The sequence below is a fragment of the Bactrocera tryoni genome, chromosome 1 (assembly GCF_016617805.1).
Source record: "Bactrocera tryoni isolate S06 chromosome 1, CSIRO_BtryS06_freeze2, whole genome shotgun sequence".
NCBI classification, from domain to species: Eukaryota; Metazoa; Arthropoda; class Insecta; order Diptera; family Tephritidae; genus Bactrocera; species Bactrocera tryoni.
The window spans coordinates 28,953,534-29,425,636 of NC_052499.1; the positions used below are offsets into that span (position 1 = coordinate 28,953,534).

The 472,103-nt window shown below is 37.0% G+C and overlaps 13 protein-coding genes and 1 long non-coding RNA gene across 18 annotated transcripts; 8 read left to right on the plus strand and 6 right to left on the minus strand.

The window, feature by feature from the left end:
* Nucleotides 1-24,351: 24,351 nt before the first annotated feature.
* Nucleotides 24,352-27,721, minus strand: LOC120773085 (kelch-like protein 18). The gene is made up of 7 exons (XM_040102054.1): nucleotides 27,297-27,721; nucleotides 26,534-27,234; nucleotides 26,320-26,466; nucleotides 26,096-26,239; nucleotides 25,879-25,993; nucleotides 25,202-25,556; nucleotides 24,352-25,140 (listed from the first exon to the last, which is right to left on the minus strand). The coding sequence occupies exons 1-7, from the start codon at nucleotides 27,570-27,572 to the stop codon at nucleotides 25,013-25,015; spliced, it is 1,866 nt and encodes a 621-aa protein (XP_039957988.1). The 5' UTR covers nucleotides 27,573-27,721; the 3' UTR covers nucleotides 24,352-25,012.
* A 2,116-nt stretch (nucleotides 27,722-29,837) lies between these two features.
* LOC120773093 (serine/threonine-protein kinase pelle) lies at nucleotides 29,838-32,237 on the plus strand. Its single transcript, XM_040102066.1, has 4 exons — nucleotides 29,838-30,464; nucleotides 30,589-30,698; nucleotides 30,800-31,441; nucleotides 31,500-32,237. Exons 1-4 carry the CDS (start codon nucleotides 30,198-30,200, stop codon nucleotides 32,011-32,013), a joined length of 1,533 nt encoding a protein of 510 aa, XP_039958000.1. The 5' UTR covers nucleotides 29,838-30,197; the 3' UTR covers nucleotides 32,014-32,237.
* A 1,579-nt stretch (nucleotides 32,238-33,816) lies between these two features.
* On the plus strand, nucleotides 33,817-41,429 carry LOC120781299 (tubulin polyglutamylase TTLL13P). Of its 2 annotated transcripts, none has more exons than XM_040113497.1 (6): nucleotides 33,817-34,157; nucleotides 39,058-39,354; nucleotides 39,415-39,580; nucleotides 39,649-40,286; nucleotides 40,346-40,895; nucleotides 40,962-41,429. In XM_040113497.1, exons 1-6 carry the CDS (start codon nucleotides 33,817-33,819, stop codon nucleotides 41,067-41,069), a joined length of 2,100 nt encoding a protein of 699 aa, XP_039969431.1. In that variant the 3' UTR covers nucleotides 41,070-41,429. The 2 variants fall into 2 exon arrangements, with proteins under 2 accessions (XP_039969431.1, XP_039969439.1); XM_040113505.1 differs by having other exon boundaries at nucleotides 39,061-39,354; nucleotides 40,962-41,069.
* Nucleotides 41,430-42,404: 975 nt separating this feature from the next.
* Nucleotides 42,405-44,312, minus strand: LOC120766511. Its single transcript, XM_040092074.1, has 4 exons — nucleotides 44,266-44,312; nucleotides 43,707-44,195; nucleotides 43,368-43,582; nucleotides 42,405-42,607 (listed from the first exon to the last, which is right to left on the minus strand). The coding sequence occupies exons 1-4, from the start codon at nucleotides 44,310-44,312 to the stop codon at nucleotides 42,405-42,407; spliced, it is 954 nt and encodes a 317-aa protein (XP_039948008.1).
* Nucleotides 44,313-47,076: 2,764 nt separating this feature from the next.
* LOC120772602 (protein pygopus) lies at nucleotides 47,077-53,312 on the minus strand. The gene is made up of 3 exons (XM_040101320.1): nucleotides 52,256-53,312; nucleotides 49,072-52,048; nucleotides 47,077-48,994 (listed from the first exon to the last, which is right to left on the minus strand). The coding sequence occupies exons 2-3, from the start codon at nucleotides 51,693-51,695 to the stop codon at nucleotides 48,874-48,876; spliced, it is 2,745 nt and encodes a 914-aa protein (XP_039957254.1). The 5' UTR covers nucleotides 51,696-52,048; nucleotides 52,256-53,312; the 3' UTR covers nucleotides 47,077-48,873.
* Nucleotides 53,313-56,314: 3,002 nt separating this feature from the next.
* On the plus strand, nucleotides 56,315-57,592 carry LOC120767048. The gene has a single exon (XM_040092903.1). It carries the CDS (start codon nucleotides 56,451-56,453, stop codon nucleotides 57,453-57,455), a length of 1,005 nt encoding a protein of 334 aa, XP_039948837.1. The 5' UTR covers nucleotides 56,315-56,450; the 3' UTR covers nucleotides 57,456-57,592.
* Nucleotides 57,593-57,632: 40 nt separating this feature from the next.
* On the minus strand, nucleotides 57,633-66,920 carry LOC120767047. 2 transcript variants are annotated; one of them, XM_040092900.1, is made up of 14 exons: nucleotides 66,727-66,920; nucleotides 66,482-66,654; nucleotides 65,998-66,426; nucleotides 65,053-65,942; nucleotides 64,188-65,000; nucleotides 63,577-64,124; nucleotides 63,347-63,521; nucleotides 61,835-62,548; nucleotides 61,614-61,754; nucleotides 59,177-61,552; nucleotides 58,894-59,041; nucleotides 58,632-58,834; nucleotides 58,334-58,571; nucleotides 58,106-58,275 (listed from the first exon to the last, which is right to left on the minus strand). In XM_040092900.1, the coding sequence occupies exons 2-14, from the start codon at nucleotides 66,642-66,644 to the stop codon at nucleotides 58,106-58,108; spliced, it is 7,008 nt and encodes a 2,335-aa protein (XP_039948834.1). In that variant the 5' UTR covers nucleotides 66,645-66,654; nucleotides 66,727-66,920. The 2 variants fall into 2 exon arrangements, with proteins under 2 accessions (XP_039948835.1, XP_039948834.1); XM_040092901.1 differs by lacking the exon at nucleotides 66,727-66,920 and having other exon boundaries at nucleotides 57,633-58,275; nucleotides 66,482-66,644.
* A 1,880-nt stretch (nucleotides 66,921-68,800) lies between these two features.
* Nucleotides 68,801-69,649, plus strand: LOC120782228 (dynein light chain Tctex-type protein 2B). Its single transcript, XM_040114394.1, has 2 exons — nucleotides 68,801-69,146; nucleotides 69,216-69,649. Exons 1-2 carry the CDS (start codon nucleotides 68,942-68,944, stop codon nucleotides 69,473-69,475), a joined length of 465 nt encoding a protein of 154 aa, XP_039970328.1. The 5' UTR covers nucleotides 68,801-68,941; the 3' UTR covers nucleotides 69,476-69,649.
* Nucleotides 69,650-70,044: 395 nt separating this feature from the next.
* LOC120782227 lies at nucleotides 70,045-71,438 on the plus strand. Of its 2 annotated transcripts, none has more exons than XM_040114390.1 (3): nucleotides 70,045-70,256; nucleotides 70,321-70,650; nucleotides 70,716-71,438. In XM_040114390.1, exons 1-3 carry the CDS (start codon nucleotides 70,211-70,213, stop codon nucleotides 71,294-71,296), a joined length of 957 nt encoding a protein of 318 aa, XP_039970324.1. In that variant the 5' UTR covers nucleotides 70,045-70,210; the 3' UTR covers nucleotides 71,297-71,438. The 2 variants fall into 2 exon arrangements, with proteins under 2 accessions (XP_039970324.1, XP_039970325.1); XM_040114391.1 differs by having other exon boundaries at nucleotides 70,324-70,650.
* A 50-nt stretch (nucleotides 71,439-71,488) lies between these two features.
* LOC120782226 lies at nucleotides 71,489-87,349 on the minus strand. Its single transcript, XM_040114389.1, has 4 exons — nucleotides 86,341-87,349; nucleotides 72,910-74,166; nucleotides 72,049-72,184; nucleotides 71,489-71,786 (listed from the first exon to the last, which is right to left on the minus strand). Exons 1-4 carry the CDS (start codon nucleotides 86,803-86,805, stop codon nucleotides 71,650-71,652), a joined length of 1,995 nt encoding a protein of 664 aa, XP_039970323.1. The 5' UTR covers nucleotides 86,806-87,349; the 3' UTR covers nucleotides 71,489-71,649.
* Nucleotides 87,350-100,617: 13,268 nt separating this feature from the next.
* LOC120782530 (zinc finger protein 704) lies at nucleotides 100,618-384,748 on the minus strand. 2 transcript variants are annotated; one of them, XM_040114849.1, is made up of 8 exons: nucleotides 384,112-384,748; nucleotides 210,938-211,119; nucleotides 185,417-185,544; nucleotides 185,035-185,252; nucleotides 117,578-117,631; nucleotides 108,107-108,204; nucleotides 102,302-102,511; nucleotides 100,618-102,039 (listed from the first exon to the last, which is right to left on the minus strand). In XM_040114849.1, the coding sequence occupies exons 1-8, from the start codon at nucleotides 384,652-384,654 to the stop codon at nucleotides 101,094-101,096; spliced, it is 2,379 nt and encodes a 792-aa protein (XP_039970783.1). In that variant the 5' UTR covers nucleotides 384,655-384,748; the 3' UTR covers nucleotides 100,618-101,093. The 2 variants fall into 2 exon arrangements, with proteins under 2 accessions (XP_039970783.1, XP_039970784.1); XM_040114850.1 differs by lacking the exon at nucleotides 117,578-117,631.
* LOC120782531 (histone-arginine methyltransferase CARMER) lies at nucleotides 102,781-107,077 on the plus strand. The gene is made up of 6 exons (XM_040114851.1): nucleotides 102,781-103,764; nucleotides 103,851-103,982; nucleotides 104,053-104,255; nucleotides 104,314-104,872; nucleotides 104,934-105,347; nucleotides 105,415-107,077. Exons 1-6 carry the CDS (start codon nucleotides 103,455-103,457, stop codon nucleotides 105,501-105,503), a joined length of 1,707 nt encoding a protein of 568 aa, XP_039970785.1. The 5' UTR covers nucleotides 102,781-103,454; the 3' UTR covers nucleotides 105,504-107,077.
* Nucleotides 384,749-456,150: 71,402 nt separating the features above from the next.
* Nucleotides 456,151-456,776, plus strand: LOC120766523. The gene is made up of 3 exons (XM_040092093.1): nucleotides 456,151-456,240; nucleotides 456,317-456,494; nucleotides 456,552-456,776. Coding segments are annotated over exons 1-3 (405 nt in total). The 5' UTR covers nucleotides 456,151-456,238.
* A 1,240-nt stretch (nucleotides 456,777-458,016) lies between these two features.
* Nucleotides 458,017-458,786, plus strand: LOC120782439. Its single transcript, XR_005706254.1, has 3 exons — nucleotides 458,017-458,126; nucleotides 458,189-458,321; nucleotides 458,377-458,786. It is a non-coding gene; the product is annotated as an uncharacterized LOC120782439 (long non-coding RNA).
* The last annotated feature ends 13,317 nt before the right edge of the window (nucleotides 458,787-472,103 follow it).

Consider the following 472,103-nt stretch of genomic DNA (forward strand, 5'->3'; position numbering starts at 1 on the left):
AAAAGTATTGGCATCAGCTCACAGTCATGCTTCAGGCAAAGTGGATAATGAGTAGTTACAACCACACTAAATTTAAATGTGTAAACCACCTCCCTTGAAATAAATAATTTCTGCGCTATATATATATATGTCTATAAGTGAAATTACTCCCATGTATATGATTTGCTTTAGCGAGCAAATCAATAAGCAAAATAAAAGGGTAATAAAAATAATAATAAAATATTAATTAAATATATTGGTTTGCTGACAAAGCGTTAGAAGGCAAAATTAAATATGAAATCAGAACAAAACGAAAAATTCATTAAACATTGTGGCGAGACTAGCGTCGCAACTGACAGAAAGTGCGGCAGCAGAGGCACATGTTTGCACGTACGCACACACTCTCCCAATCATAAATGGTAATATTTCGCAATTTTACAAGAGCAGGAAGGAAGTGTAAGTACCGATAATGCGACTCAATGTTGCAAATGACGAGCGCATAGCTTTATCTGCACAAATACACACATGCGTATATGAGCATCATATGTAGATACACCAGCAGATAGCGTTAAATCTAACAATTGTTTACCACCGCAATCAGACTTTGTATATAAATGTATGTACATATGTATGTGCAGCTTTGCTATATTTATTAAAATAGTACAGGGGATTTTGGATAGTCACGCCGACGGCCCATGAAAGCAATAGTCGGGTATAAACAAAGAAATTATTGCTAGTAAATGATAAATGAGAGCTGAACTGTTTGCCGAACCATTGAAGCAATTAAATGGGATTTATTACTTAATTATTGGCGGCCGACCGATTGGTTGCAGAAAATTAAGCCAATGAGGGTGTTCGATTAAGGTGAAACGAAATTAAGTCATTATTTAATATATGCTTTTATATAACGGGTGTTTCAAGTAGAGACATTTTTGCAATAGCCTTTTTTTGACAGATCACCCGTGAATCGTGTTAAGCTCTCATGTAATTTTTGTTCAGTATTGTTTGCTATTTTATCTTGGAGAGACTTACGCCTAGACAACGTTTACAAATCGTTTAACTTCACAAGTATTACGAAAACTCATTCTGCAAAGAATGTGTTTCGAGCGCTTCGGTCAACTTATGGTCATCATAATCGGCCAACTGAGCGTACTTTTCGCCACACCATCACCCATATTGAGACCCAGCATTCATTATTGGATAATATTCGACCGAACGCGAGTGGGGATATGTAAAGTCTGAATCGGAGCAGGATTATCCGCATAATTGGAGCAAAATAACACGCTTGTCCATCGCCAGTTACCAGCCGAAATGCTCGAACGAGTCATCGAAAATTAGACTCAATGGATGGACCATCTGAGACGTAGCCGCGGCCAATATTTGAAAGAGATAATATTCAAAAAACAAATGCCAAAGAATGTTCTTTCGAATGATAATAAACATTCCCCATTAAATTTGAAGTTTCTGTATTTTTTCTTTAAAAATGTAGGGAACCTTGAAATGGATGACCCTTTATTTACATATATACTATATGCTAGGTTTTAAAAATGTTATAGGTAATTAATTGATAACTAGAGATTTGTATAGTTTGGACTATATCGATAACATTTTAGAAATCCACAAAAAATAAATTGTTTGAAGTAATAAGTAATAAATATTTAATTAGAAAAATATATTTAGAAAATTTATTATCGATTGTTTTTATCGATAATTTTATGAGTATTAATATTGTACCATCGTTATTGACCTATTATACCTATTTGTTATATTACATATTTACCGAGACAAAAATGTATCGAATCACAAAATGATTTTGTTGATGTTTGGTTAAATAAAAATACTGACATCTGATTTATCTTAAACGATCCATTATCGACACATAATGAAAGTTTTACAGCGGTGTTATTCACTTCATATATTAAAATATATTATCGATAAAAAATTTATCGAATATCTCAGACTTCGAGTTTAGTAAACTTTCATTTTAATTTTTGAAATATCGAAGGTAGTTAAAGCAAAAGATTAATGTAGTAAGTAGTAAAGTAAGTATGGCAGGTAAGTTTCTCAACCGCCTGTGATTTCAAAATTTTGAGGAAGTTTCATCTGATTTTCCAAACTAAACTATGGCGGCTGCAAGGAGGAACATTATTGAAAGCAAGATTTCCTTCCAACCAAAATTGAATCCAACAAATTTAAAATTTTCAAAGAAATCATAAAATTTTATGTAATATAATTTCATATTGTATGGGGCGTATGGGTAACATTTTGTAAGGTGAAGAGTAGAACGTCGCTTATACATAATTTTCGTAATTTCGTACACATGGCTAATGGAAATAACAATAAAAACAAATAATACAATTTTTGATTAATTTCTATTTTAATATTTACTTTAATTTAGTAACCAGACTTCGACCAAAGATGTTTTATGTAGTTTTTGAAACCTTAACGGACCTATAAATCTTATGCTGAATCTGAGCCAGTATTTGATCGCAATATGAGTAAAACAATCACAAACGTAATTTTTAATGTCAGCGTTATATTGTCTATGGCGAATGAGCAACAATTTGTATGGGGATTAGTGTGATGTTGCGTATACGTAACCTCGCACTTAGCGTTGAATATGTGGTATGGATAATATATATACATATATGTACATATGTACAAATGTATAAATTATATAATATATAAATAAAATTAGTTAGCCATATTCGACTATTATATGAATTTTTATATACATAAGAATGTATATTTGTAAAAAATAAATAGATTATTTTATTAAACTTAGTTTATATTAAAAGCCATTGTAATCAAAACAAGAAAAAACGTTAACCTCGGCCGCTAGAATACCCTTCCCAAAGTAAAAAAGTTTCCATTCAAGAAATTGATCAAAAGATCAGTTTGTATGGCAGTTAAATACTATAGTAGTCTTATACGACCAATTTATTTTGAGACTGTACCGCTGACTTTTGTTGTACATTCCATAAATTTTTCATACTCTTGCATCCTGTGCAACTTAGCCATTCCTTATATATGTTGATATATCTCGTGCTTTATATAATAAGTGTTTTGATTGGTACAAATTATTCAAATATGCCACATCCAAGACGGCCATCAACATCAACTGATGATTAATCAGAAGGAATCGCTGATTAAAAATCGACGATTGAAAGTCAGAGATCTTACCATTTTGAAAGATCACTTGGGCCTGAGAAAAGTAAAAGCACGACTGGTTCCAAAATCACTCAATTTTTTCGAAAAAAAGCGTCGCGCTAACGTCTGTATAACAATCACGACACGTCAAAACAGGTCAATAATCAAGGTTATGTTGACAATTTTCTTCGATTATCGTTGAGTGGTGAACTACGAATTCCTTCCGACTGGGCAAACTGTCAACAAGGAATACTATTTGGATGTTATGCGTCGTTTGTGCTCTTGGTTTTTTCACCACAAATATCGTGCCGCAATCACCGAATATATACTTGTATATTTAGCCCCGTCTGCCTTCTGACTCTTCAGCAAACTCAAACGTACACTGCGGAGAAACCGCTTTGAGTCAATTGAAGACATTAAACGTGAATCGCTGTGCGCATTGAAGGCTACTCCGGAAATTGACTTTAACAACAGTTTCGAGGATTGAAAAATCGTTGGCATCCCAAGGGGGATAACTTTGAGGGAAATTTCGATAAGTATTTTACATGATATAAAATATTTTATAATATATTCAAATATTATTCAATTAATTTGACAAATTCATTCTTAAAAAATATTTTTAGATTTATAAAGTCGCTTGACGCAACACCGGCCACCTTGACAGGATCATGATCCTTCAACTTCGGCAGGCAGCAGGGAGAGCTTGTGAATAGGGCGCTTAATGGTGCCTAGCTTGGTTGCCACGTCTGCCACTCGTACCTTTCCGTCTTTCGTTTCGGGTGCAGCCATTTGTTGCGATCCTGAAGATTCGTAAACTGTTGCTTGAGACAGCAAACAAGTTGCCATCTCTCGTAACAGCGAATTGGGTCCGTTGACACTTGTGCCGGTGGTAAAGCTCGGAGGGAGCATCCTATGAGTAGGTGTGCTGGAGTCAATGCTTCGCCGTCGTTGGGATCCTGGCTCAACAGTGCGAGGAGCCGCGAGTTTAGGATGGCCTCCACTTCGGCCAGCAGTATTCCCAGTTCTTCGGCGGTGAGCACCACGTTGCCCATTGCTCACACGGCGAGGTGTTTGGCGGACTTCACTGCCGTCTCCCATAATCCGCCGAAGTGCGGCGCCCTCGGTGCTATAAAGGCGAATCTGAACCCTTCTTCGGCGGCGTATCCCATTAATTCCGGAGGCTGGGACAGAAACGCCTCTTTGAGTTCGCGCAACTTGCGATCGGCGCCAACAAAGTTGGTTGCGTTGTCGCTGTATATCGTCTGTGGCATTCCTCGGCGACCAATGAACCTTTTTAGGGCGAGAATAAAAGAATTAGTTGATAAGTCAGAAACTAATTCTAAGTGTACTGCTTTTGACGTGAAACAAACGAAAACTGCGACCGCGTATTTTTAATGTAGTATAAATTGGACCACAAAAATCTACGCCACATATAAGAAAGAGTCGTAGCGCTCGAAGTCTTTCAACTGGCAAGTTTCCCATTATTTGGGTTTGCAACATCGGCTTATAATGAAAGCAGTGTGTACAGTTTCTTACGGTTCGACTGCATGCTTCTCTTGCATTAATCAGCCATATGCGTTCTCGAAGAAGCGCAACCAACGCTTTTGCCCCTGTGTGGTGATTTCGAAAGTGCAGGAACCGAAATAATTGATAACAAAGTGCGAATTTTTATTTAGTAATACTGGGATCGTACTCGGATTAATTTCAATGAAAGCGACATATCTGAGTACTCATGCAAGAACGGATTGAGGTTTTGCAAGTTTGCGGGTAGCGTGGTGCCTTTCGTCAGTTTTTGGATTTCATTCGCAAATTTCGGATGTTGGATTACCTGAACAATTTTCGAAAAACTCAAGTGCACATAATTCGTCAGATGTCAGGTCCCTTCCTTCCTTAGGAATTTTTGGTCGTCTAATCCACCGTAATAGATAGGCAACCACACGAAGCAATTTTTGATGAGAAGAGAATTTTTCGGTAAGGTTTAATAATGTATTCTCTTTCACATTTACGGCTAGTGTGAAAGTATTTTTCTTCTTCCCTAATGCTTCATCGTCTGGGGAGAGCTGGAAGTGAGTGTTAATTGGCCATAAAGCGGGGTCTTCTAGGAGGAACTGTGGACCGCCAAACCATATTGAATTATTCAATTCATCCACGTTGCAACACCCAGACGCTTGATCCGCAAGATTTTGATTTGTTGGCACATGTCGCCAATTTATATAGTCAGTCAATTCTTGGATTTCAAACACTCTATTTGCAACAAAGGTTTGTAATGAAGATGGATGCGTTTTTACACAATGCAATACGATTTCAGAGTCTGTCCAAAATATAATTTTTTCAAGTTGTAGATTCAACATTGGCGCAATTCATGACCATAATTTGATAAGAAGATGTGCTGCCGAGACCTCGGGACGCGGAAGAGACTTGGTCTTCAGCGGAGCCACTCTAGAACTTTGCAGTAAGCAGCGTACCTTTGAGACCACTAGCAGATTGACTTCGTATGTATATGCAGCATCCGTACGCTCTTAATGAAGCGTCGGAGAAGCCATGTACATATTTGGCAGATAGCACTCGACTCTAGCCGTACCGAGGAATGCTAATTGATGACAGCTGCTGTAGGTTGGCTTTGAAATTCTGCCAGCTGGTACGAGCATCAAGGCGCAATGGAATCGACTTATCCCAATCTAGTTTTTGGATCCAAAGCTCTTGCAATAAGATTTTTGCTTTGGTAACTAGTAGGGCTAATAATCCAAGAGGATCGAAAAGGCGAGCAGAGACTGACAGTATGTTTCGTTTAGTAGCTTGCAGATCATGAAAATTGGCATCGAAAACCAATCGAAACAAATCCTCTTTCGGCAACCAATGGATTCCTAGTGTTTTAGTTGAGTTTTTGTCATTGAAGCTTAATGACTTTTCAGTACAATTACTGTCGAAAAATTTATGGTGGTTCGAAAGCCACTTCTTTAAGGCGAATCCGGCTCAAAATGTTCAGATCCTGTTAATAAGTCATCAACATAAAAGTCTCTTTTAATGACCAATGAACCGAGTGGGTATTTAGTTGTATTAGCATCGCTGAGCATTTGTAAACACCGAGTTGCAAGAAATGGTGCAGGCGCAGTGCCGTAAGTGACGGTGTTAAGTCGAAAAATCTGAATTTGCTCTGAGGGATGCTCTCTCCACACAATGAGCTGACAGTTTCTGTCTTCTTCGTGTATGATTATTTGGCGGTACATTTTAGTAATGTCTGCCGTTAAAGCGTACTTATGTAAACGAAAACGAAGAAGAGTTGAGCACAATTCTTCTTGGATGGTTGGGCCTACCATCAAAAGTTCACTTAATGAAATTTGAGAAGAAGTACGACTCGACGCATCAAAGACAACTCGTAATTTTGTTGTTGTGCTTTCGGGCCTCAAAACACACTGATGTGGAATGAAATAGTGTGGTTCACTCGGGATCTTATTATTTGTTGGGCTCATGTGACCCAGCGCTTTGTACTCATTCATGAACTTCAGATACATTTTACGAAGTTCTGGATCTTTCAATGTTTTCCTCTCCAGGGCCTGAAACCGCCGAACTGCTATTTCATACGAGTAGGAGTGACCGAGTAACTTACGGTCAGCCTTAAAGGGCATTCTGATTTGAAGCCTTCCCTAGGTAACACTTCAGTTGTATTGACGAAAAATTGTTTACACTCATTTTGTTCAGGTGTGAATTTGTTGCCAATTGTTTCAGGAGGAAGTTCCTCCAGAGCCCAGAATTTTTGGACTACTGATTCTATTGACGTTAAGTCTTCTTCAGTTTGGCATAATGTGCTATTTACTTCGGGAGGAGGACTAAGACTGCTGAGATTTTTGGAATTCTGGATCCGCCAATTTAATATAATGGTATGGTCTGGATGATTAGCCGAAATACATCGCATAATCCAGAATTACGCCGAAAATTCATAATTATTTACGCGCGACTTAACAAATGCGCTTAATTTGGCCCCGACTTTTGTACTTGAATTTCCAATCCCTATAATATTTAAAGTCCTGTTTTGGCGTCGAATCCGCAGTTTTTGGGCCAAATCCTCCGTCATGAAATTGACTTGACTTCCTGAGTCCAGCAAGGCTCTTGCGGGCAGGTACTCTCCACAGCTTAATCTCACCAGAATAATTGCTGTTGCCAACATTACCCGATCAGGCACACTTATTGTAGGAATTGCGTGTGTAGTTGTTGTTGGTTCCGGATGAGGTTCAGCAGCGAAGGATACAGGATACTGGTGCAGTAATGTGTGGTGGGACCGATTACACACGCGACATCGATCCGCTCTGCATTTGGATACCGTATGCCCCTTACGCAAACAATTTATGCATAAGGGCACCGATTTGACAAACTCAAATCTCTGTTGAACAGAGAGAGTTTTAAAAGTGGGGCAAGCTGTTAAATAGTGGTCCTTCGATTTACACTGCTGGCATGTCGGCTGCTTTGTGTTCGCTGCAACTAAAGCGGACTTCGTTCCATTCATGTGAGACTGCTTCACGTGGTTCACGTTGGCTGCTGCAATGGGTCTCGTCCTCGAAGATGATGCGCCTTCAGCTGATAGGTGCTGGTACCGTCTATTTAAGGTAGCTTCACAATCCTTCCACAATGGTAGCTTGTATATCCAGCTGTTCTTCCCACTTTGATCGGGTGGAGTCAACTTTTGTCATGACTATGTGAATAATTATCACATTTGTGATTTGTTTCTCATCACACATATACAGCCGACACTTCATCAATCATCGCGCGCAATGAAGGGGCTGATGGCTTAGGGATAGTTGGCAGCTCAAAAAGTTTTGAAATCGTGTTAAAGAAAATCAAACATTTATTGTCGTAAACCTTTCTGAGACTTGCCAACGCCTTCGGATAATTTTCATCCGACATTTGAAACGCCTTTACCGTGCCCAGAGCCTCTTCAGATAGACAATCAACCAAATGGTTAAATTTTTCAATATCTGGGATCAAACTATCAAACAAACTCATGAAATTTTTAAATTCCGAATATTCTCCCTTGAATTTCGGAAAATTCATTTTTGGGAGCCTTGAGCTGTGAGACGTTACGAATGATTTTTCAGCAGTAGATGTTCCATTTTTGGCGAAAATGGTTTTAATTATAGATTTTGTTTCTACAATTATGTCCTCTAACTCCCCTCGGGCCATGTCGTCTTCATCAATCTTTTCAATTTTAGATTGACATTTCATCAATTTCTCACTATGTGAGTTTAGTATATCAAGACAACATTCCAATTCAATTGGATCTAATGACATAGTCTTTTCTAGAAGACCCGTTTTTATACGCAAAATGCTACTTTTCGCCACCGTCCTTTGACGCTTTAGTGACTTTAAGTCGATCAACTCCTTACTTGGAGAGAGGTTGGTGATAGTTGGCTTTGGCTTGCTCCTTTTTGCTTGTTTAAATTAAATTTCCGAAAAAAAGAGACTATACAGGTTGGCAACAGATATATTAAGAATCGACAACGAAAACGAAAAATATATAATGGTTGTCAAAAAAGTTTTGCGGTATTTTCGCTAGTTGGCGCTGAAGGCGCGTAGTTCTAGTTTTATTCGTCACATCGGGTCATGCTGTACCTTTTTGGAAAGCCCATTTCACGCGCTAACACGTTACGTGTTTGATTGATTGTCGTTTCTTTTAAGTCGTTCGTGAGTTATAGCGTCGCAAACATGGAGCAAAATAAAGAGAAAATACGGCATATTTTACAGTACTACTACGATAAAGGCAAAAATGCATCTCAAGCCGCCAATAAAATTTGTGCAGTTTATGGACCCGATACAGTTTCCATTTCCACCGCACAACGATGGTTTCAACGTTTTCGTTCTGGTGTAGAGGTGATCGAAGATGCGCCACGCTCCGGAAGGCCTGTCGTCGAAAATTGCGATAAAATCGCTGAATTGGGAAAGAGACCGGCATAGTAGCAGCCGTAGCATCGGTCAAGAGCTGGACATGAGTCATCAAAAATTTATTTCAATTTCAATAAAAAAAAAATTCAATAAAAATACCGAAAGACTTTTTTGACAACCCATTATTAATTTTTTTGGAAAAGAGGGCGTGGCCCCGCCCTCTACTAAGTTTTTTGTACATATCTCGGAAACTACTATACTATACTATGTCAACCAAACTTTATAGAGTCGTTTCCTTCAGTCATTTCCATATACAGTTCAAAAATGGAAGAAATCGGATAATAACCACTCCCACCTCCCATACAAAGGTTATGTTGAAAATCACTAAAGGTGCGTTAACCGACTAACAAAAAACGTCAGAAACACTAAATTTTACGGAAGAAATGGCAGAAGAAAGCTGCACCCAGGTTTTTTTTTTTTAATTGAAAATGGGCGTGGCATCGCCCACTTATGGACCAAAAACCATATCTCAGGAACTACTAGACCGATTTCAATGAAATTCGGTATATAATATTTTCTTAATACCCTGATGACATGTACGAAATATGGGTGAAATCGGTTCACAACCACGCCTTCTTCCAATATAACGCTATTTTGAATTCCATCTGATGCCTTCTTTGTATGATATATACATTAGGAACCAATGATGATAGCGGAATAAAACTTTACACAAATACAGTATTTGAAAAATATGTAAATGACGGATAATGAAATCTCGATTATCACTTTATCATGCGAGAGTATAAAATGTTCGGTGACACCCCGAACTTAGCCCTTCCTTACTTGTTTTTTTTTTTACTTTTCGTATTTTTCTTTATTCGCACCACTTTCAGGGATTCGCACTCGTTACCTGTTGTGAATGCATAGGCGGTTTGCCTGCGTTCACTTCCCTTTTGCAGAGAATGCAATTGCAGCTCATTCCCACGAAGCGGAGGATCTGGCGGTCACCACACACTTCACAAAACGTTTCTCTCAATTTTTTAGTTTAGGTTAATTTGTATTTTATTTTCTTTATGTTTATGTTTAATTTTACCACTTCGTTTTTATTAACTTGAGTGTTTGTCCATTTTCGAAATCCAAAGTGTTATTATTATTATTTTTTTTTCAAGCAACTGCTATTATTTTGAATGTATTTAATTTTATTTATTTTTTTTAAATTTTTTTTTTTAATGTCACGCGACCGAAACCGGAAGAAATTGCTCACGGGCCACAAATTAAATTAATATGCTTAGTATTACTTTTTTTTTGAAAATTAAATCCACTTTTACAGCCACGCACTGAGTCCCTGCTCGGGTGCCATGAAAAAATCGTAAGCGTTTTTAAGATTAAAGTGAAAATTAGACTCACTGAGATGCGCAACTAAAAGCTAATTGCCTGTGCCTTGGTCGAATTTAAAAATTCTCGATTAACAAAGAAACGTCCGTTCGCGGGTATAGTCTTTATACAATAGAATTCTTTATTACAGTAGTTCATTAGTTAGCCTAAATCTTAACCTAACGGCTTAGTCTGGTGGTAAGTATGTATATGTAGTTATAATTCAATTCAGCAATCTCATAATTCATGGTAATAGAGTATTCTAATACAATTGGTAATTGATGATGGTTATGTTAATATACTATACAAATTGTAAAAAATGTTACATGATATAAAATATTTTATAATAGGGCTGCACTCCTACCTACCTACCTACATATATTCAAATATTATTCAATTAATTCGACAAATTTATTTCTTAAAAAATATTTTTAGATTTATAAAGTCGCTTGACGCAACAGTAATAATTTGTCTAATTTTATCAACTTCAATGATATTTTTTAAAAAGTGTCAGTTCGCTACAGAAATTTCAACATATCAGATTTTCTTAAGCCATTCAATATGATTCTTTAGAGCAGCCCACAAATTAAATGTTATGTTTAGTTTTTGGGATATTTCTCTTAATAGATAAGTTAAGTCAAATATTCCTTCTATAATATCGCTGGTTCCACAAGAAAACTTAATAGAAGTAAACTATCGTAAAAGTTTCATATTTGGCCAAAAACCAATAATAACTACTTAGAATGGCAATTGCTGATTGTTTCTTATCAGCAACATTAAAAACATTGCATACATTTAGGCTAATTAACCGGCAAACGCATTTCGAATCAAAGGATTTCCGTTGCCTTCAGGCAATGCAAATTTCTGAATGAACTTCCACACGCACACTTAAACAAATAGTCTGCTTTAAAGCTACAGAAAACATAGCAGCGAATTTGAGAGCGGGATTTTGGATGATTCTTGAAAGTTCAAAGGTCACATTGCAGGCAGCCAGCGAAAGCCAGCACTAATTGCACTCGAGTGGGCGAGAAGCAATTGAAAATAAGCGCTTGTACAATAGTAATTGTTAGGACAAAGGTGGATAAAAAACTCTGTTAAAAGGTTACATAAATAAATTTAATATTTCGTGCTAAAGCTAAAGATATGTATGTAAACATAGCACTGATTTTGAGTAAAACTTAAATTTTTGATTTCTAAAGGATAATGTTTAATGAACTAGCCTTGCTTATGATCCAGAAAGAGAAAAGAAAGGTTTAGAGAGTGTAAGAACCAGAAAAGCATAGAGGGATTTGAAAAAGCGTATTTTCGTAGAAATTTCTGAGTGTGCACATATTTTTTCGTAAAGGATTTTGGAAAACGTACATGTGAGTACAGAACTACTATATACAGTCCTTTGTGAAGCCTCTTATTTTTCCGTTCAGCTTCTACAGCTGGTACGATTCTCAACCTTACAGCATGAGCCCTGGTAGAGCTTTCCTGCCGGCAAAATCTTGCGACAGCGTATGAACCGATGATTGCCCAGCGTTGACTAAGTTCACGCAAAGCCCAGCTAGACAGTAGTAGAACACACGAGGAGAGGGGAACACCGAAAGTCCCATGCTAGTCTCATCACTCGCTGATAAAGTGATAATAATGAGTTTGACATTCCTTGACCAGGCCTTAATGCACCATAAGTGAGCTCAAGGTTGGTATCGCCGCCCTGCTATTCTCCGAAAGGAGGTTCTATTCCGGTATATCTTCTGCGACATTCATGGCAGTAACCTCAGTTTGAAATACATTGCAATAGTCAGGTAGTTTGAAACTGAAGCTGATAGGCAGTTTCTGACAATAAACCCCTCCACCAATTCCCCTCAAGCTTTGACCCATCCGTAAAGAAGCTAAATGCCTGTCTTTTCCAACGACTTCTACCTACCCACAATTCGCTTGCAGGTATGTGAACAGAGAAAAAGCTTCCAGAGCTTGGTTTGGTACCTCCATGATCCACACGATTCGCTATAAAGTCAAAGCTCACACGCTTTCTTTAATTTAATTTCTTAATGTTCAGACATGTGTTGATTTAGAAACCTAGATTCTCAGAGTCAAACAAATATACGCATTGGGCTATGGTGTCGTAGAGCCTGAAGACTACTCCGCCTTTTGCCAATGACACCTCTTCAGCAGTACAAGGCAATCAACGCTTTTTCACTCTCTCCTCGATATTGGGCTTCCATGAAGCTGGTTAATTGTCAGTTCTAAATAATTCATTTTCGGTTAGTCTACGCATGATATCCCACATATCAACATTTTACTCAGTGGGGTGAAAAATAATTCTGATAGATATAGCTGAGATGAAAGGAATGTCATGAAAATCATAAAGGTATGCTTTTATGATAGTTCCTTATGCCTCATATTGATTTTCAACAACAATTGTGAAAATCAAAAACTCCATTTGCATATATCTAGTTTTATAGTTACCTCATCCGACCACTTCGCTTACAAGGTTTAGGTTACAAAAATAGGAAATACAAAACTCCAAAGTGCAGACAGTCCGACCGCTCGACTTTCACACTTAACTTTAACGCTTGACTGGCACTCTACGCACAAGGAGCGCACGCTCACACCTAAACACCTGCAACGATAGTTGTGTGGCATGCCACGGATGCACCGAAAAGTGTTACGCAGAACCCAGTAAACGTTACAAAAAGTGCAATAGGATTTAAAATGGCTTGTAGCGTTAAAAACAAAAACAAAAGTTGGGATAGCTAGAGCGTTGTGAGTAGTCAAAGGAACGCTGGTACAGGTAAATGAACGCGAAATTGAAAGTGACGTCTTTATATACCGTACACGTATGCAGATTCTGCATAAGAATATATTGTTGCATGCAACATATTTTATGCTATGAGTGTTGTTGTTTTTCGTCTGTATTCTAAATTAGCTTGGCCACAAGCAATCACAATTCCACTGCTGTCGAGCGCCCTAGGCGACTCATTATAATGCAGAGCACTAAGACACCCACACAGCCAGAGATACGAGTTCTGCTGGATAAATCGTTTATGTTTTAAACAGCTTTAAGTTCAACGTTGCTTCTGCCAACCGTGAACTCGATGAAGGTTATTGTAATATGTCGAGCAAGCTTTGACAGGGGTTTGGTTATTTTTTCGTAGATTTTTACTTCACAAAATTATTTTTCAGCCTTATTTTTGATTTAAAAGTTTATGTGATCCTAAAAAAAGCTGAAGAGATTTTGATTCAATTACGATGGATAAGTATAAGTTTACAAATAAATAGCTATCATACTATCATATTATTAATTATTCTTATAGTCCCTAAAAATCGGAAAACCGCAAGGATAGAATCAATAAGCAGCTGAGTCAGACTTAAGCGATACATCATTGGGTTATCAGAAAGATTATGTATTTAGTCCAAAGACTAAATAATTGTTTGGTATCGAGTACAAAAAGCAAACGACACTCTTTGAAGAAGTTAAAAAAATCGATAAAATATTATTGATAAGGTATAAGAATATATAAAATATGATCGGTAAAGAAAAAATATAACTTTTTCTGTTTTTGTTTCATCAAAAAAATTAAAAATTTTATAACAGAATTAAGCTCTGGCTAATACTGTAGTAATTATAATCGATTACTTTTCAATAAAATAAATAAAACAAACAAAATAGAAAATTTTGGAAAAAAATTTCACAAAATATCGATAAAAAATTATCGATGTATTCAGAATATGAATAATTACGGCCGAAATAAGACTTGGTTAAGTTAACCAGAACTTACATGACAGATGATTGTCAACCAGACAGTGAGTGCACGGCCCTAAGGGAAATTTTAGAAAAGTACAAGTGACAAAAATTCGATAAACTACATATATTCGGTAAGTTATCGTTTCCATTATTTTTAACCGAAAAAGAAAAATATCGATAAAACTTTATCGGTAATATGCTTTTAACAAATAATAAAAAAAGTGAAATTCACAAATTATCGATTAGGGCAAAATATTTATATGTATATCGATTATTTTTCAACAAAAGAAAAGAATAGTTATGAAGTAATTAAAAAAATATCAAAGTATCAAAATAAGCAGGACGAATGGCTCAGAAAACAGCACTGTTTATCATACTGCCCTCCTATATGTCTAGATACACATATTCGTCTCCCACGGTTTGTGAATAAGTATTGTAAACGATTTACAAGCAAATATTTGTATTTTCAAGTGAATATTGTTTATTTAGGCGATTGACCTTTTCGATGTTAAAATTCTCACCCAGCTTTTGCCATATGCTCATGCCGCAAAATACTTACAAATAAATATACATTTTATTTTTAATAAATTATTCCTTTAAAGGAAATGGTAATAAATATTATTAAAAAAGTATAATGCCGACTTTAATGACTACATATATTCAAATATTATTTTCTGATTGCCAACATAATGATGTAATGCTACTCTTTCTGCTTATTTATACTCTGTTTGGATGTTATGTTACAGCCCACATCCGACTTATTTTGCTTTTGCATTTCGGGGTTGAAGTATTTTGTCCAAACACAATGACAACGACGAGTTAATGATTCGGAGCAGTGTTTGGAGATGTTCAAGCGTAATAAACCGGAGTTTTTGCGTCAATATGTGACAATCGATGAAACATGCCTCTAACATCTCCGAAGGACGAAACGAAAAAAAGCGCCGTTTTACCAAGAAAAAACGCCGTGTCACAAGTCAGTGAAATCCATGAATTTGGAATTCCTTCCGCATCCGCCGTATTCTCCGGATCTAGTGCTCAGCGACTATTTCTTGTGCTCAGACCTCAAGAGAATGCTTGCTAAGAAGAAATTTTCGTCGAATAAAGAGGCCTATTTTTTGTGTTTTACTGTGGTAGGCGGGGGATGCTGGTAACCATGAGAGATTATTGCGCAACCCTCCCACCACAGTTGGGTTTACGTAACCGGAACCGTCTCAGATTTTTATTAGTTGAAGGACTGTCAACTTGACAACATTCCTCAAAATTTGTTGGGGAACATTTTCATCTACTCGAACAACAACAACAAAAGACCTTAAGATCTTAGAATCAAGTACGTACTATAACAAAATATAAATATGCAGAAACCTTAGCTTCTCGAATAGCAAAATGCAAAAAGAAATAAAAATGCTTAATTTCATTTCTCTGCGTTGAGGTTCGCCATTTCATTTCTAACGCATTATAAAAACTAATAACACGAAGAAATTGCGCGAAATTGCAACACTATCGGCGGCAGCAAGCGTCATAATCGCAAGGCACAAGGTAGCACATAAAAAGTCTCAAATTTGCATTTAAATTGTCCATAAAAGCTTCCCTCAGACTGGAACGGTTGTCCTCTGGCCACTATACAAATTCTCAAAGTTTACCATTATCAGTGACTTTTCTTTCTCTCTTCTTTTTGATTTTATAGTTTTCCGTTTTGGTTGTTTTTGTCACTGCAAACCTTTGCGAACAACACCTTTGGCCGCAGGCTCTTTCATGAATTGGGTGCAAGTTTAAGTACTTTCGCGGTAACTGTTACCGTTATAGTATGTTATCGTTGTTGTAGTGATGAGCGGTTACATTTGCTGTATACATTGCTACTTAATCGACAGTTGGCGGGAGATAGCGGAGTAGCTAAATTATTATTTGGGACAATGCTCTTGTTCGACTTCCTTGCCATAGATCCCACTTTCTTCACACAAAAAACAAAAAAAAAATACAAAGAAAAAGGTAAGAATTAAATTTTTGGAAAGTATAACACAAAACATACCGATATTAAGTAAAAACGTAAATATATGGGTCTTCAAAAAAAGTGAAATTTCTAAAATATCTAATTCTTTCAGTTTTTGGTGAAAATGTAAAAAATACAGATTATCGATAAAGTAAAAAATGTAATACAGTTGAATTTCTAAAACTCTAACTCTTGCATCGGCAATAGACGACAAATTTCATACAAATTTTCTGCCATAACTCGAAGTCTCTGTAAGTCGAAGTTTTATTATAAGCAGTCTCTAGTCTTCATTTGCGACATTTTGAAAGAAAGTATCCATTTGTGACTAGTTACATAGTATCTCTAGTCACAAAATATTGTCTCAAATGTCAGTGTGTAATAAACAGGTCACAAAAGTAATAAGAAAAGAGGAAAAAACAATGGACGAAGAGTAGCTGGTTATTTGTAATTTTACAAATTTCGGAAAATAAAGAAAGGTAAGTATTGTTTAATAGCAATGAATATTAAAATATTAATAATTTCTTTCCATTAGAATTTAAGAAATGTTCAGGAGGCTCTTTTGTTATTGGGGAAAGCACTGTTTAGAAAATATTTTCGTTTTCTGAAAACGTTGTGTTTGGAGCTTTTAAAGGAATTGAAAACTTGTTTCCGAAAGTCAGCTGTTTTTGATATTCGGGTGAGTACTCATGCTCAAATGAAGAAATAGCCCCTTATCTGCCATGAGTCTAGCATATCCCGAAATATGATGCATACAGTGCACTTGCGAATACTCAAAACCATGCATGTTCCAGTTAACGAATTGTTCGAGTCTTCGAAAGTTATATATTTTGATTTATTTATTCGTTTAGTTTTTATACTTACAACAGTTCAATTTTTCTTGCATTATTCAAAATATTGGATAGTCGAAAAATACTTTTCGTCTTCCTAATAAAACTTCAACTTATTTTTTTATTTATAATGAACTTTAATGAACCAAATATGTACCATTTTGTTCGACCACTTTTTGCCATTTTTCAGCTAGAAACATTATTCCATCAGTGTAAAACTTTTCTGGTTTCTTTACTCCATTAAGGGAGTTCTGCATTGACAGAGACTGGTAGTCCTATGATGCAAGGTCAAAGCTATAAGGTGGATGCATCAAAACTTCCCAGTCAAGCTCTCCCAGTTTTTGCCGAGTCATCAAAGATGTGTGTGATTTAGCGTTGTCCAGAAGGAAGACGAAAACTCTTCTGTTGATCAGTTCTGACTGTTTTTTCCGATTGCTTGCTACAATATCATCAGTTGTTGGCATTAAAATGCAGAATCAATCATTCGGCCAGGCTGGAGCAGCTCATAGTGGATGATTCCTTTCAAATCCCACCAACACTCAACATAACCTTTCGTGGCGTCAATACTGGCTTTGCGACTATTTGTTGAACTTCATCACGCTTGGACCATGGTCCTTTTCGCACATTATTGTCGTAATTGTTCCACTTTTTGTTTCCTGTTACCATTCGCCTCAGAAATGGTTCGATTTCATTTCATTTCAGCAAAGAATCGCAGATGTTAATTCGGGACATTACATTTTTCACATACCATTCATGTGATACCTAAACATCGAGCTTCTTTTTGTAGCCAGTCTTTTTTAAATGATTCAACACCGTTTGATGATGAATGTTAAGTTCCTTAGCGATGTCATGGCTGCTTTTGTGATAGTCCTGGCCAATATTTTCCATAATTTCATCGACTTTTTCAACGATAGGTCGACCAGAGCGATGTGCATCTTTCACATCGAAATTTCCAAAACGGAAGCGAGCGAACTATTGTTGTGCTGTACGAACTGATACAGCATCGTCTACGTAAACTTCACAAATCTCATGGCTTGCGTGGCATTCTTCCTTTTTTATACAAAAATTTCAAAGCATAGCGAATTTCTTCATTAATTTACTTACTTTTTTACTTTTTTTACCTTCCCCGAATATAATTTTTTGGTTAAATGAAGCTTAAAATCTCACCAACCTTTCCAACACTAGTATATGGTGTGACACAATGTGATTGGTAGCACTGGAGATTTACGACTGCAACGACATCTATTGACAAAATTCGAAAAGACCTTTTCTACAATATTACAATTCTGTAAACCACAGTTTGTGGTTTGATGATTCATGACTAATTTATTCAGACATTTTTATTTTCATAGATAATACAAGGAACATGTGTATGTAAGATGTAGGTTGTTTTGTAATTGTTAGAAAACAAAACAGTGATTTTTGTTTGACGTTTCTTATTTTCGAAAGAATTCAATATGGCCTTTTCGCGCAATGATTGCAGCACATTTATTTTTTTTTTGGCCTAACTCTTTCTGCAGTTGAACATTGTATACTGTTTCGAATGAACTTATGCGTTCTGCTTCATTTGCACCTTTCAATTGCTTTCTTCAATGGGTTAATTTTTTCCTTTGATTCGACCTAATCGGAGAAAATGGCTCTCATCGTTGTTTGGATGCGAAGGTGCGTTGTCAAGAAGAAATAAAGCATTTTGAGGCAATTCGATCTCTTTCAAATATGATTTCACCTAGTAAAAGAATATAATTGTTAGAGGGTATTCAGTTTGTAGTGTAGTGTAGTTGCCTATGGTACAAAAGAAAAGTGAATTTTTGAACAGAGCTGATGTCATTCAGGCTGACTTTGTACTTTTCTACTCCACAGGGTAACGTCCGGTGTGTTTAACGTAGGTACCTGCTGACAACAGCCTTACTCCACGACGCTCAACAGCACAGCGGATCAAATTAATGTGTTGATCAGCTCCCTGAGGCTGCTAAGCATTTTCAGTACCAATTGGCAGTGTGGAATGGACACACTAACCACCTTGGTCGGGTTCGAGGCCCATCTAAAACCTCTGCCGTGCTTTGGGTCCGGCACCCGGTTGCAATGCAACTCCACATTCAACTGACAAAGTCAGTTCTTCAGGCATTTGGGTTTTAACCACAACCACCACGATACTCCCCGAGGGGGGGGGTTGGAGTTACCTCCAAGGGCTCCTGCTCCCCGCGGTACCAGAATTAAGTCTCCGGACAGACCTGGTAGCCGAAGCTATTACCAGTTGAGCTTCCATACGGCTCTGGACTGGTGGCCAGGGGTTGGACCCCATACATACATCACATACAAACACCAATCATACAAAAACTAACACTAGTCCCCAGCTAACCGCCTTCGCCGCTTAAATAATTCACGCGCAAACGACCCCAACTGTTCGGTATTCCGACTAGTGGAGATCACACCACTAACATCTAATCGTCCATCAGTCCAGCTAATCTCCATACCACCCAGATCCCTAATTTCCGAGTACATCGGCCACTCTGCAATTAAATGCGACCAATTTTCTAACCCCGCCCCACAAAAACACCCCGATGTATCCGATAGGTGCCTCTGATGCAAAAATGCGAATGAGAGGCCCATGCCCCGTAAGCAGAAAACCCAGACTCAAACAGAATCTGAAGTCTGGGTTATCCTCAACGAACCCAACGTCCAGAATGTACTCGTACGTCACTCGGCCGTTAGGACTATTGTCCCAACGTTCTTGCCACCTACACCTAACCCTATCATCTAGAAGCCTCTTGCTCCCTAGATATCCTTCCCTCTCTACATCATCGTCGGAAATCCAGTCATTCCGCAGCAATGACACACTCAAGCCCCTTCTTAACCGGAATGCAACAGCACGCTGTATGACAATCAGGCCAAGAGGGGGTGCACCTAACAAACAGTGATCATCGCATCGCATCCGTTGAGACGGTACAGGCAAACAAGCAAGCATCATACAACGCTGAATTGAGAGAAGTTTTTGAGACCCCCAGACAATGGTGGCTGCCTCCCACCATACAGGGGCTCCATATGTGGCACAGGCCACAAATAAGCCACGATATATGATGCGGACAGCACAACGTCCGAGACCCCAATCGCTCCTCAAAATGCGGCGTAACTCCACAGGGTAGTAAAAAGGTTTAAATACTCTACGATTTTTTGCTTTTCCAATTACCAGTAATTTAATCTTGTGTTTTCGAATCGCATTGGCACACGCCAAAAGTGTAATACGCTGTTTTTTAGATTTATTTCCCGGTGCCTGCTTTTCCATTCCAGAAACGTATAATTTTTTCGAAAGAAGCTTCCAATATAATCCGGAATCATCTGCGTTGTTAATTTGTTCTGAACATAGGCCAATTTCCTGAATTTTTACTTGTAGCTTAGTTTTGAACGGCTCTACTAGTTCCAGTCACGAAGATAATTTTTTCCCTGAGATTGAAATAATCCATGACGTTTTTTTTTAATTTTGAAGCCATCCATCGCTGGCAAAAAACCTTGACATGCCCTTGCTTAACTTCGTAAATCGGGTAATTCTTGCGGCGTCGTAATAAAAACCATTTGTAAAGTGCCTTTTCCATTTTCGGAAGTTCTGAAACACGGGTCGGTTTACGTTTTCCAAGGCCCAATAGCGTATTGTTAACACATTCCCAAATTTTTCTTTTTCTTTTTTTACGATTCCACAAATTGTGGACATAGCAATAATGATTTTTTTTTGGATAGAGCTGTAACACTTTCATCATTTTTGCCTGAATAATTATTTCAGCCTTTTTTGCTAACCTCAAAACATTTAATTTTGATCCCATTATGCGCATCCCATGATCCCAAAATACGCATCTTACAACTACAGTGCACGCATCGGCCGTTGCACAAGTTCTAGCTGGATACTGAGGTGGGTATGTTAACAAACAACTGTGAATATGTACATATGTATGTATGTCGTATATGATATATTTTCGCATATAAAATAATGGAAAATTTTTGTTCGAGTTTTAGAGCCATCAAAGTATTTTGTTCGAGATTTAAAGTAGCCAATGGAGAAACAAAATGTTCAAGCTTCCGAACGTTTGAGTCATCGTGTATTCGAGTTTTCGCGAGAGCACTTTATATGCAAACTTTTGATGAAACATAAAAATGTGGAAATAAGCTTCAAAAATATGACAGAGCTTTACAGTACAGTCAAAATGAAGTAAAGTAAATTAAAGCATGTACATATGTATATAAAAACATAAAAATATTTCTGGATTCCATAATAAATTTGGAACTAAAGTAATGGTTGGTGCTATTGACTGCACTCATGTTATACCACACCAATTCATGAACCGAAAGGGTTACTATAGCATTAATTTAGAAGCGGTAGGTCAAAATAATAGGTTTGATATAAGTAATATATTTATGAATTCTAGATTTGTGACTACAAACTTTTTGAAGTTTGAATGCACATTTTTCTGGCTCCTGCCATTATTCTGTAATTTGAAGAGCGTATTCGGCCAGAATAAAATAATAATGGAAGTATTTCTGGATCATTTAAATGTCTTCTTAGTGACTCAGGTTATTCACCGGAGCCATAGCTTCTAACTCCTATACCTACCTATACCCCACTCAGCTGTACAAATTCTTTATAACAAAATCCATATAAAGGCCAGGAACATATAAAGAGTCTTTGGGGTTTCAAAGTCTATTTTCCGGTGCCTATCCAAAGAGCGTTACTGAGGTATACACCCTCAAACGCCACGTTCTTGGCTTATACTTGCCGCAACATTTGCAAAAACATGGTATTTGTGACTTCGATGAAGACGACATTGGAAACTTTGAAGACTACTCTTTCGATGACAACTCAACAACTCAAATACACCAATATTACATTGCACGACGTAACTTTAAGCAGTTTCTCACACACTCTGTTTAAAAACGTATCTTTATTAATAAATCTGTCATTTGCCATTGCTCTTCCAACTCGGACGACTCCGTTTGCTGCATGGGCCCTCCATCTGGCAATATTCCTTCTACTTTTGTTTTCTTGCCCTCGACCTTACTTGATTTTTCCAATGATTTAAACACAGTAAAGAAACCAAAAACTAATTACAACTGTAATATGTATATGTTTATATCTATGTATTTATATGTAAAGATTTACCTCCTTTCATTTGGTAGGTGAACGTAATGGACCTTTCAGCGCTTATAGCTACATACATATCAGTTATTTATATACAAGTAAAACAAAATATTTAATTTGTAACGTTTTCTTACCTTTGTTTACCATTTTGAATATATTGACAATTCATTTATAGAGATCATCACAGATAATAATCGATTGTCGGTGTTAATGTTTTGTAAAAAACTCAATCGGGTAAAAGTAAAAAACATCAATTTCACATAAATTTCGTATTTCAAAGACACCATTTTATTTTTATTGGTAATAATGACTTTTGACTGCGTTAAAGAAAATTTTATATTTGTTTTCGACATCCTTTTTTCATTCAGGTTTTATACACATCTCTAAATAATGAAATGTGGCAGCTGATCAGAAGTTGAAAATATCAAATTTTGAGACCTGTTACTGTATCCACAGTACAGAATAGCTCTGTAATTTTGGCTAAAGACCACAAAATATCGATAAAACCGTATCAGTAAAATTAAAATATATCGATGTTTTCATAAAAACGTGAAAGATTTAAAATAGATGCTAGAAATTGCCGATAGAATTTTATGGATAAAGAAAAAATATAAATATATCGACAGAACTTTATGCTGGATAAGTGAACCAAAATTAAGGAGTTTTCTTTACAGCGTTAGAATTATTTTGATACCCCGCACAGAATATATTAAGTTTTCAACGATGTCTGTGACACCCCATAGGAGACTTCGTAGACCGGCTAAATGATCAGCGAGACGAGCTGAGTAGATTTAGCCATCTCCGTCTGTACCCTAGTCCCTCAATCTATCTGAAAATTTGCACACACACACTGCTTATTTGTCAGATATACCGATATCTGACAACTCTAGCATATAGCTGTCATACAAACTGAACGACCAAACTCAAGTTCTTGTACTAACCGATCAAGATTTTTTCCATCTGTATTTGATTGTTTCTCCATAGGTCTATATTGCATGAAACGACTCTATCTACATATGTACGTAAAGTTTGAAAGGTACCACCGTTTGCTGGTACACTAACAACTATACTTTTTTCATCTTTTAATTAAAATTTAACTGTGTGTTTGTAAATATGTATTTAAATAATCTTTGTAATAAAATCAAGTCATATTAGAGATAAATTAAATCTTTGTTATACATATGTACATATGTGCATATGTCAACTAAAAGTGAATTTATTCTGCGAAAACCAATTAGGCGCCCACAAGTGAATTGTTATAAATGCATAAATATGAAGAACAAAAATATTTGCATGAAAATGATATTTATGTTTGTACGTGTTTCATATAGTATATATGTACATATGTACATACATACGCACATAAATCTTGTTTTATTCACATAAACTAGTGGTTTGATGGCGTTTTATGGCTTAGGCATTTTCATGTTTACGTAGTAAACAACAAATACACACAGTTGATTGGATATACATACATATAAATAATTATATTTCTGCATATCTAAATTAATTTTATCACCATTCCTGGAGCTGCGTAAATTAATTAATTGCCAAACACTATGTAATATCGATAAGAACCAATCAGCGAAACTTATTAGCAGATGACCACCCCTTTCTCCAATTAACCATGACAGGATGCAACCGCTATTTCAAAACCATAAACAGTACACGGCACGCGATGTGCACTGTCTTCTTCTTCGTTGTATTAAATAGTGAAAGTATTAAAATAAGAAATTAAAAATAACTGACACCAAACTCTACGCATTTGTTATACGTACTGTGCATTTGATACACATACATATATGTATGTATATGTATGTGTGTATGTATATAAATGTTCGCGTATCAGAAAATCGTGCATTGCCGACCCCCAACAATGCAAAACTGCAATTGCAACCGTCCACAGCCGTATTTGTACATACGCTCCAACACGTTGATAGTATTGGCGGCAAATTACAAACCAAAGAATATAAACCTGCGAAGTAAACAAAGCTTCCGAGACATATTCCAATTTATTGTTGTGCAAATATTGATTACAACCTGTTGCAATTGCAGCTGATCAACACACATTCTTGTGCACACATGCAAGGCAAATGCACACAGCTAGATTGTTGAGCGTTTAAGCCAATTTGCAAAAGTGCACAATCGATAGATTGCATGAAAAGCGGCAAATTTAATATTTGCGCATTGATAACAATGGGTAATCTCATTGCTGCGTTGTTTTTTTTTTTTATTTTGCATATACATATGTACAGAAGTGGCACACTAAGCATTCCGAAAGTGAATTGAAAAAACAATTGTATACAATTTATCTATTGGGGGCGTAATTGCATTGATATACTTTTATTGGTTCGTACGCGATGTGATTGAGTAATAAATACTACATTTTTTCTAATTTCTAAAACTTCAAGTGCTACATGTCAACAATAATTGTTTTAGTTTCAATCATTGTGTTTACTTCAGTTCAATAATTTACAATTCTATTTATGAAAACACATACATACATAAATGTTAGGAGGTAAAATTACTATGCTAATTAATATTGCTAAATGCCTACTTTTCATATTCTTGATCGAAAATGTTTGCTAAAAACTGACAGCAGTTTTTTTTATTTATTTGATATTAGCTTTAGTTTAATACAATTGACAAATTAGTATATAGCGCTGTACCATTTCCGCTAGGCAAATACTTTTAAAGTTTTTAAGCCAATAGCTTATTTTGAAATTTCGCTTTTATTTCAGTGTTTTCTAAAGAATTTGGAATGATTTTCGTAAGTGCATTAAATAGTTTGTGTAATAGAGAGCATACATTATAACATGACACATAAATAATTTTGATAAAAGGCAAGCAAGTGCAGTTTTGCTTTTTAAAAACATAAATTAATAATCTAAAAATACATATGAGCTAAGAGTACTATATAATATTGCCTATATTTAGTAATAATAAGAATAAATTGAAGCTAATTATTGTTTACGTATAACACCAGCACCAACACCACCGCTATGAGCACACATTGAGGGTTCAAACGACCATTTATCCGTTTCGGGATCGTAGACTTCAACTGTCGATAAATTGGACTCACCATCGTACCCTGGAATTCAACATAGATACAAAACAAACTTGTATGAATAACAACTACGATTTTTACTCACCGCCAATCGCCCACAATTTTCCCATATTTGCTGCTAGAGCAACGCGACTACGTTTACAATTCATAGGCGTTACAAGACTCCAGGTATCGGTTATTGGATCATAAACCTCAACTGAGCGCAGAAATGATGTACCATCGTAACCACCACAAGCATATAGCTTGCCATTTAGCGCAGCAACACCTAAACGACAGCGACGATTTAACATTGAATGCATTTTGAGCCAAACGTCTTTGACCGGATCGTAACGTTCTACCGAATCGAAAATAGAAAGTCCGTCATGACCACCAAGCGCGTAAACATAACCTCCCAATGCGGCAACGCCACCCGCCGAACGATACTTCATCATGGGTGCCACCTATATAAAATAGGAAAATGGGGTCAATAACAGTGAACAATTTGGGCGAATTATAAAAAAAATATACAATACAATGGTAAAAAATACTAAAAAAAAAACTAACAAAAAAAATAAAACTAAAATAAAATTAAGAATTAAAACAAATTTTTAAATTAAATAATATATTTTAAAATTAAGAAAACAAAATTTGTAAATAAAATTAAATAAAAAAAAGAAAGAATTTTAACTAAAAACACGAAAACAAAACCAAAGCAAAAACAAGAAAATGCTTAAGAACTATAATATTAAAAAACATTTTCCAAATTGTTACATATTCTCTTACCGTCTTCCAAATATCAGTCTTTGGACAGTAACATTCTACTGTATTTAGAGACGTTACACCATCATAACCACCACAAACATAAATGCAATCATCTAAAGCGGCCACCCCAACGGCGCTATAAGAAAAAAAATATTAATAATTTTGCATTTAAACATGCAATCGTTGTTGTACATATAGAAAATATTCCACAATTAATTTTGAGAATTATTAAATTTACCTGCGCTTGCACAGCATTGCACGCCCCTGTGACCATTTATTCTTTTTTGGATCGTATACCTCTACAGTGGACAGACGTTCGGTACCATTGAAACCACCAAAAGCGTACAGTTTACCATCCATAACAGCGACACCGACGCGAGAGCTACAAAATTAAAAGGAAGGAAAGGAAGCTAGAAATTCAGCATATTTTTAAAAAAATTTTCTCTAGTATTGCGCACATACCGCATCATCGACATTTGTTCGCCCATTTCCCATTTCTTGACAACTGGATCGTAAATTTCCACGGTGCTCACTGATTCACCGTTGCTAGCTAGTCCACCAACTGCATAAATCTGGCCCATAATAAACTCACCGCAACGCTGTCGTGTTCTAATGAATGAACAAACAAATTCAATATAAAATCATCGCACATTTTGAACATAAATTTTCTACTCACCTGAAGCTTTGCAACAATCCTCGGCGTTCTGGCATTAAATGGAAATCTTTTGCCTCATCTAACAAATCTCTACATTGATGTGAGGAGCGTATTAACTCTTCACGTGCCACACGATCTGCCAGAAATTGTGGTGATAATAATGGTAAACGTACTTTGGATAATACCTGTGGGAAAAGTACAGCACGCTTCTCTTCTATATGTTTTACCCATTTCATGCAGGCCTCAAAAATGATTTCCTCGCTTGGTACATTAAGCTCATCGCGTCGTATGAGATCGATTAGTTCACCAAAATCCAAACCCAAAAACTCCTCGGATTGTACGACTTTTGCAAAATTCTGATCAATGTACTTGTCAGCAGCCTCAATTAAATGAGTGCAACCCATAGAGTCCGCAAATTGACGTATGCCCAAAACGTTATGCGGATGAAATCGTGAAATCAAGAAGTCCGCACAGGCATTACGCACCTTGGTTAACTGTAAAAACGATGCACCCACCATAAGACTTTGCACATTCTGGTTGTCGATGCGCACCTGCCCACTGTAAGCGTAATTAATGAGACTTTCGAGTGCGTTCGGTTCAATCTCTTTCATGGTGATCTCCTTTATACGGCTCTCAGCCATATTGTTGGTGAACATGGCATAAAAGTACGGTATTGTACCTGCCAACACAATACGATGTGCCGAGAAGGACTGATCTTCAACCTAGAAAGAAAATTATTTAAAAGTAGTTTAAACAGAATTCAAACTTTAGTTCCAAAGCTCACCTTTAAGGTAACATCACAAAGTTTGCCTTGTCTGCGTATTTCACGCATTAATGGATAACTCTCACAAAACAAATCATCATGCTTATAAATAACATATTTCTGGTCATCACTGCAATCACCAAAATCGGGCAAATCAATTATTGATGAATAGCTTTGCTGTTGTAACAATTGAGATGTTTGTTGTTTTGCCTGCTGTTTTGCTTCGGATGACGATTGAGTATCGCACCCAGATATACTTAATTTCCCCATACTAAGTTCCTGCCACTGTTCCATCATTGCACCCAGGTTATACTTCGGTTACGAAAGCTATTCCATCGATTTTTACGTTCAATATGTTGGAGATTCCGCGTAGCAATAAAATATATAAACCAATAATTTTACCAAATGCAGTGACTGAAAGTTTTTTATTCTCTGTTTTGTTCCACTTTCGTCTGTATGTTACGTAGCCAGATTTGTCGAAAAATTAAGGCGATGACGCAAATGAATGTGGCGAAGATATTACGTCAAGTTGTATACTAGTTTTACTATTGTGAATGGCTCATATGACAAATGACAATTTTTTTAAATCCTCGATTTTAAAAACTTAAGACTGAAAATCAATTATAATAATTTATAAAAAATTTAGGGATTAATACCACGTATTCTGTCACGTAAAAACGTAAAATATACGTAATCTACATACATACTACTGTGATTAAATTTAAAGATGAATTTTTAATTTATTCTTCGCGTGTTTTTTGAATCGGCAAATTTTTTTCCTGTATTTTTGTGGTACTGTTATTGACTATCTATGCTAAAATTGACGTCAAAATATTCACTAGAATTTGAGATGCGCGTCGCCTTGTGAGGCTTTAAAAGTGAATTCTTCGATTTTTAAATTCACTATTTCTTGAGCTGTAGTCCAGTAAATTTGACAGCATGTTACGCATAGTGAATGAAGCACATTAAAAGAGCAAGAGAAAATAAAGAAAGAAAATATACTTATGTGTTTAAGTAAAAATATAAAAAATTTCCTTGCGATTTAAGGAATGTGGTTAATGATTGGTAAATTTAATACATCATTTCAAAATGAACTAATTCACTCAAATGAATTTAACGATTGCTTTGAATTTCCTTCAAGAAACAATTGTTGATTTCATGTTCCTTCGCAAAACTAGCGTTGCCATACTCGCATTTTATTGAAAAAATTTATTAAAAATTAGTACTAGATTTCTTTACAGCCGCATACTAGCACAAGAAAATTTTATGCGGTTTCTTAAGCGTTGTTTTATATGAATTTTTACATTTCTTGAGAGTTGGAAACCCACCTTAAGAGTGAAAATGCTCAATTTTGTTATTTTTGAGTCCCTGTTGCAAAAGTGTGGAGAAACACCCTCATCTCGGACGAGTAGTCCTGCAAAAAGTTACGTTCTCTGCCTTCTCTATGATATACATACGTACTCTGTCTATGGTATACGTTCTCTGTATATGATAGACATTCCCTGACAGTGGCGTAGCTACAACTTCGGGCGCCCGGGACCAAGGATGTTCTGCCGCCCCCCTTTATCTACCTACCTACAAGATTCATGAGGTGGTTCGAACAAATGTGAATTCTTACAAAATATATTCGATATTAAGACTGTAAAATTTAGAAACTAGAAGCCACGCAAATTCTGAAGTTCCAAAATTCTCACAATACGGTTTTTGAGGAAATTGATAGTAAATTCACAAGACATCTTATTAAAAGCCATCGAAAAACCCCATTTTCGCCCTATATCTTGTACACTTTTGACACAATTTGCAGGAAGTTTTGCCAGAATTGAAGTTTTTAAATATCAATTTTGAAAATTTAGAGAAAAGTATTTGTTACATTCAAAGCATAGGGTAACTGTGAGAGTGACACCTCTTTAGACAAAGCTAGAAAAGTGCATCTTTAAGTTCTATCACTATTTTTAAGAAAGATATAAGAAAAATTCAAAGACTGAAGAGTATTCGAGTAAAAATTAATATTTTTAATTGTTATTCAGATTATTACATTGTGAGTGTACAACTCTTTATCTTTTATAATAAATTTTGTAAAAAAATTTGTTGAAGTATTTTTCTTAATATTAAAAAACAGCGAAGATCGTTTTGCCGCCCCCAAGACGTTGCGCCCGAGGCGACGGCCCTCTTCGGCCCGCCCCCAGCTACGCCACTGTTCCCTGATAACATTCACAAGAAAAACTTATTTAAAATAATATAAAAGTTTTAGAACTTTTGATCTTTAACAGTTATGATGCAAGGCTATTCATATTCATTAGTGGCTTAGTAGCGACAAACAAATTTTTACAAATTCTAGCAGTATTGCTACATAGGCCAATAGTGCTATAAATTTTAGAACTATTACGGTTTTTCAGAAAAGTGCTCTAAATATTGAAATTATAGCTTTTTATGATTTCTTACAGAACTAATTTTATAATCGAATCTTGGCAACTCAGTAGGAAGTTTGTAAGTGAGGTTTTCAATTAGTACTAAAAGCTTCACTTCAGTTTCGTATTATTTGTTTTGTTTCTCACATTTATCTCTGATACTAGTTGCGCTCGTTTTGGGCTTTATTTACTATTTTTTTTTTGCTGTTGAGTTTTCCCAGAAGAGGCGCAATCAGAGCACAATTCCACTTCAATTGAACAATTATTGGATAAAGTACGCATGTGCACAGGTTGAAATAAAAGGATTTTCTTGAAATTAAATAAAGAAACAGTTTTTATATATGGTGAACATAGTTTAATTGGGAAAGTAATTGTCAATTTGTTATTAGCGAAAGTGATTAAATTGCATTGTCATTAATATAAAGATACGCATCTGCTCATCTAAGTTGGATGAGTCAACCAAATTCAATCGAAACAATACAATTAAATAAGATTGCATTATAATTCAGTTGCAATGTCGGTGTCACGATCTCGTAGCATTTTATCACCCAACAATAGTGGTAACTTCGAAGCGAGCAATGGTATAGCAAATGGAAATAGCGCTGGCAGCAGCGTTGGTATTGGTGCTGGCGGTAGCAGCAGGAGCAGTGGCTATGTCAAAGACCGGTACATTGAGGAGCTGCCATCACAGCAATTACGTTTACTATGTGAACATTTGGACGAAATGCAAGTTTGGATGCAATTGGCCGAAGTCATGCAATTAAGACCAGCCGATGTGAAGGTGAGCAAGTTAAACTAGCGGCAACTCCATTCACTAACGTTATCGTCAACTCTCCGGCAAATGCCACTCAAAAGCAGTTTGCGTTCGTTTTAACGACATTTTTCGTTTATTTTATTTATTTCAGTTTATAAACCAACAACAAGAGTTGGGCAAGTCACCATCTTGGCAGTTGATACGAAAGTGGGGTATTGAATGCAAGCATACAGTCACTGAACTTTTTATGCTTTTGTGGAAGTAAGAGAAAAAAACATATATAAAAGTAGAACCTGTTTATGAATTAAAACCATCAATTAATTAATCGTTTAAATTTACTAATATATGCACGTTTATTACAGAAATGAACAACATCACGCCATGCGTATGCTAAAGGACTTTGTGGAGCGCAAATATCAGCTCCTTATACCAAGGAGTCAACCACGGTTAACTATGCTAATGGCTAATTCGGACATAAAACAGCTGAATGGTCCCATAAACTCTTCCTCATCCGGTGTAAGTAATTCCAATAACAACACCTCAATTTCCTCCTATGAACAAACCGCACCTACATCTACCCAACGCATTGAACAAGATGTGCGTGAATTCGCTCGCTACATGATCGAAATAAGTTACGAGGAATTGACGGAAGCCACTGAAAATTGGAGTGAACATTTAAAGCTTGGAAGAGGTGGTTTTGGAACTGTTTATAAAGGCACATGGAAGTGTACCGAAGTAGCTGTCAAACAGTTGCAATACAATGCAGTCAACGGCCGGGACAGCAGCAAAGTGCAACTACAACAGAGTCTCAATGAACTAAAGCATTTGAGCCGTTATCGTCATGACAATGTTTTACCACTATTTGGTTACTCTTTGAATGGAGAAAAACCTTGCTTGGTCTATCAACTAATGAAAGGTGGAACATTGGAGCAGCGTTTATACTCGAAGAAAGAAAACCCATTGACTTGGAAGGAACGTGTCGAAATTTGTCTCGGTGCAGCGCGGTATGCCAACATCAACAATAAATATTATAATGGTATTAATACGTTAACTTATTTACAGTGGTATCAATTTTCTACACGTTTGTGATATTAAACCTCTCATACACGGTGACATAAAGCCCGCGAATGTGCTACTTGATGTTTGTTTGACACCTCGTATAGGTGATTTTGGATTGGCCCGCGAAGGACCCGCTTCAGTAAGCCGCTCAGTTACTGTATCTCAAATTTACGGCACAAAACCATATTTGCCTCAGGAGTTTTTACGCGGCAAAAAGCTTAGCACAAAAGTGGACACGTATAGTTATGGTGTTATGTTGTTGGAGACATTCACAGGCTTGCGAGCAGTGGATCAAAATCGTAAACCACATTTGTTGCCAGAATATATAAATGGTATTCGTAAAGATCAGTTTGACGACCTCATAGATGCACGACAACCGATACAAAATGGTGAACGTGATATGTGTAAAAATTTGATATTATTAGGTTCGCAGTGTGTGGCCTTTGAAGCAGACGATCGCCCGGAGATGAAATATGTTTACGACACCATAAACATCTGTAAAATATATCCCGAGTGAAATGAAACAAGGAGAAAAAAGAAAGGACGAGAAGGAAATCAGCAAAAGTATATTTGTTTTGTGCCTTAATTGATTAAATAAAGTTTTAAATGTTATACATTCGTTAGATATAAGATCTACATAGTTATGTAAAAGAAGTATAACTATGAAGTTTCTCGCAGTTAAATGCATTCGCCATATATCAAAAATTCAATTGCATCACAATTTAATTATGTACATATATATTGAAAGTTTCAAATTTTTTGATAACGTATTTGTAATTTTGATAAAATAAAAATTCGAACAAGCTAATTGTTAATTTGATAACTATTTTAATTATTCTGATTGACTGAAAAGCGCTGTACTTAAATCTACTAGTTACAGAAAATTGTACAACTAGTATCAAGCGCAAAGAAAACCAGTCAGCTAGTTGTTTTCCATACTAGCAAGAGGTATTTTTACGAGATGTGAATCGTCAGATGTTGGCAAAAAATAGTTTAATTGTAGTTCAAAATAGACATAATATTAAAAACGATAAAATATTTAAAGACAGGGAAATACCTAAAAGTACAAAACGTCAACCAGAAGATTGCAATCTAAGCAATTATATACTATATGTAACTCATACACTGGCTAACATAATCGATATAAGATTTGTTAAACGAAAATCATTATACGTATGTAGTATATGAGAGTTGGGGTAGTATCGACCCTGTTTTATCCATTTTTGCCAATACTATATAGTATTAACGTGGCACATACTAATAAAATGTTCCCTAATATTCATTAAGGTATCTCACATAGCATCACCAATCATATGGAGTAAAGTCACCTGGAATCATATGTTTGTAGTATGGAGGTTAAGTCAAGTTTCCGTCCAATTTTATCCATTTTGAACACAAAGACACACTGTTGATTCGTGCACTCGAAAGGAAAAATCAGATGGAATTTAAAATTGTGTTACATAGGAAGTAGGCGCGGCTGCAGTCCGATTGCGCACTATTATATAGAAATGTGGGGAAAAATGACACGTACCAAATTTGGTTGAAATGGGTCTTTTAATGCCCCATGAAACCAATTCACTTAATCCCTTCTCACATTGATTCCAACCCTTCGAAGTAGCTCGTTTCTTGGGCATACTGTTAAGCGACTTCCTCCCATGCAAGGTCTATATGCTCGTTGCAACAGCATCAACATGCAACCTTTGGTTAATATGTATCATTTCGCCCACTGTCGCTCCGACACTCTAATTGTGTATATACATACATATAAAAATGCATCAGACCACGGATCAGATTATGTAAATTTAAATTCATTATTTCTCACTCATCCTCCGATTGAATTACGCACAACTTATATCGTAAATTGATTTTGATTTTTCCGGTGTAGATAGATAGATATCATAGAGATTTTATCGAAAATATTCCTTCAAAATACACATAAATTGATTCAGTTTGTTTCAGTACAAAAGCAGAGCACAAAAAGATTTTCTTTTGTTCGTCAAAATTTTCGACAAAAAAACAAATTTAAAATTTGTAACCAAGAAATGCTTTAACATTTGCCGGAAATCTTTATTTGTACCATTTTTAAACAATATTTTATAATACAAATTCGATCAGCAAAGTTTTTGACTAGCTGGATAGTCAAAATTAAAAAAATATATAAAATATATAGCGGAAGAGTCCACACAATTAATTACGGACGGAGCCGATTCAGCGCCCTTCAGTCATCAATCCATAATACTAATAGTGTTGCACTAAAATTAATTGCGATACTAACATTTGCTTTATATTTAAATATATAGTAAAATAAGTAGCCTGAAAAATGAATTTGAAAAATTCCAAATTCTTTAAGCGAATCCAAGAGTTGCGGCGTCTTTCCAAAGATAAAATACGCAAAGAAAAAAATCGCGGTGTGCATATTGATTTTGAATTGGAGAGTGCACTGAAGGAGCGAAATGGCGACTGTGAAAGCTCCGTGCAGCAAAAAGGCTGTAACGGCAATGAAAAACTGAAGAGTGAAAAATATGATCCGAGCGAACATTTGGAGAAAAACCAAGACGTGTCCGATGGCTTAATCCAGTTGAATAATGTGTGCTTCCGTTTAAAATGCGCCAGTATACCGAAATCTTCCCAGATGTCAAGGGATGACCAACCAAATATATCGTAAGTAGAAAAACAAAATATATGTATGTATATTTGGTATCACACATGGTATGAAATAATATTAGTGGTTACTTCTTTTTTCTTCGAATATGATCTGATAGATTTAATTTATTTTTAGAATTAATAGCGATTCTTCTCATGGAATTTTGTAAATCTATATATTTAGACATCGTAAATAAAAATACTTAACCTTGTTTTCACGTTCTTCAAATTTTTATACATATGTAGATAGATAGATAGATAAATAATTGAGGAATGCACCGCGACCTTAGGTCTATTGTGCCCTCTCCTAACTCACAGTTACTCACTAAGCCTCAGTATACTGATAAAGTCCAATATCCTACTGGGTGCTAGTGAGGCGATGTGATCCCTATTCGGAAACATGGATCCAAGGGCCTTTAACCTGCGTCTACAGACTGCTGTGCAGTCGGTCAGCAGGTGTTCCGGGGTTTCAGGCTCCCTGTCGCAAAACCGGCAGTTGGCGCAAGATGATAGGCCAATGTTAAATAAATGTCTATTCAACTTGCAGTGGCCGGTGTAGAATGCGATCAGTAGCCTGAGTTTATCCCTTGGGAGGTTAATTATTGCTTTAAACCTATTCTGGTTGTACCCCCCAATTAGCAACTTAGCATGTCGCATACCATGCACTCGTTGCCAATTCCTTTCCCTGCCCACTCTTTCTTCCTTACGGAGGAGATCCTTAACGGTATGGGGGCCCACCCCGGTGAATGGTTCGGGCCTTACCATATTAGTCAAGGCTGCAGAGCGGGCAAGCTCACCAGCCAGTTCGTTGCCGGCTATACCTCTATAATCAGGCACCCAAATTAGGTGCACCTGGTTTCGTTCAGCTTGGCTGTTCAACCGTTCTCTACACTCCTGCACTAGTAGCGATTTGATCTCGTAGGAGGAGATTGCTTTTAGTGCCGCTTGACTATCGCTGAGTATAGTTATTCGCTCATTGCGGTAGTTGCGTTGGAGGTTTATCTATATACATCGACTTATGGCAAAGACCTCTGCCTGGAAAATACTCGGAAAGCTTCCCCAACGGTATGGAGAGTTTGGTGCGAGGACCAGCGATCCCTGCCCCAATTCCCTCTGACGTTTTCGAGCCGTCGGTGTACCACATCAACGTGCTTTCCCTCAGCGTTAGCTTAAGAGTGGAGTCGTTCCACTTATTCTTGTTGCCGAGGGTAACCTTGAACTTCTTCGTGAAGTTAATTGTTTTGGTAATGCTGTCCTTCGGGAGGAGGGCTATTGACGTACAATAATGGTGTATAACCACCTTACGATCCTTGGCTTATAGCCCCAGGATTTTCCCGCCAGCCGATTGCACACCATTAATGCTTTTGTTGCTTTTACCAGGGTCTGGTTCATATGCTGCTTCCACCGCAAAGTTGAATCCAGCGTAAGACCAAGATATTTGATCCTGCTAGTCATCTCGACCTCTCTACCACCAAGTGTGAGATTCCTGAGACCGGGTAAGGACCTGCGTCTCGTAAACGGAACTACGGTCGTCTCTGAGGGGTTGATACTCAATTCAACTCCTCTACACCACCCCTTTGCCAAGTTTAGACCTCGTTGTACCAGGTCGTAGAGAGTGTCCTCAAATTTGCCTCTGGCTATGATTACAATGTCGTCCGCATACCCTTGGCAGAGTCAGAACAAACATTTCCAAGCGACGTGTTTCTGTGAGAGGTACAAGCCGAAAATACAGGGTCGTTAGAGCAGAGGCACATGATTAAATTCTGTGTGTTTGAAATGATCAAGCAGGCTTACCCAAATGTTGTTTTAGCAAGAAGAGTTGTGTTTCGGTGGCACCAGGCCTTTTTGGAGGGCCGGGAAAAGGTCTCGTGTACGCAAAGTTTTGAACTCAGACCGTCGACTAAGTATTCGTTTAAATGCTCAGATGTTAAATTTATCAAAATCTGTGGTTCATGACTTTGTGACGAATCACTTGAACATGCGCAGCCGATTGGAAGTTGCACCACGACAACGGCCCGGCTCACACCGCCTTTCTTGTGAACAGCTACCTAACCAAGGACGGCATTCCACAGCTTCCGCAGCCACCCTGCAGCCCAGATGTGGCCCCTCAGACTTTTTGTTTCCTTGCCTGAAAAGGCCGATGAAAGGCAAGCATTTTGAGACGACTGAGGGGATCCAAGCAGCATGCACCTCGGCTTTTAAGGCTATTCCGGAGAATGCCTTCCATGACGCCTTCAATACTTGGGAAGCGCACTGGCAGCGATGCATCGACGTAGAAGGAGCCTATTTTGAAAATTTTTTAAGAATTTTAACGATTGGTTCAATAATTTGTTTACATCGACTGAGTCCTATTACTTTCCGGACAAACCCTGTATTTTATAATAAACAAATAATACTTACCAGACTGAGGAAAACGTTAGACGTAAATAGAAACCATTATATTATCTATATAGGCACTATGTCTCAATGTCGTTATATATCTCGTTCAGCTCATCGTTTCATCGACGGCGGTATTCGCCGTTGCCAATGTGCAAAATACCATAAATCTTCTGCAGAACCTTTCCCTCGAAAACTCGTATCGTCGACTCATCAAATGTTTTCATCGTTCCTTCCTCTGCTCCATATAGCAGGACAGGAATAATGAGTGACTAACAGCGCGGTTGTTATGGCCAATGACATCGAAGTCATCGGCATACGCCATCAGTTGTATACGCTTGTAGAAGATTGTACCTTCTTCATTTAGTTTTGCAGCTCGAATTATTTTCTCCAGCAGTTGATTAAAGAAGTCGCACGATAGGGAGTCACCTTTTTTGGTATCGAACGTCTCGGAGAGGTCCTTCCCGACCCTGAAGGAGCTTTTGGTATTGCTCAACGTCAATTTACACAGCCGTATTAGTTTTGCGGGGATATCAAATTCAGACATAGCGGCATAAAGGCATCTCCTTTTGGTGCTGTCAAAAGCGGCTTTAAAATCGATGAAGATCGACCCTTTTTTCACGGGTCTTTTCGAAGATTTGGCGCATGGTGAATATCTGGTCAGTTGTTGATTTTCTAGGCACACTGATAAGGTTCCTTTTTCAAGACTCGGTATCTCATCCCGCACGTGTTGTGGCCAATGTAACGATGCGAGGTAGGTAGGCAGTCTATATTCTCTCCTCGTCGTACCAGCTGGTCTTTTACTTTTACCGAGAAACAATGGCTTCGTTTGCAGCTGTACGTAAGGAGCTTAAAATGCCGTCCCACAGTTCCCTTATACCGAGTTGCTGACGAGTGCTTTCAGAGAGAAGGAGTGCAAGTCGAGTAGAAAATCGTTCGGCTATCTGTTATGATTGCAGCTTCTCGACGTCAAACCTTTTTTATGTTTTTGACTAACGTTTTTTGCTGCACAACGGTGGATGCATATCTCGGAGCGTACGCACATCTGAAATACTGGAGATGTGTCTTCCTTCGATCATAACGTGATGTAGTTGTTTTTGTTGTTTTAACGGGTACCTAGTTTGTTGCGTCCGGCGTACTATCAAATGTATTCTTTCTCACAACAGCCGATTCTACGCACCGGAATTGATCCGGATTTTATCCGAATCGATCGTTTAGAACACATGATCTATCTGGTTGGTGGCTTTTCGATCCTACGTGGCGCCAATTGGATATTCCAAGCGTAGCCAGGTCCTTCTCCACCTGGTCCTTCCAACGGAGTGGAGGTCTTCCTCTTCCTCTGCTTCCCCCGGCGGGTACAGCGTCGAATACTTTCAGAGCTGGAGCGTTTTCGTCCATTCGGACAACATGACCTAGCCAGCGTAGCCGCCGTCTTTTAATTCTCTGAACTATGTCAATGTCGTCGTATATCTCGTTCAGCTCATCGTTCGATCGAATGCGATATTCGCCGTGGCCAACGCGCAAAGGATGTATATTAGGTAGTCGAAAAAGTCTTTTCGTATTTCTAATCAAGCTTCAACTTATTTTTTTATATTGTTAATAATAAATAAATAAACAAATATGTACCATTTTGGACCACCACTTTTTGCCATTTCCGCTAGAGACATTATTCCATCAGCGTTAAACTTTCATCAGTGTAAATCGAAATTTCGAAATTTCCAGAACGGAAGTGAGCGAACTATTGTTGTGCTAGACGAACTGTGACAGCATCGTTTCAATAAACTTCACAAGTTTCATTGGTGGCTTGCGCGGCAACCTTCCCCTTTTTATACAAAAATTTCAAAATATAGCGAATTTCTTCTTCTAGCTTAAAATCTCGCCGTTCAAACACTATATGGTATGACACATTGTGATTGGTAGCACTGGAGACATACGACGGCAAAGACATCTATTGATAAAATACGAAAAGACGTTTTCGACTACCAATATAATCTTTAAAAGTTATTACGTATTCCATTAGACTCAATACAATACATAAAAATCATAAAATGGTTCCTTCATGTTGGTTGTCAGTTTAGTTAACTTTTAAGTCGTCATTTAATTCATGAGGAACAAAACGAACAAAGACCTACATATATTTTACCTAAATCTGCAGTTAAAATTATCCGAAGAGTGTTTTTACTTGCATTTAATCTCTCAGTCAACATTATCATAGTCCCATCTTACAAATAGTCGCTGATCTTTTAAAAATTTTGAATAATACCTTTATATGGAAGTAATTCCACCGTTAAGTAAATAAAAAGTTGATGCGCACCCTTCTGTAACATAATTCTTATTGGAACAAATACTACTTATATGCTACAAATTCACACCCCTTCCCAACGTTCTTATACATAAAAACCATAAATTGAGACGAATTTACAGATCTATCATTATTTTATATATGTATTTTGGTCCTTAAACCAAAAACTTAAAAGATCTGCCATTAGCCTCGGATACCTTCCAGTAGTACCGAATTACCCCTTTTGTCCTTTCATTTCAGCAGCATAAAAGGGAGCATATGTGTATCCAATTCGCGTTACAGCATGATTGGCCGAGTATCAAAAACATTGGGCTTTAAGGTCGTTAAAGAAGCTAAGCTTTGGAATATTTTGTGGACCGATACACTGCCCGGAGTAGAATTGTACAAGAGTATGAAGCGTTTTCAACAAATCAATCACTATCCTGGTATGATGGAGATCTGTCGCAAAGACTTGCTCTCGCGCAATCTGAATCGCATGCTAAAGCTGTTTCCACGCGATTACAAAATATTTCCGAAAACATGGATATTCCCAGCAGAGTGAGTAGATAAAAATGTATGCGATATTACCAATAACTCCATTATATTTTTACATGACAGTTATGGTGACGCTTTAAACTATGCCAATAACAACTACAAGAACAAGGCACGTACGTTTATTATCAAACCGGATTCGGGCGCTATGGGTCGAGGTATTTGGTTGACAAACGATTTGAAATCTATAAATCCCTCAGAGCGCATGATTTGCCAGACATATATTAATAAGGTATTGCCTACGTCTTAATGCTAATGTTGAACTTACAGTTTCCCGAAATTATTGTTTTCCTTGCGCAGCCCCTATTGATTGATGGCTACAAATTCGACTTGCGCGTCTATACTCTAATAACCTCTGTGGATCCATTGAGGATCTTTGTTTACAACGAAGGCTTGGCGCGCTTCGCCACCAGCAAATATGTCGAGCCAACAACTGAGAACAGTTGCGATCTCTTCATGCATCTGACCAACTATTCGGTGAATAAACGCAGCTCTCAATATGATTTGTGTGACAATGATGATTGCGGCAGCAAGCGAAAATTTTGTGCCATCAACAATTGGTTGCGACGTCGTAACTACGAAGTGGATGAGTTTTGGCAGAAGATAGACGATATTATCATCAAGACAGTACTAAGTGCTTGGCCAATGTTGAAACATAACTATCACGCCTGTTTTCCGGCGCACGATAAAATCCAAGCATGCTTCGAGATACTCGGATTCGACATATTAGTCGACTCGAAGATGAAACCGTACGTCCTTGAGGTAAACCATTCGCCTAGTTATCACACGCATGAGCTGGTGGATCGACAAGTGAAGAAAGCACTAATAAGAGACACACTGTTAATGGTAAGCACGCCTCTAGCCGATAAAAAGCAGATACTACGTGAGGATCGAAAACGCATAAAACAACGGTTGCTGAAAGTGAACAAAGCTGATACGTAAATCTCATATAACTTGACAAAATTATCTCATAATTATTTACTTGTTTTCTTAACAGAACTTTCAATACTCAGCGGCAGCCAGCAGCAACGAATACTGAGAATAATAGTACAGCAAGGACTGGCGACGAGCCGCCACTGCTGGACGAAGGAACGCATGATGCTGGACTTAGCGCGCTTTCTCAACAGATTGCTTGGGAAGAGAGTCATCTGGGAGACTTTCGTCGCGTTATGCCACCACATGATTCTGATCGGCTAAATTATTATTGCCAGTTCTTTGCTTTGCAGAATCAGGCGTCCATTTATGGTGAGACCGCGGCAAGCAAGAAGCGGGAGGAAGTTGCAAAGAAAATGCGTCTTGAGATTGAGGAAAAGCGCCAACGTCAATTGGAGGTGCTCTCCGGTCAAAGGCGACGTATGAAGCTTGAAGAGCGTCGTCGTAAACGTGCCTCCATGCCACGTGCAATCGTTGAGCGCCATCGGCTATCACGCTTTCGGGCACAAGAGAATTGGACTCCTGGTTTTATATCAGAGGCGGAAGAGCGCTTGCGACGCACTTGGATGCAGATGCGAAGTGAAATGCTGCGCAACAACAAAATCGTACAGATGGTAGGTGCCGAAGCAGGGATCCTCAAATGACTATCGTTCGTAAACAAATTTTATTTTACATCACAGATCTATAAGGATTTCTACAACGGTGGCAATCTAACCAATGCAGATATCATAACTTATCCAGAATTGTATCGGTGTTTGGAGCGTGGCGCGGATATCATGAGCGACTAAATATGTTGTGAAGCGTTAAAGGAAATTTGCAACTGATCGAATGTCAAAAGTTATCGTTGCCTATCTTGCTCTAGCAATATTGCTGGGTTTTCCCCGATTCATAAATACACAGTATAAATATCTGTGAGATTTACACTTATATGTGATATCTAAATGTGCTGAAGTGTTTTATTAGACCATAGACCATAGTGTATTGTTTACTTTTGAATGTTTTTTGTATTTTGATCTTCACGTTTGATTATGTAATATATTGTGGTCATATTTAAAACCCAAACCTACAACGACTTCAAACATACGCAACTAGATTTTAAAAGACATTTTCTCTCCAATAGAAATTCATGTATATAAATATAGCAATTTCAGCCCATAAAACAATAAAACTTATAAACTGCAAAAACTTCATAAATTTTATAATCTATGCTAGGTTAGGGTTAGGTTAGGTTAGATGGTTGATCAAAGATCGCACGTGGACTATACGTAGTCCTTTGTGATGCCATAGAAAATAGAACTCCCGTGTTCGGACTTACAGATCGGCAAAACGTTTGGTGGCCGATACAAAATGTGGAAATACGCTTGATATCTGAAGGTATGTGCCCCCAAGTGTCTAAGTCTTAACCTCCCGAATGCGGGACAGTCAAGAAGGAAGTGCTGGCTAGTTTCTGCCGCATCTTCTTCTTAGCAGCTTTTGCAAGCGGCATCCGGTAAGATTCCTAGTCTTACAGCATGCGTGCCAATAAGGCAATGCCCTGTCAAGAGCCCCACTACTAAAGAGAGGCTGGCCTTACCGAAGAGATCGTTAGATCTTCTGTGATCTATCTTGGTCGTTGACGACTAGGATCCATAAAAGAGGAGAAAGAACCCCGGCCTGAGGGGTTCCCCTGCTCACATTGCGACGCGCGCGCGCGCTGCCCCATTCTGTTTCGACCACTCTGTCACACAGAAGACTGAAGATGAGGTGCTTGAGGTTCTATTACACCCCAAGACCCTCTAGAGCAGTTATGACTGACTCCGGCAAGACATTGCTGAAAGCTCCCTCAATATCAAGGAAGGTCCCAACAGCGAAATCTTTAGCCTCGATGGCTTCCTCCAGCCACGACACGATAGTGTGCAGGGCAGTGTCCACCGACCTACCTTTACGATACGCATGTTGCGCTCCTGATAGGTAGTCTCTCGGAATGCGACTTCTTAAATACCAGTCCATTAGTCTCTCCAAATTTTTAAGTAAAAAAGAGGATAGGCTGATGGGTCTGAAATCCTTGGCCGTGACATGGGAGCCCCTGCCAGCCTTCGGGGTGAACGTAACTTTGACTCGTTTCCATACCCCCGGGATGTAACCTAATCTGATCTGCAGTTCGCATAGATCGGTAGCAACCAGCTGCATGACACCTTAACAGCCTGCTGCAGCTGCGCTGGTATGATGCCGCCCGGTCCCGGGGACTTGTACGGTTTGAACGAATTAATCGCCCATGCCAAGTGTCGCTCATCCAGAAGGTCGGCAAAGGCCGTGCAGACAGCATGCAACTCTCCGAGAGATGCCACTATAGAGGACGTGCTGTTAGGGAAGTGAGCATCAAGGAGCAACTGAAGTGTATTTTCACTGCTTAGGGCCCACTTCCCGTTTACATCCTTGAGATAACCCTGAGGCACTGGATTTTTAGCGAGAATACGCCGGAATCTAGAGTACTCGTGGCAGCCCTCCACTTTTTCGCAGTAGGTTTTCCACGAGATCCTTTTAGCCTTCCTTAACTCGGACTTGTATATCGAAAGTCTTGTTTTATACAACGCCCAGTCGTCAGATTAACCGCTTCTGCGGGCCCTGTTAAATAAGCGTTTACAAGACGCCCTAATTTCCGAGAGCTCCATAGTCCACCATTGAGGTTTCCCTCCGCCCTTCGGTGTTTTCAGTGGACAGGAACTCTCTAGTGCAGAAATGCACGCCGAGCTGAAGACTTCGACCCACCCGTCCACCACATCGGCGGTGCCCAACATGTTCACCCCCGGTGCTCGTGGAAGAGTTTGCCGAAGCCTCCTTCGGTAACCCTCCCAGTCCGTGTTCCTCGGATTTCTGAATGATTTCCCAGGCGGACCTTCTTCGACTAAACTAAAACCGATATACCTGTGATCAGAAAAAGAGTGATCATCGAGGACCCTCCAATTTGAGATCAGCGGGGCAATCACATGAGAGACTAGGGCTAGGTCGAGAACCTCCGCCCTGCATGCGGTCACAAAAGTTGGGGGCATTTCCCCTAATACAAATGCGAAGATTTTCGCTTACAATAAAATCAAAAAGCGACTCACTTCTATTATTTGCATCCGAGCTGCCCCAGATCGAGTGTCGCGAGTTGGCGTCCGAGCCGATGATGACGTCGGCACCATTCCGGGACGCTTCAGCCAAGGTCTTCCTTAGCAATACGGGAGGTGGCTTCACCGCATCATCGTGCGGCATATACGCGGAGATAATCCAGACATTTCCGGTATCGCACTCCAGTTTTGCTGTTACTATGTCAGCATTGCTAAAATTAGGTAAAAGAAATACCGTTAATTCATTTCTGACCAGCATACAGGCTCTGTTTCTACCTGCATCATTGGTCGCCAGCATCTTATGGCTCCTCGTCCTCAAGCCAGAGATCCCGCTACCAATAATCTGGAGGAATTTCATCCTTCAGACTCTCCTTTTGGAGCGCCAGTTCAGCGCTCATGTCGTAATCGACCCTCACCTCCTCAAACAGTTGTTCGAGGCTGAAGACGGAATCGCCAATCGACGAACCGCCTCCAGAACTCGCCACGTCCGAGAGGTTTGGGTCGTTTTCTATGGTCGCTTGACCATCGCTAACGCCGTCGGCCTTCTCCCCTGCATCTGCAGCTTGGGTGCCATCAGTCCTGGTATCAGTTGGGAGTACCTTTAGCACAACCATTTTGAAAACATAACTGATGGCTCCCTTGGTTTTGCTGAGAGGACCGATGGACTCCTCGTTAAGCATTATCAACGCTTGCCGATATGGTTCATCGGTTCTCTCCAGCCTTATAACCCTCCAGTCATACGTGGGGAGAGAGGGATTGCAGTACTTGAGGATTTCCTCAATCTCATTTGAGGTGGAAGGTTCAGCCGGCAGCCAGACGCGAGCCCTAGGGCGAAGAGGAAGGTCCACGCTTTGTCCACGGCCTCCAGTCTGGCTCCCTTCCAAACCTCCCCCACCTGAGATACTGCCTCCTTATATAAGATGGCCGATCTTTCATCGACATACCTTGTCAGCTTATGCAGCCCATGATGCCAACCGGCACTTACACATTTTGGGGGTGGTCCCGGGTTTCTCTTAACCACCTTGAGGAAGACTGACGAAATAGCTGCCGCTACTCTCTTCCACTCTTCGTGAGAGATGGCACCGTCCTCCCTGCAGCGGTCTAGCACACCAAGCAATCTTGCGCTAGCACGTCTCCAGTGTTTTAGATGTGCGTGCGCTCCGAGGTACTAACATCGACTCGGACCACTATCTTGTTGCAGCCAAGATTCGCACACGCCTCTGTGCAGCAAAAAACGCACGCCAAGAACACAAGGAAGATTCGACGTAGAGAAGCTGCAATCACAACAGATAGTCGAACGATTTTCTACTAGACTTGCACTCCTGCTCTCTGAGAGCACTCGTCAACAACTCGGTATAAGGGAACAGTGGGTCGGCATTTTAAGCTCCTTACGTACAGCTGCAACCGAAACCATTGGCTTTCGGAAAATGCAAAAGAACAGCTGGTACGATGAGGAGTGCCGTGTCGCAGCGGAGAGAAAAAAGGTTGCCTACCTCGCAACGTTACGATCGACCACAACACGTGCGGGATGGGATAGATACCGAGAGCTGAAGAGGGAAGCGAGACGCATTTGCAGGCAGAAAAAAAAAGAAGCCGAAATGCGTGAGTATGAAGAGCTTGATAACCTGGCCGACAGGGGTAATGCGAAAAGATGCGGCGGCTAACTGAAAGTTTCTTGACCGGAGCACACTCTTGTAGAACCCCCAAAGGTGATCTAGTGACCGATGCCCAGAGCATACTTTAATTATGGAGGTAACACTTCTCCAGCCTACTGAATGGCAGTGAACGCAAAACGTCAGAAGAAGGCGAACCCGATTCCCCAATCGATGACGATGGAGCAGACGTTCCATTGCCCGACCATGACGAAGTTCGAATAGCAATTACCCGTCTGAAGAACAACAAAGCAGCGGGGGCCGATGGATTACCGGCCGAGCTCTTCAAACACGGCGGCGAAGAACTGATAAGGGGCATGCATCAGCTTCTTTGCAAAATATGGTCCGACGTAAGCATGCCCATCGATTGGAATTTAAGTGTGCTCTGCCCGGACCCGGGCTTCCACTCGTCTCATCATACTGCTCATTTAAATATATGTACATAACCCTATATCATTCTCGATTAGTTTTTGGTGATACAAACAGCCGTTACAAAATTATTATCCTCGGTAACAACATGTTGCAAGAATATAAAAATTTAAAACAGATAGCCGAACGGAATGATGTTGAACCAAAAAATTGAGAAGAGCAAAGTCGGTTGAACCGAAAACTACCATAATTGTAAGAATTGTTAGTTTGTCTGAAAAATATGTTTTTTGTTATATGACGTTAAATTTAATTAGTGTATTACCATAAATACTTGATTATACTATTATATCTCATATACTGATCGATTACATATGTACGTAATAATGTTAAGCTGAAGTGGTTAAGATGCTCATAATTGGCAAATGGGAACAAGTGGAAGAGTAGGACTGATTTTGTACAAGGTGTGTTCCAAAGTAAACAGGACTTAAAAAAAAACAGAACAAATTGTTTTTTCAGCAAAATCAATTTATTTTATTCAAATTAGTCTCCTTCAGCTTTAATATAGCTTTTTACACGGTCTAAAAGCATGTCGAACGAGTATTTTTGCTCGTTGGCCGGTATGGCCACCAGTATGCCGTTACAACCCTTTTGAATGGCCTCTATGTCTGTATAACACTTTCCTTTCATGGCCAAATGCATTCTTCCGAAAAGAAAGAATTCGCACGGTGCCATATCAGGTTAAAATGTGATTTTTGGTCAAATAATCGGTCACAAGCGTTGATAGATGAGATCGATTCTGAGCAATTTTTGCTCGTCAGTCAATTTGTGCGGAACAAACCGTGCACACACCTTTCGTAAGCCCAAATATTCAGTCGAAATGCGATAAATCGATGTTTTGGAGATGTTCAATTCCATTTCCATGAATTTCAAAGATGATTTCGGCTGATTTTTGATGAATTCACGCACAGTTTCGATGGAATGATGATGGTGATCACGGATTTTGATTGGCCCACATGTTGATCGTCATTTATGTCCTCACGACCACTTTGAAAACGTTGAGACCACTCGTGCCCTCTGCTACGGGATAGGCAATCATCACCATAAACTTGTTTCATCAATTGAAATGTTTCGGTAAAAGTTTTACCAATTTTAAAACAAAATTTAATGTTGACTCTTTGTTCGAAGCTCATTTTCGCACCGATAACGAAAACATACTGACACTTAAAACGCAATAACTTCACTTCCAATCAATGAAATGTCATGAAATGTCAATTCTCGCTGGACAATTGATAAAGATAGCATATTCTAACGCACCAGTCGACATATAAATGACGCCACCAGGGGGCGCTAGATTCAAAAAGACCTGTTTACTTTGGAACGCACCTTGTATATATTTTAAACCAAGTCAAAAAAAGATCTATAAAACATTTTTCAAATAGTTCAGGAGAATTAATAACGGCGTAGTAAAATAACAATAAATTAATAAAAAACTGTTAAAGATTTTATATTTTTTTATTTTTATTGAATTTTATTTTTTTTTTTTAATTTTATTTAATTATAAATAACTTATAGTTTAATACTTCTATATTAAGATTTTTCTGTAATATTTTTTATTTTTTTCTTTTTTTGTGTTTGCAATATTTTCATTATTATTTGCGATAACATTTAAAAAGATGTCCATTTAATTGTTGTTTTGCTTTTAATTTGTATTTGCTACAACTGCTTATTACACATTATTATTGGCTTTCCCAGTTAATATAATTTAGTACTTATTTCATTATTATTCATTGTTTGCGTATTCTATTGTTAGTTTACCTACTTTTGTTTTCGTTTATTTTTAATTTTCGTATAATTGTTCATTGCATAATATTTAATTCGTCTTATAATCAAATAATGATCAATTACTTAATTTTATACTTATGACTATGTTAAATTGTTTAGTTAGTCAATTTTACATATCGGCAATTACAGCTTTCGTATGGTTTTTATATTTTTCATCATTCAATGTTTATTTCTTTGTTCTTTTATTATTATCTTTGACAATTTACACATGCAAAATTACCTTTCATAAAAAAATGTTTTTAGTTTAAAAATGGAGCACTTACACACAACATAAAACTAAAGCGAACGAAAGTAAAAAAAAAATAAAAATAATAAAATAACTTATAAAAAATAGTAAACAGATGGCGCAGGCAATAACACTACATATATGTTAATAACTATACGTCGCAACAGACAGCAATAAGTAGAGTAGAGTTTCTTAAAGGTTTGAGGTTTGGGCTTAATGTATCCAAACAAAGTACACTTCGGTTCTGTTTTAACGCTGCAGTAAACTCAGATTTGAAAAAAGAATACACATAAGTTTCATAAACCCATAAAAAATTAAATTTTTATATGCTTCTTTAATAAATACCATTTGAACGAATTTTATTAAGTTCCTAATTGAGCAATTTCACCTTATTTTGCAACTTTGTGTATATTAAAAAGTTTACTACACATGAATTTAAAGCAATAATTTACTCAGTGATTAGAAAATTTCCGACACACAAAAACAGTGTTACGAGTAGTTATGAACACAAAAGAGTTGAAATGTAAAATTTTCAACGTATTAACAGGCTTCCGATCTTTCTTGTAGGAATTTTAAAACAGTACAAACTTAAATAAGAATCTATGTCGAAATTAAATAGAAACCTTTAAATCATTAACAATTTGAAAATTAATTGAAGTATGGTATTTTTTCGGACTGAGTCGTTGTAGTACAATTATAAGTGAGACCACGTTGAGCGTGTAAATAAAGCAATTCGTGTACGACAAATGCAAATTAGCGCAATTGCGCTTTTCGATGGTATAACTTTTTCCCCAAAAGGCCGCTGGGGATGGCATTTGTATGTGGAATTTTAGCGCATATTTTAAGATTAAACTTAGTTTGCACCCATTTGCACTGTATTCCCTCTAAATAACGTTTGGTTCGATCGGCTTTAATGCGCGTCTGCACGTGTGCTACTTTCATTAAACTGCATATGCTTATTTGATCCACTCATTCATAAATTCTATTTCTAAATTTCATTTTTATGTTTTCTTCCTATGTTATTTAATGGTAGTATCTTAATTCTATTTAGTTGTTTGCATTTCAATTTAATTTATACAAAGTAGTATGTGTTTATGTGATTGTAGGTGAGCGCGAATATACATATGTGTTTGTATGTTTGGGCCGTTCATTGTGCGTCAGGGTGCTGCCAACAGTTTTCACATTCGCTGTCATTTCCCGAACTTATTTTAACTATTATTCTACATTGGTGTTGTGTGTCTTGTGTCGTTGTGGCTCCTGCTTTCAATGTTACCCGGCACCAATAACAACCATTTTTAGCTGGCGGTCTGCGTAAAGATGAGTGTGCTTTCACCACGCCAGCTAGATATACCCACTGTTTCTGTTGTCAATTAAGTTCTAAGCCAAAGCGCTAATGCGCTGTCCATGTGTTATTTCAACATTTAAATTTTACCATAGGTATTGGCTTGGAAGACAAACACTTGTCACAGCACCATTCCGCATACACCTCATCTTTCAACATTTGAAAAGCCGCCTCCGTGAGACCCACACACGTCCTGCCAATAGATATTAGTTATATTACTAAATATTATTCTTCCACTATTTCAATACAATAATTTGTCGTGTTACTCACCTATGAAAGAAGAAATTACATCCTGATTCACAAAATACTGCCTCATCGTTGTCGTTGACCTCTTTGTGGCACATACCACAAGGGTAAATTGGTGGCGCATTCGGATTTTGAGGATTAAACACCATCGGTTGTCCGGGTGGATACATTTTGCCAGTGCCCATTGGCATAGGTTTTGGGCCGCCCATACCGCTACCAAGGTTGCCCATTGGTCCACCTGGACCACTCATGGGGCCCATGTGACCTCCCATAGGGCCACCCATTGGGCCCCCAGGGCCCATCGGACCACCAGGCCCGCTCATTGGACCCATTGGACCACCAGGGCCGAACATATTTGGATTGGGTCCGCCCATCGTATGTGGAGGTCCATGAGGATGTGCATGCGGATGATGTCCGTGGGGATGTGGTGGTCCATTCATACCACCAGGACCACTACCGCCACCTGGTCCTGGCACACCGCCCATGTGACCTATGTGCGAACTGCCGCCATGAGCGCCCATCATATGATGAGGTGGATGGGGATGATTAGGTCCTCCAGGACCACCCATGTGTGGTGGCATCATACCTCCAGGTCCGTGCATATGCGAGTTGGGTCCAGCGCCCATCATGTGAGGTGGCATTGGTCCTCCCGGATGGTGGTGTGCATGATTCATTAATTGTTGTTGGGTTGGTCCGAGATGTGGTTGTTGTGGAGGAAGCATTTGATTGGGTACACCACCCCCTCCTATACCACCACACATTCCGGATGGCCCCTGGCTAGAGCCACTTCCTTGGCTACCAGGTCCTTGACCTACCATTAAACCCATACTTCCTGGCCCTCCGGAATTGTTCATTTGCATTTGACCAGCAGGTCCAACACCCGCGTTGCCGCCAAGCGCCATAGACTGTTGTTGTTGTTGCTGCTGCTGCTGCATAGGAACATTTGCATTCAGCTGTTGCTGCATTGGACCGCTCATCTGTCCACTTCCGCTCGAACTCATCGGACCGTTGTTGGGATTGTTGCTGTTGTTATTGCTACTGTTGCCACCGCCAGGACCTATGTTGAGACCAGTTGTGTTGCCGCCTACACCACATCCCATTGGACTAGCACCGATATTTCCACTCCCTCCACTACCCAACGAAGGAGATTGTAACGGACTTGGTCCTGGGGCAGCGCCTGAACCTGCATTATTCATCATACTAGGACTTCGTCCAGGACCTCCGCTAATATTCCCACTTAATGAATGAATTGGAGACATTCCCGGATTTACACCTCCTGGCGCAGGAGAAGATGTTGGTACAGAAATGGACGATGCTGATGACGTTGCCGTCGTTGCCGACGAGGATGATGGTGGCATAGGTCCGTTACTTAGAGACGTCGCACCTCCCATACGCCCCGCAGGAGAGAGATGATGATTCTGATTGTTGTTGCTATTACTTGCATTGTTGTTGCTGCTGTTATTGCTATTATTCTGCGTATGTGCAGGTCCTGTACCAGCAGGAGAATTTCCTCCCGGACCAATATTACTACACTGCCCACTCATGGTGGCCATAATATTTGTTCCCAGCTGTTGCGATGATAAAGGACCACCAGGCCCGGGTCCTTGTCCTCCTACTAAATGACTATGATTCGCTGGACCATTTCCTAGGGGACTATGCATTGTTGGTGGGCCCATCTGGCCATTGTTCATATGCGGCGGAGGTTGAGACTGAGACTGTTGTTGATGGTGAGGTGGATGTGGACCAAGTGGGCTACCTATCGCGCTACTCATGGGTGATCCCATTGGCAATGAGTTCATTGGTGACCCTTGACTGGGCCCATGAGACATACCAGGCGGCCCTCCTATACTACCGACAGGCGGATTTCCCATTGGTGATCCCATTGCACGCGGTCCATTAGGTCCAGGTCCCGGCCCTGGTCCTGGTCCGCCCATAGGTGACAGTCCTCCCATTCCCATGTGATGGGGAGATATGCTGGGTCCACCCATACCTCCCATAGGACTCATGCCGCCCATTGCACCCATAGGACTACCCATTGGTCCACCTGCTCGGCCATGATTCATATGCGGTGGAAGTCCAACTCCAGGACCCATTGGATGACCAGGTCCGCCCATAGGACTACCCATTCCCATTGGACTCATTCCTCGCATGGGCGGACCACCCATATGATGTGGGTGCGGAGGCCCACCGGGATGATGAGGGTGCATGTGCGGATGCATATGGGGTGGTGGACCATGTGGGCCTCCCATTCCCATATGAGGGCCACCCATACCGCCAGGACCAAAATGACTCGGTCCAACCATATGACTCATGCTCGACATACTACTGCTGGACATGCTGGGAGGTGTGTCATCAAATGGGTTGGATGCGACGATAGTATCTCCAAAACCTCCCATTGGTGGAGGAGGTAACAAATCTGCAGGAGTGGGAGGAGCTTGTGATTGCATTGAATTAGCAGCTGCCGAAGCCGCTGCTGCCGCTGCAGCTGCTGCCGCTACCGAATTAGCATTAGATGTTTTCCGTCGCTTTTTCGGATTACTCGGAGCAGAAATGATATCCGTTGGAGGTGGCGGTTTAAAATCGGGTGGGCATAATCCACCCGCTGGACCCGTCAAACGATATGGAGCCATACCGAGATGATGGGTCATATTCGTAGTATTTTTCTTCCTAATGTTGACGGCTTTTTGGCTCACTTCAGCAATAAAAAAAGGTTCCGCGCCTTTATTATACGAGTATACGCGGTTTAATTAAGGAAGATATATTTTAAATTTTGATCAACTTCTCTCACTCTCTTAGTTTTTTAATAATAATTTTAATTATTAATTTCAATGGCACATTTGGATGTACAATCATCTGAGGATTTTGGGTTCCTTATAAATGTCCTTTAAAAAAAAGGACATAGCATGCTGTCGTTAATACAAATTCCGTTGATTTTTTTCGTGGTCTGCGATATCAATTCGGATTTTGTGGGGAAATAGGCAAGGTCTCCGGAATACCAAATCTGTAAGTTAATTATAAATGTTGATTAGAACAATACTAGAATTTTAAAGATTAATTAATTATTTAATTGTTTGATTATTATTATAAGAAATATTTTCTTACAGAATCATAGCATTGTTCCACATACACTTTTTAAATGTATACCCAAAACCATAAATTTGTATATAAACAAATAGAGTGGTTGGGATCCCATGTACAATTGTCTTACCGTTGTTATCATTTCTTAATAGATGGAGACATAGTAATCAAATTAAGATTACAATAGTAGTTGATCCACTTTTAGGTACGTCCGCTGCAACACGGCTGGTGTTTGTTGGGCAGCCTGCAGCCAAGGGCTGCCTTTAATTTAATAACAAACCTCTTAAATTTTTTACACTACACAGATTTAAGGACATTAACTTATTAAAACTACATAAAAGTTAATGCTGCACCAAAATATCACTCGTAATGTCTCAAAACAATAATTACTATGCTGCAACTGCTATGGCTACTTCTCCTTCTAAAGTCTTCTTCTTTTTCTTATTCACCTATCTTCCTTCCACTCTTCTTTAACCTTTTTACTCTTGTACGCCTTCTACCTTTGGTTCTGTCTTTTTTCTTCAACTGCTAAATGCTGCTTCTTGTTCGTTTCTTTTCTTTCACAACGCAGCCTCTTTGCATGGCTCACATTTTTCTGCCTGCCTGCTTGCATGCTGCTGTGGCCATAGCGGCTACTGCGACTATTTTCTACTCTTCACTACTTTTTTCACAAGCGTTCTGCAAAATGCACCATGCACACCTTCATAAATGCACTTTCTTTAAACACAAATAGTTCACTTTACACTCAGTATTCCAAATCTCATAGTTTAAATATATAGTTGTACGGTGGCCAGGTGAATATAACAATTCACTCCAAGTTGAAGACTAAAACCTTGCGCCAAAATATTACAAGAATGTTTCCACTATTACTTTTTATTAGGACACAATTTGATCTAACCAGAGAACAAATTAATTAATTTAATTATTCACATTTAATGTGATGGCCGTTGTCGTCGACGACCAAAAATCCTCGCTTTCCCAAATAAAAAAGTGCACATACGTAGGCACACTTATTAAATCGCCGCTATCTAGCTGGCACTTTCAATTTCTTTCGCGTTTCCTTACATTAGCCGTTTTGGCTAATAACGCGATTAGGTACCGCGTTTATACGTCACTTTTTACGCAAATTTATGTAAACTATGTTAAATTGGTTATATTTTTGACAATGAATTATTGCTTCCACTTTCAGTAACGCCATTCAATTCATAATTTGTTTTCTTCTTTTTCTTCGTTGAAAAAGCGAACCTCAACACGATTCGTTAAATTCAACACTTTCGTTAAAATCAGTCAGTATGGTTACCACTGAATTCCTTTCATATAAATGTTGAACGAAATTAATAAAAAATTCGTTCAAGTTATATTTTTATTGCAAGTGTGTATGTTGTTGGGCATAAAATAAACTTAGTGTCTTAAATATTTATTTAGCTATTTTCTAGAGTTTTTATACAACATATAGACATTTTTCCAAGTTGGTAGGAAAAAACTGGATTATGGCAACGTTGTATGGAATGCTTATTCAAGAAAAACAGGGTGATGCTTATTATTCTCCAAAGATATCAATCGCAAACTTTAAGAAGCATTGTAAGTGCTCCTTGGTATGTGAGCAACTTCGAAATCAACAAAAACTTAAATATACCTTTTTTTAAAGACGAAATCAGCAAATCTTGTCGAAAGTATTTAGATAGATTGTCTAATCATAAAAACTTACTGTCAATTAATTTACTAGACAACAGTATGGATGTTAGACGCTTAAAACGAACTCACATTTTGGATCTTCCATATAGATTTTAAGTAGTTTTAAGAAGTTTAAGCAAATAAAATAATTTAAGAATATATTGATTAGTCTCAATGGAGAACAATCAATCCTGTCACTATTAATGTATTTAAAAAATTTGCTGATTGTCAATTGATAGATTGCAAATAAATACATATTAAAAAAATACAAATTCATTGCCACATTATTGTATCAGGATATTTGAGCGGAAGTTGGACTTAAACCAAAGTTAGGAACATGCATGTTTAAATTTACCGTTCGAAAGCTTATAATTTTTAGTTTAATGGAAGTCATTTAATAATATATGCATTCTTGTTGTCCGATTTATTCTGGATATCAAACATATTGGAGAAATTCTATTTCCTTCAGGATAATTAAAACTAACAACTGAAGCGTTGTCGATGATATATATAAATATTTTCCCGTAGTTCCTAAGTGGAACATAGGGCCTCAATAAACAAATTATAATTCATTTTATTTACAGCTATAAATTTAATTTCTCTCCAAGAATAACTACTTTTCTGTGCTTCTGCTTCGACTTCCCGTCTCCAGGTGTTGGCTGGTCTCACGCGTCTTCGGCTTCCATGCGGATTCCAATCTACCGCTGTTCTGCTAATGTCGTCGTGAGGCTTTCGCAAAGTGTGGCCGATCCATTTCCATTTCCGACGTCGAATTTCGATATCTATCGGTAGCTGTTTGGTTACGGTCCAAGGGTTAGCATTGCTAATAACGTTAGGCCAGAATATCCGCAAAATTTTTTGAAGACATCGATTAAAAAAGGATTGCAGCGATTGTAAAACACAACGGATTTCACGCTTGAATCGAATATTTTTAGCTTCGTACGCATGGATATATGTGTTGATCTTCAGACTTTATCCAACATTCCTTGGGATATATGGTTTCGTATATCGGCTGCTGATCCACCGTTTTTAGATACGATGCTACCTAAATAGCAGAACTCGTCGACTTCTTCGAGACATGTTCCATCGATCTGTAGGTTTGGCGTTTCGATTGTGTTGGTGCGCATGAATTCTGTCTTCGCTATATTAATTTTAACTCCAGTTTGTGCGGCGAGATCACTAACAGCTTCAAGTTTCAAGGAAATGTGCGAATATTTATGGGACAACAGACAGATATCATCCGCATAGTCTAAATCTTTAAGGCTACCGCTTAAACCCCAAGATATGCCTCTATTAGTCGCACACGCTTGACGCATCACCAAATCCAATACCAAATTGAATAAAAGGGGAGATAGCACGCACCCCTGCCTGACACCAGTCCTGACTTGGATGCCGCTACTTAAAATATTTCCACACCTTACTCGACAACTAGCTCCTGAGTACAGCTGTTTTATTAAGTTAATTAATTTTTCCGGAACTCCTTTGCATACTAGGGCTCTCCAAATCGCATCATGTTTGAGAGTGTCAAACGCTTTCTTCATTGTCGATGATATGATCGATGAGGCGATAATGAATCAAATTTTCAAACCAGAAGTTGAAAATATAGAGATTGTCCGAAAAGTAATAGACTGAGTCGGTTTAAAAAAATTTATTGAATCAATCGTTACAATTCTTTAAAAGCGCTGCCAGCGCGATTTCCAAGCATTAAAGACGCATTCTCCGTAATAGCCTTGAGAGCCAAGGTGTTTGCTGCTTGGATTCCCTCTGTCGTCTCAAAATGCTTGCCTTTAATCGGCCTTTTCAGATACATTTTTTTTTCCTATAATGTACATATATGTATTTTTTGGCTTTGGTTCATAACAAATAAAGCCATTCATTCAGATCTGAATATACCTTTTGTTAAAGATGAAATTAAAAGATTTAGTTCAGCATATTTGCACAGGATAAGTTATCATGACAATCCTTTGGCAGTCATGTTATTAGACGATAGTAATGAAACTATTAGACTTAAAAGACAACATGTTCTAGATCTCCCATTTAGGAATTAAGTAAATGTTTAATTATATATGTTACTATGATATTAAATGTATAATTAAAATTTTTATATAAACATTTGTGTTTAGAACATATTGTTATATTGTATATTATTTTTGATCTCATGGGAGACCAAAAATATAAGTTAAATTATGGTTTTGTTATCAAATTTGCTTATTATTTACTAAAATAGATTGTGAATAAAATGTAACAAAAAAAACTCTCGTTGGGTAGCGAAGCAAAGGCATTGTATAAGCATAGATATTCCAAATGTTTGGAATTAACATTTTATTACTCACTTTGTTGATATTCCAATTTGCTTAAAAATTTAAAAATTTTTAGAATATACATATGTATATGTATGTATGTAGGTACGAGCGAGTGAATAATGTGTTGTTTAATGCGCATGAGCGCTAAAAAATGTATTCCTTGATATGTTGATATGTACTACATGTATGAATTTGTATATTTTTATGTAAATACAAGCATTTAATAGTCATACACTTACATTTACACATTTAAAGTAAAAATTGTGGCACTTGCTTTGCATAGAAGCTAGTTGTATATATTAAATACATATCAGAGACATATTTTCATCGCAAAAGACCAATTTTGCAATGCATAATTATGGAAATACTTTTGTGCGTGGACCTTCGCCTTCATACACTGATGATGCACCGTCGGAGAATGGTATGTCAGCCACTCTTCCTTTGGAAACGGATCTACACATACAGCCCGATGTTGATAGCTGCATAGAAAAGAAGTTTCATTGCGCCTATGATGCTGGTAATAGTGGTACTATTAAAAAAGGCCGTAAAACGTTTGCCTTTTGGACAATCTTCTTTATACTGTTAGTACTTACTATAGGCAATCTCATACTCATGCTCACAATATTTGGTGTGATGCATCTCGGTCGAGGTATTAATGGTCTGGAGATAATACCCGAACACGATTTGATTAAGTTTTACGGATACACCGATTTGGATCGTGTATACAGTAAACAAAACGGTCGCATTGAAGGGTTTATTGATGATCCTCTTACAATTACCGGTGATGATGGTGTCTATGTGCGACTCCATAAGAATGGTCAGGCTTATAATCGCTTGACTTTGGATAAATCAGGCATACAGTTTCAAGCGGTTAACAATTTCGAAGTGAGAGATTCAACCAGCGGCGATACTATCATTACATCCCATCGTCCACACTACAATATTCCAGCTGGTGCCGAAAGTTTATTGGCAAAAACGGTAAGCGCTAGTCGCATAGCAAGTCCCATCGGTAGTTCATTAAATATGGATGCAGATGTTGGCGTTTCATTTAAAGGATCTGAGGGAATCTCATTAGATGCTGCCAATGTGCTTATACAGTCACTCTCCTACGATATGACCGTTAATTCAACCGAAGGATTAATAATTTTGGAGGCTGGTGACGGGATCTATTTGGATATGGATAAAATACCAATCGTCAGCTCTGAATTCGGACTGCGTACTGGGAGTATTCAATATAAGATATGTGTTTGCATGCCGAAGGGTAACCTTTTTCGAATACCAGTCCCCAGAATACGTAGTGGACCTAAAGTAACATGTGCCCATTTTAATGTAAAACATGATCCGTGTGTTTAAATTTAGTCATTGCATAACATTCAGAGTGTAATGCATGAAGAAAATAGTTAAAACCTTACATATCTTTATTACTCATATAAAAAAGGTAAAAATATCAAACGTTAATATTATCCACAATAAAATAGAAATGAAAAATACTTGAATTCATTTTTATAGGTAATCAAACAAACACCAAAGTTATATTTTTAGCTTCTGCATTTATTTTTATTTTACAAGCAGGCTTTTCTATAATACAATATAAGTGAATATTAGAATTAGAGCAAATGTAAGAACATATTATATAAAAATATATGTATGTTCCCCACTGTACACCGACCTGTGAAATGCCTAACTTTCGACTTTGTGTTACTAAATAGTTAGTAACCTATTCCATTAAATATAACCCTCACGTGAACTACAATCTGAGAAAGTAAACATAAAGACCTAAGGTCAAATTTCTCCTCTTTCTTCGCATCGAATTTGTATTACTTTTGCCTGGCAAAATAGTTGTTTCCGATTTTTGTGTGCTTAATAATGAGACATTTTGAGAAATAGTACAAATTTCTTAACTTCACAAAACTAAGAAAATAGTCTAAGAATTTATAATAAACAATTACAAGCGAATTCTCATTAATTACGACAGAAAATGTACATTTTTATGCGGCGTAAATTTAAACACCTGGTGGCGGAGGCTCATCATAATGCGATGATTTTGTGTCAGTGCCAGATGAATGAGACTTTTGTGTCGGTGGAGTATCTATCATGCCATCAGGAACCATTCTCAAAAGTTCCGCTTCGCTTAACTGAGCTAAACGACTTGATGGTTTTTCAGTTAGCTTGGCTGAAAATATATATTCTCTTTAATAGGTTTACATAGATAAATAAAATTTAGGGCTTACCGCTTGTGTCAAATGTAACTAACTCAGGATTGTATTCGTCCTCATCAAGCGTACTATGAAGGCTCTTTCTTACACTTTGAATTAACGTTGATTGCGACTGTAGCGTCGTTGTTGAGAAATGTGTATGATTGTTATCTGGTTTGCTCTTTATGCTGGCAAGTATTTGAGAGAGGTTTGAAGGTATCGATATATTTGCCAAAACTGCCGAAGTCTTAGTAGCCGAAGTGGAAGCAAAACACTAAAAATAAAAGTACATTAGACCTGTACCAAAACCTTTTTATAAGTAAACTCTATTTACCGATGAATCCACATTGAGTAAACCCGCGATTTCCTTTTCTTGTGCTGCGATTTGCCGATTCAGTTCGTCCATTTTACGTTTCAAGTCGTCCTCATCAGATCTTGGAGGCATTTTAGATGCTATGAGTGCATCATCATCAGAACTTCCACCAGGTGAGTACGGCTCATCATCATCATCTGTGATATTAGATGGCGGTAGAGAAGCTGTGTAAAGAAATGCATTTTTGTTATAAAAAATATTTTTTAATATAAAATTTTTATACTTTTATGTGATTTGGTAATGATTGGTGCTTTTATTATAGCATCCACGTCGATTTCATCAACTTTCGGCGTAGACGCATGCATTCGACGTTTTCTCTTTGGACTGCCAGGCGGGGTAAACGTGTCCGGGTCGACACCACGGCGATGTGACTATAAGTAATCAAACATTTTCGTTAAAATATGTATATTTGTTAGCAAGCGCGATATAATGTCACTTCTATTGAGCGGTTTCACTGATTAGATTGTTAAAATGTAATGATATAATATTAAAGTTGTAATAATTACTTTTGATGTTGATGTCGATGCAACGATGGTTGGTAGTGCCGAGTGCCGTTTTCCTATAATTCTCACTACTACACCGACTAGGATATCGGGTCTGTGAGGATCTTCATAAAAATCCACTTTTTCTGCTGGCAATAATACTGGAGGCATTGGCTTTCCTGCTCCTAATGGATATATATAAAAATCCTTTATTTGCGGCGACACGCTATTGATCACGCCCAAACGATTTCTATTTTCAAGATATTGAAATAGCACAGTATAAGCTGCTGTTTCCATCTCAGAACCCGGAATTAGACGAATAATTACGATTTCCTTGTTGGGGCTTCTTTTAATTTTTGAAATATATTCCCACACAGTCTCAGGTCCTATACGCCCAACGACATCTAATTCATCGGGCAGCAAAGTGCCCAGATTTAGAGAGTTTCCTATAACTGGCTGCAGCACAATCTGGAAAGAGGCGACGTCGACCATATTAATGTTGCCGCTCCAAAGTGCGGTGGAGGATAGATTTCCACTTATTGTTGGAGAATCGGCATCAGTATAACGAGTGTAGGGATCTTGTGGTGGCGTTGCTATAGTCACGGTGCTACTTGGCTCTTGATCGTCGTTTGTGTGCGCGTTTGACGTTGACGATTTGTGTTCCGTTACAAATTTAATCGCCGATGACGTAGGCAAGGGAGGCGTGGCGGTTTGTCTGATTGCCTCTCTTTTGTGTTTATCCTTCTCTCTGTCTTTCTCCTTAAATTTTTCTTTTTCGCTTATAAGGTTTGCAGCCTCTTCCACAGTTTTTGTTGATTCTAGTATTTGATCAATTAAACTATAGACTTCTACAGACTTCGGAGTGTTTGCCCTCTTTGAGCTACTCTTGTCTTTACTGCTACTTATAGTACTGCTTTTATTCGAGTTCACCGTTACCGGTGAATTATTATCGCACTCATCTCTTTGTTGGCGAACATCACGATCACGATCTCGTTCCCGTTCCCGTTCTTTTTCTTTGTTTTTGTCTTTTTCTCGTTCACGATCTTCCCTCTCTCGTTTTTCATCTTTGTGATAACTTTTGTGTCGCTTCTCTCTGCTGTGGCTGCGACTGCGAGAATGACTTCGACTACGTTTCCGCGATCTGGATTTATCCCTGTGACGATCTTTATTTTTTCGTAGCCTTTCTCGACTATGGTCACTATCATGTGACCGCGCACGAGCCTGATCACGATCACGACCATGATCTCGATTTCGATCCCTTTCACCTTCGCGCTCTCGCTCTCTATCCTTTTCTTTGGAGTGACTTTTTTGCTTTTCTTCATCGAAGTGGCTACCACTTTTGGGCCCTTGGGTCTCACTGCTCTGTTGATGCTCAATAAACGAGTTCGGGTCCAGATCTGTCTTAACAAGATCTGATGCACTGCTACTGCTCACAACTGAGCTGTTTAATACAGACACTACATCTTCAACAGGTATGCTAGCGTCTAAATTTACACAATCCTCCAGTTTTCCCTCAATTACTTCCTCCCCCTTATGGGTTTTCAAAACGTAATTTTTAGCACAAGAAAGCAAGTCAAGTTCTGATTTCTTTATCATTTCTAACTGATGCTTGGCTTCGTTCTCGCGCCATTGCGCCAATTCCTGGCTAGCTAATTCTTCAGGTGACATTCGAACTAATTGCTTGGGCTGAATTTTATTGGCACAAATCTTAGCAAAAAGTGTACGATTCTTTCTATCCTTAATGTTGAACATCAGTGATCGATATTTTGCTCTGTAACGTGAGCCAGTGTCTCGACTGAAGTAATCGTACATTTCAGCCTCAGTTTCATGGACAAATTTCTCTATCTCCTCTATGCTCAATTTTGGCAACGTGCCGCTACAATTCTCATTTTCGGTTCCCGTTTCATTCATTCGCAGCAGCAACTGTTCTTTTAGAGTACGACGCACATTTAAACGGATAGGCTCAGAATTAGTGCTCCCAGATGGAGCATTGTCGGACTGCCTCTTGGTGACGGTTTCAGCCAACGGCCGCTGTTTTGGTTTTTCCTTTCGATCTTTTGCTTCTTCTTTTGCATCGCCACGTGTCGCTTTATCGGGTTTAAGAGAAACCTGCTGAGGATACTTTTGTAATTGTTTGGGTGTACCCGGTCGGGGACTATTTGGTGCGGCTTTTACAACTTGCTCAATCAATTGCTTTACCGGCTTTTGCACATGTACATTTAACTCTGCGTCTCTTTGCGGCGTGGATGATTTAACCACGACTGTATTGCTACCATGCGGGGACTGATTTATTTGAATATTATGTGTATGTGTACTTGCAGGTGGATATGTGATATGTTTGCCTAAGTTGGTAATAACTATTGGGGATAGTGATTGCGTTTGACGGTGCCTCTGTTTTTTCTGAAATTAAATACGAATCGGTTCTCAGAATCTTTCGCACGTAAGCAGTTCTTAAACTTACTTCAATTTCTTGTGCTTGGATGCTTCCCGGCTGCACTACCTCAAAAGTTTGGTTGTCTTGAAGCCATTTCTTCAGATTATGCGTTGTAGGCGCATTGCTACCAGTTAGGACACGACCACTTTTTCGTTCAATCACATGTACCTGTAATTTTTTTCAAGAAAAATAATAGTATTGAATATAGGGTTAAGTCTGCTCAGTGTATAAAAATGTCTATAAATTACCCTTTCGATTTTCGGCTTCCTGTCTGCCATTGAGAGAATATCCTCAAATAGACCTTTTGCCTTCTTCTTTTTCAGGGCAGCATCTTCATTTATGTTGGAAGATACAGTCGGCTCGGGGGATTTAGCTGATGAAACGGCTGCAAATATATTAAGAGCATTCTGGGCATGTTTTCGGATGCAATCATCACTGCAGTATATGGAATTCGTTCGTGCAACTTTCTTGCAGACAATGCAAAAGGTTTGTGGCTCAGTTGAAATTGCTTCTGCTTGTATAGGCTTTTGTAGATTATTGAATGCTTGTTTGGCGCTAGTTGAAGACTGTGCTACTGAGGATGATTTCGTGGATTCCACTTGATGTTTCATTGCCTGTTGTAAAACTGGAAGTCGGCGTTTTGTTTGTGAAGCAGGAGTATTGACCTCTTTTGGTTTTACGTTCAAATTCGTTGGCTTTTTTTTCATCGCGCTTACATTTGGTTTTGTTACCTTTTTTGATGTTGTTTTTGTTAGCGCTACATCCCCAAGCTGTGATTTCGTGCTAATATAAGTCGTTTGTGTTGTGTCCAAAAAGCTTTCTAAAGATGAACCTGCAACGGTCGAATCTAAATTACTGACAGATGCTGCTTTGGTTCCGATTTGCTCATGTTCGGGTTTTTGAATTGTGGCCTCCGAAATAATCTTTCTTGGAATAAGCATATCAGTAATCTTTCTTTGTTTCTGAAAAAAAAAAACGATTTGTTCATTATTATTTTATATTTTGATTAAGAAATTGAGTCTATTAAGGAAATTTAAGAAGCTATTTTATATTCCCTGAATATAGATGAGTTAATGGAGCTTCAGAGATTAAACAGGTATAGGGCAAATGCGATCATAACGTTCTACCCTATAATAAATTAAACCCATAAATGTGAGATTATCTGGTAGAGAATATTTATATTTTTAATTGTGTATGGATTCAGGTTTAAAAAATAAAAGGTTTGTCTATATAAACTTGATTTTGATCCGTCACTTCGTTTGGTAGCTATGGTGATTCTTACTGAAGAAATAGTTCGTAGATGGTATATTTGCCTTCTACAATAAACAGGGCCGAATTTCTTTAAGATATCCTATTAAATAATAGTTTTCAATACAAAAACTTGATTTTGATTGTTCAGTGAAGGCTATATACTATAGTGGACCGATCTAAACTTTTTGTGCAGAAAATAATTCGTGACGAATTCCGTGAAGGTATTTTGTCAAAGAAAACAAGTTTTCTATATAAAAACTTGATTTCGAGCATTCACTTCATATGGCAGTTATGTATATGCTGCAGTGCTTCAGCGATTCATATATAAGTATATATTTATATATATAAGTTTCTGTTTAGTTTAGGAAACTTATACATATAAAATTTTCGAATCTTTTGAAGGTTGCTGTAACAAAAAAGAATTCCAAAATATTGTGGGAGTATGTTCTTTCTTTTCTCTAGCGTTAATTGTAATCCATATATTGTATGTATAAAATGGTGATATTAACCTTTTCCTCTTGAAGCTTCACACATTTCGGACAAGTCCAATCAATGCCTTTCTGTTCCATTTCGATTCCCATTGCTTTTGTGATACTGACACACGTACCATGGAACCAGTCTTCGCAGACATCACAGCAAATCATAAACCTGTTATTATGTGGTTGTCGACATATACACCAAAGCCTACAATATATTCGAAATGAATTAAGTTTAATAATTTATATTACAGAGTGTAAACCTATTGGGATCGTCATCATCCTCTTGAGAAGCCGATGCATCTTCCTCTGCTACAGATTTATTGGCAACATTTTTAGCCGCAGTACTTTTCTTCGTTGCAACTACAGTTTTTTTGGTTTTGCTGGCATTTGTTCCGCCAGTTGCCGATTCTTTGGAAACTCGTCTTTTGCTTGCAGCCTCGGTTTTCTTTTCAACTGTACCCGATGGTATCTGTTCAACCGTAGTAAACGAAGAATTCGATTGCAGTGAACTATCCAGCGAAGATTCATTAAATATTGTACTTGAATTTGCTGAAGATGCGGGTTGGTTTTGGGCTCTTCGCTTGGCACGGGTTGTCGGTGCTTCAATTGGAGGTAATGTGATAACACGCCCATTTCCACGTACAATTTTAATAGGTTCTTTACGAATCGTTGGTGACGGCATTGGCTTGGCGCTTGCAACATTGGTTACGAAAACAGGCATGTCACCGTCCGTACCACTTGTTCCAATCGAAGATGGCGGTACGTTTGATATGGCCATTTCAATAATGCTTTTCCCTCGATTCGGTTCCTTTGATATAAATCCAAATAGTTTTTATTGATCAATTAATAAAAAAAAATAAAATATAATTACCTGCGAACTTGCTGATACTTGTGTAGCCGTTAGCTGATGTGGTCCCGTCGTAGTGGGCACGATATTATCTGTTTCAGCAGAGTCAGCACATGCAAGTTCATCGTTATGTTCTTCGCTAAATACTTGCTTTTCAACTGCTTCTTGCAAAGTTTCATCTTCAATGAGGTCTACAACTTGCTGAAGTAAATCGTCCGGTATTTCAACGCCATCAGACGATTCTAAAAGTGGCGCGTTAGAGATGTCAATATCGTCTACATTCCCCTCAGAAGTTGTACCGAAATTACGTAGATTGTTGTCTATTTGAAGGTTTGTGGCAGTTGATTCTAATGATTGTTCGGCATTCTCTAACATTTTTACAAGTTTTGGTATATTTTCATTTGATTTCGAGGTCACTTCCATCAAGGAATCCTTTTGCATTTCGTCTTTTACAATAGAATCGATGAGATCAAAATGCTCTGACGCTAATTCAGAAGAGCTTGGCTCATTTTCGGTACATTGCGTTGAAGATTCATTGGTTGGCGTATGATTCTGTTGAACAAGTGGCAGTGATTCCATGATAATTCTACTTTTTGCCAGTTCTGAAGAGCTTTGATGAGTCTGAATTGAAATTTGTATGGGCAGTTTATTCTTGGCAGCAGTTTCAATTCCCAACGGCATAAAACCTTTTGAAGGTGATAATATATTCTTTTGCCTTATTCCAGGACTCTTATTACTGTTAGTTGGGGTAAGAGGTGTCGTTCTGGAAGATTTGGTTTCTGTTTGAGATAACAATTCACCTAATTCGGTAAATCCACCTTTTGGACTGGCCATAACCTAAAAAAAAATGTTGTAGCATTTTTTGTTTGATAAATATCATTTATGTTACCTTATTGATGACGATTTCTTTTACAGACTGTGGAGATCCTTGCAAATGTGTACGAGCCATTGGAGTTTTTTGTATACCATGTTGTATCTCTATTGTAGGGCCTCTCCGTATAGTACTCTGTATGGTTTGCGGCCGACTCGACACATTTACAACTTTTTCTTTTTCATCTATTTGTACTGCAGCAGATCTCTTTGGAATAGGTGGTAAAGCAGCAACAGCATCTGAAAGAAGTTTCTGCACTGCTATTGGAGCACAACCTCCTGGTTTGATAATTAATCCAGTTTTATTTGGGCGGTTAAAAACATTATTTGTAATCGGTCGAGGGTTTTTGTTACGCTGATCATCTTCGTCATCTTGCGGTGTAATAATACGCTTAACACATACTTTTCCAGCAGACAATCTTTTTGCTTTCGTAACAAGATCTTTCTTCTTTCGGCCTTTTCTGTTGTTAACTTTAAAGTCCAAATCACTATCACGATCATTATCGGTATCTCCAGATTCCTCACTAAGTACATCAAAGTCAGATTCTGCTGTTGAACTATGCATATCGACTTCGCCCTCAACAAATTCATCTCTTTCAGTTTGTTTATTTGACCTCGCAGGCTTAGTAAATATTTTCATTTGTTGATCTTTATTGGAGTGTGTGGATTTATCCAAATGATCGTGCAACCCTTCCATGACTTTCTTTTTCAATTGTATTTGCTTCATAGTCACAGTGGTGTGTGGAATGATTCTACGTCCCGCAAGCTTTTCTGCTTTGTATTTTTCAGCAAGTTTGGCTTTCATTTGTGCAGGCGAAGTAAATGGAGTGTAACAGTGATCGTTCTTAATGACAAGCATTTGGAATTCATAATCAGCCGTTTTCTTAAACGTTGACACTCCTGCTAGTTCTAAAAAGATTAGTTTGTAAAAATGTAATAAAATAAATAAATCGTTATTTCTTACTTAAAGCTTCTTTCACTACTTCCTTTGCAGATACCGCCGGATAAAACTCTTCCACTGTCAGACCAATAATATCAGGACGTTCCTTGTGTTTTTTATTTTTAATATTTTGTATTTTTGTAGTGTTGCGAAATTTTCTCCTCATTTTCTGTTTCTTTTTGCGGTTTTCCAATTTGCTATTATCTGCAGAATTTTCACCATCAGCATCACTTTTTTCATCTTCGGCCGTTGGAATTTCATCACTTTCAGAATATTCTGCACCCTCAACACATGAGCCATTATTGCTACTTCTACTTGATTCATCGTCGGATAATCCTTCAGCATGCCTACGTAAAAGTTCATCTGCTTTCTCGGCCTCTTCTTCTTCATCCAACATACTAGGTGTGGGAGAACTTAATCGGATAACACTTATTGATGACAAAGTTTTCTCCTCTAAAGTAAAATAAAAATATTTAAATCATCATAACTTTTGCTGGTTAATACCCACCGATAAGATTTTCTATGCCACGTTTGTCAAAGTTAACTCCATTTTTTCCATATACCACTACCAAATTCGAATCAGGAGAACCTGATATCGCAACATCACTTTCTGATCGTATACCGCCCTTGAAGGCTTTGGTACAACTTTCAATAAATACTGAACTAGACATCGGAATGGATCTTCATCGTGCCGAGAAAGAGGAAACATTAATTAAATAAAATAGATAATTAAATTTGTTTAGCATTACAAACCGTTGATTTGTATCCAAAGTTCTTTAGGTGTTGCTACTCATGTTTTTGCTATAATTGCCGGTTCTATTGTGGAAAAGCACTAGCGTTAAATGAAATAAACAAAAAACGCGAAAGCTCGAAACAAGATGAACATAGAGAATGTCGAACTAAGGCAAAAGGCAAAATAAGACAAGTGAAAAATCTCTTCAAGCTAATTTTAAATGTTTATATTTTATTTATTTCACGCAAATTTTTCATAAATTCGATGTTTAAATGAAAACCAAGTTTATTGCTTATATTTATGAAACAATTTTAAAGCAAGAAAATGGTGTATTTTATTATATTTGTAATTTTTTCTTTTATAACACCCAATCGTACAACCCACAAACGCGCAATTTTCAACGGAAGTGTCAGAAAAGCAGTTACTTGAAGAAAAGTGTGGATAAAAGAAATTGAAAATCACGACTGGTGCTACCAGCTCGCTTGTTTGATATACATAAGTAATCATATAAGTACTTAAAAGTGGCCGTACACGCGTTCAATCAGTATGTGTTCTATTTCGATTTACTTGGCAATATTACGATTCTTGCCTGTGAAGACTCAATTTTTATGATGCAGTATACTACTATACAGTATAGTATCCCCTTGCTTGTCGCACATATTCACTGTTTGAAGAACGAACGCAAAATAGATTTGTATGTCGTGTATGGTGAAACGATTTAATACAGATCGAACGCACATGTGTGTCGTGTATGGCCACTTTAACAGGGTATCTCGAGATTCAAAAATGTATTCTCTACAAACTGTATTGCTGTACGTATTGCCTGTGGAGACTCAATTTTTATGATGCAGTATACTACTATACAGTATAGTAGTGTACTACTATATACTCCCATTTTGATATCTGCCCGAATACCACAATGAGACTCCTGACTAACAGAGTCACTAAATTACCATTGTGACAATTAGAGATATTGGACAATCGTGACAAGCAGAATACCGATATTATATTGCTAATCAAATTATGTGCAAGTATATTAACAAAAACAAATTTTAATATATTTAGAAGACAGAAAATAAACAACGCACAATTTGCTATCCATTTTTCCAATATTCTTAACTTTTTCGCACACTTTTATTCGCATTACAATCAATTATTGCTTTTAATTCCATTCTCTTTTATTTTTGAACGTAGTTAATAATAAACAAATTTTTTCGTTAAATTTATATTGATTTTGCAAAAGTACCAAAATTTCTTTTAATAATTTCTCTTATTAATGTTTATTTTACTCTTCTTTTTGTAAATAAACAAACAAATTCCACAATCAGCTGTCTAAAAGCACAAGTCTGCCGTCTGTCACCATAAAATTTCAATGCGCATTAGCATTGTTTAATGCACATTAATTTTGTTCATCTTTAAGGGCTATAAAACGGCTATGGCAATAGTTAGTAAACCGTAAACTTACTCGACTGCTTAATTTTGATGAGTTTCTAAATTTTTTAAAATTAATTTGAGATAGTTGCTTAAATAGAATAATATCCTTGACAGGCGACAGGGCTAATATGCATTAGCGGGCCTAATTTACATTTACTTGCGCATTTGACCCATGTTAATGCAAGTTTGTTATGTACAAGAATTTTGACGGACGTCGCTTGAAATCTGCCGCCTTGTTTGTGTTTACAGCTCCAGAGGTAAACAGTTTTTATATTGCTAATTAAATTATGTGCAAGTATATTAACAAAAACAAATTTTAATAACTTTTGAAGGCAGAAAATAAACAACGCACAGTTTTCTATTAATTTTTCCAATATTCTTAACTTTTTTCGCAAACTTTTATTTCACTTTTTTTTTAATAAATAAACAAATTTCACAAGCAGCTGTCTAAATGCACAAGTCTGCCGTCTGTCACCATAAAATTGCAATGCGAATTAGCGTTGCTTAAGGCGCATTAATTTTGCTCGTCTGCCAGGGCTATAAGCTGGTATCACGTTATTTGGCTCAAGTTAGGTTGTGTAGAACTTTTGTTAAGCCCACAAGTTGTTATGAATAATGTAATACATATGGCAACCTTCAAAATAAACAAAATTATTGTTTTCATTGCATTTATTTTCGATCGTTTAGTTTTGTTATTAATAAACGACTGCTAGGCAACTAACTTCAATATACACATTTGGGACTAAAAAAAATATATTTTAAAGCTAGTTATTTTAAAAATAAGAAATAAAAAAACATAAAATGGATACCGAAGGCGATTACGATGATAGGCGTATTACAGATGTGGGCGATGCAGCTGACTTGCTAATAGTTGAGGATGCAACTGAAGAAGTAGGCCCAAATTTGCCTGTAACGTCATATCGGATGAAACCCTCTTTAAGAGAACTTTTTCCAGCATCACATATCAAAAGTATTATTCAGTCCACAATATATGATAAACTTCAAGGTAGCACATGCTTTATTTATTTCCATTTTTCTTACACTTTTATAAGAAAAAGTATATTTTATTGTATAGGGAAAGTATATAATCCAGATGACGCTCGTAAGTGGACCCGGGAGATTTCTGATGAAGTCAGTGCCGCAGTAAAAGATATTGTTCAAATGCCCCGTTTTAAGCATGTTGTACAAGTAACATTGGGTCAGCAGCTGGGTGCTGGTTGCCGGTATATAGCAAAGTGCTGTTGGGATGCCGAAGCTGACTCCCATACATCCGATGTATTTACGAATGCCAGCTTATTTTGTGTTTGTACCGTATTTGGTGTATATTTATATTAATTACACATATATAGTATATGTACATAAAACAAGTGTCATATTCAAAACACAAGTCAGCTTAATATCAGACAATGTACAAACAGTATAACTCTTGTAAAAATTTGTGATGTTTTCAAAAAACTGCGCGAATGATGCGTGGTTAATGAAATATTAAATTTCCATATATAGAACATATTCGGTTCTTCTTAGTTAATGGATTTAGGAAATGTTGTTTGAGAGTAAAATTTTGAAAGTAAATTGCATAATTTATTGAAAAATGGTGTATCTGTACGTCTGTTGTGCTTTTCTCCCAAGTGACATATTATACACAATAATTAAGGTTGTTTTAAAAACTGTGTCTTACATGTGTATGCGGGTGGCAATAGTAGCACCTCAAAGTTGTATACTTTGGATAATGAATTGATTCAAATGTTTTTATATACTACAACATTCAAACGATAAATAAATACAATGAAGAAAATGTTTTTAACGCATACTTTAATTACACATGAATAACGATTGCAGATATATGTACATGGAATAAGTTATGATATTATGTTGCATCAACATTATATTAGCAACATTTTAACTTTTGTTTCAGTATTTAGTAGGATAGTACTTTGAAACTCTGGCAGCACTCTCAATTTATTGTTTCTGTGGGGAACATAATAAAGAACTTAAAATTTTGAAAAGGTTACATCAAGATACCGGTACGCATTTAAAAATTAATTACTGGCGTTAATACTATATATTTCTATGAAAGATCCGGACGGTACTGTAAATAGAATAATGGATTTATGTGGTAAATAGAAACTATAATTGTTTGTAAGTGAAAAAATATTGTTAAACATAAATTCTGATTGTAGTAGTAGCTTCTAACGTTAAAGTGAAAGAAAAAAGGGAACGGCAACCAAATTGGACCGAAGCCGAAAAACAATTGCTACTATCTCTTACGCGTATTCACCAAGTTATTTTAGAAAATAAAGGAAGTGATACAATGACAATTAAGAAGAAATCGGAGGCATGGGATGATATAGCAACTAATATGCGGGCTGCAGGCTATCAGCGATCAAAAGATAGGTTGAAACAGCAATTGGGTCGTATACGTGCAGCTGAGGCTAAAAAAGTGAAAGATGCATTAGCAAAGAGTTATGTACAAGAGAGTAAACATCTGGTATTACCTGGATGTTCATCGGGTAATATGGAAGTGTTATTCGATTTAATAAATTAGTAAAAAAAAAATATTTTATTTCATTTACAGCTCAAGACGCGACAATAAATGTGCAAAATTTTCACGTTATGCCACCACCAATTCAAGAGGTCGCAATAAAAATTGAAAAGGCAATTTCATTAGACGATTTTGAAACATCGTCTTCCGATAAGCAAATAAATAAAAATGAAAATGAATATTTTAGTTTAGCTGATCCGATTTCGGCATCAATGCCAATTAATCACGGAGTGATTAAACGAATGTATGAAGATTCACAATTTATTAATGTAACTTCGTCCCCTATGGTTAAAACTGGGACTGGTGAATCGAAAAATCAAATGCAAAATATGCCAACAAGCCATAATGGTAAATATAAATGTAACTGTAAATCAAAAAGGTTGCGACATATACGTCTTCGTATTAACGGTCATTCACCAAGGACTCGTTCTCAACGGATTCGGCAATTGCATTTGTATCGAGTTGCTGTGGAAAGAGAAAGATTGAAAATGTTGCGTATGCAACAAAAGCGCGATCACATATTTTACAGAAAAGATAAACAAATTCAAAATTTAAAACTACAAATATTACATAACTTAGCCCTAAACAGGATTAATCACATTAATTTTTCCTAATCCTAAAAATAATATGCACTTAAATTGATTTTGAGTATTTGAACTTGAATTTTTCAATATCTTAACCCACGATTTAGTTTTGAATTAGCTTTCATATCCCGCTTCTATTTATAGTTAACCACCTACTGTGTTCATACCTAAAAAGAAATTTTTCGAAAATAAATTTAGAGATTTAGTTGAACTAATTTTAAATACTGTTAAATATATTAAATTTATTCGGAGCTAGATAGAAAATTAAGTTACAACAATTAAGTTACTTATTATTCAATTTCACCACCATTGTTTCATAATCTCCAAATTGACTACATTTGATAAAAGTACGGCGTACTGTTGTTACTGTCGTCTGTTTGACATTACTGTATTCGTACATTCAAAGGATTTAAAATACGACCGGCCATTACAGCAATATCTAGGTCTCGGTCGATTACAAAAAATAGAAAGGGATGGTTTACAGATATCTGAATAGGTGACGTTTGCGGCCCGTAATTACCTAGAATACAAAAAAATAAATGACAATAACATGAAATTATAAATTTTTAACTGAAGAACAATAACAAAAACAACTTTTGTATCTCCTGTTGAAATATAAATATGTCCCATTTTAAAGCGTTTTATATCATGCTTTCAATTGATCATTTTATCATATAGTACATATGTATATATATTTGTTTCTATATACGTATATATATTTGTTTATATATACATAATACATATATATTCAAGAAGTGGTGAAAATTTTGAAATATACTTACGTTTTAACTGGTTTATTGGATGCGTACGTATATTAACGTTAATCGATTGTTCAATGTGTTTTACATAAATACCCTTCTCTTCTGTCATGGGACGAAAATCTGCACGATTTGGTTCAAATATATCACACACACCCATCTGAAATTGCAACAAAAAACCTGTCGTGTACCAGAATTTAAGACTGACCCAATGAGTAGTAAAATTATCGGATCTACCGAGCTTGTGGAACATTTCATACATTAAGGATGTTGCTTAAATCACACAAATTATATTTGTCAAATCAAAAGAAATTATAAAAATATAAAATGCCGTACTATAGATCCTAAAGTACCTTTTCATATTTTATGCAGCTTTATAATCAAACGCAATAAACCACCTACATACGTAGTACAGATACTGAATCTTTAAACAAGCAAGGAAGAGCTAAGTAACGAGCATTTTATACTCTCGCAATTTGCAAGTCAATTCGCATATTTATGTGTTTATTTTTATATATAAAAAAGAAAATCTTCCAATTTCGATAAACGCATAAAAAAATCTCCCAGAAATGTTTTTACACGGTACATACTAACGTAATTCGTCTTAGCAAGGCTGGTGGTTATAGCTTAAGCGGTTTGTGAGATACGTTTACTATATACTACCAACCTTCTCATGGTGCCAAAGAACACGTGTACTTAGTTGCTTAATTTTTACTCAAGTTCTCGCTTAAACATAACCCTAAATTTAGCTTGATTAATAATATAATGGTTACATTTTTAAACGCTTTCAGATACCCTATACTTAACTGGACACATTTAATATAATACTAAGTACAACGCTGCCACTATTTTTTTATTTATGTGTTATCGACTTAAGCAACTTACGTTTTGGAGGTCATTGGTTAGGAATATTATTCCGTGTAGTTTAAAGTCCGGAATTATCGCTTGAACCCATCTAGGTTTTAGTTGTTTTCTCATCAGTCGCAAAGATGGGCCCAAACCAAGCGAAGCCGTAGTTGATATTAAATCTACTGGAGAATCTGGCAGCAAAATTATCAAGTTATAATCCGGTGTGTCCAATTCTAGTTCAAGAGCGCTCATTTTTAAATCTTCAAAATACTTAAAATATAGCACTGCATTGTAGACCTTGAACGTAGTGTGAACTAGTTGTTGGTTCCCCAAGTAGAATACGTGGCTAATAACATCGGTATTGTAGCCATAATTACTTCTGGCATTGGCCACTTTCAAAAGTCGTGCATCCAAAGTTTCGACATCAAATTCACTAGTGTATTGTCCAAGTGAGGCAGACCCTGTTACTGGCCGAGTTATTGTATACAAATCATGGTGCAGCTGGTGCTGAGGGTTAAAGAGCGTCACGAAAAGATTTGTGTCAATCTCTTTAAAACCAGTTGAATGCCGCTTATGTCGACCACTTCGAGAACGCGCGTACTGTGGCAAGTAATTATGTTTCGGTGTTGAAATTGGCGATAGAGGAGCCAGCAGTTTTGAGCTTGGTGTATGTATTGGTTGCATCTTCTGTAACCGCTGAAATGGACTTGAGTTAAATTCAATGGGTGTCGGTGAAACGAACTCTGCTGCATCATCGCTGTTTTCAGTTATTGGTGCGGTAGTTACTGTTGTTGTGTCATCATTTGTTTCGGTGAGTTCACCAGTTGTTGCCGTTGTTGTTGGTGGTGTCACTGTGGTAACTTCTTCTGTGGTTAACATTTCTGTTGTTGCGGTAATTTTTTCTGTTGTTGGTTTATCTTCAGTTGTTGTTTTAGCAACAGTTTCGGTTTCAGTGGTTGCAATTGGAAGAGAAGTTGTTGTTTCCGGTTTTGTCGTGGTGACATTATTGTTTTCCTCTGTCGATATTTTTTCAGTATTGTTTTCCATTGTGGAGCTTGGAACAATTGTTGTGGAAGTTTTTGGGGCGCTTGCAGTTGTTGTCATTGTAATTTCATCCGTTGCATTCGACAAGGGTGTTGTAGAAGACGTCGAAGAGACAGTAGAGGATACCATATCCATTCCCAAATCATATCCATAAAATGTTAAAACCGTTTCATACCCATGAGTAATGGTTACATTATCTTTGTTGAGGCTTAGACCTTTGAGCGGGTTCTCCGAACCAAAAAAGTATGTCTAAAAGTATATTAGAAACACATGTACTAAGGTATATAATATAAGAACATGCATGTAAATATTATAGTGGTACGTTATCCTGCCTTTAATTAGCAATAATATAGTACCTTAATTAAGATTTGTGAATTTTTAAAAATTCCCAGTTTTTGTATTATTTGTGGTAACTATACTACACAATGTAAGAAATCTCACCTCGGAAATAGTATTTTTAGCAGTGAGTAGAAAGTTCTATCCAACATTTAGTGATATATAATTTCAGATAATCAGTGTGCATTTTGCCTTAGTATCGAACGCAATAAAAGCGAATTCTCCAGCGATTTGCGACAGTGAATGCAAACAGGAACTATCACTACGCAACTGAGTTCAATACGTTGTTGACCAGAGACAACACAACAGTCGGCTTGAACAATGTAGGGTCCGATTGGGCGTTGAGATCAAAGACTTTGCAGCCCATGCAATAAATATATATGTATGTATATATAAATATATATTTGAATGATATATGTCTTAGAATGAATGAATATATATCTGTGGAAATATGTTATAACATCTTAAGTCGAGTTAAGTCAAAATCGAGTTAAGGTCATATTCTGCTATGTCTTCTTACAATGCACATTTGGATCCAATCAGTTTTCAATTTCCACCATTTTAGAAAAAGTTGTCACGGTTTATTTTTTAACGTCCCTTCTTTTTGAATATTTTTCATACGACATAATATCTTACATAAACCATAGTTTTTGAGATGCCGTATCGGTTGTTAAGAATTTTTTTATAACCTCTTATGTCAACATAAACTTAATATTTACTAGAAAATATTCAACAAATTTAATATAATAAGAAATGGTATGTTTACTTAAACCGTTATGTTAAAAATAGATTTTCAGAGTTTCATAACTTAAATGGATATAAGTGCTTATGATAAAATTAAAACTATCAAGGAGGCGAAATACATCGTATTAAAGTTGTTTTTGTGTGTGTTCATTTCGTTTCTTTTTCTACTTAAGCTGTTCAGTTGGTGAAACACTGTCGCGCTGTTAAGAGTATTTGCTTATTAAAATGGAAAGTGAAAATTTAGTTAGCTTATTAGACATAAGCAATGTGAGTAATGTCGATTTTTCTAGTGATGATTCGGTTGTTGATCCAAATTTTGATATAAGTAATTGCCCTGCTCGAAGCTCAGATTTAGAGAGCGAAGTTGTAAGTACTAAACGCGCGTGGAAAATATTCGTGCTCTAAAAGCTTTCTCGGGCAAGAGAGCAAGAAATTTTAGACTTCATTAAAAGATTTCCATCATATGAGTCGCACTACACTCGCCGTGATACTTCAGCGTTATCTACCGAGTGATTTGTCGGTAGCTGAATTGTATCGCCTTTATAAAGATAAATACAACCATTCCGTGTCACTTTCAAAATTTGCTCAACTCTTTGGCACACTCGATTAAAAATTTAAAAAACCTAAAGTTGACACTTGCCACAAATGTGATTTGCTTCAATGTAAAATACAAGTTGCTAAGTCTGAGGAACTTCTCAATATAGCACAACAAGCTTATGATGCTAAAAACCCGAACAAGCTTATGATGCTAAAAAAATCGATAAAGAAAAATCTCTAAATGATAATAAACTAAAAGTGTTTTGTTTCCATCTTCAACAGTGCCTTCCCACACCTCTGTTGAGAACTTCACTGTCATTCTACAAAAGGCCTTTATGGACCTTTAACCTTACCATACATGACTGTGCAACAAATCAACCAATATGCTACATGTGGCATGAAGCAATAGCTAAAAGAGGTGGAAACGAAATAGCTTCATGCGTGTTTACTCATTTACTGTAATTAAATGCAAACGTAAATCATATAAGGGGTATTCGCTTGCTCTTGCAAGATTGCAGATTGCAAAAATACTATACCGAAATATACAAGGGCACGAGAGCACCCATTGCAGAATCTAGTGATATATAAATGGCTAATTCGGTCAATTTGTTGTGAATGACTATTGAGCATTTCTATTGTGAATTGGCGCACCTTCTGCATACATTTTTAACAAAAAAAACTGTAACAAATCTTTATAATTTAAATAGAAATTATAAAATCTATTTAAAACTTACCTTCCTCAACAATTTAACGACGTAATATGTCTTTATGTAAAATGACAGCTAAAACAGGGTTGCAATTATATTTTTGCGTGACATTGCACGCAAATATACATACGTTTTGGTCTGACATATTTTACAGCCATTGCAAATAATTTTCTGCGTGTGTTTGTTGTTGTGCCGGTGCACCAAGAGGAAATATATGCAATTCTTGCACCGTGCAAGGGTTTTGCAAGAGCAAGCGAATACCCCTATTGTTTTCTACAGTGATTGCTGCCCCGGCCAAAACAAAAACTCTTTAGTTGCAACAATGTTTGCTATTTCGATGCAACTAGAAAACAATTTAAGCATTATAGATCATAAATTCATGGTCCCTGGACACACACACATGGAGTGCGATAGTAAAAAATAAATAAATCTTCAATAAAAATCCTTCATCCCCGTGATTGGTACCAATTTATAAGAACAGTCGGAGTGAAGAAAAAATGTTTAGTTAACGAAATGGATCAATCAAATATACATATATGATTTTGCCTTCGCATCAAAAAGTGTACGAGTATTTACTTGGCGCAAAGTGGATGACAACGGTGATAAATTCAATTGGCATGACATTAAATGGTTCAGATTTATTAAGGAATACGGTAAAATATATTTTAAAACATCATTAAGTGAAGGTGATCCTTTCAAGTGCGTTAATATAACAAAGCGAGGAATCAATTCCGTTTAAATAAAATATTTAAAAAATTGTTATGTCGCATCAATAAAAATTAGCACCAAAAAGAAAAATGATCTTATGCTGCCGCTAGTGGATGAAATTTATAGAGGCTTCTCTATATGAACTTATCTTCAGAAGATAGATTTAACTGAAAACGATGAAAGCAATGATTAAATATAGTACAATCAAATATTTACAAGCTTGACTGAAAAACTTAAACATTGTTTTTTATTTTTTGGATTTTGTCCGAATGGACGAAAACACTCCAGCTCTGAAAGTATTCCGCCGGGGAAAGCAGAGGAAAAGGAAGACCTCCACTCCGTTGGAAGGACCATGTGGAGAAGGACCTGGCTTCGCTTGGAATATCCAATTGGCGCCACGTAGCGAAAAGAAGAAACGACTGGCGCGCTGTTGTTAACTCGGCTATAATCGCGTAAGCGGTGGCGGTATTAACCACAGAAATGTTTTCCCATTACACCAACTCAATGCCATATTGAATATTCACACTTTTTAATAATAATGGACATTCACCGTCGAACTGTCATCGTAACCGGTTGCTTTTCGCTCTGTGCTTATTGAGTTTGTTAAAACGGTATAACGGTTTGTTCTGCGTTTATATTACCCTCGTGCTTTGTTTGTGAATTAATTTTTTATCGTTTTATATCTTTTCAATCACTTAATTTCTTAATTTGTTAAACTAAAATTCGCGTTTACTATGGCCCCTGGGGCCACCAAATTAGGGGATAATAGGTTTTCCCTATTATCTCCAATAATGAAAAAGAAAAGAAAAAAACCAAATCCGATCCCGTTAGACCAATTTCCAGAATTACCAGTCTCAAACACGGATGATCCAAAATTTTTGGTCATGTCATCGCTGGACGACAACAAGCCACTTAATTCGTTATCATGCTTCGCTACGTATAAAGGTATTCAAGCAATCAGTAAGGAAGTAAGTAAAGTTACTGAGCTACGTGATGGTAGCCTACTGCTCTTTGTAAATAACAACAAAACAGCTAGCAAATTTCTTTCTGCAAAAATTTTACCTGGCGGAGGTCATATCAATGTCAAGCTTCATAATACTTTGAATACGGTTAAAGGCACCATATACGCCCCATTCCTGAATAACTTATCAGAAGAAGATATTGTTGATGGTCTTAAGGAGCAGGGTGTTTCTGCTGTACATAAGTTTTCACGAATTGCTGACGGCTCCCGTAATCCTACGGGTGTAGTTTTATTAACTTTTGATAAATACAAACTTCCTGAAAGAATTGATGTTGCCTGGAGGAACCTCACTGTCCGTCCGTATTACCCTAATCCTATGCGTTGTAAGCAATGTCAATTAATTGGCTCACACAGCAAAATACTGCCGTAATTCACCTTCTTGTGTCTCATGCAACCTCCCTTCCGATCATACCCCACCTACTGAATGTAAGAGAATAATGTGTGCAAATTGCTCGGGCGACCACCCGGCATCATCTAATACTTGCCCTAAATATCAACAATCCAAAGAAATATTAAAAATTAAAACTATTTATAAATGTAGTATGCGTGAAGCTGTTACCAAGTATAAAATTCAATTTTCTCATACAACTTCTAATGCAAACTCTTTTGCCTCTATAGCTAAAATTTCTAACAATACTAATCAAATCAATAATGAAACAACACCTAATAACAAATCCAACAATCCTACCAAAACTAATCTAACAACAACTACAGACATCAATTCATCTAAACAATCCCTTCCAACCCATCCTGCCTCCTCTTCTGTCACTTCTCCTTCCCCTCTCTTTTCCCCTTTATCCATCTCTGACTCTCCTCTCAATATCCTTTCCTCCTGTCCTATCACACCCTCCCCCACCCTCTCCTGCTCGCAAGATCCTCTTGCATTACCCAATTTTCCTTCTTACAATGAAGACATTTAGTTTAAATAAAATATTCGTAGCTTAACTTTTTTCTTTTATAAGTTTACATATGATATGATTACACTTCTTCAATGGAACATTAACGGTTATGTTAATAATTATATTAACTTAGAGTTACTTATGGGATCGTACAATCCATCTATTATCCTGTTGAATGAAACTCACCTATCTTATAATGCCTCAGCTTTTACCCCTAGGGCTTATGTGGGATATTTTATTAATCTCCCACATAACACCACCAACAAGCAGGGAGTTGCCATCCTAGTTAAAAGAAATCTACCTCACGTATTACTTCCCATACCCCTTTCAATTTTTTCTTCTGTAGCTATTGAGATCCTCGCCCCCTATAAAATTTCAATCATCTGTGCTTATTCCCCTCCTGATCAATCATTTTCTACTACTGAATTTTTAAATCTTATTCCTTCCGGTTCAAATCCTTTTATCTTGTGTGGTGACTTCAATGCTTGGAGTCCCCTTTGGGGCTCTGCTTCGGCTAACTCCAAGGGACGTAGCATTGAGGATGCCTTACTAAGATCCAACTGCATTGTTTTTAAATGATGGTTCCCCCACCCATTTTTCCACTCACTCTACCTTCACTAATATTGATCTTTCCATATGTTCTGCCTCCCTCTCCTCAAAAATATCCTGGTGTTGTATTGATGATCTCCATGGCAGTGATCATTTTCCCATCCTTTCCAAAATATCTACTTCTCGCCCTCATTCATTTTTAAGCCCAGGATTCGGTTTAAAACTGATTCGGCTGATTGGGATAGGTTTGAAGAAGAATGTTTTTCGCATTCACGTTATTTCCCCTTTTCTTCCAATATAAATCAAGAGGCTTCTAGAATCCAAAAAATTATACGTTCTGCTTCTAACTATTCTTTTCCCCTTTCTTCTTCTAAACCAGTCAAGCTTGCTCCTCTTTGGTGGAATAATGAGCTTTCTGCACTAAGAAATCTGAAACAGATCGCATGGCATCAATTTAAACGTTTACGTTCTAGTGCAAACTTAATAGCTTACAAAAAATCCAATGCACTTTTTCGCCATAAAGCTAAGGCTGCTAAGGTTCATTGTTTCCAAGAATTTACGAATAATATCACTTCTTCTTCGGATTCTAGAAAAATCTGGACTGATATGAAAAGACTGGCTGGTTTATCACCTTCTTCTCCTATCACTTATTTAAATACTCCTCGGGGCACTCTACTATATCCCAAAGATATAGCCTTAGAGTTTGCCACCCACTTTTCAATATTTCTTTGGACTCCAATTTCTCTTCTGATTTTTCCTCTAGTAAACTTTCTTCTCTTTGCTCTCCTTACCTTCCTCCTTCCACCTTATCTCAATCAGCTGAATATTTAGATGCCGATATATCTGAACTTGATTTTAATTTAGCCCTCTCGTCAGTCAAGGGCAAAACTCCTGGCATTGATAAAATCTCTTACCTTATCATCAAGCACCTTCCTCCATTCCTTATATCCCGTCTAGTCAAACTTTACAATAGTATTTTTCTCAGTGGCAACTACCCTGTCCTCTGGAAGACTAGCGCGATTATTCCTATTTTAAAACCTGGTAAACCTCCTGGTGTGGTCAGCAGTTATCGTCCCATTTCCCTTCTTCCTTGCCTTGGTAAATTGATTGAAAAGATTATTGCTACTAGACTCGCCTGGTATGCTCAATCTAATAATCTCATTTCGCACAACCAAGTTGCGTTCAAGAGGGCAGGGTACGTTGGATGCTCTCCTGCACCTTGATCACTTTATCTCTGATACTCTGTCCCACAAAAATCATGTTTCTATTCTTTCTTTAGATTTCCTAAAAGCATTTGACAGGATTGGGATTCATGTAGTGTTAAGACAGCTTAGTAGGTGGAGAGTGGGTTCTCGTATTTTTAACTTTGTCAAATCTTTCCTATCCAACCGTAAATTAAGTGTTATCATATCCAATGTTTCATCCTCTGTTCTACCATTAGATAATGGTACCCCACAAGGGTCACCGCTCTCGGTGATCCTATTTACTATTGCATTTGATGAAATCAGTACCATTCTATCAGATTTTGTTACTATCCGGCATCAGATTTATGCTGATGATTTAATTTTATTCTCAAAAACTTCAAATTTGACTTCAGTAACAATTACTTTCTCTGAAATTTTATTGCGTCTTTCTCGTTGGTCCTCTACTTCAGGCACATCAATATCTTTTCCTAAATCGAAACTTTTTCATATTTGTAAAAAACATCAATGTACTATCCCAACGCTCACATTTGATAATACAAACATTTTGTGTACAGATAGTATTAAGTTCCTTGGTATTGTATTAGACTCTAAGTATACATTTAAGAAACATTGTCAGTATATAAGAAAAAGACTTTTTGTTAATTTAAATATTATTAAATACCTCTCATGTAAGCGCTCACTCATCGGCTCGGCTTTACTGGTCAACGTCACTAAAGCCCTCATCTCATCTGTAATTAATTATGGCTTGGAAATTTATGGACATCATTCTAAGAATCATCTAAAGATGCTTGCTGCGCCCTATCATTCTTCAGTTCGTTGTTCTCTTCGAGTGTTTCCAACATCGCCAATTAAAAACATACTGACGGAAGCTGGCCTACCTTCTCTAAAAGATGCAGTGGAAGATAGCTTAAATAAGCTTTATTCAAAACTCATACTCAGCACGAACTTTACTATAAAAAAGGACTTTCAATCATCACTTTGCAGAAAGAGGTCTCCTAAAATACCGTCTTCTATTTTTAAAAGTGCTTTGTTTGCTAAAACCAATGAGTTGCCGCTTAAAATATTGCTGCCTTGCAGTAAATATATTCCACCGTGGAAAGTAAATGAATCTTCTTTCATTAGTGATCTTACTTTTCTTCCCAAATCCATCACTCCAAGCACTGTGTATAAATCTCGATTTTTGGAATTATGCGCACTTCAAATCTTTTGGTTGGCAGTTTATATATACTGATGGCTCCAAATCGTCGCATACATCTTTTGCTGTAGTTGATGATAACCAACAAAGAATATCGTATGGTTTATTATTTCCATTTTGTTCAATTTTTACCGCTGAAGCTACGGGTATTCTCAAAGCTGTCCAGTATGCCCAACAAAACCTTGGTAAATTCATCATCTGTACAGATAGTCTATCGTGTTTTCAAGCTTTAAAAAACCGCAGTAACTACAATGACGTCATTATTGGCATTAGATCGCTGTTGTTTTCGTTAGCACATAGACTAAAAATAATGTGGATACCCGGTCACTCTGGAATCATTGGAAATACTTTTGCGGACTCTGTGGCTAAGGAGGTGTGCATCACTCCAACAACTACATCTGCCTTGTTTGTTAAGAGTGATATAAAACGGCTTATTATTCAACAAAGATCCACTAAATTGGCGCTTGATTGGATGAATTACAGACACCACTACTCTAGAATAAATTCAAATCGTATCAAACCATCCTTTCCGTCATCGCTTTCATCTAATTATATCATTCCATATATCAGACTTCGCATTGGCCACTCCATTATCACACACGCTCACATACTAAATGGCACTCAGATCAACCAATGCCCATTTTGTGATTCAGATTTAAATCTATTGCATCTTCTGCAACATTGTCCAGCACTTCAAACTCATAGACTGTCAAACTTCAATAATACTGATCCAATAATTTTATTGATGGATCCCTCAAGCAACAACATTTCGAAAATCTACAACTTTTTGAAAGACAGCGACCTTCTTCGACGCATATAACATAACCAGTCGGCCGATAGCCCATGATGCTAGTGCTGCGTATTTTCTTAAGTTTGTATAATAATTGTATTATTATGTAAGCTTTTATAAAATAAAATAAAAAAATAAATAAATAATAATGGAAACACAACAAATTATAAGGTAAAAATATTAAATTTGTTTCTTTCCTTTTTTCATGGTGGAAGGCTGACTTTTCAGCAATGAAACACCGTTTTCAGTGCTTTTCGCTTACTATCTATAGTAGTCCGAAGTACCGTTAGAAAAAAAAAGTTTTTATAGAATTGCTAGAGTTACCATACAACTTTAAAATAACATGATTCGTTTTTTGAATGGAAATAAATTTTTTCAGTATTTCACAAAAATATTAGGGGTATTCTCTTGCTCTTGCAAGACCCGGTGCACGGTGCAAGAATTGCAGATTTACAACGGCACAACAACAAACACACGCAGAAAAATATTTGCAAGGGCTGTAAAATATGTCAGACCAAAACCTATGTATATTTGCGTGCAATGTCACGCAAAAATATAATTGCAACCCTGTTGTAGTTGCCATTTTACATAAAGGCATATTACGTCGTTAAATTGTTGAGTAAGATAAGTTTTAAATGGATTTTATTATTTCTATTTAAATTATAAAGATTTGTTACAGTTTTTTTTCTTAAAAATGTATGCAGAAGGTGCGCCAATTCACAATAGCCATGCTTAATAGTCATTCACAACAAATTGACCGAATTAGCCATTCGTATATCACTAGATTCTGCAATGGGTGCTCTCGTGCTCTTGTATATTTCGGTATAGTATTTTTGCAATCTGCAATCTTGCAAGAGCAAGAGAATACCCCTATTATGTCTTTACAGCAATAAAACAAAGTGTATGTATATTAAATAGTTATTTAGTTAACCACCATGCGTGGGTTTTGTTTCGGCTTCGAATGGAGTTCAATAAAAAAAAAATTAACTTTGATGTTTGCTGGAACCGGGAACGGAATCCAGAACAATTAGACTGCTGGTACCACCTATAAGTACTAAGCCATAACGTATAGAGGTCATTTTTAATTACACTGTGGAATGAGAAATTCCAAGTCAGGGTGATGGTACTAGGTCAGTATAGAAAAACCCTCAAAGGGTTTGGCGTTCGTATGCGTCAGTTTTTTTTAATGACCTTTTAAATTTTTTCCTTATCTTGATGTTTTTTCGCTTAGTTGTAACATTTTGGCAAAAACGTAGTTTAACATAACTCGGTATGTCTCAACCCATAAAAAAAGGGGAAATTTCAGTACTGATTTTGTTTAAACATACGAGATGTACTTCAACCAAAATGTTATAGTGAACGAAAATTGGGTACCAAATATAGTGTGTAAAAGCTGCTACAACCGTCTAATGGATTGGAAAAATTGAAGACGTGAAAGTATGTCATTCGGTATCCCAATGACTTGGACTAATCCTGGCGAAGGTCACAATCTATTGAATTGCTATGCATGTCGAATAAAGGAGCCGCAAAAAGGATAAGAAAAAAATTTAAAAGGTCATAAAAAAAAACTGACACATACGAACGCCAAACCCTTTGAGGGTTTTACTATACTGACCTAGTACCATCACCCGGACTTGGAATTTCTCACCCCCCAGATTAGCTGTTGTACTGTGTTATATTACTAATCAGTAGAATCAGTCTAAAATTATGCAACCATGTGAATAAACGAACAGGCGAAAAATATAATAATACGCAGGAGACAGTTTCTGCGCTGGGTTTGAAAATAAATTCTCAAATTTTTTATATTTTTATTTGCATACGCACTTACATACTTTTGTATATTTTCTAATGTCTTCGCTAACAGTTACCAATATTTTGTTTTGAATGTATAGTATAAGTATGTATGTGGATGTGAGCATATTGGGTTTTAAGCTTCAATTTCGAATGTTGATGCTTCTAATAGTTCATTGAACTGTTAATCTAATATCAAATTACGGTGCTCCAATGCCGCAATATTCGAAATAGCTCTACTTTACTTTGTTATTTGTTTCTATTTTTGCTTTATACGGGTTGTTGTTTTTATAAAGACAAAATTTCTTTGTCATTAAAAATACTTAGATCGTTATATTCGTTCGAATGTGAATTCTTATCGCTACATTATTTTCAAGTTCGAAATTTAAACGAATATATCTTATTCTTTATAATTTTATAGCTAACAATATCTTTTTAAGGATTTGTAATCTGCCATAATGCTAAATTGCCCGAAAATGTATCCAAATAATTGCGAATATAATCTAATTCGATACTCATATTTAGACTTAGATAGGTTACACTATACGACAAAAACGACTTTTTTGCTGGGTAAAAAAAATTCTAAGTTAGCCCCCAAAATCAAAAGATCTTGGCTTATTTCAAACAATTTTTATACTATTGAAACATGTTGCTACAGAGTATTATAGTTTTGTTCACCTAAAGGTTGTTTAGCAAATATCTTTCCAACGGTGGATTTCCCTGAGCACAAAATCAACAGTATTTTCCCCCAAAAAGCAATGTCGTCACAGCAGCGGTATGTGCCACTTGCAGATCTTCTAAGGAACCGTAAGTTATAATCCAACTAGTTGAAATCATATAGATGGTAGTAGTAGTATTGTCTATGTATGTATCAGCTACAGTGAAGCGTGGACGGGTCCTCTAGTATGTACATATATAAAATCAGGATGAATAGACAAGTTGAAATCCGAGTGACTGTCTGTCCGTCCGTCTATCTGTCTGCGCAAGCGATAACTTGAGTAGAAATTGAGATATCGTAATGAAACTTATTACACGTGTTCCTTGGCAAAAAAGAAAGACGGAGTTCGTAGAGTGCGTCATCGGACCATTGTCACGCCCACAAAACGCCTTTAAACGAAAATTTATAAAGTGCCTAAGTGCCTTAATTAAACACTAAATTAAGATATAAAACTGTAATTTGGCACAGAGGGTCGCAGTAGCAAGGGAACAATTGAACTAAAATTAAAAAAAGAGGTTTAATGCACATATTTTCTAAACCACTTAAGATACAATAGTCAAAAATGGACGATGGGCGTGGTACCTCCCTCTTTTCGGTGAAAAGCCATATCCCAAGATCTACCTCGCCCGATATCGACCAACAACAAATTCCAATTGCTCACTTTTTATCGAAAATATTGGTCAATCTGTTTTGGAGGGAATATTTTTCTAATAATAGTATGTACATAGTACATACATATGTAAAAAATGGATTGAATCGGATCAATAATATCTCTGGCCTCAATATGTGTACATACGTAATAGAAAGATTTTTTAAAATATGTATATAAAGTTATCTTTCATTGAAACTGTCAAACAAATAATATTTTTGATTAAGTCATACAAGTAATACTGAAAATTTTTTGTGCACTTATCTTATTTAAAATATTTTAAGTTATCTCTGGAAATATTCTTTATACTACATAGAAGATATTATTAAAGTTATAAGGCTATATATAAATATCTTCCCACTTTTATCTTGTTTCCTTCTATTTGATGCTGAGAATTTTTGTATTTTGCACTAATGTATCGCACAGATCTTTGGTTAGAGTTCTTGCCTACAGGTTCTAGTATGTAAGTAATGTTTGCACCAGCAGCTAATCTACTTTTACTAAGTATAATACTAAATAAATAACGATTCCTTTGCCGAGTTGCACCATTTTAATAATAAAAAGCTGTACTCACCCTTAATCTGCGATGAATGTCACGATAGCCTACACGAATGACATCCCGACCGTTTGGTAGCATCAAAACCTTGTGCAATTCCAGAGCACTCCGAGCTGCCGAACCCTCATAAAGGGCAATTAACACACTCATAAGTGCAGTGGGCGAAAATGCGAAGTTGTTTCTGTTGAGTATCGAGTGGTAATGAAGGATGCGGTAAGTGAGATCGTTGCTCAAATCGGCCATAAGTTCGGCTGGCGACAGCTGTCTGCCGTCGAAATTTCGCGACAGCTGCTCTGCTTGAGTCAGCGCTGGTGCTGGTGGGTCAATGGGCGGACGAGGGAAATAATTATTGCGAAAAGCATTATGATCGATCTGTATGAAATGTGCACTGCCCAAGAGTATCAACTGCAGTAGTGACAAAGCCAGGACCCCATTGCTCCACCATCTGCAGTTCGCTTGTGGCCGACGGCCAAAGACAAACATGCTTCAGCCGTTTTATTCACTATTCCAATTAGTTTTTACACACACTGGACTGACAAAGTGGGACAAACCAAACGCAAAAAAGGTGTTTTTATGAGATAAACACTGATTGCAACCGTTCCACTGAAGCATGAATTCATGCTATTCGTTTCGATGAGCACTAACAAATTGCTGCCGAATGTTTCGCGTGCTTTTGAAGCATATTTAATTTCAAAATTTATAATTGTTTATTATTTGGTCGTGTTGCCCAGGCAAATCATTTTAATATTCTTTTGAAATGTACTCCATAATTTCGTTAAAGTTTTTACCCAATTGTAAATTATGCACCAATTTAACTTAGAATTCAGCTGTTCGAAATAATTCACCATCAAGGCGACTTTTTACCGATTTAGTTATCAAAGTGTTAATTGCATTAATCACAAATGTATTACTCTTTTTGCATGTACGTGAGTTTGTAAAAACATTTAACCTTTATTTTCACTGTACTATGCTATCAAGATAAGCAGTATTTTGTAGCGCTTTCGAATTCGCCCGAACTGTCTTTTGTGCGTTGCACGATCGAACTGATCTAAGCGGTATCGAAAATGTTGCTAAAACGACGGTGGGTGCTGGTCACTGACGCCGTTACATTGTGTAACAAAATTGAATCATTTTGAAAAACGGAAACATTGAGCGCTTTTTTCATACTTGAGTCTTAGTCTGCTACAAGTCGAATACAGCGGCACACCTATTCTTAACGATTCCGTTACATAACTAATGCTGTGAGCAACGACCCTTGAATATACTTCAGATAACATAGAGGTTTGTTGTAGCAGTGATGTATTTGTTGGTTGTTTCTGTCTGTATTACAATTTATAAACAATTAAACAGACGTTTTGGCGTTAGATTGATGTGCTATTGGCCAATTCGGTGCGATCGCCGAGTTCCGTCTCATTTGTTTTAGGGTGGCCCAAAAGTGATCGCAAGCTTGCAGTTTTAAAATTCGAATTAGTGAGGGAATATAAACGCATCATAAATAGGAAGTGCTTTCATCTTTCAAATATTTTATATATTCAAATATTTTCTTAGAGAGTTGTAAAGGTTGTAAAAACGCCATAAAATTATAGTCAGTTTAATGTCAAGTCTCAGAATTCCCCATATTTCATTTACTTATCTCATATGAAGTCAACTTAATTTTGGCAGATTTAAATTGCTGTTATTGGATCGTCGTGTTCGGAACTATCCAGGAAATACGTTATAAACAGATTATAATCTCAAACGAATGATAGCTTCGAAATCTTCCTTATACAAATCTTCTTCAAACCTAAGGTTCGTTGTCTTTATTATTGACAAAAAACATACGATTACCTTCGAGCATTAATATTTTAAGATGGAGTGCTTAGGACCGTACACTTGAACAAGGCGAAGGTTATAGTAAAGTACGTGTTTGGTATAAAGAGTGTTTGGTGACCGATTGCTCGATAAAAATGTTTAGTCCAAGTTTAACTCTTTTTTAAAGAAATATTTTTGCAAAGACTTGAACCTCAAGACTTCTTCTTCACTGACGTAGAAACCGCTTACGCGGTTATAGCCGAGTTAACAACAGCGCGTCAGTCGTTTCTCATTTTCGCAAGGTGCCGCCAATTGGAGATTCCAAGGGAAGCCAGGTCCTTCTCCACGTGGCCCATCCAATAGGGTGGAGGTCTTCCTTTTCCTCTACTTCCACCGGCGGGAACTGCGTCGAATACTTTCGGATCTGGAGTGTTTTTGAACATTCGGACAACATGACTTAGCCAGCGTAGCCGCTGTCTTTTAATTCGCTGAACTATGCCAATGACGTCGTGTATCTCATACAGCTCATCGTTCCATCGAATGCGATATTCGCCGTGGCCAACTCGCAAAGGACCATACATCTTCCGCAGAACCTTTCTCTCGAAAACTTGTAACGTCGACTCATCGGTTGTTGTAATCGTCCATGCCTCTGTACCGTAAAGCAGGACGGGAATAATGAGTGACTTATAGATTTTTGATTTTGTTCATCGAGAGAGAAATTTTCTTCTCAATTGCCTACTCAGTCCGAAGTAGCACCTGTTGGCAAGATATATCCTGCGTTGGATTTCGAGGCTGACGTTGTTGTTGGTGTTGATTCTGGTTCCAAGATAGACGAAATTATCTACAACTTCGAAGTTATGACTGTTAACAGTGAAAAACTAATCTTTTAACTATATTTATCTTTAACTTTTTAGTTTGATGTGAGGAACATCAAATTAGTTAAAATATTAATTACTAGCTTTTTACCCGCGGCTTCACCCGCAGTGGAGCCATTAAATAAGTATGAGAGATAAAGGGTAAGGGTATAATAATAGAAATGAGTCAAAATGATAACTAAATTTTATCGCTTGGCTGAGATCAACAATTTTGAAAAATTACTACAGACAATGAAGTTTCAACACCTTAAAATATGCGTATTGAAATGCAGGCCAGTTGTCCATCGCACTTTTAAAGTTTTTTACCAAGACATTGTGACTGTGTAATATTCGTTGACTTTGTTCATCACCTATAAAGTTTACCTGCAGAAATTTATGCTGATCATTATACTTTTCAGGAAATAGTGATCCAATTTGATGATATATCTGTCCTTGTACAGTAAAAGTTTGTGAAAACCCGGGCATTCTTATCACTTTATCAACTCCAAAGGACGTCATTTGAAAGCAAGAGTTATACTTTCTTATTTTGCTTAGAAATTGCTTTGACTCATCTGTAACATTTAATAATAAAGTTTTCAAAGGCTCTTTGGCTCACCAAGTAATGGAAGTGAAACTTTACCACCGGAACAGCACATTCCAGCAGTTTCATCTTTCCATTTAAAAGCATCGCAGTACTGACATTTTTTATTCATTGAGCCAATAACAATCAATGGATGATTATGATATTCAATTGAAGGATCATATTGAAACCAAGTACCATTAAACACAGCCCAATCATTACGCATGGAATTTCGGGGGCGCGTGGTCTGCATGTCTGCATTATGAATTCTTCTCAGCTGCTGTTCTGTTCTGGCGTTTCTATCGCTCTTCTAGTAGTCTGCAGTGCAGCTTCTCTAAACGAACTCGTGCCTGAAGAGGCGTTTCAGCTGCTCTCAAAACTCTGCTTGTTGTTGTCTTCTCAGCTCTGCGTGAGCCGAAGTTTCTTGATATCGTGCAACTTTTGCGGCACGCGCCCGCGATGAAATTTTTGATACACCAGAATTCCGCTTCCGAGGCATTTTCTAAGAAAAGCAGAGTAATAATTAACATCAGCGAGTAAGATCTACATATAATAATAAAGTGTCTGCTAACCACAAAAATTACTGATTACCTCAAAAATTTGAATAGTTTTATAGCATGTAACGACAGAAGAAAATAATAATAAATATAGAAAAATTACAAACATTTGAAACTATGTACATATATTCAATTGGTTTGGATATTGTCGTCACCGCCGGTAATATAGTAGGACGGTATTACAGTATTCATGGTTGAAACTTCATTATTATAATGCTAGATGACGTTGAAGTAGCTAAATTTGACAATTTTTTGACAAACAATTTTTTTATCTTTCTTAAATTTTTTTTTAATATAAAGTACCCTATTTTACTTCTAATACCTTCAGGAGTACATATACTTATGTACAAAGTTTCATGATGATCGGTTAAGTAGTTTTTGCGTGAAAGCGTAACAAACAAACTTACATTCGCATTTACGAGTATAATTTTATTATAGTAAGTATATGTATATAGTATAGTATGATAGTATGATGACATGCAAATGCACGAAATTCTTGTGGATTACAAACTTGCATTAACATGGGTCAAATGCGCAAGTAAATGTAAATTAAGACCGCTAATGCATATTAGCGCTGTCGTCTGTCAGGGCTATTGTTGTTTAATTATTTGCAACCAAGTTCTATTGACGACTTTTTGAATTCTTACTTCTTAATCGAATCATTTCTTCTAAGGCTGCACAGTTACATAGAGTTTTAGCTGTCAACCTTGATCAGTCAAGTTCTACAATTCGAATACTACCCAAAGATCTGCCACGACTAAGTGCTACATAAGCTTTTTCAGCAACTATACAACCTTGCATCTTATGAACGGTCGACGCCTAATTCAATATTATTGGCAACATTCGTCATTCAGCAATTCCTTAGTTGTATTTTGCTGGAAATTGACTGACGGGATATCTTCTACATATATGTATGTACATACGTACTTGGTCCCTGCGAAATTTTTGCAGGATAATTTCTGTAACGAAGCCCATGTTACCATTCATTAAACTTTTTGGCACGTCAATTTTCGACCTTAACGTCACTTTTGCTCCAACGAATATTTTCAAAACATTAGTATGTTGCATACTTTTAAGCGCATATTTTTAGTAAGCTGCTAAAGTAATCGCCTTCTTACAGTGTCACTCAAATATTCTAAGTTTCAGTACCACTGAAGATGTTACAAACAAATAAGCAAACATACATGTGAAACTATCAAAAGCGTATTAAAAAAGGATAAGCATTCTGATCAAGCTTTCTGCACTAGGTTTACATCAGACGGAAGAAGCTTAGACTTAAGATCCTCAGTCATATCAAATTTGCTTTTTAGTTATATCATATTACTGAACATATGACATTAAAATGACATGTGTACCTCCGTTCTGCCTTGATAACTATTTTGGATATAGATCTCTGTTGTACACTATGTTGATAATATCCGAAAAATAACCAAATTATAAATGGATTTCGATGGACGAATGGATATTATGAAAAGCTTTGACAATAAGCGACTTCTATTAGATTAAATTATCTTAGCCGAACTAGAATAGACCCCAAGTTGTTAATATTTTAGTTGTGCAATTATTGTACTAAAACAAGATTTTGTATTGCATATGGCTATTGATACAGTAGCATTACTCTACACATTCCACTGCCACAGTGCGAAAATGACCGAAATCGGACTACAACCACGCCTATTTCTCACAAACATTGTAACACAATTGTAAATTCTATTTGATTCTTCTACTTTTCAGTATTTAAATCGAGAAGAAATTAATATAACGAGATACAACTTTGTACGAATACTGTATTTAAAGTGTGCCAGCTTATGACTAAAACTTATCCAAATAGGACCAAAACTGTTCAAGCCCCCAGGTACCGAATATATGAACTCCAGGTCCTATTGCGAAGTTTTTAAGAAAAATGTCGGTCAATTTGTGCAAAAAAATGTCTTCATATACCTAATAGAAAAAATTTTCGAACTTCCGGCTGACCTTTTACCGCAAATATCGGCCAATTTATGAGTTATATTAGATATTTTTATGTTATGTCAGATATTTTTATTTGAATATGATTTTAATATAATGCAAGTTGCAAGAGTATGAAGTGTTTGGTAACACACGAACTTAGCCCTTCCTTACCTGTTTGTAACCTTATTGTCTATCAAACCCCTTAACAATGAACAAACTCAGCTTCAAACAACCATCAGTAATTCATATGTACTTTATTTACGCATTATGTCACATTTTTAAAGGGTTTTCTTTTATAATATGTACTTTTACAATATGTATGTATGTATGTGTATTAAATGTATTTATCTAAGAACCCTACTTTTGCGCCTTAAAACAAATGACAATATTTTATATTTTACAATTTGTAGGATATCGAATAGTTTAACTGTACTTTTAGGAAATTCTGGCATACACATACATACACATGTACACTCGTTAACATGTACGCGTGTATATACATATACGGTTTGTTCATACATGTATCTGTTAATGCTTTTTCTTGCTGTTTAAATGATTTGTAACCTGCTACAGTTATTCATACATTTGTTCTTATGCTTACAACTTTATATACATACAAACACATGCATATGCTTCAACTTCAAAAACTGCTAAGTTACTTGAATACGACTATTTCTGTTTGGTATATGCCATTTTACAGTTTGCAGTTTATTTTCAATTATGTGCAATGGTTATTCGGGTATTTGTGGCAAGTTGCCTGCGTCTAAAACGAGTAACGGCGTTGGAGCAAACCAAAATGTTCGTCAGGCGGATTTTTAAAATGCGTGTATCTAAAGACTCGATTTGCTGCAGTGAAATGCACATACAACCACTAGAATTGCCAATTTTATTCCTATAATAATAACTTAAGTTTAATAGCGTGTTACCGGGTCAAATACACAACTTAATTAATAATAATGTTTACGTAACACAATCAAGTTCAGTAAGTCATTAAAATTTATTAAATCAAACACCAAAAGTGTGATTTTTGTATTAAATTTAATTTGTAAAAACGTTTAAATATATAGTGCCGAATACGCCAAAAAAGTATTTGTTTTCAATTTTAAATTTATTTATCAATAATTTCGCATTTCAGTCCAATATTTAATATACTTAATTTAATTAGTTACTTATAGAGATATTTGCATCAATTGATTTGTATTCGTCAGTCGAATTTGTTATATCGTTTAAAAGTCACTAATTTGATAACTAGTGTATATAATTTACACACACACATATACATATATTCTATATCGTTTCTTTGTTTCAGTTGCGGGATTAACGTAAAAAGTCACTAATGCTGACAAATTTCATTAGTTCTACGCAAAGTATGTAAGTAAGTACTAACTCAAATAGGTATGCATATAGGACGTTCTAGGGCATCGACTTTTGTTAACTTTGATCAGAATTGATAAATGTGTATTTAATTAGCAAATTTTAACAAATTGAAGTATTAAATACCTAAATAACATCTTGCATAAAATAAAACTAATAGTATTTATTAGTTATTTAATCTTAAGGACCCTGCGAAACGTTTGTCTTTGGAGTTCATCTCTTGTTCTATGGTCTTGATATCGGACTTCATTCAGTTAAAAAGTTGTAAAATATCTTAGGTTATGTTCACATTACACTCTAAATACTTAATTTCATGCAAAGTACTTCCCCTTATTCAAGTGAATTGGAAAAAGTGTACTGCACTTAATGATAGTGTCAACACAGTTAAAATATGAAGGAGAATATTCTTAGAATTCAACTGTTTTTCGAGATTTTTGGTATAGAAACAATTCTTTCAGGGGGAAAATAATACAAATTTTTGATTTGGTAGCTGGTTGGAACGTTATGGCACCAGCACAATCAAAATATCGAACTTGGTTGTTTATATCATTTGATAGAACTGTACAACCACATGCCATATGAACCTCGAAGACGCTGACTTGAGGACCTGTCTCCGAGGAAAACATTTAACAAATAGAAAAGAGGATAATGGATGACAGTAAAATGAAATAAATCGAGGTAGCTACATTCTAAAGATATCAAGGGAATACGATAGATATATCGTACAAGTTATGCGACAGTTCTTTGCAAAGTGGGCGTCCGGCAATGTAATATTAAAGCTTTTTTGTTATCCTCAGACCTCAAAGCTTGCTGGAAGAAAATTAAGGAACAATAAAGCGGTAAGTCCCGAGAATGAGTCCTATTTTGAAGCTGACAATTCTTGTATTAAAAAAGTGTGTCGAAAAGTTGGAACATCGAGTGGCTACTATAATGAATAATAAAATCAAATTATGCTAAGGGAGTTATTTTTCTCTAAAAAACTTGAACTTTGCAACCCTCCCAATCTTAGTAGTTTCAATAATTCTAGAACGTCCTGTACTACATATTACAAATAGCTTCAGGGTATAAATAGCAATGATTTTTTAGAAATATTTTTAAACCTTTGTAAAAAGTAGCAATAAAGGGTAGAATCGCATACAAATGCATGTTCATATGTATGTATATATATAAATTAATTTGTATACGCTTGTGTATCCAACTGCCAATGTTTCTAGCATAAAGTCTTGGATGCGTCTTCACATTGCAAAGTATGTAGGTTATGTGTAATCGCAATTGTTGCCGAATCAACTTAGTACATATTAAATTATAATTCGATTTATCGAGCTACTACTTTATGTTTAAGTATATGTGCTAACTTCTTAACGATATATCCCAATGTGTGCTGGTTTACATATAATCTTTAGTGCTAACTTCAGTACTTTTTTAAAAATTGTTTGAACAATTATAAATTTTTTTTTGTTATTGGTTAAGGAGAGGGATAAGGGAATGACGTAATTATTATGTAATATAGTATAATTTTAAATCTATATATATATACATTAACTGGACTTTCAATTCGCACATTCATGGGTGTTTGCATGTAGTCACTTTTTATGTACGAGCACGTTTGTACGAAATTTTTTATTAAATCGATCTCAACAACATCTTATAAATAATTCTAAATTCCTTGAAAATCAATATCAAGTAGAAAATATTTAATACTAATTTTTGATTTTTATGATATTAATTTGTTTACTTCTCAGTAATGAGTTGTTCGGTTCAGTTGGGATGTTTACATTAAATACGGTAAAAAATTTCGATTCGAATTTCTCAATTAAAAATGAAAAAAATGCTTTTCTTTCATAATTTACTCAAAAAAATAATTTTCCATTTACTTCTTTATTTTTTTTATTAATTCAATAAATCAGTCGTTTAATTTTCCTTTCGAAATGAGTACGTACTCAAGTACATACATACTATAAAAAGTGAATAACATTAGTTTTAGGGTTAGGGTTGATTTTACGTTCTATGCGTGTATGTTTTGGTCGATGTAAACGATTGATGGAGCCCGGGTAGCGGTCTTAATATGTGATTGTTCAGTTTTTAGTTGCCGATTGGTAGTCTACATGTATTGCTTTAGAATAAATATTTTTTATTTTTGTTTTAAGAAATCATAGTTAAAAAAAATGTAAATAATTATTTAATTGTAAATAATTAAAATAAAGAAATGCTAGCTGAGAATGCCCCGTCAAAGTCCGTTTAAAACTGGGCTTCCGAAAAATGATTGTCAAAATATAAAGAACAATCAACTTTTTCAATAAGGAGATAGAGATTTTCGAAGATTTGCTCAAATGTTTTATATTCACTGTCGGGCAATTATTCGAATACGAAGAAAAATAATCTTTTCTCTTCTACCAAGTGATTTCCCTTATAGATATTTCACTAAAAATTTGACAAGAGTGTACAGTTATTAATAATTTTTCGAAACGTTTATAATTATTTATTATTTACTTTAAAAATTTTCAGGCTATGAACATGAATATTCATAAGAAGCATATGAATAATATGGAAGGGCTGAAGAATACAGAAAACAATTGTTGTTTCTCAGTTTAATATTTAAATGTAAAAACTAGTTTTTAACGAAAATAGTAGTAAAAAATAGGAAATATATATTTCAACGAACAAAAAAGCAGTTGTCCTCTAGTAGCTTCCGCAATGTTGAAATGTGTATCAATATGGTATATGTAACGATAGTTATTCTTAATACAAGATGTTTTCATTACAAAGTTTGACGGGCCATAATAAACTAAAAATATATACAATCCAGCTCCTGGTGAACATTTGAAAAACTGTTACTTTAAAAGTGAGTTTATAAAATTATAAATATGTATATACTATGTATACATGTCAAGTGTATGTGAGAATTTGACATAAGGTTGATGGTTTTGTATGGCGCTTGCAAACAGACGCAAATATTTTATTAACTCTAGTGCATCGATCGCACGTTAACGTATGTACATATGTATGTGCAAGTAAACGAGCAATAAATAACGCTTAGTTTAGAAGTGAATGAATTTTAGAAATCGCGTTAATGATTGGCAGTGTTAGAGTTTTTTACGATTTTTCTCGTTTTTTAAATCATTATTTTATTTTTAAGGTTGTAAATAATTTCGATTCCGCCGATTCGTAAATTGAAATTACACAGTTATTAAATATGGAAAGCTATATACGAGTACGTAATTATTTACCGCTAAATATAAACATACTTAACTGTTTTACATTTGTTTATTGCAATTTAATGAATACAGTACTTACGTATTTAACGTGCATGTGCATACATACTAAGGTAAATACTAGATTGGTTGTTAACTTATATCGTAAGTCTATCGCCGATTATACTTGAGAGTAAATTTAAAAACGAAAGGTTTTGGTGTAAGGGTAATTTTTCACTTTTCTAACTTTACTAGGGAATTGTAAATTTTACGTGTTCGCACTTTTATGTCATTTTGTATGTACTTATGCATGAATGTCGAATTGTTGTTGGTTGTGAAATATGCACATTATTTATAATTTGGTGTTGTGTTTTAGTTAGTTTCGCGTCATTTAAATAGCTTTCATGAAGCTTTCAACTGACCTTATAACCTTTTTTAATCTGTATTACAAAAAATCAAAAAAAGTCATTAACAAAAATTTATAAATATATGATAAACAATGCAACATTGTGAAAAACATAGTCAACAATAAGGTATTTTAGATATTCATTAAAAAAATTATCTGAGTTGGCAGCACTACTCTTACATACTTTTAGACTCGATAGTTGCATACTTTTAGGAGCTTAAAGTGCGCCCTTCACCTCAATATCAACAAAAATGTCTATATGAATGCCTTCGTGAATATAGGAGAATATCATTTGTACTTGTTTATTTTGTTCTGTTTTTATTATCTGAACCCGTGAAATATGCTTGTTCGCACTTTAGAATTCTCCCACACGCGCCTTACGCTGACCAAACAGTATTAATTCTAAAAATATGAACATAAAAACCACACTTTGGGAGAAAAATTTTAAACCATCATCATGGAAGCTAATTTTGATACTATAGCTATTCTCTTATATCTATTTTGAGGCTTCCGAGAATCAATTTTCCAAATAATAAATATTTAAAAATACATATTACTAAGCAAGAAAACAGTTTCAAAATAAAAGAAACAAAGTTTAGTTTTTGGGCTTTTATCTTTAATTATAAATAACAATTGTTTATTAAAGTTCAAAATGTAAGTTTTGTATTTATAGTTTAAATAAACTTCATGTATGTATGTATGCATGTACCCACGTATGTACATACAAAGGGGAAGTTGGGCGTGATTTTATGCAAGTGAGTGAGTGAGTGGCTTACACTTCTCTATTATTATTTTTTTCATAAATTTACTTTCGCAATCAACTTATTCTTCTTCTTGCTGAATTTAGTGTTCTGGTTGTTGTTGCTGCTACTGCTGGCTAAACGTATTTTTTTTATTCATAACTGCTTATACTAATACATACTAGTTCAGCGAAAACTTGTAAAAATATCACTTAAAAATTATTTTTTCTTGTAATTGCCAAAAAAATAATAATAATAAATCATTAACATAAAGAAATGTGTACAAGTGTTTGAAAGTCATTGATTAGCAGGGGAAGATGTGAAAGTAGATAAATTAATTTACAGCACAATCTTGGCACACATTCGCCAGTGTACATACACATGTTTACAAAAGTGCTAATACAAATCATTGTTTTAGAATGTCAGTATATTTTTCAAGATTGATACTTGTCCGTACTTAGTTTAAATGTTTCTCTTATGAAATATAATCGAAATAAATGTTAGTTTCTCTAATAAAAACAAAATTTATATATATACAATGGCCACTATCACGAATTTCATTCAAATCACGTTTACGGAGAAATAGATGGGGAAACACTTTGAGATAGTGCGTTGGCATTCCCAAGGTAAGTCTAGTGTGTTTCTCTAAATAAGATCATTGCAAATCACATATGCATGTATAAAGCAGTAAATATGCTATGCATTTGTATACTTCAATTAGTAGAAAATCGTAAAGACCGAATTTTAACAAAAATTTTAAAAGATTTGAGAAAAACTACAAACATGATCATATATGTACATATGTATGTATTCATACATGTAATTTGAAGTGAAAGCAGCTTCATACCATAACAACTTAGTAACAATTTTATTGCAGCAAAGCAGCCTTCGAATTTTTAGAGTTATTTTAGTTGTGTAACTTAGTCGTCAATGAAATTCATAATAGTAGTTTTATACAGGTGCTACTTCTATCGTGTACATAAATTTAGGTACAAAAATATTAATAATCCAATGAACGAAATGTGTATAATTCAAATAATATACATATATAATAATTATAAATTTCTTTAAATTTAGATATCTATAGATTACATTAATTTGAACACTTCTTTTAATTTCATGATCTTGCGAGAGTTCTACTTTATCAGAATTGGTTTGCGTTATTTATTGAACTGTCTTTTTGAAGAGCTTTACGAAAAACGTTTGCAAAAACAAAATTTTACTTTGATTAGATTATTGAAATGCAAATATTTTTCTTTTCTTATTTAGATAAAATAATTGGGATTTTGGTATCACTACCTACACTCATATGCATACGTACAACCATACATACATATTTACCATAAATGTCATATCTGCAAATAACTGCTGTTCATCACTCGTTAAAAGAATTTGTGTTCTACCGAAAGGATGCCAAATAAGTTGTTACATAGGTTAATGGGTGATCTTGTATAAAATCTCTACGCTCCATAAGATTCCAGTGATTAATTATATAACATTACATTTGGTATTTAAATATAGTTACGAATTCAGTATAATCGAAAATTGCCTTGTATCACGAATAACTAAATTGCTTTATTGCGCTTGAGTCCATGGTATAATATGTATGTATGCTATTTATGCAAATATTCAACATTTGAAACAAATGTACATATTGTTTTTATAATTGGCCGTGATGAGTGAAAGCTGTGTCAACATGATTTTGAAATTTAAATGTGAAAATATTTTAGAGTTTACGGTAGTAATCGGAGTAAGTTGGTTTGGGTACTACTTGCCTACGTTTACTTCATTTTCATAAACTTGTGTGTATGTGGGCATAAATATATTACAGCTAACTTAAAGATAAGTTTTGAGTTGGTTTGTTTCGTTTCTCTTTATTTATTTTGTCTTATTTTAACATTTTGCTATTTAAATGAAGTTAAACATTACCGTTGTTATGATTACGTTTAATGTAATACTTAATTCTCTATCTATGTACTTATGCAACATACACACACATATGATAGCTGTTTCGCTTGTCTATTAACATTGTCTGTATATATCTTTATATATATGTATATGCATGTATATGTATAACAAAATTGACATATACACGTTTTGTGTTTGTAAATTTAAAAGCAATTACTTTCACATCTATATTTATTCAACTTCATTGTAACTTTACATATGTACGAGTACGTTGTAGATAATATTTCATTTCCAACTGTGTATGCACCTACTAGGTTTCTAGTTGATGTGTGGATAATGGTAGAGTCGCGCAAGGTTGAAATTCTTAATACTATATGTACCGTTATATATATCTATATATGTATATATATACGTATGCATGTATGTTATACATGTTTACATGTATACACACACATACATACATAATTAAAAGTAAAGAAAAATTTTTCTAATTTTATATAATTAATTTAAAGTGTAAAATTGCCGTTGGAGGCTGATCTAAATAATCATCAATCAAATAAGTAAAGACAACAAAATATAAACAATAACAAAAAAGCAAAAAAAATATTGTAAGTCATTTCTTAAATACATAATAAAAAAAAAATAAAAATAATGTACGATAAAAATTGCAGCAAATGTCAAAAACATAGCCGAAAAATTATTTAGTGTTATGATTATTACGGCTTTCATAACGTCTTCATACTTGTCTTCGCGGCCAGCCATAGATAATGCCGTCTTAAAGTGGGGCTCAGCCCTACTGTTGCTAACTCTTGTAGTGTATTGTGGTGTGTGGCGTTGGTGCTTAAGGAAAGTATTGTGATGGCAGCGACGTTCGCATACAAATGTCGAGTTCAGTATTTGAGGCAGCAGTGGTCAGCAAGTGATTGTTATTAGTGCTGTTGCTGTTATTGGCAGTTGTAACAACTTGGATTTGTTGCTGTTGTAGATGTGCATCAGCGTCCGTGTTTGTACCATAGTTATTATGTTTGCTAGTCATCGGCGTATGGTCTATGTTGCTGCCATTGGCAGTGTTCTGGTGGTTATTATTGCTAGCAATGATTTTTCTTAAGTTATTTGGTGGCTTCACAATGACGGAGGTAGCCACGGCAGTTGCTGGTGCGGAAGCTGCCAAATATTTGTGTTTGTTGCTGTTATGGCCAATATTATTGTTATTGTAATTGTTGCTTGTTCGCTTGTACTTCGCATAAGTTGGCGTTACCGTGACTGTATTGCCAGTGTCAATTGTATGCAATTGTGATTTCGATTTCGCCCCTGCTGCCAGTTCTGTCGTTGTGGTCCTCGTCGAAATCATTTTCGCTGCCGTTACAGCGGTCGCCGTCGTCGTCGTTTCCGCCGCCGCCGCCGACGTTTTGACCCTTTTTCAGTCACCGAATCGGGTACATGCTTTCTTCCACCTGCATTGAGTGCACCATAGTTCACGGCGTTCCATGCCATATACTTTGCGACATTTCTTGTTCTCGCCTCGTGTGCGTCTATTTGGTGAGTTCGGTGTGTGTTTGGTTGTCGTGGCAACGGTTGTATGTTGTGAATGTTGTTGTTGTTGATGATGATGATGAGATGTCTGTTGCTGTTGTTGCGATTGTTGGTGAACTTGTGCTGTGGAGATTGTCACAATAGTTCCAGCTGCGCTGGATTGCGTCGACTGTTGGTGACCATGCATGTGTTGTATTTGCTGCTGTTGCTGTTGTTGCGGTTGTTGATTTGTATAATTTGGCGTAATAGTTACAGCCGGTAGTTGTTGCTGTGGTTGCGGCTGATTGTGATGAGCACCAGTGTGATGTGCCGTCACCGTAATATTTTGGTGGGACAACTGTTGTAGCATATTGCTGGCACCACTATTATTGGGTGTGATGGAACTGCTTTGGTTATTGCATGAATTACTGTTGACATTGCCATGGCTGTTACTACTGATGCAATTATTCGGACTGCTGCTATAATTGTGATGGTACGTTGGAGATGGATATGGCGCTGTCGACTGGGACGGACGTGGCGATGATCGAGCGTGTTTAACAAATTGAGACTGCTGCTGCGGCTGTGGTTGTTGATTTTGATGAAGTAGCTGACTTGAGTTAGATGTCACCGATGTAATGGCGGTTTGTGCTGATTGTACTACCGGTACTGATGACGACTGCCAATAGTTTTGATGATTTAGAGGTGAAGTCGACACGCAATTGCTCTGCATTTGCTGATTGGTGTGGCTGTTGTTGGTAGTAAAATAAGTGCCACCATGGAATACCGTCTTGCCGTTATTTATATGTTGACCCTGATTTTGTTGCAACTGTTGTTGTTGATTGACACGTCCTTGCCTATGATTAGGAAAAAAATAAACGTCATTGTTTGTTTGCATTGAACGTGTACTGAAGTGTGGTTATGTTGAATGATTAATGTTTCGAACTAAATAAAAAAAATACATACTAATCGTTAACGTCTAAAGTCAGACAACTCCAAAACAAAAATTGTTATGACATGTAAACTTAACTTAACGATCATGAAACGTGTGTGAATTATAATTTATATTTCTAATTCTGTATTAGAGAATATTATAAAAAAATTATAGAAGAAACCTACTTGAAATTGCCCACTATTTTTCTTTGGTATTCTGGGTCTTCGTGTGGTGGGCGAGCCATATCACGGTGGCTTAGAGTGGGTGGCGATGTAGGGCTCGGTGTTTTACAATCATCCTCTTCATCTTCGATTTCTGTATAATAGAACTCTTCCTCATGGTCATTTTCGCTACATGATTCATCATAATCAGCAGAGCGACGTGCTTTTTTGTTACTGCAAGTAAAGTATTTATAACAAAATTTAATATAGTCATAATAAAACTTGCTTGGTGTAGATATGTTAACTTTAGAAAATTTTATTGATAGGTGTAAAAGCAACCCTACAATCTATTACAAATTCTTCTATGCAACTCTGACGAACACTAGCCATGGGAAAAAGAGATAGCAATATATGCATAGCAATCAATTTCATTGTACAAAGCAGCTCCGCAGGTATGTGCGATATATAAAAGGTGAGGAATGAAATGACGCGATTGCTGCCTGCTGACATTCGTGTAGTTGATCTGTCGCCTAATGGTGTGTAGTGCTGTTGTTAAATTGAAACGCTAACTATTTAAGAATAAAGTAAGAAAGAAGTAAACCCGTATTGCAAATTTAGGTATTCAAGCGTATATTTCACTTCTCGAATAATTTGCAAGCATAAACTTGTGATTTATGTAGAAATATTTGCTTACAATTCTGTTATCAAGTTACCCAAAACGTGTTCGCAACAAAGAAATTTTGGAAGAAGAAGCAGATGGAAAAGCATTAATCGACAGACGGTCGTCAAAGCGGTGAAAATAAAAGACAAAGCAAATCAATACAACGTTTACGAAAGAGTCAGGCATCGAAATTTACAAAGTGGCGTTTGTTTTACAAAATTATCAAGATTTTTATTAAGAAGAAAACTTCAGTTCCGTTTTTATTTAAAGACACTGCGCTACATATAAGTAAAAAGTAATTATTTCGACAAGAACTAAGTACGAGTATATGTTCAAGCTTCATTGAGCACCCATCTACCTATCCTTGTATCTGCAGCAGAAAGTTGATGTTTCATATTACTGCAAAGCATACAGAAGTAAACGCTGTGAGCAAAAAAGTCAATTACTATTTGTTAAGAGTGCACGGTTTAGAAAATTCGAAAGGAAACGAGATTTATTGGCATTTACAGAGAAAAAATGTCCACCAATATTAATAACATTGTTACTGAACGAGTTGAACGCAATAATTCCTCCTCATCCCTATGTGCATTGAGTAGTGGCGGACATAGTAAAAACAACAGTGGGGTATTTACAATTGCAAATAATGGCGGTACGATCGGAGGCGGCAATGGAGGCCTTAATGCCAATGGCACTAGCAGTTTTAATGGTGTCGTTATTAGCGAAGTTGTCGACGAAACAAATCTCAAGTTTAGTTGCAAATATAAGACAAGTTGTACTTTGCTGTGCATTTACGACCCACAAGGTGTTGTTTTAAAAATTACACCAGGTAAGCGTTATTGGCAATTGGTCTAAGCTGTATTATAGGCTGAGAATTTGTTGAATGTTATTAAAATAAACTTTTTAAATTTTTAGATAACGACACTTCGAGTGTTCTTAAGGAGTACTTGCTTGCATATGATACCGAATCATCACAAATAGGGCGGCAAACGTATGCTCTTTCTCTAGATAATGATAATTTGCTTCTGAGATTTTCATCCGCATATGGTAACAAATATATTATATAAAAAATGCAATGACATATACATATTTACATTATACTCTTCTGGCCTTGTAGAACAGCAACGGTTTCGAAAGTTAGTCGATAGTGTAAAACATCTCCGACCAAAATCAGTATTTTCACAACGAACTGAAGAGTCTTCCGCTTCACAGTATTTCCAATTTTATGGATATTTGTCGCAGCAACAGAATATGATGCAAGATTATGTTCGCACCAGCACATATCAACGTGCCATTCTAGGAAATTCTATTGATTTTCACGTAAGTTATTTTTATAATATTCTGATATATTTAAATAACTATCGATTTAACATTATAGAATAAAATAGTTTTGGATGTGGGCGCTGGCTCAGGGATTTTATCATTTTTTGCTGTTCAGGCAGGCGCTGCTAAAGTATATGCCATTGAAGCCTCTAATATGGCACAGTATGCCCAGCAATTAGTTGATTCTAATAACGTGCAGGATAAAATATTTGTGATGCCTGGTAAAATTGAAGAAATTGAAATACCTGAAATGGTAGACGTAATTATATCAGAACCTATGGGATACATGCTCTACAATGAGCGTATGCTAGAAACATATTTGCACGCTAGAAAATGGTTGAAACCGAACGGAAAAATGTTTCCGACACATGGAGATTTGCATATTGCACCATTTTCAGATGAATCTCTTTACTCCGAGCAGTATAATAAAGCAAACTTTTGGTATCAGTCCGCTTTCCATGGCGTCGATTTGACTACGCTGCATAAAGAAGGTATGAAGGAGTATTTCCGGCAGCCGATTGTCGATACGTTCGACATACGTATTTGTATGGCAAAATCCGTGCGGCATGTTTGTGATTTTCTGCGAGATAACGAAAACGATTTACATAACATTGGTATGTATTTATTTTTTGCTGCGTTTAAGGTTATTTTCAATTATTGTTATGATTTTTCCAGATATACCTCTCCAGTTCCATATATTACAAACCGGCATTTGTCATGGACTTGCTTTTTGGTTTGATGTTGAGTTCTGCGGTTCCAGCCAGCAAGTATGGCTTTCCACATCGCCCACAGCACCACTAACTCATTGGTACCAAGTGCGCTGTCTTTTACCAATGCCGATATTCATTAAGCAAGGCCAACTTTTAACTGGTCGTGTGCTTCTTGAAGCCAATCGCCGTCAGTCCTATGATGTCACGATTGATTTGCATATTGACGGAACGCTAATATCCTCCAGCAACACATTGGACTTGAAAAATCCTTACTTTAGATACACAGGTGCACCGGTGCAGGCACCACCTGGCACAAGCACACAGAGCCCTTCAGAACAATACTGGTCACAACTTGATGCACCGCAGGGTACCCGTACTGGTAAGCATATCTTACGCTCTCGATTCTCAAATTTTTATTAATTTTCATTTCTTAAATTATATTTCAGTAAGTAATTTAGCAAATGGCATAACTGTTAATGGTCTTGCGGAAACTTCTATGGACATAACTCATACGCTTATGAACCCTCACAATTAAATTAAGCAACAATGAATCGAGTAAAAACCTACGCAATTGTCGATTCGATGCTGGCAAAGTAACCAGCTAGATATAATTTTACGTGAAGGTGAACTTATTTAAAACCAATATTTATTTTACTTCTATTTTTTTTTTAAACATATAACGCGCGTTTGGATTCGGTTACACACAAATACAAACATTTTTTTTAGAATGTAGACGAAATTTTTTTTAATAATTGTTATTTTGTGATGTATTTAACAGGACGTTTATGTAAGGGAATTTATTTAAGCTCGAAATGTGTTTTTCTTTTTTTTTGTAAATTTATTTAAACGATTATAAAGAGACATATATACACATATATACAAGCTCATATACACATATATTTTAAGTGCAAACTGCTAATACACGGAAATAAAATATATATGTATGTCTAGTTATAGGCAGACAATTTGGAGTGAATGGCAATGTAAGCTAAACTTTAAGGAACAATCATGGCAGACTTACAATGTATAGATATTGTGTTTCTTTAGTAGTAGACTTACAGTAAATAAAGCGTATTGAATAATAATTTAAATTATAAACGAGGTAGTTTAAGTGCGACAAACCGTTTAGCGCGTATATATTCTTATAGCTATGCAATTTTTAATGTTTAATGTTTCTCCAAATAGTAGATCTAGTTGTTCAAAATCTTTGACTTGAGTGCGATATAAGAAATTTCTATAATTTTCAATCCTAAACTTGAAACGCGTCGTGAATAAATAAAAAAAATCTCTTAAAAATGCGTTTCAATTACTACCGGTTGAAATGTGTTCCCTTCGTATAGTTCAACTTATTTAAATGCCTGAATTTCGCACTAGTCCTAAATGAAAGCCATTTCGTGCTTGTTTTTGCATTTATCAGTAAACCTCATTGGATATTACCCGTACTCCCTTTTAATGTAGGCGGTAGTACATAGTTCCTAGTTGTAAGCAATGTAAGCATCTATATCTAATAAATACTACTATTAAGACTCTAGTGCGTTGTTCACCTTTTAGCATTCTATTCTAAGAGTTAAGCATCGCTAAAGTTCCACATTGATATGACATATTTGCTAATTTACAATGCAATTTAATATAAACTGCACACACATGCAAATTCTCAAAAATGCTTAAGCGATTTCATATCATTTAAACGAAGAAAAATAGGTTAGTTATTTTGCACCCTTCACTTTTCTTTGCCTTTGGTAGGAGTATCTATTTATTTGCGCTATTATTACTTTTGCCCAACGTTAGTTTTGTATGTGTTCTTTATTCTTTATTCTTTACTTTCATTTTAACTTTAATTTAGGAGATTATTTTGTTAAAGTTGCAACAGCAAAAACGTTGAAGAAACACAATTCTTATTTTAACAAGCTTTGCTTTATGCTAAGAAAATCAATTTTAAAATTTAGTTAGTTTAATTTGTATGCGAGAACTAGTTATATGTATTATTGTATAACCAATTAGTATATAAGGTCACTATAAAAGAAGATAATGAAACAAAAGTTCGCTCTGTATTAGTGTGTAGAGTTAAAAATATACATATATACAATTACAAACGCGATACAAGAACAACTATGGTGTGTTTCTTATTTTGGGAAATATTTACGGCGGATTCCCTGAGCGATAATCTATAAAAATGAATTCTAAAACATATGCACACCCAACCTTTAAACGCCGCGGATCATATGCACCCCACCACAGCGCAGTCTTCCTGAAGCAGTGCAGTGGTACGAAACCTTGGCCTCAAAATGCCGCGCTCGTGTGTATGCTTGCGAACAGCATTTGTCACGAATGCTCAAAAATACGAGTGCGTTCGCCCGCCCAACAACCGGGCTAATCGCACTACAGTTGCTGCTTGGTGATTTTTTCTACTAGACACACATCCATACAAACATACTTGTGCATTTATATAAATTTATGCATTTAAGTGTATATGGCCCAGATTTTTTACATTAAAGCCAATGCAACTGAAAGCGGAATCGCACGTTAGAGAACTGCAGTGGGTATTGCAGTGTTGTTGTTAGTGCTAGGGTGCTACAGCTGTGCTTGTTATTGTGAGTTGCAATGGTTGCGGCGCTTTTACCACTTCTGCCACTTCTGCCATTTAACTTGCACTTTGCTTGGCTCACTGTGTCAAGGCGACAGCGTGAACATTCCCTTGGTTGAAGTTACCAATACAAAGAAAAATGCAAATACTTTAGCATGTACAAATTTCAAGGATTTATCATGAAAAAATATTTATTTTCCCTCGCTGCTATTATTTAGAAACGAATTTCGTACTTTAAAGATTCCATTTTGGGACAAAATTGCCGCTGCATTCGAATTACACAACTCTGCGAGGGGTTATGAATATTTTTGAAGAGAAACTGAATAAAATTTGTATTTAACATTTGTTTAAGCACCACAACGATTATATTAAATGTAATTTTGGAAAAAAGGGTGGTTCTAGAGTAAACGAGTGCCATTTGGATGTTGGAGAATTGCGAGTATACCAGACAGATGGACATGTATGGAGTTCAGCAAGAAACAGGTGTGGAGGTGTAAATGTGTGGTTTTATGAATAAAAATGTCCTTATAGGTACAGTTATAAGTCGTACTTACCCTAAATGAACATTACGTATGTGCCGCTCTATCTTTTTCGGTGTGTGTTCTATGTGTTTGCAGCCTTTCCAGGTACATCTGAATTTGGATTTGTTTGTCTGCAAAAAAGTAATAGTTGTGATTAATAACAAATTTAAATATATGTATGTATATATAAATTCTCATTTATTTATTAACAAATAAAAAGGATTAGAGTTTAAGAGTTGCCTACTTTTAGGCTGGACCGCCTTGTCGATCTATTGTACTGATCCCGCATACTTTTATTATTGATCCTCAACTCTTCGGTGCTTCAAGGCAAATCACTTGCAACATTCACACTAACGGCTGCAATTTATTGTCACTCGGTAAGAGCGTTGCCCGCGCAAAGCTGATATACAATTAGCCAGCAATAAAGGATAACTAAGGCGAGCCTACAACCGGCGATGTGCCGGCTTCAACTGTGAATGTATTAGTGCTGAATGGGAAAACACCGCTAGCCGGAATGATAACACGAGCGCATTTCAAAATCGCGACTTCAAACGAGTTCATCATATGTATATAAAGCTTGTGGATACGCATAGATGTACGTATGTATGTGTGAATGTTGGTAAATGCAAGTGCGATAAATGTGGGTGAAGTTGACGAGGCCGCCGATTACTATAGGCCGTTAGACGATGGCAGCGTAAGTTCGGTTGGCAGTGCATTAATATTCTGATGCATCCTTGTATTGAAGTGCATAAACAAAAAAGTGTGGAGGGCAAATTGAGAATGAGAACGAGGCCATTTGTGCCAAGGAGACGCTGCTACTGTGAGATGGCGAGAACCAGCAGATGCTTGCACTACTAACTACCATATACCATACATACATATGTGTATTTTCGCATATAAATAAGCACATATGTATGAAAGTAAATGACTTGACGTTTACTAGGTCAATTGTGTTAAGTGTTATGTCCATGTACATATGTTGCGTTTATATACATGCGAGAGCGGGTAGATTTACAGGGAGCCGAAAACAGAACAATTTTGTAGAAAAAAAATCGACCCGCTCTAATAATAATAATGTATGTACATATGTACATATACATTATTTATGAAAGTGAAATCAAAAATATAAATTCTTCATACTTTTATGAAGTTGAGTTATGCTAAAAACCATCGCTGGTACTTATGTACATACATATGTATGTACATACAGTAAGATTCTTGAACTAACTTTTAAATTTCCCGGCGTCCTTGATTTAAAAAAAATAATAATTTAAAAAATGTTAAATTTTGAAAAAGAGTAACAACTCGGATGCTATCAAAAAATAGTCCTAGAAAATATAAAAAAATTCTGTTATCACAAAAACCATTAATTTTTAGGAAATTGTTTTCACTGAAAATTTTTAAAGCCAATATTTATGCTACAACAGTTATTTTGATGTTTTTGTATTCCATTAATGACCTGATTTCTGATGGAGGTTGCTTTTATGTACATGCTGTTATAAATTAGTGTATATAAATTCATTTGCACATATGTACATACGTATGCATTTATGTATATACATATGTATGTATGTATATATTTTTATTTATTTTGAAGATTTGTTTTTCAGCTGAAATACCCACTCAAACAGCTATGGGACTCTAGAATTAGAGAAATTGAATTTAATACATTTTTATCGCAAATAACATATAAATTTAAAGATGAAACTTAAATTTGTGGGCATTCAATATTGGACTTGTACATATCCTGGAACAATATATTTTCATTCATAGAAAATATAACTGACTTGAAAATAGGTAACAAATACTACAGTTAATTATCCCTGTTGAAATATCATGAAAATAATAAATACAAATTTTGAAAATTCAAATTTTTTTGAAGAAGTTTTTCTGCTTTTCTCGGCAAAAACAATTAAACAAATCCATTATCACGTATTTAAGCTAAAATTTTCCATTTTGAGTTTGACTAGATACTACAAATTTTTAGAATCATAAAGTGTTGCCATGCTTATATAGTATATTCTTAAAAAATGCGTTTCAAACGTTATTTATGCTTATTTTCACATATATTTAAGAGTGTATGTTTGTGTTGCTTTTTCGTTAAAGAATCCAATGCACAAAAATGTAAAAAATTCGCTTCCGCTAAAGTGAATTCATAAAGCGTAAAAAACGCACACACAATCATACACATGTATTTCTATGCTCCATCTCATCTGTATTCTTATATTCCGTGCTCGTTAAACTTATTCCCCAATTTATTTTGATTGCCGCATGGCTTTCAATAGGCGGCATTACACGTCCACTAGCCCACGCAGTGCGAGGGTCATAACGCCGCCTTGCCACGCTCGAAGCCATTGCATTCTAGGTTAGTGAAATAATTCTTTTCTTGCGCTTTTCCACCCTCCACTTCGCTTTTGCTTTTGTTTTCACTGCTTTCTGGCTTTCTGTTATTTATGCTCACGACAAAAGCAAATAGAATTGAAAGCATAAATGTGTATGTAGGTATGTGTGCCGCTAAATGTTGACCCTTTCCAAGTGCTCGAATAGTACTCAACCTCCCCTTTCAGGCGGAGCACTGGTAAGGGATGATAGTATGTGCATTGCCGAAAATATTTAGGTCAAAACATAAACAAGTACTAAATACTGGTAGTCACACGAAAATATGAAGTTATCAGAAATGCTCTCCGCGCAGGGCTGTTCGCCGAAGGCTACAGATTTGCATGACGAAGAGAATTTTATTTGTACTCAACTAATTTCCCTTTCGATAAGCAACATACCTTTAAGAGTGTATCCATATTGTAGAGCATTTCAGTTAAGAGTGCAATACTGTTAGCTTGAGCTCAAATTAAAATCCTTGTGAGAGGAGAGCGCATGCTGACACATTTCTTATGTTTTGGGGATGCGGAGAGAAATTAGGTCAACGGGTAGAAGTGGAGTTATGAGTGTGTAGATATTTTTTGGAGTTATTCAATTTTGTATGCATGTTTAAGACTTTGTGTAAAGTGAAAATTTCGAGAATTTTCAACGTCAACTTTAATGCAGACATTAATTCTCCAGACAAATTAACTTTGATGATTTTGTTTTTTGAAAAAACTACAGTATACAAAACCTCGCATAAAATATGGACTTTTAGTTTTTTTAGAGTTAGTTCTAATTTGCCTTTGATGCCCTGCTTCAAGTAGTTGTGAATTAGGGTGCGCTTGTGCGTATGAGCAACTTTCCATTTTCACATTCAGCGGAGTAATTGAAATACATATGTGTGCACATGCAATAAATTCTGCTCTCAGAAGTTAGAGAGTCTTTCAAATAGATACTCTCTTTAGGAGTTTCGTAGTGAACTTCCCGCTTGAAAATGCAGAGCAAAATCCTGTTTGCTTAATGTGAAACTCGCGAGTTTTATTTTGTAAATGGTATTCAATTGATTTGGCACAAACGTTTATACGGCCTTTAGGTTTTATGCACTGGCAAGAAAGCAGGAAAATCGTTGGCATTGCAGAGTTTTAGTAAAATTAATTGCGTATTTCGAAAGTGTTACAAAATATGTTCTGGAATTTTGGAAAATGTATATTTGTCATAAGCTTACAAATAGCATATGTACATAAGTATGTATATACATGTACATATATGAATATTTATGCAGCTATGTATATATAGGTATGTAATTTTTGTTAGCCATTGTGCAGATGGAAATTCTTTCTCAACTTCCACAACTTGCCAGATCTACATAAACGCATATATATGCTTATAGGTATTTATGTACATAATATATGCATGCATGTTTATAAATACTATATGTGTGTAACAACGAGTATACAGTCAACGGAGCACCTTTCATGACGACAAAGCCCGCATAAAAGAGAAAGTGAGCATTTCGGCAAACGCTGATATACAAGCTGTGCTTTCTGTAGTTATGTAAGTGTGTGTGTATAATATTTTAGAAAGGGAAAATGACAAGCAGGTGTTGAGTTGTTAAGGACTTTCCACACAGTTCATTTCATTCATGTCAAAATGTTTATTAACTTGATTCCATCATTTGGCCGTCATCGATTTTTTGTGCTTTTTGTGCTTTTTGTTTGGTTGCAGCATTTGCTTTAATGTAGCCAAGTGGTCAGTTTTACGGCAGTGAAAGTTTGAGGGTTGCAAGAACTCCCCTGCATACATACTTATGTCTTTTATATGTATGTTCAGAAGTGCTAAATTTATTTTTTTTTACGTAAATAAGATTTTAATGGAAATCAAAATTACAGTTATTGTACACTCATTTAAAGAAGAAAAAATAAGAGTAAAAAAAATGATTTTCTTTTTTAAATTGAATAAAAGTCTATAGCTAAAAACTGTTATAGAAAATATGGTTTTTGTGTACTACTGGAATATCCTTTTCAAACACCTTTTTTATATGTTGTTGAAATCTAAATAACGGTTCACTGATTTCTTTAATATACATGTTTTTTAAAACCAGGACAAAAAATGAGTAATGTTTTTTTTTTTTTGAATTTTATTTAAAATACATTTTGAAATTTAAAAAAATTAACAATTAAAATTTTTAAATTTCAGATCTCAGAAAAAATTATTCTCCATATATGCACCTTCACTCACTATTCACTGTTCCCTCGAAAATCTTATTTTTTTAACTTTTTTAATAAAATCACAATTTTCAGAAAATTCTTATCCTGTGAAACACACATCTCAAATTGCTTATTTTTTTCAGAAAATTCTGGTACATCTAAACAAATAAATTAAAAATAATAATATTACACAAGTAATAAACACAATTTCAACTTTGTTTAGGAATTAAATTAGAAATGTTTATTCCAAGTGTTTCGCGGGTTGTATCTTGCATGAAAATACCACAAGGGCTTAGTTTAATTTTTGGCCCAGTCTGGCTTGGCCACCCCAGAAGTTTTTAGTCATTATGTTTGTTTCTGAGTTATGCTTGTCTTTAAATGAACCACATTTCCTCACATATATATATATTTTTAACAGAAAACAAGTAAAAAAAATTCTTAAATATATTGTGACTTATAATTTTTCTTAAACATTTTTTAAAATTCCATTATAGTAATAAAAAACGTCATGCACATATGCGCAGTGCGCACAGTAGATTGCCGATTGCATAAATGATTTATTAAAGAGCTCGCCTTAAAGAAATTATCTAAGTAAGCGCGACATTTGAGGATATTTTATGCGGTCTGTATGAGGCCACAATGAGAACTTCCAATAGAAAATACCAAAGAAACATAAGGAAAGACACATGAGTTGAGAAAATTAAATTATTAAGCTGCTTCGCATTTCAATTGTCAGCAAAGTTCGTTAGGAGGAAGAAAGGAAACTTTAACTGGAACAAACATGAAAGTGCAATCAAAGCAGCTGACCTACAGAGGCGCACACTAAGGATGCATTTGGTCAGCGAGCGAGCGAGTCAGCGGGCTGAAGAAGTTTCTTATTTTACACTTTCTTGCAAAAAATATATATTTGTTGCTAAGATATTATATATACATTTATGCTTGTCTAATTGATGTAATATTATTTCAAATTTCGGATGTAAAAAACAAAAGGTATTGGAATGGAAGCTTAAGAACTCCATTGAAAAAAAGATGCTTTGTCAAATTATAAATGAAAAGATTTAAATTTATGCACGTAAGCGTTTGTTAAATGTGGATTTGTGTGCGTATTTTCGAAGGACGATTATGCGTTGGCATTGAAATGAAATTTTCGCCATTAGTGTGTGGCTGGCATGACCCAGTTTCGCAGCTTTTCTGGCAGGTGGTTTGAGAAAAAATGCAATAATTGCAACAACAAGCATTATGTGCTCTTCAGTATATGCTGGCACTCCACAAGGCTTCGCATAAATTTCCTTGAAATGCTGCAAAAAGCATTCACACATACACATACAAATATACATATATACGAATTTGTATATGCTATGCTAGTATATAAATGCTTATATGCCTGCACTTTATATAGTATGTATGCTTGCTGCATGCCACACACACTCACTTTATGCTCAAGGTGAACTATGGCATACGAAAGTGGGTCAGGTCGTGCAAAGGTCCAGCGCGCAGAGGGAAGCGGCGCGTTATGCTCGGTTTGTGGAAAAAGTCAAAAGTGTATAGCTAAACTTTCACGGTAAAAACTATCTGTAGGAACTAGCCTTAGCTTCCACTTGCCAAACGCATGTCAGATGCAAAATGTGTACGCTGTGTGTGTGTATGTGTGTGCGCGCGCCTAGATTTGGGGCAGCAGTGGGTGCTATGCAATTACTCACAAATTCGTTTGGCGAATTCGGTCAAGGTAAAGCACACAAAAGCAAAGTGACGCACACCAATGCACACCTTGAAAGTGATAAATGCGTGTGCCGTTATGTGTTGCATGCAAGGATGCTGCGTTTACACAATTTTTTGTGCGGCGAAATTATTGCATTCAACATTTTGCACAATGTAGTTTTCAGCATAGGGGAACTACTTTGACCAATAATGTATGTTTTATGTTATTCTGCTAGGTACACAATTTTTAATGCAACATATTTGTGTATATGCTACTATATGTATATGTTGCATTTAAGCATTTAACCCAATTGCTGAGTTTTTGCTACCCACACACCCACACATACAAACGTACAATGTGGCATTTAGCAAGGCCGTGTCGCCACTGAGCGTTTTTTGCATGCAACATCATCGTGACACAGTCCATTTCGCGTCGGGGCGGCGTGAAAAGTAAACCAGGTCATGCATATTTACAATGCAATTTATTCATTATGTACATGTGAGCAGCATACACGGCTATAGCAGCTTACAGCACATTGCAGCGTGGTGAGCGAGCATATGTATTTGAGCATATAACGTTGCACTTGTACATAGTTAAGCTTATATTGCGATACATATACATTTCAATTGTCCCACATACGTTATACATATGTACTCGTATGTTTGCTATCATTCAATGCCTCAACCCAGACCTCGAAAAGTGCTTTAAAGTGCATTAAGTAGTTATGATTTATGTATCTGCGCTTTACATAAAATTCATATGCTATTTGTTATACATACTCACATTGCTTTTGTAATCGTTTCTGTTCGAAATTTTTACTTGCTAAGTATTATTTTCAAGAATAAATTCTATTCTAATATTGGGAAATTTATTTTTATTTCCTTTTTATTACAACAAAATATTTCGTTTTTTCATTATTATGATGTTAAATAGTCCGTTTAACAAGTATAAATGCTTGAAAAGTATGATTTTGAATGAGAAATTGTCAGCCTAGTTGTATGCTGTTTAAACAGCTAACGGTTTTTATAAATTCTGATATGGGTCTCAATAGAGATGATTTTTTTGGACATTTGGTAGATCGTATAATATTTTTACGACTAAAAAGGTTTTTTATTACTACGTTTTGGTTGGAAAGCGACTATAGATTACCTTGCTGATGTAGTTACATACTCTATGTTTCAGCATAAATACAAGAGTTAATTATATATACAATTATTAATGCTATTGGAGCGACTTTGCTCCAAATGGGTATCTTTAGTAATAATTTTCACATCTTTCCTATATCAACCTATGATGTTGAGCCTTTCTTTAGAAAAATACTTTCTATAGAAAGCTTACATACGAAAAAGAATTATAAATTCCTTTCCCTCATGCCTTTCTGCACGCAATCTTTAACTTTTTACGTCAACCTTAATTTGGGCAACATGCATCCGCCTTTCTCAACTGTAGCTACAACAAATGGTTATCTGCTCTCATCTTGCTTAACTTTCCCTCCGAATTAGTTATATGTTGTTTTTGTTTAGCAGTTGCTGGTTATTACATGAATTTCCTGTTGATACTTTAAGGTTATGTCAAAGTTTGCACTCTTATCGGGCCACTTTGTTTAATTTTATTTATAGTGGGTTAACTTACTGCAAATTTAAGCAAAAAACCTATTGCAATGCTTTATAAAGGTTTTAGAAAACATATTTTGGATAAAGGAGGCTGAAAGAAGTAAGTTTAAAAAAACGAACAAGGGCAGAAAAATAAATTTGTTTTCGAAAATACTGAAACGAAGGGATGTACAAGCAATGTTACTCAATTCAAATGAGATCTATACATATGTTTTTTAGGATCTCCGTCTTATGGCTAACATTAAAGAGTTTTAGAGATTTATATTTTGTAATGCTTTTTGCTGGAGAGGAAATGATCGAAATCAATAGTGCAATAACCGTCCCAGTACACTTCATTCTATCAAGACCATCTTCACGGTAATACAGTGCGTATGAGTAACTTTTTGAGGTAAAATCATTAAAATTTTTAATGAGAGTACAGAGTGTAAATAAATTCACTTTTAACGGTGACTATGTATCTAAGTTGGTCAGTTTAATGAATTTGAATGTTCATACTAGTAAACCTTTTTGTAGCTTTAAAAAGTATTACATTGTCTTTGATAAAAATATTGGACTCATGTATGAGTAATAACATATGTAAGTACATATTTACAACATGTATGATATATTTCATTCAAAATATTTATACGGAACAAGTTTTCATTTATAACTTAATGCATTTTACTTGGCGGAGATTTACGAATTGACTCCACGCCATAGCAGGTAAATCATAAAAAAGTATTGTAAACAATTCTCTAGTAAAAATGTTTAGTCATTTCGCATATCAAACATTTGCAAGACATGACCCGATTAATTCCGTTTTCAGAAAAGAAATTAGAAAAAAGCGCAAAGATTGCAGTGAAGTGTAAGAAGTTCGCTTAAGAAACCATTTGTGGGGTGGTGGCAGCTATGTTCGAATAATTTTAGACTTGGAGTGTGCCCAATTACATTTGCGTCGTTTATTCGTGCGAAATCGCGTTTACTCCTCGAAAATTTCACCAGTCGTACAGTTGTCTGGAGCTGGAATCACTGGCTGCCGGTGATTTGCCAGTGAATTCCGTCCACTTAAATGATTGTGTAGGTGTGTGTGCGCTGTGCCCACACCGCCGCCCAACAAACTGGAATGGGTGCAATGGAGAAACATTAATTTCATGTAATTTCCCATTGTAATCGACATTTGCGCGCACGAATTACATTTCACGTGAAGAGAAAGAGGCGAATTGAACTGAAACGAAGCGCACAGAGCATTGAATTGAACTGCAGAGCAATGAAATGCAATAAAATCGGGCCGCAATGGTTAAACCAAATCGAGTTGCAGTTAATGGAGCTGTTGTGTTGGCCAACTCGCTTTGCATTTTCCACTGCTGCCTTAATGTGCCACTAAAATTATTTGCTGCGTTTTTCGCTGTCTTTGCTTTTCATAAGATAGCTTAAAACACACCGTCGCCAATTTTCGAAATTAACAGAAATGGAAAGTCATAATTTAACTGTAAACCGAATATGTGGTGCAAAATTGTGTTTCCTTATTTCGGCGCAAAATATTTACTTTCGTGGCAACTCGTGAAGCCAAAAATTGTATTGTTTGCGCTGGCTTAAGTCAAGTTGTTTAATTTCATGCTGAATTTCGATTACGAATGCTTTGACTTACGTTAAATTGAGATCCTATTTGCTGAACTTCTGTACTGACTTCAAAGGGACTTACCTGAAAATGAAGGAAATGAGAAAATATGTGAATTGGGACATAATTTGGTTATTGTAAGTATGATACATTGTGTGAAATTTACCAATGAAGTTAGATATAAAAACTTATAGTACAAAAATTATTTCGTTTTGCGTTGTCACTAATAGAGAGGTTGCGGTACAGCAGTTAAAATAAAGGCTCATTTTGAAACCTCATTATGTATTTGTAACATAATCTCTACTCAATTTGATTAAATTTTGATAATAAACCTTTAAAACTCGTTCTCAGTAATCCAAATTCAGTTGCTGTACTGTTTTATTCAGTTATGGTGATTTAGAATAATTTTGGCTGTTATAAATGCGAACGTTGAGTGAGGGGAAAACAATTGAGATTCTAAGGATCATTCAAAAACAATTTTTAATGCTTTGCTTGCCAATTCATATTTTAAAAACGAAGTAAAGAAAGCAAAGGATATGTCAGAATGAAAGCCTAGCAAAATTTGTGTGTGAATCAGCCATAACTTTAATAATTCCATAATTGTCGTAGGCATTTTTGAGATTTAAATGTTTGTAATAAAATACCCACAGACATTCTGAGTGATTTTGGAGATTTCTTATACCAAAAAAAATAACTACAATTATATTCAATTTCTCTCTTATCATGATTTATCATTCTTCTTTTCAGACGTGCGACTGTGAACTGAGGCTGAACTCGAGTTTGCGAAATTTCGAAGCAAGCAATACATTGTTTTGTATTTAAAAAACTAAAACTAAAAACATAATTTTATCTGTTTTTATTTACACTGATTTTCCAGAAGTTACTGATTTCTTAAAAAATAATAATAATTGTTGTTAGTATATTAATTTATTAATTAACTAATGGTGGTAGGTAAAAACAAAAAACAAAATTATAATAATACCAAAAATGTTGTAATCGGATATATTTTAATGTAATCGCAGCAATAATTGTGTGTCGTTGCTTTTGTTCTCAATTAAAATCAAGCGAGTGCTAATTAACTAAATGGCGAATGCAATTTAATATGAGTCAAAGCGTAAACAACCGAAATCTGCCGAGACAAGAGAAACTGAGGAGAAGGTGGGAAAGTAATTTTAAGTTAATGAATGCCGTTTCGTGTACATGCAATTAATCAAAAAATGCGAGAACTATAAAAGGTATTAAATTAAAGGAGAAAGGGTTGATGACATGCGGCCGCTCGTCGGAGACAGACTGATATTGAAAAAATATGAACACATTTTATTAAATTATAAAAAACATATGTTTTTTTTTAATATATGAGGGAATGCGTGGAATATAGTATAATGTATACGTGGGTGATTTATTTCTTGGGTTCTTGAATAGAATTATATTCAATTCAAACTGTGGCAGGAGTCTAACTGACGTCACGAACACCAACACGCAAAATAGCGAAGGTGTAAAATTGAAATCATTGCGTAGGCATGTCTTCGTAGGCGTCAAGTTGCACAACAGAGGCGCACTTATATGTATTTAAACTGAGCAAGCAAGTGGCAATTTAAGTATGAAGACTTATTATGGAAAGCTCGGCTAAAAAGAATTTTAAGATCCGAGAAGCTAATAGAAATAATTTCAAATCTCATCAATGAAACATAAAAGTGAGGAATTTTATACAAAACGCTGCGCTTTGTTTAAGAAATTTGTTTCGTGCGTATCAAGCTCATTACTCATGAGCCCAATCAATCGTATGCAGGAAGCATAAGCCTTCTGTTAATCATTTATCAGCGGCATTGACATTGACATTGACATCGCTGCACGCAATGTCGTTGCTACAATAACACAACAGCCCACGCAGGCAGGAACCCCCACTAACTTAGTTGAAAGAATATGTGTTGCTAGCGTCACCTACGCTTTTTTCGCAAAGCGTGCACAAGCGAAAGTTCGAAAGCCCAGTAGATACGAGTTTTGCGGGCAGAAGCGTAACTCTTACGTAGGCAGTCTGTCGTAAGTATTTATGCTATGCAACGAGCAGTGGGTGCATTACGTACACTTGGTGGTCATAAAAGACAAACGCACACAAGCCATAATAGAAACACCTTAATGTATAGAGCAGCAGAGAGCTGCAGCGAGTATGATAAAATCAGAACAAACAGACGTGTCAAAAACACAATCAAATCAATTCAGTTTCGCATAGACAACATTGTTTATCAAATCGAGTAATCGCCAGCGTCAACCGAGCTGATGCAACACGAACAATCTGTTCTTCGGCAATCATGATCGTATCATGTCAGGTCATAGCGTTGCGACGATTGTTTGAATTGATGTGAAACTTTGGATAAACTGTAAGTAAATCTACGAGTAAATCTATGGGTAAATCTATGAGTACAGCAAACAACAACAATTTTCTGCTGGACTGATTTGAATCATGTGTGGCAAAAAATGTACCAGCTTTGAAAATGTGCGCTTGTTACAAATTTTCGAAGCGTAAACAATGGCAATTCCATCAAGAACGTACATAGATATATACATACATTTGATGTATGTATGTACTCGATGAAATTTCCATTATACATGTAACATATGTATATACATACATACATGTGTATACAAACATACTTATGTATTTGAAATAGAACAGAAGTGCACTAGAGTATGTGTGAGGGGATGGAATACAAACCGAACGCTGTCGGTCATTTCAATCATTGAAGCATGAGTTGGCATCAATTCGGGTATTTTCTGCTGATGCGAACGATTCAAAGTTGTTCTCTATCGCTGATTTGAAGACAAACGGTTCGCTGCGTGTACATGAACCGAACTGACAGAATCAGACAGAGTAACGGATCAATACTTAAGTATAAACAAAAATTTATTACACGTTGCAGTTCTCTGCTATGTAGTAATGGTGGCGCCTTAATGTAGGATATGTACAGTTTAGTCTACGTTCGAAGGAAACGAGGCGCTTAACCTTTTCCTCCGCAGACACGCAGAAACGACGCGTCACAGACAGAAGCAAGCAAATATTTAAACATAACATGTAGAGTAGGCAGAATGTGGCAGACGTTGAGACTTATCATTTGTATTGCTGTAGCCGAACTCGTTAAAAAAGTTTGGCCTACACATTTTTATACAAGTACACTCGTCGGCATCTAGAAGAGCTTAGTCATCCATAAAGCTTCTGCTGCAGACAAACGAGCTTTAAGGTACGGGCCAATAGCCGCTGAAAGCTTCGTTCGCAGGCAATTGCGTGCCAACGTTCGAATTCAAGGACAAACGTCGAAGGATCAATGCGCGTGTGAGTTCAGATGGCAGGCACAGACGAAGTCAATGGAGAATTTTTAGGAATTTTGGCACTTTGAATGGTATACGGCTGTAGTGTCATGCACCTCCTGTGCCGAGCACGGAGTATCGAGTGCGGAGTCCCGACAGCTGTGGCCGAAATGAAAGCGAAAAGCGACGTGTGTTTGAGTTGGTGAGTTGCGTAAAATACAAGGTCGTTTTTTGGCCTCGAAAATGTGTCTGGCGCAAAATACTACTTCACTCACGGGCGTTTGCAACTGCCGCAGGAATGCGTTTGCGACATACAAGCAGACGCTAAATTATGCTTATGAATAAGTAGTTGCTCCGCGCTGGGCGAAGAGGGTTTCGGTAATGGAATTGATTTAATGAGGCAATTCATAGCTGCCGTTGACTGTGTCTGCCTTGGAGGTGTCATGACCGCTTTCATGCCCTTTGACATTTGTCATGACCTCAAGGGTGACGGCTATATGCCGTTCCTGGTTGCTAGGATAAATGAGACTATGTCAATAGGCTGGGAGTACGCCAGAAGTATGCCGAATTTTCGGTATGGAATATATTATTTGAGTAATATTTTGAATATTAAGAAGACAGATAGTTTTAAAGAAAAGTTGGAATTCAAGGCGTTACAAAAATGCAATTTATACGCGCACGAGTATGACTACTCTGCAGACCAATTGTTTTTGCATAACAACTTGCAAATTTTCCGGTCTCAAAAGTTTATATATTTGGTTTTGCAATTTCTTGGGTAAATGGCCTGCCGGCCGGCGCCTTGACCTTGACGTTTGTGCAAAGAACGACGTAACGTTTGAAAGTTGAATAATCTTTATGACCGACATCGTTGGCTGGTGCCTATATGCTTTGATGAGCACACATACAAACATATACAACACACATACACTCTTGTGAGCTTTTAAAAATTGCCTAGTACTACAGTGCGTATACGCAATCTGTGTGTGACAATTCGCACAATTTGGAAAATAACTAATGCAGCGTATAACGGCGAACGTCTAGACAGTTATTGAAGGTTATCATGACGAGGCAAATGAACCGACGAACATACGAGTGCTGATTTCGTGCGGGACAACGAACAGCGGCAAGGAATTGCGTTCACACACACACAGATAAGAGCAGAGACGCCGCCGATTTTTTCGACAATAATTTTTGCTTAGGAATTACACGGGCTCGTAGGCGAATTTGTTTGAAGGGCACAAGTGCGTACAAAATATGAAAAAATAACGAGGGCTGAGTTGGAACCAAATTTAGACTGTTAAAGGGCGCTGTAGCGGCTGGGTTGAAAAGCAGCACGCAACATATTATTTATATGGTAGTGACTGCGCTGCGACTGTCGGCGGTTTTGCACCTAGAATCCAATTATGGTTTTTGCGGCTTATTGAACTCTAACAAATTTACGGTTGACCCAGCGCAGACGGTGTGGAGGCGTCAGTAGCTTTACATTGTAATTATTAAAAAATGTTATTGTTATTTTTGGACTTACCCTATCGAAGTAAGTTGGCGCCACATCTCGGCAAAGCAGCTATGAAGTTGTTTTTTCATATCACACACATGCATACAGATATACATATGCATGTGCTTGTGAGTGCAATTCAATATTACAAAACGCCGACAGAGCTGCGGATATGCCTTTGGCATTCTCGTACGTGACTAATGTCAGTTCAGAAGTATTAAAATGAAATTAAAAATTACAAAAGGAAAAAACATAGAGTTTTGTACTCGAAGCCACAAACAGCGAAAATGCATTAACCTGATTTTTCGGTTTCAATTTCGCCGCATTGTTAATATAAGCGTGCTTTTAGCCTCTGCCAGGCAAAATCAGGTTGGCTAAGGGTGACTAAACTGTGGGGCTACCGCATTGCAATGGCCGAGCGGTCGGTGGCACCAGCGTCGAAAGTGCGTCGTGGGTTCAATGAACGACAACAGAGAATTTATTTTACGCAGCAAGCGTAATCGACGGGAAGGAGAATTATGTCTTTTCGCTTGCACAACTTCTTCAGTGCATATTTATGGATTTCGAGTTAAAAAAAAATCGTTAACATTAATTCGAATTAAAATAATATAGCATGTTAATATTAATCAAATAGCTTGGCTAATTTTCCTGCGCATGGAATATGCAATCATGTAAATAAGCTTACATAGCACCTAAAATAATTGAGTAATGTAGAAAGGTCCCACAACCGTCGCCATTTAATTGCATCATAGCTGCGAAGTGACAACTTCGAACTTCTTATTTCTACATTATCTGTATGACACAATGTGGCGCGCAAGCCAAAACTCATATGTACATACCTATTCACATGTTGCTTCACCGCTTCATTTCTTATCTGCTTGTTTCGTATTGCCGAGGTGTATAGGCTTTGAGCCGGAAGTTAAGTGCGCAGAAAGCATACTTTCTAGATATTTTCAAATTGCAAAATTACAACAATTGCAACACCACCAAGAGGTTTGTTATTATTCGAAACTGTTTTTCGTAGCAGTTGAAATTCGTCAGCAGTTAACTGCTTGTAGGCTGTAACGAGTAAAAACTTGTTCGAGTTGTCTTGGAAAGCCAAAGAGTGTATGCTCTAGCCCGACAGTTTAGCGGAGGTTATTTTTTTACCAGTTTGGTCTTTGCTAAGTGTAGAGCTGAAGTCGTAGACCTCATCTATAAGCAAACAGCTATATGACAACGAATATAGCTGGTATTTTGATCCGGTCATGAATCGAACTACTAAAACTAAGTATTGGGTGAAGCAATAAAATTAATTGCGTAAAGTTTTTGCAAATCCAGCCTTATACTCGTATGCATAGATGGTTGGAGCAAATCCCCAATTGTATTTCTAATTCAATAAGAGCTTGTGTAAAACTGCCTTCAACAACCTAAGGCTTACGCGATACTTTCTTTACAAAATAACTTTGCGCTGTTGTTGTAATTATTGTAATTCTAAAAAATTGGTAAATATGCACGCTCGTTCAATTAAAATGCATATTTACTTTGGAGCGGGTATTGTAATGGCGATAGCGTGTGAAATGTGTCATAAGATAGCCAACAACAACAACAATAAGAAATCATTAATCTCTATCTAGCTGTGAACGTCGCAATGTGTGAATGTGTACAATTAATATGGCAATACACTTGTTGTTGTTGACTTTTATTGCAAACTACAGCCGGGCAGTTCGTTAGCCGACGCCGCCAAGTTGAAGGTCATCAATTTCACTAAATTCGCGCGGAAATTGCCTGCTTGGGCATTCACCGCAAAACTGCTTAGAACACATGCTACAATACATACAAACAAACATACACACTTAGACAGCGATGCTTACATGCTTATATAACTGCATAGACATGCATATGCATATATGTAGATTTTATGGCCGCTTAAGTAATGCTCGCGAAAACAAACAACAAATGCATTACGTGTTTATATTTACATACATACCAACATACACACGGACTTACAAACATTCCGACAGCGAAAAGTGCAAGTCTGAGCATTTGGCCGCTGAAATTTGTGCATACTAAATATGCATGCGCCGCTTAGGAAGTGAACTAACATTTGCGCGTGTGTGTGTGTACGTACCAGCTGAACTGGCGAATAGGCGGTGCGAGCGCAGCAATAAAAATTTCGCATTTTCTGACAGCCAGTTCAAATAGTAAAGCGCAGCAACATACATACATATGTACATATACATATGCGCGAGTAGAAAAGCGGCAGCGGCGGAACAGCGTTGAAATAACGCCAACGCCAATCGAATAACAGCATTAATGCACTTGACAATGGTAATGGTAATGACAATGAGAACGCTGTTACCCGGCGAAACGACCTTGGTGACAATGACCCCAAAAGTACTCACACACACACATGCAAACGCATAGATAAACACAAGCGCATACTTATAGCAGACATTAGACAAATAACTACTGCAAGCCTCGCGCTCAGTGCCACAAAAACAACGTTCGTCAATGCGCGGGCGAGAAGGAGGGTGCGCTTTGTTGGCGTGTTTATTTACAACCACCTCAGGTGCTGATAATTCGCTTTGCGGTCGCAACCAATAAACAATTTTGTAGTTTTTATTGCATTTGAAATCTATTATAATATCCGCTACGCAACCAGAAATAATAATTAGAACAAATGTGAATGTTTCCTGATAAGATAACAGTCGACGGAAAGAGTGTGTGTGCATTAAACGCCTTTGATATAAGATGGCATTTAGTTCATGGGGAGAGTTGGAACCACCGGGACTAAAATCATATCACTCTACTATATCCTCGCTATTGCGCTGTGTGTGCCCATCCTGTACTCTTGATGAAGTTCATCTACTCAGAGAGCTTTATACGTGCAACTTCCAAGATATCGCCAAGAAATCTTTGGCAGAGAGTTATAAATATTTTCCTATGTATATAAAGCCTTGCATTCGCATAGAAAATATTTTACAGAAGCTTCTCCTTCTACCTAACGGCAGCTACTGTAATAATTCTGGCATGTCTGCCAATAAGACAGAGACCAGTCAGACCCCTACTAGAGTTCATATATCATTACTTTTTAATTTTAATAGTCGGCATGTTTGGCCCATATTCCATTCATTCCATGCTTGTCTGCTGGTTGAGAAAATCAGGGATAGTCTCCATAAAGACTCAGCTATATCTATAACATGATTGTTGATTAAATATCAACAAGTACGCTGAGTCATATACTTACATATATTACCTTTTTATGGAAGTCTAATTGTAGGCTGGCGCCAGCTCTGGTTAATTCAGCTGTGTCACAGTTACCAGGAACATCACTGTGTCCTGAAACTCATTGCAGCTTTATTTTGAAATAGGATGTTCACTTTCTTCGATGCAATAAACTAACTCTAAGAGACTTTAGTGATTTTAAAGTCGCTTGGATAGCTGTTTATATAAATATGTTTCTTCTTGTAGGCACCCTTTTTCTTAGGATTTTTTCTTTAACTGCTGTGATCTACGCCTGGAAGACACTGCAGTGTTCTGCTAGTCGGTGGGCGATTCTGGTATCTGATTTTGCTGAACACCACCCCTCAATAGAGAAGTATGCAAGTTGCAAACATACATACATATGTATGTATGTAGTATAAAAACGATCAAGTAGAAAGATCTCGAACTCTCTGCTTAGCTGGTAATTCTGCTTTAATATTTTCAAAATTATGATTTTCGTTTCTTCTCAATTACAATACGCAATGTTTTCCGTTTCCCTTTCTGCTATAGTTGGCAATTCTGCTTCCCAATTACTATTTAATTACCATCAAAATAACTTGGAATTACTATTTTCTGGCCGATAATTACTCAAAATATACATATGTATGTAACTTAATCCGTTCGCCACTCTGTATGCAGCCTAAGGGTTTCTTGGTTAGAAAGTAGTTGTATAAATACAGGAATTAAAATGTCAAGTTTTGGCAATAAATGTAAATAATTTTAACGTGTATTCCTATTTACTCTGACGTCACAGCTTGGCAGTAACAGTTACCTTTTCAACAACAACAGTAACCGCTAGTTTAGTCAACAGTACATTATACATACATATATATGTGAGCCCATACTTATCATTAGTGCGACAGTACTGCTTAGACGTGAAGAAACAAACAATTAAAGCAACAATGAGCAAGTACGGGGCGTCGGAGCTTTAGAGATGTGCTTCTTAATCACATTTTAAGTTTAAAATGTAAAATTGTTACTTTGTTCCGAAACTAAATGCTAGATCACAAGCGGACACAAATAAGCTCACGAACTACATTGTGGTATATATGTATGTATGTAGTCACGCTTCCACTATATGCCTGTTAATATTTACATACCACTACATGTAGGTGTGTACGTGTGGACGTCTATGGAGTAGTGCTTGTCGTCTGCCTGTGCTTTTAGTCGAGTTCAATGAGGAAGGAAATATACAAAATAAAAAAGCGACTACGCAATTCAAAATAAACACCGGGGTTGTTGCCTGATAAGCAAAAAAGTGAAATGGCAATGAACGGATTTTGAACAAATAGCAAGAACAACAACAATAGCATCTACGAAATAATAACTAAAATGCTCGCCAAAGTGTTGACACGACAAAGGCGACAACAACAATTCAACAACAACAAAATAAAATTAAAATATGAACACACACATGAACTGACTTATCGGGCGTGTTTCGTGACATAGCGGGTTCAATGAAATTATACCGTTAGTGCAGCTTTCGCTCTAATTCTAATTGAAACTATGACTGTGTGTGCACGACCAGACGATAGTAAACTGAGAGCTGCCAAAATAGATCAAATGACGAATGAATTGCTGAAACTTTTTAAAATAAACAAATATCTGGTGATTTGACGTTTCAGTAATTAATTTATGCGTACTAAGTCAATTTGAGGCGCAACAACAAATAGCAGAAAGGCAGTGTTGCCATATCGATAAGAGTATTTGAACTAAGTGCAATCCGCAATTTTCTGATTTTTAGATAATTATGGGGTTAAAAGTCTTGTTCTTATATGACGAAATATAAATTAGAAATTATCGAATTTGTTTTGGCTTAAAGTACGCTTTAGGGTCGTAACGTCATTATTCAATCAGGCGACAAAGTTACTCGGTAACTAAGCTTCAAAGCAACAATCTACTGTTCGGCTTAAAATCTAACTTTTGTTTACGAGCTTTACACGGATGTACTTTATCAGCATATCTTATGTACATATGTACATATGTATGCCATGATCCCGTTTTTATATTTCCAGCTGTTTCGAGTTCTTACAATCACACTTGCACGTCAAGGGCCCCCTAAATAAAGGTAATTCTCAAGAATTAGTCAGCGATTGCCATTATAATTATCACAATGTCAATATAAAATGTTTCAAATGTATGTTCCATAAGGCCAGGAAGAGAAAAATTCCATTCTTCTTTCTTTATGCCCAGAATAAGTTATCCAAGTTAGACCTTTTTATGGCTTTAGATTGGCTTCACCTCTTAACACCAATACAATTAAATATTACTTATAAAAAAGCGAACTTGAAAATGTTATCACTTATTTCGATGACCTATTTTTGATTTAATTTGTTTTCGGTAAATGCCTTAGAGCTCACAGCTATTTTTTCGACCTACTCCATAAGTGTAATTCTCATTTCAATTCAAAGACATGGCTTCAATACCCAAGTTTACTTCCTTTTGTCAGCCAACAATTTGCGCAGCTGCTAGCTTACATTGTTGCCACTCTTTTATAAAAAAATTCGTACATACATATACATATGTATTTGTATGCTGCTCTGTTAGCATACACTGCGTCCCGACTGTCAACTGCGGCAAGTTGCGTGCGATTCGTGTGAACCTAGGGATTTCCGGTATTACAGTCCGATAGATAAATAGTTATGTTATAAGTTTATGTGTACAAATGTACATACTTATATCTATACATATATATGTGCGTCTATAAGCAGTCCACCAACTGCTTTGCAGCATACACCTATCCACTCCACCGCTTTGCTTTGGCACTTCTTTCGCGCTCGGCACCAGCTTCAATATCTTTCCATCAAACACTACATTGCATGTGTGTGTGTTACTATTGTTATTGTACACCGTAGGTAAATCTCGTTTTTTGCCACGTCAGGAAAATTGTATCGCTTCGCCAGAGCGATCGGGTGATTTTCCTGCATTGCAATTCTCCAGGTTATTGACATTTTGTTGTATTCAACCTTTTATGTACACGTTGCCAGCATTGTTGTTGTTGTAGATATTGTTGCTACTTCGTGCATATACATACATATGTATGTTTAGCGGTACATACAAAGGCACATGTTTCCCCTTCATAATTTTGAGGTGTTCCAAACGGCCGGTGTTGTTGCTAGATTCGGTAGGATCCAGTGGCTCAGGTTCAGGGCACACGCTTCATATTTTGCATCTGTATATGTGTAGCTGTGTAGGCCTGCAAGAGGGTGCAAGTATCCGCTTCATCACGAGGGTGCAACACCCGGATTAACTTAATGTTGGTGACCCTTTCTTGCTTGCATTTCCTTCGGCCCTTCTCCGCTCTACCTTCCGCACAGCAATGCTTGTCTTTTTATAACCCTCATTTTTCGTTAAGTATACTAAGTATTTGACACGATTTCAACACGTTTCTATTTCTCTTTTGATGTTTCTACTTATCATACGCATACATATACATACTATATACTTGTATGTACATATATGTATTTTTTCTAAGAGGTACTACCCCCTGTAATGAAGCCGGGTTTGGACATAACAAGTGCAATTCTTGTAAATCCGCATATACTTACATAGTTTCCTCACCTATGGATTAACGTATGTTGGTGTTGTAGTAAATTTTCTTCAAGTGGAAACATGTTTCGGTAGAAATATATCACATTTCAGCCAAAAAACATCATCGATAAATATATCGATCCTCGGAGAGTAGAAAATTTTTTCTTCAATCCGTCGAATCCACGTCCTCTGAATCTTGCCAAAGATTTTTATCAGAGATATAGCTGATTTATTGCACTCATATGGTGCCTGCGGAGAGGACGCTTAAAGCCGATCCGCATTTACTCATTTACGCAATAAGAGCATTTACGTTAGGCTCGACTTTCAGCTTCCATTCTGCAGGCACCTAAAACCACAAGGGGGTATTGCAGTCCCAGTGAAAAATATTTATCAATACTTCTTATACATTATTTTATGGAGAACTTACGTCGTAATAGCTTATGTCCTAGAACTGTTAGGTGACCACGATGATCTTTCCCTCTCCACATACCAACTAAATTACGAGTATAGCGGTAAAGTCATGGGCACATCAATATGGAAACCTTTATGTGTGCACGACAAAAGTGAAAAGGAAAGCCGACGTGGAAATTTATGTTTATGCTCACAGAAACCAACACACGAGGGTTGTCGGAAAAATTTGTAGAAAGACAGCACCGTTACTGTTAATTTGTTGTTGGAAGCTCTTGTCTCGGACTGCCATATTATGGTACCTCGCTTAGTCCACGGTAGTAGTTCAGAGTGAGCGAAAACGCTCAAATTAAGTTACCGAGAACGCAAATAATTAAACCGTAAGCTAATATAGTGGCAGTAAGTTTGAATTTCATTTCCGTAAATGCAAACCGAAAATGTCCCATATCGGCAGTCATTGTCCTCGCATGTTACTTACTTCTAATGTTACAAGAAAGCGTAGCAATGTAGAATTGACACCGCCGTTCCGCTGGCATCGCTGGCGAGCGTTTCGGCGTGGTTCTGTTAAGTTCGTTGTACAGAACAGTTTTGTTGGCGATAAATCGCAAAAAATGCGGTAAACTTCAAAATAAAAGCACGCCTCGTGAAGTACAGCTAACTCCGCTGCCGCGCCGCGGCGACATAAAAAGTAATCCAACGCTCTTCAAATGCGTTGTGAAAGTATTTGCTGAGGTGCGCTGTTAGCAGTGGCCGGGGCAACTAAACTGCCGCTGCGGCTTTGAAGGCAATTGTGGTTGCTGATTTTAAGTGTTCCAGGGTTGGTCGGCGCTAATTGAAACTTAGACGAGCTGCGCACGAGTGGCTCAGCGCGGCCGATACGGCATTTAAAGGCTTTTCGGTTTTTGCCACCGGCGGGGGCATGCCATTGTCCATGATGGTAAATGACAAAAGCGCGTTGGTCGACCCTTCGTATGCTGCAAGTGAGTATTTATCGCTTTGAGTGCGCTTTGTTGTGGGGAAACACCAGCGATTGTAGGCGTGTTGGCATTTCCTATTCCCCTAACATGGCATATGGCTTTATGGGCTATTCGGCATAATAACGACTGGATTAACTGCATGAGAGCATTTGGAAACCATAAATGTGTCAAGTTAATGTTGACGCAATTGTAGTCGATTGTACATAAATTGATTTTTCTTTTCACATTACCGTTAAACTTACTTATATATTTGTGGAAAAGTCGGTTTGGAGTCGAAAATTAACTGGTATTATATTTCTTGGAAAATTGTATAAGTACTTCGAAATGAATAAAACCCTTGTGAAAAGCTTAGTTCAAATCAGTAGATTTTCCGCAATCTCTGTTGAGCCTATTAAAACTTAATTTTTGTTTTAATTAAACTAAAACTTATAAAAATTGTACAGACTAATATAAAGAAATTAGATTTTTCGAAATGCTATATGGTATCAGAGTGAGAGAGAATAGCTCTTATATGTATGTATAAGTATGAACTATAACAGTGAAAATGGCGTATATTGAGAGTTAGCAAAAAGAATCATATCTGAGGATTTGAGGAAACTAAGTTCTAGATTCTAGTTCAGGAATGAACCCTTTTTATATTTTTTTTTGGGAAATGAGATAGAAAAGAGCAAAGCGAAGCACTCCAGTCAGGGGCAACTGGAGTCGCTTATACGTTCTTATTATTAGCATATCCTTTTTAAATGCTCCGTTCCATTTTGCTTCGGATGATATGTACATACATATATGAATGTATGTATACAGATGTATGTGAGTGCCGCCGTTTCAGCATGCAAGAACTTGTGTGAGCGCTGGCTTTCGGCAGCTTTCTACTAATATGCATATAAGCAGCTCTTTGTATGTATGGACTTATGTCAATGAACTTAGATTGCAACGCCCCTTGTAAACAGAATTTGTGCGGGTTAAAAAGTAATTCAAAATGGCAGTGGCACGAAGGGAGTACGAGTGGGGCAACAACGGCAACAAATTTTGGAATAAAACTTTCACGAGAATTCAACAGTTTTTGGGTCAAATTTTACAACAACGAAAAAGCTATAAAATATGCTGCTCACACGCACGCATATACAGAAAGTTGCAAATGCCACATGTATTTATGTATGTGTGTATGTACAAGTGGGATTTTTGCTGTTGTATAATTACAAAATATTTGATGTTTACAATGCGCCATGTGGAATTTCTAGGCGGCATGCATCGCTTGTCGAATACTTTGTGCCACATTTGTAGCTGCAACTAGCAATTGTTGCAACAATTATAGCGCAATAACTCATGCATGTACATGAGCAGTCATATGAGCGCACATGTGTATGTGTTTGAGTGTGCACCGCTTAACTTTGCGCATAGTAATAACAGCAACAACAAAAGGAAAAACAATAGAAGTGCAACAAATGTTGCAAAGTGTGCATTGGCAATAGCGGCCTCCTACAATTCAGCGCCTTCACCTGCCCGCACCGGGCCAAGTGGTAGCACCATCTCTGCCGCAACCAAATGTGCTTGTTTGTGCAACGTTGACAGTGCAACATGCTCGTGTTCATGTGCAGTAGCAATAACAATGATGCTTTCTGTTGATACACATTTGTGGCAAGACGAGCCAGTGCACGCTGCAGCCGTGGATGCAACAAACAACAAATAACAAGCAACAACACGAAACGGGGCGCTGGTGGCACGAAGCGCACAAATGTAAACAAAGCGTAGTAAATAGCCAAGTGGCGTGGAGTTAAGAGTTGAAAGTTGTGCCGGTTGCCACATTTACTCGTATTGTTGTTGTTGCTGCTACTGTTACTGCAGTTTTGTTGCCAGTTAATGGCTGAAGCAACAGAAACTGCGCGCGTTGTGCACCGCCAAATCCTGGTCCCGGTGTATGCGATCGTACGCGGGCCGGCCGGTCGTTGCTTTGTTTATTAGCAGCTTGTTGTCGTTTGTTTGTTGTGAAGACAGTTACATGTATGCACGTAAGTAGCGTTGTTGTTGCCACACGGCAGTTGATTGCATGACAATGTTTGGTTTCGCGCATTTTTTTCATTATATATAAGTGTGTGTGTGTGGAATACTATAAAATATTATTTTGCTTTTCTTTGGCTTTTGCCCATTACTGCCGATTTGCTATCACGATTACGTGGCCGCTGTTCGTCACTTTGTTGCTTTTGTTACTTTTAACTCTTCTATTTGCTATGTTCAAGTTTTTGTTGTTTTCGCTGTCCTAATATGAGGGCCCAACGCGACAAAGACAATGACTTTGACGTGACAATGATTTTGGCCTGACATTTCGTTGTTGTTGTACGCTTTTTTCTATTGTGCATTAGTGGCAAGGAAGTAAATTGTAGCAAGTGGAAAGTCGCTTGCTTTCGTCTAGTCTTCTTCTAATAAAAAATGAACATTAATACACATATCCGAGTATGTAAACAGTATTATGTTGTACATACATACACACAAAAATACCACCATCAAATATTAAACATAACTCGCAAAGCCCACTAAATGATTTAGTTGTTGCTGGCGCTGCTTTAAAGTAAGTCGCCAGCATGCCTGCCCGGCGTGGTACTTTAATGGCCAAGCCGACACAATGGCCCTACGCGCCGATCCAAGTTCACAGCGCCCCACCGGCACTTACTCATATCCGTAATCCGCAATCATCGCATTAAAAGAATATTAGCTGCTATGCGGTAATGATCGCGGAAAAATGAGGACGATGACGCATACGCGCGTAAATGCATTTCAAAGTGAAGCCCACAACAAAAACAATAAATACACATATTATAAAAATTAATTTGCGCTTTACTAAGAATCGGGGCATTGCCATTTCACCGCTTGTTGGACAAGCACGGCGCACAGTCATGCACATACACACACGCAGCGTCGGCGAAGTGTGTATATTTAGTGCGTCGCGTAGCGTCGCTGTTGGCTTGTGCCCGCTGACGTGCCGGCCAATTTATCGTTCAATCTCGACTTCGCTCGTTGCATTATTTACGGTGATCTTTGTAACGACATACTTATGTAAAGCTGTACAAATGGACGCAACGGTCGTGTGGACACTAGTGACTGAAAAAATTGGAATCGGAAAGATACTTATATTGGAGATTAAAAGAAGAGCAGTCGAAAAGGTACTGAGTTAAGCTCATAGACAAAGACTGGCTGCTGGCAAATGTCTTCGCAGCGCAAAAGTGTTTTGGAGCGCTGAAGGCAAGCTGCTAAAAAACAAAAATTAAAATGGAACTAAAAGAAAGCGAAGTAATAAAAACCAGTGAAAGAAGTGGAAGCCCCAGACCAGCATATCGCAACAGTCGAAGGAGTCGCAAGCTACATACATAAGTATATTATAGGAACCCATTCGAGGCTGTCCGTCCGCCTACATGCATAAGCATACAGGCTGCAGTTTCGTAGCTGCGGCGATGAATTGGAAAGACAGCGTCTTTTGCCTGTTGAAAAATTCATCCACGATACTTCAGAATTCGCCCTTTACGATTACAATCACGCACACACACGAGCTCTCAGCGCTCAGGGCATGTGAGCGCGGTTTTGCTTTCTGTGCTGCACATGTCAGTGGCGACATCGTGTTGGCGCGCGATTTACGATCAAACGCAAGCCATTGTACTCGGCATGTCAACAACGCAGGCGAGCGGCAGCGGAGGTGGCTGGCTCACAGCAGTGCAGAAGTACCGGGTAGAGATGAACATAGCATCGGTTTCGGCATGGCTCTTCTCTTGTTCGTTGTCTGCTCTTGATCGGTCATCATCTGATTCTTCTTAAAAAAATGCACATTTTTATTTAATTTGTTACATTTTCTTATGACTTTTGTTTTTGCACATTCGGCGCGCTCCGACTTCGGCACACACAATGTAGTCGCAGACATGCAGACATGCGCTCGATCGGTTCCCTGATCGCGCGGCTGAGGTAAATAAACGCTGGAGCCATAATAAATGCGTAATTTGTTGTTTTCAATTTTTGTTTCTGTTTTTTTTGGTTTGCTTTTTAATTCCCTGTTTGTTTCCCTCTTTTAGTTTTGGAATTTTGTATCGCAGCACTGACCACGCCAACAAAGAAGAAGTCGTGAAAGGGATCCTCAAAGAAAGGAGAATGACCTGTATAATGGTTTTGTTTGTGTTGACAATACCGAACTGTTTGCTCAAGTGTTTTTAGATATAAAAATATATAAGCACATATGGCCGCATAACCAGAAAGGTACATACTCATATCTTTCCAATTCCAGAAGGCATGACACAATTAATATACATATGTATATAAGTATATATTTAAGAGATGTGATTTTTGAACTCACAATACCTGGAATACGTTACGACTTACTAGAGGGAATATCAAACGCTTAATAATTTGGAGTAACACTTTACGGCGTTCAGAAATTTGAACCTCTAAACTGGTACAAAATTTCTTATAATGAGATAGTATTTTGTATTTTTTCAGATGCCATTTATTATTTTCCCTCTAATTCTTCTTTTTCCAATCTAACTTTGGGTAAATCCTTCAACATTGTCTGAAATTTCCCTCCGAACAGTTACAGATGTATTTCAAAGTACTTTTATGGTTTCATTTGCGCCTTCAGTATTTTCGCTGTAAATTTTGAAACTTCAGTGATTTTAACAAACTCACAGTTTGAACTCTGCGTGATGGTATTAATGACCGGCCTCAACCTCAATACTACATATGCGAACCTCTGTCTGCTTCCAGAGCAAACAACCGATCGTAAAATGTGGAGAGCCGAATGTGTGCTTGTAGAATATAATTTATCAGAGTGCACATGAACAAAAGAGCAGAGGATGACCGGGCGGGCAGGACAGATCGCTGGATGTAAGAAATGCGTATGAAATGTGTATGAGAAGGCGCTGTCGAAGGCGAGGTAGTAAAGAATACGTTTATTTTGGTTGCTTTTTGTATTGCATTTGCTTTGTTTTTATGAGTATATGAGCACAATTATACTACAAAAAGACAATGCTGGGGGCATACTCTTCGAACACACAAAGATACATACATACACACGGCATCACAGCGTATTCATCTCAAGCGTCTGTTGGTGTATCCCGTGATTCTGGTCGCGGTTTATGTCTCCTCGTGTTTTTGTGAATAATTTTCTTTTTAATTGCCGTTATTGCCGTATGTCTGTGGCTGTTGCTGTTGCTGTTGCAGCATTGTCATTGGTGTTTACGTTTAAATATGCGGGCGGGTAATTAAAAATGCGTAACGTTGTTTATGATGAAGCGCCATCGCCACGGCAAACGTCTGCATGCGCTGCGGTGAACTCTCGCGGCAGCGGCATAGGCGACCAGGCGTGACACATGCATACATATGTATGTATGTGCTTCGGAGCGTGTTGACGGCAAGACGCAACACAGTTATTGGGGAATACTCGGCCGTTTCGTTGCAGTGGCTTTATGAGCATCACTCTTAGATCTGTGCTGTCTCCTAATATCGTTTATAATTAATGATTAAGGTAAGCGTGTCTTTATAACTACATGCATACATAAGTATGCACGAGTATGTATTTAGGGTGTGTTCATTTCATGAGGCTACTATGCTTTTAGAGTACTCTGTCCACAAAATATGTTAAATACATACATACATACATGCAAATTTGTCTCAAGTGTTGAGTTTGAGTATAGTTTATAGGCGGTCTCCTTTCTTTACGGTTATTCCAATGAAACCAACATGTGTCATATCTTTTGTATAATCTTGAACCGAAATCAATATGGTTTGGTTTAACTTACCTGAAAAGAGAGAAAAAGAAAATCAGAAGTTAGTTACACATACATACATATGTACATACATATTTAGATATACATTTGTACATAAGATTCATTTGCTGTAATTTGAGAAGTAAATAAACATACATAAATACTTCAGTTTTTTTAGTTTAAGTGGCTGCTTTGAAAGTTTGATGACCATAATTTTGGATTCGCTTTCTTTTTAGGTGGAATTTTATTTTATTAACTTTATCCATACTTCGAATTCGAATTTCAACTTGTCAACCGTAAAGATTTTGTTTTGCGATTGGAAAATTGTTAGATAGTGTTCTTAAGAATTTTGAGGTTATAAATGAAGTAAATTACTTCTACTATGTATGTATGTATATGTATACATACTTTGTTTATAACAGATTTCTGCTAAAGAGCACCATTTGGCAATAATGTTGAATGAGGAAACGAATCAAATAATTTGTGCCTTGTGGAAGCATGATATTGGGCGTGCATCTAAGCCTAATAATAGGAGAAGAAACGGTTATTTGCTCCTCACGTGTTGCTGTTGTAGCGGCAGAAAACATTCCTTAAGTAATTTGGAGAAATGCTGTCTGGTTGTCAGTCCATGGCCGGATAAATATCCGGTTCGTTCCGACAATTGTGGGAATGCCCTCACATCTGCATTTTTTCACAATAGCTTCTACGCAGTAAAACCTTTTCTATGCATTATTCCGATTAAAACGCATGCAACAGTCGCAAAGCCACGCTGACTCATCCGAAAACACAGCGCAACAGAAGCGCAACAACGGCCACTGCATAAATTTGCGGTAATTGCGCGCCATTGCACCAACAATCGGCGACTCTGCCCCCTAACCAGCGCGAAATCGCATTCGCCGCGTTGCTGCTATCCGCTGTCCCTGAGTTCGCTGGTCTATTAAAAATTCACGCATAATAAGTATGTATGTATGTAAATGTGTAGATGTGTGTTTGTTGTATTTTATTGTGCGTGCGAGCGATTCATTACATATTCACTGCTATTGCTCGGCAAACGATATACGATGCGTTTAATTTGATATGAAATTCTGGCGACATCGATACACAGCAACAACACCAATATCGTGCATTTAAATATGAAGAGCTTTAGAAAACAATGCAAGACTAGGGTGGCTACGAATGCGCTGCGTCAATGGAAACGGCCTGTCGCAACACAGAACTGACCGAGCCCCTTTTTCCTTTTGCTTCTAGTACTGTATAACCGGCTATCCGGTTCTAAATGCGCCGACAGCTGCAGTAGCCGGTTAATGCACCGCTTTCGGTGGTGCCGTGGTTTTGCGCATTTTATTTGTGCATGTGTTTACTATTGCGTTCCCAAAGCGCGTTTTATCTACGCCTTAGTCCATCGGAAACCTCACTGCTCTACAGTGTGTCCACATATGTGCATGTGTGGTGCCAGCAGAGTTCGTTCCACTCATGGACTCATGGTTGTGTTCCATTCACGCTGTTCCGTTGCATGTTGTTCGTGCTGTTGCTTGTGTTGTTGGTGTCAACAACTGGAACAGCGCATTTGTTTTGAATCGTGTTTTGTTTTGGTAACCGCATTTCTTCGGGATTCTCTATTTTGTTACACTCATTCTCGCTGTGCCACTTAAACATCCATATACGTAAGTGGTACCCCTCGGTTCGCTTGCAATCAACGTAGCACCGCTGCACAAAGATTTTCCGGCTTTTCTGGTTGGCCATTCCATAAGCTCGCGCTCATTCCTCTTGATTGTTTTACTTGCAGAACGTTTTGTATGCGGTAAGTGACAAGTGTTGTGGTGGCTCTGCGTCCAGCACCAACCCTACCGTCTCCATCCACACAGCCGGATTACTACGTTGTTGGTTTTGTCATTTATACCCGTAGTTCCTTTTATCCGCTCTTGAGTTTCCAGTTTTCAGCATTTTGTTTACGAATTCACTGCGGCGCTGTGTTTTGTGTCTTCACCGTTTCTGCTGCACTCTCCACTCCGCTCTCGGTCCCCCATCTGCCTGCTTACACCACGCTATCTCCATCCACTTGTGCCATTGCCCCGCGTTCGCTACGTTTTCTGTCTTGTTTACAACTCTGCTTCTGCTTTGTTGACTTTTGTTGCAAGCCGGTTGCCCGGCCGGCATTCGCGGTGGTTGTTTTTACCTATAGCACTGTTGCTGCAGTTCTCCTGTTTATGTTTTCAGTTCGCTCACCTCCAGCGGCTGTATTGCATTGGCATTGCTGTCGCCTTTGTTTGGGAATGTTTTCCATAGCCGTCGCTGACATCGCAGTTGCAGTCGTCGCCGACGTTAACGCTTTCGCTGTTTTTTCAGTTTACTTAAACACACCGTTGTTGTGGCTCATGACTTACAACTGCCAGCGCGGCGTACACAGCCGTGACGTCACAACCGAAGGGCATTCACTTTGTGCCTTTGTTTTGTCATTTTCTGCAGCGCGCTGTTATTGTTGTTGCCATCATTACAGCTGCTGGTAGCTGTTAGTTCGGTTGATCGCATTTCGTTGGCTTGGCGAAGCGCTGCTGCGTGTTTCGAAGGAATTGCACCGTTCACTGCCGCGTCCAATGAGGAAGGTAGACATTTTTTTCGTTTAGTTTTTTATCGTAAGAATATATTGGTATTCTTTATGTTTCAAGGATGTTGGTATCCCGTGCTGTTATGTTATTCTTTGACGCTGTTGCGCACGTTCAGATTTCCCTATATTCTTTCACATTTTGCTTAAGACATATTCTACAAAAAATGAATAAAATGAGGAAAAATCGAGTTTAATCGTGGCTGCATCAGTTATACCTGCCTCATCAAGTGCAGTCAACTTCTTTGTTTTCGCATACACGCATATATGTTTATATCTACAAATATACTATATACTAAGTGCTCATGAGTACCCTGCAATGTTTTGAACCTCCACTGTCCGCATATCCTCTATCGCAGTTGTGATTATTGCACGCTCGGCTCTGTCTTCGGCTTCCTCAAGTCATTACATGCTCATGCTGTTGTTTTTGCATGTAAACCTTTGGAAATTTTCCATAGAGGCAGTCACTTATGTATTTGCCGCAAATTGTTACTTTAATTTACAGTTTTTTATGTGCAAATTATTGCGTTTTGTTCCATTAGGAGTCATCAAAATAGAAGTACACTTTTGAAAGGATTGGTTTTCCACGAATTGTTAGCCAAATTTCGAAGATTGTTAACCAACTTATTCTACTTCGATGTAGGTAAGATTACAGAACTTCGGCTTTAGGGCTAAGTTCTGCAGGTTCAACTTAACAGGAGTGGCAGGTATGTGAAATGCGGGGTCACTCGAGAATAGCAACGACGATTAAAATTTAAACAAAGTAACGTCTAATACTGAATTCATTTTGAAAAGTGTTTTTCCGAAAATTTGAAAGTTTATTCCATTCTAATAGAGAAAAAATTGAGTGGCATTGAAGAGACCGGCTATACTACTCTACTCATATAACACCATGTCTCTTAAATTTTTTAAACAGGAGAAAAGCGCTGAAAGAGCGATCAGAGAAATGACAAGTCAATGGAGGTGTACATATGTACATATATAGCATCATTATCGGCGCCATTAGCCTATTTAAGAATTATTAATTGGCATTTCTGCTGTCTCTAGGTAGCACACGATTTTGCCAACTCGAAAATGTATAGTCTACATTAAGAAGCAGGTAATTCGCTCAATTTTGGGAACAAAATCAAGGCATTGATTCAAGGAATATTAAAACCAAGGCACTCTATAGATATATGTATATCTATGTGTATCTCTAAAGTAGATATGTAACGAGATCATTGTTTTTTATTGCCGCTGTTGACAGTTGAGTTGGGTTGTTAGTGAGTACTTGGAAAGTTCAAGCATCGTCACGATAAATCAATTACCCTCTGTGAACCCAATGATTTCCGTTGGTTACACAGTGTTGATCGAGGCGAGTTAAAGAAAGTGTCGCCAGCTAACCAGCATCGCTGACCGGCCGTTTGCTCAATCGGCTTGACTGTCGCTTTGGAAAATTCTGTCGCCTTTTACTTCGTTTGGTGGTTCTCGCTGCACAGTAGCGCACCACAGCTGACACTTACGTATGTTAATGTCATTGACAAAGACTCAGATGGCAATTGGCGATTGTAAGCGTTGCAAACATAGCCGCGACGGCGCGGAGGCAGTCGGCAACGCATATGTTGCACTTAGCTGAATTTGTAATTGAATTGCATCCGGCGTTGCAAGCGCGACGGTGCAAAATGCAGCTGCCAATGCAAAGTTCAAAGCGCTGATGCGCAAACAATGACAGTGGATGCCTACAACAACAATAGCTTCAATGAAAATACTATTGCTATCGCCAATGGTCGCATAGATTTTATTTAAATTGTCATTGCAATAAATTTTGATACGTTGTCGTGTCTCGCACATTTGCACCGACGTCGCCGCTGTGTGCCTTCGTCTTTATAGCCATTCTTATAAGAACAGCCACCGCTGTTGTTGCCAGATTTGTTTTTGTGGCTCTTGAATTGTCGCTGAGGATCGAAAGATCGTAGAAAAGCGACACAGCGGCTGCCACTCAATGTGTTGCACGATCAACAGCTTTGTTTGTTGTTGTTGTTTGGTAAATGCTGTTACATATTGCCAAGGCATTTATTACTGCCATTTATTTGGCTCTCCTCGCCACACCGCTGAATAGATAAATGACAATATTGACAAAACATTTTCTGCTGCCGTTTCTGATTCGTGGGCTCCCTGACGTGGCTTAGGCTTCCTAGTAGTGATGTCAGAAGTTGAAGGCACTTAGATTATGTGCGGTGCCTCGAAAATGTAGCGGTTGCGCAGAATGCAGTGGTAGAAAGAGGCATAAAATAAAAGGGAGCAGAGTCTCCTTGATAAAAAATTAGTAAAAATTGTTTTATTTTTAAATGTTTTCGCGCTAGTTTTATTTTTAATAATTTAATATTTATGCTAAAAATAACAGTAAATATCACATACAAATGAACATATATATTTTTATCTCCGATTACAATAACTATATAATTTTTAATTGCACCATAAGTATCGCACAAAAGCACGCGAAGGCAGCGATGTGGCCAGAACAAGGAAACATTGCAATAACAACTTGTTGTTGCCGGTATTGCATGCAGCATGCGACATTGACGCAGCTTTGCGTGGCATGCTGCGTATTTACATTTTCCAACAAAAAAGAGCAACCTTATTGCGGGGCAGAGTTGCCACCTTACTTGTAACATTTTGTAAAAAGAGCAAAAACAACATGCATGTTCCCGTTAACGGGTTGCAATTAGCGTGTAGCAAACGCCTGGCCTTTCACAGTAATTACCAAATAATTGTAATGTCTGTAACAGTGTTGCCAGGCTGTTGTTGTCGTCTATTAAAGTATTCGAAATGAAAAAGAAATGCGACGGGTGCTGTACCCTGGAGCATTCACAGATATATGCAACTGCCATATAACCTCAAAACACCAGCGCCATCCGCTTTCGCCCGTCACCGCGAATGGTCAGATGCCACACGAGAAATTCTAGAATTATATGACCCATCATAAAATCATAAATCTCAACATTGTTCTCTTTGTTGCTTTCTAAAAATAACGAAAGGCTAAGACAGACGGGAGCGGTTCTGCTTAAGTACATTGCTGACTACATATACATACCTACATACATTTCTCTATTGGCCAAGTAACAGAGTGAACTTTTCAGGCTGTCAAACGTTGCCCTGGTTGGTTGGGAACTAGTTAAGGAAAAGCAGTTGCAGAGACCAATTGATACTTGTGGACCAAAGTGTTCACCGCTGGGCTACTGCATATGGAAAAATTTCTCCCAGTGTGATGGCATCTACTATGTACGTTGATATACGTCCCTTGCACGCATTCCACAACATGTTGCGCCATCGTCGCGTGTCCTAAACACCGAATCACCATCAGTTACCACGTACTATAGTACATAACAAGCAGAGGCAGACGCCTGGCGCCAAATCAATGTGTCTGCTCTGTTCGTTTATCTGCCTTTCTTCGCGCTGAATAGCTCTAAATTGACTTCAATTCGGCTTTTGTGATAATACTTATAGAGGATAGGGATGGGGCGTTTGCTTTAAGGAAATGTTTCCCAAAAATATATAGAGGGTAAAAAATATCAGGTAGTACTCAAAGAAATTTTAAATAAAAAAGTCAAATTATTAGGATTAGGATGGATTTGCTAATCAATATGATTCCCTCGTTTAAAGACTCAATTGAATGGCTCAATACTGAACGAATTAAAATTTTTTTCTTCATCAACCAATCCTGATTAGTTACTCCTATAATCCCTATCTTTATAGTACTGTTAATCGCTTTCTTTTTATACCATGCATGTTTGTTGATTGTTCGTTTCGCCACTCGCTTTATTTTTGTGAGTCCCAAAAATAGCTAATTCTTAAGTAGACTTTGATTGGAAGCGAGTTGTACTGTCGTGTATTATACGAATAAAAATGTATGTCTGTAATAAGCTAGAAACAGTTAGAAGTTCTGCAAGCCGCATACACATTTCGAATTCAACTGCTTTTACTTTGTATATCAATACATACGTATGTACGTATATATAGGTACAGTGTAGGGCATATAAAGGTTAGGGTAAACATTCGTTTCATTAGTTACCATTAGACAGACGGACGTCTTTATTGCCACCATAATGCCATAAAGCAGACTGTTTATTATATGAGACACTGTCGACATCAATCTCGGCAACCATCCTTTTTTTTATTACTTTTCCAGTATGCTAGCTATTGTTGCTTTTTGGAGTGCGCAAGCGCAACAGCCGCAACTGCATCCTACGTCTGGTAGATGCGCTAAAAAGAAGCCAGAAGCGACTGATGCACTCATACACATTCAGTTGAAATACTGTGAGTCTTTGCACTATAGCCGGTAGCCAACTGAAGTGTAATGACATCAATCAATAGCTGTCCGCTGATGCTGATTAGGATGTGGCGCATGCGCAGTGGCAAAGCTGCTGATGTCACTGTTTTTGTAGGTTGTACGCTTACATACACCATGTATCCACAGATGGGGTTTGAAGAACTCTTCGTTTTCAACTAAAAACTGAGTAAAAAGGGTTCTTGGCTTTTGTTGCAAGTTGCTTATATGTGATAGAATTTTAATGATGGAACGCAAACGCGTTCCTTTGCATCAACATGCATAAAACATTTTTAAATGAAATGCTTACCCTTCAAACCAACTACAAAACACTTTACCTACGCGTTCTTTTACTATTAACAGACATTTCGTTATAAAAGACTCGCTGTTCCGCGCACACTCTCGTGTTCAGTGCGCTGTAAAATCTCGCATATAACCTCAGCCAGTGATTAATTTGCGAGGGTCGCTCTTCAGGGGCTTGGATAAATGGGGCAAAGTGCAAGCGCTCGTTTTGATTCGGCCATTTTATGTCCCCACTCGTGGCCAAATCTAGAGCAATTAAAGTGGTTGAGTTAAAAATGCACTCGAGGGAAAAATTTGTGCATAACGCTAAGCGGTCCTTCAGGTACTGGGGTGTGGTTGCAGAAATGAAATATCGAAAGAAAAGCAAAACAGAGCTCCTTACATGTGCTATTTTCACCTTAACCTAACTTAAAGCGGGGCATAAGCAGCTGCTCCTCAAAATTATGGCTGCAACCGCAATGCAGGTGGAAAGTATTCAAGCGAAAACTGCGCTTCGAGTCACGGGGTTAAAAGGGGCTTTAAGCAGTTGGGAGAGTTTTTGCTTAAATCTAAACCTTTGGGCATAATTTTACTCATCCTAAGTCTCACATGAAAGTGAAGCAGCTGTTCGGGAGTGGGTTCTAACTGTCATGGCTGTATTTGCTTGCATATAGAGAAAGCAACAATAAATTTTCAAGTGTTTGCGTCCGTAAGACCTTTGTCAAATATAGATATAAGTATGTATGTATCTATAAGCCTGTCTTTTTGTATTTAAACACACTCCAATGCATAGATGGGCTTTATTGTTGCTTATTTGATTTTCGACTCAGCTTTTTTGCATTTTTTTGCTTCACTTTACCGTTTTAAATTATCACTGATTTGCCAAAAATCCTAAAAATGCAAGCACCTTGAAGTGGGTAAATGAACTTCAGGGTTGCAGTTCAAGTGTCTTCACAGACACAGGCACAAGCACAAGTGAAATTCGCATTCTTCATTGTGTGCGTACATCCAGCTGCTCTTTCTAACTGCGATTTATTGATTTTGTACTTGTTGTTTGCTCGTTATATTTTCACTTATTTCTTAAATTTTTCGTGTCTTTGAAGATTACTGTTTTTAATTTTGAATAATATAATATAATAAACGAAAACCCTATGTACCTACATAGCGTCACCTAAAATGCAAAATAACGTATGATCAAAAAATTCGAAATTGAGTGTTTCATGGATTAGAATCCACTACTTCCAACAACATATGTACATACATATGTATGTCCAATATTTTAAGGTTTTGCTATAAGATATAACCCAGTTTTAACCAATATTTAAATTTTGTTTCACTCATGTTCCATTTTATAATGTGTTTCATTCTTTCCCCTGTAAATTTCCGAAAATGTTGTTACGTTATTTTGCATTTTGGGTGACTATATTCATTTGCATGGCATCTTCTCGTCATAATCTCATAATTAATCAAAAATTAGAGTGATATGAACGAGAGAGCGTTCGCTTGGAGTCGAATTATCAGGAATTGCGCCCAATTTTGATGTTGATAAGAACGGTGCAATCAATTTATTTCAGGTTAAATCCTCTGATTTGAACTCTTTTAGACATGTATATATTCACATAAATATATATTATGCATATATTTCTTAAATATGATAGCTACATATGTGTATATATATTCGAGTAAATATCACTAAAAGACAGTTTCCTAACATTTTCACACATTTCATATTTTTCTAAGATTTTTGCTTAGTACTTCATAGCAATAAAATATTTTTAAGTAAAAACTCTTGTATTAAACGCTTAAAATGTAATACCATGTTCAGAGCCACACTTAATCACAAGATTTCGGCTGTTGAATGGATTATCCCACTAATCTTAAAAATTTATCAAGATTTCGCCATACAAAAATGACAGTTCCAAATCACTTCATTGAAATGATTTCAAACTGATCCACGCTAAATCTCTCTGTGCGACTCTGATTTTGCGCAATCTACTCGTCAGCACTGGATATCTGTTACATTATCACAGCTGATTTAGACACTACAAAGGGGAAAAAATGTAAACAAACAAATTTTTTTTAAAGCAATGAATCTAATTTCACCTGAAAATCTACTTAACAAATAAAAAATGCATCCATTATTTCTATTATATGGAAACTATTAAAAAGAGACGGTTTTTATTTGAAAATACTATATGACAATCTTTCCTTTTGATAAATATTAACCGATGTGAATTCTTGAATGACAATAATTTTGGCAAATAGTTCGTAATAAAATTTTTTTGTTGCAAAATGTTCTTTTTAAGAACATAAAATATTTATTGGTCATTTGGATAGCTTTAAGTCCTCTAAGTATTGTTTCTAAGTAGCGTTTAGAAAAAAGTTATATTTAATTAAACTTCACTTGATTTTTACATGAAATCAATTTCGTAATTCGCTGCTGATTTTTTCTTAGAATTTATATTTTTTGGAATCTCACGGCTGGTTGATCTCAGCTGTGCACCGCCGCACGTACGTGGTTTTAAGTCAATAATTGCATTGAATTGAAAGCGAATAACCCAAGCGAACCCGCCGGCTCAGAATACAGCGTAGCAATATGCCAATCGGAGACTTTTACTCAGCTCATTTCCAATTAACTCAAATTAACAACAAGAGTGTATACACGGCTAATAAAAGCAATTATAGCAATAATAATCACTAGTTGCTATTGTAGTAGCATGAAACATGCCGAATGACACTGCAAAAAAGCGAAATGCCATTTCCTCATTCAATGCCAGAGGACAATTTTCCGGTTAAGCGCATATTCGCACGAAAACTTAGTTCCAGCTGCATACATACACATACACATATCTATGCATGTAAAGCTAAACAAAGGTGCCTAAGTGGCTCCTGGGAGCAGCGAGTGTGGGTCCTAGTGGAGGGCGGTGTGGACGTTTGCGTGACGCGGTGACAGCTGACAGCTGACGGCGAATAGCGGCTAATAAAACTGCCGTGTGTTAGTGTGCGTATGTGTGTGCTACATAGGTGACTAACTAACTGATTGACATGATACATGAGCCCATAGATGCACATACTTTTTGCATGTGCATTTACATATGTATGTGTGTATGGATGTGCGCGTGTGTGAACTGTAATTGTCAGCGCGAGTGCCGCGTGCCGTGCGTCGCTACGCCAACGTATAAATGTCAAACTGCGATATTTTATTTATTGCCTGTAGATTTATGATGGCATTGCACCGCACGGCCGATAATTGCAAGCGATTTGCATTGAAGTGAGTGTGTTTATGTGAGTGTGTGTGTCGGCACAGGTGTACTTAGCAGCGAAGCGTTGCGTCGCGTCGCGGGTGGCTGCCGCTGCGCATGGGTCACAAGCGGAGCATATTTACAATTCAGTCTCATTGACGATTATTGTAATTTACTTTGCAATTTTTTTATTGCATTTTTACGCGGAAAAGCTTTGACTTCATTGGCCGGTTTGTGTGCGCGGTAGGTGAACGGAATTGTAATGCAAAGTAAAGGCAACAATGTTTAATTGTTTCAAGTTGTTTCAACAAAAGTGTATTGGAAGGATTTTTTCCTAACAAAAAACAAAAAAAAATTCTTTTTTCGAATTTTCCTTTCGCTTGTGCAATAAAGCAGCGAGTTTTCCAATTCGTCACGAGCACGTTGCACGGCACGTTGCATACAACTACATATGTATGTGCCAATGGAAAAAGAAAGCACTTTCCTGCTTCATATATACATACATACATCAAAAGCTTTCTGTGTGCTCAAGTTGGCAAAAAATTACCGTCGCAAACGAAGCGATTAAATTTCAAAACAAAGCGAACCGACTGGGAAATGCAAGCTTTTTATTTACGTTTGCAAAGAAAACAATTTCACATTAAATTGTTATTTATAAGCGCATGTCCATACATACAAACAAACATGCATACATATATACATATTTGTATGTATGTATATAATGAATGACAACAGCGTTTTATCCATTTGAAAAACATGAATCATTTTGCCTTAATCGCGAGCGCAAGATGGTGCACTATTTGCAAGCACATGTACATACGCATATATGCGCTCTAAATTAAGCAACAACAACAGCAGCAGCTACTTTAATAACGCAGTAATAAGCGCAATTGCACTGCGGCTCCATTAAATAGACTTTGCTGCCCGGTAAATATGTGTCTGCATGTAGGTATATCGCTACACGAAGCCGTATGTAATGCATACATATATATATGCCTGCACATATGTACGCTCTTTGTTAAGTACAAGCAGATAGCAATAAAAACAACAATTATGCAGTAAAAAATATCAGTTTAAGTGGAAGTATTATTTTTGCAACAGCTTATTATTTGTTGCTATAAATTGGTACAACAATAAAAAAGTTATACCCTTTGTTTTATTAATATTGTTTGTCTCTTATATGTATGTTTTTCTTATTGTTTTTAATTATTTCTTATTTACTCTCAATTTGGTCGATATTGTCGAGCTTTTATTGCTAACTTGTGAAGCAAATACTCTGGATTTGAATAATTTATAATTTTAAGGTTAGACTAAAATGCAAAAGCTACATGTTACATTTCATGATGTCTCCTCACTAAAATTGTACGTTTTATACTTAGTCCCAACCATTCACGAGTATACACTTCGGATCATTGGTTTGCGAGATCTGTCATTTTGAATGCCTTGCGATTTAGTCTTAAAAACAAATGGATGAAAGTAAATATTAATTACAGCTTACAATGGGGTTCGGGGTTTCTGCCTGCCGTAGGAACCACTGACAAAAATACCAGGGAAAAGTTGGGAGATTCCTTTAATCAGCGTATCGCCTTCAATTCCAGCTATAATTATTAATAAAACCTCTGAACTCTTCAGTCCACCTGTTATATATAAAAAAATTAATCATTCAAAACATTAATTAGTCTAATAAATCCCAAATTAACTGAAACATTTTCAAAAATCATACAGTTTCAACAAATAACAGGTTTGCAAAATATATATTTTCCGAAAATAATTTTAAAAATTTGTATACTCGTATATTAAACAAGCAGTGTTTTGTCGAAAGAAACTAAGAATATGTACCCATGTATGCATTTAAGAAATCATGAGAATTAAGCTAATGCTAAGTAACCATTTAATGAAACATTTTCGAAAATATTTTAAAGTTTGAAATCCCTAAATCCTCTCGAAAATTCTTTTCTCTTTCTTTTTGTTTCTTACTTCAATATGAATAGTTTGAAAATTTCAAAAGTCGTTCAAGAACTCTTTCGTTGCCACATTTTCCTGAGTTTATTATTATAATATTTTTGTTTTATTCGTATGTAAGTCGTCCCTATAGGGTATGTATACACAAATTTGAATGCATTAGCGTTGTGCAATAAACGGTTGCACACATGGCGCGTCGCACACCTGTACATATTCCGGTGCTGAGTTGGCTTACGGGCTGGCTGGCAGACAGCTTGACGCCGATACGTTGCAATTTTCTTCTCACCGCCACCCAGCTATTAGCCTTTGCGCCCGTTATTCAAGCTCTTTCTGTTATTGTTGCTATTGTTGTTATTGTTGTTATTGCCGATATTGCTGTCGTGCGAACAATGCCACGCTAACAGTGCATTAGTGCAAAAACATGCATATTGCTGGTCAAGTATCGATTTGTATTGGCGAAGCGCTCAATCACACGCTGTGCATTAACTAACACAAATGCACGTGTTTGATTGTGTGTGTGTGTGGCAGCAATCAGTAGCGTAAGTTGTGGAAAATCCCCGAGATTTTAATGGGTCGCCTCTACATTCCACCACTATGCCATTTGCTAACCGCGTTTGTGTGCGCGGCGAAGGCAAAAATAGTGGCAAAACCAACACGTCACGTAACTGCAGCCACACTACTCACATATATACACACATGCACGCACACGTGCAAATCTAGGCAATTCAATAGTAATTAAAATAAGCAATAAACTGAAGTTTGCTCCAAAATGAACTCGCACATCTGAAGGTAAGACATGTTAACATAGGTGATATTATATACATACATACATAAATTACGGTCGAGTAAATATGCATACTGTATTGCTGTACCACTGTATTACACCCCTATACTATATGCATGTTTGTCCTCCACTAGTTGCAATTACAAGTTATTAGTGGAACCTCAAGTAGCTAAGGCAGATCGCAGAAGTAAGGCAATGCGACCACACCAGATGCTTATGCCGAGCTCTAGGCTAATGTGGGCCGGCAATGAAGCGGAAAATCGCTAATAGCCGTTGGAGTCGCCGGGTGAATGGGCGTGCAAGCTGCAGAATTTGCGGTGACCATATTTTGCTTGTGAAAGGCTTGCGAGCGCATGAATAGTGATTGTCAGCTGGTGGTGATGAAAAATTGACAAAAGTTGAAAGTAAGGTTATGGTAAGGACGCTGACCTAATTAGTTCGTCTTCTCCATTAGTGTTTATGGTTTAACTGTATATAAAATATACAGTTGTAGTTACATAGAAATTTAATTTTTTATGGCGAAAGGTGGCAAAAGTATAGCGAAGCCTGCTGCAAATTACTTTCATATTAGAAGATATTCATATTTTTTATAGATAAATCCTGCAAGGAGCAGAGGGTTTGTGTACAAAAGAGTTATTTGAAAACGTATTCATCGAAATATCTACAGCTATTTGTGTGTAATGCAAATATTTCCCCTAGTAGGTACATAAAATATATGTATGTAATTGTTGCACTGTCATCTACATCCCAAAACCATGCGAAGTCATTATAAGCTTTTTCACCGCAACAATGACAACTGCATAAATATTTACACGTGACTTTTTAGGTTACGTGCTTTTTTTGTGCTAAAATTGCCAGCGAATGGAGTCAGTGCGCCACACCAACAAAATTAGGGTAACTAATTAAGTAATCAAACGTAAAATGATCTTATAATTAAATTTTCGCAAGCGTGAAATTGGGTTTTAACGCTCTTGCAGGTGCAAATAATACTCAAAATAGTAATATTATTAAAACATGCAAAAGCATTTTTCAATAAAAAATTGAGTAAGGTGTGCCAGTGCAAGGCCGCCGTAACGAGTTGCGAAGGGTGGAGGAGGCCAGCAGCAATTGGCAGTGCCAAGCAGCTTAAGTGAATGCCATTTCATAAGTCAACTATTTGTACTGGACTGGACAGTTTTTGCACAGATCGTTCGATTGTCAAATATATGTTTGATCACCGGACAGCACAACAAAATGAACAACATTTGAGACACTTAAAATCATGTCAGAGCATTGAGTACATATGTAAACGTTTCGAATGTGCTAAATCCCTTGTAGGTAGATAATTTTATGGGAAAATATACACATACACATACAATTAGAAAGCAATCATTAACACACAAATCAATTTGTTAATGTGAACAGTAGCATTGACAATATTTGCGGCAAAACATATTTTAAAGTAGCTTAAGCCGACTTAAGTTAATGGTGACTATTTTAGCCAATTTCTGCAAGACTGGGCGCTGTCTTAAATTTTAAATTGCTTTGGGTTTTTTTTTAATAAAATTAATATTTAAACCGGTTTTTGGCATTAAATTTTATTATTTTATTTCTTAATTCCGTATTTGGCGTTCCAACTCAATTATTTTGTTAATGCATTATGGGTAACCTTGATTAAAAGTAATGTAAATTACCAGTAATATTTTATGTAGAAAATCGTACTGTGCTCGAACGTAAAACCTACTCAGCTTTTACCAGAAGTCAAAATCTAGACTTTAACTTAAGGTGAGTTATGCTGTTCTTCGAAAATATTTTATTGCTTCAACCGTATCTTCGTTAAACGAAGGGAACAGCGTTATTACCTGATGACTTAATGCAGCTTGGCTCACTGGAGTTATTTCGAGGATCTGAAACAGAATTTCTACGAAGCATTGTTACAGCTAACAACTGTGGTCAGTCAATGCTTCAAAAATTTCCATTCTCATTCCCCACTTCACTCAATTTCTGCTAAATTGCTGGCAAATGCTTCTGGTTATGCCATTAATATTTAACTGCAACACACTATCGCTAGTGTTGTTGTTGTGCACGGACCGTGCTGATGGAATTATAAGGCGATGATTTGACGTTTCCATGTCAAAATAAACTTGTCTAAATTAATAGAAGCTTTTAGCTAGTGTATTTATGGCATTGAATGGAATAATAAATTCGCGAAACAGCGCACACACAAACACACTTATATGCTTAAAAAATAACCCACCCACAGGTAGTGCGGCAACTTGATCAGTAATAAATCTTTCGCGCTGAGAGCGTGCAGTGTAGTGAATTGCAGCCACAATTGGCCGTTAGCCAAAACCAAAAAGCAACAACAAAGAAGCAGAAATCTTAAAATTGCTTAGAATGTCAAAATGTTATTTGTTATGGCTTTTATCGCTGTTTATTAATTATTAATAACCACCTTAAATCGTAAAATAAAAAGCGGATGTTGTTGCACACACAATTATTTTTTAATATAATTTGCAGCTTTTCGACGGTTAGGCGGTGAATATTTATTAAGTTTTTTGTATATGAGTATGTGTGCTTGCTTACGGTTTAATTGTTTCGTGCGAATGTTAGCCGAATGGCATTGGGTTGATTAGCTGCAAGTTTAATTGCAGCGGTCGAAGTGTCGGAAGTGTTTGCGGTGCGGCAACAGGGTGTCCGCTGGAGCATTGACTGGAGTGCGCGTGCGTCGCAGTTCGAATTGAAATCGCGTTGCGCAGCAAAAACCGCAAGAGCATATGAAATATTTCATTTAAAATTAGAGAACGTTAATTAGAAGTGAAGTTATGAAAAATTGCGCTTAATTATTTTTTGTTCATATGTAGGGGTGTAATTGTGTGTTGTGGGCGAATTTTGACCTCCAGTGTCGTCAATCATATTTTTTCTTAAGTAATTTTAATTTTTGATTGTTATACATTCAATTTATTTGTATGATTGTTATAAATGTTTTCCATATGTTTTGTCATTACATTTTTTATACACCTTTTTATGTTTTAATTCTGTTCTGAATATTACTTTACTAAAAACAATTCAATTTATTTCTATTTATTTTATTGTTTTCATAACTTTTTTTTTTAATTTTTTTCCCTGAAATTATAATTTATTTTTTAATTAGTTAATATATTATATTATACAAATGGTTATTGTTTTTAATCATTAAATTTGAAAAAGTTTTTTTAACTGATTTTTTTGTGTTATTTATTTACATATATATAAAATATATGTCTTTAAGTATGCATATTAAATTATTATAAGTATTTCGAAATTTTAATATTTTAAAATATTTTTGGATCTAAAATTTATTTATGTTCCTTTTTGGTTTTCAAAATTTTCTTGTTTATTTATGTTTTCCTTGCAGTCACTTTTAATTTTTTATTTATACCTTCATTTTTATACATAGACTTTGTTTATATTTGTATATACACATGTAACACATACTTTGAATTATTAAATTTTTTATTTTTTTATAAGTTTTTCTTCATTTTTGTTTAAATCTTTTACCTTAACTGTGCATTATAATTTATTTATTTTCTCATTTCAGTCATCTTAATTTCTTCTGCCAGCCAATTTGCTGATGATTTGCTGATTTGTTGTTTAATTTATTACATACAAAAATATTTTCTAACTTTATTATTTGCCTTAATGCATGTCGCTTGTTTTTGTTTATGTCCACAAATTAGCTATTGTTAAAAGTTAGTCATTGCCTTTGAGTTGCGTTGCCCCGGCACTTTCCTTTCATAATTTGTGAAATTAAAACGCAACAAAATGTTTATCTTCTTCTTCTGCGCATCTTCGCGTTTTACTTGAATTTCGTGTGTCTCCGCTGTTTATTTGTTTATTTGTTTGTTATTTTGGTTTTGTCGTTTTGTTTGTTACGCGACTTTGGCCATTGTTGTTGCCGGGCGTAAATTAACCGCTTCCAAATGGCATTGTGCGAGGAATTTTTTCACGAAAAGTTCAAGGTCGTTTAAGCAATGTTTATTGCCGTTGATATTATGCTTAGTTATTTTATAGCTACTGTGCTGTTGTTGAGGGCTTGTTACCTTTTGATGAATTGCATTTAAACTTAATTATTGTCTTTATGTTTTACTGTAATAAATATTTTTATTGTTTGTATATTTTTTAAATAATGTTACTTAAAAAAATTTTAAATTATTTAAGAGCATATTTTATAGCTTTCTATTTCATTATGATACAACGTTTAGAAATTGAAATTTTATTTCATTATTGTTAAAAAAAATATTATATTATAATAAATGTTGAATCACTTGCGGATTCTATCTTCGACATTAAATTTCAGACTACTACTTTTTATTCAAATATTTATTAAGAAAATTGTTTACTATTTTATTTCGCTACTTCCTATTTATTTATAATTTAATGTTTGCCCATGACAAACTGTCACTCACTTCATGCTTTAAATAAAACAAAAATTAAAATAAAAAAAATTTTGCTGTTTACTTTCCATTTTGCTGTTTAGTCGTCTTTTGTGTGCATTATCATGCCAATGTCTATGCAAAAAATATTTCCTTTTCCACCCGAATACAAGACAGTAGCTGCATATCGAATTGATGATCGATGGGCGTTAATTGCAAAAGGTTGGGTGGAATAATAAAAATTACTAAAAACAATTTAATACGAAAATCAATTCAAGTGCGACTAATCAATTATGCAGGAAAGTGTAGAAAGTGTGTGAAAGCCTTAAAATGCATAAAATTAATATAAATATATTTTTTATAATAAAATGGCTTAAACCAATTTTAGTGAATTGTGACAAAGTCATTTATTTTTACCAGAAATGAAAATACGAAGCTTACGTTAAGTTGACTTATGTTATCCTATGAATATTTTTCAATAATTTTTTTTTTGTTAAGGACAAAAATAAATAGAAATGATTTGGTGTGCATTTATAATTTGAGATTTGCTTACATAACTTTGGTGTTTCTGAAATGTCGGCTTAAAATCATACATGCTTGCTTATGTAAACGATTACTTTTTCGTTTAGAAATCGCATAAAAAAATTTCATATCCCAGTTAATTTCTAAGTGGTTCTCTGACGAAGAGGAAACGGGTATAAATTGCTTGCGGCGATTCGGAGAGCTCTTGACAGCTTATGAAATGCAGTCGTGGCCATTTTGGTGGCTAAAAAAAATATTATGTTTGTATTTAGAAAAATACATTTCATCAAAAGAAATCTGATAATTGATTATTTCGCTGTTGTTTGCTTGCATTGCCGATTGGACGCGATTGCCGAGGCGAATAGAGAGTGCGCAGGTGAGCATAGAAAAAATGCGCTCCGTCATATCCGCAGATAAAGCCGTTGTTGTTGCTGATCGCCTCTTGGTAGCGCGTCGAAAGCCGTGCGCATTTTGTTTTCTTCTGCTGGGTACTGGTACTTGGGGCCGCGCATAATTTGGCCGATTGCAAAACGTTCAAGGTCAGCGGATTTGCCAAATCCATTGCCAAATTATTCATTCGAAAAGTGTATTTAAGTGATTGAGCATGTACATACATATGTACATAAGTATCAGAGCTCCAGCCCACTCATGCTGCCTGGCGACCGCAAGCAAATGCAAGCAAAATAATCGCTGAGTAATAATATGCTTTGGAAATGGATGAATACTGAAGAGTCCAACAACAACACAAACGCTTTCAAGTAGAAGTAGGTAGCCAGCAAGCAAGAGGAAGACCAAATAAAAATAATGCAAGTTAATAAAAAAAACTAAAAAATAATAAGAAGACAAAATAAAAAAAATACATTGCCGCGCGTTAATGATAAATTATGCATTGGAAATCGGAGAAAAAGATAAATAAAAGCTAAAGAAATCGTAAAATTCACAAGAAACCCATAAAAAAGTAAATAGTGCCAGTAGAATGCTGCGAGCGCACACAAAGCAGTAGCAACAACAAAGTACATACATACAAAAGCGCACACATACACAACGCCGCTGGCAGGTTAGCGCATTTAATTATTTGCCAAATTAGCAAAGTTTATTAACAATAATGACGAATTTCGGCAGCGCGCCGCTTGAAACTGCGGTTTATTTAGTTTTTAAGCTTAACGCTTGCATTAATATGATGTCATCGAAGCATATAAGTAATATTAGACTTTAAAAGCGTTTTTAATTACAATAAATTAGAGTTGCAATGAAGAACGCAGTGTTAGGAATGAGACTCAAAGTCAGAAATAAAGCCGAAATTGTGGAAGCGCTTTAGCTAGTCTTCTATGCTTTGGTTTTGAAATGAGAATGAGGCTAGGAATTCCAAGCGATCCTTAAATGTTTATAAAATATATTTTTCAAATTTTTTCGAGCCTGGAATTACAGAAATTTGATTATTTTATGGTATTATCTTAGGCTAACATAACCAATTTCCTGCGTCGTCGCTTGCTATGCTGAAGTTCTGGCTCTTGGCACAATTTCTTCAGGCTTTGGTTTCAATTCTAGAGGGTGTATGTAAATGTATGTGTAAAGGACCTCAATTAATTCTAATATCAGCTGTTAAAAGCAGTATTTATATTTTTCTTAGCCATTATTTCAGGAAAAGTAAAGCCTTTATAATCAGAAAACCAAAGATAAAATGTCTAATAGCTTTTTTGGAAAATACATTTTCTAAATAATATTTGTCGAATTTTGTTTTTTATCTAAACTGATCTTGTTATAAATAAATTCAAATATCCATGACCTATAAAGGCGCATTAATAAGTTTACTGCGGCGACCTTAAGATACAAATATGTACAACTCATGGAGGTACTTAATTAATCTCAGCAGATAAAAAGCTTCTTTAAACTCGAAAATTTGCATTGCAAAATGCAACGCCGGTGCCTTAACAGAAGCACTGACCTTAAGCGCTCAGAAAGGCAACGACATAAATGACAACAACAGCAACAAAACACTGCATTGACCGCATTTGCGAATCAATGTATGAATAATGCCCAACCACTGGCTCACCTGTAATAATTTCATAATCATTCGAGCCGCACGAGTATTTACATATATGTATGTATAAAAGGATGGAGTCGTGTGTAGAAGTTCACGCAAGTGAGGAAAGTTCTCTGATCGCCATTCACTTGGGAGTGGCCAGTAACGATTCTTTTACATATGACTCAAGCAGTTCACGACTTTCGGTCTTTGACCAAGTATTCTCTGGGTTGCCTAAGAACATCCGATTGAAGGCGAGCTAAAGTGAGAAGGCGAAACATCCCCTCCGCAGGGTTGTGCGCTGGGTTTGGGACCCGCCACGTAAAAAATCTTACCAATGAAAATTAACAATCAACCTCGGATGAGAGACCCCCCTTTTGATGACGACCATGGCAAATGAAATAAGGACTACGATTTGAGGGCATGCACCTGGAATGTCCGGACCCTTAATTGGGAATTGGCTGCCCAGCTGGTTGATGTCCTCGCAAAAATAAAGGCTGACATCACCGCCATCCAAGAAATGCGATGGATGGGACAAGGACAGAGACGAGTAGATCCTTGTGGCATTTACTACAGTGGCTATATAAAGGAGCACAAGTTTGGTGTTGGATTCGTGGTGGGAGAGAGACTCCGTTGCCGAGTACCATCATTCACTCCGGTGTATGAACGTCTAGCCACAATCCGCATCAAAGCGAGGTTCTTCAACATATCGCTGATTTGCGCCCACGCTCCGATGGAAGAGAAGGACGAGGTGACCAACGATGCCTTCTATGAGCGCGTGGAGCGCGCCTTTGAGAGCTGCCCCCGCCACGATGTCAAAATCGTGCTTGGCGACTTTAACGCCAGGGTGGGCAAAGAAGGTATCTTTGGCACTACGGTCGGTAAATTCAGCCTCCACGACGAAACATCCCCAAATGGGTTGAGGCTGATCGACTTCGCCGGGGCTCGAAATATGGTTATCTGTAGTACTAGATTCCAGCACAATAAAATACATCAAGCTACCTGGATGTTTCCGGATCGAAAAGCCACCAACCAGATTGATCATGTTGTGATAGACGGAAGACACGTCTCCAGTGCTCTAGACGTGCGTACGCTCCGAGGTTCTAACATCGACTCGGACCACCATCTTGTTGCAGCCAAGATTCGCACCCTCCTCTGTGCAGCAAAAACCGCACGTCAACAAACACAAGGAAGGTTCGACGTCGAGAAACTACAATCACAACAGATAGCCGAACGATTTTCGAAAATTCTACGAAAAAATGCGGCGGCTTACAGAAGGTTTCAAGACCGGAGCATACTCTTGTAGAACCCCCAAAGGTGATCTAGTCACCGATGCCCAGAGGATACTTAAATTACACTTCTTCAGCCTGCTGAATATTCCCCAATCGATGACCATGGAGCAGACGTTCCATTGCCCGATCATGAAGAAGTTCAAATACCAATTACCCGCCTAGAACAACAAAGCGGCGTGGACCGATGGATTGCCGGCCGAGTTATTCAAACAGGGCGGCGAAGAACTGACAAGGAGCATGCATCAGCTTGTTTATAAAATATGGTCGGACGAAAGCATGCCCAACGATTTTTTATGGATATACCCAATCCATAAAAAAGGAGATCCCACAATCTGCGCCAACTACCGTGGGATAAGCCTCCTCAACATCGCGTATAAGGTTCTATCGAGCGTATTGTGTGAAAGATTAAAGCCCACCGTCAACAAACTGATTGGACCTTATCAGTGTAGCTTTAGACCTGGCAAATCAACAACCGACCAGATATTCCCCATGCGCCAAATCTTGGAAAAGACCCGTGAAAGGAGAATCGACACACACCACCTCTTCGTCGATTTCAAAGCTGCTTTCGCCAGCACGAAAAGGAGCTGCCTTTATGCCGCGATGCCTGAATTTGGTATCTCCGGAAAACTAATACGGCTGTGTAAACTGACGTTGAGCAACACGAAAAGCTCCGTCAGGATCGGAAAGGATCTCTCCAAGTCGGAGATAATTTCGTCTATCTTGGAACCAGCGTAAACACCACCAACAATGTCAGCCTGGTGCTACTTCGGACTGAATAGGCAATTGAGAAGCAAAGTCCTCTCTCGACGAACAAAAACCAAACTCCATAAGTCATTCATAATTCCCATCCTGCTATATGGTGCAGAGGCCTGGACGATGACAACAACTGATGAGTCGACGTTGCGAATTTTCGAGAAAAAGATTCTGCGAAAGATTTATGGTCCTTTGCGCGTTGGCCACGGCGAATATCGCATCCGATGGAACGATGAGCTGTACGAGATATATGACGACATTGACATAGTTCAGCGAATTAAAAGACAGCGGCTACGCTGGCTAGATCATGTTGTCCGAATGAACGAAAACACTCTAGCTCTGAAAGTATTCGACGCAGTACACGCCGGGGGAAGCAGAGGAAGAGGAAGACCTCCACTCCGTTGGAAGGACCAAGTGGAGAAGGACCCGGATTCGCTTGGAAAATGCAATTGACGCCACGTAGCGAAAAGAAGAAACGACTGGCGCGCTGTTGTTAACTCGGCTATAATCGGGTAAGCGGTGTCTACGCTAATGAAGAAGAAGAAGAAGTATAAATATGTAGGTCTGTCTGTGTGTATGTGTGGGTGTGTAAGCATGACCCAAACAGGAACAATAAAATACGGTAATGAGAACAATTATACGCCTGATATGCATTTCAATGGCGCAGGAAATAAATTTTCTCAAAAAGGCAATGAATTCAGTTTAAACAACACACATACACATACATACAACTATAAGCTTTTGCATGTGTGTTTCTCAAAGTGAATATGCACGAAATTAAAGGTGAGTGCGTTTTCGGTACTGAATTTTCGAAAACTAAATTGGTTGAGCTTGCAGTCATGTTTGAAAGAGAGCTTATTTTTGAATCGCATAATAATAATAATCATAAGAATTTCTGTATGGGTGTGCATGTGAGTGCAGTGATTGCTGTGCGGATATACATATGTATAAGTACATATGTATGTATGAAATGAACATATATGTACATATGTGTAAACATATTATTTAGTACAGATCTTTTCATGGACTCTGTCGTTAAACCTCCAATGCGTATTTCATCGGTCGATTACACCGGCCGGTGGCATTCAACCAACAACTACAGCAGCACAACAGTGACGATGGAACCTAAAAAAAATGCTTTAGACATATTTCTGTATAAAATTCCCTTATATTATTCGAAAGTATTTTAAAATACCATACCAGACCTACTTACGAGTATATACATACATACAGATATTTCATTTATTATTTAACTTGCTCAAATTAAAATTTAGTTCACAAAATATACATACATTTGTACATATACATGTGTATGAGTATTACATATTGTTAATTATTTATTTTCAATTTGCAATTTTTTCGAAGACTTTCGTGAAAAACAAACAACTGACAAAAACAAACAACAACAGCAGCATTATTTTTACTCAAACACAATGCGTGAAATGAACGTGATGAGGCCAACGAGATTTACGAAAGCGATTTGTTGACAAAACGGCGACAACGACGTCAAGAAAGTGATAAGCAGCAACAACACAACAACAACAGTGAAGTCAAGCGGTCATAAAATCAGAGAAACGAAAAAAGCCACTACGCTTATACCGTTATATGCAGATTTTCGTGAGCAGTTATTTTTGGAAGACCTCGCAAAGCAATGAGTGCCAAGTGAGAATAAGGAGCGCTTATGTGTATGTATGTGTGTGCGAAGAAGTACAAACACGAAACGGGAATAAATTACGAATAAAGATGTATGGCAGATAAGTGTGGAATATCTGTATATTTCTATGTACATATATAAATAGGCCAGTTTGTCCGACTTTTTGGAAGGTGTGGCTTGGGTTATAGGCGCATTACACCAGCTGTTCCCCGAAGCTAAATTTAAATGAGCTGGAGTGTTTGTTTCCCTATATTCGCCGGTACAAAAGTATGTGTATATGTATGTACAGTAGGTAGAGATCTGTGCACCGTTCGCAAGTGTTGCGATTGTTAATTCTTGTGTCAAGAGCACTTGGAGCGGCGATGCCATCGATCGGCACGTCACACGTTTACTTGTTAAAGCTGTCGTTTAGGTGTACTACAGCGCGAAAAAATATTTGCATGTAACGGTATATACATAAGTATATATGTATGTATGTTTGGAGACTTATTGCCATAATTTGGCATTATTATGCCCTCTTTACAACAAGATGCATAAAAAGTCAGATACATTTGGATATATGTACATATGTAGATGGAAGTGTTTTATATGTACATACATACATACATAGTATATAATGTGGGAATAAATAATTGTATATATATAATTGTATATACATAAATACTCTGTGCCCAAAAAATAAGGTGACATTGTATTTATTTTGAAAATTCTTTATTTATTCTTCCAAATCAATTTCATCCCTTTCAAAGTAATCCCCTCCCGATGCAATGCACTTATGTCAACGGATTTTCCGATCTTCGAAAGACTGGTTGTAGTCACTTTCCGGGATGGCCTTCAGTTCCGTCTTCGCTGCGGCTTGAATCTCCTCTATCGTATAAAAACGGTGTCCCAAGAGCGGTCTTTTGAGCTTGGTGAACAGCCAGAAGTCGCACGGCGCCAGATCAGGTGAATACGGTGGTTGCGGAATGATATGGGTTGAGTTTTTGGTGAAATGATCACGAATTACGAGGGCAGTATGGGATGGTGCATTATCGCGGTTTAAAAACCAAGAATTGTCTTTCCACAATTCCGGCCTTTTTAGGCGGATAGCGTTACGCAAACGACGCATAACGTTCAAATAATATTCCTTGTTGACTGTTTGACCGGTTGGAAGGAATTCATAATGCACAACACCACGATAATCGAAGAAAACAGTCAACATGACCTTGATTTTTGAGCGACTTTGGCTCGATTTTTTTGGTCTCGGCTCTCTTTTGGCACGACATCCGCTCGATTGATCGGTTGTTTCGTGGTCGTAAGCATTGATCCAAGTCTCATCGCCAGTTATAATGCGTTTCATGACACCCTGGTAGTCGGAAAGCATCATTTCAGACACTTCAACGCGACGCCTTTTTCCAAAAAATTCAACGCTTTTTGGATACCAGTCGAGATTTGATGCGCTTGAGGCCCGAAACATCACCCGAAACATCACCCTTTCGATATGCCAACTTCATCAGTAAGGTCTCTAATTGTTAATCGACGGTTTTTCAACACCAAATCTTTGATTTGTTGAACGTGAGCTTCGTCGGTTGAGGTTGATGGTCGCCCTGGACGCTCCTCGTCTTCGACACGTTCACGGCCGGCTTGGAACTCACTATACCACTTGTAAACATTTTTTTTAGACATAGCCTCATCACCAAAGGCTTTCTGCACCATCCTCAACGTATCCGCAGCAGAAAATTGATTCCATAAACAAAATTTAATGTAAATTCTTTGCTCAAAAAATTTCGACATCGCAAAAAACGAAAAACTCACTTTTAGCAGCTCACAAAACGATACGTATCTCAACACTAATGAATATTTTGACATGACATAAGAAAAATAATTCTCCAAATCCTTCGACGCGCGCAGTTTAAATTCAAATGTCACCTTATTTTTTGGGCACAGGTACATATGTCCACAGTATATGTTGCCAAATTTATTGTTCTGAGTTCATTTCATCGTCGGTGTCTTGGACAAATGAAAGTCTGTAGAGAAAAATGGTTACAAAATGCTAAATTAACAACAGCTCACCAAGCGTTAGAGGATAGCGAATCGAACAAACCATCCCTGGAACTCAAAAAATAAAACTTGACTTATTTTCATTTCCAAACATCACTAAAATGCGTTGAACGCCATAAATAACTAATTTGAAATTAATTGAAAAAATTATTAGTTTCCTTACGCTCATTGATTGCTCAGAGCACGCAGTGCTATACAATACAAAAAAAAACAAGCAAAATAAGTGAGTAAAAATCAGAATTTTTAAGTTTCAAATTGGGAAGCCCAGCAAAAATTTTCTACAAATCCACAGGCGAGATTAGCGAACAGCTAAAAATATGCAAGACGCCGAGCGAATGCACGCGCATGATTAGTTGTTATTTTGGCATATCAGTTTTGTACAAGCAGCCGTTCGCCCAAAAGAGGTTCGAAGCGTCAAAACGACCATTATGCAGAGAAGCACATATTTGTATGCATTATATGTACTTATGTATGTATGGCTAGAACACGCTTATTAGAATCGCTTATGTGGAAGGCATTCACTAATTTTGGTGAGCGTTTTGGTAGTAGTGAGCGCTGGGCTTTGCTGGGTATCTACTTGCGCGTATTATTGCTGATAGTGTTGTTTTTTAGCTTAATTTTCAAGGGTGCAGTTGCTTTTAAACATTTTTGAAATCAAATGTGCATACTTATGTATATATTATAATCCTGGCGTAGGTGTGCGCACATAATTAATACTTATATAATCGCTCATTAGCATGTGCGCGTGTGTGTCCATGTGTTTTTATGAAAGTTTTGCGATCGCTGCGCCCACCACAGCCGCGTCTCACATTGCACATCGAACATAAACTTGCTCAAATACTACTCACATGTATGCTATATATGTAGTAATATATATATATATATATATATATGTATGTGTGTGTGTGGGGAAAGGGGTGCGCGCGCGCACTTATACGCCACTCTAGCCGCGCGCGACAAAACGTCTACGTCAACGCTCATACAGCGAATGTGCCGATGTTGGCGGCGTGTGGGCGGGCGCGGGGCTCAGCGGATCGCAGCGCGCTGATGCCATTGACCGCTAGAATGCAATCAACCTAGTACAAGGTCAAGTTTTTTGCTCGTCAACGGAATTCAAATAAAATAGGTGAGTGAATGAGTGAGCGAGTACGATTTGGACGCTGGTGTTGATGACGCTAACCGCGTAGCTGAAAATATCTACAACGCGCAATATATATGAATAATACCGCATACATTTACACATACACCATAGTATTTTTTTAGCAAGAATGTTGCAAACAAACAATGAATTTTTAGCGCAGCGATTTTGTTAGAAATTATATACATACAAACATGTAGTTGGCATACATACATACATATGTATATCTATTTGAATAGATGAAACGAAAAAGGAAAGTCAAATTATACAACACTTTGTGACTGTAGGACCGCACCGAATGACGGCATATGTGTGTGTGCATGTGTAGAATTTGGGCAAGTGATATGAATTCGGCGTGTTTATGTGTTAATGATTTTGGCATTGGCATTGGCATTGGCAATGGCAATGACATTAGCTTGAAGTGCAACAGGGCATAGATAAAAAGCGCACAAGCTTTGATGTGCTTAGGGTGGGGGCTTAGCACAGCATGATGAGTTGCGTGTATGGCGGCTTCCGTTCAGTCTATAAGGGTTTCACGCTGCTTACAGCAGGGTTTTCTAAGTGATAATAGCAGCATAACTTAAAGCAAATGGGAAAAAATTAAAGAAAATTAAAAGCAATGCGAAAAAAGTTGAAAAAATTAAAAATAAATTTAAAAAAATAACAAAAAAATGTAAAAAAAAAAATATTTTATTTGTTTAATTTCTTCCAGGCATAATTTATTCTTGTACATTATTTTATTAAATTTGCTAAGTTTGTTTGATGACGGTTTTTGGGTGATGACGCGCGGTTTATTTTCGGCTTGGCCAATGGCTCATTTGATACTCGTATGTATACTTCTCTTGTTATGCTTATGAGTGTGCATGTTTCAGCGGATTCTTTGGTTTCCTTTATTTTATTTTAATTGTTTATATTTATTGTATTAGTGTGTGAAATTGAAAGTCGCCATCGTCGACACAGAAAGCACATGATTTATTTAATTATACCAATTTGTTTTACTTTCATTTGAGATTAATTTAGATTTCTGGGCAGCGGTGTGTCTGACTTTTGCACTTGTTTGAGGTGCTTTCGTTTATCGCAATTTATTATGCATACATAGACATATGTATATGCGAGTTGGTCAGTACTTGTATAGCTTTTTGCTTAGATAATTTGAAGTGTTCGTACGATTAGATAATAATGCCGCAATCGGTTTTGCACAGTATTTTTGGGGCAATTGAATATACTACATGTAAATGGGGGTATGCATATATTGTTTATATTTCCGTTGTTTATTTCATTGACACATTTTTATTACTTACTTGAGTCTCAAGTCAATTATTCTTATGTAGAGAATATATATTTACTCACCTGAAAATAAAGAGAAAAATATTGTTATGAATAAATTTATGCTGCAATAGTTTTTAAGTTTTATATGAGAAAAATTTATAATAATATAAGAAGATTAAAAAAAAATATATATGTATATAAAGAATACTTTTGTAATAATATACAATATTTTCATAAGTTATTTTTTTGAAATTTTTTTTGAAGCCGTTTTTACAAATATGGCAATACATTTACATAATATTATTTATGAAAAGTATTTTCCAAAATACATACATATATTCTGGTTGACAAAGACTGCCGTAAAATTTGTTCAAAAAAAATTTCCTATTTAAGTTTGTTTTGTCAAAATTCATTTAGAATTACTACAATATTACCACTTTATTACACAATATTATTTTTTCCGGAGATTATTTCAAACAGTTCTAATTTAGAATTCTATGAGAAATGCAAACAAGAAAAAAAATAAATACAGGTGCATTTTGTAAAGCATAAAGAGGTATAAAAGAGTTGTAATAATCTCTGCTAAATTACGTGACGATATCTAATCAAATAAAAGAATGTCCCATACAAGGACTTGCTTTGAATACGGCAGCTGTATGCCATATACGTGGATGCAGGTCGACATCTTATAAACTGAGGGACAAGTTCTTCGAAAATGCCTTTTTTTATTTACTTCTCACTATATACATATATTTTCTACTAATTATATCTTATTATCATCTATTTGAAATTATTCTTAGTCTGCATGCTCACACATGTGAAAGGTAGTGAAGTAAGTGCTTTGGTTAGTTCCGAAAACTCGTTTCAATTCTTCTTGGAAACCATTGCTATATGTTGTAAGCATCTTTTTTTATTACCACCTTATCTAAATTAAGTAAATTTTTAATTTAAGGTAAGCTTTCCTTGTAACTCAAAGCAATTAAAGTTTCGCATTAAAATTATGGCAAATTATAGAGCGTGACCTTCATTATTTTTGTTCACACAGCTAACATATTTAGGTGCAACATAGCATACATATATGTATTTCAGCGATGATTTCACATTTTCTGCGCCCTTTGCGGACCTGCGCAGTAAGCGGTAGATACCGGCAAAAGCTCTGTTTACCAATAATCAGAATCTCAGAGCAGTCGACGGCCGAGCGAGAAACTGTTTGTATGCATTACGACGAGCAATAGCAATAAGGCCAAATGCAGTTGGCAACGTTTCAAATTTTCCCACAATGCATAGAGGCCCAGCAGTTGCCGGCACTTTATTTACATACAAATATGGTAGCGCGGGAAATCTAGCGTTGCGGCGAATTCAGCGCACTGCGGTTGACAGCAGCTTTTCCGCAAGAATAGAATAGAGCAGCCTAAATTGGAAGCACTGGCGACCCAGTGAACTACTCAGGCTTGGCACCCAATAATGTGTTGCTGGTGCCGCCACTGCGGCTACAAAAGCAATGCGACGCGTATGAGTAACACTTCGCTGCATGGAATTCGCCGCAAGAAATGCTGCTGCATATTGATTTTTGCGCTTTGGCGCGGTTACACTGCAACAATTGAGCGCTCGTATATGTGTTGGATTCTCAGAAAGTTGGGGGCGCTGGGTAGCGAGGGCTCAGGGGACACTTTCGCTGCGTTGACCTTGAAAATTGTTGCAACGCACCGTTACTGTACGTGAGCTTTTCTCTGTGTATATGCACGTGTATGCTAGTTTTCCCTGAAATTTCGCTAAGGTAGCTAACTGCCTAGGATATTTCGACTTGACAACTGCAACTAAAGTCACCTTCTCCGCTTTCCGTTGTTTTCTTTTCTCCAACTTAATTAAACTAACTTTTATTTCGCTTTACTACGAATGGATTACTTATGGGCGTGAGTGTGTGTGTTTACCTTTGCACTAAACACGATTTTCTTCGTATTTTATGAGCGTTCACGCAATACTTTTGCACTTAATTTGTTTTATGGGCGTTGCACGCTGTGGTCATTACTATTTTTGTTGGTGTGCCTTCACATTACCTAAGAGACGCGCTAACCCACTGACTTCATTTTACTACACCATTCGCTTAGTCAATCCATTTGTAATGCTCCAGGTGGCACTACCTTGAATTCGAAATCGAAAACTTCTCTTCTTATTATTATTTTCCTCTTCATTTTTTGCGGCAACAAAATGTGGCTAATCACAGCTCAAATCAAACGCTAAGCAGCGTGTTTCGTTCCTCTGCCTCCCTTGTTGCTTGTCACATTTGCATTTTCGTGATGTTAATAATTCCGCGAAAGGTGCGCGGGTGGGCTGGGCGCAGAAACAAAGGCGAAATTCATTCGTTTGGATAATTAACGACGCGAGTTGGCTAATTAATTCCACAATGACAGCGATGTGGTGAATTAGGTGGCGTTGCTTCATTTGAATATCACAGTTCTTTTCCATAAGCAACCACAAACTACATATGTTTTTGTTCATGTTGTTTGTTGTTGTTGTTTTCGCTAATTGCATATTTCATAAAAATATTATTTAAATTTGCTGGCAAGCGGCTGGCAATCAGTCAGTCGGCCAAATGTGATGAGCAGCGCCTGTCAGTCTCGCTGTGTTTTTCTTATTGAGGCTAATATATTCGTATTTCGAATCATAAATACATACATATATATGCGACTATATAAGTATTCTTATGAAATGTTTATAACTACAATTGAAACTTTTCAAGGAACACTGTTAGTACATTGAAATAAAACAAAGCTTTCTTTTGATAACTTTTTAAGTTTAATTAAGTTAAAAAAATTGAAAAATAAACTTAATCCACGAAGAGCCCTTAAAGAAAGAAATCAGTTCGACAACCAGCTATTAAATTTTTTCAAAACTATTTTGTTTCTTATAAACGTCTTCAGCTTAGAGGCTGGTAAAAGTTAATTTTTTACTTACTAATATACTGATATCTGTTGCCTAGTTGAGGTTAATAACGAACAATAGTGTTATGATTCTTTCGTAGTGAAGAAATTCTTTTTTTGCCATAAAAAAATCCTTTATTTTTGTCTATAAATTACTTTAATTGATTTTAAGGCTTGTGCATATTTCAAAAATAAAAGAAAAAACAAAAAAAGTTTATTTGTAACTTAAACCATTCACAATAGTAAAACCCATCTGAAATATACAAAATAAAAATTGGTAGCATCGAAGAAAGCGACTGTATTACGCGTGTGGGGGTCCGCATACTCTCTTTTGCTTTTACATGTAATTTTTTTTTACAAGAGAGCAGAGAAATGTTGAATCGAAAGCAGACATATAGTATGCATATACCCAAACTAGTCCCTCACTTTTTGAGATATAGCTCTAAATTTTGTGTAATGGCCGATATCAGACCACTTGTTTTGAAATTATTTGCCACAACGTTGACATTATCATTTTAAAAATTCTAAGCAACAACAAGGCCTGTTTCAATTCCTTTGTGAGAGTTGAAAAATGTGTAGAACCTATAAAAATAATAGAAAATACCATTAAATTTTCTAAAATTACGCAGAGTGGGAGAACGAGTTTCTGCCAGAATCATTTTGTGTCCACAGCCATAATGTCATTATTAATATTTCGAATAAATTCGGTTGTGCCAGAAATCAGCTTAAGTTACAAGCGATGGCCAACAAATCTATAAATCTTTGTGATTACTAAGTAGCAAATTCTCGTAAATTTGTGAGTTATAACATTTTCCATGCAACGAGTGGTGATTTGTTAATTCAGTGGAATTGGCGTGCAACCGTTTGCCACAAAAACAACATATTTAATTTAACTACATAACATTCCAACCAATTTTACAGATTTCCTTATTTATTATAATTTTTTTTATTTGTTTTCATGTAAAAATAATTGCAACGATTTCCATGTGCACACACACAAGCTCGAATATATGCGCCATTGCCATTGAATTACGCAACACAGTACGGAAAACCACCAGCGCGGCCGTTCGTTCGCACGATCGGCAGATAAGTGCTAGATATGGCAATTGAAAACAACGCCAGCAAATTGTGCACGATTATTTATGTATGTATTGGTGTAAGCGTTGTAATGTAATGGCGAGCGCTGAGCACCGGCGCCGGCCTTTTTGTTTACCCAGCGCTGAGGTGGCTTACATCATGCGAAAAGAACGCTGCGGCCGGCGCGCTGGTTCGTTAGTGGCGGCCGATCGATTCTTTTGTTTACCAACAAATTTCAAGTGCAATCAAACTTGGCAGCGAATAAATAAATAACGATAAATGAAGGAAAATTATTTTAGTGCAAAATGCTGGGTTTTTAACGCGGCGCAGTGCTCGCCTGTCAGCGCGCTTAGAAATTGCGAAACACTTTACACCATGTTGTAATATTTTAAGGTAAATTGTGTTGGCTCGCGCGCTGGTCGTTGCAAAATAAAACAGCGAAAGAAAAAATGGAAAATTTTCTTTTTGAAAATTATTGTTGGCACTAGGCTGACGGAAGTATTTGGTTGGCGAATTTTGGGCTCTTCCCGCTGTTATTTTTACTGCACAAGTATCTCAATATAATATAGATGTATGTAAGTATGCATGCTTTGCACGAGCACCATACTTATATATCAGCGCCTATAACGAATTTGCTGCTCAATGCCTGCGCCGCTGATTGCAAATGCAACCTTGCGTTGCCTTCTTCAACGAATTACACGCATGGCTGAATGCCAGCAATGGGCGTCCGCACATCATAAATATGCTTGGCATTCAAAGTCGATATCGATGAAGACGGGTAGTTGGCGAACACACTCCGCTGCGCACCACCGCCGTGAAGACGGCGCGGCCGTGGCAGTGAAGGCAATGGTGCTGTCAATGGTTGGTGTTGTTGCAGTCCAAGCACAAAAAAATATTTACATATGCTTAGGTGGAAAGGTGTGGACGAAACAAGCGTTCAGTGAATTAATAAACAAAGGCGCTAAAAAATTTGATTTAAAAAATTTATAAAAAAAAAATGCATTTAAAAATTTTTGCTTACACTTAAATAATAAAATACAACTGCGTATGTAATACATTTTTCATTTTAGTGCAAATTTTGTTGTTAACGCTTTGCTTTTAGCTAATGCGCTCGGATCAGCGCTTTTCTAAGCCGCGTTGCGGTATCGCTTTCAGCCCTTCCACCGCAATTTATACGCGGCACTTATGGTTGATTTGGCCTTCAACGCGCTCATGAAGTTTTCATCGGCTACTTGTAAGCCTGCGTTTTATAACTTTCTTCGCGCGGTAACGAAAGCAATGTACACCGTGTTGCTACACCATGTTGCAACAAATACTGTTTGCACTAGTCGAAATGCAGAAATTTGTATATTCATTTAACATGTGACACACACGCGCACACATACTTCTGCATTCCGGACTCACACACTCAAACCTGCATGCGCCACAAATGTTACTCATACGCCGCGCGTGCCGGACTCAGCGCTGACTTCAACGCTTACATGTTTTGCAATTTTATGCGTTTGATGGTTGCTGTACTTCCTATAGAAACTAGTTTCACTTAAAACGAATAAATGCACATACAAATTAAGGGTTTTATGCAACTCTGCAATATACACAAACGCCCTTTAGTTACTGCAAAGTAAACACGTATAAAACTACATATCAGCAATATGTATGTATGTGCACATAAAGCTATGCGAATAAAATACAGCACAAAAAATAATGAAATCACACAAATATATGAAGCGCGCTGACACGAAAGCCATCAAGGGGTGCACACAAATATGCACATTCATAGTTGCACGCGCTGACAAAACAACCAGTGAAAATATTGTCGTACACGTGCCATCGATCCCCTTACCCTTTCGCCCGCAGCGCAGCGTCCATCGGTGATGTAAATTTTGCAAAAGCACACAACTCACACACGCGCTCAACTGGCGCTCTCTCGAATCGGTGCGCTCAGCTAGCTTGCCGAGCGCGGTCGAGAATAGTTGGCGCCCAGAGATCTGGGCGAAAATGTGCAGTTGTAATCGTATGCAATCGGCGCTACAACAGCCAGCGAAGCACCCGATTTCGTCGAAGCTTTGCGAAATAAATTTTCGCCGGCCGGCCGGCTCTTAACTGCCAAGCGCATGCATACATATGTACGTGAAATATGTATCTAAATGCCGGTTCTAAGGGTTGCTGCTGGTGTTTTTGCGGTTGACTTTGATCCGCATAGAAATTCCGATATACATATAAAGCGCAAAGCAAATATAAGTGAAAAACAGAAAAACTGGCAGCGCTGTGGCATAACAGGCATTGCAGTTTCTTTTTTTCACTGTTGGAGTATATAAGTATATAAGCAGGCGCTGCGACCCTTGGACGCTGGTTGCGCCTCATCCCACGCCACCTCGCTCAGAAGCGGTGCCATCGCCATTATTCTCAAGCGCAACACACACACACACACACACAGATGAATGTTGGTGTTCAGTAGTTTTGTACTAACGAATGTGTGCGAATGCACGCGTGCAACAAATTTCTTTTTTTTTTGCTCAACTGCAACGAACAGCGCGCAATTCAATAGAGCTTCGCAATAAAGCTTAAATGTTTTGATGAGTTTTATCGCTAATGCTTTTGTTTTTGTGTTGTTTAGTGCTTTCGGAAAGCAGTTAGAATGAATTTCTGTGAATTTTTCAAAAACTCAGGCAATTGTGGCACTTCAACTGATGAAAGTTAGCTTTGATTTGCCGCTATGTATGTGTGTGTAAGATGCAGTCATTGTGTTATATAAATATATATACAATTATATGTATAAATACATTTATATATATATATATATATATGTATATATTATACTCAATTTGGTTGCAAAAATGTAGTTGCCTTTAAGGCTTCCCAAGTATTTTACTATAATTTTGCTGTTTAATATTTTTAAATATAAATTTATACAAATAAATAATTTTTGTGGGCATGTGTATCACATCTCGCCCGAGTTCTATATGTATTTAAATGATATATATTGCGATAATTATGTATTGTACAACCATTGCGCTAAAATTGTCAATCAATTGCTGTTCGTTTCAAGATCAGTGGGCGTGATTACTTATTACCTACTTCTTTACTTAATAATTTGAAATATATTTACACTTTTTTTTGAAAGCGTGTGGGCGAGAGTGTCGTAAATGTGTTGCTACGTTATTAGGAAAACTATTGCAATTGCAAATAAAAATGTAAATGGCAGGTGCTTACACTTTGAAAAATTAATTTATTTCATACTCATATTTGGGACTTAAACAGCGCCGCTTTTGTTGAAAGTTCTTTAATTATAGAGCTTAACTTTCAGTATGAAACGTTTTTGCAGTCAGTTGTGTCGGTTTAGCGTTGTTTTCTCACTTCATTTGTTATCTATTATTTATCTCAATTTTAACCGGTTTTTGCACAGCTAACAAAGCTTTTACGAGGAGAAAGCTCTGCGCAAAGCGTGAATTAACAAAGAGTTATTTTTTAATTTATCTAAATATATGTATATATAAATGTATACAAGTATTAGTGCAATTCAACTGTTGATAATAATCCAACAAATCCCAAAATAAGAAAAACGACGTTTAGGAGAATAATGTACTACTGTTATATGGGCATAGAAGATCAAATAATATAATACAATACTGTCTATATTGGCAAATCTCCGCTTCCAGCGTGACAACCAGAGGATCACGAGTCAAAAACCATTGGCATACAGACATAATCGAATCAGGATAATGCAAAAACAACTTTAATTATATTAGCTGTCTTCGATTCCCCATTTCTCTGCTGGCTTCTCTGCTCTCTTTAAAAAACATTACATGTAAAAGCAACAACAAAGTTATCTAGTTGAATTCGCATAAGGGTTACTCCCTATCTCATTGAAATTATAAAGCCGCTATCTTCAATGCTACTAAGTTTTGGTTAGGTCCGTTTTACTATTGTGAATGGTTGCCACGACAAATCAAAACACAAGTTTCTTTTTTCTTGTATTTTAAAAACTTGAGACTTGTATAATCGGTTATAGTAATTTATAGAACACAAAGTTAAGAAAATTGTTGGACTGCTTACTTTCCAACGCTTGGCAAATCACAGTCAGCTATTATTTAAACCATTAGTGGGGCTATTTGAAATCACTTTTGAATTATTAAACAATTTCAATTTCGTCATGTATTTTTGAATAATTCCTGGAATATATTGTTCTAATATTTTTTGCTTAAATATTTATATCAACATTTCCAGTAATTTTTTCTGATGTATATATTCTTTCGCCTAAAAAATTAATTCTTTGTTTTTTAACTATTACGAACAGAAATTAAAATTACCATTAAATTGTTATTAATGCTCCAAGTTCTTGAGCTTTATGTATAAATTATTCGCATCAAGTTTTTCTTCATTTACCACTTATGTATGTAGCAATTATATACGAATGTCGATAATAAGTCCACATTTGCAGCTAATGGACAGCCAAATGTCATAAGATCGATATATATCGAGAAATATTGCGTATTTTGCATTTTATAGATATCCACCAATTATTGAGTCATTTGGTGTGATTGACAATTCGAGCCTGACTGCATTGACAATTATCGATATGCTTTGTAAAAACACGTTAATATCTATCTATATATGTATGTATGTTTATGGTATATACATATATTACACTATAAGTCACTTGCGTATTTTATTGTGCAGTTGATACGCCTTCATACATAAAAACGCTATTATGAAAGCATTGCATTTCCTTTTGCCATGTTTACCAATGACCAATGACAATTAACTGCGACTTACTCAGGCTAAGCTTTTATATACAAATACATGCATATGTACAAATAGCGCACTACAAATTGGCATGTTTTGTGGCTCTAGTCAATTTATTTATTGGACAGTTTTATATTTTGAAATTTTCTACGGTAAATAAATCGAGATAAAATGAACAAATTGAGGGCAATTAACTGACTGAAACAACAAAATGACACTGATCTAATATTCGGTAATTTCATTAGGCAAGTAGAATACCAAATATAAGAAACTGTCTGCTGAAGTTAGGAATTTTATTCCCTGGACCACTAAGGAGCTTACTGAACAAAAGTGGTACGTTTTAGTGCTATTTTACACCAGTTTAGGGGGAGTTCCAAATCGTAGCAACAGTGGAATTGTTCAATGTTAAACTCACACACACATATAGACAATACGAAAATGAAGGAAAAATATGTTGAAAAAAGTATAGTTCATACAAATCGTGAGAAAAAAGTGTATAAGTCGACTAGAATAACAAAAATAAACGGCGAAAAGTGAACAGATCAGTGAGCGCATCCGTGTCACACATACTTATGTACTCATATGTACACACGTGCGCGCGTTCAAAGCGAACACTTTCAGAGAACGTTGCCAAGTTATGTGCAACTCACAAGAACAATTACCAACTAATGGCAAAAACAAAACGCAGCAACAATGACAACAGCACAACGACGACACCAACGCGCAGCTGCCCCCTTATAGACGGCGCGGTGAGGCGCGTTCGCGGTTACATTAGATTTGCGCTGCCGCCGATGCTGATGTAGTGAGCAGTGTGTGGCGCGGCAGCGGTGCGCTACACGCGCGCCTTAAGCAAGCAACTGTGTGGGTCCGCGTGGGGTTTGCTGGTCGGGGGGCGGATCGACAATGATGCGCTTGCAATGCATTTATTGCAATTAATTTTTATTTAAACCAAACAACTGACAGGCAGCGCGTCACCGCATGCCACCGCAGCGGCGAATATACCCGCATACGTGGCGACGCGCGCTTACATACAACCGATGTATTCTATTGTGTGAATATGTGCGCGCGCAAGTGTGCATACTTCATTGCATAGTTGCCTCGCTGTTTGTTTGTGCTGATTTTTGTCACCTTGAACATGAAAATTGTGCACTTGGCATAGATACGTTGAATATTTTATTTTCCGACTTTTCGAATGCGAACGCGAATGCGATTCAATAACAACATAAAAATGGGCACAACAACACGCGCGTATGTATGTATGTGCGTCTAATTGCACTTATATTTACATAATATTGAATATGCGCCAGATATATGTACATGTGTAAGTGTGGTGATGTGTGTGTTTGCGTTGGCATGCGGGCGTTCGAAACTATACATTCGCATACATACACACGTGTGCCGCACAACAGCGAATAATTGCAGAAGAATTTGAAGCCATTTGAGCGGCATTTGACGGCTTGGCTTTGGAGGCGGGGACGACGACGACGCCGACGGCGGCCTTCACAGCTGTGACCGTCACTTCAATGAAGCTTCGCTTAGTGCGCCTTGCAGGGCGATTAAGCACCTCAACGCCAATGCATAATGACTGCTATGTATGGCGCTGCTGCCGCTGCTTCTATGGCGGGCATGCGCGTCGTATGATTGAAGCAAATGCCAATTCTAGATTACCAGTGGAGGTGCTCAGCGCGAAGCCTTTCTGTATTTGTATTTATTTGTCGATTTGTATAGTTGTCGTAAGTGTGTGACTGCGCTTCGAGAAATTCATCATGCTGAATAAATGTAATGGAGCTGCACTTTTATCATTGTCAGCGTGAAATTTACATTTCATTGTTTGTTTGTGTTTTTGTTTTTCGCATTTGTATATCCGCTGCGACACGTAGCCGCTCAGCTACACGTGCTAATGCGTTCCATTACGTGCGCATGTCGTCGCCTCATGATCACTTCATTGTCATTTATCTAACAAACAAACTCACAAGCATGCAACAACATATACGCATTCAGATGCTCGTTTTGCTTTGAGCTTTGCATTAAATTTCCATTTATGCGCGTCGATTTTGATTAATTTCCCTCGCAAGTAACAAATTGCGCCGTTTCTCTGAGAATACTAAAGTTATTGTTGCGACCTGCCTCCTCCGCCTCCGCCACTACGATTAAGTATGCAACTATGAAAATAAATTGTAATTATTTTAAAGAAAAAATTTTCAAATGGAAATTGTCTATTATTCGGTGCTAAAATCTTACGGTACCACCTACATCTAATGAAAAATCCATTAAAAAAAATTAAAAATTATGTCAAAGAGGAAGTTATATTTGATAGCCTACTTTGGTTGCTCTTTATCTGGAAGAGGTTAGTAATTGCAGTAAAGGCGACATTTCACATAAATCATGCAATTTTCGTATACATTTTGAGATTATAAGTTAACTCCAGACTTGTAGATTTTTCTGTTACTCACAACTTTGACACATAATTTTTTGCTATATCTATAGTACTCGTATATGCCGGAAATCGACTTATTTTTTACCCTTAAAAATTCAACCACGCCGCTTCTCCTTCTTCCCGACCTCAGATCACTCGTAAATTATTTCATTGTTGCTATTATATCTTTCTTTGCCAATGGGTTTCAACTATGAATGTTTTTCACTTTTTACTACTTTCAAAGGGTTCTGCACCTGTAGCCTATTGATAAACTATTTAATGAAAAAGTCAGTAAAATCCGCCTTCTTTAAAAATATTATTTCTCCGGATTACGCAACTTCGAGTTGCCCAAATTTGAAATTACATATAAAATGGCGACTGCGCACTCACTTAATTATGTTCAGTAGCCGGTTCCCAAGCATAATGGGTGCTATACAGTTCCCTAGTGGCTACTACATTTATGCTAGTCGCCAGTAATAATAAGAGCACAAATTTTTTCGATACATACGCAAAATCGATACTACTATGAGTACTGTGTACATACATATGACTTATGTCTATGAGGAGGCATGATTTGGGGTCTTGAACTTGGAAGTACATACATATGTACTTGTAAGCGATACAATGCTCAAATTTTTCGGCAATTAAAACAAAATTTGAAGCACACATTTAAAGACTTCTGGCGTACAATGCTCTTCTTGTGGTGTGGTATTATTGCGGAATTTGGCAGCAATAAAAATTTTTGCGCTCCATAAATCAGTTTTCAGTGGCACGAAATTAGCTAAGCTGCCTAAGGCTCATGGCTGCTCATTTCAAAATGTCTTTCGTTTAGTGCTACATAAATTAAATTTCACTTTTAATTGTGTCACCGCACACACCCATAGATAAGCGGATCTAAATATGCTTTCATCTGTCTACAAGTGTACAAGTGTATATATGTATGTATATGTATGTATGTATGTGTGAGTGCATAAATTGATGAAGCAATGCATTTAAAGTTTGGCAAGTTTTTCCACTACACCGAAACTAAGTTTAAATTTAGTTGCGCTCGTGTGGTTTCGGCCAACAAACACTGCTGCACACTTTTCCGGCAACAACAACAACCTGATTTGCTTTGAAATTGCTGCGGCAAAATATGGTCATACTTAAGTACGAGTACTTGCCTTTGTCAATCTTTAATATTCCGCCAGTCTTCTACTCTATATGAGTGCAACTATGTATACTCATATGCAGAAGTATATATTTGTATGCCTGTGTGTATGTGTGGTGACCGTTGAGTTGGCGGCGATTGCTGACATTTAGAAATAATGCTCAGCTGTGTGGTGTTTGGCCGCGTGTAACCTTGAAACCGACTAGCATACACATACATGAAAGTACGTACACGGTGCACACACACAAGCACACATGTACGAGTGCATTTGCTTGCTTGTGTCGAATGTAATTAAATTTTAGCATATTTAAAAATAAATAGTAATAGAAATACTGACGGCAAATAAGCTGTCAGCACAGCGAAAATTTACAAGAACAAAAAGGAACTAAAATAAAAACAAATCAACAAGCAAAAAAATTTAAAATATACGAAATCATAAGGAAAAATTATACACCCCCAGAGCAGCGAGTAATTGCACGGAAAAGGTGAAGGCGCTGGCGGATGTCTGCAAAATACAGTTCTAACTATTAGTGCGCTGCTGTTGGCCGTAGACTCTGTGTCGCAGCCAAGTTAGTCGGTTAGTCAGTCAGTCGGGCAATCATGTGATCCCAGTTGACACAAAAACTCGTGTTTTAAATGCACCGCAAGGTCTGAGGGAATTAGAAAATTATTAATTTTGAAAAGTGTTTGCCAATATTGCTGTCACTTAGGTCTATTTATAGACGGCAAGTAATTCAGTAACTAAGAGCTTTGTACTTATAATCACCATTTTGCGTTTTTTCTTCATTTCCAAGTTTGTCATACATAAAAAAAATTTTATACTGAAAAATTTAATTATAAAAATTAGAAAAATATAAGTAAGGAAAAATATAGTGCATATGTATGTAAAGCATGTGTGTTGTTAATATTAATTTTTACATTAAAAAAATTTATATTATTTAGATATATTTTTTTGTAGTTATTTTAAAGTTTTCAGCAAAAATGTTAAAGAAAAAATTATTATACTGAAAAATCAAATTGAAAATTAGAAAAATTTACTATTTTTATAAAAAAATAAATGTATTTTTATTTAAAAAAATTCAATGCTTATAAATATTGTTTTTAAAATTTTAGTTATTTTCAAGTATTTATTTAAAATCTTTAAAAAAAGTATAAAAAAACTTATTGTACTGAAAAACTGATTTATAAAAATTCATTATTTTCATTATAAAAAAACATATTTTAAGATGTACCCAGAATACTATTTTTTTTTGCTTAGTATTTATGAATGCGGCTGAGCTACGTACGAACATTTTCTTGATACATTAAGTAATATTTAAATATCAATTTGTTTAATTATGAAATTCAGATTATTGTTATATTAATTATATGTTTGAAAAATATTTATAATTGTATAAGTGATTTTGATATATTTTAATATCACAATTCACAATAAAAGTTTACTATTTATAATAGTTTTTTTTTCAGTGCATCTTTCCAGCAGTTATAGTGCCTACGTGGCTAGCTATGCCGCGCTAGGTCTAACAATTGAACTTTGTGGCCGCACATATGGGTATAAGAGCATACTACGTCAATATGTACATATATGTATGTATAGTGATTAAGGTATACATATGTATGTACTCAAGTTTTTCACTGCAAAAAGTACAGAATTGTGTACCCTAGGTATAGGCTAGTCAGCAAACAATAATGTTACACAATAAAACTGGCTTTGCGTTTTGCTGGGGAAAATCTAGCTTTTGCTACAGACTCGAATTATACCGTTAGTTTAGAAATTCGCAGCTTGTATTTAGGTTTTAGACATCGCAGCGAAATTGCATGCCATGCGTAATATTCTCAGCTGAAGGAATATTTATTCCTCCGATATTTCTTAGGCTTACTTTAATAATCCCAAATCTCTAAAACAATAAGTTCTATAAATATGTAAATGCCGATGTGTGTAAATGGTAACTAAAGTTTGAAGAAGAAAGCTTGCAACGGGAAAACTTATTTTATATAAATACGTCTATTCGAAAAACGACAGAAAAATAATTGCTTCTTTGTGATAGAAAATTGTTACAATAAAACATATACTTTATAACTGAACCTGCACTTTCCACAACAGCACTTATTAAACTCTGAGCAGTCTTTCATTTGCCGTTACAGTGTTAGCTACGAATTGGTGGGCTTGCTGTGACGTGATAAGAAGAAAAACGGCCTAGGCCCGCAATTAAATTTATATTTTTTGTATTGCTATTTAGCACGTAGTTTTGCGCGTCGAGATTCTACGGAATCGTAAAAAAAGAGCGAGCGAGCGATTACTATTTGAAATGCAATAAAGCAACAACAACAATAAAATTGCACAGCGGCACCTTTGATGTTTCATTGCGATCTGATTATGCAATTAACTTGAAAAGTGCAGCAACAAAAAGAGCAAATCGAACATGATGAATGCCATGTATGAAAAATCCACTTTGAAAGGCTTAGAGCCGTTGCACTGTTGCGCTGCTGACCGCACGAAAGCGTTGTGGTGGCAATTTGTCAACTATGACTTCAAAGCTTTCGTGGAATCGATTTCCATACACACATAAACAAAAAATTAGCGCGAATAAGTTGAGGGTAGTAATCTTCAAAAAAAATTAAGTGGCGATCCATTGCAGGTGCATGACTCTTGCATGTCTCCGTTGCTTGGTGCATTAATGAATTTCTTTAAGTTGGCTAGTATTCCTTCCAGAACAATCAATTAGTGGCAGGCAAATCTAGATTTTTCAATGTGCTGAATCAATGCCTAAACAAACTAACGCACACATCAAAATGTATTGAAGGCAAGAAGTTGCTCATACGCCACGTGCGCCCTCCATGACTACCGATCTACTACATGCGCGCCCTTACCTCTGCTCAGCAAAAAATTGAAGTATTGCGCAATAAATGCAGCTGGAGTGTAGGAAGTGCTCGTTTGTTTCATGCGGTTACCGCTGCATCCACCGCGCTCGTCATTGCCAGCCCGCCAGCCCAGCCAGCGAAACGTGTTGTTATGACATTTTAATGCAATTCAGCTGTGGATAAGTATTTTTTTCTTAACTGCGACGTTGCCCGGCTACTCATGTGCCTGCACAAGGCTTTGGCTTTGTTGTCACTACTGATGGGATGGTACGATTTCTGTTTAGCTTTCAGGCGTTTCGAGTGACTTGCAGTTTGAATTTGCACGGGTGTCACGGGCGCATTGCATTTTTCACTTCTCAGCTGCAGGGGTGCGGGGGCGCTGCCAATCTGCCGAGATCATGAGTCTTTCAACTTTGCACATCACTCATACATACATATATACATATTTACATTATAGTAGCACTTATGGAATGCAGCTAAGCACTTCTGCCTCTCAGCCCGCCTGCCGTTGCGAGCGGCTACGCCATACCAACTGTAATCGAACCTGAAGAGCTTCTTTGTGATTTTGTATCTTTCTGCTCCCTCTGTGCCATATTTTGCAACTGGCCGACCAGCGCGCCGCTGCAAATGTGCTTGTTTGTATGGCTGTGTGCTCTGCTGCTGAGTGTCTGGATTGATTACTTTATTGCGCACTGCAAAAGTGCAACCGCGAAAACTTTAATGGCCACTATTTCTGCCATTTGCTGTTTGGCTACTTTATTTTCTATTATGAGGCCACTTGCGTTTTGCAATTATAGTAAACGAAATTGTGCCACAAAATTGCAACAATCACAACAACATAGCATCACATTTGCAAAAACTTATAATTACACGAAAACAAAACGAAACTGTGTCAAGCATTTGCTGTTTTTGCTGTTGCAATGCATACTTCGCAGTTATGACCGGGCGCGAATGGTATCCGACATTAACACATGTGGTTTTATGACGTTGCCACTTTGTAGGTTTTCGCTTTGACCAACGGTAAATGGTTGTATGTAAAGCATTTGGTGGCAAGCGTGCAAAATTTGAAATATGCAGTCGCTGACAGCTGCTCAAACGGACTCAGCACAGAATTTGCTGGTAAAATATGTTTAGATGAACGAAATATACATATGTATATGTGTAAGAAGACACACACAGTTTAATGAGTGGACATATCAAGATTAATTAAAATTTTTAAAAAGTCTTTCAATATTAAAATAAATGAATTTATTATAATTATTACTTTCATTGGAAAACACATCTATTAAATTACATATTTGTGGAATTTAATTTTTTGCAGAATTAATTTTTTTTGTGAGCAATAATATTAATTATAAATTGCTTAAATGTGACAATGTCTTTAATTTAAGCGTTTGACTGTGAATAGAAAAAGTTTTAAATTGTTGGCTGTTATTAATAATCAATAATAATTCTAATTTATTTGTTCTTTATATTTATGCATGTTTATATATAAAGAACTGCTTTTTACATACATAGGTTTTCTGATAATTGTTTTTTATTTAACTACTTTTATAATCAAAAAAATGTTAATGTTCACATAGTTTTAATCTTATTTCTTTTCATTGTTGAAAATCTACATTTTATAATCTACAATTTATAATTTAAAACAGATAATTATTTTTAAATTTAATTTAATTAATAAACATTTAAATTAAAAAATAATAATAATTTTATAATGTAAATTTTTGGAAAAATATATAAATATAAATTTATTTTATGTTTTTTGAAATTAAATTCTGATTTTCCTAAAATTGAAATTTCTAATTTTTTTAATTCTAACAAGTTTTACATTTTTGCGATATTTTTTCAGTTTTCGAAGTCAATATTAGATGCGCTCTTAGCTGCTCATATGAAATTATATCCAGTATTGAAAAAATCATTTTGTTTTAATTTTTTAGAAGTACATTTAAGTTAAATAATAACTGAATCATAGCATATTTCTCCATTTTAGTTAAATAAAATTAATAATTTGTAAGTATTTGTATTAATTATTATCCAGTTAATTATATATTTTTTTAATTTTTTGTTGACAAATAAAATATTTTAATTCTGAAAAAGTAAATCACATTTACTAAATATTTGCATACATACTACCTATTTATTTAAAATCCAACTTTGGCAATGAATGATAAAACTGGAGGGGCATATACTGATTGTGAGAGGGAAAGTAGAAGTATTTCTTTAGTTATTGGCAGTTGATCCAATTCTTGATCGAATTTTTGCGGCAGTTATTTTCGAAATTGTAGTAAAGAGTTTAGTAATTTCTAGAAATTGCCTAATTTTTAGTGTAAAACTACCTTAAAACTTCATATTTTATATTCCTAAAAATAATTTAAGAGTCACGTGATGCCAAATCTATGTAAAGTAAGTGCTTAAACATTGAAAAAAATACTCGTCAAGACATAAAACCTTTCAAATATTAACCTTTACATATTAAAGGTTTATACATATTAACGCACATATTCATATATACATACATATGTATGTATGTACATACGCACATCCACCTATACAAAGAGTAAAAGTTGTTGGCAAAGCATTTAAAGCTCGAAGAAAAAAGTCTCGTGTATTCGCTTCTTCGCCAACTACCAGTTGATAGAAGCGTGTTTCAACGCAAAAGAAATAAGCAAACGCAGCTGGAAAGTGCCAAAAGGCAAACAAAAGAGATAAAAACCATATGAGCATGAACAAATGGCTCAGCTTATCAAATACACACACACACACACACACAAGCACACAGAAGCAGTTGTAGTAACTGTAATGGACGTGACTTACAGTGTAGAATTGATAAATTTGAGGGAAAAAACAAAAACTCACGAAATCTATTAAAAATGGAGTAATAAAAATTACAAAGGAAAAAAACAACAAGGCTGCTCATTCGTTAGCGGCAATGAAATTGTTGTTGCTAGTTTGGCGTTCGTTAAGTTTTAAGTAAATACACGTGCCAAGAAAAAAAAAAACAAAAGCAAACAATGCTAGCAACAGCCCAATACAATATGTATGTATTTAGATAATTTAATCATGTAAGTATATAAGTATGTACATATGTGTAGACACTTGTAAAGGAAAGTATATAAACATAGATACTTATATAGACACATATGTATTTGTATATTAAGTTTGCCACGAAGTTTGTAGCACCAAAAGAAAACCTCGGAAATTGCCTATAAACACATATGTATGTATGTACGTAGGTATAAATGATCAGCATGACAAGCTTAGTCAATTTAATCCGGCTGCCTCTCTGTATACACGCGAACTAGTGCTTCAGTTTATGAGGTATCAATCTGAAATTCGCACACGTCCTTTTCTCCTCAAGAAGCTGCTTGGAGGAGCCACCCATATCGGACCACTATAGCAACCAAAATGAACGATGGGAATCAAGTGCTAGTATGGAAAACCTTCCCACTTGACCAGATATCTTCACAGAATTTGACATGAGTTATTGTCTAAAGAAAAGATGCAGTCTCCGAAGAAATTGTTCCGATCGGATTACTATAGCATATGGCCGCTATACAAACTGACCGATCAAAATCAATTTCTTGTAAGGCTTAGGCATTTGTGAATGGTGTTATTCGGTGCGACCGAAGTTAACATTTCTACTGGCTTTATAAAATTAAAACTTTTTAACATAACTGTTAACATAAGCTACACAGATCTATTTAAACATACATACATATCGTCACCTAAAATGCAAAATAACGACACAAGATTTTCGAAAACTTACAGTGGCGTGAATGAAACACGAAATAAAATGGAACAAGAGTGAAAAAACAAATTTAATATTGGTTAAAACTGGAAGAACCTGAAAATGTTGGACAAATGTAATGTTATGAATGTAATTTGGTGTAGAGAATCGTAATCAATAAGATACTCAATTTCGGATTTTTTGATCATACGTTATTTTGCATTTTAGGTGACGATATACATAGTTTTTCATTAGTTTTGTGCTTTTTGGGGCACGTATACATATAGCTTTTGTATGTAAGTATGTAAGTATGTATGTACAACTGATTTGTGCTCTTTTGGGTTGGGCCTGAAACCGGATAACGTAAATATGCACAAGGGCATACGAACTCATATAGCCACACATAAACACTTAAACATGCATAAATACATAAGTATACATGTACACATGTAGGTCTGTAATTTTGAAGTCCAACCAGTTCTTGGGGCACCTTCGACACAAGCCGGTAGCTTCCGTAGCATAGGAAGGGCACTTCAAAGCTACTAATTTGACCAATAAAATTATTTCTTCCAACTCTAGGTAAGTGCGGTCCAAATAATGAACGTTAAATATAGTAATTTTCTGGCCTTGCGAAGCTTCCAAGTATTTATGCGAGAGTATTCGCCTCTCATATGTAACTTTCACCTTCAAATTTTCCTAAAACCGTTAGGCTGCTTTCGGTTTCACCAGTGAATTCGGTCACTCTAATCTGTGCTGTGTTGCGTGTAGCGGATGTTACGCACTCACGGTTGAAGGGCGTCAACGCCACGCAGCTGGCAATGAATAGCGCGACCAACCTTACAATCACAACAACAGCAGTGCACCGAATTATGAACAATTAGTTGCAGTAGTGCTCTTGGTGTGCCACATTGGCAGCGTGTCATGCTCGGCTGGCGCTGACACTGGCGCTATGGGCGTATACGCAACGTAAGTGCGCCTGACGCCAGCCAACGGCATTGTTGTTGCTCATACGCATTGGCGGTTGCAAAAGTTGCGACTTTAAATGCACGCTTTAATTACTTGATGATTGAGCAATAGCGGTACCTGAGGAGTATTAATGTGTGCGTGCCTGTGCACTTTGGAGGGCGGCTGGTTGCAGCGTTTGCCCTCATGCTCACGCACCAAAGACGATTTATTATCGCGTGGGCCATCAAAGATGATGAATCTACGTTGCCTAATCACTGTGTAAAAGCGAAAGCTGCAACAAAAATAGCAACACAAGGAAAATGTGGCAATTAATGTGCGCCGCATTTGAAAAAATATATGCCTTTTCACGTATGTATGTCTGTTAGCCATTAAATGCTCCAATTGGACCACGAAAAACTTGCCGACAGCATAAATGTCTAAGTTTGCACGAGTGTGTGTGTGTGGGCAGTGGCGCATGCAAAAATTTGGCACTTTGACACACAAGCGCTTCGTACGCAATACGGTCTAGTCAATCAAATCGCAAGCAATTTGGGTCAACAGACGGCAGTCGACAATGAAATTTTCGACACATGCGTCTAACGGCCTGCCTCAAACGCTATTGCAGGCGACCGAGCCCGATAGCGTATTTCTAGTGTTATTTTGGCCATGTTGTACTCACCCTCTTTTTGCGTGGCGCCTCCTCCTTGAAGTCTACGACGATGCCCTCGTCCGAGGTGGATACTGATGTTGTGCGTATGCGTGTGCTCGGATCGTTCAGCATGGCGCTCGTGTTGAGGCCGGCATGACCATCGTCGCTGAGCGGCGGCGATGAGCTGCCCGAACTCCACGAGCTGCCCGATGACGACGAACTGCCCGGACTGGAACCGTACCATTTCTCTGAAGTGTTGAAGTATGCCAAATATAAAGAAACAACAAGAAAAACAAATAGCTTGTAAGTAAAGTGCGTGTATGAGTGTGTTTAACAAAAAAGGAATAAGTAGGGATATGGAAATATTTGTTTAGTTGTACGATTTGCTGATTGCAATAACGCTTCTGCTGACCTGCATTTTTGGGCGAATGGGAGAGTTTCATTAAAATCATCGCTGCTTGACACTCCTCCATTTCCTCTTTGTCGCCGCACTGTCCGCTGAAGCAGTCGTGTGTGTATGGCTGTGGACGTTTACGTGAGCTGCAAGTAAAAAGGAAGGTGGTGCAAGGCTTAAAATGATGTCACAAGGCAAATACATATGCGCTTATAGATGAAACAAATTAAATAGAAATATATAAGGAACGGCTACCTATGCAAATATATAGCCGATTATATATAATAACGAAGTCACAGTAAGTATAATAATTTATCTAAGAAAACTCTCCTGAGTACATATTTGTGTGCATATTCATATTTTTCCGCTCTTTAACATTAAGTATTACGTAATATGTGTAGTCACGTGATGTCACGCGATATCCTTTTATAAGTAACAACAACAAATATCTTCAATTCGCACAAAAATGTTTATATACATACATATATGTTAATTATATATAAATATGTGTGAATATCTAATATAAATCGATACATGTGTGTATGTATACACATATCCGTGAAAGATATGTTGGCAGGTGTTTAGAAAATTAAAATATATACATATATAATATATTTTATATATTTAGCGCTGATTTTTGGTAAACCTAATCAATACAGTTAATGAAAAGTCACAGATACATACACATGTACATATACATGCATATAAATATACGTAAAACAATATGTCATCATCATCATCAGTGCGAGTGCGTAATTAATTATGCCAAATACGCGTTTTACCGTTTACACATTTTTTTCATTGCTTATGCTTTTTAATTTTCGTACATTTTTATACTCTTGCAACCAGTTGCTACAGAGTATTTAAAAGTAGTTTTGTTGTTTACAAACATATTTTCGAAATGCCGCGCAAACGCGAAGGTAAGGCAAATATTATATATTTACCAAATTAATGTGATATTTAAATATGTAACTCAATTTCTGACCTTCGTTTTTCATAGATTTTTTTAACAAATTGAAATTTCTAAACTTTTCTGCTAATGAAAAATTTAATTTCTCACACACAACAGAAATGATCGTTAACATTGCTTTATCCCATTTACAAGCTCCTATGTATACATACATATGTACATATGCATATCTGTATGTGTGCGTCAAATAACGCAGAAATTTCAATGTCGTGCCAACAATAACAACGCAAATGAGTAATAAAATATATTAATTAATATCTGAGATGAATAACCGTGAATCACAAAGCGTGCGTTTATGCTGCGCCTACGCAACGCTCGGCGGCAGAAATGCTGTTTATGTATACTTCCATTTACCTACAAAAATACCTTGAATATAAGAAAAGAAAAAACAAAAAATAAAAAAAAAAAATTGCTTAAAAAATCGTCCGTTACAAAAAGCAATTATTGAAATTTTTGTTGTTTCGCAGTTCCATTTTAATTATTTATGGTGGTTGAGTTAATTTTTAAACAAGAAAGAAACGTTAACTTCGATTCATATTACTCTTCAGAGGTGCATTCTTATAGCACAAAGGATAAAAAAAAATCTTTAACTTTAGTTTGATCCGTCAGTTGTATGACAGCTATATACATATGTATTTGTCGTGATGCCTCGACAAAATCTATGGCAAATTTGTAAAAATAACTTTTTAAATGAAGTTATTTCCATACAGAATTTTTCAATCTGAAGAATTTCTTCGGGGATTGTATTGATATCTTGGATAATATATCCAAAATTTCGTAAAAAAAACTTATAAAATTAAAAGATTATCCATATTAGGATCAGAAATAAATGGTGTAACACATGCGATTTTGTTTTTATTTTTGGGGGAAAAAAATACTCTTCGTTTCACCATTTTGCTTCTCACTAACTTTGGGATAGCGAGTTGAATTTGATGCAATGAAGTATACGGACCTTTAAGTAGCCAGCAGACTTTACGAAAATATCTTGAAGTATTTGAGAGAAGGGAGTTTCGTACATACAAGATTAAACATTTTGCTGAGAGGGATTAGCCAAAAGCTCTCAAAAACTAATAAAAAATGAAACATGACTGCCCCGACGGCACATTCGTTATGAAAGCAACGCTAACCAACAAACATTCATCAAACAAAAATGTACAACTCTAAAAAAAAACAAAAACAAAATAAATAACTACAATAAGTATATTGTATTTAACCTTTTTCTTTTTAAATTTATTCCATTGCGAATTTCACTCCAGTTAAAGCCAGCCGAAACCCACTACTACATATACAAACGCGCGCATACTCAGCCACAGGCATGCCTGCATAATACAAGGCGAATGTTTGGTTAAAATATTTCACTTTGTTTCTTTTGCAAGACGTAGGCTGGTATGTGCACCCCCGCTACTTTTCAAGGCGCTCACTGACCTTGCGCAATAATATTGTTTTGAGTCATTTTGGGCACTAAAAATAATTATCGCCGCGGCATACAAACCTCAAAGCGGCTGAGCGGAAAGTCATTTGCGTTGAAGGAGTGCGTATGTGAATGTTTGGAGAGTGTGTATGTGAGTGCGCGTGCTTGATTGTATGCCAGTGTTTGCGGTGCGCCGCTGTTGGGTGGGGTTAGTGGGTTGCGCAAGGCATGACGCGTTGTTGCTCATGCCAGTGACACAATATGTTTGCTCGAGCAGATGAGTTGTTTGCGCTGTTTGTGGTTGAGTGTGGTGCAGGTGGATGTGGCGGCGCGCCATGTATGGGCATGTGAGGCGCACAGTGGTACGTCAGCGCACGTGATGGGAGGCGACAGCGCATGTTGTTGTTGTGGTATTTCGGAGCAGACATTTTATTTTTAAATGCAAAAAAATATTGAGTTAGAAAAGGTAGCGTGATATTATTGGCCATTAAGCTTTTGCAAGCTTTTCTTGCCGTTCTTCTAAGTAATGTTATTTACAGTGGCTGATTGCATTATTTATTAAAACGAGTTTGGGGACTCAGTTTGAATGAATGGCTACTGGGTTAGGGTGAATTACGCTGAAACAACATTTAAAATGTTCACCAAACAATCTGTAATTTCATTTAAGCTTTCGTTATTTAAGTTTATATAATGATCTTATAGTATCATTATAACGGTATGAAAGTCCTAGAGTAGAACGAAAACATTCTTACCTTTAAGTGGATCGCAAATGTTTTCTCCTTGATATCTCAATTGAGTTATCTAACGGAATTTATTGAAGAGAGAAGTGTGATAGGTTTTTGGCTGTGATTTTATTTTTTTTTTTATTTTTTTTTATGGGCAGGTACTAAGCGAGTGGCATGTCAAGAAATCGTGTTATTTATCACTACAATTATTGTTGTTTTGTTAGAGCTTAAAAGCTTCACTAAATTATATGGTCAAAAGCAGTGAGCAGCACACGTCGTAGATTTCAAAAATAACAGCGCACAGGCAAAACCACTTCACTGCTTATGCGGTTCTTATAATCTATAGTTTTTTTCTCTTTTAAGCACTTGGGCCGTGCGCCCCAGCATTGCCCAGTAGAATGTCAAACTAAGAGTCACTTCTTCGGCGTTAAAGTCCATATAAACAAATACATGTGTGTGTGTTTATCAACTCCGTTCACCGGCTGAGCCGAGTTCATACTCTAGCTGGTGGTAATAAAATTTTATCTTTCGCTACCAAGTTTTACTGTTGACTCCTTAAGCACTCGAACACACCTCTCCGTCGCTAATTTACGGGCATTTCGTGCATGCCGCAGCGTATTTGTTGTAGCGCTCTTCGTTGTTGATGGCTTCGTCATTATTTGCGTCGTGAGATGTTGCTGAACATATTACAAAAACGAAAGATGTTGTTGTTGTTGCAGCATGGCAGTTGTCCTGCTGTAGAAGTTAGCTTGGAGCTAGCCGCCACAAACACATCGCGCTTAGCATCTTGGCGATTTTGCTATAAACATTTCGTGGCCTGCAGCGTTTGTCTTCGCACAGGGACATTGGCTGCAGTATTGCGGTCACTAAGGTACCGTTAGAGCTGACGATAGTTATGGCTTAATGTCGACAATATATTCATTTGTGCTTGTTTTTTTTTGCGGCACATTGGCGGCATTCTCGCACCTACAACTGCACTTTGAGTGTATTTGCGGCACTGTCAGTCAATGTGTGAGTGTGTGTGTATAGTTGCCTGTTTATCTAAGCACATTTTCGTAACTTCTTCGCATTTTCTGCGAGTGTTGAGCAGGACCATTTCAAGTGAGAATTATGCCGATTTTATAGCTGTATATGTATATAAGTATGTGTGTATGTATGTAAGTATGTATGTATGTATGTATGTATGTATGTATATAGAAAATGGTAAGGCAGGCTTTATTGTATGCTTGCGTCTTTAGCTCGAATTTGAAAACCTTAGTCCCGACGAAGATTAGATACCTTTGACTTTACTATGGCAAATATTAGCAGCACGATTAGCGGAGATGTCACATTTACTTTAGTGAATCGGTGCTTAGGGCACATTTTCATATGACAAACTCCGTGTTTATGAGTAGTGCTCATTACTAAACACCAAACAACAAATAAACACGAGTTGCAGTTTTTGAGTTTAGGAGCCACAGCTGATGTGGTGTTTAAGGTGCTTTGTTGCTACAAATGCATAGAAGTATTTCATATAATTTTGTGACCAGCTCATAACGGCATGTTGCCTACAAAAGTGCTTGCTATAATGCCACAAAAACAGTTTTGAGGTCCACTTGACGTACCGCAACTGAAACTTGCTGCTGCTGGCCATTGAGCCTCTTGTTGCTGTCGCTCATGCAATAAATGCCGTTATTTTGGGAATGTAAGGCGCAATTACGGCATAGTGCCCGCCTGCCGCAGACACACATACATACATTTGCAAAAGTCATTCGGCAGACAGAAGTCGCAGAGTAAATTCGAGTTGCGCTGCAGTGACTGTAGCCATTTGTTGCAAGAATTGCTTTGGCCATTGTGTTAAGTTGTTGCCGGTGATGGTGGCACCGCTTGCTGCAACACATGCGCTGCCTTTTTATATTTGATTTTTATTTTTGCTTTGTTGTTGCAGTGGCATAGCTGCAATTCGTGGCACCGAGACTGGGGTAAGTGGCTGGCTGGCTGATGATTGACGGGCGCGGGCGGCGGCTGCCAACGGAGTGCCCCAATGCTGGCGGCCGGCAGCTGACGGCTGGCGTTGGGCTAGAAATGTGATATGTGCGCGCCGTTCGCTTTGCTTTTCGCTTTGAGTACGAGTTGTATACGTCTAATTTTCAGCTAAGTCTTGCACATATCTTATGCCGTTATTGATGTTATGCCTATTGCAGAAGTAAACTTTGATTTCCGCAAACACGTCGCTCACCGCTGGCGAGTCGGCTGGCCATTCGGCGACCACATGCCATTGCGATCATTTGATTGGATTTAGCTGTATGCGCTCGCCGTTGTTGTTGGCGTCATTGGCGTGGTGTGCCACAATTATGTTTGGCTGTTGTTGCAGCGTTTGAAAATTGCCAGCTGAACTCGCTACATTTGCACCGCATGTGGCACATTGACGCGCTGTTTATTACAGCAATTATTGGCGAAAAGCGGGAAGCGCTGCGGCATACATGCATGTAAATGCGTGCGTGTGTGAATGCAATTGCCGAATGCGGACATGGTGCACGCAAAATAAACGCGCAAGAAAGTGTGGCAAAATGCAGTCAATTTTGTGTTGTTTTCACGCGACTCCTGTATTTCGGCATTATTTGCGCGCTGGCGTGCTGACATTTCGGCGGCAACCAACTGCGCTGGGTGAGTGGCATGTTTGTGTTGCCTCGAGTAGCCGGCAGTGCCCTCTTGCGGCAGGACGTCATGCTGAGCGGGCGTGTGCGCGCGTCCACTCAGCCATTTCCGCGCTTGATCCATGCATGCGTGCGCTGAACGTGCAACAAGCGGCGCATGGCCAGTCGTGTTGATCGCGGCAATAATTCTTACCAACTTATGGCCAATTGTTGCGCCGTGATTGATTTGCGCTGATTTTCCTGTTTTTATTTTGCCACACAAATATTATCTGATATTCATGTCTTGCGGTGCTGGCTGCCACAACTGAAAGGTGTTGGCAACACAAATTGCGCGCTGCTGCGCTGCGTGTACGTGTGCGGCTACAAGTGTGTGTGCATTGTAATTTCATAGGCAATAATTTGATAATATCAATTGCATTTGGCATTTTAATTGAATTCGGGTGCAGCGAATGGTTGCATGTGTGGCATGATAATTTGTTGCAATTGCGCTTATGAAAGTGGCTTGTTGCACGCTATTGGCGGGCATATGAGCGCAATGAGTGCGGTTACGTTGCCATATGAAGTCTAACTGCCCCTATAGCTTGCCACATGTGGGGCATGCAATGCGTTCGCAGCGCTTTCGCTTAAATGTATTGTCAAAAGGGCGCCAATTTGAGTTTTCGCAATGCAACTCAGTGAACTTCGGCGACAATTATCGATTGAGTCACTGCAATTGCTGCGCCAATAATAGCCAAACCACCAAATCCTGAGTTGCAACGCGCGCATTATTGGCAATTATGGGCATTTTGGTGGCAAATGACAAAGCAAACTTTTTCATGTTTCTAAAGTTGCACGTGGCCCGTGGTACACTCGTGGCAAGCGCCAGGCTTGCATTTGGCATTGTTGTTGCATTTATGTCTCGAGTTGGGCAAGCAGCCTGTTGGCAACATAATTGCACTACAAAAGTGTATTTAACATAAACCAAAGAACAACAACACAAAACCAACGGCGGTTAAGGTATCTTTCAATTGCTGAGCTGCTAGTTGTTGTAGCAACGAAGTCACTTGACTGGCGCACCATTGGGCAGCCGCAGCCGGGGCGCCACCAGCGAAATGCGCATTAAAAGTGGTCGCGTAAATTTCTAACAACAAACGGCAACAAACACAATAAAATAAAGCTAGATTCAGCGAAAAGCTAGTGAAACCCAAAAGAAATCAATAGGTGTGTGGGGCTTTTGTGCATAATAAATGAAAGCAACAACAATAATAAAACCGAAAAATAATTTAAATTTAAATGCGCGTCCAAAAAAGAAACAGACTTTCACTTTTAAATTGACGTCTCCCCGGCAGACGCGGCGACGTGTTAATTTAGTCGAAACACTTTCGGTTTCAGTTTCAGTTTCGGTTTCGGTTTCTGTTTCGGTTTCACTTTTTACGTGTCTACTTGCGTAGCATGAAAATGCGGCAGTATCTTCTCTATGGTGAGCGATCTTGTGTTGTATTATAGAAGAGTATTACTATCTTGTGCAACTAACGGTTTCTACTATTTATTAAGTATTTACGGTGTGGGCAGAACAAGACAACAGTGGTAGAGGTTTTTTGAGTGGTGCATTATGATCTAAATCTTCGTGTGGGCAAAAAATAATAAGATAAGTTTTCGCACGAAAACCCGTTCGTCGAAATATTTTTTTTCTAAGTTGGTATAACTCTCTCAGTTTTAGAGATATCGATCTGAAATTTTGTTCAACTCCCTTTCTCTCCAAGAAGCTCCTCATTTGTTGGATGCTTTTGTTTTCAGGATGTTTTGGTGATTAAAAGTCTAAAGCTTTCTCACTTTAAAGCTAAAATATTGTTTTTTGTGACTATTGTGAATTCAAAGTGCGATGTGTGCAAAGAAACTAGTGGGAATATTGGCTTGGAACTCCGGTACAACAGATGTCAATGCAAAAGCACGCAAAGAAAGATAGACAATCAAGTTTTATTTGTTTGCATCTTATTTTATTTGGCTTTACTCTAACTTTTGCTTCCGGATAATATGACACGATCACGTCAGTTAAAGCGTGCCTTTCGTAAATTATCTTAAGCACAGTTACGCGTATTTCCGCATGCTTTAACCTTCGGGCTCAATCAAAGTCTGCTTTGTAAGTGGATAATTAAGAGATTGTGTTGCCGTATCAAAAATTTAGTTTTGCAATTAATCACTTTGATACTTTCGGGCTCTTACATGATTAATTGGGGCGTGATTATAAAAATACCCATTTTTTAGTGTGTGTGCTATTGAAGATATGGGCGGCTTTTCAGCTTAGTAGCTGAGTTTACAGTAAGAAATAGTTTTTTAGATAAAAACAAACTTTAATCAATAAATTAAATGATTGCAATCTATTTCGCAATAATAAGTTTACATGATTATTATTATTATTTTTTATTTTTTTTTGGTGAAAGAGTTCTCGTTTACGATAACAATTTCTTATCGTTCATAATATAACATATGAAACTCATTTGACAACAACAGTGTATTCAAATATTTGTATATATGTATATGTATATGCATATACATAAGTGACTATAAAAATATTTTAAATATTTTTCAGTGTCTTTGACGGTGACCACGCAAGCAAAGCGGAAATGTTGCCGCAACGAAATGGCAAATATTGATTATCTCAGCTGTCAACGTGCAACAGAAACACATATTGGCATGCCTACATCCGTATATGCCGTTTCATACGTATGTGTGCGAGTGTATGCAAGTACTGTTATACCGCCTCTGCGGAAGTCGCGCACTTGCTTGTCACGCCGGCGGAAATGTCTGTGCCACAGGAATGCAAGGCAGGAGTTGGCGGCTGCAATCAAGTTGAACTCCATTTGTCACCGGTTGTTGTTGTTGTTGCTGTTGTGCTTCGCAGTCTTGCGCTCTAGTTTTGGCTGTTGCATGCGCGTGTTAAAATTCTCGCGGGCCAAACATTGATTTAACCCACTTTGCAAATTTACTTATCAGTCGCCAGCGAGCGATTTGCCGCTGTTACACATACACTCACACATTCGCACAAATATGAGTACATACATATGTATATGTATGATAACGATATGGATATGTACGAGAGTGCGCACGCAAAATATTTGCTTGTTGTCGTTTGTCATATGTGGCCGCTGTGTGCGATCGCCAGTGTTGCATGCGGCAAGCTAGTGAGTCTGGCTCTGCAAAAGGGAACTATTTGTTACACTTGTTGTTGATCGCAGTTGACGTTAAACACGCCCGTGTAAATATATATCTTTATGAAAATAATGCTAGGCCATTGGATATAAGCATGTATATGAATGTATAGTATATGTATTTTATGTGCATCATATTGTCTCGTCGGTGTGCGTTGTTGAAAGCGTTAATTTGGAACTTTAGTTGCGGTTGTCACTTGTGTTTTTATTTCAATTAGCATTTTACTCACTTCTACATGTATATTTACTCATTGGTTACTAAGTGCGCTTTGGTGTTGTTGTATTTGACACTTGTATTGAGGTTAGTTTTGTTTGTTGATTTTGTGTTATTGTTGTAGCAGTTTTGTTCTTGTCGCTTGCTTCGGTTTTTTGACAGTTGCGTGCTGTGCGCTTATTTATCGCACTTATATACCCTCTATGTGTATGTATATTTGTTTAGTTTTGAGCGGTACTCGACGCCGTTGGAGTGGGTGCGATTTCCTGTCGCACTATCGAGTTGTCAACTTACAAAGTTTATATACATATACATACGTATAAATACATACATATTATAGAACTTTATTTTCTTTTGGTGTTCTGTTCCACTAAATTCAGTCTGAGGGATATACTCAGCGCTGTGCAATAATCTTTAGACAACGAAAAGCTTTTTACCAATTTTAGGAAAAGAAAATCCTCACACACATTATTTACACTTAAGTATTTTATATTTTGAACATATTCACAGTTGAAAATTCTCCAGAAAATATCAATCGGTTTGTAGTATGGAGCTCTCATTTTTATCAAAATAATGCAAAGCTCTTAAAGTCGCACTTAAGTGTACAATCTGAACAATAAGTATGTTCGGAGACTGTAGCGTTGCCTTGAAAAATATTCTGTTCCAAATTTCGTGAAGATTATTGTGAAATAAAAAAGTTTTTCACGCAAGAACTTGTTTTTGATCAATCAATTCGTGTGACAGCTATATGCTTTAGCAGTCCGATGTTGGCGATTATTACAAATTATCGATTTCATGGGAAGAGAAATACGTGTACAAAATTTCAGATCGATTTCTCGTAAACTAGGCGACTAGTTCACGTGTATTTAGATAGGCGGGCATGACTGAATCGATCATTTATACTATATATAAGTATATATACATATATACTTTATAGGGTCTCCGACGTTTCTTTCTGGGTGCTACAAACACCGTTGCAAACTTAATGTACCCTATTCATGGTATAAAAACGCATAACTGTTTAATAAGCTGGGAATCGTCAGCGCGGTGCATAGAAATCAAGAGTTCGCAGCCAGACCAGCGTCAACAGTGACAGCCGAAAATGCGTCGAGCGCTGACAAGACCTGTTTTGTTGTTGTAGTTTGAGGTGCTGGCCGCGTGACACAATTTCTTAGAGACACTATAATTTCATAGGTACACACAGCTCCACGAGTTGGTAATAAAAATTACCAAAAAGAAACTACAAAATAAATAAATGCCACTCATGCCAAATGTGGAGCGTAAAAGCAACAAAAAAGCGAAATTGTAGCTTTTGGCCGAATTCGCATATTTCTAGTTTTGAATGAAAGCTTTTACGAGCCAATTCACAACAAATTGGCAATGAAAAAATAAAACAAGACAAAACGTTAACTTCGGCTGCACCGAAGCTAATGTACCCTTCACAGGTGTATTTCTTTTAGTGACTATGTATCCAGGTGTATGGAAGCTATATGCTATAGTAATCCGATCTGAACAATTTTTTCGGAGATTTATGTTATTACCTGAAGCAGTAATCCATGTCAAATTTCGTGAAGATACCACGTCAAATGCGAAAGTTTTCTAAAAAAAGCCCTTGATTCCGATCGTTCGGTTTGTATGGCTGCTATAGTCAGCCGATCTGAACAATTTCTTTCATTATTACATTATTTCTATAAACAATAACTCATACCAAAATTTCGTGAAGATATAATATATTGTCAAATGAGGAAGTTTCCAATGCAAGCATTTGATTCCGATCATTCAGTTTGTATGGCAGCTATATGCTATAGTGAGCCGATCTGAACAATGAGATTACATTGTTGCTTTAGAAAATAATGCATACCAAATTTCATGAACAGATCTTGTCAAATGCAAGTTTTCCATACAAGAACTTGATTCCGATCGTTCAGTTTGTATGGCAGCTACATGTTATAGTGGTCCGATATCGACCGTTCCGACAAATAAGCAGCTTTTTGAAGAGAAAATGACGTTTACAAAATTTCAAAACGATATCTTAAAAACTGAGGGACTAGTTCGTATATATACAGACGGACGGACAGACGGACATAGCTAAATCGACTCAGCTCAACATACTATATATACTTTATACTTTATAGGGTCTCCGACGCTTCCTTCGGGGTGTTACAAACTTCGTGACAAACTTAATATACCCTGTTCAGGGTATAATAAAAATTCATACATACATACATATGTGCTTATGTAGTATAAGCCTACCTTTAGTCTTATATGTACAACGGTAAGTGTAAGTGAGTATGTGTATTCACTTCGTATCTCTTTTGTGCCGCGCAAACGTAAACAAACAATGAGCTATAAAAGTGTGTTATTTAGTTTACTATTGCTCTTGTTGTTGCCTTTGCTCGTGATGAGTTGTCTCACACTAAATATGGCGCGTAGTTACGCACAAGTAAAGCGGAAGTGTGAAATCGGCAGCGCCGCCTGGTATGCCATAGTAGGAGCAGCGCGGCAGCGGTACTGGCCCTGAGCGCGCGCTACGCACTAGCGGCGTTGAGCAGGTGAACGCGAAAGTGGTCTGAACTGCGTGTCAGCGGGTGTGTGCGCTAGGCAGATAAGCTTTTCGAGTACAGTTGGGCAGCCTCGCACATTTTTTGCTTTGCATATTTTGGCAACGCATTTGGGTGCTCGACATTCGAGGTGTTTTTTTCGCTTCGTCGCAACTTAACTGTAAAGTGTGTCGCGGGGTGATAGGCGGCGCGTGTGTGAGCGAGATACATTTTTCGTGGCCGGCGAGTGAGCAATCAAGACGCTATGCCCAGTGCGTGGCATGCCGGTTCGTTTACGTACACCCATACATGCACACCCAAGATAAGTATATTTAATTTTGAGTGCGTAACTTTTGAGTTTTGGGTTTTTTCGTCAATTTTAAGCTTTTGGTCGTCTTTGGACTCATTGCCAATTGAGAAAGCGGTTGCCTTGTAGCTGTCGCTGGCACTTCGTTTGCTAGTTTACATTCGACTGCGTTCGTTTTTTCAACTGAATTGTGATTTTGTTTTTCAAGCGTTGTTGATCGCGCGTCTGCGGCAATCTGGCTGCGACTGCGTGCCAAGTTGGCTTATTAATTCATGCCAGCTATCAGCGGGTTTCTATTTTCGTTTTCCTCATTTTTGCTTTGTTTTTTTCTTGTTTTGGGTAACCACTTTATTGATACAATGTTTTCTGCCTCCATTATTACTACGCACTTTTTGTATGCTCTTAGCCTCGTATGTGTGTGTGCTTATGTTCAAAGCACGCCCGCGTTTTGCGTGCGTATTTGGTTTTCGCCCGCATACCGAGTCTTTTGGACCAAGCAATGTTCGCAGTTGTTGCCCATGTTGAATTTGCTTTGCTTTATGGTATTGTTGTGATTCAAACGCGTAATTTACTTGCGTGACTGTAGCATTTGCTCCACGTTTGTTAAAGATATATTAACTAGTCTCTCAGTTTTCCAGAAATCGATTTGAAATTTTGCACTAGTCCTTTACTCCTTAATCTCTCTTTTATCGGAACAGATGACAAGGGCCACTATAACATATAGCTGCCATTCAAACCCTTCTATCAAAGTCAAGTTAAAGATACTTTTATACCCTTTTTTGCTATAAAAGAATTTACATGTAAAGGGTGGTATAGCTTCGGTGCAGTTTTGTGGCATATTTTGATTTTTTGTCTGCCATAAATATGTGTGGTAATAGCATTAGATGAGTTAGACCACATCGATCTTAAACTCTAACGCAAAGTCTAACCAAAATCTGTTATTTACAAATGTTTATATATTATATATATATATGTTGAAGCTCAACGCATGCAATGGAAACCAAGTGATGGTTTTTGGCTGTCGTGTCGCCACCGTGTACTTTTAACTTGAACTTGAGGAGGCGCTGCGACAGCTTTGTACAAAAATAAGTAGGTACATACATATGTAAATACATATACACACAATGTATGTATAAGTATTGCTGACCCAAAGAGGCGCAGAAATATTGGCAATAAGCCAAAAGTAATTACTGTCGAAGAAGGGCCGGTGCGGCTGTGCATGTAAGTGTGGTGTTGTGGTTGTAATGTTGTTGATTTCACTCGTGTGGAAGGTGCAGCAGTTGGTGGTTGGCGCATTTGACATGTATGGATGCATACGACAATGTTGTTGTTTTTGATTTTTTAACTGTTTTGCCAGAGTTGCCGCTATTGTTTTATTCGTGTTTTATTTTCAACTTGCTTTTCTTGCTTTTCCACAGCGCTCAGCATTGCTGCCTCACCGCAAACTCTGCTGTCCGTTAGGCTAGAAAATTAAGCAAACAGTAGAGCTTTAGCAGCAAAGCGAGTGCTGGGAAGAAAGTTGCGACTGCGGCAAACCACAAGGTGCAGGCGTTGTCCCTCGCAGCCATGTTTAGACGTCAGTGTGCCACATGCAACAAACCTGAAGTGCATGCATAAGTAAGTGGCAGTTGATTGGTGGCATATTGCAGCCGCACCTACATTTTGCAGATTTCGAAGCCACTTGCCAAAGTTGCCAAATGCAAGCGCGCGGCAAAACGCCACACTTCCTTTGGCCGTTGTGGCATGCCTCTACGCTTTTTGTTCAAAGACATTTTATTTTGCATTTGTGTAAGAATTGGCTAACTCTCCAGGTAAGTATTTGCGCTTTTGTAGTGGCAGCAGCAGTAAGGAAATCAGCGCTAAAATGAAATTTGATTGCTGGGCCGTCGCTGGTTTCCTGTATGGGCAGATCAGCCCACTTTTCTTATAAAGAACACAGCGCGGACTATAAAACTAGAAAACAAATGTACGTGCATTACGGTATGTACACCGCCAAGCTAGACGCCCCAGTTAACACCTTGTTTAGCCGCCAGTTGCCGCGCTCACAACCCGCAGCTGCGCGCACTCTACGCTCTACACGCTCTACAGTGCTTTGTATGCAGCGCGCGCACAGCCGGAAAGTATACCAACCTACATACAAGCGGTATGTACAATGCAGCGTGCAACGCATAGCGGTACTAATGCGGCAACACACACTCGCGCAACGCAAACGCACACGCAATCAAAATAATAATTAGAATTCAAGTGGAAAGAAGAACTATGAGAATCACGAATCATTTGCGGCAAATTCAGGGCTGCGGCCACCAGTTGTTAGCCTCTGCCAGCCTGTCTACTTGGCCTGCCTTATTCGCCTCTCGTTGCAAATTACCGGTTGCCGGCTTCGCTCAGTCGCCCATTCTACGCTTACGCATTACACTCGTTGCCGACTTGAGATATGCGCCGATTTACCGTTAACTACAGACGTTGACTGAGGCGGTAGCCGACGCGGCTCAAACGCCTTGCTTGGCGGCTGTCAGGTTTTTCCACAGGCAAGCCACACAATGCACGCGCGCTAACATACATACACGATATATATCTGTATATATATATTTATATACTATATCGTATATGATATGTATATAGATATTATTGCAAGAAGGAGTGTGTGTTAATGTATGATTTTTATAAATAAACCATAGCAAGCGCACTAAGGCTGCCTGCTCTGCTGTGGCTAGGCCTCATTGAAAGTCATTGCGTCTGCCGGTGGAGAGTTGGTATTCGCACTATGCCCGCGTTTATGAAATAAATAGTAGTTTTTATGCCGCTGCAAAATATTCCATGCTCAAGTGCCGTGAGAAAATCGTAGTGTGTGGCCGCCTGCTAGGCTTGCGGCGTGAACACGGTTATGTGGCGAGCGAGTAATGCTTGGAAATTCGCGAGAACTAAAGACTAATTGCGGTAGAAATTTGTAATGTAAAGTACTTAATTAACTTGATTGAGGTTAGGAAATAGTTTTATACTAATTTAATACTTTACGCATAGACCTAGACATATGTATAAGTATGGATATTCTGACTGAAGTCTGAAGGAAATATAGCAGACCCTATAATATATTTATATAAATGATTGGCGTGATGAGCTCAGTCGATTTTGTCATGCCCGACTGTCTCTCCGCCTGTCTATCTCTATTTACACGAAATAGTTCCTCAGTTTGACGAGATATCTTCACAAAGTTTGGCTCGATTTATTGTTTAAGACAACGGCATAGTCTCCGAAGAAATGGTTTAAATCGGGCCACTTTAGCATATATGTATGTATGTATGTGACACTGCCACACAAACTGGTCGACCAAAACAAGTTCTCGAATGCAAAGGATATTTTAGCTTCTGTGGAATGAAAATGAACTATTAATAATTAATTAATTTATTATTTTTAATGATATTACATTTTGTTAGGTTAGGCCACATTTCAAACGATCCGCCATACTTCTTTTCTAATTTTATTTTTTTAATATTTTATTTACTGTTATAATTTTTATTGTATTTTGTTTTATAGAAATTTTTTTTAACAATTTAAGCCTCATGTCTTGCTCATGTTCCGTTGACTAATAAAGGTTTCGCCGTTTATTTACAGATTGCTACCGCTTTGCGTTGCATAAATCATTTGGTTGAAAGTTGAAAACTCAATTTGCTGCGCTGTCGGCGCTGGCGACGCATCACTCGCGCAAGTTGCATTGCCCGTGGCAATTGGCAGATTTGGCAGATGAGATGCAAATCGCATTCGAGTCGCTGCTGCCGCGCGCACATGCAATTACCCAACGCTTGGCTGGCCTGTTGTGTGTGCACCTTCCGGGCGTTCATGAATGCGCGTTGCGTGTTGCGTCGCGCAGGGCGGCAGAGTGTTGGCCCGTGATAAAAATATTTCCCCGAGGATTTCGTCAAACAACCGTCGTATATGCATGTATGCATGTTACAAATAGCTGCGGTGTGCATACATGCAAACATAGATTAGCATTATGCATGCTGCATGCAACAAATGTGTTTTCTATGTCAATTGAGCCGCAATTGTATAGATTTCACCAAATCAATATGGCAAATTCTCGGAATCCGACAATGGAATTATTGCAAATCAGCTTTTCGTCAGCCGCTGCAGCACCGGCGTCACCATTATCACCATCATCATCAACATCATCATCGGCGCGGCTTCTCACTCGGTCAGCCATAATTGAGACATGTGGCACAGTCAGCTGAAAAAATAGTCAGCCGCATCGGCAGCGCAACACTCAATCTTGGCTGCGCAATTTTCGCCAACCTATTTTCTAAGCAAGCGCTTGCTGTTTTTCGCAAAAGGATCATGTGATTGAGTTGTACGTCCGAACTGTGGCGGCCGACATTTCGCTGCCATACTTTGCTGTGGACAGAATTCGTAAGTGGAAAATAGGAAAAGGAAAATATTGTGGAATTGCAAATTGCAGCAATAATGCTGCAGCAGTGTGGGCCGCAGTTGCGCTTTCCTGAGACGAATTATTGTTGTGTGATTTGCGTGGAGCTTTGGAGTGAAATGCAAAGCAAAAGCAGTCATATTGCAGCCACAAGAGACGCTGTTGCATGCATAATCGCATTTCAATGGGTTTCTGTGCATGTGTGTGTGTAAGTTGAGCAAATTGAACAGCTGCGGCAACGGGTGAAGATGGAAACTTTATGCTTTTGAATGCAAACCAAATGAAGGCATTCAGTTTTATGTCTACAAAAGGTGACACATACACATATACTCATGTAAACGTATGTATATGTATAAAGCCACTTGAGTCTACTCATTTTGTCTTAACCGAGATTTTGCGCAACCCTGCCTCCTAATTAAGATAAATCTCGATTCAAATAATGAAATAAGCCAAAATAAATACGTATTTAAAGCTCTGCTCGCTGAGTGAGTGACGGCCAACTAACGGTGCATGCGCTCACACACATGCACACGCGCGTCAATGCAGCTGTCGAAGCCACTGACAGCTTAACGCAAATGGCCGTGTCACGTTTGTGAATTTGGGTAATTTGCGACAACAACAAGCAACGGCCAAATCGACAGTCAGCCGTCAAATCGCCACGGCATGCTGCAGTAATGTGCTGGTGGCATGCCACAAAGCAGTTGCAAATGCAACCAGCCTGCCTAGCGCCAACACGACTGCAGCGCGCCTTCAATCCCCCACAGCCGCGGCTTAAGCGCGTGTTAAGGCAGTCGGGGCTTTTCCTCATCGAGACTTTCAGCGTTTGTGGCCTTTTAGTTTAGCTAACTGCACGCTGGCTTATCTGCGTGGCAGCACAAACGATCCGATGAAGGGCTTTCCAGCTTTGCAGCGTTCGCTTAAGTGTCTGCCCTCGCTGGCCACTATTTTTTATATATTTTGTTTTCGAGTATAACCTTTTTGGAATTTAATTTTTCTCTTGTTTAAACTTTTATACACACTTAAGTAGCTTGTTGAGGCAACATTAGAATGCACCACGGTAAAGACTTTAATTATGCTTGTTGCTGTTGTCGCAATTTGGTCTTTCATTACCTCACCTTGAAGTTAGTTGGAGGCAAGTAAGCGCTTAATGGAACCAAAATTTGGCTAGCCGAACATGTTCGTGCTGTTCGAGTGTCGATGTGTCGATGTGTGTATAAAAATGTTTACAAACACATATACATATGCACTCATGTATGTGCAATTTCTTAAACAGCCATTAAATCTAATGACTGATTGTTTCGAATGTCGTTTGGGCGCATGCGCCCGGGGCGCTCCAACCAATTTCAGCAAACATTTTCGACGCTGCTTGCCGATGATTAGCGCGAACAATTGATTTTGCATTAGTTAGTCGCTCAGAGGCCACAAATTACAGCATAAAAGTGGCAAAGAGTGGCAGCGCATACCAACAAAATAATGCAGCGCTTGATTTGTCATAAGTCACAAGTGTGCATGTGTGCGAGTGTATTGATGTGGCGTACAAGCCTCGTAAGCGCAAGTGGGTCAATTGCAAAAATGTTAATTGAAAAATCGAAAGTAAATACAAGTTATTGTAACGCATTCGTAGTAACGGTACGCAATGCAAACTTGTTTGCAAAATGCAAGCGGATAAATGTTTCATCACACAACCAATAATGAAAATGTTAATTAGATTTTAATATTGCATGAAAAAATATTTTTTCTGATAAAAATGGACGCTGTTTAAAACTATATACGCATTGTTTTTTATAAATAATTTTGATTTTTATTTTCAAAAATTGTTAATTTTTTCAATATTTTATTTTGGTTCTTCTTTGTAGGATTTTGTGCTTCCATAAAAATAAAAGAAAAATTATTAATAAAAAATTAAAATTTGTCAATATTTAGTTTTTATTTTTTTTTTGATATTTTCAAAGAATATTAAATATTTTATGTTTTTTTTCAAAGAATATTCATTGTTTTTTCTAAAAATAAAATGAAGACTAATAAAAATACACACAAAAATTTAAAAAAAAATTTATTTTAATTTTTATTACATATAATATTGTTTTTTATATTTTGTGTTTTTTTTTAGGAAATTGTGTTTCTATGAAAATAAAAGGAAAAATAGTAAATAAAATTTTAGATTTATATTAATTAACTTTTAAATTTTTATTTTTCAAAATTTCACTATTTGATTTTTAATTTTTTTCATATTTTCAAATATTAAAGTTTTTATTTTTTTTGTTTCAAATAATATTGATTTTTTTAAAAAAATAAATTTGAGATTAATAAATATATATATGTATACAAACAATTTTTTTTAATTTTTATTTCCAAAAATTTTCTACAGTGACGTAAATCAGTTTCACAGCTAAGTCTTCGCGCACGAATTATCACAAGTACAAAAGGCCTACACACACATGCATACACACAAATATATAAAAGCTCACAAGTCTCAAGGTATGCTCAACCACCGCAACTTTTGACTTTGAGATCTATTATGTTTTAATATTGTTATGTGCAATTATGTTGTATATTGCAACCACAAAACAACAGCAACTACAACAACAAGCCATGTAACTGCCACAACATAAATTCTGACCTAAATTCAATTAACGATGCATTCGGGTCATAAAAAATACTTATGATGCAATTTGTGCATACATATATACATACATACAACGGGCGTAGTATGTGTGAGAGGCGTGCGACGTAGGAAGTGCCAGCGTAAATGAGTTGTTGCCGTTGAGTGCGCTTTGCAATGTGACGTCAAAAATAGTTTATTACACAGCAAAAACGCTTTTCAAAAGCAAATATAAATGCATACGTTTCTATTGTTGTTGTTTTTTCAGTGACGTTTCGTGATGGCGTGTTGTTTACACACTTAAAACACTGACTGCAACGTAAAAACGTGTACTCGTTGGTGGGTATAAATGTGTGTGGTTGTGTGTGAGCAGCAACCGTTGGAGGTTAGGCGTTAATCTAACTGTGTTAACGATATTTCATGGATGCACAAGTGTCTAGAGATGCTATAAAGATTCGCATTTGACTTTGACGCTGTTGTATGAATAGAAGTGCTTCGAATTTAACGAAGAATAAAAAAATGCCTACAAACCGATCGCTCAAAATCCAGTCTTTTATGGAAAACTTTTTAATTTGACGAGATATCCTGACGAAACTTTCAATTTCATATTTTTCAAGGCAACTATACCATAAACATAGCTGTCAAGCGAACTTATCGATCGAAATCAAGTAATTTTCTTTTTGTATTCTTTTTCTTTTATACGAAATGTACTTGTGAAGCGTATTATAGCTTCGGCGTAGACAAACTTAACATTTTTTCTTTTTTTTTTATTAGCTTATTACATTTTGTTTAACCTAATTTAATAAAATTTTTTAAATTATTTGAAGTGCAAATTTTAAAATTTATTTTCTTATTCCAAACTGCTTTATTTTGTGCATTTGATTGGCATAGTATTGCTCTATTTCTAAATGGCTTTTTGTTCTACTGTAGGTAGTTGCTTCCTACAGTGTTCGTAAGGCAATTTTATGTTTATTTATCTGCCGGCACTTTTACAGACACACGTGTACAGTAAACACCCGCGAATTGGAACGAAAGCCATTAAATCTAAAATTAAATCAGAAAATGCATATCGGGGGGAATCATATAGGCGTGCACACCATGTTGTTGTTAAATATTTAAAACATTATATTATTCTTTTTAACGTAATTTAAATTTTTGTTGTTGTAATATGTATTATGTGAAAAGTGTAGCATTTGTTTTGAAGATTCTAGTAAGCGAACGCCTGCTGTATTTGCATCTACACGCTTATTGCGCTGTAAATGCAAATGCTTTTGTTTTTGTTGTTGGTTCACAAATGGGTGCAGCACACTGCAAATGCCGACTTTCTTATATAATTGTTTTTGTTTCGACTTAGAGCTCTCGCGCTTTTTGTTCAGCCAGCTTGCGGTTGGCATTGCTGGCCGGTAATTGTTGTCCCGGCAGTTGCTATTGCCATCGATCATTTACGAGGTAATTATTACAATGCTAATATTTATTTGCGCACTTCTGTGTGTATGTATGTATGAGAAGTCGGCTGCGAGTTATTATTCGCACGCCGCTGTCAACCATTATTAGAAAACCAAACAGAAATCAAAAGAAATATTACAACAAATTATGCGACTTTTTACGCGTGCATTGGCATTGTTGTTGCAATAATTAGACAACACACAGGCTCTTGCACTTATGCAAGGACCAATTGCCGCACTTCGCTTAGCCTACAAGGAAATCGAGTGCTTGTCAGCTGGCCAGCTTCTAATGTTGTTGCTCGCCAGACTAGTTCGCGGCAAAGCTGATTGGAAATTCACCGCAATTTGCAATGTTTTTCAAATTACAATCAGCTCCGCTTGGCGTAGAGCGAAATGAAGCAGTGCCAGCTGATAATTACTTAAGAGCTTAAGTCCGCGCACGTTACAGCTTAGAAACTTATGTAGACTTTATAATTTTATCGTATACTATATATGTACATATATGTACATATATGCATAATAGTTAAATGCGGGTAATTGTAGGAGATTTCGAGATTGCGCTTTTTGCACTGCTGGAAACTGGCTGGGTGAGAGCCAGAGCGAGTAGCGAGTGGTTGGCCTTCGCACGCGCTGCAAATGTGCAGATTGTAATGAAGTGGTTTTAGGTGGGTGTTTGCACGAAGGTTATAATCAGGCGAAATGATTTTACAAACGACAACGACAACGACAACGACCACAAAAACATAAATATAAATGTCATATTAACACAGCGCGATTTTAAGAAATAACAAGTAAAAATTGTGATTAAACTTCCAAGCGAAGACTTGGTTTTCCTAAACTTAACTTGGTGTGTAGCTGATGTGGTAGTTGACGCAATAGACGACGTAACTTGCGCCACGGGTCCGACCTGCTTACATGATAGCCGCGCAAAAGACCACTTCGTTGTAAATACTTCGTGACAAATTTGTGTTTTGCGTGGAAACTTTTAGTGCGAAAACAAAAATTAGGCGCAAAAGTCCCCGGCGATTGCGAGGCAGCGAAAAAATTCAAAAAATCATCAATAACAATAATAATAATAAATAACAAACAAGCGAGTGAGCGCAGGCACACAACCTCGCGCATGGAAAAAACAGCGATGTGGCGAGCGTTCAAGCGTCGTAAATTTCCATGAATTCTGGTGACGTTTTTTATTTTTCAACGCGGATCTTATGATATGCGCAATCGGCTGTATGTGTGTATTTATGTGTGCTACGCTGGCGCTTTAACTGTGGAAGTTGGAAATTCGCTTTCAAAATATTTACGCGGGAATTACTTGAAAGTGTGCGCCTGCAAAATTATTTGTTTTGCACTTGTTCTGTGCGGGAGGTCAATGACGAAATCGACAATAAAAATTGCGTCGAAAAAAAAATATTAATAATAGTTACGTATACGCCTAAGCCGCCACAGCAGCGTGAGCATGAACAGCGTTTAGCATTGGCTAAGCGGTTTCCATTATTTTTGGTTTTTAATTCTTTATTTGGACTGGTTTTAAATTTTTGCTGTTTTTATTTGTATTTCTTTGTATGTCAGCAGCGTTTGTGACGCCGCATCCTAAAGTGTTGAGCCAAATGACGGGTATCTGCCAGATAAAAATTTTGTATATACATATATATGTATGTACGCATATAAGTATGCATGTGCATATGTATGTATGTGTAATCGCGTCAGCCGCTGCGTAGCGCTGCGTGTATGCGCAATCAACTCAAAGTCAATTGGCGATTTGAAGTGTGGCCGCGCTGTTGTTGTTTTAGTTGTTTCTTTTATTAGCGCCTATGTAGCAAAACAAAAACATAAAAATCATGTTCGCCAAACGAATGAATTCGCACACACATTTCTCTACTAATAAAATCGTGCTTATATGTATGCGTGTGTAGTACACTTGTTTGTATGTGTGCGAAAATTAATTTGCTATTTCCGCATACGCCAGCAAACGTCAGGAATAGTAGACAACAAGCGATACTGCTAGAAGTGCCTTATTCAATCAAGTAGTTGTCGACTGTCTTACATACATACATACATACAGAGTGAATATTCAAAGCGCTTCAACAGTCAAAACAATAATAAAGCACGGCGTTGTCAACAACAACTTCTCGACGTGAATTTTACAACAAAAATAATATTGTGAAAAAATAACAGTATTAATAAATAAAATATATTGAAAAAAAAAATATTAGTAATATAATAAAAGGCGTTTCAATATTGGCATCGCTGGTATAGAAATCGCAGTAACTAACGAGAGAGTCTCAATGGGGAATGTAAATTGTAGTAAAATAATATAAAATAGTAATTAGAAGAAACTTTTTCGAATTTAAAATTATTTGAATAAAATAATATAGTAACTGAATTTATTTATTTATCGAAAAATAGGCCGATATATTATTAATTAATAGTTTCTTTAATTATATTCTTTTATTTGAAATTTTGTTTTTCAAATTGCAGATTGAGTTTTAATATACGGTATTATGCAGTTACTTCTCACATTCGTACATAAATCGCCTTTCATAGAAGCGTAAAATCAGACCACGGTTAAAGTAGTAACAGTAGGAAATAGAGTATATTCAAATTCAAAACAGTTAATAAGTATATCCATAGTATATAAAATACAGCGCATGTCTTTATTTTGTGCTTATTTTATTGATTAGGAATTCCTCGTGGTTGTTCTAAATTTTTTTCGAAGAACTCCTTTTAAATGGAAACACAATGTCATACAAAGGAGGCAGAAAGCACAGTATATGTAAAGCATTTTGCCACACTCTACCAAATCTGCTGAGATGTACGCACTACGCATAACCCACACACACATGTACTTGGTTAAAAAGTATGCGTAATTGTCAAACGCAATTTCTGCTCCATTTATTCGCTTATTTATGAGCCACTGCTGCGTGTTATCAATTTAGAACGTGGCCGGCATTCGAACAATAGCATCCTCGGCTCAATGCCTCGCCGCCTTCTAGCAACCTACATATATAAATGTCTGCATATGTAACTACATATATGTTTGTAGTCGATGCAGTAGCGCCATTAATTGCATGTGCCATTCAAAGCAGACATAAATATTTGCATAAATACGGCTGCGTGTAGTTGTAGTGGGGCGGGTGCGCAGAAGAGCGCAAGTTCAGACTTCAATTCACAGTGCTCGCTAGTAGTTTTTACGCCGATCATATTGCTATTATTGTTGTTATTTTAATTACGAAGCAGCTTTGCTAATCAGTTTTCAAATAGCCGACACACAGACGTCCAGATAACGCATATACATACATACATATACACACAAAGGCACACAAAATTGCAATTCTAATGTACCAAAGTAGGTCCACAAGTACGCGCTGGCGCGCTTATCACGCGACAGCGTTCTAATCGCAATCGCATGCGACGCCTTTCTAGCAAAAATTTCAGTTTCTTATTTTCGCTTGGAAGTTTTGCATTTTTTTGTTTTGGCTTTGTTTGTATTTCTACTATTCGAATAAAATGCTTTGCCAGTAGCGACGCAACGTCTGCTGAACGCTTGTTGAAGAGGAGCAGCAGCGTATATAAGCTGGCAAATCGAATAGCAATCAAAGCGATTGAGTAAATTCAGACTTTGCCACTGACAGTGCGGTTGTACGAAAGGGCAGCCTGCGGCTTATCAAAGCGAGTGGCTCCGACAACGTACGCCCGCCAAGTTTGGCGTGTGACTTAAATGCTGTTAACTATAACATACAGTATATATGTACATGCATACATACATATATAAGTTGTCCATGTTTGCGTCAGATTAGATAGCAATTCGCGACGTAATAGAATTCTTATTACAACACTGCTTTAATAAAAAGCTTTTTACATAGCTACATACATACATACACATACTTATATTTAAATATTTTTTAATAAAATTAGAGAACTGCAAAAAGTTTGGCTATCGATTTCTGGTTAACGCCGCAACACTCTGCCGTTAATAACCAAAGGAAAATAATTACACTAACGCAAACAAGAATTTGCTCACACGCATACATACATACATATGTACATATGTATATGCATATGTAAATGTATCTAAAAAGTAAGTGCGCCCTTGCATGCCATTGGATGCTTTTGACGTCGCCAAGTCGCGACTATTCATACCAAATATGCGAAAAGTCGTTAGCGACAGCAACAACAAGCATGTAAATAGTCTGTGATAACTAAAATACAGTTATTTGCTTGTGCTGCTGAGTGCGTGTGCTGTTGATAGTGAGCGCGCTTAGGGCGAACCTTTCCGCCAACGGCACCCACGCACTTTTTCTACGTATATAAAAACACATACATACCAACATATGTGATTTATGTATATATGTACATGTATATGTAGGCAGTGGTGTATGCTCCATAAAAACATTACCAGCGTTTATCTATGTCTGCCTTTGCGTGTGATTGTGGATTAAATTTTATGTACATACATACATGTGTACATGGCAGCATAAGTATATATGTATGTGTGTATGCATGCTTTGAAAGTGACTGGAAGGGGCAGCATGTGACCCCATTTCATCGGCAATGGAATGCTTCAAATTGCGCCAATTTTGTTTGTGTTTCTCATTTTCATCATTTTTGGGTCATATTTGTGGAGTTATTGAAATAAAACAGGCGGCTGCCTCGCTTCTAATGTGGCAATCGGCGTATTTGTTGTGAAAAAAATAAAAAAATAATACAATGTACAATGTAGATATATGCAGGCATAAATATGCGAATATTGAGTCAAAACATTAAAAAAAACTTATAATTTAAATTTTTTACGAGCAACTACATACATATGTATGTACATATATAGTTCATATGGAAAAAAAACATTCGAATTTTTATTTTTGTTACTCATTCTAATGGGAATTATGCTTTGCAGCAAAAACTTGCATTTATTGAATTTAGAAATATTCTTAAATAGTTTAATATAGTTTAATTAAATTCAATTTAATTTAATTTCATATGTTTTTATGTTATTAAATGTTATAAATTTTGTTTAATGTATTTGACTTTGTCTATTTTTATTTAATTAAAAGAATTAAGGCAAATATTTAATTTTTACTCACTTATTCTGCGGCGTTAAGGACATTGGCACCTCGATGCTGTGTGATGTTGTGCGGCGGCGATCGCCACCCATGTCGGCTAGGCGTGCGAAATCTGTGTCGCGTTCCTGATCAGCCAAGCGTGCAGAGCGTCGCGATTCGAGCAGACGCACCTCTTCCAACCGTTTTTTCAGCTCAATAGGTTCCTGAGTGTAGATAAAGAAAGTTGTTATTTAAGTTAATAAAGTTTGATACAAAGTAATAAGACAGTATTTTTCGAAGTAACGAAATTGCTGAGACCTAAAAATGGAAATTTTTCGATATTTTAGAAAAGGGAGTGTTGTTAGGTCAGCTGTGCCTTCAAATGTTTTTAATTTTTACCAGAACGACGAATTTAAGTGATTGAATTTTGACTGACTGGGAAATTTGAATTTACCTCAAAACTTATTCAACAAGCTTAAACGCAGATCATATTTCACCGCTGTATTGCAACAAAAAATTTAATGAAAATTAAATAAATTGACAAAATTTATGAAAAAATCTTTTTTTTTTCTTCGAAGGATTCGCTGAAGCCCAGCTATAATATAATAAAACTGAATCCTTTAAAGCAATTGATATTCATACTAATATTATAGTGACATACTAAAAGAGATATTTATCAAAATACATATATGCACATGATAACAAGAATTTTTAACACTAAAAAGTAATAAATAAATAACTTCAATCCAAAATGGCATTTCTAAGGCATATTCTAGCTCTGCATCTATATGGAGCTTGCTTCAGGCTATTGATAACAATTTTATCGAAAAATAAAGTTTCTGCATATAAATTTGACTGCTAAATCAAGAATTCCTCTCTATTTATTTTTAATAAAACCGAATTTGGGTCATGACTGGCAACTATACATATACGGATATGTATGTATGTATGTAGTTCCATTTGTTTAAAATATTGCTTTTTTAAGTGTATTTCATGTACTTTTCTCTCGTTCTTTTATTTTTTTTTAGATATTTGGGGAAATCTTTTCTGTTATTACTGGAATTATTGCTTATTATCACAACCTTAGCTACTGCACCTTGACCTATTTACTTTGTATGTATCTACCAAGCTGCATATACAATGGAAGTACATACATACAGTATATGTACATATGTATGCGTGCTTATGTATAGAAATAGAGCTAAAAGTTTCATAGTGCGCAACTCCAACTGAAAAAGTTCTATCTACACCAGGAAATTGTGTGAAAAAAGGTCATTTTTATATTTTCATGTTTTAAATGTAATAAAATATGAAAACTAACAAGAAAGTGAGGTTATAAATTTTGAGGATTTTCTTTTTTCTTGATTTTTCAATAGTTACTTGTTTTCCAAGAGATTCGCGATGAAGTATTTAAAATTCTGAAGCATTAGTTTTAACTTGGCTTTGAAAATCTGCAAATCAAAACTTATATTTTTATCACTTTTTGATACAAAACCGACACGACAAAAATTTCCCCATCGTGGCTTAATTTTTCTGATCAGAAAATAATTTTAGTTTAATTATTTGTGTCGTTTTTGCAAAAAAAAAATATTTTATTTATAATGAAGTTCTTAATTCACAAAAACTAATTTCTTGTCCCAAAAATAAATTTTAAAGCCCATTCAATACTACCAATAAGAAATAATATCAAAAAAAATTTTTATTTGTATACAAAAAAGTTTGTTATGTTTGTTTTTCATCATTTCTCTCATTTCTTCGATATCACAACAATTTGTTCAATTTAAGTACTGAAATCCAGCTCACCTTAGTCGCAGCCAGAGCAATTAGTACTTGAAAATCCACACACAAGTTTGCTTATTTTGAATAAGTTTTTATAAACTGCTGTTAATTTTGGTAATTTACTTGACACTGTTTTTGCATTTATTTAATTATTTTAATTTCTTTTCACTGATTTTGACTTCACTTGACACTTTCTCTGCAAATGCTTGCATTTCGTTTGTGTTGCACAGTGTAAAATGCAGCAATAATTTTTCGAATTAAAACACTTTTTATTTAAACACTTGCTGTTTATTTGCATTTGTCTTTTTCATTGAATTTTTAATTATGCAATTACACAAATAATATTGCTGTTGTTGTTGTTTGTTACAAATTAGTTGGCCTTAAAAAAGAATTCTGTTACAATGTCACATTGCAAATGCGGCGTTGAGGAATTTCGCTTCTGATCAAAATCAAAATCAAAATTTTGCGCCGCTTTGCAACGCATGTACTACAAAAGTATGTATGTATGCGTGTATGTTCGTATGTATGGATGTATGGATGTATGGAGCACACACAAGGCCCCTTAGCACGCTGTGGTTGGGAATTGTTGTAGCAATTTGTGTTGTTGCCGTGATTGCAGCAACACTTCGCATTAATTTAATTTTAAATAATTTTCACAGTTTCTTCGGCGCTTTGTTGCGTCGTGTTTTTGTTTTTCGCTGGCGTTTAAATAAATTGCGAGCAATTAAATTTCCCCACAACAACAACACTAATTCACAAATTCAAAAACGAATTTTTGCACGCCAACATGCGTGTGTGTGTGAGTTATTTTGCGTGAAACCAGCGGCTGCGTGTGATATGCGTGCAGTTGTTGTTGTTGTTGCTTCGATTAATGGCTTGCTTGCTGCACTAGTTGGCGGTGTTGCCCATTGGCAATGCCAGCAGAATAGGAAAACGGAACCGTGTCAGCCGAGAAGTGGCACGCAGTCAGACAAAAAAGGTGCATGCATACACACACATACACACTCACGGGCGCAGCTCAGCCCCCAAGTGCATGCAACCGAGTTGGCCAAGAAAAAGCGAACTGTTGCCGCTGCGTTGTCAACTGGCCGGGCAAACTAGGCGCTAGGCGGCACACACACACACACATGTGACCGTTTGCGCGCTTAGAGTAATAGTGTGCGATTTGCTCTAGCAACGCACTCGTAGTTGTTGGTTCTACTAACTGCTTTGTGGCCAGTGTCGCCTTAGCCTCCTCGAGTGTTGCACGTATTTTGGTGAGTGTGTGTGCGCGCCTGTTAATTGGCACAAAACGCCGGCCGGTAAATGACAGCGACGAATTGCCGCGCCTGTTTCTGCGTGTGTGTGCGGTAGTGCGTCAGCGTTGCGTGGCGATTTTTTGCCGCTGAATGCCGTTTATTTTCGGACGGCCACCAGCAGGTTTGGGTGACACTGTCGTGTGTGCCACTGGCTATTTTTCATTTTGCGCTTTGTTGCTGTTGTTGAAGTGTTATTTTTATGTTGCACTTGTAACCAAGAAATTAGGCTAAATGGCGCCATCAACCAACAAGAAACTGCCAATTTTTGCGCTGAATTTGCGCACAACAGAGTATATTCGGCCTTTCCCTTATTTTATGGCAAATATTTTCATTTACTCGCGAATTGTGTTCGAATCAAAATTTCGAAAACTGTGATCCTCATTTGTTTTCATTTTGTTATTTTGGTTTTTATCTGAGACCTGAGCAGCCACCGTTTTTTGTGTGATCATATTGTTAAAATTCATTTATATGTATATACTTTATAAAAAATAATAAAAATAGTTTAGCCGCAATAATTATAAAGTGCGCAAATATTGGCGTGTTGTTTTATGCATTGGAACTTATGAAAAAATTTTTGAAGGGAAATATTCAAATTTTTTTGCAATCGCATTTTTTAATACAATTTAAAGTAAAGTTAATATATTAAGCGAATTTTAAATGTGAAAGCCAGTAAATTGTTAATTAGATTCAAATTTTTCCAAATTTTTTTCGAAACTGGCGCTAAAATTAATTTTATTGGTACCGTAATGCTCGTTTGTTTGTTTATATTAATTTCTTTTGTTTTAATTTTTTAAATTTTTTTAAAATTTGATTGATGTATTGGGAAAAATATTTTAATTTAGAATAATACAAACAAAAAATATACCGAAACCAAATTTTTGGACTACGATACTAAAGAGTTTTGTTTATAAGGTTTAAAAATGTACGCATTTTTCTTTATATTTTATATTAATTTGGCCACACTTTGTAATAACTTTTGCTTTATTACTTTTGCTAAAGGTTTTCAGGTTAGCTTAATATTTAACGATTGCTGCTAATAAAATCGAATGGCTTTTCAAGTTTATAATTTTTCAATTTTTTTTTAACAAAATTGCATGCGATATATTTTTTTTATCAACTCAAATTGTTTTCATTTCACTTGTAACTTTCCTTAGCAACTTTTAAATTTAGTTAATTTCCGAATTTTCACATTTCCACAGTCTTCAAATTTTTCACTTAAATTTTTTCATTGCCTTTTCACTCCATAATTTTGTCGTAATAATTTTCAATATATGTACATATATATTTTTTTTTAAATAAATTTAGTACGAATTTAATTTCTTTACCACATACATACAAATAATATTTGAATTTTTCAATTAAATTATTTCAAATTCTGCAATATTTTCACTCAGGTAGTCACTTTCTGTTGCATCACACACTGCCGCGATTCACTTTAGCACTGGCACAGGTGTTGCTTTTCGGTGAATGACGGTTGACGACTGCGTCATACAAGTTGTCACAGCACCAAATGTTCAAGACTTCTAAAAATTGTAGAATATTTGCCTCGCGACTTTGCTTTGAAAATTTATTTGAAATATTTTTGCTTCGTCGCAGCTTTACGAATTTGATTTTCCGATGCGCTCAGGGTTTTCTTCAATTAGCGTGTTTTGTTTACATTTGTGGCTTTACTCGCGTACGGTCAAAATGCAACTACCACAAGTGTCTGCTCGCCAGTGCAAAACAACCAGCTAGCCAGTTAGCCAGTCAACGACGCAAGCATTGGCCGCACGAGCGTAAGTAGCTTTGACGCTTCGTTCTTTGCAAAAACCGAAAAACCAAAAACAAAAACTTAAACAGAAACGCAGTAAATGAAAGCGTTAAAAGCACACGGCGTAATGCTCACGCTCTCACCCAACGCTTATACTCACAAACACCACGGCGAATACGCTCAACAACTTTTGCGTTTTTTCTTGCAGCACACATAGATACTATATATTCGTATATGTGTGTGTGTATCTATGAGCACACACGGCCGAGTGTGAAAAACCACTTTGTTTCCAATATTGCTGCGTTGACTCGATTTAGCGACGTAGCGACTTACGTGTTGACGATTCGCGCGCGCATTTAAGAATGATTCTTTGAAGGCACCGCCACTCAAGCAGCAGCTGGTGGTGGCTGTTAGCAGCAGTTCATTTCGGCATTTATAACTATCGGAATTGCTATTGCCTCGTTCGTAACTGCTGTGGCGCTCTCATTGTGAGCGACAGCATTTGTTCCGTTCCGGCATTCTCTTTGCGTGTTTCATTTCAGATACCGGACCGGCGCGTTTTGACTGCAATTATTTGAACAATCCTGTCGTGTCTAATCAGCAATGCGCGGCCACCGCCGCCACCACCACTGTTAGCGGCGGCGTAAGCGATTCGTTTTCGGTGAGATGAGCGCCCAGCACCACCACCGCCAACAAGCTGTGCGCTCTCGGCGCGTTCGCTTCGAAAATGTTGCCAGCAGCGCCGCCGACGCGGGCGCTCAAGGTAGCAGCTATGCGTGTGTGTGTAGCTATTTTCGCTGGTTTGTTTTTATTCCGTCATTTGTATGGCTCCAAGTGCTCCGCGCGGTGTGTGGTGCGCGGTCCGCTCTCCGTTTGTTTTCAGTTTTTCAAGACTTGTTACGTGGTTGTTTACTGCGCTCTCTATTTTTGTGGAGCGCCTGACTTTCTTTGTTTTCATACTCAGCGCTCAATGTTGTCGTTGAAGTACCATGCATGTACATACATACGTATGTTTGCATGTGCTGTTATTTGGCTTTTGGAGTTCGAAATCGGTGCGGGAGTTTCTCAAAAGCGAGTATTTGTTTACGTAAGCTACTTGTTTTTGCACATACATACATACATACAAGTACATGTATTATATGTAAGTATATATGTAAGCGCGGTACTTCCGCACAGGTAGCTGCGCCGCACTCGCGCCTAACGTCAGTCTATCAAATTTGATTCGTGATTTTCCGACTATTCCACTTACAAATGAATGTGTGAAAAAGTCGCACTCAAGACACAGCAACACACACAGTCTCACTTATTTTCCTTCGTTTGCTTCCAAAGAGAATTTCGTTAGAAAAGCAGATTTAAGAGCAACTTGTAACATTCGAAAGTGAAATTTGAGCGTCATCCGTACATACATACATACGTAAATGTTGTCGAACAGCAAATAACAACAACAAGACAGCTACTCGCCCAAAACTACTTGAACAACCGGCTAATTATGAAAGAAAATAAAAATAGAAATCTAAGCATAATAGGCAAATATTATCTGAAGCCGCTCGGCGAAACGCCGGGAACAACAAAAGCCGAATGGCAACAAACAAACAAACGAAAACAAGCAAATGAACAGCAATAAAGCATTTAAACATTTGTTGTTGTGCGCTTGTGAAGTGCTTAGGCACTTTGTTTGCAATCATTTGGGCTGAGCTGCTGGCAACCAGAATGATAATACAAAACCCACACACACACAGATTCATACTCAATTAGATGCTGTGACGCTTCTTGGCAGGCATTCCACTCGGGTGTCTAAGATGTTTTTGAAGCTGTAAAAATTTATGAAGCACTTACTTTTTATAGCATTGCAAGTCACTGACACAGAAATACATATCTATGTGTGTCTGTTCGTATTTCGTTGTATTTTCATGTGAATGTGCTCATTTTCGCCTACTTAAATACAACACATTACTTTTGCTGTGCGCGCATAAATTCACGGCCACGCCCACCCACTCGTTTACATTCCTCCGCACACATATGTACATATATCCATACAGGCTGTAGGTGTGTGTGTACATTGCCACTTGTAAAATTTGGCACGAGCTCAATCATTACTATTTTATGCTTCGAATGTGGGAGCAAACGGTATGTTTTCATTTTCATTTTCATTTTTCCTTTCGATTTCATTCTCAGCTTGTACATACATACATACATACATAAATATATAAGTTTAAGCGAATAAAACTTTGGAATAGACCTCATCGTGAACACATGGAGATATATTTAGCAAATATGTGATTCACTGGAATAATATGTATGCACACACATACATATGTACATATGTAGATATAAGTGTTTGATGATCATACTGCGTTGCCTGGTCACCTGTTGCTCATGGCATATTTTTAGCAATGGACGGTGTGAAATCAATGAAGAGCTCAACTTGCCGATACATTTTAAACTGTAAGCATGTAAAGATAAGCACATATGTATAAATTTGTATCTATTTAAATATGTACTACATACTATACATATGTACATACAAGTATGTACATATTAAATACGCTTAAATCTATATAAGTACGACATGACCAAAATCTTATTTGAATATTACTGGAACTCATTTTAAAATATTAGATAATTATGAAACTGATGCAGTGCCAGATTTTTGGCTTTCCGTATAAACTTAACTGCGGTTGCACCGAAGCTTCTTATAGCTTTCATTATATCTGTTCCCAAATGAAAAAGTTTCCACAAAAGTAGTTGATTTTGATCGGTCAGTATGCACGGCAGCTATATGCTATAGTGGTCCGACGGTTCCGACAAATGTTGCAAAGAACGTGACCAACTTAATATAATATATAGGGTATAATGAGGGCAACCCAAAATCATGCAAACCCGTTCAAGCTCTTCAATGTGGTTTGAAATTAAACTCTTTTTTTAGATTGTTCTGTGATAATTAGACAGTTGCCAAATTTTTTATGATTAAAAATCAATGAAATGCGTAAGAGAGTGAATCCTGCAATATATTCGAGCTGCAGAACTGAATCGAGCAGGTACAATCTTTTATAAGAGTGTACAGCCGCTGGCGTATGCCGATGATATTGACCTCAACACCCGCGCCGTTAGTTCTGCTTTCTCCATACTGGACAAGGAATCAAAGCAAATGGGTCTGGTAGTGAACGAGGGCAAGACGAAATATCTCCTGTCATCAAACAAACAGTCGTCGCACTAGCGACTTGGCTCTCACGTTACTGTTGACAGTCATAACTTTGAAGTTGTAGATAATTTCGACTATTTAGGAACAAGTATAAACACCACCAACAATGTCAGCCTGCAAATCCAACGCAGGATAACTCTTGCCAACAAGTGCTACTTCGGATCGGTAGGCAATTGAGAAGTAAAGTCCTCTCTCGACGAACAAAAACAAAACTCTATAAGTCACTCATTACTCCCGTCCTGCTATATGGTGTAGAGGCTCGGACGATGACAACAACTGATGAGTCGACGTTGCGAGTTTTCGAGAGAAAGGTTCTGCGAAAGATTTATTTATTGATATAGTTCAGCGAATTAAAAGATAGCGGCTACGCTGGCTAGATCATGTTGTCCGAATGGATGAAAATACTCCAGCTCTGAAAGTATTCGACGCAGAGCAGAGGAAGAGGAAGATCTCCACTCCGTTGGAAGGACCCGGACCAGGTGGATAAGAACCTGGCGCCACGTAGCGAAAAGAAGAAACGACTGGCGCGCTGTTGTTAACTCGGCTATAATCGCGTAAGCGGTGTCTATGCCAGTAAAGAAGAAGAAGCGTAAGAAAACTATATACATTTTTTAGAAGGGCTGCCTCTTATTTAATTAAATTAGTAAGATTATTAACCCGTGTAATAAATTACAATCTGATTAAGGAATCAAAAATATGTATAAAGTCTTACATTTGAAATCAGCTTTTAGCAAGATTGCCACCTATTTGAAAAAAGTAAATAAATAAATTGGATAAGGCCAGCAATTCATTATAATATAAATAGCAAACTAACACTATTTATGAAGGCTTTCAGTAAAAATTGTTGTTGAGAAGTTTTGCCACATGTTTCCGTTTTTTATACCCTGCACAGAAAAAACGGCCAAAACAGTAAGACTTTGTTCATAATTTTAAAATTCTTAATTCTTCAAAATCTATATAATTCCACAAGGGAATCCCAATGCTTTTTCCAATCCTCGAAGCCGGAATAGCCTTCATTGCGCATAGCGGCTCACGTTTAATGTCTTCAATTGACTCAAAACGGTTTCCCCGAAACGGTCGTTTGAGTTTGGCGTATAGGCAAAAGTCACACGGAGCTAAATCAGGCGAATACGGTGGTGGCGGCATCATACTGGTTGAAAATTTGGCGAAAAACTTACCAAGAATCAAAACAGTATCCGACGGTACATTATCGTGGTGCAAAAACCAAGAGTTGTCGGCCCATAATTCTGGAATAGCACATCGTTAATCGAAGATCTATCAATACAACCTTGATTTTTGACGTGCTTTGACGTGGATCCAAAAATCGTCGCCGTAATAATACATTTAATGATATACTGGTTGTCGGAAGGAATTGTTTCTCAAACGTTTTCAATTGGTTCGGTGGTATTTCAACACATGTATTTAAGTTATCATAAACAAATCTCATCATTCTCAAATTTTGCTAGTTGAAATAAGAAATTCAACTTTTAGTTTACCGTCGAATAAATTTTTACGAAATATTGTTGATGGCACATTAGTTTATCGATGAAAATGTTGCCTTAATGCATTGCAGAGCTGGTCGTTGTTTCGCTATAAAATCGCGTATTCGTGAAATGCTCTACGGATCACTCTGAACAACTTTGCTAAGAGACTATGGGTCTAAAACCGATCTCCTGCATGCACGATTTTTTGGCTCCCTGTAAATCGATCAGCCCTACTATATACATATATGTATCTATATGTACATAAATGCTTCATTACACTTTGTAAAAGTTTAGATTTTTTACAAAAACTCTGCCAACACTGAACAAAATTACTGATAATGAAATTATAATTAGTAGAAAAATTTTTTTTAAATTACTATAAAAAACAGTAAATGAACATCAACTGAGCAATACGCAAACTTGAGTTTCGAGAAGAGTAGAAATGTTGCATTAATTCGATTGGATTGGCAAAATAATTCTGGTTATAAGGCAACATTCCGCAAAAAGGACAAACAAAAAACGCTATACTAATTATCACACCCAAGAAAATTCGTGGAGCTCACAGGGTTCACAACTTAATTCGATTGGATTGGCAGAATTAAGGTGTGAGAAAATCAAAAAAGTAGTCATCAAACTAAGTCCTATTTCATTTCATATTTTCACAATAATGTTTCTCAAAAAAAGATTTCTTGAGAGTGGAAATTGTTAAACATGCCATAGAGCCTGCAAAATTATTTCTTTCTTAAACACTAAAAAAAAGCTAGTCAATTAATTTGTTCAATTTCTTGTTTCTTGTTTAGTTTTGTCTTTAATAAATGTTAACTTTTATACATTGTTTTATCGATAATTATAGGTTTGTAGTTATTCTAAACACTGCATACAGAAAGGACGCTTTTTTCAAAACTATATTAATTCCTATATTTTTTTTAAGTGACAATATTTACATAAACATACAATTACTAGTATTTGTTAAAAAAGCTAATTTCCTTATATGCGCAAGGCGAATTAATCACGGCAACTATAAATTCCAAAGTAGTTAGGCTGAAATAACCATTTTCGACTCATTGTGTTGATTTTAATACCAACATCTTTTGTTCAAAGGCTCATTCGCACACTTTTTGTCCGATGTGAATTTGAAGAAAAACCATTTGATTTACATGAAATCAACATAAAAAGCGACGCCGCTGCTTAGATATTTACGCAATTGTGCGATCGAGAGGCTAGCAAAGAGCCGTTATGCTAATTTGTAGGTCTCGTCGAGTTAACCTTGATTAATGAAATACTCGTACACATAAGCTTGGCTGTGTGTATGTAGTCAAGTGTTTACGGTTTAGTTCGGCTGCTTTCGCGTATGATTGCCGCTATAGCATAAACGACGCAAACGCACTTATATGTCACCTCAAAGTACCGGTTTGCTGAGGCTATTTTAATTAGCCGATACTCTGTGGTCGCCATTGTCTGTTTCAACGCATAATAGCATGTATTTATATACATACATATACATATATAACTTTGCATATAATGCATAAAGGTCTTAATTGTTTCCATATGTTCGAGCAGCTAATTACTGCTGATAATTAGTGGTCGCTCAAAAGCCATATTTGAGACATTCAGACTGCTCAGATATTGTTCAAAAAATCTTTTTGGTGTTAAATGTGATCAATTTTATTTATATATGTATAATGATAGTTGTTGTGTTGTAAGTATTACATATGTAAATAAATTATTACTATTTTATTAAGTTGAGTAAAAAAGAGTCTTACTCTTACGATTTTGAATATATTTGTGATCACAATTCATAAAACTATCAGATTTGTTCTCGTATGTTTTTAAATATTTAAACCTTGATAAGTGATCTGCTATTGGCAGATTAGTCTGCACCGGAACGTCAAACTCTTTTAATCACGTTTCGTAAAATTGATAAGAAGGCGGTAGCAAAGACAACATTGGTTGTGATAAGAATTTGTCTGTGCCCCTTCGCGGTTTTTGTATATCCCGAACCGCTAAAGTGATAACCACAAACATTTTCCTCATACGCTGTGGCAAGATAACAGTTAGTGCGAACGAGTTTTAAAATACGTGCCACAAAAAAGCGCATATCTCTGAAAACGGCGAAGTGTTCAACTAATCGGCTTGACCAATGCCGCGCACCCGGAAATTGATAATTGCGGTAAACGCATGATATTCCATAGAAAACACCGTTATCGTCACATCATCACTCTCATTTCGAGAAACTTATTCAAGCGTGGTGAACGGGAGTCCAAAAGTTGCACACTGCGGGCGTTGCCAGCTGCTGGCAAAACTGTTTGCTGCGCCAAATCGAATTTGCCTTTTTTGCTGTTGTTGCGCGCGTGCGCAAAGTTACAAATTTATTGAATTTATTGTGTCTTTGCTCAGTCATTTGTTAGGCGCGTGTTGAACATGTGTAGATGTTGCCACGCGCGCGCGTTCTGTCCTCCTAATTTGGGTTAATTGTTTTTGCCACTGCCGAGGCTTAAGTGTTGACTTTTGCGCGCATTCAACGCAAAAATAATTGATTGCAAATAGCAGTTATATTGGCCTGTATATTTCCTAGTTTATTAGTCCACTATACAGTGGCTTGCAAAAGTGTTTGTCAGTAGAAGGGATTTGCAATTTTAATGGGGAAAAGGTTCGTCTATTGTTTTTATTTTTGTAATTACTTAACATAAATTTTATTATGTATTATGTAACCTACAAAGTTAAACCTTGGTGTGCTATAAATAAGTTGTGAAATGCTATTCTATCATTCGGAGAATTTGAGCTGCTAGTTTGGCATTATTTTGGCTTCAAAACTTTTTTGAAGAAATACTATTATGAGAAAAAAATAGTACGACTTTCTCATAATTTAAAATTTTTAAATTTATTCTTCAAAGTCTATGTAGTCCCCCGCAAAGTAATCTTCCTTGGCCCCAATACACTTGCGCCAATGTTCTTTCCAATCCTCGAAACAGTTGTAAAAGTAAGTTAATGGAATAAATTCCTTAGAGCTGTCGTTTGAGTTAGATGAATAGCCAGAAATCACAATGAGCTAAATCTGAATACGGTGGTGGTGGCCCCATACTGGTTGAAAATTTGGCGAAAAACTCACGTTGAATCTAAGCAGTATACGCCGCATAACACTCAAATACATAGTTCGTCCGGTCGGAAGGGATTCGGAGTGCTCCACACTTCGATAATCGCGGAAAACTAAAAACATAACCTTAATTTTTGTTTTCCTTTGACGTGGTTTTTTGCCACGATAATCGACTCGCGCCAGTAATAAACCGTTTCATGACTCCTTGGTAATCGGATAGGATTGTTTTCAGAAGTTAACGCAACGCTTTTTTTCGAATAAACTTAGTGATTGTGGAACCAATCGTGCTTTCGCTTTTTATAGATCTTCTTCAATCGTCGATTCTCAAACACCAATTCCTTTATTTTATTTACGTGTTCGTCGTCAACGCGTTCTCTACCCTCTTTGAATAATTTGTACCAATAAAAGCACTTGCTCGCGACAAACAATTGTCACAGAAAGATTTTTCCAACATTCTGAGCGTTTCGGCACCTGAAATTTGATTCCGCGCACAAAACTTAATGAAACTCCTTTGTTGAATAGTTTCACTTATCGTAAAAATCGCCGAATGCATTTTATGTTCTTCAGAAAGACAAGCGTATACTAAACACGAATGCTTATTTTGTTATGACATTTGGCTCAGATGTCACTGACAGTCATGCCAACCTAGAAAAAAAATTAAATTTGCCCACAGTAGTTACGTATTACAACGCAGCTTCTTGAGGTCCCTTTAATGGTCTGCAAAATCAAAGTCATGCATTTTCACGATGGCTTCTGACGTTACTACCTCGTGAAGGGTTCCTGAACGAGAGGCGTTATTTGTGCTGTACCAGCACAACAGTGCATGGTCGTGGAATATGGTGGCACACATTAACCCAAAGATTTTTAAAGCCATTGCGTTGCATGAACTACCGTTGATCCCGTTAGAAAATAATGTTTCATCAAAATTTAAAATTCTTTTTTGTTCATTAATATGAAAATTGGAGTGGTAGCATCACTTTGAGGCCAACATCTTGCGAACGATTGAAAGAAATGCGCACATACATATGTACATGTATTGGTTACCATGCAATTATTTGACTACTTACCGATATTTCCTGTTGTCTGTTATTGTCTATTAAAGCCATACATTCACATACATATGTATGTACATTAAACATAAAACGCCCCATAAGCTCGAAAAAGTTTAAGTGACTCATATTAGTATGTACTTTGCTCGTATGTATGTACATATATACATACATATGTAGGTAACTCTGCGCAGGTGCTCGTGATTCGAAAATAATATAAAATGCATCTAGTTTCATCGTAAAGTCTTTTATCGTATTTCAGTTGCGATATAATATGCTTTTTAGTGCGCACTTAACAAATTTAGCCTCGATTATAACAGGCCTTGCATGCGACTAGCTTTTCTTTGGCACATTTCCTGTACTGATTACTCACCCGTGGCTGTGAATCTAAACAAAAGTAAAAAATAAAAATAAAAACCCCCCGATCTTGAGTCAGCTAAATAACGATCCCTACACCTAACTGGCGGCCGCGCTCAGGCGAGTAGCGAGCAACCAAATGCTCAGTCGCAAGAGCCAACGGCGGCGGCTCTTGTTAAACAAACAGCTGATCGACACATGCAGCGAACCGATTGATCGATGTGCGACCGAAACGTGACCAACGCCGTTACGCCGAAGCCTGTAGAGATAAACGAGCGGATATAGCGGCGGCCGCTAAGCAGACGCACACGTTAGAACATATACATAATGTACTATAAATATGTATTAAATATTACATTGTCCAAAAATAGAAGAGATTAGAAATGGAATTTAATAAGGATCAGCCAGATACATTACTGCATCACATACATACAGCCTTACAAATATATATACATATGTAGTATATATACTTATATGTATAAATGTATAACGAAATAATCAAATGAGCTGCGAAGCAAGGTTCAAGCTCGATACCGAAAACGCTGACAGTGGGCAATTGGAGTAAGTGGAGTGCGCTGTCGTTACTCTCGCTTTCCTGACGCGGCGTGACGCATGGAAATACCAACAGTCAGCATAAATAAAATAGAACAATAGGAGCATTTACAAAGGCGCACACACATGTCGCATGTATGATACACATGGGCTCATGCATTTGACAGCCGCTGAGTCATACGCGGTTAGCGGTGAGCTGGAGTGCATAGTGTAAAGGCGCACTCGCTTGGCAACCCGATCGCGGTGTGCTGATTGTACATATGGCAAACAAATATGTATATGATATTCAAACCCACTTTTACACATATGTATATATTGGTGCGGTCAAAGGTATTCACGTACTACTCAATTTTGAGAGATCACACTTTTCCCATAATTCATCCGGATTGCGGCAGTGTTTCGAAACTACCAGAATCCTCAATACCACAAGCACAGACTCTACTATATAGTGCAAACTTTCCGGCCCGTTCCTTCGTGAGCTTTTTTAGTTACGATACCCGAAAATTATTGTGGAAATATTATCCAGATTGGATGTAAGATCTTAGATCAAAAATGTCCTGGTTTCTCATCTTATTCTTGATTGCATATTTTTTAGTCGTTTCATAGTTCGAAGTTAGGAGCTCTGCGTCAAACTTTCTGAAGCCAATCTATCAGACTACTGTAGTATCTTTCTGGTAGAAGTGTCTGCTATTAATGCAGAAGTAGACTAACTGCTTCGAAGTGCAGTTTCTTTCAGATAGGTGTGTATTTATTATGACATTAGAGCGGCAATGTAAGCGTTGAGCTCTCAAGATGAGCGCTCAAAGCTAGTCAATGAGTGTCTAACCTCACTACATATAGCATCAAGGTATTTCATTATCAGAGTCGTTTGGGTAAGTATCGCTGAAATTTTTAAAGCCGATGAGGTAACAATCCACTCATTTCAGATTGAGAACGAGTTAAATCCCTGTTGACATCTTGCGTTCCAGTACTGGACCTATGGATCTCGTGTTAGACAAAGCGTACCACAACGAATCGGCTTTAAGCTGTCCAAGCTGTGATCGGCTTAGAGCGTTTCATCAATTTATGAAGGTCTTTATCATAAATGATATAGGGGATCTAGGTACCTCAACGGACTGGATGTAAACTGTCCATTGAGATCTCTGTTAAGATTGACATTTTAACTTAATTTTACTAATAAATATTGATCGGAATGCTTTTTCTTCTATATTTATAATTTGACTACTTGATCATGACTCATCTCTCACCACTTAATTCGCTGGAAAAATAATTATCACAAGCTGTTCACTTTAATAAATCGGTCTGCGTCGGAAATTTGTTGTTGCGTTTACCACATATAATTACGAGTAGATCGCTTCCTGTGTTTGGTTTTGTTATCATGAAATGTCAAAATACATTCATACTTATTATATACAAGTCAACTGCTTTTTGTTTAGATTCATAAAAATCAAAAATTCATAAATATAAATAAGTGATAATTGAATATGTTTATTTTGGCAAAAATGTGTAAATATTTTAAACAAAAATTTGTTGGTATCTTCCTGTACATAAAACATTATTTAGTGTATGCCCAGACAAAACTTCTTAAATATGTTGATTTGTTTGTAATTAGCCAGTGGAATTTTGAATGAACATTTCCTATTTATTATTATTTGATCGGCAATTAATTAGGCCAGTTGATTACTACTAGCAGACCTCAAAAAGGAAGCTTATTTATAAAATAGATTGAAAAAGAAGAGTGGAGTGGAGTGGAGTGAGTAATTTAATTTCACCATGATCGAGCTTTGAATATACCAACCTCGAAAGGATCAAAACTTTATATTTATTTATTTTTTTAATATGACTTGTAAATCAATTTACAAACATACTAGGAAAAAAAGGAACTGGCTGCTTAGACCTTCGTCCCATTTTGTACATATTAATTTACCTATATAAACATTTCAATTTTAAATTAATTTTAATAATATAGCAGGTAGATGTTTTCTTATATTTTCATAGTCCAGTGTTGCTATAGCGGTATGCAAATCAACATTTTGCGATGTGTCATTGTAGCAGTTTATTAAATGTTGCATGGTCAGGGTATAATTGCAGTTCATGCAAAGTGGTGGTGATTCCTTTGAAAGTAAATATCAGTAAAACAAGTTGTTGGTGTTTTGTTTTAAAATTCGATTTACTGCCATGTTGTTGAGATAACTGGTGCATAGTCTTATAGTGAGCATTAATTTTGTTTTCATAATTAGAGACACGTTGTTTTTTTAAGAAGTTTGCGAGGCATCTTTTAATATCTTTTTCGGTGTAGTTATTTATTAAAAAAGTAAGATGAGTATGTGCGTCTTTTGCTAATTGATCGGCATTTTCATTACCCGTAATGTTTACATGCGCTAGCGTATATAAAATTTTTATATTTTTGCCTCGTAAGAGAGTCACCTTAACCCTACGTGTGAGAATATCACTAAAATTTGCCGATTTTAAAGCGTTTATTGATGAGAGACTATCGGTGCATATTATTAGTTTACAGCCTTTAGGTTTTAATTTTGCAGCTTCTTCGATTGCTGTAATTTCCGAGGTGAATGTAGCGGTGTAGCTAGGCAAAAGTCCATTTTTGATTAGCTCTTTAGATTCTGTTGTAATAGCAAAAGTGTTTTCAACTTTCTTTGAACCATCACAATACCAAATTAGCCAGTTCTTTTGCTTCCATTTTTGCACTTCCTCAGCATGTAGTTGCCTTATAATGTTGACAAAACCGATTAAACTACATTGCTTTTTGATTCCTACCATCGATTTCCATCTAACCAAGGAGGTTCGTGTGCCACACGAATGATCTAGCTCAAAATTCATAAAGCTTCCGTGCTAGATCCCGTATATGAGTATATGTATGTATGTATATTAGTCCTGTATGTTCGATAATGGCAAAAAATGTATGAACTAATGTCCATCTGCACTCCCTTTGTGAGAAATTTCACGTTTTATTACGAATATGCTCTGGCAATTAATGCGTTACTTGAGATCTTGAAAATTGTTTCCAGATTTCAGAATCGTTTATTTTGCAATAAACGTAAGCAGCTCTCTTATTAAAATTCGCGTGGGAATATTCAGGCAAGCGAACGTTGAACAAGAAATAGACTTCAGAGAGTTGATAACGCAACTTTCATATTAATAAGACCAATTGAGCTGGATTTTACGACCGAATGATGGGCGCCCACAAAGGTTTTCGAAAGTTTGTATAAAGTAGACAAGATCACTGGTTATTATTTACCACAGATACATGCCAACATATACTTATTAATCTCATATAAAGTTTTCTTGCAGGTCATGGCCGAAAAACGCTGTTTTCTTTTTGCACTGTCTACCGAAATTTAATCCCATAAATGAAATAATTTGCCAAAAATAATATACATTCACCGTACATTAGTCTCTATACAAATATCAGCTGAGAAAGGTAGACAGCAGTCATCGACCGGTCAACGACAACCGGCTCCGGAATACCATTCCATTTCACTAGGTTGCTTAATCAATCAAAGTTCTTTAACTTTTCGACAATTCTGCCGATACCTACTTGAAGCCGATACGCTGTGTTGACGTAAAGACGCGTTCGAAAGTGATTCAAAGCATCCGAAGAGTGATGAAATAGCCACAGGTGCGGAGCGAAGGCAATGTCACATGGACGACAGCAGTCAAGGCACTTTGCCTGTGAGTACCGTAAACCACCAACGGCCAAAACGTTAACGTTCCTCAAAAGACCTGAACTATTGACGAAAGTGGAAAGTGTGAATTACTCTTTCAAGAGGTAAACGATCTTCCGTTGATTGGCACCGCAATTTGAACTCACCCGGCAGCTATGTGTGTTGTCACATAAACATACTGATGGATGTGTGTACGTACGGCCGAAGGGCATATTATTCTTTTAGGCATTCTCGCTTATTCAAGCGCCCACACAGCTTTTGGATCGCCACAAAATTTATTGTTGCTACCCGAGGAATTGAAATGTGCCGTTAGCTTTTTTGAGTACATCACTGCCCATTACCATCGACAATTGTTTGTAAACTGACAGTGAACACAAAGAGGAGACAAAAGTGGAAAGCAGTGAGTGTGGTTAACTGCAGCAATTGAGTGGCCTGCCTTGTCTCGAACGACATAAAACAGTTGTTAGGAGATGGTGAAATGTGGTATTTCACAAGTAAATTAAATTGGAAACCTCTCTGCTGCTGCTTATCATCTTTGTATTCTCCCCGATTTCGCCACTCGTTCACAGGTAAAATCAATTATGAACGCTTTAATGCCGCGCTTTGAGTGCCAATCAGCGCTCCACAGGCACACATGGAAGCGTTTAGCTAAGAGTGCGTGAAGCGAGAGCGGCGGAGTGGCGGCTCAAGAAGATAAGCAAAACCCAAAGAAAATTGTAAATTTACGCTGAGATTAATCGCAATGAAATTCATTAAGACACGCACTAAAAGTAATGCTCAATGCTTAAGTGCCCGGCCAAATCGTTGTTGTCAAGCAACAGGTGCTAAGGAACGCAGCGCTTCTGCGGGGTAATCACAAAATTAATGCTCAAAGATCATTTGTGCTTATTCAGTTGCAAATAAATTAAATGAACTTTAATGTGGAAACCATTTAATAATTATTATGAAATATTATTTGTTCGCAAACACTTTAAGCCGAAAATCTGTTCAGAATAGCGGTTTGTTGAAGTTCAATGGGGTGTTACACTGGAGCTGCCCAATTGAAAAATTGTACGTTTTTAGAGATAATTTAAAAAATGGTATTATGTTTACAAGATGAAGCTACATACCAAGAATATCGAAAAAATATGTAAATTTTTCTCAAAACGGCAACACTTTCCATACTCTGAACAGATTATATTAGGTGGTCAGCGTGCTGAGCTGAGTCGATTTTGCCATGTCCGCTTGTCAGCCTGTATCTATGCGAGCGAGCTAGTCACTCAGTTTTTTGAGATATCGAACTGAATTTTGCATTTGTCGGAAACGCCGACATCGGACCACTGCGTGGGTTGCCTTTTATATTTCGGAATTCGAGAACAAAATGGATTACTTATCAAGCCGATGTTTTGAGTGCTCTAAAATGCACTTTTTTCAGTCGATGTGTGGGAGCTCGGATTGTCGTGGAGACGCGTGATCCGTCTTCGGTGGTTCATTTTTCTGATTTCATGAAAGACAACTGGCAAACAACTGTTTATGTACGACTCGGAATTTTCTGTTCTGCGTTGCTGTGGGGGTGTGGTTGCGATATGTTTTCAAGAAAAATAAGCAACATTTTTCTTGGAAGTGCCTCGTGTGCGAACAGCTTTCGTTAGATTTGGCTCATTTTGAATATGCGTAAATCCACGAATCATCATCGAAGCACCGATATCGTGTTTTGTTAACATTTTTCTCGACCATTCGACACGAGCCTTTTTTTGAGAGATTAATTATGTGGGCTCCAAGGTGAACCATTTGTTTTACTGTAAAAATTCATGCATGTGTTAGTCCCACTAATGCCCATAGCTGCTCAATCTTACGATGGGTCACATGAAAATCTTGCAATATCACTTTGCGCAGCGTCAATAGCTTCCGCAATAACAACTGATTTTGGATGACCTGACCAAATTGCTTTTGGAGTGCCATACGATTTAATTCACCGTCCATCGAAAAACACTGTTCCTTGATGGAAGTTCATCGTCAAAAATTGAATTAAGTTTATCTATGCACTCTGGATGAGTTAATCCACGTTGAAAGTTGGAAAAATTAATCGTGCGAAAAATGTTCGAGATTTAATTTCAGTTTTTGGTTGAGAAGAGTATTTTAGGTAACTGTAAATGACACAAATGGCGATTTTATGACAAAATGTTCTGATTATGCACCATCAAAAATATCAAATTTTACGATCAAATCGTGAGTTTCGAGATTGCAATCCTAGTGATGTTCAATCCCGAAATTTAAAAGGCAAATTCTGCAAAGCATATAGCAGGAATTCAAACCGACCGATCAAAACCAAGTTCTTGAATACACAACTTTTTTATTTGGAATGACAGCTTCACTAAATTTGGTATGGATTATTAATCAAGGCAATGGTACAATCTCCGGGGAAATTGTTTAGATCGGACCCTCTAAAACCTTAGCTGGCGACTTCTACGTGAGCAGCTGTTTACAAAGTGGAATTTCCTCGAAAAAGGCGACTTAGAAAATCACGTGCTAATTTAATGGATCGATTTATGGAAGGAAATTTGCATGAAATGTGACTTCTATTGTCAACTCAAGAGTTCGAGTTATAGAGAACTTCGAGTTATGGAAGTTTAACTGTATTTGCTTAAAAAAGCACATGTGACAGGTATTATAGCTTCGGTACAGCAGAAGTTAACGTTTTCTATGGCCAGAGCTTTGATACTGATGAATCGGAAAGACAAATGGTATAATTCAAATATCTTGGCTTAGATCAAATTGCTATAAAATAGAACGATGTTGATTGATGGCGCAGTTTACTTCCTTTTGCTGAGAATCGAGTTAAGAAATTAAACGTTTGATGACTTTAAGTAGTTATACTGCAAATCTGCAGAGTATGCTCCACGATTGGAGTTTCAATACCCACCTTAAAATTGGCGCTGCTTTAGTTAAAGTAGTGTAGTTAGAAGATAGTCGAAGGCAACTTTTAACGTTTAATCAAAACACAAAAAAAAATAATAATAATAAAAAACTGTGAAAGATATGTTCATGTATGTTCACCTCAAGTCCGCGTTTATCTTGCAAAAGTAAAGAAGGAATCAAAAGCAAAGTGAAAAATTAAACTTTCCCCTAAACGGCACTTAATGAACACTTAGCAACGCATACAACTTTTCAACCCACCATTGCAGTTCTACCTGCCAATCTAAGCTCGAGAGCAAACCCAAACATACGCGCATACAAGTAAAGAGGTGCCGACCAACTAAGCGACCAGCCCACCAAATAATGACTTACTAACGTTCTATATATGCTTGTTCATATAGGCTCCAAGTATCAGAAGTTTTCTTCCCATAGGTGCTGATCGAGAAAAGCTGTGTTTGGTGCGGTCTATACCTGCTTTCATATATGTATATGTACATATATGTACTTCCAGAACAGAACAAAGTCAGTCACGGAATATGTACATATGTATGTATGTGGATGCATTTGTATATGCTCGCATAATATATATAAAAGAGTATGAATAAAGTAGCAAATAAGAGACTGGATGAAAGTCTAGCTATCTTCTTATGGTTACATATATCTAAGTCACTAAGCTTTACAATCAAATTTTTATGACTTTAATTTGGCTTCTGTTTTTTGGTTTACTACTTTCTCTCTCTACTCTTCAAGAAATAGCTTTGATTTACTTTGGGCCCGAAAATCAAAAAAAAAGTCAGAAAATCACAAGAACCGTCATCTTTCAAATCGGTATGTCGGCATGAGGATCTGGATCTGAGTCGTTGTGGACTGAGCCTAGTATCTCTTCAGCAATGTCAACGGGACACTGTTTTTGGTCGAAAGTAAGAACTTTTACAACAAAAATCGAAGTCGAACTAAAACGACTTTTAAAAATTAACTAAACATATAAATTTGTCGACCTTGTCAGCATAAGTAGCAATAAAATAATATAAAATCGAAAATTCAAAATTCACAAATTTGTTGTACAAATCTCGTACAAAGTCCAATTTTGTAGATGGGCGATATTTATCACAAACCTATAAAGTGCTAAAACTAAGCGCTACAATAGGATGCGAGACGGTTGTTGGGTACAACGAATCGAATAAGGGAGAAGGCGCAGTTTGTAAATTTTCACAAAGGTGGGCATGGACCCGCTCTTTAATAAGACCCACCTACTCCCCATATAACTACTGTCTTAAAAACTACTAGACGTGCGATATATCAATATACAAATGCGTCTGAGATTTTAAGTATTACACCTAAGATGCGTATTCGATACATAGCATTCTTCTAATAGAGGTTTGCCGGCTCATGTCTTAAAACTGTCCCAATCTGATTATAACTGTTGAAGCCCCAGTGCTTTTGGCTAAATCTTTTACCGCAAATATCAATCAATCTATGAAACATATTATTCTATCTTTTTCTGGTAATAGTAAGCCCGTCTGCCTAAATTGGGTAGAATAGGGTCAATACTTATTTTAGCCCCTTTATACCTTTTCGAACTTTCAGTTGACTGTATGAGAAAAGTTAGCCGTCCAAGTAAGTAGTTGGTTTTTGGTCCATACTAGATGAAAATTTCTTCAATTCACCAGTGGGTACTGGATTCGCTTACAAATTGTAAAGACAAACTTGATTGCAATAAAAACTGGATAGCCGCATAAGCTTGGGAAAATCATTGAAACAACAACAATAAAAGATGGAAACATAAAGAGAATAGTACATATAACAGAAACAACAACTAATAATAGATGGGATGCATAGTAGAAAATAGGTTATTGGTAATCACAAAGTACATAAAATCACAACAAAAACGATAATAATTACAAAGAAGTTAAGTGCACACCACATGCCATAAGTCTGTATATGTATGTATGCGTATAGATGCACAAAGCGTAAATCATAATAGCGTGGCAGCTTCCCGATTTTTATTGGCTATCAAATGGAAAACTTTATGTTATGACCAAAAATTCAAAATTAAAACGATTTTTTACATAAAAACTTGGATGCAAAGTAGAAGCATCGGACGTTGATCGCTCATAAAATGAAAAGAAACTAATAAAATCCCAGAAGCTTAGGATTCGAACTTTTATAACCTAAAAATATTTGAAGGAAATATATACATATATGTATATGTAAACGGATAACTGGTGACGTATGGCAGGTATGCGCTATTTTGCCGAATTAAATATATTTATGAAATCTCATGTGAATATACCCAGAAGCGTGAACGATTTTATGAGGGAATTAGGGGTGGACCGATGAATTCGAGGAACAATGACAGTGAATAACAGAAATAGGGATTGATGGAGAAACTCCACGAGTACATGGGAGATATATATTAATATATATAATTTATTTTATATCAAATAATATCGAAATATTGATTCTGTTTTTTCCCTTCCTCAAATACTAAATTACATATTTGTACACTACTTTAATCAGAATCAAGAAATCAATAAATATAATTTGTAAAGGTAACCTTTCTTATGTTTTTGCAAATCCATCGTGGTCTTTACAGAAGGTTCCATTGTCGCTTTTACTTGGATTTGTGTTGCAGTCTGTTTCTGACCCAATGCAGGCTTCCTATTCCTTGTCAGAAATACACTCCAAAGTTTGCAACTGCCTGTAATCAAACAAGCCGGTATTTGAGCCCACGACCCAAACACATGTATTACAAAAGCTGGTAGCCTTGAACATACTTATCAAATGTTGTATTAGTGAAACTAACTTAATCTTAGAAAGTCAGTAGCGTAGCCACCCAAAATGAGGAACAAGAGTTGTCCCGGAAATCAAAGTGGCCTGTTAAACCAATCAGCTTGACGAACGCGAGAAGAACATTTTCAGGGCAAACATGGTACATACATATATACATACATATGTGCCATAGCCGCAGCTGAGAGGGCACAAAGACGCGGTGCTTGTTCAGTTCCAAAACCTGCATTACCTTTTATGCTGTTGCCATACTCAACATTACTACATATGCATGTATGTAAATAAATGATTTGCTCGCTGGTGAACACCGAGAATTATAGTTCAACGATAGGCGAGTATCTACAGCGCTTGTGAGTCAACAGGGCTTGCAGGTGTGGCATGCCATTATTCTGGTGAGATATGATGGCAACAGACTTGGCGCATGGCTTTGCGGTTTCACGCTGACACTGCCAGAGCAGAGCGATTGGCGGTAAGCAAACGCCACACAACGCGTTCGAAGCAGGATTGTACAACATAATAGTTACATAGACACATATGCTAAGCGATTCAAGGTCTTGATTTGTATAGCATAGTGGCACTTACATAATATAAAATGAACAACAACTACACTATGTATAGGTTTTATTTCTGTTGTAGTTGTTGTTAAATTGTTACTATGAAAAAATTAAATTTTTTTTAATGGAATAAGTCATTGAAATCAGGTTATGGGTTCCATTCCGAATTCCGTAAAATAATTTTAAATTATCTTATTGATAATTAATAAGTAGATTTCAGGGACTGGAACGGATTTGTTGATTTATTAGTTGAAAAGGCGTATGAGTGTCATATCGCAGGTGACTTAACTTAGTTTATCATTAGGCCAATTGTACTTCCGTGTGGAAACCAAATTAAGGCTTATCCACAAAGTCTTAAGTTGGAGCATTGGAAGCCGTGGAATAAAACTGGCTGAAGGCTGAGCGCTCGTATAGTTAATGTTCCAGTGTCTCATCATCTCTGCGCACGCTCTGCATTTCACCAAATTCACTTTCCGATTTTCTCAAGGTGGGACCTTAAGGGTAGGTGCCATGTGATGTCCCCTATAATACTACTAGTAGAAGAATTTCGGTCTGTCCGCCATTAACAAATCAGATGACCTTTAGGTATGCCCTTTGTTGCTTTTGTTCCAAACATTGAGGGACTCCTTCAGGGTTCATTGCATTAAATAACCCTTAAATAGTCTGGTATTCATGGACAACTCGACTGTCTTCTCTTTTTTTCTATTCCTGTATGTCTGGGATATTACCCAAGTGACTTATTGAGAGTCTAGTTATTCCTATATGACTGGTTACCAACATGATATTAACCAAGTGACCGACAGAGAGTATAGTTATTGTTTGCTTACGTTATCTAACGCAGTGAGATGTAGTTCTGACGCTGCGGATAGCCTTAATTGCCGCTTGGCTGTCCACTAGAAGGTTTATAAATTGGCCGAGTGGAGCCAAAGCCAGCTTGACACCTTCTATTATGCTCACAATTTCAACTCGAAAGACTGAATTGTAGTTCATTTAGTTTGAAGCTTGCGTATGGGTATAGATTACTATAGAAGAAGCCCGCTCTTGGAACCTATTAACACAAGCGAGATAACGGAGTCTTAACTGTTTTTAAGGATCCACTCAACACATTTTATAGACAGTTTTAAATGATGTTCTTGCCAATTTGTGTGTTATTATATATCATATTTTGCTACCATCTTAACTGCTTATTCGAATGTTAATCCTTGGCGGAGCAGCGCGGCCCGAACCTGACAAGAATTATTTTAACTCAAGAGCAACTTTGTTGCTTCCACTCAAGAACATAATGTGAGCAAATAAACAGTACATATGTGTACAAATTGGTAAACAATAAAAACCGAGTAATGTAATTGAGTTAAACCAGAAACTTACGAAGCTCCACGCTCGTACACTAACGATAGGTAAATTTGTATTCTACAAAACGATCATAAAAGCACCAGCTTATAATGGAGTACGAATATGAAATGCTAGAGTAAATATGTAAGCTGAGTTGTTGAGTAATATGAAAAGGAGGTCAAATGTTTAACTCTAATAACGGCGGCGACACGACCACAAATTATCGGGTTAATAGTCTGGTCAAAGTGATAATGAAAGTTCACACCCATAACAGCAAACATTTTGGCGGATATTTTAATAATATTTTTATATATTTAACCACTTACATGTATGTATGTATATGTTAAAGCTACAACAACACCGTATTAATATATGTACATATTCGTTTTTTTTATTACTGTATTTACTGTTGCCATTGAATGAAGGTGTTAGCGTACGACATCTGACAGCAGCTGGCTTTCCTCCATTACTTCACTACATACATATGTACATCCTTAAACTCATATTCGAATGAGTTGGTTACAATCACCCACGCGGCAGCTATTATGTCAATAACGGTGGTTTGCCGTTGGCACGCGACTTTCATATCAATCACTTACACGGATTTTCGACCCGACTAATTTACATTTTTTGGCCATTCATCTATGAGCATTTCGATCGGGTGACAAGCGTGGAGACTTTCGGATAATCAAATCACAAAATATGTCAATTAGAATGACGAGCCTACGCTTTCTTGGCAAATATAGGGTTTTTAAAGAGGGCTACGAAAGTAGTTCGATGGAGACAGCAACGACGACATATTCTTTCCCGCTCTTTTGGCATTTCTCTTTAGTAAGGAAAGATATACTAACCAACAACGAGTCGAAATTAATAGATACACTGGAAAGTAATGCGTTTGACCAGATTTTTCGCTTGTAACTTTTCCCTCCTCCATCTGTGCAATGCTTTTTCAATGATGATTTATTATTTGTTTGAATAATTTTATAATAAATGTGGTATTGCAATTTTTTTATGGTTTCAAAAATTTCTTTTGGACATTAAAAAATGTAAATAAAATTATGTTTGAAATGAAGATGCAATCCTTCAGCGTTGGTCGCCTTACCGTGGCGAAGGGGTTTAAGCAATAGTAATGGACACATCCCAAGTGGGAACGCACATTACTCTTACTTACTCGAAAACAGAGCCAAAGATCAGGCTGCTGGCACCTCTGTTAACGTAGAAGAGATAAAGCGCTTTCCATAAATAGTGAGCGAATACGATAATCTCCTGAAAAGGAAGCTCTTACAAGAAAAGTCGCTCCCACAATCGTTGGAAATGAGCAGCTTGACACTTTAGTGATGTAGCAAGAAACAGCCTCCAGGTGTCCATCATAGGCGAAACACCCTTTTCACCAAACATCATTCAGATGGGCGGAGATCGACTTCAGATTGCCGCATCTAATATTAAAATTTGCACTCAAAAATCCGGCGGATTCTCAGTAGGAGTTTCGAAAAAAATGTATTTCGTTGAATAATTTCTAAGAATCTCAATTCTTTTCTGTCTGCGTTCGAAGACTTTTTTTATGAGTTTTAAAACTGTCACCTAGGGCGGGAGAGTGTCGAAAAACTTTTTCTGTAGAACTGTCGATTTATTAGGCATTGCGTTGGAAAAGGTGGATATTCTAATTCTATTCTTTAGGATGTTCTAAGCATTTCGCTAAAGCGACACTTTGTGCCAGAACTGTACCCATACTAAATAGGTGCTTCTTGAGCTCGCAGTGCCCAGTGCGAAATTCCACAAGTAGCCGAAAATTGTCTCTCGGGAGGCTATTCACTGTTAAACCTATTCGGGTTGTAACCACCCAAAACTTTACTTTGCGTTTGCCTCTGAGTTGTTGCTAACACATTTCCTTGTCCACTCTTTCTTCCTTGCGGAGCAGTTCCCTTACGGTATGAGGACCAATCGAAATACAGAAGTCCGGAACTTCCATCCAGGTTGCAGCTGCAGAGCGGGAAGCTCGGCTATACCCTTGTGACCTACCACCCAGATGAGGCGCACTTGGTTCCGAACTGATCGACTACTTAACCGTTCTATGCATCCTGTACCAATGGCGATGTAATCGGGTAAAGTATGAAGTAGAATAACAATTATAGGAAAATTGGGTAGTTTCCCGTTTTTGCTAGGCATCAAAAACATCTGAAAAGAGTATCCGAATTATGTTTAAATGTGAAAAAACCTTCCATGAACATTATCAAGTGTATTTGTGTGTGAAATTTGGGATGTGTCTTCTAAATTAATTTCTCTTTTGACTTCCCTTCAGCCTGAACTGAGTACATCGAATTGCAGCGAGTTCCAGTCAACCCGATGATGCTTCAATGAAGCCCCTCAATGAGTTGACAAGAATTACGATAACCTGTAGCCTTCACACTTCCACATACCTGAGTTTTAAGTTTAACATTATTTGTAAATAACTTAAGTCGAACTCTTGGCACGAGTACTCGGGCGAATTTGCATATTAATCAGTGAATTTGTTAAGTGGAATGGTACCCTCGAAATCAGAAATCAGATTTCTTCAAAAATATTCAAGTTATTTCGCGCACGAACAAATCGCATAATTGGAGGCGAAAAAGCAGAGCACTGAGCACCTGCGCATGCGCACCGAATTTTAAGTAAACAAACAAATGAAAGTGAAGAGTTCGCAAATAAATTCTTCAAATTAAGTGGCGCTGCCGGCGAAAATCAGTACAAACAAAACAGGTGAAACCATGAGATGCGGAGGCAATCAGCGGGCAATACAGTAGTCGCCAACTTGAGGCGGAATTCGTTGTATACAAACGATTGTAAATAAGCGTTATGCATAGTATGTGTTGCTGGCGTAAAATTTATAATTTAAGCTAACAAAATAGCAAAAAAGTTTGGGGCTCCGCATTCAAGCGCATTTCAATAAAATAAAGTAAAATGAAATAAAGACTGTTAGCGCGCTGGCGCACAGCCATCGCATACCTACGCGCACATTTATTTATATATGTATATGTATATAGAAAATTACATAAAATGAATGCATACATTGATACGCATACCTAGTGCGTGCCCCTTGCAGGGAGTTCCGAATGCATTCAGTGGTTTTGTATGCAAAAATTGATGGAATTAGTTTCATCGGCTCGTCAAGCGGAAGAGAGTGGTGAATCGAACTAACTATATCAGTTTTCAAACAGACCAACGCACTGACATTCCTCCATAGCATATGCATTTGCGTTGCATGTTTTCTTTGATGAAGAAATTCTACTTCTTATTGGCTGAACGTAAAAACCATCGGAACTTATGTAATGGGTTGTCAAAAAAGTCTTGCGGTATTAATTTTTTTTTTGTTTTGAAATTGAAATGAATTTTTGATGACTCATGCCCAGCTCTTGACCGAAGCTACGGCTGCTACTACGCCGGTCTCTTTCGACCAATTCAGCGATTTTATCGCAATTTTCGACGACAGGCCTTCCGGAGCGTGGCGCATCTTCGACCACCTCTACACCAGAACGAAAACGTTGAAACCATCGTTGTGCGGTGGAAATGGAAACTGTATCGGGTCCATAAACTGCACAAATTTTATTGGCGGCTTGAGATGCATTTTTGCCGTTATCGTAGTAGTACTGTAAAATATACCGTATTTTCTATTTATTTTGCTCCATGTTTGCGACGCTATAACTTACGAACGACTTAAAAGAAACGACAATCCATCAAACACGTAACGTGTTAGCGCGTGAAATGAGCTTTCCAAAAAGGTACAGCATGACCCGATGCGACGAATAAAACTAGAACTACGCGCTTTCAGCGCCAACTAGCGAAAATACCGCAAGACTTTTTTGACAACCATTATGTATAGCAATGTTAAGCTTAAAATCGGAACTGAAATAATTAAAACTTAAAAAAGATATACCGTTCAAATTGAAAATATAGAACGTGTTGCGACGACACTCGTGCTGAGCTTCATTTTTTAAAATAATCAACTTCGTACACAAACTTTCGACTTTCCGACAGGGTCGCATGTAACGCGTTTGTTTGTCAATATGCTCGTACATATGTATGTAGCTTGACAATGCAGTCGTTTTTGCTGCCGCCGACCGACGCCGCGGCCAATCGAATGTTTGCCAACAATTTATTTATTTTTCAATGTTATTTTATAGTTTGTGCGTCAGCGACTGTGTGCCAATGTTATTGTTATGCCTCACACTATTGTTGCATTTGTTTTTGTTCGCATTTTTTCCCTTACTATCAGCATTGTTGCTGCGCAGCTGAACACCTTGTTATTATTTGTTTTTGTGGTTTGCCTTCCGTGTAGCTATTTTTAGACATTTTATCTTGATTTTTTCTATTTATGATTTCTCGCTTTGTATTAATTGTTAAATGTTCGTCTACATATTTTTCGGGTCTGATGTGTGTGTGGTGAATTTGAATGAATCTCATTAGTTTTGATAGTTTTTGTCTGATTCTTTTATATTTTGAAATTTGTTTGTCTGTTCCCCTTGTAGTTTTTCATGGCAAAAACAAGCGCTAAGCAATTTGGAGCTGCCTCATCACAAACACCCCTTGTTGTCGGCTTTAAGGTGTGAAAACTATTGAACCGGGCGTACTCGAACCACTTTAAAAGAAGAAGCAACCGATATATAATATTAAACCATGACGCACACGTCACTTAAATTTCATACCTTGTAACTCCTCAACTTTTGCCACAGTAAAATTAACCAGATATATAGTACATACAAATGTATTGTATTTTATCGGGGTAGCTGTCGTCCAAGTATATATGTACATATATATCATAAATGAGGCATTCATTAATAACGGTTTGCCCTAGAATTATTCCTTTTAAGAAAAGAAGACTATTACCTTTATGGCGCTTTATTTATGAATCCTATATATGTAGGTATGAGGTTGGGTCAATTAAATTAAGACTGGCTTCATTCTTTTGTAAGTAAAGAAACTGACAGACCATAACTATGGTTAGGTTAGGTTAAGAAGTCAATCACAGCAGGGACTTAAAAGTCAGTCCGTTGTGGTACCCTCATAAATCGACAAGGTTCGTCAGAGATAAGAATGCCGAGATTTTTCCACCTCAATCTTTTAAGTGGAGGAGAAAGTGCCTGGATGTTTTTACATCACCCTCCTCCTAGCTCCTTTGGCCAGCTGATTCTGATAACTTTGAAATAGATTATTGCCGAGCAGAGTTTGAGGAAGTTCTTTCTCTCGTTTTTCGAAAATCGTTCCACGGTTACAACGAAAATAAAGAAAAAAATTTATTACTTTTGATTTCTAAAAAGGTAGATCTCTAAAGGAGTGGAGGTAACACAATGTAAATTAAACACAAGTGGAACCAGAACGGTTACGTTTGTTTTATGTTTAGGACTGTCAACTGAAAATATTTCACAGAATGTTTTCTGCCACTACAACAAAAACAGAGCGGGAAACGGTTTATGTATTAACATATCTTTAAATATCTCTTACGGGCGGTTCACCTAGAGTCTAGCGTTATAAATATTATGACCAATTCCAATCTGTATGAGTTTATATAACATTCTCTCTTCAACGTTCATAATACTTCAGATATAATCGCTAAACCAGATTTAAAATGATATAGAAACTATTTCATGTGCTTTGTAAACAAAAATGTGTTTCACTAAAACTCGTTTCTTCTTACGCTCATTAAATGCTCAACTGCTTTGAAAGCATATAGAATATGCACACACACACATATAAGTATGTATTTGCAGTTATGCATGCTGTTTGTATGCTTATTTTGTTGTGGATAGTGTTCTCCATAGGCGTCTACGCATGCACCAATGGAGTGCAAATACAATATATTATGCCACAACTTTGAATATTTCGCACATTAACTTTGCATATTATTTGCATATCGCAGAAGGTCGGACGCACAAGTGCTAATAAGCGCATAAATAGATACACACTTACTTGCACATATGTATGTATGTACGTATGTATGCGGCAGTTGTTGCTTGTCAGGGAAGCTTTCATATTTGGCTGATTTGCTTTTAAACACGACAGATCGCAATGTCACTTAGAAAATCTGTATTCAAATGGAATTTTGAAATGAAAACACTTTAAAAATAAATAACTACAGGGTGTTTCATTGAGGACGGTACATCGTAATTGCTTACTTTGAAAGACTCGAAATGCGTTCAAAAGATAACTCAACACAAAAATCAAATGAAGAAAATCACTGTGTTTTACAGTTGATATTTAACTAAAAATTCTTATTTATATTTTCTGATTGAAAGCTTTGTTCGATTCGCCAATTTTCTGCTCGTTATCTTTGCGCGCTGCTCTTCTATCAAAACAATTGAAACCAACAACAAAGTTATCGAGTTGAATTCGTTCAGGAGATTATGCTCATTAAGGTGGTCTAACCGCTATCTTCAGTACTACCAAGTTTTTTTTTGTGTATTTTCGGCCATTTTTACCACTGTGTATGACTTCAATGCGAATTTATTGTCAAACTTAAACTTAAAAAGATTTTAAGTGTTTTTGGATTTTGAATAACTTAAAACTAAATATGTAAGTTATAATTTAATAGAATTATTAATTAATTTATAAGAAGAATTTCTCCATCGAAGATGGGATCGCAATACAATTATTGTTCATGAGTCAGAAAAGATGTTAGCGCAGTGTTGCTCTGCAAGTGTTTGAACATCTGCTTTGTTCGATTCGCTTCTCTAGAATGCATGGCGAGTTAGAGAGCTAATGACAAACATTCATCCCAAGAATACCTGAAATAACATTACTAAAAGGTGAAGTAATTATAGGAAACTGTGAACCTTATTTCTAGATATACAGATATGTACGTATATATAGAAAAACGGAACTGAATAAAAACAAAATTCGTGTCCTAATGAAACACAGTTTTTGGCAAAAGATAATGTTGTTGATACCATAAAGTAGTTTAAGGAGCTTGTAAGATATATTGCATATCTGATAACTTGGGCAACTTCGTCGCAGAGGCAGTTTCTTCGCCTGCATACCGATTTGGGATGTGTGGATGGGAAAAAGTCGCTGTAAGAGAGGCGTAGTGAGCTTTTTAAGAAGGATGTTTCCTGTAAGGAGCACTCCGTCAAGCTAAGCTTGACTATCGAACTACTGTGGTGTCTTTTAGGTCCAAGTGTCTGCTATTAAAGTAGCAGTGGACTTACTGCTCCATCTAGGAGTGTCTAACCTCACTAGATGCAGCATCAAGCTACTTCACTATCACACAAGTTTGGCTGCCCGCTCATAGCGGAATTGCTGGAAATTGTATAGCCGATGAGCTAGCAAAAAGGGACACCCTTAACCCACTCACATCTGAATGGGACCGATCAGTTCACACTGGTTTTTGTGCAAAATGCATTCACATTCTAATGAAAAAATCTTGGCGCACGCAAATTGTCAAAGTTGTATGAAAGAAGTTGGGGTGGAAACATTCAAGTACTTTCTCACCTTTTTTTCAGCTTTTGCAAGACTAAGGTTGAAATATCTCGCAGTCATACCTTCGGCGAACCCGCAGGCATAGCTGAAATTGATTTTAGGCGCCTCAACATTTTTGTGATCGGCTTAAAGCGCTTCGTAGAAACATTAGTAATATTTAGCAATACTATACACCGGCTGTAAGCAGTCTAGATTCCCTTTTTAACTTAACTTAACCTAACCTGAATATTTTTTGTCTTCTGAGACTTCAAGACAATGGTCGGTGGAAAGAAAATAGTACAGTTTGTAACGTGAAGGCAGACGAATTTTTGTATCCGGAACGGACTCCGGTCTTTTCTCGCCAAAGCCATCGCGGCCGCTTTTTTTAATATCATGCGGTTTTGTCTGTTACTTTTTTTCCGATTTGATAAATGATTTGATAAAAGTATAACAAAAGCTCTAACATTTGTCATTTTACTAGTGACATGTACCATTTGATGTTTCCATAAGCTGACTACTACTATCCGGTCGACTTATCGACAAGTTCGGAATCAAGAGTCCTTTTATGGAAAATTTGCGTCCACGGTGCAGTCTCCGAGGAAATTGTTCAGATCGCAACGCTATATGCTTGTCATACATAAACATCGATCAAAAAGTTCACAAGCGAACAGTAATTACTTTCATTCATCAAGTCGTGAACGAAATTGTAGTTGTGACTAGTCTACTTAAGCGGAAAAGATTTTATACTAGTTTATTTTCCAGCAGGGTAATTATGTGTAATAGATAATTATATGAACGCCTTGGTTTGCGTAGAAATGCGGCAATTTTGCATTCATTACTCGGAATATTTCCATAATATTATACATACATACATTAGTGTTGCGAAATTCCATAAGTTACGCACCTGCAAAGAGAAAGAGGAAGAGTTTCAATGGGTTATGCGCATATTTTTTAAAATAGAAAAACAGTATACCATATAAATATAGATACATATATGTATGTAATATATATTAAATATATAATAAATATGTAGTGAGTATGTATCACAGAGTCGTAAGCTGGTGGATGCAAATTGCACTTGCCTACATGGCTACATACAGATAGTTTACAATTAAATGTGAAAAAATTAATAAAAAACTTGCGTATTTTGTTGCTGTATGCATAAGCGCTTGCAGCAAACGCCTTGTTGAAACGAGTTTCCGCATTGCTCGGCTTCCCAGGCAGAGGCGCGCGCACATTAACGGCATGCCGCGCTTTCCGAATGCAGAGCCGCTTTGTTACACACACACACACATACACATGTGTGAGAAATGAAACAAAGCTGTGCCGTAGCATGGATTAGCGGGCGTCATGGAGCTTTGGGGTGGGATCGGGATCAGTGGCATTTAATGTTGCAATGCGGCAATAAGCGGAGGTGTCGAACGTAAATCTGCAAATAACATGCGCGCTATGCCATGCCATGCCATTGTACACGTGACTGCTTTTAGCAATGGGAAAAACAAAAACAGAAGCGCCAAAATGCGCGCACTTGCGAAGGAAGACCAGAGGAATATGCGTGCGCCGCAACGGAATGAGCGAGCAAGCAGCCAAGCGTTCGCCTGATCAGTCGCGGTCGGTCGCGTCATTCGGGTTTTCGCGCGAAAGTGAAAGTCGCGTGTGTTTTGGCCATTGGTAAGTGGTGAGCGCCGGTTTCTATTGCGGCTGCGCGGACATGCCTCACCGGGTGCTTATAAGTGCATACTTATGTACATATATGTGGATGTATTGTATGTAGGTAGATGGCGGCGAGTGTTGAGATATTTACTATTGCTACTGTGTGCAATTGCTGCTGTTGTTGCCGTTGTTATGATTGCGACTTAAGTTTCATTTTACGGCAACTTCGCTTCAATGCGGCTGTTATTGACATTTCATGAAAGTATATACATACATATGTGCACATGTGCGCATATATGTATTCTCTGGTTCAGAGGTGCTGTGGATCCAGTGACAGCAATCTAGCGCATGCGCAGCTGCGCGATATGGCGATTTCGGTGATTCACCCAGTGCGGTTGAGTGCAAAACATTCACCGGCGCGCGCAAAGAATGCAATGAATTGTCTTTTCGAGTCGTAAGTATGCGCAAGAAGCGCGTAAATAAAACCTAAAAAGAACTAAAATCGTTTTTAGATTGACATCTAAAAGGCGGCATGCAACACCGCACGTATTCCCAGCTACAATGCCTATTGTTATTGCTGCTTTTCCAGCTATCTGCATATATTTGTATGTGCATTTTCCCCATTGTTGTTGTTGTTGTTGTTTTGTTTGTTTTCGTTTATTGTGTGCGATTTGTTGTTGGCGCGCAGGCAAAGTCGCTGACCTTTCGGTCACCTCTTGTTGCATGCCACGCTAACATTTGTCGTCACAGTGGGTGTTGTTTGTTGCCTTTTCGCTGTTTATCTTTATTTACACGCTTCTGCTGCAATATATTTTGTTTACAACATTGCAGCCGCTACTGTAGCGGTGATTGTTGTTAGTAACCGCTTTGCTTGTTGTTGTTCCATTGTTTTTATTTCCCTGTTAGTTGCTTGCGGTTTTTGTGCACCTGCAATGTCGGTCCGTATCTCATTACAAATGCCAGCAACAACTAATATCACACCACAATGGCAGAAATATTCACGAGGCGGAGAACTGTAAAATGGGCGGCGAACGCATTAAGCTGCACAAATTGCGGTAGGGCAACAACAACTGCTTTCAGCGCGCACAGCTATGACAATACTATTTTCAAATTCGTAAAATTTCATGATTTTGACAGTTAATAATATTTTATCTAATTGGAAAATGTATGCTCAAAATGTTTAAAAAATTATTGTCCAAGGCAACGGTGCAATTTTAGAATAAATTTTTCAGATCGGATAACAATAGCATATAGCTGCCATACAAACTGAGCGATTAAAATCAGTTTCTTGTATTGAAATTTTTTTATTTGGGAATCGTAGTGCAGCCTCGGTGCAGCAGAGGTTAATGCTTTGCCTTGTTTTCGTCTGATATATTGTCATTTTCAGATTTACTCCCTATTATTTTAAGTTTGTGCGAAAAGGTTGTCTTCGAAGGGCTTACGAAAATTGAAAATTTTGAAGTATATACTTAAACAAATTTACTAGTATGTACAAATTTTATTTCTTTTTTCAAAAAATCTCATAAAAATCTCATCCAAATTTATATATCATTTCAGTGAAAATTTGGTACCAAACATCCTCTGACTGTTTATAATGCATATTACTCTTTTAAATTTGAATGAAATGATGAGCTAATTCTCAAAATATGAAGCTAATTTAATTTATTTATTTTTATATTTTTAAATTCCTTAAAATTAACTCGTACTTTCTAACGTTCGCATTTAGTGGCTCTATATCACTGCACACCACTGTCTGAGCAACACCTTCGAATGCAACGTACACACTCACAAACGTCAAATAATGGCGAGAAAATGCAAAACACTAATCTTTGATTCGTTGTATCGGCAAGCGAATGGAGGCCATGACAGTTGCACTTGCAACCAAATCGTGCGTGCAGCAAGTGAGCCTAATGAAGACATACAATGTGCAACAATACAAGCACCGCCGGCAATGCTCTCGCCGAGTCCTGTTGAATAACGGCAGCTCGGCAGCCAATCATGCCACATAATGCACTTGCAGCGCACTCAGCTAGTTCCTCACATGTGTCTGCCGGGCTGAGGCACCGCTAGATGCACTCTGTGTGTGTGCGTGGGTGCAATGCGCCCAGGCGCTGTGACGCCACAGTTGCTGGCGCATTCATTGCCGATTGTTCGTCGCGGCTTTGATAAATTATGCCGTCGTTGATAAACTCTTGTGGCAAAGTCAAATAGTGGAAAGAGCAACAACAGCACACAGCACAACAACGACGACACTGTTGCCTCGCTAACGGTGGTGCCTTCTGCATTTGCCTTCGTTGGTGTTGTCGTTTGTGTGCTTGAGTGCACCGCTTGTCGCCCTGTTGGCTGCACTTTATGACGTTATTAGCATTGCACAAATGGTTGTTGCCACATCTGTAGCTGCGGCTCGGTGCACGTTGCTCGTTGCTCATTGCCATTGTGACGTTATTATGTTGTACACACAGCGTTGCGGCGCTGACGTCTGCGCGTTGCCTCCTTTCTTTTTATGGCAATGACGATGACTCCACGACTGGGGTCTGCCCAGCCTGTTGATGGTAACACACTGATGCCCCACGCCTCTCCTACTCGGCGCTCTTGTGCTCTGATCTGCGATTTGTTTTCGCTGCTGTTATTATTGGTTTATGGTTTACTCTGACCCGGTTGCGCGCCGTCGCATCTTCAGCCGTCTGCACAATCCAACTCTTTGCGGCCATCGTCATTATTGCCACGTTTGTTGTTGTTTCTATTGCTTTTCTATTGATGATGGTATTGTGGCACTGTTGCTGGGATTTGTCTTCGTTGTTGTTGTTATTATTGTACGCTTGAAAGTTTTCCATCGCCTTGTTTATTGCTTTGTCAAACGAATACACTCGGGACCGAAGAAGATGCCTCGGTTTGCCCTCTTAGTGTCAGCTAAAGATTCTCTTTTGGGATAGCACATTTTTCATCGAAAATTTTCCGTTCAAATAAAAGCAACAACCTGCATAATTGTTCCGTTGTTTTTTGTTTTTGTATTTTATGATTTCGTATTTGTCTTGGCGCTGCTTTGCTCATAAAAAATAATAACAACAATAAATAAAGTGGAAATGAGAAATCAAATGACTTGATTGTATTTCAAGCCACTTGTTCGCCTCTAATGAGCCCCAGAAGCAACTTTGTACGTCGCTGCGACTTTCCTAATTTTCGAAAGCGCCTCAGCTGATCTTCACATTGCCACTTCTCTGCTGGTTCCCCGTTAGCTGGTGTTTCATAATTTAGGAGTAAATGGAGCGACCACTTCAATAATAGCAGGGGGCAGATTTGGTGGTAATTTATTTGGAGAAGCAGTGAGGCCTCATTGCCCTCTTGATACTTTTGTGGAGCAACCCATTTGCCTTTTATCTTAACTTGTTGTTGTTGTTTTAGATGACATTGATTATTTTTGGTTTAATTGTAAGCAGATTTGCGCCTCAGTTGATTGTACGATCGGGACCGTTGTCGGGCATATGTATGTACATACTTTCTCATGGTGTGCTTGAGAGATTGTCTAATAACGGTTTTATCTGTTTAAGTGAAAATATTGTATATGGTTTTTGTAAAAATGGTATCATTTTTAATATGTTTATTATGCAACAACACAAATTTATTCAAAAACACGGTCCGTTTACTTTTCTCCTGGATAATTTAGAGAGTTAGAGATGATGAAACTCTCGCAGTACTTTTATAGAGCGACACCTTTTTGAAAAAATTTATAAACATGTGGTTATCAAAATTGAAAAGATTTAAGAAAACTTTCAGTTCAAAATTTTTAAAATAAAAATATATTTTTTTCATTTTATTTAAAATTTTAATCTAAAATCGTTTAAGGGTACTTACAGTTGAAAGTAATTCTCGAGGTTTGGCACCATTTTATATTTCTTCAGTTAAGTTAATGTAAATAAAATTCAAACTTAATTTCTCAAGTCTAATAAATATTTTTGTTAGAGATATTTATTAAGTAGGGTTGCCACCTGTTTGAAATTTATAAGTGTGAAGAACCCGTACTAAATGATTATCAAATAATAAATCTTTCAGAAAATGAGCAGTTTAACATTTGCTGAAGGATGCTGCCACCTGTTCACAATTTTAGTATTCTGCCAAACAAAAAGCAGAAAGTCTTGAAACTAAAAATCATTTTGAGAAACGTTGCCACCTATTTAAATTTTTCAGTTGATTTGAAATGTTAAATACATAAAGGCTTAAAGCAGTTATTGGAGTTATTTTCAGTATTGCCAATTTTTTGAATTGAAGTCGAATAAATTTAAAGTTTAATAATCGAAATAATTAAATATCACGTAGAATATACTTATATATACATACATACATATGGGTTTATTGTGCAAAAATTCACTTTATTTAAATTTAATAAAATTGTTAAATAGAATTTGAACTTCACTTTACATGTTTTAAGAAAACAATCCCTGCTCGGTGACGACTCGATGTGTTTGGTTCGTGGTTCGCTCAGTTTTACAAAATCAAATGCGATTCGGTCAAACTTAACTACCATTCGTTAAAATGGTTTATATTATTGTATATTGAAGGATTTCAGTGATTGGCTAATGTGTAAGGGGATTTCGTACTATCTTTTAGATTATTGAGAGATTTCGGGTAGTGTTAGTTTATTGAGTATCGCTGCTGCCATTGCATCCCAATCCTGCATACATATGTATGTAGTAAATAATATAACATTAATATTATTCTTAAGATCACTTAGTTTTATTATTCAAATATTTATTAATACTAATATATTCTCTAAGCCCCAAAAATATTTAGAACAACAACAAGATCTTTGATCGGTCATTTTGTATGGCAGCTATATGTATGTACCTATGCTCGATGTGAACAATTTCTTCGGAGGTTGCACCGTTGCCATGGCTGCTATAATACGAGTAACCCATGCCAAGTTAAAATATCTCGTCTTTGAAAATCTAAGTCCAAGTAACGACTGCTAGGAGATAATTTTGATAATAATATTTCCTAACACTGCTCAACAAATCGGAAGGAAAAATTTGCGACTGATTTGCTAAGGAGTATTTGCGCTGTCCTGATTTCCAATAACTTCCTCCATTTACAACTATTTATGTCATTCTAGCAAATGGTGGTTGTTTGATCCCTACTCCTCTTGAAAACAAGACAAATAATCTTACGTCTTAGGAACTTTTTACTACCATTTTAGGTTTTAGCAACTCAAAACTAGCAAGAAACAGCCTCTAACATCACAGTCACAACGAACCATATTCAAGCTACTCCACCGCTTAAGTAAATATCTTATAACGATTTTTAAAGGCCCATTTAACAAATAATAAAATTCTCCATCAGCTATAACCCAGGGGTGTAATAAGCAATTAAGTGCTGTGTTGCTGGTTTTTTATGTTTTGTAAACGAGAAACGCAACTAAATATTAACGCGTCTAACAACGCAACGGAAACTATCAGCTGTTAATTGTTTTAATGGAATTAATCGAACAAATTTATTGGCGAAACGTAACGCGGCGCATTGCAATGACAAAAGTGATAAGGCAGCGTAAATGCGATGTCGCGACAATGGCCAGACTGGCTGCCACTCGTAATTGACTGCCGACGTCAGCGACGCCATTGGCAGCGAGCGATGCGCAGCGCGAATCGCATTAATGACAGCTGGACAGGCGGGCAGACAGCGAGTGCAAAGTGTCAGCTGGACTATTCGTATGCCGAAACGCAATTTCAAATATGTAATGCATATACTTACATACATATGTATAACTACGTATGTATTCACTATTGATGTTTAAAAAAATAAAAACACTGGGTCTGATGAGGGAACGAAGAAAACAACTGTATGTAGAGAGGATATAAGTGTATTCAGAATGATCGAACTTGAACATTTGATGATGTTGTTGTAATTCGCCAATGTAATATAACAAATACATTTGCAACAATAATAACAATTTGATGATAATCGGGTTGGCTTCGAAAATACGAGGGCTTATTTGAAGTAATTGACTTCTGGCTTTTATATAAATGTGTATGTATCTGGGCGAATTAAGGCGAAGAATGTAAGTCAGTCGTATGCAACTAAAAGAGTTTACACGCTTTTATATCTAAGAACTGTGATCTCGTAGCATTTCTCAAAATTATAAGTATGTTTTATACTTCCTTCAATTATTTAACTGGAACAAGAGATGCTAATTGAACGGGAATTGTCCTATATGATAACACTACAAAACAAAACCGTTTGCTGCTTTGGTTATGCTAGCAAATGTCGCTGTTTCAAAACAAATAAAAATCAAATGTGTGGAAGGTTTTAAGTTTTTTCTATAAATCAAATCTCCTGGAGATATCTAGAATTAAAATATCCTGTTTTACCTAAAGAGAATATCGCTTTCGCATCAAAAGCAGTTGGCAGGGACTGCCCGGAAACAATATTCATATCGGTATCCGTACTGTCTTTGACTTTCATACCAATGTTATTTTCTCACATGAACTCAGTGACTTAATTCGTGATCTAGTTAGGAAAGGTAATTTAAACATTTCCGAAGTCTAGTACCGAAAAGTGAAAAGGTGGAATATTTCATACAGCAATTACTGAAAGATATACATATGTCGACAGATTTTGTCAAAGTAATGCTTCTTCCAAGAAAGTGAACAAGTTTCGTGTTGATAGAGAAAAGAGAAAATTTTCAAGATAACCTTAGAATACGAAAATATGAACAAATTGTGCAAAAATTTACTTTTCGGACCCTTTGTGCAAATATGAGTATCAAGTAGACTCTCTTCCCGGTAATCGTGATAATTTTTGAGATTATAATGGAAATTATAACGAGGAAAAGGGAAAGTAGTTCCACCAGAATATAAAAGTAATGGAATGTTGATGGGACACCTGCTGGTTCTTAAATAGAGATTATCGGCTGGAAGATTATAAAAGAAATGTTCATAAAAGGCGTGTTAATGTAATCTTATTTTTCAAAACAAAACCGACACTATAAATATATCTCTAATTTTGTTTCAAGTTTTCCGATGTTTGTAAGGTAAAAAAAAGAAAACAAGGATTTAAAAAAACGATACTAAATCTTAAAAAATTATTGAGCGTTTTATGAACCATGAGCACAAATACATCCATATATTCAAAATCGATTTTATATCTAGAATACAAAACTACTGTAGAAGAGTGCAATATAATTATGTCTACATATTAATTTGCAATAAGGAGCCAAGTATTCAGCTCGGATGTCGGTGCTTTTTGAACTATTCACATGTGCTTCTAAAGCACCACATTTAGCTCCAAAACTTATAAACTTTACTAGGCACCCTCTTAAGGGTCGCCGCCGGACGGTGTCTGTTATCGCTCGCACACGTGCCTTTTTAGCATTATACAATCTGCGGTAGTAAATTGAAAGCAATTTCCACACCGTCATACCACCTCCCATCTGATTCATCCTCAGTACACTGCTGTTGAGACAGTAGTCTGTTCGAAGCTAAGCAGCTACTTGTTGCCAACGTTGGGTGTAATGTGTGTGCGACCGCGATAGTCGCCGCTGAGCCATTAGCAAGCTGTCTAGCGCTGCGACAGTGCTAAAGTGCATTCATTGAAAGTTTCGTTAAATAATTCCGAGGTGAAGTAACGCTGAACGTAAACGCATTTGACGAGCGTGCGGCGCAATTGCGAGCAAATACTAGTTTTCTTATCAAATCCCTCCTTTGTTTTTCCGCTGACAATTGTGATGTAATTTTGTTATTGCAATCGGTGACAGTTTGCTATCGTCGCTGTTAAGCTTATGATTGCTTTATAATTTACTGTTGTTTTGATGTAAAAAGTACATGAAAAGTTTCAATGTCTGTATTTGCTTTTTAGAATTATTTTTGTTTATATCTTTTTAGCTTTAGTAAATAGAGCTGAGCGAAGAGAGCGAGGCTTGCTCTCTCGCAATAGAGGCATTTAAAATTGCACTAAGCTTTTGGGTTTGCTTAAAAACATAGAAGATAACTGTAATTTATTGACCTAAATCCATTGTTTCCAATATTGAGACACAAATTTCTTGAAATATGTATGAAATATTTTTATTTTGATTACCTTAGAACTCACAAAATTTGTGCGCGAAATGTTTTCAATTTAAATGGGTCAAACGTTTGAGTTGCTTTCGCCGCGATGACTTGATTGGACGCATTATGATTACTGTCTTCTACTATCCTCCAAATTTTCGAATAATTTTTGTAGTACGATTGGTTTTATGCTTTATATAAGGCAGCAGTTTTATAGTGACCATTCTCGTTAGGCCTGAACACAGGACATGAATAATGACGATTTTTGTTCGAATTTGTCACTGAACCAACTCCCTCATTATTCGAAGCAATTCAAGTACAGAATATTGGGCCTGGTAGGGTCTGATATATATTTTTTGAATATCTATGTATATACTTATATACATATATGTACACATCGTTGGTTTACTGATCTATCGTTATTATGTGTTATTCCTTCATACATAATTTTGCTTGACTTTAAAGTGAAGCTTATAGGAAGCGGAGAAATGACAAAACGTAACTCACTAGTTGATCTCTAGAAATCAAAATATTTACGTTCCTTCTCGTACTGGTACTATTTCTTTACAATCAACGATGCGCTATTTTGTTAAACCATAATTAAAAAAAACGTTAGAAAAATCCGAGGCATGAGTATAAATTTTCTCCTTGTTATCTTTTGCATTTTAATATCTCCAAGCAGCCGGCAGAATGCACTCGGCGCACTAATTGCTGAAAATGTAAACAAAAATACCGGCAACAATAAGAATTTCCAGATTTGAACGCAAACACCGGCAGCACTGCCAGCAATCCAAGTGTGCAGGCGAAAGAGGCAAATGACCTCATTAAGTACACTTTTTCGTTCTTTCTTCTTGCGCTTCTCGTTTCAGCCTCAAAATGTTTGTGTATATTGCGAAGGCAAACAAATAATTGTAGAACCGGCGGAGCAGTGGAGGCAAATGCTAAACTGATTTGAATTGTAAACCAATCGCGGCTGCTGGCGTACCTCGGCGGGTGCAGAGAATATTCAAAATCGGGAAATCAAATGCAGACGGCAGCATGGCGGGCACACACTTGTGAGCTGAGCGCGGCGGGGGCTCGGCTGCGACCTGTAAGCAGCGTAGTTGGAGACGGCACAGCCGCTAAGTGCAGGCTGCGTGTGTGCAGCAAAGTCGCCAGCGGTGCGCGCGGGGAACGTCACACATGCGACAGTGGTTCTTGTGGCATTAATACACTTAAATACCTCTAGATATGTAGATCCCATATGTTTCTAAGTCGACTTGGCGGTAATGCGCACTACTCTGTTTGGAAAATGCAGCGGTGGGTGCGTGAGAGTTTTCTGTGTTCGTTTGCAAAGGTCAAATGGGTTTCGGTGTAAGAATCCTCAGCTTTGCAAGTGTTTAGTGGCATATTAGTATGAGTGTATGTATATTTATCTATGTGTGTATTTGAGCAACCTATTTTGCTTGCCACCACAACAGCTGCCAGTCAGGTGCACCACTATGCGCGGGGCATGCAGCGCGCCGAGGTGTTAATGCAAACGGTCGTTGAAATGCGCTGCTGAATGGTTTGGTGGCAAGTGTGAGCGTCTTAGTTTTACCGAAATCTCTGGTGGTGCCGGCGACTACAATTTGTTGTTGGTGCAAATAGCTTGTTGCAAGTGTTTATATAAGAAGGCGTATTAAATTTCTAATGAGTAGGTAATTGTTATTTAAATATTTTTTTAGTGCGCACATAACGTTCTCCTCAATATTTTGTATTGATAAAAGTGCATAGTAATTTGAAATTAAGTAGATGAATGTGATAGTATTTGAATATAACGTTTTATAAAATTGCAGGAATCTTTCAGCATTCATGATGTCTTTGGAACTCTGATCCCTGAGATACATTATTTTCGCCCTGTGCACTGCCACTTCAACGCTAAAGGAGAACAGGTGATTCATTACTTCCTAGGGCCTTCCCTAATGTTGAAATTCACGAACTCAGTAACTGTAAGCGCAGTTTTTCGCAATACTTTTGTAAATTGTTTTAATATCTATAAAAGATTTTGAATTATTTACTCCATAAATACGCAAAGCAATAAAATCCGAATAAATTCACACGCCTTCGCCGCAACTTGTGTTCTCAGCGAGTAAAAGCGTGGGCGGACACATGTTCATATGTATGTACATACATATGTATGTGCAAACACTGAACAGCGACAATTATTATAATTTTGAAAAACTATAATGATGGCTATGATTCAGCTGTACAAGTTTTATTTAGCTTCCAAGGGGAGCAAATAGCCGCTTCTTAACTAAAGAGACAGGATATTTTATTGTTTAATCGTTGAAGACATGCCTCGTTCTGGCTTCGACCTCTTCAACTGAAAAAAATATTAAAAGAGTGAAGGGTATAGTGCTTGAAAATCAGGCAGGTATTATTGAGATGGTAAGAGAGCTCGACATCTCTCGTGAGCCCGTTTGAATGATTTTGGTGCTTATTGTGGGTATCAAACGCGTTCTTGCTCGACTCGTCCCGATAAAGCTGCATTTTTTTTTTTCAAAAATAGTGCGATGGTGACCGCAATGAATAATCAAAGAGATAAAACAAAATTCGCTGAAGGAGCTGAAGGTTATCTCAAAAAGTTCTTACGAAAAGTGTTTCGAGGACTGGAAAAATTGTTGGTATAAGTGTATAAGTGTATTACATCTGATGAAGGCGAAAAAATAATTTTATTATATATTTTATTTGCAATTTTTGGCAAATTATGCTTTTGCAAAAAGTTACCAATACGGAGCCCTGATTGTTTCTTAAATCAGCTGACTTGACGATCAAGTTAACTCTAAATCCGTTTATGTATCTGAGTTAACACGGCTATCAGTGTAAAGAAATGTGTATATTCTATCCGAGTAGACCATTTAACTTGTGGCGGAAAAGTGTGGATAGAATTTATCCATGTGGAATATAACCGAGTAGAAATGAATCATACACATAGCCTAAGTTAGTCAGATAATGAAGATTAATCAATTTAACTCGAAAGTGAAGAAACCAAAAAACTAATTTCAGTTGAGCAACAGAAAGCGACCCAAGAAAAATCTATCACGAAAGTCTGGTGTTCAGAGTACTTTCTTTGCGGCCATGAGCTTTATTTGCTTTTTTTTATTTTCTACTTTTGGGCCATACCGTTAGAAAGGCATTAATATTTCGAACACGTGTGGCACAGATTTGTGCTGCACACTCTCGAACTTTTACATATACACAAGTGAATGCATATGTATGCATGCATGTATTAACACACGTACTTCTATACGCCTGCACTTGGTACAAATACACTCAGCGATCACACTCATCGCACACATATGTACATACATATGTACATACTTGTGGTGAAGTGAAAAATCAGTTTCGCTGTAAGATTGTGTAAGCTACTATAAACTGTGTAATTTATGATCAACAACAATACAAACAATAACAACAACAACAAGTGATGTAACTAAAACAAGAAGCAAACAAAAGAACAGTGTGTATGTGCACAATAAAACGTTGCGGAACAACAACAGCAACAACAAATGACCGCCATACAAAGTGCAGTTCGCTCTAAAGTATTTTCGTAAATTAACATGGAAATTAATTAAAAGCTTATAAGTAGCGAGTAAAAAGGAATACAAAAACAAAGGAAAACAACAACAACAACAAGAGGGGCGCACAGAAATGCCAATGAAAGAAAATGTTAATTAAAACTATAAATTTATTTCAACTCACACACAGCGACAAGGAAGGTGCATACTTAATTACACACACACACATACAAGTGTGTGTTTAAAAATTATATACATATATATGTATGTATGTATATTATGTGTAGTGTATATGCATGTATGTATGAGTGTATGAATGTACATATGTATGTATGTGTTAACTTAAGTGGTATAAATTTAAGCATAAAAATCAAATAAATACTCGTCCACAAAGCGAATGCCTTCAAATACATACACACATACATACATTCATACTTATTTTGTGTATAATATATGTGCGCTTACTTCTTAGTTGTGTGTGTTTGTATATGTAAGCCAAGGTTTTTTATTTAATTTATTTTTCCATTTAATCTGAAAATGTGAACTTACTGCAGTTGTTGTTGTTAATTTACAGTGTTTAGCCTTCAAAACTATAATTATTAATGCTATTTTTTCATATTTTATTGCAATTTTCATTCATTCACGTTAACATATATACATACGTGCATGTATGCGGTAGTACATATGTATGTATGCGAATATAACTAAAGCAATGGAATTGAAACACATAACAACAGATAGATTTATTAGCGATTACAGCAACCATGCATGTGTGGTCATACTGATTATATGTATGTACATATATGCAATCTGATTTATTATACATTGTGACAAAAAAGTACACGAAGATTGTAAATAAAACGCAAAATATTTAACTGTTAGTCAAAATTTATTTTGTCGCCTTCAAAATAATTCCCACCAGATGTAATACAATTATGTCAACGATTTTTCCAGTTCTCGAAACACTTTTCATGAGCACTTTTTGGGATGGCCTTGGGCTACTTCAGCGAATTTTGTTAATCACTGCGATCGACTGAAATGGGTTCTATTCCGATGATTGTTGACTTGTTTGCATGCCAAACACATAAATACACGTCTCATCGGCATTTATATTTCTCTCCATGAATAAGGGCTTGGAATTCGCTCGATCATGACCAAAGAGACCTGTTTACGGAACTCTTTTTGAAAAGAATTCAGCTTTATCGGGACGAGTGGAGCAAGAACGTGTTTCATAACCAAAACATCCAAAATTATTCAAATGGATCCGCGGAAGATGTCGAATTTTCTCGCCACCTCTCTAACACTTGCCTGACGACTTTCAAACACCATATCCTTCACTTTTTTAATATTTTAATTAGTTGAAAAGGTCGAAGGTTGTCCAGAACGAGGCTTATCTTCAACGATATCTCGCCCTCCTTTGAAGGCTTTGTACCACTCGCAGGCTTGTGTTTTCGTTAAAGCTGATTCACCCTAATAGTGCCCATACACGAGCACACAAGTGCGTTCGATCGGTATGAATTTGTTTGCCCATACACGACACACAAATCCATTTTGCGTTCGTTCTTCACAGAGTTAACATGCGCGACAGGCAAGCGGAACATTTCTTGGAATTTATTTCTAATGTAGCATTTTTATCTATTTCATTGTATTTCGTTAATAAGTTATTCCAACTTTTATTTTTCTTACACTATGTATATGTATGAGCGCTTAGGCAAAAAGCGAAAACTTTGAAGCGTGATTTCTCGGGTTTCCATTTTTACGATTATTCTTAATTGGCGGGCAGGATAGAAAAAAAACTAAACGTCGTATGGAATTAGGGCAAAGTTTATTATAATTGACATAAAATTATCTTATATTTAAACTTAAAAAAATATTAAGAAAAGTCAAGTTTTAACATATTTTTAAACAACATAAAGTAAAATTCTTTTGATCAAAAGCCACTATTTATTCAATTTTTAATAAAATTTTAAATTTTACACTTTTTTTTGGAATTTTCTTAGTTTAAATAGAAGATAAATTAATAAAAAATATGAATATCTTTGAATTTTTTGTTTCCGATAGAAATTGCGACCTGCATCCTGCCCGCCGTCCGAAAAATGTACATGCGAGATGCATCGGGTAATTGCTTCCCAAAGGCAGAATATAAAAGATTTCGTATCCAAAAAATTTGTGAAAGATGTTGAAATATATAACTATAAAGCCTAGAAATTTCGCTTGAATCAATTATTTCTTTCCCTCCCAAAAAAATCCTCAAAAAAATCGATTTTTTGAAGCCTCGAATGCAGGCTCTCCCCTTAACACAACAATGGTCCGCGATCTTCAGTGTTCGGCGACACGAGAGAAATGAGATTTTGTGCGCCGACAACGCCATACACGATAAACATGTTCGCGCACCGATCGTAAAAAATCAAACATTTTTGCGAACATGGATCGGTACGCGAACAAGCCCATACACGATAAACCGCAAGCGCATACATACCGATCGAACGCACTTGTGTCCTCGTGTATGGGCGCTTTAAGCCTCTTCCAACATTCGCAACGAATCCGCACACGAAAAAACGTCATGCGCTGGATACGTTGGATAGGAGTCTACATTTGAGCTGCTGAATTACATATATTAAACTTAAATCTCGAAGTTTTAAATACTATTGTCTAATGCTTCAAAATAAATGATTGCTAATCTAAACTGTTTGCTTTTAATTGTTACACAGAAGCCGCTGTACCGTAAAATAAATAAAAATAAAACTGACAAAATGAATAAGAAAACTCGTATATAAACCCATCTGCTTGAAGATATTTATTTAAAAATAAATATAATAAATTTTTTTTATAACTTTCGTGGCAGTTTGAATATGGTTTTTGACATGACTTGGGTGTACGGCCTATTAGTCCCATTTGCAGGCAGAATTTGTAAAATAAACTTCAACTACGTCACCACTAAAACCTCGTGCACTCATACATGCACCCTTCAACCAAAAACAAGACAACAAAAAAGCTCTTCGGCATTCATTTAAATTCATTAGCTGCATATATAACGGTAATAGTGCAATAATTTGTTATTATTTAATTAGAAAAACTCATAATTATAGTTTTTCCGTGCTTTGAGCTTCCGTTGTTCAAGAGAGGGGACGCTTAATGTATTCATCATGTCTACCACATTTTGTATTCAGTGTGTGACTTTTGTTGCATGAAAATACAAAGCCAAAATACTCTAATTATGTATTAATAGGACCGTCGGAAAATGACGGGTTCCACAATACTCGTACTAGTGCCTTCGAATGTAAAGCGATAACTGAAATTTTTCAACCCCAACCGACAAGAGATTTTACGCAGTCATACATACACACATACATATGTATGTATTTAGTTGTCCGATTTACTTTTCCCAAAAACACAACCGCATATCTATGTTATCTATCAATTTATGTATGTACATACATATGTATATATGCGTGTGTGTATGTATATATGTAGATGAAAAAATGTTAATGAAAAGCCGCATAGCGGATGTTTAACACGAAGCATTAGCATGCATAAAATGTAGAGTTTATTATAATTGCGCGGCTGTCATTTCAACGTCAAATAATCCACTAAACGAGCACTCTTCGCACCTGCCAGCGGGCTGCTACGGCAACGCTGTGAGATGCTCGTGGATATCCCAAATCCGTATATGCATTCAAACTGCCAATTAACAGAGAATATCAAAAGAAAACAGATAACATTTTCCTCAGGCATTTTTTCTGGCTGGCTGGCAGAGTGACCTCTGAGGTTAGTGGTGAAACGTTGCCAAATGGACGATCCGGACGACGCCGATGACACTTGGCTGATGCTAACTGCATATTTGAAAGCTTCTGCTTATGCATATCATGGTACTTAGATTTGTATAGGCAATTGCAGGTATATGCAGACGTGGTGCAAAGCAGAATGTCGGTCACACTGCTCTTAGGTTTGCGTTGGCGCTGAGCAGCGCTTGGCTGTGGGGTCTCGGCGAGATGGTCGAGCAGATTGCCGCAGCCATAGAGAAGAGGCACACGCACCTGCTTGGCATACTTCATGCCTTGTACTAGCATATAATCTCATGTGGAGTTTATTTTTTTATACATATGGTATATGTATGTATGTATAGCACATGTACTTATGTATGTACATATATAGTAGATGTAATAAATATGTTGCAGCTTTTTATGTGTTGCAAGCTGTCCTCGAGCCATATGTATTATTTATTACAGGGATAAAACTTCCTGATTATAATCACACCCGGAAAGTTCTCTTGCTTTACTAAGATTCTTCTTAAATATTTATGGACAAAATTTGTGGGACTAACTTTTATAAAGATCGAATATCATGTTATACAGAGGCACGAGGTCATGATATTTACTATTAAATAGAAAACTACAAAATATAATTTTAGTGGGAAGTGGTAAACATATTATTATGTAACCTTTAAAAAGTATACAGTTTTAATACAAATTTTAAGAAAAATTTTAAAAACCAAAAAAAAAAACATTAACTTCGACTGTACCGAGGCTACAATTCCGATCGTTTAGTTTTTATGGCAGCTATACACTATACTTCAGTGGTCCGAAGAATATTGGAGAAAAAAGCGCGTGAGCAAAATGTCAGAACGATGACTCAAAAACTGAAAGAAATTGACTCAGTTCGTCATGCTGATCATTTAAATATTTTATATAACGTCGGTGACATGTTTCCGTCTAGGTGATCCAAACTTCGTGGAAAACTTAATATCCCCTATATAAGGTATTTATGTATATATAATAATTACGGATTTGGACCCCAAAAAATATTTGTACCATTGTCCAAAATATATTAACTTATAACAAAAGTAATTTTAAGGAAATTAAAAAACACTTAATCAAATAATTTACGACTGGTGGCAACCATAAATTAGAAGTTTTGTACTTTTTATGGGAAAATCATATTGTAAATCCTTTTTATGTTACATGAAGTTATGTACCAAAAACAACAAAATATTTTACGTCAGATGGCAACGCCATATCACAAAATTTTAATATCACTTGGAAAGTCATATAGTAAAATTTGTTTAATGTTATGTACCAAAAATAATAAAATATTTTAAGGCAGTTGGCGATCCTAATAACACAATTTTTATTTTTGTTATTTTATTTAAAGTACTTGTGTTATTCGAAGTAAATTAAAATGAAGTTAGATGGCAACATCAAATATCAAACGGTTATAAAATGGTTAGATATTAATAACGTCAATCTCTTTTTTGTTATTTCAGGTCAAGTGGGTAAAATTAAAAAAAAATGTGTTTCCGGTCAGATGGCCAACAAATAAAATACTTTTTTAAATCAGGTGGCAGCTGGAAAATCATAGTTTTGGGTTAAAATGATGCAGCTGTTCTTGCTGTAGTGGCAGAAAACCTTCGTGAAGTAACTTCGAGGCATGGTGCCAGGTTGACCATCCCTGGCCGGACAAAAATCAGAGAGTGTTCCGGCTACTTAGACCCGACTGTCAGGGAAACAGAAAGTAATTATGTCATATACATATGTATGTACGTACATGTATGTTTTGTACGCCTCTTTTTCTTATAAACATCCAAGATAAAATATGAAGTTAAAGATACACATATGTACAGCTGTTGACAGCTAATTAGTAACGCTCCTTTTCTTGTAGGTGGCTGATAAGTAGAATGATAAAAATGTTTGACATGCCGTTATTTATATTCCTAAAAGTCTTGCATTATTCGTGTTACTCTATATACTACTAAATTCACTCTTTTTGTAGTTGTGAAGTTAAAGTTCTTTTAACTTTTTCCCAAACAGTAAATGCGTTACGAGGGCTGCTATATATATTCTGGCCTAGCGCAACACTAAGTGTTGCCAGGTGCAATCTGACATTTCCATTGGAAAGTTTGATATTTTCTAGCATAACATCACTCATACGTTTTTTAATCGTGAATTGTTTTATTTACAGGGAATTAAAAAATTCATCTCGGCCAAAAAATGGAATTAACTCGTGAACATTTTCGTGTGATCATTTTTCACAACTTTCGACGTGGATTAGCACGACAAGAGTGCATCGATGAACTAAAATCTTTGTATGGCTATGAAGCACCATCTTATAGCACTGTGAAAAACTGGTACAACGAATTCAATCGTGGCCGACGCTCGCTCAAAGACGAATTTCGTGAAGGTCGTCCAAAAACAGCCGTTGTGCCAGAAAACATCGATGCCGTACGTGAACTGATAATGCAAGACCGTCATGTTACATATGTACCTTCAGATAGAGGCATGCCTATGCATTTCTCCCACCAGCATACATTCGATATTGCAAGAAAACCTGGCCGTAAAAAAGGTTTGTTCTCGTTTTATCCCGCACAATTTGACAATCGCTCAAAAAAAGGCTCGTGTGGATTGGTGTAAAGAAATGCTGAAAAAATACGATCGCGGTGCTTCAAAAGACATTTATAAGATCGTCACAGGTGACGAATCATGGATCTACGCGTATGAGCCCGAAACAAAACAGCAATCGCCATAAAAAAATAAAAACATTTTCGTTGTTATTTATGCCTATTTACATTATTAGGCCAGAAATATATAGAGCAACCTACGTACGATATAGAAGGTGAATTAAGTGCGAAAGCTAATCAGAAACAGTTGTTTAAAGAATTCAAATTCCTCAAGGTGTTGATTTTTATTAATAATACTAGCTGACCCCGCAGCCGTTGTCCTCCGTGAAATTATATGTTTTGAAATGAAAAGAAATTTAAATGTATCATTTATTTTTTTTTTTTTCAATGTAACGCAGCTTGATAAACAACTTTTTTTGGTTTCTTTTCCGATGTACAGAAAAGATGGTTTTCCAACTCCTGGGCACGCCACGTATATCTGACCGTGTGAAAAACAAAGCATTTCCAAATTTATCCTTGTGTCCTGTTGATTGTCATCTCAAATGCAATTTTCACTGGAAACGGAATACGTTTGAACTGAAATGGCAAATCGTTAGAAAGCAATACTTATAATCAAGCATTTTGCCCCCTTGTATTCGATAGCGCAGATTGCGGAACATAATAACGACAGATCCAACTTTGAGACGCAAATGATGCGGTGGCATACCAAGCGTGTCTAAAGAATTTAGAAATTCCATTGTATAATTTACGGCGTCGTCTTCATTGTCAAGACGATCGATCGATTTGTATGAGCGCAAGTCTCCCGGAATTTGACTTTGAATCTTCTAGCTTAAGTCAACAACATCGGTATTTTTGGCAGCTAACATTGCGCGTGCACTTAAGGAATCATAGTTACGAAAATTTGGCCAATGTCCGAACATTCGTGATGACTTCGTCTTTCGTGAATTGATAAAGGAAAGATGGAATTGATATCAAACCACCGGAAGTATCAACCGGAATTGTACCATTTTCAGTTTTTAGCGCAGACGATGTAAAATGACTTCGGCAATGTCATTTTTGTGATAATTGACGCGGATTTGAAGGCTGATATGTCGAAATGTTTATCGCGAAAAGTGTGCGAACTTCATTTTCATTCGAGTGATTAACATGTTCCAGCAATTGTAATTGTTGGCTTGCTTCTCAAAAACTTGCACACACTGTACCATTCACACTACGCAATGACTCAAATTAAGTTCAACCGCCTACATTAATCAATAGCAATCGAAGGTAGAAACAATCGTCGTTTTTCGGGTGGATTGTGTAAACTCGTCCTAATGCATTAGTTGATAATACACCTGGATGTCCATCTACTGGTTGGCCTTCCTTTCTGCGCAACTATTTCTTCGACGATGCATTCCAGGTATAATATCAAGGTATTTCCGAATAGAGCAATGTTCTCGCAAACGGGTCACTGACGAAAGTTGAGAAAAAACTCGTAAATGTTTTTTTTGTTGCTGGCGGTGTTTCCACTGGCTGTACTGTATTTTATGGGTTGAAATACACTTTTTGGCCATCCACCAAATAGCAATACTCAACATTGATATTGATGAGCTTTGAATATGAATTAGACAATAGTGGTGAATATAGTACGATCCATGTGTTGTCAACTTCGATATTCACTATTCTAAATTGAATGCTGAATGTTCTGCCATTGTCGTCTGGTGAGCGACGCCGATACGGTGAATATCCATCATTTCCCATTTCCGTTTCCGAAAGAAAAGCACATGAGTAGTGTTTGGTGCATTTATTGTCAGACATACAAACCGAAGTGGGATTGCGGTGTCCCCAAGGTCCATGATGGGTTTCATCACTTCGTATAATACTGGATCTTTCTCCGCATCAGGAATTTCAGCAGAAATGATTTCATCAATTTGATCTGGTGTAATCACCATCCAAAAAGGAATGTGTGCATGCGGCAAACCTCTCTTTTGCCACTCAACAGAGTACATCTAGCATCTAACAGCATATATGTTGCTTCAAGATAAAGTCCATCAAACATCGTAACTGTTGTTTGTAAAGCCGTGCTGTGACATCGTGACGATCGCTTGCTGATTGACCGCGATCCATGATTCCGCACGTATGTCACCGCATCCTGGGAGTACTTCTTGCCTTGCCTTGCCTTGGGCTGCCATACATTGATGGCAAAAAGAACGCCTTCCGATTTATTGATCACTTTGTGTGAAACACCTTGAATAATTTTCAATAATTTTTCTTTTGACGCCGGAATAAAAAGCAAGCAACCGAAATCGAACGATGCAAATAATTGATATTGAGAAACAAAACAAACAAAAATTGAAGAAAATTTGTATGGAAAAAGTTACTTTTTGGAATTGTCCAATTTTCCGAATTTTCCTCATGAAAAGTATAAAGTATTTTTATTTCTAAACCTTCCCCGATCCACAACGAACAACCTCTGAAAATTTCATCAAGATTGGTTCAGCCGTTCTCTTAGCGTTACTAGCAAACAAACTTTCTTTCGTTTGTATGGGAAAAAGAAAGGGCTGTTTTTAGGGCTTTTCCGGCAATTATTCGAATTTTGCTTGCCATAAAAACCATCCTTGAACCTTAACGAACATTTAAAAAAAATAATTGGCAAAAATGGTCCAGGCGTTGTTGAGTTATGCGCTTAGCAACACATTTTGCGATTCATTTTTATATATAAGATTATTGATTTCTGGTAAAGGTGTATTTCAAAGTTGTGGTTTAAAATGTATTATTCAAGTTTTTAATGAGGAGAAGCTACAGCTGTACACCCACCCCTCGCAGCTACATTTTTGACCTTTGTTGGTCTGGAAAGATGTGCAAAAAAATTTCGAATAAGATCAAATGCTCAAAAAACATTTTTTTGAATGTCCTTAAGCATATACAGAGTTTTAAAACTTTTTTCAAGATTGCACGCAAAGAAAAAACCCGAAAACTGCAACACAAATAGACCACAGAATAATTAGTATCTCGCCAAGAGACCCAAAAAAGAGTTCCACTGACATTCCACATGAAATTCAAGGTGAATACAATGTCCAAATATCAAAGAGAACAATCGCCCGGCATTTGGTCGAATCTGGACTTCACGGCAGGGAAGCACGCAGGAACCCACTTTTGACTAAAATTCATAGAAACGACGCATAGACTTTGCCAACTCGTATTGGCCTAAGACAACAAATTAAGGAAGGTGTGTCGTTTGGAACGATGTAACAAAAATTAATCGCTTAGGTTCTGATGGTCGAAGGTACGTTCGCCGTCCAATAATTCAAGAATTTGATCCTCGCTATGCTCCACGCGTAGTTGAGTATGGTGGAGGATCAATCATGGTGTGGGGATTTTTTATCTGGAATGGTGTTGGTCTGTTATAAGGAAGATAACGATTCAAAGCATACGTCTACGTCGACACACAAGTTTTTCAATGATAATTCTATCAATATTTTGGAGTGGGAATCGTTCAGCTCAGACTTAAACCCTATAGAACATTTGTGGTTGATCTTAAAAGAGCGGTATACACCAAAAATATCGAAATCGCATGGCCAGCTACACCATTGGTGCGCTGTGGGGCAATATTAAAGTAAAAGAGTTAAGCAACAAAATAATAACTGAAAATAGGCAAGGTTTTGCAATATCATTATTTTTTGTTGATAAAATATTTTCGTTTCTAATCAGTTGTCGCACTCAAATCGTTGATACCTCATGCTTTTGTTAAAATCTTTATAACAAAAACAAATTTTAAACAAAATTTTTACTATAAGAGTTTAAGTTTAATATATAATAGGTTTCAATAAAATAAGTGAAAATACAATAAAAATACGTGATTTATTGGAAAATAACATCATTTACTTCAAAATAGGTGTCGTTTCTAATTAGCTGTTAACAGCTGTATATGCAATACCTATATTTGTATGAAAGTCCACATATGGATACATGAAGGCTAATTATATCTCAGTACTTTAATGTAACATATAAGAGTACAAAAGGACTGTTTATATGTATATTATGTGTGTATATGGGATGTGTTGCATTATTTCAAAGGTAAAGTGACACCACTTTGGCGAAGAAACTAAAATTCGCTTCAAATAGAAAAGCGGAAGGAGTTGTTGACAATTGGATTGTTGAATTCATACATATGTACGTATAAATGTGTGTATGCATGCAAGCAACGAAGTAATTAATTAGGATAAACTGGAACTAACTGCTACAATAACTCCAAAAATACGAACAACAAATGAATGTGAGTCGGTGCAATAAACATTTACGCCAATCGGAGGGGGTCAAAACAACAACAGGTGTGGCGACGTGCTGGGAAGGGGAGGAAATAACAGCAGAGCAATAAAACACCGTACAATCGTACAATGCAGTAATAACAATGGGCCGACAACGGTAATGCAAACGGTGAAAATGAAAACCAGTGAAAGTCTTCTTATGTAAACGACGCCTTTCGGCCATATTGGAGTGCACACACACATACGGAGCCGCAAGTATGTATATCACCTAAGTTGACTTGCTGCTGTCGCTTTCATGAGCGCAGTTAACGGTAAAATTAGCTAACAAGGAGGGGAAAAGTCTACTTACCATTTGCAGCAAGCAAAGCAGAAGTAATGAGTGTAGCCATCAGCTATTAAGCGTATGTTGCATGCAACAGAGCATGGAAATATGTTCATTCACTTACTTGTAAACATGTGGGCATATACATATGTATATGTATTCTCCGCATTTACAATATTATATATGGTATGTAGACATATGGTTTGGGTGCTTAAGTTAAAATGAGAAATGTTCTACAAGAAGGTATCATCTAACGGGATGCCATTAATCTTTTACCGAAGTGCCCATTAAAGGTTTGACTTTTAGTGCGAGAAATTATTGGACTCAGTATAATGAAGAATGGTTGTTCTCTGCAAGAAAAGTCTACATACTCCTAACAAAAACGTATTTTCAACAAAAAAAACTACTAATAACAACTAATTGTTTTGTATAATCTTTTGAAGTAAGATCTCATTCCTGGAATAGTGCTTTTTTAAGGTCCTACTTATATTTATAGTCTTTTTTTTGATACGGCGATCTATTTCATCCCACAATGGGCTTCGCCATTTCTATAGCCGAACCCCGAGGATTTTCCTGAGCTGCTACCTAAACTTGACGCTTTGCCCGGGATGAAAGCTTAGACGGTCGACCGCTCCTCGGATTGCTTTCCTATATCACTTTGATATTTTTTGTCTTTCTGATAATTGCACTTCAAACTAATTTCTTTACTCATTTAAAAAAAATAACACCGTGAAAAAATTAAAAGTAAGGAAATTAGCTTATCTATAGATAACGGAATACACGTCGGAATTAAGATGCTTGAGGTAGTTGGTGGAACTGCTGGTATGCAGGGATGTAATTGCCAAGATAAAAATTCACTTATCATTCCTAAGTGCAAGTAAAAACAAGAAGAAAATTTTCCAATAAATAATTTGATTTTGATCGGTTTGATGGCAGCTAAAGGTTATAGTGGTCCGATATCGGCGGTTCCGACAAATGAGCAGCTTGAGCTTGTATGCAGACCGACGAACATGGCTTAATCGACTCAACTCGTCATGCTGGTTATTTATACTATATATACATTTCATAGGTTCTCTGACGCTTTCTTTTGGGTGTAACAAACTTCGTGGCAAATTAATAACACCAAGTTCAGAGTATAATAAGTTTTGAGCCAAATATTCCAAAAATTATCGAAATTAAATAAATTAACGAATTAAATAAAATGGAATCGTATTATAGCGTATATCAAGGCGGAGCCAACACAACACACATATTTTCACAAATTTAATTTAATTTTATAAATATTCAACATTTGTTGTTGTTTTGTGTCTCGCCACAATTGAGGAAAACTCAAATAAGCATTGCGAACTGCAACTTGCGAACACATTGGCGCCTTCAGTGGAGCGTCACAGCGTCATTAGCATAAAAATCTCAGCGCCTACCGACGTTTCAAGCGCAGCATGTAGCATAAACAGCAGCTGCAACAACAACGGATACCACTATTAAAACGGCAACATGAATTCGGAGGCATTAAGCCGGTGAAGCCGTCGCCAGATTCAGAGTTGACAGGCGCCGCCACACGTACACACCAGTAACTGTATTTTTCCACGAACATTTCAAGCGCTGCAGCCGCACAGGTACTGGCGTAATGATGTTGCAATCGCTGCTGCAACATCGACTCTCGGCGCGCTGTGGCTGGCAAAAGACATGCAAATGCAGAAGCGGAATGTGCGCTTGCGCAGTTAATTCGCCAAAACAAACATAAATAACAACAAATCTGCTGGTTGAGGGAGTGGCAAGCGTGGCGCGCTGCTTGTGCCACTTTTGAGCGGCTAACAACAGCAACAAAGGCGCACATAAGTTGACAACTTTTGACTGTTTGGATTTGTAGTCGCTCAGCTGCCTGCGCCGAAACTAACAGTTAGAATTTTACAGGCTGCCACGAAACCAACAACAAAAACCCAGCAATTTAGTATGCGCAAGCACTGGCCTTGTCCCGTCATTGCTTCCACGCTGCTGCCACAGCCACAGCCGCAAATTTAATGCGACAATCATTTGAAGGCTGCCAAGCAATTTATTACAGCGATTTGGTTGCACTTCTTATGCCGGCGCGCCACGCTGCCACACTTCTGTTGTGTTGTGAGTTGCATAAATTGAAATGCGCAAAAAATCGCTAATTTGTAAACAATCACTTTCGCGCATTGACGGCCGCTGTGCGCGTTTGTCGAAGTGTAGGCGCTGCCACTCTGGCGACAGGGCACAAAAACCGGGTCGAAAATAATGCAGCTAAACCATGCAACCGTGCGCCCACGCAAGCGCACACACACATATGCATTTCGTAAAGTCCACGAATTATGCGGTCATGACATAAGGCTCATAAATTCTCCGCCAAAATGGGTCAGCATCCACCGGCGAACTGCTAAGGCGCTTAACCGCTGACTTAAGGCTCCATTGGTCATTGAGTCAGATTGCTTCTGGGGCATTCAACTCTGTTCAGGCGTTCTACATATCAATGCGCCATGTCAAAGTCCATAGGTTCTATAATGTATAAGGTCTTCTCTACATTGTTATTCAAGCACTTAGTAAGATTTTCTTAAATAAATAGGCTTAGACTTAGTGCCATCTGCTTATATCATTTGGTCGTACAGTGTTTATTTATAAAAAGTATTAATTCTATCATGAGTCAAAATAAAATATTTTTTTCGCTTATTGCTCTAAGAAAATCTCTTCCAAGTGTGAGGTCTTGAATGCTCTACAAAAAAGTTCTTCTATGATTTTTTCGTAAACCCAAACGTTTAAAAGATGTTAATAGTTAAATTTTGATATTTTTGGGAAAAATTTTCATTTCGTATGAATTTTATAACTCAATGAAAAAAATTATTATGAATGATGAAACTTATAGGCTTTCTTAGAGGTGTCTAGGAAACTATTTTTCAGAGTGCCAAACGAAAAAAAAATTTTTTTTTGATCCACCTTAATGTGCATTGATGTTTGACGATGAATATCTCGTAAACGCTTAACTTAATCGAAAAATCATAGGAGACAATTTTTATAGAGCAGTAAATTTCCTACAAAACTTTGAGTTGCATCATTCATATTTTTTTTCATTGAGTTATAAAATTCATCAGAAATAAAAAAATTTTCCAAAAATAATCAAACTTTAACTGTTAATATCTTTTAAACGTTTGGGTTTACGAAAAAATCATATTGGACCTTTTTGGTAGAGCATTCAATTTCCTAAAAAATCTAAGGAACAAGATATTTTTTCAAGTAGTTGGAAGCGAGATATAAATTGTTCTATCTGATAATAAGAAAAAGTAGAAAACTGTATGTAGGAGGACCTTCCCGTTACAATTAAAAACTCATGTTTGGAGAGGCTTTCTTAGAGGTGTCTAGGAACATATTTTTCTGAGTAGCAATCGAAAAAAAAATTTTTTTTGAATCACTCTAATGTACATATTACATGGCAACAATAATTTTTGCAAATCCAGGAACCCACTTTTTAATTTAATTTTGTGCTTGACCAAGCTGCAAATTTTTAAAAAATTTCGTAAATGTAAATACAGAGTTTTTGTTAATTTGCGTCAACATGCTTCCACCGCAATTTGCCGGAATCAGCAAACCATTTTATAAAAACACTACCTCCGCAGAGCAATTGTTGTTGCAAAACCAGCTAAAAGTTACAAAATATTTAATTTTAACATTTCACGGTAGTTACGAGCACTCGTCACACTTAATTATCAACATCTGACGGCGGGTGGCACCGAAGCAAAATGTTAATGTACAAAAAAGTGGCGTCTGTTGCAACAAACATGATATTAACAAATCCAGTTGCATGGTGTTGCAATATTTCTTGTGATGCTAACGGAGGGTCTTAATTCTATTTACTATTGTGGCAGTTTTTAAAAATTAATAACAACTTAAAAATAAACAGTTATGTGAGTTATGCGATATAAGCCTTATGTTAGTTTGCAGTAACCGAAACGGACCCGGACCCGTGTCTACTCGGCACTACGCCTCGAAATTAAATATTCAGCAATATTTTCTGCCGCTATAACAACAACAACATCGGTAGTTGTAAAAACTCAAACTCTTAATTGAGCTCCTTGGAAAGGTTACTATGTTATACACAGTTAGAGAATGGCTGACAATGTGTTTGCAAATGGCTTTGTTTTTGGTAATTAAGTAGATCCGCTTTCCTTGGGAACGGCAAGACTTTGTTCGCTAATAGTTTTTACAGGGAGTGTGTAGGGAAGTGTGCCTTACAAAGTTGGCAAATATAAGACAAAATGTTACGATTAGGCGATGATTTAAATATCGATCCGAAAAATCCTTGAGCTTAACTGGCGGTTTCGGCAAGCCTGGAGACGGTTTTGTAGCTTACAAGATTCAAAAATTTGCAAGAAAACTGTTAGGGAAGGTTTACCAAATATACAATATAATATAAGCTAATAACTTTGTATATAAATGGCTTTTTAATTCGGGTTCGATCATCATGACAAAGATCACCACGGCCATTTATGTTGAAATAAAGCCCAAAGTATTAATCAAATTAAACTTGAGCCTATAACTTACATTGCTGAGAGAGTCATATTAATTTTGGTATGGGATCTTAAATGTTTCGGTCTAAAGCTAAGTCAAGCTGAAAGTTTCGAGATATTTCTACCTCGTCTTTCTATAAAAAGAATGAAAATTAGTGTTTGCAAAATTGTTTGAGCTCACGTGTGAATATTGGACAGTGAGCTATTCTTCTTCTTCTTTATTGGCGTAGACACTTACGCGATTATAGCCGAGCTTACAACAGCGCGCCCGTCGTTCTTCCTTAGATTTCGTGGCTGACGTTGTTGTTGGCGTTAATGCTGGTTCCAAGATAGACGAATTTATCTTCAACTTCGAAGTTAGGACTGTCAACAGTGGCGTGGGAGCCAAGTCGCGAGGGGAGTCGCCTTGTCTGAAATCTCGTTGGATATCGAACGGCTCAAAAAGGTCCTTCACGACCCTAACGGAGCTTTCGATACTGCTTAATGTCAGTTTACACAGCCGTATTAGTTTTGCGGGGTGTAAGCGATTAGTTGATAATTTGTTAATTTATCAATTGGTCTCATTATCAAATATTTAATTCGTTAATTATTAGCTTTCATGTGTATTTGCGATCAGATGGCTGATGTGGAATTGAATAAAATGAACTTAAGTTGAATGACGGAAAATCTAATTTATATATAATCTATATACATATGTATAAATACATATCCATACACCATACACTTATATATTATGTAACTTTATGAATAATGTGTGGCCATATTTGCTGAATTTTTAATTGCCAAATTTGGTCAGTTGTTGGGGACATATCGATTTCGATCGAGCTTATGCTCATTTTCACAATACATACATACAAAAAACGGACTTTCCACGTAATTTCGTGAGATGTTTGATATAGCAAGACAATCGTCTGGGTGTGTCCGCTGAAACGTAACTGAAAGTATTCATTTGCCCCACCTTCCGTGCCCCTTTATGTGAGTTTGTCCATTGAATGGCCACACTAAGTGATCGCTGTGCCCAATCGATAAGCTCACTTATTCATGTTCCACAAAATGCTTCGTCTCTTTGCTGCCTTCAAATTGCTCGCGTACGAGCGCCCAAACCGCTTTTTAGTAGAGGCAGATATAAATCTCTGATAACGCCGTCATTGAAAACTCTAATTCGTCTCGAATTGCTGGGTATTACCCACTACTGCTGCCGTTGATACAGTGGCACCAACAGAATGCGCGTGTTTTTCTGCGCACGCGCCGGTAGCGGCCGTTCGCCGACGCACTTTTGACATTTATTAAGTTGAAGTTGAAGAAATACATAATAAATCGCCGGACTGTCAAACACGTTTTGTCAAATAGGCAATGTGTCATACATATGTGTAACCACAAAATAGCCGGCCGGCCGGCGATCTACTGGACCGCACCGAACTGGTGCTTTTGCTATGGGCCTTTTGGCTGGTTGGCAACCGCGCAGCGCCGCCTTTGCCTGGTCGCACCAACGTCAATCAGCAGCGAAACCAAATGGGGTATAAGCTTACACTGCCTGCAACGTCAACGCGGCAACATGCATGCGTGTGTTGCGGCTGTGCCACATGTTGGGTGCTTCGAGGCTTGTGCAGTAATCGCGAAACGGCTGAAGGTTTCCAGTTAAAGCGGTAAATTGACAATTACAACGAGAGCAGCAAGCTCAAAACATCAGTATTAAATACAACAACAACAACGACAGCGACAACATCGAACAACAACGAGCGTGCGACTCACGTATTACCTGTCCGAAAATGGACATATCACATACCGCCAGACTATTTGGCATTCGATGCGAAATATTCGATTACATTGTTCGCCATTTATCGCTTTTTAAGGCGCGTCGAAACTCATGCTTTTCGTCACTCAATAAAATTTTTCACCGCAGTCAATATACTCGCCGGTTGATAAGTCCAAATGCATGCAGGTGTGTGTGTTTGTCACATTGCACACGATTTCTAAAAATTTCTTGTTTAACAATTATTTTTGCAAACCTGAAAATCTTGCGCATGCGCTAATGTCCGCGGCGAAATATGGCTCGCGCTTGTTTATGCCCAAAAATCGCGTTGCAAGCAAATGACCGGCAGGCCATTGACGAGCCGCGTCCAAAGAAACACACGCAAACAAGTTACGGTTTTTAATTCAAACAATGACCTTTTCACGCAACGTGGAGCCGCCTCACGCATTCAGCGTACTGCGCAGCCCCAACGTACGCATGCGTGTGCGGTTTTGGCAGCATCAAGAGGCGTTAACGGTCGGCATTTTGCTTACCGTTATGGTTATAATTACTAAGTTAAGTTGTTACTTTTTGAGATTATTGATTTTTGTTAAAATATGCCGTTTTGGTGTTTACAACTATTCATCTTTGGCTGCAATTAATCATATAGTTTTCTTGCTATTTATTTTCTTAGTAACTTAAACTGGTCCTAATGGCTATGAGGCTCATGATACGGGGCTTTATAGTTTCCAGTGATAACGCTGTGAGATAGTTGGCTATAAAGAATCAAATTAACTTCGGATCACATTTGAAAAAGTACCGTTTATAACGAAAATAAGTATGGGTTATGAAATAAGTTACCTCTTACAACTGCCTTTCACATAACGGCATAAGGGCACTAAACTTCACGAGACTAAAATAGGCCGAAGTCCTATTAAAGTCAAATGGAATTTGCTAACAGTTAATTCGTCTACTGAATGTATGTATCGAAGAAAGTTGTTTGGTCATATAAAAATGGAATATGTTAAATTCTCAAACAAATTTATAAAAATGGTTAAAAAATAAACTAAAGGAAAGAACAAAGAAGTTAAGAGCACATTTCCATTTATAACTTCTTACTTAGTAGATTAATAATTTTAATTCATTGAACTGTTTCAAATGTTTCAAATCAGCACATAAGTATTTCAGAATACAAATAAATATTTTAACCGACAATAAGTTCATAGCTTAACTACACACTTAAATGGAAGTATATGTACATACTATAGGAATGTGTATACACATACTATATATACTTGGAGGTGTAAGGGAATGCATTGACGTCATTTCAGTTGCAGAGCTCTCGTACTCGTACTTGTACTTTGTATAGTTTTTAAAAAGGTTTACTGCACAGTATAATACAATCTCATTGGGAAAACGATTGCTTTGCCCACTTGAGCGAGTGGTGTCAGCAAGTCTGGCTCGCTCGCGGCAATCGATTAATTATTGTCAGTGATTTGCACTTCTGCAAATTTTATTTCCCTTATTTATATAACAAAGATATATATATTTATATTACTATGTATACCTCCATCTAGAAATATTACACATACTAGGGGTGTCAAAACTTCAACCCAATAATTGGAGTATAAAAGTTTATGCCTTAATGTGATGAGTTGTACACTAAAGTGGCTTCGTTTCAGCAAGTGTATACAATACCGCATATTTCTAGATGGAAATGTGAATATGACTGAATTAAATGATCACGTTTTAAGTTTCTAATTCATAAAAAAGTGCGAGGTTTGTTTCGATTTGAAGGTCAGAATAGTTTTATTTGCGTAAGTGGCGCTTTTATCAAGCATTAATCCAGTGACTTCTTTTTAGATCTCGTATCTGTATGGCATGAACTGATTTTGGAGCAATAGAAATCATTACTTTCTCACGGCTTTCACATGTTTCGGTTATTCTTTATACTAAAGAAATGATTTTAAATAGAAAGCAATGTGTAATGGATCAGAATCTATACGGACAATATTTAAGTGATACGAACGATTCATTCTAAAATTTATAATTACGTAATTGGAGGAGGTCTTGTAGTCCGAGTATTTTTTTGAATACTACAATCCAAAACTAATGTAATTCTCAGACTAGGCTATATATATTGACTATATTCTAGTCGCAAACGAGTTTAGAACTAAAATTGCACTCAATTAAGGCCTGAGGGAATAAACAAAATAATCACAGTCACAGTCTAAAGACAAGTTATAATTTTTACCAAAACTCTATCGAATTTTATTAAAGAGCCGCATTCGAGTTTAATTAGAGAGCTAAATTTTTTCAATTGGAAAATTATACTTTTTTTAAAGTTCTTTACAATTTCAAGATCAATAGAATAACTTTAAAGATTGGCGACTGTAATTACTTATCCAATAATTCTGTAGTCGACAAATAATTTTGTTGAGATTGATTATGAGGCACAAGTTTGTATGCACATATCACAGCTTTTCAAGAACTATTTTCTTCTAACCGAACAAAAACGATTTTTGAAAATTTTTCTTGTCACGTTACAACAATAATTTATTCATTTACAACTAAACCAACGGACACCCTGTTGTATGTACATACATAATTACGCGAATTTCAAAAATAATTTTTGAGTAAACTAAAAACTCAGCATACTAACGGAAACATCTATTATACTATATACATACATATTCTAGATTATAAAATAAGGTAAATTTTTTAACATAATGAAAAGTGAAAAATAATACGAACCACCCTAATAAATACTTACTAAAGTAATTTTCTTTGCATTTATTTATGCATTTCAAACCACCGCAATAACAATAAACCGGTAGCACAACAAAGCCTAGAATAAATTTGTAACAAAGCGCATTGTTGTTGTTGCAACTTATTTACTTTTGCGTCTTTTAAGTATGATTTGTTAGTGTTTATTTTTTTCTATTTTTCGCACTTTATCATTTTATTTTTTGTTTTCTTTTTCAGTCTGTTCCGCATTTAATCGCGCCACTTACCCAACTCAGTGACCAACGCACCACTTCAAGTTGAGAAAAATACCCTTTTTAATTTGAATCAAATTGCAATATACTCGCAATCACCAACTCACACTCGCATACATACAAAGCAGTTCGGTAGTTCGGCCGTTTCGTGGGGCGGCGAGTTAGTGAGTGGGACCTTTCGTCAACACGGGCACCAACGGTGGCCACATACAATTACAACTCACTTGAGATTGTGCAGCGAACGTGGACAAAGGGGCGAGGGGGTGTGGTGCCTCATTGTTGCCAATAGCTTTGCCATTGTTTTAATTGTTAAGCTTTTGCATTGCCCCTATTTCATTGATTTATTCACTTGAAACGTACACACCTAAACATAAATATATTGAAGCTTGATGTATGTATTGACAGTATTGCGCGAAAATTAAGCAGCCGCATCGATAGTGATTTAGACAAAAATTTACATATTTGGATGTTATTGAGCACCTTGTTCTAACAACATATAGTGGCACAGCTCTCTAGAGGCAACTTTGGATGATGCGGCTTTTGTAGCTGTGCAAAACAAATGCAACCAGTTGAAACTTTTTTCATTGCGAAAGTGTAGGCTAAATTATTTAGTAGTGAATGTACGGTACGGACATTAATTCAGTTTTGAGAGCAGGCTTTTACTTAAACCAATTTTAAGGTCAATTCCCTTGGAATGGATAATAAGGTGGATAGGTAGGCGTGCAGCCCTGTTGTCTATCGGGCTCAATTAGCACTTGATGTGCCATTTTGATACACTACTCGTAGAACCTTCGGTATCTGCTGTCACGTTTCATCTGCTCTCTCAAACCATTCTGAGATTTCGATGAAGCTACTTATGTATGTCTGATATGCTTTTAGTAGAAAACCATTCAAGGTTTGGTGCTTGATTGATTCCAAGTGTTTTGTGTCGGATCTGTGGTAGGGCTGGGCATTCACAGAGAAAGTGGAAAACTGTTTCCTTGTTCCCTGCTATTCCGCAGCCTCGGCAAATGTTATTGTAGGGCATACCCATTTTGGACGCATGTTCCTCAAATGTCCAGTGAGCTGTTGTGGTAGCTGTTACTCTGTAGATATTTTTCCTTGGCCTTTTTAATAAATCGCTGGTTTTTTTCCTGTCATATATTGGCCATAATTGCTTAGTTATGATGCATTTTGTAATGTTTTTTCATCTGTTATTTGCAACTTGTTGAAATTGTCTACTGATCTCTCTTTTGATCGATCCTAGCGGGCTTGGTATTAGCTCCGCCTCGGATTCGTTAAGGAAAGCTCCTGCTTTTGCCAACTCGTCTGCGTTTTCGTGACCGAAAATGTTCCTGTGACCGGGAACCCAGATCAAGTCTAGTTGGAGCTTTTCTTTTATTGAGCTTACTGCTTTCTTGCAGTTGTGGACTATACTGGAATTTGCCATGGGCGAAGACAAGGCCAGGAGCGCCGCCTGGCTATCCGTAAATATAGCTGCTTTATGTATATTCTCGTGGTTTTCCAATAGAAGCAGTACTTCCGCTTGGAAGATGCTAGCCGGATTCGGTAGACGTATAGAGAGATATGCCTAGATCAGCTGAAAATACTCCCGTGCCTACTCCGCATTTTGGACCCGTCGGTATAGACTGAGATGGTATCCTCCTCCCCTATTGAACCTCTTCTCCATTCTCGTCTATATGGTATCCTCACCTGGAAGTGTCTATTGAAATCCAGCTTTGGGAGAATGTAATCTGATTTAATAATGCCATAAAGTCGAAAGCAGAAAAGAGTTTGATCTGTTTCGATCTGCATCAAGCTTTTAGTTAAATTAGAAAAATTTGTTTTCATTTGAAAGCATTTTAGTGATATTTCTGCTCAACTTTGTGATTCCTATATCAAGTTTAGAGAATTTTTTACTACCATACGCAAAGGGAAATCGCCTAATCGTACATAAGAGAGTAAGTTTACACTAAATTTTGGGAAAGAAATTTTTCTTTGCACAAGCTAAAAATAAACAATTTCAGAAATTGGATATTTAATTTTTTTATATAAATTTTTAGGTTATGTCAAAAAAGGTGTTAATACAAAAGTTCTAAATTTTTGAATTACTTACAACTTTGAGTCATAACTTTTTTTATAGGACTGGTAGTATTGACGGAAAACGAAATAAAACGTGTTTTACCCTTAACAATTCAACCACGACCTTTTCCCACCTTTTTCCGATCTCAGATCGCACGCCAATCACTTTTCCGTTAACTTTAATTATTTCAACGCTCATTAACAATGGGTTTGGACCTGCTACGAATTTCTTTCGGGTTTTACAATTTTCAAAGGCTGTTGCACTGGTTTTATACACTCTTTTTCTCATAAAACATATAACAGATTTTTTGCGGATAACGGAATTTCTCTAAATTCATCAGCCAGAAATATTTTTTATAATTAATTAAACATTTATTACTCGATTTCAAAACCAACCAAAGTTCAATTTCCGACGAAAACCCCTAAAGTAACAAAAATTGTACTTTACTGTCAGAGTTGGAGTGCTTTCGTCCAGTCGGACAACATGACCTAGCCAGCGTAGCCGCTGTCCTTTAATGCGCTGAACTATGTCATTGTCGTCGTATATCTCGTACAGCTCATCTTTACATCGAATGCGATATTTGCCGTGGCTAATGCGCAAAGGACCATAAACCTTAGGGAGAACCTTTCCCTCGAAAGTTCGTAACGTCGACTCATCAGTTGTTGTCATCGTCCATGCCTCTGCACCTAACAGCATGACGGGGATGATGAGTGACTTATAGAGTTTGGTTTTTGTTCGTTGATAGAGGGCTATACTTCTCAATTGCCTACTCAGTCCGAAGTAGCACCTGTTGGTAAGAGTTATTCTGCGAATTTCCAGGCTTATATTGTTATTGGTGTTGATACTAGTTCTAAGATAGACGAAATTATCTACGACTTCGAAGTTATGACTGTCAACAGTGACGTGGGAGCCAAATCGTGAGTGCGACGATTGTTTGTTTGATGACAGGAGATATTCCGTCGCATCTAGTGTAAGTATTAGGCAAAAATATGCACCACAGAAGCCGATTCCTCGTCCTGAAATGTGGTAAATTACTACAACTTTATTTGCCAGAGATCTTTTGGGACTTTCTCATCACGAAGGGGTAATTTATTTTCCTTGGATGCCATTTAAGCGCTTGTTTCAGTACAATAAAAATGTGGATTTTTTTGTGTTAGGTTTTATTGTTCTTACAGTTATCTCTATAAACTAACAGTATCATTAGCTGTTGCACTATTTTTGTACAAGGCTGTACCGTGCATGAGTATATAACAGTGTTTCTGCTGATTTTCAATCAACTTGTACGGTTATAAGTGATTATTTTGACAGCGTTTCCCTCGATTTGTTTTGCCACCTCACGCACACTGACACACACATACACATATGTATGCATATCGCCAAAAGCTTGCACAATCTTTTGCAGCCGCTTTTTATGCGGCTTATTTTATTTTTGCTTAATAACGGCCTCAAGGTTAAGTAGTGGTTAATAATAAAGCGAAATGTGAAGTATCGGAGAAATAATTTATTTCGAAGTAGAACAAATTGCTTTGGAGCTGATTGTGCAAAGCTGCTCGGTTGCTCGCACGCCTCACCAGTTGATTTCTGGTTATATAAATAAATATATTGTATACAACAAAAACATAGTTATTTCCAGAAATCTATGCTTATTGCTAGTGTTGTTGTTGGTGTACGCACGCGCGTTTGTGTATGTGCTCCAACAATTGTTGCTGCCGTTGCTGCCACTTAAGCTTTGTTTTACTTTTCAACCTGATTTGCTTTGTTGTTGGCGCGACTGGCAGCGTTGATTTGCTGATTGTCGCGTTGTGGGTTGTCTTGATTGAATTGCGAAACTAGACTAGCAAGCCGGCTTGGTCGTGGCTGCCGACCGGAGGGGCTTAGAACGCGCGCAGAAATAGAAATGTGGCATAAATTGAACATGGTTAACTTGATATTATTTTTATTCATTTTGGGTTAGCATACTAACATGCATGTATCTGTTTTGTGCTGAAATGCGTTGTGCAACATTTTGTTGCATGATTGAAGCATTGCAAGTCGGACATACTGCATGTGTACATATGTATGCACCAATGTGTGTGTCTTCTAACAAGCGCTATTTTCAAGGCTACTGAAGCGCTTGCAAAATGCAATCACCAGTCTTCATACGCACACACACACAAATACACATACATCATATAGTATTTTGACTAGCGAATGTTGCTTGAATGATTCTTGGCAAAATTATGACTATAGCTATTAGCAAACGGTATTATTTTTCAGACTCCTCAATTTACAATCAGCGTTCTAAGCTCCACTCTACAAATGTGGCACAAAAAAATCGCATGCGAGAAAAGACGACGCTCTAATTTCACTGGAATTATAATTGAGAACTAGGTCATGTGCAATTGATTGTTGTTGTTGTTGTTAAATATATGCTCATATTTACATTTGCTTAAAGAATAATTATACATATGTTTGCTTGTACACACACACACGCGTATTAGAGATGCCTTATTCTGTGAAATTCAATATTATTTCCTGGGGGCCTATTCTGTAACTCGATTCGAAAAAAAATGTACTCGAATTCGGATTTTTTATATTCTTTAACTCGATTTTCGGATTTTCAAGCCAATTTTCGAATAAAATATTAGTTAGCTTTTGAGTTGTAGAAAGCGAAAACGAAAATTGTACGTATTTATTCTGGCACAGGGTGGTACAACTTTCGGATAATTATAAAGTAGATCCGAATTTCGAATAGAATACAGTTTCGAATCGAGATACAGAATAGGGCAAAGCTTGCATCAAATATAATTTAAGCATACATACTATCCACACAAACATATGTAGATATGCGTGAGTATAATAATATTAATTTTTATTTGCGCGTGTATTGCGGATTGTCTTTGTATATCACGAATCCTTAATTGTCGAAAACAAAAATGTTTACACTCTCGCAACATATTGAATAGCCATGGGGTTATTTATATGACAACAAGAAAAAACGTTAACTTCGGTTGTACCCGTCGGTACAAGACGCTTTAAGACCCCTCACCAATACAAAAGTTTCCCTATAAGAACTAAATTTTGATGGGTCTGCAGCTTTACTTTATCTGAACAATTTCTCAGCAGATTATATTGTTGTTTGTTAGTTCACGATCATCACTGAGATCGGTGCATATATATTTAATAGACTCTCAAACTTTTGCTGCTGGGTGCTAAAAACTTCGTAGCAAACTTAAACGTGGCACAGAGGATCATAGTAGCGATATATCCGTATTTATAATATAACAATTTTTGAAACAGTGCGCTGCTCTGAGATTGAGAATACACATACATTCAATTACCAAACGTTCATCAATAAAAAATTTGTTGAAATATTTTCTTCTAGCTTTGTTTTATATAAGTAGGGTGAAATTAGATGAAATCGAATAATAACCACGCTCGCTCCCAAACAACAACTAAATTGCGTTAACTCGCTAAATAAAAATATCCGAAGCATTAAGTGTTTTATTTCTTTACTTTTTTACTGAATGTGAATCGGTATTGAAATTGGATATTAGCTCGGCACTTTAACAAACTGAAACTTTTAAAAAACTGCTTAGATGTCTTATTTCTATTTCCGCTGTTTCACCTGAATGTCTAAAACAATGAGATCCCAGATATTTTTGCCTTGATGTGGCAAAAGCGCGACATTCAAGGAGGAAGTGTTGACATGATTCTACCTTATCTTTTTCCAAACACCGTCATCCGTTGATGTTTAATCTTACCACATGAACGCCGATCGAACAGCAGACAGTTAAAACTCCTACAGCCATTAAAAGTAGGATCTTGCTGGGGGCGAAGAGTTCCCTAGACCTTTCACGCTTTACCCTAGGTTAGAAGAACCTTGCGACCAAGCGTACAGTAGTAAAGCACAAGAAGCCAACGGACCCATTTCTGCCAGCTTTATGCGGAAAATATCAGTAAATTTGTAAGATATCGCAATAAAGTGAAGTGGCCATTTCTTCTAATTTCTGATGCCACTGATTAAACTGAATTTAAGTTGTCTGTATTCATTGGTTGTTTGAGAAAAAAAAATTTAGGACGTTTTTTGGATAGCTTTAAAATCCCAAATGCGGTACATATGATGAAAAAATTCATCAGAAAACTTCCCAAAGATAATTGGTCACGCAAACCTTACCACTATACTTTCTTAATTTTTTCGGACTTATTCGTTCGTTTGAGATTTTCTTAAATTTAGTTTTTTGTAAGTTTTTAGAGAGCAGAAGTAAACTAAATTATATAACGTTTAATAAGTAAAACACAAATTAGCTTAATTATAGCTGAATGTGTTTTGTTTTTAGTTTTTGATATTTTTGATTAATAACATGTCATTAACTTATTTCTAAATAAAAACTTTCTATACCGCAAAAATTACCGCTATAAAATGTAGTCAAATATGCACAATACTTAAAAATTTTGAGTGGTAAGGTTTGCGTGGCCACGAGTGTGCATTTTGTTTAATTATTTACACCAGGTTTTTGGCGCTTACAGAATACAGATAGCTAATTTTGCCTTTTCATTCCATAACTCGGAAAAGTTTAATTCACAAATTCACCTCTCAGGGGTTTATCTATATACGTAATATTATTTTGCAATCTTACTACGAGTACACTCTACAACTTTATAATGAAATTTCATAATTTGTCGTTTACTGTTTTAATTCAAGATTGCAACTTGAAAAGTCCCTTTGTTAGAAGAGATTAAGTATTAAGAAAAGTTTTCCAAGAAGCTCTTTGTCTGTGGGATAGCGTACAATTTATTGATTATTTATTGCGAATACGAATTTGTTTATTGCTCCTTGAAAATTTGCAAAAACTTCAAAAGCGCTTTAGCAACTCGCTTAGTTAATGACTAATCGCAATACTTATACTACAGTAAAGTAAATGCGTAAGTAGGTATGTGCTCCTGCAATTGCCCGATTATTAAGATTGTGAAATTTCCTCAAACGATGATTCAGACCGTCTCGATTATTTATTTATTAATCGACGGCAACTTCAATAAACTAACACAATAAAGTCAGCCAGAGAAATTCGCACTCTAACATAATGAAATACAATTATCAGCAAATGCTTTGCATTCGGTCGATCCTAACACCTACAGACCTAACCTCTGAAGGTATAGAAGTATTAATTTCACCCTGGGATTGGGAAAGCCTTTGCAGGAGCTAAACTGGTTTAAGCGAGCAACAAACTCGTCTGTTTAATTATATTTCTATTATAACTTCTAAAACAGGAGAATTTGAGTCGTAATACCAAAATGAAATGGAATATTTTAATTCCACCTGAGTTTGGGAAAAGATTTGAAGGAATTTCCATATGAATTTATTTTCTAATTAACCATGAACCAGAATTCATATCGTCAGCGTATTCAGGCTCTTAACCTTCCCTAATGTCTCACTGAACCGTTAGCACAAAAGCTAGATTTAAGGAATCTCGGGTAAAAATATTATGAAATGCTCTCATCGAGAGATCAAACGAGAGCAACACCTGAGGATTGGGTGTTTTTAAGTTGGAGATTGGTGAATTATTGCAGGTATGTGTACTACCATAATTGCAGTGGAACTACTCGGTTGCAAAGAAACTAGTTATGGGAAAGGGGGTTTTTTAGTTAGTCGTATGTTTCTGTATGTGTAAGTATGCATGTTCTTTTGTGATTGTTCTGACCACTTTAGCTGCCAATATCTGTGCTTATCTGCATTATCAAAACTCTTTCTCGCTACATAATGGTTTTCACAACGCTGCTCTCTAGAGAATATGTCCGTATGTGTGTGTGCGTATTTGTATCTCGAAATGCTACCATCGAGTACGTGCTCTTTCTCCCTTTACACCAATGAATTTCCACTGATTGTGAAATTGTTTTCCAAATAAGTTGTTGTTGTTGTCGCTGAAAACAACACGAGCTCGGCAAGGCAGCACCTGGTGTTGCACACGTTCGCTTATTTTGACTTTGAGCAGAGGCGACTGACAAGAGCTATTAAAGAATAGCAGAGCTTAGTGTAAGTGTGTGTGTGTGCGTTTCTGCACTTTCAGTTAACTTTGCTGCTTTTCATTTTTTATTTCGCTTTTTTACTTAACAAGCAAAATGCACCGAGCCATTGAGCGCTCTGCACTCAGCCATCCCTCGTAAACCAAATGTGTGATCTGTTCTCGCCAATGTCTCGTCATAAAACGATAAAAACGTGCCGGATATTGCGCCTCAAAACAGTAGCTCATTACGACATATTCACACAAAATGAATGCACTTTAGAAAATACTTAAACTAACCACAACTTCAGCGCGGCGAAGTCGTTGTTGGCCCCGTCGCCCATGTGGCTAGTGACCACTAGCAGATAACTAATGAAAAAATAAATAAATTACTACTATTAGGCGCTTTTCTAAAGCTTTAACACGGGCATATTATTCCGGTTTAGTAAGGCGTAGTTCGGGGTGTCCAGCTATGCACGGCTTAGCCACCTGTTGCCGTGCGCTTCGGCGGTGTTTGCAACTTTGTTTTATTGCTGCGCCTCACAAACCTCTCAAAATTGCAACGTTTTCGCTTGGCTTTTAAAGTTGCGCTACTTGCTATTGTACAAATTGCGTTCGCCCTGTGCGAACTTGGTCGAACAACTGCGAATTCCTCGTGTATCAGTAATCGCGGGGTTTTGAGTTTATTTTAATTGCGGAAATGACCATCGTTAAAGCAACATGGCGAAGAGCATTTTAATACTCAGTAAGCCTTACTTCGCTTAAATTAAGTTATTTCTCTGGGCGCACTTTAAGTGTGGTTTGGAAAACTAGCCAATTATGCTGCAGTATAAATCGTTAATGCAAATAGAAAATTCTCTGATTTAATTTTTTTCCAAAATTTTATGCTATCGATAGTTAAGCGCTGTTTCAAAATTACATTCTTCGATAGAAGGCATCCTTCCTAGAAGATTACCATGGATAATAACAAGCCACTAAAAAAACTAAAAGATGCTTTTAGCATTTTGAATACAATAATGTAAGGATTTTTGACCTACGATACGATTAAGACGTTATCGATTAGTCGCGTCACTGATATGTTCTTCATAATATCTATGGGTTTCCAGCACCAGCGTCAAATTGCGGAACTAATGGTCTTAACTGGCATGAAATGCAAAAGAGAATCGATAATCTTGGCAACTTATTTGATGTTCAAAAATATTTGTTACTCCACACATTCTTAATTGTTTTGATTTTTTTCAGACGGTAATGTTCGATTTGCATGTAAGTGATAATGTTATATAAATTAAGGCAGGTTAAGAATCGTATGTTTATGTACCTGCGTATGTATTTAAATTCAGTATGTGAGTAAGTGCAAATATTTAAATTGAGCAAACAGACCTGAAAAGAAAGAAATAGAAATAATTTGATTAAAAAATTTTAATTGAAATATTTTATAAAATACATTTGAGTAAATTATTATTACACTATAAAACAAAATTGATATATTCAGCTATGTTCTGCATTTCACTTTCACATACAAATGAAATGGTTCAGTTTCAAAAGTGAATGTTCCGGTTACAGGAATCAAGTCCTTTTGATGTGATATCGAAGTAAAATGCCTTGTTCTGAAAACCGAAATCACACTTTTAAATGTAATTTGAAAAAAGAAATAGCTCTAACAATTGAGTTATTCTGTGCTTCCATTACCACATGGGACTTTTCGAGGTGAAGGTCGGACGGGAAGCTTTCTGTGGGGTACCAGTAAGATGTATTTCTACGAAGAACTGCTTCATTTACCCCTCTCATTCAATCCGACAGCAGACAGTCAATATTGGCTTTGATCTTACTGACAGGTGCCCTCAAGATTAGTCTAGGAGTCTCTGACCAGACTAGCAATAGCATCAAAATGCTTCATTATCGTATTTGGTCATAGCGGGAGTCCCTAGACACTGCTAAGCTGGTGACCTCGCAAGTAAGGACACCCTTACCCCAATCTCATCAGATAGAGAATGATTCAGTACTCCGCTGCTTGCATTTCATCAGTGGATCTGTGAACTTTGTTTGAGCTCAGTAAGTATCGGTCGATGACCAGCTCCCGTGTGGCAGCGACATCTGTCAAATTGGAACATACGAATTAGTTGAATTACTTGACCTAAGCAAGGTACATCTCACTGCCATGACAAGAGAGAGAGAGAGAAGAAAAGAACGCAAATTGTCAAAGCTGTAGGGAGGAAGGTGAGTTGAAAATGTCTTAACACTTTTCTTCCACAAAACAATTTTATCTAGGCTAAGGTTCAAGCATCTCGGAAGTCATACCTTCTACGATACAGGCAAAGTGGCTGGAATTGATATCAGCCGCCTCAAAAAATTTTCTGATATACTCAAGGCGCTTTCTCGATATGAGACGGTCTTTTTATCACCATGAACCGGCGTGTCTAGCTGACCAAGTGGGATCATTCGTGAAATTACGAATACCGGTCTGTTCACAAACCTAAGTTAAATTTGATTGATAATGAAAGCTTTATACATTTTCCCATAAAACCAATTTTTACCAAAGATGCCGCTTAGATCTTGCTCGGTCATTGTATTACATTTCTAATTCAGTTCACTCAAAATGCAATCTCCACTTTGAAACCTCAACTAAAGAGCTAAGAATTTTTTATGTCAAGAAATTTAAAACATTGTTAAGATAAAAATTTAAATTGTCGTCATAACACCCGCAGAAAAATTTTGGAATCAAAGAATAATCTTGTTGGAAAACGAAACTTTTCTAGATCCGAGCATTATTTCAAGCCATTAGACTATTCCAGACCGACTTCTTGGTATCAAAACTTCCAGACATATTTTTTTCTTAGGTTTTTTTTACGCCTTTCAAAATATACTTTGCATTGTGCTTTGCAATCAATAATTGAAAAAATGCTAAATTGTTTGCATTAGCTCAGCCGATCGCATCGAAATCTCCTCACTTCGTCAATTTGTCGCAAATTAGCAGCAATTCTTCATGTCCAGTTTTTGTTCGAAGCACTGTTAAACTCGAAATCAGCTGCAAATTAATCGCAAAAAAATTCCGTTGGCTTGCCACCAGAAGTGTGACTGGTGCCCCCGCCACCAACTGACTGTTGACCGGTTATGACGACATTCATCAACGGCTTATCGTGGCCGCGCGGCTGCACAAAGGAGATGACGCCAAGAGCCGCGGTGGTAGCTGACATCTGCAATAATGCAGTTTATTAATCAACGACAACAAAAACAACGCCAACACAAGCGCTGACAAGCGTGATAAACAACGGCAATAACAATAAAGCTGGATAAAATACTTAATACAGCTAAATCAGCTGGATCGTTTATCTAGCGACTGATGTCAAGCTTTAGCCAGCGCGCCAACGTCGGCAGCGGCAGAGCGAATGTTGCTGATGGCATTGCTTTTCCTGTAGCTGACGTCGTCATCGCACTATTCACAAATATTTTTTGCCGCTTTTTGCTTTCGACGATGATGCATCACAAAGCGAACGCGAAGTGTACATAACAACAACAGTAATATGAAAGATAAAAACAAAAAGCAAAAATAATTAAATAAAAATTGCTGAAAGACAATAAGCTCTAAAAGTGCATACTCTTCAGTTGCCGGTGCAAGGCGAATTCACAAAGCAACAATGATATCAGCAGCAACACAAACAACAGCAACAAATACGCCGAGCGCCAAGTTTAACATTGTAACTTGAGGCGAGTGGCAGCAACAAAGCCAACAGTGCAACACGAGTTGCATCACTTCCGTAAACAACAGCTGTCACGGCAACAGCAGCACCAGCACCAACATCAACAACAACAACACTGAAACCAGTGAAGTGAACACAATTACAACTGCTGCGCCGGCAAACTAGCGCTGCAGCAGCAAAAGCCACAACGCTATCATATTGCAATATCACAGTTGAGGTAATGATTACGATAACTACTTACCCATACACTCACACACACATACACAATACTCATATACATACACATCGACTCGAGCAAACATCGCAATCAATTTACGGCAAAAGCACTCACCATGAGTACAACAACAACAACAACTGATAGTAAAAATAAGAACACATCATCAACAGCATTGTGATAAAGGGGCTGCACTAATGACGACAAGTGCCCGGTGTAGACAAGTCGTCGCTGCTTCGCCCGACTACCACGACAACTCCCGACCGCATGGGCTGCCGCGAAAAATCGGAATAACAGGTAACCGGCGAGAGCGGTATAGTTTTTCTGTATTTTGGGATCGCACTGTATAGACGTGGATCGGATTTTTGGAGCCAAATAAAGAGTGTTTATCAAAACTATCACAGTGTTTCTTGTCGCAATTTCCGCTTAGCAGACACGGACATTACCGGCTGGAGGATTTGTGGGGGGGAAGAAGTCGCTGAACATTTTCACCGATGGGTCGAAGCTAGTTGAGAGTTTTCTGTAGGGACCTCTTCGTCAATATTTGCTTTAGGCTACCGGACCACTGTAGTGTTTTACAGTCAGAAGTAGCTGCTATTAAGGAGGCCGAAGACGTACTGGTACGAAGTGCAGCCTTTCCCAGGGTGGTGAGCATTCACTGCGACAGTAAAATTTCATTATCAGACTCGTTTGAGTTCTCGCTCATAGTGGAATCGCTTATAACTGCAAAATCGATGAGTTAGCTCTGCTAACATCCCAATGAATTTCCATAATAATGTCGCGTTCTAGCACAGGAGTTTAAGCGCTTGGCAAACTCCTGTGCGACTGCGAGTTCTTTTTGGCCTAGAATAGAAGACAGGAGATCTCCTGAACTACTTGTCTTTAGGAATGTTAATCTTGCCGCAATCATTGGAGTTCTTACTGGACATTGTCAAATTTACATTCATTTGGTAAGGCTAAAAATCTTATCGGACGCATGTTGTGAAAGGTGTATGAGAGTATAAGGTACCACAACAGACAGGCGGTTTAAGCGATCCAAGTGAGATCCTTATTAGGATCCAGCTTTTAACTTAACCTAACCTAACCTATTTCGATTTAGCAGACCGCAGTCGATTTGATGGTAGTGTTCGTGTCCACATTTGTGTTGTGCGACGTTTTGTTTGAGAAAAAAGAATCGTTTCTACGAGTATCTTAGCTATGGTCGACAGGTTCGGATGCACGAACATTTGCTTTATTGAAACTCGTGGTTCAAGTTATCACTAACTTCATAAAATAATTGGCCCTGATTTGACCAACGTGATATAGCACATACTCACATTCGTTTATTTTTGGAGTTATTATTTGAATATCATCCAACTAACACTATAGGCAAAATCTTAAAATATTAGAAACTGAAGATCCTAAAAAAATAATACTTTTTGTTTCAAGAGTGCATATGCATTACAACTTTTCATACCCTGAACAGGGTATACTAAGTTTGTCACTAAGTTTGTAACGCCCAGAAGGAAGCGTCGGAGACCCTATAAAGTAGGTATATATATAAATGATCAGGATGTTGAGCTGAGTCGATTTAGCCTTGTCCGTCTGTCTGTCTGTCCGTCCGTCCGAACTAGTCCCTCAGTTTTTAAGATATCGTTTTGAAATTTTGCTGACGTCATTTTCTCTTTAAGAAGCATTTGTCGGAACTGCCGATATCGGACCACTATAACATATAGCTGCCAGACAAACTGAACGATCGGAATCAAGGGCTTGTATAGAAAACTTTCGCTTTTGACGTGGTATCTTCACGAAATTTGACATCGATTACTGCTTAAGGTAATAACATAATCTCCGAAAAAATTATTCAGATCGGATTACTATAGCATATAGCTGCCATACAAACTGGACACATAGTTACTAAAAGAAATGCACCTGTGAAGGGTATATTAGCTTCGGTGCAGCCGAAGTTAACGTTTTTTCTTGTTTTATCTAAGTTCTTAATTATATTTGAGGGCCTAACTTTATTCCCTTTATTGGTATGAAGAAAAGCTATTCACATGTCTGGGCGCTAATTTGGCCAAAACAAATTAAATTTTATACTTCTACGCAACTTTGCCTCTCTATACAGTGCCCTTCTTGTACTATTTATATTCAACAGCTTTTACATATTTATAAAATAAGTTTTTTACAGGGAACAATTAGCAGTCATGTTGCCCTGACTGAAGCAACAAATATTTGCTTGTACACCGGCGATATTTCCAATGCATAACAATAACGATATTTATTTAACATGTTTTCTACAAAGGTGAGCTGTCATGCAAACGCCATTGCACTGTCATATTTCTCACGCAGTCACGCACCGACGGCCACTGCAACGGCAGTCAGTGGCGGGTGACCGCAGCTGAAGCGACAAAGCGCACGCACCGCAATGCATGCACACACACACTAACCAAATTATGTGGGTTAGGTGCATGTTTGCTAGGCCCCATATTATTCTTGTTAGAACCGCATTTCGTGTGCCCTCTAACTTCTTAGCCGATTTCCGCTCGGCTGTCAAGTTTGAATTGAAAGCAGCGTGTGTAAGCGCGGTGGCACAACCGCAAGTGCCGGCCCGCAAGCGCCGAGGCCACAGCCGTGTGGCGCACAATCATTGGAGGGCCATGCAAGCATTCAGGGCTGCACGCCGAGCCGTGACATTAAGTCAACAAGCCAAATGAATTAACCTTAACACATTCGGATGAATGCATATTAAAGCACGTCCCCACACAGCTACAAATACGTAACGGCACACGTAACCCTGCCAGCCAATGTGGCACAGCTCGAGCATGTATTCGACGTTGCATAGGTTGCACTCCTGCAAACCACAGTTACCTCGACTGACCGACCGACCAACCGGTTGCACGTCGCTTCTCAGTGCCGTGGGGCGGGTGTAACATGCCTGCGCTGCGTAGCTCTCTTTCGCCACACTCGCCAGCCGTGCTGTGGTCAGCAGCCGCGCCGGTAGGTCGCCTCGAATTGTGGTGAACGAGTGATTGCTGGAAATTTATGGGCTCGTTGTAACGGAAATTAACATAAATTAAAATAATTTAATAGCGAAGGAGGAATAATGAATGCAAATAGACGCATATACTCGTACTCACACACAAATTGCTGCATAGACAATTGCCATGAAGGCAGCTAAAGAGTATATCGACTGGGGGATAATCTTAAAAAGGTAGTGCGTACAGTCTGTTTTTTTCTATGGCTGTGGCGTTAATCATAATCGAGTTTGTGAGAAATATGTGAACTTATATGTGAAACTCATTTTCGAGGTAGAAATTATAGTTTGGGTAATAATTAGCTAAGCCTCGTATTAGCATAGCACTTGAACATATGATATCCAAGACTCGGAGTTCAAGTTAAATTATGGTTATATGAATTTAGATTATGTTGAGCCAGTAATTACGGTTTACAAAGATAGTTTATATAGATATGTATATGTATGTATATTATTTTTAGCCTTAGAATAATTTATATAAATGGTGAACTTCATAGTATTTAGACAGAAATAGATCGCATCATGGACCATGAGACGAAGAGGGTTATAATAAATATTTTGAGATATATTATATGTATCTAAAGGCTATTTATTTCTTTTCGTTGCTATGCGAAAACTTCAATATCCGAAATTTCTCGCTAACAGCAGCTCCCTCTTTTTGAAGACTGAATGAGATTCCACAGACTCACTCCTGTGAGTCACGACTATTCCTACTGATTAATGAACTACTTTTAAACCGGCTAGAGTAAAATGTGTATGCCTAGCACCATACATCGCTTTCCGGATGCGAATGTTGTTGAGGAAATAAGAAAATATTGAAAGTACATAATTAACTAAGGATCATTCATTTTAAATAAAAGTAGTCGAACCAGTTTTTCATAAGGAATGAAGTATAAACAAAATCATACTAAAAAAATTCCGAATGAATCCAGAAAATGCTGGCTTTAAATTTGATCCGTTCTCACGACAGTAGATAAATGTATGTAAGTATATGCCTTCCGGGCTGTCATCTCCACAGTATTCATTTGACGAGTAGCTATAACAACAAAAGCAAATAAATGTAGCCGAATATTCCTGTACTGTATATCCTTGCCAGTTTTTTTACGCCATTCCACTGTTAAAGTATCTTCAGTTCTATCGATAAAACGTGTACAGCTATTGGTCAACTTTTACTGACTACTATAACAGCAATCAGCATTGTCGAAGAATACTGAAGTCAGTGACTTGAAAATTCCGATAAAACCTTGAATTCATTTTTTTTTAGAAGAACTGCTCAAATTTGTGACAGAAATTGTAAAATGAGACAATCGTAAGCTTTAGTAGCTTTGAATTAATTTGCATGTTGGTCATAAATAACTAGATTCCCGTTAGTTCCTCAGTTTTTATTTATTATTATTTTATTATTCCGACCGTCACTTAATCACGAGATTTAGGCTGTTAAGCAGAAACTAACTCACTAAACTACTAGATTTGGCAAACTTTCGCCTTACAAAAATGACACTTGCTAATCTCATCACCGAGGAGACTTGAAGCTAATCTCCTCGACATCTCCCAGTGCGCATCTGATTTAGCGCCATTTGCTTATCAGGGGGGAAATTTATCACATTGTCAGTGCTGATTTAAACAAAACAATTAATTATAAGTAATGCCTCTGAATTCACCTTACAATGGGCTCCCCAAATCAAAACATGCGTGTCTTATTTCCATTAAATGAATAATATTTAAAACAAGCCGGCTTTTATAACAAAATACGACATAACAATGTTTTCTTTTAACAAAAACTAAATGATGTGAATTTTTGAATGCCGAAAACAGTTTTTTTATTAATCTCCAACAGCAGTGAAGGTAGTATAGAAACTTTTTTGTAATCAAGTACCTAACAAAACCGTTCATAGATGTATTTCATCGTTTATCTGTGCAATGTTACAAAAAATCAGAGCGCAACCATTGTGTTGGCATTCATAAAATTATTCAATGCATAATTTTGACGTTTTACATATATTTTATATTTCTTTTATAACACACCAATTTGCCACGCCTCACTCTCGTGAGGCAATTGGTCTCATTATCCATACTCAGCGCCGGTTTCGGAGTCTATTTGTATTTATTTCAAAATCGCAAAGTGTCCTCCACTTCACTTGACTCAGCGATAACTCAAGCACCTCCACACTCTAGCCATCATCGTGCCCATTAGCAAGATACAGTTAAGTGATTTTGTGTGAGTGTGTGCATGTAATTTGGTACCGGTTCGAGCGCGAGGCACACTTTCGAGGTGCGCAACACGCCGGCACGCAATCGCAGGCGTCGCCACTGTTTGTTGTGATTCAATTTGCTTCTTGTCGATTTTATTATCAGCAACACAGTTGTCGCCAAAGTCATAAAATTCATTTAATGGCAATCGAGTGCCGAGTGAAAAACTGCAGAAAATGAAACTTTAAGAAACTTTAAGACCAAACGAAATCAAAAATGCACGAAAAAAGGAAAAACCGAAAGTTGCTAAATATGAAAAGTGGCACAAACAACGGTTTGCACCAATTTAACAAACTGGTTGTTGTCGCGGAGCAGTTGGCTGCTTGGTGGCTTCGCTTCGTCTCTTTCGGGTGCGTTGGTATGTGCTCATGAGTATGCGCACTTGAGTTTATTACAACATTCGTAAGCGCACGCATATAATGTTTTAATTCAATGCGTTCGGCAGTGGTTCCAAATGCGAGGGTAGCTGCTCATATTTCTGTGCTAGGAAGCAACAATTGACGTTTGCAAACTTGCTTTACTAGGGGGTGTGATTAAGACAAAAATGGGAAAAATGGTAACTTCGGTTGCACCGAAGGTATAATACCTTTCACAAAAAAGTTAAAAGTTAGAGAGCTTGACCTTGATTGATCAGTTTATATGGCAGCTAACTTCCATAGTGGTCCGATCTCATTAATCTTTCAGATGTTGTTCCCACAAAATGAGCAGCTTTTTAAGGAGAAAAGAAAGCTTTTTAACGTGAAAAGACTAATTTAAGATCGATATATCAAAAAGTGAGCGCTAGTTCGAATACATACATATATACAAATCCTTCTGGGTGTTTCAAACTTCGGGACAAACATAATATACAGATACTGACAATAAACTGACGCTCAGGAGCTTCAACTGACAATAAAATTGATCATAGAAGCCAAACCTTAAATAGTTGACTATTATAACTGAAAAATACATACAAGTTCGAATTTTGTTACAAAACCGTTATTTGCGAACACAGCACCACACCTTTTCGGTATATTATAGACCCACTAGAGCTTTACAGACTGAGTTCGGTATTGAGTACCACGCCTCGTTTTCCCCTAGTTCCTTATTGTTTCGTGACTTAATGGGCACTAACTTTTCCTTTTCAATCATCCACAGGTATTCTACAGGTTTTAAATTCGGAGATTGCGCGGGTCAAGTCATAACATCGAATCCTTGCTCCCGTGACCAAACATTGACCACACCCAAGATATGCTTCGGGTTATTGCCAAGCTGGAACTGCCAAACTTCAAGCATTCGTTAACCATTTTATCGAACAAATTCTAAGGTAGTGATAACAGTGGTCTGACTCCACACCACCAAAAACATCCATATGTTCGAAAGTTGTTTTTCGTGTATCGGTATCCCTTTATTTGCTAAATTTGCCAACGCTGCATAGCGTTTACATCAGAATGGGCACAGATTTCAAGTGGAAAATCCGTTAGAAACCAGAGTCATTTCCAACAAGCAGCTTGGTTCAGCGAATTTGTCACAGCCTACAACAGCATATTCACCCTCGGTGCTACATAAATTAATGCATGCACGTGCGTATGTGTATGTGTATGTTGGTCCTAACCGAAGGCTCGTTGCATTCGCTGTATGTGGACAGCGAGCAGCCGGTTTGTGGCGATGCTTTTCAATTAATTTATGTCCACTTGAGGCAAAACGCACACCATTGCATTACGTGTTGTTGTTGGTGTTGATTTGGTTGCCGAAACCATTATGGAATTCGCCACAGTTGCTTTATTTGTTTCTTCTCGCTGGCACACTTGTACTTCTTTAACACTTTGGAATAATTTGTTGTTGTTGTAGTATTGAACCTGCGCGTGGCATTCGACAAGTGTTAATGACGCCGTTAGCCCACACCTGCGATCTTCGAATCTGCATACATACATACATACATACGTATGTACATATGTACCATGCGTGAATGTAGCCAATCAAATATTTTTTCAACAGACATTTCTGCAATGATTATGCAAGTGAAATCGAGTAATTGATATACATACACACATAGTAGCATATGTACATATGTATGTGCAATATAATTTTGCTTTATATGTATGTACATATGTATGTATATCTTAATTTTTGATCTTTAAATTATGATAAAGCTTTTAATTTTGACTTTAATTTCAATTTTAGTCTTTATATTAAATTTAATTTTAATTTTAATTCTAATATTAAAATTAATAATAAATTAGTTAATAATGAAATATTTGATTAATTTGAATATTTATTTTCTAATTTTGCATTTAATCTTAATTTTAATACTAATGAATTTTACTAATTACGTCTGACTAAAGTTCAACGAGTAAACAAATGCTTTCCTTCCTCTACTCCTCCGATTGCAAAGCTGGAAACAGCACTTTCATTGATCGTCGCCACAATCAATTGTGAATATTCACTCGCACCGACAATAAATAAATAAACATATACACATATACACATGTACGTATAATGCACGTATAATGCACGTTATGAAATGAAAAACACCGGCAATGACGGCTTAAACGCTTTCTCCTCACTGCACGGCACGCTGCATTGCATGTGCATGCGAACTGCTCACACAGTGTTGATGTAACGTTACTTAATTGAGCGTGTTCTCGCTGTTGTAAATATTTACTTTCCCATACGAAAGTTTGTGCATTAGGGTGGTCGATAATGTGCAAAGAATAATGGAATACACGATTTGACATGCTACGTCATAAACGAAAGGAAAAGAGAAGACTAAAGCTGTCCTCGATTCGCTAAGCGTCGGAGAGTAGGCCATCGAACAAACAAACAAATACCAGATATTGTCATCTTAACAAGTCTTCTGATGCCTTTCGATTTCTTCTTGGTGCAGAAATTATATTACAACTATTATAATTGATTTCTACTCTTCAGCCTAAAAGATCAAAGAAAAACAAAATTTCTATTTCCATTTGTCATTTGAGCGGTTATACAACCTGAATAAAGTATGCGAACACTCTCTTTCCTATGTAATTGAATAATAAAAACATCTGTGCCAAATGTCACATCAAAATCAAATACAATCTGCGATTTTGACGATTAGTGAAATTATTGAACAAAGAAGTTCCATTGCATTTTGTGTGCGGAATCAAATTTCTGGTGTCGAAACTTTTAGAATCTTGAAAAATGCCTTCGTTGATAATTGTTTGCCGCGAGCAAATGTGTTTAAGTGGTATAAATTATTCAAAGAGGATCGAGAATGCATTGACGGCCATCGAAATCAGCAGATGATTGGCGATTAACAGTCAGATATCTTACTGGCATCGTTAGAATATCGGATGGATCACTGAAAACCATTTTGAAAGGTCATTTGGGCCAAAGAAAAATGAAAGCACGATTGGTTCCAAAATCACTCAATTTTATCGATAAACAACGTCACGTTAACCTTTGTGAAACGTTGCTTTCCGACTACCAGGATATCATGAAACGTACTATTATTGGCAATGATTCTTGGATCTACAACAGACGATCAGTCGACCGATTATCGCAGCAAAAGTTTTCTTCGGTGTTCGAGGTGTATTGCACCCCGAATTCCTTCCGACCGGCCAAATTCCAAACAAGGAATATTTTTTGAGTGTTATGCATCTCTTGCGCTAATATATTCGTAAAAAAGACCGGAATTATGGGCACAGTTGCATACTGTATTGACTCTTCGTGAGTTTTTCGTCTGATTTAGCTCCGCGTGACTTTTGGCTATTCAGCAAAGTTAAACGACGGCTTCGGGGAAACCGTTCAGAGTCAATTGAAGACATAAAATGCGAGTCGCTACGCGCATTGAATTCCGGAGATTGACTTTGACAACTGTTTCGAGGATTGAAAAAGACATTGAAACAATTGTATTGGGGCCAAGAGGGATTACTTTGAGGGAACGACAAAGACTTTGAAGAATTTTAAAATTATGAACAAAGTCTTACTATTTGATCGAACACGTAATATTTTTAATTTCGAAGGAAGAGGGAGAAAGAGGGTACAAGTGAAAATTAAATAAACCAAAATGCATTATAACAGACTGAATTATGTATTGTTATTTATCAAAAATAATAAAACAAAAATATCGGAATATGCGCAAACTTCAAAAAATTAACTATGTACTTACAGCAACAGAATTTTTTGTCAGAATATATTGGAAAACTGAGCATTGGATTACCCTAATTTACATAACACTTTAGGAACAAAAATATTTTCCATATAATACTATCTAAATATATTTGAATTATTAATTCCAGCCAGATACTTTTTCAAAAATAAGAGCAGAAGAAATATCTGTATATAACGGTGTGTACGTACATGTGTTGCTATATACATACATATGTACCTAAATATTTGCTATACATTACGTGCATACCTAACAATTATGAATCTGATTTATAGAAATTATAATTATTGATTAATACAAAATACATACATACATACATAGAAACTATAAAAATCGTTTTTTAAAAAATTTTATGCAAATAATCTACATACATAAGTATTTTATTTTCATTTTCATACGTTTACAAGTTGCAAGAGGAGATCGACTAGAAATCAACAAGTTTTATATTGTGTATGACGCATCGCTTATTTTAATCAGCACAAACAAGTGTTTTTATTGTTGTAAAAAATATTTACAAAATTCCAGCGAAATAAGGAAATGGAAGTGCACCTTTCAGAGTGGTTGCTCACTATTTCTCATAGAGCTTGGACTTAAGTATTCACAATACGGAGTAAACAGGTAAATATTATCAAATATACATATGTATAATGTATGTGCATACATATGTTTATATGTATAGGAAATATGCGATCGGATTTTTATGTCCCCAAACAATGTTTTAACCGCAACGTTCGCGATCAAAGCGATTGCTCGGATAATTGAAATTAAGTCATAAATTGTATTGAATGCATAAATCCAAACGCCGCTCATAAAATCCCCATTTTCATGCAACGCTTGGCAACAATCACCGCCAACAATCGGGCGAACACTTCGGTGCGGGCCATGTGGCGGAGGCGCAGGCGCAACTCGTTAACCCAATTCGTTTGTATTTAGCCATACAAGACGATAATTCAATAAAGCCATTCGGGCCATAATAAAAAGGCCAATCTGCAAATCGTTTAGCGCTTATCGTTGCTTTGTATCTTGTCGCTACAGGTTGCCGCTGCCGCTTGACGCAGCTGTTGCTGTTGCAGTTGCACTCAAACACGCACCCATACACACAGACACTCGAGCTTGCCGGGCGCATGCAAATGGCGCACAGCGACAACAAAGGAACAGGTCTCGCCGCAGCCACTTGGAAATTTTGATTTAAGCGCTGGGTTGCACCACAAAAATCACAAAATACGTAAACTTTAATTGCTTGCAAAAACAAAACAAGCAATTGAAAGAGGAAAAATAGAAAGGATAAAACTGAAGTTTGAATAACTTCGGCCTCCTTTGGAATTTTCGCTTTTGAGGCTCGGCAACAGATTTTTGGCAGCGCCAGCATTTTAGGCGCTGTAATTGAGCTATCATCACTTAAATCACAAATTATCTGCAACAATGATGGAGTGAATGTTTAGTGCTGCGCGTGTACAATGAGGCCGATTCATTGGTGGATGCCGGCGATGGATGACTGAGGCAGACAGAATAGCAGTCAAGTTGACAGCGTCTGTGGGACGGCAGGGCGGCCTCTACAATCAAACGATTGCAAAGAAATCACCCGAGTGACTTTTCAACTTTTACTTTTCTTCTCAATGCGGTAGTCGCTTAGTAAGCAACAATGCATTCGTATGTATGTTTGTGTTTCTTTTATTGTTGCAGTGCTTTGTACTCAACGTTAAGCACTTTTATTCGACTGTATATTTACCGTTATGTCAGATTTTAGGTAGTGTCAGGCAATTTAGCTTATTTGAGATCTTACGTCAAGCCGCTTTTCCTTTCTAAACAAGCACCCCCGCAGGAATTATGCAAATTAGTTTGGCAGAAACTAAAGTCATTGCTCTTAACTGAAAAAATAAATTTAACCAGTGTTTTTCGAAAGCCTTTTTCCTTCGAAGCATAATAACATATATAATAATGAATATGAAAACTGAACAAGAGCGAAATTTACAAAATATTGATATTTTTATGTATTGAAAAAGAAACAAACAAGGAAAACGCCTTAACTTCGGTTGCACCGGAACTATATACCATATGGTATACTCCCTTTAGTGGTGTTAAAAGATCTTCAGATCTTCAGATTCTGTTGTTATAAAATGATCTTCATTCTGATTTTGATCGCGCAGTTTGAATGGCAATGGCAAATTCTGAAAAATCCAAAATACTCGTTTATATGCAATACTACAGTGAATTTAATGGAGTAGAGTTTCGGGATATCATGCAATCTTTGAACCAGTTTTACTATTGCGAATGACATAAGTGACAAAATACTGTCAAAAACTAAAATCACATTTCATTATCTTAATTGTAAAGCGTCGTAACCACAATGGCCTTAAAATTTTTTTGATGTGGAAATAACACTTTCTTCACAAGTTAGAGAAATGCCATTACTTAGTGGACAGTCTGCTTGGGCAGTTGATATAGTTTCTTCAATTCGCTACTCTCTAACTTTTGGTAAATCGAAGTCAGCTTGTATTTCTGTAAGTATATACATATGTACATATAGGCAGTGTAAATATACTCAGGTGAAATGTTCAACTTCTTATGATTCTATCTAGTAGCTCAAATAAGCGCAAAAGTGGTTGAAAAAAATATCTGCGCTAATAAGTTTAATGTATAATACATATCTCCTAAAGCTGCAGAAACCAAATTCACCTCGCACAAATATTATAAGAACTCCTACCCACAATGTGAAAATGGATGAAATCGGATGATAACCCTGCTCACTCCCCATATAACCTTTCTGTTAAAAATTACCAAAATTGCTATAAATCAATAACTAAATCAGAACCGTCCAACCGATTTCAACCAAATTCGGTACATAATACATATTATTTTAACATTCTTATGTCGCATTGTGAAAATAGTAGAAATCGGTCTACATCCCAAATACCACCCTCGGTACTAAATATTTGGGGTGAATGGGATCAATACTTCCTTTAGCCCCCATATTCCGCATATATCCATCAATATGTGAGTAATCTTAATAAAATTGGGAGAGCAGTACATAACTTAGAGTAAATAAAATCGGCACATATATTAACGGTCTTATGTAATGTTCGGTTATACCCGAACTTAGCTCTTCCTTCTTGTTTTCATACACATACAATTTATTTTTTAATTTATATGCGCGATATATAAACTTAAATACAAATTATTTAATAATTGCTTTCAAATACATTGCCTTAAGTAAATTAGTTCAAGGTATAAAATCCAGCTCTGGAACGACTAAAGCACTTTACACTTAATTTACTGTCAATAAAAATAAAAAAATTCCAAATATTTCGTTGAAATATATGAAGTCATTAATTATGACTTTTTACTAAACCGTCGCCAGAAATTACCGACCTCCTAGCGTTGCAAGGCAGAGCTTAAATTATTATAATTAATATTTGTATCACCTGACAGGGTCGATCTTTGCATTCGTTGAGCTCCTGCTGAATGGTACACACACGTAAGTAGGTATGTGTGTGCGAATAATTTCAACATAAACGAATTGTTAAATTTTTATGCAACTCTCGATGGCAGCCGATAGCCGAAGGCGCACACAATCACGTGAAAATTCAATATTACAAAGTTGATAAGCACAATTTGATTGGTTTCACTTTTGCCAGCAGCTCACCGGAGCCGCCAGTGAGCAGACCACAGCAGCGGACCACGAATAACGGTAATCGCATTGAAGCCGTCGCCAATCGGGCAACGGCCAATGCCAGGCAATCAGACAGCCAAGTGGCTATGTACGGCAGCTGGCCATACCGTTAGGCCGTCAGTCAACCAAATGCGGTAAAAGCAAAATAAAAAGTGAAAGTGTTTTGGTTGCTGCCGGTCTTCCGCCACGGCCGGCCCGCAAACCCAAAGCCGCTCGAGTCGCTTAAACCGCTGAGCTGCTTCCTCCTATCGCCGCACATTCCCATTTTAATTAATTCCGTGTTAATAAAATAAACCCGCACACACAGCTGCAAACATATGCACACTGATGTAAACAACAACAACTCAGTCGCGTTTGTGTGCGGCAATATACCAAAGCACACACATTTTTTCTCAATTATAATTTTGGAGAACAGCCTTAAACACATACGGGCTCAGGCTTCTGGCTATCATGCTATTCATAGACGTGCATATGTATGCATGTGTGTCTGCTGTGAAATGTGTGGAAATTGTAAAGCGGAAGTAATAACCTGAGCGCTTTGCCACATTCGCTCTATCGGTTAGGTCGCTAAATGTTTGTGGAAATAATGAGCCACCGTGCCGGAAAAATATCTCAGCTGATGAATTTGCTGAATAATTATTCACAAAGTTTCGCTTACGAGGCTTACAAAGAGAACAAGCTACACGTAGGTCAGCCTAGAGTAAAATTCACTAAGTGTTCATGAAAGACGAGGCTTGAAGCTAGTAATTGAGGCTCCGATTTTCTCAATGGGCTCCTCGGGGCAGGACATTTATTTTATTTTGTTATGTTTTTAATTTACGCACGAATGACCAATCGTTCAACCGAAATAGGATTCCTCTGGGTTTGACCTAATTTCCACAAATGTGCGGCGTTAATGCGATATTTTTTGGTAATTTTCATCGAAAATTAAATTTTCATTGACTAACCATCGAACTCGACAACTGCAGCAGCAAATAAATCCGTGGACGTGCGAGCTTGCAGAAACATGCACGTAACTACAGATTGAAAAAATAAAATAAAAACAAGTTACGAAATAGTTTAATTACTTCTTTTAGATTATGGCTTTTTAGTACAGCTAGATATCTCGTAATTAGATTTTCGAAGTGTTAAGAAGCCCTACATAAGACAAAGCTATCATCACACCTAACCTTTAAGTCTATTTTAAAATCTCTGAGAAATATACATATAGTACACTAATTGTAAGGCCAATTCTGCTTACGGTGCAGTCGAATGGTGGACAGGCACAAGGACAGCTACTCACCGGAAGCCGTTGGAAATGGATCATCAGCGGTGCGCTGTGCACAGCGGGAGCTCATAGAACCACTCCAACGGTGGCTCTTGAACTAGTACTAAACCAGCTGATTCAGATTAAGCATATACATAAATATATGAGCGAAAAAGTATGTTGGGTTTGCGGGCCACCTCTTTCAGATGGCTAGAAAATGGAGGACGAAGTTAGTGCGGAGATAAAAAATGTCCAGGGTTAGATATGAGGTAGTATTTTAAGTTGACGGGCCACTGCAGTATATTTCAAGCAAAAGTCTTGGCTATTGGGAAAGCTACGTAGCTTGCATTTAATACATTTAATACATCAGCAGGCATTTCTAGAGTCAACATTACCGTAGAAAGCCAAGCAGCGCATATCGGCCAGAAATACCAAGGGAAGCAACGCAGTAGTGGAGGGTGTTGCCAGAAACAAGCGTCTTAAATTCTGCTGGGTGCCAGGTCACAAAGGCATCTATTGCATTGAGATAGTGGACAAGATTGTCTAGAGTAGTGTACCGCTATCATCGGATGGCTTGACCGACATTAGTAAACGCATCCATCGCTGTCTTTACGACGACATGAACAAGCGAATGTGAAAGAAGTTTGAAAGGCGAAGGAATGATCTACCGGGATGCAAAACTGCAAAGGCTCCCGATAGAAAGGGCTATAAGAACATGATGGGAATAATCACTGGTCACAGTTTGGTGGCGACACACGCCTGTAGAATGGGCCTAACAGATCGAGATGACTGCAGGAAATGTTTTGAGCAAGGTAAAAGGAAGATAATGGAGAATATCTTGTGCTCTTATCCCATGTTAGCAAGAAACAACTTCATACTGAGTATTATTATATTATTGAAAACAAGGCAAAAGAATCCATATCATCGAATAAACTATAAACCGTAGTGTAAAACAGGTCTCCAGGGTCGTTTAAGAGAAAAACCAAAGTAAACAGGACTTAAAAAAAAAACAGAACAAATGGTTTTTCGGCAAAATCAATTTATTTTATTCAAAATAGTTTCCTTCTGCTTCAACAGCTTTTTGCACGGTCCAAAAGCGTGTCGAATGAGTGTTTTTGCTCGTTGGCCGGTATGGCCACCAGTATGCCGGTACAAGCCTTTTGAATGGCCTTTATGTCTGCATAACACTTTCCTTTCATGAGCAAATGCATTTTTCCGAAAAGGAAGAAGTCGCACGGTGCCATATCAGGTTAAAAAGTGATTTTTGGTCAAATAATCGGTCACAAGCGTCGATAGATGAGACGGATTCTGCGCAATTTTTGGTCGTCAGTCAATTTGTGCGGAACAAACCGTGCACACACCTTTCGTAAGCCAAATATTCGGTCGAAATGCAATAAATCGATGTTTTGCAGATGTTCAATTCCATTTCCATGAATTTCAATGATGATTTCGGCTGATTTTTGGTGAATTCACGCACAGTTTCAATGGAATTCCCGGTGATCACGGATTTTGATTGTCCCACATGTTTATCGTCATTTATATCCCACTTTGAAAACGGTGAAACCACACATGCACTCTGCTACAGGATAGGCAATCATCGCCATAAACTTGTTTCATCAATTTTAACGTTTCGATAAAAGTTTTACAAATTTTAAAACAAAATTTAATGTCGGCTCTTTGTTCGAAGCTCATTTTCGCACCGGTAACACAAACATACTGACACTTAAAACGCAATAACTTCACTTCCAATCAATGAAATGTCATGAAATTCTCACTGGACAATCGATAAAAATGGCAGATTCTAACGCGCCAGTCGACATATAGATGGCGCCAACAGGGGGCGCTAGATTTAAAAAGTCCTGTTTACTTTGGAACTCTCCTCGTACATAGTCCCAAAACCGTTTGAAATTAGACGGTGAAAAGTACGAACTATACTTTATGAAATGGTTGCGTAAGAAATATAGAAAATTGGCATGGTTTTCTATTTAAACGAATGTATATATTTTTGTATAACCGTAGTTATAAGCTTGGAATCGGTGTCGTATCTCTAAAACAAAAAGCTGTGATTTTATTAACACATCGTAATGTGTCATACAAGACATAACGAAACAAAAAGAGTAGAGCCAATGAAAATTATTCAGCAAGCCAGAGTTGTTGCTCGCCATTTTGTAGACTTTAAGAAAAACTGTGGCGTGAATTTGTTTTGGACATTAAGCCAAAATTGCCATAAATTTTTGGACAATTGGATTTTGAGCGTGTTTAACCGGTGATAATTAAACTATTTTCGGGTATGTCAAACATTAGTGATGACAATTTGTCAGTTGGAAAGCTGAATAAGTAGAGAGAAAGTTGTACTGGACCTCAATTGTCTTACATATGAACGACTTGTTCGGTAGAAATAGTGACATTCTACATAACTTAATAACTAATGCTATTTACGGAGCTACTAAATGCCACTGTTGAACTTCACTCACAAAAACGCATTTAGATAACGAGTTTCGTAAAAAGAAAGTTATATGAGAAAGTGTGAGTGACAATAATTTTAATACTCGCATATGTAACAGGTTACCTAAGAGTCTTTTCCCACAGTGATATTATTACAAAGTAAATTATTTAATCGCATTATCTATCGAAGTATCAACTCAATTAGTCTATTTTTCTATGTTGGCGCGCTCATTAAACTAATAACTCTAGCGAAAATTGAGAGTAAATAAAGATATTAAAGTGAAATTTGGCACAAAGGATCGCATTAGGGAGGGGCATATTTGGACGTAATTTTTTTGGAAAAGTGGGCGTGGCCCCGCCCCCTACTAAGTTTTTTGTACATATCTCGGAAACTACTATAGCTATGTCAACCAAACTCTACAGAGTCGTTTTCTTCAGGCATTTCTATATACAGTTCAAAAATGGAAGAAATCGGATAATAACCACGCCCACCTCCCATACAAATGTTATGTTGAAAATCATTAAAAGTGCGTTAACCGACTAACAAAAAACGTCAGAAACACTAAATTTTACAGAAGAAATGGCAGAAGGAAGCTGCAACCAGGCTTTTTTTAAAAATTGAAAATGGGGGTGGCCTCGCCCACTTATGGACCAAAAACCATATCTCAGGAACTACTCAACCGATTTCAATGAAATTCGGTACATAATATTTTCTTAACACCCTGATGTCATGTACGAAATATGGGTGAAATCGGTTCACAACCACGCCTTCTTCCAATATAACGCTATTTTGAATTCCATCTGATGCCTTTTCTGTATAATACGAGTATATACATTAGGAACCAATGATGATAGCGGAATAAAACTTTACAAAAATACGGTATTTGAAAAATATGTAAATGACGTATAATGAAATCTCGATTTTCACTTTATCATGCGAGAGTATAAAATGTTCGATGACACCCGAACTTAGCCCTTCCTTACTTGTTCATCACAGTTTGCTGCTACCGAATTCAACTTTCATTTCATTTTGACATCATTTTCAAGGATGAAACTGCGCTCAGTTTTACTGAATATTTACAATATGTATGCTCGGAAATTTTAATTTTATTATATACCTTTCTGGGAAGTAATATGCAAATATGCATTATATAGTACATTAGAAATATTTTAGAAAATGGTTAATAAGGATACAGACCTACGAATCAAAAACTGACTCATGTCGCTTATGTGATCGCATTGAGCAGACCCGAAAGAGAATTGCCGAAAATGAGCGCTGAGAGAATTCACCCCAGTCTAACTTGATGTTCACACGAAATAGTCCTTCAAGTTTTGAGATATCGATCTAAAAATTAGCATTTGTCAGCCCTGCTGATATCGGACAAGCTGACTGATCTAAGCTAAGTTCTTGTAAGAAAATTTTGTGAAATTTGGCATAGCTTACTGTCCAAGATAGCGCTATAACCTGCGAACGTATCATTCAGATCGGGTTACTGTAGCCTATAGCCGTCTTACAAACTGACCGATCAAAATCAAGATAAAGAATTTCATAAAAGCTCTTTTTTCCTCATAAAGTAATCTTATTTTATTTTGTAGACTGTTTGTATCAAATCACTCGGTAAGAAGGAACTAGCAAAATGTTTCCCGTTGGATGTGAACAGTTAGCCGGTTACGTTTTCACATCTGTGAAGGGTATTATTGCTAAGATGCAACGAAGCTATTTCCCTTGCTTTAATGACTTTTTGCTACATTTGGTTTTATGCTTACCTGAAAGCAAATAATATTTTCGAAATAATCCATATTCATAAGTCAAATTATTTCTATTAGCCAGCTTTTTATTATATAACCATACTGCTTATAAAATACTAAGTTTAGCAGCATTATTTTGCCGTTATGGCAAGCATTCAGTTACGGTAAATATTTAATTAATAACGGACTTCGGAAAATTCGCTCGCTACGTGCCACTTGTTGCCGGCGGCAAGTTGCTGAATTTTGCACAGCACATACTTGGTGTTGGCATTACCACCCACCGCATTATGTGGCAACCGAAATATACCCAAAATATGCACGGCTATATACAAGGCTTGTACATATAATATATGTATGTATGTATGTAAAGGTAGATGCACGCTAAGCATAAAAGCTCACCGTCAAGTGCTTGAGCTGGCGATTTGTTTGCTGGCAGTTTTGAATAAATTTCATTTGATTTCTTTCTTTAAGGCAAGTGGTTGTTGTTGTCGCACTTTTAATTGCAATTATATTTTCCTTCATACATTTTCCTTGTGGCTATTGAAGTTGCTATGCAAGAAAACACAAAAGCAGTGTAAAATATTGTGCAAACTGAAGGATTTTGCAATCCACACTGAGTTGGCTTTATAAAAAACTTAAAACCGGGAAATATTTATGATTTTATATAAAGCGCCGATTGCATTTGATTCGCATAAATCATAAATATTCATACGCATATTCCACACATGAACAGCACACACTCCCATACATACATATGTATGTATGTATGGTACAAGTTTGAGTTATTTTAATTTTGAACGCTGCCTAGGGGCAGGCAACACTATTCGTACAAATCAAGTAAATAACTCCACGCAGACCGCAACTTGCAATAATGCACTGTGTGTCTGTCTACATTTCCAAACGGCTTGGCTAGCACTTGACGTTGCAACTGTTCGCGGCAGAGCTTTGCGTTGGAGCCAAAGCGAAAGTGTGAAAAATGTACTGTGTAATTATGACAATGATTAATTACCGCAAAGTGCGCATGCGCATGCGTTCAGCCAGGCACCACAGCGCCGTTAATAGGCTTTGCGTAAATGCGACCTTGTGCAGCGAGTGGGAAGTGACGTAGCGCCAGCTACTGCTGGCTATGGACTGTTGAGCGCCAATCATAGCTGGTTGGAGCGGACTACTAAATCTTGATTTATTATTAGTATATAATAATATATTGGAATTTTTAAGAATTCTAAATCGAGTTCATATCAGCTATCGAGGTCGTAGATATCAAAATCGAGTATAATTAATTGTATACATATTATTATTACATTTTGGTTAATATATCTTGAGTTTACGGATTATGGTTTGTCTTCTGGTATGTATGTTACATATGAGTAATACATATCTGCCTTTGTATGTACATTAATTATACCAGACAGTAGGAACAAAAAAAAAAGCTTCTCTTACAGACCAAAGCACCAAAACATCTGCAGAATCATTTTGAATTACCGTAAAATGAAATTGATCGAATAACCTATTCTAAAGATACAGAAAGCTCGTGAACTAGTATGTCTGGCGTGTTTCAATATTTCGAAGATCGACAAATGGGGCAATGGGATTCGAATTGTTGTCGCTTCCACCATGTTCTCTGGATCTTTTACCTAGCAATTCATTCCTATTCTCAAAGCTGAATCAAGTTTTCGCAGGAAAGGTGTGCCGAGATTGATGTCTAAGATGATACATAAGACAATTTGCACTATAAGAATGGTATCCGATAATTGCGAAATCGCTGAAATCTGTATTTCGCTATCGAATTATGATAAACATGTGCTATTTTTTTAAATTTTCTGAAATTTTTAGCGCATTTATTAGCTGCAAAGTGTACAGTTATGAAGGCTGAGCTTAGACTCAGAGAATCTGGATACTTACATAGATGGATTGCAATTTAATTCCAAAATACTTGGTTTACCAGTTCGACGTGCCATGCCCTGGCTATCGTTTCTTTGCTCGCATACCTTCGCGGGAGGCATAAGGGGAAGGGCTCACTGGATGAAAGGTGCGGGGTGGTGACTATCCACTTCTATAGATGTTTCAAATCTTACGGAGAGGGAGAGGGTTGGTGAAGAAGTAGACTGTAGGCAGCTTTCCATCAGCACCAGGTTTAGGCCAGGAAGCGCTGCAGTGTCACACAGATAAGAGTCGGTCTTTTGCTCCAGAGCGCATCCTCCTTCAGAGTGGTGACTATCCACTTCGATAGTAAGGCAGCAATACTAACTTTGAATTCGCTGACTATGCGCTCAAGACTAAAGAAGGGATGTCTCCACTATTTTATGTTTAGACTGGTTACGGTGCTTGACCACAGTGGTATTGGAGAAAACTGTAAGGCTGATGAGCTTTCTAGGACAGGTACTTCAGTCTTCTGGTTCACAGGAAATTTGAAAAGGTATTGGGTCTTAGCAGTTCTCACTGGAAACTGTCTGAATGGGATTTATGCGCAATGATTGAACATCTTACTCTATGCCAGCTGTTTGGTAGAATATAAAGTAGAATCATCTCAACGTTTCTTCCTCGAATGCCCCGATTCTGCCAGATCGAGGCCAACACAACTCGGATCTCAGACTTTTAGAAATAAAACAGATTTGTGGTAGGTTCAGGGCGTTTTGCTTATAGCTAACATCCAACTACACACAGGGGTTTTTTGTGCGGCTCCTCAAAGAACTGAACATAACAGTGAAAGTGTGTTCCCCACTTGAGGGTTCAGCCATTTAACCTAACCTACCTCATTTATTTAATCTATCTATCTTTCGACATATGGCTACAGCTTTAGCATAGTGCACCTTACAAGTCCACTTTTCTAGCATTCAGGTGCCGATTTCTGATACCTTTTATTAAAGGTTTGGCCGTTTCTCTGGCTTATCCCTATATTGTAGCTTTCATATGGTTAATAAAACGATTATCAAGAGTACGCTGAAGTTTCCCTTGACTTCTTGAAGATTAGATTGATAAAACTAATAATAATCGTTACCAACAAATCCGCGAATACGACAACATTTTCAATCGTTTGTTAAAAATTCGTGATTAGCGAAACGCACATCAAAATAACAAAACTTGCAACCGCTCAGCCTTATTTCTGTGGTTCAGGGAAGTGGTGTTGATCATTGAAAGAGCGTCGCATACTTGTGTATCTTTGCCACCATCAGTCGACAAGTTTGAACCGCATTGCTGCTGTTGCTGTTGCTAGTTCGTACGGCTTGTTGTTGCGTTCTTTTCCGCTTGATGTATTTTTGCTTGAAAGCGAGTTACGTGTGTGAGCGCGCATTGCTGCTTGCCGCTGCTGCAACAAATTAGTGTTTGAAGTTTATCCTTAAATGGCAACACTGGCACACGCCTTTTTCATGCTATTGGCGGCGGTGCGTCATTGCCTTGTTTCGTTGAGCGCACTTCGTCTTGTGTTTCTGACTCGCTGGCTGCATGCGTACGATTCGCAAGCGGAGCGGCTGACCTACTCACCCAGTTTGCTTGACCCGAAATCACGCAATTCAAGCACTCGATTGAATCATCTTCTTTTCAGCTCCTTATTGAGCGCCTTTTGCTTGCAAGGCAAATAAGGAAACATGCGAGTGTATGCACGTGTGTGAGAGAAAGAAATTTCCATCACAAACCTACCAAAAATTCAAAAATCTACCGCAGAAATAACCGCATTCACTTTTCACTTCGAATTGAGGCCAATTGTCGCGTCGGCCGCAAAGAAGGGCCCACCAGTCAGTCGCCCTTTAAATTACAGATAATGGTTGACCTATAAATTAATGCCCGAAAGCATTTCGTCAGCTTGTCGTTGTTGCTCTGGCTCTGGCTTTGGCCCAGCTGACCAGCGCCTTTCATTTTTACTTTATTTCTGCGCAAAAGATCGTAATGATTGCCTCGTTTGCTTTGCGCATTGTTTTCGCCCGCATGCGCATGCGCACGTAATAGTCGCGAGGCCGGCTACGAAAAGATTAATAATGATAGATACGAAGGTATGCCACGTGTGTGTTTGTGCGTGTGCTGTGGCCAAATATTTGGCTGCAATTTAAGGCTTTTGCAGCGCTAAAGTACCGTTGATATGACTTTTGATTGCGGGATTTGGCGGCTCCGCTTGCAGGCCGTATGTGAGAATGCCGGTAATGTATATCGGTATATAATGTATCTGCGCGGTCAGAGAAAATATGAAATTATTGCTCATTAAATGCACAAGTTATCGATAAAGTGCCATTAATAACCACTGCGTGACCGCGTGGAAAGTAGAAATAATGAGCTGAAATTCAGCGAAGAGCAAACGAAAACTTTTTTCGCCGTATTTGATGACCTGATTTTTACAAAGTGCGAATATGTGCAGTTAATAAATACAGGCCCACACACATACAAGTATTTATACTATATAAATCAGGGATTTTTTTACATTTAGTATGAATGTGAAATTCTTTCTGGTGGTTGGTTTTGGCTACTGTTCGAGAAGCTTAAACACATTTGACACTTGCATATTAATGCTGGCACCGCCCCCCGTCACGTCTATATTAGTGCATAATATACACCGTTTTTCATCATCTCTTCTCATCGCTGATGCACCTCTTTTTGGATTTTTAGGCACAGAGTAAGTATTCGGGTTTAATAGTTCAAGTTCCTTCCAGATACAGCGTGAAACCAATTGGAGAAAATCTGTGGACTTCATCCAAAAATGACAACAATAACAACAAAGTCCACACTCTGTCCCAGATTCGGGTATTTATTAATCAACACTCATCCCTGTCGTCCGAAATGGTTTGGTTAATATCCATAAATAAAATACCGTTTAAGCCCTCCTTTTCCCATACTTAGGACTAACAATAAGTTGAACCCACACACGATAAAGCTTGACTTAAAATACCATCTGGATTACGGTTCTAAGCTCCTGCCGTTCTTTGGCAAACTGCTGAAGATATTTCTAGCCAGGAAAAATTTCTCATAAAATCCATCTCCGAATCATAGACAATTTAAAACTAACAGAGCTCTAAGTTTGGTGGTTTTGTTACACAAAATCAACGGTAAACTCTGAAAAAGTGATGTCAAATCAGTTTGAAATGCCACAACTAATACATAATACTAAAGCAAAAGCACGATTAAGTCCTCTCAAAAGTAAATGAAGCATTAATACATAAATACATACACAATAACATCGAAAACAAAAATTTATCTTGACCGAAATGGCCTACATATGGATCCACATGTTCGAGCATATGTACTCATGTAAATCAGTATTGCCTGCCAGCGTAAACAAAATTGATGAAAATTGCTTGAAAAATTGACACTAACTACTTAAACGCCACTTACTTATGGGCAATTGCAAAACAGGTAGTCAACTAGACAGCAAGCACAACAACAAGATGCCTTAGAGACGTTTAAGTAGAACTTTGCGTCAGCACACATGTACAAAGAAGTGGAAAGAGCATAGGGAAGTGGGAGGAAGTATCTAGTGCTCCTCCGGCAAATGCTGCTCACTTAGCTGTAATATTGGTAAACAGATAGATTTATGGCTTAAACGAACTTGCCTAATTGTGGATTTATAGAAAAGAGTTGTCAGATGTGGCAAGTAACGTGCTTGCAGAGTAGGTACCAAGCTGAGGAATTTCGAAAATTGATTGCGAACCAAGAATGTTTGTATTTATAGGAGGCAACGTCAGAGACCCCATAAAATGTACATAAATAAGTATAATCAACCGGAGTGACGATCTGAGTTGATTTAGCCATATTATACTGTCTATATCTATACGTAAACTGGTCACTCAATTTTGGAAGATCGATCTGAAATTTTGCAAATGCCCTTCTGTCTCAAATAAGTTACTCAAATGTCTGAACCTCTGATATCGGACCCCTATGAACAATCAAATACAAAACTTTTTTATTTCACAAGGTGTCTTCACGTCTTTTGTGTGGACTATTATTCGAGCCATTGCTATAGCCTCTAATGAAATTACTTAGGTCAGATAATTATAGCATATAGCTGTCATAAAATTCAAGCTATCCATTGATACGCAAGTACATGCAGGGAAAACTTTTTTGTTTTACAAGATATGTTCACGAAATTTGGCATGGACTAATATCCAAAGCAACGGTATAATATCCAAAGAAAAAATCAGATCGGACTACTATGGTATAAAGCTGATCGATCAAAATCCAGTCCTTGTATGGAAAACTTTCCTATTTTACCAGATATCTTTACGAAATTTGGCCTGCTTGGCATGTGTTGTATAATCTCCTGTCGAGCTGTTGTTTCCGGATCGTTATCGTTTTAAGTAACGCAAATTTTGGTATTTTGAAAGAATAATTAAGAATTAATTCCGTCTGTGGATAAAGCTTTCAATCGAACAAAAAACAACAAATTTATGAGCCTGAGGAGAGTTTTGAGCTTTTCAACTTTAAAGAACTCCAGCTTATTTTGAAACAAAGTAATGTAAACACTATTTTTCAAATAAAAGCTTTCAAGACGGAAAATGCAACACTTATATGAATATAAAAATTAATAATAAAAATGATTTTGAGTAAATGGATACGCAAAGTAAACGCAAGGAAAGTTCCAAGCGCATGGCAGCCGGACGTGACAAATTGCAATGCGCTCGCACGACACGTACAGCAGCTGATTAGAGCGCGGTAGGTTGGCGGTAGAGTTGAAAAGAAGTTTTCATTGCACAATAACAAAAATAAATAATACGCAAGCGAATTGTAAAGACTTTGTTGGAGCGCGTCGCTGTGCGGCAGCGATAAAATGCCGAATTGCGCAAGTTGCCACTCAAACGTCGCATTTGAAGCTTCTTATTGCATAAAACCACACTAGTACATACCAGTTCACATACAAATATATTTGTATTATACATTTTGTACATATGTATGTTTTGGCGAGTTATATGCCATCAAGTTACATAGAACATGAGAGTTTATTTGAAAACTTTGCAATGAGAAAAATTCAATTGACTTAAAAAACAATTACAAAACAATTAGTTTCAGTTTCCACAAGAAAAAGCAATGTAAAGCTGCACCAAAGCTTATGTATTAGCATAAATGGGTTTTAAAAAATCTTTAATTGATTTGGATTGGTCGGTTTGTATGGCAGCTATGCGTACAGTGGTCGGATCTCAAAAATATATACCAGATTTCGTGAGGATATCTTGACAAATAAAATAGTTTCCCTTACAAGGACTTGAGTTTGGCCGCTCAGTTTGTTTGACAGCTATATGCTTTAGTGCTCCGATATCGGCAATTCCGACAATTAGGCAGAAAAAAACGTATACAACATTTAAGATCGATATCTGAAAAACTAAGGGAGTTGCTCGCTGGCATCGCTAAATCAACTCAGCTCGTCTTGCTGATCTTTTATTGTATGTACTTGTACATACTTTTCCAACATTTCCTTCTGGGTATAACAAACTTTATAGGAAATTTAATACTTGCGCTGTTCATAGTATAAATTAGTTAGGTTCACCGAATTTGCCTATAACCAATGTGATAGAATTGATTGGCAAAACCATGAAAATGTATAACATTGGATAAGAAACTAAGCGGGTTTTAGGCACTTGTAAATACTTTAAAAAGTGTTGCCACGTTTATTTCTCTTAATTCTATTTTTTAATTTTTCGTTTAAGCAAACCTGGCAAAAGAAGATACTTTTGTATTTCATATTTCAATTCAAATAAATTAAGAAAATAAATGAAATAATATCATTTCTGGATAAAAAATCTAGCTTTAGGAAGATAAAAAATTTTTGCTAAACACAATTCCAACAAGAAAAAACGTTAACTTCGGTTGCACCGAAGCTAATATACCCTTCACAGTTTACATTGTTGCCTTAGAAAATAATCTATACCAAATTTGGTGAAGATACATTATCAAATGTGAAAGTTTTCCATACAAGAACTTGATTCCGATTCCTGTTCAGGGTATAAAAATGGGTCATCAACTCAAGTAATTAAAATAAATTCATTATTGGCATGCACAATACCAACGAACCACTCATTACAGTAGTAGATCTGCTTTCTTCAAATTTAAGTTTTTTCCTTGACATTTTGGAAAAGTCTTCCTATTGTAAATAGCTCAATTGTGAGATAACTATCGCTGTTCAAGGTCAAGGAATCAATGAAACTTCTTTAACCCAAGAAAGATTTGTGTCTGTTTGAACACCTAGTATAGCTTGTTCGATACGCCACTCTCTAACACTCGGCAAATCGAACACTATTTTCTTACGTCAAATGCTCGGGTGTAAAATAACAATTTACTTTTTGTTAAACACTTTAATTTTTATTTACATTTTCACCTTATCTTTTATCATTAGTCGATTGCGTATTTATTGATTTCACGCACGTGATTTCTATTGTTGCCTAAAAAGCGAGCAACGAAACTTGTCAGCGAAAAAAAATACACAAAAATGGAAAACACAAAGAAATATTAGACAAATGCGGGTAGACATTGCAACATCGACGTCGCAAAGCAAAATGGTGCAATGAACCATTTTTTTATGAATGAATTCATGTATGAATGTATGTGCTTATTAATGCGAAGTAAAAAGAGAAACTGTGTGCGCTCATTATTTTAACGTTTTCAATTTCACATTTCTAATGATGCACACTAAACTTCACTCACATAGGCATACATACACATACATACATATAGTATATCGCGTACAAAATATGGTTGTTACATTGTTACATTTGCACGGCTATCGGCAATGCGTGATATGCATATCGTCCACTTGTAACTGCTGACATTGCTTGCTCGCTGACACCGCTGTTGCTACCGTTTGCACGACCATTCGCAGCTTGCTCTGGCGCTGCGCGGAGTTTCCCCAAGCGTGCAGCTGCAATTGTTCCACGCAAGTCCGCACGCATTGCAGCGATCGTCCATGCAACCGACCACTGCGTGCCCACCATTACTGCTTTCGCATTGCTGCCAGTTCGCTTGTTGTCCTAAACTAAACTTGAAGGTATTTGGTAGCTCCACCATGTTGCACATATCCACTTATAAGTGTTGATTTGCAATGCTTGATGCTTCCCACTTCAAATTTATAAACAAAATATGAAGTCTCGAACCTATGTCTTTTTCTTTTAAGTGCACTCCAAAGAAAGTAAAGGAAAGCAACTGTTCACAGTACTTGAATATTTCTTTGGTTCCTTTGTGATTGGTATGTGGGTAAAAATAGTAAGACTTTGTTCATAATATTAAAATTCTTAATGCATTTCTGCCAACGTTTTTTTCAATCCTCGAAACAGTTGTTAAAGTCAATTTCCGGAATAGCCTTTAATGCGAGTAGCGATTCACGTTTGATGTCTTTAGTTGACTCAAGACAGGTTTCCCGAAGGTTCATCGCCAGTAATAATGCGACCATGTTTTTCGAAAATATTGAGTGATTTTGGAACCAATCGTACTTTCAATTTCCTTAGGCCCATTGATCTTTCAAAATGGGTTTCATTCATCCTTCCGATATTCCAACGTCGCCAATAAGATCTCTAACTGTTAATCGTCGGTTCTCAAGCACCAGTTCCTTTATGCTTTTATCGTGTTGATCAACAGTTGATATTGGTGGCCTGGACGTGGGTCGTCGTCAACGCGTCCCGGACCCTCTTTGAATAATTTCTACCAGTCAAAAACACATGCTCGCGGCAAAAAATTAACACCGAAAGCCTTTTCCAATATTCTTAACGTTTCGGTACAAGCATTTTTATTTCGCTCACATAATTTAATGCGAGTTCTTTGTTGAATAATTTTGCTAATCGTAAAAATCGCCGAATGCACTTTAGTACTTTAGGAAGACAAGCGTATACTAAACATTACTTATTATTATATATTTTCACTTTAATTTTTCATATATCATCACTCCTTGCCCTTTCCAAAAAACTACACATATCAATAAAGTACATTAATATACACATGACCAGATATCTGCATTCACTTACAGAAAAAATTCAAAATATTTATTTGTTTCAAGTTTTCAGTTTCGAATGAATCCATAATGTGATTCTTAACATCGATCCATAAATTTTCAATAGGGTTATGCGCTGGCCAGCTCAGAACGTCAATAGTTTCTGCAGTGAGCCAATTCTTTACATTTTTAGCTGCGTGCTTTGGATCATTACTCTTTTTCAAAATTTCTTTAGCAAAGTTCAGCCGTTTCTTTTGGGCGGCAATGGTTTTTCGACTCATTCTTCCAAACAGCTCATTAACCCACCTTCGTACAAGTCTACTGGATATGCTATTCCTATTTTATTTACAGCCATGATCCCTTAGGGAGATTTAAAAGGATCAGCTTTGCTTTTTCTTTGGATGACTCCATTGGCATGTTCTGTTGTTTTTCATGCAGAAGCTTTGCAGATTTTTTAATTTTTCAGAAAATTATGATCACTTTTAACAAAATTTATGGCGTTGTATACCATTTATAATTTTGGCAATCTGTGTATGATTTTTGCCTTTTTTGTATAGACCAAAAATCATTCTCCAATTTGGCAGAGCCCAATGCAAATTTCTAGATTTTAAATACACCCAACTCTTTTTTAAACGGTAGATACGTTCCTCAGAAATCCGTGCAAAAAAACCGTGTAAAAAAGAGGCGTTTCCTATAGTAAAATGGGGGAAACGTTCCGTGTCATCTGAAAACCGTGTAAGATGAAATAAAGAACTATTTCATTTCGAAAAACATTGTAAAAAATGTTGAAAACTATAAAATTTCAGATATGCATACGAATTGTGTGTTCATATGGCATTTTATTGAGCATTAAAACTTAAACCTTACAGGTGAAAAATTGGTAGATTAAGCAAAAAACAAAAGAAATCTGTTAATCCAGAACTAAGAATAGACAAATTAGAATAGAAATAAGGAAACAATATTTACATAGCTACATAAATAATTATTCGTCTCTATTTGATAACAAGCGCAATTGTTTGCGACTAACTGGACTAGAGTCGGTATCATCGCTGGAGATATCAATTTCATTTAAGAGTTATCGAATAAGGGGATTTCCCAGTTACTACTATGTATGTTCATTTCAGCAATGGTGCTGAGCAGTGATTTTGAAACCGTACTAGATTAAAATTTTTTTACAAAAACAATTTTTTTCTCAACCGTGTAACTTCAAATCCGTGTAAAAAAAGAGTTGGGTGTATTTTAATTTTATTTAACAGCTATAGTTAAAACAATATTTTACTTCTCGATTGCCAATTAATAATGAAATAACCAATAAGTGCTATATCTTTGTCTAATCAAATTTGTGCGATAAGTCGGTATCCTCAAAAAATTTGGTATATTTAACTTATTATCCAAAGCTTCGCTGCAATCTCCGAATATATTGTTCAGATCGGACCCTTATAGCATATAAGTATGTAAGTATGTATGTAGCTGCGACACGCACTCACCGTTCAAAATCAAATAGATATACTTTTATACCCTCTTCCCATCTTATTACTCTTTTCCACAAATATATATTAATAATAAAATAATAAAACGAAATTTCCACAAATCATGAGAACTATTTCCGATCTAAGTGGCACAGGCGCGGGTTATCTTGAACCGTAATTTGTTTATTGTTCGTTTTATTGTTTTATACTGTGTTCTGCTCCGCTAAATGCCGCATTTAGTCGTCACCTTGTTTGGCTAACTGCGGCTTCATTTTCGTTCGGCATTGTTATTGGTTGTAATTTGCGTTAAACACTTTTTCTATATCCTATCACATTAGTATCGTTTTTGTTTTGATTGCCCCGATGCTATATCGCGGCTAATTGCCACTTTATTTATTAATTTACAGCGTTTTCTGTTTGCCTAACAGTCTGCGCATGCACTCCCGCTCGCCACCGGCGCCTCGAGCCGCCGAGCCGCCAACCGCCCGTTCGATTCGCGTGTTTACGCGGCGGCTGGGTTGTGCTTCGTTGTGGTATTTACATTAGAAATCATAATTATTATTTAATAGCACTTAAAAAGTCTACATTGTTGGCATTGCTACCAGTTGTTGTTGTAGATATGTATGTTAGTACATAGTTTGGTGATGTTTTAGAGTACATTAGAGTATGTTTCAGCCACGCCAGACATGTTTGTGTTAATTGCCTGTTGATACGAGCATGAATTTTTAGTGGCGCTGCATTTACTGATTGATATCAATTAAACCGGAGCAGCTAATGTGTTTATGAGCTGAAATTTACGCACCGCGGCGCTTGTGCGCTCAATACATTTCTGCTTTGCGATTTGGTTTTCACGCCACAACTTGTTCGTTGTCGCATTGTTGGCCTTAGGACCTGCATCAACAAAGTAAGCACTCTCAAAAGTATCAATTTAAAACAAAAACGAATGTGAAACCTAAAACAAACAAGCAAAAACGTTAACTTCAGCTGTACTCATAAAAAAGGTATAAAAATATCGTGTTCCTAATTTCGATCGGTCAGTTTCAATGACAGTTATATGTTATAGTGGTCCGATCTAAACAACTTGTACAAATATTGTAGCGATGTCTGAGATAATAATCTGTGTCAAATTTCGTGAAGATATCTTGTCAAATATAAAAATTTTCTCTACAAGAACTTAAGTTGGTTCGGTCAGTATATATGACAGCTATTTGCTATAGTTATCCGATGTGGGCGGTAAGAGCAGCTTCTTGAAGAAAAAGGACGTGTGTTCGCTCCCAAAAATTTTGTAATTAGATTCGTCTGTGAATAAAACTTGTTTCCAGAAATCAAAATCTTGTGTGTGAATTCCAAAGGAAGCTTTCGGTTCTTTTCACTGATAAGGGGACTCCTGTTTAAAATACTGCTGTGTAATCCGCTGTTATTTAAAGCTAACTTCGTGGGTAACTTAGTCGCATCAATTTGTGGGTTCTTATCAACTTCTTTTAAAGTAAAAGAGAAGTTTCTCTGACTAAGCTTATTCGGCCGACCAGTCAGCGGTTTCTTAAGTTTTAGTTTAGTTTACATACATGTATGGTTTGCACAGTTGATTTATGTAATTTTAGCCATACATCAATAATATGGCCCGTAGCATAGACTTCTGTCGCCCACTTTATATACTGTATAGGGTCTCTAATGTTTCCTCTTGGGTGTTGCAAATATCGTGGCAAATTTGAAATACCCTGATCAAGGTGTAAATATTTGCAGTTTGTCTCAACAGTTGCTTTGAGGAGAATATATCGACAACCGACCAACCAAGTAAAGTGTCATCATTTGATTGTAATCGAAACACAAGGAAAGTGCCTGTAAGCCATTACTTAAATACAGGTATATTCAGATGCAATTTTTCTTGCTTACATTTTTCTAAAAATAAATATTTTTGTCATCGTTCAATTACCGCTCACCGCATTTAGTAGTGCTTGCTTCTCAAGTGGTTGAAACTGGTGACTGTCAAAAGCGGCTTTTGACTTGATATGCTATATTCTGGTGTGATGTCCAATCTTATATAAAAAAGATCTTGAATTGTATCGACACAACTAGATATTCTAAAAGAAATTTGCGAAATTCAAAATGCAATATTTCGAATTAGAAGTGCAAAAAGAAACGAGGAACAAACCGTGCACACACCTTTCGTAAGCCCAAATGTTCGGTGAAAATGCGATAAATCGATGTTTTGGAGATGTTCAATTCCATTTCCATGAATTACAATGATGATTTCGGCTGAGTTTCGATAGAATTTCCGGTAACCACGAATTTTGATTGGCCAACATGTTGATCGTCATTTATGTCCTCGCAACCACTTTCAAAACGTTGAAACCACACGTGCGCTCTGCTAAGGGATAGGCAATCATTGCCATAAACTTGTTTCATCAATTGCAACGTTTCGATAAAAGTTTTACCAATTTTAAAAGAAAATGGAATGTTGGCTCTTTGTTCGAAGCTCATTTTCGCACCGATAACACAAACATACTGACACTTAAAACGCAATAACTTCACTTCTAATCAATGAAATGTCATGAAATTCTCACTTGACAATCGATAAAGACAAAGACAGATTCTAACGCACTAGTGGTAATATAGGTGTATGGTGTAGGGTAAGTCCTGTTTACTTTGGAAATCACCTTGTTTAATAATAATTTCATTTGATAATCAAATTAATTTCAGCGTCGAAATATATATTTACCCATCATTAAACTACAAATAATAAAAATGGGATAAGCGAACATTGGCAATCACATAATTAAAAGTAACGGTGTCTTCTAATAAAAGCAATTTTTGTTGTTTATTTTGATGTGTTTTTAATGAAGTTTTTATTGGCACACACCAACGCTTGCTGGGAGTTAGCACCAGAAACAACAGTAATATCACTTTTATGGCACATTAGCATAAGCGTTAGCAACAACAATAAGAATACCACTGCATAGGGGGCACACATATTTTATGGCGGCTACACTTGACACTGCCGAATGTGGCAGCATTTAACGCTAAATACATGCGCCGCCCGCTGCGGCATGCCGCACAAAGAACAGTGGAACACGCGCGCTGCATTTTTAAGGTCTCCACCGGCTATTTGTGAGCGGTGAGTAAGTAAATATGTCAGCGAAGAAGCGGCAACCATGAAACAAAACTGCGCGAATCAAAGTTAAATAGTTAACATTGCCGTTTACGGACCACCCGTTCACCCGAAAAGGTTAAACTACTAAAGCGAAAAAATGGAAACAACAACAACAAGCAAAGCGCGCCAAAATGGAGGTTAAAATTTTTTTTTCAAGATTCACGGGGCCATTTGAGGTAGCGAGTGAGCTTTGATTGGTGCGACAGCAACAATTTTTTCTTATTTAACACCGTAATTTACATTTTATTTGAAACAACCGACGCGCTGAAACTTTTCTTAACAAATATCGAGCTTTAAATGGAACTATTCATTGCGGCACCTTTGATTGTTGCAATGATATGAAAAACCACTTATGCAACATACTATACGAGTACATACATATTTACTTGGTATTCACGTGCCACTTGTTGCCACTTGTCAGTGCAAAGCTAAGTGATTTCAAATGGCTGGAGAAAAAAGACTGCCCACTTAGATTTATTTGCTTCTGAGATGTAAAAATATTGGGTTCTGTATTGTTGCCGGTTAAACCCACTCAACCCAACTCCGATCAAGAATTAAGGAAATAAAGAATACAACAATTTCGACTCACAATCGGAATATTGTGCAGAGCATTGCAGTATGATCGGACATCTGTGGCTTAAAACTTGTCGAAAAGGTCGCATGCCTCCAACTCCCAATTTGCTTGAGATATAAGTATGTACAAGGTCTGTCGCTAAAGAAACAGGACTTTTAAAAAAACAACAAAAAATTAATATTTTTGAAAAGTTTTATTTTTTATTCAAAGTAGTTTCCTTGTGCTTCGATACAGCGTTTAGCCCGGTCAATTAGCATTTCAAATGAGTGTTTAAGGTCATTTTTCGGAATGCTCTTGAGAATATTGGTCGTCGCCTTTTGGATAGCTTAAATGTCCTGAAACCAGTGTCCCTTCATGGGCAAATGAAGTTTTCCAAATAGGTAAAAATCACAGGGTGCTAGATCAGGTGAGTGTACGATACCCTCGGAATCGTAAAAACAAATCAGCATTGTCTTAATTTTTTACTTCTGAAGACGACCGACTTCTGATCGTCACAGAGGTCCTCACGACCTTCTTGGAATCGCTTAAACCACTCATGCACATTACTACGGGATAGGCACTGATCACCATAAACTTTTTTCATGATTTGAAATGTTTCAGTAAACGTTTTCCCAAGTTTAAAACAAAATTTAATATTTGCTCTTTGCATTTTACGACCGATGACCAAAAGCTGCTGTCACTTTTTGATCGATAACATCCATTGTAGTTATGCAATTGTCTTAAATTTTTTACGAAATGTCAACAAGAGATCAAACTTTTTATTTCATATACCCACCAATAGGTGGCGCTACCAGAAACAGTTATATTTAAAAAGTTCTGTTTCTTTTGCGACAGACTTTGTATATCTCAAAAATCCCTTAAGCAGTGACGGATCCAGAATTTATTCTGTTTTTAACACACAAATTTTTCCTTCCAACTTATTCTCAATATTGATGTTACTTCATACATTTCTTGACCCAAAAATAAATTCCAGAATATGGTCTATAGGATTCTAAGTACGAATGAGCACATCGGAATAAAATATTTCACAAATAACGTTGATCATAATTCTTCAAGCCTCCAGATATCGAATATATAGACTTCAGTGTCTAATTTCTAACGAAAGATTTCAGACAATTTTTGAGATATACTTGTATCAATGAAATTCAGAGCGAATCCTTTCTAATACTAATGCGCCATAATTGATATGGGAGCAAATTCAAATCTTGCCTTAAGTTTGGGGCACCCTGTATAAGCACAAATTTTGGCAATTTGGATGAGTTTATAACTCATAATTCTCAATAGTAGACCTCTCAATTAAATTAAACGAGAATATAGCAATTAGTGTTATGGCACTAGGTAATACAAATCATGGATATCGGTGTGTACCTTCCCGTAGCATGATAAATATAGAAACTTATGTTCGTTAGATTGCTAAAGTAAGATACCGCTTATGATTGTGATCCATTCATCATTCCCGACAAATATACGTTCATCTTTAAAAATTCCTAGAGAAAAAATGAGCGACTATACCCGAACTGAGATCTCCTTATTTTACAAATATTTTGACTCTGAACAGCGATATTAAGTTTACCATGAAGTTTCAAACACCCAAAAGGATACGTCTGGACCTTCAATGGAACCGCCGATATTGGACTACGAAAGCACTTAACTGCCATACAACCATACCAACTGGACAAGAACTGAATCAAGTTCTTGTATGAAATAGTGTTTCATTTGACGAGAAATCTTGACACAATTTGTGATGGATTACTGTCGTATTCAGAGTAATCTCCAACGACAGTACCCTTTCAAATGATTTTAGACCGACCTTTCAGTTGGGTAATATAATGTCAAATGTCGTGTGAATCCGTTGCGAAAATTGCGGACTTCGAAGAACCCTTAAAATGTTTTATGTTATGTTTTGATGTGATATATATTTATCATATGTTTATAAATATGTTAATGTATAGGTAGATATATACATACATATATATGTATATGCACGTCATTATGTCACACGAAATACATAGGTGCAATATTCATTGGCAGAAACAGAAACAGCGCTGAGGTCGTCATCGCATTCCCCAATGGAATTACGTAAATAGAATTCGCGAATGACACGTTCAGCAAGCAGCGCACGTCAGCTGTTATTCTAAAAATGCTAAAGTCGACAATCTTCAAACGCAAATAAAATTAAATGTGTTGTTTAAAAGAAAAAACTTACTAACAACAACAACAACCCACCCAGAAAAAGTCGCATTTGGAAAAAGGTCGATTCGAAGTATTTGTGCGAGGTTACAGCAATTATCTAAATGCATTTAATAACGGCATATACATACATACATATGTATATATAATAGGCACTACGAAAGTATTGCATTAATTTAAATAAAAACGGTAAATTGCGAAAAGCACGAATGGCTGCGTGTGTTTTAGAAAATGCGGAAAAACACCTTTAGAATCGCGTATGCGACGAGTTTAGGTGTTCTTCTGATAAAAGCATTACATTTGTACTTTCTTTACACTTAGAAAGCACACAGCTAATCTGACGAGGTCTTGTTTGGCTTCATAGATTTTTTTGTAGGTTTAATGAAGCTTTTTATTTAACTATTAAAGAGGTCTACAAACATCCTGATTGGTTCACAGGGTACATTTTGGTACGTAATAAAATGGATCTTCGTAAATCCGCTTGCAATGCTATATATCAGAGTGTTTGAAATAGCTATTGCTTCGGGAAATTTCAGGTATGCCCTCCAAGATTATCCCATAAGAGCGTTCCATAAGTCTCTTTAATGCTAATGACAAAAAAGATCACATAAATCTGTGAAATTGGTTGATTCATTGAGACTGTGGATTAACAAGCGCAATTACTTTAATTACTGTGAATTGGGTTACTAAGAAGTCAAACTAGTTTCAGAGAACACTACATAGCTAAAGCAGTAAAGTAAAGTAGTAAAATTGTATTTTGAGCTAAAAGAAGTATTTCTCCACCAAAATAAGAAAAACGCCAACTACGATTACAACGAATCTAGAATACCTTTCACAAAAGAAAAAGTCAGTTTGTATGACAGCTGTATGCTATAGCGATCCGATCTGAAAAAATCTTTCGGAGATTGTATTGATGCCTTAAAAACTAATTCATGCCTAATTTTGTCAAATTAGCTTATATACATATTTTTTTCGAGTCACGACTCTCTTAAACTAGGGAATTGAAGATAACTATCATGTGTTGTGTTCATCTTCCTAATTTTCTTTTTTTCACAAATCTAAAGAAGTGTTTCAATAACATATCACTCTCGATTTCCTCATATTTCTATATTTAAGTTCATTGTCAAATCCATTATATAATTGAAGAAACTATATATGGATTACATTTTTCAATCATAAATATATGTATGTATGTATGTATGTCTAGTGTCTAGACATGCTATGAACATCATTACTACTGACTCCATATATTCCAAGTGTTTATAGTATACATATGTATATATGTACATATGTATTATTTATATATAGTCAGTGCACTTAAGTATGTGTGTATTTGGCATTGGTGAGCATATTTTCCGTTGGTTAGTAATTCACTGTGTATTTACTTTCAAAATGCAACATTTTTCAAATAAAGTGTCAAGACATTTATGCGCTTTGACAGCTAAACATCGACCAGATGTTTGAAGACAACGTCAGCAAATACCAAAATGCCAAACATACTCGCCGCCACATACATTTACTTATATGGATGGCGGCAACAACAACACAGCACGACCATCAAATGCCATTTGATGAGCACGAATTCCGAAGTGACTAACTAGCCGAGTGAGCCGGGTGACTGGCAAACGAACTGACTGCCTGGCTGACTGATTGGGTGGCTGAGTGATTGGCTAACTAAGCAGGCAGTTAAGTAGTTAGTTAGTCGCACTGTTGGGTGATGCAATGAGAGCGCGCCTATGCACCTAAGCAGTTCGTTCATTGAGATATTGACTAATCGCCGATGATGGCACAACCATAAATACACAACAATGCTTAAATAGTTATATACACAAGTATGTATGTATGTATGTATGAATACTGTTATTTAGTGAGCTGTGCATTTGAGTTGCCTTCATGTATCCGTTACCGATTGCCACTTGCGAGCGATTGATTGCAGTAGTCGCTATTAATTAACAATTTGCAACAACAATGTACCGTCACTATTGACAATCAACCTTCAATATTTTCGCTTGTAAACAGCAAAAGCCCCAAAATGGTCACTTTAACAACAAAGTTTGGCCGATTTTATGAGAAACAAACGCCTCGCAATGAGTCAAATCGGTTTTAATTCGTTTTCATTTGGCAAATTTCTCATTAATGGCTTCCTAATAACTTCAGACCTAATAAAGCGCTGCCAATTGTAAACACACTTAATGAATAATAACATTTGGCAACTAAATGAGATAATACATTGTTCCTAATAAATATGGAAAATGATTTTCAATTTAGAATTGTGAAATAAAAAAATTAAAATGAAACAATAATATTCAATTAAAAAATAAAGGTTTTGAACTAAAACTATTTTAAAACCAAAAACCGTTAACTTCAGTTGCACACAATACACTTCACGAGTGCTTAAGAGGGTATAACAAACTTTATCTTGATTTTGATCTTTTAGTTTGTATGGTAACTATACACTGTATTGTTTCGATTTGAACAATTTCCTCGGAGATGATACCGTTGCCGTGGATAATAAATAAACTGTGCAAACTTCGTAAGGACGTCTTGTCAAATAAAAATATTTTCCATACAAGAATTTGAATTTGCCTCCTCTGTTTGTGTGACAGATACATGCTATAATACCAAGATACCAGCAACAAATGAGCAGCTTCTTGTGGAGAAAAGCGCGTTTGCAAAATTTCAGATCGATATCTCATAAGCTGAGAGATTTGTTCGCGCATATTCAGACAGACCAACTGGGCTAAATGAACTCAGTTCATTACGTGATCATTTACATATACATATGTACATATATAAATATGTATGTACATACATACATATATTTTATAAACCCTACGACGTTTCTGTGACAAACGTAATACTCCCAGTCCAAGATATAATAATTGTGGGGTTTTAGAAATACATAAATACGGACCCGGTTCATAACTTACTCAATATTACACTCGAATGAATTTTGCATTAGTTTTAAATACATATGTACATACCTGTAAATAAAAAAAAAAATAAATTAATTATTGTTCTGAGAAATATATTATTAATAAAAATTTATATCTGTATACACACATACATATATACTTATGTATGTATATTAGGGTGATTCAAAAAAAATTTTTTTTTTTTCAATTGGTACACGCAAAAATAGGTTCCTAGACACCTCTAAGAAAGCCTCTCCAAATATGAGTTTTTAATTGTAACGGGAAGGTCGGAAAATCTATAAATATAAGTATGTGACCCTACCCTCTAATTCATTTAATGTACATATGTATGTATCTCCTAAACCACTTAATCTGCAATGACCAAGTTCGCTGAGGGCAAATCTCTTTAGCACCCCTTTCGACACTGAAAAAGTTGATGACATCGAAAGATAACTCCGTCTACTCGCCACCTAACGGTACTGTTAAAATCTAACTAAATACGCCAGAGATATTAAATTTCATAACCGAGATGGTATGACAGGGTTTTAATGGAGTCAAAATTAGACGATGGGTGTTGCACCGCCCACTTTTAAGTGAAAAAACATATCTCGAGACCCGTCTGACCGAATTCGACTAAACTTGGTATATGACATTATTCTCACATATATTATACTACATTGCAAAAATGAGCGAATCTGTGAGACAAAAATTGACGTAGTCGTCTAAATTAAAGTGATGACGTGATGACCCACTTTCGGGGGAAACTCAGAAAGCGTATGTTCACTAAATTTCAGAAATACGGAGGTATTACTGTGTCATACGAAATATTTAAAGGTTGTAGGTATGAGCAAGGGAACTAAGAGTCTCCAAAATTGGTATTCAAATAGTTCACGGCGACCTCGGGGAAATCTATCTGTGAAACCAAAGATTCGAACTGAAGTAAACTTCATTTACGTAGAAAAAGAAAAAATGATAAAGACTTTAGGCGGAACAATTGTGATAAGTAAGCATAGCGCAACATGAAAACATCGTCTGTATTTACAAGATTTGGGCAAAAAATTACAAGCAGCTTCCATTTGTAAACCTTGAACTGCCACACGTGTAGCGAAGCAGTAATGTCAAATGTACAGAGAGCAGTTAGCAGCGTCAAATTCAAATTCAAATGCTCTCTCGATTGTTGGCTGGACAGTTTCAAGTTTAACTACGGTGCTTTGTCATACTAACAGAGTTGCTTCTGGTTCGTTAATACAACCGCAAAGGCAATCAATAAAAAGTCAAATCTAATTTTCATATAATTCACCTTGAACGTCGACGGGTGTGCAACAACGAAAACTCTCAAAAATGTAAAAAACATATATCTACATACATATGTATGAAATATTATCTATGAGTACATATATACATATATATGTGTGTGTGCATCTACGTATGCAAAGGTAAACTTCGCGACGCGACGTTTGCTTTGAGTTAAGATCACGCGAAGTGTAGTGCGCGGAGGACGCGTTGTTGCCGGCGCACGATAGAATTGACTGTTACACAGGCCCAGCAGACACGTGCGGTGCTGTTGAAACACAAATAACAACAATACATATGTACGTATTATATGTGGATATTGTGGAGTGGCAACGTAATACAATTAGAAGAATAAAAAAGCTCGGCGAAGGGGCTAGTCAGCTTACGAAACTCGTTGTTTTCGAAAGACATGTAGGTGGAAGCGGCAAAGGGCCGATTTACAACTACACACGCACTTGCACATACACTTGTATGTATGTATGTGTATGGATTTGTAAGCATAAACAAGTTTACGGCAGCAAACGGTGAAGCTAATTTCACGTTGAATAAATATTCATTTAATTTATAGTGCAAGCAAGTTTAATGGAACCGAACACACAATATGCTTTATTCAAAATTGTTGTTGTTTTGCAGATCGTGTAAATCAAATACGCAACAGAAATTAATTTAAATCAGCGAAAGTCCCTATTTAGATTGAAGAAGATTTATATATGTATATAGTATAGGGTATACATATGCACATACATACATATGTATGTATATATGTATGTATTTATATTGTATATACACCTATGTGTAACGATTTACATACATACATGTACATATGTATATGTGATTACTTACATATATTTATGATTTCATCATCGATCTGTATGTTTTTTGCTCTCCCAAGTGAATGGAATGAATAAAAGTTATCGTGTAAGCTATCGACGAAAGCTTGCTCTCCAACAAACATAACTAAATTTGTCTAAAAAAAAACACAAGCCCGGCTGATTCACCGTTATTTGGAGAGTAGGCGGAGTCTTTACCCGATTTACCCATTTGCACTGCATGGAAGGAAATGCCAAAAGGATTTGTGTATAGCGAATTTGATCCATAAAGCTTTAATGATTTGTGAGATATGTACATACATACATACATATGTACATACATACATACATACATACATATGTACATACATACATATGTAAAGTCAACTTACATATAAGGGCGGGGTCTTACCGACTTTTTAAAATAAGCAAAATATTTTTATTTACCATTTCCAGCTACATACATACATAGCGCCTTTACAGCCCAGCTACCGGTTTTAGGCCCGTATTCTTTAAAGCAAAGTTGTTCAGAATGATCCATAGAAGATTTCCCCCATACGCGATTTTATAGAAATTACCGATGCGATATACACACACACGTACTTACATATGTACAATATTTTTTCATTTTTTTAATTCAGCAACATATTTTTTTGTGTAACACTTACATATGTATGTACCTCTAAGCTTCATATATCCATATATACATACATATGTACACAATTCTGTGTATATACTGTATGTATGTATATTGATGTATACAATTATATACACCATACATGCTGTAAGTGCTTATGCTCACCCGTATGTAAATATGTATGTATGTATGTAGATAAATATGTAAGCATATACCCATTTATCTTCATATGTACATAAATAGAATACATATGTAAGTATCTATTGTGCCCATAGTTAGAGCTGTAATTGAGAATTTATTAAATTCAAGTTTGTTCATTTTGTCGCATCACTGCCTACATAAAAATGTATTATGTAATATGTATGTAACAACCCGGCATGAAAAGTGACAATCATTTTACCGAGCAGAGCGTAGGACAAAGTTTCTAAAATTTTCTTAAGAATAGTATTCCAAAACTGAGTAGCCAAAGGTATGCCACACGTATGATTTTGCACTTCTCTTTAACCATTCGGTATTCAGAACTATGTATATTTCTATATTGCTCGCTCTCATGCCTTTAATTAAAGTAAATTACAATGACATATGTACATACATACATTAATATAAGAGAAGGAACGCGACAAAAAACATAATGAAATTACAGTAAATAAAGTATGAAGGAAAAATTTGGCATAAAACTTTGTAGAAAGCGTGCCGTGAAGCTACACTGTCTTGTTAAAAAGTAGCCGATATGAACCATAACTTTTCATGCTTGATACTCAATAGATAAACACGAGTGCCTCCATACATACTTAAGTATGTACATACTTATGTACTTATATTGGTTAATATGACGATTTTCGATCCTCCGGTTTACTTTATACCACATACATAAGTACATATGTATGTACATATGTATGTATATCGGTCATTGTGTGAGCTGTCTTAATAACATTTAGAGAAACTTGCCCTAGTCTTTATAAACTTAATTTAACTGTACCCCACATTTATTGTTGATGGTATGTAAGGTACCTTAATAAAACTCAGGAAACATCCGTTTTTAAGAATAATATACAGAAAAATGTCAAAAATAGATAAAATCAATAATACCTCTATTTAAGATCTTAAAAATATCGGTCAATATATTAGATATCTTAACAAAATTCATTGAAGGTATAATATTGGTTATATTATAAGTATGTAGTGTAGAGACGAAAATAGGGTGAAATTGGCCCGACTTCCATAAGCTATATAAAATGATTTTCGTTAATCTAACAAACCATATGCCGAATATGTCGGCCAGTTAATAAGTTATATGTATATTGAAACTAGATAAATTGTGTCAAAAGTTTGTGCAATTAGCCCCGGGCTTTTCTGCCCCCAATGTACCCTAAATAGTGATTTTTGACTTACCAGATGGCTTTAAACAATAAATGAAAAATAATCAAATTAGATTAATGGTGTAGCCCTGAATATGAAATGGAGTAGGCTTAGACCTTGGTTTAAATCTCGCAACCCTAATATAATCAATTCCTATGCAATCCACCAGAACGTTTCCCCAGCTTTTATCTTTTCTTACTTGTTTTTATAGTAATCGCTATTTGTAATCGATTTTCCTTGTGCTTTACCAAATTATTTCAAAATATATTTATTTTACAATTTTAGACTTACAGTTACACACACATACATACATACATTGTACTTGAAAATATTTATGCTGCATGTGTGTTGAGTTTTTATAACCATTAGCCGAAATTTATCGGTCACGAACCTCAAATGGTCACCTTGGTATTTTGCCACATGTTGTAAGCGATAAACAGCAACGCGAAGTGCTTTAGCTTGCCAACGCAAATAACAAATTTTCTTTCCGCATAGCAATCTGGCTAACACCGACGAGCAGTAAGCATTTACAGAATGTGCGTCTATATTTAAGCGAATATATGTAAATATAAACAAAAACAAAAACACTCGAGTACAAAATATCGCATATTTTACGCATACTTGGCAAATCGATGAATCACATCTCGTTTAAATTTTTGCAAAATTATTTACCATTTCATGGCATTTTGCATAATTTCCAATTTCATTCATTTTATTCAATTACAATCGCACGAGCCCTAAATGCATAAATCAGCTATTAGATTTATGTACACACGTGATGTAGTACGTGATATTCTTCGCATGTCTTCTTATCAATTCGCACAATCGTCTTTCGAATTAGTTTAATCGCATTCAAAATGTTTAATTGTGTGTCAGGGTTTTACCAAAGATACTCCAGATTTTTCACCAGTTTTAGCAAAACTATGTACGTTCTTCTGGATATACATATAATACATACTTATGTGCATATGTATGTACAATGAGTATTTTAAATAGTATCTACCGTTGAAGTTTATTTTGCATTAATGCAGTAATTTCCTCTAGTAAAATCTCTCAAGTAACTAAAGATGAGTCCACAGTATTAAATAAGTAAGCAACAAATAAAAAAAAATAAATAAAAATCTCTCCCAGTCTCAATGAAAAACAAGAAAAAGCCTTAAAAGTTTTTTTACTTTGATTTTTATCGGTCAGTTTGTTGGTAGTTCTATGCTTAAGGGACTGACGCATGAAAAATTAGGCGATTTTCGTGAATTTTTTTAAAAGAAAGCACTGCATTGAATGTTTCGACGTTCTATGAAAATATACTTTATTTTTAGATACTTATGTATATTAAATTTTGTTTTACAAAACTATTGAAAAATAACGGAGTTATGTGCTGTCTGCGGAAGTGCCGATAAAATAGTGCCCCAACTGCTGGTGAAACAAAAAAAACATTCAAAATGTTTATTATACTTAAATATATTTTCTATATAATGAACTATGATCTTTGAAAAATATCAAATATTAGGATAATGGCGTAATTTTGAAAAAGAAAATCGTTTTTTTTACGAAAAAATGGTAGTTTTTTTAATCCAAATTGACAATTTTCAACCAATCAAAAAGATCGTAGTCCATTGTATAGCAAATGTATTCAATTATACCCAGTTTTAATTTGAAGTCGATCGGTCAATTTCTCGTTGAGTCAATTTTGAAAAATGTCGTTTCGAGAAAAACGCGGTTAAAGTTTCATTATGCATACATATGCATTCATACATACATATGTTTGCACCTCTGAGCGGTCGCTGTTTAGAACGCTGCCCTTCAAAAACTATTCAAGATACGACCTTGCCGATTTCACAAGATATTTTTTAATATATACGCAAATCATTCGGATTTTAGGTCGTCGCCGTGAAGCACTCCTAAATAATTCTGTATTTTATGGTAGGAACCTCTGTTAAGTCTCTAATATTACATAAGTACGGCGGTTTTTAACACAAGTGACCTTACCTCTGAAATATTACCAAGTGGCAAGACAGAGTTTCTAAAGTTTTATGTTTACTCTAAATGGCTTGATACTTAGATACGTAGAGTCTGACGCTACACTTAGGCCTTTGGAGGCCCATTGTGAAATCACTTGAAACTAATTTTCCTCAATTGGTAGCACAGTATCAGCATTCAATATTGTTCCGTTAATTATTAGTTTTAAAAATCTAGTTTCATATTTAAATAAGTATGTATATACATATGTATGTATGCATAGCTGTCATCTACAAATATTTAAAGACAACAAACAAAAATGATAAATGGTGAAGAAGCAGAGAGGCAGACAGATTATCAGCTCGGACCAAGCTGAATTTCTAATCCAATTAGTTTCTAATGACAAAATATTTTTGGTGTCTGCAGTCATTAACCTTTTTGTGTAAACAAAAGCGGCCCGGCTGATATACCGTTAAAATGATAAGCAGACAATTAACGGCGAGTAAGTGCAAATACGAGGCAGCACCGCAGTCTGCGGCCAGCCGGTCCAAATTGGTTTGTGGGCAAATTAGCGGCCAATGACAGCTGCAATTACAACAAAGTCATAGAAAAAAGACGGAAGCATCTCTGGGAGTAAGCGCAGTGGGTTGCTGCGGTCTTGTTGTTTAGATTCTCGGTAAATATACAAATTGATAAGTTCTGTTTGGCAAGTGCAATGCAACAAGAAAAATAAAATGAGAACAACTGCATGTATAATTGATTTAAAATATTTACAAATACAATGTGCAGGCGTGGCGGCGGCAACAGCCGTTTCGGAATAAACATTGTTGCATTTCGAGAGACGGAAAGTAAACAATTCCGCTTGAACGGTAAACATGCATGTTTAGCCAAGCCAACGACAGTAGGGCGTTTGTGTGTGTGTGCCTATGTGTGTGTGTGTGTGTATGAGTACTGCTGTAGCCGAAGCGCTAATGATTCTGTTGAGAGACAAATTGATGATGAACGTTGTTGGAAAAATTTTAAGTTTTTCAAAATTATGCTGAAATTAAAGCTAATTATATGTATGTATGTGTATGTATAGTTTAATTAAAAAATCCAATTCTTTGGAAATAGCATGGGATAATGGTACTTTATTTAAATGTGTAAATGAGAATTGTTTTTCCATTTTTAAAAACATACATATTTCAGGCTTTTATTATCACCTATGCTACCGATGACAAATTCAGGAGTTTTGAAAATAGATAAATTAATGGCAGATATCTGAAGATAACAAAACATATTTACTCCGAAACAACGTTTGCAAGCCATGAAAACGTATTAACTAATTGGTTCGCGCGACGCATCATCGCCCAGCAGAATCGATAATTCGAGCAACCATGGAGCGGTTTCGCACCACGTTTATTTTAATGTATAACTCGCATCCTCTGGGACAAGGTACAATGCGCACCGAAGACGCTATTGCGGTTATGGCGCAGATTATCGAATACGACCCAAATGAGTTCACCCGCCCTTCGGTGCAATAATTGGAATTGTGCCCACCTACTTTAGGGAAGAGTTTACGGAAGAATCATGATTTGCCGTCTTATAGAATCTAACTCGAGCAAGAAGTGAAGCCGAACAACTATCAACATTCGGTCAACCGCCCAAAACGATATGGTGTCCGACCCCGATTTTCACAAGAATGTTTTGATCAGCAATAAAGCTCACTTCTGGTTGAATGGGTACGTTCATAAACAAAATTGTCGCATTTGGAGTAAAGATAATCCATAAGCCAATGTTGAGACGGGTGTGCTCTAGGAACAGAGGGAATCAGTGCTCCATATTTCTTCAAAAATGAAGCCATTGTATGTCACAGTCAATGAGAAAGACTATAGAGCATTTTCGCGTCTGAAATGGAGGATGTTGCTTATGAAGACCTATGATTCCAACAAGACGTCGCTACAGGTCATAAAGCCAACCAAACAATCAATTTCTTGAAAGGTGTCTCCAAGATTGTGCGATTGACCATCGTTGGACAATTTTTGGGGGTTTATTTGAAGTCGCTTGCTTACACGGATAAACCCGAGACGATCGACGCCCTGAAAGATAATATTCGGCAGGTTATTGATGACATAGGGCACCAATGGCTGAAAAAAGTGGTCACAAATTGGGCCTCTGTGCTTGTGCTTGTCACTTGTCTGAAATGATTTTTATTACATAATAACATTAAGCTAAGTATATGTACATACATATGTACATGTGAATGAGTTTTAGTTTCACTTGAAAACCACATTTCTCTAGTGTGTCACCAACTTGTATATTTGACCCTAAACCATAGAATAGAGTATTTCATTGATATCTTGGAGAAGGTGTACAATAATAAGACTGCATTTGAGCCAAAGATTTCCAAACTTAAGTCAAAGATTTAATTGTGGAAAGGTACGCAGAAATTTTGAGGTATGGAGGGTAAAGACTCTAAAACTTAATATTATACAATTATATATTATTATAGTATGCATGTAAATACATATGTTCATATACATATGTATCTTGTAAGGGCCAGGACCAATTTGATATTCTATAGAATTGTGTAAATTTATATTTGATGAAAAAAATGTCTATCCAACATATGTACATATTTTTATACTCTTGCAAACAGTTGATATAGAGTATAATACTCTGTTCACCTAACAATTGCTGAGAACAAATCTTATAAGAACTCCTATTGACAGTGCGAAAATGGATAACCGCGCTCACTACCATATGGAGTACTGTTAAAAAGTACTAAAAGCGCGATAAATCAATAACTAAATAGCCAGAAACTTTTAATTTCAACTCCAAGATGGTGAAATCCCATCCATATCTCGACTAACCGATTTCGACAAAATTTTGCACGTTGCATTCTTTTTGACGATGGACGAAATCGGACAACAACTACGCCTACTTGCCAAATAGAACAATTTTAAATTCCACTTGATTCGTTCAGCTTCGAGTACAAAATTCAAGAAGCTATTAATAGAACGGCGTAACTTTTGCACTAATAATTACTATAAAGTATACCAGCCTACGACGAAAAATTGTCTAAATCAATGATATACATATGTACATATACAGCCAAAATTAAGGGATAATTCTTCCTTTATAATGGTATGTCTGTGTATACTTAAAATAAAGATTTTCGAACGTCCGGGGTCTTTACTCCGCATGATTGGTTTTACATTTTAAAGTATTTCCCCGGCTTTGATTCTTGCAAGTTGCAAGAGTATAAGATGTTTAGTTGCCCCCGAACTTGGCCCTTTCTTACTTGTTAATACTAAAGTTACTTTGCAAATTCGAAAACCCAAAACTCAACCCCCGCTCCTTTCGTGAACCGCCATTAAATTATACATGTGTATAATATATCACAAACACATATGTATGTATGTAGGTATGTATATTTTAATCCGCAGCCCTAAACGTGCCGACGGTTTGATCACAATTTTCAAAGTTTGACAAAACCTACCAAAAACGTTTATTCTTTTTTTAATTTACTATGACGCCATGTACTTGGCATACATAATTATTCGAAGTACCGAAATAAGTATAATTGTAGATACATACATACATATGTATGTACATATGCATATGCATGTATGGTTTGTGTGCAAAACTCTGGCGAATTGTGCCAAAGCTCTTTTTAAATTTATTTTGCATCCGGTTTGCATTTTCTTTCATTCCAAATACTTTCGCAAACAACCAAAAACGTCTGCCCAAAGTGATTTCTAAATTTAAATGCAAGCAATTAACAACAATTAACTCTGAATTATTATCATCTCTCACATACCGCTTCGCATGGCACTCCTTACTCAGCTGGCGATAGAGATTTCAAAATGACGTCATGCATTTAAATAATTTTAAACAAATAATAGAAATATACATACGTACGTACCTACATACATACATATGTATGTTCATGTGTGTGTACATGGGGCGCGAATGCGAGTTCAGATGAAAATACCTCTGTTGCTTAGTTACTCGCTTTTCATTTTCTGCACAACCCTTTTCTCGAATGCCTACACACGCATATGTATGCACATCAGGCGTATTTATGTATGTTTACACATACATACATACATATGTATATATACTTGTATGTACTCTTCATTCAGCGAGTACCTCGCGCATGCCGTGTCTTCTGACGTAGACAATTCTACAATTTGCTTTTCATACAAGTTTTTTTTCCATACTCGGGCTTGGAATATGCTATGTTTGCATGTGTGCACCCACATGTATGTACATACCGCTACAGTACATATGTACATACATATTGTTATCGAAAATTGACGCCTCGCCAAGGTCGTCTTACGTCACGTCACACATAACACACACTTCTGACTTTCACCGCTTATCATTTTTTATCGTGTGTCAATAGCTTTGCTCGTGTCTTCTCCATGATGGGAAGAAACCTAGAAGATTATTTAGAGCTTTATTTGTTTATAGCTTTAGTGGCACTGGCTTTTTATACTTAATTTAATGCTAAATAAAACAGTTAAATTGTATTTAATTATTAAATTCTTTAAACGTTTTTTGAGCTTTCGAGCAGGTTTTCAATTGACGCTCTAGTCAACATACGGTAGTAAGATATTCTCATAATATAACATTTTCATCCAGCAGTTGTCATAATGTTTTTAGACGAAGCTTGTGATACCATTTGTGAACCATGCTGTCTTGTCATCTACAAGGTTCAACTAATGATGGATCTTTTGTATGCATTTTTAAGGTTTCGCTTTCCTGCTGTTAATTGATATACATACATATGTACCTATGTATGGTTCTTGAAGTTACATTTTATCAAATACTGATTGTAAATCTAACGGCAGCCTCTAATATCGGGTATGATTTCTGCAGACTCTGGTATTCAGAGATTTAGGGATGAAGAAGCTTTATGCTTCTATGACATGTAACGTAAAGTTAACAAAGCCATGTAGACCAGGATAGATAATTTTTGAAAAACGGAAACGGGCGATCTGTGGCCTGGAAAAGTAAGGAGAGGGGCGAAGTTGAATTTTTCAGGTTAGGAATGGCTTATCTCGATTACCGGCAAAACTACGAGCACTACAGAAAAAAGTTATATGGGTATGTTGTATGCAATAAAAAGGTCTCTAACTTTTGTATGCAGATTTTTATATATAACCTCAAAAAACAAATTTTCTCATAAAATTTGGTGGAAACTTTTCTTCTCATGTCTCTAATAAACTTTATTTTTTCTTTGTTTAAATTAAAATGTTTTTCTCCTTATATTGACCTAATATTGAAAACTCACATTATGTCAGGTCAAAATTCCAGAATTTTTTAAATTTTCAGTAGGTCTTATGTTTGTTAAAATCTCTACTTTTGAAGTTATTCTATGGCTATTTTTGAACTTTCATCAAAACTCAAATTAAAAAAAGAAATAGAACTAATAATTGAAAATAATCCAACTAAAACCTTTTAAAATTTTTTTTTAAATAGTATTAAGTTTTTGCTAATACTTATATTTTAAACAGGATTATGATCTGGCGATCGAGGATCCATTGTAATGACATCAGCTAATTTACACTTATGCATCTGTGGAAACACTATTTGGGCATTACTATCTTTTGAGCTCAAATATATAACAATTAGATATGGTATTGATTTACATTAAAGACCATAAGCTTAGACTTAGTTTTATTGCTATATTTTAGTTCGCGCCAGCTTAAATATATTAAAACCCACTTCAAATGAGATACATACATATGTGTGATATGAACTCGACCGAAGGAGCTAAATTTAAAGTATTGAGTTGATATGGAAAACGTCAACCAGAGGATCGTGAGATTTATACAAAGGTTTACATTTTAATTAACCGTTAAATAAAATAATTTTTACGAAAACTCGAGAACATAATTTTAAGCAATTTAATTCATACATAAATAATATATGTACTCACTGATCCACATATTCGGTATGTATCCACTATAAGTATGTAGTATTTGGGAGTTGGGGGTAGTATTGACACGACTTTTATCTATTTTAACCAAAACTACATACAAATAATATGCCACAAACTAATAGAATGATCCCAAGGCTTCCTCAAGGTTCCTCACATACAATCACTAATCATTTGGAATAAAGTCAGCCGGATGTTCGAAAATTCCTATATTAGTTATGTGAGGGCTGGGTCAAGTTTTCGCCCAATGTTATCCAGTTGCAAGTACAAAGATACACTGCTGCAACTAAAAAAAGAATTTAAATTTGAACGGCCTGTCTCAACTCAGCTGTAGCTTTAAGGATTAAGATGCAGTCAGAGATATAGTAAATTCAAAATTTTTGAAGGAAGTTATTTTATTTTATAAAAGTTAAAATTGGCCTCTTTGAATAAGATTTCGCCTTGACTTGAAGAAATTAAAAAATATATATATTTTAAAAGCAATGGCGGTGATTATCACAAATCCTGCAGATTCATATAAAATCAATCGCACAAAAACATTTGTTTTATTAATAACATAAAATAAAATTTTTATCAGGTTTCCAAGAAATAAACCAAAGATTAGTTCTTCTTTTAAAATTGAATTAAAAAAGTTTCTCATCATGTTGCAAAAAGTTTCATGACTTCAAAAAAGTGTATTTTATGTAATTTATTAAAGTATACACAGAAGTTTTCGAGCTACTGTGTTGACCAGTTCAATGACAAAACGCATTTGAAATTTAAACATTTAAACAAACGTTTTAGTGCGCCCCACAACCCTTTGCTAATTATCAAATAACTCGACAAATATTTCATAAAATTATCTTAAATTTTCATTCATTAGTAATGGGTTTTTCTGGGTTTACGGGTTTCAAAAAATCCTTTGTCCTGAATTTTCAAGTTGATGCGAGTAATAGTTTCTGAGATAAGAACTTGTGCGTTCGAGGCTAGCCTTGCTAAGTGCGCCGTCGTTAAAAGCGTTTTTGAAGTCAATTTGGTAAGATTTCGCGAGAACTACTCAACCGATCATGAAATTTTACACAGGTCTTTGAGATACAATTCTGTAAGACTTATCCGAAGAATTTGTTTTTTCGGTTATCACTATTTGTAAAAAATGCCGTGCAATTTTCACTGAGAATTTCATGTTTTTGTAAAAATGTTTGCCAAAAATCTAATTTTCCGTTTTTTTTCCTTCGTCCAAGTTCCAAAATGTATATTTTAACTTTAGAATATTCTGTAAGAAGTTATCCTGCCAACGCGGGTGCATATTTTTTCCGAGAGGTCACCGGAAATGGCGTCACGATGGCCGGGTTTAAACTATTTTTTTCCAAAATTTCAGAGTTTCTTAGTTATTAAGAATCGATTCTTGACATTCGAAAAATCGATTATTTTACGAGAAAACTCGATTTTCGAGTAGAATCGGAATCGAGTTTACCATCCCTACTGGCAGCCATCACGTGCACATATAATAACCTCCGTACAATAACCACCACAAAAAAAAATGATTTTTCATGTAATTTATATGGAAAACAGAAAATTTGAAAGAGGCACCTCTTAATATTAATATTAAGAGCTCATCTTTTGAGTGACTTTTTTTACACATTTCGAAAGTTTTAAGCCTGTTTTTCAAAAAAAGGTTGCCTCAAAATGGCACACCCTAATGTACATACATAACATAAATATGTGTGCATGCGCTGTATTTATTATCTATAAAAACAATAATAATTGTTGTAGTTATTTTCATATCACAATTTCAAGTAAACATTAGCTTGGCTTATTTTGAGTCTAGATCTTTCAATATATTATCTCTTACATGCACACAAATGTACATATGTACAAAGGCATATGTATGCAATATTCGATCAGCGGAAAAATCTCATTTTCAAATTAAGCCAATAACGGCGCACTCGTTGACAATGACAGCGACAAATTAGAAACGCATTTTCAAGTTTACACAAAAAGTAGAACATACAAACAGCAACACACACACGCGCATACATACGCATAAATGTATATACGCGTAAATATGTATTGGCGCATGCATCATAATTCATGCATTCGTGCACATAACTGGCATTCATGCATAAATAAGCACTTACCCACACATGCACACAAGCGTACGTATGTACATATGTATATGTATCTCATAGAACGAAAAATGCACAAACAAACACAAAGTGCGGATAATTGTTTGTGTGGATAAAAATAGATGCACTCGGAAGCGAAACACATAAACGCGCAGCAATTGGCTCACAAGCGTTTCAGCAGATAAAGCTAAGCAACTTTGCTCACACACACATATACATACATGTGTGTTTATGTATGACTGCATGTAGCCGACTTTTGAAAGCGATCAGGTCTTGAAATTTGTTGTTCGCGGTGCATTTTTTCGCTTTTCTCATTTGAGTGTGCCTCCTCGGCGTCATTTGCCTTCGCGTCCAGCGTTGCAATATAAATAAATCAGTGTATACTTACTTAGATATTAGTGTCTGTATGTATGCAAATATGCGTAATAAACAACTGAGAGTGGCTGGTGCGTAGTTGCTGTTAATTAATGCTTATTTTTAATAATTACAATATGTACAACAACACACATGCAGGCATTATATGTATATGTATGTATGTAAGTCAAAGCGCTTCAAACTGGCTGAAGCTTTTGCCAGCTATTACAGACATACAAATGCATAGGCATGTTTGTATGCATACACATATGTGTATGTAGGCAAGGGTTTGTCACCGCTGTTGTTATTGTTTCAGTTGCAAGTGGACGTGTTGTTGGCATTGCATTGCACAGATTGTTACAAATAGCAGACACGCATACATACATGCGCAACCCGCTTAGAGAACTCGTTCATTTATACGCACATACACATACATATACATATAAATATGTATGCATGTATGCGCCTAGCCGTTTGCTAAGCCCCCTTTAGTCAGTGTTGATTTGCACGTACAATTAGCCGTACGAGTTAAATGCGATTTTCTGGCAGCTCCGGCAGCCAAGTGGAAACGAAAATCTATTAACTGAGCTGTGCAAAAACAAACACTGTAATATCAACAACATCAAGATGTGGTCGTAGTCGATTGCAAGATGCGCGCACACCCATAAAAACAAAGCTCTACATACATACATACATATGTACATAATCAAATGTGTTAGTGCATGTGTAATGCCGACTGCATTTGGTTAGATTGCCGGCCGGCCGGTGCGCTGCATTTGATTGCCGCAATAGTCAACACGCGCATTGCTCGCTCGACGACGGTTGGGTGCGTTTGCGACTACAGTGGGCTCCCATTAAAAAATACCCGATTATTCCTACTTAAAACCTTTTATTTGAGTGACTGTCATTTAATTATAAATAATTACAAACAGAGTTGCAAATATTTTATGAAAAATTTTTTGAATTAACAATTCAAAATCTTTATTTTAATATTTGTTATTGGGAAATAGAATTTAAATTTTAACTGAAAAATTCCGATGTTTAAAAAAATAATATTAATATTTTCAGCAATTAATTCAGACTGTTTTACAAATTAAAAATTTAATCTTTAAGCACAAAATCAGAACTAAAAGTTGTTAAATGTAAATCGATATAGTCTAGTCTGTAACGTAAATATACTATTTAAACGCGTTTCTGGTGAGTTTTTGCTATGTTCGATTCACCATTTCTCTGCTCGCTTGAAATCGTCACAAAAGAATATGAGAATGCCTCATTTAAGTTGTATAATCACCACCTTCAATGCTAACAAGTTTTATTTTAGAGAATTTATAAAAATTTTACTATTGTGCCAGAGACAAATGACAAATGAAAGTACAAATTTAATTTTTTCTTGTATTTTTAAAACCTAAGGCTTAAGACCATTTGTAGTACTTTATAGAAAAGAAAACTAACGGTTTACTGAAACAAGAAACAAGCTGAAGACTACTGCGAATGCGTCAGAAACCAGGAAAGCTGCCCGTTTGTTTGAGTATCGTTTGCAACTACGCAGAGTTACATTTGAGAAAGAGTTTGCTCTCAGCTAGCCAACGCTGGCAACACAACACCCTAATGCATCGTGGATATGTATGTATGTATGTAAGTCTCCTAGTATCTAATATAAAAATGGCTTTGAGTGGCGGCGCACACTTTTGTATGCAGCGAGGTCTTCATAGTTGAGAGTGTTGCTGTTGTTTTTGTTTTTATTTTTATTGGAAATTGGGTTATTAGGTCATAATTGCACACGATGGAAGCGAGCAGTGATGAGCTTCGGGGAGCGGCAGGGGCAGCCTACTTCTTGATTTTTATTAACTGCACACATGTCCCGTCCCCTCCTCATTGCCGCTGTGCATGTATGGGTGCTGCATAACTGGGTATGGTTTGTGTACTCGGTGAGTAAACTGAGGGTGACAAGGGGGGTGGCGGGCACTTTATAATGTAACCTATTCGCATTGAAGCGAATGCTAATGCCAGATTGCTTGCGCTTTTGCTGATGGTGAAGTCATCGGTGGTGCCTTCATTTTGGTTTCATGCTTTAATGCTCACCTACATTAGCACACACACACGCACACATTCGCAGCCGCGTTGAAACTGCCAGCGTTTGCCTTTGCTTTGCATCACTTTGGGGTTATTTATTTATTTTTTCACATTAGTTTAATTTGAATGCATTTTAGTTATGCTCCACTCGAGCTCACCAGCTCGCCTTCGACTCCCCCGGCCAGCAGCGTCTGCTTTTATGATCAAAGTTGATTTATCATCGTTGCCTACTGTTGTTCTTGTTGTTATGGTTGCGCGCATTTCAGCCGCACTTGTTGCTGCTGTTATTGGAGTAACTGTTGTGTTGCCATTGCGGCTTTCATTAGTTCCCCACTTGTTGCCGTCTTTTGCTGTGGTTGTTGCTGTTGTGCTCAGCCTCTGCTATTGTTTGCTCCGTTCAAAGTTCGCCACAGTGAATGATTCGTTCTTCTTCTTGTTTACTATCGATTTCTATTTAACTTTATATTCAGTTCTATCCTTGCTTTTGTAAATGCATTATGCGCCGAAGTTTATAAGCATTTCGCATTTCACGTACAATTGCGCTCACAACCTCATTACCGTCCGACGTTGTCGTCATCTTCATCATCGTCGCCGCTTGCCTTCTAATTGGGCTACGCGATTTTTGTACATTTTCCTTTGTTGTTTTTTTTGGTTTTTGTTCTACTTGCATTACCATAAATACATACTGATGTGAATTACTTAATTTGACTCAGAAAAAATACGGTGCGCACCCTGTCGGAATCAGCTTTGGGATACCTCACTTACTCATACTTTTGTTGACAACTTGTCAAAACTAAAAATGAAATTAAAAACAAATTTTCTGCACATCGAATCGCGAAAGAAACTTTGATAAAAAAAATCTAAGCAAAAACTTTCATAGGCAAAAAATGTTATTTCAAGGCTTCAGTGATCCCCAACCAGCTGTTGAAATGGTTTGGTGGGGAGTCTTATGTAACGGTGTTACACCTCTTCGCATATGTTTTAACGAGATTAAGCCTGGGACCCGCAGAATGTTTTGTAAAGCATGGTAAAACAGTTTAGCAGTGCTCTCTTTGACGGAAGCACTGAATCTTCCAGCAAGATTCTACTTCAGCACTCAACGCAACAGCAATAGTCTTGGTTTCCTTTTTGAATCCATTGAATTTCAGTTGACGGTGAGAGTTGGAGAACATGGCTTGTCAGTACCCCACACAATTTCGGAGAACCTCAAAAAGTCTTTAGTTGGAGCAGCGTCGTCAATACCAATAGAAACTCTACATGCCGCTATTAACCAAAGGTAATATCGGTTACTTTCTTCGTAATATTTCCTTTTGAATCCATCAACAATAGGTAATCGAGTGTTTGAAAACGATTGTCTCCATAACTAGACTTTTATAAGAACAACTAGTGTTTAAATACTAATGGAAATAGATAAAAATATAATGGGTGCAACTTTTTCTAAAGTTGGACCTCACATTTATGGTACACCGTTTTCCTATGTCCCACCTTATGATGCGTTAACAAGAGTTTCATTCATAATTATTGTTAAAATTCTCTTAAAACGATATATTGTTACCTTTATTTAGTTCCTGGCATTTAAAAATCCAACATTTTTCATTTTATTGTCCCTGTTTGTGGAAATGAACTTAGACACACCTTTAACTGCCCACCTTTAGCTCTTCATGGAAAAGAAACGCCTAATTGCTTAGTACTTTGTCGCCATATGCGATTCAACCAAAGAATTTCTGTCACTTCGAAGAGAAATTAGCTTTAGCAGCCCCAGTGTGGTAAACACCTTGTCCACACGTAGAACCTAATCTAATTCAAATAAAAACAAAAGAGTCTCCTAACTAAAAAGGAAAAATTATATAGAGGCCAAGTATGTTATTATTTATCCAAAATATGCAACATGTTTGGATTTACTAATGAACGAATATCGTTTGAAATCGAAGTCCCCTTTTGATTGTCGTCTATTTTATATGTTATGTATTGGTTTCATTAGCGGCATTCGTCACCTCATTCCGTTTTGGTATTTCGGGGCAAACATATGAATTCATTGCGCTTTGAACACACGCACACACACACGCGTCTAATGTGACCCAGATATTTTGATGCCACCTCAAGTTCAAATTGCAAAAACGAACGCAAATCGCGTCGAGCGCAAAGCGCATTTTTGAGCAACCGCCAAGGCGAGACGCATTGCCGATTAGTTTTCCGTCATCCGCTTTGTGCATCTCATTTATTGTTGTGGACATCGATCGGTTAAAAATAGCGCCGAACGATGCGCGCGTAGTCGTGCGATTGTTCGGCAATGCATGCGCTGTAGGGGACAGTGTGGCAACCGCTCACTCAGGCGTACGAGAGGCGGTTATATGAAGCAACAGTTGCGATTAGTATTACAAAAACAACAAAATCGTCGACGCATGCGATAGTGCAGCACAAATGACACAATTTCGATGTGTCAGAAGCGCGGCTGACATGTGTCGCCAAAAATGCACGCGAAGAGTGTCATGGTGCTCGGCGGTGGTGGTGATGGTGGCGATGGCGTATACGTAACCACAGCTATGCAGAAACGATGAAAATGCACGCCAGCACCGCACCACCGCCGTGTGGTGGATATGACAAACGATGTGGTAACGTTTGTATGTACCGGTACTTAAGTACGGTTGTTAGCGAGTGCATGGAAAACAACAACTACAAATCGACTATGAACAGACACGCCAGCATCGCTGCCTCCAATGTCATTTGGCAGTCAGCAGATCATCAATACCTGTCATTAATTATGAGCGAACTCGAAGTCGCGCTGCAGTGGGCAAAGAGCGGCCGATAGGCAAACGTGACAGCACCAACGGCACTCCCACTTTACCCCGCCGCCGCTTGCCGCACATCGTACATGCAACGTGTTTCGCTGGCGTTTGGAGTTATTTTTTCATGCTTTGTGTTCATTGCACAGCATAACACAAAAATAAAAATTAATTTGGAAACGTTTTACTGTAACGACTTCATTTGCATTTACAGTTTCAGCAACAAACAGCGCATGCTTACGTCGTTACAATAACAAAATATGTTGCAAAACTGGGCACAGTCATAAATGTTGCATGGCTGGTGTCGCACACAGCAAGGCCGTGTCCCCATTACAGAATAATAACCGATCGTGCAACCCTTTGAGGCGTCTCTGCAGTGTTTCCCTTTGGTTGTTTGTAGTTTCTAGAATTTACGTGCCGTTCTTTGGATTGAGTTTTGATAGTTACGCTCTATGCTCAACTTTTCGGTTGATCAATAATATATTGCAGTTAAAGTTAACTATTAAATATTTGTTATAAATTCTTTTGCATACATATTCTTCAGAATTGATCACAATACGCAAGCATATACATATATGTACTAGAATTCTTGAAACTAAGAATATGTCACTTTTCCAAATTGATCTTGAATCAACTACAAGTAACTCCAGTGAAATTCACAACATTTTTCCAAAACTAAACATCATTATTTTAAACTGTTAGTAAAACTCAAAAATAATGCTTGTAAAACGCCAAATCTAGAATGCAAGAAGTCTACAGCTAATACTATTCCCTATTCATCCGCTTGATAATCGTTGGTACAATGAAGGTCTAAAGCCCAATATTTGTTCCAATTCTTGCTTTTCATTTTATATAACCAATAATGACCAGCTTTACATACCTGATCACAGGCGCGTATAAGAAAATGACAAAACAATTGGAACTATTTGTTCTTCAGAACACTACCGAGAGCTTCCAACTTTCCAACCAATCAAATAAAACTAGGTAGGTGGGATGGTTGTCTAACGGCGCAACTGAGAAGGCAAAGTTAAACTATAAAACCGTTATTTTTATATGCAAAAGCTGATTTTAAGTCAAAGCTGTTAAAATCTTAGAATCCGTATAAAACAAACGAAGATTTCTTTAACAGAAATCAAAATAACTCTATTCAGGATGAATATATTAAGTAATCTCTATAAAATAATTAATAATAGTGTCAAACAAAAATTAAGAACAAGTTCGAGTATGTTGCCCAATTTGGACGTATTAAGAGTTAATATTAGATTTGTCGAACAATATACTTGTTAAAGCTTAACAACTGTACCCTTGAGAAGCAAAGTTTTTCAAAATTCCCCAACAATTATTGATAAAATATTTCTCCAAACTAAAAAATAACTTAATTTTTACTTTTGTAGAGCAAAATTATTTTAATTGGCAAATTAGGTTGAATTGTTTTAAATACTGTGATCTTCAGGTTAAGGTTCTCTTGCGAAATAGCGTTAGAGATAGAGGTCATACATCTTTACCAGTTAGTATTTTTAAATTTAACGACGGTTTGTTAAACTTGTAACACTCAGAAGGAAACATCGGAGGCTATAATCTCATTGAAAATTCATCAAATTTGTCCACGTCACCCAACTACAAAAATAAATTTACTACAAAGCACTATCATTGAAAGCCGCAAATTTTTGTCATTTGTTGTTTTATGAGCATAAAATAGATATTGAAAACAGTTCTATTTTTGCTTTGCTGAATAATGCTCCCCTCTGCCTCTTCGTGAGAGTTTACGAAGTTATTTTAGTAATAATTTGCTGATATGTACATACATAAGTATATGTAGATGACTCAGTGAGTCAACTAATAAATGTACATAAATGTAACGAGATGAAGCAGTTATTTATCTGACGATCTCTGAATGATCTCTTACTCAATTCATCACATCCGTGAAATGAAGGGGTGGCTTTTTGGGACCGATGGAAAAACAATGTCCGGGTAATGTCTACTAGACGATTTCACTACATAGTCTATGGATGTATAAATTTGTTATTCGCCAATTTCTCTTGGGATTATTGACCCGATTATGACAATTTTTTTATAAGAAAGTTGAGAAGCAGGCGTGGTTGTGGAATGCACAACGTAAAATAGAAATCTCTGAATAATGATAAACACCAAATTTGATTAAAATTGATTGCGTGGTTACTGAGATTTAAGGGATAATTTAAAGCGGTTTCACGTTCATTGTCCAATGTTGATACTGGCTCTTATGTAGCCCTTCCGCATCATATATGGTGTCAAACTTAATATTGACTTATTATCGCATTTTTTGTAGCTTCTACATAACCGTTATATGGAGAATGGATATTATTTTACGTATTTTCAGTGTCCAAGAAGGTGTCTCAACGATTTATCCTGAAAAAATGTGGTTAATATAAGTAGCTTTAGTGGTTTGTAAGGTGTGTACCCTGAACTTATTGAGGAACGGGTCAAACCTACTACTATTTAACGGCATTTTGTGGAAGCGACAGTGATCGGATTACGCTCATTTACAATACCATACTTCAGTGTTTTGTATTTTATGTTTTACTTAAGATACAGCTTGGACGGAAGCGTAAGAAAGGGCAGGCAGTGATTACTTCCGTCGGAGCCGTCCTGGGAAATAATATTGGCTGGAAACTTTCAAGGCACCCTTAGTCTGCTATAGTGACAATAAAACCTGAGTTTTCGATCTCGAAAGAACATTGATATTAAATGAAATTGTGTAACCATACAGCAAATGGCGTCTTTGTTTCACAATCGATAAAGTACCGTTAAATATTTAAGTGTTGCAGCTCAGTAAAATGCTAAGTACGTAACCACAAGTGTGAGTATGAGTGCGTTGGTGCTACTTGGACCTGTTATCTGCTGACAGCTGCCATCCTCCGTTTCCAAATATGTGTTTGTTTGTTTGTTTATTCATCTTTCTGTTTGTATAGCAGTTATACATTAGTCTCTTATTATATGGAGTTCTCCATGAGTATATACATACAAACTTTTACAACTCAGTTTTGTCGATACCAGTGATCGTTGTATTGGTTGCAATTGTTTATGGCATCGGTGCTGTTACTTCTGCCTTTATTGTCTTGGCCCATTTTCTTTGTTTGGTGTCACTTTTAGCTCTACCCCCTCGTAGGCACTCGCGTTCGTGTGGAAGCAAATACAGACACGTATGTATATGTATGTAAATAAGTGTGTTTTTTGTTTCAATTAATTCTAACTTGCGCATGACATGCCGGCTTTTCACCGTTCGCACAACCGGCAACCGATCGCAACGCTCACTTACTTGATTAGGTTTTTCAGTTTTTCACGCATGTGCTTGGCTGTAAGTAGTTATGTATGTTTGTATATACCGTAATTTTATGTAAACATTTGCTTCTATGACAAACCATAAGTTTAACGGTCAATAAACTTTGCATTCAATGTTTTTGTCACATTTACATACAGCATATATATACGTACTTATATATAAATAGATATACATACATACATTGGGATCTCCCCGTGACGTACGCCCGTTAAAAACACAAACGGTCGACAATATAATGCAAGAGGTTATATGGAATGCCAACGGTTTTTAAAAGATTATGAATTTTTAAATATGACATACAGTGACTCACAGCTTATTTTATGCAGCACATATTTCAGACTTTGAAGCATTCTAACTAAGCGACTATTATAAATATAAAAAATAGACTAACACCACTACTAAGATAAAAAAATTTAGTCCATAAAAAATACTTATCGTAACTATTTTAGGAAAGAAGAATTTTTTAATCCCGATTCCTGGAGACTTACAAGTGAACCGAAAGTGTTATACCAAAGTAAATTGCTCACTCAGAAACATTCACAATTACACTCATGTGCGGATGATGCATTTTAGAAGATCTGGTTTTCGTTAGCGGTTCCATGTATGTAAGTACGGGTCATTAAACTTATTTTATTGCGTTTTTTTCACTTTTAAATTCAGCGTTAATTAAAAGTTTGTTGACAAGTCAGTGAAGTCACGTGTGTTTTGAATTTTGCCGTATTATCTGATCACTTATATATTATAGATATGTATGTATGTATGAATGTGTGCGGTTAAGTATACGAGGCTCTTGATCTTTAAACAAGATAAGGAGAGTTTCAAATTAAAATGCGGTTCAATGGTATTTGTCTTGAGGTCAATGTCAACTTGCGACAAATGTATTTTATATAACTCTGTACATATGTACATATGTATAAGGCACATCTGAAAATGTAGCTGACCTCATCATATAAAGTAAATCCAAGTTTTTGGCAAATAACTCTTAAAACGATACGATAATTTATCACAATAAAGATTTGACCGAATACAAGTATTTTCAAAAATTAAGGTGACATTTGAATTTATTCTGCGCGCGTCGAAGGATTTGGAGAATTATTTTTTTTTTTAGCTTGGTAGTACTGTCAGTCACATTTATGTCAAATTTCATATCAAAATATTCATTAGTGTTTGAGATACGTGTCGTTTTGTGAGCTGCTAAAAGTGAGTTTTTCGTTTTTGCGATGTCGAAATTTGTTGAGCAAAGAATTTGCATTAAATTTTGTTTACGGAATCAATTTTCTGCTGCGGATACGTTGAGGATGGTGCAGAAAGCCTTTGGTGATGAGGCTATGTCTAAAAAATATTTACAAGTGGTATAGTGAGTTCCAAGCCGGCCGTGAACGTGTCGAAGACGAAGAGCGTCCAGGGCGACCATCAACCTCAACCGACGAAGCTCACGTTCAACTAATCAAAGATTTGGTGTTGAAAAACCGTCGATTAACAATTAGAGACTTTACTGATGAAGTTGGCATATCGAAAGGCTCAGCCAATACCATTTTGATGGATGTTTTGGGCCTCAAGCGCGTCAAATCTCGACTGGTACCGAAAACGTTGAATTTTTTGGAAAAAGGCGTCGCGTTGAAGTGTCTGAAACGATGCTTTCCGACTACCAGGGTATCATGAAACGCATTATAACTGGCGGTGAGACTTGGATCTATGCTTACGACTCCGAAACAACCGATCAATCGAGCGAATATCGTGCCAAAAGAGAGCCGAGACCAAAAAAATCGAGCCAAAGTCGCTCAAAAATCAGGGTCATGTTGACTGTTTTCTTCGATTATCGTGGTGTTGTGCATTATGAATTCCTTCCAACCGGTCAAACAGCCAACAAGGAATATTATTGAACGTTATGCGTCGTTAGCGTAACGCTATCCGCCTAAAAAGGCCGGAATTGTGGAAAGACAATTCTTGGTGCACCACGATAATGCACCCTCGTAATTCGTGATCATTTCGCCAAAAACTCAACCCATATCGTTCCGCAACCACCGTATTCACCTGATCTGGCGCCGTGCGACTTCTGGCTGTTCACCAAGCTCCAAAGATCGCTCCGGGGACACCGTTTTTACACGATAGAGGAGATTCAAGCCGCAGCGAAGACGGAACTGAAGGCCATCCCGGAAAGTGACTACAACCAGTGTTTCGAAGATTAGAAAATCCGTTGGCATAAGTGCATTGCATCGGGAGGGGACTACTTTGAAGGGAATGGAATTGATTTGGAAGAATAAATAAAGAATTTTCAAAATAAATACAATGTCACCTTATTTTTTGGGCACAAACAAAGAAGGAAAGCCTAATTTGGGTATAACCGTACATTTTATACTCTCAGATGAAAGCCAAGGAAATACTTTCAGGTATTGAGAAAACTTAAAAAATTTTACGAAAGGATTCGACATGCATTATTCGACGAATGATCAATATGACAAACTTTTATTAATATTTTTGGTATATGGGGAAAACATAAACCAGATTAGGGATAAGAAGTTTAGAGCACGGCCTATACCGATTTAATGTATATTCAGCGCTATACTACTTTATGTTTATAAAAGCGTTGATCAATATATCGGGTGTATTAGGGCTAGACCCTTCTGTATTTACCCGATTGGATCCATTTTTGTCATTACGACATATTATTTTCGGAAAAGGATTCCCTCTGACTTTCATTAATACACACACACACCTCACAGATTTACCGATATTTTTGGTAACCAGTCAGCAATAGGCACTGAGGTCCACATTTTCAGTATCTGGGAACGTGAAAAGTTATGATCTGATTTCGATTATTTCTGGACGTGATTTTGTCTAATTACGGCTTTGATGCATTATTCTTTTGTTAGTATTTAAAACTTTTCGACAAACAATTATATCTACCGAATCACATTTTTTCAATTTTGATAAATTTCATCGAATGTAATGTAATGCTACAAACAACCATTAAATGAACGCTATCATAATATATTCTTTCGTGTAACTTGTTATGAAAGTCTAATGAAACATATACATATGTATGTGCATAATAAATAGTAATAATTTACAACTTCTCTCTTACCGTAGTTCACTGAATTTCATTTGTGATTAAACAAACATACCTGAAAAAAGCGAAAAAAAAACAATTAAGAAATCTCTTTACAAAGCATCAACAAATTATATATAATTAGATTACGGGGTGACCCCAGTTTCATAACCAAGACTGAAACTGAAATCTATCCGTAATAGATTTTGAGAATCTCATCTCTCTTAAAAGAGAAAAAGACCAGCGTTTTTGTTTGGTTTTTAGAGCATCTCATGCGAGATTATTAGCCTTATTCAGACTATTTAAGGCACTTAGGTGAAACTTATAATCATAATCATCCATTCGAAACACAATACACTTTTTAACAGCGAAATTCCCAAGACTAAAATTGTCGATGAAAAAATCAAAATATGCTTTTATAAAACGCGAAGAGAGATAAAGTTCAATATTAGGAGATGGTTTAAAAAGTTAATTTTGTGCCAATAAACATAATGCGGTAACAAAACGTTATATTAAATAGTATTTTAACTTTAAGTGATAAGAGAGACATGAAAACTGTCACAAATTTAATTCCATCAAAATTCGATAATGAATAAGTAAATCAGCGGCTGTTTCTTTTTCCGCATACACAGATTTCTCTTGTAGCAAGTCTAGAAAAAAGTTATAATTTTTACCTGGAACGCCAAAAAAAGTACATATATACATATATATATGTACATAAAATGCTTATTAGAATTAAGATTGTCGAAAATTGTTTCAAGCTTCTTCCTGCCAGAAAAATAATAAGTGGATTGTGGGTTGTAGGTTTCGAATGTCATATACATATGTGTGTATAAATATATTTATATTATACATATATACATTCGGCACGCTCCAATTTCAAGCACGAAAAAAGCATGAAAGCAAAATTAGCAGAAAAAACAAACGAAACAAAACACACAACCAAAAATAAAGAATAAATTAAACATACCTATGCATATGTAGCTGTGAATAAAGGTATCTCTATATATTTGTAGGCATACATACATACATATAAACAATTTGCTCTTATCTCTGCTTTTGCCTGCCTGTCTAGCCGATTGTTGGCTCGCCTCTGCGCATTTTCGTGAATGAAAGTAAACGTCAAAAGCATTCCAAGGCAAACACAATCACTTTTTGCGCCCCTACAACCACTACAATGCCAAAAGAACTACGGGAGTCACACACTGCAATACTTACATACTTACATATATACGTATGTGTATATGTATGTAGGTTTGTTTGTGCGAAATTGTAAAATCCACAGACCTTGCAGAATGGGATTTCTGAGTGGTGAATGCTTGAGACAACTGTTTGCATGTTTTAGTCGAAAAGTAACGGTGAAATGTTTGAGGTAAAAAATTCCTGCCGGGTATGTGCAATAACAACAGCTTCAGCCAACATATGGTAAAGCGACCAACCAAAATACAAGCAAAAGCAGACACTTACGCAAGAATAGGGACCGGGAGCGCTCCAGTCAATTGGCTGCCGAAAAAAGTCATCGAAACTGGTGAACGAAAGCTTCATGGCATATGTATGTATGTATGTATGTATGCATATACATACATATGTATGAGCTGCGCGGGAGAAGTTTTGCAGACATCGACCCCCGAATCTGAAAATCCGCGTAATGATTCACGGGGGGCGTATACGTAACTACAATGTCAAACTTGAAGAAGCGGCTTGCCCGTTTTTACGCCTTTTTATTTACACATAGTATGTGTATATGTACATATGTATGTATATGTAAGTTTGCATAGAAGGCGACAACACATTTCGTCATCCCGAGAATATTTTGAGCATTGCGTCTCTAAAAGTGTAGAAACGCTTATGGGTATGTGTGTTTCTATCGGCGCAAGTTGCGGAGCGGGCGTCAATGAACGGTAAATATAACTTTTGCAGGTACATAAATATTTCGGGAGCAACGATCCAGTGTTTTGGTTTTGTTTTTGCGATACTTTTTGCGAATTTATTTCTTTTGATTGCTTTTGATTTTATTAGCACATATTTCTTTCAGGTTGTTTGACTTTGCGACACCTCACTTGTGCTTTGGAGGTTTTCGGCACTGTTTGGTTGCCTAAGTATACAGACATATGTACATACATACATACATACTAGGTACGTTCTTTTCGAATTATTTTTTTCCGCTGCTTGGAGCGTGCTTTGGCGATTTTTACTTGTGTAAAGCAATTTGTTTAGCTTAGACAAAATGCTTAACAGATACTTTGTATGTATACATGCATATATAGATCTACATATGTATATTTACATATTCATAATTTTATTTAAGTATGTATGTATGCTTGAGGCCCTCTTTAAAATTTGGAGTCCAATCAAAAGTAATTTTTTTTTTAATATTGACGATCTGATATTGACTAATGAGATATTTTCTCGTCCAATATTTCTCGTAATTTTGCCTTTGTAGTTCTGTTGTAGAAAGCTAATTGGCGAAATGTGCAGATCTTAATCATAATACACCGATCTGATGTACTTTCATTTCATTCAGTTGTGGTCTCTTTCTTTGATCTTAAATTTTTGGAACTATTTCGTATTAGTCACGATTTTCAAAAAGCCATTACTTCATCAGCTAAGCGGCTCCCTGATTTGTTTAGTTAAAACAAATTAATTATAATCAAACTTCATTAAATTAGTTTAACCCTTTTTTCTGTTTTGATATTGTGAATGGCTGAAATGTCTGTCAGAATTTAAAAAAAAATAATAAGAAACTTCGGTTAAAGCTAGAATACCCTTCATAAACTAAAAAAAATCCATACAACAACTATATCTCTACTTTTGATCGGTCGGTTTGTATGACAGCTATATGCTAAAATGGCCCGATCTGAAGAATACATACATACATATTAGGTTGTCAAAAAAGTCTTGCGGTATTTTCGCTATTTGGTGCTGAAAGCGCGTAGTTCTAGTTTTAGCCGCATCGGGTCATGCTATACCTTTTTGGAAAGCTCATTTCACGCGTTAACACGTGTTTGATTGATTGTCGTTTCTTTTAAGTCGTTTGTGAGTTATATCGTCGCAAACATGGAGCAAAATAAAGAGAAAATACGGCATATTTTACAGTACTACTACGATAACGGCAAAAATGCATCTCAAGCCGCCAATAAAATTTGTGCAGTTTATGGACCCGATACAGTTTTCATTTCCACCGCACAACGATGGTTTCAACGTTTTCATTCTGGTGTAGAGGTGGTCGAAGATGCGCCACGCTCCGGAAGACCTGTCGTCGGAAATTGCGATAAAATCGCTGAATTGGTCGAAAGAGTCCGGCATAGTGAGTCATCAAAAATTCATTTCAATTTCAATAAAAAAAAATTCAATAAAAATACCGCAAGACTTTTTTGACAAGCCATTATATGCGAAGATTGTAGGGTAGCCTCAGACTATAATCAATGCTAAATTTTGTGACAATTATTGTCAAATAAAAGAGTTTTCTTTACAAGAACGTAATTTTGATCGTTTAGTTTGTAAGGCTCCCATATTTTTTTACAGTGGTCCGATGTCAGCGGTTCCAACAATTGAACAGCTCTTCAGGAGAAAAGGATATGTACAAAATTTCTTATCAATATCTCAAAACCTGAAGAACTAGTTCGCATCTATGCAGACAGTCGAGCATGGCTAAATCAACCCAGCTCGTCTCTGACTTTTCCATCAGAATGTTACAAACTTCGCAGCAAACTTGGTATGCTTAACAGGTTTATGATAAAGCGAAAGAAAATAATTGTTTAAAGAAAAATCCACTCATATCGGAAACCAAGGGTCAGGCCAATGTTTCGCAAATAGACGACCGCTATTAAAAGTTTCGAATGGTTCGAATCCGAAAAGATTAAGCTTCAAAATAACACACGAAAAAACAAAAGCTTTGTTCTTCTATATATTTCTTAATAAAGTCTTAAAAGCGTGTGCGTGACCTATGAAATAAGACAAAAGGGCCAGTCAAACAACTTCAAGACTTCAGCAAGAGATATGTGACGAAAAGTTGTCTATGGTATTAGAGGTAGAACAACGACACCTCAACCGATATGCTGCGCGAACGTACACAATTTACATATCCTACATACACTGTGACAAAAAATTACCCGGAAAATACAAATAAAACGCAAAATATTTACTTATTCGTCTATATTGCCTTCAACGAATTTTGTTTTATCTCTACGATCGACAGAAAGCGATTTCAGTTTGGGGAACAACTCTTGTCACTCTATAACATTTATCTGAAAATTTTCAAGAACCATATTCTTCACTCTTTTAATATTTTCTTCAGTCGAAGAGGTCAAAGGTCATCCAGAACGAGGCATGTTTTCAACGAGTCACGTAGTCAGGCGTCAGTCAGGTTTGTGCTTTTGATAAAATTGAATCACCGTAAGCCTTTTCCAACATTCGCAACGATTCGTAATTATGTAAAGTCCTACCAACTTAGCAAAATACACTTTTTTTTAAATATCATTTACCCGGGGAATGTAATTACAACTTCCGGATGCTTTTTTGGCACAATGTCTGTATATACGAATATACACATCATGTAATACCTACAAGTTACTTATGTGAGTATGTCCAAGAAGCAGTTACAATAAAGGAGGAAAATCTAGCATTGAAACCTATTGAGACAACATTAGCGGCTAGTTTTCAAGAAAGAAAAAATATAGACACATACATGTATGTACATATGTACGTACTTATGTATGTACAGATGTGTGAGTAAGTTGCTGCTGATGACGATGACAATGATGGAGACACGCACTGGCAATTATCTATAAACTTACATATGTATATACATAAGTATCTATGTACAAACATACATACATATGTATTTTACATACATACTTCCCCTTTGACATACATACATAGATATGTATGTATATAAGTGGCCTTTGCATTAGGAGCGCCCGATAATGTGTGGGGGGCTTACAAGTGTGTAATACTGATGGCCCTGAAACTGTTGTTCCACGTGCGTGTGTGTGTGTGAGTTCGGGCAGGTTTTTTGGAAACGATGACGGAAGCGCTTACATTTATTTACATCATTTGTATGCCAGCAAAGCATGCGATAGTTGAGCACGCTTACATATGTATCTGTGTGTATGTACTTATGTAACACGTTCATGTTCAATTGTGTGTAGATAACACGTGTGTACATATTTACAGAAGTAAATGTATTGGTTAGGTGCTGCGTGCTAACAGTGTATTTCATGGCCCTTCCGCACGACTGAGAACCGCCAAACACACTCCAACGCACGCCAATTACGTGACATACACACGCACACATAAGAATAAACGTCGAATAGACATAGATTCCGGCCCTTTGGGCAAGGAGAGAGCTGATTAAATGAGCGTTATTAATGCCAGACACTGACGGAGGCCGAACGGGTGCGCTGCATACTTACTGCCGAAGCCGAAATGATGACATCCAAAGTAACAGCAACAACAACAACAACTTTCGCTAACTCCGTGCATTTCATGACACCCCCAAAATTCTTGTCTAAGCTCTTTTCTGCTATTTTTGGATTCGTTGCTGTTTGTGTTGTTTTCTGCCAAAAATGGGCAACAGAGGTTTCACCTAACTGCGGCAGATTTTCCGCTCGTTGCCACAATTTTTGTTGTTGTCGTTGGGCGTCGAAAACGGCCACAGCCATTCTTTATACTGTTGCTATTTCTGCTCCACATGCCCGCTGTTCCCTCGTGTTGTCGTTGTACTTTATTATGCGAACAAGTTGTTATTTGTTGTTCGCCACTGTCGATTTCGAGTCATGTTGACAGCACAATTGCCACCCAAACATAAGCCCAAAATAGAAGTAAAGCAAAAATGACAAACAAAAGCGGTGTGCGGCAACAGAAATATTGGGGTGCAGGCGTATACAAATTCCGAATCATTACAAAAAAAACAGAAACAAACAGAAAATAGAAAAAAACAAGCCAAGACTCGAAAAACACAGACTATTATTGACTGGCGACTGAAGTTTGTGCGCAAAGTCGAATGGGGCAAGCGCGCTCCAATGGCACAGCGCTGGTATCGCCGTTCGCTGCCACAAAACAGTTAGCTCAAATTGGGTCACATGAAATTTAATCAAATTAAAATGTTCTGGTGCGTGTGTTCCTGCCCTAGACAGACGTTCCCTCACTGCCAATATGGCCCTGCGCTGCACATTGCCTGTTAGATACACACGCACACATACACACAGAATAAAACAGCTTTTTTTAATGTTTGTGTGTATGTACGCATGTATAAATGCGAAAATTGCTATATATAAATGTGCTTTGTAGATATATGTGCATAACCGACATCAATTTCTTCTGTTTGTATACAAACTTTGTTTTGTTGCCATTGTTGTTGGTATTGTTTTCCCTTTTTTGCTTTCATGCTTACCACTCATTCTTATATTTATTAGGAACAACGAGCGTATCCAAATGTTTCTTAGCATAAAATTATGGCATGCATGCCCATCTTGCCACCGCCTTTGCTGCTGCTAAGTTTCTTCTACACACACACATAAATGTATGTATATGCAAGCGTGTGTTTGTGTGTCGGGACATATCTGCTTGCTGCTCTACTGAAGCTTTCTTGATTGCTGTGGCCATAGCAGCAACAGTAGCAAATTGCTGTAACGCATTAGATCGGAGCATGAACTCCATTTTAGGTTGAACTATATTCTCTGTGCCAGCGTTCTGCAAACAAGTTCAACCTAAAAAACCTACATACATCTATACATACATACATAAGTATGTTGGAGAACAAAAATGTGTTGTATTGTAGAAAAATTTGAGAAATATTGGAAATTGATTTCAGTGAAATACTTTTTGTTGTAATAATATTAGAAATTACATAAAATCAAGAATTTGTAGCTTTTCTTGACCTTTTTTCATCATCCTAATTGTAATATTTTTTTTCAGAAATAAGTCAATAAAATAGTTGCAGCGCTTTGGAGGAACTTTTGATCGACGACGCCAGAGCCACTGTGGGACAAAACTGCAAAACCCTTAGGTAAAATCAACAAAACGAAAACCACCACTTCGTTAGCTTAAAGAAATGGGTAAAGATGTACTTTGAAATATAATATAACAAATAACAATAAATAGTATATGATTAGACTGTGGGAAGGACAGCCACGAAGGGAAAAGTAAAGAATCTATTATCCTAACTCTACATAATCGGTTATTGTTAAGAGATATTATCTATGATCTCTGTGGGTAAGTCAACCAGTTCAACATTCACTCTATTTTTACACTTATTTAATTTCTCTCCTTTAATAACAAAAATATGCCAGTGGAGAAGCCTTTAAAATAGTGAAAAAATCATGGCAGGTTGGAACACACAGAAAAAGGATGATAAAATAACGAATTTACCCACAAAACGAATGACACCTGCATTTGTGATTTTTTCCGATATTAAATCAATACAAAGAGACATAATTAAGGGGTTACATGGGTTAACGGGTTTCAAAAAATCGACTTTCTTTATTGTCTTATTAAATTCAAGTTGATCCGAGTAATAGTTCCGGAAATACAGACTTGAGAATTTATGCGCTTGAGGCCAGCTAGGCTAAGTGCGCTATCTTTAAACGCGTTTTTCTCGAAACTGTGTGTTTTGAAGTCGGTCGAGAACTACTCAACAGATCTTCATGAAATTTTACACAGCTCTTTGAGATACAATTTTTAAGGACTTGGGTGTATGATTTTTTTTCGATTACAACTATTTGAAAAAAAATGTCTCGAAATTTTGTGAATGGACATGTGACCCCTTAAAACCTTACATAAATAATATAGTGTATTTAAAATGTTAAAAGTAGGTTCTCAAAAAGAAAATTTTAAAATTGTGGGGTTATGTGAAAAATTATTACAAAAGTTGTACGTTTTTTCGTTACCCACAGCGATGCCTTCCTATAAATTTAACAAGCTTCTTCAAAATATTCCATTCAGTCCTAGACTAGAAATGACTTTATTAACGATATGATGTTAAGGCAGGGGGCTTAGAAATTCTACTAATGGGTGATCCAAGTAGAGGTACTTTTTTCCTTTTCTTGACATATCACGCGTGAGTCGTGTCAAGCTGTATTTTTGTTTTTATTCAATATTGTTTGGCATTTCATCAGGAAAAGACTTACGCCTTAACAATGTTTACAAATCGTTCAACTTTATTTTAAAATTCACGCTCTGTAAAGAATGTGCTTCGCACGCTTCGTTCAATTTATAGTCAACATAATCGGCCTACTGAACACTCATTATTGGATAATTTTCGGCCGAAGCTGAGAGAGAACACGAAGACCGTGAAGAGTTGAATTGGTGCCATTCGCAGCAACTTGGACTAACGTATGGAACGACTCGGCTCATTTTACGTCGATATCTTAATTAGAGCATGTGCAAGAGCTGAAACCACACGACCTTCCCAAACAACATTTCAAGAAAATCCGACATTACCGAACCAAATTTTGGTCTGCGATCAGGCTCATTTCAGGCTCAATGCGTATGTAAACAGGCAAAATTGTCGCATTTGGGACGATGAGCAACCCGAAAAGATTCAAGAGCTACCATTTCACCCAGGAAAAACAACGGTTCGGTGTGGTTTGTGGCCCGGTGGAGTCATCGGTACATATTTCTTCAAAAATGATGTCGGTGAGAACGTAACCGTCAATGGCGACCATTATCGCGCCATGAGTCGGTATTTGATGCCTGAAATTGAAGCTCGTGATCCCGCCGACATTTGGCTTCAACAAGACGGCGCTTCCCCACACATCAATGGATTTAAAATAAAAAATTTCGGTAAGCAGATAAGGCAACCTCGAAATGGATCACCCTTTATAACAAAATTTTAGCGCTGTTTCCTTTTAAAGACAAAATATTATTAGACGTAAATTTCTGGCTGAGATCTTTAGCATACATCTTCAGAATTTGATATAGCACGCTAGATGCTTCTTACTTTACCAAGTTTCCTAAATTTGGAATACAAGTGTAGTAAAAATTTTCCCCACTCCATAACAATACGATTCAAACACCTGATGGAGGTGCTCACCAAAAATTTTCTGTTGTATGAGCGTACGATTTTGTTGAACGACTTAGTGAAATGTTTGAAGAATTACTCTCGAAGTTCTACCGTTTAATGTTTGCAACGTAAGATTGAAGTCGCATGAACAGATAACGCTATAAGATGACCCCAAAAAATAACAAAAAGTGCAAAAGTTTGCTTTAGGCTTGTTCGAAACAATTAGTGAAATGAACCACAGAATAGTTTTTATCCTGTATTTATGTATAGGATTTCCTTGGTTATCGCTAGTCTATCGCACTAATGACACTAAAAGTTGAAGACATTTAATGATCGCATTTTCCTACAAAACGAATTGATCTCAAAAAAGGCAACTTTCATTTCGTGACTGCGTACATTTTTGGTGCGTTTCTTTGTGTCAAAGAGCTGCACACTTAAGTTTCCCTCGGCCTGCTCTGCAGAAGACATTGTCTTGGTTAAATTGCTTTCGTTTTCGTACCGTCCCACAGGTTCGTCGGCCGTGCGGCAGGCATTTGTGCGTACACGCATTTCATTTCACGCCACTGGCAGCCAAACTTTCGCCGTTGTTTCACCCACCAACATCGAATTCGATTTACTTACACACTGTATAAATATGTAGGTATAATCAGACGCAGATCGGCGCTTACAAGATTTTGGCAGCGTAATTTACCACTGCGCTTAGCACTGTTCACTCAAGTACCTCTGTTTGTAAGTATGGGAGCAAACAATGATTTCTTGATTAAGAGTGAATGCGAGCAGTTGTAAGTAATACTCCAAACGAATCAAAACGGCGAGATCACTCTTGCGTAACGGTACTTTTCGTACGATGGTATTACTTAGTTTTCTTAGCGGGCTCTCGAAATGTGGCTGTTCGTAAGATGAGATGAAAAACATAAGTAACTATGTATGCTCTTGTTAAACTAGGAAACGAAACACTTATCGCACAGCACAGCTGAACATTTTCTCTTTTCCTTACATTTATATGTGCTATACTATCATATATTAATCTAATTTTTAGTCTACTGCAAAACTTTAAGCTAAGGCCACTGCTGCAAATTTGTCTCTGTAATTCTTCGTAATCATAATTAATGGTGATGATATTTGTATTGCTGGAAAATGTACGGCTGATGAGCTTGCTAGGACAGGTACTTCAGTTTTAATAATTACGAAATGGGAACAGATAGGAGCTCCTTAGGCTTCTTGTGGTTCAATACTGGATTGTTGGGCAGTTGTGCAGTCGCAATGTCCTTCTGGCCCAGTATAAATCGCAAGAGGTCGAGGGAACTTTTTGCTCTCAGCAAGGTCTCCTTTGAATGGTGGTAGGTAAGACTGCATATCTTACCTGTTGCCACCTACATTAGGTGTTTGAAAAAAGAAAAGAAAGAAAAAGACAGAATCATCTCAAAAATACATCCTCGGAAATTCCGCTTTGGCCAGAACAAGTTCAAAACACCTCGGATCTCATACTTTTAGACTTTTTGAAATAGCGGAAATCAGAAAAAACATTTAAGCAGATTTGTGATTAGGTTTGGGCGTTTGTGGTGATAGCTGATATCCAACTGCAACAGTTTTTCGCAACCGATTGATCCGTCTATCTGCCTGTTCCTCAGGTTTTGAGAATTTGCTATGAAATTTTGCACACGTATTTTTCTCTTTAAGAAATTACTCATTTGGCGAAAACGCTGCATTAAAGCATATAGCTGACGAGATGTATTCATGAAATTCGGCAAACAACGCTAAAGTCTCCGAAGAAATCTTTCAGAACGCAATACCATAGCTAGCTTATAAGCCATAGACTTTTTTTTGTTCTTGATGAGGATTCTTGCTTCGGTCGGACTGAAGTTAACATTTTTCTTGTTTTTTTTGTTTTGCTTTGAAGGAAGAGCTCATAAAAAGCGTTGGACGACTTAAAAAAAAAACATTCTCGAAAAATGTGTTAAGTATCAGAAGGATTGAATTCGTCTCTTAACAAATAGTGTTTCAAACACCTCCAGCATTTTCGAAAATTTGCGAAATCTAGTGTCAAATTACTTTCTCCGAGGTTTGGACAGAAATAAAAAAGTAGTATGTATTTTCTAACTGATTATAACTTTATTCCGAAACTGTCAGCGTTTTATGGCTTTGTTTTGGTTTCTGCGCTCGTTTTCGTTTTTTTTGTGTTTTTTTTTTTTTTTTGAATTTGCGGCACATTAAGCATTCGTCAGCCAACAGTCGCGCGCTCAAATCTGCATTCCAACATGCCTAATATGTACGTTAATTACAAAGTGACGGGGCAAACTTTTTAAATTCGAAATCATGTCGCTCTCAACACCAAAGCTGTGGAGGAAATAAAGCAAGACAAGTCGCCATCTATTGATTAGGCGCTGACAGGGGCCCCTCGCAGCTCTGCCATGACCATGAATTTGCATTTGAAAACCACACGAGCGCTTCTGTGCGGTTTCGTATGCTCCTCACTCTTCACCTGTGTGTATGTGTGTGTGTTTTTTTTTGTATTTATAGAGAGTCGATCATGTATGTTGGGTTGTTTCAACGCTTTAGCGTTTATCTAGCGACAGACACGCTTTCACTTTTACTGCTATTTCCGCATCCACACACTCGTACATATATATGCATGTACATATGTATGTATGTATGTGCGGTTGTGTTTGCTCTTAAACGCTTTGATAAGTCAAACAACAATAACACTGGCGGTAATGAATACTTAACCTACTTCAAGCTTATAAAATGTCAAAACAACAATAAAAATGCAAAATAAACAAACGAAACGAGCGAAACAAGGCTGCTCCGTAGCCTCTGTGGCAAAAATAAAAAACAAAGCAAAACTGAATCTGTTGCTCGATTTCATTACAAGTGTACATGTGTCCGGCGTGTGAAGTGCAGAAGTGGGACAACCAGAAAGTGTCAAAAAAGTTTCATAATCAATAAAAATAAATACATACGCGCATATGTATGTATGTGTGCATGTGTGTGAACGAGCATGCAAATATTTATGCAGTCATTAAGTCGGCCAGGTGTGTGTATGTATGTATGTATGTTCGTATGTATGCAAATGATAAGTTTAAGCTTGATTGAGTCTGAATGCCGTCGGATAAGTGTCGATGTAAGCCAGTGTTTACAAGCGAACGCAGATTTAGAAAAATGCACAAATAAAATAGTTGAAAAATCTAACAGAATTAATTACTTTTAGAGCTTTAACAAGCGTACATAATGTCGATTAAATTAAAAGTATAATTTAATAGTGTTTTGCTTAATAGCAAATCTACAACAACTTATATTCCTTTGCCATTTTGCAAAGATTGTCTTTACAGGATTTAGATACCTACGCCCGGAGCTAACACGCTATGTTGCATCAGTGAAATTTCCACGTAAATCCAACGGTACTTGCGGACAACATTAAGTTTTTGTTTTATTTATATAATGTGAGTATATATCCATGCTTATATATTTACATATATATTTAAATACCATCTCATCAAATTTGACCCGAACTGACAAAAATAAAAACACATTTTCGATAATTTTAATACAAATCTCCTAGTTTTGGACCAACACAAGCATGCCCATGTTAATAAAATTTTGCGTCCAATTATTATAAGCCTCGGCTATGATGGCCTTCAGCAGATGACTTTTAATAGCTACAATGCACTCATGGTATGTTCCTCGAGGTTTCAAAAACTGAAAAAACAGGAATTACCTAACTTCGGCTGCACCGAAACTGTAGTTCCTTTCAACCATAAAAAAGTTTTCCATACAAGCACTTGATTTCGTTCGTTCAGGTTGTATGGCAGCTTTATGCTATAGTGGTTCCATATCGGCAGTTCCGACAAACTGAGCAATTTCTTAGGAAGAAAAAAATTCAGAATTTTAAATCGATATCTCAAAATTTGAGGAATTAGTCAGCGTATACAAAAACGGACATGGCTAAATCGTCTCGGCTTGTCTCTGTAATAATTTATACATTTTTTGTATAGGGTCTCCTACGCCTCCTTCTGGATGTTACAAATACGCAAAGGTCAGGCCAAATCTGGCGAATACGGTGACTGATATACCATGACTTTCGTTACGAGTTTATCAAATAAACAGCCATATGTTTCATAGGACGCCGCTTTATAAAAATCCATTTATTTTCAATCGGAAATCCGGTCGTATACGAGGAATTGCCTCACGTAGATCTCTAAAAACGGCCAAGTATAGTATTCCTTATTGGCTGTTCGACTCTATGAAACGAATTCTTGGTGAACTCCATAACGGTAATAAAAATCAACGATCAGCATTATTTAATTTTTGACCGACTTTCACGAGAATGTTTCGATTGGGTTCAGTTTGAAGCGCCATTTGCTATATTGTTCTACATTTGCAACGTCGTATTCATGAATCCATGTTTCTTAATGATGCGTTTGATGAATGTCGGCCTCAGAGGTCTCTTTTCAGACCTCTACTCAAGACGTTTTGCAAAAGATTTAGAACTTTTGGTACGAGTCTAGCATTGACGCGCTTCATACCCAAAACATTGACCGATCCATACGATGATGGCAATATGACGATCTTCAAGCATTGCTTCTTTGAGATTTTTGATGGTATTTTCTTTTAATAGAGATATTGACTCCGAGCTCTCATATTTTTGCTAGTAAGTTTGGATAAAAATTTCCGCTAAAACGTGAGTTTAGTAGGCATATTGAGTAGTGAAATCCAACTCATAATTTTCGAAAAAAATGATTATTTTCCATTTCATATAAAATATTCAAATTCAACCTCAAAATATTCTGAAAAATACATTGGTATGTCATTATGCATATGTATGTGTATCTGATTAGCGTGACTTGCTAAGTCCGTCTGTACATATAGACGCGAACTAGTCCCTCCGTTTTCGCACACTTCCTTTTTTCCCAAGAAGCTTCTCACTTGTAGGCCGACATCGGACAAACATAGCATAGAACTGACCGATCCAATTCAAGACCTTGTATGCAAAACCTTTCATTTGATAAGGTATCACACCGAAACTCGGCATAGATTATTTCCTAAGACATCGCTAAGATCTCCGAATAAACTCGCTCACTCGCCTTTTGGGCACACACCACTCAACTTCAGTGCTTCCAATAATTTCTCCAGTGGTCTTTGGCGCAACATTTCAAATTTCGACTTGCGCTAACGTTCGTTATCTATTTGCATTTTTGTATAGTTTTGTAACGTTCATTTTTTCAAATCTTTTTTACTCAATCCACATCGGTTTTATAAGTTTGAAATATTTCGATTTGACCCACATACCAGCTGGTGCTCTATTGTTGCTGCTGCCAGCGTTGTTGCTGTAATTTGTGGCGTCGACTGGTGTTTAGGTTTCGCCAGTGTTGTTGTAGCCAAGCATTTTACACGTTAATACATACATATATATTCATATATATGTATGTATATGTGTGTTTGCGAGTAAGTATGTGCTTACAAAAAGACAGCCAAAGCGTGGCAAATGCTCAAAATCAAAGGTAAGTCGAAAGCAAAAAAGCAAAACTCCAAATAAAAAGAAAAAATGAACAAAACAGAAGAAATAACAAACCTATTAAAACCCAAACTAAAAATAGTTTGAAAGTGGCTTTCTGTTTTATTTTTATTTTAAATAATTTTTTTTCATCATATTCGGTTTTGTATTTTTTCCTGCCGCTTTATTTGTAAAATTAAGTTGGGCTCGATTGTGCTTTGTAGTTATTGTATATGTATGAATGCGTTTAGTTGATACACCATAATCGCCACAGACAGAGCGACAGACGGACAATCGAGAAAACTTCAACGGCGCATGTTGAAATCAAGACTGAGCACAGCGAGTTAGCATTGACTGCAGTGATGACGCTGATTGCGGTTGACTTTGCTCGAGTGGCTCGAGTGGAGTGTTGAGTTGGCGTGCTGGCCCCTCGCCTCAGCTCGGCTCGGCACAGCGGGCGGGTCGGCACGAGGTGTTGATTGTTGTGATGCTGATGTGCCGTGCAGCTGGCGGAGCCATTCAACAGGCCCGATAAACTTCTTCACAAGCCCGCAGCTTACGTCAAGGCAACGGCAGCAACAATGTGTAGAAGTAATCGTCGATTTTTCATAACAGTTTCCCATCTTTACTTTTCTAGCGCAACTTTTCTACTCCGCCAGCTTAGGCGATGAGCAGTTTCGCTTTTATTTATTCAACGCCAGTGCAGCTTAGACGCGTATCTCACGCTTATGTGTGGCTATTGTTTCGTTTCGAAAGCGTTTTTCTTATTTTTGTATTTTATGCGTACAATCTTTCGAAATGGAGGAAGCGAAATCTCAGAATTTATGATTACTTGGCATTCATATTTTTTTTTTGTACTCTTTTGTTGTTGTTCTTACTGAGTTTTTGTGTATTTTCCCGCTTTTTGTTGCATAGTTTTTGAACTCTTTTGAGTATCTGATACTTTGTAGTTGTTTGTGCAACGAAAACCTGTTATAAATTATATGCTTCAGTTCCAAATTGAGTTGCAATTACTCTATTTATACCCTACACTAGGTATGCTAAGTTTGCCACTCATAAAATATGTTTATATATAAATGTTATTTATGACGAGCTTAATCCCTCAGGTTTTGAGATATCGATATGAAATACTGCACACGTGTTTTTCTCCCCAAGGAGCTGCCCTTATGTATATATGTCGGTACGGCCAATATCGAAGCACTGTAGCATATATAGCTTGTACGGCAAACTTTTTCATTTGACGAGATATCTTCACGACATTCAGCATGAGTTATTGCCCAAGGCAACGGTGCAACCTGCGGAGAAATGTTTCAGATCGAATCACTAGACCATATATGTACATACTTATGTAGCTGCCATACAAACTGACCTATAAAAAAGTTCTTACATGGAATCTTTCTTGTTTATTTCTTTGGAAGCTATTATAGCTTCGGTGCAACCGAAGTTAACGTTTTGGCTTGTTGTACTTCACTATAGAAAACTCGAGTCCGGCTCAGACCGAAATCGAATATTAAAGATAACCGGTAGCTTCTCAGAAGGCAATAACAAGTTATAAGACCTCCATTTAGTGCGTCAATTAATCAAAAACTCAGACAGACATCCGCCAAATAAATAAGCGCCATTTTACTTAATTCACATTTGTAATAATTAATATTGTTATTTACCGTTAGTCATTAATTTTTTTTCGACTCGAACTTAATTTCATTAGTAACGCATTCAAAGAAAGTAAAGTAAAGAGAAGCGCATACACACACATGCAGACATGGGTTTTCATACATATGCATATACATATATATGATATTTACACATACATATATACATGCTCCTACTTACAAAAATAATTAATTATGTATGCACTTCCAAATTTTGTGGACTGTTATATGCCATGCAGAGTACTCATAGTTGCATAAGTATGTTGCATATATAATTATTTACCGTTATGTTCAATAATTTTTACGATTTTCAACACACGACCATTATTATTATGTCTTCGTTACTTTCCTAATTTTGGATTTACATTAATGTAAGTTTATGTGCACTTCAGAGCGGGGTCTACAGTGCAGTGAAAGACATACAAATGACTGCCGACGCACTGGAGATTTTTAGTACAGCTGTGAGAAAACAAATTCAGGAATGTTTTTAAATTAGTTTTAAAGATACAATACTTATTTGATTACGAAGTTAACGTTAACGCAGGATTCACTTCGAATAGAGAAATACGAGTAGACCAAACTGATCCCTAGAAAATATATACAACTAATAGTTTTCAAAACTGTTTAGTTTCACCATTGCTTATCTTTATGGGGTCAGTATTGTAATCTGGCCAGTTTTTCTGACATTTCGCTTTCATAGAAATTTTTATTCCACAATAGAACTTTTTTCACATATCATGAGGTGCATACATATGTATATCGTGGAGTGTATAAACAAATTTTTTTTGGAATTTTTTGTTGACATCTGTGGGAGAAATGGCTGGGTGAATGAGATGCGTTTTTTCACTGGCGGACACGATTTCTCATGTTTGGATCATCTGAAACACAAAAACCCAATTTATTCTTAAAAAGTACGTGAATGGTTATCGTACCAACTAGAATCATGAAAAAATGTTGATAAAAAAAAAGTAATTAACGTTTTTTTTATAAATTTCTCCCCATATTTTTTAACATTTAAGAAAACATTGTCAATAAATTATAAAAAATATAGGAACGATAGCCACGCGTTTTGTGAACATTAAAAAAAAATTAAGCAAATCGGTTGAGTAATTTGACCAGAAACATGTCCGCCAGTTTCAATAAGTGTGTGTTTGAGAAAAACGCGTTTAAAGTGCTAGGTGTGCACTCCGAGCGCTCCGAACGTCGAGCGGTATTATTATTTTTGGGCCTTTTTCGAAACCTTCCAATGGTAAAGTGGGTTTCTACATTAATTCTAAGGGTATAACGGAACAGAAAATGCAAAAAAAAACTTTTTTTAAATATTACCCTACTGACCCCTTATGTCAGCGATATCTACGATTTGAATTTCCAGCCAATAAAAAGTAGGCAAGTAAAATTTAATAGAGAGTTTCAGAATTAGTGAACTGTAACTTTATTCATCTAACTACTTTTGCTCAAACTCAAAAAGAACGAAACTCGCTTTATTATAATTTTAAAAATTAAAAAGCACATTTTTACCAAAGCATATTTGAACTTAAATCGGTTAAGAATTGTATTGATTCGGAAGAGAAACCTGCAAACCAGATATTTTAGATTTACATATCCGATCTGAGCAGTTTATTCGGAGAGTGTAACGCTTCGTACAGTAATTCATACCAAATTTTTATAAACATATCCAGCCAAATAAAAAAGGTTGCCATGCAAGGACTTGATTCCGATCGTTCACTTTGTATGACTTAATATGCCCTGCTCAGGATATAAAAAATAGCGTGACCTCCTCCACCAAAGATAAACATTTTTCTTATCCGCGTGGTGAAAAATATCGAGAGAATGATTTAAAAGGAACGTTAAGAGAAACGTGATTTTGGTGACATTATGCCAATAATTTAAAAAATTCTACACCTGTCCACCCAAGCAAATAAGTACCTAAATAATACACAACACTCAAAACGTCTTTCATCACCAAACTGTTCGTCTTTAACTGTTCGAAGTAAAATTGTTGTTATTGTTGTTTTAAAGACTAAAAATGCTAACACGACCCACTGTACACTGTCGCCCTTCTCACTTTCAGCGATTTTAATAAGTTTTCAATGTCATTAAATTCAATTGTTTAGAGCGGTTACTTCCACAAACACATTGATTCAACTCTAATTGTATGTAAAGAGATAAAAGCAAAGCGTAAATTAACAAAAGCGGTCAAATTGGTTTAAAGAAAGACCATGCCATAATGCCAGAAGCAGAAAAATCGGTTGAGGTTAAGTGGTTGCCGCGGCGACGCCATTATCGCTTCGAAATATAGTTGTACATGTCTAGTTATGTATGTTTGCATAAAGAGCTTACAGCAGTTGTTGTTTTAATTCAAGTAGTTGGCATTTCTATGCTCACAACATTGCAAAGTGGATCAAGCGCGAGCGCAATGCGTATCGCTGTCAACACACAGATAGGCGACCGCAAGTGGATTACAATGTCGAGATAAGACAATCATTTAAATTTTCTCGAAAAGCAACGTGCATATCTATAGGCACATGTGATACGTGCCCACAGTAATTAACACAAAACTGACCACAATGGAACATGTGTGTAGATCTACTATATCTGCCTCCCGGGGTACGGCAACGGAGTCCGGTAACTGTGGCAATATTTTAGGCTGCGTGTATCTACATATATTATTACATTGTTTCTGTCCTTACTTTGTAACCACAGTGAATTTTATTCGTCCATAGACTCGAAACCCTAATCACATCTCTATTCTCCCAAGCATTAGACCGTGTTTTCTTGAGAATTACGTACTAACAACCTTCTTAATTTTTCCAGTGGAAATAAAAAATGATAGAAATAGAAACTACGATATGTTCGTCCCGTTACTTTTTTGAGTTATTATAAACAGAAAAATTTTGAAAATTCTTTTGATCACCCATGGAAGTCTTAATATTGCCTCAATCGGTCTTGATCGGATAAAATCTGCGTGTTGGTCATTCGGTTACACAAAACGTTAGCTCTGCGATTTTTGCTTCGTAAAAATACACTTTTTTGTCTAGGTATAAAGTCACGAATTAAATTATTGCTGAGAAACCACCTAAAACAAAAAAACACTTTTAAGTACCAGATTCTTAGCTATATAAATATTACATAACTGTAGCGCAGGATTGGAACAGCTATGAAACCAGATACAACTTTAAGAGCGCTACGTCCAATTTATGGTCCTCATAATCGTCCTGCGAGATCAACAATTTTGCGTCTAGTGGAAACATTCGAATCCTCAGGCACAGTGTTCCCAAAATGTTCCCGTGCCAGTGAGATAAAGAAGTGCCCGTAGTGCCGAGAGTATTGCTGCCGCTTTCGCATCAATTGAAGAAGACCTAAATCAATTCCCACAACAGCCGGTTCTACGCACCAGAATTGGCCCGGATTTAATCCGGCCAAGGACTGTTATTTCGGAAATCTAACCCCGTTTAGATCGACAAGTCTTAGGAAGACCTAAATCAGTCTCTGTGTCGTGGTTGTGGCGAAAAGATCTTGACCTACATCCTTACAAGATCAAATTGACACAAGAACTGAAGCCGCTTGACCAAAATCGTCGTACAGCGAGTGTCACAATCGATTTGGTTGTGCGATTTGACGCCGTTAGACTATTTCCTGTGGTGTACGTTAAAACTATGGTCTATGCCAACAAGCCAGCGACGATGGATGAACTTCGTACGAATATTGAACATGAAATTGCAGGAGATTGAGGACAGATTGTTTTAATCGAAACAATCGGAATCAAGTGCTTGTCAGAAATCTTAAAATTGTTGTGTTTTTCTTTCTTATCTCATAAGATTCATTATTAAATTTGAAAAGAATGTGAAAACATTAAATTCAAGTTGAGGTGCAGACGCGCGCCCATCTTATATCCGCGAACTTTTATGATCGAATTAATTGCCTTTTCGTCGAATTTGAAATCCGACGCGTTTAACGGTGCCTTGCGAATGCCGCCGATTGCCAACAGCAATTGTTAACGTGGCAACAGTAGCCGCAATAACCGTAATTACACTGTGGCGTTACTTCGCGGTGCGGTTAATTATTTTGCACACCGAAAAATCACATACAAATACCACCACACTCACAAGTAAGCGTATGCGTTATACTTATGAATATTGCTTTACACTTTTGCCATGGCGCCGCAGCCGCTGCCACTGCCACTGCTGCAACCACAACGGTTGTTGGTGCCTCAATGTTTACAATGGCAATTTAATTTAGTATGAACAACAACGGTAGCCGAGGCACAACAGCAGCGGTAGCAGTGGCAACCGACTAAACAATGCCAACAACGACGGCGTCGAACTAACGACCGTCAATAGCTTCCATGCCACATAGTGTTGCGGCCAAAATGCCCGACGGCGGTCAAAGAACGAGGCAAGGCGGCAGCCGGCCGCCTCGTGCGTGCGCCAACTCCAAGGCTCGGTTGCATGTGTGCTTGCTGCATGCCCCAACACTCATACATAACTTTATATATACATGTGCGTGTGTGTGAATGCGATTGCTGGCAGTTGCAACCAAATTGCGGTTGCAAGAAAATCATGTTTCTTTAATTTTACGCCACTACCCTTTTTTCTATGGAAATGAAATGGCAAACAGCACACAGCCGAAATGGAAAATCAGAATTGGAAGACAAGCGAACCGAATGCACACTTTCGGCCGCACGAATGCGCTTTGTTGCAATGCCACGCTGCACTTCAGCTATCAACTTGCAGCTGCACCGGCAACAATTGCTGTACAAAGCCATGTTATGTTGCTGTCAAGTAACGGTTATTTGAGTGATTATTGCTGTCCTGACGGCTCTATTTGCAACGGTATTATTGATATTTCCATTCGAAATCCACAATTTCGACAAATGAAGATAATTTCGAATCATTTCGTACTGGTCGAGAAACGTTGAATTTTAGGTCAAGACCCATCCAATCTGTGGGCTTTTAGGTTTTTTATTGCAACTGACTGTGGTTGCAAGAAGCTCCAGACTGATCCATGTAAACTGCGCGAGTTAAGAAACGTATACCTTATACGAGTAATACTCGTGGTAACAATCATCAAAATAACCTTGAGTTTGAATACCACAACAACCTTATCTTAAAACAAAGCAAATGTATCTAAGCAAACAAACAATATATATAACACACATACCTGAACAAATAATATAATCTGTATCTAAACAAACTATCAACTAGTAATAAGTAAACATTCTAGTTAGTATAATTAGAAGTAAGAACCATGTAATAAGTTAGTCTTAAGAGTATAAATAAAAAGTACACATTTCGGTGCAGCTCAAAATATATTCTTTTGACTCATTTCTACTTCTGATAAAAATTGAATTAATAACAAAAGTGTCAAAGCCAGAATCGTACCAAAAGACAATGCATTAACGGCGTCGAGTAGAGGTCACAAAAGAGATGCTAGACAACGTAGCTAAAGGCCCCACATTCATCAAATGCACTATTGCTGGTGATGAGTTGTGGGTTTATAAATACGAGACCGAAAAACCAATATCCAATGCCATCACAGACGAAGCTTACAAGAAATGTCTATTTTGAAGGCGATAATAAAGATTTGTATTAATATACGTAACCACCAGGAGCGCCATCCTCTAGAGTTCACAATGATTGCTTTTGAATGCGGACAAAAGGTTTTACACGCTTTGGCGACCTTTAGCGACTGGAAACCATCTTCTAGGTGGCTCAGTCCGTGTCAAATGGTATGTTTGGTTGTCCCTCATACAAATCTATTGCATTATTTTCGATATCATTTGTAATTTCTTTGACCTTGCTTTGTTTAGTCTATATGTATATAATGTTTTAGAGATAGGTAGAACATATTTCCTGTGACATTTCGTGCGTTGACAACGCAACAGCAGAGGGTTAACCTATATTGGCATATTTTTCTGTATGAAAACTATCCGAAATTTGTTTACTTGTTCCAGCACTGCCCAAACTTATATGCATGTACAATCAGTTGCGGACACTTGAATAACTTCTTTATTTTAAACATATTATTTCCGAACCATATATGTACAATGATCGTCTCTAAGCACCCGGACTCATAGCAAGGAATCAAACTACCTTATGTTGATTTACTCTCAACATTTATTAAAAACTTCGGGAACACATGGTTGTTTGTAAAACTATAGTCTTATGAAAGATTGGTTCACGAAAGAAATCAGTTGAATATACCATTAACCGTTATGAGTCTTAACTGGCAGTTACTAATTATTATTTTGGATACTCAATCCTCTACCTTGAGATCCTTTCATCAAAATGGTTGAAGTTAGTCGGAAAACTCGAAAAATGAATAATCTCCTGAACATAAAAAATAGGAGAGTAGCCGCTCATGGTGTTGCTTTGGGGTCAGGGAACATCAGAAATAATGGAAGAAAATAAAACAGAGCTGCTATCCGGTATTTTGAAGCTTTGTCATGGCAGATGTTCGTTATTCTTTTTATCATTTGAGAAGCGTTCAAAATACTCCTCGATGTTGATCTCGACATACAAAGTCTGTCGCAAAAGAAACCGGACTGTTAAAAAAAACAACAAAAAATTAATATTTTTCAAAAGTTATATTTTTTATTCAAAGTAGTTTCCTTGTGCTTCGATACAACGTTTACCCCCGTCCATTAGCATTTCAAATGAGTGTTTAAGGTCATTTTTCGTAATGCTCTTGAGAATATCGGTCGTCGCCTTTTGGATAGCTGAAATGTCCTGAAACCAGTGTCCTTTCATGGGCAAATGAAGTTTTCCAAATAGGTAAAAATCACAGGGTGCTAGATCAGGTGAGTAGGGTGAGTGATTAATGGTTAATATGGAGTTTTTGGTCAAAAAATCAGTGACAAGCGTCGACCGATGACACGGCGCATTATCGTGCAACAGGCACCAGGACCCTGCCTCACGGTATTGTGGTCGAGCCCGACGAATGCGTGACAAAAGACGCTTCATAACACCAAGGTAAAACACAGCCAGGTGGGACGAACTCTCGGTGTACGATGCCCTCGGAATCGTAAAAACAAATCAGCATTGCCTTTATTTTCGACTCCTGAAGACGACCGACTTCTGATCGTCACAGAGGTCCGCACGACCTTCTTGGAATCGCTTAAACCACTCGTGCACATTACTACGGGATAGGCACTGATCACCATAAACTTTTTTCATCATTTGAAATGTTTCAGTAAACGTTTTCCCAAGTTTAAAACAAAATTTAATATTTGCTCTTTGCATTTTACGACCAATGACCAAAAGCTGCTGTCACTTTTTGATCGATAACATCGATTGTAGTTTTTCAATTGTCTTAAAATTTTTACGAAATGTCACAAAGAGGTCAAACTTTTTATTTCATATACCCACCAATAGGTGGCGCCACCAGAAACAGTTATATTTAAAAAGTTCTGTTTCTTTTGCGACAGACCTTGTATGTATGTAGCTCATAGCTACAGAGAGATTTATATTTTTCCTACAGCATTTTCTAAAATAATAAAAATGGGAGACTAAAGGAGGTGTGTAAGATCAACACCGAGTCACTAGCAAAGTAAGACATCAGTGTTAAAAGTGCTCAAATACATTTGTTTTTGTTTTGTGTCGAGATTCATCGTAACTGTGCCTACAACTTGGAAGCTTGAAACAGTCAAATCAAATTCAAAACTGGAGATCCAGATCAGATCTGCTCTTTATTTATACAATTCAAAATCCCTGAACTAATTTTGGCTCTAATATTATCCAATCGAGTTGCCTGTAACATTTGTTTTCGGTAATTCGTCACTAGCCTCATCATCTTCATGATCAAAGTCATAATGGTTGAGAATAAAATTCTCATCTTTGCGCATGTTGATCGATTGTTGGAGGCTTTCTGCTTCGAGCCCGCACACAGCCATGCAACAGTAGTAAATGTACAGTTATGTACATATATAACTACGTATGTATGTGTGCTCAGCTCAGGTTGTTAACGCTGCCGCCGCTGACACAATGACCTCGAAAAGACAACAAAAAAAACACTAAAACCATAACGTTCACAATAAAATAATGTATTTGCACAAAATGCACGTTTGTCATTGCAGCAGCCTCGAGAGTTTTGCTCTTTTTCGCGCACAAAACAGAAAAGCAGAAAAGTAATGAAATCGTGTACAAATTACGTGTCAAAATAATGACAACAAACAGTTTAGTACGCGAGCACAAGATTTTTCTTCAACTGTTGGCTGATTTTATTCATTTTTTCATCGTTTTCTCATCTTTTGGTGACGGCCACGAGTTGGCAGTGTTGTCGCGACCCGAAAAAAAAGACATGCAAAAGGAGTAGGCATACCGAAACCAGGGACGAACTATTTAATGCTAGTTTTTGATGATAAGCCGATGAGAGCAAGTCACAAAAGTCTTATTGGTGTTATTAATATTGTATTGTTGTATTTATTATTGAAAAGAAAATATTTTTTAAAAACTAATTTAAACATCTAAGGACTCTTTAAGTTACGATGCCTTTTTATACTTCGGCGTTGGCGAGTAATTACATCACCGTTATAAGTGAAAATATTCACAGCCCATTCTATAAAAACGATTTGGTATGTATTTCTGAAATCATACCGTTATACTATACAGCAGACATACATTTGAATTCGCTCGTAAACAAGAACTGGTTTTCATATTGATGTGTTCAAGTGGAACCTAAATTAAAGCAACCGGTTCGGAAATCAAAGGAAAACTTAAATAAAACAGGCTTATTAAACGCGTTCAGAAAGGAATAGCCATATAAAAAGCTACAAAATTGTCCATGCATATTTGTTTTGAAAAGGTTTTCTTAGTTCTTAAGCTGATTTCCATGCAACGACCTTAGGTTCCGAGGTAGCAACGAAAGTTTGACTGAAGAAATCTCACATTGTATCGTAAACAGATGATGATAGTACGTTTTGACATTTGGAATTACATACAGAGTTTACAATTTAAAAATATTTTCACCCTTCCTTATTCTAGTCTACAATTTTAACGGTATTATATAGGAGAATGTTGCAAAGGTGACCCTATCTCTGAGTTTCTTGGATAACATCATCAAATGTTCGACTATAAACTGGAACGAAACATCGGAGCTATGTATATACATATACGAGGGCTGTCTGATAAATAACCGACCTCAACGTGAAGCTAGCGGCACATCTGAAAAAAAAGTTTCTACTTCAAATTGTGCATATTATAATAGCTACTCGCCAAAATTTCAGAACTTTATCTTGCGCAATTATCTGTTGACAGTCGTTTTTATGAGTCTATTTCGGTGATTTCCCCAAAATGGAAAAAATTGAATATCGAGCTGTAATTAAATTTTTATTTTTGAAAGGCAATACGCCTTCACAAATCAAACATGAGTTGGACTCTGTGTATGGTGACTCTGCACCATCGTTTACCACCGTAAAATTTTGGGCAGCTGAATTTAAAAGTGGTCGCAGGAGCTTGGAAGATGTTGAACGTCCGGGGCGTCCAAAAACTGTAACCACTAACGATAACATCGCTAAAGTTCATCAATTGGTACTAGACGACCGCCGGATTAAAGATAGGGAAATAGCTGAGATTATGAAGATGTCAAAAGAACGTGTTTGTCACATATTAAACCAAGATTTGGGCATGAGAAAGCTGTCCGCGCGTTGGGTGCCGCGTTTGCTAACGCTAGACCACAAACGTGCGCGCATGAACATTTCCAGCGCTCTGTTTGGAAGGGTTGCAGAGATGTGAGCATCGCTGGGAGAAGTGTGTGGAGTTACAAGGAGACTATGTAGAAAAATAAAAAAAAGAATTTTGAAAAAGTCGCGTGCATCATTCATCGTTAGGTCGGTTATTTATCAGACAGCCCTCGTATAAATGATCAGAAAGACGACCTGAGTCGATTTAGACATATGTATCTGCCTGTATATACGCGGGCTGGTCCCCTTCAGTTTTTCAGAAATCAAGCTGAAATTTTGCACACGTCCTTTCCATCCAAAAAGTTGCTCCCTTGTTGGAACCGTTCATATTGGATCACTTTATGTTATAGCTGCCAAAAATTAGCTCTGAATATTGTCTAAGGCAACGGTGCAATCGCCACAGAAATTGCTCAGATTATCATATCAGAATCACAAATAATAAATCGACAATAAAAATTCCCTTGTACAATCATCACATCACATCATGGCATGCCACATTTTTGCACAAAATTTTTGCTTTTTTTGGATACATTACTGACATTCCACTTCGCAAACAAAATATTTTCTAAAACATTAATCATTTCGTATAAAATTTTGGATAATCTGCTTCTACCCTGAGCAATATTGGTATCCTTTCCAACTGAACGTCGAAACGCAGCCAAACCTAGGACTTGCCGCTAATTTCATTAAATTAGGTATGGCCGTTTCTCTAACCAAAAGTATAACTTCGTTGAGTATTTCTAAAAATCCTTGCCCACTTAACCGATAGCTTCAAACAAACCTGATGCAAAAATAAACCATCTCAATGCTACAAGAAACTTTTTAGCAAAACTCTGGTGCAGGCATGGGATTATAATGGTCTATCAAATGCCGTCCTTCGATTCTATCATCACAATATCGTTCATGTTCGTTCAACACATAAGCAGCCACAAAAAACATTTTTATTTAATTTCAAATTATTTAAAATTATGAACAAAGGAATTCTCTTTTATTTCGAATTTAAATTCGAATCGATTTCCAGAACATGCCTGATATTTTTAATTAAAAAAATTACCTGTGAATTCATCATTCAAAGGCACACATCTCCTATTCAGTTACACCCTTGCTTCATGTCCAAATATGCACTTTAAACTTACCCTGATTAACATAAAATGATTTATGCTTAATATTAGTGATGGTAGAAAGTAATGGGTCTATTACGGAAAATGTACAATAACCACGTAATTTTATTGCGGTGCCTCGAAATATCAAAGATCTTCTTCAAGAGTCGAATCTGTTATTGGACATTTTGAGTCCGTGACGAAATCATGGATGACCAAACATCTCGAAATCAATTCAGATCGTCGCCTTGAGCAATTTGGACACATGTACATATATAAAAAAGTATTGAAAACCGAAAGTTTAACAAATACTTCCACTCGATTAATGTAACTCAGAAACTACTTAATATATATGTACATACAAAATATGTATGTAAGTGTATTTGCGTTACAAGGCATTTGTATGAGCGACTACTCTTCGTGGCAATCATCAAGTGAAATAGAAATAAAAAGCACATATACATACTTATGTTTCTCTATTATTTTTAGTTGGCCATGACAGCACTAAAAAACGAGTTCAGTGAGAGAGAACAATGCGAATTACAAATTAAAATCAAATGAGAAAACAAATCAAAAATAGCTAAAAAGCCTGAGAGATGAAAAAGCATTTAATTAAAACTGATTGCGAATTAAAAATAAATCAAAACCCACGAACTCAAAAGACAAGCCTGCACAGCTATAGCTGAAAGAGATTAGTTATACCCAAGAACTTAGCAGAAGGAACCGGGAACAAATCAATAGAAGTATGCAACAGGGTTTGACGCCTAAAAGTAGATAAATTCAGTACGAAAATTTAGCTTTTAAGTTGGAGCATTTTTACGCTCCACAAATTACAAACATAATACTTTACAAATAACTGTAAAAAAGTGCCGTTTAATGTTCTACGCAGTCATTTTCGGTAATATTTAAAATCACCTGCCCGTCATCGCCGCTTTCGCCCACAAGCAGTGTTTTATTTTGTTTTACTTTTCACCATTTCGTTGCTGTGACTGCTTAAAAGCGACCTCCACTTTTGCTGAAGCGAATTTATTCGTTGAGAAACGTGCGTCTAAAAGTTTCTTGTTTTTATTTTTATTTCTCATGTTTTTGTTTTGTTGGTCTACACCTAAATTTTGGAGGTGAGCTGAATATAAAAGAGAGAAAAGACACAAAACACCAACAAAAAGCATGTGAAGCTCACGTGTAGGCAACGAAAATAGCGACGCTGTTTCGTGGCAACCCCATTTATATGCGTACACACACACACACACATGTCACACATGTGCACGGGTAAGCAGCACGCATTCAAATGAGCAGCCACACATAAAGTGGTAAATATGTAGTGGTATTGGTGTATATTTTTTGAATAAATAACAATAAAAGCGAATAGAAACGAAAATAGAAATACAAACTAACAGTATACCGTACAGCGTTTAAAGCAAAAGAGAAAACAAGTTGTGGAAACTAAAAATGCCGTTCCAAACATTTATTCACACACACACATACATACATGTATAGTATATACTACATACCAAACAAACCAGCAGTAATCTGTTCAAAATCAGAAATATATAATTTTTTGAAGAAAAGTAGACAAAAAAACGCTTTAATATTTTGAGCTCTGCTGAATATATGTAGTATGTGTAGCTTATGCCTCAGTGGGGTATGATCTCAAATATTAGACCTAAAACTAATCCCACGAGTTATCGACGGAACCTGGTAAAAAAAATAGTTATATACATACATATGTACATACAAAAACAATACATTCATATGTACGTATATGCCCAAACCGCTATCAAAGTTCTTGAAGCTTAGTGTTCAGAATCTTTATAAATTAATCTAGCAAATTAGGTTGGGATCCTTAAGACTTGAACCATACCGGGCCCTTTGTATACAGAAAAACTCCAACAATTAGATCTCATGTACCAACAAAGTGGCTCGAACTCATCACAAACCTGCCAAGGTGTTTTATTTTCCGCATGCCCAATCTGAGTTCCGAGGTTTTAACCTTGAAAGGACGGAACCGTCAAGAATATAAAGTTGAGTTGATTCTGCCACGTCCTCTTCCTACCAAAGCTATAGCTGGAATCCGTTGAAGATTTTTAATCTGTGACTGCACAATTACTAGTAGTGGGCTAAATCCATTGAAAATTCCATATTATAGTATTAAAACGTCTAAATTAAGAAAGATATCTAAGCGAAGCTAAACTTCTATAATTCCATAGGACATAATTTCCACCTAGAAATATGACGATATGAAACCATAGTCATATTCATAGCAGCCTATTTAAGGTCATTTTTAATACCTACTTAGCCCGGAACTTGGTACACCATAATTTCATTTTTCATTGTAGCTGAGGGACTTGATTGGATTCAGATATTTTAATTTGAATCTTGCAGAATGTCAATTCATAAAATAAATAACATTTGGGAAACCCAAATCCTTCTAGCTGGTAAATAATTTATATGTCCTTAAACACCAATACCCCTAAGTCACTTCAACATAACGGCAGCATTAAATAAATAAATATAAAAGCATAAAAATCATTCATGTACCACAACTTTCAGCCTACATTGAAGTGGGGAGGGTGTACCTATATACATAAGCATATACTTATATACAAACTTGACATAGTTCGCGAATCTTTTTCACAGTTTCATATCGAAGTCGCCTCGCTATGGCTACGAGTCCAATCATTGGGGTATGTAGAATGCATTTGGCTCCCTCTCATGCTCTAATTCGCATGCGCCACCCTACCGAATGCGCTTAACCTTGACATACTTACCCAATACGAGTATATACCTCGAACTTGCCACTGCCACGAATGCAGACACAGATACAACTACCGTTGCAGATGCGCGTACTTGAGCCCAAAGCCAAGTGGCAGAGCGGAGGACTTGTGCAAAGCGCTCTTCCAAACAAACATACGAACAACAAACACGAAATGGTAAAAACGATGAAAAGAAGGCCAATGTAAAAGAAAACCCCACGAGTTGAGAGGCAACACAGCCCATACACTACAGTAGCAACCTCGAAGCAGCGCGCATTCCCTCCCCAAGGGTGCGCAACATACACAATTTGGGGTTGAGAAGGAATTGTAGCAAAAAGAAAATAGAAAAATGGAAAACATAAACAAGCAAGTGGCTTTCAGTGAAAAAAATTATGCTGGAAGCCAACATAAATGTAAGTATTTAGCAAGACTGAAACAGAGTTGCATTGGTTGGGTTTTCAATTACTATATATGAAATACGTTCGACCTTTGGGAAACGGCAGATCTTAGTTATAATATTACACCACTAACCTCAGTTCCGATTGTGGTGATCTTTACGACAACATCGTCCTTTTCCACGTCATGAGAAATGACATCGCCCGAGGTCTCACGTCCGTTGTGGGTGAGAAAAACACGTTGGCCCGGCTGCAATTGTATACCCAATATGGAACGAAAACCCGGACCGATCAAGTCCGACTCGCGAAACTCCTTAATCATGGCGTTGCGACGCAAAGCTTGCGCGGGACTAATGTAATGTGCGCTTACAGTGCGACGTGCTTCCAATAAAACGGACGACTTGGACGACGATGAGGGCGATGTGTCCAAGTTGTGCTCCATGGTTTGTGTCTTAAAATCGAAGCGTACTATATATTTAGTGTCGGCGGTAAGATTTGTACCGTTGTTGTTGGCTGCGGCAGAATCACTCGTTGCCAATAGTGACGACGAAGTGACCGTGGCAGTAGGTGGCGTCTTGACGTCTTGTATAACGCCCGAATACCAGAGACCATCCGGACCTGGCGCACAAACTTTTGTACCGATTATTGAACGTTTGGCTAAACGGCGACCAGTGGACATTGTCTTCTACGAAATTTTGGAAACCGAACAAACCGAAAAAATTAAAATCAGAAAGTGTGTGAAAAGAAGTACGGAGGATCACTACGTTTCTTTTTTTTTTTTTTTTGATATAACGCGCGTGTGACGTCAGCCGTTAAAATGACCAATTAACACTTTTTGGCTTTAGACGAAAGTTCTATGACTTTTCGTCGAGAAAATGTGTGAAGGGCGATTCTGACTTTTTATTTTGAACACAATTTGAAATTTTTCAACGTTTTTATTGCTTTTATTTTCGCTATTTCGTTAACAATAAACACCTGTTCACACTCTCACTTGACAGCGCGACAATTTATTGCACATTTATCATACGCTTTACTCTATTTTATCAACACTTTTGGCACTTGTGAGCTTTACTTTTACTCTTCGTTTTTGCCACTTTTTCAATACTAATTTTCAGGAAATCGCATATTTTTTTAAATTCGTAGCAATCAAAAAATATATAAAATTGCCAAAATTACTTGTTTATAATTTAATAGCAATTTACTAGGGCTTTCACACGTTGATTGCGCGACAATACTTTAATTTTCACAAATTAGTGACGGAGAACCAAAAAATCTAAAATTGCGGTTAGGAGCGAACCGAAATATTTGAAGAACAAGAAAGAACGCGGCCACAAAGGCGTAGATAAGTGATTTTGTTTTGGTTTTGGTTTTGCTAATGAGCTATAAAATTCACACAATGATTGCAAAGCCGCTAAACACTGTTGTTATTCATGTGTCACACAATGATACATATGTATGTACATACATATATAAAGACGCTTGTTTGATAAGTATAGATATTATGAATTATTATTTAACGCTTTTCTTTAAACAGTTGTTACTGGGTTTCCCACTATTTGCTTTAGCGTAATGTGTACAGGGACCTTATTATTTTGCGGTTTCTGTATTTGCGCAGTTTCGCAAACTGTTATTCAAGGCTTCCGTGTTTATTTGACTTCCTTATAACAGAACCTTCTCAGCGTAGACAAATTAGCTCACTTGCAATATAATTTTTTTATTTTAACTTTTTTCACTTTACTTCTTGAACGCCACATAGATTTTGCTCTTTTCTACTCACACTTGGTCGTCGTGCGAAAGCTTGCACTAAACCTGCTGCATTTATCATTTATCGATTATCACGAAGATTTCAGTGAGTTGCTAATCGCCTCGTTTGAACAAACTTTGATTTTGCGTTGAGAACTTTTTAATTATTGCACTGTTCTGCACTATATAGTCTAAAAGTATTTTATTTTCAATTTTTAATGCATAAATATTTGAGACTTTTTCTCTCTCCCACACGCGGGGTCACCTAACTCTCGTGTTTTTTCAGCGCACAAGTCTTTAGCGTATTGCCGACATGAAATTTGTCGCACAAATGAAGTGTTCCTCAAACGGAGACGCACACCTTAATGCGGGGAAGACACTGCGCCCGCCAAAGAAACTGCTTGTCACACTGACCCAGGGCGTCAATATCGATAGTAGTGATCTTTTAATAACACCATTCAAATTCTGTACGCTTTTCGGAGTTTGCTTCACGTGATGTTGTTGTTTTATTTGTTGTTGTTGCTGTTGTGCACCAAAGTTCGTATCAATATTTTTGTTATGCTTTTGTATGAGTTTTTCTTTAATATTCGGCTGTTGTATGGATGACAGCGGCAACGACGTTTGTATGGATTCGCATAGAAGGGCGGCCGCATTGGCTTCACTCGCTGCAACTACATGCTCCACTCGTTTCGGCGTAAGCGTTCTGTGCTGTTTCGGCTTATTCCTAAGCATAATCCACCGATTTTCTTCTTATCTTGTCTGTGTTCAACAGATTCTTTGCGCTCGAAAACTGCTTCGTGCACGAAAACGCACACGCTGCAAGCCAAATTCGCACTAAACACGACACAAGAAAAACCAAATTTGTTGCAAAAGTCCGCAACGGCAAAATTTCCAGCTGAGAATGCTGATAGCCGTCAGGGAAATGCACGTAACACAAGTGAGTTTGTAAAATTGCTCACTTTTTCACTTTCTTTGCGTTGGCAAAAGAACTATTCAAGTTCACTATGTACTATTTACACAATTATTACGGTTTTGTTATTGCTATGGCCTTATTTGCTGACGGCAGTGTTCTTTTTTGTTTGTTTTGTTGGGTTTTTTGTTCTTATGACATTCGCCTTCGCTTGTCGGCCGGTTCGGCAACTGTGTAAATGTGGCAGCAGTTTCTACAAAATTGCAATTGTTTGCGCTTTTGCTGTGTAATGCCACTTTGTTGCTTCCAAAGGCTGTTCGAAATGTTCACAATTTTTTTAATTTTAATTTTACTTCAAGAAGCTCGTGCAATATTGTTATTGTTTTTCTATAAGTGCTCACCTGCCCACGAGCGCGAACGCATACACACACACACTGTTTATTGCAACGCAAATACGAATGCCGGCACTTTGCACTGCTCACACCCACACATTCACACACAAAAGCCCACGAGTATAGTGCACACAATTGGCGTAAATATCGAATTCCGCGCTGAGTTTATCGATATTTAAATGAAGTTCTTATTTGTTCTTGCTGTTATTTCTTTTGCACTTAATTCGACGTCTTATGACGTACTTCACATGACCGGCAATACGCAACAGTATTTACATTTTCGCTTATCAAGCCGACACAGTAATGCACAGTTACTCGCCCTGTGCAACGGAATGGCTCGTTTGGCCCTTGGCGCTGCGTGGATTTGCTTGCGGCTCAGCGCGGTTGTCAGCTGATTAGTCAGCGCTAGTTTAAGAACGTTCACTACACTTTACGTGTTTACAAAAGTTGTTTTTATTTGTGTATTTTTATTTAATTGGGCACGTAATTAATCTGCGGTGCGGCGCTCACACAATACGCGTACGCTTGGTCAGCTTGATTTAGATTGGTTTGTTTTGGTTGGCGCTGTGAAGCAACAATTATCGTCCGTACACGAGAGTTGACTATCAACGACTGAATTCGTCGAATGTGTATGCTGGTTTTCGGCGCTGCGTTGTTACGTCGTTCAGCGGCCGCTCCATGCCCCGCCACGCGCCGCAGCCGCAATACTTCATTTTATATCTAGCAACAAAGCTATGTTGGAAAGCGCTGACGAGAGCGACGGCGACGGTGAAAACGTTGCGGCCACGGGTACGGACGCTGTCGATGACGTTGGCAACGTAAGCAAAAGAAAACGGAACAAGCAAACACGAACGGCAGAGCTGAAATAAAAATAGCAATTGAGCGCTCACAATCGTGAAACCGAAAAGACATTGCGTTGCATTTCGGCAGAAAATAGTGAGTGTAAATGAAACATAGGCCAAACATCTGGCCAGATTGCAGCAGCGGAGTAGCTAGGACGACGTAAACACGTAAATACGAAATCATAAAAATGTAAACAACAACTTGGTGGATTCCAAATCAGACTCACGTCAACGTCGGCCTGCTCTCTGCGCCACCTGATTCGTATAATTTCCGGTTAGTTTACTCACACCACTACTACCACAACCGCCGAAGTCGACATTTGAAAACGAATACTAATCGTAGTCAGCGCTCTTTATGCTCGCTCTCTCATCGCTGCTCTTACAACGGTATGGCAAACTGTGATATCTTCTTTGGTTTTGGCGTCTACAGCTGTTCACCAAAATACCTGCCATTCCGATTGTGCCCACGAACTTACCAAACGAATAAATACCCGTACTGTTTGAGTACATATAATTTGAGATGTTGGAAGTGCAACTGTACTCGGTAAATTCACAAAACTTAAATATGGCATAACGGTGATTTTATTGCGCCAACAAACACATACATATGTATGTTTATACATACATATATACAGACATCTACAAGTAACTACAAGGAGGAAGGATGCTTGTGGTTTGAGGAAAAGTAGCAACATTTTATTGGCATACATATGTTTTCATTTTTTTCGATTGTCGCTCACCATTGCTTGACTCGTAGTTTTGGAACAAATTTCAGTCATTCAGCGTGATTATTTGTTCATTTTTGTTGATTTGGATTGGCCTATTAAGGTTCAATATCATGATTTCTAAGCATTTTCTGTGCGATTTTTACAATAATTCGTAAGTGGCCTAGACTATAAAAGGTGAACTCAAGCCATTCCCAACGTGGTAACGTTCTTCTTCTTCAACCCCAATAGTCCACACTACATTAAAAATCTAGAGAACTCAACCAGTGGATGTTAATTTGATATATCCTCAGAATTTATAAGAATGCCTTCGTGAAACTCACCATTTCATTTTTTTGGTATTCAAGACCGGTAAACAAAAATTCTATACATTCCCGATCTCATCGTCTATTGAGCTGTAACAATTTAGTGTTAATGAAATATAAGAAGGCGAGATCTTTGTTTGGCTAGATAAGCGTTAAAGGCAAAAGTTCAAAGAGACTGAACAATCTTTTTGGGGATGACAGCGTCCAATGTGGAGTGGATCACATTGGTGATGTGCTTACCAATTCATAAGCTTCGTTTAGATATTATGAAATATTACCCTTTACTTTTGTTTAATAAGTTTTCTTCTTAGTCAAGAAGGCGAGATGGACGTAATACGGTTACAATTTTCTAAAAATGGAGCGGGATAAAGCTTCTATAATACGTACATATGTATGTATGTATTTACAACATTCTGGCTAGTTCATTAATAATAAACAATTTGAAATTTTCGAAGTATGACATTTTCCCTTCTTTTTCAGAGCGCAGTATAGAGTTGACATATCATTTATAACTGTCCATAAGAGTATTTTACCACTGGCCGATTTAGCACTTTTCTCTTAATATTCTCTACAGGGTCTTCATTGAACTAAAGTCAGAAGACCAAGACTTTATATTAATGAGAGAGCAAGGCTTCTCTCAAAGCGCTTCAAAGGTGGGTTTACGACCCTGCATGGTCTACTTGCTCTACACTAACGTCCACCTCCCCATATTAGCATATGTTACGGTAATATGGTTATTGACATTATCGAAAAAGTGCCGTTTTAAACTTTTGGCACAGGTGCAATGGGACTGCTTGCTGGCCAGTACCGACGCAGCAAAGGCTTTGGGGATATCCTCGATAACCCCGCAATGAAGCATTAAGCAATGTTTATCGTCAACCGGCTCATGATTTTAGGTAATTAGAGCCAAACTCTAATTGCTAATGCGCCCAAGAAAAAGAGTTCTTTGAAGAATTAAACGCAAAGTTTTCATTCCCCAATAGAGAAGAATAGACCAATAATGATTTGATCGACAGTTCCAGCAATCTACATACTCACCGAGGGATAGAGGGGTGAAATTGGAACAGGAATGAGCTTCAGTACTTCAGGCTAAAATTGTGGGCATAGCAGAGCTGCCAAGTGGGGCCAAATTCAGTGAGTTGCTGCATAAGGCTTAATTTGGTTACAACCCGGGAGAGAAATTGGCGTCCTGACGGACGTCTCCCCTTTCACCTCCCCTTTGCAGACCGTCAAATTTTAAAATTTGAATTAAATAATCCAAATAATCCAAACTACATTTGTTTAAAAGCTAATTATTTCACTTAATGTTTTATTTGCTGCATACAATAATTCAATAAAGCGGGAATAGGTATTTGCAATCATCATCTAACTTTGAATTACTCGTCTTTAATATGCGCACTTTTATTATTAACGAGTGCGTAAATACATATGTACATACAAATGTATCTACATATGTATTCAAGGTTATTATAAGATTTAATATAACTAAAGAGCGTCCATAAAGCGATCGTACTCTATAAATTTAGAACCACAAATATCTCGCGGAGATGTGTGTACTTATAATTCTAACTGTTGTCAGTATTGCTGCGCAAAAAAGTATTTATTTTTGAAAAGCACCGTAAACCGAATTCGAAATGCCCAAGCGGGTGATGATGAGACAACAGTGTAAATGTTTGTGATGACGCCATCGTTTTTTATGCTCAAAGATTGTGCCGAAAACAAAAATAGCTATGCTCACTTGCCTATTAACACATTTACGCATACGTATGTACATACATGCATACAAATGTATCTAATGTGACTATAGTACTTGTGTAGCATAAAACATTAGCGAGTTCCTATTTCCAAATTTTTACGCAGTACGCAATTATGTGTTTGGATTGTACCAACATACATATGTACATATGTACACATGTAAATGCATACATGCACACATACATAAGTTTGTACGAGAGAAAAATCATGCGTAGAAGCATACTTGACGCTAGAACTCTAGGAATTGGATAACTATTGACAACGCGAAAAATGTCACTCGACGAAAGTTTTCGTGCCCTTTTATATGTATGCAACTTTATACATACATACATAGTTTTATTGTACATCAGCGCGTGAATATGTACATATATAAATATACGGAGAACCATACATTAAAGACAGATATCTCTGAGAAGCAATGATGCGCTCTTGGTCAAGCAGACGTAAACATTAGCGCTCAATGTCATAACAAATCCCCAGCAACATTTGCCAAGACAAACATTTACGTAAGTATGTACATATGTATGTATGTATACCATAGCCCACAACATAGCTGCGTAAAACAGCTGTTCGCAATGTTGTGCTCGGGCTATTGCGTCGTTTCGGCCTACGAGTACAATAAAAAATAAACTGCCACGCATTAAGCGACAGAGAAATCACCGGCCGGTGTATCTCGAAGATACACAATTCACTGTTATCCGCAGCAGAGCGTACCGTTATCAACACCTCTCTCTATCTCTCTCTCACTAACGCGCTTACGCTCTCGCACCACAAACGAATGATCTACTCTGTGACTTCTCCGCTCATTCCACTGTTGTAAATTTCAGCTGAGAACAGTCAGCTGTTCGCTGTTATCGCGTCGCTGTTGTTGGCGCCGCACGCTTATCAAGGCAGCAACAAAAAACTCTGATGGAACTGATAATTAGCTTCATATATACATATGTACATATAGTATGTATGTATGTAAGTATATCCATCAGTATGTACTTACTATGTACATATACTTGTTTTGAAGTAAGTTTTATCCCAAAGTACATATGTATTCACTCTCCAGTTTTGTAGATATTTTTCTCAAATCGGCCCTGTCCGAGTTTGCTCGTCTCTTGTTTATGATACCTCTTCTTCAGTTTCTCTCTTTTTATGCTGTCTACATTTGTAAGTGGATTTTTATGTTCAGCCTAATATGTACAAATTATCTACGGATATGTTTGTTTGCTCGTTTGTTCGTGCACGGATTTTTTTATGCGGCGACCGCTTTGTTGTTGCCTTTGCAATGACCTCTGTAGGCAACATACAAAGCAGTGAGGTATACAGACTGTTGCCGTTCTTAACGCTCGTACAAATCCAAACCATTTTGGGGTGGGAACGTCTAACGGTATGTATACTATATAAACTAGTATGTATGTGTATGGATTTCCTTTCCTTTTTAGGATTAGTTATCAGTTTATTAATTATTTCATATTTTGAGAATTTTTGGTTACACACATACATAGTATGTACATATTTGGAAATGCATAAGCAAGATGTGCCCGAATTCGAAAACACAGATTCAATAACTTTTCTGAATTCAGTAGTTTTCAGAGGAAAGAAGTACTTCATAAGACAATACTGGGGTCTGTGATCTAAATAGACGGCTCGAGGACCTAGAATATGCAGACGATAAACATCAATATGTATGTACTTATGTATGTACATATGGCACACACCTCTGCAGAGGTGAAACATGGCAAAAAACTAGCTATGATCCAAGAAACTACAGCAAAAGTATGTCTGAGATTTAACATCGGCAAAACCAAAGAAATGCGTATCAACACTTTATACATACATACTTACATATGTATGTATGTATGTATACGCAGAGCTTCCGCGTCGATGGTATAGGACTTGAAGATGTGAAATCTTTTTATTACTTGGGCAGTATTATATGTATCCGTAAACGAAGGATCAAAGGAAGACAGCACCAACTGTATTAAGGAGAACAAGCACAAAACAGAAATAAGAAGAGGAGTCTCATTGTGGTTCTAGAGACTTTAAAACACACCATAGTCAAAACTTAAAATACGGATCTTATTGAATTCTTGGCCAGCTAAGTATGTTCAATTATTTAAAGAGTTGAGTCTTCTTTTGAAACCGTTAAAAGCGAAACTGTTTTTTATTTCAAATTTTCCTTATTTGCGTTTGTAGTAAGGAAAAAGCCTAATGATTAAAATATAAAAGGAAATATAAGTATAGTAAATCATCTAAATTTCAAAAATGTTCGAAGAAAACATTTAGACTCAAGTTTTCATGCTCATGAAGTGTTCAAAAGAGTACAAAGTACTACCAGATAAAAAATAGAAAACAAACTGAAGCTATGCATAAGTTAAATCAAATTTAAACGTATCGAAACTGTTATCTTAATCTACTAGTAACCTCGCTTTTCTAAGTCTTAAAAAAAGTTTTAAACTTTTTGAAAGAAACAAGGAGGCGGAGCCTAATCAATACTGAAAAACATCATTTTTGAGGGTACTGAGATATTTCAAAATATGCTTGTTGCTTTAAAAATTTTGAATAAGTACTCCAGTCTGGAAAGATGGTGAATTTCGTACCAAAAATGTAAACCATCCCAAAATACATTGCCAGGCGGCAATGAAAGCAATAATCTCACATCGTACTACGTTAGAGAATATTTTTAGAAACGGGGAGTAGATTTAGTGGCTGGCGCAAAGCGGCCCCATATACATACATACATACATATGTACATATGTACATATACTAAGATCCAGGGCACAAAGGAATTCCTGGAAACGAAATAGCTGAAGAGATTGCCAAAGTGTTATCTGTCTGGCTACCGAACTAGTACTGGAAATACATTAGATAAAAAAGATACATAATGAAGTTTCCGAAAAGGCCGATACACAGATAGGGGTGAAATGGACTATCTTAAAAACATGCACATCTACATCATCTATTATACATCGATCCCCACGGTCCCACAGGAGGATGTTTAAGCAATGCTCAAACGTTTGTAATGGCCTCAATGACAAGCTGCATTTACTTGACCCCATTTACATATGTATGTACATTAGTCTAACTCTCCCTTTCCAATGTTTTTGGGTCTATACCAATAGAATTCTTAGGTATCGTCTTTCTTGCTCGAATTGCGGACAGTGGAACAACGTATGTATATATGTACATATGTATGTATGTATGTTCCAAATTTTCAGTTTTTTCGCTTCCGCATTTGTTGCATTTGTCACCATTCTCGTGTTTCAATCGTTGCAAATAATATTTGAAACAGCCATGGCTCAATATTGAAGATCAGCCGAAATGTCCAACGTATGTACATACATACATATACTTATTTCGACTGACTTCCCATCGTCTTTTACTTAAACGCCGAGCATACTCGGAGTGCACAAATGGCGTAAATAGAAAAAAAGCTGGGTCCGTAAGATTTTGTTTCGAGTGACTTCTCAAAATTACTATTTACTTTGGTCCATGGGTATTTAGCATCAATCGGGTTAAAGCTCTGCATATGTATTTTTGAACATTTTTATGATCTTTAAAACTACAAGAGTAACGTCAATCACACCTAGAAACAGAACAGTTCACTACTTCATGTTAAAAAATGTATGTATATATGTATGTACATATGTATGTACATATGTATGTAGTATATAGTTCTTAGTTGTTATCTGAACCTGTGCTTAGACCTGCATTTTTAGGAAATGAAGTTACAATCATTTGATTATTAAGTGCAATCCTAAGGGAATTATTCACTATAAAAACTGTAAAAGCAATTGACAACAACATTTTACAAACTCACATATACAATATGTACATACATATGTACATATGTATGTATGTATGTATAGTTCATACATCTATAATTTGCATGCTTCGTAGATATACATATGTATGTATGTATGTATATTTACGAAAATATGGTTATACAAGTATGTATGTATATGATATGTTACATTTCGTCGTATTGACAAACGAAAATAGGCGCAAATAAGTATATGCCTATTCACCTATACAATGGCGAAGTAAGCAAATTAAATTCGCTCAGATATCGCTTACTATCGATGCACACATACATATGTATATACTTACATATGTATGTATGTACATACATATAAATTGTGGAGAAGCAGTCAAAAGCATAAAAGCTTCCTAATATTTTCCACTCCCCCTGGACTGGTCACCCACCCATCGAACGGTCGCGCTTACGCTCTCCGTCGAGTTTTGCGTCTCGCATTTATTCGATTCGATTCGACACGACTTCAGAGCAACTCGAATGCTGGTAATCAGTTTCGAAGTGCTGGAAAATTAGGTCAACTTGTTGAGAGGGCAATAGCAACATTAAACTCTATCTGTCTTGCTCACAGCGCTCGCACACCCATACACACACTCCCACAACCAAAACTGAATTGGTCGCACACAGATACTCCATCGTTCGACGCTGCTCGGTAGCCTAATTAGAAGCTACGATACTCATACTCACACACACATGTAGTCAGTTGGTTAGAAGCGACACTGATTGTTGCTGAAACCGCTACTGCGGCAGCGACGCTAACGACGCAGCCGACGCTGCTACTATTGGCGTGTGTTCGTCTACAGTGTAGACCTACACTGTCAGTCGCTTTGGAGTTTATCACTTTTATGCCGCTCACTATGCCACTCTTTGCGCTATTTGGAAATCTAATTAAACGCATACAAATACATATAATATACATATGTTTGTGTATGTATATGTTGCATATACTTTATTATATACATATGTATATATATATATATATATATGTATAAATAATCGAGGCTCTCCTACACCGTGCCATTAAAAAATAAAACGCAATAATAAAATGGGTTGGGTTCTTCTCAGATTTTGATAATCTGGGCCAGAGCGAGCGTGCGTTCGCTCTCTTTCGTTGAGCATAAAGTGATAGCATAGAGGAAAATCGATAACAACAGCAAGCACTGGCCGTAAATATTCATACGTGTAATTGTGTGTTTGCCTGCACTTACCAAAGTGAGAAACCAAAACAAACTGAAAACTGGAACGAGGCGTGAAATAAATGGAACGGGAATGTTCACACTTTGTACATTTGCAGTTGTATCTGCGGGTTTGTTCATCATTCCGTCGAATGATTTTTCACAGATACAAAATCTCATACGTCACGTATAGCGAGAGTGTTCATACTAAGGCTTGGAGTTCGTGCCTGGGTCTCTTGACGCTCTTTGATTTGGACTTGCACAGAGTTCCCATTTTGATGACTAATGTACAAAAACGTTTCCGTTTTACATACATATCTCTATTTAATCCATCCGGGTTTTTATATTGGTTTATGGTTCAAAAAATTATTTTATATAATCGGCCGTTTACATCGCCGGTTAATTATTCAACCGCCCGGCCGGGGATTTCTGTTAAAGTTTCGATGAATATTTGAAGGTTCAGTTAACAATTCTAAACGAAACTCTTGCAGACTCTTGTTCGACAAGACCACGCTACCTTGTAACCAACACTAGTGACCCTAGTGTCGCAAACATATGGAAGAAATATGGTTATGTACATTAACATTGCCTTGTCATTGGACATGACCACATCTGGTCCAACGCTGCATAATATAGGACCACCCACCAACGACTTCCTTTAACCAACTTCAACTATACTTACACTAGACAAACTATTAATGTGTTATTATTGGACCACGTTTCTGACTAGTAATAGGACACGTCAATTAAAACGAGACCTCAGGAGTTAAACGGTGTGTATGTCCCACGCTAATTCTTTCAATAACTTTAAATCAATGAATTATAGTTTTGGTAGCCGTAACTTGCTGGTTGGTGACTAAGGAAACTTCTCTACTGACCGTGTTCCCAGAGCTTGTACGGTTTAAATTACAAGTCATTTGTAGTTTCGACGACATACGAAGTAACCAACTTTATAATATATCTGTAAATATTGCTAACCATTAGAATATTATATGTTTCAAGGTATCTATTTGAAATTAATAATAATAAAAACCAGCTGCATCCAAACTTTCCTTAATATATGGCAACTCTGACCATCTTTCGCGGCATTAAAGAGACTTCATTCTGATATGCTGGAAATTCCACTCTCACTATGTTATGAAGAGTGCGCAACTCGTTTCGTTTTTATTGTTTTGGCATTTTAAAGCCAAACCAGAGAACTTACAACAATTTCTTTCACGTTCTCTGGCCAAACACTTTGCTGCTTGCTCTATGTTGACAGATTTTTCACTGACAACCGCTCCAACCAGCTGATCGAAATGTTGGAGTTGAAATTGAGTATGGGTTTGTTTTGACTTTCGCAGCACACAATAAAAGAGGCAACGGGAGTCCTATGCCTCGACAAGACGAGTCTTCTCAAAGCGTTTGTGGCGTGCGTTCATTAGGGGAGAGTATTTACAAATAACTACATGTACACATCTATACATACACACATTTTTATGAAAAGGGCTTAAAATATTTGTATCAGTACAGATATTTTTATATTATATTTACATATATATTTAACTCCATTTTTAATGTAATTTATTTTTATATTCGATTATTAGGTAACTTATAGTGACTAACAATTATTAACTATTGAGTTTAGAGGGTGAACCTTAAATTTTTAAGCCTAAACTTAATCCATACAATACCTCTACGATAATCACTTTTGCACTAGCACTCGAATTTCACTTAAATACCAAGCGCCTTCCCACAAGAGCTACGTTAAATACATGAAAAGTTATTTAGGCAAGTGTAACTCACAATAATTTAGACGCATCTTCTTTACTGGCGTAGACACCGTTTACGCGATTATTGCCGAGTTAACAACAGCGCGCCAGTCGTTTATTCTTTTCGCTACGTGGCGCAAATTGGAAATGCCAAGCGAAGCCAGGTCTTTCTCCACCTCGTGTTTCCAACGGAGTGGGGGTTTTCCTCTTCGTCTGCTTCGCCCGGCGGGTACTGCGTCGAATAATTTCAGAGCTGGAGTGTTTTCGTCCATACGCACGACATATATTTCATACAGCTCATCGTTCCATCGAATGCAATATTCGCCGTGGCCAACGCGCAAAGGACCATAAATCTTTCGCAGAACTTTTCTCTCGAAAACTCGCAACGTCGACTCATCAGATGTTGTCATCGCCCATGCCTCTGGACCATACAGGACGTCAATAATGATTGACTTATATAGTTTGGATTTCGTTCGTCGGGGGAGGGCTTTACTTCTCAATTGCCTACTCAGTCCAAAGTAGCACTTGTTAGCAAGAGTTATTCTGCGTTGGATTTCGAGGCTGACATTGTTGGTGGTGTTTATACTGGTTCCTAAATAGACGAAATTATCTACAACTTCAAAGTTATGACTGTCAACAGTTACGTGAGAGCCAAGTCGCGAGTGCGACGACAGTTTGTTTGTTGACAGGAGATATTTCATCTTGCCCTCGTTCACCACCAGACCCATTTGCTTTGCTTCCTTATCCATTCTGGAGAAAGCAGAACTAACGGCGCGTGTTTAGGCCAATGATATCAATATCATCGGCATACGCCAGCAGCTGTACACTTTTATAAAAGATTGCACCTGCTCGATTCAGTCTGCAGCTCGAATTATTTTCTCCAGCAGCAGATTGAAGAAGTCGCACGATAGGGAGTCGCCTTGTCTGAAACCTCGTTTGGTATCGAACGGCTCGGAGAGATCCTTCCCGATCCTGGTTTGGTTTTGGTTGCAGCTGTACGTAAGGAGCTCGAAATGTCGTCCCACAGTTCTTTTATACCGAGATGTTGACGAGTGCTCTCAGAGAGCAGGAGTGCAAGTCGAGTAGAAAATCGTTCGGCTATCTGTTGTGATTGCACCTTCTCTACGTCGAACATTCCTTGTGATTGTTGGTGTCCGCTTTTACTGCACAGAGGCGGGTGCAATTTTTTGCTTCAACTAGATAGTGGACCGAGTCGATGTTAGGACCTCGAAACGCACGCACATCTAAAACACTGGAGACGTGTCTTCCGTCTATCACAAAATGATCGATCTAGTTGGTGGTTTTCCGATACGGAGACAGACAGGTGGTTTGATGAATTTTCTTAAGCTGAAATCGAGTACTACAGATAACCATATTTTGGGCACCGGCGAAGTCGATCAGCCTCAACCCATTTGGGGACGTTTCATAGTAGAGGCTGAATTTACCGACCGTAGTGCCAAAGATACCTTCTTTGCCCAGCCTGGTGTTAAAGTCGCCAAGCACAATATCGTGGCGGGACAGCTCTCATAGGTGCGCTCCAAGTGCTTAAAGAAGGCATCTTTGGTCACATCGTCCTTCTCTTCCGTCGAGGCGTGGGCGCAGATCTGCAATATGTTGAAGAACTTTGCTTTGATGCGGATTGTGGCTAGACATTCATCCACCGGGGTGAATGACAGTACTCGAAGACGGAGTCTCTCTCTCACCACGAATCCCACACCAAATTTGCGCTCCTTTATATGGCCACTGTAGTAAATGCCACAAGGACCTACTCGCCTCAGTCCTTGTCCCGTCCATCGCATTTCTTGGACGGCGGTGATTTCAGCCTGCACTCTAACGAGGACATCAACCAGCTGAGCAGCGGCCATGGTCGTCATCAAAAGGGGGGTCTCTCATCCGAGTTTTCTACTTTTCCTTAGTATTGTTTTTACGTGGCGGGTGCCAAACCCTTCGCCTTCAAACGGATGTTTTCTGGCTACCCAGAGTATACTTGGTCAAAGACCGGAAGTAGTGAGCTGCTTGAGCCATATGTAAAGAAATCGTTTTTGGTCACTCCCAAGTGAATGGCAAGCAGAGAACTTTTCTCACTTGTGTGAACTCCTACATGCGGATCCATCCTCCAACGCATATGCATACTTCTTGAAATTCAACCGATTGGGTAGGTTTTGTCGTTTGATGAGATCGTCGCAGATCTTTCCCATACATTTTACTAGAAAGAAATTTAAACTGATCGGTCTGTAAGGTTTTGGCAGGGAGAAGTTTTCCTTTCGCGATTTATTTGGCTTCCTGCCATCTGTGTACGCTAAACGGACTGGCAGCCTGGTGAGATAGTAGTATGCACCGAAGTTTTATTTAAAATTAAGTTTGTTCTCATATTCGACCGTGGAAACATCAGCGTACGCAACAAATAAAATAACGGTTTATTTTGGACCGCAACGACCGTAGCCCACAAAATCAAAGTCTTTACAAATAGTGACTCACTTCCTTTTTGAAACCCACTCATACATATATTTTCTTTTCCACCTTTCTATTTTGTAAAAGCCAAACGAGCATATGCATCCTTTTATAAAGACTCGTACAAGTTGGCGCATCCGATAACGGATTCCTTACACATTTTAAGGCAATACAATACGTTTTGGTAACATACCTACATATGTCATATCATTACGGAAAATATCATTATTTAATTATTGCCAGTAAACCACAACTTATTTCCGCGCCCCAAGAAACGGTGTCCTACTCTTTCAACAAAAGATTCCATTGAATTTCGACTCTCAAAAATCAAAGGTGTCATCTTTGCAACTGTTGGCTCGGTCAATTTCAGCATCAACTTACGCTTTGTAAATAGTAGAAACAGGTTCACGAAAATTAAAATCAAAATAACAAGATTTGAGTTTATCAAACCGAGCAAAGTAATAAAATAACAGCAATATTTCAGCACAGAAAATCCGCTGGGCAGAGATGGCTAAGCGGTATCAAAAGAAATTAAGCGGTACTCGCCGCCCAAACTTGTTCTTCTGACAGACGTCATTTCTCGCGTTACATTTGTGCTGCTGCTGTTGCAGGCTTTATCGTTATGTATCGTTATGTACTGGTTGACCGACTGCTATAGTCCCACCATGCTATCGATATCACAGCCAGCGTCATTTCATGTGTTTCCAATTCAAGTTTAACCAAAGCTAAAACCATATTTTCGGTCATGTGTTGAACATAAGCGAACAGCTTCGCCTGAGTGTAAGAAATCCTCTTCTGTTACTTCTGCATCGGAGTATCCATATGGAAGCCTGGATTTCTCTACTAATCCGTTACTTTATAAAGGAGCCTTACTTATGTAAAGAGGGTCAGTTTTAAAATCGAGTCGAAGAGAGTGGACTGCCATATTATTTTTTAATGTACCTTGTATGCATATGTACAAAATACTTGATCAAATAAGGTGAGGTGATTATCGTGGAGCCAAACTGTCAACAAAGAAAATTATTTAAGCTTTATGCGTCGTTTGCTTCAAGGTATTTGTCGGAAATGATCGGAGTTATAAGGCTTGCATCAAAAATGCATCGTTCTCATTCATACCATCAGTCGTCAATCAGTGGATTGACAAACTTCGGTTGCACCGAAGATAAAAAACCCTTCTCAAATACACAAAATTTCTTATAAGAACTTAATTCCTATCATTCAGTTTGCAGCTATAGCAGTCCGCGAAAAATTAAAAAATTGACTTTTTTATTTAAATTTCGAGCGAAAATCTATTCCTCGAAATATTTTTTTTCTATTGCCAAATGTCACATCAAAATAATCATTAGTGTTCAGTATACGCTTGTCTTTCTAAAATGCATTAAGTGCATTTGACGATTTTTACGATGAGTGAAATTATTCAGTCAAGAATTTTCATTAAATTTTGTGTGAGGAATCAAATTCCTGACGCCGAAGCGTTCAGAATGTTAAAAAAGGCCTTCAGTGATAATTTTTTGTTACGAGCAAGTATTTTTGATTGGTAGAAATTATTCAAAGAGGTTCAACTGATGATCAACTCGTCGATGAAATAAAGAAATTGCTGCTTGAGAATCGATGACTAACAGTCAGAGAACTTACTGGCATCGCTGGAATATCGGAAGAATCAGTGAAAACAATTTTGAAAGATCATCTGGGCCTAAGATAAGTGAAAGCACGATTGGTACCAAAATCACAAAATTTTTTATTCGCGTTAAAGTCTGTAAACCAATTCTTTCTGACTACCAGTATGTCATGAAACGTATTATTACTGGCGATGAGTCTGGGCTTAACGCCTACGACCCGGAAACAGACGATCAATCGGCCGATTATCGTAGCAAAGGTGAGCCGAAGTCGAAGAACCACATTAAAGCAAATCAAAAATCAAGATTATGTTGACAGTTTTCTTTGATTATCGAGGTATATTGCACTCCGAATTCCTTCCGACCGTCCAAACTGTCAAGTATGAATTATATTTGAGTTTTTTTAGTGCAGTTTGCGATGCTCTAGGTTTTTGCACCACGATAATGCACCGTCGCATACTGCATTGATTCTTCGTGAGTTTTTCCCTAAATTTTCAACCAATATCGTGCCGTAATCACCGAGTTCGCCTGATTTAGCTTCGTGTGGCCGCTCCATGGAAACCGTTTTGAGTCTATTGAAGACATTAAACATGACTTAAGGCGGCGACATAGATTTTGAAGAATGAATTAAGAATTTGAAAATTATGAACAAAGTCTTATTATTTTTTGCTTCTAGTAGTAGTACAAGAAAGAGGCCGAAAGGCGTGAGTATGAAGAGCTTGATAAGCTGGCCGACAGGGGTAATGCTCGAAAATTCTACAAAAAAATGCGGCGGCTTACAGAAGGTTTCAAGACCGGAGCATACTCTTGTAGAACCCCCAAAGGTGATCTAGTCACCGATGCCAAGAGCAGAACTTAATCGAGCAGGTACAATCTTTTATAAGAGTGTACAGCTGCTGGTTTGTACCGATGATATTGATATCATCGGCCTTAACACTCGCGCCGTTAGTTCTGCTTTCTCCAGACTGGACAAGGAAGCAAGGTAAATGGGTCTGGAAGTGAACGAGGGCAAGACGAAATATCAACTGTCATCAAACAAACAGTCGTCGCACTCGCGCCTTGGCTCTCACGTCACTGTTGACAGTCATAACTTTGAAGTTGCTAGTTTTTGGGAACCAGCATAACCACCACCAAAAATGTCAGCATGAAAATTCAATGCAGGATAACTCTTGCCAACAGGTGCTACTTCGGACTGAGTAGGCAATTGAGAAGTAAACCCCACCCCCGGCGAACGAAAACCAAACTATATAAGTCACTCATTATTCCCGTCCTGTATGGTAAAGAGGCATGGGCGATGACAACAACTGATAAGGCGACGTTGCGAGTTTTCGAGAGAAAGGTACTGCGAAAGATTTATGGTCTTTTGCGCATTGGCCACGCATTGGATGTATACGACGCCATTGACATACAAGTAGTTCAGCAATTTAAAGTTATGTTGTCCGGATGGACGAAAACACTCCAGCTCTGAAAGAATTCGACGCGGTACCCGCCGGAGGAAGCAGAGGAAGACCTCCACTTCGTTGGAAGGACCAAGTGGAGAAGGACCTGGCTTCGCTTGGAATATCGAATTGGCGCCACGTAGCGAAAGAGAGGAACGACTGGCGCGCTGTTGTTAACTCAGATATAATCGCGTAAGCGGTGTCTACGCCAGTAAAGAAGAAGAAGTAGTACAATGACGTCTAGATAAGTATATCTGATTTCAGGAGAACTGCCTTAATGGTTCAGAGTCGATCGCAAGAAAACATGCGTTCTTTTTTCAATACTTGCGATCACTGAGTCTTAGAGAAACTGTCGGAGTCAGTGCTGAGTGCTTAAGAATTTCCACAGATTTCGATTCATATTTGTAATGACAATATCAGTTAATTTACAAAGAATGGAATCGTTGTTAACAGCGTTCAAGTTAAAGAGTTATATCCTGTTGCGAGTCAGAAGAGATGCGATTTTATTTAAAGGCATTTTGTTTCATAAATAAATTAATGAATTTACAATTACAGAATTGGCTGTTCCTATAGCCCTGCCCTAATTTCCTCCAATTTTCCTGTTTAGTCTCAATCTGATTTAAATCACTTGATATTCAAATAGTCTTGATCGATTTCTGAACTTAGTTTTTTCAGCGTTAATTTGAAATTTAGGTTCCTTGATGGATTCTCTTCAATTACTCCAGCTACCATTCTTCGCTCCTGTCAAACCTATTGACGAGCTTGGTTTTGATTTTGCAGCTTGTGATTTTGCTATATGCAGATGACTTAAAAATGTTCGCAATATTCAAAACCTTCGAAGAGGTTATTAAACTTCAATGTGATATTGATAGTTTTTATGAGTGGTGCCTGAAATCGAACCTTTTCTGAATATAAGTAAATGTTCTCAAATCTCGTATGGAAGGGGACGGAGCATCTTACCACCTAGTTACAATATTTCAAATTGCGTTTTAAAATGCGTAACTGAAATCAAAAATATTGGGTTTATTTTTGACAATAGATTTTCTTTCATTAATCACATCATCTCTTCTAAATCATTGTCTGTGCTTGGCTTTATCCGTCGAAATGCTTCCAATTTTTCCGACCCCTATGTGTTAAAATTATTGTATACATATTTTGTTCGGTCTATCTTGGAGTCTGCTGTGTTCATTTGGAGAATATCATCACCATTAATAGGATTGAACGCGTTCAAAAGATTTTTCTTACATTTGCCCCTCGCTTCTTAAAGTTTGTTGACCCAATACCATCATATACATCGCGATTATTGCTTTTACATCTTAAATAACTGGAAGATCGACGGTCTGTACCCTGTCTTTCATTTATTTTCAATGTAATTAATGCAAGTATTGACTGTTTTATTTACTTGGAAAAATTAATTTCAATACTACTCAGCGTTGTCTAAGATCTATTTTCCCATTTTATTGTAAAAAGGAGGAGAAAGTTCTTTTTGATTTTTCTCACTTTGGGTTTCCTTAGTTTCCTAGTTTCCTAGATTTCCCAGTTTTAGTTATTAATTTGTTTAATTTTAATTTTATTACTTTGAAATTCTAATTTAAATCTTCATTTTCTATTTGTCTGTAAGAATTAATGCTCAAAGACTTAAGTAACTAAATAAATTATTATTTCACTTTTGCGAGAATTGAATGCACTTTAATAATCGCAAATATTAATACAAATAAAAATATGCAATAATCGAAAGACTTGTTAGGAAAAAAGGAAGAAGGAGGAAAGAAAAAAATAAAAGTTTTTGTTCTTGCTCTATTAAAAATATTTATTACCCCAGTCCTTAATATAATTGCCAAATGTTTGTAAAAGTCCTTCTCTTCCTTCTCTCTTACATAAACTGGGTACAAAACAAGTTGTATTCTTTAAATACCTCAATGCACAATTATCTTTCGGGTGTGCATCTGATAAAATTATGGAAATTAGCAATTTCATGTGTGACTCTTCACACAGCACGAATACCGCTTTTTGATTGCGTAAACGGTTCGTGTATTTGATCGCTTACTCCAGCAAACTTGTCAACAATTAAGTAAATGATTTCATAAAAGTGTTCCTCAATGTAAAGAGCAAAAAGAGACATAAAAGATAACGGCACTATAAAAATTGCCAAGTTTCGCTTCCGCTTGAAACGTTAACTAACGCAACAAAGTTTTAAGAGCTGCCAATTGCCATCCCTTTGCCTATGTGACACTCAAAGTGTATGTATGTGTGCGTGTGGTTGTATATGTGGGTAAAAATATCTGTGACCTACCAACATTGAAATATTTGTGCACATCTCTTCTGCGCCCATAGTTGCATACTCAAACATCCGTAGCAATGCTGTGAGTCGATATATTTCGACAAAAAGAAGTTCCAACTTTCCATGTAAATATGTGTATACAGATGGCCACAACTCCGTACGCCTTCTACCTCCCACATTTAACATTCCTTTCACTTGCAAATGTGCCGCTGGTGTTGATAAGTTCTCGTAGTCAAAGCGTAGATGAGGGAGGGGCGGCAGCTACTCGGGCAGCATACATACAAAGCGGTGACCTAGTTTCCAGGGGCCACCGAAATAGGGCAGCACTACGAAGCAAACGAAGTTGAAAGTTGTTCAAAACTCCGGCTTGTTAAGAAGGGATGACTGGAATGGAGGGAGGCTCATGTATACATACTCAATTACAATATCCACAGAATGGTTGCTCCGGGTGAAAATTCGGCGCTTGCGCGCCAAAAACTTCAACTCCATAATTGCCGGTATTCCGCTTTTGCCACCAGAACGACTCTGGAACTCCGAAAATAGAAAAACGGTACTGTCGACTCCGACGCAAGCTTCGGCAGTGCTGCAGTTCTCTGTGCACCAACAAAAAAGAGCAGACTGAGAGTGTAGATATCAGGGAAGTGAAACTTATTAACTCTGTTATCATGGTCACAGATAAGGCTCCATAGAGGAGTGCACCGAAGCCCAAAGAGTAGTTGCTTTCTGCCTTTGCCAGTTTCTTTTCCAATTTCAATTTCACTTTATACACAGGCATATGTTCATATGTATGAGTATGTATATGTATGTTCATAAGTACTCGGCAAGATGCGCAATTTGGAATATTCTGCAAATTTTTCATGGGTATACTGAAGCGTAAACTTCGCTCGTCGCCTCCAACTGTGCCATCGGCAAACACCCAAACCAACCCAAGTCAAGCGACAAACGTTATTCGCAGAGCGTAGTTGCCATTATTTTCCTGAAAACGTCATAAAGGCTTATCGCAACACGGCAGCGCTCACACCACAACCCCGCAGAGTTCATAAAGAACCTTTACAGCAACAACAACAATTGCGTCAAAAACAATTACGAAGTGGAATTTTCATGATAAACTTCGCCAAAGGAGTTTATCGTGAAGTGCGTGTCACTATTCACTTTTCATTTATATACCGGATTCATCCCCAACTCTGAAACTGTATGTTTGCTTGTGTGTGGCGGACATAGGAGTTTGCGACTTTTCTGCTTTTCCGCTGCGCCATTTCCGCAAGTTCTTCAAAACCTCTAATAGGTTTGATGATTGCATCTAAACAAAAGCCAGTTTATTAATACGCACTATGTAAAAATGTGTGTATGTTTGTATGTATTTTAGAATTGAAAGCGAAAAAAGTGAAAACGCTACAGCGAAAGTTTTCTGCTACACTGATTGTATGGAAAGTTCATCTTTTTATGTATAAGAGAGGCCATAAAATTGAAAACGGAAAAAAATTGTAACACAAAATATAAAGCTGTCCTTAACAAAGTAATAAGAGCTAAATCCAGATATAACCTCATCTATATATACTTCCAATTTTCAAGGTTCAGAAATGTTTGGAATACAATCATATTTTCTATTTCAGAATTCCATACTATAGATCCTCACATACAAAGTTGAAAGCCCTTATATTAAGTATGTTAACCGATTAATCCAATTAAGGCATCGCGCCATTCTACTAAAAAAAGACACCTTCAAAAGTCAATCAGAGGATGGGAACTTATGATAACTATAAGGCATATGAGGTTTAGAGCAAGTTCCACACTAATTTTATTTTTAATTAATTTCATTAAAATATTTCAATATTTCAATAAAATATCAATCCATATATACATACATACATATATTGACCAACATAAAGGGTTTAGCATTAGGTGGAGGGAGGCCTGGAGTGATTAAATTAACTTATGGCAATACTCAAGTATGCTCGTGAATATGTTTTCATGCAATTTTAGGAATATAACTCACAGAATTGACCTCATTTTGCCATTTTTGACATTCGGACAAATTATTGAGTTAAGATGCCTCACATATTGTCCAATAAATAAAATATAAAGTCAACCGGATTTCGGAAAATTCTTATATTAGGTATTGGGGGCTAGAGAAAGGATACATACCCATACTATTAATAACAATTATCTCTGAATATCATTAAGATAACTCACATACTGACCGACATATGCGAAATACAATAACTGAAATTTTTGGATATAAATTATAATATAAACATATGTATATACATATATATATAATTAACATTATATTTTTGAAAATTATTATTTCTTGAACCGATCGACAGGCGCATGCTTAGATTTTTTGTGACATTTATAGGAATGTTCTTCAGCACCTCAGATACAACTACTTGAAGAACTGGGATATCATTACAAAATCCTTTCATGCAAATTTTCGATTTTGAAAATAAAGATAGTCAGATAATGATAGCTCAGGAGAATACCAAGGATGATTGTTGAAAGAAATCCGTTTTTTCTTCAAAAACTCCTTCACTTTTTTGGTTTTCACTTAATTCCTGTAGAACACAACGCGCCGACTGTTAAATTTCTCCAAATATTGTTTTCAAATATTCATTCTAAGCATAAATGTGCACCGTTAAAGGACCAACAAAGGATCAACTCTCATATAAAGTCACCCGGAAGTTCGAAAATCTTTATATTAGGTATATGGGCGCTAAGGGAAATACTGACCCCATTCTACCTATTTGTAGCAAACATACAACCTATTATCAGAAAGGATTCTCTCTGAATTTCAATTATATCTGTATATGTCACACATTGACTGATATTTTCGGTAAAAAGTGAACTAAACGCACTGGGTCCACATATTCAGTACCCATGGGCTTGAACAGTTTTGGATCGATTTACGCAATCTCTAGTCAAAAAAGTCCTTTCTTGAAGATTTTGTAAATTATATAATATTTAGAAGACTTGTGTAAAATTTCATTAAGATTGGTTGAGTAGTTTGTAATTTCAACAATCGATAAGACAGTGCCGAGTAAACCTTGTTTTATGTTTGAAGTGATTATTATAGCTAACCTCGAACTTGGAAATTTTCCAGAATGTATCTCCAAAACTTCTTCTTGGATCAACTTGAGAATTTAGGACAATATTCTGCAGAAGTTAAGGAGTTAAATAAAACAATAAAAAAATTTAAACCGGGAAATCCATGTAACTCCTTAGGCTCATTATTTTTATACTCTCGCAACAATGTTGCTAAGGAGAGTATTATAGCTTTGTTCACATAACGGTTGTTTGTAAGTCCTAAAACTAAAAGAGTCAGATATAGGGTTATATATACCAAAGTAATCAGGGTGACGAGTAGAGTCGAAATCCGGATGTTTGTCTGTCCGTCCGTCTGTCCGTCCGTCCGTCCGTGCAAGCTGTAACTTGAGTAAAAATTGAGATATCGTGATGAAGCTTGGTACACGTATTCCTTGGCTCCATAAGAAGATTAAGTTCGAAGATGGGCAAAATCGGCCCACTGCCACGCCCACAAAATGGCGGAAACCTAAAACCTATAAAGTGTCATAACTAAGCCATAAATAAAGATATTAAAGTGAAATTTGGCACAAGGGATCGCATTAGTGAGGGGCATATTTGCCCCTACCTAAGTTTTTTGTACATATCTCGGAAACTGCTATAGCTATGTCAACCAAACTCTATAGAGTCGTTTTCTTCAGGCATTTCCATATACAGTTCAAAATTGGAAGAAATCGGATAATAACCACGTCCACCTCCCATACAAAGGTTATGTTGAAAATCACTAAAAGTGCGTTAACCGACTAACAAAAAACGTCAGAAACACTAAATTTTCCGAAAGAAATGGCAGAAGGAAGCTGCACCCAGGCTTTTTTTAAAATTGAAAATGGGCGTGGCCTCGCCCACTTATCGACCAAAAACCATATCTCAGGAACTACTAGACCGATTTCAATGAAATTCGGTATATAATATTTTCTTAACACCCTGATGACATGTACGAAATATGGGTGAAATCGGTTCACAACCACGCCTTCTTCCAATATAACGCTATTTTGAATTCCATCTGATGCCTTTTCTGTATAATACGAGTATATACATACATTAGGAACCAATGATGATAGCGGAATAGAACTTTACAAAAATACGGTATTTGAAAAATATGTAAATGACGTATAATGAAATCTCGATTTTCACTTTATCATGCGAGAGTATAAAATGTTCGGTGACACCCGAACTTAGCCCTTCCTTACTTGTTGTGTAAATGTTTTCGATGAGGCAATACTTTTTTCGGAGTTGGTCTTTTTTAGCTCTTATTGGATTCATACTCAGTTTGATTTCCCATTTTATTATGAACATACTTATATCGGAACAAATTGAGTAGATTTATTTTTAAAATAATGGATCATCCTGCGTCAAATATTCCGTCGACATAATAGCCCAGCAGAGATATTAAATCGAGCATATTGGCTTCACACCACTTTTATTAGTAGATAAAGCGCATCCTGAGAACCACCATAGAATATGCACCGAAGGCGCTACTGTTGCTGTGGAGCAGATTTCGACGAAAACCTAAATATCAATCGCCATCCCGTACAACAATTGGAGCTGTGCCCATCCACCTGAGGGGAAATTTTGCGGAATGATCTTGGTTAGGAAGCTTATAAAATCCAACTCGTGCATGTATTGAAGACGAACGACAATCAAGCGCGCCGCTTTTTCAGTGAATGACCCAAAATGAGAATGGGCAGAGGTCCATATTTTTTCACAAATAAAAATGGTCATAATGTTGTAATCAATGGGAAACACTTTGCGGCCATGATTAATAATCTTTTCGTGTCTGAATTGGAGGATATTGATGGCTACGACCTTTGTTTACAACGAAACGTCGCTGTACGCCACACAGCCAACGAAACAATCCATTTATTGAAGGAAAAGGTTGGTATACGCATTATCTCACGTCGTAGGTCTTTAGCTTGACCTCGATCTGTGATTTAACACCACTGGACTATTTTTTGTGGGGTTATGGGAATCCGCTTGTCTACTCAGCCCTTCTCCTATCCGGAGTAATTTTCAAAATATAAAGGCAAATCCTTACCTTTCTAATAAAGCAAAATTGTTTGCCATGGCTAAACCATATTGTAAAAATGGTTACTATCATGCTTTTAGAATACCCAAATTCTCTCTCCACCTCTCTCCACCTCTCTCCAAAAATATGGTTGAAGTTCTTTCTAACTTAACTTTACAATATGGTGATATGATAACAATACAAAAGATCACCTTTTTTCGTAGGTTTTTGAATTTGGACCAGAAGCTGGTGATTTCGTTTTCAAGGCGAATACAGTTATACTAAGGCAAAAGAAACTGCAGAGAGCGCTACTTGCTAAACTCAATTTTAATTACAACTATTCTCTAACAAAATTATGTTTCACGTTCACACAGTCACTCACACATGCTTATGAAAAGGGGAAACACCTTGCTACAAGTCAAGCGTCCGCACCGATTGCGACCCCTCGCCTTTGCTAGATGCACTGCAAGTGAAGCTCTATTGCATGACCATGTCCCATTAAACGTGCGAATATGCAATAGCAATAGCAACAGCAATAACAACCACAACAAAGTGAAACAGCGCCAAATTATGTTCTCGTAGCAACTGTACCACAGCAATAATAATAACAACACGAAATAGGCAAAAGCAACAAGGTAAAAACAAGTAACTAAGCGTGCAAAGTGGGGCAACCATGTACAACCAAGAGCATATACACCATGTACATATGTATAAGTGAGTATGTGCATTCACACTCATGAAAACAAACAATAATGCATTACGCTGTATAAATGTACATACACATGCATGGATATCTATGTAGAACAATGCAAAAAGCACGCGCGTGCATCCACAAAGCCAAAGTACATAATGCAATCGCACATACATGAGCATTCATCTGTATGTATGTGTACATATTATGTATGTGTACATATTATGTATGTATGTGTGTATATAAAATGTATGTGTAGAGATGTACGTTCAAGAACAGACTTGCTGCATAAAAGCGCGTCATAAGGCCCGGGTAGAGTGTTGTGCTATGTTGCAAGTAACGTGCCACATAACCTCGTGCAATGCAATCGAAGCAACAAAAGCAACAACAATTCAATTCTGGTAAATATCTATAAACAAGTAGTTTCAAATACATAGTGAAAGTGAGCATTAAACAAGTTTCACAGGGCGTGTGGCGTGTGGCAACATAAATATACTTATAGGTGCATGGCTACATAAATACATACATATATATATGTATGTATGCAACTCTCCACTAATAACGCAACAACAATGCATACATGCATCACCTTGCTTTGAATTAAATGGCTGACCTACATTCATGCACCGAGATCTGCAGCCGGTGTTTTTATCGACACATTTGTTGTTGTTGTAACTGTTGCTATTACTATTCCACTATAACTGAAGTAATGTTCTCCCACTCTAGCAAACGAGCTTTCGTTGTGAGCTTTGCACTTCCCGAAGCACAGCATCAAACCTTCCGTGGAATTCCGCCGTTAATTTGCATCGCTAATGCACATGCTGCAACCCTACAACAAAATAGTGTACATATGTACATATGTATAAGAACGAAAGCGGAAAGTAAATAAGAAACTATCGTGGGAAGGTGATGGCTGCAAAGCTCTTTGGCGCGAAACAAGTTGTCGCTGCCCGTTTTCAATAATGGGATAAAAAGCTTTATTTTATTTCAATGGCAAACAGTGTCGCCTACGTTATTAATAATATTGTGAAGAAGGGAAAACGTTAACTTCGGCTACACCGGAGCTAATACCTTTTACAGGTGCATTTGTGAGGAAAAAAAGATTTTTATCTTGAATTAGATCCGTCAGTTTTAAAAGCACATATATGGAAATGTCAATTTTCGTAATAATATTGTGAAATTCCCCTTACAAGGACTTGATTTTGATCAATTTGTACAGCAGTATCTGCGGTTCCGAAAAACTAGTTGCTTCTTGAGGAGAAAAACCTAGAGGTCATTTTGAGCTAGCTGCTTTTAATTTCATTTGTAGTATTTTAGCATCTACATATGTATATGTCTTTTCCAGGTGACCCTTCCATCTAAGTGTATACCCGATAGGTAACCCAATTAATGTTATTTGGAATACGTTTGGAGGAGAGTTGCGTGACCTCTACTTTCAGTCCGAACTATGATTCTGTGATCCGACATTGAAGATTCCGATGACACCCTCAACTGTGAGTTCAATCTAGCCATAAGTTCGTTACTTAAGGTGATGTCCAGCACTTTCCTACTATTTCTTGTAACTAATGTGAATTCTTAACAGTTAGATTATTACTAATTATGAATTTTAGGAGGGATTCTCCCCGTGTGATACAGTCCAAGTTGCCACAACCTATGTGAGGTGCTGCTGGTGATTCTTCCTTGGTCTGCACAGCGACCAGGTCTTGTGTTAGGAACTCTAAAATACAAATGAAATCGATATTGTTCAGAGGATCAGCCGCCATGAACAATCCTCAGCTTTACTGTCGACCACTCGCCATACAGGGTCCTCGAAATGTAGCCAATTAAAAAAGCCATAAATTCGGTTTGAAACATTATTTTTATTTATTTTAAAATACAAAATGTGTGAAAATTATCTTAAATTCAGGACTTTAACTATGGCCTTGAGACGGTCAAAAAAAGAATCGCAAGCTGTCCGAATGTGCCTTGCCGGTATTTTGGCCCACTCACGGACAATGGCTCATTGGATTCGCATCTGGTGAATTCAAGAGCCATTGTGTGGTCGTAATGAAGTTCGAAACGTTGTTTTTCAGCCATTCTTGGTTCACTCGCGCTTTGTTAGACGCTGCTGAGTCTTGTTGACCGAAATGTTTGCTTGCCGAGGCTTCAAAGCAGCCTCCAGAACACTTTCCCGATAATATGTCGCATTTACTTTGACGCCTATCGTTTTGAGAGTTTACGAATTACTCAATTGGAAACATTTTTTTGTCAGAAAACACAATGATCGGAAGTCTTAAGTCTTACTTGTTACTGCTTCGGTGAGAGATCATGGGCCTTGAGCTCATTTTTCAATATGCGTCGGATGCTACGGTCGGATATTTTCAGTTCTTTAGCCATTTGATTGGCACTTCGTCGTGGATTTCGCTCAAGTCGCTTCTTCACTTTCCGAACCATCTCACGTGACGTTGCAGTGTTTTGATGGTTCTGGGAGGAACTCCGCCATGATATGTATGGGCGGAATGTCCTCTCCCTTCTCCTTAAAGTTATTGTTGTCTTTCATCTTTTTCCTCGTACTCTTCACTCACCGCGTATTGCACAGCAATACTTCTTGAACATGAATGTCTTATTTATTTCATTTGAACAAGTCATACAGGTCTGTGTTGGTGTTTTAGTATCACTTTATTGCGATGGCGATATTTTTGATTGCAAAATTCTTTCGAGTAATTTGGAAAGACAGCGTATGTAGTAGGCTTACTGGTCTGTAAGGAAACTTCTATTTGCTATGGTCTTTTCCTGGTTTACCTATCATTGGTATCTACAACTTTTTCCACGCGTTTTGAAAGTAACGTAGTTTCATAGTGGCATTAAAGAATTCAGAGAGCAGTGCTAGTTCATCACTTGGTAGCTCTTTTAGAATTTTCGGTATAATAGGGTGATAGCCTGAAGATTTCTTTGGGTTAAATTGCTGAGTCGCATACAATTTCCAGGGTTGATGTTTTAACCGTCTCTTGAGTTTCAAGACTATTCTCAATTAATTCAGGCAACGTTAAACTATTGTTTCGTCATTTGGCGAAACACCTTACTCAGATGTTTTGCAAAACATTTTGCCTTTTCTTCGTTATTAAGCGTTCAATTACCATTTGTGTCCCTGATTGGCATACTCATATTAGCTGGGAGTTTAAAGTTCTTATATGAGATTCTTACTAGACATTATCCAATATGCAATTATGCGGTAGGGCTAAAAACTTGGCGGATGTACGTGGTCAAAGTTATATGGGGGAGGGCGTTAGGCTCGACCTCTTTTGTAACCATGAATCGCTGCTAAAATTGCACCTTAAAGATAAAGATTTGCAATTTTATTTGTGACCAGGCATAATATTTCCTCTCCAGATTTGTTATTAAAAATTTTTTGATGTTCTGAGGGTTATACAAAATAATGTAGCTTTAGCGTTAGATTCTTAGTTTTCCGCGAAATATTGCGAAAGCTTCCGATGAAAAAATATTAGTGTTTTGGATGTCGATTGTTGCTTAACAGTTAGTAGACATTATAAATAGTAGCGAAATATGAAAATATGGACTAGATATATGTAAGTGTGGACCCATCTCTGAAAATTTTAGATATGTTGTCTTCTTCATAAAACTTTTGGAACTCGTCCTGTATCTTCCTATATGAATGTTTTGAATCAATCGGAGTCTAAAGCTTATGAATAAGTTAAAAGCTTTGTAACTGTTCAATGGCGGATTGATGTCATAGCTCCCCTAGGGCTGGAACAGAAGTGAGGAGAATGGGATTCAGTTTCCGAGTTTATAAATAGAAGCAAACAGCCTTGTACTGACGTCTGTTTTATTGGTTACTAAGTAATTATATACACACTGACATTCTTATTCCGATTGGGTTTCTAAAGCCAACTGAATCCTCTTGTATGTTAGTATTAGAACCAGAGAAAGTGGTATATGAAACGGTGAAGAACTCTTAGTAAATTAAGCAGAACCATTAACGTTGGAATGTTTATCAGTCGAGATGTTGCAGGTGTCTCTAATTCTGACCATAACTCATGGCGCAGAATGTCAAATTGTCAATATGTTTTATCAACTACCTTCCATTACGACCTTTCTACATACAGACAGAATGACAAAACATGTAAGCGCCCCACCGGGTAGCGTAAATCTGGTATTTTGGGTGCATGTAGTGTACTAACTGTGGCACCATGAAGTAGATTGGGGATCAAAGTTTTGTATATTTTACTAATAATGGTAATAAATCAAGGACCAATTCGTTTCCCTCCACAAATATTTACTCGTAAATTCCGCGCTCTAAAAAACCTGCCTTCGCAATACTTGTAGTTCCAGCGTCAGAGCTACACCAACTAATTGAAGAAGCTGTAGCAACAACACGTGCAACTTAGAAACTTCGTTTGCAAAACATATTATGCGATTCATACTTGTTTGTTGTGTCTAAAGCCTTGGCAAGTACATAAGCTTTGAGCAAAAACTGAACCAGCGAGCGGACGGATAGAAATATGAAAAATTAGCGGAGATCAAGAAAAGGATCAAATGGCACGTTGCTGGGTGCACGTCGACAGCCCGAAGCTAGAATTGCAAGTTACGAGGTGGGGGTCGAACAGTCGAACACTTGCGCACCGGCATCAAATCCGGTTGCCACATAGAAACCTACATACATTATAATTTATCTAGTTGCAAGCAACTCCAAATGCCGGCAAACGACAACCGGCATGTTGGCGTTACGCTGCGCTCTTATAACAGTTTCGCACGCCTAAGTGCATGGAAAACAATTTGAAAGTGAGTATTTTTTGCTTGTAGTCTCTTCACTTCATTGGGCCTTGTGGTACTTTAGCCATGAAGCCCACACACACACGCACAAATCTACACGCGAATTGTCAGCTTTTTCAGTGTGATTGTAGCTTTGTTGTTGCAAACGTTCACCAAAACACAACTTATGCAACAAGCGATGTGTTTTTTTCACTTACCTTTGCCGGCGCAGTGGAGTGGCGCACGCCGGAGCACTCCACGCGCCGGTAGAGCACCTGTGCGCATGAGCTCTTGAGCAATGCGAATACAAATACCTCGGCAAATAAACCCGAATGCACACCCATGAAAATAGTTTAAAAATTGAATAACCGAAAACAATTTGTTGGATTAACCGTTTTTTATGTTTGAGCTACAACCGAACGCATACGAAAGTTAAAGCGAGCGAAGCGATTAAAAAATTCCGTTGATAAATAGAAGAAAATATTAATTATTTCCTTAAAAATGGAAATACACTCATTCGGATGTGAAAATCTAATGGTTCGTCACATATTCTCCACATATGGTATATTATTTCGTTATGATAAATCCGTTCGTTTCGTTCCGGCCCATCGGGACCTTTTAAGAAAACACTAGTTCGGTGTCGGAAGCAGTTTCGTATATATGTATGTATACGGGAAACTAAATAATTTGAAATTAGGCAGGAACAACCAGATTTAAATCCGGTCAAAATGAATTTTCAACAAAAACATCAAGAACGACCCACAACCCAAAATAAAGCGCTCACCAAAAGATTCTTTCATTATATTTATTGTTTCGTTAACTGCATGGCACGGTCTTTTTGGAATCAAAGATCGTCCACATCAACATCCCCCAAATTATGCACGACAAACTCATTAATCAACAGTCTATAGCGTTCCCCATTGCTGTACCAGTATGACCGGCTTCATTTTTGAAGGAATGTACTTGTATACCAAAGATTCTCTCTGGCCCTAGAATGCACTCAACAGTGACTTTTTGCGGAGGTAACGGCGTTGTTGTGAAAATCGGAATCGGTGGGATATTGGAGAGCTACCGACTAAAACTTTCGGAAGACTTCCAAGACAAGATTATAAAAGATAAATACATACAAGTATATATGTACATATTTATATGTGGAAAAGCTTGGAATTTTCATAACTTTAAAACTCTTTCTTGTAGAACTGCAAATATAGTTCGACGTAAAATATCTGTGTGTTTCTCGAAAATGGTGAAATCAATTTCCGCAACTAGGGGTCAGGGTTTGACATCAATAAATATAAAAACATTCAAATCAATGACTTTCCTTTAATATAAGTCCGTGACGAAAAAATCAATCCATTAGATCTCAGCTTCGCATGTGCCAGGCAACGAAGGAACTTCTCAGACGAGTGAATCCCTCAATATTACATTGCGATAGTTGCGTACACATCTTAAAATACATAACTTTGTTGTTCTCATTTTAAATTTTTCATAAATTGCAACAAATATATAGTATATATGTATGTATATAAATGGCACACCGGCAATGCGCTTGACTCTGCGTTGGCAGGCCGGTCAATAGCGATGCGAAGGCGTCGAGAATGGTTTTGTGCGCTCGTTTGATGAATACTCATGTATATGTAGGTATGTATAGACAACTATATATGTACATATATAGACCTACGCAAAATATTTTCGTTTTCATTTGCTTATTTCGTCATCGCCGATATCGCTCCATTGCCATACAGCCAAGAGAAGAATGTAATGGGCAACACCGACACACCAGTTTGACTTGCTGAATTGTAAGAAAACACCTGTACCGGTTAGTGATGGGCTGCCAAATGTTGTTACGTTTAGGATATCACTGATTAATATACATTTGTATGTGTGTCTAGCAATAAATTGACTTGGTGCTCGTAGATAAATAATAATAGTGAAAAATACAAAAATAAAGGCTTGAACCCGATAATTCCGTTCAGTTATAGTATTTTTTTTTCTCACAAAAATCTTCCATTTATGCTGCTCTATGCTCGGGCTGTTGAAATCCGGCTCACTGTCTGTCTGTCCGTCCGTCCGTGTGTGCAAGCTGTAACTGGAGTAAAAATTGAGATATCTCGACGAAACTTGATATGTGGGTTCCTAATAAAAAAAAAATTCGAGTTCGTAGATGGGCGTAATCGGACCGATGTAACGCCCACAAATCGCCATTAGCTGAAAACATATAAAGTGCCATAGCTAGGCACTTAATTAAGGTATACAGCTGTAATTTGGTACCGAAGATCGCAGTAGCAAGGGGCACTTGAGGGCAAACATTTTTCTATAAAGTTTAATGTACGTATCTCCTAAACCACTTGAGTTACAACAACCAAATTTGCTGAGTACAAATCTTATAAGAACTACAACCGGCAATGTGAAAATGGAAGAAATCTTAGGTTAACCCTGCTCACTCCCCATATAACGGTACTCTTTTAAACTACTAAAAGCGCAATAAATGCATAACTAATTACGCCCAGATATTAAATTTTACCTCCAAGATGGTATGAGAAGGCTTTATGAGAGCCGGTGTGAAAACTGGACAATGGGCGTGGCCCCGCCCACTTTTTGGTGAAATACCGTATCTCGGACTACAAACACGCCTACTTCCCATATAACACAATTTAAAATCCCATTTGATTCTTTCATTTTCCAATACGCAAATCAAAAAATAGTTAATATAACAAAATAAAATTTCACAGTATGCATACATAGTTCCTTAAAAATGTGGCACCTTTTGACCAAAAATTGTCCAAATCAAACCAAAACTGTTCAAAACCCTAGGTACCGAATATGTGGACCGCAGTATCTATAGTACACTATTTACCGAAAATATCGGTCAATGTGTGAGATATAAGTATGTATGTATAATTGAAATTCAGGGATAATCCTTCTCTGATAATGGTATGTATGTATGTAAAAAAGTGGTCGAGTCGGGCCAATTCTTCCCTGGGCCCCCATATACTTAATATAAAGATTTTAGAACTTCCAGGTAACTTTATGCTAGATATATAATTAAGAGAGCTTTTTTTCTTATAATGTTGTATTTTTTTACCTAAAATGGATAAATTTGAGCGAAAACTTGACCTAGCCCCCAAATAACCAAAATTGGATTTTCGAACACCCAGCTGTGTGAGAACCCTTGATGAAACCTTGAGAGCATTTTATAAGCCTGTGTCCTATTAATTGCATGCAGTATGAAAAAAGATAATGTAGGATCAATGTTTTGTCCTATATACCTAACATAAGATGTTTTCGTTACTCTAAGAACCTTATGTCAAATATGGCGGCCAGTGTATGAGTTATATTTGTATAAAATTGCTTGGACTCCGATCCTCTGGCTGACATTTTGCACCTTAAAATATCTCCCTGGCTTTGATATTAGTCATTATTTGTTTTCTCATTTTTTTTGTCATTCTCCCGCATTTACGAGGAGGAGTTCCATATGAAAACCACGCTGAAAAAGAGGTTACAGATTGCACAGACACATTGAAATATTTCCAGATGTTCGCCCAAACGGTTTCACTTTCTGCAGTTTTCAATTGAATAGGAAAAAGAGAGAGGAGGATGGAGTAATGTGTAGAAGTTCACGCAAGTGAGGAAAGTTCCCTGTTCGCCATTCACTTTGGAGTGCCCAGAAACGATTCTTTTACATATGGCTCAAGCAGCTCATGACTTCCGGTGAAGGCGAGCTAAAGTGCTTCACAGGGTTGTGCGCCACGTAAATAACACCCCCAATGAAAAAGTTGAAACAGCCTCGAATGAGAGAGCCCCTTTTGATGAAGACCATGGCTAACGAATTACAGAATACGATTTGAGGGCATGCATCTGGAATGTCCGGCCCCTTAATTGGGAAGGTGCCGCTGCACAGCAGGTTGATGTCCTCGTTAGAGTGAATCCAGACATCACCGCCGTCCAAGAAATGCGATGGACGGGACAAGGACTGAGGCGAGTAAGTCCTTGTGGCATTTACTAAAGTGGCTATACGAGTATAAAGGAGAGCAAGTTTGGTGTGGGATTCGTGGTGGGAGAGAGACTCCATCTCCGAGTACTATCATTCACTCCGGTGAATGACCGTCTAGTCACAATCCGCATCAAAGCGATGTTCTTCAACATATCGCTGATTTGCGGACACGCCCCGACGGAAGAGGAGGACGATATGCCCATAGATGCCTTCTATGAGCGCTGAGTGCTAGTATAGCGATGCGATCCCTATTCGAAAACATGGTTCCAAGGGCCTTAATCCAGGCTCCCTGTCGCAGAACCGGTAGGTTACGCAAGAAGATAGGCCCATGTTGTGTAAATGCTTATTCAGCTTGCAGTGGCTGGTGTAAAATGCGACCAGTAGCCTGAGTTTATCCCTAAAGAGGTTTATTCCAAATTTAAACCTGCTTAGATTGTACCCCCCCACTAGCAATTTGGCATGTCGCATGCCATGGAGTTGTTGCCAATGTCTTTCTCTGCCTACTCATTCTTCCTTGCGGAGCAACTCCCTTATGGTATGGGGACCCACTTTAGTGAAGAGTTTAGGTCCTACCATGTTAGTGGAAGCTGGGGAGCGGGTGAGATCGCAAGCCAGCTATACCGGCTTTACCTATGTGACCGGGCATTCAGATGAGGTGCGTCGGCTATACAGCCGTTCTCTGCACTCCTATACCAGTAGCGATTTGATCTCGCAGAAGGAAATTGCTGTTAGTGCCGCTTGATTATCGCTTAGTATGGTTATACGCTCATCGCGATAGTTGCGTTGGAGGTTTGTCTCTATGCACCGGCTTATGGCGAAGACTTCTGCCTGAAAAATGCTCGAAAAACTTCCCATAGGTATGGAGAGCTGCGGATTAAGTAATTATTAAAATTGTTTATTTCTAAGGGAAATATTTCCGTAATGATTGTGAAGCTGCGGAATTTGGCAAAATTTGTGTCGTTCGAATTTTGTCGAATAGTGCGAGACTTTATTGAAATAAGGAATCCAAAATCCACAGAGTTCCGACAATTTTTGTTATATAGAGGTACTATATATACTTTTTTTTTAGGGCCAAGCTCAATTAAGGTTATACTATATATTTTAATAATGGAGTAATACGTTAGTATTAAAGAAAAAATGTTGGTAGGGATACTTCTGTATTAACGGTATATTGATTTCAATGGAATTCAAATTTATATTATACTACATATACTCGCGTGCCTTAATTAAAACCGGTGTGTTTTCGCAATTGGAAATTTTTAATATAATTAAATAAAATAACTGTTTTCAAACTTTATAATGATGTCAAATAACCAATCATGTATGTAAATATAATACGTTATTTAGCTCTCTGAAAGTAGGAAATATATTACGTCCATATAACAAAAATTTGGAATAAATTTTCTTTGAAAACAGTATTATATAAAATAATATCTAATTTTTTTCAAAGATGATGATATTCCATCCACGAGCGCTGCAGCAGTAATGTGTCGTGATGCTACCATGATACAGCAGTGGAATATAGTGCAAATGGACAAATATTGAGGCTGCTATATATATTTCTCGCCTAGGCAACACTAAGTGTTGCCAGGTGCAATCTGACATTTCCATTGGAAAGTTTGACATTTTTTAGCATAACATCACTCAGAACGTTTTGTCATTTAATCGTGAATTGTTTTATTTACAGGGAATTAAAATATTCATCTCGGCCAAAAAATGGAATTAACTCGTGAACATTTTCGTGTGATCATTTTCACAACTTTCGACGTGGATTATCACGACAAGAGTGCATCGATGAACTAAAATCTTTTTGTATGGCTATGAAGCACCATCCTATAGCACTGTGAAAACTGGTACAACGAATTCAATCGTGGCCGACGCTCGCTCAAAGACGAATTCCGTGAAGGTCGTCCAAAAACAGCCGTTGTGCCAGAAAACATCGATGCCGTACGTGAACTGATAATGCAAGACCGTCATGTAACATGCCTTCAGATAGAAGCATGCCTATGCATTTCTCCCACCAGCATACATTCGATATTGCATGAACACCTGGCCGTAAAAGAGTTTGTTCTCGTTGGATCCGCACAATTTGACAATCGCTCAAAAAAAGGCTCATGTGGATTGGTGTAAAGAAATGCTGAAAAAATACGATCGCGGTGCTTCAAAAGACGTTTATAAGATCGTCACAGGTGACGAATCATGGATCTATGCGTATGAGCCCGAAACAAAACAGCAATCGACCGTGTGGGCCTTCCAAAACGAGCCAAATCCAACGAAAGTTGTTCGTGGAAGAAGCACTTCGAAACAAATGGTCGCCTGTTTCCTCGGCAAAACTGGTCATGGAGCGATTGTCCCGCTTGAGCAACGTAGGACGGTCAATTCTGAGTGGTACACTACCATTTGTTTGCCTGAAGTCTTCGGAGAAATTCGAAAAACGAACAAGAGAAGACGAATCATTGTGCACCATCACAATGCGAGCTCTCACACATCGGCTCAAACCAGCGCCTTTTTCACCGGCCAAAATGTCGAATTGATGGGTCATCCGCCGTACAGCCCTGACTTGGCACCCAATGACTTCTTTTTATTCCCACACGTGGTCAACGATTTTTGTCGCCAGAAGATGCTGTTGAAGCATTCAAAAACCATGGTGGTGCCTCAATCGGAGTGAAAAAAGTGCTTCGAAAATTGGTTTGAGCGCATGCAAAAGTGTATTAATATTGATGGAGAATATTTTAAAAAAACAATAAAACCATTTTCGTTGATAAATATTCCTATTTTCATTATTAGGCCAGAAATATATGTATATAGCAGCCCTCGTACTTGGGCTCACATGAATTGTGTGTATCATTTGCCGAGGTATACGGTCTGTTGCCAAATAGCCGGCTTTGTGCCGTTCACAAAACCCAAATGGCACTGCGCAAACGCCACCCAGTAGGGTACTTTAAATGCTCTAGAGGCAATTGTAAGACAAAGTCCCTTATTTCAAGGGCAGCGGGCACATGGTTTGAAGGCGTCAAGTTAAGCTTTCCCCACTTGTTTTACCTCATGTATTGCTTTGCCCACCGCTTTACGCGGGAAGGTATTTATATGTAGGGAGGATTATGCGAGCGTTGGAACAAAATTGTCATCTGGCACTATCTCCGACTGGTATAGCTACTGCAGGGAAGCGGTAGTTATATTTCAGTTAGACCACCAAGAAGTCAAAGGGAAGATTGGTGGTCCTGGTAAGGTAGTGCAGATTGACGAAAGTAAATTCGGGAAACGCAAATACAACAAAGGTAATAATAATAATTTATATATAATCCAATTATGTTTATTCAAATACTTTTTTTTTTTTTCAGGGAGACGCGTAGAAGGGCATTGGGTGCTGGGAATGATAGAGGATGGCAGTGAGGACCTCAGACTGGAGATATGCCCTGACAATGTACGTTCCGCAGAGGTCCTCATCCCTCTTATTCGGAAGCATGTACACGACGGAACAACCATAAGGACCGATTTTTGGCGCGCATATGAATGCCTCCCTGAATATGGTTACATCCATGAAAGGGTTAACCATAGTGACCCTGGCCGCCGAGGATGGCACACACACACCCAAAGAATCGAATCTCATTGGCGTGTAGTGAGGAGATTTTTTTATAAGGATAATTATAATAAGCCGGCAAACTTTGCTAATGTAATAGTAAAATTTTTATGGAGGCGAGAAATACAAAAAAAAGGCAGGCCCATTTATTTCGTTACTGGGTGTTATTAAATATGTGTATAACACGAAATGAAAAAACTCCATACAAATGAAAATCCAATTTTATTATTTAGGGGATCTTGTATAAATGGTTAGTCGGGTAATCTTGGTACTTCAACTACTTGTATGCATTATTACCGATACATATACAATTTTTAATTTTCAGTGTTTTTATTATTTAAATAAAGTGGATTTCCACTTTAATTCATTGAAATAATAAAAATAATAAACATAGAGTCACACTATGCGTAAAAATACATAAATTTTATAATAATTAGTGAAAATTGTATGAAAAAACTACGATTTTACACCATTTTCAGGAGGCTTCCCTAGAGCTCCCCGTGGTTCTAGGGGGGAAAGGGTGCTATTATTCAAAAGCTCCATTCATTACCTTTCAAATGAGGGGGTAGCCCCCAGCCCCCTCCCCCTTTGCGCAAAACCTCTTCAAAAAGGGATACTGGAACGAACATTCCCCATTTTTTTACATCAAAGTAGTCCCCAACAAAAAAAGTAGTTCACTGGTCATGGTGATAGCGGCTGTTCATGTTGCCTGAAATAAAAAAGTCGAATGGATTATTATTCAGTAGTTCTACGACTATCGTCCCTACCAAATATAATCAATTTCATTAAAAAAAATGTCGAACTTCAAAAAAAAGTCACGAAAAGCTGTTTTTTTTCGTTAAAAATCGTTAACAAAAAATATGAAAATGTTTTCGGAAATTAACAATTCTGGGAGGGACGATAACAATAAATAAGTAGAAGAACATAGGTAAATTTTAAAGCAATCGGTTAAATGCTTTTTTTTTAGGACCATGACAGTTTCTGAAAATGATGATTCGAGAAAAATGCGCTGAGAATCGTAGCAGCTGCAGACTTGTCATGGCGCCTGGTAGACAGTCGCTTACGACACGTCGGCGACTATGAGCTGTAACCTATCAAATACTATGAATTTCGGTCTGAATTTTTCACAGCATGTTTTCAATAGCTTTTACTGTCAAAATATAAAAAAAAATCGATTTTTCGAAGTGATTACATGAGAATACCCCCATATGTTTGAGAATTATAGCTTTAAAAAAGAAAATGGTAAAAAGATATACATAGGCAAACGGATATAGTATTGCAGCAATTAAAAAAATAGATATTATGGAGAAAAATTATGTTTGTAGCATATTGTAAAGTTTCAGATAAACAGGATCCATAAAAATCATTGGTGAAAAAATAGAGAGCGATGTTTATATAGACCTTCTATTATCTGAGACTTACATATGCTTATTTTGAAGAACCAGTTGCTTCTGCAGATTAAGATATATTGTACGTAGAGTTTCAGAAAACGGGGGAATTTAAAGAAGGTCAGATATTAAATATAATATAATGTATTTAGATGAGAAGTTTTATTTAGAAGCACTCATTCATCAACCTTTTAATTATCTTTCACAGAATGAATTTCGAAGGTGAGCTTATAGAGGAAATGGATTCCGAAGTGGAATGCTCACAACCTTTGAGCCCCATAAATATTTTATTTTGCATTTTTAATACTAGTTATTTGAATGAATTTGAATGTCTTTACTTATAACGTTTCTCTTTAGATACATACATATGTATATTTCCTGACAAGGGCAAAAGCACACTCTATAGGGAGCTTAGGAGATTTGTGGCTTCAAGTCGCAATAGATTTAAGCAGAAAAAACATAAACTTAAGGCTAAATTAGTATATATTTTTTATTATTACTTATTTTTATACTTGTAAGTTGTATATATTAATTTCCAGTATTACTTTTTTAATGCAAAATGAATTTTTAAAATTATAATTTTTATAACGAAGAAAACAAAACATTATATTGATTTTATTAACACATTGAATTTGTTTTAATTTTCAGAGCGGACATTAGTTTCAGCCGGCCGTAATAATAATAAGCAAATTATAATTTTTTTCTTGTAAATTTGTTTTACTTATAAGGATATTTTAATTTACAATACATTATTTTAAACTTTGGTTTTCAGTTGCTAATTAATTTTAATATTTAGCTTAAATGTTAATTTTTAAATAATAAAAAAGTGAAATATTAACAAAATAATTTTTAAAAATTATTTAAAATGAATTTTTAGGTACTAGTTAAGGGTAACAAAACGGTAACCATACGCTAACCTATAAATTTTTTAAATTAACAAATGATTAACAAATAAAATAACAAGAATTCCGACTGTCAAAAATAATAAAATTTTATACCATGTTCAGACCTAATACTAATCTTATAAAATTAACAAGGTTTCGCGATACAAAAATGACACTACAAAACCACTTCATAGAAGTGATTTGAAACTGATCCACTTTAAATTTTTCGGTGCGACTCTGATTTTGCGCCATCTACTTGTCAGCATTGGAAATATATTACATTATCACAGCTGATTTAGGCACTACAAAGAGAAAAAATGTAAACAAACAAATGAATTAAACGCAATGAATCTGAATTCACCTGAAAATCGATCCATTATAGGGAAAATATTTAAAAGAAGGCGGTTTTTGTAACAAAATAGTATATAACAATTTTTCTTTTGATAAATATTAAGCGATGTGAATTCTAGAATGGCAAAAACATCTGTTTTATCATCTGTTCAACGGCAATGAGAACGGCTAGATTAGTGAAGAGATTAAATGTAACTTATCACTTAAAATTTTTGGTGCGAACATATTATTAGGTGTAAATTTTGATACTCTATGCTCCTTCGCTCACCAAGATACAAAGCCGCAACAAAATCCTCAAGTCGCTAGCCGGCAGCACATAGGGAAAATACAAAGAAACGTTGTTGACAACTTACAAGGCAATCAGCCGGCCAGTCCCGAACTACGCCGCAACAATATCGTCGCCTAGATGCAGTAGAACGCAGACGTGGAAGATTCAGACTTGTCAGAATACTACACGAGGACTACGACAGGATGCCTCCTATTGAACACCTGCATAATGAGGCCCGTATGCTTCAGATTAAGGAGCAACATGAACTCTCCAGGCAGAGAGAGAGAGCCGTAAGCAGCTTGGGGAAAATGTTTTGCGAACTCGAGCTAAGAAGAGCTTAAACAGGGAGCAAATTCGAATACCGAGATGAAATTGATAAAGTATTAGGAGATCAAGCCCAGATATGCGCTGACTGTCGAAATTCACGATTCGGACGAAATCACAACGGAGGATACAGTCGAGGCCAACTGCGCGCAAATCAAAGAGATGAACCTCTTCTGCGGTGATAAAATAAAGCACTCAGGAAAGACATAAATTTGCAGGTACACAACAGGCGGAAAAAAGTCTCCAAGTACAACAGGCAAGGCAGCTTCTAGGCGCTCGAAAAATTAATATTGCCTGAGTAGTTTGCAGAATTCGTGAAAAAAGCAAACTCAAATAAGTGTTACCTATGCTTTTTTATCGAAACTGAAATTATTCATATAAATTCATTCTTTTAATCTTAATTAGACGTTTCATTAAGTTTGTTGCTTTTATCACAGAGGTGATTTTCTTAAATGCTAAATAAATAAAATTCAAAAATAAATAAAGCTCTATTAAATAAAAAAGTGTCTATTAAATGCTTAAAACTAAAAATTATAAAGTCAGGTACGAGGTTTTATAATAATTATTTTCTCAAGGTTTCGAGCTCCAATCTTTTTATTTCTAAGTTGATTTCCCGCGTGGATTGTTGAATGCGGCTTTTCCTCCTTTATAGCAACCAACCTCTCCTGTATTGTCAGCATTTTTTCCTGGGCAGTTACCAACCTCTCTAGTTTCTCATCTAACCCGTTCTGAAAATCCGACAATGATTTAATATTTTGTTGGAATAACTGCAACTTTTCGTCACTGCTACTTTTCCTCCTCGGTGTGCGTGGAGTTCTCTGTGTTGACGTTGTTGTAGCGAGAAGCTGGGGAAAGAGTTTGCCTCCTCGTCACTGCCACCGATAAACGTCGAAACTTGTGTAGTTGGGTTACTTCCAAATGCAGAAACATTTTTAATGCTGTCTACGCAAGCTGCAAGTCCAGCTGCTTCGATTAATAATTCGTCAGTCGCAGTGATTAATTTTTCGCTGTAGGGCCCTACACCAGTTCGTTGCTTCGATCCCTTGTTGAAGGAAAGCTTTCTCTTTGCTTGATATTTTGATCACCAAAAACCTCAAAAAAAATTAATATTTTACCAAAATATATTGCATATCAATTACATATATAAATTAAGTGTTTTAGTCTTTTTTAGTTTAAGTATTTTTTATTTATGATTAATCAATACGGCGTTACAACTCGCCTGTTCCACGTCCACCTTTTATTGATTCTTACTGCCACTTCACTCTGATCTCAAGCTGACGTAAAATGAATTAGGTGCATCGATTGTTGTTGGAGAGCATTCCACTCTTTTGGAAAAACCCAAATGCGTTTTCCCGCGCATTTTTAAAAGAAGGGGAATTGACAATGGAAAACATCGGAGAGCATGGAAAGCTGTTGCTAAGGCCTCACTGTTGCTTGCGCTCATCTTCTAATGTATGTACCATATGGTATGTATGTATGTATGTAGGTATGGATGCACCGATTGCGTTGGTGGTTTAACCCAACGCACCACACAAGAGGAACAGCACCTTCTATAGCACGCTGCTACACGTTACGTTAACTTATACATACCTTCCTCCACAACTTAGCATCTATAATTGGTGGCCCACGGCATTAAGCTGTTTCCCTCTCTTTTGGGTAGGGTTCAGTTTATTAAAATTTGTCCTAAAATTCATTTATTACTAAAAATTGTTTAAAATAATAAATTATTTACAATATACTTACATTTTTGAATAAATTCGCCTGTTACGAATGGTAGTTTTCGTTCACGTATGTCATCATACCGGATTACGATACAAGCATTATGATCATATATGTCGTAATCCGAAATACAGCTTTTTACGTGGCAAGTGATAAGTTCAGATATGTAACGTTTTGACCCCAGTCTGCGTCCTGTGTAAAAGTAAAAGAAGAACAAATCCGAACCATCAAATGAGCAGCCGGAGATGTCCCTTTTTCATAGAAGCCTTTAAAAAAAAGGAATGAAAATATTACAAATAAATTGTTTCTAAATACAGGTTGTAAAAACACATTCGGAAAAAAAAACGGTCGCGGTTCTATTACTGATATAACGTTTGCTCGAGCAGTTGAGTGGCAGGTGTGTGACACATACACACGCAGTGATCATTTCGAAATTATCATACTAGCTGTGCGCTTACCCGCAAGGCAAAGAAGATTTGCGCGTCTTTAAAAACTATAAGCTAGGGGATGGAAAAAAGACACATTGGATGAGGATTTATTCAAACTCGTGTTGAATAAAGATATTCATGAATCAGAGAATGCAAAGGACGTATAAGCTGGTCATGTCCAAAGTTTGAGGTCCCAAAGTGCAAGGACCAACCTGCCCAGTTATTCTATAAAATGTTGTGGAAACAGTTTTTACAACGAAGGACGTGCAGGAAAAATATCCGTTTCCCCCGAAGAATCAGGGCCTATAGCTGTGCCGATAGTTACCGATATGGTGGTTGTTGTTGTTCTAAGGGATATCTAATTACCGTTAGAATGATAAGGAAAAAGTGCTGTTTCGACGGGATCGGACCAAAGGGAAAGGGGTTTTAGATGAGTGGGGTTGGCAGGGAATGCAATGAGGTGGCCAGTGTCATGCGGAAACTCATTGCACGCATAACATATGTTGGATATGTTGGGGTCTACTCTGGACAAGTATGAGTTTAACCTGCTACAATATTCAGAGCAAAGCTGCGCAAGGGTCACTCGCGATTCTCGCGGAAACTCGAGTTCTTCGTCTGCAATGGGTGGTGATTAAAACTGCAAGAACGCCATCCACTGGGAAAGAGTCGGTGAAAGTGTTGATAGCTCCACTGTAAATGGCGCTTAGTACCTTTTGGAAGTTAGTAGTTCGATGTCGTCGACGTAATTGAGGAAAGAGCTCTTGATGTGCCTAGGAGGCAGTTCCGCTCTAAGCAGCTGGCTGCAGGGGTGATTTCGGCGAAAACATCACAGCAGGAGCTGCTAGGAGTGGAATTCATTATGCTCCATAACTGGGAGCATAAGAGTCTCACCATGTAGATGTTCGATGGGAGATATCAAGAGCCATCTTGTCGTGGTTCGGAGTGCAGTGTCTGGCAGGTCTGAAGTTTCTTCATCTGCGTACCACTGCATCCAGGCGACCATATTTGTGCGGCGTAGTTGAGGACTGGCCGGCCGATTGCCTGGTATGTTGCCAACAACGTTTCTTTGTCTTTTCCCCATGTGCTGCCGGCCAGTGACTTGAGAAGTTTGTTTCGGCTCTGTACCTTGGCGATAATCGCGGTCGTATGAGGAGTGAAGGAGCATAGACTATCAAATGTTACATCTAAAATTTTAGGATTACTGACAGTCGGAATTTTGACGACATCGACAGCAATATTAAGCTCAAGTCTATACTCCTTCGTCCTTTTCGTAAATATGGTCGCTGTGGCTTTGGTGGTGAAAAGTGTAGGGTCCGTGCAGAGTAGAAACGAGAAAAGTAAGAGAGATAGCTGTTTACCTTTGAACACATGCCATCGATTCCATTGCCCGACGTCAATATCGTGCAGTCATCTACGTACGAGGTTATGTAAACCCGCCCTTGTGGCTGCGGGTGTTTCGAGATGTAGAAGTTAAACAGTAACAAAAACAGTACGGATGATTGATTGATCGCTCAGGTAGTTCATGGTCCACCTCTTCAGTACTGGGGGAGCGTGGTTTTTTCGATGTCCTGCAGTAGCGTTGTGTGATTGACTGTGCCAAAGGCTTTTTACAAGTCCAACGGTACGAGGATCGTTCTCTCACAGGTTGGTTTCTGGTTAGGGCCACGAACTATCTGGACGTTTATGACGCTAAGTACTGTGGTGGGTGGTGCTGTGCACTCTTCGGAATCTTTGCTGGTGGTTGGCTAGGCTCAGGTGGTGAGTGAAGGTCGGAAGTAGCAAGACCTCAAGTGTATTCGGGTATTTGAAGAGTAGTTAGCAACACGTTGAAGACCTTGGTGACATAGCTTACTCCCGACGAGCCTAGATTGTTTTGCATAAGCATGTTGCTTCCATCAGGGCTAATGGATTTGGAAGATTTTGACTTGTTGATGGTTGGTCGCTTGGTTTTGTCTACTGAAGGGTGCAACGTCCGGTGTGTTTAACGTAGGTACCTGCTGACGACAGCCTTACCCTACGGTACTCAAAAGTACAACGGATGAAATCAATGCGTTGAAAAGCGCCAGGTATATTCAGTACCAATTGGCAGTGTGGAATGGACACACTAACCACCTTGGTAGAGTAGGAGGCCCATCTAAAACCCCGGTTGCAATGCAACTCCACATTGAGTGATCAAAACACTCTGCCCGCATTTGGGTATAAACCACAACCACCACGAGGGTTTTCAAGGTAAAAAAAAAAATACTTTTTTTATTTTTTAAATATGGATTGAGTAATTTTATTCGGACCTTTTGTGCATTATTTAGCATACCTTTGGCAATCTAGGTTAATTTTTTCATGACATAATATTTGAAGCGTAAGCCGGTAACAGAGCTTTTCCCAGAGCGTCTTGAGAAAAAACACTTTGCGGTATTCACCATAACTCGGCTGGAAATTATCCGAAAATAAAAAATAAAGAAAAATTAGATAAACTATAATCAAATCTTCCCCCCCAACGTTCTCTGATAATTTTTTTTGCATTCAAAAATTTTTGGCGGCCACCTAAAGTGCAAACTGTTTATTTTCCACTAAAAGTTCCGCCATTTTGTGGGTTAAACACCCTTAATGAAACAAAAAAAATTTTTAAGAAACGTTGGGGGCGGTATTTTATATGTTAAAAATGTGTTCAAAGTTTGAAATTAATCGATCAAGTAGTTTTGAAATGACTGTGAACACGGACTTTGAAAAAGTAGTTTTGAGAAAAACGCGTTTAAAGCTGCACTGCTGTCCCGACCGCCCGCAGTTAGAGTTAGAACGTTAAAGGCCAGGAGACTAATAAGACGATAACTCCAAGAATATTACTTCCATCGACTTAAAATTTTAACCACATATTCTTGAAATGTTAAACAATAAGATATGTCAAAAAAATCGATTTTTCGAAATAGCACCTGCATTGCATCCGTTGAGACGGTGCATCATACAACGATGTATGCAGAAGAGTTTTTGGCGCCCCAAGACTGTGGTGACGGCTTCCTACCATACAGCGGCTCCGAAAGCGGCACAGGCCAAAAACAAGTCACGATATATGGTGCGAACAGCACGACGTCCGAGACCCCAATCACTCCTCAAAATCCGTAGTATTATGCCCACGGCTGCCTGCAGTCGCTCCTTCGCTCCTTCATGTGGAGTGAAACTCATTCTCTCACTCATGGTCAGCGCCAGATATTTGACCTGCGTCACATACCTGATACTGACCCCATTTACCCGGACGTTTGGTGAATGAACCGGCGACAGTTTGCCTTTCAGCAGCATTGTCACCGTTTTATCCATAGATATGTCTACACCCACACCAACGCCCCAATTGTGAACAATTTCTAGAAATTGACTACTCGCCCGTTTTATTTACTACGTCAACGACCATCCACTAAAAGAAGAAGGTCATCCGCGTATGCAGAACATTCCATATATATGGACCACAGATAGATCCCTGTGGACAGCCACGAATCAAACTGATCTCAACACTCCCACCGAAGGGTGCAACCAACCAACCAACCGGAATGTTTAACGTAGGTACCTGCTGACGACAGCCTTACCCTACGGTACTCAAAAGTACAACGGATGAAATCAATGCGTTAATCAGCGCCCTGAAAATGCCAGGCAGTGTAAATTGCCGGCTAAAATAGCTCGCGCACTTCTTCGGGTCTGAAGAGGCATGATCATTGAATTGAACTTCAAATCGACGTTCGCCAACGGATACGTCCATAGGAATAGGTAGAGCGTTGAAGGTGCTCTCAGTAAATTCTGTGAAGCCGACCCTGTTAGCTTTGTTAAAGTTAACGAAGATGCGGTTGTCCACAGAAACCAGCCAGCTCAATCTGTGCTCGTTAAAGTCGCCTAGTACTAGACGGTTTTCACCACGAAGAAGCGCACCTATGTATATTCGGGTTATATCCTGTAGGGCCACACTGAACATGTACTTGTATATATTAGCCGTAGCCGGGGTACCAAATTCAGACATCGCGGCATAAAGGCAACTCCTTTTCGTGCTGTACAGCAGCTTGAAATTCGACAAAGAGGTGGTGTGTTTTCACATATTAGAATATTCAAAAATTAAACTATAATTATTGCTTGTTTTCATATACATATGTATGTACGTATATTTTCAAAAGATACACATAAAAGTAACCGATGAATCTGACGAGAGTTTATTAAACCGAAGCTTTTGGCATTATATCAGATGTCATGGCTCTTGAACTTAAAAGTATATACGATACCACAAAATTCTTGGCAGGTCGTTATTTATAGAAAAACGAAAGGAAGAAAGACAAAGAGCCGAAACGAGTGGTAAACCTGTTGGGATACAACAACCAAAGTGCAATAGACTTATCGGTTTGTTAAAAATACCGAAAGCTGGATGGATAGAAATCATGGGGATACGGATTTTTATATGACGCAGTTTTTAACTGGCCATGGGTGCTTTAGAGAGAACCTATACAAGTCTGGCCATGATAACGGGTAGCTGAGCAGCAGCGAAAGAGCGATACGAGATCAGCAAACAGAAAATGAGTAAAATGAAATGAAGAGCCAATAGGATAAGCTTACCTTGCGAAGAAATACCTTACGGTGTTCGCGCAAGGTAGATACGACGCTTACGAAGTTTAAGGGTTTAGTACGTAGGCGTACTAATTAGTATGCCATATATTGTAAGCAATGAACTGTCACTTTAGCAGTTTGACAGATCAGTTTTCATTTCAATGAAAATTTCGAAGAGCCAACACAGCTCATTTACATACATGTATATTAGGCCGGGTCGATTTGTGGGGAGGCAAAAAATCGCCTATTGCTCTATGAAAATCATATTTTAGGGATCAGAATAAGATACTTTGCCGAATTTAAGTGATGATCTTAAACTAACAATAGACAATTGTGTTTGGCTTCGAAAACACTTATGCTTAAGATATGTGTACATACTGTCGGTATGTACAGTAGATTAGTATTAAGATGTGTGTATGCACTCAGCATGTGGTGCATACATAAATTAGGATAAGGAATGCTATAAATAAAGGAGCTCTGGGCAACCAGAGCTGAGTTCTATTTAACAACCGAAACCCTACGCGTCTTACTTTACAATTACCATTTCATTCTTATTACCTCAAAAAGTTTACAATGAATCCACCATCCTCTACACCGCAAGATGAAGCAACTACATCAACAACTATCGAAAACCCAATGAGTCATATACCCAAGCATGATGTTACTGTTTTTGGTGTGTCTACTGATTTGACTGATCTTAATTTACCAACCCATCTGGATATCTTGAGATATTATTTTTACTTAAGCGAATGTGCTAAAACAGAACAAAAAAAGTTTTCCCATAAATCATTCACTATTCAAGTACAAGATAAGTTGATTGGAATTTGGGAAAAACTTGGTATGGAAATAATGCTGGAAAAAAGTGTATGTAATAAATTGAATAAATTTCTTGACAAGTATCAAGGGCAAATCAAGAGAAGAAACAACACCCAACAGTTTACAGAATATGTAAAATCTCTGGAAACAATTTTTTACATTGGAACATGCAAATGCGATTTGAAGACAGCTCCATGCACATGCGGCTGGGTTCCCGAACGCCTCAAAGAGTTCATGCACGATCAACATAATCAGAGAAGACTAACAATGAATGCATTTATAATGGAAACTGAAGAGCAAGGAGCAACGTCTATGTCATCAATGCCAACATACCAAGATCCCGATGATTCAACATACGCACCGCCACCGGTTCAAGAAGATATGGATAGAAGCACAAGTTCACAATGCACAGAGAGATACGATTGTTTTAACTTTGCCTTGGTATATGACAGATTTGGTGTGCCTGACAGAGTAGCATCAGCATTGGGAACCGCTCTTTTGCAAGATTTTAAAATTAAAGATAAGCATGGGAAGCCACTCTTATCATGCCTGGATAAATCGAAAAGTTCATGAAAAAGATAAATGCAGACAAGAAGTGCTTCGCAAACGGTTAGATGATACCAATTTGTTAACGTTTTCATTCGATGGCAGAAAAGATGATACTTTAACGATAGATAAAATTGATGAGAAGTATCATACTAGGATGATAAAAGAACCTCATCTTGTTATTTTGAGAGAACCCAATTCTGAATTGATTGGTTACGTAAGACTGGAACATGAAACCGCTGAATACAAAACCACCAACTTAAATGGTTTTTTCAACGATAAAAATATATCACTGGATACATTAATTGGAATATGCACTGACTGTTCGAAGTACTTATACGACATGGCCCATGCAATTTCTAGCGGCGTAGTTCCGGTGGATCTGGCTAACATCAAACCAGGGAAAATTGTACATTCTCAGTGGCTCAAAAGGCCGCTAGATTATTGCGATTATATGTGACAACGGAAAATCCAGTGCATTTTTTTTTCAAGTGGTTGGTCACGATTTCAGAACCTCGTTTACGCAAAATTGTCAATCAAGTAATTAATGATAATTCATATTATGCGCATTCGGAAAATATCTTGTTATCAAGATTCGAGCCAATGGAACTTAGAGTTTATAAAAAAACAGATATAAACTTTAATTGCACAAGTTATACGGAAATGATCAATTTGAATGATATAAATATCGCATTTGAACCACCATTCACGCGAAGCATTCCGTACGATACATTGAAAGAATATTTAAATCCAGATGATCCACCGTTTAATGATCGAAAAATTCCATCACACATACAAGGAACGGAACGACATGTTCAATTGCTAGCTAGCGTTTCCAAACGGGTTATACCGGAAAATGTAGAGGCTGTTATGGCGACGACATTAGAGAGCCGTGCGAAATTGCCCAGACTTGAAAGTAAAAAAGACTTCAAACAATAATTTTTTTAGTTTCTTTTCTATAACTCACTTAAATTAATTTTTTTCATTTACATATGTTCTGACTAAATAAATTTCTTAAGAGAAAAAATAGATATTATTATAAATAAATAAATAAAAATAAAGAAAAAACATAGCAATTTAGCTGATTTTTTCATGTAAATCACCAAAAATGGTGGTTTTTAGAAATGATTGTATGGGGAACCCCCCAGGGGAGTTCCAGGGGTGTGCCACTGGCCTGGGTGGATCGGCCGTCCAAAGTTAGTGGGGGTCGGTCATACATTTGGACTCGATTGGAGCACTCTAAATGGGTCAAAGTGGGGTTTTTCAAAATTTGCCCCTACCCAAAAGTTCGACTCAAATTGGGGGACATCAAAATTAGTTTTAAAGGTATAGTTCCTTCGGCAAAGTGTCTTATTTTGATCCCTAGAATATTATTTTCATAGAGCAATGGGTGATTTTTAAATCGACCCGCCCTAATGTGTATATACGACAGCAGTTTTATTTCGGTTATTTTAAGTTTGATAGCGCGAGAGTTAAGACGGTTGATTTAAATTATGAAAAGTACGAAGTAATAAGTAAGTACATTTTCAAAATAATTTAATATATTTTTTTAAAAAGTGTATATTTAGTTTAATATTGTTAGTTTGCAGAAAATTATACCATGGATTGGCGAATGAGCGAAGTTTTAAATTTAATAAATTTATGCAAGCAATTAGAATGCTTGTGGAATTACAAAAGTTCCTCTTACATGAGAATATATTTAAAAGAAAATGCTTGGGCGTAAATTTCAAAAGAGTGTGCTAAAGATATCGCAGAAATTACAAGAAATTACAAATACGGACGGCATATGTGCTAGAAAAGAAGAAGGTGGACGGGTGCAGAAAGTCTGGGGTGTCGGCTGATCTGGTATATGTATAAACCACTTTAATATTACTACAAGAAAATGACGTTTCGCGAGCCTATTATAATCCTGAGGACGGCAACAAGCAATGTAAGTAAAGTATCCATATTAATATTATAAATGCGAAAGTAACTTTGTCGGTCTGTCTGTTACTCTTTCACTCCTAAACGGCTGAACGGATTTTGATGAAATTTGGTATGGTGATAGGTGATAACCTAGAAATGGTCATAAATAATCACGCCATCGTTCTTAGGGGGTAGGAAGTAGGCAGAAAACTGAATTGAGTTAGTGATTTTGTCATGGTTTTTGCTGGGAGTTTTGCTCTATAAAGGCTGAACGGAGTTTGATGAAATTTAGTTAGGAGATAGATAGTACTTAGTTACATTTTTATTATTAGGTAGTTAAGGCAAGGAACTTAAAACATAGAGAAGGTGCAGGTTCGATGTCGAACATTTTATAGGATTGTAGTACGGAATTCACCTCACATTTTTTTATTCATATACTTCTGCCACGAGAAAATCGTCATTCAATACGTTATTGATTGATTTAGATATGTATTTAGGTTTTAAGTAAAAAAGGTTTCCTTTATCGAAGTTTTTATAAAAAATTGTCTTACGTTGTAATTTTTAAAACTACCGATTTAAAAAATCTTCAATTATTGTTTTCGATATGCCACGCAAACGTAAATCCAATCTAAGTCGTAGTTCTGGCAGAGCTCGAACTGCGAAAGTTGCTAGAAGCCAGGAATCTGAAGAGCAGACTCAGACGCGTTAGATGTTAGATTCTCAGCGTCATGCGACTCAAAGAGCTTCTGAGACCTTAGAGCAGAGTCAGGCCCGTCGGGCCTTGGATGCTGAACGCCACGCATCTCAAAGAGCTTCTGAGACAGTGGAACAGACTAAGACACGTCGAGTTTTAGATGCCGAACGTCACGCGCAATTGATTGCGAGAGAGACTGACGAAGATTCACAAAGACGACGTCTTTTAAATGTTGAACGGCAGGCAGAAAGAAGACGTACGTTTTCAATGAGTACGTGGGAGGCATTTAATGGTGCCGCTTTTGAGTATGACCCTTTGATCGACTATGTTAATCACCGATTGGTTATCATTGAGAGAAGCACTGAAACGGAAAGAAGAAAGTCCAAGTATGTGCTGTTCTGGTGGAAAGGTTAAAATTCCATTACTTGGCGAGCCAGAGGAACCTCTTAAATCTTTACTTTTATACGACAGTAACGAATCGCGCCGGTTTTTAAGCAGGATTAGAAAGTATAATTCTTGCTTTCAGATGACGTCATTTGGTGTAGATAAGAAGGTCGAAATGCCTGGATTTTCACCTACTTTTACCATCCAAGGACAGGTGTATCACAGGATTAGTTCCTTACTTCCCGCAAATAATGAACAACCAAAGTTTTTGCAACTTTATTTCATGGGCGATGAAGAAAACGAAGCTGATCGCAGCTGTCAAAATATACAAGGAATCGAAAGGGATACTGTTTTAAAAATCCAGAGAATGGTGCATGAACATAATCGCCTTATCAATACTTTCAAAACAGCACTAGAAAGAGTGCCGGGAGAGGATTATAGGTTGGGGATGCACCCCGATCGCACACCAAGTGGGGAACATGAAAGGCGGTATAATGCACCATTAATAAATGAAGTCGCAGCCATGGTTACAGGCGAACAGTTTGCTTCCCGTGATATAGTTTTACAGGCCCGAGATGACACATTAACCAGGGTGCCTGATACTCATAAACTTTATGATGCGTTGCAATATCCGATCATATTTAGTAAGGGACAAGAGGGGTACCACTTTCAAGTTCCTCAAATTAATCCTGTACCAGGTATTCCCTTGCATAACAAATGGTTTTTTACGCCTACAACATGATGATACGAGAAAACAACTTTACCATTTTACAAAGATGCAAGCAACTGGCCAATCAGTTTTACGTTGACATGTACGTTAAAGTTGAAAGCGAGAGGTTACGGTAAATATCATTAAATCAAACTAAATTAAGAGCAGAGAATTACATCCATCTTCAAGACGCTGTGGCAAATGACGCTAATTTAAATCCAAATAACTTAGGTCGCATGGTCATTTTACCGTCTTCATTTGTAAATAGCCCGCGGTACTAACGTGAATATACTCAGGACGCGTACACATGGTCGCCCTGACTTATTCGTCACCTTTGCTTGCAAACCAGCCTGGCCCGAAATAGTCAATGAGTTGATGCCGGGGCAAAGACATGATGTAATCGAAAGAGTTTTTAGACTAAAAGTTAAAAAACTAGTGGATCTGATTAATAAAGAGAAGCGCGCTGCTTTATGTACACTGTCGAATGGCAGAAATGCCACATGTCCATATATTATTGTGGTTAAAATATAAGTTACGACCCGATCAAATAGATAACATAATCAGCGCTGAAATACCGGTTTCTAACATTAACAAGGCTTTCCATGACATTATTGTAAAAAATATGATTCACGGTCCATGCGGACCCGAAAATCCACAGTGCCCCTGCATGAAAGACGGAAAATGCACAATAAAATTTTCTCGCAGGTTAGTGAAAAAGACCGTTCACAACGACCACGGATACCCGCAGTATCGTAGAAGAGCACCAGCAGACGGAGGTCGAACAGCAACCGTGAAGCTCCGAAATGTAGCTACGTTACGGTTGATAATAGTTGGGTGGGCCCCTATTCACCAATTTTATCAAACATGTTTAATGCCCACATACATGTTGAGGCATGCAGTTCAGTACGCGCCATCAAATATATCTGCAAATATATAAACAAGGGTAGTGATCAAGCTATTTATATATTATAAGGATTTCCGTTGCGCGAAAGGCATCCCACCGTGACACATCTCAGCGTGCATTTAGAAAATGGTGAACGCGTTTATTTTAATGAACGCAATTTCCACGAACGAATAACTACTCCGAAAAACCACTCTCACTGCTTTTTTTGATCTCTGTATCAGAGATGAGTTTGCAAAAACTCTTCTTGATGTCGAGGTGCCGAATTATTATACTTGGGATGCAAGTAGGAAAACTTAGAAACGAAGCATTCAAGGTACTTCTGTTCAGGATTGGCCTGGCGTCAAATCTGGAGATGCTTTAGGACGAGTTTAAACAGTTCATATTAGTAACATGGAATGTTTTTGTCTACGCATGCTTTTAAACCATGTGCGCAGACCTACCTCTTTCAATGATCTAAAAAAATACAACACACAAGATTATTCTACATTTCGAGAGGCATGTGAGGCAAGAGGATTACTGGAGAATCATAACCAATGTAGATTAACAGGCAAGATAAGAGAGCTATTTGCTGTCTTAGTAGCGCCATGTGGTCTTTCAAATCCTCGACAATTGTGGGATAAATAGAAAAATGATATGACGGACGATATATTGCACAGATTACAAGAGCAAAATCCCAATGTCACGTACAGTGATTTAATATACAATGAGGGTCTGACAAAAATTGAAGGCCAGGTTAAAACAATTTCTGGAAAGGATTTATCAGATTATGGAATGAACAGACCACAGAGAACTGATGAAATAAGTAGCGATTTAATACGGGAAATAGATTACGATACTGCTTCCTTACAACAACAATTAACGGAGTCTGTTTCACGTTTGAACTCAGAACAAAGGTTAGTATTTGACAATGTTGTCAAAAAAATGGAAGATCGCGGAGGTGGTTTGTTATTTTTGGATGCTCCTGGAGGCACGGGAAAAACCTTTCTTTTAAACTTGCTTTTAGTCCAAATCCGAAAAGATAAAAGAATTGCTGTAGCAGTTGCCTCTTCCGAAATAGCCGCCACTCAATGGTGGTCGAACGGCACATTCGGTGCTTAAACTGCCATTAAATTTAGCACATGAAAAAATGCCAGTCTGTAACATAAGTAAAAACAGCGAGCGTGAACGTATGTATGTTGCAGCAATGTAAATTATTAGTTTGGGATGAGTGTACCATGTCCCATAAAAGAGCAATTGAAGCTCTAGATCGGACTTTGAAAGACATCAAGAGTAATCCAAATATGGGGGGATGATGGTACTTTTAGCGAGCGATTTATTGATATCATATTGATATCATCGGCCTCAACACCCGCGCCGCTAGTTCTGCTTTCTCTGGACAAGGAAGCAAAAGAAATGGGTCTGGCAGTGAACGAGGGCAAGACGAAATATCTCCTGTCAACAAACAAACAGTCGTCGCACTCGCGACTTGGCACTTACGTCACTGTTGACAGTCATAACTTTGAAGTTGTACATAATTTCGTATATTTTGGAACCAGTATTATACCACCAACAATGTCAGCCTAGAAATCAGAATAATAATAGCGCAGAATAACTCTTGCCAACAGGTGTTACTTCGGACTGAGTAGGCAATTGAGAAGCAAAGTCCTCTCTCGACAAACAAAAACCAAACTCTATAAGTCACTCATAATTCCCGTCCTGTTATATGGTGTAGAGTCTTGGACGATGTCAACAACGGATGAGTCGACGTTGCGAGTTTTCGAGAGAAAAGTTCTGCGAAAGATTTATGGTCCTTTGCGCGTTAGCCACGGCGAATACCGCATTCGATGGAACGATGAGCTGTACGAGATATACGACGACATCAACATAGTTCAGCGAATTAAAAGACAGCGGCTACGCTGGCTAGGTCATGTTGTCCTGATGGACGAAAACACTCCAGCTCTGAAAGTATTCGACGCAGTACCCACCGGGGGAAGCAGAGGAAGAGGAAGACCTCCACTCCATTGGAAGGACCAAGTGGAGAAGGACCTGGCTTCGCTTGGAATATCCAATTGGCGCCACGTAGCGAAAAGAAGAAACGACTGGCGCGCTGTTGTTAACTCGGCTATAATCGCGTAAGCGGTGTCTACGCCAATTAAGAAGAAGAAGAATAAGGCCTCTTATTTTTAGCTTCCAACATTATTATACTACTTACATTAAGTTAGTACTTCCTACGCAGACGATGTTGCGGATGTCACACTGTCTAACATCGGGGGTTGGCAGGTAGGTAGTTAGTAGTATTTTAAACTGATTTACATTATTTACTTTTTATATTTACTAAGGAAACTTTCGAAGCTATCCATTATGTGCTTAGGTTGCTTTTGAAGAAATTTTGATGTGAAGTTGAGGACCGGAACACGATAGTGGGACATTGTTGCAGGGGGACTTACAGCAGGGAGAAAACGAAAGAACTTATTCGGACGAAGTCGCGGGTAAAATCTATATTTCATATATTAGAATATTAAAAAATGATTTCCTTATACATATGTACATATATTTTGAAAAGATACACGCAGAAGTAGCTGATGCGGATTGCGCAGTACCAGTATATTCAAAAGCTGTCACCGACTAGTATAAAGCACCCGTTGTGGAAAGCACATCAAACTCTAAGTGCGCCAATAGAGTGTGCAATGCCAATACGTGACAATAGAGTGATGCAGAAAACTCAGCAACCTTCTAAAAAACGTCTTCCAGCCAAATCCAGAAACTAGTGACTTTACACTTCCAACCGTACCCTATTTGATGGAATCTGAGCCAGTGAAATTCGTACCAGAAGAGATATCAAAAATAATTATGGAGAAATTGAAGCTTAAGCTACGACTTAATTACTTCAAAAATGATTATTGAGCTACCAAATTGTGCTTTAATCTGTATCTGTATGTTTTTCAATTCAATCACAAAATAAGCTCACTTTCCTCAACAATGTGTAACGTGGCTTTCACCACCTTACAATAATTTACTTCAACACTGTACATCATTTACCCTCACCATACCTCAACATTGAGCTTTCCACCATACTAGAATTATCCCGCACGTAGTAAACTTCACCTCACCGCATTGACCAAAGCTACGCACACAACTTACCTCACTACACTGACGAAAGCTGCGCTATGCTGCTATATAAGCAAGCACTTCACACCGAATGCGATCATCAGTGTTGCCAACTTAGTGGATTTTCCACTAGATCTGGGGGTTTAGGCATGCCTTACAGCGAAATTTTTTTGGTTTTAGTGGCTAGTGGATTTTATAGTAGATTAGATTGTTCCAGTTAGTGGTGGTTAGTGGAACGATGTTAAATACATAGTTGATAACAATTATTAACTACTTATATACAAATATTTCCTATAAATATTTTATTAAGTGTCTGCTACTCTAAGGTTGTCTGGAAGAGATCGCTTTTTAGCGATAAGACTGCCTGTTGTTGTTACCTATATTGTTTTCCTTACATATGTTTACGTTAAGACTCTGTAGTGTACAATAAAGAATACTTACTTACTTAATTTACCTAAGTACCCTACGTTTACTATCAAAGCAATATACATATTTGCTGTGTTTTTTATCATTTGATATGAAACTTTGCAGAATTTACTGATACAATTTATAACATTAGACCTAGTTAACATTTTATTCGTCTAAGATTTCAACCATAGAATTACTTCAATACAAAACTAGAGTGGTGTTCACTTAATTGAAATTTTGCTTAGACATAGAGAGTGAGAGAGGGCTAGAACTGCAATATATAAATATTTGTAGTAGTAAATATTTATATATTCAGTTGTATGATTAGTAGTCATGAAAGAATTAAAAGTCGTGCATATTCTATATTATTCAAATAATGATTTAATCGAACTTTTTAATACTGAAATGACAATTGCAGTATAGTATTTTATTGTCATAGCAAACCAAAATCTAAGTACTCTATTTTATTATTTTTAATTATTTCTACTCTGTTTTAAATTTAAAATCTAATATTTTCTCGCTTTCCTTTACCACACCGCGAGTCGAACGCCCTACCGCGTTCCAACGGGCGAATTAAAGAACCTAGTGATTTTACTATAGCGAGTTTGCAGCTAAAACTGTAAACTCACGCTGAGCAACACGAAAAGCTCCGTCATAATCGGGAAGGTCCTCTCCGAGCCGTTCGATACCAAACGAGGTTTAGACAAGGCGATTCCCTATCGTGTGACTTTTTCAACCTGCTTCTGGAGAAAATAGTTCGAGCTGCAGAACTTAATAGAGAAGGTACCATCTTTTATAAGAGTGTACAGCTGCTGGCGTATGCTGATGATATTGATATCATCGGCCTTAACATCCGCGCCGTTAGTTCTGCTTTCTCCAGACTAGACAAGGAAGCAAAACAAATGGGTCTGGCAGTGAACGAGGGCAAGACGAAATATCTCCTGTCATCAAACAAACAGTCGTCGCACTCGCGACTTGGCACTCAAGTCACTGTTGACAGTCATAACTTTGAAGTTGTAGATAATTTCGTCTATTTAGGAACCAGTATGAACACCACCAACAATGTCAGCCTGGGAATCCAACGCAGGATAACTCTTGCCAACAGGTGCTACTTCGGACTGAGTAGGCAATTGAAAAGTAAAGTCCTCTCTCGACGAACAAAAGCCAAACTTATAAGTCGCTCATAATTCCCGTCCTGCTATATGGTGCAGAGGCTTGGACGATGTCAACAACTGATGAGTCGACGTTGCGAGTTTTCGAGAGAAAAGTTCTGCGAAAGATTTATGGTCCTTTGCGCGTTGGCCACGGCGAATATCGCATTCGATGGAACGATGAGCCGTACGAGATATATGACGACATTGACATAGTTCAGCGAATTAAAAGACAGCGGCTACGCTGGCTAGGTCATGTTGTCCGAATGGACAAAACACTCCAGCTGTGAAAGTATTCGACGCTGTACCCGCCGGGGAAGCAGAGGAAGAGGAAGACCTCCACTCCGTTGGAAGGACCAAGTGGAGAAGGACCTGGCTACGCTTGGAATATCCAATTGGCGCCACGTAGCGAAAAGGAGAAACGACTGGCGCGCTGTTGAAAACTCGGCTATAATCGCGTAAGCGGTGTCTACGCCAATTAAGAAGAAGAAGAGTTTGCAGCTATATAACACTACGCTTAAGCACGCGACATTTTACAAGTATCGCAGATGGTTGTCGCTCATGAGTAAGTAATATTTTGTGTCGCACTGTAATTTCTAGTGGAATTCTGGTGGTTTGAGAGCCCGAAAAAGTTTAGTGGTTTTCTGGTGGTTTATACTGCTTTATTTGGTGGTTTGATAAAAATAAAGTTGGCAGCACTGGCGATCATTTCTTCCAGCTCGCCAGCGAGGACGGTCGCCCAGCAGTCAGCAGCAATACGCAGTGGTAATTGAAGTAGCTAGTTGTGGTAGACATTGCGTTGAAAAGGAATCACGCCTCGGTGTGATACCAGTGCTCGCAATGGCTCTGCCTTATGTACAGTAGAATTGGGTATTTTGATGGGATTCGCAGGCATTGCGTTGAAAAGGCATCACACCTCGGGGTGATGCCAGTGCTCGCAATAGCTGTGCCCAATTGATGTTGTTAGTCTTCGCAGGCATTGCATTGAAAAGGTAATACACCAATCGGTGTGTTATCAGTGCTTGCAATGGCTCTGCTCCAGGGGGGGGGAGGGGGGCGGGCGGGGGAAACAATCGAAGTAGTCAGTTTTCGCAGGCGTTGCGTTGAAAAGGTATTACACTAAATCGGTGTAATACCAGTGCTCGCAATGACTCTGCCGATGTGTTAGTTTTCGCAGTCGTTGCGTCGAAACGATATCACACCGACTAGGTGTGATATCAGTGCGCGCAATGGCTCGACCGTAGTTGCGTTGTGATACAGCGACATCACAGCTGCGCTGCCTCGAACAGCGTCAGTACCGCTGCTTTCACACCGTAGTGCACCGTTACAAAACTAACGCGATTAACAAGCGCCTCGCACTAGCAGTGTTCTTAGCCCAATGTTATATGTTTTATACACTTCAGATATCCCGGTAAACGACCGCTTGACAATGTCTACTTTTGCCGATGACACTGCAATAATCAGCCGCTCCAAGTGCCCAATTCATGCAAATGCGCTCCTAGGAAATCATATTGAAGCTGTGGCCAACTGGCTCGCAAACTGGAGGATAAAGGTTAACGAGCAAAAATGTAAGCACGTTACATTTACCCTAAACAAGAGGAGCTGTTCGCCTTTGACACTGAACATCGTACAAATACCACAAAGCAATCATGTTACTAACCAGGAGTCCATCTGGATAGGCGACTCACTTGGCGAAACCACATAGAGGCTAAAAGAAGTTTCCTTAACCGTCCGGTCAATGACCTGGTACCCGGGTATCCATTTCAATCTACATGCCAATTTTTTATAACTCCTCCTCAAAAAAATTTTATGGCCGCCTGGATCCCCAAATTAAAGTTATTTGTCACCCATTTTTCAACAAAATTTTTTAGAATCAATTATTTAATAAAAGTTATTAACTATCAAACTTGATACCTCCTCCGTTCAATAACCAGGTACCCGGCTACCCGCTGAGATTTATATATATAAATGGCAGGTTTACACACACTTAAGAGATTGTTTATCAAAGTATTCAGATAATTATATTTTTAAATTAATAATAGACAATATAGTTTACAATTTCTTTTATTTGAACAATAATTCTTATTATAAACAATAACAAAAATAGTTAGTAAGAACAAAATAACTCCGTTTTTATTTATTTTAGTAGTATTATTTTCTATTTTTTTTTCTATTTGTTTATTTATATTGTTTTATTTATTATGATACAGTGCTATATAAGAACTAAAGTATATTAAATTATTCTGTACCTCCTTCACATGTCGTGGTTGTAATACAGTGTCCATCACAAATAGGTTTCTCACATACTGAGCATATTTTTCTAGTTTTGCGACGTTTTTTGAATTCACTTTGAAGAAATTCATAGCATACACCAGTAATATTTTTCCTTCCAGTTGAATCGCGCTGCTTCTGAGGTCTCAATGATACGAGTACAGATCATGTTGGCTGCACATTTGGATTGACAGCTTGACCAAGACAAGATTCAATCGCCACTTTTGTTGAGAAATGCCTCATAATTTGTGCATTATTCGCCCGATTTTCAACGAATGGAGTACACAGCTCTCTGCCCAATTGCCGACAAAATAAGCGTCGTTCATACGATTTTTTAACAAGCATTTTATTATTCTCATAATACAGAATATATGCTGCAAGGCAGGCAATATCGAGAATATTGTAAAAACATCGTTGAGTTGACCTTTTTGTAGTATATCTACCAAGCATTTTATCCATCGTGTCTACTCCAGCTTTGGACCAGTTATAAAACTCGATAATTTCGGGTTTTTTCTGTGCACTATCACATCTTTTTTGGCACATAACTACATAGGCTTTCTTTTTCATGAAAGCCAAACACAGGGGATAATTCTTCTCGAGTTTTTGAAACAGCCATTGCTGGTGGAATATATGCTTGTTATTTTTCTTCAGAGTACCAACAATCGTCAAGTTCCAAGATTGTAAAAATTTTGCTAGTGGAAGAGTTGTGAAGAAATTATCCATTGTAATGTTTCTACCGGATCCTTTGTATGGTGCCACCAAGTCTTTAACAACTCTTTCACCAAAATTTTTCTCACGACCATCTTTCGATTTTCCTGTGTAAAGCTGTCCAGTAAGTGGATACGAATTTTCAGCATCACATTACTTTAATTTCATATTTAGCTGGCTTTGATGGAATGTATTGAGTGAATCTAGTTCGACCTATGGATAAAGTTGCTCGTCGATTGTATTCTGTTGGTTTATAAATGTCTCGTATTGGAGCAGCTTTATCACTTTCTAAGCGCTGAGCTCTAGTATTGGCATCGTCAAATCGAATAAAACGAATAATATTCCAGAAGCGATTGATACTCATTGCTGCACGATATAATGGATATGAATACAGTTGCCACATTTCCCTTTCATTGTCAGTATTTGAATTATTTGCGCCAGAAGTTATCAAAATAGCCAAAAATGCATAAAATTCCTGCAGCTCGAGATTTTTCCACTCCAATTGTTTTTTTTGTGGATTTTTTTCAGCATATGCTGTATATATTTATTTTGTATATTTTTTTTACTTATCTCTTACGTTTCCTTCTTTTCGTCCGAAATGGAAAGGGGAGAGGGACGGCTTGGGTACCTAAATATCCATCGATCTTGGCACTACGCTTTCGTTATTTCTACGAGAACTATAGACTATGTCCCCATATATAGTTATTTCCTATGCCATGTAGCTAACTTACACAGACAAAAAAAATTTTATTCAGTATACTAACGACTTCTACATCTGCTCCACCTGGGTACCCGGGTACCCGGTCATTGAACGAATGGTGAAAGTTTGGTCATTGACCGGACGGTTAAGTTAAAGGCAGGTTCTTTGCACTAGCTTATTAACTCTCGCTCAGCCCTGAGTCTGGAGTATAAAGTCATAATATACAACACAGTTTTAAAACCAATCTGGACCTATGGGTGTGAGCTGTGGGGCAACGCGAGTAGCAGCAACATCGAAATTCTTCATCGTGCGCAATCAAAAATTCTCCGTACAATCACCGGAGCACCGTGGTATATCCGAAATGAGAACATCCAACGCGACTTAAGAATTCCAGACGTACGAACTGAAATAGAGCACCGAAGCGCGAAATATGCATTGAAACTATCGGTTCACCCAAACCAACTATCAAGATCGTTATTGCGTGTGAAGAGGAGCTCAAGATTACGTAGAAACGACTTACCAACCCAGACGTAATATATTTTAGGCCCAGTTTAAAAAAATAATCACCCACGTAGGGTGTAAATTAAGTGAGTAGTTTAAGATTCGCAAACTTATTGTTGGGCTCTTAAGTAGGGTAGATTCAATAAATAATAGTAAAATTAATAAAACACAAGTAAGGATCCGAACTTATCATGATCAATTGTGTACTTTGCGTATTGAATTGTATTTTCATTTCCTAATGTACATATACATAGTATATTATACAGAGAAGGCATCAGATGGAATTCAAAATAGCGTTATATTGGAAGAAGGCGTGGTTGGGAACCGATTTCACACATATTTCGTACATGTCATCAGGGTGTTAAGAAAATATTATATACCGAATTTCATTGAAATCGGTCTAGTAGTTCCTGAGATATGGTTTTTGATCCATAAGTGGGCGGCGCCACGCCCATTTTCAATTTTTAAAAAAGCCTGGGTGCAGCTTTCTTCTGCCATTTCTTCCGTAAAATTTAGTGTTTCTGACGTTTTTTGTTAGTCGGTTAACGCACTTTTAGTGATTTTCAACATAACCTTTGTATGGGAGGTGGCGTGGTTATTATCCGATTTATTCCATTTTTGAACTGTCTATGGAAATGCCTGAAGGAAACGACTCTGTAGAGTTTGGTTGACATAGCTATAGTAGTTTCCGAAATATGTACAAAAAACTTAGTAAGGGGGCGGGAAAACGCCCACTTTTCCAAAAAAATTACGTCCAAATATGCCCCTCTCTAATGCGATCCTTTGTGCCAAATTTCACTTTAATATCTTTATTTATGGCTTAGTTAAGACACTTTATAGGTTTTCGGTTTCCGCCATTTTGTGGGCGTGGCAGTAGGCCGATTTTGCCCATCTTCGAATCTAACCTTCTTATGGAGTCAAGGAATACGTGTACCAAGTTTCATCATGATATCTCAATTTTTACTCAAGTTACAGCTTGCACGGACGGACGGACGGACAGACGGACATCCGGATTTCAACTCTACTCGTCACCCTGATCACTTTGGTATACAGCGGCGGACAAAAGTCTACATACACCCCCTATTTTCATTGATATGAGAGTCCAGAAAGTTTTTAGAAAACTTTATTTATACAGTTTTACTTTAATATTTATTCTAATAACAATTAACTAAAAAATCCATTATTTAACATAAAACAACAAATTTATGGAATAAAAACTAAAAAATTGCTTTGACAAAAGTCTACATACAGTTCGAAGCTCATACTTTGTACATTGTTATGATAACAGTAAGGTACCGTTAGCCTTTTTATTTTATTTCAATATGTTTATTGTTTGACATTTATTGAATTTAGTTGTCATTTAAACACTTCAATAGCTTAAATGGCTCCGCGAAATGAAATATCAATTGATGTAAGAAATTTGGTGATAAAACAAAGAAATTAAAAAAAATCATATGGTGAAATTTCTAAAATTTTAAACTTGAGTCGAGCAACAGTACAGACAATTGTAAAAAACTTTGAAAATAATGGTTCCAACGAAAATAAACCGCGCAGTGGATGCCCAAAAAAACTATCTCGTGGAGACGTCAGCCTGATTTTGAAAGAAGTAGACAAAAATCCAAAAGTAAATGCTCCAAATTTAGCCAAACTCATACGCAAGTACGTCACAAAAGAGTATGCATCGAAGAACAATAAAAAAAACTCCAAACGATAACGGATTCCGCCGTAGAACAGCACGGAAGAATCCTTTTATTTCTGAAAACCCCGGAAACTTCGTTTAAAGTTCGCAAAAAACACAAAGAAAAGGAGATGGATTTTTGGAAAAAAGTTTTATTTACAGATTATCCTAAATTCATCCTTTTTGGTAGCGATGAAAGTGCTAAAGTTTGGAGGAAAACTAACGCTACGCTTGAACGGAAGGACGTAGTGTCAATTGTGAAGCTCGGTAGCGGCAGCGTAATAGTTTGGGGAACTGTTGCAGCCTCTGGAGTTGGAAAGTTGCACTTTATTGAAGGTGAAATGGACGGTTATAAGTATAAATCTCTGATGGAACATACATAATTTGAAGCCATTTGTGGATAATTTAGAGCTCGGTTCCGGTTGGATATTTCAACAAGATAACGATTCGATGCATGCAATTAAATACACCACCTCAAAGTCCTGATTTGAATATTATTGAACATGTCTGGGAAATTTTAGAGCGTAGAATTAGAAAGCACCAAATTTATAGTTCTGCTAATCTCAAAGAGCGCATATTGGAACCTTGGAACAGCATTACATCTGCAGCGTTGACAAATTTAGCAAAATCAATGCCACAGCGTCTTTAAGCAGTTATATATATTATATATACTAAAATGTCTTAATAACTAGCATTTTGTAAAGTTTTCGCACTGAACTAAGATATTTTTGTACTGTATGTAGACTTTTGTCAACACAATTTTTTAGTTTTTATTCCATAAATTTGTAGTTTTATATTTATTAACGAATTTTTTAAGTTTATTGCTATAAGAAAGAAGATTAGAACAAAACTGCATCAACACATTTTTCTAAAAAGTTTTTGTACTCTCACATCGAAGAAAACAAGGGGTGTATGTAGACTTTTGTCCGCCACTAACCATATATCTGACTCTTTTAGTTTTAGGACTTACAAACAACCGTTATGTGAACAAAACTATAATACTCTCCTTAGCAACTTTGTTGCGAGAGTATAAAAAGAAGTAGTTGATGAATCTGAGGAGAGTTTATTTAATCAAACAATAATAGAAAATTTTGAGGGTCGCCGGCTCCTCCTCTTCACCGGCTCCATTCATTTCGACATTAGTGGCTCGGAGACGGAATAAGCGAGTATCGAATAGTGACACTAAATTTACAGAAGCCATTGATGATATAGTCCCGTCTGTTACCAGAAACGGAAATGAAACTGTATTTTCCTCATTCTCCAGAACAGTTGCTATGCAGCTGGAGCAATTACCATTAATAGAAGCGAAGGAGGAGATGTCCGAAATACCCAAGATGATCACACGGAGGGTTATACATACTTATGTTCATCATCTATCAGCTCGCAGAGTTAACAATTCTCAAAGTGATATACTGCAATTGGCGATAGATGATGCGAATATTCAATAATAATGTGAGGTAAGAGCATTCTTTTAATTGTCAATCGGAAATCAATCAGCAATAATTAACATGAAATATCTGTATTCCAACGCTATATTTTAAGAAATATTTGGATACAATAATTTAAATAACAAAAAAAGGTTAATTTTGTGATGTGTGTTTTTAGCAAAATTTTATTTTAAGTTTTTCATTTAAACTATGTACATATTTATGTTAGTTGTAAGTTTACAATTTTTATAACTTAAAGTCAGAAGAAAAATAAATTTTTATGAAACAGATATTAATTTTTTTGTTTAAGAAACTAGTTTCCGTGAAAAAATAATGGCAAGGTTTTTACAAGGAAATTATTCAATGTTATCTATTTAAAAAGAATTATTTCTAAGAATTCGGAAAAGTACTCCAGATTATGCACATCATTAAATCGGATTAACTAATAAAAAAAGTAAACAATCACCAGATTCCCAAAGAAAAAGTTAATTATTCTTTCTCAAAAAAAAATAAAACAGAGTATTTTTATTTCGCTGTTTTTTTATTTCAATCCATTTCAAAGGAACATCTCCATCACTAATACAATACTCGTATTAACACACATTGTCCCTTATTTTACTTGCATATTTGTATGTACCATTTTCCTGAATTGGTAGAGATGTTATGGTAAACGAAGGGGGTTCATGATATTTTTCATTAGTGCAAAATACAACACACTATTATGATTGTATCAGAGGTTTCTATCCCATCATTTGGACTCTACTTCGTCTATAATTGAAAGCCTCTTGTCCAGTATTTAAATCCAAACTTCGGTTGAAAGCTTTAAAAATCTATCGGTTCAAACCAAAAATATCATCACCAATAAAATAAAATGGTGTTTGAGAAATTTGCCCTTTTAAAGGTTTATCGGATGGTATATTAAGTTGGCCTATAAAAAGGTTATCACATAATGAGCTGTTTTTATATGCCACATCAGATGCTCTTCCATTTGCTCCAATATCGACATAAATAAACCGGCTATGTGCGTCGACCACTGCAAGCAAAATTATGCTGAAAATCCCATTATCTTTAAAGAAGTCCGTCCCAGAATGGGGAGGCGCTTTTATACGCATAAGCTTTCCATCGATTGCACCAAGAGTGTGTGGAAACTGCCAAAGTTCATCAAAGTCATTAGCCTCATTTAGCCATTCATTCTCTGTCATTGGTGTTAACTTTGAAGTTGCAGATAATTTCGTCTATTTAGGAACCAGCATTAACACCACTAATAATGTCAGCCTGGAAATCCAACGCAGGATTGCTCTTGCCAACAGGTGCTACTTCGGACTGAGTAGGCAATTGAAAAGTAAAGTCCTCTCTCGACGAACAAAAGCAAAACTCTATAAGTCGCTCATAATTCCCGTCCTGCTATATGGTGCAGAGGCTTGGGCGATGACAGCAACCGATGAGTCGACGTTACGAGTTTTCGAGAGAAAAATTCTGCGAAAGATTTATGGTCCTTTGCGCATTGGCCACGGCGAATATCGCATCCGATGGAACGATGAGCTGTACGAGATATATGACGACATTGACATAAGTTCAGCGAATTAAAAGACAGCGGCTACGCTGGCTAGGTCATGTTGTCCGGATGGATGAAAACACTCCAGCTCTGAAAGTATTCGAAGCAGTACCCGCCGGGGAAGCAGAGGAAGAGGAAGACCTCCACTCCGTTGGAAGGACCAAGTGGAGAAGGACCTGGCTTCGCTTGGAATATCCAATTGGCGCCACGCAGCGAAAAGAAGAAACGACTGGCGCGCTGTTGTTAACTCGGCTCTAATCGCGTAAGCGGTGTCTACGCCAATTAAGAAGAAGAAGATGTACGTACACTGAAATTAACTTCATAACTTTACCTTTAGGTACTCTTTCTGAAGAGCGCTTATTATAGAATTCAATACCTCAGGAATAAAGGTACTAATTGTTTTTCGCGATATGCGGGTTAAGATTCTAACTACTGAAATGAGCCTCCATTTGCTATATATCGCAGGGTCAAAGCAAGGCGGACTCTTGATGAAATGGCATTGCGTATTTTATTTCCGTATTTCTAAATCAATCTTATATGTGTACATACATACATATATGAATTTAAATAGTTTAGTTTCAAATAATAACTCAAATATAAACTATATTGTATTATATTACCTTTGAAAAAATATCATCAAATTGGTCAACAGTTATCCTGCAAAAATTGTTGAAGTCCATAAAATAACTCAGTAAATTGATATAACGAAATTAATTAATATTTACATTCAACGTTTAAGCTGTTGTTTATATTTTTCTTATGCCGGGGTAAAAGTTTTGGAACCCGAACTTTGGCATCATATTTCAAGTGCAACTCCTTTCCGCTAATCTGTTGTACCCTTTGTCTAGTTATTGGCAATTTCAATTCTGCCTTTATCTGGCCGCAACTCAAAGTTTTAATTGTAGCTAAGACGCGTATCAACATTTAGAACCGCACTCTTCCGATTATTTTGGTCCTATTTTTGCTGGTTTTTGAAATAATAAGTAATTCATATGAGTGACTATGGAGTTTTTCGCTATTTCACCAACTTTTACACCACTCAGAGACATTGTCTCAATCGGAGTCTTCTCCATATCGCCAGCAAACTCTAACGAAATAAGTTTAATTTAATTAGAAAATCAAATTGTTATTAACTAAATCACTGTCACACTCTAACCCTAAATGATGAATTTTGGACAAATATCAACTTTAATTAAACGCGTGACTTTGTTTACTTTGAAATCCTAACGGGACTACAGATTGAAAGCAAATGAACGAAAAGCCTGTCAAATGCATAACGAACGGAGAGTAGACTTTTGAATAACTATAATGTACTTATGTACATGCAGACGAGAAAAGTATCAATAATCAATTTGTGTTTTGGTTTTATATTTTATATTATAGCCTTGATGTCCCTCGGTTACTGTGGGAACTTTTCATGCACTAAGTTTGTCAATTCACCACTATTATCGAGAATCAAGTACAAGAGCTGACCATCTGAGAACCGTAAGGTCTGTTCAACACACCATAAGTATTCTTCATTCATAAGGTCAAACAAGGAGTACAAGTAGTATAATGATCCTCTGAAGGGTAACTCTGACCTAGTCTTCCTTTTCATCCTCCTCCCCGTGAACACGATGATGTCGTGAAGCTGTTCAATAAGTATTTGTTGTGCAGCTGCTGAATCAATGAGTTCACTAAATTCTCTTCAAATATCGTTGAGAATGTATTTCAAATGTTTTAATGAATTTGAAATTTGGTGTCTTTCGACCGAGTATTTATAAATCAATGTGGACAATTATATCCCACGCTGTCCTGGTCAACTCAACATAGCCTCTTTTTTCAAAAAATATGTAAATACACCCAACTCTTTTTTTAAACGGTAGATACGTTCCTCAGAAATCCGTGTAAAAAAACCGTGTAAAAAAAGAGACGTTTCCTATAGTAAAATGGGGGTTACGTTCCACGTTTTCTGAAAACCGTGTAAGATGAAATGAAGAACTATATTTACTTCGAAAAACCGTGTAAAAAGTTTTGAAAATTATAAAATTTCAGATATACTTACAAATTGTATGTTCATATAGCATTTTATTGAGCATTAAGACTTAAAATACATAATTCATATATGTATATGAACAATTGGTAGAGCAAGCAAAAAACAACAGAACAGAACAAAAAACAAGAACAGAAAAATTAGAATAGAAATAATGAACTTGATAACAAACGTAATTATTTGCGACGACCTGGACTAAAGTCGATATCATCGCTGGAGATGTATGTAAATATCATGTGAACAAAATGTGTAGGTAAGAGTTATCGAATAAGGGGATTGCCCAGTTACTTCTATGTATGTTCATTTGATCAATGGTGCCAATATAGTGATTTTGAAACCGTACTAGATCAAAAAAATTTTTCCAATAATTTTTTTTCAACCGTTTAAAAAGAAACCGTGTAAAAAAAGAGTTGGGTGTAATAAATATAATTAAATTAACTTATATTTAAACATTTTATGCATGATAAAACCATAAGTAAGCTCACCAAAGTAAATATAAGGTTTTTACTTTTGTTTTTTGTTTTTTAGTTCGAGTCGACCGCATCTCTCTCTATTGGTTAATTACGTATTTTTTCATTGGTAGGAAATTGTGCATCACTCTCTACGATGTCCCATTGCCTACCCTTACGCCTACAGTTCCTACATTTGCCATATTGGCTTAAAATGACGTTTTCATCTTCATAAGAGAGAAGTATAGGATACTTAGCGTCTTCTGAAAGACTACTACCTTGAATCCTACCTCCTACTCTTATAATATTATTGTTGTCTACAATTGGAGCAACAGTAACTAGTTTGGAATTTTTTGGAGTTTGTTTATTAGAATTAATTAGTTTTAGTTCCAAATCAAAATATTGTTTCTGTACTTGACGAACTATAGAATTTAATGCTTTTCGTTTATAATAAATTTTATTCTTTAATGGTTTTTTACTAACGATATCTATAAATTTAACTATGTTGATTATAACGTTTTGTAGGGATTCAAAACCATTTTTATGGTTTATATTCATCAGAATTATTCGTTTTTCGGTTCAAATCATAACAATCTTGGGTTTCTTTATTACCGGAACAATTAAATTATCATTTTTTACCTTATGTTGGATTTTATAATTATTTGTATAAATAAGTTCCGGTCCTCTAAACCATAATTTGCTGGTGATAAGTTCGCTAGGTGTCACTCCTCTAGAAATAATATCAGCCGGATTGTCTTTTGAGCAGATAGTATGTCTCCAATTATTTATGTTGGTGTAGGTTTGTATGAAATTTACTCTAATCGACACAAATATCTGCAAACGTCCAGGATCTAGCTGTAACCAATTCAATACTATTGTGGAGTCTGTATAAAAGTAAATAGAACGTTTAAATTTAAAACTTTCTAAAATTGTTTGTGTTAAGGCCCCTATTATGAGTTGCATTCGATCTTCGCTATTCGCTGGCTATCGAAAATCGAATGTCAAATTCGTATTATGAGCTATGCAACCCTGTCGAAATTTTCGTTGAGCATCGAAATGGCTGTCGAACAGAATTTACCTATCGACAGCGTAGCGTAGTGAATGGAAATTTGTGAAAATGTAGCTTTTTTCCGTTTATTTATTGCTTTATGGTAACAAATAATTAATTTATACTATTTTGGTTAATTTTATGCAGGTCGAAAGTCGTGAGCACTAAACAGCAATTGGAAAAACTGGTAGCTTTAATGGAAGAAAATCCACAATTTGCAAGAGGGATTTGCACCAAAGTTCAGGCGGCAACAAAATGGGAGGGATTTGCTTTGGACCTGAACTGTTTGGGTCCACCAACTAGACCAGCGGCAAAGTGGATGAAGGTTCATAAAGTTGTTATGTGTTTTTTGTGGAAATACATTTTTATTTGGACATTGCAGGTATGGGCTGATATGAAGTCAAAGACAAAGAAAAAACTGTCGCAAAACAAAACGGAGTACAGAGCAACAGGCGGAGGTACTAACAGGCTGCAGAGATTTTCTAATACTGAAGATAGTATTATTGGCTTACTCGAGTTTGATGCCTGCATAAACCCGCCGGGAGCCGAATTTGGTCTGGATATAGGTGGCGATGTTGAACCACAACTTTCAGCTCCACCAAGTTAATGCTACAGCTGAAAAGGGAAAAATTGCGGGTTTACAAAGAAGAAGTTTTAAAAAGCCAGCAAGATCGCAGATCAAAACTGCAGTTAAAACTTGCAATTTTAGAGCTAAAAAAAAAATCTTTAAATAATTCTTAACTTTTATATTTAGATCTAAGTTTAAGTGCCTTAAAGAGACTGAATTAATATTTTTTGTTTTTATATTGCTATTTCAAAATTGTTTATACTTCTAAGTAGAATAGGTAAATGAATTATATGATATTTTTTGTCAAAGAGTAATTTTTTTTACGTAGATAAACATGAACAATGAATTCCATAATAAATATTTTGAATAAATAAACTTCTAATTTATTTTTTTTAATTATATCTAAAACGTTCTTAATATACGATTTTTAATTGCTGCTGCTTCCGAGTCGTTATCAGATTCAACTTCAATGACTCCACCATGACTGTCGTTTGACTCATTAGGAAATTCTTCAGGAAAAAAATATAACGTTTTGCTTTTTTAGTCAAACATACAGCCTTATCATGAATATTCGCGTGGAATAGTTCACCAGCGAAATATTTCGTTCACCCGAAATCGTTCACCTTACCATGAACGCAGAAAGATTTCGGGTGAACAGCATTTCACATCGAAATTTCGAATGTGAGATGACAGCTGTCAAAACGTCAAATAAAATATTAACAAAGAAACCAAATTGAACGCATTTTACTTTAGTGAAAAATTTAAAATGATTAATATAAATTTAAGGAGACTGCTGTTAGCAGATGAAAATGTGCAAGATCAAAGAGTCGCTCGTAGAAAGATTAGGGATGCTTCAAATCCGCTTGAATTGCAGGATCAATTGTAAATTTGTGTATAATTTGTAAATAATTTGTGATGCAAATAGTATACCAACTATTTGCTATTGTTCCTCTAGGTTTCAGAAATGTTATAGGACCAACAAAACAGCGTTTAAATATCTACTAGACATTACAACAAACAAAGCTTCAAACCCGATGAAATCTTTTGGAATACCCCCAATAGTGAAGTTGGCGGCTTCGCTGCGTTTCTTTGCAGAAGGAGGCTACCAAAGGGTGTCGGTAGGGAATACGATGTGGGATTGTCACAGTCTGCCTTTAGTGCCACACTAGAAGAGATGCTTGACGTGTTCGAAGTGAATTTATGTCGTTTGTGGATAAAATGGATGAGTAACGAAGAAATGAGAAGTGCTGCTCTTAAATTTTATGAAAAGTATAAAATTCCGAGTGTTATGGGGTGTATTGATGGTACCCATATAAAATTGTGGGACCAAAACACAATAAGCACTCATTTTATAATCGAAAAGGATACTTTAGTTTAAATGCTCTTGTTGTAAGTACTTTGTTAAATTATATGTACATACTGTAGGTGTATAAATGCTTCAACACTTATAGGTTTGTGACCAAAAAATGAGGTTTCGATTTATTGATGCGTCGCATCCAGGAGCTTGTCACGACTCTTTAGTGTGGAACGTTTCGGAACTAAAGAGACATATTTGCAATAATCGCAGCAACTTTTGGATGTTAGGTAAATTAGTTTAAACAAATTTTATTTGTAACCATAAAAACATATTTATGAATAGGCGACGCAGGATATCCTCTGGAATCCTTCTTATTAACACCTTATAGGACACCTGAAGAGGGAAGTGTAGAAGCAAAATTTAATTTAGCTCATTCTCGGTGCCGAAATATTATAGAACGTGCAATTGGGTTGCTTAAAAGCCGATGGAGATGTTTGCTTGGTGCTAGAGAACTTTATTACAGCCCACAGAAAGCAGCTAAAATATTCAATGTGTGCGTAATGTTACATAATTTATGCATTCATTTCAAAGATCAATTTGCTGATATCGTTGAGATACCTGATTGTGACGAAGAGGAATCTCTAGTGACTATGGAGGAGGACAACATAGATTTCGGAATGCAAAGAATGAGCGAAGCGCAAAGAATTAGGAACCAAATAGCTCACTCACTCCCTTAAAGCATTATTACTTCTTTCAATATAGTTTGTAGAAAAAAACAAAACTAACTCCATTTTTCTGTAACGAAAAAACTATTTCTTCATTTCTTATAATCCTAATTCAATGAACATAAAATGTATTTCAAATAAAATATAAGTAAAATAAAAAAAATTAACATGAGACCACATAAATATAAAATTAAAATTAATAAAATGTAATTCTGAATAAGTTATCTTTTCATCATTGAAAGCTTCATTTCTTCAATTTCTATTAACCTTCTTGTTTTTTCTAACTTTGCTTTAATTTCTCTTTTTCTCAAATTTTCTATTTCAATATTATGCCGCTTATTTTCTATCGTTTGATTTTTTAGTTCTTTTAATTCTTCTTCTTTAAATTGTTTAAAATTGTGAAATTTTTATTCAACGCCCTTGTATTGTCTTCAATTCTCCTTATCCGTTTTAAGATTTCTTTTTGCACTTCTATTTCTTCTTCTAATATCACAGATGTGCCCTTTCTTTTAGAGGATGACGGCGCATCTTTAAGAAAAGGGGTTCCTTTTGGAGTTTGCTGTGGACTTTTGTTCACAATTGTTTCTGCGTCCAATTCACTCTCCAGTTGTGCTTAGCGGCTGAAATCCGTGTGACACTATTCCTTCCAATCCCTCAACGCTATTTGTCATGCCAGTGATTGCTACAATAGTTTCCTCCGATGTTGACAGTTTATGATGCAGGTTTGGTCCCCACCAGTGCCTCTAATTTGTTCCGCATTAAACGTCAACTTTTTGCGTACGTAACGCTTTTGGTCATTCCAAACCTTTAACAGATTTTTGTAATAATTATTTTAAAATTTTACTAGCCAGTGCTAATATGAAAATTACCCTTTTCCACTCAGACACCGTTTTAGTCGGAGGCATAGCACTGTTCAAATCCGCGGCCGTTTCCTTCCATAACGCTTCTTGTCTGTCTTTTCCTTGTTTAGAGAAGCCAGCCGCTAAATCAGGATTTTCTGCCATTTTACTGAGCAAAATTTCAGATTGCGTTTTATTAATCGATTTTGACCTTAAAATAATTGTTTTTAAATTATATAAAAATAGGAATTTTTATCTAATTTTTATTGATACTTACATGATTCAAATATATTTCGCGCACAAAATTTTAACGAAAAATTTCACCAATAATTTGACAATTATTTCGCCGTTGATGCCGTTCACGATAGGGTGGAAATAATTCGAAGCGAACTGTTTCGCATGGTGAATATTCAAAATAGCATAGGTGAACGGCATAGGCGAAATGTGAATCATTCCACACGAAATGAAAATTCACGATAAGGCTGATATACATATGTAACCAAGTATTGCGAAGACCATTTTCGACTTGCTGTTCTAAATATGCTTTCAATGCTGACATGTTGAAAATCATTGAATCATGCATTGCCCCCGGATTCTTTGCATTTATATACCGTATGTTCATTGTATGATCACAAACCTGTAATTAATATAAAAGCCAAAAATGCTCAACTACAAATTTACGATAAACTTGTTTGCATACTTACAATCATAGCATTAATGCTAAAGAATCCTTTTCTGTTGTAATATAAATGCTGCAACTCCTTTTTGGGAGCCACAATTTTGATGTGTGTACCATCAACACAACCGATTACCCCAGGAAATCTGGTATTGCTATAAAAATGTGATTTTGCTTGTTGCATTTCAGCCTCGGTATAATTGAATTTTATCCATCTTTGGCAAATGAAATTCTCCAGGGCATCGAGTACCTCAGATAGTACCACAGACACCGTGGGCTGTGCAAGTCTAAGCATGTTTTCATTCCCTATACTAAGTTGATACGATCCCTGAGCACAAAATCGTAAAGCTGTTGCCAATTTTAATATATTGGGAATAGATTTCGCTCGTGTGCATCGCTGCAGCATCTCCTCTCTAGCGGACAGCAAATCAACAAACGCCTCTTTCGACAAACGTTTTTTATAAATCTACAAATAAAATTTCCTAAATGTTGAACATGTAGAAACCTCTAACAAATAGCATTGTACTTACGTAGCGGAATCCAATTCCAAAGGGTTGGAAGCGTCCCTTAGCTTCTTTCTATTTCTAGCCAATTCCATCCTCCTCTGAAGAATCGCCAAACCACACCTCAGTCGTAGTCATATTTTATTTTAACTTTTATTTATATTTTCTTTATTTATAAAATATTTGTTAGTTTTACTTTCACACTTCGTAAACAAAACGCTTTTAGTTTTTACACCATCTGACAGATGTATACTATCGTGAACATTCAAAATGACTGCAATTCACAATAACGCCAATCTTCATCGAATGAGCGTCGTAATACCAAATGCAAATTCGTTCGAAGAGCATTTTCGATCGTTGTCGAAGATCGAATGCAACTCATAATAGGGGCCTAATTCTACTAATAGGACAGCCTCATACAGTTCCAACCGCGGTAATGTTATTATCTTTATTGGCGCGACTCGTGATTTAGCTGCAACTATATACAGTGGACCAATAAAGTTTACATACACCCTTTATTCTTAACTAAAACATGTTCGCACATACATTTTCTAGTCTCATTCGACTGATTTTTTTTGCTAAATAGATAAATAAACATTCGTGCATTGTGATGCATTATCTTAATCCCGTTAAATTTACCCCTATGCTTGGCATTGTCGCTGCGAAAGAAAAACCCCAAAAAACGCATCAAGAAAGTTTACATACACACAGTACAGCCTAATTTGTTTATATTCACTGAACGGTACAAAGTTGTTGCATTCCCATAATTGTTGATTGTAAACAATTATAATATTGAAATGGTAAGTTTAATATGCGTTTTATTGTCATTTTATCTTAAAAGTGTGACTTAGTTGGTTGCAATGGGTCGTGGTAAAGAAATACATTTAGAAGTGCGAAAATTAATAATTAAATTATATTTAGAAAATAAATCTTTACGTGAAATTGGTAAAGTGGTTGGAAAATCCCATTCAAGTGTGCAAACTATTATCAAGTCGTATATTAATACTGGGAATTTGCATTCAAAGCCACGATCGGGTAGACCAAAAATTTTAACGCCCCGTGAAGAACGCAATATCGTTACAGCCGTTAGTGCAAATCCAAGAATTTCCGCAGTGAAATTAACTCAAGACATATACGATAGTACACAAAAAAATAAATCCCCAAACTGTAAGGAATGTGTTGTATAGTGCTGGTTATCATGGACGAGTGGCACGCCGTAAGCCATACATAAGCAAGGTTAATAAGGAAAAGAGGTTTGCGTTCGCTATAGAACATGTAAACAAACCGAATTCGTTTTGGGAAAATATTATATTCAGCGACGAATCAAAATTTAATATATTTGGTTCGGATGGGGCACAAAAAGTGTGGAGAAAGGTCAATGAGGAGTTTCAAGAAAAAATTTATTGCCAACAGTAAAGCACGGTGGGGGTAATGTAATGGTTTGGGGGTGTATGGCTGCATCTGGAGTTGGACAATTGGAATTTATTACTGAAAAAATGGATAAGTACATGTATTTGAACATTTTAAAAAATAATTTACGTCCAAGTGTGCTTAAATTGGGTCTTGATAGCAACCACTACTACTTTCAACAGGATAACGACCCAAAGCACACGTCTTATCTAGTACGTGAATGGTTGCTATACAATTGCAAACAACTCCATACGCCCCCAATCACCAGACATTAACCCTATTGAACATATCTGGGACTTATTAGAAAAGCGTATACGAAAACATAGAATTTCATCCAAAGAGTCCCTAAAAGCTGCCTTATCGACTGAGTGGGCCAAAATCACCGAAAATGATACCAGAAATTTAGTAAAAAGTATGCCACGACGTCTACAGGCAGTTATTACAGCAAAAGGAGGGCCAACAAAATACTAAATATGTCTCAAACTTTTGTATTTAGTGTTAGTTTAAATAATGTACGTAAACTTTATTGATACGAATTAAGCTCATTTTAAGTTTTTGTACCTGTATTTTTTTCATTTGTGTAAAAATAAAAATTTTGATAAGCCAATATATATGCTAAATATACATATTTTGAAATAGATACAAAAAAACGACAATAAACATTAATTTTAAAACCAAAAAATGTGTTGTAATTTAATAAAACTAGGTGTATGTAAATTTTATTGGTCCACTGTAAATATAAGTTTCGCTTGTTTGGTATTCAGATTTTTCATAAAATACGGCCCCATACGATCGAAGCATCACCAAAACCATGTAAATCAGTATTTAGCAGTTCATTGTACAAAATACGTCTACGTCTAGATATTCCTATTTGATTTAACAATGGAAGTTCGCCTTTGATTTTTAACCAAGTGTCCACTGTTTTCTGTGACGGCTTTTCAATCTTGTCGTTGCACTTCCAATTGCAAGTTATACGAAAGTGGTCGTCGAATGGAGTCCAAGTGACACCTAATGCTTTAACTTTGTTGTTAGTTTTCTTGCTTAAGTCAAGTTGATTTTCTCTGTCTTCAAGAGGAATATTTTTTAAAACGTTGAATCCATATTTATTTAAAGTTAATTTGATATTATCTAGCTTATGTCCCTCTGTAACAGGATCAACAATGTAAAAATATGCATTGATAAACTCCGCTACTTCTGGGTAATCATTTCTCTCTATTTCTGCAATTTTCTGCAAACATTTAACTGCTAAATAATACTGCATCTGCGCAGTACCATACGTAACTGTTTTAAGAGTGTATGTTGGCAGTATTTCGTTATCTTCATCGCGCCAGTAGATTAATTGATATTTTTCATCCTTTCGGCGAATCCATATTTGCCTAAAACATTCTTCGATGTCTGCTGTGAAGACATATGTACCTATGTTTTCTAAATCCTTGTAAAATTGTAAATAAGTCTTCTTGGAACTTAGGTCCAGAATGCATTATTGAATTCAATAAAATAGTCTTTTTTTCTTCTTTTATCAAATCAACGAATATGTCCGCACCTAAAAGTAAGTCAATTTAACCTGGAACATTAAATATAGGGTCGGCTAGTTTTATATTCTCTGGAATTTTTTTAACTTTAATGAATTTTGTGGGAACATGAGACACAATATTTTGTACCACAATGGTGTCTAAAATTGTTTCGAAAGGATCTATTAATGATGTTAAATGACGATAAACTCTTTCATTTTGTCTTGTTTTGACCAACTCCTTCAATAGTCGTAGATTCTCTCCTGGAAGGAAGTTTTAATTTAGTTTTCAGTTCTTTGGTTATAAGGTGAACTTGAGACCCACTATCTAATAAAGCACATGCCTTTACAATTCTTCCATCACGGCCTTCTACTTCTAGTGCATTCCCTTCATGATTCAGAAACGACTGTAGTGAATTTAAGGTACGTATTTCCTTAGGGTTTTAAAGGGAATTTTCATATCTAAGTCTTAAATTGTTGTCTAATTTTTGCACAAGCGTATAGTTTAATAAAGCTTGTAACAAATTATTTGCAGACAAACCGAGGCTTTCCAATGCTTGTGTACTTTCAGAAATTTTTTTTTTTTGAAATTTTCGTACACTAAAAGCAGTCTCAGTCACTACTGGTGCGTCTAAAATTTGTTTGAAATAAGTATTTGCTAGTAACCTTTTATTAGTAAATTTTTCATTAAGAAGGTTCCAGGCAACTGAAAAATTTGTCGAAGTTGAAGGCAGATTTGCAATACTTGCAGCCGATCCTCTTAATTTAGTTTTTAAAATACACATTTTTTACGTGTCTGAAACATTTTGAGAGACTACGAGTTGCTCAAACAATTCTTTAAAAGTTTGCCACTGAGCGTAATCTCCTGAAAAAATGGGAATGTCAACTTGAGGCAACGTAAAATTGGCAGCATTTTTTTTTGTTAATAGATTTTAATTTGAGTTTGAAAAATCTATTTCTTAAATCATAGAATTTACTTGTTAACTCTTCATTTTCGTGCTGGCTAATAAATTCAAGCACAGTATCACGAGTTTTTTCTATAAGTCTTTCTATTTCTAGAGAGCATATTTCGTTTATTTCGCAGTCTTCAATACTTTTTTCTAATTCTGTTAATAAGAGTTGAAGCCTGCGAACTAAACCAGGATTTGGAAGGCATTTCATTGTCTTGGGAGCACTATTTTCTTGAATTGTAGCAATCAATTCGCTTACTTGGCGTCCGCTGTCAAATAAAGCGTACCTACCGTCCCTTCAACGTCATTTTTATAATAGTTATATTTTTTATTTTTGGGATCTTTGGATACTTCAAAATGGTTTCGTTGAAACTCTGACCATTTTTTGTCCAAACTATCTTGGACTTTTTCTAAATTTCCTAAATATTCATTTATATCCATACTCATGGACTTAAAATGAAGTTTTTGCAGTTCTTCTGCTAATTTAATTTGGTTCACCATTTTCCCAAAAACAAAATAAATAATTGTATATGAATTATGTGAATAAAAAAATGAAATTGTTCTTACCATGGTAGAATGTGGATGTGATTTGGGTTATTATTAATTTTTTTTTGTTTTTGGTTTTTAATTTTTTTTTTAAACACACTTTTTCACTTTCACTGTTAAACAAGAGCGACGGCTGAACTTCACGTACATATAAAACAGTACTCAGCTCTGGTTGCCCAGAGCTACTTTATTTATAGAATTTTTTATCCTAATGCATGTATGCACCACATGCAGAGTGCATACACATATCTTAATACTAATCTACTGTACATACCGACAGCATGTACACATATCTTAAACATAAGTGTTTCCAACGGCATACACAACTATTATCTATCATTAGTTTGGGATCATTTGCGATCCTTTACATTGCATAGATTAAATACTACAGTCTCTAATCAATATACCCGAAATCAACATTTATCCCACTGTTGATAGAAATGGGTATTTGTAAATACATAAGTATTTACGTTTGAGACTAAATTCGTATGTGCTGGCGATAATGAACATAAATATTTATAACATGATATCTGTTTCTATACAGATTTACAAAAATATCTTATTTACAATTGTGGCCTTTACGGGGCATCTCGACAGGATAGAATTTATAGAATACTACCTGCATTGCCGTGCCTATTGCCTGTGGAGACTCCACATTGCTCATTGCGTACTAGATATAGAATACTAGATAGTTTGCCATATATCGTAAGCTATAAGCTGTCACTTCAGCAGTTTGACAGCGCAGTTTTCATTTCTATGAAAATTTCGAAGAGGCAACATATCCCATTTGCACATATGCCGACGGCATTTTCATTTCGGTAATATGAAAATTAGAAGAGCATACTCGCTCTAAGACGGTTGTGTTATATTATAAAAATAAAGTACATTTTCAAAATAACATTTTTTCAAAAAATTAATATTTAGTTTAATATTGTTAATTTACAGAAAAATTATGCAAATTGGGTTGGGAATGAGCGAACTCTTAAATTTAATAAACTTATACAAGCATAAATCAAAACATCATTCCTCATTTTAAATTTATTATTTTAATTGGCATATAAAATTTATGCCACAATTATTATACGTATATAGTAGTCTAAAAATATGAATTCTTATTTTTCCCAGAAATACATGTGGGACAAAGAAATTCGACCGTGCGGACTGAACGTTTTTGACACACGACAACACTGACTGAACGAAAAAGGGACTCGAACGGGATAAAACCAATAACGGACGTCACTTGAATAGCGGACGGCGACCAAGAAAGTAAAGCACCAGTTATTTAATAAAACATTGATCTTTTGTACAGTTGCACTGTAAAGAACCAGTACTTTAAATGAAGCGAAATTGATCTATCGTTTGTAAAGTTTGATAAAGTGAAACGAAATAAAGTGAATGTAATAAAGTGAAATCTATTGTGAAGCGAAGTTGGTCCAGTTTTATTTCTGCGCATCAGCCATTGGTTTCAGCAAACCGGACTTAGCGAGTCCGCTACGTTTTCTATATATCGGTCGGTTGGCCGTACGCTATATCCTGTCATTGGAGGCACAACGCAGCCCATCCTACATACATTTGTTAAAAAAGGATCTTTCTTCTTTTCTTATTATCTTATTCTTCCCAGAAAACATTTGTAAACCAAAGGATCTTTATCCTTTTTTTATTTTCCACATAAAAGATTTAAGTTACCTACCTCTCATTTACATATACGATACTTATGTATGTATGTACATATGTATATACCGACGAAAGTTTTATTTCGGTTAATTTAAGTTTGATAGCGCGAGTACTAAGACTGTTAATTAAAATAACAAAAACAAAAACACGAATAAGTAAGTACATTTTCAAAATAATTAAAATTTTTTTTTTTCATTTTATAATATCATTTATTTGCAGAAAAATTATACTATGGATTGGCGAAAGAGCGAGATTTTGAATTAAATTAATTTGTACAAGCAATTTGAATGCTTGTGGAACTTTAAAAGTCATTCCTACAAAAGGATTGATATGAAAAGAAATGCCTGGACGCAAATATCCAAAGAGTGTGGGAAGGATATTGTGGAAATTGAAAAAAAAAAAATTTAAATCTGCGAACGAAATATGTCGTGGAAAAAAAGAAGGTGGACGGGTGTAGAAAGTCCGGGATGTCGTACACCACATCGAACCACATATATTTTATTATAAAGAAATTTCGTATCTCGACCCTGCTGTAGTACTGAGGACGACTTCCGGTAATGTTAGAATAGTATTTCCAAATATTATAATATTCAAAATTTGTTTTCATATGTATATATTTTCAAAGGGTAAACGCAAAAGTAGACGGTGAATCTGAAGAGAGTGTGTTCAATCAATTAACGATTGATAATTTTGAAGTGGATTACCAGATACCATCGCCATCACCAGTGGAGAGTTTACCAGCGTGCTTGCCGGTTCGGTCCTCCTCACCTGCTCCATCCACTTCGGAGGGAGTGGCTAGGAGACGGAACAAACGAACATCCCATAGTCTCATCAGTTTCGAGAAACGAGAATGAGACGGTGTTTTCATCATTCTCGAGGACAATCGCAATGCAGTTGGAGCAATTGCCACTTATAGAAGCGACGGAGATGATGTCGGAAATTCACCACATGGTAACACGGAGGGTTGTTCTCCATCTATCATCACGCAGAGTCGAAAGACCTCAATCTGACATACTGCAATTGGCGATGGACGACGCGAAAATCGAATAATAATGTGATGTAAGTTGTATTCTCATAATTACCAATCACAAGTAATTAATATTGTGTGTTTTGTTAGAGATATTTCAAATACAAAAAAAGGATTTTACTAACATTAATATTTAGTGTTTTTGTGATATTTTTTATTTTATTTTATTATATTTATGTTAGATGTAAGATTACAATTTTTGTAACTTGAAATATGTAAGACAAAAAAGAAATACAAGACTGAATTTTTAAATTTTTTTTTTGTTTTGGCTATAGGTTTTTTCTAGTTTCAAAAAATGGTTTGCCTCTTTTATAAAAATGGTTTCTGTGAAGAAATAAAGACAGGGTTTTCCATGAGAATGATCTCATGTTATGTATTTAAAAAACTGTTGGGAGAAAGGATAATTAACTTTTTCTTTGAGAATTTGGTGATGTTAGTCAATGTCATTTAATAATTCATTAAAAATGGAGTATTTCTAAGAATTCGGAGAAAGAATTCGAATTCCCAAAGAAAAAGTTTATTATCCTTTCTCCCAAGAATAATTGAAATTCCAGAGCATCGGGGAATTCCCATGCATTGCAAGAAACACAAGGAGATGAATAAATAGTAAATATGTATACATAATATATAATAGGAATTAGTATTTTTATTTCGCTGTTTTTTTCTTTATTTTAATCCATTGGAAAGGAACATCTCCATCACTAATACGATATTTACATACATTATCTCTTATCTTATTTAATTCCAAACTTCGGTTACAAGCTGACACATGTTCAGTTCAACCCAAAAATATCGTCGCCAATAAAATAAAATGGTGTTTGAGAAATTTGCCCTTTTAAAGGTTTATCGGATGGTATAATAAGTTGGCCTCTGGAAAGGTTATCATATAATGAGCTGTTTTTATATGCCACAACATCAGATGCTCTTCCCTTTGCTCCAATATCGACATAAATAAATCGGCTATGTGCGTCGACCACTGCAAGCAAAATTATGCTGAAAATCCCATTATAATTAAAGAAGTCCGACCCAGAATGGGGAGGCGTGCTTATACGTATAAGCTTTCCATCGATTGCACCAAGAGTGTGTGGAAACTGCCAAAGTTCATCAAATTCATTAGCCTCATTTAGCCATTCATTCTCTGTGATTGGTATCTGCAGAGGAAGAATATTTATTTGAATATATGTACGTATGTACGTACACTGAAATTAACTTTATAACTTTACCTTTAGGTACTCTTTCTGAAGAGCGCTTATTATAGAATTCAATACCTCCGAAATAAAGGTACTAATTGTTTTTCCAGATATGCGGGACAAGAATTCTAATGAACAAAATGAGTCTCCAGTTGCTATATATGGCAAGGTCAAAGCAAGGCGAACTCTTGATGAAATGGCACATCTCATTTGGGTATTTCGTTTTCGTATTCCTAAATCAATCTTATATGTATACATACATATATGAATTTAGTTTAGTTTCAAAAACTAACTCAAATATAAATTATATTATATTATACTCGTATTACCTTTAAAATAATATCATCAAATTGGTCAATTGTCATACGAGAAAAATTGTTAAATTCCTGTCCTTCCTCCCATAAAATATCTGTTAGTAGATGCACTTCCAAATCATGAAGACCTCTTAATTCCAGAAATGGATTTACCCAGTATTTTGGTCTTCTTTTTTTGTTTCCTTATGTACTTCATAAAGGCTTTTCAAATTTTTAAGCGCTTCTATAGCTATTACCTTCCTGCTCGACGTCATTTCGCAAATGATTACGTTATGATAACAAATGCCCACTTAAACTGTTCAATAGCTCAAAACGTGCGCTACATCAGCTCGAACCTACCTACCCTACGCCTTTGCGCAAATGATTTTATTATGATAGCAAATGCCCACATACAGAATTGGCAAAGGCAATAGCAATACGTTTGACAGTTTGTATTCTATAAATTCTATCCTGTCGAGATGCCCCGTTAGGAACTGTTCAGAAATCTGAACACCCCATACGACCGCGATTATCCGCAAGGTACAGAGCCAAAACAAACATTCCTCAAGTCGCTACCCGGCAGCACATGGGGAAAAGACAAAGCAACGTTGTCGGCAACAAACAAGGCAATCGGCCGGCTGGTCCTCAATGACACCGCACCAATATGGTCGCCTGGATGCAGTGGTACGCAGATGAGGAAACATAACGTCGACGACAACCTGGATAACCCTTACCATCTTACCGATATACCGTTAAAACAACAACAACCATCCTATCTTCTAAGTTGCTTCAAACTGGACACAACGTGAAATTTTGCTAAAATCGGTTCAGTAGTTTAGGAGTCCATCGCGGACAAACAACGTGACACGTAATTTTTCTATATTTTTCATAACTTACTTTTGGTTAAATTCTGTGCATTTGCACAATAACAAAAGGGATTAGACGAAAGAAAATAAGGAAAAACTTTGAACCCTAAATATTTGAAAAAATTTTAATAGAAAAATTATTTTTGAATTAAATAAAAACAAAAACACATTTACGATTTGTAAGTGTGCTTTATTGCTTTACAAAAACTCTATTATCATATCAACAAAATTCTGTCGATTGCTATAGTTATCTTTTACAAAAACTCTTCTGATCACGTGCCACTGCGATTCGATTCTTTGGGTATGTGTCCCGTCGGCGACGACAGAAGAATTTTCGGGATCGCTATGGTTTGATCGGATGAGCAATTACTCATGATCGGATAAGCAATTATATGTCCTCTAAAAGCCGGTACATAAATTCGATCCTTCCGCCACGGGCTTCCTTTATATGAGTATGTGCACCTCGGGAGATCTCACATTTTCGGGACACACTTCCAATCTTAAATTCTCACTCCCATCCTCTTACCTTACATACACATATATGTATAAGTTATATTTCCTTTAATATATATGCTTTTTCCAAATTTACTCTTTTCAATTTGGACAATTTTTCCGGGACTGCCAAATTTCCCGAGAATTTCCTGTTGGTCTATTTGGTATAAAACAACGGCTTCCTGGCAATAGCTGTACCAATCGCATTTAGTAGCCGTGAACAAAATGGCGATAAAACTGTTTTTTCTCTCTCTCGTTTGATACCAGTGTGAAGCATAGGCGAACAATGAATACAATGGTATTTTGGCATGTTCAAACCAAGTGCCTTTTGCCCTTGATACCGTTGATCTAAATGAATCCACCGTATTATTCCCTGCTAAAGTTGGGACCATTTTCTTCCGCAAAAGAAACGCAATTTTCCCTTGTGTTAAACATTTCCAAACTTTACTAATATTCCACATTTTCTTAAGTTCTCCCACCGTGACAACATTTGTTGTACTTCTACGTACACCGCGACTGGTGGAAGGTTCATCGATATCTACAGAGAATACTAAATTAAAAAATTTAAAATTTAGAAATATTTGATAACGTGCCTATGATGATTTGCACTAATTTTTTTTTATTTGTTTTATAAAAAACGAAATATTTTGAATAAAAAACTGATTTATTCACTGACCGAGCACCAGAAAACTTCCTTATTTCCTTCGCCAAATTTAAAAGTAAAAGCGAAACAAAAAAAGAAACAGTACTTAGTCTTAAAAGTAACAGTACAATTGCTGCTGGAATGATTCCCGTTAAAGAAAATGAAGTGTTAAAAAGGAAGTTATACCCTTCCTGGCATTATAACCTTTTAACCAAGACGACCTTTGGTCACGCTTTAAAAAAAATAACCCTGGTCGATCCAACACCGGCTTGTTCAGAATTCTTTCGGGTAGAACTCCTTTCTGCATCTTTTTTAATGGATAAAAAATTGATAAAGATTTTGCGTTTTTCATTTATCTATTTGAGGTAGACTTTATTCCTTTTCTTTCGTTGACAAAATGGCCGATATTTGTAATTGTGCAAATGCACATAATTTAACCAAAAGTAAATTATGGAATTAATGCTATATTTGCAATAAATGTTAAAAAATATACAGGCATAATATAGTGAAGTTTTAATAAGTGAAAAGTGCATAATATAAGTGGAAAACTCAATTAATATATACAAATTATCAATTTAAAAGTAGTGATTTTTTTTAATTCAACAATATAAATATCAAAAAACGGCAACTATGTAAATTTTTGTATTCTAGAGAACGTCCCTTCCATGATACCAACTCTAACTTCCCTGAAACGGGGAGGCTATTCTAAAACTCCCGCTATTCCT

What these genes read in the sequence shown, in the direction of transcription:
- LOC120782228 (XM_040114394.1), top strand. Translation starts at nt 68,942, where the DNA reads ATGGATACCGAAGGCGATTACGATGATAGGCGTATTACAGATGTGGGC. An exon ending in AATATATGATAAACTTCAAG is followed by an intron (nt 69,147 to 69,215) that starts GTAGCACATGCT and finishes TTTATTGTATAG; the next exon opens with GGAAAGTATATAATCCAGAT.
- LOC120782530 (XM_040114849.1), bottom strand. Translation starts at nt 384,654, where the DNA reads ATGTCCACTGGTCGCCGTTTAGCCAAACGTTCAATAATCGGTACAAAA. An exon ending in TCACCACAATCGGAACTGAG is followed by an intron (nt 211,120 to 384,111) that starts GTTAGTGGTGTA and finishes ATCTACACTCAG; the next exon opens with GAACCTATTGAGCTGAAAAA. An exon ending in TCCTTAACGCCGCAGAATAA is followed by an intron (nt 185,545 to 210,937) that starts GTGAGTAAAAAT and finishes TTTTACTTGCAG; the next exon opens with CTCACGTAAACGTCCACAGC.
- LOC120781299 (XM_040113497.1), top strand. Translation starts at nt 33,817, where the DNA reads ATGAATTTGAAAAATTCCAAATTCTTTAAGCGAATCCAAGAGTTGCGG. An exon ending in GATGACCAACCAAATATATC is followed by an intron (nt 34,158 to 39,057) that starts GTAAGTAGAAAA and finishes CTTTCATTTCAG; the next exon opens with CAGCATAAAAGGGAGCATAT. An exon ending in GCCAGACATATATTAATAAG is followed by an intron (nt 39,581 to 39,648) that starts GTATTGCCTACG and finishes TTCCTTGCGCAG; the next exon opens with CCCCTATTGATTGATGGCTA.
- LOC120782227 (XM_040114390.1), top strand. Translation starts at nt 70,211, where the DNA reads ATGAAAGATCCGGACGGTACTGTAAATAGAATAATGGATTTATGTG. An exon ending in TAGAATAATGGATTTATGTG is followed by an intron (nt 70,257 to 70,320) that starts GTAAATAGAAAC and finishes TTCTGATTGTAG; the next exon opens with TAGTAGCTTCTAACGTTAAA. An exon ending in ATTACCTGGATGTTCATCGG is followed by an intron (nt 70,651 to 70,715) that starts GTAATATGGAAG and finishes TTTCATTTACAG; the next exon opens with CTCAAGACGCGACAATAAAT.
- LOC120766523 (XM_040092093.1), top strand. An exon ending in CAGCGGCAAAGTGGATGAAG is followed by an intron (nt 456,495 to 456,551) that starts GTTCATAAAGTT and finishes TGGACATTGCAG; the next exon opens with GTATGGGCTGATATGAAGTC.
- LOC120767047 (XM_040092901.1), bottom strand. Translation starts at nt 66,644, where the DNA reads ATGTCTAGTTCAGTATTTATTGAAAGTTGTACCAAAGCCTTCAAGGGC. An exon ending in GGAAGCCGAAAATCGAAAGG is followed by an intron (nt 61,755 to 61,834) that starts GTAATTTATAGA and finishes AAAAAATTACAG; the next exon opens with GTACATGTGATTGAACGAAA. An exon ending in TACTCAATGTGGATTCATCG is followed by an intron (nt 58,572 to 58,631) that starts GTAAATAGAGTT and finishes TTTTATTTTTAG; the next exon opens with TGTTTTGCTTCCACTTCGGC.
- LOC120766511 (XM_040092074.1), bottom strand. Translation starts at nt 44,312, where the DNA reads ATGTCGATGAAAGATCGGCCATCTTATATAAGGAGGCAGTATCTCAG. An exon ending in ATAAGGAGGCAGTATCTCAG is followed by an intron (nt 44,196 to 44,265) that starts GTGGGGGAGGTT and finishes TCTTCGCCCTAG; the next exon opens with GGCTCGCGTCTGGCTGCCGG. An exon ending in CTCGGATGCAAATAATAGAA is followed by an intron (nt 42,608 to 43,367) that starts GTGAGTCGCTTT and finishes CGTCCTCTATAG; the next exon opens with TGGCATCTCTCGGAGAGTTG.
- LOC120772602 (XM_040101320.1), bottom strand. Translation starts at nt 51,695, where the DNA reads ATGACCCATCATCTCGGTATGGCTCCATATCGTTTGACGGGTCCAGCG. An exon ending in TGTAATTTCTTCTTTCATAG is followed by an intron (nt 48,995 to 49,071) that starts GTGAGTAACACG and finishes ATCTATTGGCAG; the next exon opens with GACGTGTGTGGGTCTCACGG.
- LOC120782226 (XM_040114389.1), bottom strand. Translation starts at nt 86,805, where the DNA reads ATGTTTGTCTTTGGCCGTCGGCCACAAGCGAACTGCAGATGGTGGAGC. An exon ending in ACATTCATCGCAGATTAAGG is followed by an intron (nt 74,167 to 86,340) that starts GTGAGTACAGCT and finishes ATATACTTTTAG; the next exon opens with ACATACTTTTTTGGTTCGGA. An exon ending in TAACCAATGACCTCCAAAAC is followed by an intron (nt 72,185 to 72,909) that starts GTAAGTTGCTTA and finishes TTGCAATTTCAG; the next exon opens with ATGGGTGTGTGTGATATATT.
- LOC120767048 (XM_040092903.1), top strand. Translation starts at nt 56,451, where the DNA reads ATGCATAATTATGGAAATACTTTTGTGCGTGGACCTTCGCCTTCATAC.
- LOC120773093 (XM_040102066.1), top strand. Translation starts at nt 30,198, where the DNA reads ATGTCGGTGTCACGATCTCGTAGCATTTTATCACCCAACAATAGTGGT. An exon ending in CTTTTTATGCTTTTGTGGAA is followed by an intron (nt 30,699 to 30,799) that starts GTAAGAGAAAAA and finishes CGTTTATTACAG; the next exon opens with AAATGAACAACATCACGCCA. An exon ending in ATTTGTCTCGGTGCAGCGCG is followed by an intron (nt 31,442 to 31,499) that starts GTATGCCAACAT and finishes ACTTATTTACAG; the next exon opens with TGGTATCAATTTTCTACACG.
- LOC120782531 (XM_040114851.1), top strand. Translation starts at nt 103,455, where the DNA reads ATGTCCACCAATATTAATAACATTGTTACTGAACGAGTTGAACGCAAT. An exon ending in AAACGATTTACATAACATTG is followed by an intron (nt 104,873 to 104,933) that starts GTATGTATTTAT and finishes TGATTTTTCCAG; the next exon opens with ATATACCTCTCCAGTTCCAT. An exon ending in ACCGCAGGGTACCCGTACTG is followed by an intron (nt 105,348 to 105,414) that starts GTAAGCATATCT and finishes ATTATATTTCAG; the next exon opens with TAAGTAATTTAGCAAATGGC.
- LOC120773085 (XM_040102054.1), bottom strand. Translation starts at nt 27,572, where the DNA reads ATGATGGAACAGTGGCAGGAACTTAGTATGGGGAAATTAAGTATATCT. An exon ending in TTTGTGATGTTACCTTAAAG is followed by an intron (nt 27,235 to 27,296) that starts GTGAGCTTTGGA and finishes TTTTCTTTCTAG; the next exon opens with GTTGAAGATCAGTCCTTCTC. An exon ending in GCAATGCTGTGCAAGCGCAG is followed by an intron (nt 25,994 to 26,095) that starts GTAAATTTAATA and finishes TTTTTCTTATAG; the next exon opens with CGCCGTTGGGGTGGCCGCTT.